This window comes from Jaculus jaculus, chromosome 1, assembly GCF_020740685.1.
Source record: "Jaculus jaculus isolate mJacJac1 chromosome 1, mJacJac1.mat.Y.cur, whole genome shotgun sequence".
Classification (NCBI taxonomy): Eukaryota; Metazoa; Chordata; class Mammalia; order Rodentia; family Dipodidae; genus Jaculus; species Jaculus jaculus.
The window spans coordinates 74,236,619-74,813,334 of record NC_059102.1 but is presented as its reverse complement, the minus strand read 5'-3'; the positions used below and the strand labels follow the sequence as shown (position 1 = coordinate 74,813,334).

Below are 576,716 nucleotides of genomic sequence, written 5' to 3'. Positions count from 1 at the left end.
AGGTTAGCCTGGGCTAGAGTGAGACCCTATCTCAATCCCCCCCCCCAAAAAAAAAGCCTATGGCAGGGGAGGTCATAAGCCTTAGGTGTACAAAGCCTGCTCTTGTCTGGATAAATGTATATATTATTCCCACCAAACTTCCCTAAAATCACTACATTTAATGTTCATATTCATATATTAATGCTACTCTCACTTCTGGTTAGAGAAGCTTCTTTTTCAAATGGCAATGACCACTAAGATGACCTACAAGGAAACATACTACAGAGAAGAAAGGATGGAGGAGTGTCCAGCACTGAAACAACACTATCACACCCTCCAAGTCTCAGGGTCCATTGTAGAAGAGGTGGCAGAAAGAATGTAAGAGCCAATGAAGAGTACCACTCCTTACAATGTAACTGTCTAGACAGAAATTGGCCTTGATATCCATGACCTTGCAGTGCCTAGTAATACCAACACACGACCCAAATAATAGGAGAAAAAGATGATGGCATCTAATTAAAAGAGAAACTAATGGAGAGAGGGGAGGGGATATGATTGAGAGCAGAGTTGTGAAGGGGAAGTGGGGGAGGGGAAGGAAATATCATGGTTTATTGTCTGTATAGAAGTTGTCAATAAAAAAAAAGAGTGAAAGTATAAAAGAACATATGACTACTGATCCTACAAGCAAAAGGTAACCTTCCAAGTTATACCTGCAGTGACTTAGTTCCTCCAACTAGGCCTACAAGGACAAATACTTGCTTCCCCCCTCAACAGAATAAAACGTTTCCCAAAGATGGGTAGACCACAATGCAAAAAGAACAATAAAAGTTAGAAAGCTGGATAATCTGCAAGAAATGGATGAACTCCTACACACATACCACCTACCAAAATTAAACTCAGGGCAGATTAATCTCCTAAACAAACCTATCACATCCATGGAGACTGAAAAAGTAATCAAAAACCTCCTCAAAAATAAAAGTCCAAGACCATATGGCATCTCAGTTGAATACTTCTATCAAATCTTCATTGAAGAACTAAAACTAAGTTTTCTCAAACTGTTCCATATAATAAGAGAGCAGCAAATCCTCCACTCCTTTTATGAAGCTAGCATCACCCTAATGCCAAAATCAGCAGAGATACAAGAAAAGAAATCTATAGGCCTATATCCCTGATGAACTTAGATGCAAGGATTGTAAACAAAGTCCTCACAAACTGAATTCAACAACATATCAAAGCATCATCCACCTTGATGAAGTAGGCTTCATCTCAGGGTTGTAGGGATGGTTCAACATATGGAAATTGGTCAACACAATATACCACATAAATAAACTTAATCATAAGAACAACATGATTGTCTCAATTGATGCAGAGAAGGCCTTTGACAAAATAGAATATCACTTCATGACCAAAACTCTGGACATAATAAGAATGAAGGGATTATATCTGAACATAATAAAGATTATATATAAAGCACTGGAAGCCCAAATAATTCTTTTCTTTATTTTTTGTTTATTTTTATTATTATTTGAGAATGACAGACAGAGAGAGGAAGAAGTAGAGAGAGGGAGAATGGGCACACCAGGGCTTCCAGCCATTGCAAATGAACTCCAGATGCATGCTCCCCTTTGTGCATCTGGCTAATGGGGTCCTGGGGAATTGAGCCTCAAACCAGGGTCCTTAGACTTCACAGGCAAGTGCCTTGACTACTAAGCCAGCTCTTCAGTCCCCAAATAATTCTTAATGGGGAGACACTCAAGGAGTTCCCCTTGGGATCGGGAACAAGAAAGAAGTGCCCACTGAACACTGCTCTTCAACATAATACTAGAAGTCCTAGGCCAGGCAATAAGACAGGAAAAAGAGATAAAATGGATACAAACTGGAGAGGAAGAAGTCAAGTTAGCCCTATTTGCAAATGACATGATCCTACACAAAAGTGACCAGAAAGTGTCCATCTGAAAACTTCTAAGGGTGATTAATTCCTTCAGTAAAGTTTCAGGATACAAAAACAACACACAAAAATCAGTAGCTTTTCTATTTGCAAAGGACAAATATATAGAGAAAGAAATCAGTGGGGCTTTCCCCTTTTCAATAGCAAAAAAAAAAAAAAAAAAAAAATTAAATACCTTAGAGTAACACTAATGAAGGATGTGAGAGACCTATACAATGAAAACATAAAAAAAAAACCTCCAAAAAGAAATCAAGAAGGACTTGAGAAGATGGAAAGACCACCCATGCTTCAGGATAGGTAGAATTAACATTGTGATAATGACAATGCTACCAAAAGCAATATATAGATTTAATGCAATACCAATAAAATTTTTAGCACCATCCTTCAGAGATAGAAAAGAATGATCTCAAAATTCATATGGAAGGGCAGCAAGCCTCAGATATTCAAACAAATCCTCATCAAAAGAAACACCTTTGGAGGTATCACCATACCCAATCTAAAGCCATATTACAAAAGCCATAATATATTTAAAAAGAAAACACAGCATGGTACTGGCTTAAAATTAGAACCATAGACCAATGGAACAGAACTGAAGACCCAGACCATAGGTCAAGTACCTACCATTACTTGATTTTTGAAAATTGTGCCAATAAAGTATTTTGGAGAAAGACAGTATCTCCAACAAAGGGAGCTGGACAAGTTGAATAGACATATTTTGAAACTAGACCCACTTATTTCACCATACACAAAAATCAAGTCTAAATAGATTAAAGGCTTCAGTATGAAACCTGAAACTCTTCTCCTACTGAAAGAAAAAAATAGGAGGAACACTCCATGATATAGGAGTGGGGGAAAACTTCCTGAACAAAACCCCAATAGCCCAGGAAATTAAACAATCACTCAGTCAATGGGATTTCATGAAGCATACAAGCTTTTGCACAAACAATCATACCACAACCAGAGACAATATATTACATGCTGAATGGGAGAAAATATTTGCCAGCTATACCACTAACAGAAGTCTAATATATAGAATCTAAAAAGAACACAAAAATCTAAACAATAAAAAAAAAATCAAACAATCCACTCCAAAACTGGGGAAGAGGACGTAATAGGGTATTCTCAGAGGAAGAAATACAAATGGCTAACACAGGGATGGTATAGCATACCAAAATCAGTCAACATAATACACCACATAAACAAACATAAGAACAACATGATCATCTCAACTGACTCAGAGAAGGCCTTTGAGAAAATACAACACCCACTACAAAATATGATCAAAACACTGGAAAGAATAGTCATGGAGAGTTTACATCCTAACACAATATAGGCTATATATAAAGTTCCTAAAGCCCAAATAATTCTTAATAGGGAAAAACTCAAGGAGTTCCCACTGAGATTGGGAATAAGACAGAGGTGCCCACTCTCACCACTGGTCTTCAAAATAGTACCCAGGCAATAAGATAGTAGAAAGAAATAAAAGGGATTCAAATTCAAAAGGAAGAAGTCAAGTTATCCCTATTTGCAGATGACATGATCCTATATATAAGTGACCTGAAAACCTCCATCTCAAAATTTCTAAACAAATTCCTTCAGCAACATGTCAGGATACAAAATCAATGCACAAAAAATAGTAGCTTTTCTATAGGAAAAGGACAAATATACAAAGAAATCAGTGAAGCTGTCCCCTATTCAATAGCAACAAAAATTTAAATACCTTGGAATAACACTAACAAAGGATGGGAAGGAACTATATAATGAAAACATAAAAACACTCAAGAAAGAAATCAAGGAGGACTTAAGAAGATGGAAGGACCTCCCGTGTTCCTGGATAGGTAGAATTAATATTGTGAAAATGACAATTCTACCAAAAGCAATATACAGATATAACACAATACCAATAAAAATACCAGCATCATTCTTCACTGGGACTGAAAAAAATGTTCTCAAAATTCATATGGAATGACAGAAAGCCTCAGATATACAAACATATCCTCAGCAAAAGAAACACCTCTGATGGTGTCACCATACCTGATATAAAGCTATATTACAAAGCCATGGTGACAAAAACAGCATGGTACTGGAATAAAAACAGAAACATAGACCAATGGAACAGAACTGAAGACCCAGACTTCAGGGCAAACAACTAAATCTGCTTGATTTTTGATAAAGGTACCAAAAGTGTACACTGGAGAAAAGACAGCATTTTTAACAAATGGTGTCAGACAAATTGGATGACCATATGTAGAAAAATGAAATTAGGCTCATTCATTTCACCATACACAAAAACCAATTCTAAATGGATTAAACACTTCAATATAAGACCTGAAATTCATTAACTATTGGAAGAAAGAATAGGAAGCCCTCTGCATGATATAGGACTGGGAAAAGACTTCCTGAACAAAACCCCAGTAGCCAAGCAAACTAAATAAGCACTCGGCCAATTGGATCTCATGAAGCTAAAAAGCTTTTGCACAGACAAACATACCATAAGCAGAGCCAATAGATTACCCACTGAATGGGAGAAAATCTTTGCCAGCTATACCACTGACAGAAGCCCAATATCTAGAATCTAAAAAGAACTCAAAAAACTATACAATAAAAAAAATCAAACAACCCACTTCAAAAGTGGGGCAGAGAACTAAATAGGGAGTTCTCAGAGGAAGAATTACAAGTGGCTAACACACACTTAAGAAAATGTTCAACATCCCTAACCATTAAGGAAATGCAAATTAAAACAACTATGAGATTCCACCTTACCCCAGTAAGAATAGCAAACATTAAAAAAAAAAAAATCAAATGAGTCGGGCATGGTGGTGCATGCCTTTAATCCCAGCACTAGGGAGGCAGAGGTAGGAGGATCACCATGAGTTCGAGGCCACCCTAAGACTACATAGTTAATTCCAGGTCAGCCTAGACCAGAGTGAAACCCTACCTCAAAAAAACAAAAACAAAAACAACAAAAAAAGATCAAATGAAAACGAAAGTTAGCAAGGCTGTGGTGAAGTAGGAACCTTCATTCACTGCTGGTGGGAATGTAAGCAGGCACAGCCATTGTGGAAGTCAATATGGAGACTCCTGAAAAGGATGAATATAGAATTAAGAGCAGACCCTGTTAATCTCTTGCTGGGCATTTTCCCTAAAAGCTCCACATCTCATTTCAGAAATATTTGCTTAACCATGTTTATAGCTGCTCAATTCATAATAGCTAAAAACTGGAATCAACCTAGGTGCCCATCATTGGATGAATGAATAACCAAGATGTGGTCTATATATACAGTGGAATTCTTCTCAGCAGTAAGAAAAAATGACACACTGAAATATGTAGAAAAATGGTTGAACTTGGAACAGATCATTCTAAGTGAACTCACACAATCACAGGAAGACAACCATTGCATGCTCTCACTCATCTGCAGTTTCTAGCCTGGGTCAGCCCAAGCTGCTGACATAACTGAATAGCATCTTGAGGTTTGGAGAATAGGGAGGGTAGGGCTTGGGGGAAGGAAAAGGTGGGGGAAGGACACAAAATTTGAACCCAGATTGAACTGGTACCAGTGAATCATATATCCTAGCAATCTGACTAAAAGGTAAAGCCTTCAAGCAGACCTTACAGGGAACATCTCAATCAATGGGACCTGGAGAGAGTGAGATGAAACCTAACCTCAAATTTCTCCTGTTTATCTCTCTTCTCTGGCTTTTTCTTTGTTCTTTTCCCTGGGCACTGGCCTGTAATTCCCTGTACCAAGATGTGGTCTACATCCACAATGAGCTGTTGATCAGAGAGACCTACCAGATCTCCCAAAACAAACATGACAAACTTCTGTCAGAGCACTTGATTACCCACCAGAGGTTAATGGTAAGACTCTACTTCTTAAGATACCAAATGATGTCAGCACGGACCATGGAGAGACCTGGTTGGACTCAGATAATTAGCCCATCTAGTGCTGGAAGGTGCTACCTGAGCTACCAGGGTAAAGTGGCCAACATCTGTCCAAGTAACTCAAAGTCTAAGCAACTTAGAAGCAAACAACCTGAGGTGATGCTCACACAAGTGCAATAATGGCACACAACCATGGTGGGTAACCAACTGCTCTTGGATTGGCTAACAGATTTGCTCAGTGGAAAGAAACCATATCTGGAACTGGGAAACAACTAAGAATCAAATCCAGATAATGATTCTAGAAGCTTTTCATTCTCAAGCTCCCACTAACCTTAGACTATAAACCATTTTAATTATCTCTAAATTAATAATAGTTCATCCCATTTAACTGGCACTGACTTCATTCTCTGTTGGAGAATCTGCTTCTCTTTTTTCAGATGGGAACTGGACTTGAGAAGATAAACTACCCAGTGCACTCCACCCTGGCCCCAGCTGAAACCACAGAGGAATTGGGGAAATGAGCAAGAATGCTGCTCTCTTAGTTAAACTGATATCAGCACAAGGGTAATGGAGAAAGATACTGAGGACACTCAGCACCTACCAAACCAGACATCTTGATGCTCCTAAGTGCCCATCACTGAAGTAGACTTAAGATGCTCCCAGCATGGCTCAGGGAATTTTGCAGAAGAGGGAGCAGAAAGATTGTTAGAGCCACAAGTTGGTATATTTTGCACATAGACATTGCCTCCACCCATAACTGACTGCTACCCCCACAATGTATGCCCCACAACCCCCATGGAGTTGACATGCATCCCCAATGAGGAAGATCTCTTCAGAAAAGGGGCAGGGGGAAGGGAAAGGATTGTACCAACATGTGATGTTTACATACAAAATATATCCATAACTAATAATAATAATAAAATGTTCAACATCCCTAACCATCAGAGAAATGAAAATTAAAACAACTATGAGATTTTGCCTTACTCCAATAAGGATGGCAATTATTGAAAAAAAAAATCTAACAACAAATGTTGGAGTGGATGTGGGGAAACTCCCATCCACCATTGATGGGAAGGTAAACTTGTACAGCCACTATGGAAATAAATATGGAGATTCTTGAAAAGGATGAATATAGAGCTACCAACAGAACCAGTTATTCTCTTACTGTGCATTTATCCTAAATGCTCCACCCTTTACTACAGAGATATTTGCTCAACCATGTTTACAGCTGCTCAATTCATAACAGTTAAGAACTGGAATCAACCCAGGTGCTCATCATTGGAGGAATGGTTAATGAAGTTGTGGTACATTTTCACAATGGAGTTCTACTCAACAGTAAGAAAAAATGATACAATGAAATTTATTAAAAAAATGGACAGACTTAGAACAGATCATACCTAGTGAACTCACACAATCACAGAAAAACAAACACCACATTGTCTCACTTATCTGCAGTACTTTAGCTGGACCAGCTCAAGTTGCTGACATATCTGATAGGCAACTCAAGGCCCAGACAATAGGGAAAGAAGGGTTTGGGGGAAGGAGAACTGGAGGATGGAGAAAAATAATCACAAAGTTAAATCCAAAATGCACTGGTACCATAGACACCTTTATCCTTGGAGATAGTCTAAAAGATATAACCACCAAAAGGCATAAGGGGGGAACAACAGAAATGAAACATCCTGGAGAGGATGGAATGAAGCCTAAGCTTAACTTTTCATCTCTGGCCTCAAACTCCTAGTACCAGAAACTGGTTGTTACCCACAATGAGTTATTGATTGTAGAGACCTATGTAGTCCCCAAAACAATACAGGTTTCTGTCAAAGGACTTGACTATCTGCTTGAGATAAAAAAAAAAAAAAGACCCTATTGCTGAACATACTATATACTGCTGACTCAGAGCATGAAAAGATCTGGCTGGAATCTGGAAGAGAGCCATTCCCCAGACAGTTAGCCAATCTAGTGCTGGAAAGCACATGTGAGCTACTGGGGGAAGTCTGAGCAACCAGAGGTCTAAGCTACTCAGGAGCAAACACTATATGAAAATGGTATTGTATTATGATAAGTTAGAGTTACTAAAGGAAAATTTTTAAAAAGCTTTTCACCTTATTTTATGAGGAAATCATTCAGTATTTTATCTTAAGTACTAAGGAGTTTTTAAACACTCTTTTTTTTTTTATCAGACTGGTGTAGTTCATGTCTATTTTGGGGGAGTAGGGGTTTGAAGTAGGGTCTTATCCTAGCCCAGGCTGACTTGGAATTCACTCTGTAGTCTCAGAATGGCCTCAAACTCACAGTGATCCTCCCTCCTACCTCTGCTTCTCAAGTGCTAAGATTAAATACCACATCACACCTGGCTTCCATCAATTTTTTAAATAGTATGGGTATGCCAGCACCTCCTGCCACTGCAGATTAACTGCAGATGCATGCACCACTTTGTGCATCTGGCTTTACATGGATACTGGGGAATAGAACCCAGGCTGTCAGGCTTTGAAAGCAAGTCCCTTCAACTGCTTAGCCAGCTGTTCAGCTAGCCCATCTATTTTTAATTTGCTGTAAGATTCTAGTATAATATGAGTTCATTCTGCCAAGTGCTTCTTTTTTGTTCTTTGGTTAATATTTTTGAAATGCGAAAGTATTTTTTTCTCTTTAATCTGTTAATCTGATTAGTCACATGGATTTTTCAATGGTAAAAAACAGAAAGGCACTGGGCGTGGTGGCACATGCCTTTAATCCCAGCACTCGGGAGGCAGAGGTAGGAGGATTGCCATGAGTTCCAGGCCACCCTGAGACTCCATAGTGAGTTGCGGGTCAGCCTGGGCTAGAGTGAGACCCAACCTCGAAAAACAAAAACAAAAACAAAAAAAAAAATAACAACAACAAAAAAAAACATAAAGGCATGAAGATTAGAAAAGATATAAATAAACCAGCCTCTACTTATCGGATTGTTTATGTAAATAGTAGTTTTATTCATTAAAAATGATTGTTCAAAACAAATATTCTGGGTGTCGATGAACAGAATAGCTTTTAAAAAATTAACTGTCATATTTATACCACGTATGAATCAGTTTATAAGAATATACCTACTAGTATATTAAATAACATGGATAAATTTTAAAAATAATCACTACTTTGGAAATAAGTCGAATGAACACTAGAATGATACATGCATATAAAGATTTTATAGCTGGAAAAAAATAATCTATAGTAAAAAATATCAAAAAATGGTCACCTTCAGAGCTGACGACAGAGGTCATTGCTTAAGAAACAGAACAGGAATCTTTCTGGGTCATGATAAGGTTCTCTGCTTTGATAGGTATTTGAGTTACACAAGTGAGTACATGTGTAAAAAATTTCCCAATGGAATAATTATTTTTTACGTATTACTGTATATACATTTCTGCCCCCAAACATATCTCAGGCCTGGACTCCAAGATCTGCCCCAAGTGACACACCCCCTCTAGCAGGGATCTGCCTGCTAGGAGCTAAGGTCACAAGCTTAATTTTAATAAAAAACCTGATTCTATAGAGCCACACATTTAAACTATCACATGCAAACTAACACATTTGGCTTACCAAGTAGTAAGTTTCAATACAGTTTATTCATGTTCTTAGTTTTGGTTCACCTTTTCTCCACCCCTATTCCTCCCTCCTCCTCATTCCCTATCCCTGCTTAAACCTTTCCCTCCTGCTATACTCACCCCAACATTCTCCTTGAATGCCCACCCCATGTGTTCTACTAGGCCCCTGCATAATCTCTTCCCCCTATGGCACTTTTCTAGCTTCCTGGTTAGACACTTATTCTAACTTATACCCACTAATCTAGAAATTCAAAACTGGGAACTGCAATGAGAGAACATGACTCAGTATATTTTCTAGTTTCATCCATTTTCCTGTAAACTTAATTGCTATTTCTCATCGTTTGTGCTTCCATGTAAATTATAAGATTATTTTTTTCTACTGTGAAAAATGGTACTAGAATTTGCATTAGGATTGTTTTGAATTTGTAGATTGCTGTTGGTGGAAGGTCAATATTAATTCTGCCAATTCATTAGCATGGGAGGCCTTTCCATCTTACTGTGTCTTCTTCAACATCTTTCCTCAGTATTTTAATGTTTTCATTGTAGAGGTTGCTAACTTCCTCCATTTATCATAAGGCATTTAATTTTTAGAGCCTATTTGGAATGGGATTCTTTTGCTAATTTTTCTCCATATGTTCATTATTGGCATATATTAAAGCTATTGATTTTTATATGCTAATTTTGTGTCCACATACTTTCCTTAAAAGTTTTTATGGGGCTGGAGAGATGGCTTAGCAGTTAACTGCTTGCCTGTGAAGCCTAAGGACCCCAGTTCGAGGCTTGATTCCCCAGGACCCACATTAGCCAGATGCACAAGGGGGTGCACACATCTGGAGTTCATTTGCAATGGCTGGAGGCCCTGGTGTGCCCATTCTCTCTCTCTTTTTCTATCTGTCTCTTCTCTATCTGTGTCTGTTGTTCTCAAATAAATAAACAAAAAATTTTTTTTAAGTTTTTATCAAGTTCAACCATTTTTCCTCAAATTTCATTGTGTCATTTTTTTCTTACTGCTGTATACATGACAACTGCATATGGTGTCTTCAGCAGTAGGGTCTTACCACTAACCTTTGGTGGGTCATCAAGTACTCTGACATAAATCTGCCTGTCTTTTAGAAAACCTGAGATGAACAGGCAGTTCACAGAAGAAATACAAATGGCAAACACACACTTAAGAAAATGTTCATTTCTAATCATCAGAGAAATGCAAATTAAAACAACTATGAGATTCAACCTTACCCCAATAAGGATATCAAGCATCAAAAAATCAAATAAAAATAAATGCCAGTGAGGATGTGAAGAAGTAGGAACACTCATCCACTGTTGGTGGGAATGTAGGATGGTACAACCACTTTGGAAAGCAATATGGAGACCCCTGAAAAAGCTGACTATAGAGATACCAAAAGACCCAGTTATTTCCTTACTGGGAATCTACCCTAAAACCTTCAAACCACAGGCCAGAGAGATTTGCTCAACCATGTTTGTAGTGGCTCAATTCATAATAGCTAAGAGCTGGAATCAACCCAGATGTCCATCAATAGAAGAATAGATAAATAAGATGTGCTATGCCTACACAATGGAATTCTACACAGCAGTAAGAAAAAAATGACACAATGAAATTTGAGGAAAAATGGTTGAACCTGGAACAGATCATTCTCAGTGAAATTACCCAATCACAGAAAAAAATTCGCCACATAGTCTCAGTCATCTGCAGCACCTAACCTGAATCTACCCAAGATGCCTTACATATCCAGCAAGCATCTCATGGACTAGACACTAGGATGAATGGGGAGGGAGGAGAGGACATCTAAGGGGTGGGAAACACTAATCTAGACCCAAACAGCAATGGTACCATAAAATTCTACTTCCTAAAAGGCAGACCAAATGGCTGAACTTTCACCAGGCCCTTACAGGAAACCCCTGAACCACAGGTACTGGAGAGGGTAGGATCAAGTCTAACCTAAATCTACTATATCTTCCCTCCCTCCCTCTCCATCTCCCTCTCTCTCTCTCTTCTCTCTAACTCTTGTATATTAGTTATCTTTTTCCTCATTTTCTTAGTGGGCACTGACCTGTAACTCCCAGTACCAGCATGGGGCTATCATCCACAATGAGCTTTTGATCAGAGAAACCTATGAGGTTTCCTAAAAGAATGTCAGATTTCTGTCAGAGTACTTGATGACCCACAAAAGGTTAGTGGTAAGACTCTACTGCTAAAGACAACATATGCAGTTGACAAGTAAAATGGAATGACATGGCTGGAAGCCAGGAGAGAGTCAGTCCCCAGACAGTCAGCACATCTAGTGCCAGAATGTGCTACATGGGCGACTGGGGGAAATGACCAATATCTGCCCAAGCAACTCATGGTCTAACCTACTTAGCAGCAAATAACCTATTGCAATGCCCACACAAGTGCAATAGTGGCACACAGCCATGATGGGGAACCAACTGCTCTTGATTTGCAGCTAACTGATCCCCTAAGTGGTACGGGACCCATAGCTGGAACTGGAAAACAAGTCAGAACCATATGCAAACATAAGCCCACTCTCCAATATCAAGCTACCATCAATCATGGGCTACAAGAGGGCCTACACCTATTAAATTCTCTATTAAAAAAAGTAAGGGTTATCTCATTTGTCTTCGTGCTAACTTACTCTCCGTTGGAGAATCTGCTTCTCTTTTTCCAGATAGATGAAGATCCTAAGGAGAGAGCCACCCCATCATACCTCAAAAGGGCCCCAGCTGAAACTAAGAAAAATTGGCAAAACAAGCAAGAGTGCTGTTTTCCTGATGAACCAGATACCAGCACAAGGAGGAAAGAGACCAACACAGAGAAAAATCAACTCCTACCAAATCAGAGAGCCAGAGCCTCAGAAGCCCCCAACACCTCATCACTGAAGCAGACCAAAAATGAACCCAACATGGCTCAGGGAAATTTTGTGGAAGAGGGGATGAAAAGAATGTCAGAGCCACATGTTGGGTCATGATATGCAGAGACATTTATCATACCAATAACTGTGGGCTAACTCCACAATGCATGACCCATATACCTCAACAAGGAGGGACTAATGGGGAGGGGGTAGGTCATGGATGAGCCTATTAATGGTACCAAACTGCCTGTATTTGCTGAATACAAAACTAATAAAAAAAAATATTAAAGAGAAAAAATTTAAAAAGAAAGCATTCTTTCCAAAAATAACTATGTCATCTTACCTTCTGGAATTTTAAATAAAAAAAATCATGCATTTAAAAAAAAAGTTTTTATCAGCTCTAGGAGTTTTCTGGTGGGCTCTTTAAGTTCCCTTATATAGTTATTTATCTGCAAATAAGGAAAGTTAACACCATACTTTTCTATTCAAATCCCCTTTATTTCCTTCACTCATCATGTTGTTCTTATTAAGTCTTCAAGTACTACATTAAGTAGGACTGGAGACAGTGGATACCCTTACCTTGTTTCTAATCTGAGTAGGATACATTGAACTTTTTTTCCATTTAGCATGATGTTGGATATAGGATCACCATATATAGCCTACCTATACACATACATTAGTTTGAGAATTTGCAATAGATTATTTCTTCCTTCATACCATCTATTCTCTCTACTAATTGCTATCATAATGTAGTGCTCTTTTCTTGGGATAATTTAATGCATATGCAAGAAAAGGGTCATTATCATTCACACATACACAATGTCTCAGAGGCCAATGACACTCTTGGAGCTGAGCATGACAGGAGCAGCCAATCACATCATCATATCAGTGTGGGGGAAGCAGTGAGAGTGAGCTATCAAGACCCAACAGGGCTGGACTAATAAACGTCAAGGCCTACCCTCAGTGACACACCTCATCCAATAAGGCTCCATCTCCCAAAGGTACAACCAGCTCAGGATTAAGTATGAGGTGCATTACAAACACGAGGCTAATGGGGGACATTTCACATTCAAACCACTACATTCTGCCTATGGCTTCCATAGATTCATGACGATGTTATGATACAAAACAGTGAATCCAGTTTTAAAAGTCCCATGTCTTTAGAAGTCCCAACAGTATTCAAAGTCCCCTAAAACAATATTGAATACAGCCATTGCTCTTGTTGCAGGATACAAAGAAAATAACCCAAAACAGAGTTAGAAGCTTCCTCCTTATTAACAATCTTTCTTCATTCTAGAAGGTGCTATGCACACTGCTGTTTGAGAAAAGTCAGCAACAATCTGTGGCTAGTATCTGAGGTACTGGGCAGGGACAGACCCAATACTGTAGTTATGTTAGTTGAATAGCATAAAAAGCTACCTTCTAAATATTTGTCTAGTGGCTTAGTACTACTCAAACAGCCTCAAACATAGAAGTTTCATTTTTCATAGAGTAGAGGTAAATACAGGGGTATATAGATGACAAAGTTACCAAATAAGTGACTATTTTGTGCTCAGCTCTAAACATGACATCTAATTTATACTGTCCAAGATTCAGGGTACCTCTCACTGAAGTGGGAATGTAAAGAATGTAAGAGCAAGAGAATGAGAAGCATGGCTATAGAATGCTGACATCTAGATCTGGGAAGTCAAGTGTACTCATGAACTTATAGCAGATGTGGTTTCCTGCATATGATAGAGCCTGTCAAAATTCATCATATATGAGAGAAGGATTAATGAGACCCCACACCTTCCAGAGTAGATAGTGAAAAACTAATGATTTCTGGGAGAGGGATCATATCCTTTAGTGAGGTGGTCACTAGAGTATTACCCATTCTCCAGTGAATGACTTTGTACCCTGGAAATGCCCTCATATACTTGATTTCTGATTTGATCAAGTCGACAATAGAAATTAACTATCACAATGATTAACTGCATAGGAAAAAAGAAACAGTAGTGGGATTTTTAGTAGGTAGGAAATAGAATGAAAAAGATATACTTTTAATGATGATCTGACTGCTGTGTAGTATGAATAACTTAGTAGAATGAGTGGGTGTGTGCATGGAGATTACTTAGGAGACACTGAAGAGGCAACTAAGGCTTATTGATAATATCGACAGAGGGGAAGAATGAAGAAGACATTAGAAAGAAAAAATATCAACATTACTGATTGGACATATAGAATAAATAAGGATGTAGAAAAGATCTTGAGCCCTTATAGCTGAAAATTGACACCTAAACTATCAATAGCTTGTCACCTTCTGGATAAAATAAATAGCAAGTAACATTCTACTTTGAAATTCTTCACAAGTCAGTAACTAAAACAACAGTCATTGTGAAGGTCATTCTGTGGCCTTTTCATTTATGAAAGAAGAAGGATGAGAATTACTGCTTAGGAAAACTTTGCTATTACTCATAACCAAGAAGTAATTTACACTATATGTCCAGCAGCTACCTAGATTGTTTGGTTTCACATAAATTGCCTATCTTCACACTGGACCACATATAGCCTTGAAAAAGTCCTTTCTGCAGGCAAAATATGTTCATGCTCAGCTGACAAAAAAATAATTAAAATTGTAGAAAAAAATATTTCACCATCTCTTGGAAAGCTTCCCCCACACCCTTCACCCCTGATTGATTATCCTTCCATCCCTATCCAAGCCAGATCATTGCCCAGGGAATTCCTGATAATCTACACAAGACCATCTTTTCCCACCACACTGTCCTTCCTTACTGACAGACCAACCATATGATTGGATACAACCATAGCCTAACTAAAATATTACATTTCCCTGGCTCCCTTGTAGCTAATACCATGAACACAATGTAAACATTAGACACAAGGTAGCTCTTTGGGGAATTGTGACCTCTGTGCTCCTCTCCCTGCTTCCTTATTTCTTGCTACTTTTTAGTCTGAACAGGACTAGAACATTATGCCAGCAGCCATCCTAGATGTTGTAGGGCAATTTCTTCTGAACTGAAACATCTCATCCTTGAGGAAGGCTCATTAGGAGGTTCCGAAGTGAAGTAGAGGATCCTTAAGATGAGAAAGTTCTTGAGCTTATTAAGGGTAATGAGGCTTTAGATGTTGTAAACACCTCAACAGTGTCAGGAAGCTCCTGAAACTCACAAGATTCACTAGGGCCCTCCCAAAGGCTCTATAAAGAATAAGAACTGCTTGGAGGGCGAGACTGTCCTACCAGCTGAGCTGCCTGCAAGTCCTGCAGTGAGTTACAGAACTGAAGCTTCAGTGAGTCCTCACTATGCTGGGTGGGGTTTTCAGTGATGCAACTGCTTCAGAGTTGTCCATACTCCTGCAAGTAGCCCCTCACCCACATTCCTGCAATTAAGCCCAATAAACTTGGACTTGGGTATATAACCATGACTTTGTTGCTGGTGCCCTATCCGGGATGAATGGGAATTTCTTCACATCTCTCCAAGAAAAGTCATAGAACACTAGAACACACACACACAAAAAGAATCACTAAAAGGCAACCACCTGATAACAGAATAAAGCAGAAAAGTTAGAGTGTCTGAAGGTTTAATGACTTTCCCTGAAAATCAGAGGGAGCTAAAGTGTTAATGACTTTCCCTGTTACTAGCATGCCTTGAAGAAACATCACAGGCATTCAGTGCCAGACAAGCTTGACAACTCCCCTGACTGATAAACTTCCCTTAACTCAGAAAGCCTTGAAGGAACAGAAACCATCTTGCATATCCTCCCTAGACAATTTGCTGACAAAGCTTATTCTGAGCAAGGACACTACAGTTCCTTATCTACTTCCTTTGGACCTGCACCTGGTCCATTCTGTTTTGCTTAGGATCCTCCTTGTAAGCCTGAACCGCAGCCTAGATCATTGCCTCAGCCTCTGCCAGGCAGGAAGGTTATAGCCCCTCTCTGTGCTTCAATAAATGGTCTCTGTCTCTTGAGATCAAGACCTGTGTTTTCCTTTGCTTTTCTTTCTCACTTTCTTTACAGTGCCCAGTATCCTCGCGTGGCACTGTTATAGCATCTTGTGATGTTTTACCACCAAGTATCTGTGACTATAGATTCTAGCCCTTTGAATTTGCCACTATGAATGGTAGACTTCTTCCAGAGAAAGTGAAACTATTTGCTCAGTCTCACAGCCTGGGATTCTGTCTAGCTGGTATTTATATCAGGAGGACTTCAGGAAAAGGTCACAGTGGGCTAGAAAAATTGAACAGTGGTTAAGAGCACTTTCTGGGCAAGCATGAGGGCCTGAGAAGGCCTGAGAGACTCTTGGAATTCAATTCTTAGGACCCACATAAACAGCTGGGTGTGGCATTACTTGTCTGTAACTCTAGTCCCTTAGTGGAGGATAGACTGGAGAATCACCAGAGCATGCAAAAAAATGACAAGCTCCAAGATCAATGAGAGATTCCAGCTCAAGTAAGAATGAATGGAAGAAGCCGGGCGTGGTGGCGCACGCCTTTAATCCCAGCACTTGGGAGGCAGAGGTAGGAGGATCGCCGAGAGTTCGAGGCCACCCTGAGACTACATAGTGAATTCCAGGTCAGCCTGAGCCAGAGTGAGACCCTACCTCGAAAAACCAAAAAAAAAAAAAAAAAAAAAAAAAGAATGAATGGAAGAGTGATAGAGATGGACACCCAATGTTCCACCACAAACACATGTGAATGTGTGTGCAAAAAAAAATAAATTAAAAAATATAAATTACAAAGGTAACATAGGGAGCATTCAGCTATGGGACATCATTTATTAATTTCAGCTTAGTTTTCTGTTACTAGATATAGAGTAAGAGCCAGGATGCTGAAAGCCCTAACAAACCAGAATTGGCCACCTGCTCTCAAAAGCCCAATTAAAGAGACAAATTAATAGTTAAAATGCAAGAAAAGGAGATTTATCCATTGTGGCCACTTTTGGAAGAGGACCAAATAGGTTCAGTGACCTACCCACACCCATCTTTGGGATCCTGACATGAAATTTGGAACTTAAATAAAAGGCAAGAGGTATACATAGTGTGGTGGTTTGATTCAGGTGTCCCCCATAAACTTAGGTGTTCTGAATGCTAGGTTCCCAGCTGATGGATATTTGGGAATTAATGCCTCCTGGAGGGAGTGTATTGTTGGGGGTGGGCTTATGGGCTTTATAGCCAGTTTCCCCATGCCAGTGTTTGGCACACCCTTCTGTTGCTGTGGTCCATCTTCTGTTGGCCAGGGGGTGATGTCCACCCTCTGCTCATGCCATCGTTTTCCCCTGCCATCATGAAGCTTCCCCTCGAGCCTGTAAGCCAAAATAAATCTCTTTTTCCCAGAAGCTACTCTTGGTTGGGTGATTTCTACCAACAATGTGAACCGGACTGCAACACATAGTTAAGCAGTTCTGCTCAATGTGTACTCCAATCCACCACCATTGCCTCCGCTCCATATATCTCTGCTAAGGTGATTCATAAACATAATCTCTTTTTGAGAGACAATCTCCCCTTCTAGTTGGCATTAAGGTCCCAGCCTTTTCTTTCACGCAGCATAAGATTCCGGGGTGGGGGGGATATAAATTTCTTGGGATCTATTGTTGAAATAGTCTGGTAGATAAAGGGTGGTTATTTATAATATCTTCATTCTTGACACGATGGTTACACAAGCTTCCACTAGAAGAGACTAGCACCGCATCCAAGTATGTCCCAGAAAATATCAAATGTCTGTTCTTCCATGTGAGAAAGGAACTTATAAGCTCTTCTAAAAAGAGAGAAGAGTCCCTGAAGGCAATTCAGTTCTATAACTAAGCCTTAGAAGCCAGGATATAATGGTTTATATTGATTTTAAACTTTATATAATGTTGAATCACCTAAGAAACAAGCCTTCAGGCATGCCTCTGCAGGGTTATCTTCAAGTTAATTGAGGTAGAAAGAACCACTTAAATGGCGGATGGCACCATTCCACAGGTGAAGTCTTGGAGTAGGCAAAAAGTAAGAAGATAGCTGGTCACTGGTTTTTATCACTATTTGACCAGCTCCCTTAAGCTCTTGCCACATGATTTTTTTTCCTGCCATCATGGACTATAATCTCAAATTTTGAGTGACAATCAATGCTTCCTCCTTAAGATGATCCTTGTGAGGTATTTGATCACAGAAATTAGGAAGTTATTAGAAATAACTAATACAGAAAATTGGTACCATGGGTGATTACCATGCCTTTGGAACTACTTTATGGGAGAAATGTGGAAGACTTTGAAAATCTGGGCTAGAAAAGTCTTCAAATACAGTAAGCAGAGCTTAATGGGACATTCTTGTGGGATCATGGAAAACAAAAATGGTGAAAGAAAATGTAGAAAGTGATGGCCCAACTTAAGAAACTTCAGAGGGGATCAAGGACTCTATCAGGAACTTGGCTAGATGCAGTTCATGTTATAGGCTGTCAAAGAAATTGGCTACATTCTATCCATGTGCTAAAAACTCAAATGATGCTGAACTCAAAAGGAGTGGACTAGTATGTTTGGTGAGGAAAATATCAAGATGCAGCAGCATTCATGTGGGTGCTGAGAAACCAGCTATAACTGTTAAGGATATCCATTAAATTGAAGAGAAACCTACATCACACTGGGACAATGGGAAAGTTGACATAAAGGTAAAACCTTACACATTGGAGGCTCCATCTTGTGAAAATCCAAATTTACTTCATGGAAGCAAGTCTAAACCAAGGGGGTTTCTTGTTCAGATACAATTGCTTAGAGAAATATTTCTCCAAGGTCAATCTGGAAGGCATACAGAGACTCTACAGCTGTCATAGAGGGAAGCCAGATTTCATCTCATACTAGAAGAACACAGCAGCACGTGATAATGGTTTTAGAGACATAAAAGATGAAAGACTGAGAAAGTCATGGAGTCTTGCACCATGTTTCTAGAGAGCCACTGAGGCTAGACAGTGTGTGGTATAGTCAGAGTCCTACAAAGGAGATCCAGGGACTGCATAAAGATACTAAAGTAAAGTTTATGTTGTAATGGAGACCCCAGATTAGTGGAAATGCTAGACTTACAGGATGTCTGCTGAGAAAAGCGACAAATTCAGAGTGGAGCTACCCTAAGAGAGAGGCTATGCATTCTACAGGCAGCAGACATGAATATGTGAGAATACCCAATCCTTTGAACCCCAGATGATTTCAGCATTCCAGATATGGAGTTGCATGATTTTGAATTAACCCTATTGAGTTTAAGTCTTGCTATAGTCTTATCTTTCCTTATTTTGCTCCAATCCTTTTGTATTGGTGATATTTACTTTGTGCCATTATAGGTTGAAATTATGTGACTTGTTTACTGATGTTATAGGAGCTCACAGTTAAGAAATTACTTGATGGGGGCCAGGCTTGGTAGCACATGCCTTTAATTCCAGGTGAACTGGAGAGATCTTAGTGGTTAAAGCACTTGCCTGCAAAGCCAAAGGACCTTGGTTCAATTCCCCAGAACCCACGTAAGTCAGATACAGAAGTTGGTACATGCATTTGGAGTTCTCTTGCAGTGGCTGGAAGCCCTGGTGTACCCATTCTCTCTCTCTCCCTCCCTCTATCTCTCTCATTCTCTCAAATAAATAATTAAACAAAATTTAAAATAAAGAAATAGAAAGTGATGGACATGTGTGATGGTATAAGCCTTTAACTCTAGCACTCAGGAGGCAGAGGTAGGAGGTTAGCTTGAGTTAGAGGCTAGCTTGAGACTACATAGTGAATTTCAGGTCAGCTTGAGATAGAGTAAGACCCCACCTTGAAAAAACAAACAACAAAGAAATTATTTGAGGGCTGAAGAGTTTTCTAAGTGGTTAAGGTGCTTGCTTTCAAAGCCTAACAGCCTGGGTTCAATTCTCCAGTACTGACATAAAGCCAGATGCCCAAAGTCATGTATACATCTGGAGTTCATTTGTAGCAGCAAGAGGCCCTTACATACCTATCCTTTTCTCTCTCTTTTTTCTCTCTCTTTATCTTACAAATAAATAAATAAGAATAGTTTAAAATTTTTCATAAAGAAAAAGAAATTTCTTGAGTCTCTTCTGATACTCAATCCTCTTTAAACAATATTGGAACAATTCAAGACTATGAGGACTTTTGAAGTTGGATTGAATGTATGTTGCCTTATGAGAAGACCATTAATTTATAGGGCCAAGAAGTGGAAGGCTATGCCTTAAAAGTACTATGCTTGGGCTTGGAGAGGTGTGATAAAATGTGATTGCCTGCAAAGCCTGAGAACCCAGGTTCAATTCCCCAGTACCCACATAAGGCAGATGCACAAGGTGGCACATTCATCAGCAGTTTGTTTCCAGAAGCTGGAGGCCCTGACATGCCCATTCTCTCTCTCTCTCAGCCTCTTTCTCCCTCTTGGACTCTGTCTCAAACAAATAAATGTAAATATTCAATAAAAATATTTTAAAGTGTTATGCTTGAGTGTCTAGTTGACAGGAGGCAAGATTGTGATGGTTTTATTGGTTGTCAAATTGACAGGATAGAATCACCAAGAAAACAAGCCTAGGGAAATGTATTTGAGGGATTATCTAAATTAAAGTATCCTCATGGCCTATCTGTAAGAAATTATCTTCATTAAGTTAATTGACACGGGAAGAACCACTTTAAATGTGGGAAGCAGCATCCCATGGGCTGGAGCCCTAAAACAGATAAAAAGGAAGAAAGTAGCTGGATGTGGTGGCACACACTTTTAATCCTAGCACTTGAGATTCATAGATAGGAGGATCACTGTGAATTCAAGGCCAGCCTGAGACTACAGCAAGAGTTCCAGCTCAGCCTGGGCTAGAGTGAGACCCTACCTCAAAAGAAAAAAAATAATAATAAATAGGAAGAAAATACCTGAGCACAAGCTTTCATCCTATCTGCTTCTTGATTGCCACCACAGTGCAACCAGCTCTCTCCAGCTATGCTATGCTTTTCCTAACACCACAGTGCAACCAGCTCTCTCCAGCTATGCTATGCTTTTCCTAACATGATAAACTCTAACTTTAAATTGTGAGCCACTTGGTGAAGGAATTTATCACCTTTAGAAGTTTTGTTGGTAGTCTTTCAGGTCACTTATGTATAGGATCAGGTCATCTGCAAATAGAGCTAACTTGACTTCTTCCTTTCCAGTTTGTATCCCTTTTATTTCTTTATCCTATCTTGTTACTTGGGTTAGGACTTCTAGTTCTATATTGAAGAGCAGTAGTGAGAGTGGGCACCCCTATCTTGTTCCTGTTCTTAATGGGAACTCTTTGAATCTTTCTACATTTAGGGCACTAGGTACTTTATATATAACCTTTGGTATGTTGACATATGCTCCCTTCATCCCCAGTCTCACGAGCTTTTTTTTTTTTTTTGGTTTTTCAAGGTAGGGTCTCACTCTGGCTCAGGCTGACCTGGAATTCGCCATGGAGTCTCAGGGTGGCCTCGAACTCTCGGTGATCCTCCTACCTCTGCCTCCCGAGTGCTGGGATTAAAGGCGTGCATCACCACGCCCGGCTCACGAGCTTTTTGACCATAAAGTGATGCTGTATTTTTTCAAAGGCCTTCTCTGCATCTATTGAAATGATCATGTGGTTCTTGTATTTAACTTTATTTATATGGAATATTATGTTTATTGATTTCCATAGGTTGGACCATCCCTGCTTCCCTGGAATGAAGCCTACTTGATCAAGGTAGATAATGTTTCTGATGTGTTCTTAAATTTGATTTGCAAAGGTTTTATTGAGAATTTTCACATCTAGGTTCATCAGAGACACCGATCTATAGTTTGTTTTCTTGTTGTGTTTCTCTGGTTTTGGTATTGGGGTAATATAAGCTTCATAGCAGTTAAGGAGCATTTCCTGTTTTCCAATTGTGTGAAATAAATTGAGGAAACAGTAGTTTCAGTTCTTCAATGAAGGTTTGGCACAATGCAGCTGAGAATCCACCAGGTCCTGGATTTTTCCGGTGGGTAACAGTGCTACTTACATTTTTCAATGTCCTTGGATGGAATAGGATTGTTCAGGAGATATATCTACTTTGGGTTTAGTTTTGGTAGGTGAAATGTGTCTAGGAATTCATCCACTTATTACAGGTTATCCAATTTTGTGGAGTAAATTTTTGGTAATATGTCCTAATTATTCTTCTGATTTCATTGATGTCCATTGTGATCTTTCTATTATCATTCATATTCTTATTTGAGACTTCTTTTTTCTCTTTTGATCAAATTTGACAGGGCCTTATGAATCTTGTTTATTGTTTTCAAAGAAACAGCTCTTTCTGTCATCATTTTTTAAATTGTTTTTTAGGGCTGGAGAGATGGCTTAGCAGTTAAGTGCTTGCCTGTGAAGCCTAAGGACCCCGGTTCAAGGCTCGGTTCCCCAGGTCCCACGTTAGCCAGATGCACAAGGGGGCGCACATGTCTGGAGTTCGTTTGCAGTGCCTGGAAGCCCTGGCGCTCCCATTCTCTCCCTCTCCCTCTATCTGTCTTTCTCTCTGAGTCTGTCACTCTCAAATAAATAAATAAATAAAAATGTGTGCCAAGGTCTTTTGCTGTTGCAAACAAACTCTTGAAGCATGTGCCACCTTATGCATCTGGTTTATGTAGGTCCTAGGGATTCAATCCTGGGTTATTTGGCTTTACAGGTAAGCACCTTAACTGCTAAGCCATCCCTCCAGCTCTGTCATCAATTCTTAATTGTTCTCTTAGTTCTAAGTTTATTAATTTATTGATTTCTGACCTGTTCTTAATTTCCATCCAGAACTCTTAGAGTTGGATTGCTTTTATTTTCAAATGTCTTTAGGTATATGATTAAGTGATTAATTTAAGATCCTTCTGTCTTTGTTATGGAGGCACTTAGTGCTATAAATTTTCTCCTTACAACTTCCTCCATTCTGTCACATAAGTTTTGGTATTTTGCATTTTCATTACTATTCAGTTCTATATTTTACTACTTCCTTTTTATTTCTTCCATTTACTATTCATTGTTTAATAGCATGTTGTTCAGTCTCCAGGAGATGATGTACTTTCTGTTGTTTTACTTGTTAATTTCCAACTTTAATTCATTGTGGTCAGATATGATGTAAGGAGTTATGTCAATATTCCTGAATTTGTGGAAGCAGTGTTTAGGTCCTAATACATTATCTATTTTGGAGAGGGTCTCTGAGGTGCTGAGAAGAATGTATATTCTGTGGAACTGGGGTGGAATGTTCTGTAGATGCCTGTTGGGTAGAGATGATCTATGATATTGTTAAGATCTATCATTTCCCTGTTGATTTTTCCACTTGGATGAGCTATTGATGATAACAGAATATTGAAGCACCTGATTATGAGGGCATTGGAATTTATTGATTTGTTGTCAAGTAGGATTTGCTTTATAAAATGTGGTACATCTGTGTTTGGTACATATACTTTTTTTTGGGGGGGGGGGCTGTTTTAGATAGGGTCTCACTCTAGCCCAGGCTGATATGGAATTCACTATGTAGTCTCAGGGTGGTATTGAACTCACAGTGATCCTCTTACCTTTGCCTCCTGTGGTGGTTTGATTCAAGTGTCCCGATAAACTTAGGTGTTGTGAATGCTAGCTCCCCAGCTGATGGATATTTGGGAATTAATTCCTCCTGGAGAGAGTGTATTGTGGGGGGCGGGCTTATGGGCTTTATGGCCAGTTTCCCCATGCCAGTGTTTAGCACACCCTCCTGTTGCTGTGGTCCACCTTATGTTGGCCAGGGGGTGATGTCCACCCTCTGCTCATGCCATCGTCTTCCCCTGCCATCGTGGAGCTTCCCCTCGAGCCTGTAAACCAAAATAAATCTCTTTTTCCCAGAAGCTGCTCTTGGTTGGGTGATTTCTACCAGCAATGTGAACCCGACTGCAACAGTAAAGTAGTACCGAGGAGTGGGATTGCTGCTGGACACCCGACTGTGTGGCTTTGGCCTTTTGGATCTGATCTTCAAGAGGAAAGTGGAAGGAGTTGAAACCTTGGCCTAAGAGATGCCTTGCAGTGCTATAAGTACAGCTTGATGGACTACTATGGTCAGAGCTACAAGACCTGAATGCAGTAAGAACTATGGACTGTGAGGTTTGGCTTATGAGGGTGAGAAAGAGCTTTGCCTGGACTGGGCTAGCAGTTTGTGTGAGAAGCTTGCTCTTATGCCCATGTCCTGAGAAGTTGTGCAGGGTTGCTTTGGGTAGAAATGAACTGGTGTGAGCAGAGGGATATGGCACAGAAAGAAAAATCTTTGGGTGAACTGTTGCCTGTTCAGCTGCAACTGAGAGATTACAACCTTTGAGACTGGGCTAGCTGACCTGCGCTGGGGCAACAAGAAGAATGTACTCTTTTGAAGGGGCCTGGGTGCTCAAAGAGTGTCCTGTTCTTCAAAGTCTGCTTTATTCCCCCCTGCATTAACAAATTGGCACCCTACCTGGTATTGTGGAGTATAAGAAATGCTGGAAAGAGGGTCATTGAGTTTGCAACATGGTCTTGTGTTTTGGAAATGGCCATAGGCAGTGTGAAGCGGGTTTGCTGGTTGCCTGCATAGAGACCCCATGGGGCCATGAGAATAAACCGTGGCTTGCAGTGGAGACCCAGTGGAGATGCCGGGACCATGAGATGGCTGCCGAGGAGCTGCCGGCCCCGATGAAGTTTTCCAGGACTGTGAGTAGCCTAGCTGGAGGGGCAGAATTGGAATGCCAGAGACTTGTTGCTGGTTAGAATTATCAGATTTGAAGATTTGTCACTGGCTAGAGTTGCTGGACTTGAAGCTACAGAGTGTGATTTTACCCTGGTTGTTTTAAATCTTGTATTGGTTGAATGTTTCTTTGCTATTCTCAATGCCATCTACTGCAGTGTGAATATTTATTCTGTGCCATTATGGGTTTTTTGAGGTTATATTTTGGCATTATGGCTCAGTTAAAAGATCTTGAACTATGGGGATGTATGAACATCATTGGGATTGATTAAAACTATGAAGACTTTTAAAGTCAGACTGAATGCATTGTATTTTACATCATGTATGGATATCAGTTTATGGGGGTCAGGGGCGGAATGTGGTGGTTTGATTCAGATGTCCCCCATTAACTTAGGTGTTGTGAATGCTAGCTCCCCAGCTGATGGATATTTGGGAATTAATGCCTCCTGGAGAGAGTGTATTGTTGGGGCCAGGCTTATGGGCTTTATAGCCAGTTTCCCCATGCCAGTGTTTGGTACACCCTCCTGTTGCTGTGGTCTACCTTCTGTTGGCCAGGGGTGATGTCCACCATCTGCTCATGCCTTCGTCTTCCCCTGCCATCGTGGAGCTTCCCCTCGAGCCTCTTTTTCCCAGAAACTGCTCTTGGTTGGGTGATTTCTACCAGCAATGCGAACCAGACTGCAACACCTCCCAAGTGCTGATATTAAAGGTGTGCGCCACCGCCCAGCTCCATATACATTTTTGATTGTGATATTCTGTTGTTGGATAATTCTTTTGATGAGTAAAAAGTGACCTTTTGTCCTCTTTAATTACTTTTAGTTTGAAGTCTATTTTGTCAGATGTTAGCATAGCCACACCCACTTGTTTCCTATTTCCATTTTCTTGTTTCTTATTTCCCTTTGCTTTCCATTTTCCATCCTTTCACTCTGGAGAAGTGTCTATACTTTATGGTAAGATAGATTTCTTTAAGACAGCAGATGGAAGGATCTATTATTTTGCATCCATACTGTTAACTTATGTCTATGATTGATGAGTTTACACCATTAATTTTAAAGTTTTAACTGTGAGGTTCAATTTAATCACACCATGCTGAATGTTTTATGAGGTTTGGTACTTTCTTGAACTTTGCACATTTTCAAACCCTGCTCTAGTTTTGCTTATTGTGATCTTCCTCTTGTAGGCGCTTGTAGTTGGTTGTTCAACTCTTTTATGTGCATTATTCCCTGAAGTATTCTCTGTTGCTTTGGTTTTGCATTTATATATTCACAGAACTGCCTTTTTAAAAATATTTTTTTGTTTATTTTTTATTTATTTATTTGAGAGCAATAGAGAGAGAGAGAGAGAGAGAGAGAGAGAGAGAGAGAGAGAGAGAGAGAATGGGCACACCAGGGCTTCCAGCCACTGAAAACAAACTCCAGACACATGCACTCCCTTATGCATCTGGCTAATGTGGGTTGTGGGGAATCGAGCCTTGAACTGAACTGTGGTCCTTAGGCTTCACAGGCAAGTGCTTAATTGCTAAGCCATCTCTCCAGCCCAGAACTGCCTTTTAACAATAAAGTTTTCCCATCTCCTTGTGAGGGATACTTTCACTTTGTACAGTCATCTGGGTTGAAAGACATAGTTTTTAAGACTTTGAAGTACCCCATTCCAAGCCATCTGAGATTTAAGGTTCCCACTGAAAAATCTAAGGTAACACCAATTGAATTACCTTTCTATGTAGTGAGTTGTTTCTCTTTTGCTGCTTTTAGCAGTGTCTCTTTGTTTTCATTGTTTAGAGTTTTAACTATGATATGCCTTTGAGAGTTTATTCTTTGATCCTGTCTGTTTGGTGTTCTGTGAGCCTCTAATATCTGCATGGGTCCATGTGAAAATGAGATAATTTTCATCAATAATTTTGTTGAATGTATTCTCTCTGCCTTTGGTCTATATTTCTTCCCTTTCTTGTATACCCATGATCAATATGTATGGTTGTTTTATGCTAATCAACAATTCCTTTATATTCTGTTCCAATGATTTTTGAATATATCAAAGTTTTGGACTCACATCAATATCTTCTGTCTTCCAATTTAAGGTTCTGTCCTCCATATGATCTACTGTGTTAGTGAAGGTTTCTAGGTACGCTTTTAAAAGCTCTATTTGATTTTTGTTTTGTATTGTATTTTTCTGCATCATATCCATACCATTATTGAGTTCTGATTTCATGTTGAGGTTTGATTTTCTTGATGTTTTTTGGAATTCCTTCTTGCATTTGATCATGTATTCATTAGACCTAATCCACTGGTTGTTGGGATCCTCTATTTGTTGACTGACCTTTAATTTGTTTATTTCTCTTTTAAACTCTTTCTGGGACTGGAGAGACAGCTTAGCAGTTAAGTGCTTGCATGTGAAGCCTAAAGACCCCATTTCAAGGCTCAATTCCCCAGTACCCATGTTAGCCAGATGCACAAGGGGGTGCTTGTGTCTAGAGTTCATTTAGAGTGGCTGGAAGCCCTGGTGTATCCTCTCTCTCTCTCTCTCTCTCTCTCTGTCTCTTTCTCCCTCCCTCTTTCTCTCTCTGTCTGCCACTCTCAAATAATTAAATAAATAATTTTTTAAATGCTTATAAAAATCTTTCTGGTTTCAAGTGATGAGAGTTGTTTGTTATAATTGATGTTACTGTTGCATTTCATTTATATGATTGTTGGATTTTTAATATTTTATTTTTGTTTGTTTATTTTAAAAATGGGCAAACCAGGGCCTCTAGCTATTGAAAATGAACTCCATACACATGTGCCACCTGTGCATCTAGCTTATGTGGGTCCTGCAGAATCAAACCTGGGTCCTTTGGCTAAGTAGGCAAGTACCTTAACCACTAAGCCATCTCTCTAGCCTCAACTGTTGTTTTTCTTATTATTTTTTATTAAGAACATACTTTGGGGATGGAGAAATGGTAAATGGTTAAGGTGTTTGTCTTCAAAGTCTAAAGACCCATGTTTGACTCTCCAGGTCCCATGTAAGCCAGATACACAAGGTGGCTCATGTGCATAAGGTCACACATATGTACAAGGTGACGTACGCATCTGGCGTTTGATTCAGTGAGGCCCTGGAGCACCAGTTCTCTTTCTCTGTCTCTGTCCCTCTCTCTCCCTCTCTTTTTTTTTTTTTTTGTTCATTATTTATTTATTTATTTGAGAGCGACAGACATAGAGAGAAAGACAGATAGAGGGAGAGAGAGAGAATGGGCACACCAGGGCTTCCAGCCACTGCAAACGAACTCCAGACACGTGCGCCCCCTTATGCATCTGGCTAACGTGGGACCTGGGGAACCGAGCCTCGAACCGGGGTCCTTAAGCTTCACAGGCAAGCACTTAACCGCTAAGCCATCTCTCCAGCCCTCTCCCTCTCTTGTATTACAAAAAAGGGCAGTCTGTTGAGCTTGCTTCAAAAAAAAAAAAGGATATACTTTGTAAGGATACATCATGTGTGGTACCATCATTTCCCTCTTCTCTGGCCCCAATCTGCTGAAGGCCCATCTCAGTAGGATTTCTGGTATTCCACATGAAGTTGTGGATAATGTATTATGAGAGCAGCAATCAGTCTTTTGGGGGGAGGGGTGCCTCTTCGTATGCCTTACCAACATGAGGCTTTTATAATATTTCTGCTCCCTCTTCTGCAAAATTCCCTGAGCCATGGTGGGTGTGTTTTAAGTTGGCTTCAGTGTTGAGCTCTCAGGAGCTTCTGGACTTCTTTGGTATGTGTTGGGTATCCTAAGCATCTGTCTTCATAACCCTGGTGCAGATTGTCAGTATTACTATGGAGGCAGCACTCTTGTTCATCTTACCAAATCTTCTGTGGTTTCACCAGGGCCTTAGCTAATGGGTGAGGGGTAGTTCATCTCTTCATGTCTCACTAACTGCTGAAAAAGAAAAAAAAAATTCTTCACCAGAGAAGGAAAGTAGTATAGGTTAAATGGGATATGAATTGTTAATTTAGAAAGGATTTTATTGATGTAGCCCCTCTGTAGGCAAAAGACTAGTGGAAGCTTGTCATTGGAGACCATACTCTTGATCTCCATGGGATTCTGACCTGATTCCCAGCTCCAGCTATGGGTTCCTTTACATTGAGCAGATCTCTTAGCCAATCAAAACGCCATTGGTTACCCACCAAGGCTGTGTGCCACCATTGTATAGGTGTGTACATCTTGTCAGGCTGGTTGCTTTTGAGTAGATATGATCCCTGTTTGCTCACATTATTGGCCACTTTCTTCCAGTAGTTCATGTAGTGCTTTCCAACACTAAATGCGCTAACCATCTGTGGACTGGCTCCATTTCAGAGTCCAGCCAGGTCTTTCAGTATCCAGTGTCATCAGCATGTAGTGTCTTCAGCAATGGAGTCTTACCTTTTACCTCAGGTGGGTAATCAAGTGTTTGACCAAAGCCTGTCTTATTTTGGAGACCTTATAGGCCCCTCTGATCAACAGCTCAATGTGCGTAACAACTGATTTCTGGTACTGGTGTTACAGGCCAGAGCCAAATACTTTAAGGTTAGGGTTCATCCCACCCTCTCCAAGGCCTTTCTTACCAGATGATCTCTGCACACTCATACTGAGGGCTACATCTTTTAGTATGCTATCCAAGAGTAAGGTTTTCATGGTACCAATTACTTTTGATTTAGATATGTGTCTTCCTCTCCCAACCCTCCCAGTCCTCTTTCCCCAAACACACTCATCCCTATTATCTGTCCCTTTAGTTGCCTATCAGATATGCCAGCAACTCAAGCTGTTCCTGGTTAGGGACTACAGATGAGTGAGACATGCAAGGATTTGTCTCTCTGTGTTCATAAGTTCGCTGAGTATGATTTGTTCCAAGTCTGTCCAGTTTCCTATAAATTTAATTATATCATTTTTGTTACTGCTGAGTAGAATTCCATTGTGTATATGTATGACATCTTCATTTCCATTCATCCAATGATGATAATCTGGGTTTAGTCCAATTCTTAGCTATTATGAATTGAGCAGCTATTAACATGGTTGAGCAAACATCTCTGCAGTAAAGCATTAAACCTTTAGGGTAAATACCAAATAGAAGAATAACTGGATCCATTGGTATCTCTATTTTCATCTTCTTCAGGAGTCTATATATTGATTTCCATACTGACTGTACAAATTTGTATTTCTACCAACAGTGAATTAGGATTCCTCTTTCCCCAAATCCTAACATTCATTGTTGTTTGAAATTATAATGATTGCCTTCCTGGCTGGAGTGAGGTGCAATCTCATAGTTACTTTAGTTTGCATTTCCATAATGGTTAAGTATGTTGAACATTTCCTTAAGTATTATCCATTTGCATTTCTTCCTTTGAAAACTCCCTATTCAGTTTTCTGCCCAAATTTTTGAGTGGGTTATTTGAGTTTTTATTGTTTAGTTTTTTGAGTTCTTTATACATTCTAGATATTAGCACTCTGTCAGTGTATAGCTGGTGAAGATTTTCTCCCATTCTGTGGGTAATCTACTGGCTCTGTTTATAGTATGTTTGTCTTTGAAAAAGCTTTTTAGCTTCATGATATCTCACTACTTGAGTAATTTTTTAATCTCCTGGGACACTGGGTAGTTCAGGAAGTCTTTCCCCACTCTTATATCTTAGAGAATTCCTCCTAACTTTTCTTACAGTAGTTTAAGAGTTTCACATCTTATATTGGTCTTTAGTCCATTTGTAGTTGATTTTTGTGCATGGTGAGATGAGTGGGTCTAGTTTCATTTTTATACATGGAGTTATCCAGTTTGTCCGGCAGCACTTGTTGAAGATACTATCTTTTCTCAAGTGTATGTTGTTAACTCCTTTTTCAAAAATCAAGTAACTATAGTTCCTTGAACTAAGGACTATGTCTTCAATTCTGTTCCATTGGTAAATACATCTGTTTTTATGCCAGTATCACACTGGTTTATTTTAATTTGGTTTTTTAGTCCAGCTCAACAGAGTGGCCTTTTATGAAAGAGAGAGAGAATTGTAATGCCAGGTCCTCCAGACACTACAATCAAACTCCAGACTCATGGGCCACTTTGTGCAAATGTTAAACCTTATGAATATGTGTGACCTTGTGCACTCGTGACACCTTGTGTGTCTGGTTTACATCTGAAGAGTCAAACATAGGTTCCCTAGGGTTTATAGGCACATGCTAATTTTGTTACTATGGGTTTGTAGTGTAGCTTTAGATCAGGTATGGTGACGCCTCCAGAGGTATTTCTTTTGTTAATGATATTTTTAGATATCTAAAGCCTGCTGCCATTCCTGCTTGTTTCTTATTTCTATTTACTTGGAATAATATTTTCCATCTTTTCACCCTGAGGAGGTGTCTGTCTTTAGTGATGAGGTGAGTTTCTTGAAGATAACAGATAGAAGGGTCAATTTTTCTGACCCATCCTGTTAACTTGTATCTTTTGATGGGTGAATTAAGGCCATTAATATTTAAAGTTATAACTGTGAGGTTCAATGTAATCCCTGCAATGTTTGGAGCTTTATAGGGTTTGGTGCTTTCTTGGGTTTTGTACATTTTCAAGCCTGTTCTAGTTTTGATTATTGTGATATTCTTTTTGGAGGCTCTTATGATTGGTTGTTTGACTCTTCTATGTGCAGTATTCCTGAAGTATAATCTGTTGGCTTGTGTTCATATAATCATCGAGCTGGCTTTTCCCAAAGAAACATCTGGACCATGGGTGTACCACTATGAGGAATACTTTCATTGGTTGCAATAGTCTGGGTTGGATGCCATAATTTTTTAGACTTTGAAGCACTCTATTCTAGGCCCTTCTGGTGACTAGGGTTTCTACTGATTTTTTTTTTTTTTTTACTGGTAAAAGAATGGAAAGCTTTATTTTGAAGAAATGAAGGTAGTAATTTTCCAAGTGTTCTACTTTACAGGTCAGATGTGAGTCACCATAATTTTTAAACCACACCAACTTGATGTCCACATTCAATCCAAACCACAGTACAGTTATATTACACACCAAACTTGTCCCATCCCCATAGAGAGCTGATAACCCAAATGGCCTTTTTAAACTTTCAAAGCCTGGCCTTGTTGAAAAGCTGACATGTGTAATAGGTGAAATTAACCCAACTTCATATTTTTATTTGTGTTTTAAAAGAATTAAAGGTTTTGACTGGAAGTTTACTAGAATAACTGTAGCCATTGTTCTCCCCCCTTTTAGCCCTCAACGATGTGGGGAGGGGTGTTCACACATGTGGAAGGAACCCTCAAGAATTATTTGGAATGCACAAATCTAAGACTATTAGGTCTTAAATCGCAGATCAAAAGAACTTAAGACAGTATGATGGACTTTTCTAATTTCCTAGGAACATGTGAAATTTGAGTCCCTGTAGAGCTACTACATCCATCAGGAAACTAAGAGTATGGGATCCAACTGTAACTATGTGGGATAAGAATTTTACATTCAAAACTATCTTAATGGGCCAGGCATGGTGGCACATGCAAAGGGAGGCAGAGGTTGGAGGACCGCCATTCAAGGCTACCCTGAGACTACATAATGAATTCCAGGTCAGCCTGCACTAGAGTGAGACCCTACCTAAAAAAAAACAAACCGGGCATGGTGGTACACGCCTTTAATCCCAGCACTCGGGAAGCAGAGAGAGGTAGGAAGATCACCATTAGTTCAAGGCCAGAGAATGCACAGTGAATTCCAGGTCAGCCTGAACTAGAGTGAGACCCTACCTTAAAACAACAACAACAACAACAAAAAGCCAGGCATGATGGTGCACGCCTTTAACCCCAGCACTCAGAAAGCAGAGGTAGAATCACCATGAGTTCAAGGCCACCCTGAGACTACATAGTGAACTCCAGGTTAGCCTGGGCTACTCTACTGATATTTTTGATGGGATTGTCTTTGTATATAATGAGTTCTCTTTTGCTGCTATAGCAATTTCTGTTTGTTTCCATTATTTAAAGTTTTAATGATGTTGTGCCTTGGAGAGATTCTTCTTTGTTCCAGCCTATTTGGAGTTTTGTTAGCTCATTGTATCTGGATGGGTGTCTCTTTTTTTTTTATTATTTCTTTATTTTTTTTCTTTCTTAGTTTGATAGGTGTAGGCCCTCTTATACCCCGTGATTGATGGTAGCTTGATATTGTAGAGTGGGCTTGTGTTTGGGTATGGTTCTGACTTGTTTCCCAGCTCCAGCTAAGGGTCTAGTACCACTGAGTGGATCAGTTAGCCAAATCAAGAGTAATTGATTCCTCACCATGGCTGTGTACCACTATTGCATTTGTGTGGGTATCACATCCGGTTAATTGTTGCTACTTAGGTTAAACAATGTGTTGCTTGGACAGATCGTGGTCACTTCCCCCAGTTGCCTATGTAGCGCCTTCTGGCACTAGACACGCTGACTGTCTGGGGACTGACTCTCTCCTGGCTTCCAGCCATGTCATTCCATTTTGCGTGTCAGCTGCGTATGGAGTCTTCAGCAATAGGGTGTCTCTTTTGAGAGGATAGAAAGTTTCCTTCAATAATTTTGTTGACTATGTTTTCTATGCCTGTGGTCTAAATATCTTACCCATATGGTATACCCATGGTCCAGATGTTAGATCATTTTAGGGTATCCCACAATTATCTCATGTTCTGCTCACTTGATTTTTTGAACTTATCAAGTTTTTGAAGTCTCAAACTATTTCTTCTGTCCAGTCTCCCAGATCTTAAGTGCTGTTCTCCACATGATTAATTCTGTTAATGGAGTTTCCATAGAGGCTTTCACAAGCTCTATTTGGTTTGTATTTTCTGCTGTCATTTTCTGTATAGTATCTATCCCTTTGTTGAGTTCCAGTTTCAGGTCATGCTTTAATCTTCTTAATGCTTCTTGGAATTAATTCTTGCATTTAATCATGTCTCTGTTAAGCTTAACCTGATGGTTATTGAAGTACTCTACTTTTTGGGCTCACTTTAAGTTCATTTATCTCTCTGAGGTCTCTCTGGTTTTTATCAATTATGTTGAGCCTAGTGAAGAAAGCTGTGTGCATTTCATTTATGTGATTTTTGGTTTGTTTGTTTTTTTTATAAAATTGGCCAAAAATTGAGAGTGACACAGAGAGAGAAAGAGAAAGAGGCATAGAGCAAGACAGAGAATTGACGCGCCAGGGCTTCTAGCCACTGCAAACGAACTCCAGATGCATGCGCCCCCTTGTGGATCTGGCTAGCATGGGTCCTGGGGAATCGAGCCTCGAACCAGGGTCTCTAGGCTTCACAGGCAAGCGCTTAACCACTAAGCCAACTCTCCAGCACTGATTTTTGGTTTTTTAGTGACTTGCTCACAGTTCTGCAATTTGCTTGGACAGGGTCATATACCCTATTGTGTTCTCACTTTGGCAATCTATTCTTGTTACTTCCTCTAAGTTTTCATTAGAGGCTTCTATTGTGGGGTCTAGGCAATATTGTTAGAGATCTTTCAATTTGTTGCTTCTTTCTTTTGCATTGGATTAACTCATCTCAGGATGACAGTCTTATTTAATTAAGGATGATGCAAGACTTTTTCCTTCCAGTGTGTTTAGTGAGTGTTCTGTTTTGTGTTTGAATAGGAGTGTTATGGCTTTGTATTCATGGATGCACAGGTTGTTGAGGGTACAAGTGCACCAGCAGCTCTGGACAGATGATTGATATCAATCAAGGTGTGGCTGGAGGTCTCGAAACTCTTTGCCCTAGTCACAGCTGTGCCTTGCCTGTGGCTCGGACACCATGGCACTTACTCCCTTACTGTACACAGACCGGCAGGTTACAGAGGACTGGTTAGCTCCCCCTAGCATGTAGTTGCCAGATATTCCTGTGCTCTCCTTCTGGGGCTGAGGTAATGCCCCAAATATTCACTTGGAGAGGGCAAGGTGGGGTCAAGGAGTTGGCTGATATGGTAGAGACAGCAGCATGGGCCAAAGGGTGGACACAGGGGCACCTCTAGGCAGCACAGAGTGGGGGAGGCTGGGAAACTAAGGTGGCAAGACAGGGCACACATGTGGGCTGAGGGGCACACTCTGTGGCTTTGGCATGCAGCGAAGGGTGTGGGTGGCCAGTGGGCCAGGGCTGTAAGACATGGGAGTGTGCACAGGCCAAGGGGCACACTCAGGGGCACCTTCAGGCAGTTCAGGACGTGGGTGGCTGATGCACCACAGCAGCAAGGCAGGGGTGGTACCTCAGTAGGCACCAACATGCCCAGCACGAGAGACTAGTAGGATTCCTGCTTTTACACAAAAGTTTAGAAACCCAAATGTATACCACTGCACCCTCCATGGGGGTCTTCTAGGTCACATCTTGCACTGGAGCCCCCTTATCTGACCCCTAGAGTGCTAGCATGTTACAAATCTGCAATCCTTACCAAGAGTCCAGGAAAAAAATTTAAAAACAGAATGTTGTAAACAATGAATTATATAGTAAGTGACTGGCTTTCTTTTACTCAAAAGGATTTCCTAAAGATTTGTCCAAACTATTGCATTTATCAACATGATTAATGTTATTACTAACATTCAAGTATAAGTTTTCTATCAACATGATTAATGTTATTACTAACATTCAAGTATAAGTTTTCGGGCTGAAGAGATGGCTTACTAGCTAAAGCTCTTGCTTGCAAAGCCAAAGGACCCAGGTTCAATTCCCCCAGAGCCATATAAGCCAGATGCACAAGGTGGTGCATGCATCTGGAGTTCGTTTTCATTGGCTGGAGGCCCTGGTGCCCCACTCTCTCTGTGTCTGCCTTTCTTCCATCCCCCACCCCCACACAAAATAAAATAAAGTGTTTTTTTAAGTGTAAGCTTTTGTGTATACAAGTTTTAGTTTTGGTGGCATAAATGTGCAAACGTTCAGTTGTATGTATTGCTGCTGTTTTAGTTGCACTGACAGTGCTTCCATGTCTGAGGAGATGGTTCCATGAATGAAGAACTTGTCACACAAACAACCATGTGAGGTTGGATCCCTAGAATTACACAGGATCATATGTCTATAATGTCAGCATTCCAATGACGAAACGGGAGGTGGAGATGGAAGAATCCTCAGAAGGTCTCAGGCTAGGTAGCCTGGCATTACAGTGGCATACAACAAGGAACAACACGGTGGAATGCCAGGACAAGGACCCACACAAGAAGTTGTCCTCTGACATCCACATGCGTGGCATGGGAAGCATGTGTCCATACTCAAACACATGGACACACACACACATGCCAAATATACACACAAAGTATTATAGAAAGCTGTCAAAACTAGATGTGGTGATGCATGCCAGGAACCAATAATTCAGCATTCAGGAAGCTTAGGCAGGAGGATTACTGTGAGTTCAAGGGCTGCTTGGGCTACACAGCAAGTTCTAGGCCAACCTTGGCTACAGAATGAGACTATGTCTCAAAAAAATCTTTTAAAAATAAAATTAAATTAAATAAAGGGCAATTTTACCCAACTACTGAGGAGTTTTTGATTTCCATGGAGAATTGCCTAATATGAAATCAGAGGACACATGTTTACAGTGAACATTTTTGAACAGCACTCCTACAGAGGGCTGAAGTCTCATCAAACCCATTCTCTCCAGTTTTAGTGTTCAGAGTATGGAAGATAACATGTCTCTAAGAGTACATCTATCACATTATTAATTAGATGATTTCAACATAGCAGTAAGGCCAAACATCTTACTGACCCAGTTCCTCTTTATTCTTATCAGTCACTACCTTTCTCTTGGGTCTCTCTGACAGGTATATAATGGTATCCCATTTTGGTTTAATTTTCATTTCTCTCATTGCCAATGATCCTGAATATCTTTATAGGTGCTTGTTACTATCTAGACACCTTCAGAAAAATGCTGGTCCATGTGTTTTGCTTATTTTATAATTAGATTAGTTTCTATTGGATATGATTTTTATTAAATAATTTGAGCTAATGTCATGATCACCTTGAGTATTTCCTCTGGGTACTACTTCATCAAACATCATCAAACATTCACACATACATACAAACACACAGTATTAGTCAGTGTTCTCTAGAGGAACAAGATGTATAAAATGAAATTTTATTAAAATGGAATTTATTGGATTAACTTATATAAGTCTGACAATAGCTGTTTCAGGCCTAAGAGTCACATAAGTCTCAGCTCCCTTCCTTCTCATGGACAATGGCATTGTGGTATCTCTCCACCTACAGCAATGTTTGCATAGCCTTTGATAAGTTAACCTTTCCTCTGCTTCTCTCTCCATCAGAAAGCTTTTGCATCACATATTCCTTCCTACTTCTCTAGAGTAGCAGGGTCATTGCAATGTAATACCAGTCCCACCTTTTACATGAGGTAACTTCAGTGCTTCCCACTGCACAGATCTGGTGGGACCCTTTGTCCTTCTGCCTTTCATGCAGAATGTATTGCCCCAGTGTGACCAACAGCAGGGATTGGCTGCTCAGATTACAGTAATAAGATGGTGTCATTTATAGCTTTATCATGTCACCACTCTAAAGGAGTGACTACTATTGGGTCCAAAAGAAGCCATTTCCTCTGGCTGCCACCAGGGAAGAATTGTGAAAGAACATTTTTTTCTGAAAAGAAAATATTACCCATACATGAGGATTGCCAGGGACCACAGAGAGCTCTAGTAGTATCTTTCCACATGAGTCATGTGCTGCTGCTCCAGCAAGGTTCTTGATTTCAGGGCAGAATTGTTTCCTTACCTCTCCTCATGTGCATGGCCAATGATGTGCAAGGCCAAAAACTGACCTAGACCTCTGGTACTCCATACACGGCTACAGCTAATGGTTAAAATCCATCTTCTCCAATGCCAAATATTCTTCAGAGTCTGGGAAAATTGTCTCTTTTTTCCTATTCATCTAATACAAAGAGCCTACAGAAGAATCATTTCTACAGATCCAGCAAGCAATTGTCTCCATCAGGTATCTAAGACAAAGAACCAAAGGTAGTGGTGGTTCTTCTCACTCAGTACCACTAAAGTTTCAATAATCTGCTTTAGTATTTTCTAAGAGATGAGGACAAGACTTTGCTTATTAGCAATGGCTATTCTAGGCATTTCTTCTTCCCACATACATACCAACATAGTAGTGAGACACATAAGCTCCAGAATAATATTGCCCCTGTACACATGCTGACTATGTCTTTCTCTCTATTTAAATCTCCTCTGTAAATGCACATACATTATAGTGCTTACATCATGGAGTTACAAGGAAAAATAAATGAAAGTTTTATGTAAACATTGGAAGTAAAGCATGGTAACTGGCATAAGGCTGGATATGCAACAAATACTGACTTCTTTTTTTTAATTTTTTTGTTCATTTTTTATTTTATTTATTTGAGATGTCAGAGCGAGAAAGAGGCAGAGAGAGAGAGAGAGAGAGAGAGAGAGAATGGGAGCACCAGGGCCTCCAACCACTGCAAACGAACTCCAGATGCATGCACCCTCTTGTGCATCTGGCTAACTTGGGTCCTGGGGAATGGAGCCTTGAACTGGGGTCCTTAGGCTTCACAGGCAAGTGCTTAACCACTAATCCATCTCTCCAGCCCCCATGACTTCTTCATTATTTATTTGGGTGGATTTTATCTTAGTGCTAGGATTGAACTAAAGATCTTGTGCATGTTAAACATGTGCTCAACTATCAACCATTTGAGCTGCAACCTCAGCCCCTATTATTTTCTTTCTTCTATCCTTACTCAGCACCATTTATATTCTTACAAAAGAGGAGTCTCCTGATTTTGATACTAAAGTAAACCATATCATCATTCAGTAACCAGACTTAAAACACACACACACACACGCACTGCCTGAGGAGGGCTGACATAATGTGAAGAAGTACTGAAGACGAATCAGCACTGTTCCCATTTCAGTTCCCCCAGAGATAGTTTGAAGCTCATGTTTCTGGAGAGATAGGAAGGAGATAGTGCCTTGTTAAATGAGAGAATCTATCTCACACCCCCTTCAGAAGAATCCACATTCCACAGTGACCTATCAGCTGCTGTTTTCCAGTTTCCTTAGTGTCCACCTACTGTCCAAACTAACTTGATAGTCTTCACAATGCTGGAGAAGTATGTTTGGATATTTATAGGAGTGAATGAAGCTGAAAGACAATTCAAGTGAGGAAAGTTATCACTGACACATATATTCAGGTATTAAATAAAATAAACATCCAGATTACACATCCTGAAGATGTTTCCATTTACAGCCAATCAGCAAGTATGCTGCTCTAGGGAAAACCTACCTTTCCATGTCTTCCTAGAAACTATTCACTAACATGAACAAGGAGTTCTAGACACTGTCTGGACTGTGGCCAAAGCTCTGTACTTCTGACTGGGGTGGAAGAAGGGAGGAGTGTGTGGGAAAGTGGGAGGTCAGTATGTGTGTGCATTTTCATGTTGATGGAGAACTGGTAATAGGAGCAAGAATCAAAGACAGAGTAAAAACTATTAATTCTCCTCTCTAAACCATTCCACCATGTCCTCAGCACTAGTACTGCTTTCTACCACTGGCCTTATGATGGTAATCATTACTTGAATACCAAGATTGGTATCTTTGGGGATATAGGACAGATGGCCTAAAGGAAGTTTAAAATAGCTGATCTAACCATGTAAAATTCTGCCCAGCCTAATTTACATGGGATTCATGTTCATTTCAATTATTTTCTTTAGAGGAAAGTAGCTATAAGACTTCAGCTCTACTTTCTGTAACTTTATTAGTGTATACTAATTGTATGTAGTAATAGATTTTTATGACATTTAATGTATTTTGTTCATATGCATTCCCAATTACTCTCTCTTATTGCCCTCCCACTCCTGCTGCTCCCTTTCCACTTTTCAACTAGTCAACCTTCTACTGTGAGTTCTGTTTGGTTTTGTGACAGAGTGTTTAATTAGGGTTGAGCATAGACAACTTAACAATGGCTATATCACTGAAAAAAATATCTCTTCTTCCTTCAGCAACCATTAATTGCTGTGGTTCCTCAGGCCATTTCTTCAGAACTCCCCACATTACTCATTTCAAGATCTTCACCACTGTCTTCAAAACTGACCCAAATCAAAGCCCCTCCACCATCCAAAGACATAATAATCTTATTGAAACACATACCTCATGATATCAATCCCCTGCCTCAAAAATGTTGAGATATATTTCTCTTAGAATGACCCACACACTTATACTACATCAGCTTTGCCTACCTGTACGGTTTCAGCTCCTTACAATGCATAAAGGGATTTGGCTAGGAGTCAAAAGGAGCTGAAATCTAGTCCATTTCCACTTGCCAGGTCTTGATCTCTGCATCTGATAGGCTGCATCTTCTGAAGGCACAGGTACCCATTTCTCTTTAAGACAGTTTTTCTTAAATTTAGACAAAAAATGCTATCTGCCCACTAAGCTAATTTCATCCAGAGAAAGGTACATCATTCAAGTACACACTAAGGCTACTGGCTAACAACAGACTGCTAACTTCAAGTTTAGCATCCAACTTCTCACTGTCATGCACTGACACATGCTATTCTTCTACAAATGTTGGCCGAACTCATTCTACTGCTATAGAAAGTTTTTTAGTTCAAGTGATCCTTTCTCAGGTATGCACTGAGATCAGCATTGGATCCAGATAGTATTTCGAGATGGTGCCCAGAAAGCACAAATAAAGAAATGGTAAAAGGGTAAGAATCCCAGAATTCCCTCCTCCCATTTCCCTCTCTTTCCCTTCCCACCTGGCCATGCTCTAGCTAGGTCAGTAGCTCTGGAAGGACTGCCAATTGTGGTAACTGAGATTTCAAAGATCTCACTCCCCCAAAAGAGTTCAGCAGGGAGTTGACCAGCCTGGCGACTGCAAGCTGTGATCCAATCCTCCTTCCCACACCATAGGCAGTACATTTCAGAAATTCCTCTGGTTTGTTCCCCCCTCCCCCCACCTCCCCCCTCCCCCCCCCACTCAGCTTTCCTAAGGTACAAGCAATTTCCTCTTTTCTTCTCTCTCTCTCTTCTTCTACTCCTATACCTTGCTCCAGGTTCAGTGTCCCCTATAACCTTTCACTCTATCATTTGGAGCTTCCTACCTCCTTGCTCTGCGCCTTTCCTCTTTGCCCCTGTGCTAAACCCCACTACCCTCAAGCTGGCATTAAACAAAACCCAAGGAAATAGTCTGAGTCCTCTGTCTCAGTTCTGACAAAAAGTAAGATAGTAAAGTGAGAACATCCAATAAAGTACATTAATGAAGAGAGAACAACCATCACACCTGAGGCTTATTCTGTTGGAGAGCAGAAGCAAGATAGCTTTCTCTAGACAGTCAGCTAAGGACAGAGGTCCAAGGAGATGCAACGTTGCCTGCCCTGGCAGAACTAAAACCAGTGTCTGACTCATTCTCATGCAAGATGGCTCAAGCAACAATTCAGCAATGTTTCCTGCTTTTTTCAAAATTTCCAGGACTTAGCCACATGGGGGATGGTTCATATTAGGTCTGCTTCCATGTTGAGATCTTGGGTGTATGTGTATCTCTGGATATCTGGTTTGGTAGGGGTTCTCTGTGTCCATCTCCTTTACCATTGTGCTTGTTCCTGGTTCACCAAGACAGCAGCATTCTTGCATGTTTCCCCACTTATTTTAGTTTCAGCTGGGGCCCTTTTGAGTATGATGGGGTGATTCTTGCCTTAGGATCTTGGTCTATTTGAAAAAGAGAAGCAGATTCTCCAATGGAGAGCAAAGTTAGCACCAAGTAAATGTGATAACCATTGTTTTCTAGAGAGAGTTTAGTGACAAGTGGGTTAATTTTTGGATATGGTTCTGACTTGTTTCCCAGCTCCAGCTGTGGGTTCTTTTCCACTGAGCAGATCAGCTAGCCAAATTGAGAGCACTTGGTTTCCCACTATGGCCATGGGCCACTATTGCACTTGTATGAGCATCATGTCAGGTTGTTTGCTGCTAAGAAGGTTAGACCATGCATTGCTTGGGCAGATATTGGTCTTTATTCCCTAGTCACTCATGTAGCACCTTCTGGCACTAGACACACTAACTGTCTGGGACTGACTCTCTTCCAGCTTCCAGTCATGTTGCTCCATCATACATACCAACACTGTATGGTGTCTTCAGCAGTAGGGTCTTACCACTAACCTATGGTGGGACCTCAACCACTCTGACATAAATCCGTTTTCTTTTGGGAGACCTTGTAGGTCTCTGTGATCAAAAGCTTCTTATGGATGATAACCACCTGCTGGTACCAGGGGTTACAGGTCAGTGCCCAAGAAGAGAAGGAAGAACAGGACAAGTGATATAAAAGATATAGAGAGAGATGAGAGAGAAGAGGGAGAGAGAGAGAGAAGCAGAAACAGGAGGAGATAATGGACAGTTTTCGTCATACCCTCTCTAGGGCCTTGTGGAAGTTCTACCATTTGGTCTGCCTTGTAGGATATAGAGTTTTATGGTACCATTGCTTTTTGGGTCCAGTTTTTTGTCCCCCTCCCATTGTCTTCTCCTCCCTCTCCACCCTCCCTATTATCCAGTCCTTGAGATTCTTGGTAGGTATGTTGGAAATTTGGGTAGATTCAGGTTAGGAGCTGTAGGTGAGTGAGACTATGCAGCAATTATCTTTCTGTGATTGGGTAAGTTCACTAAGAATAAGCTGTTGCAGATTCAACCATTTTTCTTCAAATTTCATTGTTGTATTTTTCCTTACTGCTGTGTAGAATTCCATCATGTAGATACACCACATCTTAGATATCCATTCATCTAATGATGGACATCTGGGTTGATTCCAGCTCTTGGCTATTACGAATTGAGCAGCTATAAACATGTTTCAGCAAATAACTTTGAGGTAGGTGTGGAGCTTTTAGGGTACATGCCCAGTAGGAGAATAACTGGGTCTTTTGGTAACTTTATAGTCAGTTTTTTTCAGGTGTCTCCATATTGCTTTCTTTTTTTAAAAAATTTTTATTTGCATTTTCCATGATTATAAAAAAAAATCCGATGGTAATTCCCTCCCTCCCCACCCCCCACACTTTCCCCTTTGAAATTCCATTCTCCATCCTATTACCTCCCCATCACAATCATTGTACTTACATAAATCCATATTGCTTTCTAAAGTGGTTGTACCATCTTACATTCCCACCAACAATGGATGAGGGTTCCTATTTCTCCATATCCTCACCAGCATTTGATTTTTTGATGTTTGCTATCCTTGCTGGGGTAAGGTGGAATCTCATAGTAGTTTTAATTTCCCTGATGATTAGGGATGATGAACATTTCCTTAGGTGTGTGTTTGCCATTTGTATTTCTTCCTCTGGGAACTGACTGTTCAGTTCCTTGCCCCATGTTGTGAGTGGGTTGTTTGACTTTTTTTTTTTTTTTTTAGTTTTTTCTGAGGTAGGGTCTCACTCTGGCCCAGGCTGACCTGGAATTAACTATGTAGTCTCAGGGTGGCCTTGAACTCACAGTGATCCTCCTACCTCTGCCTCCCAAGTGCTGGGATTAAAGGCGTGTGCCACCATGCCAGGCTTTGTTTGACTTTTTATTGTTTAGGTTTCTAAGTTATTTGTAGATTCCAGAAATAAGGCCTCTGTCAGTTGGATATTCAGCAAATATTTTCTTCCATTCTGTGGGTAATCTATTGGCTGTGCTTATTGTATGTTTGTCTGTGAAGAAAGTTTTCAGCTTTATAATATCCCATTGGTTGAGTGATTGTTTAAGATCCTGTGCCACTGGGGTTTTGTTCAAGAAGTCTTTTTCCATTCCTAAATCATGGGATGTTCCTCCTAACTTTTCTTCCAGGACTAGCCAAGTTCCTGGTGTTATATTGAGGTCTTTGATGCATTTGGACTTGATTGTTGTGCATGACGAGATGTGTGAAACAAGTTTCAATTTCTTGCATATGGTTATCCAGTTTGTCCAGCACCATTTGTTGAGGATGATATCTCTTGGCCAGCCTGTATTGTTAGGGCCTTTTTTGAATATCAAGAAGCTACAGTTACTTAACCCAAAGTCTGGGCCCTCAATTCTATTCCATTGGTCTATACTCCTGTTTTAATGCCAATACCATGCTGTTTTTATTACTATGGCTTTGTAATATAGCTTTAAAGCAGGTGGTGATGCCTCCAGAGGTGGTTTTTTTTTTTTTTTTTTTTTTTTCCCTGAGGATATGCCTGGATATCTGAGGCCTTTTGCTTTTCCATATAAATTTTTTTAATTTAATTTATTAGTTTTCTTTTCAGCAAATACAGGCAGTTTGGTACCATTGTTTAGGCTCATCCATGATCTACCCCCTCCCAATGGACCCTCCTTGTTGAGGTAAATAGGTCGTGCATTGTGGAGTTAGCCCACAGTTATTGGTTTTTCCATATAAATTTTGAGACTAATTTTTCTATATCTGTGAAGAATTATGTTAGGATTTTGATGGAATTGCATTAAATCTGTCAATTGCCTTTGGAAGGATTGCCATTTTCACAATGTTAATTCTGCCTATCCAGGAGCATGGGATCTATTTTCTTAAGTCCTCCTCAATTTCTGTTTTGAGTGTTTTTATGTTTTCATTGTCTAGATCTTTCACTTTCTTGGTTAATATTATTCCGAGGTATTTTTTGTTGTTGTGCTATTGAAAATGGTATAATGTCACTTATTTCTTTCTCTGTATCTTTGTCAGTTTTTGGTTTTTCAAGGCAGGGTCTTACTCTAGCCCATGCTGACCTTAAATTCACTATGTAGTCTCAGGGTGGCCTCAAACTCATGGCGATCCTCCTACCTCTGCCTTGCAAGTGCTGGGATTAAAGGCGTGCACTACCACTACTGGCAAGAATATTCTTAAATTCAGTTCCTCTTCTTGGCTTTTTTTTTTTTTGGAACATCTAAGTTTCTCCTAATTCGTACTTGAAACAATAATGGTTTGCTTTTGATATCACTTCTTTCTCTTTTTTCTTCACTTTCTTAATGGTGTTCTATTTTTAACTTTTTATTGCCAACTTCCATATATATACACAAAACATACTATGACGATCATAATGCCCCCATCATCCACCCTTTTCTCTCTCTCCTAAACCCCTTCCACTGAATCCAGTCTTTGCAACTAGTCTCCATTCTATTTTGATTTCATTTTTTTCCTTCATATTATGCAGGTCTTGTGTAGATCATGTCCACTATTGTGAGGTCATGAATATCACAGCCACTTTGCAACTGGTAAACCATATTTCACAGCACTTCAACCCTTCCTGGGACTCTTACATTCTTTGGTTGGTTTGTTTGTTTTGTTTTTCATTTTGTGGGGTTTTTTTTTAGTTTTTTTTGTTGTTGTTGTTGTTTGTTTTTCAAGGTAGGGTCTTACTTTAGCTCAAGCTAACCTGGAATTCACTATGTAGTCTCACTCATGTTGGTCTCAAACTCACAATGATGCTCCTACCTTTGGCTCCAAGTGCTCCCAAGGTGTGTACCACCATGCCCAGCTGGCTCTTACATTCTTTTTGTCAGCCCTTTCATAATGGTTTCATAATCTTTCACCTTCTTTATATGCCTGTCTACCTTAACTATATTACTAAAAGAAGCACTTCCAACATTCCTCCTAGATATCATAAAAATTCAAATTCACCAGCTCTAGTTTGTATTTTTTAAAAATATATTTATTTTGAGGTGTATGTGTGTGTGTGTTTATGTGGGAGTGCAGGCCACAGCATGCATGCATGTATGTGGAGGTCAGAGGATAATTTTATGTTCAGTCCTTGCCTTCCACCTCATTTGAAGTAGGGTCTCTTATTTTTCATCAGTCTGTGAGCTTCTGGGAAATTCTCCTATCTCTGCTTACTTTCTCACCATAAGTGCCACAGCTTCTGGTTTTTATTTGGGAGCTCAGGATTCAAATTGAGGTACTCAGAGTTATGTGGCAAGGGCTTTACCCACAAAGCCATCTTGCTAGGACCCTATTTTTCATATTTTTACAAATACAGGGCTGTCGAACTTTCCACCAGCCTCTCACATCAGCTTCCTGGCTACCTACCAAGTCCTCACTACTAGCCATTTTGAGACCTTCAGACCTCTATCTATCCCAAAACTAATGCCATGAGATAAGGGATTTCTTAGACAAATGAGACCTCACTCAACTGCAGGAGTACCTAGGGAAGCAGAAGTCCAAAGAGAACTGGGTAGAGGATCTGGAAAAGTAATTAACAGAAACCACAAATGAAGCTAAAGGAGGCTTGTTCACTGTATCTGGCAGTAGGCCTGAAATTGCTTATGGTCACAGGACTAGTGGTCAGGAAGAAAGCTAGAAATTTAACTAGAGAAATAGAGGGGAGCAAATAGGAATCCGCAGGGACAATCCTAAAGTCCCAAAATAAACAGAATCCTTCATCTTTCTATCATGATCTCTGCCTGAAATATACAGGTTCACTTACCACAAGATGTACCTGCTTGTGGTTTAGGAATCTAAAGGGGAAGATCCTGCAGAATCTGGAAGAGCTCACCCCCTCCCCAGCCTGCAAGAGGAGCAGCAGGTACATGAGGACACACATGGGCAGTTCTGGTGCTCTGTCTGGCCCAACCCTCACAGCCAACTTGGAGTTGCTTTTTTTTGCCAATCTATCTGGTCATCAGCCCTAATCTGGACCCACAGAAGGAGGGGAGTCAGGTTTCCAAGTTAGCTAATCAACAAAGTAGAAATCATCACAGAAGCCTACAGCTTACAGTAGCTATAGAAAAGCCTTTAAGATATTTTAAGTGAGCTGGAGAGACGGCTTAGCAGTTAAGGCATTTGCCTGCAAAGCCAAAGAACCCACAGGATCGATTCCCCAGGACCCACATAAACCAGATGCACACAGTAGCACATGCATCTGGAGTTTGTTGTCAGGGCTAGAAGCCCTGGTGCACCCATTCATATTCTTTCTCTCTCTCTCTCTCTGAAATAAATAAATTAAATTAAATATTAAAAAAATATGTTAAGTATTTGTATTATCATCATCAACAAAAAGCTTAACACATAAGGTGCCCTGACAACGTTTGTTCAATAAAAGCTTGTTTTTTTATATCAGATTTTATGCCTTGGTCTTTAAAACACTTCCCACAATATAAATTATGTTTCCTTTTGTAAGGAGAAGAAGCTTCTGCATCAACCAAATTCTTGATTAATTTCCCTCCCCTTGGGACAGGTTAGTGCTGAGAACTAAAACAACTCTAGATTCTACTGACCTTGGAACACAGCTGCATTAAGATTCCTTTGAACTCAGCAGTAAGAAGAAAGATGAGCTGTGATACTGCCTTTTGTGGTAGAGCCTGAGTGAGAGGGCAGGGTTCATACTTGAACACTTCCTTCTCATTAGCACTTCAGGCCCTGCACTCAGCTCCCAGCATCACCTGCTGACCTGCCTCAAATGAGGGAAACTGGTGATGAGGTAAGTGATAATGAGGGTAAAATGTCCTGTGCAGATCCAGGCCCGCTTGTTCAAAGCAGTACCACGGGAATGAGACTGCACCTGGGTGTTGTGAACTCTTTCTTCATTTGGGAAGCGGCACCATGAAAATTCGTTATCACAGCGAAACAGCAGCAGCCGCAGCAGCCACGCCCCCCGCTAAAAGCGTCCGTTAAAATGGACTGGCGCGGGCTTGCTGAATGAGCTCGGCTCCTTGTGGCAGATCTAGAAAGTCCTGGCATTGCTCATTGCTTTCTGCTAAGGAGCAGCACCAACTCCATAACTGGAAGGAAAGGAAGGAGGGCGAAAGGAGAGGAAAGAGGTTGAAAGAGAGCTGTTCTTGTCCCAAAGCCTAAAGAAGCTCACAGCGCGGTTCCCTGGACGATGTAGCACACTTGATGCAAGGACTTTCTTCCATCCTAGTCCAGGCTTGAGAGGAAAGCAACAAGGTGGACAACATTTTTCTTTCCAAGGTGGCTATCCCTACCAAGGAAGGAATCTGGTGGTGAAAAGGTGGAAACAAATGGTGTCCCTGCTGTCGCCCTGAAAAGGCCTTCCAAAACGACTCCCTGATGCCTCTCAGATGGAGAAGGCACTTCACCTGGCCTGATTTTCAGCCAGTTTCTGGATCCGTGGCTGCATTTTCTATCATATTTACTCTCCCCCCTTACTTGCTTCTCTCTTTAAAATAAAATTGTATTTACTTCAGTGTGTGTGTGTGTGTGTGTGTGTGTGTGTGTGTGTGTACATGAGCCAGGGCCACTTGCCGCTGAATATCAACACCAGACACTTGGGCCACTTTTTGCATCTAACTTACATCAGTTGCTTACAAATTAACTCCATGCCAGCAGGCTTTGCAAGCAAGCACTTTTCCATGCTGAGCTATCGTCCCAACCCCTGGTTACTCATTTTCTTAGTCTTCCCACTTAATTCTAACTTCTTCTGCTTTACGTCCAAGGTGTTTATACTTTTATTGGACTTATCAGCAATCAAATGGGCCAGAGACATTATCAGAGATGAAGTTTTAGAAAAGGAAACAAAGGCCCAGAAAAAAAACTGAGTAGTGTCCCAGGTCAGCCACTGTGGTTTTGTGAGAATAAAGACCACAGAAACCAGAACTTGCACTTGAGAGCTGTTTTTCCAACTTTTCTTAGGTGTCTCATGATTCTCTACATGACTATACATACTGAAAGATGAATAAACACCTTCTCACACCCACAGATGTTCATTGTACTGTGGCTACTGAACATGACACCACTAGATGTTATATCTCTATGTTTACAAATTCTGCTGTTAAAGAGTTGCATAATTCTTCTGTGGATGGTCATTTCAGCACAAAAATACCTGAATCTTGACACTCAAGTGAAAGTCTCAGATATTTCCAAAAAGAACTATTTTCTGTTTTCACAGATAGTATTGTGGTTTGAATGTGAAATCCCCCCCCCCCCCGCATAGCCTCAAGTGATTGAGCACTTGATCCTCAGTTGGTGGCTCTATTTAGGAAGGTTGCAGAGCCTTGAAGAGGAAGAGATTTGCTGGTAGAAGTGACTATGGAAAACCTTTGAAGTTTTATAGTCTGGCCCCATTTCCTGTCTAATGACCACATGTGACCAATACAATGTGCTTGGCCTCGTGCTCCTGCTGCCGTCTCTACCATGACGCAATGTGCCTCTTGGAGCTATAAGCCAAAATAAACCTGTTCCTCTCTTAAGTTGCTTCTGGTCAGGTGTTTTTGTTTACAATAATGAGAAAGTAACCAACACAGATGCTGCAGTTATTTTTCACTAATTGGTTTATTTATTTATAGACTATGTTATTATCCACTAATCTTGTAGTTGAAAGATTCTGAGGCACAATATGCAGTGATAAGTGCAATAAGTTGTTAGATGTGGTCCAATCCTCAACAAGTGCACACTACAGTTGGGCAAGGTGTCTAAAAAGACAAGTATGTTTTGGCAAGATACGTTTGATGGCAGGGAACTTTAGTTGAGAAAAGAGAAGTGGGGAAGAGAATTAAAGATGTGGGCTGGAGGAATGGCTAAGTGATTAAAGGGACTTGCTTGAAAAGCCTGATGGGCCAGGTTTGATTCCCCAGTACCCACGTAAAGCCACATGTGCAAAATAGCACATGCATTGGAGCTTGCTTGTAGTGGTATGAGGCCCTGAGATGTCCATTTGCCCTCTCCCCACCCCATCTCAAATAAGTAAATAAAAATATCTATAAAAAAAATAAGAGCCTGGCATGGTGGCACCCTCCTTTGATCCCAGCACTCAAGGGGGCAGAGGTAGGAGGATTGCTGTGAGTTCAAGGCCACCTTGAGACTACATAGTGAATTCCAGGTCAGCCTGGGCTAGAGTGAAACCCTACTTCACACAACAAAATAGGGGCTGGAGGGATGGCTTAGCAGTTAATGCCTTTGCCTCAAAGCCAAAAGACCCCAGGACCCACATTAACCAGATACACAAGGGGGCTCATGCGTCTGGAGTTTATTTGCAGTAGCTGGAGGCCCTGGCACACACACACACACACTCTCTTTCTCTTTCTCTCTCTCTCCCTATATCCCTCTTTCTCTGTCAAATAAATAAATTAAATTAAATATTTTTAAAAGTAAATACATAAATAATAGGGTTGGGCATGGCGGTGCATGCCTTTAACTGCAGCACTCAGGAGGCAAAGGTAGGAGGATCACTGTGACCAGCATGACCAACATGAGACTACATAGTAACTTCCAGGTCACCTGGGCTAGAGCAAGACCCTACATCAAAAAATATAAATAAACTGGGCATGATGGTGCACACGCTTTTAATCCCAGCACTCAGGAGGCAGAGGTAGGAAGATTGCCATGAGTTCGAAGCCACCCTGAGACTCCATAGTGAATTCCAGGTCAGCTTGGGCTAGAGTGAGACCCTACTTCGAAAAACAAAAAACAAATATATATATTCCAAGTGTCATAGAATTTCCAAGAACTTGAATCCAGTGAGCAAAGGTTAGGGACTTTATACTCAGTAAAGAGCTTACAGGTTCATTCCAGTTGCAGTGTAGATGCAGCAGCACTGCGGACACTGGACACAAAACCATAGACATTGAGGGTGGTGTGCTGCCTGCAAGTAGCCAGCTCGCTACTGCTGCCTCTGAAAACTGGACTACTTCCAGCAGTTTTCCTCTGTAATGTTGAATTCATTGTATGGTCCATTTTCCCAGAAATGAATGCACAAGACTGGTGGCTTGGGGGGCAGGAAAGATAGCTCAGCATGTAAGGGTGCTTGTCAGTTAAGTATAAGGGCCTAAGACCACATGAGTTTGAATCCCCAGCGCCATGTAAAAAGCTGAGTATAGGCACACAAATCTGTGGGGTGGGAGGTGCAATATCAGGTAAATCACTGACTGAAAATGGTAGCTCCATGTTGGGGGAGACACTCCATCTCAAGTGAAATACATGGACAAACAGCACAGGCCACCTGAAGTTCTCCTCTGGCTGTTGCAAGCATGGAAAAACTACACATCTGCACATGCACATGCATATGTCATACGCATTACATTACACACATACACATACTCTACATACACACACATTCATTTTTAAGAAGAGTGGCTTGGGGTTGGAGAGATGGCTGAGGAGTTAAAGGTGCTTGCTTACAAAGACTAACAGCTGATGTTTGATTCCTCAGAACCCATGGAAAGCCATATACACAAAGTGTCACATGTATCTGGAGTTTGTTTGCCTTGGCAGAAGGCTCTGGTGTGCCCATGTACTCTCCCCCCCCCCCCTCTGTCCTGGGCAACTTTTCCCCTGGGGAGACATGGACACACATATTCACCCCAAATAGGACTCATATGGCAGACCAAAGTACAATTACACCAGTACCAGTTTGGTGAACCAATGAGTTTATTGGGAGGTCACTGACAGAACACAAAGAGAGGTTACTTATAGGAGTGTGGGGCCCCCAAAGCAGCCACTTTGTTGGAGATTCCTGTGTCAAAATTACTCCTTGGTTACTCCTCCCTCAGCCTCAGGATGTGGGCTTATTTTCAGAGCATCAGAGCCACCACGCCGTGGAGAAGTCTCATTCCACTCTGAATGGCAACTCTCCTGTGGCCATTTCTAGATGCTCTTTGTCCCTGCCTGGGACTGAGACCACAGAGCAGCACTTCAGTGGGATTCACTGCTCCTCCCCCCTGCCTAGGGATGAGGGCTTATTTACAGATCGTGGGACCCCAAAGCAACACTACAGTGGGGATCAGTATGCTGGGATTACTCCTGTGGATGCCCCTCCCTCAGCCTGGGGGTGAGGGCTTACTTATACAACATATGGAGACTCCAGAAACACCACCTCAATGGAGCTCAATGGAGCTCCTTGTTCTTAGGTCTTTTCCTCTCTATATATTCATCTCCCTGCCCTTGGATCATGAAATATTGTGCGTTACTGTATAAAGCTGGTGCAGGAGTCACCTAAGTCTCAGGTTGGGGTCTATTGACCCCTCACCATCACTTGTGAGTTGACCCAGCTGCTTTTGATAAGGCTGGAAATAGTTGTTTATACCTTTCAATACAGAGGAAATTTGCCATACAACATTCTCTCAGATGAAAAACAATTTAAAAGGGTGGGGGCTATAGAGATGGCGTAGCAGTTAAGGAGATTGCCTGTGAAGCCAAAGAAACCCAGTAAAGCCAAATGCACAAGATGGGCGTGTGTGCCTGGGGTTTGTTTGCAGTGGCTAGAGGCTGTGGTATACCCATATTCATTCTTTCTCTCCCTCTCTCTCTATCTCTCAAATAAATACGTAAAATAGTTTTTTAAAGAGTTGTTTAGAATTTGAGTTAAAAGGTATAAATCTCAATGCAAAATAAATATATCCTTAAGGTATTAGATGAAAGGTATCCATGATTCTAACAAATGCTTAATGTATAGCCTGATTTGGAGGCAGTTCATTGTGTCTTGCCATCAGAAAGTTTCTGCTTAACATGAAGTTAGAGAAAGAAAAACTATGTGTCCAGTTCGTGGTTCACAAGAGAAGACAAATACAGATAGTATCTTAGACACAGAGTTTTATTTAATACCAGGAAAGAGAGTGGTGGGGTTCAGAGCAAGAGGAAGGGCAACTCTGTACCATGTTCTAAATTATGGGGTCATGACAGAAGCTCTAAGACAGGTGGTTCGTTGGATTTAAGACTTCATTATAATGGGAAAGAAAGAGAAGAGGAACAGAGAGATGCAAAGTGAGAAGAGAAATGCATAAACTAGGGAGAGAGCAAGAGGGCACAAGAGTTTGAGAGAAATTGGGATAAAGAGAGAAAGAAGTGAGAAAGAGAAAAGAGATATATATGCTTTGAGCAGGAAAGCCAGAAGAGAGTTGAGACCATAGAGAGGGTTATATGAGAGAAGGTAGCCAACTGCTCTGTGAGGAAAGTGTCATAGGTATTATGCTGAGGTAGGATCTGGAGCAGGAAGCTACTTTCTTTTCCCTTACCCTTGAGGTATCTTCAAATTCCATAACAGGAGATAGTCCCAGAATCCCAGGCCTAGCTAGAGCATGGCCCTGTGGGAAGGCAGAGAGAAGAGAGTGGTTAGAGAGCTCTGAGACTCCAGCATTTCTGCCTTTTATTTACCTAAAAAGAACAGAGGGATAACTTCATAGAAAAAGGAGATGGGTTAGCCTGTGGGACAATGTGGTAATGTGGTAATGTGATCATATCTTTAACTACTTCCTTGCTGGATGGGGACATCAGAGAGGAGGTCACCCTGCTTAAGGTATTTGACCTAGAGGCTGGTATATGTTCTTCTACATCAGGAAGACATTATCCATATGAGTTCATATGACATGCTTGATGGTGATCTAAGTAAATTGGATTAACAACCAGATTTTTGAGGTTCATATGTAAGGGAGATTTAAGAGAAAGGTAACTTGTTTTAGGCAATTTTAGTTAGGGACAGGAGCCCAAGAGGGCACCAGATGATGTCACCCCACCTTGGCAGGAATAGAACTCATGTCTGACCTAGCTTTGTCTACAATGGCTCCAGCATCCCCTACTGCATTCACAGTCTACACCCTACCTAGGTAGGTTGATTTTTGGGTCAGCCCCTTGAATCTACCAACCAATCAGACCTTCCCCTTACATACCTCAGTCTGAAGAAGGACTCCATTTTTAATTGACTAAAATGGATTGTCTGTGCTAATTTCTGTCCTCTCTCTATTATATGGCCTCTATCTGGACATACATAAGTCTGGCTTTGCCCTAACTAGCCTGGCTGGGGAGAGGAGAACAGAGCACTATTTCTTTTTTTTTTTCTTTTTTTTTTTTGAGTTAGCCCCCAGTTATTAGTATGATAAATGTCTCTGCAAATCATGACCCAACATGTAACTCTGACATTCTTTCCGCCCCCTCTTCCGCAAGATTTCCCTGAGCCATGTTGGGTTCATTTTTGGTCTGCTTCAGTGCTGAGGTGTTGGGGGCCTCTGAGGCTTTGGCTCTCTGATTTGGTAGGAGTTGATTTTTCTCTGCGTCGATCTCCTTCCCCTTTGTGCTGGTATCCGGTTCACAGGAAAACATCACCCTTGCTTATTTCACCAGTTGTCCTTAGTTTCAGTTGGCCCCCTTTTGAGGTATGTTGGGGCAGCTCTCTTCTTAGGATCTGCATCTATCTGGAAAAGAGAAGCAGATTCTCCAACGGAGAGTAAGTTAGCACCCGGAAAATTGAGATAACACTTACTTTTTTGATAGACAGTTTGGTAGGTGTAGGCCCTCTTATACCCTGTGATTGATGGTAGCTTAATATTGTAGAGTGGGCTTGTGTTTGGGTATAGTTCTGACTTGTTTCCCAGCTCCAGCTAAGGGTCTAGTACCACTGAGTGGATCAGTTAGCCAAATCAAGAGCAATTGATTCCTCACCATGGCTGTGTACCACTATTACACTTGTGTGGGCATCACATCCGGTTATTTGTTGCTAATTAGGTTAAACAATGTGTTGCTTGGACAGATCTTGGTCATTTCCCCCAGTCACCTATGTAGCGCCTTCTGGCACTAGACACGCTGACTGTCTGGGGACTGACTCTCTCCTGGCTTCCAGCCATGTCATTCCATTTTACGCGTCAGCTGTGTATGGAGTCTTCAGCAATAGGGTCTTATCACTGGCCTTTAGTGGGTCATCAAGTACTCTGACAGAAGTCTGTCATTGTTTTGGGAAACCTTGTAGGTTTCTCTGATCAAAACAGAGCACTATTTCTTGACCTGCATAATTTTCTGCTTGCCTTTTGCCTGCATTATGCAGTGTGGTACTTTCTCATGTTGATTGCATGTATAATTATTCTCTAATCACTGAAACTACCATGTAGGTATTTTCTCCAAACTCTAGATCTTCCTTGTGGATATTTCCTCCAAACTCTAGATCTGCCATGTGGGTATTTCCACTACACGCTGGGACTGCTACATGTATGATTATTCTAAAGTCATAATAACCATGGGTATAACTCTCTTTGCTGCTCATTTCTCATCTGAATTTCCCAATTACTCTTTTGGTACTTTTCTTAATATTCTTCCTTAAGTCATCACCACTTACTTTCTTAACTTTTTTCCACGTGGAGGCTGAGGGCAGATCCTGTGCCTCCCATCAGGGTGTGTGTGTTTTCTAAATTTCCACGTGCTTGTGAATCTGCTTTAACCTTTCCCTGGATCCCAATTTCCCTTAAATGAACCTCGTGATTTATGACTGCTCCCTAAACAGACCTAGTAATTAATAATTTATTCTTATTGGGTCAGTTTTAATAATTCTTTGTTAAAAATAGGATAAGGACCCAAAATTGGTGTTCACAAGTTTGGAAGACTCCTGCTGAATCCCAAAATCTTGCATCATATGGATATATGAATCAAAATGGTTATAAAATAAGTAGTATTTCTGGAACAGGTATTTCTAAAGCCATTTGGAATTGTATCTGTTGAAATGAATTGTATAACTTAAGTAGATAAATTAAGAACTGAGTTTGCATATTCAGAGAAGTGTCCACACTCATGACATTAGAAAGTAGAAAAATCCTAGTAAATGTGAGAGATCACTGTCATACAAGTGAATGAGTTTTCCTAATGAGTTTTTCCTCAGAGAAAATAAGAACAGTCTCCTGTATAGATCTAGCTTAATAGGAATATGTCCGGAAGATGTAGCACCCAGAATAAGGGATGTCTCAGTTGGTCACAGAGATGTCAAATCATACTCAGAAAAGATAATAAGCTGCCTATTTAAAAGGCCTAATATAGCCCAAGATAATTTTGGCTCTAAACCTGTAATATTTAATTCTCCACAGTTGCTATAGTTGGTCACTGAAGTACTCGTAAGACAGCTGTGGCTTCTGAGAGGCTCAGCTTTTTGTTCCTTTTTGGCCAAGCATCATGTTATACTTTGTGTACATGGCAAGCAACTGTTGTGTCCTCTTGCTAGGACAATTACTCCTAGGATCTACCTTGTGAGGCCAAATAGGCAGGAGGGCAGCTTTTCACAACAGAGATAATTAAGAGAGCTGAGGGGGCTGGAGGGATGGCTTAGCAATTAAGGCCTTTGCCTGCAAAGCCAAAGGACCCTTGTTTGATTCCCCAGGACCCACATTAGCCAGATGCACAAGGGGGTGCAGGTGTCTGGAGTTCATTTGCAGTGGCTGGAGGCCCTGGCGTGCCCATTCTCTCTCTCTCTCTTTCTCTCACTCTCTCTCTCTCTCTTTCTCTCTCTGTCTGTCAAATAAATAAAGAGAGCTGAGAGAGATTCAGGTAGCGTTGTTAGGCAGTTAGGTTGACAGGGCCTGTGAAAGTAAAAATCAAGAATGTCTTTGGGGGGGCTGGAGAGATGGCTTAGTGGTTAAGCACTTGCCTGTGAAGCCTGAGGACCCCGGTTCGAGGCTCAATTCCCCAGGACCCACGTTAGCCAGATGCACAAGGGGGCGCACGCATCTGGAGTTCGTTTGCAGAGGCTGGAAGCTCTGGCGTGCCCATTCTCTCTCTCTCCCTCTATCTGTCTTTCTCTCTGTGTCTGTCACTCTCAAATAAATAAATAATAATAAAAAAAAATTTTAAAAATGTTAAAAAAAAAAAAAAGAATGTCTTTGGACTTGCCCCTACAGTCTGCACTTTGCTACAGATCAGAGAGGAGTCTGGCTTCTCTTTATTGTTTGTCTAAAGGAGTTCCCTAGACCTGTTTTTCCATACCTGGGCTGCTCCCTGGGAAAGAGATCTCCTTTCTCAGAATTCAAATCTAATCCCAGCATTGTGGTTGGTCAAGCTTTGACCCCAAAACTTGGCATTGTGGATGGCCTCTTCCTGATCCAGCCTCTAGCCCAGACCAACCAGCTATGTCTCTGGCTCACTTGAACTTGAAGATATGGCCCACCACCATAAGGTTATAAATATGTATACTAGAGGAAGCCAAGCTTCTCTTGGCTCTCTGTTCATCATGCCTGATACTCCAGGTCCTGGTAAACTTCCTTTTGAACCCCCTTGGCCCCTTCCTACTCCTTCCTGCCCTCCACATGGCAGGAGCTCTCTGTACTTACTTTTCTCCCTAAATCTCTTCCTGTTTCTTCCAGGCCCACCACATGGGCTGTCAGACCATGTGAGTGCATTCATTTTCCTTCCCTTGGTTCTCTACTTCTCTCAATAAATGTGGTAATTTAATAATTATTCTTCCCAGTTTGGTTTGCCCAGTTCATTGGTTAATTGCAAACATGAACTCATGGTTCAGTATGAAGGGACTCTTTCCTGAGCCCCAATAATCCCCTGTATCAGAGCCATTAAGAAATAAACTCCTAGAGCCAGGTGTGGTGGCGCGTGCCTTTAATCCCAGCACTCGGGAGGCAAAGGTAGGAGGATCGCCATGAGTTCAAGGCCACTCTGAAACTACATAGTTAATTCCAAGTCAGCCTGGACCAGAGTGAGACCCTACCTGAAAAACAAACAAATAAAAAAGTCAAAATATGTCTGGAGAGATGGCTCAGTGTTTAAGGTGCTTGTCTACAAAGACTATCCACCCAGGTTCAATTCTCCAGTACCCAAGTAAAACCAGATGCAGAAAGTGGCACATGCATCTGGAGTTTGTTTGCAATGGCTAGAGACCCTGGTGTGCCCCTTCTGTCTCTCTCTTCCTTGCAAATAAATAAATAATTTTTAAAAATCAAAACTATTTTCACAATCTCTCTTATTTAAGCCCAGTAAGCTACATAAAACATCCTTTAGTGTTTTATCATGAAGGTTAAAACTGAAGCATAAAACTGAAATGTTGTCAGGCATGGTGACGCACGCCTTTAATCCCAGCACTCGGGAGGCAGAGGTAGGAGGATTACCCTGAGTTTGAGGGCACACTGAGACTACATAGGACTACATAGTTAATTCCAGGACAGCCTGAGCTAGAGTGAAACTCTACCTCAAAAAACGAAAAAGAAAAAAAGAAAGAAGGAAGGAAAGAAAGAAGCTCCTGGATCATATTGATCTAGTCATTGTGATCTTGGTCTTAATATCTATATGTAAATTTTTCTCCTTCTGACATATTTATATGTGAGACATAATAGGATTATGTTATCTAAGATTGAAAATAGTAACTAACATGAACAGTAAATGAATAAAGGTGTGCCCCGGCCAGCTGGGAATTAAACAAGGACCCAAGGGGAAATTAACCAGGATGGGAGACAAGAGACACAAAGAAGGAGACCAACTCTATATTCTGATCAAGGTCTCAGATTTATTCAGGCAAGCACAAGCTTATATACAGAAAATAAAACTTTCTAGACAGTGCCTGTCTGCCTAAAGTCTGCTCCACAAATGCCTCTGTGTCTGAAGACTGTTTGCCAAGGCCATACGATAAGGCTTCTGTGCCTGGAGATCCAAAAGCAGCTGTAGTTCTCATGGTCAAAGAGCAGCTACAGCTCCCAACAAAGGTGTATTATCTGCAGAATGGAGGAAGGCATTCTTAATTTAGATAAGAGTTCACTGGGATTTTTGTAAGTATATAGACTTGGTTTGGGTAAGAAAGTATAAGAAACTAATGTTATTGGCAGATTATTAGCCTCATTTTTCTCATTTAAGAATATATAAAGCAACATGTGAAATACCTTGGACAACTTAAAATTGTTTAAATTTTAATTTAAGAAAGTGACCAATTTGTAGTTTTTAGTTATCAGGTTTAAAACTTTGTTGTTGTTTTTTGTTTGTTTGTTTGTCTGTTTGTCGAGGTAGGGTCTCACTCTAGCTCAGACTGACCTGGAAATCACTATGTAGCTTCAGGGTGACCTCAAACTCACATTGATCCTCCTACTTCTGCCTCCTGAATGCTGGGATTAAAGGCATGTGCCCACCCCACCTGGCTAAAAATATTTTATGATAATTTTCATAGAAGTGGCTCAGAGTTTTTACCTACTTGATCTAGAGATCAAAGGAGGTCTTGAAGGTGGACCAGGAATAAGACAGCTTTTTTTATACAGTTTAGTTAGGGACAAATGCTCAAGTTGAAAACCTGCCTTTGCAGAACTAGCACTCACAGCTGATCCATTGTCATCCACAACATCTACAGTGCCCCGACTGCCCAGCCTTACACACCACCTAGCCTCTGGGTCAGCCCCGTGAATTCACGAACCCTTGTATACCTGAGTCTCATTACAAAATCCATGTTACTTAACTAGAAAGGGCTTGTGTCAGTGTGACCAGCCTTTTGGTGGTGTTCTTGCTCCCTAAGTCCCTGCTCTTTCCTCTTTCCTAGCCTGGCTGGGAAACAGGAAGGGAAATTATATGTCTAACCTATGGGGAGGGAATGTGGGGAAATTTTGATGGAAGTACAGTAAACTCTAAACTCTGGCAATCATTCCTCTAAGAGAAATAAGGGGTACAAGCACCCTTGTAACTTTGTTAACCCTCCATGTGTGTAATTCAAGAATACATAGAAAACAACCACAGAGTATAGATATAAAGATATTTATTGTTTATATCCTTATGTCCTTATCATCTTTATATTTTTACATCATCTTTATGCCTCTATTGGGTTTAAGGCAATGGAGTCCCAGGCCCCACCTAAAGGAAGTAGCCTGACACAATGTTGAGGATGCATTAATGACCTGACACAACAGAGAATGGAGAGAATGTTGAGTATAGAAAAAGCTGCTTCAAAGGCAGAAGGAGGAAGAGCCCAAGAAGACAATAGTCCTACTAATGACTCTATCTGAGTCACAACACCATATGTCAGGTTCAGGGAACACAATAGAGGACCTAGACAGCTTTTTGGGCCAAATGTTTTATTTAATGCCAAGCAAGAGAGTGACGGGGTTCAGAACAAGAGGAAAGAGTACTCTGAACATTTGTGAGATTTTGAGGTCAGGATGGAGACTCCAAGATAAATGGTTTGTTGAGTTTAAGTATTATAGTAGGAGAGAAAAAAGATAGGGGAGAGAGGAAGAGAAAGGAAAAGAGAGAAGGGAGTACACACATAAAGGGGAGAGAGAAAGAGGGCCAAGAAGAGTGAGAATGAGAAGGAAACACAGATGGAAATGGAAAAAGGGGGAAATGAGAAAATGGAGGTGCATACACCTGGAACAGGAACACCAAAACAGTGAGAGGGCCAGAGGGAGAGTTTTATGAAAAGAGGAGAGAAACTGCCCTGCAAGGGAGGGACCTTGGCTGGTGTACTGAGCCAGAGGGGTGGCATTTTCTTCTCTTAGCCCATAGGTATTCTCAATTACCATAATCAGAGGTGTTCCCAGAATTGCAGACCTATTTAGAACATGGCTGAGTGGGAGGGGAGAGAGAAGAGGATTAGTAAAGTCCTCTGGGACTCTATCGCCATGCATGTGAATTGATTTTTTTTATTGCATTAGGGTCAATAATTTATTGAAGTCAATGTCACAATTTATTCAGTGAATATGTTGCCACTAGTGAGGTGTAAAACTATGTTCCAATATGGGTCAGAAAACAAAGATGAGTCAAGGCAAGGGACAGAATATAAGGACTTGAAAGGTATGAGGTCAGATGTCAGGCTGTAGGCAGAATGCAGAATTTTCCAAAAATCAAAACAACAAAAAAAGGATTTGCATAGTCATAACAGTGGAAGCAAAGTCTGAAATCAGCAGTGACAGTTTGATTCCTGACTCCAGGCCAATGGTAGGGACACTAAGCCAAAGGGGCAGACATCTTCCAGGTGAGAATAAGTAAAACTGGATGACAAAGGACATCTACCATGCAGATGGGATCAAGACATACAGGTACATTTATAAAACGAGGCGCATGCAAAGGGTTTGCTCCACAACACGTGCAACACCAAGGGACACTGTGCTCCCTTTTCAGCATTCTTCAAGGACATTACTTATTTTTCTTTTTCTTTATCTTCCATATCTGCTTCCCCATGTCATGTCTGCTTTTTGATTTTCCTTCTGCAACTGACAGAGATGGTACAATCTTTCAGAATTTTGCCTGAAAAGAAGAGTTAGGATTTTTTTTTCTATTAGCATGTGCATCTCCTGGGCAAAGAACTTGAAATCACCCTCTGCATACCACAGTGCATCCAGCTTTGACACTTACTATCCCAAAGCACCAGTAATAACCCTGACTCCCTGCAAAAGCTATAACTTTAATAAAAAACAGGTCACGTCAGACACTAGTATTGCCAGAACATGCAAACATACACGTACACTCTATTGCCAATAACTCATAAAAAACAAAATCTCCAACAGTATCCTCCCACCACTTTCTCTAAGAAATTCTCTGGGAAAGAAATAAAGGAGATCTAAATAAGTGTTCTCAATACTCCAGATGTGATGGGCAATGTTTTGTGGTTGTCATGGATATAGTTCTGATGCTCAGAGATTCAAGGGAACATGCAGTCTTTATCTCATTAGTGAAACTCAGTTCAAGATGGTTGATATTCAAAGTCAGATAAACATGAGTTCCAGCCTTGGCTTTACCATTTACTGACTAGGTGATATTGAATTCACCTTTTCAGTTCTAGTCTTAATATTCTCCACTGTAAAATGGGTATGCAATTTCACTTCACTGAGTTGTGAGCACTCAAGAAAGAAACTTATGGGATGCACCTAACATGCTAGTAAGTAAATTATAATAGCACTTTTGTGGCTGTAGTTATGATAATCATCATATCTACTTTATTACTGAGCCAAAGGCTCCACTTAGCTCAGAGTTGAAGCATAAAATGTCCCTCGTGCCCATGCTGTGAGTTTACCTCTAATAGATGGAAAAGCCACCTCCTTTCCATTTGCATAATGGGAACATTCATATTCTGTTGGACATAATGATTAGCCTGAAAGTGGCAGATGACACAGCTCATGGAGAAAAAAGAGCAAGCAGTCTTTAAAGCTCTGTATGCAGCATGCCTCTTCTCATCCTCACTAGTTCTGCACTCTTTCCATACCCAAAAACTTGCTCCCTAATTACAGGTAGCTTTAGGGTTTGACACTCCCACACTGCAGAAAACAGTGACTATATTTGTGCATTGCCCCAATAGAAAGTGAAACAATATGATAGGAGAATCCAACCATCAATCATTCTATACTCCAATGTTCAAAGACAGTGAGGCAGATCAAGGCAGAGAGTCAGGTCTGGAAGGTTTTACATAAAGACTAAAAAATTATCACACAAGAAAAATCAGTTGACAAGGAAGAACTGTTACCAGTTTTGAGAGCCATGGAATGTCTCTCAGCTCTGGAATGGTGTGGCTTAGAGGTCAGAATGCTGGACACTCAATAGTCACTATACTTCTGGAGCCTGTGGCCCTCAAGTTCACTGTTTTATGACTCACAAAGAATTGACAAGTGCAGAGATAGCAGAAGGGCAAATTAAAAATGATTTATTTCAGAAAAGAAAGTAAAGTGGAAAGCTCCCAAATTGGGATAGGCTGGTCCCTGAGCAAATGATAGACATTGTGATTTGGATCAGCATTTCTTTTCCCCTTGTGATAAGCTTTACTGGTTAAATTTCAATGTTCATCAAAGACCTTGATTAATTGGGTCAGGGAGATAAAACATTCATGATGGGCCTACAATCAAGGGAAAAAAAAGTCTGAAAAACGTTTCTAGAAGGGGAAAGAAGGAAGGAATAAGATGCTCCTGGTTACCATCTTGATGAGTTAGGTTTGGGTTCAGCTGGAGTTATCTTCCATCCCTTCTAGGGCAAGTTCACATCTATGTTATCATAACCTGTGTCCCTAATTAATTACCTAACCAAAAAAGTCTATCTCACTCTTAATTCCTACCAGAAGGCTGAGGCACCCTCCCCTACTCAAGGTTGACTGCAACAGACTGGAGCCACTGCCAAAGCCAAAGATGCAGCACCCTCAAAATGTCTGAAGACGACCTACAACTCAGTATAATACCAATACACACATTTCTAGGTGATTTAAGATGACAGTGAGACATCTGGTACCTGAAATGGTATGTATTTTGAGTATGTAACAAAGTGCAGGTAACAAAGTTCATGCCATACAAATGACTGCCAAACCCTACATTATGTGACACAAAAGCCTGGATCCCTTGTACATATAAACAAGGCTTATTTCAGCTGGTAAACTTCCTCTCTGCTCCAGCCTGCTTCCTCCTTTGGAAGAATAACTTTTTCTTATAAACTGCTTCTGCTACTAGTCCCATGTCTCTGTCCAATTTATTGAGGACATAAGAACCTGGAAACTCTCCAAGAATGCCCATCAAATCCAAGTATCTACTGATATTAGTAGAAGAAATTCAATGGCAAGCTCTATTGACTTCAACAATCAGTGCCATTTGGGCAAGCCCAAAGGGACACATGAAATTTTCAAAAAGATTTAACTTCTGACATCTTAACATGAAATAATAGTTTTCCACTAGCTTTGCTTCCAGAGGCATCACCACTGGATATCCATTCTACTGAGTTCTTTCCTTGAAATCCATTAAAAAAAAAAAAAAAGTGTTCGGGGTAGGGAAACAGAGAACTTGATCATGCTAGGGTACTAGTGTACAACCTGAGACCATTGTAGCCAATCCCTGTGTCTAGCTGATAGGATTTCAGTTTAACCCAACATACTGGGCCTGAGGTATAGGAAAGACTATTTTTTTGTTGTTGTTTTGTTTGGTTTTTCGAGGTAGGGTCTCACTCTGGCCCAGGCTGACCTGGAATTTACTATGTAGCCTCAGGGTGGCCTCAAACTCGTGGTGATCCTCCTACCTCTGCCTCCCAAGTGCTGGGATTAAAGGTGTGTGCCACCACACCCAGAAAGACTTTTGAATGGTAGGTGAGATTTAAAAAAATAATAATAATAACAGAAAAGATCCAGGAAAGAGACCATGGTGGGAGTTCTGAGATTCTCTAACAGGAGATGGCAAGAGAGTACTGAGGATTAACTTGGGTGAGGAACTGAGAGAACAGAAAGCATGGTGCAGATCATAGACAGCAGCCGTAGGATCTAAATCCTGGTTTAAAGCAATTCAGCTCCTGTTGCATTCAGCCGGCCAATACATTTGAGGCATTTGCACTTCTGTGGTACCTTTCAAGCCAGAGCCTCAAAGCCCTTTTCAAACACCAATCTGTTCAGCCTCATAACCTCGCTGAGAGATTCTACCAAGGGTTGGTGGGATCACTTCCCTCCCTACCTCAAAGGCAGCCTTTTGGGCAGTGGGAGGTCAGAGGTAGGAGGCAGGAGCTGTTTAACAGTCACTTAACCAGGCATCTTGACAGCTGAGAAAGTGAAGAAGCCACTTGGGATCAGACATTTCTGAGGCACAGAACTACATAAACCCCTAGATGTTTAGCTCTCCATGTTGGCTTTTACTCTATCCTTGTTAAAGGCTGAGTAACCTGCCCTCTTGGTAAACACTGAGCACTGCCTTCTTCTTGCTCCCTCTTCTTCCTTGTGATAGAACCTCAGTTTTCCTTGTGGGGCACAACAGCTCAAATGGATATGGTGGACCATATACTCAGATTATGAGGTAGAAAAGGAGATCTGCTAGGAACGTATTTGCTGTGCTATAATTTTAAACTAATTTGGGTATTTCAGGGGCTTATTTCTTTCTTATGTCTACCCTTACCCCAGGCCCTGCTTGTTGGGATAAACTGAAATCCCATCAGCTAGACACAGGGATATTTCAGTTAATTTTTCTTCTACATTATGATTCTAATCTAATGGGTGAAGGAACTGTTCCATAATCATTTGTGAGCAAAGATTAAAGAAGGTTCCATCCTCTTATGATGGAACTCAGACAGTTTATCATGATAAGGCCCCCAAGAGTCAAAGCAAGAAATGTTCTTGGTCCTATAAGGGTGTGAATCTGTTGTTGTTTTATTTTCCCCTCGTCTCCTTTCCCCTAAAGCTTCACCAGGGGAGGTGAATAGGTGTCTCTGGTTTTACCTTTTTCTTTCTTAGAGGAAAAGGAATGTAAAGAGATTACTTCCTTCCGGAGATCCTGGCAGCACCCAAACATCTGGCATCTGCACTGAGCTAGCTAGTTAAGTCTTTATTCTAAAACTCTTGAAAGACCACAATCTGGGTCTCTGGGTGGCCTTTCCCATTTTTCTGAAACCCTACTCCTATCTAGTTTAATTTGGTGATATTCCAAAGACAAAAACCTGGAAGACCACTGACCTGGTAGAAGCTCAGTGTGACTGTGACCACTGAACACCCTAACTCCTGAGTTATTGCCCACCCAAAAGCCAAGAAAGGCTCTATTACTCTCAGAGACACCCCCAAATTTGCATAGCTGAACCATCTAGAAGAGTCAAAAAAGATATTCTTCAATCAGCTAAGATGCTGTCTATTTAGGTTCCTGCCAATCATCCCAATCACAAATGTATTCCTCCCTAAACTGAACAGCAATTTGATATGTCAGGAGTGTGAAGAACAATTGTCCATTGCAAAACTTCAAAAGTCACTTGAGATGAAATGCATGCAAATGATGATGTCTATTATTGGCCTGATAACCATTTTTCTGTTATAACTTAAAAGGAAAGAGGGTTCAGATATCATGTTTCATTTGATCAGTGTAATATTCCAACTAACTTTGTATTACTGAGTGGCAATTTATCTTCTCTGCCTGGAGCAGAAAGAGATTTCAGTTCAGTAATAATGGATTTGTGCCATTTGAGAATGGACGATCAAAACTATGCAGTCCTTTTTAGCAGAGTTGATTTGGGCATGGAGCAGTTCAGAGGATCAAGTTATAGTCATAGCCAGGTTCAACCACCCATCCTCAATAACCCAATTAAAAGTACCAACTTAATAGCAAAAAGTGGAAAAAGGAAGTTTATTCAATGTGGCCACATTGGGAAGGGAGACAAAGGAACCCAGTTGCTACTCCCTCCCAAGTCCATCTTTTGTGTCCTAATATGAGGTTCATGTTTAAACAGATGGCTAAACAACCCTGATCAAGGTATGGTACTGCCCCATTGCTGTCTTGACTCTAGTCTTCTCTTCTGGGTAGCCCGACAAGTTGCCAGCACTATGTGATACCCCTTTCTAGGAGAGACAAGTTTCTCTTCTGACTAACACTAGGCTTTGGCCTTTTCTTTCTCATAGTATGAAAATCCTTGGGAAATTCCAGTTTTCTTGGGCATTAAGAGAAAAACAAACACAGATCTCACCTCAAATAGAATAGCAGATAGTTTATTCTGGAGCTAAATATGAGTGAACATGGCCCTCAAACACAGATTGAAATACCCCAAATTTCATTTCCCAACAGGTTAATGATCTTATAAAGTTTTTATAGTTATAGAACAAAAGGAGGTCATAAATCAAGGCACTCTTCAAATACACCAGTAAAGATACTAGGTAGGCAGGTTAGAGCAAAAAGCAGGGGAATCTCTGATATGAGCTGCAGATGCCATCATATGATATGCTTGCTTTCAGCTTGGTGAAAACTGAGTGGTATTACCACATTCCAAAAGGGTTCACTTCACTCGTCACAGAGGTAAGACACAGAGGTGGGCGACAAATGGCAATAAAGGAGATAAAATGCCCAGGATAAGCTGGCCATGGACATGCATTCCAACCGTTCTACAATCTGGAACTTTATTTTATTTTACTTAAATTTGTTATTATTTATTTTCAAGAGGAAGTATAGGAGGGCGAGAGGGAGAGAGAGAGAGAGAGAGAGAGAGAGAGAGAGAGAGAGAGAGAGAGAGGGAGAGGGAGTATGTGTGCATGTCAGGGCCTCTTGCCATTGCAAAAGAACTCCAGATATATGTGCTACTTTGTGTTTCCCTGGGTACTGGGAAATTGAACCCAAGCTGTCAGTGCCTTTAACTGCTAAGCCACCTCTCCATCCCTCAAATAAACTTCTTTGAATATTTTTATTTGTTTGTTTTAGAGAATGAGAGAGAGAGAGAGTGGGTACTCAAGGCCTCTTGCTGCTGTGAACGAACTCTGCATGCACCACTTTATGCATCTGGCTTTATGTGAATGCTCAGGAATCAAACCCAGGCCACTAGACTTTGCAAGCAAGTGCCTTTGACCACTGAGCCATCTCTTCAGCCCCCAGTGATGTGTGAAGTAGGTGTAGCTGCTTTCTGGTAACTTTAGTTCACATGGGGTTCATTGTTTCCATAGTGTGAAGCTGAGGAATAAGACACATGTATCTCTTCAGATCGTCTTCCTTCTCATCAGGCTGGGTACAGTAAGATGAAGGCTGCCACCTCCCACCAAACCCTAATGTCCAGGTTAGGAGCTAAAGCTCACAAAAGCAGAAGCCACTTCTTGATATCAATAACATGTTGCAAGAGAAGGGAAAGGAGCTGGGCAACCATATGGCCCAGGGCATGGGGAGCTAAGGAGAAACAGCAATAGTTAGCAGGCCACATTGTGGATTACAGAAGAGGAAGTTCTCCAGGGGCAGCACATTGCCCCGTGTGCTTCTGCTTTGTCCAGATCTGCTATGCACTAAACTACCTCCCAGAAACTGAAAGTCTGCCAAAGGTCCACAAAAAAGGCTAGAAAGAATCACATAGAGCCCGGTGGGATAATGCTTGCTTCATTCAGCTAAGGAGGAAATTGTGTTAATAAACGCCCATGACATTTAATGATGAGGCTTTCCTTTTGAATACATCATTGTTTGATATTGAATCCATCCATTTTGATAATAAACACCAGGACCATAGAACTCTCACTTTTCACCTATAAATAAATAAATAATAATAGGCAAGCCGTGCAGGGACTTATTTTGCACGCTGGGAGTGAAGGAGAGTTGTGACTCTCCAGAATGTGTTTGCATCTTATGAACTCTATTCAGCCTCATGGACCTCCATTCATCTCTCTGGAAATCCAATTTCCTTCTTGCAGGTTCGTCTGCCAGCTTTCTAATTTTCACATCAAACTGCATATTATTCATTGTCAGGCTGGTTGTTCTGGAAGAGTCGTTAGAGTCTTAAACCCTTTACCAGTATTTTCAGTTCAGCTGCAGTCTCCAGGCCTCATGTTTTGCAAATGACCACTGCCACCCCCTGCCCAAGAAAATAAGCTTCAAAATTTCAAACCTACATACATTTGATACAAGCCAGGGACAGTGAGAATAATACTTTCTGAAAGATAAGTCCAAATTCTTCAATGCAACAAAATTGCCCTTCCCAAGGAATGTATGAATTCCCTGTCCCCAGAATTTAACATAGACTCTCAATAAGCTACCGATGTAAAAGTGAATGAAGGATTAAGTGAGGATGGGGGAGATGGGACAGCGATTAAAGGTATTTGCTGGAATGACCAAGGGAGTAGAGATTGCATGTATACACACTTCTGCACAGTACATAGCTATGCTATACATATATGAAACCAAACTATTACCTCTAGTATATATTCATTTTAATTAACTTATACAAACAAAAAGAATGCTTTCATTTTAAATATTTTATTTTTATTTATTTAACTGAGAAAGAGAGAAGGAGATAATGGGAGAGCCAGGGTCTCCAGCCACTGCAAATGAACTCCAGAAGCATGTGCCACCTTGTGCATCTGGCCTACATGGGTCCTGGGGTATTAAACCTAGGTCCTTTGGCTTTGCAGGCAAGCACCTTAACCTCTAAGGCATTTCTCCAGTCCAAGAATGTTTTCATTTTAAAAGGCTTACCAAGTGTGCTTTTAATATTTCATTTATTTATGAGAGAGAGAGGAAGAAAGAGAATGGGTGTGTCAGGGCCTAGCCACTGCAAATGAACTCCAGATACTTGTGCCACCTTGTGCACCAGGCTTTACTTGGGTACTGGGGAATCGAACATGAGTCCTTTGGCTTTGCAGGCAAGCACCTTAAGCACTAAGTAATTTCTCCAGCCCCTAATTGTGTTTTAAATGGTAGCTTTAATTCCTATGATACTTTTCAACTTGGTATGCATATCTGGTCCTTATGTTTCTATGCTGTGATTCTACCCAGATCTACAGCTTCCAAATCTGTACAGTTCTGAGTTTTGTACTGATCATGAAACCTCTAAATTCTCAGAGTAATAGAAGAGTCTACAAGACCTTTCTCCTATAGAGTGGGAATCCATCATAGCAAGGGATCTTTCAGGCCCACTGCAAACAGTAGAGAAGTTCAGCTAGAAATCTGCTTCCCTGGGGCAGTGGAATATTGACAAGGGCTCCAAGTGCATGGCATTGTCCACTGAGGGGCAATTAGGTAGCCAGCCAGGAGAGAGGACCCAGAGAGGGAAGACCTCACCTGCATGCTTCAGCAGAACCAGAGTTTATGTCTGATGCAGCCTATTCTATCAGATCTCCCCTTAACTCCTGAGCTCAATTAGCTCTCACTTGGACTAGCATGAACTTGAGGATAGAGCCTATGACAGTGTTGCAGTCAGGTTCACATTGCTGGTAGAAATCACCCAAAAAGAGTAGCTTCTGGGAAAAAGAGATTTATTTTGGCTTACAGGCTCGAGGGGAAGCTTCACGATGGCAGGGGAAAACGATGGCATGAGCCGAGGGTGGACATCACCCCCTGGCCAACAGAAGGTGGACCACAGCAACAGGAGGGTGTGCCAAACACTGGCAAGGGGAAACTGGCTTTAATACCCATAAGCCTGCCCCCAACAATACACTCCCTCCAGGAGGCATTAATTCCCAAATATCCATCAGCTGGGGAGCTAGCATTCATAACACCTAAGTTAATGGGGGATACCTGAATCAAACCACCACAGACAGTAAGATTATAAGTATATTCCTACCAGATGGGCAAAGCCTCTTTTTGATTTTTCACCTTTCCTGAACTTGTAGGTCCCTGCTCTGATAAGCCCCCCTCATCTCTGTCCTCTGGTCTATGGGTATAATTCTTGGAGTTTCTAATACAAAAAAACTGGGGTACTCAAATTTGTTGTTTCATTGGCATATTAGTCTACTGATAAGAAACCCCAAAACTCCTATTACAACCACTACTTGTGAGGAGTGGAGGCAGTAGCTGTGGAATCCTGGCTTTTGAAATGCATCTGCATCTAGAACTTGCACTGACTATTCTAGGTGCTTCCAATGTAAACCTCCACAGGACCAGAGAGACTGTTTTTCTTTCCTTATGAGCTTCAGAGAGAGAAATTCTAAAAGAAGTGTTTCATCCTTCACTGGACTTAAACCTGAAAAGTTTAAAGTTTATAGCACATAAATGCAATTCTTTTTATTAATAATTGATTTTTATATAAAAAGTTTGTATTCTAAGACCCTGCTTTCCCTTGTCCCAGTTTTGCCAAAGGTCTTCTTCAGTGGGGTTATTAGTATTCATGATGAGGATCATGAGACCTCACTCAGTCTCTGTAAGGTAGGGGAGACACTGCCTCAGGCTATTCCCACCCACCAAGAGGCTGTTACAATCTTTCCTCTCCCTCTTTAACAATGTTCTCTGAGCCTTGGCAGGCAAGATAGGGATCCGACTTAGTGTTACTTTCTCTGCAACCTCTGGATCTCTGTTTTGATGAGGTTTGAGTGACCACAGTGGCTGTTGCCACCCCTGGAACTGGTTTTCAGGCTATCCATGAGTGTAGTATTCTTTTCACCTGTAACGACTTCTGGGTCCAGGCAGATGAGGGTTAGGTGACCCAGCTCATGGTACACAGTCAGCCCTCTCTTCCTGATGTAATGATGTATCCTGGTTTACCCTAGTACTCTCCTCCATCTGCCCCACACGCACACACCACAGGGAGCTGGTAAGCCAGGACTTGCTTGACCAACACACACCACCGGGAACTTCTAAATGCACTTCTTTCCTCCCCCAATCTTGTATGCATGGGAGAAAAATATACAATGGATATCTACTAGAATTGCCTGGTAAACAGACAAATATATTACATCAATATTAACTTCATCAAAATTACCATGCCTTTAATCCCAGCACTTGGGAGGCAGAGGTAGGAGGACCACCATGAGTATAAGTCCATCCTGAGACTACATAGTGAATTTCAAGTCAACCTGGGCTAGAGTGATATCCTACCTCAAAAGAAAAAAAAGAAAGAAAGAAAGAAAGAAAGAAAAGAGGAAGAAGGAAAGAAACTACTTGGCTGTAAAAGAACTATCCTAATTCTTAGGAAACCTATATAAGTACATGAAATATTTGGACAACACAGATTTTATGTAAGTAACAGTCTCAAATGATTAAAACATTATATATAATAAATATGAAATGAAGAATATAGACAAAGATTATGCACAATTTATAAACCAAGGGGCATACAATATTAACAATACATGAATCTGGTAAAGCATATATGATAACCTTTATACTAATCTTATTGTTGCAACAGTTCTAGAAGTTTGAAATTATTTATAAGTATAAAGTTTGAAATAAAAATTAAGCTATTAGTATATGTTATATCAGGTGGAACCTTTTAAAAATAATGAGGCTGCAACCAGGAGCTAGCAATGCGAAAGAAAAAGAGCAGAGGATAACAAATCAGATAATAAATATTTGAGATTTTGTAGGCTTAATCTCCCACAATTTCTTAACTCTTCCATTGTGGTGCTAAAGCATCCAGAAAGAATAGGTAAATATAGCATAACTGTGTTCCAATACAATTTTACTTATAAGAAAATTGAAGGCCAGCTGGGCATGGTGGCACAAGCCTTTAATCCCAGCACTCGGGAGGCAGAGGTAGGAGGATCATAGTGAGTTCAAGGCCACCCTGAGATGACATAGTGAATTCCAGGTCAGCCTGAGCTAGAGTGAGACTCTACCTCAAAAAAACAAACAAACAAAAAAAAAAAAATTAAAGGCCATAGTTTGCCAATCCCTGAACTGGATAATTGAACATGTGGGATCTGGCTTACTTCAGTTAGGGTCCTTTTGAGGGAATCCTGATTCCAATTGGCAGATTCTATCTATATCTCCTTAATGTCCCAAAGCTTGCTGGCTATTGCTTACTCACTCTCTCTCTCCCTCTCTGTCTTCATCTCTAATAAATAAATAAACACAAATCTTTGAAAAAATAAGGTCCATGATATTAGCTATAAATTGATTGTCTACTTGAGTCCATGGTTCCACCTGAAAATATCCACATACGATAGTTTGAGCAATACATGAATGATAAGAGAAACTACAAGAAAAGAAGAGGGAAAGGGGGAAGGGACAGAAGAACTCAGGTGAACACAGTTAAATATCCTTTTGCTATGACAACTCAACTATTGTCACTGGTTGTTGCCTGCTCTGCTCCCCTGCTGATCCCCTTAGTCCTCTCACAGTGGTCTGACTTCTGCCTATTACATTCTTCCTATACTTCTCGTGCTCTGTTACGAGTTCCCATGGGGAAGACAATGTACCTTCCCACCACAAGCTATCAGAAGCCTCTGGGGAGTGCCCTTCACAGCTGAATACCATCATTTATCTGTATAAGTCCACCACCCGCTCAAAGCTTGGTGTTAAGTGTTTTTTTCTGTTTCAGGGTGCATCTTCAAGCTAATGATGCTTGTCCAGGGCCTCAGGACTACTGGCTTCTATAAAGCCAATTTTATTTGAAAGGCAATGAATCTATAGGCGTTGCAAAAAAGAAAAATCCAAACAAGCAAGCCAGCAATCAAAAAGGCTAGAGAATTTCTCTGGGCTGACTTTAGAGATAGGGAGAAAAAAAGCAAAAATAAAGAAGGCAGAAGTTCAACACTTGGCAACTATCTCTGACCACATTTACTCACTTTTTCTTACCTCTTTTTTTTTTTTTTTAATTTCAACATAGAGACTTTATGTAGCACTTGCTGTAGGCTTGTCAGGTATGGTCAAAAACATAAATGTAGTCTGAGATAAATGTAGTATGAGATCCAATAGTAAACAGGTGTTTACATTAGAGTGCTTCTGAAAATGAGTGAACACCAGAATCATCTGGAGGGCTCATGGTCAAAAAGAATGTTCCTCCCCTCCTCTGAGATAGGGGTAGGACCTGGAACTCACAAAGTAGAATGATTGGCCAGGGGTTCTCTTGTCTTTGCCTCCCCAGGTCTGGGATTACAGGCACAAGTCACCATGGCTGGCACTTTATATAGTTTACTCAGTATCAAACTCAAGTCTTCATGTTTGTGCAGCAAGCACTTTACCAGTTGAGCTATCTACTCAGCACCTACTGCATGTTTTTATAAAGAAAGTTTTATTGAAACCCCACCATGTTCATTTACTGACTTGTTGTCAATGCTTTGGGACCAAAATGCAAGAACTGAGCAGTTAAGAAAAAGATCACAAAAGTCTAAAATATTTATGGCTGGCCCTTTGTAAGGGATAGTTACAGACTTTTTATCTAAGTCCTCCATGCAGTATTTTAGAATTACCTCCTTTAAATTTAGCCTCCCAGTCTTACAAAATGAAGAAGAGTAAGAGATCCTGTGTAGTTGGACTTGTATATCCAAAAGTCTCTGAGCTATTTCTCTGGTTCCCCATTCAATCTCAGTGCAATCCTCACCCTCTTACCTATTCCTCATTCTAGCTCCTGCTTGTTTCCCTAAAGTTATTGAAGGGTGCTTACCAGCAGGATTGAGAAGGCAATTTGTCAGCCTTGCTATCTGTTCCACCAAAAATTTCCCAGGATTGTCGAAAGAGCCCAGCCAGCACAATATCTGACTCAGAGAATGACCAAGTGGGGCTTCAAGAGGAAATATCACTCTATTCCTCCCCATCATTAGTGGATACCTGATGCAGACCTTGAAGAAGGCCTTGAAGAAGCCAGCTTCTCCTTGGAGCTCAGGGAGCCACTGTACCTTCTCAGTGTACAGAGAGAGAAAAGCTCATAGCCAAAGTCTTCTTTGCCCCAAAGTAGGCCAGTGCCTATAAAACTCTGAATATCTCCCTTCTTCCAATTCTACATGAGCTTTCAAACCTGATCATATGAGGGACACTAATGTCTTCAAGACTGGTCTCTAAGCATAGAAAGCAAATATTTTGATTTTTAAGAGCCAAAGTTAAGTTATTTATGTAAATTGAAATAAACCCTTCCTTAAGGTTTTAAAATTCAATTTGTAAATTTTTTTTATATTACGTATAACTAGAAAATCTAGAAAGGTCTTTTAGGGACTTTTCATTAAATTTGGTCCCATTTTATAAATGTAAACATTTTAAATAGAATTTGTAAATTTAATATATTTCATTTTATTTTAATAAATTTGTATGTTTGTTAAAGTAAAATATATAAAATTCACAGCATGAAAAGCCTTTGTCTTAACCTAGTTTTTGTTGCTAATACAATATCAATACTGTGTAAGTTATAAAGAAAAGAGGTTAATTTGAGTGAATGTTTTTGATATAAGGTTAGAATGAGGCTTTGCGGCTGACAGAACCCCAAGGTAATAGGGTATCACATTGCAAGAGACAGGGAAAGTAAGAGAATTATCCTAAATGATGTTTTTCTGTATTTTTTCTTTTTTTTTTTTAAGGTAGGGTCTCACTCTAGCCTGGCCTGACCTGAAATTCACTATGTAGTCTCAGGGTGACCTCAAACTCATGGTGATCCTCCTACTTCTGCCTCCTGAGTGCTGGGATTAAAGGTATGAGGCACCATGCCCAGCTCTAAATGATTTTTGTAGTAGATCCTCTCTAGAAATTACATACTAGCCAAGTAACCTATTAATATATCAATTCTACGAGTAAATTTGTACAGTAATAAGCAAAGTCCTAATCACACCTTAAAGGTTCTACTTTGTACTTCCTCTTACTGTTACATAGTGGGGATTACATGTCAAGTTATGTTTAAGAGGGATCAAAGTATATTTAATATTGAGGAAACTCAAAATTCATTAAGATGACAAGAAGAGAAAGCCCAGTGCTTAGCGCTGGATGAGTCATTTCTATCACATCCAGCATGTCTCAGGGAACCTTGCAGGAGAAATGACTGACTGAATATTAGTGTGTCTCTCACTGCTAGCTAGAGAAGCTTCTCTATGGAGATGGCAGTAGACAGTGAGGATACTCAAAATTTATCAGGGCAGAAAATAAGAGGCTGTCTAGAGCTCAGGACTAACTGAAACATCTTTAATATGCCCTGCAAGGCTCAAGGACCATTACATAAGTGGGAAAGAAAAGGGTTCAAGACCCATAGGATGGGAAAGAATACTTTAGGGTGCTGTCCTCCAGACATGAACCAACTGGTGCATTCATCTCCCAACTAGCTGCCATTATTCTCACAAGAGCTGCACTGTTCTGAGGCCATCAACATTTTGATATGGAAGATGGAGAAGGACAAACAAATGAGATACCAAAATATATAAGGACTGCTTAGAAAGAGGAGGGTCTTCAGTTAAATGGGAGTGGAGGGGACAAAAACAAGGGTAATTAGAAAGAATCTGATCAAACAGCAGTATGTTCATGTATTAAACTTCTCAGTAAAATGTTTTTAAAAGCATATGTAAATCATCTTCTTGCCCTCTCCCTCTTACTACTCCTCTCTGCTGTTGCATAATCAGCCACCTTTAACACATGTGTTTAATTTTTTCTTTTAAAATGTAAACTTTCTGCATACTTCTACATAATATGTCTGTGATGCTAACTTTGAGCATAAGTTTAAGCCACTGGTTCCTGACCTTTAATATCAGATGAAGATTTAGCTCTCAGTCCAACCTTCCATTGACTTATTTATTGCTTGTGGGAATGCATAATGATATGGACACTTTAGAAAACTGTTCATTTCTTACAAAACTAAATATACTCACTGTAATGTTTAATTACATTGCTAGTCTTAACTTTTGGCTGATTTCCAAGGAATTTAAAACATGTATCATAAAAAACACTTGGACACAGATACATAGCAGTAATTTGTAATCACCAACATTTTAAATAATCAAGAAATTTGGGTGTGCTGGAGAGACAGCTCATCAGTTAAAGGCACTTGCTTGCAAAGCCTGATAGCCCAAGTTCAATTTCCCAGTATGCACATAAAGCAAGATGCACTAAATGTAAGTGACACATGCATCTGGAGTTCATTAGCAGTGCAGGAGGCCCTGGTATGCCAATTCTCTCCCCCAACTCTCTCTCATTCTCTCTCACTCCATCTTTCTGTCAATTACATAAAAATTTTTATTAAAAAAATAGTTAGAATGAACATCCAGAAAATGAAATACTATTCATAACTTGAAACAAAATAGCTATATAACGTTGAAAAGACATGGAAGACTTTAAACATAAACTGCTCAGTGAAAGAAGTCAATCTGGAAAGACTATGTACTATATTATTCTAACAGCATAATATTCTGGAAAAAGAAAAACTTTAAAGATAGGAAAAACATAGAAGTTATCAGGGGTTATAGTGGAGGGAGGAATGTGCCATTTGAACACAGAGGATTTTGATGGTAGCAAAATGGTCCTGTATGAAATGGTAATGAAGGATATAATCCATTATACATTTATCCAAATTCATACAAATGTAGATGACAAAGCATGACCCCTAACATAAACTATGGACTTTGGACAATAATGATGTTTCAGTATAGACTCATCAGTTATAAAAGAAACTACTATGGGGTTGGATGTTACATAATAGAAGAATCTGTTCGTGTATAGGGACAAATACGTGGAAAATCTCTGTACCTTCTGTTCAATTTTGCTGTGAACCTAAAATTGCTCAAAAAAAGAATGAAAGTCTAAATACATGAACTATTTCATTCATAACCCCACAGTGGCTATCAATACCCCCAAAAGACCAGCATGGTTCTGAGCCCATTAATATTTTGACATGAAGATGGAAAAAGATACAAATCAGAGGAAGGATTTCCTTGAAAGATGAGGGTCCTCCGAGAATGGGTGACAAGAGAGTAGACAAAAGAGAATAATGGGACAGGAACAGGATAAAATTACTGTATGTTCATATGTTAAAGTTCTCAGTAAAAATGATAAAAATAAAGTCTAAATAAAAGGAGGAAAGAAAGCAGAAGAAAATATGATAGCCAATTGTTAACATGCCTACCTTCCAGTATCCCTGCTTGTATCTAGATGGTTGCTCTCCTGTGTGGGGGTTGGTTTCTTCCTGACATAATTCTTTATCATTTTCCTGGGGATTCACTCTATCTGTCTAATGCTAACCTTTAGTGCTACATTATTTTTGGTCCAAATATTGAGTTGTGTGGCTGCCTTCTAGGTTCCAATATATCTGTTGCAAAATGTCATCCTGATCTAACTATTCATTCTTGGTTTTTTGGGTTTTTGTTTGTTTGGTTGGTTGGTTGGTTGGTTTTGCTAGGTAGGGTCTCACTCTAGCCCAGGATGACCTGGAATTCACTATGGAGTCTCAGGGTGGCCTCGAACTCACGGTGATCCTCCTACCTCTGCTTCCCAAGTCCTGGGATTAGATGGTGTGCGCCACCACGCCCAGTGGTTCATTCTTGTTTTGTGTCAACATTATCCTTTTCTTTATTTTTCAATTAGCATACAAAGTAACAGGTTTCCTTATGACATTTTCATACACAGTTTTGGTTGTTCCCCCCCTGCTCCTTCCCACCAGTCCCCCTGTCCCATCTACATGTACCTTCCTTTCCACTCCCAGTATATCACATGTTTTATCCCTCCCTTAAAATTTCTCCTCCCTCCCCCTCCCTCCCTCCCCCCCCCCACTCTCTCTCTCTCTCTGTCTCTCTCTCGATACTTTCTAGTGTCCTGGCCTCTACCTACTCTCACTTGCACATAAGTGAATATATGCATATGAAAAAGAACAAGCAGTATTTGCATTTTTGAGCTTGGGTTACCTCACTTCATATATTTTCCAGTTATATCTCCATTCTCCTACAAATTTAATAATTTCATTGAAAAAATAGTGTGTGGGGCTGGAGAGATTGCTTAGCAGTTAAGGTGTTGCTTGTGAAGCCTAAGGATACAGGCTTGATTCTCCAGGACCCACATAAGCCAGATGCACACAGTGGCACAAGCATCTGGAGTTCGTTTGCAGCAGCTGGAGGCCCTGGCATTCCCATTCTCTCTCTTTCTCATAAATAAATAAAAATATTTTAAAAGTAGTTTGGGTGTGAGAGAACAAGCATTCATGGCCTGACACTTACATGGGGGAGGGGTTAAAGAACAACCTTGGGTGTCAGTCTTCACCTTCCATCTTGTTTGAGGTGGGGTTTCCTGCTCACTTTTGGGTATTCTCCTCTCTCTATCTCCTGTCTTACTATACGGGGGATAAGATTGCAGATACTTGTTTCTATCTCTGCCTTCACATGGGTTCTAGGAATCCAAACTCAGGTCATTGTGATTGTGCAGAAAATATTTTTACTTATCAAGCCATCTTTCCAGCCCCCAATTTCATCTTTTTTTATGGCTGAATAAAGTTCCACTGTGTATGTGTACCACATCTTCATTAACGAGTATCAGTTGGTAGACATTTAGAATGATTCCATTTCCTTGATATTGTGACTATAACAGTGATAAACATGAATGTGAAAGTATCTCTGTGGTAGGATATAGAGTCCTCTAGGTATATAGCCAGAAGTGGTATAGCTGGGTCATATGGTAGTTCTATTTTTATTCTATCTTTGCCTGGTTTTGGTATCAGGGTGATGCTAGCCTCATAGAAGGAGTTTGGTAGAATTCCTTCCTTTTCTATTTCCTGGAAAAGCTTAAGAAGCAATGGTGTTAGCTCTTCCTTAAAAGTCTGGTAAAATTCAGCAGTGAATCCATCCGGGCCTGGGCTTTTTTTAGTTGGGAGATTATTGATAATGGTTCGGATCTCCATGTTTGTTATAGGTCTATTTAAGTGATTAATCTCATTTTGATTTAATTTAGGTAGGTCATATAGATCAAGGAAATCATCCATTTCTTTCAGATTTTCATACTTTGTGGAGTATATGCTTTTATAGTATGTCCCTGTGATTTTTTGAATTTCTCTGGAATCTGTTGTGATGTTACCTTGTTCATCTCTGATTTTATTAATTTGTGTCTCTTCTCTCTTTCTTTTGGTCAGATTTGCTAAGGGTTTATCAATCTTGTTTATCCTTTCAAAGAACCAACTCTTTGTTTCATTAATTCTTCGGATTGTTCTTTTTGTTTCTATTTCATTAATTTCTGCCCTAATCTCTATTATTTCTTCCCGTCTACTGATTTTTGGTTTGCCTTGTTCTTCTTTTTCCAAGGCTTTAAGGCGAAGCATTAGGTCGTTTACTTGCGACCTTTCTAATTTCTTAATATAGGCACTTAAGGCTATAAATTTACCTCTTAGAACTGCCTTCATTGTGTCCCAGAGATTTTGGTATGTTGTGCTCTCATTATCATTTGACTCTATAAATTTTTTGATTTCCTTTTTGATTTCTTCATTGACCCACTCATCATTTAGTAGTGTATTGTTTAGTTTCCATGATTTTGTGTATGTTCTATAGCCTTTCTTGCTACTGACTTGTAGTTTAATTCCATTGTGGTCAGATAGAATGCAAGGAATTATTTCAATTTTCCTGAATTTGTTAAGATTTGCTTTGTGTCCTAATATATGGTCTATTTTAGAGAATGTTCCATGTGCTGCTGAAAAGAATGTATATTCTGCAGCCTTTGGATGAAATGTCCTGTATATATCTGTTAGGTCCATTCCTTCTATGACCTCATTTAGTCCAGATGCCTCTCTGTTTATTCTTTCCCTGGATGACCTGTCAATTGATGAGAGTGGGGTGTTAAAGTCACCCACCACCACTGTGTTTGGTGTTATCTGTGACCTTAGTTCTAATAGTGTTTGTTTGACGAATTTGGGAGCCCCCATGTTAGGTGCATATATGTTTAGGATTGTAATGTCCTCCTGTTGGAGTGTGCCCTTAATCAATATAAAGTGACCTTCCTTATCTTTCTTGACTAACGTCGGACTAAAGTCTACCCTGTCTGATATTAGGATAGCAACCCCTGCTTGTTTTCTAGGCCCATTTGCTTGAAACACCGTCTTCCAACATTTCACCCTAAGATAATGTCTATCCTTTGTAGAAAGGTGAGTTTCTTGGAGACAACAAATTGTAGGATCCTGCTTTTTAACCCAGTCTGCAAATCTATGTCTTTTCGTTGGGGCATTGAGACCGTTGATATTAAGAGATATTATTGAAAGGTGTGTATTTATGTTTGCCATTTTTGTGTGTGTGTATGTTTCTGGTTCTATCTGTGCTCTCTTCTGTTAACTGGTATTTGAGTATAGCTTGTTTTTTCTAGGTTCCTTATATGTGTGCTTTTCCTTTTGTTCAGCATGGAGGATTCTATCAAGTATTTTCTGTAGAGCTGGTTTTGTCTTCAAATAATCCTTTAACCCGCTTTTGTCATGGAATGTCTTTATTTCTCCATCTATTTGAATGGATAACTTTGCAGGATAAAGTAACCTTGGTTGACAGTTGTTATCTTTCAAAACTTGGAATATATCACTCCAAGCCCTTCTGGCTTTAAAAGTTTGTGTTGAATAATCTGCTGTAATCCTGATGGGCTTGCTTTTGTAGGTAACTTGATTTTTCTCTCTAACTGCTTTCAATATTTTTTCTTTGGTGTGTGTGTTTGGAAGTTTGATTATAATATGGCGAGGAGAGGTTCTTTCCGGGTTTTGTCTGGCTGAGGTTCTAAAGGCTTCCTATATCTGCATTGGCACCTCTTTCCCTATTTTGGGGACGTTTTCTTCTATGATTTTGTTGAAGATGCCTACTATGCCTCTGGAGTGGAGTTCTTCTCCTTCTACTATGCCCTGAATTCTTATATTGGATCTTTTCATAGTGTCCCGAATATCTTGAAATTCCCACTCATACTTTTCTATAAGTTTGTCTTTCTCTTTGTTGGACTGCATTAGGTCTGCCACCTGGTCTTCTAGCTTAGATATTCTGTCCTCTCCCTCATCCATCCTACTGGTGAGATTTTCTACAGAGTTTTTTATTTCATTAACTGTGTTCTTCATTGCTAGTAATTCTGACTGGTTTTTCTTTATTATTTCTATTTCCCTATTTATGTCTTGTATTGCCTTCTTTATTTCATTAAATTGGTGTCCTGCCTCTTCTTTGATTCCTTTGATTTCCTCTTTGATTTCTTCTTTGATTGTTTTCATGTGTTCTTTGACCTCTTTGAACATATTTATAATTATTCTTTTGAACTCTTTCTCAGGCATTTCCTCTAACTCTTTCTCGCTGGAGGACATTTCTGATGCCTTAATACTTTTAGGTGGATTTATATCATCTTGCTTTTTAGTGTTTCTTGTGTTATAATGTATATATTTTTGCATCTTGGATTAAGTTAATGCTTGGATTTTCTAGCTAGCTGTGTATTCTTAGCTGTATCAATTGATTTGATGTAATATATTTTCAGGGTAGGACCTAAAGGTAATAGGTGTGGCTCTTAAGACTCTCAGAGTATCTACAAAGATGTTCTTAGGGGTTGAGTTTCCCTGCTATAGGAGTATTCAAGCAGGCTGAGTGGAATAAAATACAGGTAGATTCTAAAATTTAACTAAACACTGTACACATTCAATCAAAAACAGCCCCAAGTATGTATGCAAGAGTAGTTATTATAATGACCAGATCCTCTATCAACAAAGAGGTTTAGATTTCTGGTCTGTTGAGGGATCCAAGTCAGCTTGTGACCAAGTGAGACCCTTCCCTGGTGCAATCCCAGTTACCTTGGGTGATTTTGGTCTCAGTCAAGTTGCTGCCTGGGTCGTCGGGCTGCTGTTCTGATTTCTGGAGCTCGGCACTTGCTTTTCCTACGGGGCAAACTGAGCCGCTGCTGCTGCCTCGGCTGCTGCTGTAGCTGCCACCGCTGGAGCCACCACTGCTGCTGAAGCTGCTGCTGCTGTGTCCACTGCCGCTGCTCCCCCTGAAGCTGCTGCTGCAGGATCTGCCGCTGCTGCCGCTTTTGGGTCTGCTGCTGCTGGGGCCGCTGGTACTGGTGCTGGAGCCGTTGATGTTGCTCCCGAACTCTGCTTCTGCTTGGGTCCCGTTGTCAGCCCAAGTTGGTGTGGCCGGGTCCCGGGCCGCTGCTCTGTTCGCTGGACCTGGGTTCAGGTGGTGGGGGAGGGGAGGGAGCCGCGGCTGCTCTGGTTCTCTCGCTGTTCCACGTGTTCTTCTACCTCGCGGTCTGCTCCTCCGTTGCTCGCTGCCGCTCTCCCCTCACATTTCCCGAGTTGCGGAGAGCGCGGTGTGAGGGGAAAATCCCGCACCTGGCTTCTCCTGCGGCTCGAGCCGAGTCTGGCGGTTTTCTGCTGCGCCGCGGCCGCGGTGGTTGGCCGAGCTGCCGGAGCTGCTTTTCCCGCCTGTGCAGGCTCTGGATGCTCTATAACTCTTCTACTTCTCCACTGCCACTTTAATTTCCTATACACCTCACTTTTTAGTAAAAGTGTGTAATTTTGCTGAGTTTTTTTGGTCTTTTTCCCCCCTAGGCTGCTTTGGCGTGGTACCTACGCCGCCATCTTAACCGGAAGTCGTAGTTCTATTTTTAATTTTTTGTAAACTCCATACCAACTTCCATTATGACTGCACATTTACATTCAGGTGAATAAAGATTCCTCTTCTCATCCTTACCTGCATTTGACATCATTTGTTTTCTTTTTAAATTTATTTATTTGCAAGCAGAGAGAGAGAAGAGAAGAGAAGAGAAGAGAAGAGAAGAGAAGAGAAGAGAAGAGAAGAGAAGAGAAGAGAAGAGAAGAGAAGAGAAGAGCTTGTCTCTTCATTTTGGGGTTGTCTCTTCTATGGTTTTTTTTTTTTTCGGTTTTTCGAGGTAAGGTCTCACTCTAGCTTAGGCTGGTGTGGAATTCACTATGTAGTGTCAGGGTGGCTGTGAACTCATGGCCATCCTCCTACCTCTGCCTCCCCAGTGCTGGAATTAAAGGCAGGTACCACCACGACCAGCTTCTTCTATGTGATGTTATTCCTTTCATACTGTGGTCTGCCCATTACAGTGTGTATATCTTATTTAATTTGGGAGGAAGCTGTACTCTACCCTTGAAATGGCTTCAGTGATTATGCCCTTTTATGTTTGATCAGATTAGGCTGCTGATGGCAAGAGGGCCTCTGCTCAGGCAGGATGAGTCTGCATGGCTGTGGTGGGGACCCAAAGACTTGGTAGAGGGGCTTTTTGGTCACTGGGTGGGGACATGAGACTGGATGGTATGGACAGGTGGCCTGATGAGGTGGGGGAGTGGGAAATGGGACAATGGGGTCTGGTGTTGCAGCAGGGCAGGGAAAAGGGGGAGGATGGGATTGCATGGTCATGTGACATGGTGGGGTGAAGGGATGGGACTGTGGGGTCCTCTGACATGGTGAAGCAGGAGGGTGATGGGCCTGCACAGTCCTGGGATGCTGTGGGGGGGGGGGTATGGGACTGCTGCAAGGTCCAGTGTCACAGTGAAGTGGGAGGGGGGTGGTACTTCAGGGTCCTGTGACACAGTGGGGTGAGAGGGGGTGGGCCTGCTGTATGGAGAAGCAGAAGGGGGATGGGACTGCTGTGGGGCCTGGTATCATGGCAATGGGGGCACTTGATGGGTCTGCACAGGCCAGTGACATGGTGGGGGCAGGGGGAGGTACATGGGGGGAATGGGTATTGGTCAGCAGTCCCAGTTGTGGGAAAAGGGAGGAAAATCACAGGAAGAAGGGAGTGAAGGAAGAATGAGAGCTGACTGGCCTGGATCTGCGGGGTGTGCACGTAGTGCAGGAGAAAACCTGGTCCCCAGCACTGCAGGTGGCTGGATTGGGCAGCAGTCTTGGTGGTGGGAAGAGGGAGGAAAGCCATGGGAATGAGAGAGGGAGCAATGTGATCTGGCTGGCCTGGGTCCCAGGAGCTGGCAGGTAGTAGAGGAGTGAACTTGGTCCATGGTGTGGTGGCTGGTACGGTGGCTGGGATGGCTGCTTGAGGAGTTTGGGAGACTGGTAGGCTACCCAAGAGCATGGGAATCAGTGGATTCCCTGCTTTGCTCATCTACACCCTCACACTGGAGATATGCTAGGACCTGCAGACCCTAAAAGGCCCCACCAATCTTGTCTTTCCTTCCCTGAGAGGTGAAGCATGATTAGATGAACATCATCTTGACTGGAAGTCTGCTCTGTTTTTCAGTGCTATTTGTTTTTATGTTTCATACATTTTACTTATTTGCAAGCAGAAACACACACACACAGAGAGAGAGAGAGAGAGAGAGAGAGAGAGAGAGAGAGAGAGAGAGAGAGCGCACACTCCAAGTCCACTAGCCCTGCAATGAACTCCAGATGTATACACCTTTATGTGCTTCTGGATTTATGTGGGTACTGGGGAACTGAACTCAGGACAATAGCCTTTTCTGGCAAGTGCCTTGACTACTGACCCATCTCTCCAAGATATTCTTTTTTATTCTATCTTCTATTTTGTGGATATAATATCTTAGCTTATTTTGTGATCATGCTTTTTATAGTTTTATTTGTTCTGTGTCCAGAGATCTTTCCATCTGTCTTCCAGAAATCCTTCCATCTGTCTAGCATAGATCCTTCCATCTGTCTTCCAGAGCATCTTTCCATCTATCTTGCAGAGATCCTTCTATCTGTCTTATACAGACCTTTCCATCCATCTTCCAGAGATCCTTTCAACTGTCTTCTAGAGATCCTTCCATCTTTCTTGCCTAGATCCTTCCATCTTCTTCCAGAGATCCTTCCATATGTCCAGTGATCCATCTGTCTTCCAGAGATCCTCCCATCTGTCTTCCAGAGATTCTTCCACCTGTCTTCCAGAGATCTTTCCATCTGTTTGTCTGCTCATGTTTACCAGTGAGGAATTAAAAGTTGCTTGGAAGTGCTCAGCATATGGGTTGAGTTATCAAGTTGTAAGCTTCACTTGATAAATGTGGTCAAACCATCCAAGGGAAATACATGATGTGACTGTTGCCAGGTTTTACTGCTTGAGCCACAAGCACATCCAATATTATGTAGTTCCAACTTCTTTGAGAATATAAATTTAGCTCTCAGTCTTATTGGGTCTGTATAGGGAAAGATTGGTATAGGATTAGGAGTAGTGATGATGTGTGGTGTCTGTGCTCAGCATACAGGTGATCACATTCCGTTAATCCCCTTTAATCAGTACAATGCTCACACATTACCACCTCCCTTATGGCTAGCCTCCTTATAGTCCAGGGTCCCTTTATTTTGTTCTGCCCAGAGACGCAAGCTCAACATTCATTCTGCCATGAATTGGAGAGACACTTACAAACAGGGTTGCTCTAGATTCTACTTGAAACCAATCCTCCTTTTGCCACTACACTCCACCTCCCCCCTCAGTTTCTGTTTTGAGTCTTTTGAGGGTTATGTAGTTTAAATAAAAATATTCCTTCCTCCTCCCCACTTCTTGCTTGACTACTGCTTTTACATCCACTATAGTAAGTTAACAGTTTTTCTGCTTTTTAGTAGTCAAAACTTGTTGCCATTTTCTCTTTGCCCTTTCTGTCCTCTTTTATAGATTTATGTCTTCAAGGAAAAAAAAAAATCTTTTAATGGAGCTTCAAAGGGGAAGGATGGTATTTGATGTTAAATCTGCTTTCATTATGTCCTACCACCTTTTAAAGTATATCACATTTCTAATTTAGAAAAAAAATACTTAACACTTGTAAAGATATACATGAAATTTGTAACTGGAGCAAATGTTGACTTTTACATGTTCCAGTAAAATTTAGAAAGTGAATTCAACTTAAAGTACAAATTTAAATAAATTGCCAGAATAAATGTATAAAATTAGAATGATCAGACAAGACTTTATTTTTTAAAAGTATTTTATTTTTATTTATTTGACAGAGAAAAAGGGAGAAAGAGAGAATGGCATACCAGGGCCTCTAGCCACTGCAAACAAACTCCAGACACATGTGCCCCCTTGTGCATCTGGCTAACATGGGTCCTGGGGAATCGAACCTGGGTCCTTTGGCTTTCCAGGCAAATGCCTTAACTGCTAAGCCATTCCTCCAGCCCAAGACTTTATTTGAATAGGTTAAATTCTTTTAAGTTCTAGAAATAATAAAATACTTATTTTATACAAATTCCTTAATTTATAAATATGAATTAATATGTGCTTTTATCTAACAATTCTTTTAATTCTAATTCTGAGATGGAAAGATGCTAATATTTTATAATCCCACAAATATTTTTGTAGGAGCCATCCCTCTTGCTGAGATTTCTTAGGTACCAAAGAACATCCTTTGTGAGGATTTTTCAACACACCGATGGTTCATGTAGATTCTCATTTATCTATTGGAGAGACCATTTTCTAATTCTTTTATCTCTTCAGACAAATTGGTCCCATATATCTACCACAGATACAAGATTCATTGATTAAAATTTTGTAAGTCTTCAGCTTTTAAAAGATATAGTGTTTTTACATGCAACCTTGAAAGATTTTTTCTTTAGAGGGACTCCTATAATCTTTTCCCTATTAGAGCAAAGCCTCTTCAGGTAATAAAGTGACTCTCAACTCCCTCTTGATCTCCTTGGTTACAAATTCTAGGATTATTTCATGGACATAATTTAAAGCAAAATCAAATAAATGATAACAGAAAAACAAGAATAGCAGAGTGAAGGTAAAAATTAAAACACAGTCTAAAGCAGTGTGTGCAGAGGTTTGCTGTCAGTTGCATCCTTTCACACATCAGTCCTATTCCCATTGTAAAATGTGCTTGGCCAGGTTCTTAATCCACTGGGTACTCACCCTGGAAGAATGTGCAAACATTCAAAAGCAAGACAATATTTCTATGTAATTGTAGCTCAAAACTGTAGATGCAGTATGCTCATTGAGCCAGAAAGGGAAAATGGAAAGTACTTCTAATGGGATCTTGTGGGTTCAAAGGTGTCCAGTGGAAAATAGCTGTATGGGGCTGGAGAGATGGCTTAGCGGTTAAGCGCTTGCCTGTGAAGCCTAAGGACCCCGGTTCAAGGCTCGGTTCCCCAGGTCCCACGTTAGCCAGATGCACAAGGGGGCGCATGCGTCTGGAGTTCGTTTGCAGTGGCTGGAAGCCCTGGCGCGCCCATTCTCTCTCTCTCCCTCTATCTGTCTTTCTCTCTGTGTCTGTCACTCTCAAATAAATAAATAAATAATAAACAAAAAATATTTTAAAAAAAAGAAAGAAAAGAAAATAGCTGTATGGATGGTCTAAAGTTGATAGAGAAGAACAGGACTTTCAAGACTTACTGTCAACACTGAAACGATGGTAGTGATGCTTGATGGACCGCTGAAGTCTCTGGGGCACTGACGCAGGACGGTGGCACTACCATTTCTATGTACTACTGGAAAAAGAAATCTGGAAAAGCTAGCTTCAATCTTACGTCAATGTATGCAGCTGCTGAAAGTTATGACTACTAACAGCCAAAGCCACAATAGTTCTACTGGAGTCAACAAATCCAAAGTAATCATATTCTACCTATGCTATTCCTTCCACCTCTCTCTCTTTCTCTCTGTTTTTGAAGCAAGGTCTCACTGTAACCCAGTCTGACCTGGAACTCACTCTGTAGTCTCAGGCTGGCCTCTGCCTCCCAAGTGGTGTGATAAAATGGCATGTGCTACCATCATGCCTGGTCCCCCTCCTTTTCTAATAGCCCAACAATTACCTGAATGCCTTAACATGTATAACCTCTTCTCCATGTCATGATTTTTCCTTTCTAATGATTGTGGCTTAATCCCATTGGCAAGTGGTTAATGACCCTCTTAGATTATGAAAATACCTGAGAGCAAAAATTTCCCTGTCTTTGCTCTTCTCTCTCAGATTCTCTCACATCACACCACCTCATAAACTAAGGCTTTCACTTCCCTTGAGACAGGTCCTCATTCCTGGTCCAATCAGCTCTGGCTGGAAAAGGAGTAGTAATGTCAGGCTGAGCAATTTCTTTAAGAAAAAGATAAAGCTAGAAAAATACCATAGTGGATACTTTTTCATACACTCAATGTAGAGGCTAAAAAAGAACACTAATTTTCTAACTCTTGTTCTATTTTTCAGGAATAGAACTTAAAACACTGGAAGACAGAATTCCTGTAAGTGTCTCTAGGTTGGCAAGAAACAAACTCTTCTTATATGCCTTTAGTTATGTCATGCTGGAGATCTGATGGTTTCAAGACACTTGGCTAATTTAAGACATGTGGTCATTGACCATCTTTGTTAAGCCTTTTGCTACCCTCCTGTAAACACTTGGGATGTTTCCTACTGGGAATAACTCTGAATCCTACGGGAGTGAGAACAGACCAGAGGGCGGGGAAGTGGGTTGCCTGCTTGAGGCTTGCTACAATTTTACAGGAGAAATTATACTTTCAAGATTTAGTAAAAAATTAGGGCTAGAGAGATGGCTCAGGGATTAAGGTACTTGCCTACAAAGCCTAAGGACCCATTTTTGATTCCTCAGTACCTAGATAAGGACAGATGCACAACATGGCATATGCATCCAGAGTTTGTTTGCAGTGGCTCAAGGCCCTGGCATACTTGTTCTCTGTCTCTCAAATAAATAAATAAAATATTTTAAAAATTAATTGTAACTGAGCTTCTCATGATGGGAAGGAGGAAGGGTTCATGCAAGTTTTTCCAGGGTCAACAATAAGACCATTTGGTTAAAATACTCCCTGGTGGGCTACCTACAATGCCAATAGGTAAACAAACAATGGAGGGCATCATTGCAGTAGACATAAATATGAGTTCTGATCAAGATGAACATTGTGTAAAGCTGTCTGTCCTCTAATGGATGAGCTAAACACAGCATAATAAGACTGCAACATCAACTTGTTCTATGGCTGCTAAGTCTTGGCCAATGTAGAGAATTTCCCCACACTCTAGGTGGACATTCTGGGCTTCCGGCAAACACCTTACAGCTTTTTATACCTGCAGTAAATCCCAGAAGGTTAGCTCTGATTACTCCCAGCTGTCTCAGTCATTCTTTCACCTAAATTTCCTCTATCTCTATTTCAATATTTTGCCTGTTCACTCCACTTTATTTCCTGCCACAGTCCACAAGAAAACACATAATCATTTGCCAGTCCAAAAAGCTTTAAAGTTATGGGCTGAGAATATAACCAAATTGGTAGTGTGCTTGCCTAACATGCACAAGATCATGGATTTGATTCTATACAGTATGTAAACTCAGCATGGTAGATAGCATCTAAGGGCCAAGAACAAGGCTGTGGCCCCTTTACATTCACATAATAGAAGACAGTCAAACATCAGTCTGTTATCCTGGTGCAGGACTTCAAAGGCACTGTCACAGTCAGATTCGCATTGCTGGCAGAAATCACCTGACCAGAAGCAGCTTTGGGGAAAAACAGTTTATTTTGGCTTACAGACTTGAGGGAAAGCTCTATGATGGCAGTGGAAAAGGATGGCATGAGCAGAGGGTGGACATCACATCCTGGCCCATACATGGTGGTCAATAACAACAGGAGAGTGTGCCAAACACTGGCAAGGGAAAACTGGCTATAACACCCACAAGCCCGCCCCCACCAATACACTGCCTCCAGGAGGCTTTAATTCCCAAATCTCCATCAGCTGGGAACCCAGCATTCAGATCACATAAGCTTATTGGGGACACCTGAATCAAATTACCACATTCTGTCCCTGGCCCCCCAAACTGATAACCATCCATGATGTAAAATGCAATGCATTCAGTCCAACTTTAAGTCCTCATGCTCTTTAACAATCATAATGATGTTCAAACATCCCCATAGTCGAAGGTCTTTTAACTGAGACATAACACCAAAATATCCCCCCCAAAACCCATAATGTCACAGAATAAGCACTCACACTGCCAAAGATGGCATTGGCAATAGCAACAAAATATTCAGGCAATGCAACATTTAAGCAGGGAGAACATCAAACTCTTTAGCTCCAAGCCCAACAACTCTAGTCAGTGACAAATCTCCAAGTCTGATCATTCTAACCAGCAACAAGACTCTGAAGTTCCAATTCTGCCCCTCCAGCTAGGCTCCTCATAGTCCTGGAAAACTTCATCCAGGGCCAACAGCTTTCCTTGGCCGCCATCTCATGGTCCCAGCATTTCCACTGGGTCTCCACTGCAACCCACCATTCATCCTCACAGCTCCATTGGGTCTCCATGCAGGCATCCAGCAAACCTGCTTCATACTGCCCATGTCCATTTCCAAAACACAAGACCATGTTGCAAACTCACGCCAGGCTTAAAAACATTTTTATTTCTTTATTTCAGAGAAAGAGTGAGAGGGAGAAAGAAGCAGATAGCAAAAAAGAGAATAGGTACACCAAGGCCTCCAGGTGCTGAAAACTCCAGACCTTTTGATCAGCTGCTCTACACTGGTTCAGTGACACAGTAAAGGAAGGGCTGGTGCTCCAAGGAGAGCACCGAGCTGGTCCTAAATCCAGTTACACCACTACCACCTTTGTGGATTTGAGAAAACTGCTCAATTCTTGTCACCCTTTACTTGGCTTTAAGATTATAATAAAGCCATACCTTCTTTGCTAAGATAAAAAATGTAAGGTACCCAGAACAGTGTCTATACTCTTGATATGAGTTCAAGAAATCTCTCAATAGTTAGAAGCTCCCCATGTGGATGGCTAGGGAGATAACTCAGCCATTAAAAGTGCTTATTTGTGAAGCCTACCAGCCCCGGTACAATTCAACAGCCACCCACTTGAAAGTACATGTAAGGAGTTGGTGCAAGCATCTGGCAAATGGCATTTTGTTAGTAGTAGAAAGATTCTGGTATATACACACTACACAAACACACACACACATAAATGAGTAAACACATAATTTTAAAAAGATGAATAGCCCAATTGTGTGGTCAGAACATTAGAAATGATACTTAGAATAGGAACATAAAGAGAAAGAAATAATATTCCTAACACACATTAGCCACCACCACCCTAGTTCTGAATCTATAGCCCTGCCCTTGTTTACAGAAGGGGTTTTTGGCCATTGAATGTTCTGGTACTGTTCTAGCCTAGCATCACACATCTCTCAGAGAATTCTCTGATCTAGCTTTCAGTCTTCCTCTCTGCACACTTCCTTCAAACAGCTGGCACTATGGCCATACCCACAAGACTTCTACTGTTATCTTTTCCATTCCTGAGTACTTCCTGGCTGACTGATCTGCCACCAGTGCCAACATTCTCCCAGTCATCCAATCCTAAATCAAAAACCTGCCTTTGGGGCTGGAGAGATGGTTTAGTAATTAAGGCATTTACTTGCAAAGCCAAAGAACCTAAGTTGTGTTCCCCAGGACCCACATAGGCCAGATACACAAGGTGGCAGATGCATTTTGAGTTCATTTGCAGTGAGGAGAGACCCTGGTGCACTGATATTCTCTCTCTCCCCCCACCCTCTCTCACTACTTCTCCCTCTCTCATAAACAAAAACACTTTTTAAAAAGCTGCATTCTGCAAGAATTGTTCCAATTTCCAGATGAGAGCAAAATCATTCCCCTCTTAGCTCCCGTGACACTTTTTATGCAAGAGTGAGAGAAAGAATGAGTGCACCAGGGCCTCCAGTCACTATAATTGAACTCCAGACACAAGCACCCCCTTATGTGCATGTGCAACGCACTTGTATCACTGTGCATCTGGCTTTTGTGGGACCTAGAGAGCTGATTTAGGCATTGCAGGCAAGTGCCTTAGTCACTAAGCCATCTATCCAGCCCTCCCATGACACTTTTAAGGCTTGTGAAGCCAGAAGGCTCTAGTTTCTCAAGCCCTCCTCTGAAGTACAAGCAAATAAAAAGCATGATAACTTTCTCCCCAGATTTTGAATGTGCTGGGTGTACTAATACACCAAGAGGAAAACAGGGCACGATCAAGCCATCCCTGCTAAGTCAGCATGCTCAAGATATTCCAGTCCCATCCCACATTCCCAAGACAGCAGGCTCAAGCCTCCAGTGGATACTTCTAATTTATCTGTAGTTTTCCCTGTTCCTTCTCAGTCCTGGGGGAAGAGAGCACTTTCTGCTTGTACATTTCACTAATTTCTCTTCTAGAAGCCTTGAGATACCCTAGGTCTTCTCATCCCCACAGAAGGCTGTCCTTGCTTGCCTGCTTTGCTTCACAGCTTAATTTTGCTGTTCACAGTGGGTCCCCATGCTCCTAAGATTTAAAAAGCACATTCTTCACCTTTGATGATTTGTCATCTCCAGTGTCAGATATCCCTTGACACATCTGTGTTCATAGCTCATATCCAAACTACTAGTTCCTATAGACACCTCTGCAAAGTTCTCTGCCGTTGGCTTTTGTTGAAGGAAGCCATAGGAAACTTATCACTTCTCTTGGGATTTTGTCATTTACATCATTAATGTGTCCTAGAATAGCCCCTCATGAAATATTTCTTTGATAATTTACTGCTAACAAAAGCTCTTCCACTTCCCCAGAGGAAAGTTCCATAATTCTCTGTGATCATGAGGATTATGTAATAGTTTGTGACCCAGTTGTGATTTTTAGCTGCAAGAGCTTTTCAGAAAATGAGGGCCCTGCTAACAAAATTTAACTTTCTGAACAAGTCATTGCTCTTTTTTTTAGGGACATCTCTTGATGTCTCAAACAGCTCGGCCTGTTCTTCTCAGGTTCTTTAATGATTTCACTCTTGAGTTTCCTTAGGTGCAGGTCTGCATGTTTTTCTCTCAGGCACTGGCAGGTCTTTTGCATCTTATTGGGTACATGTCTGTGAGCTTTCTCTCTAGGATCCTGGCAGGTCTCTTTTTTTGTGTGGTGCATTTTTAAATCTTATTTTATTGACAATTTCCATAATTGTAAGCAATATCCCATGATAATTCCCTCTTGCCTCCCTCCCCCATTTTCCCTTTTGAAACTCCACTCTTCATCATATCCTCTCCCCCTCTCAATCAGTCTCTCTTTTATTTTGATATCATCATCTTTTCTTCCTATTGTGATGGTCATATGTAGGTAGTGTCAGGCACTGTGAGGTCATGGATATCCAGGCCATTTTGTATCTGGAGGAGCACGTTGTAAGGAGTCCTACCCTTCCTTTGGCTCTTACATTCTTTCCACCACTTCTTCCACAATGGACCCTGAGCCTTATAAGGTGTGATAGAGATATTTCAGTGCTGAGCACTCCTCTATCACTTCTCAGCACCATGGTGCCTTTCACTCATCCCATGGTCACTGCCATCTGAAAAGAGAAGCTTCTCTAACCAAAAGTGAGAGTAGCATTAATATATGGGTATGAATATTAAGAGAAGTGCTTACTGGGCAGTTTGGTGAGCATAGTATATACATTTAGACAGACAGCAGGAGACATTATACCCCTATGGCTCATGACTGCCCCTGTTGTAGGTTTTTAGTATCAGAGATGTATTCCCTCCCATGAAGTAGGCCTCCAGTCCAATTAGAGAGTAGCTGGTTTCTCCCATAATAGACATGCCACTATTGCACCCATTGGCTCATTTGGCCTGGCTGGCCAAATTTAAGGCTTGCAGTGCCCACTGTTGAGTATCTTCACTGACAATTTCTCTGTCTCCTATTGAACTGCATGCAACGTGGCTTTTTCCAGATTTCTGTCAGCTGGTCTACATGGAGGAGGTTATCAACTCAGTTCAAGAAGGATTTCTCAGTGACCTTGCAGCCCAAGTATGTGCATCTTCAGCATTAGGGTCTTACCATCTATTCCTGGTGGAAAACCAAGGGCCTCAGCAATTGCCTGTAATATCTTTGGGGTATCAAGGATCTCCCTGGCCAACAACTCACTGGAAGACATCCCATACCTGGCACTGAAATTTTTCTAGTAACAATCTATGGCTTCTGAGTATTCCATTGTCCAAAAAAGTAAGTTCCCATATTACTTACTTATATCCTCTTAGATTTTGATTAGCCCTCCTTCCACCTTTCCTTTATTCAATATCTTCCCCTGACCTCACTTAGGCCTTTTCACCCCCATTAATCTGTTCTTCTACTTTCATATATACAATACCATCCTATTAAGTGCCCCTTTATATTCACTTTATATCTCCTTTCTAGCTTATTGGCCTTTGCTATTGAATTTTATTCCTACTCACATAGAAATCCAATCATTTATAACTAGGATCCACATATGAGAGAGAAGATGTGATGTTTGGCTTTCTGGGCCAGGGTTACCTCACTAAGTATAATCTTTTCCAGATCCATCCATTTTCTTGCAAATTTGATGACTTCATTTCTTTTTACCGCTGTGTAGAACTCCATTGTGTAAATGTGCCACATCTTCATTATCTACTCATCAGTTGAGGGACATCTAGAGGCTGGTTCCATTTCCTACCTATTGTGAAGAGATTGGCAATAAACGTTGTCGAGCAAATACCTCTAAGGTAGTGAGACGAGTCCTTAGGATATATGCCTAGGAGTGGTATAGCTGAGTCATATGGTAGATCTATTTTTAGCTGTCTCAGGAACCTCCACACTGATTTCCACAATGGCTGGACTAAACTGCATTCCCACCAACAGTGTAGAAGGGTTCCTCTTTTTCTGCATCCTTGCCAGCCTTTATGGTCATTTGTGTTCATGATGGTAGCCAATCTGACAGGAGTGAGATGGAATCTCAACCTAGTTTTAATCCGCATTTCCCTGATGAATAGAGATTTAGAACATTTTTTAGATGCTTATATGCCATCTGTATTTCTTCTTTTGAGAACTCTCTATTTAGTTCCATAGCCCATTTTTAATTTGATTATTTGATTTCTTATTATTTAATTTTTTGAGTTCTTTATATATCTTAGATAATAATCCTCTATCAGATGTATAACTTGCAAAGATTTTTCTCCCATTCTATAGCTTGCTTCTTGCTCTATTCACAGTATTCATTGCCATACAAAAGCTTTGTAATTCCACAAGATCCCAGTGGATGATCTGTGGCTTTACTTCCTGAGCCTGGGAGGTCTTTTGCAATCTTAATAGAACTTAAACAAAGCCTTCCTATCTTTCATGCCAACATGTTCTAGGATCGCTGAAGTTCTATCCTCCTGAAGGACAGCTTATAAATTTAGAAAGTTCCAGTGATTGAGAAAGAGAATCGCTAAGTTAACTCATTGTGAATAGATTGGCAATAAACGTGGTCGAGCAAATACCTCTAAGGTAGTGAGATGAGTCCTTAGGATACATGCCTAGGAGTGGTATAGCTGAGTCATATGGTAGATCTGTTTTTAGCTGTCTCAGAAACTTCCACACTGATTTAAAAAAAACACGTGATCTTTAAAAAAACACGTGATTATTTCTTGAGGAGCCTCTACTCACTGCAAGGTATGTATAACTTTCTTTCTATAAACTCTCTCAGTCTTGCTATTTATGGCTCTTTTTGCCTCTGTCACTTCCTCATGCCTAAGTTTATATTAAAATTTGTTCTTAGCCCAAACACAAGCCCACTCTACAATATCAAGCTACCATCAATCACGGGGTATAAGAGGGCCTACACCTATCAAACTGTCTATCAAAAAAGTAAGTGTTATCTCAATTTTCCGGGTGCTAACTTACTCTCCGTTGGAGAATCTGCTTCTCTTTTCCAGATAGATGCAGATCCTAAGAAGAGAGCTGCCCCAACATACCTCAAAAGGGGCCCAACTGAAACTAAGGACAACTGGTGAAATAAGCAAGGGTGATGTTTTCCTGTGAACCGGATACCAGCACAAAGGGGAAGGAGATCAACGCAGAGAAAAATCAACTCCTACCAACAGAGAGCCAAAGCCTCAGAGGCCCCCAACACCTCAGCACTGAAGCAGACCGAAAATGAACCCAACATGGCTCAGGGAAATCTTGCGGAAGAGGGGGCGGAAAGAGTGTCAGAGTTACATGTTGGGTCATGATTTGCAGAGACATTTATCATACTAATAACTGGGGCTAACTCCACAGTGCACGACCCATTTTCATTAACAAGGAGGGTCTAATGGGAGGGGGTAGATCACAGATGAGCCTAAATAATGGTACCAAACTGCCTGTATTCACTGAAATGAAAACTAATAAATTAAATAAAAAAAAATTGTTCTTAGTAAACACCAACTTTGCTTCATACTGGCTTGTCTTAATTTATCCATCCTGTGACATAAGTCATGGATCCTGGCTTTATCTGGATAGAGGTCTCTGATAAAAACTTCAGCTCTTCAGGCTTCTACACCTAGCAATATTGAACAATATCTCCTACATTCTTTCTGATTGAGCCTTAGAAGGACAATCTGAGCATTGCTGCCTCCACAGCATTCTGAGAAGCTAACATCCATGTGAACCATGCAAGGAACTATTAGTTCCTTTCAAATAAGAGAAAAAGATAACCTTGCAGCTTACAATGCAAACATAAGGTCATTTATAAATCTATCAGTAACTTATTTTTTTGACTATGCACTCATGTATTCAACATAGATTTAACACACATGCACAACCCCAACGTAAGAAAGAGCCCTTAACATTAGGAGAAGCTTCAAGACACTCAGTCTCCGTGTCCAAATCAAGTCTCAGAACAGAGGTAGATCAATGCTCCCATGTGACACAGTGGTTAAGGAGGACCAGAGTCCCATTGGGCTTAAGGCAGAAGAACAGGAGCACTCCCGAGGGGAGGCCACAGAAGGAAAAGTGAAAGTCTGTATAAATCTTTATTTTAACATTTAAAAGAAAAACACATACACATTCTGACAGCTTTTCTAGGCTTGGTGACACACACTAGGTGCAGGTGAGGCAGAAGGCAGTGGCCACCTTCCCCACAGCCACACTCTGAACTTGCATCCCACCAGAACTCCTTGCCCAGCACGGACTGTAGGGACAGTTCCAGTCAAACCTCAGCTCCAGCTAACTTATTAAGCCAGTAAAAGCAGCACAATTCTGGGCTGGGCATGTCACCCCGAGGTGGAGCTTCCTGGACAGCAAGGCTCCATGTGGTGAGCCAAGGGTAGTCGATTGATCAACGGGAGGGAGGTCACAGTGGAATCCCACAGAAAGTGCAACAGCCCAGGCCCAGGTCCCTCTGCTTAAGATGATTTGGTAGTGGTCTGTCTGTTTTTCTGGCAATTTGATGATTTGAGGAATTTGCCAAGATCCAGGGGTGCTGCAGAACCTCCCCCAGCGTCAGCCTCTGGCTGGCATTGTGCTTTAACAGTCTGGAAATGAGGTCCCACAAAGTCAGGGAATGTGAATTCCACCCGTGATATCCTCCTGTAGGTCTCTTGGTGTGTGCGCGCCTCAAAAGGAAATATTCCAACTAAGAGCTCGTAGCAGAGGACACCCAGGCTCCACAGGTCCACCTTCTCGTCATGCATCCGGCCTTCGATCATCTAGGGGGACAGGTAGTCCAGGGTGCCACATAGTGTGGGTCTCCTGGAGGATGGGGCGTGGACCGACCACCCAAAGCATGTGATCCTCAACTCTCCAGCTAACCCGAGGAGCAGGTTCTCGGGCTTAATGTCCCTATGAAAGACGCTCTTTGAATGACAGTAAGACAGGGCATTTGCCCGCTCGGTAATACACGTAGCAGTTCTCTGCTCATCAAACTTGGACTATTTCTGCAGTTCTCTATAGACTGTTCCGAGGGGCGCATATTCTAGAATTAGGTAAACTCTGGTGGCATCGTGGAAATAACCATAGAGCCTGAGAATGTTGGGGTGCCAAAGGTGCGACTGGATCTCCACTTCCCTCCGGAGCTGGTGCTCCACCCCCGCCTTCTCCAGCTGGGCCTTGAACAGCGCCTTCGGGCCAGGATGAACTTGCTCTGCTTCTCTCTCGCCAAGTAAACGTTCCCAAACCTCCCTTTGCCCAGCGGGCGGCCAATGTCGAAGTCCTCCAGAGTCCATTGCCTCTTTTTTGAGTCTTCATTTTTCTGTTTCGATGCCTGATCCTTTTCAGAGTTAGTTCCTGAGGCTGCAGTCTGGTCCTGCGGCGGCTCGCTCTTCTGAGGGATGCTGGCCATTGGCATGCTGGTTGTCTGCAGCTGCTTGGTCACCGGTTTGTGACTGGAGATGAGCTTTTGTCCTTGTGAAGGAACGCGCTGGGAGGAATTGGAAGGACACAGGACCCGCTGGGCCTGGCCACTGCTGGCAGAGCCCAGATTTTGCTGGGTAATCGGAACACGTTTTGGACCACCACCAAGTGAAATTGTAGCCTTAACAGACCTCGAGATGCAGTTTTCTTTAGATCTGTCCATGACACCCGCTGGCCAGCTCCCGCTGACACCTCAAAGCCCGCAAGTCCTTATGCAGCTCAACCGTTCCAGTAACTTATTTTATGTTTTGGTTTCCTTGGTTGTTTTTTTCTGTAATCACATATACTCAATAGATATAAACACACTATTTTCATTCTATTCTATTCCACTTCTTTTTACAGTAATTTGCCACATTCAATATAGTTATCCATATGCTATAATTTTCTTTTAGCAACGCAATTCTCAGGAACTTCCTGATAAATACAGGTCTTTCCTTCTTTAAGTGTTTATTTATTTATGAGAGGGAGGGAAAGAGAGAGAGAGAGAAAGGCAGACAGAGAAAGAGAATGGGTGTACCAGGCCTCCAACCACTGCAAAGGAACTCCAAATGTGTGCACTGCCTTGTGCATCTGGCTTAGGTTTTGCAGGTAAGAACTGCAGAAATAGTCCAAGCTAAGCCATCTCTCCAGCCCTCCCCCTATATTTTGGCACTGGGAATTGAACCATGGTCCTTATGCATCCTAGGCAACCACTCTTCTCCTGAGCTGCATCCCCAATCTGAAAATCACATACATATTGGTTTTTCGAGGTAAGGTCTCACTCTAGCCCAGGTTGACCTGGAATTCACTTTGTAATCTCAGAGTGGCCTCAAACTCACAGCACTCCTCCCACTTCCGCCTCCCAAGTGCTGGGATTAAAGTCATGAGCCAACATGCCAGGCTCACTTCTTATATTTTCAATGCTAAATTTAGGATTATACATTAAAATCTACTGTAGGCTTTGGTTTTCAAAAAAATTTTTGGCCAGGCGTGGTGGCGCACGCCTTTAATCCCAGCACTTGGGAGGCAGAGGTAGGAGGATTGCCATGAGTTCAAGGCCACCCTGAGACTACAGAGTTAATTCCAGGTCAGCCTGGACCAGAGTGAGACCCTATCTCAAAAAAAAACCAAAAAAAAATTTTTTTGAAGGAAATATATATGTGTTATATGTGTGTGTGTATGATTTACACATATATTTCTTTTCTTTTTATTAAGTATATACTGAGTATGGACACATCATGTGTTGGTACTCTCTTTGGTACTGAAGAGCCCAAACCAAAGTAATACCATGACAGACTTTAAAAATATTAATAGGCCTAAGTTTCTGTTTCCCTGCAGGGCCCAAATTACTGACACAGCACTTTGCAGTTACTGGGAGAAACAACCATAAACTGCTCAGTACCCAGAATAATCCCTGTAATGGGCCAATTAAAAAGGATCAAGTAAATGTTATACATTTCTGTGGCTCTTGTGACCATAGATAAGTTTTCTTAACATTCCTCAGCTACTATGTAACCAGTCAGCTTGTAACATGTATACTGTTGCTAAATGTCAACCAATCATGTAACTGCTATGTTGGAAATTCCCTTTTTCTTTGTTTGAACCTAGTAAAAGCTCCTCCTGGATGCCATTTGGGGCCCTTGGATGGACCCACTACATTGGTAAAGTCTAGAGCCCGAGCTGAAGCCCAAAATAAAGCTCTTTGCTGTCGCGTACATGTCCAACTCTCTTGGTGGTCTTTGGGGGCTCCGTGATCTGGGCATAACAGTATCATCATTTCCCTCCTCCTCCCTGTTGAGAACCCTCCTCAGTGGGATTGCTAGTGTTCCACATGAGGAACTCTCTGTGCTGTGGTGGGTGTGCTTGATGTCTCTATGTTCTGCAACTGAAGCACATGATGTCTCCAACAAGAGTGACTTACCGTATACTTTTGGTGGGTGACCAAGAGTAATGGCAATAGTCTATATTGTTTTAGGGGAGCTCTACACTTTCTCTAACCAATAACATTGCCTCACATTTTGCCCTAGAATATTTAATGATTAGCCTATGGCTTATGGAACTGGCTTTACCCACCCAAGAAGGGTACCTTTGTTCAAACTCCTTGTTAAAAATTGTATTTTAGGAATGGAGAGATGGCTTAGCAGTTTAGGTGCTTGCCTGCAAAGCCTATGGACCTAGGTTCATTTCCCCAGTATTCATATATTCCTGATGCACAAGATGGTACATGTGTCTGGAGTTTTTGTGGAGTGGAAATTGAACTAGAGTCCTCAGGCTTTCAGGATTGGCAAGCAAGCAAGTGCCTTTAACTCCTAAGTTGTTTCTCCAGACTTCCCTTCTCTTAAAATGTCTTCCTTCCTCCCCCTGCCATGGCTTCATTCTAGCTTCTCAGCCTCCCACAAACACTCCAAATTGAACACTGAAATCTAAAAGTTCAAAGCTAGGATCCATCTGCATATGAAGGAGAAAATGTAATGATTCTCTTTTTGGGGCTCAGTTACCTTGCTCAGTATAATATTGTTCAGATCCATCCATTTTTCTACAGATTTCATAATTTATTTTTTTCTTTATAGCTGAAAAATATTCCCTTATGCCTATTTTCCTTATCCACTCATTAGTTGATTTACATCTAGGCTGATTCCATTTCCTAGCTATTTTGAATACAGCAATAATGAACATGGATGTACTTACATCTCTGTAGTAGTCCCCTGAGCATATGCCCAAAAGTAGCATAGCTGGGTAATATGGCTTTAGAATTTTGAAAATCCTCCTCATAGGCTTCTGTAGTGACCATACCAGTCTTAACCCCATGAACAGTGAATCAGGATTCTCCTTTTCTCACATCCTTGCCAGCATTTGTTGTCATTTGTTTTCTCTGACTTAAGATCAAATCTCAAAATAATTTGCATTCCTCTGATTGCTAAGTCTGTTGAACACTTAAAATATGTATTGGTCTTTTGTATGTCTTTTGAGTATTTCATCTTTTGATAATTATCTGTTCAGTTGCATAGCCCATTTTATAAAAAATATGTATGTTTATTTTGTGTGTCTGTGTGTGTATGTGTGTATGGGTGTGTGTGTATAGGTATGTGGGAGGGTATGGGTGCATGTGTATGTGTGTAGGTGTATGTGTGAATGGGTACATGTGTATGAGTGTGTGTATAGGTGTGTATATTAGTGTGTCTATGGGTGTATGTGAGTGTGTGGGGGTGTGTATATGTGTATAGGTGTAAGTATGCATGTAAGTATATGGGTGTGTATTGGCGCAGGTGTTTGTGTGTGGGTGTGTGGGTATGGATGCATGTGTATGGGTGTCTGGGGGATGTGTGTATGTCTATGGGTGTGTGTGAGTGTGTGGAGATGTGTACATGTGTATAGGTATGAGTGTGGGTATGTGTATTGGTGCATGTGTGTGGGTGTGTGTATGGGCGCACGTATTTGTGTATAGGTGTATGGGTATGGGTGCCTGTGTTAGAGTGTGTGTGTGAGTGTGTGGGAATGTGTGTATGTGTATGGGTGTGTGTATGTGGGTGTGTGTATTGGTGCATATGTGTGTATATGTGTATGTGCATGTGTGTATGAGTTTGTGTGTATATCTAGATACGAGTGTATGTGTGAGTCGGTGTGTATGTGAGGGGGCATAGAAAGGTGTGTGTGTCTATGGGTGCATGTGTCACCATGTACATGGTGTATGCTGATGTAAGAACAGCATCAAGGTGCTCATGCTACACGTTTTTTGAGACTGGGTCTCTTGTTGCTACAAATAAACTTCCAGACTTTAAAAGAGTATCAGACTAGGTGGCCCAAGCACTTTGGATTCTTCTTGCTCTCTCTTATTACAAAGGAGCACTTGGACTACTTTGCATTTGGTTTTATATGGGTGCTGGGAATTGAACCTGGGTTGGCAGATTGTGCAAGCAAGCACTGATCCATCTCCCTAGCCCAACATAACCCATTTTTCTTTATTTTTATTTACTTATTTGAGAGTAGCAGACAAAGAGCGAGAAAGAGGCAGAGAGATAACGGACACACCAGGGCCTCCAGCCACTGCAAACAAACTCCAGATGCATGTGCTACCTTGTGCATCTGGCTTATGTAGGTATTGGGGAATTGAGCCTCGATCCAGGGTCCTTAGGTTTCACAGGCAAGCACTTAACCACTAAGCAATCACTCAACATGGCCCATTTTTTGATGAGGTTGTTTGCTTTCTTGATGTCCAGTTTTTCAAGAATTTTAGTTATTAGTCTTCTCTCAGATATATAGCTGGTAAAAGTTTTATCGCATTCATTAGGCTACTTTTTCACTCCATTGATAATTTCCTTTGCTGTACAAAAGCTGTTTTTAATTTCATGAGGTCCCATTTCTCAACTGCTGAGCAACCAGAGTCTACTCAGACTCCTCTACCAATTTTTGCAGTGTACTCACTATTTTCTCCATTAGCCATTTAAGAGCTTCAAGTCTGTCAGTGTGATGTCCCACTATCTATTTGAAGTTTATTTTTGTGCAAGATGAGAGAAGGATCTAGTTTCATTCTACTTGTAGTGACCAACTTTTCCCACCACTATTTGTTAAAGAGGCTGTCTTTTCTTCATATTATACATATATATTTTTAAATTTTTTTGTTTATTTTTATTTATTTGAGAGCGACAGAGAGAAAGAGGGAGAGAGAGACAGAGAAAGAATGGGCACGCCAGGGCCTCCAGCCACTGCAAACGAACTCCAGATATGTGGGCCCCCTTGTGCATCTGGCTAAAATGGGTCTTGGGAATCGCACCTTCAACCGGGGTCCTTAGGCTTCACAGACAAGCACTTAACCGTTAAGCCATCTCTCCAGCCCTCATATTACATTTTTTGCATCATATATTTTTGGCATCTTTGTAAAATATCGGATGACTGTAGATGTATAGAATTATATCTGGGTCTTTTAGTCTATGGTTTGTTTTGTGCCAGTACCATGTTGTTTTAATACTGTGATTTTTCTGTTATTTTGTATTCTGCAAGTTTGTTGAAATTGTTTATCAGCTCTAGAAGTTTTATGGTGGAGTCTTTAGGGCCTTTTCTGTGTGTAATCATAACATGAGTAAATAAGTAATGAGTAAATAAGTATACTCTGACTTCTTCCTTTCCTATTTTATTGTTCCATATTGCTCTCTTATCTTAACTCTCTAAAACATCAAGCACTATGTTTAATTGGAATGGCAAGATTGGACACTCTTTTCTTGATCCTGATCTTAGTGGTAAAGGAGAAATAGGCATAGTCAGTATTTTTTTAAAATTTTTTAAATTTAATTAATTTGTTTGCAAGCAGAGAGAGAGATAGAGAGAAGAGAGACAGAGAGAGAATGGGAACGCCAGGGCCTCCAGCCACTGCAAACAAACTCAAGATGCTGGTGCCCCTTGTAATCTAAGTTACGTGGGTCCTGGAGAATCAAATCTGGGTCCTTTGGCTTCTCAAGCAAATACCTTAATCGCTAAGCCATCTCTCCAGCCCAGTAGTCAGGATTTTTTAAACAGATAGTTAATTAGGGACAGGAGCCCAAAGAAGGAACAAGGAGATGCCACCCTTTCCAGCTTGAAAAACCTGAAACAAGGGTCTAATCCTTTTTTTCCAAGATGGCTGCCAGTGCACCACCCATAAGGAACATCCTGGTGCTTCTTCAGGGCCACATGTCTGGGTCAGCCCTTTGAGTGCAGGAGCCAACCACATCTTGGCTTTTTCTGGGTCCAGATACTTAGTCCACAAACCAATTAGATGTTGACCCTTTGTCAGCCCCTTGAGTATGAACCAACCAGATCTCTGCTTACACATCTAAGCCTGATGACAAGGCTGACCTTGATGGGAAGTCTGAACCATATGAAGAAGGTTACAGCATAGCCTAGACCTGCCCTGCTCACTTTCCTTTGCCTAAGACCTTGCCTGAGCATCCACATGAGTCTGTCCCTCCTCAACGTAGTTGGGACTACCCTGCTTGGGAAGGAGAGAATATTTATCTTGACTTGAGTATTTTTCTTCTTGCCTTCTATGTCATGGTTTGGGGGTACCTTTCTCACTGATTTTGTGTGAGATTTATCTTTGATCTCTGAGTCCTCTATTTCTTAATCCTCTATGCTCTGTTATTTTTTAAGATGCTCAAATATATTTTCAATTCATTTTTTATTGACAACTTTCATAATTATGGATAATAACCCATGGTAACTCCTTCCCTCCCCCAACTTTCCCCTTTGAAACTCCACTCTCCATTCTAGATTTCCCCTCTTTTTCAGTCTCTCCTTTATTTTGGTGTCATCATCTTTTCCCCCTATTATGATGGTCTTGTATGTATAAGTAGTGTCAGGCACTGCTATGACATGGATACCTAGGACATTTTGTGTCTGGAAGAGTACATATTCAGTAGTTATACCCTTCCTTTGGCTCTTACATTCTTCCCACCACACCACCTCTTCCACAGTGGGCCCTGAGCCTTGGAAGGTGTGAAAGAGATGTTTCAGTGCTGAACACTCTTCTGTCACATTTTCTGAGCACTATTGGGCTTTTTTTATTTTTATTTTTATTTTTTTGTTCATTTTTATTTATGTCAGCTGGTCCACATGGAGAAGGTTTTCAGCTCAGTTCCAGCAGGATTTGTTGGTGACCTTGTAGCACAAGTATGCAGAGTCTTCCACAATGGGGTCTTACCATATATCCCTGCTAGGTAAACAACAGTTTCCACATTAGCCTGTAATGGGGTCATCAGGGATCTCCCTGGCCAACAACTCATTGGAAGGTATCCCATCCCTGGCACTGAAAATTTTCTAGCGATCTATGGTGTCTGAGTGTTCCTTTGTCTGAAAAGTAGATTTGCATATGACTTATTCATACCCTCTTGCATTTTGATTAGCCCCAACTTTTCCTTTACTCAATCTCTTCCCCTGCCCTCATTTAGGCCTTTCCACCCCCATTAATCGGTTCTTTTTCTTAAACATATATAATACCATCCTATTAAGTCCCCCCTCCCTTCCTTTTTATTTTCTTTATATTCACTTTTTAGCTTATTAGCCTCTGCTATTGATTTCTGTTCCAACTCACATAGCAATCCAATCATTTGAAGCGAGGATCCACATATGAGAGAAAACATGTGATGTTTGTCTTTCTGGGACTGGGTTACCAAACTAAGTATAATCCTTTCCAGATCTATTGATTTTCGTGCAAATTTCATAATTTCATTTTTCCTTACTGCTGGTAGAACTCCATTGTATAAACGTGCCACATCTTCATATCCACCCATCATTTGAGGGACGTCTAGGCTGGTTCTATTTCCTAGCTATTGTGAATAAAACAGCAATAAACATTGTTGAGCAGGTATTTCTAAGGTAGTGAGATGAGTACTTAAGATGTATACCTAGAAGTGGGGTTGGAGAGATGGCTTAGCGGTTAAGTGCTTGCCTGTGAAGCCTAAGCACCCCAGTTTGAGGCATGATTCTCCAGTACCCATGTAAGCCAGATGCACAAGGTGATGCACGTATCTGGAGTTCGTTTGCAGTTGCTGAAGGCCCTGGTGTGCCCATTTTCTCTCTCCATTTCTCTCTATATCTCAAGTAAATAAAAAAATAAATAAATAAAATAAAAAAGATATATACCTAGGAGTGGTATAGCTGGGTCCTATGGTAAATCTATTTTTAGCTGTCTCAGGAACCTCCACACTGATTTCCACAATGGCTGGATCAGATTGTATTTCCAACAACAGTGTAAAAGCGTTCCTCTTTTTCCACATCTGCATTTATTGTCATTTGTTTTCATGATAGTAGCCATTCTGACAGGAGTGAGATGGAATCTTGAACCAGTTTTAGTTTGCATTTCCATGATGGCTAAGTGAGTAGAACAGTTTTTAGATGTTTATATGCCATCTGTATTTCTTCTTTTGAGAACTCTCTATTTAGTTCCATAGCCCATTTTTTAATTGGGTTGTTTTATTTCTTATTATTTGATTTATTTTCAGTTCTTTGTATTTCCTGTATTTTAATCCTCTTTCAGATGAATAGCTGGCAAATATTTTCTCCCACTTTGTAGGTTACCTCTTTACTGTATTCACAGTGTCTGTTGCTGTACAAAAGCTTTGCAATTTCATGAGGTCCCAGTGGTTGATCAGTTGTTTTATTTCCTGAGTGACTGTGGTTATATTCAGAAAGTCTTTGCCAATACCAATATGTTGAAGGGTTTCCCCTACTTTTTCTTCTAGCAGTTTCAGAGTTTGGGGTCTGATATTAAGGTCTTTGATCCATTTGGACTTAATACTTGTGCCTGGAGAGAAATAAGAATCTATTTTCATCCTTCTACAGATACATATTCAGTTTTCCCAGCACTATTTACTGAAGAAGCAGTCTTTTCTCCAATAAATATTTTTGAAATTTTTATTGAAAATCAGGTTGCTGGTGCTACCCAGTCTTACATCTGGGTCCTCTGTTCTGTCCCATTGGCCCACATGTCTGTCCTTGTGCTAGTACCATGCTGCTTTTGTTACTATGGCTCTGTAATATAGGGGAAAATCAAGTTTGGTGACACCACCAGACTTATTTTTGTCGCTCAAAATTGTCTTAGATATTCTTAGATTTTGTGCTTATGAATTAATTTTAGGATTGTTTTTTCCTATCTCTGTGAAGAATGTCGTTGGAATTTTGATGAGGATTGAATTAGATGTGTAGATTGCTTTTGGTAAGATTGCCATTGTCACAATATTGATTCTTCCAATCCAATAACAAGGGAGGTCTTTCCATTTTCAAGTGTCTTCTGCAATTTCTGTCTTGAGTGTTTTAAAGTTTTCATTGTAGGGATCCTCACTTCCTTGGTTAGGTTTATTCCAAGGTCATATATATTTGATGTAATTGTGAATGGAAGTGATTCTCTGATTTCATCCTCTGCATGTTTGTTGTTAGCATATAGGAAAGCTTCTGATTTGTGTGCTTATTTTGTACCCTGCTACATTACTATAAGTGCTTATCACCTCTAACAGTTTGCTAGTATAATCTTTAAGTTTCTTTCTGTATAGAATCATATAATCTGTAAATAATAATAATTTTGTCTCTTCCTTTCAAATTTGTATCCCTTTTGTGTGTCTCTTGCCTTATTGCTATGCGTAAGACTTCCAGTACTACCTTAAATAAAAATGGGTACAGTGGACACCCTTGTCATATTCCTGATTTTAGTGGAAAAGCTTCAAGTTTTTCTCCATTTAGTATTATTTTTTATGTAGGTCTGTCAAAAATAGCCTTTATTGTGTTGATACATGTTCCTTCAATATTGAACCATCCCTGCATCTCTGGGATAAAGCCTGTTTGGTCAGAGTTAATGATCTTTCTGATATATTCTTGCATTCTGTTTGCCAATATTTTCTTGAGAATATTTGCATGTATGATCATGAGGAAGATTGATCTATAATTTTCTTTTTTTTGTTCTATCTTTGCCTGGTTTTGGTACCAGGGTAATGCTGGCTTCATAGAAGTAGTTTGGTAGAAGGTTTGGTAAAATTCACCAGTGAATCCATCTGGGTCTCAACTTTTCTTTTTAATTTTTTTGTTTATTTTTTTAAATATTTTTTGTTCATTTTTTTAAATTTATTTGAGAGCAATAGACACAGAGAGAAAGACAGATAGAGGGCTGTTATGCCCATGTCCTGCGAAGTTGTGCAGGGTTGCTTTGCGTAGAAATGAACTGGTTTAAGAAGAGGGATATGGCACAGACAGAAAAATCTTTGGGTGAACTGTTGCCTGTTTCAGCTGCAATTGAGAGATTACAACCTTTGAGATTGGGCCTGCTGAATTGCACTGGGGCAACAGGAAGAATGTAGACTCTTTGGAAGGGGCCTGTGTGCTCAAGGAGTATCCTGTTCTTCAAAGTCTGCTTTATTCCTCCCTGGATTAACAAATTGGCACCATACCTGGTATTGTGGAGCATAAGAAATGCAGGAAAGAGAGGGTCATTGAGTTTTCAACACAGTCTTGTGTTTTGTAAAAGGCCATGGCAGTGTGTATCAGTGAATTGCAGTGGAGACCCAGTGGAGCTGCTGGGACCATGAAATGGCTGCTAAGAAAGCTGCCAGCCCTGATGAAGTTTTCCAGGACTGTGAGTAGCCTAGATGGGGGGGGGGGCGGTGGAATTAGAATGCCAGAGACTGTTGTTGGTTAGAATTATTGGACTTGGAAATTTGTCACTGACTGGAATTGTTGGAATTGGAGCTACAGAGTTTAATGTTTGTCCTGGTTGTTTTAAATCATGTATTATTATTTCTTTGTTCTGCCCACTGCCATCTTTTGCAGTGTGAATGTTTATTCTGTGCAATTATGGTTTGGGGGTGAATTTTTTGGTATTATGGCTTAGTTAAAAGACCTTGGACTATGGGAATATATGAACATCATTGGAATATATAAAAACTATGGGGACTTCTAAAGATGGACTGAATGGATTGCATTTTACATCATGGGTGGTTAACAGTTTATAGGGGCCAGGGCGGAATGTAGTGGTTTGAGTCAGATGTCCCCCATAAACTTAGGTGTTCCAGATTCTAGGTTCCCCAGCTGATGGCAATTGGAAATGAACACTTCCTGTAGGCAGTGTATTGTTGGGGGTGGGCTTATGGGTGTTATAGTCAGTTTCCCCATGACAGTGTTTAGCACACTCTCTTGTTGCTATTGTCCACTTTATGTTGGCCAGGGGGTGATGTCCACCCTCTTCTCATGCCATCGTTTCCCTCTGCCATCATGGAGCTTCCCCTCAAGCCTATACGCCAAAATAATCCTATTTTTCCCACAAGCTGCTCTTGGTCAGGTGATTTCTACCAGCAAAGTGAACCTGACTGCAACAGTGGGTATGCAAAGTTATTTGAGATTTTTTTTTTTTTTTTGGTCTGTAAGCCTAGTCTGGGTTCCTGACCATGAGATTATTACTTGGTTTCCAGTGCTAGATGTGAGTTCTCACCCATTGAGTGGGTATCATGTCCAATCAGAATTGTTAGTTACCTGCAGAGGCTGTGTGCCACTATTTCACAAATGTGTGCTTTTTGTCTGGCCAGTTGATTTTGTAGTAGGCAGGGTCCCCTTTTTATTAATGCTATTGATGACTGTTGTCCTCCAATGGCTCCCACAGTGCTCTCCAACACTATGAGGGCTAGCTAGGAGGGAGATAGTTTGCTTTGCGGTGCCTGCATGATATTTTGATGTCCTGTGACTGCAGCCTGTGGTGCCTTCAGCAATTGGATCTTACCTTTACTCTGGCAGGTAATAAAGAATTTTGGCAGGGCCTATATTGTTTTGGGGATCTCATGTGTCCCCCTGACCAACAGCTCACAGTGGTGGGCAACCAAATTCTGGACATAGGATTTACTAGCCAGAATCCATGGTTTTAATGTTAAGCTTTTCCACTTTCTGTCTGAACTGTTTCCCCCTTTGTTGGTAGTTATATCTTGTAGAGTGCTAGTCAAAATGTGGGTTTCTATGGAACTGATGTTATCATAACTTTTGTGCAATTCCCTCCCCACCTGCCCCGACCCTATCCATCCAAAACCCTTCCATTCCTGATATTTTGTCTCTCCCCTAACCAATCAGGTAACTTCTCCCCTCCTTCCTCCCTAGTTCTTCTCTCTACTGGTCTCATTCTAGTTTTATGCCCATATTCCTGGTGCTTACTGCTGTTTACACTCATCTCCAATTGAAACCACAAATAAGAGTGTACATGTGGCATTTTTCTTTCTGAGCCTGTGTGACCTTGCTTAGCATGATTTTTTTCCAAGTTCCTCCATTTTCTTGAAAATTTGATTGCATTTTTCCTTACTGCTGAGTAGAATTCCCTTGTGGGACCACATCTTCATTAACCATTCATTTGCTGATGGGCATCTTAGCTGATTCCAGTTCTTTACTCTTGTGAATAAAGCAGCTATAAAAAGTTGATCATGTGTTTCTGTGATATATAGTAAAGTATTTAGGGTATATACCTAAAGAGGTATAGCTGAATATAACAATAGTTCGGTTTTCAGCTTTTTGAGGAGTCTTCATACTGATTTCCATAGTGGCTTTCCAAGTGTGCACTTCCACCAGCAGCAGAGTTCCTCTTTCCTCACACCCTTTCCAGCATGTGTTGTCATTTGATTTTTTGATGGTTGCTATTCTGACTTGTGTGAGAGGGAATCCCATAGTCATTTTAGTTTGTATTTCCCTATGAGTAGAGATGTTGAGCATCTCTTTACGTGTTTAATGGCCATTTTTATTTCTTTCTGTGAGAACTCTCTGTTCAATTCCCTGTTCCATTTTTTGAGTGGATTATTTGATTTTTATGTTGTTTAGGTTTTTGAGTTCTTTGTAGCTTCTAGATATTAAACCTGTGTTGGAGAAATACCTATTGAAGATTTTGTCCCATTCAGTAGGTTGTCTATTGACTCTAATGATAGTTTATTTTTCTATATACTAGCTAAGTCCCTGGGCTACTGGAGTCTTATTCAGAAAGACTTATTTCCCTATGCCTATATTTTGGAGTGTTCTCCTTTCTTTTCTTCTAATCAGTTTAGAGTTTTGGATCTTATATTGAGGTCCTTGATCCATTTGGAGTAGATTTTTGGGTAAGGAGTGAAGAGGGGATTCAGCTTTAATTTTCTATATGTGGCTATCTAGTTCCTCCAGCACCATTTGCTGAAGATGCTGTCTTTGCTCCCTGAGTGATTTTGGCACCTTTGCCGAAGCTCAGGTAGCTGTGGTTACTCAAACTCATACCTGGATCTTCAATTCTATTATGTTGATCTATATGGCTGTTTTAAAGCCACGTCATGCTGCTTTTGTTACTGTGGCTTTATAATATGACTTAAAATCAGCTATGGTGTATAACTTGAAATCAGGTATGGTGATACCACTGGAAGTGTTTCTTTGCTCAGTACATTTTTGGCTTTCTGTGGCCTTCTGTGCATCTATACAAATTTAGAGACTGTTTTTCTAACTGTATAAAGAATATTGCTAGGATTTTGATGGGAAATGCATTGAATCTATATATTGTTTTTGGCAGGATGGCCATTTTAACAATATTAATTTTTCCAGTCCATGAACATGGAGGGTCTTTCCATCTTCTCATGTCTTCCTCCAGTTCTTTCCCTTCCTTGGTTAGGGAGACTCATGTTTATTTATTTTTGTTTCTGTGGCTATTATAAATGGAGCATCTTCCATGATTTCTTATTCCATATTATTGTCACTAATATATACAAAGGCTAGTGATTTTTGTCAGCTGATTTTATATCATGTTGCTGAAAGTGTTTATCACTTCTAATTACTTGGTGTAGGGTTTTGGTTCTCTTACATATAGAATCATGTCATCTGCAAATAGGGTTAGTTTTACTTTTTCCTTTTCAATTTATTTCCCTTTTGTTTCTCTCATCTTATTGCTTGAGCTAAGACTTCAAGGTGAAAAGCAGTGCTGAGAGTGAGCATCCCTGCCTAGTTCAAGACCTTAATGGGAATGCTTCAAGTATTTTCCCATTTAGTATGACATGGGCCTCTAGGTTTGCAATGGAGGATTTTTTTTTTTTTATTTGAGAGCGACAGACACAGGGAGAAAGACAGATAGAGGGAGAGAGATAGAATGGGTGTGCCAGGGCTTCCAGCCACTGCAAACGAACTCCAGACGCGTGCGCCCCCTTGTGCATCTGGTTAACGTGGGACCTGGGGAACCGAGCCTTGAACCGGGGTCCTTAGGCTTCACAGGCAAGCGCTTAACCACTAAGCCATCTCTCCAGCCCCAATGGAGGATTTCATTATGGCACTAGGTGTCCCTGGTGGGGATCTTTTGGCTTGGTGTTTTATGTCATTTGTTTTGTGTTGGGGCTTTCCCAATCTTGAGATAGTTGTCTTATTTTTCTGAGGCTGTAGAAGTTAGTATCTCTTCTGGAATACGCACTGATTGCCTTTTTCAGGCATGGTCAAGGTAGGTGTGGGACAGTGGTATATTCAATGTTATGGCTTGGTGCTCTTAAGCCTGAGCAGAGTCTTTCTTGTGTGTTCACTCTCTTGGAATTTCTGGATGGGGCCCTGAGTGCCCAGCCAACTCAATGAACAAGCAGGATCCTGTAGTCTCTCTGGTACTTGCTCCCTGGTCCTTGGTGATGGGCTTGGCTATGGCAACTGGTGTCAGGTAGGACAATGTGGGGATGCCACTTGCAGGGTTTGATCTTACATTGGTTATAGGGCTTTCCTTTGGGAATTAACACCTCCTACAGGGAGTGAACCTGCCCCAACACATGTTATGTGGTAGTCTAGTATTTCCCTTCCTGCTTGCTGGGGAAACAGGCTTTCCTGTCCTACATGTGCTGCAGAGGTAACCAGACTTCTCTGTTCTACACTAGCTGCTGGGGAATCTGGACTTCCCTCCCTGCTAAGAGCAGCCAGGGAACTAGACTTCCCTCCCCTCCAAAAGGGAACTGGACTTCCCTCCCCACCAGCCACTGCCAGGAAAACCAGACTTCCCTGCCCCACATGCACCCCCAGATAAGCAAACTTCCCTGCCCGACATGAGCCCCCAGATAAGCAGAATTCCCTTCCCCAATTGTGCCACCAAGGGAACCAGACTTCTCTGTCCCTCTTTCTGATGTTTTAAAACTATTTTTATTTATTTGCAAACAGAGAAAAACAGAGACAGAGCATGGGTGCACCTGGTCCCCAGCTACTGCAAAGGAACTCCATACGCTTGTGCCACTTTGTGCATCTGACTTTACATGGTTACTGGAGAACTGAAGCTGGATGGTTTGGCTTTGTAGACAAGTGCCTGAACTGCTGAGCCATCTCCGCAGCCTTCTTTCAGACTTTTTAATACAGGCACTTAGAGCTGTAAACGTTCATCTTAGGACTTCCTTCATTATATCCCATAAGTTTTGTCATGTTGTGTTTACAATTTCATTCATTCCAGGAATTTTTTATTTTCTTCTTCATTTCTTCTATGTCCCATTTATCTCTGTGAGTTTATGCATTTTCTCTAATTTCTCTTGCTTTTGACTTTTAGCTTTATTCCATTGTAACTGGATAGAATGCAATAAATTATACTCTTCCTGTATTTGTTGAAACTTGCTTGTGTCCTAATATATGATCTATTTTAAAGACAATTCCTTGGACAGTTGATAAGAATGAGTATTCTGTAGTGTTTGGGTAGAATGCTCTATAAATGTCAGTTAGCTGCACTGATCTTTTATGGCATTTAATACCAATGTTTCCATGTTTATTTTTTTGTCTGAGTGGCCTGTCTATTGGTGGGAATAAGGTATTGAAGTCACCCACTAGTATTGTGTTGGGTTAATCTCTTTTTACCTTGTCGTATTTGTTTTGAGAAATTAATGCACCTGTGTTTGGAATACACATGTTTACTTGTACTGTCCTCTGGAAGGATTGGTCCCTTAATCTCCCATCCAAGTACTCATCAGGCCCAACCTTGCTTAACTTCCAAGATCAGACAAGATTGGGCATGTTTGGAGTGGTATGGCCATAGACAGTCTCTTAGTCTGTATGAAGGGACATTCTTTGTGTTTTCTACCTAGTTTTGATTTTAAGTTTATTTTGTTAGGTTTTATGATAGTGCTCCCTGCCTTTACCACTTGAATTTGGCTGAAATATTCTTTTCCATACTTCCACCCTACGATAGTATCTATTTCTGGTGGTAAGATGGGTGTCTTAGGCACACAAAAAAAAATATGGATCCTGTTTTGTGATCTAATCTAATAGTCTATATCTTTTGGTTGGGGAAGTGACACCACTAATATTCAGAGTCATTATTGAAAGGTATTATTAATTCTTGTCATTTTGTAGATTTTTATAGTGTTTGGCATTTTCTTATTCCTTGTTTGTTTAGCAACTAACATAGCACCACTTTTTTCCTGCTATAGCCTCTAGGATCTGTTTTTTCCACTATTTGGTCAAAAGTATTCCTTCCAACATCTTTCCTAGAACTGGGTTGGTGGTTATGAAATCCTTTAGCTTGGGCAAAGGAATTTTCATGTTTTTTTTTTTTGTCATTCAATTATAACAGTTTTGTAAGGTATAGTAATCTGGATTGACATCTTTCAGGTCTGGAAATACATTATTCAAAGCCCTTCTGGTTTTTAAAGTTTCTATTGAAAAATATTGTGATCTTTCTCTCTTGCAACTTTCAATAAGCATTCTTTGTTCTGTATATTTAGTAATTTTTTCTCTCTTGAAGCTTTCAATATGCATAATATACATTCTTTGTTCTGTATACTTAGTAATTTAACTATTCTATTATTTGGGTAGTTTCCTTTTGGTCCTATCTGGTTAATGCTCCAGTTCTTGTTTCTGGGTAGGCAACACTATATTTAGAAACCTTTTTCTATGATTACGTTGAAAATATTTTTTATGAAGCCAGGTATGGTGGCTAACTTTAATCCCAGTGCTCAGAATGCTGAGGTAGAAGGACCACATGAGTTTGAGTCTCACCTGGGCTACAGAGTAAGTTCCAGGTCAGTGTGTTCTAGAATCAGACTTGACTCATAAAGCAACAGCAAAAATGCAGGTAAATATTTTCTATGTCCCCAAATCATACATTTTATCCCCTCAAATGCTCCATTAGTGCTATAAAAAATTATTGTCTTTGACTGAAAAATCCATTTCCTCTAGCTTATTTTCATGCCCTCAATATTCTAGTCCCCACGTGATCTGTTCTATTGATGAGCCTTTCAAGTGAACTTTTCATTTGATTTATTGAAATTTTTCATTAAATTTTTGTTTTTCTTTAGTATTTCTTTTTTGTTGTTAAATATTTACTTATTTGCAAGGAGAAAGAGAAAGGGAGAGAGGGAAGAAGTGAAAAAAAAGATAGATGGGGGTGCCAGGGCCTCTTGGTACTGCAAATGAACTGTAGGTGCATGTACCACTTTGTGCATCTGGCTTTATGTGGTACTGAGGACTTGAACCCAGGCTATTAGGCTTTACAAGAAAGTACCTTAACCACTAAGCTATATCTCCATCCCCAGCATTTCTTTTTATTGATGCTTTTTCATATTCTGAATTGATTTCCTTATTCAGGCAGCTGTTTGCATTCTCTTAGAATTCACTCAGGCGTTTATTCACGTTTTCTGAATTCTTTGAACATATTTATAATTTTTCTTTTTTAATTCTTTGCTGTTTTGTCTGAGCAACTCTGGTTGCTAACCAATATTGTGTGATTGATTATGTTTAGAGGAGTTGTGTTGTCTTGATTTTTCATGTTACTTGTGCTTTAGTATTGGGATTTACACATGTGGAGTTAGTTCACTGATTTTTTTTTTTAAGTTCATGTCACATTCTTTCAGTGAAAATGTTTACAAAGGTCAGGAGGTACTAGGGTATAGTAGGTTTGAAGTGATGTTTCTATCTATTAGGAGTGGGTTTGGGACACCAAGGTCTACTCCCAGTCCTCCCTGAGAATTGAGTAGCCTATGTGTGACAACAGTGATTATCCAGGTAACCCTACTATGAAAATAGAGTGATATTTGACTACAAAATAATCACTCCTTAAGTACCAATTGTTTCAGGAAGTAAAGGACACTTACAGTACTGTGTGTACTAATATTTTAGTTGGTGTGAGTATGCGTGGAAAGAAAAAGAGAAAGAAGAAAAAAAATATAGTGGGACTAGTGTTCGTGTTAGGTTGATAAGTGCAGCGGGAAATGTAAATAGAAGAGGTAACTATAAAGACAAAAAATGGGGAATGTGGGAATTTTTTGGTATCACTTTAAATAATATTCTTGTAGATGATTTCTTCTGTGTATTATTATGTATTCTATTACTCAGTTTTATCTTGAAGAATTACATATGGACTTCTGACTGTGAATGATGAGGCGGTAACCCTCACATATTATTACCAAAATCACCAGTTCTCATACAAAAACATTGTATTTTACCTCCCTACTTCTAGAGAACCACTGGGATTTTGGTCAAGTCAGCATTTATTGACATCATTATGACTATAAAAGGAGTATGGCTGAGCCAAGTAGTATACTACAGTAGTATACTACAATTGCTCTTTCTTTACAGCACAACTTTTGGTCTTTCCTGAATTTCTCTTTTAATGCTTATATTCCTATTTTAGATATAAGTGTAGCCTCTAGTTTTGTCTTTGTCCTCTTAGGTCCTCAAAGCACAGTGAAAATTCTATTCTTTTCAGATAAAATCTCTCCCAAATCACTTTGACTTACTTGAATTAGGAATGGTTGATCTCTCAGTCTTCTACATTGCAACAGTGAAAGACATACAAGCAAAATAAAGATAACTACCTGAACCTAGTTTCAAAGCTAGGGCCATGGGGGATGTGTCATCTAATTGTGTCTTAAGTGACAACAGCCTTTGCCAAACTGAAGGCTATCAGAAAGGAGGCCTGGAGGATAAATATTACATACTGATATCTCCTGCAACCTCTCACCACACTCAACGGTAATGCAACGTTCATGGGAGCAACCCAGTGTGGCACACAGAGATGATTTTCCCGGGACACGAAGGATAGGGAAGGATAGAGAATAGATATGATCAGGTAAATGAAGAACAGTTAGCAAACCATGTCTTTCTTTTTTGGGTGTGCCCTATTATTTCAACAGAAGCATATTATTCAGAACTATTTTTGAATAATAGGGTTGAACCTAGGGCCTTGTGCATTCTAGGCCAGTTCTCTACCACTGAGATATATCCCAAACTTCCCTTTACTTGTTTTTAATTTTGAGACAGGTTCTTATTAAATTGAAAAGGCAGGCCTTGAGCTTATGATCCTGCTGACACAATCTCCTATGTAGCTGTTACTATCAAGCTTTGACACCAGGCCCAGCTCTTCTTTCTAAGAAGGAACACACAAAACATAAATCACTACATTCTGGCTAGGTGGAGGGGTGCATACCTGTATTCCCAGCACTCTGGAGACTAAAACAGTAGAATAGTGAGGACAAGGTCAGTCTGAGTTACATAAAGTGTCTCGAAAAATTTACTGTCTTTATATGACTGGAAAACATCTGTCTCAAACTAAATTTACACTGTGGCTAGATTTCAAGGTGGGTGTGTGGTTTGAATGTAAAATGACCCCTGCAGACTCGTGTATTTGAATACTTAATGGCCCATTGGTGGTGCTGTTCAGGAAAATTGTTGAACTTTCAGGAGATAGACACTTACTGGGGTGTGTCACTGGCGGACCTCAAGGTTTTATAGTCCAACCCTGCTTGCTGTTTCCTCTTTCTTTACTTTTTCCATGTCCATGTGATATGACTCCAGCTTTCTGCTCCTGTCCTGCTTTCCCTTCCTCTCATGATGAACTTCCCCTTGCAAGTGTAGGCTGAAAATAAAACCTTTTCTTTCTTAAGCTGCTTCTGGTGGGGTATTCGAACCTAGCAATAAGAAAGTAACTGATACAGTTGGAAATAATTTTTCTTCTATATTCCCTTGTCTTTTAGATTCCATTAGTACTCTTGAGAGATTTCATGTCATTCTAAAAGTTGCCTCTGAATGAAACCTGCAACAAAAGGAGCACTTAGGCTTTAAATGTACAACTCTGAAATTTGCAAAATGGTTATGTTTGTGTTTCTCTCTTTTTTCATGAGATTATTGCATATTTAACAAGTCTATAAATTTAAGTTTTAAGCCTAAGTTTTGGGGCTTTTTCTTTAATTATTTAACTAGTGATTTTTTTTTTACCTGATTTTTCTTTTTGTGTGTGTATATGTGCTTACAGTGGGCATGTGTGAATATATGTTTGCATTTGTGTGAGTACAAGTGGGTATGTGGGGAACACATGTGGAGGTGAGATTTGACTTTGGTGTCATCTGAAATTACTCTTTACCTGATTTGAGACAGGGTCTCTCAGTGAAACCAGAGCTCACTGATTTGGCTAGCCTAGCCAGGCAGCCTCCTCTGGTGATCTGTCTGTCTGTATTTCTTGTGCTGGGATTAAGGTGTACATGCCTGGCATCCAGATTTTGTTAGGGATCTGAACTCAAACCCTCAGGTTTATTCAGCAAGCATTTTACTGACTGAGCCATACCCAGATTCTACCTGTTCTACCTATTCTTTTTTATTTGAATGTTTCATCCCTGGAGCCAATTCTTAATTTTTTTTAATATTTTTTGTTCATTTTTTATTTATTTATTTGAGAGCGACAGACATAGGGAGAAAGACAGATAGAGGGAGAGAGAGAGAATGGGCGTGGCAGGGCTTCCAGCCTCTGCAAACAAACTCCAGACGCGTGCGCCCCCTTGTGCATCTGGCTAACGTGGGACCTGGGGAAACCGAGCCTTGAACCGGGGTCTTTAGGCTTCACAGGCAAGCGCTTAACCCCTAAGCCATCTCTCCAGCCCTTAATTTTTTTTTTTTTTTTTTTCGAGGAAGGGTCTCACTCTGGTCCAGGCTGGACTGGAATTAACTATGTAGTCTCAGGGTGGCCTTGAACTCTCATCGATCCTCCTACGTCTGCCTCCCAAGTGCTGGGATTAAAGGCGTGCGCCACCATACCCGGCTTCTTAAATATTTTTTTGCTATTGTTGCTTTTTCGAGGTAAGATCTCACTCTAGCCCAGGCTGACCTGGAATTCACTATGGAGCCTCAGGGTGGCCTCGAACTCACAGCAATCTTCCTACCTCTGCCTCCCTAGTGCTGGGATTAAAGGCATGTGCCACCATGCCCAGCTTCTTAAATATTTTTATACCTCTTTTATTTCATCTTTTGCATTAAATATTTAAAAAACTTTATATTAGTGTTCAAGAACTAACTCATTTGGGTTCTATGAATGTTCTTTTTGGCAGCAACTTGCCTTGGTTATGTTGTCTCTTATTTCCCTGAGGATATCAATGGCATGGGTTTTTGCTGTTGTTGTTTTCTTTTGTGTTTATATTTTCCTGTCTTTAAGTGGAGTCACTATATCCCAAATGAATTATCTAATTGTCTTGTCTGTTTTTAATTTTTTTTTTTTATTTATTTGAGAGTGACAGACACAGAGAGAAAGACAGATAGAGGGAGAGAGACAGAGAATGGGCATGCCAGGGCTTCCAGCCTCTGCAAACGAACTCCAGACGCGTGTGCCCCCTTGTGCATCTGGCTAATGTGGGACCTGGGGAACTGAGCCTCGAACCGGGGTCCTTAGGCTTCACAGGCAAGCGCTTAACCGCTAAGCCATCTCTCCAGCCCTGTCTTGTCTGTTTTTTAACTCTACCTTTAATATTGATAGAGATTAGGAGCAAGGTAATCTTTTGTAGGTAGTCAGGGACACAGACCCAAAAGATATCAACCTGACTTACAGATGAATCTGGGGTGAGAGAGATCCCATCACTCTCAATTCCCACATTAGATGTTTTCCTCTAATATGTGGTTACCTCTCTCTTCATCTTTCTTTCTTTCTCTCTCTCATTTACACACATACACACCAATTTGGCAGCTCAATACACAAAGAAGAAAACTTGGATCTCCAGGTGGTCATTGTGGTGGGGAAATTCTCTAGTGTCAGACATTTAAGAGGTTTTGTGGTAAGTACAGTTTATTCTCCTATCTATAGGATATAAGTTTTTTGCCAGAATTTTGGTATAAGTGAAAAATAAGGCAGAGACTGTCAGTTTGTAAACTTAATCTCTGTATTTCTAATGTGGTGAGTAGTCTCAATGTGCCTGTGAACGCTAGACCCAGAGTTTTCTCACACATCTAACTACCCTTCTAGTCTTCTTCTGAGACACAAAACAGGAGCCTTCCTAACAAAAGCAACTTGGAGTCATCTTAAATAATCTTGAAACAATTCTAATTTTCAGGTTCAGCTCAACTTTCCCACTTCTAGACAAACATGAGCCTTTGGGGAATTTCTGGAGAGTCCATTGAACATCTTCTTGTTTTTTCTGGAACATGAAATCATTAATTCCTAAGCCTTTTTTAAAATTTTTATTAGTATTTTCCATGATTATAAAAAATATGCCATGGTCATACCCTCCCTTCCCCCACCCTCACTTTCCCCTTTGAAATTCCATTCTCCATCATATTACCTTCCCATCTCAATCCTTGTACTTACATATGTACAATACCAACCTATTAAGTACCCTCCTCCCTTCCTTTCTCTTCCCTTTATATCTCCTTTTTAACTTACTGGCCTCTGCTACTAAGTATTTTCCTTCTCACACAGAAGCCTGTAGCTAGGATCCAAATATGAGGGAGAACATGTGGCGTTTGGCTTTCTGAGACTGGATTACCTCACTTAGTATAATCCTTTCCAGATCCATCCATTTTTCTGCAAATTTCATAACTTCATTTTTCTTTACTGTTGAGTAGAACTCCATTGTATAAATGTGCCACATCTTCATTATCCACTCATCAGTTGAGGGACATCTAGGCTAGTTCATTTCCCAGCTATTATAAATTGAGCAGCAATAAACATGGTTGAGCACTACTTCTAAGGAAATGAGATGAGTCCTTCGGATATATGCCTAGGAATGCTATAGCTGGGTCATATGGTAGATCAATCTTTAGCTGTTTTAGGAACCTCCACACTGATTTCCACAATGGCTGGACCAGATTGCATTGCCCCCGGCAGTGTAGAAGAGTTCCTCTTTCCACATCCCTGCCAACATTTATGGTCATTTGTTTTCATGATGGTAGCCAATCTGACAGGAGTGAGATGGAATCTCAATGTAGTTTTAATGTACATTTCCCTGATGACTACTCATATAGAACACTTTTTTAGATACATATAACCCTTTCATATTTCTTCCTTTGAGAATGCTCTATTTAGCTCCATAGCCCATTTTTTGATTGGCTTGTTTGAATCCTTATTATTTAACTTTTTGAGTTCTTTGTATATCGTAGATATTAATCCTCTATCAGATATATAGCTGGCAAAGATTTTTTTCCCATTCTGTAGGTTGCCTCTTTGCTTTTTTTCACTGTGTCCTTCGCAGAGCAATATCTTTGTAAATTCATGAGGTCCCAGTGATTAATCTGTGGTTTGATTGCCTGAGCAATTGGGGTTGTATTCAGAAAGTCTTTGCCAAGACCAATATGTTGAAGGGTTTCCCCTACTTTTTCCTCTAGCAGTTTTAGAGTATCAGGTCTGATGTTAAGGTCTTTAATCCAATTGGGCTTAATTCTTGTGCATGGCGAGAGAGAAGAATCTATTTTCATCCTTCTGCAGATATATATCCAGTTTTCAAAACACCATTTGCTGAAGAGGCTGTCTCTTCTCCAATGAGTATTTTTGGCATTTTTATCGAATATCAGGTGGCTATAGCTACTTGGGCTTACATCTGGGTCCTCTATTCTGTTCCACTGATCTACATGTCTGTTTTTGTGCCAGCACCATGCTGTTTTTGTTACTATGGCTCTGTAGTATAGGTTAAAATCAGGTATGGTGATACCACCAGCCTCATTTTTGTTGCTCAGTATTATTTTAGATATTCGAGGGTTTTTGTGATTCCAAATGAATTCTTGGATTGTTTTTTCTATTTCCATGAAGAAAGCCTTTGGAATTTTGATAGGGATTGCATTAAATGTGTAGATTGCTTTAGGTAAGATTGCCATTTTCACAATATTGATTCTTCCAATCCAGGAACAAGGGATGTTTCTCCACTTTCTAGTGTCTTCTACAATTTCTCGCATGAGTGTTTTAAAGTTCTCATTGTAGAGATTCTTTACTTCCTTGGTTAGGTTTATTCCAAGGTACTTTATTTTTTTTGATGCAACTGTGAATGGGAGTGATTCTCTGATTTCATCCTCTGTGTGTTTGTTGTTAGCATATATGAAGGCTACTGATTTCTGTGTATTTATTTTGTATCCTGCTACATGGCTGTAGGTTTGGATCAGCTCTAACAGTTTGCTAGTAGAGTCTTTAGGGTCTTTTATGTATAGAATCATGTCATCTGCAAATAATGATAACTTGATCTCTTCCTTTCCAATTTGTATCCCTTTTATGTGTGTCTCTTGCCTTATTGCTATGGCGAAGACTTCCAAAACTATATTAAATAACAGTGGGGACAGCAGACACCCTTGTATTGTTCCTGATTTTAGTGGGAAAGCTTCCAGGTTTCCCCATTTAGTAATATGTTGGCTGTAGGCTTGTCATAAATAGCCTTTATTATATTGAGATATGTTCCTTCTATTCCCAGTCTCTGTAGGACTTTTATCATGAGATGTTGGATTTTGTCAAATGCTTTCTCTGCGTCTAATGAGATGATCATGTGATTTTTGTCCTTCAACCCGTTTATGTAACGTATTACATTTGTAGATTTGCGTATGTTGAACCATCCCTGCATCTCTGGGATAAAGCCTACTTGGTCATGGTGAATGATCTTTTTGATATACTCTTGTATTCTGTTTGCCAATATTTTGTTGAGAATTTTTGCATCTATGTTCATGAAGGAGATTGGCCTGTAATTTTCTTTTTTTGTTCTATGTTTGCCTGGTTTTGGTATCAGGGTGATGCTGGCCTCATAGAAGGAGTTTGGTAGAATTCCTTCTTTTTCTATTTCCTGGAAAAGCTTAAGAAGCAATGGTGTTAGCTCTTCCTTAAAAGTCTGGTAAAATTCAGCAGTGAATCCATCCGGGCCTGGGCTTTTTTTAGTTGGGAGATTATTGATAACTGTTCGGATCTCCATGTTTGTTATAGGTCTATTTAAGTGATTAATCTCATTTTGATTTAATTTAGGTAGGTCATATAGATCAAGGAAATCATCCATTTCTTTCAGATTTTCATACTTTGTGGAGTATATGCTTTTATAGTATGTCCCTATGATTTTTTGAATTTCTCTGGAATCTCTTGTGATGTTACCTTGTTCATCTCTGATTTTATTAATTTGTGTCTCTTTTCTCTTTCTTTTGGTCAGATTTGCTAAGGGTTTATCAATCTTGTTTATCCTTTCAAAGAACCAACTCTTTGTTTCATTAATTCTTCGGATTGTTCTTTTTGTTTCTATTTCATTAATTTCTGCCCTAATCTTTATTATTTCTTCCCATCTACTGATTTTTGGTTTGCCTTGTTCTTCTTTTTCCAAGGCTTAAAGGCGAAGCATTAGGCCGTTTACTTGCGACCTTTCTAATTTCTTAATATATGCACTTAAGGCTATAAATTTACCTCTTATAACTGCCTTCATTGTGTCCCAGAGATTTTGGTATGTTGTGTTCTCATTATCATTTGACTCTATAAATTTTTAGATTTCCTTCTTGATTTCTTCATTGACCCATTCATCATTTAGTAGTGTATTGTTTAGTTTCCATGATTTTGTGTATGCTCTATAGCCTTTCTTGCTACTGATTTGTAGTTTAATTCCATTGTGGCCAGATAGAATGCAAGGAATTATTTCAATTTTCCTGAATTTGTTAAGATTTGCTTTGTGTCCTAATATATGGTCTATTTTAGAGAATGTTCCATGTGCTGCTGAAAAGAATGTATATTCTGCAGCCTTTGGATGAAATGTCCTGTATATATCTGTTAGGTCCATTCCTTCTATGACCTCATTTAGTCCAGATGCCTCTCTGTTTATTCTTTCCCTGGATGACCTGTCAATTGATGAGAGTGGGGTGTTAAAGTCACCCACCACCACTGTGTTTGGTGTTATCTGTGACCTTAGTTCTAATAGTGTTTGTTTGACGAATTTGGGAGCCCCCATGTTAGGTGCATATATGTTTAGGATTGTAATGTCCTCCTGTTGGAGTGTGCCCTTAATCAATATAAAGTGACCTTCCTTATCTTTCTTGACTAACGTCGGACTAAAGTCTACCCTGTCTGATATTAGGATAGCAACCCCTGCTTGTTTTCTAGGCCCATTTACTTGAAACACCGTCTTCCAACCTTTCACCCTAAGATAATGTCTATCCTTTGTAGAAAGGTGAGTTTCTTGGAGACAACAAATTGTAGGATCCTGCTTTTTAACCCAGTCTGCAAATCTATGTCTTTTCGTTGGAGCATTGAGACCGTTGATATTAAGAGATATTATTGAAAGGTGTGTATTTATGTTTGCCATTTTTTTGTGTGTGTGTGTTTCTGGTTCTACCTGTGCTCTCTTCTGTTAATTGGTATTTGAGTATAGCTTGTTTTTTCTAGGTTCCTTATATGTGTGCTTTTCCTTTTGTTCAGCATGGAGGATTCTATCAAGTATTTTCTGTAGAGCTGGTTTTGTCTTCAAATACTCCTTTAACCTGCTTTTGTCATGGAATGTCTTTATTTCTCCATCTATTTGAATGGATAACTTTGCAGGATAAAGTAACCTTGGTTGACAGTTGTTATCTTTCAGAACTTGGAATATATCACTCCAAGCCCTTCTGGCTTTAAAAGTTTGTGTTGAATAATCTGCTGTAATCCTGATGGGCTTGCTTTTGTAGGTAACTTGATTTTTCTCTCTAACTGCTTTCAATATTTTTTCTTTGGTGTGTGTGTTTGGAAGTTTGATTATAATATGGCGAGGAGAGGTTCTTTCCGGGTTTTGTCTGGCTGAGGTTCTAAAGGCTTCCTGTATCTGCATTGGCACCTCTTTCCCTATTTTGGGGACGTTTTCTTCTATGATTTTGTTGAAGATGCCTACTATGCCTCTGGAGTGGAGTTCTTCTCCTTCTACTATGCCCTGAATTCTTATATTGGATCTTTTCATAGTGTCCCGAATATCTTGAAATTCCCACTCATACTTTTCTATAAGTTTTTCTTTCTCTTTGTTGGACTGCATTAGTTCTGCCACCTGGTCTTCTAACTTAGATATTCTGTCCTCTCCCTCATCCATCCTACTGGTGAGATTTTCTACAGAGTTTTTTTATTTCATTAACTGTGTTCTTCATTGCTAGTAATTCTGACTGGTTTTTCTTTATTATTTATATTTCCTTATTTATGTCTTGTATTGCTTTCTTTATTTCATGAAATTGGTGTCCTGCATCTTCTTTTATTCCTTTGATTTCCTCTGTGATTTTTTCTTTGATTCCTTTGATTTGTTCTTTGACTTCTTTGAACATGTTTACAATCAGTCTTTTGAAATCTTTCTCAGGCATTTCCTCTAACTTGTTCTCACTGGAGCTCATTTCTGATGCATTAATACTTTCAGGTATATTGATATTGTCTTGCTTTTTAGTGTTTCTTGTGTTATAATGTATATATTTTTGCATCTTGGATTAAGTTAATGCTTGGATTTTCTGGCTAGCTGGGTATTAGCTGTATCAATTGATTTGATGTAATATATCTTCAGGGTAGGAGTTTAAGGTATTAGGTGTGGCTCTTAATACTTTCAAAGTATCTCCAAAGGTGTATCTAGGGGTTGAGTTTCCCTGCTATGGGAGTATTCAAGTAGGCTGAGTGGAATAAAATGCAGGTAGATTCTAAAATTTAACTAAATACTGTACATATTCAATCAAAAACATCATCGAGTATTTATGCAAGAGTAGTTATTCTAACAACCAGATCCTCTATCAACAAAGAGGTTAAAATTTCTGGTCTGTTGAGGGATCCAAGTCAGCTTGTGACCAAGTAAGAACCTTCCCTGGTGCAATCCCAGTTACCTTTTTGGATGATTTTGGTCTCAGTCAAGTTGCTGGCTGGGTCGTTGGGTTGCTGTTCTGATTTCTGGAGCCAGGCACTGGCTTTTCCTGTGGGGCAAGCCAAGCCTGGCAACTGTGGCCCTGCAGATCGGCACCCCTGATGCTGGAACTGCCACTGCTGCTCCGGAAGCTGCCACTGCTGGATCTGTCACTGCTGCTGCTAAAGCCACTGCTGCTGTGTCCATCACCTCTGCTGGGTCCACCGCTGCTGCTGCCACTGCTGCTGCTGCTTTAGCTGCCACTGCTGGATCTTCCGCTGCTGCTGCTGGATCTGCTGCGGCTGCTGCTACTGGATCTGCCACTGCTGGGGCCACTGCTGCTGGTGCCAGATCTGCTGATGTTGCTGCTGAACTCTGCTCCTGCTTGGGTCCCGCTGTCAGCTCAAGTTGGCATGGCCAGTCCCGGGACCGCTGCTCTGTTCGCTGGAGCTGGGCACAGGTGGTGGGCGAGGCGAGGGAGCCACAGCTGTTCCACATATTCTTCTACCTTGTGATCTGCTCCTCCGTTGCTCACTGCCGCTCTCCCTTCACATTTCTTGAGTTATGGAGAGCTCTGGTGTGAGTGGAAGCTCCCCTCACCTGGATTTTCTTGTGGCTGGAGCCGAGCCTGGCGGCTTGCTGGTGTGCTGCCGCTGCCCTGTTCTGCGGACCTGCCAGGGCCGCCTTTGCCAGCCTGTGCGGGCTCTGGATCTCTTCTACTTCTCCACTGCTGTTTTGATTTCCTATACACCTCACTTTTTAGTAAAAGTGTGTATTTTGCTGAGTTTTTTTGGTCTTTTTCTCCCCTAGGCTGCTTTGGCATGATACCTAAGCCACCATCTTAACAGGAAGTCTTTTTTTTTTTTTTTTTTTTTGAACTAGTGTCTCACTCTGGTCCAGGATGACCTGGAATTCACTATGGAGTCTCAGGGTGGCCTTGAACTCATGGTGATCATCCTACCTCTGCCTCCCGAGTGCTGGGATTGAAGGCATGTGCCACCACACCCGGCTCCCTAAGCCTTTTTTAAAGGAAAGTTCTGTAGGTCAGTTATATTGCTTCTCCCCTTTTTCTAGCACTAGCTTAGGTCTCAACTTCCTGAAGCCATCCACGTCTGTGCCATCACTTAGCCTCTGGCTGCCTTTATTTAAAATATGGTTGGGTCTTCCGTTTACTTGTGTTTGTGTTTTTATGTCAGTAGAAATTTTTTTTCTATAACTTTACAAGACTTTAAGATGTGACAGAAATAGATGCATGTGTTCATTTCTCTCAGTTTTATCTGAGAGTTCAGAAATTACTTCTTGATGATGAGATCAAGTAAATATAATGTAAATGAACTTGTCTGATTCATGTGGCAGAGTCAGAGGAGATACTCACACAGGGCTTTTATTGGACTTCTTCCAAATTTACCACAGAACACTCCAAGAATTATTTCCCAAAGATCTTTATATATATATTGAATATTTGAATGCTTTCAGTTAAAATGCTTCTATATATTTATCTTCTCTGGTCCTTAAAATGACTGTGAAGTAGACAGGATATAGATCTCTGTCCCATTTTATAATTGGGGGTTACTGAGGCTCCAAGAGATTAAAGGACTAATCCATAGTAGTCTAACTTGGTACAGAGGTGAGACTCCAAATCAAGTCTTAGTGTTTTGCTTTGGCCAACACTTTCACATACAGGAATGTTTGTTTTCATAACTATTATGTCCTGAGTTCCTCTCTTTGGTGAGCACAAGGCTGCTCTGGCTTCTGAATGTCCTCTCTCTCTCTCTCTCTCTCTCTCTCTTTCCAGGTAGTGTCTTGCTCTAGCTCAGGCTGACCTGGAATTCACTATATAGTCTCAGGATGGCCTTGAACTCATAGTGATTCTCCAACCTCTACCTTATGAGTACTGGGATTAAAGGTTTGCACCACCATACCAGGCTTCCAGATCCTCTTTTAAAAAGTTCCTTCCACAAAGGTTATCTTGCTGATAATTCAAAACCTCAAACCCTTATCTTAGAAAGTGGCCTGGAATAGGAGCTTATCCCAAGAGTAATCAAATGTAGCCTCAGGAGAATGTGAGGCAATCTATAACAGGATAATTAAGAGGGCAGTTTTTTGAGGCAGGGTCTAGGCTAGTCTAGGCTGATCTGGAACTCACTCTATAGCCCAGGCTGGCCTTAAACACAGACTAAGCCTCCTCTCTCACCTTCCCCAGTTTTAGGAGTAAAGGCATGAGCCAACACAGCTAGCTTGGGAGCATTTTTATAGGGCATGAATATACTGGGAATAATATTTTATAGTTTAAATTAAAATAATAATTACTTGTTTTTTGATCAGAGCTTGTTTAAACCTTTGGGCTGATGTGGAAAATTGGAACATAGTAATTCTGTACCATGAGTTTCCTTATATCAACTCAATGAAAGGTTATAGAAGGGAGGCTATATTTACTAGAGTAAGCCAAATCATAATTGTTAGGTCAGGATGGGCTCTCAAATGGAGTCACCAAGAACAGCAAAATGGTGACAGAAGCGTATCCACATTCTTCAATAAACCACGGGGTCATTATCTCCCTCCTTGCCTAAAAATGCCCCAGGTCATGGTTTCCTGCCCCCTTAGCTCTTAAATTACATGGTCTCTGTTCTGGTCACACCCTAGCTATTTTAAACGTTAATGTAATGATCTTCCCTAAAGGAATTTTTTTATTCAACTTAACAAGTGAGTTCTTTTTCCTTCCTCACCTTCCCCCAACTGAAAACGCCCTGTAAAGTTCACTATGTGAAGACTCAGGTTGGCTGTGTACCTCTCTTGTGAGTCAGCCCTGGCAACTGGTGTTTTCCCTAATAAAAACTTTCATCTTTGCCTCGGAGTGGTTTGTGTGCTCTTGGTCACTCCCAAATCTAACAATAATGGACTGCGTTCTCACCTCCATTGTTTCAGGAATCTACATTCTAGAATCATGAGTCATACTGATGTTGGTAGAAAGAAGATACATGGCAATAAGCTTACGCAGTTCTCATGTAAATCAGAAAGATTTTTTCAGTAAGGGCTGGTTCATTGGAATAGTGGTCCATTTATCAGGGGAGTCAGTAATAGAATTGTGTTTCAGAGATGTTTCAAACATTGGAAAGGTATAATTCCTTCACTGTACAAATTAGGCAAATAAAAAAATATGCTTTACTCTACAGTTATTTCTAGCACTATTCCCCTCTTTGATATCAAATCTCACCAGCATGTTCCTCTCACCAAGAAACATACAAACCATCCCAATGCCCTAAGCAAATGGCAACTCTCACCTCATCCATCCTCCAATTGAGTGTTTACAGCATACTTGGGAATGCTTATTTTCTTTTATTTCCCTTTCTTTTTTTCCTTCTTTCCAACGTATGGTCTTGCTGTAGTCCAGGTTGACCTGGAATTCACTATGTAGTCTCAGGGTGGCCTCAAACTCTCAGTGATCCTTCTACCTTTGCCTCCCGAGTGCTGGGATTGAAGGCATGTGCCACCATGCCTAGCAAAGCTTATTTTTAACTAAAAACTCCCAGTCTACCTTCAGTGAACAATATAGTACTTAGCTCATCTAGGAACCATGAGGTTGAAACAGTTATGATGAAAACAATAGTGATAATAGGGCCAACTTTTTGAGTTGGTCAATATGCCAAATACTTTCTATTTTTTTCTCATTAAATGTTTACCATACAGCTTAAAGATAGGCTGATGGTGTAAGTCAATAATAGTCCACTTGCCTGCATATACAAAGACTTGGATTTGATGTTTAACAAGTACTGGGGGGGAAAGACCTTATTATTCCTATTTCCTGATGGAGATGCCAAGATTCAAAGTCAATAGATGAAGTCTAAGTCAGTGGTGAAGGAAAGATTTATACCCAGCTCTGCCTGTAAAGTCCATCCCTCCTTACTTCTGGGTAGATGGTATTTAGCCTAATTTCTCATTTCAGGCATGGAAGGGAGAGGTCAGGTAAGCAAACAGGCAGGATACAATGGAATAGAAGGTTACTTCTTTGTTCTATGTAACTGATTTTCACTGGCCAATTCTAAATGCCTCTCATTTCCTTAGATGTCCCAGGTAATGTTTATGATCTGGGGAAATTGTTCACTCAAAAATCTTCTTATGTGGATACTTTTTAGTCTTTTATTCAACTGAGGAGCAGACAGACGCCTAGTAAGTCAGTCTTGAGAAAAATCAAGGCAACCACATCTGCCATCCTATTCATTTTCTATCCCATTCAAATGGAATTCTAATTGCACAAAACAACTAATTCTGTTCATTAAGGTTCAATTAAATTCATCTGAAACTCAGGATAATGGCATTGCTGTTGAGCAGACATATGAAAGATGGAACATAATCTCTCTTGACTTTGTTTCCTTTAACAAAATTAAGTTGAGCTACTAATGAGCTTGCGACATGAGGCTGCTTTTATAAATGGCAACAAAGGGTTCAAATTTATGAACAGCAGGTTTCTTTATTATCATCATCAACAGCTATTTCCTTTGTTACTAAAATATAAGAAATGATTATGAGGCCCCCTTTTCCTCATTATGGCTTTGTTTTTTAGGGGGAAGCTTGAAATAAATAGCTTCATAATCATATCACAGTAAAGTCAGACATTGAGAGTGCACAGGCATCAAAACTTCGTTACAAAGCATTGTGTGGACTGAACAAACATTTAAATCTGGAGCCTATTGGGTCTTAAACAATCCCATTTCTAGACTCCAAAAATCTTTGTTTCAAGGCAAATAAGAAATGCTTTCTCCTGCCTAGATAGCTTATTCCCCAACTACTTCATGGGCTTGGAAAAGAATTCACTGTTGTAGTCAGCTCTATGTTGCTGGGATGAACTTCTAAACAGAAATATTTCATGGGAGGAACAGGATTTATTTCAGGCTTACACATCCAGCATAAATTCCATGTGAAGAGACTGGCCCCTTTCACAGATCCAAGCAGAGAGAAACCACCACCAGCCAGCACACACGAAAGGCAACAAGCATCAGGGGTCCAGGCAGAGCATAAAAACCTCTTTACATACCTTTGGGCTAGTAATCAGATCCACCCCAGTGACACCTCCTCCAGCCAGGCAGCTAGAGACAAGCTATAATTAAACCCCTGAGTCTATTGGGGTACATCCATTTAAACTGCCACACTTGCCTTCTAGGGTTGAGGTTGCAAGGAGGAGGCTGTCTAGGGAGCATGATTCTCCCTTGGAAGCTGGGAAATGGAACCAGCCTAGATGTCCCTCAACAGATGAGTGGATAATGAAGATGTGGCACATTTATACAATGGAGTTCTACTCAGCAGTAAAGAAAAATGAAGTTATGAAATTTGCAGAAAAATGGATGGACCTGGAAAGTATTATACTAAGTCAGGTAACCCAGGCCCAGAAAGCCAAGCACCACATGTTCTCTCTCATATGTGGATCCTAGCTACAGATGACTGGGCTTCTGCATGAGAATGAAAATACTTAGTAGCAGAGGCCAGTAAGTTGAAAAGGAGACATAAAGGGTGGAGAAAGGAAGGGAGGAGGATACTTAATAGGTTGATATTGTATATATGTAATTACAATGATAATATAATACAATGTAATATGATGGAGAATGGAATTTCAAATGGGAAAGTCTGGGGGTGGGGAGGGAGGGAATTACCATGGGATATATTTTATAATCATGGAAAATGTTAATAAAAATTAAAAAAAATTAAATCTTAGCTGAATATTTGATATTACAGAATATAGAAGCATCTTCAACATTTTCAGATTTGATCAATAATTTGATTTTTTAATTCAAAATTTTATTTTGTACATGTTTTGTACATGTATATACTGGTCTTTGATTGCATTTGCTGCCATTACTTTCTCTTGTCTCACTCCCCGTCCTTCTGAACTCCTTCCTTTTCCCAACTATTCTCTATTCTATATTTAAAAAAATTATTTACTTGAAAGAGAGAGTGAAAAAAGCAGGGAGAGGCAGATAGAAAATGAACATGACAGGGCCTCCAGCTACTGCAAATGAACTCCAAATGCATGTGCTACCTTGTGCATCTGGCTTTCATGGGTCCTGAGGAGTTGAACCTGGTTCCTGCGGCTTTGCAGGCATGCTCCTTAACCATTAGGCAATCTCTCCAATGCCAATTCTACTTTTTTTTTTTTTTGATAAACTATTGTCTATCTGATGTTGGCCAGAAGATGATGTCCAGTCTCTGTTCATGCCACATTTCCTCCTGCCAACATGATGTTTCCCCTCAAGACTGTTAGCCAAAATAAGACCTTTACTCTCACAAGAACGTATTCCAAGAGTGCACAATTTATTAGTGGCTACACTACTGAAGAAAATGTCTCTTCTCCCCCACTAACTGCTAGTAGCTCCTGGGGAGAGGGAGCTCTGAGCCCCTCCCTATACATAAGAAAATCTGGATAGACTCAATTTTGTGGAGGTTATGATAACTGCTGTGCATTCAGGAGTGCAGCAGCCATGTCATATGTGAAAGATAGCTTTCCACAACACTCACCCCTGTTCTCTAGCTCTCAAATTCTTCTTTGCTTTCTCTTCTGCAATGTTCCCAGAGCTGTAGAGGGGTTATATAGATGTCTTATTTAGGGTTGAAAATCAACCGTTACTTATTCTCAACACTTTGATCATTTATGAGTCTCTATAGTAGCCACTGGCCACTGAATAAAGATTCTCTAGCAAGGCTGAGAGCAACACTAATCTGTGAGTATAAACATAAATATTCAGAAAGGCATCTGGACACAACATGTCCACTTAGCAAAGCAACAGTGGTAGCTTTGTCCCTAGTACCTATGGCTTCCCTAGACACAGGCTTTGGACCAAGTTTACAGAGACAAGCATTAATTTGTTCCCGGGGAGCAGGCCTCAAATCCAATCAGAGAGCAGTTGGTCACCCTCATAATAGTCCTACCAGTATTGCACCACTGGGAACATCTGGCCTGTCAGGTTACTTGAATAATACACAAGTTTCACAGCTAAGCAAGACTGTTGATGACTTTTCTTTCCCAGCAGCCTGCATTGTACCTTCTGGTACTATGAAAACTAGCCACTAGGGAGGTAGCTTAAAGCTCAATTCCAGCTGGATTTATCTATGTTCTGAAATCAAAGCACAAAGCATGTGGTGCCTTCAGCAATAGGTTATTACCATATAGTTCTGGTGGGTAACCAAGAGCAGTAACAAAAGCCTGTATTGTTTTGGGAGCCTCTGGGGTTTCCCTGACAACTCATAGAGGGCTATCCCACAACTTATAGTTGAGCGTCTACCTTTAGCACTGAGATCTTCATTTAATAACTTGTAGCTTCTGGGTACAACATTATAAATTCACAGGGTACCTTCTTCAAGCTATTTGAAATTATTTTTAGAAATATTTTATTTTATTTATTTATTTGACAGAGAAAGGAGAGAAAGAGAATGGGCATGCCAGGGCCTCCAGCCACTGCAAACAAACTCCAAACACATGTGCCCCTACCCCCATGTGCATCTGGCTACATGGGTACTGATGAATTGAACCTGGGTCCTTTGGCTTTGCAGCTCAAAAAGTAGGCTTTTGTATGGTTTTTAAAAGCAGTCTTACTTTTGGTTAACATTTGCTTTCTTCATTCTCTATCTCAATTCTTGCTTAAACCTCTCTACCCTATAGTATCTCCACCTCCACCCCACATTCACTGAGAATGTCTCTTCACATAAATAAATATGTGTTCTAAAGTGGCAGAAATATGGCAAGGGCTATTTCTGAAATTATTGGAAATTCTGTCCTAATCCCAAGCCAAAAGTCATTTAACCATTTTATAAAAAATCAGCAACCCAAATAGCAACTTTTTTTGTTTTGTTGTTGTTTATTCTTATTTATTTATTTGAGTGCGACAGAGAGAGAGAAAGAGGGAGAGAGAGAGACAGAGAGAATGGACACGCCAGAGCCTCCAGCCAATGCAAACAAACTCCAGATTCATGGGCCCCCTTGTGCATCTGGCTAACGTGGGTCCTGGGGAATAGAGCCTCAAACCCAGGTCCTTAGGCTTCACAGGCAAGCACTTAACCTCTAAGCCATCTCTCCAGCCTCCAAATAGCAACTTTTAAAACCAAAGATTCTAACACAATATAAAAACTCACTAATTTTATATTTTAATGATGAGAAAAATGTAGGAAAATATTGTCATTATTTCCTAGGTTAAGCCATTATGTCTCTATACAGAAGACTTTGTATATTCAGTGCCCCACTGTAATCCATAACATGCAAAAGTGTCACACATATGCGGCTTCTGGCACGTTTGTTGGTCACGCTGCGTGATGGCATGCATGGCACAAGGTGAGCATTTTTTGTTCAGAAATAAAGCTTCAGTGATGTCACACACTGCAACAGGATGAGGGCTCCCAGAGACACTGTGGGGTCATTTCATGTTCAATTTTGAATTCACTTGGGTTCTGAACTGTTGCCAGTGATTTTACAACCACCATATTCAGGGATATAATCCCAAATGAGGCTGTATCAAATTACCTCAATTTAAAAGTTTGAGATGCTCATTGTGGATGATAGCCCCATGCTGGTACTGGGAGTTACAGGTCAGTGCCCACTAAGAAAATGAAGAAAAAGATAACTAATATACAAGAGTTAGAGAGAAGAGAGAGAGAGAGAGGGAGAGGAAGGGAGGGAAGATGTATAAGATTAAGATTAGCCTTGATCCTACCCTCTCCAGTGTCTTGTGGTTCAGGTGTTCCCTGTAAGGGCCTGGTGAAGGTTCAGCCATTTGGTCTGCCTTTCAGGAAGTAGAATATTATGGTACCGTTGCTGTTTGGGTCTAGATTTGTGTTTCCCACCACTTTGATGCCCACCCCTCCCCATCCATCCTAGTGTCTAGTTCATAAAATGCTTGCTGGGTATATAAGGTACCTTGGGTAGATTCAGGTTAGGTGCTGCAGATGAGTGAGACTATGTGTTGATATTTTTTTTTCTGTCATTGAGTAAGTTCACTGAGAATGATCTGTTCCAGGTTCAAACATTTTTCCTCAAATTTCATTGTGTCATTTTTTCTTACTGCTGTATAGAATTTCATTGTGTAGATATACCACATCTTAGTTATCCATTCTTCTAGTGATGGACATCTGGGTTGATTCCAGCTCTTAGCTATTATGAATTGAGCCACTACAAACGTGGTTGAGCAAATCTCTCTGGCCTTTGGTTTGAAGGTTTTAGGGTAGATGCCCAGTAAGGGAATAAGTGGGTCTGTTGGTAACTCTATATTCAGCTTTTTCAGGAGTCTCCATATTGCTTTCCAAAGTGTTTGTACCATCCTACACTCTCAACAACACTGGATGAGTATTCCTACTCCTCCATATCCTCGCCAGCATTTATTTTCATTTGATTTTTTGATGTTTGCTATCCTTACAGGGGTAAGGTGGAATCTCATAGTTGTTTTAATTTGCATTTCTCTGATAATTAGAGATGATGAACATTTTCTTAAGTGTGTGTTTGCCATTTGTATTTCTTCCTCTGTGAACTGCCTGTTCAGCTTGGGTTTCCTAAAAGACAGACAGATTTCTGTCAGAATACTTGATGACCCACCAAAGGTTAGTGGTAAGACCCTACTGCTGAAGACACCATATGCAGTTGACACAGATGGCATGGCTGGAAGCTAGAAGAGAGTCAGTCCCAGACAGTCAGTGCATCTAGTGCCAGAATGTGCTACATGGGCGACTGGGGGAAAATGACCAATATCTGTCCAAGCAACTCATGGTCCAACCTACTTAGCAGCAAATAACCTGTTGTGATGCCCACACAAGTGCAATAGTGGCACACAGCCATGGTGGGGAACCAACTGCTCTTGCTTTGGCTAATTGATCCCCTCAGTGGTATGGGATCCATAGCTGGAGCTGGGAAACAAGTCAGAACATAAGCCCACTCTCCAATATCAAGCTACCATCAATCGTGGGCTACAAGAGGGCCTACACCTATTAAATTCTCTATTAAAAAAGTAAGGGTTATCTCATTTGTCTTGGTGCTAACTCACTCTCCATTGGAGAATCTGCTTCTCTTTTTCAGATAGATGTAGATGCTAAGGAGAGAGCCACCCCATCATACCTCAAAAGGGCCCCAGCTGAAATTAAGGAAAAGTGGCTAAACTAGCAAGGGTGCTGTTTTCCTGATGAACCAGATACCAGCACAAGGGGGAAAGAGACCAACACAGAGAAAAATCAATTCCTACCAAATCAGAGAGCCAGAGCCTCAGAGGCCCCCAACATCTCATCACTAAAGCAGGCCAAAAATGAACCCAACATGGCTCAGGGAAATTTTGCAGAAGAGGGTGTGGAAAGAATGTCAGAGCCACATGTTGGGTCATGATATGCAGAGACATTTATTGTACCAATAACTGTGGGCTAACTCCACAGTGCACGACCATATACCTCAACAAGGAGAGGCCAATGGGGAGGGGGTAGGTCATGGATGAGCCTAATAATGGTATCAAACTGACTGTATTTGCTGAATACAAAACTAATAAATAAATAAATAAATAAATAAATAAATAAATAAATGTTTGAAACACCAGCCGTGGTGGTACACACCTTTAATCCCAGCACTCGGGAGGCAGAGGTAGGAGGATTGCCATGAGTTCGAAGCCACCCTGAGACTCCACAGTGAATTCCAGGTCAGCCTGGGCTAGAGTGAGACCCTACCTCAAAAAACCAAAAAAAAAAAAAAAAAAAAAAGGTTGAAACAACACTCTTATTATTGTGGAAGGTGAAAGACCAAAATCAGTTTCACTGGCTAAAGTCCAAGTGTCAGCAGAGCAGAGGCATTTAGAAAACAATCCATTTTCTTATCTTTTCCAGCTTCTAGAAACTATCTACATTCCTTGGCTCTAGCCCCTTCCTTTATCCTTAAAGCAGGTTATTTCCATCAATAGCTTTCTCTTTCGAACCTCTTGCCTTCCTCCAGAAGGACCCTGGTGATTATTATATTGAGCCCACCAATGTGATCCAGAATAAGTTTCCTACCTCAAGATCTCTAATTAACAGCATCTCTAGACTCTCTTTTGTCAGGTAAGTTAAATATTTATAAGTGATGATGATCAGGTTTTGGACATCTTTGGGTCCACTGTTTAGTATTCCACAGCCATATAGTTCCCACAGATCCCAGTCAGCCCCTACCTTGACATCAACTGCTGTCTTTATTTAACTCACAAAAATGGACTAAGAAACTATTTTCTCTCTACCATCCTCTGCTCACATCCTGTAACTTCCATCAAATTCTCCTGGAAACTCCATCCTGTGCAATTCTATATAATCTCCTTTCTCTGTTCTTACAATCAGGAATATGTCCCTTCTGGACACAAATCTCCCTTTTCCTGTGTAAGATTAACTTCTATTTCTGTTCCTTAAATTTTGTTTTTAGCTCAAGAAAAATGAGCTAGGGAGTTGAACAGAGGGTTCTCAAAATAAGAAATACAAAGGGCCAATACATATTTAAAAGAGTGTTCAGCATCCTTAGCCGTAATGGAAATCCAAATTAAAACTACTTTGAGATATCATGTCACTCTGGTCAGAATGGCTATCCAGCAAACAAATGATAAATGAGAGGGTGTGTCTCTCAAAAGAGCAAACCTTATTCACTGTTGGTGGGAGTGCAAACTGTTGTTGACACTATGAAAATCCATGTGGTTTCACAAAAAGCTAAAAATAGATCTGCCATATGACCTAGCTATAACACTTGTAGCCCTATACTTTAAGGACTCTATACTACAGAGATATTTGTTTATTCATGTTTATTTCTGCTCTATTCACAATAGCTAGGAAGTGGAATCAACTGCTGAATGGGTAATGAAATGTAGTACAAATGCATAACGGAGTTTTATTCAGTTGTAAAGAAAAATGAATGTATGAAATTTGCAGGAAAATATGAGGTAATCTAGGCTCAGAAAGATAAATGCAACATTTTCTTCTCTTGGATCCTAGCTTTGAATTTTTAGACTTGTATAAATTGGATTAAGAGTTAGGAGTAGAGGCTGGGAAGTTCCAAAGGGGTCATGGGAAAGAGGGCCACTAAGAGGAAGGTATACTAGCACACATGTGACATGACAGGAGAGCAGAGAAGGAAAATACTGGTAGTGGAAAGGTTTAAGTATAGATAGAGGTAGAGGGAGTAAGGATGGGGGAGTGAGTTAAAACCTAAATGTACATGAAAAAGCCACACAAAAACCTACTTTGTTAGATAATTTAAAAATATAACAAAAAGTACTGTTACAGAGGTAACTAACTGCTGCTCTCTCATTGGATTTGAAGTCTGATCCATTGGAGGGAAATCATGCCCAGTACTTATAACCTAATCAAAAGCCTATGGGCCAGATGGTCATCAACCCTGCAGGTGTGGAGAGGCAAGGAGGAGGGGGGGGGGAGGGGGGGAAGCTATACTATTACTTGGCAAAACCAATGTGTTATTCAAATCAAATTTTCCTCTAAATATTTATGTCGTAGATTAGTGCCACTGTCACCTTTGATCAGAGAAGCTTCTTTTTGCAGAAGGTAGTGAATATTGGGAAGACACAAAACTCAGTAAAGTGCTGAGAACAAGTGATTGTTGAGGGCACAGCACTAAATGAAACATCAATATCATCCTTCTAAGGCTTAGTGAAGATTTCTAGAGAGAGAAAGAACCTAAGAACCAGAGGAAGGAGAGGAGGCCTTTGGAATGCTGCCTTGGCCATGGCATTCATAATTTCACAGCAACTGTTCATTAGGTCATGTATAATGGAAGAGGGTATGAGCCCCTATCTAGTCCTGAAGGAGTTATTGGCAGTCAATGAATGGCTGCTAGGGTAGTGGGAAACATTTGCTTCTGTGGTACACATACTGGCGAGTAGCATGTACTCTGGTAAATAATCCTTCAGCTATGCTCATGAAGGCATCCCTAATTAAACTCAGAGGGTCACTCAAAAGAAGAAGTAGACATCATAGAAGAAGAGGGACTAGTTGGGGAAAAAAAAGAAGGGATTCAGTGGAAAGGGGATGTAGAGGCTGGACATGAGAATATATTGAGGGGATTATCAAAATCCATTATGTGCATGTATAAATATTATCAATAAAACCTGTTGTTTTCTGAAGTGAAAATTTCTTGTTCTGGATGAGGTAGGCTATTTCTACCTAAGTATAATTAAAAATCTTGGACATAAGAAAACAAATAATGGTATAAGAACTGTGGAATATTGAAAGAGAGCAGAGTAGAGACTTCAGCACTTAGGGAATTAACATGGGTGGAGTTCTCTGAGTTTTCTTTTTATGTCCCATATATCCTGAAGTCAGTGAAGCTTATAACTAGCAACATCACGCAAAGACAAATCAAAAGAAAAAAAAAAAAAACTGTGCCCTAGGAAAAGCCAAAGCAGCAGGAAAAGGCAGCAGAGCAGACAAACTCCTTTCGATAATACTCCCTACAAGCATTGTGACAGTTTACGTATGGATTACTCACTATAGGTTCATTTTGCAGGCTGGTCCTCTGTGGTGGTGTTGAGGTGGTGGAGTATTTAAGACATGGAGCCTAGCGGCAAGAAATTATGACACTGGGACCCTGATCCTCACAGAAACTCAAGTTGGTGTTTTGGAGTAGTGGGCTTTTGTTTCGGAGGGAGGGAGTAGTTCCCATGAAAGTGGATTGAAATAGAGCACACCTCTTCTGCTCTCAGCCATTTCTCTTTCTGCTTCTTTGCAGTAATATGATGCTGCCAGAAGACTCTTGCCAGATGTTGGTGTCATGGACCATTCAGCCAACAGAACTGTGACTCACATAAACATCTTTACAAGTTACTCACCTCTGGTATTTTCTCATAACAATCAAAATGAATAAGACACTAATCAAATGCAATTCATGCGCTTTTTAAAACCATGGCAGTAAAGAGCAAGTGGAGAGTTGATCTCTGTGCCACACATAATGGTGGCAAGTGACTTGACCCAGGGTGATGGTTCCATCTGTATCTCCTAGTACCGTATTGGTGGGGACCAAGTGGGAAATATACACTGTACCTTCTCACTTGATAGTAACCAGAAGTGTGGGTGCTTTCTTCTTTGTTGTCAGAATGATGTCAGTGGGGCTGAGTAAGATTTCCCAGCAAAGGCAGAAAGGATTAATATCCTAACTACTGAATGCAAGGAGGATCTTGCAGAGGTGGGAGATAGAAAAAAGGACTTCTGCTTCAGACCCATCTAACCAGTGTCTTTTGTTTGGGTTAAATCACTTTTTCTTCATGTCTTGAGGGTGACTGATTCAAGTTACTTAACCTCCTTAAGTCTGTTTCTTTTATTCCAAAAGAGGACAACTATACCTGTTTTTCTAGTTTTTTAAAGACATAGCCACTAGGAAGCTAAGCTAGGTGCTCATGAGATGCTATGAGATGCTACCAGCTATTCTGGAAAAGGCTTATTTCCTCGAGGAATCTGTACCTTAAAAGACAGCATGGGTAGCCCATGGTATATGCCCAGCACTATGGAGGCTGAGGCAGATGGATTTCCATGAGTTCAAGAACAGCCTGGGCTACATATTGAGTTCAGGACAGCCTGAGGCTACAGAGTGATAACCCATTTCAAAACAAAACAAAAAGCATGGAGTTTGAGTCAGTCATCCACTTGCTGGAGAGCTTAAAGCTTCTCAGAAGAGGCTCCTTTTTCCTCTGGTTAGTGTTCCATGTCTATTATCTGTGTGAGAATATGTATGACATTTTAGATGACTGGACATCAAAATTCTCAACCACTTTGTAGTCACAAGTACTTCATGTAATAAGAATGCCTCACCTCAGGATTTCTGGTTACCTTCAAGTTTATGGGACTGACTCATATTTGGAATTAAGATTGTTTCATTTCAGATTGCTTTTACTAAAAGCCAACAATAAAGCATAATTACAATCTTGAAGCAGATACTACTCCAGGAATTGCTTATAAGACCCCAGGTGATTTGTACTGTAGCATAAATGTGAATGGTCTTATTTCACAGTAAATGGGTACAAGAAGAGGCAGGCCCTTTATTCCTACATAGTTCTGTATTCATATGCTAAAACTGAAAGGAACTTATAAAATATTCTGAGAATCTACATGGTACTTCAGTGGATGTTTCTTCTCAATTTCTCTAAAGTTAGACTCAAAAGAAAAGATCACTTAATGAAGTCAACTGGCAAGAATCAAAATGACCTCATTCAAGCACACATAAAAGAATTAAAGTGTTGGGAAATATTCCACCTAGTTTTTTCTAATCCCTTACCTCCAGAGAAAAGGTTTGCAATTAGTATTACATTAGAATTGTCACAGCTAAGTGATTTTTTTAAAAAGACTAGAAGGACTTTAACTGATTTCTTGCTACATACTAAAAATGACTTAGTGTAATGCAAAGAAATTAAAATGACAATTGAGGTGTCATATAGTAAGTGAAAACGCTTTACTGTTCTGCCTGGTCATGGAGTTAATAGCCACTTTATGCAGAAGGCAGTGAAACAAAGGTGCCTTTCTTCATGGCCAGAACATTTTGCAAAAGTCTACATACAGCTGCTCTTGGTTATAGGAACATTACTTAAGTGAGACCATAAAGAACAACTATAGTTGAGATCACATAAGGCAGTGCACATTTTTTTCCTCTAGCAACCAATCAGAAATCTTGCTGACAGGCAAATTTGTACAAAAGGAATGATCCTATTTAGATTAATTCCTCCTAATGTTTTACACAGGCCTACTTTCCTGTCCTATCATGAAAAGAGTGGGTCAGTTCCACTTAAAATCCAGAGACAGAAAATTCAAGCTTGATGACTGGATAAAATAAAGGACTATCGTAAGACAGAATGTAGAGTGATCAGGCTGGTGGGCTTTTCCCCAACTCTGAGATCAGCCATGAGGCACTCTGAGCAGATTACTCAGTTGGGGGTCTGTCATTACTGGTCTGGCACTTCACTCTACCCAGTAATAGGATACACTTCCCCTTTTGCCCCAAGTCTTTAAAATGCCTTGTCAATCAATTGTTTCTAGGGTATCCTCACAAAGGACTGAAATGTACCTGCTTAGGTCACCCACATCCTAGCTTACCTCTACCATTATGGCACAGATGAGCCAACTTGAAGACTGATGTAGGAGCAAAATAAATGTTTCTTTTGGCATTTTTTTCTACAGCACAATTTTTTAAAAGATTTATTTCTTTATTAGAGACAGAGAGAGTGAGAGAAAGAGAGAGAGAGAATGGGTGCACCAGGTCCTCTACCCACTCCAAACAAACTCCATGTGCCACCATGTACATCAAGATTACATGGGACCTGGAGAATCGAACCTGGGTTTGCAGGCAAGCACCTTAACCACTAAGCCATCTCTCCAGCCCCTATAGTACAATTCTGATGCTAGTAAAAGGAAACAGGAAGGACTATATGCACTTGGGCTATCCTTTACCTACATGTCTTTCACTCATCTGCAAAATGAGGGACTCTAGAACTCTCAATGTTCCTTCTAGTGGTAACTGGGACCAGGAAACTTGGTGTGAACAGTACTGCATACCCAAGGGTCTCAGATATCTTTTTTTCCTCCACTGCCCCAACTTTTATTTAATATAGTACTGTAAGTCTTAGCCATAGCAATAAGGCAAGAAACACACATAAAAGTGATACAAATTGAAAAGGAAGAAATAAAGTTATCATCATTTGTAGATGACATGAACCTGAATAAAGGACCCTAAACACTCTACCAGCAAACTTTTAGAGCAGATAAACACCTCTAGCCATGTAGCAGGATACAAAATAACCACATAGAAATCACCAGATGTGGTTTCTTTACTTGAGCAGATTAACACATCTCCTGGTACCTGGTATGCAGCTATTGATCTTGCAAATGCTTTCTTCTCCATACCTGTCCATAAGGACCACCAGAAGCAATTTGCCTTCAACTGGCAATGTTAGCAGTACACATTTACTGTTTTACCCCAAGGTTATATTAACTCTCCAGCCCTGTGTCATGGCTTAGTTCGCAGGGACCTTGATTGCCTGTCCCTTCCACAGGGTGTCACGTTGGTCCATTATATAGATGACATAATGCTAATTGGATCAAATGAGCAGGAGGTGGCAACCACTCTGGAGTTGCTGGTACAGTGTATGCGCATCAGGGTATGGGAAATAAATCCATCCAAAATTCAAGGACCTTCCACCTCAGTGAAATTTCTAGGAGTTCAGTGGTGTGGGACATGCAGGGATATTCCTTCTAAGGTGAAGGACAAATTGTTGCATTTGGCCCCTCCTACCACTAAGAAAGAAGCACAATGTCTAGTGTGCCTATTTGGATTTTGGAGATAGCACATTCCTCACTTGGGTGTCTTACTCCATCCCATATACCAAGTGACTCAGAAAGCTACTAGTTTTCACTGGGGCCCAGAACAAGAGAAGGCTCTTCAACAGGTCCAGGCTGCTGTGCAGGCTGCTCTGCCCCTTGGGCCAGATGATCCACCAGATCTGATGGTACTTGAGGTTTCAGTGGCAGACAGGGATGCTGTTTGGAGCCTTTGGCAGGCCCCCATAGGTGAATCACATTGGAGGCCATTGGGATTTTGGAGCAAGGCCCTGCCATCATATGCAGACAATTATTCTCCCTTTGAGAGACAGCTCTTGGCCTACTATTGGGCCTTAATGGAAACTGAACATTTGACAATGGGCCATCGAGTTACTATGTGACCTGAGCTGCCCATTATGAGCTGGGTGGTATCTGACCCACCAGGCAATAAAGTTGGACATGCACAGCAGAAGTACATCATCAAGTGGAAGTGGTATATATGTGATCAGGCTCAAGCAGGCCCTGAAGGTACAAGTAAGTTACAGGAAGAAGTTGCCCAAATGCCTATGGTTGCTACTCCTGTTGCAATGCCCTCTGTTCCCAAGCATGCATCTATGGCATCATGGGGTGTGCCCTATGATCAATTGACTGAGGAGGAGAGATCTAGGGCATGGTTTACAGATGGTTCACATGTTATGCTGGCACTGCCCAGAAGTGGACAGCTGCAGCATTATAGCCCCTTTCTGGGACAACTCGGAAGGACTGTGGTGAAGGGAAGTCTTCATAATGGGCAGAACATCAGGCAGTGCATATGGTTGTGCATTTTGCTTGGAAGGAAAAATGGCCAGATGTGTGGTTATACAGTGATTCATGGGCTGTGGCCAATGGTTTGGCTGGATGGTCTGGGACTTGGAAGGAGCACAATTGGAAAATTGGTGAAAAGGACATTTGGGGAAGGTGTATATGGATAGAACTCTCTGAATGGGCAAAGGATATAAGGATACTTGTGTCCTATGTTAATGCTCATCAGAAGGTGACCTCATTGGAGGATGACTTTAATAATCAAGTAGATAAGCTCACCCGTTGGGTGGATAGTGGTCAAACTTTTTCCCCAGCCACTCCTGTCATTGCCCAATGGGCCCATGACCAAAGTGGCCATGGTGGCATAGATGCAGGCAATGCATAGGCCCAACAACATGGACTTCCACTAACTAATGCTGACTTGGCTGCGGCTACTGCTGAGTGCCAAATTTGCCAACAGCAGAGACCAACTCTGAGCCTCGTAGTATTCCTCGGGGTGACCAGCCAGCAAACTGGTGGCAGGTTGACTACATTGGACCTCTTCCATCATGGAAAGGGCAGCGTTTTGTTCTTACTGGAATAGACACTTATTCTGGGTATGCATTTGCCTTTCCTGCACATAGTACTTCTGCCAAAACTACCATCTGTGGGCTTACAGAATGCCTTATTCACCGTCATGGCATTCCACAGAGCATTGCTTCTGACCAAGAAACTCACTTCACTGCCAAGGAAGTATGGCAGTGGGCTCATGATCATGGAATTCACTGGTCTTTCCATGTGCCCCACCATCCTGAAGCAGCTGGCTTGATAGAATGGTGGAATGGCCTTTTGAAGAAACAGCTACAGCGCCAACTAGGTGGCAACAGCTTGGAGGGCTGGGGGAGTGTCCTCCAGCAGGTTGTATATGCTCTGAATCAGCGTCCTATATATGGTACTGTTTCTCCTATAGCCCGGATTCATGAGTCCAGGAATCAAGGGGTAGAAATGGGAATGGTCCCACTTACCATCACCCCAAGTGACCCGTTAGCTAGATTTTTGCTTCCTGTTCCTGCAACCTTATGCTCTGCTAGACTACAAGTCTTGGTCCCAGAGCGGGGAGTGCTTTTTCCAGGAGCCACAAAGAACATTCCATTGAACTGGAAGCTAAGACTTGCCCCTTGTCACTTTGACTCCTAAGGCCCTTGAGTGAACAGGCTGAGAAAGGAGTTACATTGATATGAGCGGTGATTGATCCAGATTACCAGGGGGAAGTTGGATTGCTCCTCCACAATGGAGGTAAGGAAGAGTATGTCTGGAGTACAGGAGATCCTTTAGGGTGTCTGTGAGGGTTACCATGTCCTGTTGTCAAAGTCAATGGACGACTGCAACAACCCAAGAGAAGTAGGTGATAAATGGCCCAGATCTTTCAGGAATGAAGTTATGGGTTACCCCTCCAGGTAACGAACCAAGACCTGCTGAGGTGCTTGCTGAAGGTGGAGGAAATACAAAATGGGTAGTAGAAGAAGGCAGTTACAAATACCAGCTAAGGCCATGTGACCAGTTACAAAAACAAGGACTGTGATTGCAATGTTTCTGTCCTGCCTTGATAACAGAGTGTTTGTATGTATCAACACCAATATTAAGATTATATCATTAGCTAATTTATATTAGACCCATTATATTAGAGACTAATATTATATTATATTAATATTATATAATTAGAGCTTTGTGTTGGGGGAAAGATTTAGTGGTTCTGGTTGTATGTGGGATAGTTATGCGATGTTAGGTGGAATTATGAGCTTGTTACTGTTTTCATTTGGAAATTAAGTATGATGTAAGGAGACATGATTTGATGCCAAGTTGACAAGGGGTGGACTTGTGATAGTTAAGGTGTTGTCAATTTGATCTGTTTAGTAATCCACAGGTTGTTTCTAGGAAGGATCAACTAAAGGAGGAAGTTTTTCCCCCAGGGTGAGCTCTTTCCCCAGAGTGGGCAGCCTTGTTCAAAGGGGCACTTGATATAAGGAAGCTCTGGGTAAAAGACTTCCCTTTCCTTCCTTCTGCCCTTCCACTTGGCTGCCAGAGTTGCTCGCCACCTTCCAGCGTGGATTGAAGACCAGTGCAGACTAAAGACCAGCATCAACTGAAGACCCACGTGGATCAAAACCCAGCAGCTCCTCAGGAAGCCTCCAGGCTTTCTGGCACCATATGTAGTTGCCAGGTCGGGACTGCTGAGGCAGCTGGCCATGTGGACTGAGCAGCTACCCGGTTTGGTGATTCTTGGGCCTTCAACTGCTATTGGACTACTGTAAGATGATCCAATAAATCCCCTTTTAAAAATAATTCATTCTAGCAGTTCTGTTCCTCTAGAGAACCAGCTGTCCCCCATAAACTTGTGAATGCTAGGTTCCCAGCTGATAGAGATTTGGGAATTAATGCCTCCTGGAGGGAGTGTATTGTTGGGGGTGGGCTTATGGGTGTTATAGCCAGTTTGCCATTGTTTAGCACACCCTCCTGTTGCTGTGGTCCACCTTATGTTGGCCAGGGGTTGATGTCCACCATCTGCTCATGCCATGGTTCTCCCCTGCCATCGTGGAGTTTCTCAAGCCTGTAAGCCAAAGAAACCTCTTTTTCCCAGAAGCTGCTCTTGGTTGGGTGATTTCTACCAGTAATGCAAACCTGACTGCAACAGCCGTCTTGTAGCACAAGATTGGTGGGAGATTGATAATTGAGAGTGGGGTCATTTTTTAAATTTTTTTGTTCCTTTTTATTTATTTATTTGAGAGTGGCAGATAGAGAGAGAGAATGGGCACATTAGGGCCTCCAGCCATTGCAAACGAACTCCAGATGCATGTGCCCCCTTGTGCATCTGGCTAATGTGGGTCCTGGGGAATCAAGCCTTGAACCTGGGTCCTTAGGCTTTACAGGCAAGTGCTTAACTGCTAAGCCATCTCTTCATCTCTTGGCTCATTTTCTGGATTTGGCTCTGACTTGTTTTCCAGCTCTAGCTATGGGTTCCATTCCACTGAGCAGATCAGTTAGCCAAATCAAGAGCAGTTGGTTACCCACCATGGCTATGTGCCAATATTGCACTTGTGTGAGTATCATGTCAGGCTGTTTGCTGCTGAGTAGCTTAGACCATGAGTTGTTTGGGAAGATGGTGATTTTTCCCCAATTGCTCATGTAGCAGCTGCTGGCACTAGACAAGCTAACTGTCTGGGGACTGACTCTCTTCCAGATTCCAGCCAGGTCACTCCATGTTCCATACCAACAGCATATGGTGTATTCAGAAGTAAGGTCTTACCACTAACCTTTGATGGGTCATCAAGTACTCTGACAGAAATCTGTCTTCTTTTGGGAAACCTTGCGGGTCTCTCGGATCAACAGCTCATTGTGGATGTTAACCACATGCTGGTATTTGGAGTTACAGGCCAGCACCAAGGAAAAGAAGGAAGAAAGAGATAGGTAATATGAAGGAGGTAGAGAGAAGAGAGAGAAGAGGGAGAGAGAGAGAGACAAAGAGAAACAGGAGAAGATAAAGTTTAGTCTTCATCATAACCTCACCAGGGTGCTGTGATTCAGGTGTTCCTTCTAAGTACCTGATGAAAGTCCAACAATTTAATGTTTTTTAGGATGTAGAATTTTATGGTACCATTGCCATTTAGGTCCAGTACTGTGTCCCCCACCCACGTTTACCCTCCCCTCCCCACCCTCCCTATTGTCCAGTCCTCAAGATGCTTATTGGGTATGTCAACAACTTAGGCAAATACAGGTTAGGAGCCACAGATGAATGAGACCATTCAACAACTTTATTTCTTTGATTGGGTGAGTTCACTGAGAATGATCTGTTACAGGTTCAACTTTTTTTCTTCAAATTTCATTGTGTCATTTTTCCTTACTGCTATGTAGAATTCCATTGTGTAGATATACTGCATCTTGGTTATCCATTCATCTAATGATAGACACTTGGGTTAATTCCAGCTCTATCATGGAAAGTTCCTCCTATTTTTTCTTCCAGTAGTAACTGAGTTTCCTGTCTTATACTGAGGTCTTTGATGCATCTAGACTTGATTTTTGTGCATGGCAAGATATGTGGAGTGAGTTTAATTTTCCTGCAAAAGTTTATACAGTTTGTCTAGGACCACTTGTTGAAGAGATTGTCTTTTGCCAGTCTATATTGTTAGGGTCTTTGTCAAACACTCCTCCATCCCTTCTTCTTAGCACTATGTTGCCTTTTGGTTCATCTCAGTGGTCATCACCATCTGAAATTCTGTCAAATATGATTCTGTTCCATTTGTTTATAATCTTGTTTTTATGCCAGTACCATGTTATTTTTTATCACTATAGCTTTGCAATATAGCTTTAAGTTAGGTATGGTGATGCCTCCAGAGGTTTTTTTTAATTTCTTCTTTTTTATTAATATGTATATTTTTATTGACAACTTCTATACTTACAGACAAAAAGCATAATATTTCCCCCTAGCCCCCACTTTCCCCTTGATAACTCTGCTCTCCATAATATCCCCATCCTCTCTCCATTAGTCTCTCCTTTTAATTTGATGTCATCATCTATTTCTCCTATTAGGAGGGTCTTCTATAGGTATTGCTAGGCACTGTGAGGTCATGGATATTGAGGCCAATTTCTGTCTGTACAGTTGTAAGTAAGGAGTGGTACCCTTCCTGTGGCTCTTACATTCTTTCTGCCACCTCTTTTGCAATGGACCCTGAGCCCCGGATGGTGTGAGATGTTTCAATGCTGGACACTCCTCCATCGCTTCTTCTTAGCACTATGTTGCCTTTTGGGTTATACCAGTGGTCATCACCATCTGAAAAGAGAAGCTTCTCTAACCAGAGGAGTGGCATTAAGTATAGTGCTTTCAGGGAAATTTGATATGAGAATAATATATGCATTTATACAGACAAGAGCAGGCTTTGTACCCCTAAGGCTCATGACCTCCCCTGCCATAGGCAGGTGTTTCTTTTGCTAAGAATATGCTTGGATATCTGGGGCCTTCTGCCATTCCATATGAATTCTGAGGTCAGTTTTTCTATCTCTGTGAAGAAAAATGTTGGGACTTTTATTGGTATTGTATTAAACCTGTATGTTGCTTGTGGTAAGATTGCCATTTTCAAAATTTTAATTCTACCTATCCAGGAGCATGGGAGGTCTTTCTATTTTCTCAAGTCCTCCTAAGTTACTTTCTTGAGTGCTTTTCTATTTTCACTGGATAGGTCCTTGGTTAATGTTATCCCAAGGTATTTTATTTATTATCATTTTTTTCTTGCTATTGAAAATGGGAGTGTTGCTTATTTCTTTCTCTGTCTCTTTCTTTTGCCTAAAGGCTACTGATTTTTGTTCATTGATTTTGTATCCAGCTACTTTGCTGAAGGAGTTTATCACCTTTAAGAGTTCTGAGATGGAGGTTCATAGATCTCTTATAAAATCATGCCATCTGTGAACAGGTCTAACTTCTTCCTTTCTAATTTGTATCCCTTTTCTTTCTGACTCCTGGCTTATTACTTGAGCTAGGACTTCCAGTACTATGTTCAAGAGCAGAGGTGAAAGTGGACACCCTGTCTTGTTCCTGACCTCAAAGGGAATTCCTTTAGTCTTTCCCCACTAAGTATTATTTAGGTCTTAGGAGCTTTATATATAGCCTTTATTATGTTGAGATATAAATCATCCATGCCTACTCTCTCCAGTGTTTAGATCATGAAGTGATGTATTTTGTCAAAGGCCTTTCTGCATCTACTAAAAGTATCATGTGTTTTTTTTTTTTGTATCAGCTTATTTATTTATGACAGATTTCCATATGTTGAACCACCCCTGCATTCCTGGGATGAAGCCTACTTGATCAAGGTGAATAATGCTTTTGATGTGCTGTATTCGGATGGCAAGGATGTTGCTCAGGATCTTTATATCTAAACTCATGAGAAAAATAGGCCTACGGTTTTCTTCTATTGTGGCATATCTGCCTGGTTTGGTATTAGGGTGATAATAAGTTTATAGAAAGAGTTGGGAAGCTTTCCCTGTTCTCTAGTTGTGAGGCACAGTTTGAGAAAAATTGGTTTCAGTTCTTCATGAAAGTTTGATAGAATTCAACTGAGAAGCCATCTGGTCCTGCACTCTTCTTTTTGGGGAGTTTATTTTTAGTACCTGTTCAATCTTGATAGGTATGATAGGTTTGTTTGGTAGGCGGTAGGTGTTCAGGAATTTATCCATTTACTCCATATTATCCAGTGTTTTGGAGTAGAGGTTTTTGAAATAAGTCCTGATGGTTCTCCCAATTTCACTTATGTCTCTTGTGATCTCTCCTTTTTCATTTCTAATTTTGTTAATTTGGAGCATCATTTTTTTGTTAATGCTTATTCAAATTGGCCAGGGGTTTGTCAATCTTGTTTATTTTTTCAAAGAACAAGCTTTCTTTCATCAGTTTTCTTAGTTTTCAATTCATTAATTTCTGCTGTGATTGTAATTATTGCTTTCAGTCTGTGGATCTTTGGTTGAATTCTTCTTATTTTTCCAGTGCCTTTAGATAGATGGTTAGGTTATTGATTTGGGATGTCCCTGTCTTTGTTATAAAGGTATTTAGTGCTATGAATTTTCCCCTGAGGACTGCCTTCATTGTGTCCCACAAGTTTTGGTACAATACGTTCTCATTGTCATTCATTCCTAGAAATTTTGCAGTTTTATTTTCATTTCATCCACTCCCCATTTATTGTTTAAAAGTGTGGTGTTGCCAGGCATGATGGTGCATGCCTTTAATCCCAGCACTTGGGAGGTAGAGGTAGGAGGTTCACTGTGAGTTTGAGGCCACCCTGAGACTCCACAGTGAATTCCAGGTCAGCCTGGGATAGAGTGAGACCGTATCTCCCCCTCCCCCACCCATATGTGCTATTCAGTTTCCAAGAGCTAATGGGATTCCTGAAACATCATTTGTTGTTAATTTCTAGCAATACAGCATTGTGATCTGATATTATGCAGGAAATTATGTCAATGTTCCTAAGTGTATGGAGGCAGGCTTTATGACCCAGTATTTGATCTATTTTAGAGAAGGTTCCATGGGCTGCTGAGAGGAAGGTGTATCTGTGGGCTTTGGGTAGAATGTTCTGTATGTCTGTATGAATGTCTGTTAGGTCTATGGTTTTGTTTGTTTTTGGTTTTTTGAGGTAGGGTCTCTCTCTAGCCCAGGCTGACCTGGAATTCACTATGGAGTCTCAGGGTAGCCTCGAACTCATGGCAATCCTCCTACCTCTGCCTCCCGAGTGCTGGGATTAAAAGTGTACGCCAACACGCCTGGTGTTTTGTTGAGCTCTCTTACTTCCCTGTTAATTTTCTGCTTGGATGTTCTATCTATTGTTGATAGTGGAGTTTTGAAGTCCCCAACCATGATGGTGTTGGTGGTTATTTCTGTTTTGTTATCAAGTAGGTTTTGTTTTATGAATTGTGGTACATAAGGATTGATGATTGTGATATCCTCTTGTTGGTTCATTCCCTTGATAAGTAAGAAGTGGCCTTTGTCTTTTTTGATTACTTTTGGTGTGAAGTCTATTTTATTCAGTATCAGTATAGCTACACATGCTTGATTCTTATTTTTTGCTTGGAATATTTTCTACCCTTTTACCCTGAGGAGGTATCTGTCTTTAGTGTTGAGGTGGGTTTCTTGAAGACAGAATATTGAAGGGTCTAATTTTCTGATCCACCCTATTTGCTTATGTCCCTTGATGGATGAATTAAGGCCATTAATGTTTAGGGTTAACGACTGTGAGGTTTGACTTAATCCTTGCCATATTGTGGTGGTTAATGTGGGTTGGTGTTTTCTTGGATTTTGTAGTTTTTTGTGCCTTCTCTGAGTTTGGTTCTTGTGATCTGCTCATAGTCACTTCAGGCTGGTTATTTTATTCTTCCGTGTAGAGGATTCCTTGAAGTACTCTCTGCAGGTTTGGCTTTGTGTTCACATAGTTGTAAAGCTGAGTTTTATCCTGGAAAGTTTTTCTTTCACCATCTGTTATAAAGGATACTTTTGTTGGGTAGTTTAGGTTGGAATCTTAGACTATGCAGTGTTCTATACCAGGCCCTTCTGGCTTTCAAGGTTTCCATTGAGAAGTCTGAGGTAATTCTGATGGAGCTACCTTTATATGTAATGTGTTGTGTCTCCCTAGCTGCTTTGAGGACTTTCTCTTTGGTATTGATGTTTAGAGTCTTAATGACAATATGTCTCGGATAATTTCTCTTTTGGTTCAGTCTGTTTGGAGTTTTGTTAGCTTCTTGTAACTTGATGGGAAAGTTTTCTTCGATAAAAAGTTCTCCATGCCTTTGGTCTGTATTTCTTCCCCTTCTGGTATTCCCATGATGCAAATGTTGAGATATTTAAGGTTATCCAACAGTTCCTTCATGTTCTGTTCCCTCCAATTTTTTTTAAATTTTTTTTGTTTTATTTTTATTTATTTGATAGTGACAGAGAGAAAGAGGCAGATAGGGAGAGAAGAGAGTGAGAACTCCAGACGCTTGCGCCCTCATGTGCATCTGACTAACGTGGGACCTGGGAATCGAGCCTCGAACCAGGATCTTTAGGCTTCACAGGCAAGCACTTAACTGCTAAGCCATCTCTCCAGCCCTGTTCCCCAAAATTTTTGAACTTACTGAAAACTCACAAACTGTTTCTTCTGTTTTGTCTTTCAGTTTTGAGTTTTTATCATCCACATGGCTGACTCTATTCTTGAGAGCTTCTACAGAGGTTTGGACTTGTTCAATTTGGTTTGTATTTTCTAGTCTTTTTAAATATATAGTTTCCATCCCTCTGTGAAGTTTCCTTTTCCCATCATTTTCTTTTTTTCTTCAAATTTCTTATTAAAAATTTCCATGATTATAAAAAATATTCCATGGTAATGCCCTCCCTTCCCCCCACTTTCCCCTTTGAAACTGCATTCTCCATGAATTTCTTAATGCTTTTTGGAATTCATCCTTGTATTTCTTTATGTCATTGACCTTAGCCAGCTGGTTATTGGGGTCCTCTTTTTTTTTTTTCCTCTCCTTCAGATCATTTAACTGTCTTTGGAACCCTTCCTGGTTCTTTTCTATTAGGTCTATTCTAGTGAGGACAGCATTCATAAAATTATCAGCCCTTTGTTGCTTTCTGCAAGTTCTGCTGTTTGCTGGGTCAGGATTGCATAGCTTATATCTTCATTTCGGGGTTCTGATCCTATTGTCTCTTCTATGTTTTGATTAGAGACATCCATTGTTGGACTGAATAATCTTGTTGGACTTACTTGCATTGGATTTTCATGTTATTCCTTTTCTGTGTGGTCTGCCCATCACAGTGTAGGAGTCTTAATTTAGGAGGAAAATGTAGGCTACCCTTGAAGACTCTTCAGTGATTATTTCCTTTTATGTTTGCTTCCACTAGGTTTCTGATGGCAATGGGGCCTGCCTGCTGTTGGGGAAGGAGCCCATGATGCTCCGGTGGGGACCTAATGAAGAGTTTTCTTGTTCCATGACTCATGTATGGGATTGGGTCATTTGGTGGCCTGAGGGGACAGGTGGTAGGGCAGAATGGGACAAAGCAGACTGGTGTTGTGGCTGGGCCTTGAAGGGGATAGGATGGGATTGCATGGTGGTTCCATAATGCTGAAGGGTGAATGGATGGGACAACAGGTCCCTTGGGCCCCTGTTGCAGGGGGTGGATGGGACTACCAGGTCCTTTGACAGGGAAGGGTGGGGATATGTCACTGTTGTGGGTCAGGTAACATGTGGGGGAGGCATGGATGTCTCCTTTGGTGGGAGAGCACTAGCCTGCTGACCTGGATCCACATACAGAAGTGGGGGGGGGGGTGGCGAGTGGGAAGGTGTTTGCATGTGGAGATCCCCTGGGGGAATGCTAGGCTGTTCCTCTGGGTTGGTGCACTGGGATGGGGGCTGGCAGCGAGTGGGATGGTGTTCCTGCGTGGAGGTCCCCTTGGGGAATGCTAGCCTGCTGGCCTGGATCCCTGCACAGGAGTGGGGGAGGGCAAGGAGTGGAAAAGTGTTCACATGCTTAGAGGCATGTATGGAGCTACACTAGCCTGCTGTCCTGAGTCCCCTTGCCTGAAGTTAGTGCAGGAGGAACCTGTGGCTGGAACTATGGCTAGGATGGCTGCTTGAGGGGAATGGGGCACTGGTGGTCTACCTGAGAGAGTGGGAATCAGCGGATTCCCTACTTTGCTCTTCCATGCCCTCCCACTGGAGGTCTATTAGAGTCTGTTCTTCCCTAGAAAACCCAATGAACCCTAAACATCTTGCCTTTCCTTTCCCGGGAGGTGCAGCACAGTTAGACGGATTCTATCTTGACTGGAAGTCCATCAAGTCTCAGAGTTTAAAGGCCTAGGAGTAGTGAAGAAAATACATAAAGGTGCTCATAGTTACATAATTATAGGAGGGCCTTAAACAACTGCTTCACCAATAAAACTTTTTTCTTTCTTTCTTTCTTTCTTTCTTTCTTTCTTTCTTTCTTTCTTTCTTTCTTTCTTTCTTTCTTTCTTTATTTATTTATTTATTTATTTTTTTTTTTTTTTTGAGGCAGGGTTTCAATTTAGCCCTGGCTAACCCGGACCTATATAACCTACACTGGCCTTCAACTTACACATTTCTACCTTAGTTTTCTGGGTGCTAGCTAGCTATAGTTATAGGCACGAGTACCCAGCTTTCTCTCCCTTCTTCTCTTTCTGAGACAGTCTTCTTATGTAACTCAAACTGGCCTCACACAATTCTGCCTCAGCTATCCAAATGCTGAGTTTACAGATGCAAATAATAAAGTCAGAAACAGGTTAGGAGAAAATGGAAATCTTTATTTTTAAACACTAGTACATTTTCAGGCTGTTTTAAAAAAGAAAAATCATGTTACATTAGTTCAAAACTATGCATTAAAGCATATTTATTTAAACTCTAATTTTCCAAACACATAATGAAAGAAACATATTTTATAAATATTTACTCAATAGATATTATGAAAAGTATTAAAAAATAACAGCCCTAGATCTCTCTCTTTAAATATATAAAATTCTTAGACTTTGTAAGAATTTCTTCTCAAGAGTCAAAAATTTCATCTCACCAAGGCCAACTCAGTTCTCATCAGACACAATCAAATTAGGAATATAAAAAAAATGTAAAAGTTCTGTACAAGGGAATATAGACAGCACATGGCTAAATCTCATTACCATACATGCCATTTTTGTTTTTAAAAATGTTTTATAAAAACTGTCATTTAGACAAGTAAGAGTCCTTCCCTGACTGTGGAAAATATATAAATTATCACCCTCCCACTTTGATGATGAAGCTCCCACCTGCTGGAGCTGAGAGAGAAGCCTTCATACTTCCTGAGAAGGGTCCTGAGGTACAGATAGGGACCTGCCTCTTCTCTGGCAGTGGCCTTTTTTTGTGTGTAATTCACTGTCATTTCTTTTCACTTAGAAAAATCACTTGGGATCATGGAAAACAACTGCTAAAAACAAAAATAGTAAGACTAATGAATGACTTCAGATTACAGAAGCCCATTAATATGTGTATCCTGTTTAGTGACAGAGCTCTGGGAGCTCAAGTTTTACCACTTCCAGATGTAACCAGCCACCCACCCCAGTGAAACACAAAGCATAGCCCCAAGGCAGCCCCTTTCTCTTCCTCCTCTGGCCTGAGCTGCTCTGCTGTTTGCAGAGTTGTATGTAGACTATTGTCTCTTCTGACATCTGTTCTGGAAAGAACTCTTCAGAAAAGTGCGATACACAGGGTCATCCACATACTCATTCTTGAACCTGGAGCTTAGCACCCGTTGTCTCTTCCTCTCTCCTTGAATTATGTCTGCTCCATAAAAAGTGTCTTCAAAGCGCATGTCAGAGGCTGTGGACTAAGAAGCAGCCAGCATTACTCTGCAGAAGGACACAGAATCAAGTAGTACAGGCTACTAGTACACCCATGGCTTTGGATTCTCCCTTGTCAGTCTCTACCCTTGTATCCATACTTTTTCCATCCTCACATACCTTCCCTAAACAAAAGCAAAGTTAAAAGTCTTCATTTTCAGGCCCTCTCATTTTCCATCTCCCCATGGTCTGTGACCAACCTGATTTTTGGCAAATTTGTCAATGCCATTTCTGGTTCATTTTGGGCCTCTGTCCCCACCACTTCCCTGTAACTTTTCTTGTTTCTAATCCTGCTTTCTATTCCCTATGATCCTTTATCAGATAACCCCTTCCATCTAGTTAGATCATTTTTGATGTCTGGATACTCCACTGTCTTAACTATCTGCTCAATCCTGGTACCTGTAGGATCACACTTGTGGCTTCGATGTCTGGGCCCACTCCAAGAATGCTCACATTCTGCGTTCCAGCTCAAATATCTTGCATCCATATCTCTGTGACCATCAGCATTTTTGAATAGGCATCTCTGAGTGCCTGTTTTGGAGACATTCCAGAGTAACCTGTGCTAACTGGAACTCAAAGACTCTTCTTCCAGCAGTATCTTTTTTACCTTTCATAAATACTATTACCATGCTCATCTGCCTAGTCACAGCTGTTAGAAACCCAATGTGACTATAGACTTGCACTTTTGCCTACCCTGTCAGGGAGCCTCCTCCATGTATTTTGAAGCCCTCTTGACCTTTTGGGGAAGGTCCTCACACTTTGTTTTCCAAACTATTACAATAAATGTTGTCATCCCATTACGCCTCTCCCAGAGAACCACTAGAAAAAAAGTTCTCTAGACATTCTAATTCTAATTTTTTATCATCTTTCCATCTTCCAATAGCTTTCAAGATGACCTGCACACTCCCAAGGCCAGACTCACACAACCTGCAAAGTCCCTACCTATTTCTCTGGACACACTAGTTTATTTTTATTTCTGGCCTCACTTCATTGGCTGAGAGCCTTAGGTTTATGTCTGGGATATGCTGTTTCCTTCCATGGAAGATTCTCTGCCATAAGCAAGCCTGAGGTTTTTGGAAGCCCTACACATGAGTGAGTATTTTGGCATAGGTAAGGGGTGGCAAAGGTTCTTCCATCAGGGGTTTCCAAATTTTGTATGCCCCTAATTACTAAGTGCTAAGTGAAGGACATAGGCCTTTTAAAACTATTTTCTGATACACTACACCTCACTGTGGTGGTTTGAGTCAGGTGTCCCTTGCTAATGGAGATTTGGGAATTAATGACTCCTGGAGGCAGTATATTGTTGGGGCACACTTATGGGTGTTACAGGCAGTTTTCCCATGCCAGTGTACAGCACACACTCCTGTTGCTGTTGTCCACCTTATGTTGGCAAGGGGGTGATGTCCATCTTCTGCTCATGCCATCATTTTCCCTGCCATCGTGGAGAGTCCCCTAAAATCTCTAAGCCAAAATAAACATTTTTCCCCACAAGCTGCTCTTGGTCAGGTGATTTCTACACATTGAAAACCTGACTGCATTTCTCCTGGTTGGTGACAAAGTAGAGTCTGACTTTTAGGACTTGTACAATACCACGAAGAAGAGGAAAATGAGGGAACAGACAGAAAGAAGTTTAAAAACTAGAAATGTTTCAAGTAGACTAATATGTGTGGTTCCTATCAGCTATTGAGTCAGTTATGCAGGTACTAGGCTACCTCATGGATTCTTTCAACACTGCCCAGTTTCATTTGGGAAAGAAACCAAGGCTGTGCCTAGTTTGGTTGGTACCCTCTGTCACAAGGAGAAAACAGTCAGTCTGAGTGAAGCACTTTCTCTGAGAAATCTTTCACTTTTATAAGTGTTCAAATTATTAAAGAAGAAAATAAGACATCTATGAAAGCATTGTTACTATGTGGAAACAGCAAAAATCAACCTCTTAAACACAATAATAAAGTCAATTTGCCAGGAGCTCTTAGTTAATTATGTACTGTTGCCATGGTTACTCTGTGAGACAATAAATGGTAATGGGGCTGTTTTTGAAGTGAGTGGAGAACCCAGAACAATCATGGCATGATCTGCTGAAGTTTTTTTTTTTTTTTTTGGTTGTTGTTGCTTTTGTTTTTCTTGATGACTATTTTGGAATATTTCCACCCCAGAAAACATGAATCTGGGGAAGGCAAAATCAATAAAACATGAAGGCCCACCAATGAGGGTTACTTACCTACCTCCACAAAATAAAAAAATTCTCTAACCATAAAATAGCTTTTATGAATGAATATTCAATTAGATTTATTTCCTCAACCAGAAAAATATTTCAGTCCTGGGCAGACAACCTAAGGGTGAAAGAGCTACATGCTCACTTGAAGGAAAGAGGTTAGCAACTGAAGGGTTGGTACATCAGTTTTTGACCCTGCCACAACACAGGTGGCAAACTGGAACAGGGACCAGGTCTTTGTACCTGAAGATATTTCCTACTAGGCACAGCTGAGTGGTATAGCAGGCTGCATTCAGTATACGTATGGGATTGCACTGCTTTTTAAACTGAAAAGTATTCTCAGCTGGAGTGGTGTGAACACAATTGACACCAGCACTGTGGAGACCGAGGTAGAAGGGTCACTGTGAGTGTAAGGCCAGCCTGGGCTACAGTAAATTCCAGGTCAGCTTGGTTACAGTACAACCCTGACCCCTCCCACATGGGGCAGAGAGGGCTAGTTGTTAAAGGTGCTTGCTTAAAAAACATGCCATCTTATGGAGCCAGGAGAATCTGCAGGCCAGCTAGTCTGACATTATTTTGTAGTCTGGCATCTTGCAGGAGCAAGAGACCCTGTCTCAAAGAAGGGGGAGTTGTCATCTGACCTCGACACTTGCATCATGGCACATGTATGAATGCTCATGTGAATGCAGACACATACACACGTAAGTCAGTTAAAAATAATAAATGCATTTCCAAAAAGGCTAGACATGAAATTAATTTTAGTATCTGGGAGATGAAGTCAAGAGGATCTCCACTGTAATTTAAGAGTTCAAACAGGGCTAAGAAAGTCCCTGGTTTTTTTTTTTTTTTTTAAAGGTGCTCTCCAAGAATTGAAAAACAGGGAGAAAAGCTAAATGATGGTATGTTTGCTCAGGGGAGATGTGCTTTAGAAAACCCGTGATCTGAGCTGAGGATAGATAGCTCAGTTTAAGTCCCAATCCCCAGGTACCAAACACGACCCTCCCCCCCCCCCCAACTCAACAAACAAAAACCAAAACAAAAATTTCAGGAGCTGTGTTCAGATGAAAGCATCTGAGAAGGCATTTTAGTATCAAGATCAAGTCTACAATGTAACAAAGAGGTTGTGATCAGAATAAAAAGTGAGCTTTTTAACAAAGTGATTAAGAAATACTGTGAAATCTATAAAATTCACCCGGCAGAATACTCAGCTACACATGGATCTGAAAACCAAAAATTCAAGTAAAGTGACAGTAAAGTTTTTTTTTTTTTTTTTTTTTAAGGACAGAGGAAAAGCAAGAGAAGATGGGAATATAAAATGAGAGGCAATCCCCTCCACAATCTTTTTAAAAGTCTTCTCAAAAGACTTCAAGATCTTAAAACACTGACAAGTTATGCAGGTTTTGGGGGATTTTGTATATCCAATAAGTACAATGAATTTTCTCTTTCTTCAAACTTATTATCAGGTGTTTATCACTCCATAGGTATGCAGGTCTCCTCAGTGCCATATCTCCTGTTAGGTGAGTAGCAGGACTGCTATTGCTGTCTCCCTTTGTCTTGACCACTTCACTCTGAAAGTCCTTCCTCTTGAGGTACAGCTGAGAGGAACTGTTAGTTTACATGAGCTATATGTTCCCTGCCTGATATCAGGATCTCACCTGACAGGAGAAGTGGAATATTGAACTCAATATTCAGAGAAACTCTTGGTTTTCCAAAATAACTAATCCACTCTAACTTTTATCACAGCAGGAAGACATATAAGAAGTATGCATGAAAGCCAGGCGTGGTGGCTCACGCCTTTAATCCTAGCACTCGGGAGGCAGGGGTGGTTGGAATGCCGTGAGTTCGAGGCCACCCTGAGACTACATAGTGAATTCCAGGTCAGCCTGGGCTACAGTGAGACCCTACCTTGAAAAACCAAAAAAAAAAAAAAAAAAAAAAAACCTAAATAAATAAATAAATAAAAAGAAGTATGCGTGAAAAAAATGTGATTTCATTTCAGGGTTTGCTAAACATTTTATGATTAAATAATATGTAACCTAAATTATTATGAATTGTAATTTTAATAACTTTAGCTTAAATTTATCCTTTTAATGATGCATTCTGGGTTTGAAACTAATATTATCTTGTCTTTTTTAAAAATTTTTAATTTATTTATTTGAGAGTGACAGACACAGAGAGAAAGACAGATAGAGGGAGAGAGAGAGAATGGGCGCGCCAGGGCTTCCAGCCTCTGCAAACGAACTCCAGACGCGTGCACCCCCTCGTGCATCTGGCTAATGTGGGACCTGGGGAACCGAGCCTTGAACCGGGGTCCTTAGGCTTCACAGGCAAGCGCTTAACCACTAAGCCATCTCTCCAGCCCTATCTTGTCTTTATAAAACACTTTTTTAGTATTCCCACAGTTGGCATTCTGGCTTTGTTTATCAATTTCATTATGATAGCTTAGTTTAGTTATGAGCTAGAACAAACAGTGATTTTCTGATATAGAACTTAATTAATGATAAGGTTTCTGGAGACAATTTATTGACATTGACTCCCTTTTAATCTACTATTGAATAATTCCTTTAAATGTAGCTTCTTCTAACATGACAATGAATACCTTCATAGTAGCTTTATATGTTCTCATGTATGTTTTTCTACAAAGGACAAAGTTAAAGAAAGGTAATCTCATCTCATTAGAAGAAAAGTAAGCCATGTGCACTGGTTGCCCTGTTTTTGGCTGAATTTGAGGCTTGCATTCAACTGGTCTTAACAAGGGAAAGATGAAGGATTTCACCCAGGCATTCCCATGTGGCAACTGTTAGCACTTACAAAACGAGCCTTCACTCTCTTAGGTAACTCTTCATCTAAGGTATAGATGTCTTCTCTCTTCATTGCTATCTGGGATCCATCTTCAAATTCAACCTAATGAAACATAAGACATCATGCTACATATTAAAACCAAAGATAGGGGACAGGAGCGAGGGGGAAGGTCAACCAAAACTAAGAATACATGACAAAACCATATGGAAACCTGTTACTTTGTAGGTTAATTAAAAATGATTTTAAAAAAATTCCCCAAGTTTATACTGAGCAACCCTGTGTAGAAGGTCAATACTCTGCTCTCAGAAGTTACTGGTTATTAAATGAAAATTCTAGTGCCAGGGGTGGGATGTCTTCTTATGAGTTATTGGCCAGGAACATCCTTGATGCTCTAAAACCAACAATGCTACTGCTCTTGGTTGCCAACAAGAACTACATGGCAAGTCTCTATTGCTGAAGATACTACATGCTTTTGTTGCAAGACAAAAAGAAACAAAGCTAGAACTGAGAGAAGTTTCCTCCAAACTGGCCAGCTTCCATAAGGCTGCAATGTGCTATTCAGGATGCTAGGGAATAAAGGTCATCAGTAGTCTTATTCAGCTGTGGAATGTACTCAACAGTGTGAAAGGAATAAGCAAACACTGATTGGATTGGAGGTGCACTCCACAAGAGTGACATTCATGCCTCATTTTGCCAACAATCCATTGCTTAGAAGGTCACTGAACCAGTGGAGAAGCTACTATTGTAGTTTTGCTAAATGGATTTATGGTTATGCTCATAGATTAATGATACTCAACTCTGGTCAGAGAAACTTCTTTTTGCAGTGGGTGGTGGTTTCTAGAAATTCTTACCAGGTCAAAAGGTTCAGAATAAATGACTGTTGAGTTCTTATTCCTATGTGGATCATCTCTACCACTTCCTTCAAGGCTCAGAGAGCTTAGTAGAAAAGGGGGCAGAAAGAATTTATGTGCCTAAGAGCCAGTAATAGGGAAGGAGTGTTATGTAATGATGCTTTCCAGACATCACAAGGACATTGCAATGATCCACATACAGTGACTGTGATTACCTGAGGTATGGAAGGAGTGTTATGGAATGATGTTTTCCAGACACGACAAGGACATTGCAATGATCCACATACAGTAATTGTGATTACCTGCATCAACATTCCATCAGCAATGGGGAAGGGTATGATGAGGCCCCATTTCCTTGAGGAGTTACAGGCAATTCATGGTTGCTGGGAGAGGGGGAGACACTTTTTTCAGTGGTGTAGCCACTGATGAAGTTGCCCATGTTCCAGTAAATAATCACTTAATTCAAACTTTTGTAAGCAACCCTAATTAAACTCATTGGGTCACTAAAAAGAAAGAAGTAAACATGAAAGTAAAGGAGGAAGAGGAAGGGGCTCTGTGTTCAGGGGGATAGGAATAAGAGAAGGTAATGGGGATGCATATGATTAAGGCATATACTTATGAGATTGTAAAAAGAAATTAGTAGAAAAGTAGAGAAAGTAAAAATATAAAGCCAAACAAATGTTGGACATTTTTGAGATCAAATAAACTATGCATGAAGAGAAAATAATTTTGGCAGGGCAAATGCAGAACTAGCCAAGGCCGACGGAAAGAAAGAGCTCATTCCCTTATCAAACTAAACCAAAACAGGTTTTAAAGCAGCAAATATTCTTGAACAGGAGAGACATGAAATATGAGCTATGAACATCTATATCCCCCAAAACCAAAAAAGAATGTGCCAGCTGATCAAATGGTTTTTTACAACAAGAGACAGTAACAAATCCAACATTAAGACAGGCTGAACTTCTTAGCACCCTGTCTCTTGGAGAGCTGCCTCACTTTGTAGCTATTTGTTCCTTATAATAATTTAAGATAAAACAACTTCTCATGTTCTTTTTGTGCTTTAACTCCTTTAGCTTTCTGTTCTTATTTCTTTACATTTTTTTGGTCCCTTTCCTCTTTGAAATAGTCCTGCCATTCTGATTTTATGTCACACATATTGCACTGCCTGATTTTTTCTCCTTCCCTGTCCATTATGATCTCTCTCCATCTGATTGTGAACCTCTCTGGAGGTAGAGGCAAGAGTCGCAGAAAGCTAGTTTAGCTGCTTGAAACCCCAGAAGCCAATTCAGTGGTGACAGAGGTATGTGGACCACAACAAACCAGACATATGCTAGAGAAAAGAGGTATGGGACCTGAAATTAAGAGATTTCCAACAAGCACAATCCACTTTCCCTGGTAATACCTAGAGGAACAAACCAACAGACCTGGGATTACACAGAATGTAGGCAGAGCTTCAGAGAGGCTGAACTCAGCCTGTCTGAATCCATGGCAGAGGACAGTATCTAAGGAAAACAGCCACAGAGAAGGAGTATGAGGCTAGAGTTAAGAAATCTGCAATGCTTATCATTCCCATAATCCTGGCCCCCTGGAGTATGGGATGCAATGAGACTCAGGGAAGAACATGGCAGAATGTGGAGACAGCAGAAGTGTGCTAAGGGAAATCCAACACCCGACTATAGCAGAGAGCAGCTACATGGATCATAGGAAGTTTGTGACAGAAGTTGATGCAGTGTCCAGACAGAACTAAGGTAAACACAGGGTGTGGTCCTCCCCCAACAGGAAGAATCATAACTAGGAAAGTAATGTCTATTTAATTTAATTCCTCCCTTGTGTTTATATTTTCAATGTTGAATTTTATTTTATATACTTTTATACTTTAATTATTCAATTGGTATGTTGTGATTTGTTGTCAGCCACCAAGCAAGGAAAGCATGGGATGATATATTCAAGCCTATAAAGTATAAACAATTGTCTGTGGAATGAATTATAAGAATGAAATATGGGAATGAACTATAGGAAAAGAAACTGTAGGAATTATTTCTTATAAGCTTTACGAATAACTTTTCTGAGATTATTAGAGGGAGATGCTAAATCCCTTATAGTACCTGTTCACTTATTACTGGTTTTGGCTGTTCAATAACAATGGTAATGAGTACTTCTATGAAAAAAGGAAGCCACAGCCACAGTGAGGTCAGAAAGGCTGGGGTAGCAGATGGAGCAAGTTTATTAATGGATTACACTGCCCTTCAGCTTCTTTATTTCTCAGGCTCTGGTCCTATAAGCAGTTTGCCTACTCTTGGACAAAAGAATTCCAACGGTTAGTCTATAATTTCAGGGATGTGTCCCAAAATTGGACAACCGTCACCATGATTGCCTATACCCAGCACAGCTATGTATGAAAATTTATAGACACATAAGAATAAGGATAATTCAAGATAAGCCCATTAGGTAACTAACTAATCACAACTAAGCCAGCAGCACAGAAAATTTTTAAAAGAACTTTATACATAGAGGACACAAGACCATTTCACCCATGACAGCACAGGAAAGAATACATTTCAGGAGAGGAACATATGAATAGAAGAGAACCAGGAAGGAATCAATCATGTCCAACACTAACAAATACCCAATTCTATCAAGAGTGGAGGAAGAAAAGAACTACTGAAAAACCAGCCACCCAGAACAACAAAATTATGGGAAATAGAAAACAATTTTCAATAATCACCTTCGTGGCAAGTGAGTGGTCATAGCTCACCAAATAAAAGATGCAGATAAACTGACTGGATTATAAAACATGATCCCACTATCATCTCCAAGAAACTCACACAAATAGGGAAGACATCCAAAAACTGTGAGTCAAAGGTTAGAAATCAAGCTGCCCAGAAGCTGGAGCAGCAATTCCTAAATCTGATAAAGTAGACTTCAAATGAAGTCCACTAAGAACACATAAAGAGGGCAGCCACATATTAGTACAAGGACTAATTCATCAAGAGGATATAACTACTGTAAATATGCACCAAATCATGGGGACCACAATTTCATACAACAAACAAAAGTGAATATAAATAGGTGTCCTGATACAACAGTGGGAGTTCTTCCCAATTAAATCAGAAAAATAAGTGGTAAATTACATGATAGATTAACTAGAAGGCTGAGGACTAGAATGAGTAACTTCCTGGTTTTGTTTGGAACAATGTCTTCTTTAGTATTTAGTTAAGCCAAGATGTCAATAAATTTATACTATTTATAACATGGCTAGAACCACATATAACTCTATTGTCCTAGTTCATCTGAAAAATCTAAGAAAGTAAAAGAGAACTTTATTTTTTTATAGATTCTTTTAATAATTTATTTATTAGAGAGGCAAAGAGAGAAAGAGGCAGATATATAGAATGGGCACACTAAGGACTCTAGCCAGTGCAAATGAACTCCATATGCATGTGCCACCTTGTGCATCTGGCTCACTTGGGTACTAGGGAATTAAACTTGAGTCCTTAGGCTTTGTAGTCAAGAGCCTTAACCGATAAATCACCTCTCTAGCCCCAAGAACTTTATTAAAAGAATGTGTGGCCAGGCTCAGACAGACAAATGCCATATGTTCTCTCTCTCTCTCTCATATACAGCTCTTAACTTGGGACAGGTTGAATTGATCACAAGTGGTAGGAAGCATCAAGGATATTGACATGAAACTAGAATGAAGCTAGGAGAAAGTTGAAATAGGGAGGGAGGAGAGGAGGGAATACCTGACATGGGATGGAAGGGTCTTGGGGAATAAGGGGAAGACAGGGTATAGTAGGGGGAATACACAAAACTGCAGCAAAAATCAATGCCATAGGAACCTTCCTTCTGGATAGCAAATTAAAAGATATAACCCTTAATAAGTGTGTGTTTGTGTTTGGGGGCACGTCACCCAGGCCCTGTACACGGTAGAGAAAGCTTAACCCTAAAACCATGGGCACTGGTTGGTAAATCCCAGTGCCAGAACTGGGTCACCCCCCCCCCCCCCCGCATAGTGAGCTGATGGTCAGGGAGACCCACAATGTTTTCAAAAACACTACAGGCCATTGTCAGAGCATTTGGTTACTCACCAGAATTAAAATGGTTAGACTCTATTGCTGAAGATGCCACAGGCTGTGGACACAGGACATTGATCACTTAGAAGGATGCCAGCTCCCAGGTGGCTAGCCCTCGTAGTTAGACAGTGCTGGGTGAGCTGCTAGGGAATAATGGCCACTAACAGGGTGAACAAGCAGAGGATCCCATGAAGAATGAAATCAACCAGCCAGGCAAGATGAACACAGCCCTACAAAAGTAGCACACAGCCTATGCAGGTAATCAAGAGCTGTGTTTGGATATGAGACCTGCTCAGTAAGAATTCATACCTGGTACTGAGAACCAAATCAGAATCCTAGGAATGGGAAAGTCACAGACTCTAGAACGAAGATTCAACTGGTCTTTGGCTATGAAGTCTCATCAAAAAGTCTCTTCAAAGACCAAGCTAACCCACTTTAATTCATATACTTTCACTCTTGGTTGGAGAATATGCTTCTTTTTATATATGGTGGGGAAAACACAGGAGAACTAAGAAAAGAGAGCTGAATGCCTAGCACAAATCAAGCCACCTCTATTACATCTGCTAGGGCCCAGGAGGCATTACAAAAGAAGTGGCTATTTCACCATGAATGCTGTTCTCACTGCTAGTCTGATAACCACCTCAAGGGAGATAGTGACAGACCCTAACTACATTCAACTTATCAAATCAGAAGTTCAGAGGCTGCAGAGAACTTAACATGAAAGTGGACTTACAACATGGCCACCAAGGCTCAGGCAACATTGTGGAAGAGGGGCCACAAAGATTGTAACCAATGGCTTTCTGATTGGCCTAGAGATCCATTAAGTGGAAAGGAACCCATATCTGGAACTGGGAATCAGGTCTGAATCCTATGAAGACAAAATTATGCTTTCCAATGTCAGGCTACCACTAGTCTCTGGCTAAAAGAGGGACAGCATCCATCAAACTCTCCCTAAATTAGTAATACTTATCCAATTTAACCTATTCTGACTTCACTCTCCCTTAGGGAATGTGTTTTTATTTTTCAGAAGGTGTCAAGACCCAAGGAGGTAAACCACCCCTTGCATTTCAGTCAAAACCAAAGGAAGTGGAGAGACAAGGAAGAGTGCTGCTTCCATGATGAGCCTGACAATAAGACCCAAGGTGAAGGAGACAGACCCTGAAGATACATAACACATACCAAAGCAGAAAGCCAGAGGCTCCTGAGAGCTCATCACTGAAGTAGTTTTAAAATACAACCACCAAGGCTCAGGGAATTTTGCAGCAGAAGGGGTAGAAAGATTATAAGAGCTATAGTTTGGGATATAATGCCTAGAGGCATTGTCTCCCCCAAACAACTGACTGCTGCTCCCACAAACCATAACCCACAACCAAATGGGAAATACCAACAATCCCACTTAGGAGGGCCCCCTGTGAAATGGGGGCAGGGATGAGGGAAAGGATGGCACCAACACATGATCTATCCATACTAACTATGTCTGTAATTTTAAAAAAAGAGTAAATGAGAATTTGACAATGACTATCCTCAAATTTAAAATATATACTAATGATGTAAAAAGTTATTTCAATAGAGAGATTTTTTTCATGTTCTTGAATTGGAGAATAGTTTTAAAATATTTAATATTTAATGATTATCTATAAAACTCTCAAATTAATTTATGAAGAAATGGTAATAACTTGCTATAAAATTTATGGAAATATTTTCATGAAAACTAAAACCCCAATGAGGAGGACCCGCTGAGAAATGGGAACAGGGAGGAGGGAGAAGATGGTACCAACACATGTATCCATACAAAGTATGTTCTTAATAAAAAAGAGAGGGAGAAAAGAAACCTAAAAAGGTTTTTTTAAAGGGCAGGAGAGATGGCTAAGTGATTAAGGCATTTGCTTGTAAAGCCTAATGTCCTAGGTTCTATTCCCCAATACCCACATAAAGCCAGATATATTTAAAATATATATTTAACATATTAAACATATCAATAATAAAAATATAGTAATAAAATATACATGTTAAATATTTTATTTATATATGTGTGTGTGTGTGTGTGTGTGTGTGTGTGTGTGTGTGTGTGTATGTGAGAGAGAGAGAGAGAGAGAGAGAGAGAGAGAGAGAGAGAGAGAGGGAGGGAGTGCACAAGCGAGAGCGTGCAAAAGAGACAGCACGAGAGAGAGCAAGCATTCCAGGGGCTCTAACCACTGCAAACAAACTCTAGACACATGCACCACCTTGTGTATCTGGCTTACATGGGTACTGGGGAATCAACCCTGAGTCCTTAGGCTTCACAGGCAATTACCTTAACTGCTAAGTCATCTCTCCAGCCAAAAATATTTTTTTTAAAAAACATTGTAAGAAATAATCAATACACCAGACATGGTGGTGCATGCCTTGAATCTCAGCACTTGGGAGGCTGAGGTAGGAGAATCAATGTGAGTTCAAGTCCAGCCTGAAGCTATAAAGTGAGTTCTATGTCAGCCTGGGCAGGAGTGAGACCCTACCTAGAATAAACCAAAAATAATGTGTGGCATGTTAGTTCATGGAGTCAGGGTCTCAGGAATATCCTGGGGTGTAAAAATTATTGCAAGTGGGAGTAGTTGTTGATACTACTTAGGACCGAGCCAAGAATAACTGCTTACTTCTGTCTTTACCAGCTGTTGGCTCTCATAAACAAACCACAACCTTGTTCTTTTTCTAAAGAATAATGAAAAATTTGATGATCCTTTCCCCCTTATTTATAGAATGAAACAATAGGCTATTTTGCAGGACAACTGTCAAAGTATAAAACATATACACCTAATATATTTAGCAATGAGTATCAGGTATTTATGTTTCTAAATATCTTTAAGAATGTTCCCCTAAAACAAGACAGGTTTCTGTCAAAGCACTTGATTATCCACCTGATGCAAAAGGCAAGCCCACGTTGCTAAAGACAAGATATGCTGCCAACACAGAGCATGGAGAAACCTGGCTGGCATCCAGAAGAGAGCCAGTCCCCGAACAGTTAGTCCGTCTAGTGCTGGAAAGCAATATATGAGCTACTGAGGGAAAGTAGCCAACAATGGTATGAGCATCCAGAGGTCTAAGCTATTGTGAAGCAAACACCATGACAGGATATACATGCCAGTGCAAAAGTGGCACACAGCCTTGGTGGGTAACCAATAACTTTCTGATTGGCTGAGAGACCTGCTCATTGTAAAGGAACTTGTATCTGTTATTGGGGAACCAGATCAGAATCTTATGGACACAAAGATTATGCTCTTCAGTGTCAAGCTCTCACTATTCTAGATAAAAGAGAGGTTATGTACATCAAAATTTTCCCTAAGTTATGAATTCTTATCTAAACTATGCTGACTTGATGCTTCATTGCAGAATCTGTTTTTCATTTTCAGAAGGAAGCAAGACCTGAATAAACTACATCCTGCACTTTAGCCAAGCCACAGCTGAAACCACAGAGGATTTGGGGGAACAAGCAAGAGTGCTGTTTCCATTCTGAATCTCCCAGGATGATGGAGACTGACCCTGAGGATACTGAACACTTAGCCAAACAGAGATCCAGAGGCTCCTAAGAGCTCATCACTGAAGTAGACTTAAAACTTACCCACCACAGCTCAGGGAATTTTGTGGAGGAGGGGGCAGAAAGATTTTAACAGCCATATGTTGAGACATCATGCCCAGAGGTATTCCCTCTCCCCCACCAAAAAACAAAACAAAACAAACAAACAAAAAAAAAAACAAAAAAAAAACTGACTACTGCTCCCACAATGCATAACCCACATCCCTATAGAGAATACTTGCAACCCCACTGAGGAGGGTCCCTAGCTGAATGGGGGAATGGACAAGGGAAAACAGGATATCAACAAATGATACATCCATTTGAAATATGTTAATAACACTGATAATAATAAAAGAAAAAATAAAGAATGTTTTTGTTTATTCAATGGCGAAGCTGAATAGACAGAAAACACAAAATGATCTCCAAGGCCCCTTGATTTAATGAGCAATTTTATATTACTTGTGCTTGAGAGACCATTTTAATACTAGTTTTTAACTTTTTCATTGAGTCTATAAATATACCTATAGTTTTATGTTGCTAGGCCATCATAATCCACCAGAAGCTAACACATTGATTACTAATTAGCCTGAATGTTAACATGTCCTCATTATGTGATACTCTCTGCATGTAGAAAAGCTTCAGTTTTGATCAAGATGATATTTTATGTTAAATGATGTAATAGGACTCTCCTAGATTATCAGCTTGTCATGGGATGTTTGCCTATGTACAGTCTGATGGAAAGGAGCTCCAGTACTGACCTTACTATCAATAACCAGAAACTTAGCCATCACCAGAACCATCTATAAAGGGGGAAATGCTCACCCTATCCCACTGTGTATGTCCTCTCCTCTTTTCTTTGGATTTTCTAGACCATGAAGTAAGGTTCTGTTTTCAAACTTCTTTGTACACCTTTTTCTTAAATTTTTAAAAATTTTTTAAAGTTTTTTTTTATTCTATTTATGTATTTATTTCTTTCCTGTTAATGAATATTTATTTATTTTTTTTATTTTTAATTTTTATTAACATTTTCCATGATTATAAAATATATCCCATGGTAATTCCCTCCCTCCCCACCCCCATTTAAAGTTTTTTTAAATTTTATTTTTATTTATTTGAGAGCGACAGATATATATAGAGAGAGTCAGAGAGAGAGAGAATATGGGCAAGCCAGGGCCTCCAGCCACTGCAAAGAAATTCCAGATGCATGCGCTATGTGCATCTGGCTTACATGGGTGCTGGGCAATCAAGCCTTGAACCAGGGTCCTTAGGCTTCACAGGCAAGCGCTTAACTGCTAAGCCACCTCTCCAGCACCTGTACATCTTTAATTAACCTGTGCTCCAGTTCCTCATGCAGTGTCTTATAAGCACTTTTCCATCTAAGCCCTATCCCCTTATCAGTCTTTGAAGACTTTCTCTGTTCAAATGGGAAGTCCTTATCACTCTCAAGCTGTTTTGTACCTTTTCTGGCCTTAACCTTCTAGCTTCTCTCTTTTTACTTCAATATTCTGTTTTATAATATCCTTTAGCCTGGAATGTTGATTTCTACACATTATAGAAAACACTACAATGCCTTGTTTCTAATGTTAAGTGTTCCTTTTTAGAGTCCTATAGAGGAATATAAATATACATGTGCTACCCAGGTTGTTTGTTTTCTATGTGCCTAATCTGCCCTGATTTTTTATATGAATGAAACAGTAGTACTATTTTTAGTTGTGTATATATGTAGTCATGTGCAGGCAGGGGTGAATTCAGAGGACAAATTCCAGTGTCGGCCCTCCCCTTCTACCTCCTTTTTTTAATTCAATTTTTTTTTATTGACAACTTCTATACATATAGACAATAAGCCATGATGTTTCCCTCCCCTCCCCTATTTTCCCCTTCACAATTCCATTCTCCATCATATGCCCTTCCCCTCTCCATTAGTATCTCTTTTATTTTTATGTCATCATCTGTTGCTCCTGTTATGGGCATCTTGTGAAGCTACTGCGAGACACTACAAGGTCATGGGTATCAAGGCCAATTTCTTTCTGGACAGTTGCATTGTAAGGAGTAGTACCCTTCCTTTGGCTCTTACATTCTTTCCACCACCTCTTCTGCAATGGACCCTGAGCACTACACTTAATGTTGACATTCATATATTAATGCTGCTCTTACTTTTGGTTACAGAAGCTTCTCTTTCCAGATGGTTGGTGACCACTGGGATGACCCAAAAGTCAACACAGTGCTGAAAAGAAGTGACAGAGGAGTGCTCAGCACTAAAATATCTCTAGCATACCTTCTACCTCCTTTGAGGCAGGGTTTTACATTGTTCATCACAGCTGTTTCACCAGGTCACCTGACCCCTGAGCATATCGCAGATTCTCCTGTTTCTGCCCTTCTTGCCAGTAGCCATGGCTGGGATTACAAAATCTTGCACAGCATCCAATTTTCTATATGGGTACTGGGGTTCTGAATTCAGGTAATCAGGCTTGCACATCAACTGCTTTATCCACTGGCCATCTCCCCAGCCCATTTTTGTTTTTAATTGAGTAGAAACTTTGTATGGACATATCAAGTGTTGGTACCATCATTTGCCTCCTTTCTTCCCCCATTCCAGTGAGGACCCACCTCAGTGGGATTGCCTACTCCATTTTAAGTACATACTCATTATCCTATGAAGCATTCCTCAGCAAATGGAATGTCCTCTTGATAGCTATACTTTTCCTTAAATAATTTTCTTTAAATTTTTAAGTTATTTATTTATTTATTTGAAGCAACAGACACAGAGAGAAAGACAGATGGAGAGAGAGAGAGAATGGGCATGCCAGGGCTTTCAGCCTCTGCAAACAAACTCCAGACATGTGCGCCCCCCTTGTGCATCTGGCTAACATGGGACCTGGGGAACCGAGCCTCGAACCGGGGTCCTTAGGCTTCTCAGGCAAGCACTTAACCGCTAAGCCATCTCTCCAGCCCATTTTCCTTAAATTTTAAGCCTGAATAAGCTTCTTGGGACATCAGCTGGTCACATCTATGCCAATGTAGTTTTGCTACACATTTAGCTGAGATTTCAAGGAGATTATGACTCTATAGTACAAAGCATAGACTCAGGGCTGGTGAACAGCCATTACTGTACCACTGTACCCAGCTATAAGATATTGAATGATATTGAACTGGTGAATGTTACCTTCTCTTTAAGGGGTTCTTTTGCTTTTTGGGGATCATATCCAGGGCCTTGCACAGGTAAGTGCACTGCCACTGAGATAACCATATGATAGAAGCACAGGAAAACAGCTTACCATCTAATGGCTGAACTATACTCCTTTCCACTCATTCATCAAATATCAGAGTTTCAATCTCAATAATTTAATTTTTGCCTCCCTCCTATAGTAAAAAACACCACAGACTGACGTGGCTCTTTGATCTGCAGGCTACTCCCTACCCTGTTTTCCCCTGGCATCTAGTGTCCATTTCAGCAAGGGAGGGAGGGAGGGAAAGGGAGAGAGAGAGACAAACCTGGTACATGTAGGCAATGTTTGATCCAAGGTACTTTGCCCCATAGAGCTTGCCATCAGGCCACTTGACTTGAACGACTTCTCCCTCGGCAGGAGGACCAAGCTTCTCACAGTCTCTACTCTGTGGAATTAACAGAGATAGGATTTCAAGGCAAGTATCTAAGTGACTGCATTTAAAACTTAACAAATGGTGAACTGCTAGCAATTAGAAGGAGTTACTACCTCTGCGTTTTATGGATTATGATCTCACTTGGGTGTACAAGGGAAGAGATATGAGGCAAAGGAGTACTTAAAGATTCACTCTACATTGTAAAGTTGCAGAAGAATCACCATAATCCAAGCAGGGGGAAAAGAAAACCAGCAGCACTTACATTAGCTATTTGACAAGGAATTGTTCAGAGAAAGCTCAAATCTGCATAGAAACTGCTTTTGCTGGGGAAGAGACTAGCTAGTGATTTATAATACCTGACATTTTTAGAGTATCCTGCACTTAAAGTGCTTTAGCATAAATCTAATTTGATCCTTATAATCTCTCTGAATTAGATGATCAGTTATCCCCATTTTACTGACAAAGAAACTGAGTCATCAAGGAGCTTCCTTAAATTGTCAAGACTTCTGCAGTAGTAAGACTGAATGTGAGTGTGAGCCCTGAGGACAACAACTAGGTAATGGCCTCAAAAATGGGCTCAAATTTGGTTCCTAGAACTTACCAAGTGTCAACTTGATTGGATCAGGAATCAAGTAAGAGACCTCCTCTTGGACAAGTCTGAATGATTGAGGAAGAAAACCTTTCCCTGAGTGGCCACCCTTTCAAGTGGCAGCATATATGTAGAAGTTCCAGGAAGAAGGCCCTTGTTCTGGGCTGCCCAGGCTGTTTGATAGTGAGTACATCTTTTACTGACAATGGAACTCAGCTTCTCTGGCCTTCCAAAGAGGGCTAAAGGCAAGCAGCCTTCCAAGAAATGTTCAGGCCTTCTGCACATGACTGAGATTACCAAGGCATCCAGCATGGTAGACTGAGCAGCCACCACTTTCTCAGCTTTGCAGTGTACACTGCAGGACTACCTAGTGTGCTGTGTAAGCTGATGTAAAATGCTCTTTATGATGTATATTCATACTATTGGCTTTGTTCCTCTACAGAACCCTGACTAATGCACAGGAAAGTGTAGATGCCAAGCAGAGCAGGTAGGCCCGTCTTGTTCACCTTGTGTGGTGGTTTGATTAAAGGGTCCCCCATAAACTTATGTGTTCTGAATGCTTGGCCTCCAGCTGGTGGTGTATTATTGGAGGTGGGTTTATGGGTGTTATAGCCAACATCCTCTTGCCAGTGACTGGCATCCTCTATTGCTGTTGTCTACCTGATGTTGCCTAGGAGGTTATGTCCAGCCTCTGCTCATGACATGTTTTGCCCTGCCATCATGGAGCCTCCTCTAGAGCCTGTAAGCCAAAATAAACCCTTTACTTCCATTAGCAGCTTTTGGTTGGGGGCTTTGTGCCAGCTGACCACCACAAAACAATACTCTGTAAGAACCTTGCTTCTTCCTAAACAGTAGTGCTTCTGTTGGAACTTCCAATTAAGTGAGCAGGCCAACTTCTCACTCCAACAGCAAGCCTAATAGCCCCATAACCCAAGTCTGTCCTCTTCTCACTTCTGGAGTTCTGGTACAAGTTCCTATCTTATAAGACAGTTGAGAGCAAACTCCCCAGACTTCATGATTGAAGGTGCTTTGGGGGGATGAAGAAGTGGGTAACCAGTAGAACACTTCCACAAACAGTTTATACTCTTAGATCTGAATACATGGAGTATGAAAATAAAATTTTAATAAAAAGGATTTTATTTGTATTTGTACATTTAGCAATTCATGATTTGCTAATACCAGATTTTTACTAATGAGATCTATCTGGCTGAAATGGACACTCAAACAATTAAGTTATAAATGCAACCTGGACATGTCCTATGGTTTAAATGAAAGGCACACAGGAAATAGTTGTTTACGAGTAGAAACCCATCTTTTTTTTTATTAATAGAAAGTCTGGCCTATAGAGGAGCAGCCATTTTGTTGTCAAGTTAGGACTATTATGAAATGTCTTGCTCTTCACTCTTTTATCTACATATTATGCTTCCCAGGTTTAGACTTCAGAGCTACAGGGAACTCAGAGAATGCACAAATAAATTTTTGTTTTCCTCAGCCTTCACAATATTTGAGTTTAGAACATGCAGAATTGAAAGGTAATACTGTAGAAATGTGTTCCATTTTTCTCCCAAGGTTATCACCTCCTTCCATAGAGTTATATGATATGAATAGTGAAGGCATAACTTTTATATGACATGAATAGTGAAGGCATAACTTGTAAGTACATATGCATGTGTTTGGTCTGTCAGGACAAAACATCACATCAGCTCTGGAGGATTACTCCAAGCTGAAACCCAGGGTAGCTGTGGGGTGAGGAGGCAAATCATCTTCCTTTTGTTAAAGTTTCTTGCGACTTGAAGGAGCAGCACTAGTCTCATGTTACTGGTTCTTCTTTGGTTCGCCATAGCCTTTAACAAGAGGATTAAGAATGCCATTCCATTTTTTGTGTCGACCACATAAGGTGTCTTCATGTAGGGCCAGAAGGTGCTACATGGGTGACTGGGGGAAAATGACCAATATCTGTCCAAGCAACTCATGGTCTAACCTACTTAGCAGCAAATATCCTGTTGTGCTGCCTACACAAGTGCAATAATGGCACACAGCCATGGTGGGGAACCAACTGCTCTTGATTTGGCTAACTGATCCCTTCAGTGGTACAGGACCCATAGCTGGAGCTGGGAAACAAGTCAGAACCATATCCAAACATAAGCCCACTCTCCATTATCAAGCTACTATCAATCGTGGGCTACAAGAGGGCCTACACCTATTAAATTATCTGTTAAAAAAAAAAAGTAAGGGATATCTCATTGTCCTAGTGCTGACTTATTCTTATTCCGTTGGAGAATCTGCTTCTCTTTTTCAGATAGATGTAGATGCTAAGGAGAGAGCCACCCCATCATACTTCTAAAGGGCCCTGGCTGAAACTACGAAAAATTGGCGAAACTAGCAAGGGTGCTGTTTTCCTGGTGAACCGGGTACCAGCACAAGGGGGAAGGAGATCAACACAGAGAAAAATCAACTCCTACCAAATCAGAGAGCCAGAGCCTCAGAGGCCCCCAAAAGCTCATCACTGAAGCAGACCAAAAATGAACCCAACATGGCTCAGGGAAATTTTGTGGAAGAGGGGGTGGAAAGAATGTCAGAGCCACAGGTTGGGTCATGATATGCAGAGACATTTATCCTACCTGTAACTGTGGGCTAACTCCACAATGTATGATCCATATACCTCAACAAGGAGGTGCCAAGGGGGGAGGTCATGGATGAGCCTAATAATGGTACCAAACTGACTGTATTTGCTTAATACAAAACTAATTAATAAAAAGTTTTTTAAAAAGAATGACTTATTTTTATTGCTAGGTGCTGAAGGAGACTGTGTTTCCTAAAGGATGTGCTATATAGTCCCATAGTAAACCCAGATTCTATGGGATACTTTCAGAGGAAACAGTTAAACTTGTGAAATAATTAGCTTCTTTAGTACTAATTAAGCTGTTTGGACCTAACTTATCAAACACAGTTGTGTCAGGTATTTCTTTTGATTTAGCGACAGTATAAAAACATAATATAAAAATGATGGGATTTTTTTATAATCATGGAAAATGCTAATAAAAATTTTTAAAAAATGATATAATGAGGGCTGGAGAGATGGCTTAGCGGTTAAGCGCTTGCCTGTGAAGCCTAAGGACCCCGGTTCGAGGCTCAGTTCCCCAGGTCCCACGTTAGCCAGATGCACAAGGGGGCGCACGTGTCTGGAGTTCGTTTGCAGAGGCTGGAAGCCCTGGCGCGCCCATTCTCTCTCTCTCCCTCTATCTGTCTTTCTCTCTGTGTCTGTCGCTCTCAAAAAAAAAAAAAAAAAAAAAGATATAATGAATGTTGGGCAAGCTAAGACAGCATGTTGACCCTTGGCTTAGGCCCTCTTCTTTCTTTTGAGAACTATCCTGAAGACAGAGAATGTCGGACATTGGCAGGGCCCCGGGTTATAGCAAACCTAAACTGTCTGACAGGAAGGCTATGGAGGGGTAGCAGCAGCCTGAACTGCTGCCATATCTAGGGATCAGACAGGCAAGGGTGCTCCCCCCCATCCTTGGGGATGGAAGTGAGCCAGGATCTTCCCCTCATTCTTGGGGGTCGCAATGAGCCTGGTCACTTTTTTTTCCTTTTTATTTAAGACCTTTATTAACAGGTGCTTGTAGTTTGTGGACTTTTTTTTTTTTTTGAAAAAATCAAGTTGTAAACTTTTTATTACAAATTAAAAATGAAGTTCTTAAAAATTTCAACTTGACCAGATATGAAACAATTTAAAAACCTTTAAAGGTATATTGAGAAAAACCAGACTTTATTAAAAAACATGTTTGTCATTACCAAAAAGAAACATCTTTAGGTAAAAATAATAAAAACCCCATGCTGCATAGTCAAGGCAGATAGTTCTAGTTTATCTGGTCAATGGGCAAAAAGCAAGCACTTAAAAGTCTTCAGCTCCAATCTTTTGTTCATTTCTTATTGCTGGAATTTCATACTCATTTCTTCTTGTTGGATGACTAAACCAGATGATGGTAAAGATGGTAAGTGGGTTACTCAGACCCACCCTGCTCAGGCTCGGGAGTGGATTAATTTTCAGGTGGTGGATCAGCTGCTTCTCTCTTTGCCATCTTGGGGTTTAGGGTTCTCTGGCATCTGCACTGGTAATTGAAGTTGTGACACCTTGGGTGTCATCTCCTTGATTTTCCTTGTCCTCTTTATTGCCATCCTCTCTGGGCTGTCTTTGGCGAGGAGGACCCCTGAAACGAATACTGTGGAATCATAGTCTATAACCCAATACATATTCTGTCTCACTGGTCTATCTTGCTCTCCTGCACCCTGGTTGTCAGCACCCTCCATCACTTCTCCCTGTACAGGAGGGTTGGAATACTGTGGTTGATTCCCTTAGGGCCTCCTCAAGTGGTCAGGTGGGAGCCTTCGCCTGTGGTAGGATGGGCATTGTTGGGCCTGTCCTTCAGGAGTGCTCTCCTATCCTTCATTCTTTCCCCACTCTCACTATTCTGGTAATTCTACTGGTAATTATGTGAAGGACCCCTATGCCATGGATAGTGTCTATAATGGTTACGGTCTGCTGCACGTTTACTGCCATGACCTGGACCTCCACCAGGGCCTGTAACATTTGCTGCCTCTGCATCCTTTTCTCCTTCCACAACATCAAACTCCACAGTCTCTCCATCTCCTACACTGTGAAGGTACTTCCTGGGGTTATTCTTCTTTATGGCAGTCTGGTGTACAAATACATCTTCCTTAGTGTCATTCCTGTTGATGAAACCATATCCATTCCTTACATTGAATCATTTTACTGTTCCCAAAACCTTCCTTGCTATGGATGACCTTTTTGTCCCTGCCGGCAGGTGCTGCTGAGGTGAGGCTGCCTGGGCTGCCGCTCCCTGCGCTGGCTACCTGGCTGCCCTTGGTGCGGGGCCGGCTGCAGCAGCTTTGGCTCCTCCCAGATGTGATGGTAACTAGGCCAGCAGCAGTGGCGGCATTGGGGCTGCTCAGGGCTCTCTGGGGTCTGCTTTCGCTCCCGCTACCCACTATCAATCAAAGTAAGGCCATGCCCTCTCCAGCATGGGGTACCTGGGCTTTCAGATAAGACTTGTGCTTTGCCCATAACTCTGTGGCCTTTAGCCAGTTGCCTAGGAAACTGCTTATCAGCCAACACCTTCACACAGCTCCTCCCTCTGAAACCCTAGATCACCTGAACCACCATTGCCTATATGCTGGAACAAATGTCCCCAAAGACTAGCAATCTTTAAATCCACCAATCCCCTTAGGGTCCTTTTCCTGCCCTCAGATGCTTATAAATCCATTTTCTCTGACAATAAACCAAAAACTGTTCACCAGCACTGACTCCCGGGAGTGAGTGATTGTCTCATCAGGCTTGCACAACCTTGGTCTCCATGGCTGGCCCCGGAGCAAGAACCCAGGAACCCACAAGAGAACATGCACTCTACTTTGTTCTTCCAGGGAGGAGTTGCCTATATTACTTGCCATAGCCGAGGCTGATTCCAAGGCTCATTTGCAGGAGACATGTTGCTCACAGATATAAGCCATAGTATAAGAACTGCCATATGTGTTATAAAGGTAAAAGTTTTAATCTCCAAATCCTGACTTTCTTGTCTGTTTGTTTTGTTCTACCTTTCCTATGGCAAAATGTGAAGTGTCATTTATTCTTGAATCTCAAGAGAGTCATGTCAAGATTGCAGGGAACAGAGGAAGTGCTACACTCCCCATGTACTTACCTATCCTAAATAGTCTCCAAGTGGCTGAGTTAAGACATTCCTTTGTAACTTAGATCCTTAATTTGACATTATTTTTTTAATTGATTTCTAAACTGTAACACCAAATAATTCTGCACTGTTATTTAGGTCTCATACAGCCATAGAACTTTAACCTACACAAGTATATCAGCAATTTATCATAAGCTACAATTTTATTAATAAACTAAATACATGTAACTTTACCAAGTGACAAAGAATTCTTTTCTAAAATTGATTTCCAAAGTTAAATGGCTGACCTGGGTGTGGTGGTACACGTCTTCAATCCCAGCACTCACGAGGCAGAGGTAGGAGGACTGCCGTGAGTTCAAGGCCACACTGAGACCACATAGTAAACGCCAGGTCAGCCTGGACTAGAGTGAGACCTCAAAAAACCAAAACCAAAACCAAAACCAAAAAAACCCAAAAAGTTAAACAGCTGAAATACAGTTTGATATCTTTTATTACTTGTCCGATAACCATTTAATCCCAGCAAATCATCACTTGGCATTGGAAGTATGTGTCCTCAAACAAGTACAGTTCAGTCTTGACTTAATATGGCTCTACCAACCACAAAAGTCAAATTTATAATCTTACATGGTAATCTCTAGGAGACATATTTCTGTTGCTTTCTCGGGCTACTTGCTTTCAGAATTGTTTTTTTTTATTTATAATAGAAGCAAAATAATCAGTCATTTACACAACAAGACAAACTGTTCTATAATGTTCTCTTCACAAGCAGGTACTATTCTTAGCAGGATGGCTACCTCTTCACCCTTTGCCACCTCACTTAGTAGAAAGAGGATATATTTTATTTGCATCTGTCTTTATTTAGTTTGTGTATTTAATTTTTTACTCCCACAGTACTTTCTAAATAGATTTAAGGCAGCTTACGGTTCCTGTAATATGTAGTTTTTTTATAAACTGGTGTCAGTTCATGAGCTGTCTCACAGTTGGCCTTTACCAAAAATGTTCTCAATGTATGGAGCATAATGCAGCTAAACAGGAATGAAACAATGAGCACATGGGCTAAAGAAAAGCAAGGGAAAAGGTCTGTGACTAGTTTCCCCAAGCTCTCCAACAGGGAAGTTGTTGTTTGTCCCTCAAACTCACAATCACTAATACCAACCATGTGTGAAACATCAGGAGGCACTGATGCCCAGCTGCTCAAGCTAGTGACACCCACATGCACTTGGTCACACTGAGTCCATGGGTCTATGAGATGGAGGCCTCAACAGTCCTACAAGGGGTGAAGTGGTCAGTACGTAGCTTGTGGTCACTTCACCACAGTAGAAGTGCTACTCACACAATGAGTTTCTGTGTAAGGTTTCGTTTAGGAAAACCAGATTTTTTTTTTTTAAAGTCTCAAACATATAAGTTATGCAAGAGAGGAGACTGAGTTTATGGAAAGCAACAGCTTGGGGGCTGTATTCCTTTTAAGAATGCAGCCAACTTCCATCTTCTTAGGCTGAGCACAAAAAGCATGATCCCTTTTATGCATTTCAGAATTTAGAGCAATTAAAGAATGTAATGTGGTGAAGAGGAGGTCTCTCTTATTACATTACTGTAGTTCTTGATAAGTTACTGGAGCAAATATCCACCTTTGCTTAAAAATTATATGCATTAGAACCCTGACTAATCCATTATTTTCAGTTGTCGTCTACACCCTCTGAGGCCATCTACCTTCACCTGACATAGACTGCTGTTTGTCCCTTGCTGCCCTGCCTCTAGGGATGTGTGAAGCCATTTAAAACCCACCATAGCATTATTCGCAGGGACACTAGTGTCTGGAGCTGCCAGTAAGTTTTAGATAACATACTAAATGGCTGTGAAAATTAAACACAGAAATTATAATCCTAGTCAAGAAGGTTGGTTAGGATTATTTACTTTAAAGACTGGATTTAGCCATTAGCCACAGACTGGAATTCCACTAACTAAAGAAAAAAAAAAACAAAAAACAATTGCTAGTCTCATTATTTGAATTTAAGATTGTGGTATTAGAATGCTTACTGAGAACTTTGAAATGGACTTCTAGAAACTACTGTCTTAAAATGTTTCTTGTCCTAGCCCTGTCTCCACTCCCCATGTCCAACGCTACTTCTAACATATGTAAACCACATAGCAAGCCACGTACCTATCAGCACAGCTGCACAGATAAAGACATGGCAGACGAATTCCCAGTAATTAATGGGCATCTACTTTGGAACCTCTGACAATCCTCCTTGTGGAAACCACTTAAGTGACCTGTAGCAAAATGATGCCAATAGCTGCTAGCACTCTGAGAGATAATTACCTGCTCATTACTGGAATCTGGCAGGGATTAACCACACTGACTGACAGCCATGTAATAACTGTAGTGGCTACCTGTCATTTGTTTGGCTGCCCAGCATCTGAAAGCTTCCCTCTCCCAGTGGAGTCTCAGTACAAGGCAGAGCTGGACTGCCATGATTGACAATGAGTTGTACCAGATACTCTTCTGTAGCTTTCCTGGCAGCAGGGACATCAACAGGGGCTTGACCTGCTGGATGTACCTGCCCAGGACTTAGAACTTGTGCTCAGATATGCAGAGAAACAAGTAGAAAGCAGAATGTTCTCAGAAGGCAGCAACAGTAGTAGTATTCATAGGACACTGGAAAAGTCCAGAACCAAGGTGAACACCAGGAGAGAAGGCCCTTTTGGTGCTGGGGCTGGGGCCTGGTGGTGTCCACAGTCCTGGCTGTTTTTTGCATTTTCCCCCCTACCTTTGTTCTTCTACATTCCTAAACATTCTAAGAACTCCCCAGTAGCCTTCAACTAAATCAGAGGTACCTTCAGTTGCTTGCCATCAGTGGATAAGTTTCTGCTGGGTTGGGTTATGGTAGATCCCTGCTCTCAAAAGAAAAAAGTATCTGTCACTTAATGACAGAATACATAATTGAGGGTATCTAGTGTACCCAGTTCTTTTTTTAATTTTATTTTTGTTTATTTTTATTTATTTGAGAGTCACAGACAGAAAGAGGCAGAGAGAGAGAGAGAGAGGGGGGGGGGGAGGGAATGAATATGGGTGCACCAGGGCCTCCAGCCACTGCAAATGAACGCCAGATGCATGTACCTCCTTGTGCATCTGGCTAATGTGGGTCCTGGGTTATCGAGCCTTGAACCAGGGATCTTAGGCTTCACAGGCAAGCACTTAACAGCTAAGCCATCTCTCCAGCCCTACCCAGTTCTTTTTTAGAGGTCCTAGGAGTCAGTAGAACTACCTCTCCTCCACAAGAGAGCTTACTGAAGTAAGTGTTTATCTGCTCACAAAGCTTGGACCTATAGTTGCCCTGAAGTTTCAAACATGCTTTACAGTGGAGAGGGATTTGCATGCTCGGGATTCCCATAAGGGCATCCCAGACCATAAAGATGAGTCCCTAAGCCTCTTAAGTAATGATGGGCTTTTAAGAAAAGACTCTGTAGGGGCTGCTCTGATGAGGACATACCACTTTGGGTTATATGTTACATATGGTACAAGCAACCTCTCTGTACAGATTAGCAATGACAAACTACATTTTATTTTTTACTTATTTAACTATTTATTTGAGACAGAGAGAGAGAATGGGCATGCCAGTGCCTCCAGGCACTGCAAAAGAACTCTAGTCACATGTGCCACCTTGTGCATCTGGCTTATGTGGGTCCTAGGGGATCGAACCAAGGTTCCTTGGCTTTGCAGGCAAATGCATTAACTACTAAGTAATCTCTCCAGCCCATATAATACATTTTATATCTGCATTTTTCAACTGTTTTAAGCTCTGTATTTTTATGCATTAGGGGAAATTATAGAATTTCTTCCTTAAATGGAAAGCCAGTCCCTAGAATTAATCACTGTCAACATTGGGAATTTTATCTCTGTGCTTGTACTTTTTCTTAAGAAAATAATTTATTTATTTATTTGCACACAGAGAGTGAGAGCAAGAGAACAGAGAGAGCTAGAGAGAGAGAGAGAATGGGCATGCATACGAACTCCAGGTACATGTACCACTTTGTGCATCATTTATTTATTTGCACACAGAGAGTGAGAGCAAGAGAATAGAGAGAGCGAGAGGAGAGGGAAAGGGAGAGGGAGAGGGAGAGGGAGAGGGAGAGGGAGGGGAGGGGGAGAGGGAGGGGGAGGGGGAGGGGGAGGAGGAGAGAGAGAGGGAGAGAGAGAGGGAGGGAGAGGGAATGGGCATGCCAGTGCCTCCAGCCACTGCATACGAACTCCAGGTACATGTGCCACTTTGTGCATATGACTTTACATGGTTACTCGGGAATCAAACCTGGGGCTTTAGGCTCTGGAGGCCAACTCCTTAATGGCTGAACCATCCCTCCAGCCCTTGTATAATGTCTTTTAAAGAACTGGAAAATCATATACATATAGTATTGTTCCCTCCAAACATATGACCTTTCTTTTCTTTCACATACACACTTAGCTGAACTCTCAGGGTACAAACTAGGTTGCCTTTGGCCAACAGCTGGAGTTCAGGTTCACTCATGTTCCTAAAGAATGTAGGCATGGAGAATGTGGTGGCTTGATTCAGGTGTCCTCCATAAGCTTCAGAATTCTGAACGTTAGTTTCCCCAGCTGATAGCGATTGGAATTTAAAGCCTCCTGGAGGTGGTGTATTGTTAGGGATGGGCTTATGGGTGTTACAGCCAGTTTCCCCATGCCAGTGTTTGCCCCCACTCTCCTGTTGCTACTGTCTACCTTAAGTTGGCCAAGGGGTGATGTCCACCCTCTGCTCTTGCTATCGTTTTCTCCTGCAATAATGGAGCTTCCCCTTCAAGCCTGAAAGCCAAAATAAACCTCTTTTATCCCACAAGCTGCTCTTGGTTGAGTAGTTTCTACCAGCAATCCAAATCTGACTGCAACAGAGGAGCCCTATGCTGTTACAGGGGCAAAACATTTATGAAATTACCATTTTAATGATTCCAACTGAATAGTCCAGTGGCCTTAAGCACATTTCCAATGGTGAAAAACATGAATATCCTTCATCTGCAGACAACTGTTGTCCCAAACAACATTAATTCCCTCATTCCCACTTTCCTCAGCCACTAGTAGTCACCATCTATCTACCTTCTGTCCTTATAAATGTGACTATTTTAAGAAACTTACCAAGGGTGGAGGCTGAGGTAGAAGAATGTGCAGCTGGAGGTAAGCTTGAACTACACATAGTGAGACCTCTTCTCACCAAATGGGGAGAAAAAAAGCCAAACATTTACATATGTATCATGCAATTTTTCCCTTTTTATGTAGAATTATAATTTTGTACCTTAATATTTACCACCTGAAGTTGCATTGTAAGCATTTTATTTGTCATTATCCTTTTACTGGTGGGATATATGCAGCCTAAAGGAATGTCACAATTAATTTAGCTTCTTTTCTACTACTAGATATTTAGGCTACTCTAACTCTCCTTTATCATGTATACTGCTATTTTACATATTTCCCTCCATAAATCTTTGCCCCAATTACTATGTTCTAGGAACAAACTTCTAGAATAACAATTACTCATTAGAAAATTCAAAAACTGTTTATAATTTCATCCACCTTAAAAATTCAACAACAGACTTATTTATTTTTTGAAAAAAAAATGAGCAAAAGCTGGGCATGATGGCACAAGCCTTTAATCCCAGCACTCAAGAAGCAGAGGTAGGAGAGTCACTGTGAGATCGAGGCCACCCTGAGACACCATAGTGAATTCCAGGTCAGCCTGGGCTAGAGTGAGACCCTACCTAGAAAAAAAAAAAAAAATTGAACAAGGAATGGTGGTGCATGCCTTTAGCATAGCACTTGGGAAGCAGATGTAGGAGGATTGCCATGAGTTCAAGGCCACCCGGAAATTGCATAGTCAACAGGTCAGCCTGGGCTAGAGTGAGACCCTACCTTGAAAAACCAAATTAAAAAAATACTATTTGTTTGCAAGTGTGTGCATGTGTTGCATGTAGAGGCTTGTCAGTGTTTTCTGCTGGTGCAAACCAAAACCTGTCTCGCTTTATGTTGGTGGCTGAGGATTAAAGCTGGGCCAACAAACTTTGCAAGCAAGTTCCTTTAACTACTGAGCCATTGCCAGAGCCCCTAGACTTATTTCTCTACTGCAGTAAATATAATCCTAGTCACCAAAGAAACTTCTCACTGGAATGACCAGAGATGGCTCCACAATGAATGCCTTCCAGCCAGGCTGAGGATCATTATTCCAGGAAGTCATCCTACATCCTACATTACCTCACAGTGAAAATATGTTCACTCCACATACATATAAAAATAGAACTAATTCTATGCTCTTCCTCTGTGTCTACTTTATAGTGAGAGGCCTTTTCCATGAACTCTGGAGTGTACCCATCCAGAAAAACCCACATCTACATGTGTTCTGTGCTGTGCAGAGCCCTTGTCAGTTCAGGCTCAAGGTTAATGGACTCAAGCCCAATTTTCCTTTAGAATAGCTTTTTACCTTTTAAAGGTAAATATATACACATGTTCAGGTGCGTACACACTTCTTGCACCCAAGACACTATGCTTGTTACAATTTAACTAAAGCAATGCCAATCCTGCTCCCTGAAACAGCCAAATTCTTCACTATGACACACACCTGGACAGGTTCCTGGCACATGGCCCCATCATCTTCTATGTGTGTGACATCTTCTAAGAGGGACCTAGACTAGTGTTTATTTGCGGAATTCCTGAAGGTTTATTGTTATGCGCTTTCCCAAAACCCATGTGCCAAGAGTAGTACAAGGCCTAGGAAAGAAACAGAAGACATAGGAAATAGCAATTGTTTTATTATTTTGAAAACTGTTTTAACATTAGCCTTGGAAGGTATATTATTGAAAGAAGGCAATACTTATGTTATTAGACATAGTTGAGATTATGGCCTTAAAGGCATAGGAAGTAGTTACATTAGTTCTTTAGGAAATTATGTTTTTGGTTTGTTTTGAGTGAAAAAGCATAAAGAAAGCCAATAACTAAAAACAAGAGTGACACTGGGGTTGAGAGGCTGCTTGCAGGCCCCACAGAGAGGGATGCAGGATTGCAGCAGCTGTGGGGATACCAAGTCCAGGAGATGCAAGTGCTAGAAGAGGCTTGTTTCATTTTTGGAACTAGAAGGTATGACAGGATCTCTTTTACTTGATCTGAAAGAGACCTCCTCTCTCTTCTGCCATATATCAAATGTGTATACTCTGGGCCTTGAACTGAGCTCAGCATTGGGGAAGGAAGAACAAAGTGACCCAAACCTTTCAGAATCCTTTCTCTAAAAACTATGAAGATCCAGCTGGGGACTCAACCATATACTTCTGCAACACAAGGTGTTCTGTGTAGTCATGAGTAATAGGAAAGTGGGAACTCTATGACACCCTTCTTGTTGTTAACTATACCCAAGACTTTGTCTTTAAAAAAAAAAATAAAAGCTCCTACTTCTCCATGTGAAACCAGTCACTGTATGAACTGAATTTATTATAGAGTTCCCAGTCAGAATTAACTGGTGGTAAAGTAAAAAAGAAAAATGTGCATTTTAAAGGCAGATGTCAAAGGAAAAGAAGCTTCCATAGCACTGACCTGTTTGGTTCCCACAATTGGTTAGGCTGTCTCACAGACTGGTGAGTGGAGTGGCCAAGGAAGATGACAGAGGTTAGGCTAGTCACTTCCTCTGCTTCTAAAGAGCATTATGTAGTGATATACTGATGATCCAGGGTTGAGGATCCATCATGCCAGGAGTCACATTAGTGCCTTAAACTTCAAGTTCAACTCTGAAGAGTGCCAGCTATATATGAGCTACTTTTATAAGGAAATTTATATTTAGAGTTTAGAGTTTTTTAGTACTTTCTCTTAGAAACTTCTTTAAAAGCTTTTTAATTTTCTATTTTATTTTATTTCTTTGGTCGAGGCATGGGGGTAAGGTTGTTTTGTTTTCAGACAGGGACACACCATGTAGCCAAAGCTGGCTTGGTACTTGCTAAATATCCCAGACAGCCCTTGACTATATGAAACTCCTGCATCTATACCCAGCTCATCTCTCTCTCTCTTTTTTTTTAAATTATTTTTTACTTACTTCAGAGAGTGAGTGAAAGAGGCAGACATATAGAAAGAATGGTTGTACCACAGGGCTTCTAGCCACTGCAAATGAACTCCAACACATGTGCCACCTTGTTTTTCTGGCTTTACATGACTACTGGGGAATCAAACCTGGGTCCTTAGGCCTCAACTGCTGAGCCATCTCTCCAACCTCCTCATCTTTTTTCTTCAAAGCTATGGAAGATACACAGTTAAAAAGTGTCTTTGGAACTATTGTGCCTAGAGAGATCTTATGATCAATGAGCTGGCCATAAATTAATACATGCCTCCATGAATAATCATCATTGCCAGATCCAAAAATAATACCTGCATGCTTATTATGTTCTAAGCAGTACAATAACTATTTCAATACATTGTGTTTCAATAGACTCAACTAATAAATCTAGGGTTTATGATTATCTCCATTTTATAGATAATGAAACTGGTATATTCACTCCCTTGCTCAGGGTCATATGGTTACTTACTAGAGCAAAGATAAACACCAGGTCTCTCTGTCACATGCAGCTCTTCCTACCATGGATGGGGTACATAATGCCAGCCAGTGCTGGCTGGTTCTGCTTGCTACTCTTGCTGTAGACATTAACAAAATCTCCCCAAGACTATAACTTCTCATTTCAGAATAAGGGGAAATATCTTTCCATATAGATAGGATACATTTCCTCTTATTTTTACATTTGTTGGCTGGCGCTAAATTGTGAAGAGAATAAAATATTTTATTGTGTCAATAAAAATTTATGATGCAAAACAGATAAAAATAGGCAGGCTTGAAGTGAATTTCTGTGTTTCTAAAAATAAACATCATTTCCAAAAGATGAAAGAAACATATGTATAAGCACCAAGAGAAGAGCAGATGATGCTGTGCTTACCAAAGAAGATAGGCCAGTTCTCCATGGTTTCCTGGGGGACAGGGCACTGATGTGTTCCTGAGAAGCATGTGAGTGCTTCAGTGATCTAGAGCTAGGCAGCCCAAACCTGTTACAGAATAAAGCTGCCTACTTTCCTAACACCCTCATATTGTTAACAATAAAATGGAGATATTAATGCAGCCTGTAGGGCCATGAGGAGAATTAGAGCTAATGTAACTTAAAAGGAGAGAAAAGAACAGAAAAGCAAGGCACAGCTGGTGAGTATTGAGAGAATTTTGATGGTATTTAATTCTCATCTACAGGGAACTCCTTCAAAATGATAGAAAGGACAAAACCCTCTTGGAAGCAGTAACCTTTGGTTTTAAAAATAGCCAGACAATGCTACAGTATTGCACAGTTATAATCTCAGTAGTTGGGAGCCAGAGGTAAGAGGATCACAAATTCTGGCCAGCCTGGGCTGTGAGATCCTTCCCACTCTACCTTCAAATAATGAAGATAAAACCCAAACCTAAATTTAAGACAGAATCATGTTCAACTTGAGCATTTTAAATAGCAAGCAGAACTACAAAACATGAGCAGACAAGTTGTCTTAAAAAGGGAGATTGTCAAGCACCAACATCCCTCAGACAGGCAAAGAAGAACAATGACTTGCCTTCTCCGTCTAATAAGCAGACCAATAAATAGATGTGGGACAGAGGCAGGAGTTCATTCAAAACCAAGTTTGCTTTTGTGTTCTAGGAAGAGTGGGCTGAAGGTTTTCAACACACACACACACACACACACACACACACACCCTAGGCTGTTTTTTAATTCATGCTTGAAAAAATTTTAATAAAATCAATTTTAGATAAGTATGAGAACTCCAATGTAAGGTTACTACAATGTAAAGCAGAAGCATTTAACTGATCTTTATCAGTACATTATATCCAGGGAGCTTCAATACGCCTCAGGAGAAGAGCAATCTAAAATAAAATTTTGACAGAGCAATTTCAGAGGATCCAGATAGTGAAAATTGGGGAGAAAGGAAAAAAATACAAGTTTTAGGAGGGTTCAGTTTTACAATAAATAACTTTTTTCTGATTATAAAGATAAAACGTGCTCACATGAAAACTATAAGTTGAAAAACATAATCACCATGATTGTATTTTCCAGAGATGATCAGTAACACTGATGTGTTTCCTTTGAGGATTTCTTCCTTCCCATATTTATATTTCTATACATTATTGAGATCATACTTTATGTACAAATTTGAGACAGATTTTTCTGTCTGTTTTACTGTTTTGTTAAATATCCTTTGGAATAATTTTTAAAAACATTTTTATTTTTACTTATTCATTTGACAGAGAGAGACAGAGAATGAGAATGGACATGTTAGGGCCCCCAGCCACTGCAAACGAACTCTAGATGTGTGTGCCCCCTTGTGCATCTGGTCCTTTGGGTCCTGGGGATTTGAACCAGGGTCCTTTGGCTTTGCAGGCAAATGCCTTAACCGCTAACCCATCCCTCCAGCCCTGGAAAAATAATTTTTAATAGCTGCAAAAATTATTCATTCAACCTTTCTCGTAGCTGCAATGAAAAATTTCAATGTCCAGATTAACGTAACAGATGGCAGTTATGCTGTAGTAGCCATACAGCATTTAGGGCACTGTGTTCTTATACTTGAAAGCAACATTGAAATTATCTTGATCTTGCTATTGACAACCTACATACATACAGACAATATATTATGATCATAATCCCCTCCCAGCATCCTTACTTTCCCCTCAACCATAGATTGGTTCTTTTCAACTAGTCCCTCTTCTATTTTGATGTCATCATTTCCCTCTTCCTCCCCATATTATGCAGGTCTTGAGTAGGTAGCATCAGCCCCTGTGAGGTCAGGAATGCGAAGGGCACTTTGTGTTTGGAAGACAGTATAGCAAAGCACCCCACCCCTTCCTTTGGCTCTTCAATTTTTTCCACCATTTTCTCCACAATGGTCACTGAGCCTTGGAAGATATGTTAGAGATGTAAAAGCAACAACTTCATCCCGAGGGAATCCTAGAGGAAAAGGCATTCTGATACCACCTATGTTCACCTATGTTTTTGCTTGGAATTGAGAAGACTGAAGTGGGACCTGAGCTCTGTAAAAATATGTGAAGAATTTTAAGAGTGAGGGAGGATAGATAGGACTAGTTATTGTATACTTGAAAGGAGAGCATTTGTGAGTCTACAAAAAAAAGCTGGCACTTCTTTGTAACTGTAGCCAGAAACTAAGCTCCTTGCCACCTGTAGTGCTTTTTAAGGGGTCTGAAAACCCCTGCCAAGGATGTGGTAAAGGAGATTTTCCTTAGTAGAATGACATTTAAAGACATGGATGAAAGGCAAACGAAATGGAGGAGTGGAAGGGCTGTACACTACCCTTCATGTGTTTCACCTAGGCCTAGGCATAGTGATTCAAGATTTCTAACTATAAGAACCTTCAGTAAGATTCACTCACTGCTCTGTACAAGTCTCACAGGAAATATGGACAGGACTAGTACTCTGGTTCTTAATTCTCAGATCCCTGTCTAGTAGTCTTCCTCTTTCACCAAAGCACTGGGAATTGCCTATGCAAACCAAGGACAAGAAATATGAAAGAGCTATCTTTTCCATTAACCCAGCTGAAGCCATTCATGCTATGCTCTTGATAATAACATCCCCTCTTGTCAAAGAAACAAAGCAAATCTTCTGGATCAGCACAAGACCTTTTAGCAGCATAGCATCTCTTTGCTCTTTGGGGGCTTGTGGAAGGTCTTCTGTAACTTCACCCACTTATACACCTATGGGCGAAGCAAAAAGCATGGCAATGATGAAAGCTCCACTAGTCTCCAAGTAATATGCCAATATACAAATGACATGCCATGTCTGATATTGTGCGGCTGTGTGCCAATGTCATGATCATGATACACCCAAGCTGACCCAACACAGGTTCCCTCATACTGGCCACACAGATGTCACAAGAATGTGTGTGAGTAAACAGCAAGTCCAGGGGTATATTTCAAAGCCCATAGTCAAAGATATGAGTTATCCAGTGCTCTTCTTTCCTAGCAGGATGCAGAGGCTTCAGCCATTGTCTCCATATTAAAGAGAAGGAATGAACAATGGAGTGATTTACAGCATGGAAGCTCACTAAGAACTAGCTATAATTTTGAGCAAATGACCAAGTAATGCCTGGAAAGGACATTAAGTAGGAGATTAAAAAAGAAGAGTCATGACATGAAGAAACTGAAAGATTTGTGAGAATACGATTTGTAAAAAAGGAACAAACAAAAAGTCAGGTTTTATTATGTTAAATCTAGAAGCATAGCAATCCAGAAGATATATGTACAAATATGGTGAAACAATAAAAATTAAAATAAAGACAAGTAAAATGTGAACAATTCTACTGTATAAGTACTTCCAAAGTAAGTTGCTGATTCTATTTGTTGGTTTAACATACCTCCCCTTTTATGTCAAAATAAAGTGCATAAATTTAAGCAATCTAGTTCACAACAGACTGTCTTATGAAGATAAGGACATGTGTAATTAGTATAGCACATTGAATGGGACTAGCCTGTCATAACAGACAGATAAGATGTTTGAGGATAGGATAATGAATCAATCTATTTACTCAACACCATTATCATTAAAGGAAGTCAGAAACTTCTCAAAATGATTCTTTTATTGTTAAGAATGTCAAAGCAAAATAATTTTAATGTGAAATTAATAAAAATTTTGCTATTTGTAGATTCCCAGAAAATGAAGAAGAATGACATGTAGATAACAACCCAATGTCTGATTTATCCAAATAAGAACTTTTAATCCATATTGGCTTAAACACATATGAAAGGAAGGTTGTGACTTTAGATGCACAGATGCACTCTCGTTTGGAGCACCTGATTTAGAATTACACTGAGGATTACACCTGCCCCTTCTCCAAATAGTTAAGGTTACCTCTGAAGTAGGAAGATCTCTGTTCTTTCAATGGAAATCTTTTAGTCTTTTTACTTGCCAGTTTAATGAACACTGATTCGTCTGTATTTAAACTGTGATATGATCTTTTTTGGAACTGATACAAAGTAGATTTGTTCCCATCTTTAGTGACTTACTTGAAACATATACAGTTCCAAACTGATGCATATTTTCACACACCAACATCTAGGAGCCAAATTGGGGTACATGGACACCTACTCTGCACTGTGTCAACATAGGAAAAACACAAAAATCAGCGAAGTTCAATCAGGAGGGAGACAGTGAAGCAATAACCACTACTGCTAAAATTCATACCCATACATAAGGTGGATTTGTCCATGGTGCCTATCACTGCTGAGTTTTAAGCACTGCATTGGGAGCAGATGGAAATTACAAACATTGGCCTTAAATTCAAGGTACTTATTTTGATATATTGAACAAGATACTATATATTTAGTTTTTCTAAAAAGGATGGGAAATAAATGCCAGGAACCTGTCCCCAGGGAGTAAAGTCCCCAAACCAATTACCTTGAGATAATTACCAATAGAGTAGAGAAAATTAAGTGCGGGGGGTACATATTTGAAGAAAAATACAAATGACAGTGTGCCTTCATGGCAACTACTTAATCTCATGTGTGGGACATCATGGACAATGATACTTTTCTTTAGAGGCTAACTAATGCTAAGGAGAAACTGGTAATGGCAACTACAGAAACATGGTGTGAGAGACACATGTGGTTTATAAGAGGAAAAGTACTTACTCCCAATAGTTTATGAAATTTATATAACTAGCCAGGACCTGAAGAAGTCGCAGAGAGAGTTGAGCTATCACGTAAAAGCCAGCCTTAATTAATTGGACCTGCCCTAACAATATGTAGTCTTCACAAGTATAACCTGATTTTATGTTTTTTTTTTAGTAATTATGAGCCAATGTAGTAATATTTCCCCCATAGTTGAATAAAATCTTAACTGCTCACCTATCAATCTTATGTATGCTGTGTTTATAATGGTTCTGTTTTTTTTTTCTCTTTAAAATTTATTATGAGAGAGAGAATGGGTGCACCAGTTCCTTCATGTGCTGAGAATGAACTCCAGACATGTGTTCCCCTTGTGCGCATGTGTGACATTGCATGCTTACATCACCGTGTGTCTGGCTTACGTGGGACCTGAAGAATCGAACATGAGTTCTTAGCTTTACAGGCAAGTGCCTTAAACAGTAAGCCATCTCTCCAGCCCTGGAAAATACTGTACTGCCATATATTGTGCTTATTATTTTTTCTGCTTGATTTTGAAAGTTTGAAATACTTAAGAGTCTGCAGTATTAAACTATTTAATTTATTAAAGTTATAGATAGATGATAAGAAAACCTATGATATTTGTGAAAAATGAATGCAACATTACACTTATAAGCAAAATTTGTCAGACAAAATTTAAAGGCTCAATTTAAAGTACGTTTAAAAGTGCACAGTAAGCCGGGCATCGTGGCGCATGCCTTTAATCCCAGCACTCAGGAGGCAGAGGTAGGAGGATCACCATGAGTTCAAGGCTACCTGAGATTACATAGTTAATTCCAGGTCAGCCTGAGCTACAGTGAGACCTTACCTCAAAAAACCAAAAAAGTGAATAGTGATTCCAGTTAAAGTAGTAACATATTCTTTAATGGATATTAAAGTCTTCCCATGGAGGTAAAAATCAACTGGAAAGTGTGAAAGGTTTTTACTCCACAGTTCAAATTGGGAAGTAAGAGTATCACCCTGAGCAGTAATCTTTTATTGGTATTGGCAGGTGTTCTGGACCTTTAAGAGAAAGAATCTAGTCTTAGGAACATGCCTTGAACAGAGATCCAACTGTTGTGGTCTCTGATCTTGGACTATGAAATCCCCAAAGTGTCAGCTAAAAAACCCTCTTATTTTATGCCTTATGAACACAAATTAAGGAAGGAAGGGTATATTTTGGATCACAATATGACACATTCCATTATGGAGGAGAAGACATGATTTCAGGAGCACGAGGCAGCTAGCTTGTTACACTGAGTCTGCAGACATGAAGCGGAGAGTAATACTAGAATACTCGTGATCAGCTTGCTTTCACCTTTTTATTTGGCATGGCTATCCCTGCCCACACAATGGTACCACATCCATGTTTAGGGTGGGTATTCCCAACTTAATCTCATCTAGAAACTCCATCACAAACATTCTCATGGTGATTTTAAATCCAGTCAAGTTGACAATCAAGATCAACTATCACAGGATGTGACTTCCAAAGCTAAGTGACCTGACTAGAAGTGTCTCTGAGTAAAACAGGTGTGTGACATTATCAAATCTTCATGGCTACCTGACTTGAAACCCAGAATATTCCCCAAACCTAGAATTTACTAGGTATCAAAAATGCTTGCCCAGATCCTATGACACAACATGTGCCTGGAAAGAACATTTTCCCCAATTGCTCACACTGCCCCAGATAATTGCTTTTGCCCTTACTCAGATCATCCCTACACCAAGCAGGGTTCTGAGGAGTTGAGGAGCCCCAAGTACCAAGGTGCTTTCCATGCAGTATTCATTGGATACTGAATTTAACCTCAAGCTGCACTATAATAAATATTTCCTCACCATTGTGAAAAAGTAAGTTTATTTTCAATTTACAGCTTTGAAGGGATGTTTCATGGCAGGGAAGTCAAGGCAGGATTGGGTTCCAACTTGTCACATTGTCACATCAGCAGGTAGGAAACAGGGAGCCCTGCCTCCAGCAATCCACTTCCTCCATCAAGGATCCATCTATTACTTTACTAGGGACCAAGTATTTGAATACATGAGTCTGTGGAGGCATTGCAAAACTATAACCCACCAACTGTACAAAGATACAAAAAGACTTTCTGGAGAGCTCCCAGAAAGAAGGGAGGCAACAAGCAGTAAGCCACCCTGAAATACAGACAGAGGTGCTTAACATTTATAAAAGAATGCTTGGGGAAATCAAAGCTTCCTTTGTGACTTGGTATGTACTACATTTGTGAAATAAGCAAAAACTTACTGGGGAATAGGATTTGTTATAAAAATCTAGTGAAGTAACACTTTAACTCCAAGGAATAATGGCACATATGTACAGAAGCACACTATCACAAAGTCTAAGGACTGTTAGGTCTACTTTACAGCCAGCAGCCCTGAAAATGGCCCTATTAACTTCTGTTCTTCATTTAGAAGAAAAGAAACTAAGTTACAAAGGCACATCTACTAATGCCAATATCATCAATACTAGAGAACATCATAAACCAGATAAATAGGAAGAGAAAGGAATTTTATCTAATACCTACTATAAGACTGCAAAAGTTTAGTAAGCAAATTCCTTATATTTCAGAAAAAAATTTCATTCTCAGAACTTAATTATTTTCAGATTTTCTTTAGAGAAATTAAAAACAAAAGGTAATGATGACTCATTTCCAAATCCTAAACAACACAATCTTTATGCCTAGCTGCACTGCAAATCCCAGGGAAAGAAAGAGGCTCTCAAGAATAGTCAGCGAAGTGGAGGATAGAAACTCTGATCTGGAAGACAAGATGGAAGAAACAGTATGAAGGTTCAAAAATTTCAGTAAGTTCAAAAGTTCCTGTGAACAGAACATGAGGGAATTGTGGGATACACTTAAACGTCAGAATCACTGCAATACCAGAAGGAGAAGAATTTCAGACCAAAGGCATGAAGAACTTATTTAACAAAATAATTGAAGAAAACTTCCCCAGTCTCTTAAAAGAAAGGCCCATAAAGATACAAGAAGCCAACAGAACTCCAAACAGACTGGACCAAAGGAGAAACACTCCAAGACATATTGTCATTAAGATTCTAAACACTGACACCAGAGAGAAAATCCTAAAAGCAGCTAGGGAAAAACAGCACACCACTTTCAAAGGTAACCCTATCAGAATTACTTCAGACTTCTTAATGGAAACCCTGAAAGCTAGAAGGGCCTAGAAAGAAACACTCCAAAGTCTAAGAACTTATGGCTTCCAACCCAAACTACTCTACCCAGCAAAAATATCCCTCATAATAGATGGTGAAAGAAAAACTTTCCATGACAAAATTCAGCTTTACAATTATATGAACACAAAACCAAACCTACAGAGAGTATTTCAGGAAATTCTCCACAGAGAAGAAACAAATAATCAAACTCAAATGCCTACAAGAAGCAGATCACAATAACCAAACTCGGAGTAGGCACAAAAAAACTTCAAAGCCCATGAAAACACCAACACGCATCTACCATCACAATATGTTGTTCTTACATTTCAACAGAGATTCAAAAATAAATCTAATCCCCACAGAAATTTCATTGATGAACATTTGCTACCATTTCTAATTGGTCCTATTTCTCTCCTCACATGAAGAAGTGAGTGTTAAGTAATACCAGACAAGGATTTAGTGGCTGCCGCATCTCCTCCTCCCTTGAAATGAGCTCCAAGTGCACAAGGAGGAAAGTAATGTTCACTTAAGCACCAATATGGTCATTCCACAGGACAACAGGCTTTAGAACAGGCCAAAAGGAAGCTCTGAGATCTCTGTACTCATGTATTCTTTTAGGTGGGCAACCTTCATTCAGATTAAAACAGTGAAAAGAACCCCCCCCCCCAAAAAATTAATGAGTAGTATGTAGCAATTTCAGATGCACAGAAAGAGCATATAGCAATACATCTTTCATTACTTCCTTTGTCAGCAACAGACTGTATGCTGAGGTTAACTGGGTGGATATACACATTCTGCATTTGTGCTGTTAAGAAAGAATTTTCTGGTCAATTTTCAGGATGACAAGAAAATTTTTTCTTAACAGTACAAATGCAGAATGTGTATATGGAAATAAAGTGTGGAAATAAAGTGCAAGAAATTTTGTAAGATTCCCAACAATGTTATCTCTATAACTCACTTCTAAGACTCTTTAGTTATATAATCCCAATGTTAGCATTTTAATGACTGCCAAATTTATTCTCAAATATGAAACAGGCCAGTCTGCATTGAAGAGTTTTCATCTGATTGATTTATGAGTTATAGTCATCAACTCTATAAATAAGGAACCATAACTTTACTACAGTACCAGGCTTCAAAAGGGACTATGTTTATATCACTCATAAATAACTTGGGATCATTAAACTTGATATCTTTACAGTTAAACTGAAATGACACTACAGTCTTGTAGTGGTTCTAAGAAGTATATGAGACTTAGAGAAATTAGGTAGTGTCCATGATGGATGATGAATGATTCTTCCCTGTGACACCATATGGACTGGAGTTTTCATACAGGGCGAAAATATAATTATCTATCACTAGTTGGTATTACCACAGGTAGAGTATGCAGTGAAGAGATTTCTCTGTGGAATACTTTTAACTTTTTCACAAAATATCCTAACATAATCTTCAAGTTGGTGACCTAACAATATTTTCCCTTATGCCTTGATAAAACTGCCTCTTAATGCACAGAACAGGGTTTCTATCTCCAAAAAGGAAGTTGAATATGGATGAATTTCAAAAAGGAAGTGACCTAATTTATCATTTAGGCTCATGGCTAAAAATGAGGTATTGTATGTATGGTTCCTTCATATGTAGAAATCTAAGAGAATACATGAAACTACCTGTAATATACTTAGCTATATACATACATTATATCTTAATTTAATATCAAATTCCTCTCTTTCAGGAAGATGGCCAAGTGGTTAAAGATGCTTGCTTGCAATTCTTAACTCTCCTACCTCATCCTCTTGAGTACTGGGATTATAGGCACCCCGTTTTTCTTCTAGTACATCTTTTGTTTGTTTGTTTTTGTTTTTTGAGGTAGGGTCTCACTCTAGCTCAGGCTGAACTGGAATTCACTATGTAATCTCAGGGTAGCTGCAAACTCATAGTGATCCTTCTACCTCTGCCTCCCAAGCAGAATTAAAGGTGTGCACCACCACACCCGGCTCAAAAGCTGTAACTTTTGAAAACATACTCTGCCAGAGTCAGGGATTCTAGGACCACAAGGTGAAGTGTCTTGAAATCCATATCACAGATTCATTGATAGTAGTCAATTTTATACCAATCTGACTGCAAGGCAGGTTATTTGGCCACACTTTGTTCTGGTTCGTTTAACATGTAGAGTGATGCCTTGAGCAAAGGAGCTTGCCCTCCACAACATTTACCATAAACTAAGTAAATGCCACAGCTTTTTTTTTTTTTCCTATGTGAGGTTTATTACTTACATGTGAAATAGCAAAAGATTCAAACACACTGCCAATTCCGCTAAAAAGTAGAGCTTTGGAGGTTGAGGCAGGAGGATTGCTGACAGTTCAAGGCAAGTCTGAGATACACAGTGGGCTTCAGGACAGCTCAGAGCTATACACCAAGATGATGTCTCCAAACCTCTTCTCCAAAGTAAAACTAATAAATGCCATATTCATTAATTCACATGATGTAAAAATCCAGAAAGGAATTCAAATTTACTATCACTTTGTATCAGAAAACAGGTGAACTCACAGCTTTTGGCTTGAACATAACTCCACATTCAGGCATTCTCAGTATGATAATCCAGGATCACTGAAAGCCTTTCAGAGGCTATTAGGCCCAGGAGGGCTTCTCCCTGCTAATAGGATTGACTTATACAGCATAGGACAGCTTGTCTTTCTCTCATCCTGTCATGTGAGCATTCAGGAAGGCGCCACCTAGACCAAATGTTAGTTTTTTTTTTTTTCTGAGGTAGGGTCTCACTGGAGTCCAGGCTGACCTGGAATTCACTATGGAGTCTCAGGGTGGCCTCAATCTCATGGTGATCCTCCTACCTCTGCCTCCCAAGCACTGGGATTAAAGGCATGTGCCACCACGCCCGGCTCCAAATGTTAGTCTTTATCTTAGACTACCCAGTCTTTATAAACTAGGCAGTCTCAAATATTTTATTGTAGCAGCACAAACAGGCTAAAACAGAATCTTCTATTATCTGGCCAAATGCCATTTCTCAGTTACAAGAATTTTAAAAACTCACCTAACTTCCCTGGATAGTACTGAGGATAATGAGAAGCCATAATTACCAAAAACTTTTCAGAAGGTTCAATATGTTTGTTGCCCCCCAAAAATACCCTGAGCTGCAGATACTCAAGGCACTTACCACAATATCTTCAGGGAATGTGTCTCTACTGAAAGAGCCATCATCAAACATGACCTCATAGAAGGTTTGGGATGTCACAGCTATCACTCTGCAGCTGTAATACCGCGTGTTCCGATGCTTTGTGATGACTGTCTGGCCCACAGAGATGGCTTTCTCACCAGTCTTGGCCTTCTAAAAGAGAAAAAAGAAAGAGGAGATAAATGAAAAAGGACAGAAAATAAATTTTAATTTAGAAAACTGTAACTGATTTGGTCAAGATTTACTAAATTTTTTAAAATTTAGGATGAGAAAATAATTTCTCACTTAAAGTTGCAAGAATGAAAATAGTACAAAAATCAATCATATAAATTTAGTTCACACATTGCCTAGATTCATCTATCATTATTTGCTACTATTAACATTTTATTATTTGCACAACTGGTGCTATGATTTTATATATCTGTGTATAAGTAGAAAGATAGAAAATATGTTCCAGTGGTGTATAAATCTGGCCCACCCACAAAAAGAAACTGTCTCTGCTGGTACTGTGAATCAAACCCAGTCTTCCACATGCAAGAAAGCAACCTACTGCTGTGACCCCACAGGTGCAGGCCAATAGCTTTACCACTTTGGTTGTTTGATTCAGGTGTTTCCCATAAACTTAGGTCGTCTGAATGCTAGATTCCCAGCTGATGGAGATTTGGGAATTAAAGCCTCTTGGAGGCAGTGAATTGTTGGTAGACAGGCTTATGGGTGTTATAGCCAGCTCCCCTTGCTAGTGTTTGGCACACTGTCTTGTTGCTATTGTCCACCTGATGTTGGCCAGGGGGTGCTGCACACCCTCAACTAGTGCCATCATTTTTCCTTGCCATCATGGAGCTTCCCCTCGAGTCTATAAGTCAAAATAAATCTCCCACACAAGACTGTGTTGCAAACTCAGTGACCTTCTATTTTCTGCATTTCTTATACTCCACAATAGCAGGTAGGGTGCCAATTTGTTAATCCAGGAGGGACTAAAGCAGACTTTGAAGAACAGGACACTCCTTGAGCACTCAGCCCCAGTGCAGGTCAGCTGGCCCAATCTCAAAGGTTGTAATCTCTCAATTGTAGCTGAATGGGCAGCAGTTCACCCAAAGACTGTTCTTTCTGTTCCATATACCTCTGCTCATACCAGTCCACTTCTATGCAGTGCAACCCTGCACAACTTCTCAGGACCCAGGCATAACAGCAAGCTTCTCACACAAACTGCTAGCCCAGTTCAAGCAAAGATCTTTCTCACACCTCATAAGCCAAACCTCACAATCCATAGTCCTTACTACATTCAGGTCTTTCAACTCTGACCAGGATAGTCCATCAAGCTATACTTACAGCACTACAGGGCGTCTCTTAGACCAAGGTTTCAAATCCTTCCCCATTCCTCCTGAAAATCACCTCCAAAAGACCAAAACCACACTGGTGTCTAGCAGCAATCCCACTCCACAGTACTCCACTTTACTGTTATAGTGAGGTTCGCATTGCGGTAGAAATCACCCAAGCAAGAGCAGCTTGTGGGAAAAAAGAGGTTTATTTTTGCTGACAGACTTGAAGGGAAGCTCCACAATGGCAGGGAAAATGATGTCATGAGCAGGGGATGATCACCAGCCCCTGGCCAACATCAGGTGGACAATAGCAACAAGACAGTGTGCCAAACACTAGCAAGGGGAGCTGGCTATAACACCCATAAGCCTGTCTACCAACAATTCACTGCCTCCAAGAGGCTTTAATTGCCAAATCTCCATCAGCTGGGAATCTAGCTTTCAGAACACCTGTTTATGGGGGACACCTGAATCAAACCATCAAAAAACCTGTTTTCCCAGAAGCTACTCTTGTTCAAGTAATTTCTGCCAGCACTGCAAACCTCACTACAACAATCACTAACTTTATCCCCAGCCAAGTTTTTAAAGTATTTTTATTTATTTATTTACTTGAGAGAGAGAAAGAGAGAAAGAAGCAGAGAGAAACAGGCAGATAGAGAATAGGCGTACTAGGGTCTCCAGCCACTGCAAATGAACTCCAGACACATGCGACACCTTGTGTATCTGGATTACGTGGGTCCTGGGGAATTGAGCCTAGGTCCTTTGGCTTTTGGGCAAGCACCTTAATGGCTAAGCCATTTCTCCAGCCACCCAGCCCATTTTTAAGCTATGGCATTTGTACCCTAAATACAGTTTAGTTTCTAAAATCAGGGCAATTCTCTTACATAACCACTGCTCTAGGACAGTAATCAATTTCAGGAACATGGACATATTTTAACCTGCCATCTGTACTTGGTCAACTGACTAAACAATGTCCTTGGAAGCATGGGTTGCCTCTACTGTGACACTCTGAAGAAAAATTCTGTATTTAGTTGCTATATCTCTTTAGGCTCATAAAATGTCAACCATTTCCATAGGTTTTTGGGTTTTTTTTTCTTCCTATTGTAGCAATAGTTCGAAAAGATACAGTTCTTCCTTCTTTCACTGCCCATTTGTGTCATGGTTCTTCCCATTCAACTCAGAGTTATACATATCACATAAATGATGGGTCTTTCTCAGGATTTGACATCTATCTGGAGATGCATGATTTTTGTGTACCTCTTGATGATGTTCACATTGATCCTTTTCAAAGTGTAATCCAATTTCTTCATTTCGTTACATTTTTTCTCACACTATCACGCAAATTCATGACATTTTACAACCCATGCAAATACTCTGTTTCTCATACATCTTTGTTTAGGTTTCACATTCACTGATGAGTCTCACTTTGTAATGGGGAAGGCGCAGATCATCCTGCTCTAACACACACTCCACGTTTATTAGATGCCACTTTTCATGTGGCACATAGGAGTGTATGTATGTATGAGCAATCATCCAATATCAGTAAGATGTGATTGATAATTCCTTCTCCCTAATTGTATATACTTTCCCCTGAATTTCACTATTTTGGTGCTCAAATCACTCCACACTTGGCCAATATAATGACATTTCCACTTTAAATCAGTGCCCTGCTACATGGTTTGAGAAGCTTCAGGGACATTTTACAGAGTGCAATATTAGCCATGGTTCTACATGGCCACATGTAGAGAAGGGGATGGAGGGCTTATCATTACACTCTGAGTGGAAGATAGGGGCCTTGAATAAGGAACTGAAAACATGATGCTCATGAAGTTGGACAGAGGGACAGGCTCTCTCCTACACACAGTCTTACTGTGTTCCTGCTTGTACAGTGATTGTCAAACTGGTGGAAAAATTTTCCTGTGCCTCTAGTAGGTCTATGTGTGATTTTTATATTTTGTTTTTTTGAGGTAGGATCTCACTGTAGCCCAGGCTAACTTGGAATTCACTAAGTACTCTCAGGTGGCCTTGAACTCATGGCAATCTTACTTGTGCCTCCCAAGTGCTGGGATTAATGGTGGGCACCATCATATCCAAGTTTTTTTTTTTTTCACTTTAAAAATACTTATTTATTTTATTTTTAGTTTTTTGGTTTTTCGAGGTAGGGTCTCACTCCAGCTCAGGCTGACCTGCCATTCACTATATAGTCTCAGGATGGCCTTGAACTCGTGGTGTTCCTCCTACCTCTGCCTCCTGAGTGTGCCACCAAACCCAGCTTTAAAGTATTTTTTTTTTATTTGCAAGTAGAGAGAGAGAGAGAGAGACACTAAGAGAGAGAGAGAATGGGAACAATTAGGGTCTCTCGCCAGTGCAAACAAATTCTAGATGCATACATAACTCTGCATCTATGCCCAGATTTTGTGCCAATATTTTGAGTAGCTATTCTTCTTCCTTTCTTTTGTGTTTTTTTTTTTTTTTTTTTTTTTTTGAGGTAGGGTCTCACACTAGCCCAGGCTGACCTAGAACCCACTATGTGGTCTCATCTGGCCACCTGAGTGCCAGAATTAAAGGCATGAACCACCACACTGGCCATACAAATAACCTTTCAAAGCAAGAAAGTAACTTAGATCATTATGGGGGTACAGTCTGGAGTTACATACCTCTCAAACTGTGCCCATGACAGTAAGTTAAGGCTATATAGGTAATAATTGACTCTATGAAATCACATACTCCAAACAACATTTCTTAGAATCATTCACCCAGGGTTTCATCTTGGTGGAACATTAATGCATATGTTGCATTTCCCTATTAAACTTACAGAATTACAATTACTAGATTTTACTACATTATATCTGTGAATATTAAACTTGGATTTCACCTTCAAAGGCAACCTTATAGCTTGAATTACACAAGCACCTAGACTTAATAGGATGACATGCTCAGGAATGTGAACTGGCTTCATTTTAAGGAATGGATAACAAACCTGAAAACTTAGCTTCAGGTTAATAAGCCAGTTTTCCTACAGTATCTCAGTAATTTGTCAGTTATGAGTGGGTAGCACCCTAACTTCCCAGCAATAAACTCAAGTCACTGTTGAGAGAAGAATCTGGCTCACATTATCTACATTATCGCATTATTTCTTAAGCAGCCTCTAGGTAGTCAAACTTGGGTGCAGAGATATGTTCCAAAAGAAGGCAGGCATAGGGTGGTAATATGGTTTGAGTGTGAAGTGGTTCACATAGGTTCATGGTCCCAAATGATGGTGTCATTTAGGAAGGTTGTAGAACCTTTAGGAGGAAACTTCCCTGGAACAAGTAGGTTGCTGTTGGTGGGCCTGAGTTTTACAACCTGGCCCCACTTCCTACTTACCATTTGCTTCCTGACTGTGGATGCACTGTGACGAGCAGGCCCCTCAACTCTTGCTGCTATGCCTTCCCTGATGTGAACTATAAGCCAGAATAAACCCTTTCCTTCCTTAACTTGTTTCTTGTTAGGTTTTTTGTCACAGTAATCAGAAAGGAACTAATACAGGTGGCTTCTCTTTCTGATCCAAAAGGCATCCAAAGTATCTGCTTTCTTTTCTAGAGGCAGCAGTTTCTGCCATATGAACAAACCCAAACTTTGCTGCTGACAAATGAGAGACTACATTGACAATTGAGAGAACAGTATTCAGTAACTGATGACTGGTACATGACGCAGTCCAGTCTCAAACAGAAGAACCATAAAGCTAAGTGCTGCTACAGATTCATAAGCCAGTTACAACTGACTTAAATGACTACCCCCCACCTTTTATTTATAACAAGGTCTCACTGGAGCCCAGGATGTCCTGGAACTCAAAATGATCCTCCTATTCCAGCCTCTTAAGTAAAGGGATTAAAGGTGTGTGCCACCATACCTTTTTTGGTGGTTTCTCATATGCACAGATATATATGGCAAAAGTACTGAGTTACCCTGTTGTCAATGTAAAACTCTAGATAGCGGGATTTAATTTCTTTGCATTTTTATCTACTTCTCTGTATTTTGTTATGAAACTACTACATAAAATAGTCCTTGCAATTTCTTAAATGACAACGCATTTATGTATAGTCAGAACTACTGAACTGAAATGTCTTGAAATAGCCATCTTCAATATTTGCCCTTAAGTTCAGTAAATATGTAGGAAGGACTTGAAGGGATGAATACTCCATCAAGTAGACCAGTATATAACTTTGTTTATATAATTCTCTTTAAAAATACATTTATTTATTTATTTGAAAGAAAGAGGCAGATGAGAAAGAGAGAGAGAGAGAGAGAGAGAGGCAGAGGGAGAGGGGGAGGGAGAGGGAGAGGGGGAGGGAGAGGGAGAGGGAGAGGGAGAGGGAGAGGGAGAGGGAGAGGGAGAGGGAGAGGGAGAGGGAGAGGGAGAGGGAGAATGGGTATGTCAGGCCCTCTAGCCACTGCAAACTCCAGAAGCATGAACCACTCTGTGCATCTGGATTATATGGGTACTGGGAAATCAAACCCAGACCCTTAGCCTTTACAGGCAAACACCTTAACCACTAAGCCATCTCTCCAGCCCCTACAATTCTCTTATATTAAGGGCAATTGTGACATAACACAAAAAGCATCTTTATGTTGTTCTCAACCATCATCTTTATTTCTTAGTTTGTGGCTGAAGAGAAAGAAACCTCATCAAGGTCTTTTGGTGCCCTTCCTACCTTTACAGGTAAACACAAACAACAAAATCCAAATGATAACTGCATATACTCATGAAGGCGCTGCATGAATGTGTGTTATGGAAGCTAAAATGGGTTACAATTTTTCCCCTCCTTTTTTTTAAACTTTTTATTTATTTGAGAGCAACAGACACAGAGAGAAAGACAGAGGAAGAGAGAGAGAATGGGCGCGCCAGGGCTTCCAGCCTCTGCAAACGAACTCCAGACACGTGCACCCCCTTGTGCATCTGGCTAACGTGGGTCCTGGGGAACCGAGCCTCGAACCGGGGTCCTTAGGCTTCACAGGCAAGCGCTTAACCGCTAAGCTGAATATTTTCTTCAATGCGCTTAACTATCCTGAATGGTGAGCAGCTCATTTCCCAAACAGTAGGGATGAGCATTTACTTTAACCTCAAGACAGAGGCCCTGTACTAAGCTTCCTCTTAAGTACTATCTGATCAAATCAGCTGCCAGGAAACAAGTGAGTCTCCAGATGTCCATCTCAAGAAATTCGTAAATTGGGCTTCTTTTTTCTTTGGTGATTTCTTAAACACTTTTTGAGTGAGAACAGTAAAATCTGGAGATTCAATACAATCCAAGTTACTCCTAACAAGATTTATATGTGCACAGGAATTACCAAGCAAATTCTAAAACTAGGGGGATATACAAAGGACTTACCTAGAGTAAAAATAATCTTGGAAAAGAGAAAGAATGAGGTTAGAGAACTTAAAATTTGAGGCACAGAAGCTGAGGAGAGGTGATTTGAGTTGCACGCATGGAGACCTGAGTTTAGATAGTCAAAGCAGTGTGTTCTGAGTTCAGTGAGAGAAGCAAAGCTATATTAACCAACAATGTGTATGAGAAAATGCTAGAAACAAGTACTTTTAAATGTTTCCTATTTATATACTGCCCTATAATTGTACTGGCCCTCGACACCCAATACAGGAACAGAACACAAGAGAGGATACACATAGGCAGGCAGGAGAATATGGTGGACAGTGAAGTTTGGTAGGGCTTACCCAAAGGCTGCAAAGTTAACATATGATTTAAAAAAAAAAAAAGCTGGGGGCGGGGAAGCAAGTCAGCTGAGAGTGGTGGCCCACACCTTTAATCCCAGCACTCAGGAGACAGAGGTAGGAGGATTACCATGACATCAAGGCCACCCTGAAATTACATAGTGAATTACAGGTCAGTCTGAGCTACAGGGAACCCTACCTCAAAACAAACAAACAAACAAACAAAAAGGCAGGTCAGCAAACAGGAAGGCTGACATGGAACACCTACAAGATGCTTGTGAAAGGTTGCACAATACAGCTGCACATTCTCCTTGCTTCAGCCTTGCTTTCCACCTCTGAGGAAATGTCCTAATGCCGTGTGTGTGTGTGTGTGTGTGTGTGTGTGTGTGTGTGTGTGTGTATGTGTATGTATATGTATATGACACATATATAATTTATATATAACTTAAATATATACTTATATATTATTTATTTGTAAGCAGAGAGAGAGAAGACAGACAGACAAAATGGATGCATCAAGGCCTCTAGACAGTGAAAACAAACTCCAGATACAAGCACTACTTTGTTCATGCAATTACAAACTCCAGACACATGCACCACCATATGCACCTGGTTCATGTGGTATCTGGAGAATCACACCTGGGCCCTTAGGCTTCATGGGCATACACATTAACAGCTAAGCCATCTCTCCAGTACCCCAAAATATATTTTTTAATATTTTATTTGTAACAGTGTGTGTGTGTATGTCTACGCCCGTGCGCTAGTTTATGGGTGTTCAAGGGGCTCTTGCTGCTACAAATGAACTCCAGACACATGCAACACTCTGCATCAGGTTTAGCAAGCAAGTGACTTCAACTGCTGACACATCCCCTCAACCCTGGAAATGTCCTACTTTTTAAAAAATATTTTATTTTTATTTATTTATTTGACAGAGAAAGAGGGGGAGAGGGAGAGAACAGGCACAACAGGACCTCCAGCCACTGCAAACGAACTCCAGAAACATGTGCCCCCTTGTGCATCTGGCTAACGTGGGTCCTGGGGAATCCAACCTGGGTCCTTTGGCTTTGCAGGCAAACGACTTAACCGCTAAGCCATCCCTCTAGCCCATGCCCTACTTCTCAATACTGGTCTCAGTTTCTGTTGTATTGTGTTTCCTTGTCCAATTCTATGTATAAGGTCACAAGATTCTGGTAATATCAGCGAGCATCCACAAGACCCCATTATCTGCTGATAACTAAGCTGTCCTTAGAGCATTATAAGATTTCTGTAGCTCAAAGCTCCAAACTCTTCCACACTCCTCCACTAAACTAGTTCCAAATTCTTAGGAAACACATAGTTAATCACAGAAACAACCCCACTCCTGGCACCAATTTTATGTATTAATTAGTTTCTCATTACTGTTACCAAAAAACCTGAGCAAAATGAATTAAAGAAATATCATGGCAGTGAAGGCATGGGAAGCCAGCTTGTCACATTTCAACCAGGTAACTGGAAACACAGAAGTGAGGCCAAGCTATAAACCTCAAGATCTATCCTCAGTGATCCCCTTCTTCAAGTAAGCCTCAACTTCCTAAAGGTTCCACAATATTTTCAAATACTGCCTCCAGCTGAGGACCAAGTACTTAAACATATGTGCCCACAGGGAACATTTTAATTCAAACGACAACATATACAGAGCTGAACTCTTAGACCTAGATTTAATATTCTAAAAACAGGAAAAATAGTATTTGTGAGCAGATATGTATAATGTTGTAGTATAGGGAGTAAAGAAAATGGTAGTAATGCAACTTTTACTTTTTGAGTGCTATAACAAGAAAACAGTACAGTGAAATGGAACTCCATTTTTTATAGATTAAGAGGCTGAGGTTCAGATATAAGAACTTGCAGATTGTCAGTGTGAATACCAACCACTTTGCCTCTATAGGACAGAATCTTGGCTATATCTAATAAAGTAATACTGAAAGCTGTAAATATCAAAATAACAAAGTACAACATTTGTGTACAATTTCTTAGGTATTTTCAGCTGAATACACAGTATTGTTTTTAGCAAGTGCAAATCAACTAGTGAAAAGCATAAATGAATATGTATCTTGTGACTTAAAACAGTGGAAACTTTAAGCAGCAATTGGTAACATTACTTTGTACATCTGGCCACTGACATACATCAACATTCACAGCCCACAGATATCAAGTATCTCTCAAGACACCAATGGAAACTGCTGGAATCATTACATAACACTATGAGATTTGTTGTGTGTGGGTCATGGGTCCATAAGCCACTTTGATGACTTGGCAAGCTGCTCCTAAGAGGCTATTTGAGACAGAAAGAGCATGTGAAGCAGAAAATAGCCTGTGGCTAAATCTTCTAGAGATAATAAAGAGTATCAACTTAGCAAACAAAAGTCCCTATATAATGTTGTACCTTTCTCTGTGGTAGATATATTAGTTATGTTCTTCTAGCTGTGACAAGCAATTTATAGAAGAAAGGGTTCATGTCAGTTTACAGTCCATCAAGGCAGGGAAGGCATGGCATCAGGAGCTTGAGGCAGTTACTCAGTTTACAGAAAGGAAGCAGAGAAGAATGAATGAAATGGCTCAAGGGCTTTCTCCTTTAAAAAAATTCTTTTAATATTCTATTTATTTATTTATTCATTCATTTAACTGAGAGAAAGAAAGAGAGGCAGACAGAGAATGGGCATGCCCGGGCCTCCACATACAAACTCCAGACACATATGTCACCCTGTACATCTGGTTTATGTGGGTACTAGGGAATTGACTGTGGGTCATTTGGCTTTCTTCTTTTTATTCAGTCCATGACCCCACCTATTCAAGACAGTCCACCACAGGCTAGACTAGAGGCTAACCTAATCTAGATAATTCATCACAGATGATTCTCTGTTTTGTCAAGTTGACATGCAGGAAAATACACCATCCTAGTAGCAAACTGGAAATGTAACAACAAATAGAGCAACAATAGCATATGAATGATTTCCATACTCAAGAGTTTTTCTAAAGTTTTGATCAGGGAAAATATTTCATTAACCAAGGAGAGGCTAACCAAATATAGTAAGAAGTATAAAGTAGTAAGGAATGCTCTCTAAACTTCTACTTTCTGTTCTATTTTCATATTACTCCCCTCCAAGAATTGATCTCCTTGTACCATGGATACATGCAGGATGCAATCTGTGTAACCTTATTCAGATGCCCAGTATACAGAATGAATATATAAAGAGCTCTACTCATTCTTTTAATCTATTCAACTCAGTCAGTATTTATTGTATCTAGGGCACACCACACACTGGAGGGCCCTGGATAACTATATATAAATTATAGGAATCACTCTCTAACTCCAGAGAGCAGTTTGGCCATGTCAATGAGTAACACAGCAGAGTAATATATAGTAGGCCTAGGAAGGGTCTGGGAAGGAATCCAGATGCAGTGTTAGCATTGGGAAAAGAACAATAGGTCTTACCACATTTGAACTGACTTTATGTCGGAAACATGTGATGTTCACTACATAAGGCCAGTCATCAGGCTCCATCAGTACCCCTGCAGCATGCGCACAGGTGACATGGAAGGAAGCCGGGCAGCGGCCATAGGAACACTGGATGCAAGCTCCAGAGATCTTCTTTACTCGGTGTCTGCAGAAGATGCATTTCTGGAAGATTAAAACAGAAGAGGGCTAGGAATATGGCTCAATGGGTACAGCACTTGCTGTGCAAGTATGAATACATGTGTTTGGATCTCTAGAATTCAGATAAACAGGAAACTGTAGCAAGTATCTATAATACCAGGATTCTAATAGCAAAAAAAGGAAGTGGAGGTAGAAGACTCCGAAAGAAGCCTACAGGCAAGCTTGTCTCAACAGCACAGTAAAAATAATGAGACACTGCTGTGAACAATGTGCAAGATGAAGACAGACACCTGAAGTTGTCCTCCAACCACCACAAGAATGCCCTGGTCTCAGCAGGCCTGCACTTCTAGACATAAACACACACATATATGCATGGACATCATACAAACACATACATACATACAACCATTCAGGAAAATATCAATTTTTATACTTCAGAGAATAGCAACTACAGGAGAAAAACTAAAAAGAAACTCGCAAGAAAATATGTGTTCATAGAGCCTACAAACTTTAAAGGAGAAACACACGTATAGTCATACCCCATCATACATATGCTGAAATATTTCTTGTGATTAGAAAAGCCAAATTCTCTGCACATGATCCTCACGGCACAAAGCTCAGGAAAAGGCCCCAGTGTGCTCCTCTAAACTGTCCCCAAATGCTTCTCCACTGGCCCATATGGTATGCTTTCCTGCACACCAAGAGTCACAATACAGGCTTGAAGGCTAGGACCAGAAGATTTTGAAAGAACCAAACATCATATGGTTGGGCTAAAATTTCCATTTACAAGGATATGAAAAATGTTAAATAGTCCAATGTGGAAAGTAGGATCTTAAGTATTTAATAATCCACATCTGAACCCTTCACAATGCACACAAAAATCTGCCCCCAAAGAGAGAAAAATGAAAATCTGCCCAAGGAGAATAACTTTACCGAATGACTGACAATATCTGGGGAACAAAAAAAATGAAGAGAAAAAATAGCAATAATGATTAGTACACTTTGAAAATTAAATCACATGCATTCATCCCTAAACATTATCAGTACATTTATTATGAGAGATAGAAAAAAATAGAACAGCTTCAGTAAATATAAGATTTGCACATGAATACTTAAGGGTCAGGAAAAAAATGTTTATAGAATAGTATAGGGTCAAATTTGGAAAGCAAAGCTAACAGAATGATCAAAAAGAGCAACTTTTCATTTTGACATATTAAAAAAGGTCTACTATTTTATTGTAGGCAGGCATAAATTAGGCTTGAGGTGAGTAGAGGACTAACCCCACCTATAATTTCCCTGGTTTAGGGAAACATCACATCTGTCCTCCATACAATCCAGAATACCATATGGAAGAGAAGAGTAGAGGCACCAGTATTTCAATTTGGGCCTATTAAGGGGTGGGTCATTTCCCTTTGCCATATTCCCTCTGGATCTAAATGGAGATTATCCTCTCCCTTAAGAGTTAACATAAAGGAGCCTGTCAGTCACCTAAAGCCATGCTAAGGACATAGAAGAATAGTTATGCCCTTAAATAAATCCGTACTATACCCTCCAAAAGCCCTTCATTTAATGCAGTTGTTCACAGATCTTTACTGCGGAGTCTGCATGCTTCTCTAAGCTCTAAAACTCAGAAAGTGACTTTTTTTCTTTTTGTTTCTCTTCTTTGGATGCTTGGCCTAGCACTTCAGAGCTTTCCATTTCTAATTCAATACATTTCTTTTGTCTTAATAACCCCATGGTTTGCATGGTTGTGAGACAAAGAACTAGACAGGATGAAAATTTGCAACAATTTGATCAAATGATGGTACAACTGCTCTCATTTTACAGGTGCATGTTCCTTCATGGAAGAAAACAGGTACTTAAAATCAGTGGTTTTAGGGATACTGTAATATTTGTACCAATGACCAGCTAGAATCAACATGCACTTACCTTCTAACTCATCTTTGCACTCACATCTGAGTAGTGACTCAGTCTTATAGATTATTTTGCTTATTCTTGCTGTTTGTTCCCTCCCTGTCTACAGTGACTGTCACTGCCTCCCCACATGGTGTCCTGGTATTTCATTTCATTCTGTTTTAATTCAGTTTCCTAGGACTACCAAAGTAATCTTTTCTTGATATTAATACTATGTTACTCTCCTGCTTACTGTCCTTCAATGACTTATCCCCCTTATCTCTAAGTTGTTTAAGGAAAAAGACAACAACAACAAAAAAGCATAGCATAAGATAGAAGAGCAAAGCTTACGAGAGGCCCATCACTGTCCACTAGAGCAGTCTTTCTCATAAGTCCCTTAAAGTCTCTAGTCTAGCATTTACATGATATTCCGATATATTCAGAGTCAATGTCCAAGTAAAAATTTTTTGTTTTGTTTTGTTTTTCAAGGTAGTGTCTCACTCTAGCCCAGGCCGGTCTGGAATTCACTATGTAATCTCAGGGCAGCCTCGAACTCAAGGCAATCCTTCTATCTCTACCAAACAGGTGCTGAGATTAAAGGTGTATGCCACCACACCCTGCAGAAGTAAGTATTTTTAAGTAAGGATTGAGGACAGACATCAGAACTATATACACACATGTAGAGAGAAGGAGGAAAAGAGAAAAGAACAGGGAAGGAGAGGCGAAGAAAGAGAACGAAAAAAGGAGAACCCACATAATCTCCATTAAAATATTACTGAACATCTTGTTGGCTCTAGAAATCCTTCGTATCTATTTTGAATGGGGACAGAAATTCTTAGGAAACTACAGAGACTCTGAGGCAAGGAAGATAAAGACACAGACACTAACTTTTAGGGAAGAAAAGTTCCAGTGGCTTTTACTCATTGCCCTTGTGGATAGAGATGCTACATCTTCCTATAAATACAGCAGTTTGTCAGGGATAGGTAGTGTGTTATCTGTGGGAGAGACTGTCCTCAACAGCTGCATAAAGACCCTACTCTACACTGCTACTGATGCAGAAGCTTGGGTCCAGAGAAGAATTAAATTCAATAAAGATGCAGGAGATCCCAGGCTTGTGAATCCCCAATTTTTGGGTCCTTTGTCCAAGTTATTAATTAAAGAGTTGAAAACATGGACTCAGAGATGGGTAAATTATGAAATACAAGGTTTATTTTAAGAGTGAGAATCCTGAGAGAAGATTAGCACAAAAGCCCAAGCCCACAGAAGGTTCTCTCTCTTCCCACCCCGGCTGAGAAGTGGGAGAAAAGATGGAGAAAATATCCTTTCGCATCTCTGGGATAGAAGCCTCTGGAAAAAACTGACCTCTCCCCCTCCCCCACCTCAACACATATACACAGAAAGCAAAGCAGGAGAGCCAAAGTCAAAAGATCCTACTCACGGGCTGGAGAGATGGTTTAGCGGTTAAGCGCTTGCCTATGAAGCCTAAGGACCCCGGTTTGAGGCTCGGTTCCCCAGGTCCCACGTTAGCCAGATGCACAAGGGGGCGCACGCGTCTGGAGTTTGTTTGCAGTGGCTGGAAGCCCTGGCGTGCCCATTCTTTCTCTCTCCCTCTGTCTGTCTTTCTCTCTGTGTCTGTCGCTCTCAAATATATAAATAAAATTGAACAAAAAATATTAAAAAAAAAAAAGATCCTACTCACATGGGGGCGGTCAGAGAAGACTGCAAGACAGTAAAAGATTCAGAGCTTAGAGAGAGAACACATTAGTAGTAAAGGCACCCCAAAATGAGGCAGTAAAGCTCATGGACAAAAAGAAATACTCCTTCAGGGAGAGAGGCCACCAAGAGCCTTACACATGTCCACAGATGGATACAGAAGGAGAAGAGGGACCAAGAGAGTGAGTTACACACATGGTTAGGCTCCTTTACAAGGATCAAACATCCTTTATTAAGGATGAGACTCTTCATTAAACTCAGGTGTCTGAGAGAGAGAGAGAGCTGATTGGTAGGGGACTCAAGTTGACTCAGGAGAGGTCAGGCTACAGGCGCGCCAGGCAGGAAGCTGTCCTGGAGTTGCTATTTGCAGTTATCTTGAAGGAGGCTAGGTCAGAAATGGGTTCTAGTCCAGCCAGAGCAGGCAAGGTAGCATCTACCTGGGCCTTTGTCCCTGGCTGATTGCCTGTAGAAAGCTATCTTCTCCTATTCTCCGTCAATACTTAATATTGAAAATTGAACCTAGGGCTTCAAAGCATATTAGGCAAACTGTATCGCCAACCCCCCCTCCGCTTTTATTTATCTGGGAGAGAGGGGAAAGAGAGACAAAGGGAGAATGGGTGCACCAAGGCCTTTAGCCACAGCAAACTTCAAATTCATGTACCACCTTGAGCATCTGGCTTGATGTTTATGGGAGCCAGGGTCAGAATGTGGTGGTTTTAATCAAGTGCTCTGAATGTGTTCTGAATGATTGCTTGCTAGCTAGTAGCAATTTGGGAGGTAGAGCCGTGTTTATATAGGTGGACCTAGAGGTTTATTTCCCTGAGCTTGCCAATGTTATTGGCTTAATCTCTTGTTCTTCTTACACACTACCTGATGTTGGAAAGTAGGTAAGGTCTAGCTTCTGCTCAGGCCTATTTTCCCCTGCCATCATGGAGCTTCCCATCAAGACTATAAGCCAAAATAAATACTTTCCTCCAATCAGCTACTTTACATAGGGTATGCTGTCTCAGCAATGAGAAGGTAACTGCAATAATATAAATGTAGCCAAAGAGGTGTCAGAATGTGCATTAGGACCACTTGGAGGACTGCTGTAAACACAGACTACTGGCATACCCTTAGAGCATATATACATCTGGGGTGAGACTCCTGAATTTACGTTTTCCAATAAGTATCAGTAACTAATACTGTTGATACTGAGAACCACTGTGTTGGAGGGTTAAAACGTTGAAAAGCATCAATTATTCTGAGGTACTTTAATACAAGGGAATTCAGGAAATGCATTTTTTTCACCTATTCTACAGTGCCAAGGGCTGAGAATCCTCTGGCAAATTTGATTTATAGAGCATTGTACTTTCTTGGGAACTGGATTTCCAAACTTATTCCAGTGGCATAGGCCATTAAGGTTACTAATGGATTGAGGAAGTAATGAAGTATCTGGCAATGAGGCTTTGAATATCATTAGATTTCCTTGAGCATATAGCTTTGCAAAGGGCAACAAAAATGATGAGCTGTGAAGGAGTTGGAAGTTTAAAGCACTCTCTTTTTTGTTAAAATGATTTACAACTTTATTATTTTGCCAGTATTATGATTCATATTCCTTCTATAAATATTAAGGTATTTTTTAAAAGTTGCAAACACCATTTAATTACTATTTCTCAATCAGACATGTAAGTTGATGATAAATTAATTATCTACTTGTTTCTTTTGCTCTCCAAAGACACTTCTTCCAAGTACAATACAGCAAGCTACCTAACATTCCAATTCCAGCACAATAAGGGAATTATGATGGGCTCAATATATGTTGTTAATGTTGCAACATATACTAAGGATTGAAGATGAAAGTTTCATTTTGCTCTAAGTCCTTAAACACAGCTTTGAAGCACAATCATTTAGGTTCCTAGCACTACCCATGAGATATATGCTCTACTCATAAGCAGCCATTAAGTCAAACAGTCATGTGCACCGCAATACTGGCTGGTACTGGGAACGACAATATGAATGTTCTGTTCTACATCAAGGTCTCACAGTCTAGAAGGGGAAGGCAAGTAATAATGACTATACTGAAAAGAAAAATGAAACTGCTGCCAAATGTAAGCAGGATTCAGGAGGAGGAGAGAATAGTAGACTAATTCAAAGAGAAATAAGTTCATCTAAAGATAAAAGAGCTGGACAGGTAGGCAGGTAGTTGGGGTGAGGAGGGAACACTGAAATAGGAGGTTCCTGGTGGGCAAGGCTTATACGATTTGACTGCTTCTGTGACAGGTCATATGGTAATACTTTGTATTGCCTTGGACCAGCAGATATACTGCAAGGAAGATATAAATCCCTTTGGAAACACCATGTTTTACAATTACCAGAGAAATGATTGCACACAAAAAATGCTAACTAAATTCCCATTCACTAAATAAATGATTGACTCTTTGCTAAATGTAATGTATTCACTCATTACTTCAGCCACTTTAATATCTTCTATAGAAAAGACATTTTCTAAAAAGAAGAGATACAAAAATAAAAATGACACAACCCTTGTATTTAATGAGCTTCATTTGGCACTCAAAAATAGCTATAAGGTAAAGCTTTGTGGAATATTCCTAAGAAAGATAAAACTCTTCTATGTAAGACTTACAAAATATAGGTGAGAATAGCTATTGAGCTCTTTCTATATCTTTTCCAGTGTTCTCATAGTTCTCTGACTGAGTGGATCTACAAGAGTCAATAAGAGGATGACCTTCATGACAGCCATCTCAGGGATATTAAATACAGGAAAAGGAAGTAGGTATGATTTTGCTTCCATGGGATTATCTTGGAAGACTAGTATGCTTCAGCTACTGCAATGGGAAAGGAGTAAGGACATTCTACAATAGGTTATTATAAAGAGCTTGACTATCCCTCAACATACCTTACCTAAAGACAAGTTAAAGATGTTGGAGAAATGAGATAACACACAAATTCCCCACAGAAGTCCATCCTCTTGGAAAAGCTGTCTCTTCCCTCTCTTTCCCTCTGAGTTCTATGGCAAGAAACATAATCTTTTCTCTAAAATCATAAGCATGCTATCCCTGACACTCTGAGCTTTCTTAACTGCTTTTATAGTAACATCTTTTTTTACTTACCTTATTGCCTGTGTGCCTAATCTTTCCCAGATTTGAGAGAACAACTTGACAGTAAAATATTTGCAATACTGACATACAAAATAGTCAATCCTATAAAGCTTTTTTTTTTTTTTAAATTTAATTTATTAGTTTTCTTTTCAGTAAATACAGGCAGTTTGGTACCATTATTTAGGCTCATCTGTGCTACCCCCTCCCATTAGACCCTCCTTGTTAATGAAAATGGGTCTTGCATTGTGCAGTTAGCCCCCAGTTATTGGTATAATAAATGTCTCTGCAAATCATGACCCAACATGTGACTCTGACATTCTTTCCGCCCCCTCTTCCGCAAAATTTCCCTGAGCCATGTTGGGTTCATTTTTGGTCTGCTTCAGTGCTGAGGTGTTGGGGGCCTCTGAGGCTCTGGCTCTCTGCTTTGGTAGGAGTTGATTTTTCTCTGCGTTGATCTCCTTCCCCTTTGTGCTGGTATCCGGTTCACAGGAAAACATCACCCTTGCTTATTTCGCCAGTTGTCCTTAGTTTCAGTTGGGCCCCTTTTGAGGTATGTTGGGGCAGCTCTCTTCTTAGGATCTGCATCTATCTTTTTTTTTTTTTTCCTTGTTGTCTGTAGTGCAGCTAGGCGGTCGCCATCTTGACCGGAAGTAGTCCTATAAAGCTTTTTATTTTGTTGTTGTTGTCGTTCGTTTGTTTGTTTTTTTTTTTTTTTAATTTAATTTATTAGTTTTCTTTTCAGTTTTCAAGGTAGGGTCTTGCTCTAGCTTAACCTGACCCAGAATTAGTCTCAGGATGGCCTTGAACTCACAGCCCTCCTCCTGCCTCTGCATCCCAAGTGCTGGGATTAAATGTGGGTATTACCACCCCTGAACTAGTTTAGATTTGAAAATAGAAGACTTGGAGATAGTTTCTTGGGCCCAAGGATATTTTGTTGTTTTGTCTTGTTTTCGTTTTTTCAGGTAGGGCTATACTCTAGTCCAGGTTGACCTGGAATTCACTAGGTAGTCTCCGGGAGGCCTTGAACTCAGTGATCCTCTTACCTCTGCCTCAAAAGTGCTGGAATTAAAGGCTTGCACCACCCTTCCAGCTCAAGGACTTATGGAGACAGTTTTTTGGACCCAAGGATTTATTTAATGACAGTTCTGAATAAGAGGAAAGAAACTCCAAACTAATCATAGAGGAAAAGAAGTGATTATAAGCCTTATTTGGGACTGGCAAGATGGCTTTAGTGGTTAAGGCACTTGATTGCAATGCTTGAGGTTCAATTCCCCAGAACCCATATAAAATAAAAAGTCTTTTTTTTTTTGAAAGTGGCCTTGTATGGGACCTATGGAAGGTGGGAGGGGAGAACTGAGAACTCTTAACTAAAGAAAACATATTGAACTACTTTGGGAAGTGTGGCTGGGAGGAGCTCACTTTCCTCCTCCCATCAAGGGGCAGTAGGGCTTGGTCAGTATCCATAACAGTAGGTAGGTAGGTAGGTAGGAATTAACTGGTTTGAGTACAGCTATTCTGAGGTGGAGGGTCTTTGAAATATAATGCAAGTATTACAGTGTAGCAACAAAAACTGAATTAAAACAATTGTGTAACAGCCACTAGTTTTGAGGAATTAATATTGTATTACATTGTTGGAATGGTTTGGCATTAAGCTTCTGGTAACCAAGTAATTTTCTAGCTCAACTCATCCAGAGAAATCAGCAAAAACTTCAGCTAGAAATACCTGTTGGTTAGGCACAATTGTTTGCTTGGATATGCTTTTGTACCTTTGAAATTCGTAAGATTATTAATCAGAGACAACTGGCATAGTATATAAGCTAAAAGTCTGGAGAGGCTCTTCACCTACACAATACTCCTGTAAATCTTTATTTCATGAGCTAGGTTTCATAATGGTACATAACAATTCTACAAGGAGTATCTTCTAGAGGCACTTGTGCCCTTCCCTTAGTTATAAAGAGTAGGGTAGCAATGGCTCCAAGAAATTGGAATTTTCCCAGTTATCTCATGTTGGGGGGTGGTGGTTGAGGTGTAAGCAGAAGCCTGAAGCTGGCCAGGAGAGCTTCCCTGAGGGGAGATCTGACACCTTACAGGAGAGTCAGATTGGAGATAATGGGATGGATCATCAGACTTGTCTAGAGCTTTTATCAGAAAAAAATGGGAGGGTCACTGGACCTCTTTGTTGTTCTTCCCAATGTGGGCACACTGAATAAATTTCCATTTGCTGCTTTTCACAATTAATTTGGCTCTTTTCATTGACTTATCAAGACAAGTGGCCCATCCTCATTTGGTGGGGTTGTTAGGTTCAGACAATGACCCTAATAACTTGTGACTGTTAATTGCTACCTCAATACATGACAATGATTTAAGATCATCAATAAAACAAAGTTCTTTACATGCCTTTTAAAGATTTTTCTAGATGAAGACCCACTCTATCAATACATGACACCATGCCATGGGCTGGGTTACTGGGCTGTATAAAAAGAAGAAAGACAGCTAAGTATTCAGCATCCACTGCTTTCTACTTCCTCCTTGCCCATAGGAGGGTGTGAGCTGGCTTCTTGCTTCTGACATACTTTCCCCACAATGACTGATTGCAACCTGCAACTGTATGCAAAAATAAATCGCCCCTTCAACTGAATTTTTGTCAGGTATTCTGACCCAGCAATGAGAAAGGTAAACTGTGTTAACAATGTACACTGTTAAGTTGGACAAACCTTGATTTGAATTCCAGCTTAGCTTATGCACAAAAGCCAGTCATAGAAGCCAAAAAACTAATGTTGCAGATTTTCTTACTGATGAGTCCTCTCTCTGATGAACAGGAAAAATTAGGCACATGGATGATGAAGACTAAGGCAAAGAATGTACTGGCATTACAGAATGAAAACTTATTTTAAAACTTTTTTCAAACAAATATTTTATTTATTTCCAAGAACAGAGAAAGAAAGAATGAATGAATATAGGTGATCCAGGGCTTCTAACTACTGCAAAAGAACCCCAGACACATGTACCACCTTGTGCATCTGACATACATGGGTACTGGGGAACTGAACCTGGGTCCTTGGGATTCCCAGGCAAGCTCTATAACTGCTAAGTCATCTCTCCAGTCCTACCTTCCTCTCTTACATGCTATTTATATTTATTTATTTATTTATTTGAGAGAGAAAGGCAGGAGAGAGAGAGAGAGAGAGAACGAGAACAAGAGAGCATACCAGTACACACCAGGGACTCTAGCCACTGCAAACGAACTACAGATGCATATGTTACCTTGTGCATCTGGCTTATATAGATACTTGAGAATCAAACCTGGTTCCTTAGGCTTCACAGGCAAGCACCTTAACCGCTAAGCCATCTCTCCAGCCCTCACATGCTGTTTAAATCCTGTAGTTTATTATATTTTCCTTTCTAATGTTATTAAGGAAAAATGAGGCAGGGTCCATCACTGATGACTTCTAAGTCTGTTAACGTCTGCTTACTTATAGCACTAACAATGTCTGAACAACACCCATATGAAGGTAAGGCTGTAGGTTAAACAGGTCAGCCTGTGAACACATTTGCCTTTTTTAGGTGAGGCTAAGCAGAAAATAGGCAGAATGCCAAGATAGAAAAGCATCATTTGCAAATAAATATTAAAGACATCAAAATTTTATATTCAAATCACTTCAATCATAGTACAGAGCAATAGCTAAATTATAAAGTATGCCATGATATCTGTGATAGCAACAAAAAAAAAATCATATCAATTTTACCTCTCTCAAGCTTGTTTGAGTTCCAATCATTACATTTTTTTTAAAGAATGCCCTTTTCAAATTTAACTGACTAACTTAGTTTTATTTATTTGAGAGAAAAAGAGGGAGGTAGAGGGAAGGAGAGAGGAAAAGAGAGAGGAGAGAGGGAATGAAGGACAGAGAAGAGAGAGAGAATAGGCACCCTAGGGCCTTTAACCACTGCAAACCACCTCCAGACACATGTGCCACCTTGTGCATCTGGCTCATATGAGTACTGAGGAATCAAACGTGGGTCCTTAGGCTTCGCAGGCAATTGCCTTAATGGCTAAACCATCTCTCCAACCCTCCATTTCAATTTTTAAAAAATATTTTTAGTTATTTATTTAAAAGAGAGACAGAGAAAGAAAAGCAGATAGAATGAGTATGGGTATGCCAGGGCCTCTAGGCACTGCAAACAAACTCTTAACACATGTGCCACTTTGGGCATCTGGCTTTGTTATGGGGTCCAGTGTTGCACAAGTAAGACCATCTACTCATGGAATGTGAGGCAAAGTTTTATTGGGTAAAAAAGAAAAAAAAGAAGGTCAGGTATATCAGGTGTACTCCAGAATCTCACAGTGTAGCCCTGAACTGATCAGAGTGTCAGCTTTTATGGGAGGGAGGGACAGGATGAGAGTTAAAATCATAAATCATAATTCACATGTGACAGTTACAGCCATAAAAGTAAAAAAAAAAAAAAAAAAAAAGGAACTTGTAAACAGGTCTGTTAGTCAGTTACAGGAAGTGCCTGGGGGGTGTGAGATAGGCCTGGGACCAGGAGTCCTACTTATCTTAAGGAGTTTGCTCCACAATGCAAGCCCCAGGTAATACTATACAGACAAGCAGAGCCTTCTGTTTACCTGCCTTCAGCTAACCACATACTTCATTCCATTCTTTTATGAGCTCCTACAAGGAAGTGACTTCTATTTTTCTCTAAGCAAGGTATAAAGAAATGCAGAGAAATAGAACATTTTGCTCACTTTACAGCTCAAGTGGATACCAGGGAAATGAACCTGGGCCATTAGGTTTTAGAAGAAGGCACTTTTAAGGGCTGAGCCATCAGCTGAGCTGTATACAGCCTCTTCATTTCAAATTTAAAGGGCTAAGGGAACAGACACTGCAGAAGTTAGAAAGCTCTAAAATAAATATTAGAGTACTTATTGTCACTAAACAGCTTTGGGAGGAGGGGGAAATCAAAGGAAAGTGTTATAACTCACAGTGCTCTCTAATCATTTTTGTATTTGCATCTTACTTCTTTTTATATTAATATTAAAAATCATTTGTTGCCTTGAGAAATTTAGTAGTTGAAATTATTTACTAGAGATCACACAGATGTGCCTACTCTATCTGAATAAAGCATTTAGTAGTTAAATACAGAACTGTCCCAAATTACTTATTTATAAAGTCATACTGGTGCTAGAGAGATAGCTTAGCGATTAAGCGCTTGCCTGTGAAGCCTGAGGACCCTGGTTCGAGGCTTGATTCCCCAGGACCCACGTTATCCAGATGCACAAGGGGGCGCAAGCGTCTGGAGTTCGTTTGCAGTGACTGGAGGCCCTGGTGTGACCATTCTCTCTCTCTGTCTCCCTCTTTCTCTCTTTGACTGTCGCTCTTAAATAAATAAATAAAAATAATTAAAAAAATAAAATAAAGTCATACTGGTTTTATTTCTTTTTTGTATAACGGGGCCTGTCAAAGTCACTACACTATATGCTCACTTCCCTATAACAACTTACCCAGATTTAAAACTTATTTGTTACTTGTTACTTTGGGGTTCAAGAAGCATCTGCTAGGCTACTTAAACCCAATTTTTGGTTCTTGCCCTATTTTAAAAACGAATTGATTAAAAAAAAAAGACTCTGGTGGGAGAGATGGCTTAGCGGTTAAGCGCTTGCCTGTGAAGCCTAAGGACCCCGGTTCAAGGCTCGATTCCCCAGGACCCACATTAGCCAGATGCACAAAGGGGGCACACGCGTCTGGAGTTTGTTAGCAGTGTTTGGAAGCCCTGGCACACCCATTCTCTCTCTCTCTCTCTCTCTCCCTGTCACACTCAAATAAATAAATAAATACATGAACAAAAAAAATAAAAAAAACAGACTCAAAGGATTAAAATTTGAATTTATTTAGAGGGAAATCATGAATTGTAAGATTTAGGGGAAACTGTTGTCCAGCAGTTACACGCACACACGCACATGGGGGTGGGGGGAGATAGGACCTAGAAGCTCCTTCAAATAACAGATCAGAGAAGATTAAGGAACAGAAACTCACAGATTAAAAAAAAAAATTCATATATGTACTCAAACTGAGAAGGTATTCCAAACTATGAGACAGATAGAAGGCAAGCAGTAAAATGCTCAGGCCTAAAGAAGTGCTCTTAGCAAACATGTGAAGGAAAGAGACTTACATGGGAATTCATGCCAGCTCATAAAGCAATAAAGGAGAGGGAGTGGTTCCAACCTATTTTATATGGATCAGACACCCAATCAGATGTGTAATCAGGTTCATGGACTTAAGAGGCTGAGTCTTAAAGGCTGAGGTGAAGAAGAAGCAGGAAGATCTTGTTGGGCATGTCACTGGCAGCCGTCTTGTACGAGATAGGATCAGACACAAGATTCAGTTTTGCTAGGATGGACAGAATGGCATCTCCTTGTACCCTCTTAGGGCTTCTGTCCCTACCTAAAACCGCCTACATGAAGCTAGCTTTCTCTTAATTAGGAAGAATTCCAAATTCTATGCAACTTACCTAATTTAAGATCTTACTAAATTAATGTTATAACCATAACATTTTAATTATTTAGTTTAGAGTTAATTTTTAAAAGACAACCAACTTAGGAAGTCTGGCTTAAAGGTATTCTGATATTCCTAAGACAAGCAAAACGATGTTATTAGGAATGTCAGATATGACTGGATAGCTATATTTTGAAGTGAGGATTAAGATACATTTTCTATTTCTAGCCCCAAGTTTGACAGGTCAAAGATAATTGACAAAAACAAAGCAAACTCCAAATCTTGGAGCTCCATGTCTGGCATGTAGGACACATGATGGGATGATTTGGGCTCCAAAAGGTTTGGGTAGCTATACACTCCAACTCTCCAGAGGAGTCCTAATCAAAACCTGCAGCTTTCTTATCAAGACATTCTGTGGATTTAGCATCTCTTAACATCCTGCTCACTTTCATAACTCCATGAAGTGGCCTCTGAGGGCCTCCTTGCAGGGATTCTGATCCTGTCACACACTGTCTTCAGTGGCTCTCTGGAAGCACAGTGATATAAACCATGACTGCGCCCCCCCCCCAACTTGTATCTTTCATGCCTCCAAAATCATTACAAATGGATGAAGCCTGGGCCCCTTGGGACACAGCTGTAAAAGTATCCACATGCCTTCCGGACTGACCTTGGAGAAGCATTATTTCTAGGCAAGGAACCCTTCAGTTTAGGCCTTCCTTGACATCAATTTTTAAAATTTTTATTTATTTATTTATTTATTTGAGAGCGACAGACACAGAGAGAAAGACAGATAGAGGGAGAGAGAGAGAATGGGCGCGCCAGGGCCTCCAGCCTCTGCAAACGAACTCCAGACGCGTGCGCCCCCTTGTGCATCTGGCTAACGTGGGACCTGGGGAACCGAGCCTCGAACCGGGGTCCTTAGGCTTCACAGGCAAGCGCTTAACCGCTAAGCCATCTCTCCAGTCCGTCAATTTTAAATTTCAAATACAGAGCCTCTAACGGGTGGGGTTTTAACCTCAGACACTTCTTATAGTCCCAGAATAGTATAGGAGATTCACAGATGTACAATGAAGAAAGTATATCCCATCAAGCACTCTGGTCTTGTCTGACAACCTCTAGGCATTTTTAATCTATGAACCACTACAGATGTTCCTACTGTATCTATTTATCTTGGTGAGTGGTACATGTGAGTAGTCAAAAAGAACAATAAAAGAAGGTACCATTTTGAGTTAATAACTAGCCAAGCTGCTGTGATGGGTTATTATTCTTGTTCTCAACACCAGAAGCTTTCACAAAGAAACACAGTACATCTGACCCTTACAAGAAATTGTTACCAATTAACTCTTCTGTCTATGGCGTGGCCCAACCTCTTTGATTGTCTTTCAATGTGACAGCAGCAGACTACACTTAGGAAATACAAGTTCAAGTTAAAAACATCCCACCAGTATGTCACCAAATAAAACTGAGGAAGCAGTGATGAAAAGCTATATAGTCAATTCAGTACAGCTATGACCCCACTGATTTTTTTTATATGCAGTCGTTTGCCTAGGGAGAACCTTGCCACCTGAAAAACCCCATTCAGGCTATGGTCCCCTACTGCATATAGGCTATCAGGGCCAAAGGTAGTTAGCCCTCTTGCAGCCCATACTCAGCCCAGATTCTTATGGTGGATGGTTACAGAATTGTCACATGAGTTGAAAGATATGTCGTGTAGAAAAGTTGTATTTGCAAAAGCCTTTAGGTTGGCTTTGAAATTCTAATTCCTTTTCCAAAATTGCAGAATGGATAAAGGGTGACAAAATGGGATCTGGCTAAAGGTTTGAATACTAATTTTGTTGTCATAGATGCTTGTACTGCATTACCAATTAGGATACTGCTCCCTTGTTCCCAGATCATTTAGGAGAACATCAGATAGAAGTACTAAGAGGCTTTTTTTTTTAAAATTTTTGGCCCTGAAACAAGGTATTTTGCATAAAATTCACTATGTAGACAAGGATGACCTCAAAGTTCTCATCTTCATCTACAAGGTGCAACGACTGTAGAGCTATGCATGTACATCCAGTTTATATGGTGCTAGAGATAGAACTCAGGGCTTTGCACATGTAAGACAAGCAGTGTTTAAACTGATCTATATCTTCAAGGAGTAGTCAGTATTTTTTTCAATGATCAGTTTGTGGAAAGAACTATGAGTAACTACTCTATACTTAGTTAATGAAATACAAATGAATGACCACCAGCAAGTGACCCTCATGAAGGTGCCCGCAGGATTGAAGAAAAAAAAAAAAAGAAAAGTTATCTTTATCTTTCTTCATGCTTATTCCAACTCCTCACAACTGGGCTTCTTTCTTTACACAGACAACAGGAAGACTGAGTATGGAACAACAAACCACCTTTCCCCTCCATCTTCAAGTCATTGTCACAGTTTCAAAATGTTTCTCCATAATTAGAAATTATGTAGTAATTATACACATGACGATTATTGTTACTTAATGTACTTATAGAAACATACACTTAATACTATATTATAATTTAAAAAAATAGGCCAGGTGTGGTGGCACACACCTTTAATCCCAGCACTTGGGAGGCAGAGGTAGAAGGATTGCCTTGAGTTAGAGGCCACCCTGAAACTACATGGTGAATTCCAGCCCAGCCTGAGCTAGTGGGAGACCCTAACTTGAAAAACCAAATGATAATAATAATAATAAATAAATGAATAAATAAGATAATAGCTGTTGAAGTCAGGTTCTCATCACTACCAGAAAATCCCTGACCAAGAGCAGCTTGTGGGATAAAAAGGTTTATTTTGGCTTAAAGACTCAAGGGGAAGCTCCATGATGGCAGGGGAAAATCATGGCATGAGCAGAGGGTAGACATCACACCCTGGCCAACATAAGGTGGACAACAAGAATAGGAGAGTGTGCCAAACATTGGTATGGGGAAACTGGCTATAACACCTATAAGCCTGTCCCCAACAATACAGTGCCTCCAGGAGTCATTAGTTCCCAGATCTCCATTAGCTGGGAACCTAGCATTCAGGACACCTAAGTTTATGGGGACACCTGACTGAAACCACCATAATAGCTATACTTCAACTACTGTTTTCCTTGTAATTCCATGTATTTTATTTTAAACATATGAAAGCCTTTTCCTAAAGTACTGAGGCTTCAACCAAGCTGTCAAAAGAGCCCATGATGCAAGGTTAACTATGGGGCTGGAAAGATGGCTTAGAGGTTAAGATACTTGCTGCCAAAGGACCAATGTTCGATTCCCCAGGTCCCACATGAACCATGATATCTTTAGTGCTATTAATTCATGTTGTATTGTTTCAAAATCAAAGCTGGCAGTTTCTGGCACAATAAAGTAAGAAAACTGTGTACTACGCTGTACTCTTTCTAGCTAGCTATGAACAGGTCAAATGAAGGTATGGCTGCAGCAATATCATTACAGGCATGCAAAGATTCTTCATGAAAATAATGCCACCTTGGGGTATTACCTATAAGGCTCTGTTACCATGAAAAACTGGCTGGCTCCAAGCAGACAATGATATATCCCAGCATTAACTAATCAGCTAAAGAGTGTGAACATTAGTGTCTGCAAGGAGTACATTTTTAAAAAAGATATTTTTATTTATTTATTTATTTGAGAGAGAGAGAGAGAATGAATGGGTATGCCAGAGCCTCTAGCCACTGCAAACGAACTCTAGACACATGCGCCCCCCTTGGGCATCTAGCTTGCGTGGGTCCTGGAGAATTGAATCAGGATCCTTTTGGCTTTGCAGGCAAGTGTCTTAACCGCTAAGTCATATCTCCAGACCAAGAGTACATTATAATTACAAGTAAACAATTTTTAGATGCCAGATCACATCTTAATTATCATTAACATGACCTTTATAATGGGTTTTTTATTCTTCATTTCTCTTTTTATAATATTTTTATTTATTTATTTGAGGGAGTGGGGGAAGGGGCAGATAGAAAGAGATATCAGGCACATCAGGGCCTTCAGCCACTGCAAATGAACCCCAGATGCATGTACAACCTTGTGTATCTGGCCTACATGGGTTCTGGGGAACTCAAATCTGGGTCCTTTGGCTTTGTCGGCCAGTACCTTAACCACAAATCCATCTCTCCAGCCCATTATTCTCCATTGCTTAAAAAGCGTTCTCAATATTTGAAAATTCCATTTTTGTTAGAGAATATTTTATCAAACACAACAATGAGTTATACAAGCAAATGTATAAAAAGACATGTTCTTGATCTTGAAGATGCTTACTGTTTATGCTATGGCTCATTGGAAATCATTAAACTGTGGTCTTCTATGAATCATTTAACTTTGTTAAAAGATGTAAAGGTGCCAGGCATGGAAATATATGCCTTTAATCCCGGCATTCATGGGACAGAGGTAAGAGGATTGCTGTGAGTTCAAGGCCAGCCTGGAACTACAGAGTAAGATCCAGGTCTGCCTGGGCTACAGTAAGACCCAACCTCAAAAAACAAAAACAAAAACAAAAACAAGCCAATAAAAAAGATTTGATACTAATACAATTCACTGGAAATCTATGTCCCTTTATTTCTATATGTATACGCACATGTAAACACAAGTCACTGTAAATGGGTAAGAAAATATAAATTCCTCTGTTTAAGGTTATGTTCATGTACATTACAATTTTGAGGCTAAAGTAATGAATGGTAAGTTATAAAGAACATCATGATTCATTATTCACATGACATTGGCTAGATTAAAAATGAAGATACAGAAAAAGTCCAAGGTCTCTAGCTTTATATAATAAAAGTAGTACTTGGGATTAATAGACCCTGGCATCTGAGATTTTCAAACTAAAATAACTTTTGCCCTTCTGGCCAGAAGATAGATTCTCCTGGAGGTGCTACTTCCACCACTAAGGAGGGGTTCCTGAGAGAATTTCCATGACTCTCCAAACCATGGTTTCTGCAAATGCTCTTGATAGGATTATGGTAGCAGTTAATGGGATGATAAATGCAGAAGTACTATCTAAAAAAAGCAGTCAGGAGCATGCCTACTACTATGATTTTATTAGTAATGAAATGAAGGATACATCACAATGTGGCAATACATTAGTTCTTTTCAGATTGCCTGAGAAAAGAGTATACATTTGTAGCCGGGCGTGGTGGCACACGCCTTTAATCCCGGCACTCGGGAGGCAGAGGTAGGAGGATCGCCTTGAGTTCAAGGCCACCCTGAGACTACAGAGTTAATTACAGGTCAGCCTGGACCAGAGTGAGACCCTACCTCGAAAAACCAAAAAAAAAAAAAAAAAAAAAAAAAAAAAATTAAAACAGCTACAGCAATTTATTAAAAAAAAAAAAGAGTATACATTTGTGTAGAGGATATGAACAGGAATGAAAACCAGATTACCAAGTTATCAGTGGAATATTCTATGAAGGGAAAAAAATGTGATGTTGAAAAAATAATCCTTTAGAAAACGGTAGTAACATTGATTGGGCTTGTGGTGGTCTAAGCCCTGGTTTACAGCAAGCATCAGTAATAATTCTTGGGTTAATCTGCATCCTACTCACTGCTTAGGCCAAGCTTTGTAACATTTGCTCTTCTTGTTTCCATCTCTTCACCCCCAGAACTACATGTCCATCTTCCAGCATTCTTTTTCTTTTTCTTTTTAATATTTTATTTATTTTTTTTTTATCTGAGAGTGACAGACACAGGGAGAAAGACAGATAGAGGGGGAGAGAGAGAGAATGGGCGCGCCAGGGCTTCCAGCCACTGCAAATGAACTCCAGATGCATGCGCCCCCTTGTGCATCTGGCTAACATGGGTCCTGGGGAACTGAGCCTTGAACTGGGGTCCTTAGGCTTCACAGGCAAGCGCTTAACCGCTAAGCTATCTCTCCAGCCCCAACATTCTTTTTCTAGTTGCTGTTATCACGGTGGGGCCTGCAATTGAGGCTTGGCACATATCTTCAGTATATAGTTCTCAGATTTATTTTTAGGGATGGAAAACTTTTGTTATGGTTTGAACCTGAAATGTACAGCCTCATTTTGGAAAGCTCAGTCACTAAGTTGTAGCACCACTTGGAAGGCTATGGAGCCTTTAGGGTTTGGGGCCTAGCAAGCAGAAGTAAGGCACTGGGTGGGTAGTTTGGGGATAGTTTGATGGTTAGCCCTCAGTTTCATATGCCTTGCTTCATATATGCTCCTATATGATGCATTTCTGCTACAAGCTGTTGTCATCATGAATGTCATTATGTTTTTCCTAAATGGACTGAAATCACTCAGAAATCATAGGCCAAAATAATTCCTTCATCCCTTATGTTGTTTCTGTCAGGTATTTTGGACATAATGACCTAAAATAAAGTCATACAATTTTCTTAATAAATTTGGGGCTATCAACTAAAGTGCTGAAGGATTTTGTTTTTGTTTTTATACCCCTGCTTTCTCAATTACTCCTTAAATTGGGGACACTAACATGTCTTTATGACAATCCACAAAAAGACAAGACACTAGATTGTTACATCCTACTTTACTCCTTAATATAAAGGGGACTATATTTATGCCTTTTCCAAAGAATAGAAATTATTCTTCTCATAAAGTGCTTTTAAACATGGAAGTGTTTTTCACTATTTTCACTATTCTCCTAATAGACCTCCACTTTGTACTGGATTGGGTAAAAACCATTTCTATGAGAAAAAAGTTGTGTGTTTGTATTGAAAGTCACTTGAGAAAGAAGAGTCATCTGGTTAGGTTCACTGAAATACTCAAGACTTCAAGATGATATTTAAAAAGATCGGCTTAGAAATCAAAATGAAGTAGAAAATTTTGGCTTTTACCCAAATTTTATGTTTCATGGCGATCTTTTCAACCTAGGCCCACATGTTCACAATGTTCATAAAAGACGTCTATTCTCTATTAGGATCAGTATTTTCATTTGCATACTCAATTAATTATCAAAATAAACAGAATGTTAGATTAATTCTTCCACTTGTGGGAAAAGTACAGATTTTAGTAGCCATATGAAAAATTATGACAGTGGGATTTGGGTGTGTGACTGTTTTTGAAAATAACAGCTGAGCAGACTGGAAAAATCATGTACAGGCACATATAAGGAAACATATAATCTTATAATACGAGTCAAAGAAAAGTAAGTGTAGGAATCTGTATCTGTAGGAGGAAGAAATATGCCTCATAGTTGTGTAGAAATGGTGCTACAATTTTGATCATTCGACAATTCTGAACCTTCTGTGTGAAGGTTGATCACAGAAAACCTAGCAATTCCAAAGCCATTCTTTCATTGAACTGTACAAGGCACTAATGCAAAGGAAGCTTCTGGAAACACTTTAAGCCTATCAAATTAACAACAGTGCCAAAGGGATTATTTATCTTACAAGAATTCATAAGCAACTTATTCAACTAGAAGAAAAATGCAAAGAAATCCTTTATCAAAAAATAGCTTATTGAATCTTTCCACCATTAAGTCTTCCATCCATCCAGGAAAGCCTATCCTCCCTGCTGATAACAAGTTGTGAAAATATTTTATTTTTTCTATAAAATCCCAAATGATGTTTACAAATAAAATAAAAAGTAAAGCTACTATACGGTACTATCAAAAATAGTCCTAGAAAAAGTAAATGTCACTTTTAAGGCTGCATGTTAAAATATTTAGGAGAAAGCATCTACTTGTCAAGCTCCAAGAGAAAGCTCTAAAGAGTTTTAAGTGAATCTCAAAGTTTCAACTAACTTGGGGCTGACCTACTAAGGAGAACTGAAAGCTTGGCCCTTTGTTAAGAGGCTCAGTAGAAATGCAAAGATGGGCCTGGAGAGAAACTGTACAATGAGACTCCAGCCACAGACACTCACATAGCTGGGTAAAGAGGTTCATTGTGCTATAAGACATTTTTCAGCTCAGTAACCAAATCCATGTGATAGATCATCAATTTCCCTTCAAATATCGCAAACCTCTTACTCCAAAGCTAGCAAGGAAATATTCATCAAATATAAGGCAAACCAACAAAACATAGGAAAGAAATTTTTAAGTCTAATTTAAAAGGTTCCACAGTACTACGTGTAACGGTCACATTCTCTCATTCCCTGGACAAGACAACTGACCATAAGCAGCTTGTGTTTTACAGAGAAGTTATATTTCTAGCTTAGTATCATAATAGCAGGAAAAGTATGATCTGAGGAACATTGGGACATATCTCCACATGCCATGGAAGTAGAGAGAATGAGCAAGCAGCTAACATTGACAATGGGGCTGGTCACAATGCCTGCCTCCATGACACAGCTTCTCCATCAAGACTCCACCACCTGGGGATTAATTATGAGGCTTAATCACAAACACATAAGACTATAGGGATCATTTTACATTCAAGCCACCAGACTACCACTTGGGAAATATATTCAGTAACTTGTTTGTAATATGTTATTTATTTATTTACAGGGGGTGGGGTTAGGTAGAGAGAAAAGGCACACTAGGGCCTCTACCACTGCAAATGAACTCCAGATACATATATCACCTAGTGCATCTGGCTTATGAGGGTACTGGGAACTGAACCTGGGCCTTAAAGTTTCACAGGAAAGCTAAGACATCTCTATGGCCCTCAGTAACTTTGTCTAGCAAAGAAAATTTAGTTTTAAGAAGCTTGTGGGAGCATCTAATTTACATTGGAAAGGTTATTTATTCAGTAAAAGGCTAAAAGCCAAAACCCACATTTAGCGAGTATTATACTTCATAAGAACATTGTGTCACTTGACCAGGAAGTAATTAGACACAGTATAGTAAAGCTGTAACTTCCCCAAAGGGCATATTAAAATATATTATACAGTATAAAATATTCAGAAAATCTAAAAGGAACTTACCTGTACTATCTCTACTCATAAGATTGTGGTTACAGACATATATGGCCATACCCATCTGTTTATTTAAGCCCTGAGGTTGACCTCCACACAGTCTCTCAGGCCTCCTCAGGCCATCATGTTGCACAAGAAGTGCCCTTAACTGCAGAGCCATCTCTCCAGCCCATGTTTTTCTTAAACTACTCAACAAAAAGCAACATATGAAAATAGGTAAACTTAGAAATATTACTAATATAGATGGGAGATAGTAGCTCTTTGAAGTTTTATAAGTTCACCTTTGGAGATGTAACCCATAGCCTTGTACATGCTAGGCAAGCACTCTATTACTGAGCTATAGCCCAAATAGTTTTACCATTTTTTAAAAAATTTTAAGTCAACAGTCATATTCAATTGCTCAACATGACCTTGAACTTACTCTAGCCCAGGAAGACCTCAAATTCAGACCTATTTCCTCTACTTCCTTTAATAGCTGAAATTATAAGCCTGTACTACAATGTTTGGGTATCATTCTAATTGTATAGTCATTTTTTTTCTATTTTGCTTTTTCACACTTTTCAAATTTTTTTCTCAAAGTTCACTACTTATTGAATATTTTGAATACAATGTTAATTACTTCATTTCATTTAAATCAGGCAAATGTACTTTAGAAAGCTGAATCAAATGCTGACTTGTCCAATTTCCCAAGAGTGCAAAAACACACTTCCCATGTGCAAAGGAGTTCCTAGCTGCTATGGAAACAGTGCACTCCCCCTGTTCCACACGCTCTCCCTCTCCCCCCAACCTCTCTCAACTGAGGTATATTGTCATGCAAACTCCCGATCCTAGCCCACTTACAGATTGTGAAGTCAACAGACAAGACATGGAAAGTATTTTAAATTAATTCATTTATCTTGTTAAGGCACAGATATGAAAAAATAGAGAAAGAATGTATCCTCAGTAATGTAGCAAATTTAGTCCATTAAATCAAACTCTTCAGACTATTCCACTAATCATTGTGACATCTCATATCCTGAAGGAATTTTCATGATCAAAAAATAAAAATAGATAGCTAGAAATGACTGATTTTAAATGTTTTGATGAATTGTAATTCTAGATCCAAATGCCATTGAAATCAATGTGCTCTGATTGGACCAAGACAAATTTTGTGCCAATATTAATAACAATAAAAACAATAAATAAAAATAAAAATAAAGGGCTGGAGAGATGGCTTAGCAGTTAAGCCCTTGCCTGTGAAGCCTAAGGACCCCGGTTCGAGGCTCAGTTCCCCAGGTCCCACGTTAGCCAGATGCACAAGGGGGTGCACGCATCTGGAGTTCGTTTGCAGAGGCTGGAAGCCCTGGCGCGCCCATTCTCTCTCTCTCTCTCTCTGTCTTTCTCTCTGTGTCTGTCGCTCTCAAATAAATAAATAAAAAATTAAAAAGATATATTTTAAAAATAAAAATAAAACAATAGTTGCAATGAAAAACAGAAAACTCTTAAAGGAGAGCTTAACCATGCCAGGCATTGGAAAACAGAAACAGCCAATGATGGGATAAAGACAGAAGTGAAACTCTAAAAGTGACTGGATAAAATCCTCCTCCTCTGAGACTGCATTTCATGCATCCCACCAACAGGTACTTCTGAGTGTATGGCTCCTGCTCACTTATGGTAGTTTGTCATCTCTGACTTTCACTAGGAGCCTTCCCAAGGCTTTAGATGGAGGTAGAAGAGCCAAACACTGGAGGAACTGGTGATATCACTTCCACTATCACTATCACTATCACTATCATTATCACTATCACTGGGGACTGGGAAACCACGTTTGAAATGTTGTCCTTTCCTGTCACCAACTAGAAACTCTGCTTCTCAATTAGGAATGGGAGCTTACAAGTTTGTATTGTGTTGCAAAGTCACCCCATTGCAAGGCACAAATTGGAAATCATGTAGAATTTGTAAAGAAACCTTTATAAATGAAAGGCACACAGCATTTAAAAAAAGCTATGTAACCCTAGCAGAGTTATAAGTTGTCACATGAAATTTCTCATAGTAAGTTTAAAAAGCCATAAAAGCCATACTTCTTGCATGTCAAAAACGGGCATTTAAAAGTAAAGTATCTTTCTCTAAATAGCACTTCAATGATACTCCCAGCATCCACTTAAAGAAAATAAAAGAAGCATAATGTACTACAATTTAATACCTTTCTTTACTGTCTTTAAATTTCTAGCAGGCAACAGGCAGAGGTTTGATCTGTGAAGGAATTACACAGACTACAGCATCAGTGTGGGTGCAGAGCACTGCTTGTCCTGGTCTCTGGCACTACACCTGGCAACTCATCAAGCTGTTCTTCCTGCCCCATCACAGTTAGTATAAGTTTTTCCAGCCTTATGTGACCCCAAAGGATTACACACTCATGATGGGTGAGGAAGGCTTTAAAGGGCTACCTCCATCCAAGTTCAAGTAAGAGACTGAGGCCAAATTGCTGGTGATGAATGTGTCATCTCACAATGGGGCAGCAGTACAGGCTTGTTGGGAATCATCAAAATCATTACCTCCAACTCTGTACAACTGGCTGAGAACCACTTAGCATGGTCGATGTTGTCTAGGTAGCTGAATGACTTCACTCTGATGCAGGAGCAGGACCTGCCAGTGGTGATCCACAGACTGGCCAAGGATTTCACCATTTACAGTGAAGTAGGATAAATCTGTGTCTTTTAACAAGAATTCCAACAACAGCTTTCACTGAACATAGCATGAGTTTAGAAGTTACAACCCATTTAGAGCAAACAGAAAAGCTTCTGTGTCCTCACACTGGACCTGGAGACACTGCCTGTCATTGCCACCACCCTCATTGATGTTCTCTTTTACTCACACTGTGTCCCAAAAGAGGCAGCTTTAGGTAATCCCAGCTCCATTCTTCACCTTTTCCCTCATTCTATTGTCATGGAAACAGAAAGGTAGAAATGTTCCCCAGTGGCCTTCTGCTGATCAGCTCATCTGGGGAACTGAGGAGAATGGTATGCAATGGGAGATAGCCCCTAGGCTTGATGAATGTGGAACCATGCCCAGCTGCAAACCCACTGGTATCTCTGCCTACTATATCAACTTCAACTATGCCCTGCTGCCCAAGGATAAGATCAGTAGCCTGTAGGTCCTCCAGTGAAAGCAGTAAGGCCTGGCACCCAGTGGCCCATAAGAAATAGCAGTTTCCTAGTTCTTCCTTATTCCTGTGCTTCCAGAGACCCCTTATTCTGTATTTAAGCTAGATGTAGGTATCAGCTCTCATGGGCACATATCTGCAGCCTCAAGTACTGTCCCAACAACTTTCTGTTCACAGGAAACCCATGCTTGAGGTTTAGGCCCCTAACCCATCATTCTCCATGTAGCTTTTGTATTTTTATTTTTATTTATTTATTTATTTATTTATTTATTTGAGAGCGACAGACACAGAAAGACAGATAGAGGGAGGAAGAGAGAATGGGCGCGCCAGGGCTTCCAGCCTCTTCAAACGAACTCCAGACGCATGCACCCCCTTGTGCATCTGGCTAACGTGGGACCTGGGGAACCGAGCCTCGAACCGGGGTCCTTAGGCTTCAAAGGCAAGCGCTTAACCGCTAAGCCATCTCTCCAGCCCGCCTTTGTATTTTTAAGGTTGCTGCCTGAGGCCTGGTTGATCATTTCCCTTCTGCTTGGTGGGTATGGGCGCCCTAGCTGGGGCTCTCCTGGCCAGGTGAGTTCTGATAGTGTTCCTCTCCAAAGGGTCCCAAGAAAATAATTTTTACTTCTCACTCTGTTTTTTTTTTTTTTAAGTTACTGTTTAAATAAAGACTTGATAGTGAAAAGAAATTATTTTCCAAAATTCTACAGGGCCATAAGATTGAATATCTTTAATCTTGAAGAATTACTACACTTTTTTTGTTAACTTTATAACTGAGCAAAGCTACATATATAACAATATTGATAACTGCTTAGGAAAATAAATTTTCTATTTAAGTAGATTTTCAGACATAATAACAGATTTATGTTGTAATTTACTAGCACAAGCTTGTGTGTATGTCTTTGAGCTATGTTTTTCTTTTCTTAAAAAAAATATTTGGGCCAGGCATGGTGGCACACGCCTTTAATCCCAGCACTTGGGAGGCAGAGGTAGGAGGATCACTGTGAGTTTGAGGCCACCCTGAGACTCCATAGTGAATTCCAGGTCAGCCTGGGCTAGAGTGAAACCTTACCTCGAAAAACAAACAAACAAAAAAAATTTGGTTAGGCATGATAGCACATGCCTTAATTTTACCCTCAAAATACTGAAGCAGGAGGACAGCCATGAATTCCAGACTGGTCTGGACCATATAATGAATTCTAGGCTAGCCTAGGATACAATGTAATAGCTAATTTTATAAAATCAAAGTATCAGTGGACTATGGAGTGACTCAGCAGTTCAAGGTATTTTCTTTTGCAAAGTCTGCCAGTGTGGGTTCAATTCCCTAGCACACACATAAAGCCAGAAAGTTTATGATCACAAGGGCATGTAACAATGGAAAGCAGAGCAAGGAGAATCTCAAGGTCCTGGCCCAGATTGTCTGAAGTTCATTTGTAGCCTGCGTCAGAGATGCGGTCTCAAAAAGTTTGGAGAAAAATTGCTATTGCAACTATTCCCTCTTACAACTTCATTAAAACCAGTATTTTGTTACCATTCCTCCTTTTAGCATGGCAGAGTCTTCCATCACAGAGTAGGTTTGAATGCTAAGGTGACAGGAGAATGCAAGTAAGCAGTCTGTGCTTTGGGAGAAAGTAAGTATAAACATTGCATATCTAAAAACTGAATTATAGAATTTGCCCATTTGAAAGGTGCATGGGTACCTGCTTAAATATTGGAATAACACTTGCCAGATGATTGTACATATATAAGTGATGAGGGGGTCCTCTGGTATCTGCTAAAGCATTTACTGAAGGACAAAAGCACAGACCTGTGAACATACTGGAAATGGCCAAGTCAAAATGACCAGCAAAAGGGTGATATTCAGCATAGAACTTAACCTCCTAAAGAACTGAGGGTGAGACTTGGTATCTGTCTTAGAGAAAGCCTTGCTAACATTGTATTAGTCAATGCATTTAAGAGAACGGAAATCAAAGCAAAAACTCCTACATGTCTAAATTCAGAAACACATATCAGGCCAGTGGGGTTATAAAATACAAAAAGAGCAATTATTTTTAAAGCAATTTAAAACCTCTACTGCGTACCTGGGATTCAAATATATTAGAAAGGAAACATTTTTTAAAATAAAAACAAGAGTCAAGCGTGGTGGCGCATGCCTTTAATCCCAGCACTCGGGAGACAGAGGTAGGAGGATCGCTGTGAGTTCGAGGCCACCCTGAGACTACATAATGAATTCCAGGTCAGCCTGGGCTAGAGTGAGACCCTACCATAAAAAAACTTAAATAGGGTTGGAGAGATGGTTTAGTGGTTAAGCGCTTGCCTATGAAGCCTAAGGACCCCGGTTCGAGGCTCAGTTCCCCAGGACCCATGTCAGCCAGATGCACAAGGGGGCGCACATGCCTGGAGTTTGTTTTCAGTGGCTGGAGGCCCTGGTGTGCCCATTTTTTACCTCTCTCCCTCTGCCTCTCTCTTTCTCTCTAATAAATAAATAAAAATAAAATTTAAAAACCTAAATAAATAATCCTGAGCTTCTCCACAGTATGCTCCAGTCATTTCAAGAGGTCAACACTGAGGGACATTGGGAAACACTAAAATTACCTAGCCAGCAGTCTAAGAAGAAAAACCGAAAAGAGAATTTAAAAAGCCCTATATTTCTATGAGCAGAAGAGGGTGACTCTAAATACCAATCTGTCCCCAGCAGTTTTCAGTGTGCTGCCATCCTCACAGAGAATTAAATGTCAGCCTAGGGACCCAGAGCCACTCAAGGGCCAGCCATCATAACCCTGCATCTTACAAAGTAAAAGTCAAGTAAACCAATAGATTGGAAAGAACCGCATTGGGTGGAGGGGCTCCTTTTTAAAGTTCTCTCTAAACAGTTATTTGAAACAACTTTCTGCATAGCTTCATGGGTCTTTGAAACAAGGAAAAATCAAGAGTATTACTAGAAGGGGAATTCTGCAACTGAAAGACAACTTTATTCTAGAGATGAAGAAATTGGTGCCTTAGAAACTTAACATGTAATAATTCATGATTCCATGTATAACCAAATGTTAGAAATATTAGAAATGACTCTTTTTACAAGTAGGAAATAATATTAGACCTACATGCATAACGTTTCATAGTGAATGGCAGAATAAGAGCCCATTCCTGGTGTTTTCCCCATTTGCATAAAAATGCAAACCTAGACTTTCCATCAACTGTTATAGGCAGGCAAACATTAGGACAAAAAGTCCTTGAGGGATGGACCCCATCTTCTGTTTCCATAACACTAGAAAGAGAACAGCTACTTCCTCTTGAGGAGAGGAACACTGTCCTCTGTCCCTGGGTGCAGCCTGTCAATCACTCATCTGATCAAGAGACAAACCCTCATTCACAGACATACTAAAGATATGAGAATAGTTGTGTCCTTGATAGATAATGCACTGTATCCCTGTATGCCCTTCCCTCACTACAGTTGCTCAGAGAAACTTGCTGACCCTTCTCACTTTCCTAATGCAAAAAACTTAAGTTTTCCTTTTCCCACTTTCTTTCTCTTCTTTAAATGCCAACATATTCCTGATACTTTGGAGGCTTTTCTACTTTTTCTCAATGAACTTTCTTAACCTTATGCTTTGTTGTCCATGTACTCAAAAGGGCAAAACTACAACACAACCACCACCCTCATAACACACAAATAAGTCCACCCATGCTAAATATATAAACACACACATATCCACTCTTGTCTTATTTGGGGTGGAGGGGAGCACCACCCTGAATTTAGCAAAGACTAACCTCTGAAACTTCCATATACAGAATAAAATGCTTCTGAGAGCAGAGCCTTATAGGTGAGAGAGCTAACTCCTGGAATACCCATCCCAGGAGAGTGCCTCTGGCAGCATTCTGAGGAAGAAGGAAACTGAGCAAAGTTTAGTGTAAGCCATTACTAAACCTGCTGCATCTGCTGGCACTGCTCCTTTGATGTTACAGTTAACAGGACTTCCTCACCTGCATAAAGGCACTATAGGCACTTGCGAAATGTATTCTTTCCTGTGCTCTCATGGGTGAGATGACCTTTTATCCTTTATGTATAAAGATCTTTTAAGGAATGTCTGTGCTCCTGCCCTGGTTGTAATGAGTCACCTAATGGGCTTATCTTGAAATATCCTTACTCTTATGTGTCTGTAAATATTAATATATAACTTTGCTGGATGTCAGCAATCATGCTGACAATTGTTCAATTAGGGGACACAGCCTTGAAATTATAGACTAACCCTTGGAATTTTCTTATCCAAGAGTGGGCAAGCTGTTTCTAGGAACAGAGCCTGAGAAATAAAGAAGCTGAAGAGAAGTTTAGTTTAATTCATTAGTAACCCCCCTCTATCTGCTACCCCAGCCTTTTTTTTTGTTGTTGTTCATTTTTTTTATTTATTTATTTGAGAGCGACAGACATAGAGAGAAAGACAGATAGAGGGAGAGAGAGAGAATGGGCGCGCCAGGGCTTCCAGCCACTGCAAACGAACTCCAGACATGTGCGCCCCCTTGTGCATCTGGCTAACTTGGGACCTGGGGAACCGAGCCTCGAACCAGGGTCCTTAGGCTTCACAGGCAAGCACTTAACTGCTAAGCCATCTCTCCAGCCCTACCTCAGCCTTTTTGGCCTTACTGTGGCATCATCTCCTGCATATAGGTACTCATTGGCATTGTTACTGAACCAATAATATGAGAACAAGTAGGACATTGTATGAGCAAAGGGTAAGGAAAATTTGGCCTTGTATAACCCTTAAACATTTGTTAAAGGAAGGGATTAATGGGTATGACCTGCTGGACATTAAGGCCATCTGTTGCCTTAGGCTTCATAGGCAAGCGCTTAACCGCCAAGCCATCTCTCCAGCCCGAGTATATCTTTTTAAAAAGGGAAAAACCATATACTTTACCATTTGTCTTAAAATTGACAATTTCCTTTGAACAGCAGAACTAAATTCCTTTTGTCTGCTCTGTATTTTGCTTGTTTTAAATGGTTGACAAAATTGCCTGCTTCATTCCTAATTCCCTGTAGATCTTCCTGCCCATAAGGAAGCAGCTCTACAGCAGTGTGAGATTTGGAGCCAAATATGACAACCCAGTAATCTGTGTCAAGTCAGCAAACAAATGTCAGCTGAGGGAGAAGAGCTGCCTGGAATAGGAAAAGGATGGCCCATAGCCCTTCAAAGGAGCTCTACATCAGTAAATAGCTGCAGGAGAAGCCACAGTCCTTCTGCCACCAACCCTAAAGTGGATCCATAAGGGAAGACTCTGGAAGTTCCAGTGAAGGCTTATAGAGTCATACTTAATCTTGTGATTTCACCAGTAGTACCTCATCTTGTGCACAGTAATAAAAAATGCGTCTGCATAACAACTCCCAGATCTAATTAGTATCCACTTAGAGATGGCAAAATGAAACTCAGATTAAACGTACATTATTACATGTATTAATATACGCATAATGTTATATTATGTTAAAAGTAAATTTGCTCTGTGTCCTTATAAATGTCCATGCTAGAATATTCATTTATTATTTAAGTCTTTCCTACACATGGGACTCAGGTCTCCTGTGAGGTTTTAGTTACACAAATAGAAAGTTGATGGTGTCTGCCCTTAAGGAATAAATGACTGACTTCCAGGGAAGGGACATTGAGAAAGAAGGTCTTGAACACTTCACTCCCAAGCCACCATGATGCCTTCCACAGAATCAATGACCATGAAGAGAAAGGAACCTGGCATCTCAGCATCTGCCAATGATATACCTTCCTGAAAGGTCCCTATTAGCCAATAATTAGCTCTCATTGTCCCCAGTTTTGTGCAATTTTTTCTAAAATGAGCAGAAGACTGTTCCTTCAGGAGTACATACATGCCTTTCTTTGCCAGCATTTACTCTACGTTCTCCTGTTTGTTCCTGTAAACTCATCTCCAAGACATGACACTTATTTTCCATATACTGGAACATCCAAGGATTCCTAGAATCAACATGAATACTTGTTTCCCAATTTTTTCATGCAGTACAGCTCCTCTACTTTACAGATTTATCTTTAATCCTGCTCTGGGACAATGGGGGATTTAATGTTTTTCAACAAAAATACTAGGGGTGACTCTAGCACTTAGAGTTGCTAACATCTTTAAGGTGGAGAAATGTCAGGACCACACTATTGGAGACACTTCAGTCAATAAGGTAGTGTCACCTGTGAGACTTGAGAACCCACTGTGAGTGCATTTACATGGGGAACAACAGTATAAACTTGCCTCAGCTGCTCCTTATTTACAGTGAGTTTGGCATGCTGTATGGGGCGTACATAGGAATGTTTCTCTAAAGTTATTTAAAGCCTGTGTGAATCAGCTTTGCCAAATCACAAAATTAGGAAGTTGCATTTGGTAATACTAAATCTTTCTCTTAACACTTTAGCCAAACAATTCTTTGATTTCTTTCCTAAAATCACTTGACCAAAGTCCCTAAAACCAATCCATATCCCTTTGACTTCAAGAAAGAAGGATGAAAGCAAAAAAAAAATCAGCAGGAAACTATGGCCGAAGCATTGTTAAGTCAGGGGAGTAAAGGTTAGGCAATATAAACATCTAAAGGTACATCAATCAGGCTGCTGTCATTCTCTTCCTTCATTTAGACTCCATCTTGGGACTCTTGTCCTACCTAACATTCTAGCATTTTGTATATAAATAATAAAAAAAAAAGAATAAGGGGGCTTGGTCATCTAACATTATAGCTTCCTTCTGTGAATTGCTGGTGTTAGCTGGCAAGTCCTCTCACAGAAGGCAGAGCAGGCGATGGGGAGTCAGGTCTGAGGAGGTTAAAAGTTGGTACTGAGTGGAACAGAGACAGGTTAACAAAAGTTCGTTGAATGTTTGATGTGTAAGATTATGTACCTGGTTTTGAATGCATTTCCAAAGACAGGGGCCTATTTAAAGTAAAAGAAATATCCCCATTAATAGCCCAAGTATGATAGTAGCTAAGTGTGGTGGTTTGAATAGAATAGATGGCCCCCAATATATTCCGTTTATTGTTTGCTGGAGGCAATGTCACTGGGTGATCTTAAGGTGTGGTGGTGGGTTTCCCATTTCAATCTAAAGATATGCAAAGTGTGCCTAGCAGGAGTTCCTGAAGTGTGCTGTGGCTTTTGACCTTTTAGGCTTGTACTTCTCTCTCTCTCTGCTTGGTCCTGTGAAAGCAGGCCAGTTTCTTCTGCCATTATGGAACTTCCCCTGGATCTGTAAACTTCAATAAATCCTTTCAATCCTTTCCTCCATAAAAGAAAAAAAGAAAGAAAGAAGGAATGATAAAACTGCAGATCTGCTAGAGGTACTAAGTAAAGCAGGCCTCCTAAGTGCAAGTACATCTGTTTTACAGGAAGATCATTTAACTCAGCCTTTCTGTTCATCTGTCTGATGAGCATCTACAAATACCTCTAGCAGGTGATTTTGCTCAAAGTGAAGCCTTGGCTTCGGTCACATGCTGAAGATTAGGAAAACATTTAGCACATCTGTAGATGTGAATAAACTGTTTATTTATCAGGTTAACCAAGACTCAATAGTACATGCGCTAGCAGCCTGTATGGTTTTCTTTTTTAATTAAAAAAAGATTATTTATTTATTTATTTATGAGACAGATAGAGAGGCAGAGAGAATGGGCATGTCAGGGCCTATAGCCACTGCAAATGGACTCCAGACAAATGTGCCACTTTGTGCATCTGTGGCTTTATGTGGGTACTGAGCAATGGAACTCGGGCCCTTCGGTTTTGCAGGCAAGTGCCTTAACTGCTCACCCATCTCTCCAGCCCTTATTTTTAAATATTAAGTTAAGTAGATACAACCAGTATTTTCCAGTACAGAATTTTAGAATGCAATTACATTTGAGCTTTAAATTTATTTATTTATTCTTTTTTTTTTTTTTTTTGGTTTTTTGAGGTAGGGTCTCATGCTAGTCCAGACTGACCTGGAACTCACTATGTAGTCTCGGGGTAGCCTCGAACTAACTACGATCCTCCTCCCTCTGCCTCCTGGGTGCTGGGATTAAAGGCGTGCACCACCACACCTGGCTTAAATTTATTTTTGTCAAGCTATGGAAATTGCAGATTTAGCAAGAATTATGGGATTGCTTGCCCTAAGTATAATCTAATAGACAAGGCAAAGACAAGATCAGCATAACTATCTAATCTACCATTTCTATGCTCTCTCAAGACCAGTACTTTAATCCACCTGGAAGTAAAACAATTATTGTAGAAAGCAAAAGGAACACCACAGGAGAGAAGCGGCAGTCCCATCCATTCTTACTAAAAACAATTAGAGAAAACTATACTTATCCAAATTGAGAGTCTCCACTGTACATGGACTTGCTTAAGAGAACTACTGCTAAGTAAAGGTTGAGAAGACATAGAGGAAAACAGAATTCTAATGTGCAAAGTATGTATTTTCCAGAGGCAAAAGTTAAGGTAAAAGAAAGTTTGTGCAAAATTATTCTTCACAGAGGTTAAGAGACAATTTTTATTCCAGCAAACTTATTCTGAGCTTTAACTAAAAGAATCTCTTGAATTTTTTATTGTGTAATGAGTAGTAAAGTATCCTATATACTGGTTTTGAATTATGTCCATCATAAGGCTTCATGAGAGCAAGAATATTGCTATTTTTCATTTGTTATCTTTGCTGTTGTTGTATCATAGTATACTACCCAAACAGGATAGGAAGGATTAAAAATTGAGGTGAATAAGAGAGACAGTGCATGTGATAGAACCAGGCACACCGAGCTCTGTGTATGTGGTGAGCAACAAGGACAGTGCATGTGATAGCACCAGGCACACAGAGCTCTGTGTACAAGAAGTGGTGAGCAATAAGGACAGGGCATGTGATAGCACCAGGCACACAGAGCTCTGTGTACAAGATTTGGTGAGCAATAAGGACAGAGCATGTGATAGCACCAGGCACACAGAGCTCTGTGTACAAGATTTGGTGAGCAACAAGGACAGGGCATGTGATAGCACCAGGGACACAGAGCTCTGTGTACAAGACTTGGTGAGCAACAAGGACAGTGCATGTGATAGCACCAGGCACTCAGAGCTCTGTCTATAAGACCTATGTGTGCTAAATGTTCTTTTCTCTAAGGTACTGCCCTATCCATGAATAAGGAGAGGTCAGGAATGATACATTTCGAGGGTAGAATAAATTATTGCACCCAAGAATTAATTTTTACTCAAACAAGAATCTTGACATGGCTGGAGAAATAGCTTAGTAGTTAAGATGCTTGCCTGTGTAGCATAAGGACCCAGATTCAATTCCCCAGTACACACGTAGACCAGATGCACAAGGTGGCACATGCATCTGGCATTTGTCTGCAGTGGCTGGAGGCCTTCACACATCCATTCTCTCTATTTGCCTCTGTCTCTCTCAAATAAGTAAATAAATAAAAAAGTTAATAAAAAAGAATCTTGAAAAATAACTATAGATTATTATACAGACTCTTTTTCTACCAGCTTCTCTCTCCTGAAAAGTAAGGTTAAATACAGTAATTGGGTTAGTTGAATTAAGAAAATAGAGAAAGGGCAGACAGACTAACACCAGAAAACAGAATGCATTACAAGTAATTTAGGACATGTATAAAGACATTTGGCTTTGTGATCTGAGGGGACACCTGTACAATACACATTTATAGTACTGCTTAGTGCAACCATCACAGCTGGGATGACTCCAGCAGAGTCAATTTAGAGGGAAGAAAAAAATGCTATCATTACCTTACTGTCACTGGAAACAATGGGGATTTTCCTCACTCCTGACATGTTAAAAGTAAGGAAAATATTGCTTGCAGGGATGAATATCATTCATTCATCAAACATGGCAGATTTTGTCAGACATCCTAAATCTTTTAATTTCTAAATTCATGTTGACTAAGAGAACACATGCTTTTTCATTTAAAATCTGAATCCGGGCTGGAGAGATGGTTTAGCAGTTAAGCACTTGCCTGTGAAGCCTAAGGACCCCGGTTCGAGGCTCAATTCCCCAGGACCCATATTAGCCAGATGCACAAGGGGGCACACGCATCTGGAGTTCGTTTGCAGTGGCTGGAAGCCCTGGCGCACCCATTCTCTCTCTTGCTCTCTGCCTCTTTCTCTCTCTCTGTCACTCTCAAATAAATAAAAATAAAAAATAAAATAAAATAAAATCTGAATCCTTATATACAGAATCAATATTTCTGTCAACATGCCAGCACTGGATGGGTAAGCTAAGTCACTTTATACAGCAGCCACAGAAGGTCAACTAAACACTAACCACAGCAATCTTATATTTTAGGATACTGTCAGATAACTAAAACAGGAAGGAGTCACTGTTTAAATGTGCAGTGGAGTAAGTGGAATGTGAAAAATTTATCTTCTTCTTCAAAGTAAAGATAGCAATATGGACTTTCTTAACGTTTTTTTTTTTGTTGTTTGTTTTTATTTATTTATTTGAGAGTAACAGACAGACAGAAAGAAAAAGAGCCGCAGAAAGAGAGAGAATGGACTTGCCAGGGCCTCTAGCCACTACAAACGAACTCCAGATGCATGTGCCACCTTGTGCATCTGGCTTACATGGGTCCGGGGACCTTCGGCGTCACAAGCAAGCACTTAACTGCTAAGCCATCTCTCCAGCCCGGTACAGACGTTTTTAGGTTCACTGACATGGGTCTGGAGGGATGGCTCAGCAGTTAAAGGTACTTGTTTTCAAGGCCAGCTGACCTGAAGTTCAATCCTCCCCAGTATCTTCATAAAACTGGACACAAAATGGCATATACATCTATGAACCCAAACACCTAAGCAAAAGGGAGGTAGAGGCTACTGGCTCTGCCTGACTCTAACTATACTGAATCTAAGTTTGCAGGCCACCTGGACTGGCAATCATTTGCATTGGTAAAAGAGCCTATCTCAAAGCAAAGGAAGTAGAACAAGAGCACAGACACCTTGAAGTTGTCCTCTGATATGATCATGGAGTGACATGGCAGGCACTCCTTGACCCCCCCCAACACAAACAAAATTGTTTTAAAAAGATTCACTCATGAACATAAAAGTAAAATAGTTGAACATTAATAACATGTAATTTTCAAAACCTTTTTCCTATTTGCCAGGATTCAAGAACAGGTTATACAATTTTATTTCTACATTTTGGAGATTCAGATGTTGGGAAATAATCCTAATAATGGCATAAAACTCCCTAAAGTAAGATGCACTGCATTCTTTTTGTTTGAAAATAAGATCAGCTTACAGCCCTTCAGGTAACAGATTCCTATCTAGAACTGTCTTTTCTAAGAGCTGTCAATGTTAAAATGCTGTTTCTGGTTAACAAAACCCATGTGTCTACATCACCGTGAGTTAGGACTCTGAAACACCTGCCAGTAGTAGAGTTTATTAAATGATAGATTCATGTGTCTCTGTGCACCTCTCAGAGGCTTAGCTGTCTCTAGCATACTGACTATTTGTCAAACCTTTCCAACAGTGCAACACCAGGCCAAAGTGAACCAGAGTTTGATGGACCCTGAAAAGCTAAGGATACAATGTGAGAGGATTTTCAAACCTATTTTAAAACACTTTCCCCACTCTTCTGAAACTTGTATCATCAAAGAACATCACACACATCATTATATCATGTTATAGAAAACAGAAAACTGAACAGTGAAGAGGGTATGAGGGGAGATGATCATTTTCATCCAAGATACTGGAAGCAATTAGTTCCTGCATTCCTGTGTTTATTCCCATCACTGAAATAACTTAGCTCATAGGTAAATACAGCCAAAGAGCAAAGGATTTGGGTTAGAAAACTACAAATGACATAGGACTTCTATATTCACTATTTTCTAGCCAGGTGTGGTGTGACATATCTTCACAAAATCCAAGCACACCAGATGCAGAAGAAGAAGGATCACTATAAGTTCAAGACCAGCCTGGAACCACAGAGTGAGTTCCAGATCAGCCTGGGCTAGAGTGAGACCCTACCTCAAAAAATAAATAAATAATAAATAAAAATAATAAAAAAATATTTTTTAATCCACAAAGAGTTGTCTTCATAACAGTTAATTATTGAAACTTACCTAGTGAGAGCCATTGTATAACTATCACATGCATTTCATTTGATCCTCAATGGCAAAAAGATTATGATAAAGCAGTAGAAATTGAAACTAAACTAATGACTTTAGCAGTGGGCTTTTATCTCTGACAATCTTTGGCTACTTTGCCTGACACTAATGCAGCCATGTCAGCTTCCTTTTGATCAGCACTTGTAAGGTGTAATCTTCCTGCAATCATTTTACTTTTGAACAAACTATATCTATACAATGTTATTATAGATACCAAGTATTTCATACTTTTTAAAAAATTTTTTTGTAATTTTTTAAATTTATTTATTTGACAGTGACAGAGAGAGAGAGAGAGAGGGGGGGGGGGGAGGGAGAATGGGTGCTCCAGAGCCTCCAGCCAGTGCAAACAAACTTCAGATGCATGTGCCACCTTGTGCATCTGGCTTATGTGGGTCCTGGAGAATCGAGCCTTGAACCGGGGTCCTTAAGCTTCACAGGCAAGCGCTTAACTGCTGGTGCTAAGCCATCTCTCCTGCCCTCATACTTGTTTTTAATATTTAAGCAGGCAATCTTTATTAACCTGGTATTTATACTTAATGAAATTATAACATGTTAAGATTAAAATCTATGATTTACTGATTGATCTTACTTTTTTCATTCCTTTTCCTGCTTGCTTTTAACTTAGCTCAATGTTTTTTAATTAGCTGAGTATTTTTATTGCATTTAATTTCCACTATAGGAGTTAACAGATACCACTATTTTAAATATTTTTGCAATCAATAGTTTAATAACCAACTTCAAAGAATATCACTGGCAGTATAGTACCTTGTAACAACATATTCCCTACTTCTACACCTCTTGTGTTTTCACTTTATATAATCTCACTTTACATATATTATGAGCTTCAATATATTAGTACTATTTTGCTTTACCTTTCCTTTAACAATTTCCAGAGCAATACTTTTTTGAGAAAATTACACCAACATTTATGAATGATAAATTCACAATTATGTATAAATATTATAACAATGTACATCCCCTCACTCAGATACTATAGTATGATTATATAAGATATCTCCAATATGAAAAAATGACTTGATACATAAATCTTTACAGTATTTTAACAACTTCCTATGAATCTGTAATGACTGAAAAACCAAATATTAAAATACAAAAAAAAATGTTTAGGGAGAGATGGCTTAGCAGGCAAGGTTCTTGCCTAAGAAGCCAAAGGACCCAGATTTGATCCCCAGAACCCACATATACTAGATGTACAAGGTGACACTTGCCTTTGGAGTTTGTTTGCAGTGCCTGGAGACCATGGAATGTCCATTCATGAAATAAAATATGTATCTTTTAATTTTAAAAAGTTTGAACATTTGTTTATTTTGATTATGCTTATTCACACATTTCTGCTTGGCAGATGTGTTTCAAGCAATAAAAGTAAGCTAAAAACAAACTTATCTCAAATAAATAAATAAAATTTTAAAAAAAGGGCTGGAGAGATGGCTTAGCGGTTAAGCGCTTGCCTGTGAAGCCTAAGGACCCCGGTTTGAGGCTCGGTTCCCCAGGTCCCACCTTAGCCAGATGCACAAGGGGGCGCACGTGTCTGGAGTTCGTTTGCAGAGGCTGGACGCCCTGGCGCGCCCATTCTCTCTCTCTCCCTCTATCTGTCTTTCTCTCTGTGTCTGTCGCTCTCAAATAAATAAATAAAATTTTAAAAACAAACTTAGTATCACTTAGTTATTAACTATGGATCACCTACACATTAACATTGATAATGTAATGTCACAGTAACAATAAAAAGAAAATTTATTGCACACTCAGTGTGGCCAGGCATTGGATAAAGTATTCTACAAGTCTTATTTTAAGCTAATAGCAATGTCAATCAGTATATTAATATAACTGCAATTTTACTAATATACTAATTGCAATGTATAGAAGGGAAACTCAGAGAAAGAATGAAGGATCATAAGGGACAGAGGAGGAACCACCTCAAAACTAAGATCTAAGATCAGATCTAAAGTCAGAACTAAGATCATATTGGCAAAGAGAGAGAAGTAATATCCAAAGAGTGACTGAAAATCAAGAAGAGTTTCAAGGAACACAGCACATGGTTGCTAACTGGTATCCAACAGAGCTCAGATGAGAACTGAGGTTGTCAAATCTCAGCCATCAGTATTATTACATTCATATGTGTCTACACTTTGTATCAAATGCTACATCTGACAATCAGTACGACCTTGAGTGTATACCGAGTGATTAAATTCTATAAATAAAAATTCTAAAATGTTGATTGAAAGAAGTCTGTAGGAGAAACACAAAGGTATGTAAGATGTCATGAATGCTAGTGGATTCATAGAAGGAATAGTCCAACTCCCACAAATAAATTGCTGTTTTTATACAGATTCACTTCTGCAGATTGGAAAAGAGATGATAACATTAATTTTGTACTTTTTCCAATGGACTTTAAAAATCTTCATAACACATGTGACTTTTATAACCAAAATAAGCCACCATTGAAAATAAAATCAAACATAGAGACCAAGAATCTTACATGAGCTAGAATAGATATTCCAATTCTAATATCAACTTAGCCTTATCTCCGCCATGTATGCCCTGTACCTTGCATGTCTCGGATTTAAAGCTTTTTTTGAGCTTGACATGTCATTTATTTGGAAGTATTTAGGGAAAGAAGAATTTGTTTAAAGATGAACATATCTTGCTGGCTTGCTATCACACTCTGCATGTACAAGAAGCTGGGGTTAAGGACTGCCAGGCCTTATCTATACAGAGTACACCTTGTGTTGTTATGTACCACAGCTTAGGGATGGGGCATGGCTAATCACCTTGTAGCAAAGAAAGCACAGAAACAGTAATATCATAGACTGGAAAGGAAACTCAATACTTCTAAGGCCCTCACTAAGAAAAATAGAGTTTTGAAATTAAACGGTGATTGCCCCTGTCGGATTGAGAAACCAGAAAATGTGCATATATTAACTACCAGGCCTTCTGGAAGAGGAATGATTTTTCACATTTCTGGCTCCCTAATTTTCAAATTATGAAAAAAGAAAGGATGCTTAGAGACATGGATCCTAACAAAATTACCTAAATTTCCTTTATTTCTTTTTAAAATATTTAAATGACTAGTTTTCCTCAGAGCTGTAAGCTGACCTGACAACTAAAATGTATTACAATGTTAACATTATTTAAAAATATTTAGCAATTGTTTTGAAAAACATGAAAAGGATAAGACCAAAAGGTAATTGTCTCTGGATAGTTTGTATCTATCGACAAGTTAAAGTAAATTATCGGCAGTAGTGCAGAATATGGATTGTTATGTTATAGTATTGTGGTGGTTTGAATTAAGTGTCCCCATAAACTTATGTAATCTGAATGCTTGGTTCCCACCTGATGCAATTTGGGAGGAGGATCCTTGCTGGAGGAGATGTGCTGCTAGGGGAGGACGGCTTAGGGGTATAGTAGAATGCTTCCTTTTCTACACCTTGGCTCCCTCTCATATTGCTGCTTGCCACCTGCTGTGGCAAGGAGATATCTATCCTCTACTGTACCATCATTCACCTACCATCATGGAATTTTCCCTTCAAGAATGTAAGCCAAAATAAGATATTTTCCTCTCATAAGCTGCTTTAAGTTGGGTGCTTTGTTCCAGTAACAAGAAGGTAACTACTCACTTGTATGTTGCATTCAGTTTTGCATTGTTGGCAGAAAACACCCAACCAAGAGCAGCTTGTGGTTAAAAGGGTTAATTTTGGTTTACAGGCTCTAGAGGAAGCTCCATGATAACAGGAGCAAACCATGGCATGAGCAGAGTAGACATCACCTCCTAACCAAGATCAGATAGAAAACACCAATAGAAGAGTGTGCCAAAAACTGGCAAGAGGAAGCTGACTATCACACCTATAAGACTGCCCCAACAATACACTGTCTCCTGAAGGCTTCAATTCCTAATTGCTATCAGCTGGGAACCTAGCATTCAGAACATATAAGTTTATGGGGAACACTTGAATCAAACCACCATATCATATAGAAGTATAAAAGACGATGCAAAAATGTAAGGTTTTTATATTTTAAACAACATCCCCAAGATATGATAATATTTGAAATTGTACATGTTATGGATGAGCTTTCATTACTTATACTCTATTTTGGTGTGAGCTATGAATTTGAAATTTCACATCAATAATATACCAATATAAAAATTAATTTTTTTCTAGAGGGTTATTGCCATTTCTGAAATGTCATCAAAATAATGTTATATAGGGCTGGAGAGATGGCTTAGTGGCTAAGCCCTTGCCTGTGAAGCCTAAGGACCCCAGTTCGAGGCTCCATTCCCCAGGTCCCACGTTAGCCAGATGCACAAGGGGGCGCATGTGTCTGGAGTTCGTTTGCAGAGGCTGGAGGCCCTGGCACGCCCATTCTCTCCCTCCCTCTCTCCCTCCCTCCCTCCCTCCCTCCCTCCCTCTCTCTCTCTCTCTTTCTCTCTCTGCCTCTTTCTCTGTCTGTCACTCTCAAATAAATAAATAAAAATTTAAAAAAATAATGTTATGATATGAGCAAAATAACACTTTTGATGTCTGAGAGATCATCTTTGTTGGACATTATCCACACTTCACAAATATCCTCACACTAAGAAGCAGAGAACCATGTGGCCTCTGGTTAATGGCAAAAGGTTGCTCAACCAAGCCCAAATGAATTGAAAATCAAACATGTAATGAATGAATGTGAGACATTTCTGGCAGTATTCACCCATGTTGCATGACATACCTTCACTGTGACCTTGACTGTAAACATAGAACATGCACACTTGACACCGCATGCAACACCAGTGAATAGTAGCTGAGGTACGTAGTCTTAGGTTAAAGACAAATGTTAGGAATCACAGTTATTTTAATTGTGCATAGAGAACTGAATTTCTAACAATTATAACAATGGCCCTAAACATACTACTTCTTGACTTCTGTAGTAAGTAATTTATGTGAAGCGACATCCTCTGCTTTGACAATAGATAAAAAGTATCAAGTGAAAACTATTAATAATGTTCTATATTCTGCAGCATCAAATATTCAGCCATAATGAAACGGTTATGTGTATAGATGTGTGTGGAGGGTAACTTCAGATGCTGGTCCTTCATATGCTATCCACTTTTTCTGAAAAGAGATATCTCACTGACCCTGAGCTCTCCAAGTAGGCTAGAATGGCTTGACGCCAAGCCTGAAGGACCCAAATGTCTCTATCTCCTGAGTAATGGGATTACAAGTGAAAGCAACCACGCTTAGATTTTTTTTTTTTTTTTTTTTTTTTTGCTTTTTCAAGGTAGGGTCTCATTCTAGCTCAGGCTGACCTGGAATTCACTATGTTGTATCAGGGTGGCCTTGAACTCATGGTGATCCTCCTACCTCTGCCTCCCAAGTGCTGGGATTAAAGGCGTGCATGACCACACCCGGCTTCACACTTTGATTTTTTAATTTTCAATTTTTAATTTTTATTTATTTAGCATAGAGAGAGAATGTGAGAGAGAATGGGCATGGCAAATTAACTCCAGATGCATGTACCACCTTGTGCATCTGGCTTACTTGAGTACTGGAGAATCAAACCTGGGTTCCTAGGCTTCACAGGCAAGTGCTTTAACCACTAAACCATCCCTCTAGCTCCACACATGGCTTTATAAAGTTAGTTTTAGGAATCAGTCTCAGATAAACACTTTGTAGAATGAGCTACCCCCAGCCAAAAATTAAATTATTTGTAAATATATCCATCTCATTCATGAGTAACTTTATTTTCATATTTAGTGGTAAAATTGTATATATCAATTTTTTTTTTTTTTTTTTTTTGGTTTTTCGAGGTAGGGTCTCACTCTGGTCCAGGCTGACCTGGAATTAACTCTGTAGTCTCAGGGTGGCCTTGAACTCATGGTGATCCTCCTACCTCTGCCTCCCAAGTGCTGGGATTAAAGGCGTGCGCCACCACGCCCAGCTAATTTTTAAAAAGTAATTATAGGCAAGCATTTGATTTGTATACCTATTTTATATCTGTATACCTAAGTATCATGTAAAATATTTCCTAGGAGAAAACAGATGTCACAAATTTAAAAAATTTAAAAAGCATTGGTTTAGAAGACCTTACTTATATCCTTCGATAAAATGTTGAACCATGACTACCAACAAAACCAATGTGATGGGACATGATGGTACATACTTTGATCCCATCCCAGCACAGATATAGTTCAGTAGTAGATAGGTTGCCTAACACCACAGAACAAATGACATCCTTGGAAGTCCTATGTATAACTATTTCTGAAATGCAAGCCAGTTAGAGGATGAACTGTTACTCTCATGCCCATGAAATACTACACATTATTCCTGAGATAGTTAATAAATAAAAGACTGGTAATAGAATGAAAGCAAGGCTCCTTTATCCATAATTTTCCTCAAAACCTTTATAACAATGATAAGTTAGAATTCCCAAATGATATGATGACAGTGATTTTATGACATTTCAAATATAAGCTTTATGGCAGAAATTACCTAAATAGATCCCATCTTAATAAGGAAAGCTACTCTTCCACAAGTGCCTCAAAGCAGCGGCTGCCAAGTGCAGAGCTGTGACTTAATGAAAACTGGAAATGACAACAGAGAAAACCTGTAATTCACTGTTTTTGTTTTTTTCCAAGCTACAGTGGCTGGCTTGTTACATCTCAGAGCACTTAAGAGTTTTTTAAAAGTAAATATGGGTCAACAATCACTAAACACATCAACAAGTGACACTCATTGGAATAAATCATATCAAATGGCCAGCATATTGCTGTGACACCACTGCCTTCATAAATAAAAAAATGAGAATTAAACTTTCATAGTAAAATATTTCACCACACAAGACTGCAAATTTTGACAGTCAATTCATCATAGTAAAAACCATATGAGGCTCAGTCTGCTTTGGTCAGAAAGCTCATTAGTCTATTAAAAATACACCTCTGCCAGGATGTCATGATTCTTTTGGCTGAAAAATGTCTGGAATTTAGTAAAAATGTTTCCCCATTTTTTTTTTGCTTTTTTTTTATAACAAGTAAATGCTTAAAATTGATGCTTTTCAAATGAGTTATGAAAAACAGATGGCTTATGAATAAAAATTCTGTAAGTTTTAATTAACCTTAAGTACTAACCCTATAAAGACAAAGATAAATTTGGCTCTTTTTCCATATATATTTTAATCCAAATAGAAAGGAAAGACTTCCTTATTTATTATTTTATCCCAATGGCAGACAACTATCCTTTTATCAATTATTTTTATATTAAAACTGAAACAGAGCTAGACAGATAGCTTTGTGGGTAAGGCACTTGCGTGTAAAGCCAAAGGACCCAGGTTTGATTTCCCAAGACCCAAATAAGCCAGATGCTCAAGGTAGCACATGTGTCTGGAGTTCATTTGTAGCAGGTGAAGGTCCCGGTGTACCAATTCTCTCTCCCTCCAATAAATAATTTTTTTCAAAAAGTTTAAAATTAACAAACAAACAAAAAAACCCTGAAACTACCTGGATATGGTGATTCAGACTTGTAATCCCAACACTCAAGCAGCTGAAGTAGGAAAACTGCCGTGAACCAAAGGCCAACCTGGACTACAGGGTGAGTTCTAAGTTAGCTTAGGCCACAGTGAGAACCCAGCTCAAAATACTAAAAAAATATATATAGAAAAAAGTTGGGGTTGGGGGAGATGACTCATTAGTTAAGAGCACTTTCCATGCAAGCATAAGGAACTGAGACTGCCTGAGTTCAAGTGCCAAGCACCTGCAAAAACAACTGGACATAGACACAAATGCCTAAATCCCCAGTCATGAGTGGAGCTGAGACTGGAGAATTGCTAGGGCTTGCAAAATTAGCAGCTCTGGATTCAGAGAAGAGACTCAGTTTGAAGGTAATACATGGATGAATGGTGGGAGGGGAAGTCATTGCCCTCTGACCTACATACATGTGCACACAGAGAACATGCATCTGCACATACACATGCATGTACTATACATATCACACTACACAAACACATGAATAAAAGGTACCCCCAAACAATAAAGAGAGATTCTGAAATGAATATATTTTTTGTGCATTCAAGAAACTCTTGTGCAATTTGTCCAGCAAATAGCCACATGATATGTCAACAATATTCCAATGCAACCTTATGGTATTGACAGTGGGACACATTTATCTATTACGATAAAGCAATTTCATTTTTGCCTAATATTCTACAAATCATACTATTTTGCTTTTATAAGTTCCATGCTCAATATTCTAAGGTTTGCATAGAAAATATAAAGCCATTATCAATGTGTTTCTCATACTATGTACTACTGTTACATTCAAATTTTTGGGTTTAGCCAGACCATATGTGTCCACTAGCACCCAAAAGTGGCATGGCTATTATATCAGTAAACAAGTGCTCTCTGATTGGATGTGAGACCTGCCTCACATGAGGGAATTCATGCCCAATACAGAAAACCTAGGCAAAAGCTGAGAGATCACTGGTTCTAGGTTGAAATCTACTATTCTTGTTTGACTAAATGGATATATTGTGCCCATCAAATTGTCCTATAAATACTCATGCTTATGCCCATAAATTAGTGCAGCTCTCACCTTTGGTTAAGAGCTTCTTGTTGTAGCTGCCAAAACTCATCAGAATGCTGAGTACAAGTGTCTATTAAGGACTTGGTGTTAAATGAAAAAATCTCTATCAGCCCTTTGCCTTCATGATCTCACAGTGACTGTTATTACCTGCCTAATATTGTGCCCATCAACTTCTAGCATGGATAGTGGAAGAGGGGGAAAGAGATACAAAGCAGAAGAGGAACTACTTGGAAACAAGGGACTAAGTGGAAAAGGGAAGGGACATGGGACAGCCATGGAAAGGAATTATGAAGAAAATACGTTATTGCACGTATAAAAATTATGAAAAGAGTTAAAAACAAAAGTGTTCTCATGGGCCACAGTTATTCTCAGGTTCCAACCCACTAGAGACTTCCAGCAGTCCCATGCAGGATGATGGAAGCATGGCCACAGACTGGCTTTGGCAGAACCATCTTGAACAAGATGATTTCTTCATGCAATGTCCCTACTCAGAAAACAAGCAACATTATAAGGCTTGAGACTGATGTTTTAAAAGACAAGCTACATCTTTTTTTTTTTTTTATGGGGTATAATAACTGGAAAGGAAGTTGGTGATGTGTCTTGATAGCCCTCATCTGAAGATAACAAAAAATTCCTATTTAATGAGAATCCATTCAAAAGAAAATCTCTATAGTTTATAAACTTCTCAAAGGACATTTAATAGTTAAATCCTTAAGAATAGTAGAAAAAGTAAGGAGGGAAAAAAGCATTTATTGTGGTAAAAGATAAAATTAATCAACTTTCGCTGAATTCAAACTATATGCTAGACTCTCACAGGTACTTCATGCAACATCCAAGTTTACAATAGAGGCTTAGAGGGGCTAATCTGTCCCTCTAATCTAATCTGTAAAGGATTTAGAATTTAAGCTACATGACCTCTGACATTGAGACCAATGAATCCAACCCACAGGTGGTAGTTTATGTCACAAAAGAAAATATTCAAATCACATGACTGTGCCTAATCTACAGCACAAAACTTTAAGTTAAATTAACTGCAAATATTAAAATTTCTCCTTTCCTACAAAAGAAAGCAATATATCTTTCCAATATATCTTGTTAATTTTTTGAATAGTCTCCTGAGGTATAAATAGCCTAATGAATACTAAAATACTGGCCAAAGTGACCAAAATTATTGAGTCCACTCTTCCCAAGAAAATGAATGGATATACTGTTTTATACCTATGGTACCTTTCCAAAGCTGTAATTTTTCTGCTTTCATTGACTGTAGGTAGATGAAGCCAAAGCCAATGAACTACTTAAACACATCCACAGCTGCCTCCATCTGATTGTGTGTTTCTTGGTTTTAAATCCGTCAGCACTGGCATTAAAGGGTGATGTTGTCTTGATAACTCAGCTGACTAATTAATTTAAAATCTGTCAGTAATCACCGCTCACATAGACAAAATCACAAAAAGACTATTTTAGCATGCAAGCTAAAAAGAAAAAAACACAATTACACATAATACTCTTTAATCATGATTATTTGAAGCCTGACGTATCTATTTAATAATGTCTTTAAAAGTATTGCTCAGGAAAAACTTGTTCAAAACTGAATATTTAAAGGCTCCGATCAATTTTCGTTTGCCTCACAGATAAAGGAAAACTCCATAGCAACAAGATAACATTTCACACATTTACACATTTCCTCCTATAGAAATACATAGCCTTCAGAGAATGCATTATTTGTAGTCATACACATCAGACATTTTACCCATAAGGTTTTATGGTTTGGTATTACAGCAATCTACAAAATTGACAGTTTGCAATAGGATCTACTCCCTGTAGCAAATCATTCTGACAGTTAAAATTGTACATATCCACTAATATCCTTACTACCCCCACACTACATATATTTAAAGCCTTACAATGTTGAAGCTATATATATATATATTTAAAGCCTGAAAAACATCTTAATACAACTAATTAACTGGACTAATTAAATGATAGGACACTATACATCACAACAAATTATATTATCTGTAGTGTGTTTTTGTTGTTTTTGAAACAAGGGTTCCCTTGAAAAGTAGGAGTGGGATTAGACTGAGACTCCATGCCTGGTCTATACTGTAATCATTCCTCTGTGTGAACAGACATGTGTTCTGTTGTCTGTGTTTCCAAGTTTCTTGTGCATGCCTTTTCAGAATAAATGAGCATGTGAGTAAAACTGAACATGAGTTCATGTGGAGTGTAAAGGCTCTTTTTATTACCTTTACTCTATTTTTCCATTTAATGGAACGAAAGATAATCAGTATGACATTTCCTAAAATATATTAACGAACAAGGAATCCATCAAACTCAACATGAGTTCCTTTAGAAAGAAAGCAAAGTTTCACACTAACATTGCTGTAAAATTAACTAAATAGAACTCTGTGATTTACGACATGAAAGGCAGACCCCATCACCTTCTAATTCTATTTTTAATATTCATCACATCTGATAACATATGAACATGTACCTTCCTCTAAGAAACAGGAAATCTGATTATATTTCTCCCCTTTGATTCAACTCTTCAGATGGAATACTACTCTATTTTCAGAATTGATGTAGCTTTCAAAACTGTAATTTTTGGCTTTCAGGTTCACTATTACTTGCCTTCAGGTACAAATTTAAAAGTGCACAGAGGCTTCTAAACAGAATAGTATGGTCTTAGCTACATACTAAAATGGCTATAGCCCAGTCATTATTGCAGTATAAATCCCTTTTCAAAATAATGTTCTTCATTCAAAGAACATGTGCTTGGTTTGGTTCACTTGTCAAATAGGGAATGAGAGGTCATCAAATGCCCAGAGACAACTTCAGTGATTTTGAAATTCATTTCTCCTTCTATTTGGTTGCAGAAATAGCATTTCAAAAGAAAACAAAAAATGTTTACAGGAATGGAAGCCAAAGGCACTATGTTAGACAAGATACATTCCTAAGCAAGGAACAATGCCAAATACTTTATGCAAAGGCAACAATGAAAACAGATTGTCACCTACACTGACACACATAGTTTAATACCCAACTACTGTTATAACAGTGGAAAGTAATGATACGTGCTCTTCAGAATTTCTTGTAATCCAGAATCCGCTTTGTTGCTTCATTTACAAAAATTCCACAAGTTTTAAATCCCATTCATAAGAAATGATGATAGGTTGATATTGTATATATGTAAGTACAATGATTGAGATGGGGAGGTAATATGATGGAGAATGGAATTTCAAAGGAGAAAGTGTTGGGGGGTGAGGGAGGGAATTAACATGGGATTTTTTTTTATAATCATGGAAAATGCTAATAAAAATTTTAAAAAATAAATGATGAATAAAAATTCATGAAATGCATAAAACAAATATCACAGATCCACATACCCACAGTGGATTTTTTTCTCATTCTCTTTGCTATACTTTTACAAAAGAAACTTCCCTTAAATTTTACAATCAAATCTAAATATTTTAGTAACATTCTGTTTCCTGATCATAATACTCTGGTCCTTCAGGGTGATTACAATATGAAAGCATCATTTATCACTCTAAAGCCTAGTAAGTCCTTAATTATTCCAGATGATTTTTACAGCATTTTCTTATTATGAAAATAGGTCATTCTAACTCAATATGTATTTTATATCACTCAACCATATTTTTATGTGTTGTAACTTTTGAACAATTCTAATTCTCTTCCAGAGATTCAGTTATAACTAGGATCAGCCTATAACACTAATAGAGAAAACAGAGCAGAAAGAAAAAAAGAATTAAATATGTCATATAAGATTCTAGTTCTAGTTCTACTCCACTTGCAGGCAATTTTTTCCTTTGCTTTTTTATTCAGACACACCAGTCATCTGAGACTTCTAACAAATCCCTAGACAGCATGAACACTCTCATGCCCTCAGTCTCCCCTTCACTCTTTAGTGTGCCAGGCTCAAATACTTTGGCCTTCTCTTGCTGAACAGAGAAGGGATTTACAGAACTTGGGAAAGAGCCATCAATGACAGGAATTGCCTCAAGCATATCTATTCTCAAATATGTCATTCAGAAGCAAATGTTTATCCTAAATGAGTAGGTAAGAAAGAGACAGTATACTAAGTAACCCAAAATCTGCACTGATAACTGAAGGACACAGAGGTGCACATTATAATCCTAGCACACAGAAGGCCAAATCAAGAGGATCTAAAGTTTGAAGTCAACTTTGTTATATAAGGAGTTTTAGGCCAAAACGAAGTTTGTTTCTTTCTTTCTTTCTAGATGGGGGAGGCATGCTTACACTAGGCCAATGAAAGTAACTGTAAACCATATATATATATTTTTAACAGAATGACTAACAGAGATAGCAACCACATTAATGAGCTCTGGGATAATTACTCTACACAAAAATGAAGTGTAAAGCAGAGTATGAAGGCACAGACCTGTAATCCTAGGCAATGGAATGCTAAGGCAGGAGAATTCCAAGTTAAAGGCCACCCTTAGCTACAAACTGAGATCTTGCCTCTTTTTTAAAAAAATGAAATATCAATGAGGAATGCTGGCACATGCCTTTAAGGCCATCATATCTGAATAGGAGGACTGGTGGGAGTTTGAGGCCAGCCAGGATTAACTAGCAAGACTCTGTCTCAACTCCCCTACCACCTACCCCTTACCCCACTCCAACAATAAAATACTGTCAAAGAAAAGGAACTATGGATGGCAATTACTACAAGCAAATATAATTTGCATTATATTTTTTAGTTAAAAACTTAATCACTAAATTATTTAAAACTAGCCAGAGGAATAAAAATATTAGAATGTTTTGAAAAGGCATCTAATATCATCATTATTAACTACATGATGAGTGGAGGTCATACCATGATATGCAAGGTAGATAGGTAAGGGTAGAGGATCTTAATAAAGCTATACCATGTTAGGATTCATATAATCTGCTTGTGATTGTACATATTGATTGCCAACTTGATATGACCAAGAATCACCTATGAGAAATTATCATTACTAGGTTAATTGAGGTGGGAAGAACCATCTTAAGTATGGGTGGAGTCTTGAATTATAGAAAAAAAGACAGCTGGCGAAGCATGAGAATTCATCACTCTGCTTTCTCACTGTGGAATGAAAGTAACCAGGTGCCCCAAGTTCCAGTTGCCATGCCTTCTGTGGCACAATGGACTGTAACCCCATAACTGCAAGCTGAAAGTAAACTCTTCCCTTCTTTAAGCTCCTTCTGGTCAGGTGTTTTGTCCCAACAAGAACATACTGATATGGTATCCAAGGAGCACTGAAAAGCTTCTGAACTTCTTGTCACTCTTCTCTCTTCCCTTTGCCCTCTCTCAAACTAACCCAAAGATAATTATTCAGAGGAGTTTCCAAAAGCTGTAGGTTGGACATGTAAGGAAAAGGCTAGAAATGTGCTGGAGAGATGGCTTAGCAGTTAAAGGTGCATGCTTGCAAAGTCTGATGGTCTGGTTCAATGCCCTAGTACTCACATAAAGCCAGATGTATGAAGTACATCTTGTTTGTTTGCAGTAGCAGGAGACCCCGGCCAGCCCATACTCATCCTCTCATTCCTCTTTCTGTCTTTTTTTTTTTGTCTGCCTCCTTTTGTCTCTTTCTCTCAAATAAATAAAATATTAAAGAGGTAAAAACCATATTAATAAAACAACCCAGCTTCAAACCTAGTACCGCAGTACTCTGTATTATAGAGAGAATGTTAAAATGATATATATTTTAAGTAAGCAGAAGATATTTCAGACTCATGTTTGCCCACCAGTCATTCTTTAAGCCTCTAGGAGTTACTAGACAGAAAAACATTAACTTGACACAAGGGCAAGCAGAACTTTTTATATGGCTAAATAAACAATTGAACACAAATAATTTTGTTTTGATTCAGCACTTTCTATCACAACCAGCATTTTTGAGGCCTTATTCTCATCCCATGAGGTAAAACAGCACGAACGCGCGCGCGCGCGCGCACACACACACACACACACACACACACACACACACACAGTTATGACTGTGATGATGTAAATAAAAAATGTGGTAATTGAAGGGCAACATGCCAAGACACTTGGTGCCCTTGCACCACCTAGTGGGCATTGGAGAGACTAAGTGTTTCCCTTGCTAATACAATGGGAAAAGGAGCGATCTGTGCACTCCACTTTTCAATCCCTCACTGATTATAGCTAATAGGACAAGTGACATGTGGGAGTTCCATAAGACCTCTGAGTATTGCTAGGCCATCAAGTATAATCACATTTCCACCAGGAAGTAAATAAGTGAATTAATACATTACTTTTAGGAAGTGTTTGTGTGTGTGTGTGTAACTTCTACACTAAAGAAAAAATTCTGAAGGGGCTCAATGCAATTATTACTGTCTGATCAAACCCCTCTAGTAACAGCCATTTTAATCCAGAAGTCCAAATAATGAGTAATTTGCTGCCTCTTCTTCATTGCATAACTATTTACCTATGACTACTATGTGCATATCATATACTTCACAGAATTCTAATCTTTAGTGAGACAATTAGCATTCAATTGGTTGTTCAATTTCTACAAGAGAAGTAAAAATACTAAATCAAATTATAATTAGTAACTATATGGAAGTATTTACATGTGAAAAAAATTTACTACTTAATTAGCAAATAATTAATTTAAAGAATTAGATGAAAACTCCTGACATGCATGTCCTTACTATACAGACAAGCAAGATCTCAAACAGGGATAATTTTACAACCTTGGGGATAGTGGCAGCATTTGCTTTATCAAGGATGCGATAATACCATGATGTGCATGACAGTCACAACTAAGAACAGGGCCCAGAGTGGGAAACCCTGTAATAGACTTTGAAAATTCTAAAGGAGAGGAACCATGTCTTATTTAAAAAGCAGATATGTGTACCCTCCCAAATGGGCAGAATTAAATAACCTACCTGTACTTACTTAGACCTAGATAAAAACAACCAGGTAAAACTCCTTCCCTGGCTTCTTACAATGCATTTTAAAATATTTGTTTATTTATGAGAAAGAGGCAAGGGGGTGAGAGAATGGGTGTATCAGGGCCTCCAGTTCATGCAAAGGACCTCCAGACACATGTGACATCTACTGCATCTGCCTCTTGCTTTCATGGGTTCTGGGGAATCAAACCTGGGTCCTTTGGCTTTGCAGCAAGCGCCTTAACCACTAAACCATCTCTCTAGCCTTATCATGCACTTTTTGATTACTACTTAAACATCAATGTCATAATGTTAAGAAACACAAATTGATTGGTACTGAGCATGTCATTCCTTGAAAAGGTGTACTCATTTATTCACAGAGTACCATTTGTAAATTCTATAATTCAAAGCCAGCCTAAGTCTGATCACCATGAGATAGTCACTGGTAAAGACTAAGACACAAATCTCACCAAGGTGAGGTCTTTCTCCCCGCCCCTGAGGTAGGATCTCACTCTAGCTATGTGGTCTCAGGACAGCCTTGAACTTGTGGTGATCCCCCTAACTCTACCTCCCATGTAATGGGATTAAAGGCATAAGCCACCAAGCCCGGCTAGGCCGAGGTCTTTCTTGAGGATTCCTGATGAAAAAGCAACACAAGGCTTTCTCTGTTTTCAGAAAACTGTTGTATGCAGGATTGACTTTTTTTCCCCCTCCCCAATATGAAACTTTATATAGTATCCCACTAATAAAGCATTGTCAGCATTGTGATAAATATGCCTAAACTTTCTATGATTAAAAATTTCATTAAAAAAACAACAGAAAAATAGCTGGCTTATGTGCTATATGTCAAAGTCATCTCCATGTGCCCATGAACACAGATCTATTTTGTGATATGAATAGATCTGAATGACTACATAAGTCAATATACTTTTAAAGCCATGAAACCGTTAAAGACACAAATTATTAACAAAGAATATATTATATGTACAATCAAGATGAAACACAGTATTATAAAGAAATGCCCATTCTCCCTCTCTCTGCTTCTAATATATAAATTTTTAAGTGATTTTAAAATGCAGAGCTTGAATTTTCATAAATAAAGGTTATTTTTATAATCAGGGAAAACTAACACATTATTAATACTTGTCACTAAACATTAAATATTATAACTTTGTGATATGATCTTTTTTTAACTCTTTCTTATTAGCTTGTGTGTATTTATGTGAGTGAGTGAGCGTGCATGTGCCATAACATACATGTGGAGGTCAGATAACAGCTTCTGATGTCTTTGCTTTCTTTCCACGTTTGAAGTAGGGTCTCTGTTGTTTGCTAGCTGGCATGTAAGTATCTGGGAATTCACTTTAGCATCTCTCATCATTCTGGATGAATAGTGAGATGAGAGACCTGGGCTACAATGCTTGGCTTGACATTTCTAGGGACCTGAACTCAGGTAACATGCTTGCGTGACAAGCACTTTATCCACTGAGTCACCTCCTCAGTCCTTTTTAAGATCCTGCCTATGGGGCAGGGTAGATGATGACTTCCTTATAGTACTAATTATTTCAAATGTTTACTTGTCTATGTGGGTTTGGGGAATATTTTTATTATTTTAATTGGTGACCAGGGAATATAATTTGAGGCTTTACCGTGTATGTCTAAGAGCTAAAAGGAAAATAAATCACACTTGTTTTCTTACATCCTCTTAGTTATTTTGAGAACAATTTTCATGTACATTCTGACCATACTATTCTTACTAGGAACACTTCCAAGAAAAGGCTTATTTTCTGTCAATATGAGTACTTGGTAAGAGTTATAATGGGAAATTCAATTGTCCACTTACTCTCCTCTAAGAACAAAAGGTAGTAGGCTAAATTCCTAAGACAGAGGCCCAGAGAGGGCAGCCTGTGCCATCTGTGGGAAGAGAACTGTAAGAAAACAAGCAAGCATTGGTCAGGAATGGAATGGAGAGGTTCAGTGATAGTGCCAAAAATGCTTCCATTGAAGACCTTGAGTTAAAAATGCCAGAAACTGAAGTAATTCTAGAGTTAAGGTGGCATGTGAGGCATGTTCCAGTATATTAAAGTCCTGCTGTTTATCTTTAAGAAAAATTCTCTAATCCCAGCTCTCGGGAGGCAGAGGTAGGAGGATCGCCATGAGTTAGAGGGCACCCTGGTACTCCATAGTGAATTCCAGGTCAGCCTGGGCTACAGTGAGACCCTACCTCGAAAAACAAAACAAAAATAAATAAAAATCTCATTAAATATACAATAAAAAGGCAAATAATTAATGATGTGTAGGCTCACAAATGAACAGAATTAAAAAGTATCTCAATGTTATAGACATCAAAGGCCTATGTGTTCTATGAAAAATACTCCTTAACAAGGGGAAAAAGGAGGAAGAAGTTTATGAAATTTTCTTAATAGGTCCCAAGATAACTACCTATATAGGTTGGAGTGTTAAGTCCTGTTATCTATCCATGAGTGAGAAAATCCTTAAGTATTAATAAGAGCTTTTGCATTTATCTATAAATCTCTTCTTGGTAAGGATGTGATAAAATTAGGGTGGACACATTTGCTAAGTAAACACTAACAAAAGAGAGGCAAAAGAGAAAAACAAACAATTTAAAAAGAGTTGGAAATCTCACCAGATAGCCTACTGTGTCAAAGTCCAAGTTCCAAGAAATGTATTAATTCCCTTCCCTTATTTCAAGCAGAAATTGAAAACTGTTATGCAGACTTACAATGTAACAGGAAAAGAATATATTAGGATGAATAAATTTAAGCTAAGGAAAATAAGGGCAGGATAAAATGAAGCTAGTAGAAAAATTGTCTTGGAAATACATGTATTAATAGAAAATTTCAGAACTTGAAATTAACACTAATTATGAGATAAAAAGCTTTGCCACTCACCAATTTTAACCTCTGCAAAGGTATTCTGCCTACATCTATTTGTGTCCTTTCTGGGACATTAGTGAATTGAACTTCTGGGACTGCAACGGCACACATGACATGGGCCCACCTACAGGAGAGGAGACATTAGACATAAATAAAGATTCCCTAAACTTACATACCATTGCACGCAAACCTAGTGATGGCAATCTCACAGATGGAAACAAAGTGATGACAAATCCAAAAGACTAAATCCATCACAGATTCTGAAGTTCTAATAAAACTATTAGCACATATAAAGAATTAGGCTCCAACATTGTTTTTTTTTTAAAATTTATTTATTTATTTATTTGAGAGTGACAGACACAGAGAGAAAGACAGATAGAGGGAGAGAGAGAGAATGGGCACGCCAGGGCTTCCAGCCTCTGCAAACGAACTCCAGACGTGTGCGCCCCCTTGTGCATCTGGCTAACGTGGGACCTGGGGAACCGAGCCTCGAACCGGGGTCCTTAGGCTTCACAGGCAAGCGCTTAACCGCTAAGCCATCTCTCCAGCCCTCCAACAGTGTTTTTTAAACAAGTTTTTTGGTTTCCCTTCCCCCTTTCTTTCCACTACATCTCTCCCACAAATTTAGCCTTAATATGTGTTTCCTTTTATTCTTTCATATTCTGGATTCTAAACTCCTACATGACATCTGGATAAATTCTATACTATCTGTCCAACACAGTGACATGAAGTAAGTAACAACCAAGGATGCAGTCCTATTATAAAAATACATATACATATATACACATGCATACAAGAACATGCATGTTTACTGTATTAGGGCTGAACAATGTATGGCAACAGAATACTTCAATTTACAAAAGGTATAAGATGGAGTACAGCATATGACCTCATATAATGCATAGGTCATGAAGCAAATTAATTAAAATAGCAATGCTTTCTGTATGAGTTAAAACTAAGTTAATTCTTTTAATGTTTTTCATTACTACAATCCTACTACAACCCAAGGAATCTATAGACAAGGAAAAATAAAATTTAACTTGTTCCCTGATTGTCTTCTTAAAACCTGATTATCTTCCTTCCATCTTCTGAATTTGTCCAGAAAAATGGACAACTTTGCAATTAATAATTCTGAGTATCTCTTAAGTGTTATGCCCCTTAGTAAAGATAAAGATCAAGAAGGATATCTAGCATTTTAAAGGAGCCTTAGCAATATTGGTGAGGAAAAAGAGGAAAGAGGGAGAGAGACAGGAAATGGAAAAGAGAAAATGGAAAGAAACCTCCGAGAAAACTGAAAGGTGCAAACCCTGTGGAATACCTTGCCACCATGGTCTCTGAAGCACAGCCCTAACCTCAAGTGCAAAACAGAAAGCATTGGACCACTGTTTACAATGGGAGGTAGAGCAAACTATCACGGAAAGATAGAGGAGATATGATTAAATTCAACAGTTAATGTATTACTTACTTATTGTTTTTAGTCTGCTTAAGAGCTCCTCCTCTCAAGTTGCATAGACAGCATTCCTAGGAGAAAAAAGTAAAAGTTAATAGACCTATATAACACATACCATATTCATCCAAAAAACCTTAGACACTCTTATACTTTTATTTTAAAATTAAAACCATAATATCATTCAAGTTGAAAACAGGTAAGTAAAGACAAACCTGAAAGTGCAGTTTTATACATGCTAGAGAACTTGGAAAGTATTGAGGTGGTTAATTTTAATTGTCAAGCTGATTGGAATACAGAAACCATAGAATGAGTTAAACTTTGAGTATGTCTATTAGGGTGTTTCTAAAGAGGTTTAACTGAGAAAGTTAAGACACACCCTGAATATTTGTGATACCAGCCCAAGGACTAGTGTCACAGAGAAGGAAAGAGGTAAAAGGACAAAGCCAGCTGAGTGTAGCCATTCTCATTTCTCTTCCTGGTCAGTGCCAAGGACCATGCTGCTCCTGCAGCTATGCCTTCCCTGTAACAATGGACTGGGTTCTAACTGGAAGGCAGAATACATCATTCCCCCTATAAGTTTAGTCACGTGCTTAGTCATGACAAGGAGAAAAATAACTAATACAGGCATGTATTGGAATTACAGAACCTAGAACAAACAGTATAGTTCACCCCCTGACCCAGGGAATTAATTCATGGGCATAGGATGGCTTAAAGATTGGGAAGGCTTCTTTATAAGGATAGGAAAGGGGCTATTTTTCAAAGATATTCTTGTCCATAAAGCTTTTACTCACTTTCTCTGGACAAATGATGACAGAGAAATAACTTTGATTAGCCCAGAATATCAAGCAGAGGAAAAGAGAGCCAGGAAATAATTTCCTTAATCTTCTCCAGGTAATGCTGCCTTTTTAGCACATTTATGTTTCCTAGCTTGGCATATCGTTTCTACCATTAAGTAACAATCAATGCTATGAATGCCCAGTTAACAAGCTATTTTTTCATTACATTCTCATGAAAGAGGCCAGGAAAAACACAGCTACACAGTAATGTCTTGCATTATGTTGACCTAGAAGTGTTTTATTTATTTTTCATTTTTTGGTAAATATTTTATTTACTTGGAAGGAAGGAGGGAAAGAGAAAGAGAGGGGGGTAGAAAGATGAGAAAGAGAATATGGCATGCCAGAGCCTTTAGCCACAGCAAACAAACTCCAGACACATGCACTACATTGTGCATTCTGGCTTCATGTGGATACTGGGGAATCGAACCCAGGACCTCGGGCTTTGCAGAAAAGTGCTTCAACCACTAAGCCACCGTATCTTGAGCCCTGGCCCAAATGTTTTTATTAACTACCCAAGCTTAAAGTAATTCTTCCAAGTTTTCTGCATTAATGATTTTTTATTAAATATAAGTTAATAAGGGGTTTACCTCCAAACTCTTTATCTGTCATATAATATCCCTAAACTAATTTTGATAGGTTTATTTAGCACAGTAACGGGTAATATTGATAGTCATCATGACAGGACATAGAATCCTCTAGGAGATTAATCTCTGGGCATGTGTGAAGGAGTTTTCAACTAATTGAGATGGGAAGACCCACCCTAAATGCAGGAGACACTGTTCTCTGGGTGAGGGTCCTAGATGAAATGACAATGAGGACAATCTGAACACCAGCATTTACTGTTCTCTGCCTCCTGCCCAGAGATGCAGTGTGATCAAGCCATTGACAACCCTTCCTGCCTTAAGATGCTTTGTCAAGTATTTTGTCTTAGCAACAAAAGCCTCTGATTGGATAATTGGAACCCTTGAAGTAGTATACTATCAATGAATGAATGTCAGATTTCATGGCTATTACTCTTCCAAGAGTATTATAAAAGCAGCTAAGAGGATTAAATATATATTTATCACTATTAATCAATAGTTGTGGAGGTTTGAAAAGAATAGATGGCCCCCAATATATTCAGTTGTTTATTTGTTTGTAGTTTGCATTCTGCAGCCACCTGGCTGGAGGCAATGTCACTGGGTGGATCTTTAGGTTTCAGATTTCAATCTAAAGATATACAAAGTGTACCTAGCAGGGGTTGCTGAAGTGTGCTGTGCTGTGTGGCTTTTCGGCTTTAGGCTTGTACTTCTCTCTCTGCTTGGCCCTGTGAAGGCAGGCCAGCTTCTTCTGCCATTATGGAACTTCCCCTGGATCTGTAAGCTTCAATAAATATCCCTTCCTCCATAACTGTGCCTGGTCTGGAAGATCACCTTGGCGAACCTGAAGCTGTCTGCTATAATAGTTAAGAAAAATAAACAGAAATGTTCACAAATATCTGTATGTTGGTTTGAAACTTCCTGAGTATCTATTGAAAATTTAGCTTGGCAAAAGGTGTCATGTATACATTCATCTGAGTCCATTCTAAACCCAGCATAAGGAAATAGTGTTCTGTGGAAGTTTCTCTATGCAGACCACAGTGGCCTCTGAAGTAACTGCTTTTGGAAAAGATCAACAAGAAAACAAAATTTGGGCTGGAGAGATGGCTTGGTGGTTAAGCGCTTGCCTGTGAAGCCTAAGGACCCCGGTTCAAGGCTTGAATCCCCAGGACCCACGTTAGCCAGATGCACAAGGGGGCACACACGTCTGGAGTTCGTTTGCAGTGGCTGGAGGCCCTGATGTGCCCATTCTCTCTCTCTCCCTGTTTCTCTCTGTGTCCGTGGCCCTGTAAATAAATAAATAAATAAATAAATAAATAAACGAACAAACAAAACAAAAAGTTAAAAAAGCAAAACTTCACAATACAAACATTGAAACTGAAATATCCAGTTATTTAATTTGTAAACGTTAACAATTTTAAAACTTTTTGTTCAGTAATCTAAGGCACCTTCTATAAAGAAAGAGGAAACAAACCGGGTATGGTGGCACACACCTTGAATCCCAGGTAGAAGTAAGAGGATCACCTTTAGTTGCAGGCCACCCTGAGACTACATAGTGAATTCCAGGCCAGCCTGGGCTAGACTGAGACCCTACCTTGAAAAAAAAAACAAAGAGAAAGAGGAAACAAAGTAAAAAGATTTCGTGAGGTCAAGGTGATGCATGTACATGAATATACACATACATTTACAAACTGACAATGTCAAGAAGGAAAGGAATGGGGATGCTTGTTCAATGACACTTGGAATAATAAGCCTAACAGAAAATGTTAGGAAAATGAAATAAAACAAATTAGCATAGAAGTTGCTTCAAAGTTCATGATTAGGAACATTTTAAGTAGACATTTTCTATAGCATTAATATAGTAACAGAAAAAGAAGAGTGCCCTATGAATAGATATATAGACTCAAAATTCCTACTTACCCACAAAGATTGTTCTGTCTGCTATTATCAGTGACTTCCAAATCACAAAATCTTATGAACAACTTCAAGACCTTAGTCCATCTGATGTCTGAGCAGAAGTCAATTCTCCTAGTCATTGCTGAAAACTTTCTCCCTGCCCCATGGTCTCCATCCACCCATAGGTGACTCTCAACTTCCTATTCAGTCTCCTCAAAATCTGAAGTGTCTATAATTGATCTCACTTCTACACACACGTGCACGTACACAAACACACATGCTGTATACACTTCTTCCATCAAGGCTGTACCTCCTAAATTTCTACAACATTAGTCTGTAGGACCACCAGCTAGGGCAAGTGTTCAAACAAATGAGACACTGGGTACACTTACATTCAAGCCAGAACATACACATTCAATATCAATTTCTTTATATAAATAAGGAACTTCCAATTAAGATGGAGGCACAGAAACACCAAAGCAGCCTAAGTAAGAAAAAACCAACAAACAAACAACAACAACAAAAAAAAAAACAGCAAAATGCACTCTTCTACTAAAACGTGAGATATATGAGAAACTATCAATTATAGCAGAGAAGTAGGCAAGACCCAGAGTGCCTAGAGCCCACAGAAGCAGGCAGAAGCAGTCCCAGCAGCGGTGGAACCAGGTCGGCATGGCCACAGCCACTAGGCTCAGCCTGAGCAGCAGGAAAAGCCAGGTGAGGGGGTTCTCCACTCACACCTGCCCTCCATGCAAACTCAAGAAATGGGAAGGGAGGATGGCAGGGACCAACAGAGGAGCTGCTTGTGAGGCAGAGGATCACATGGACCAGCAGGAGAACTAAAGCCACCATCCACAGCCTCCCTTCCCAATGGCAGTGCAAGTGTCAGCAAAATCCACAGACCAGGGGAAGGGAGTGCACCTACACAGCACTTGGCACCTGCAACCAGAGCAGCAATCCAGAGACCCAACCAGCATATCTGAGCCCACAGTGCAGCAAAGAGGGACCCAAGCGGGAGCGCAGCATAACTGACACCAGAACAATCCCAAAAGGTAAATGGTATTACACCAGCCGGACCAGTACCCACCAAATAAGCCTGGTATATAGGCTTGAATCAGAAGTGCTAATTGTACCTTCTATTTCAGGAGAAATATATTAAGTCTGATGGATGGTCAGATCTGCCATTCTTAAATAAGCTATATTTGGGTCTTGTCATTTGTTGCTTCCCAAGTTATAGTGCCTTGCTCATTAGGGAAGGGTCTCATTTGGTCAAAACTGACTTGGAACCCTCAACAGACTAGAAATCTTAGCCTCCTAATTGACAGGATAAAGGGGCTTGGGCAACACACATCCTAAGGGACTATGACTTTGTAAAAGGATCTGGTTGTCATAATACCTACTCCTAAATAAGTACTCTGTGCTGCTTTTTATTGAATGTATACATGGTTTAGTTATATTTTAGACTCTTCCTGTACTTTGCCCCACTAAGCCTACTAGAATATTCTCATGGCAGGCAAACCCAACATCTAGTCACTATGTAGATACTCTGAGAATATTAAGTGCCACACCTAGCACCTTAAGCTCCTACCCTCAAGATATATAACATCAGATTGATTGATACATCTAATAGTACTACAGATAATTAGAAAATCCAAGCATTAAATTAATCCAAGATGCAAAGATACATACATTATAACACAAAAAAAATCAAGACAATATAATCCAATAAGAAGTATTAAACAATCAGAAATGACCTCCAGTGAGACTGGTTTAGAGGAAATGCCCAGGAAAGATTTCAAAAGAATGATTATAAATATGTTCAGAGAAATCAAAGAGGAAATCAAAGAAATAAAAGAAGATGCAGGAAACCAATTTAATGAAATATAGAGGTCAAGACATAAATAAGGAAATAGAAATAATAAAGAAAACCCAGTCAGAATTACTAGAAATGAAGAACACAGTTAATGAAATAAAAATTCTGTAGAAAATCTCACCAGTAGAATGGATGGAGGAGAAGACAGAATATCTAAACTAGAAGACCAGGTATCAGATCTAACACAGTCCAACAAACAGAAAGACAACCTAATAGGAAAGTATGAATGGGAATTTCAAGAGCTCCGAGATACTATGAAAAGATCAAATATAAGAATTCATGGTATAGTAGAAGGAAAATTTCACTCCAAGGCATAGTAGGTGTTTTTAACAAAATCACAGGAGAAACGTCCCCCAAATTGGGAAAGAGATGCCAAGGCAGATACAGGAATCCTTTAGAACACCAAACATGGGGCTCCCAAGTTCATCAAACAAATGCTATTAGAACTAAGGTCACAGATAACACCAAAGAGTTGGAGTGGGTGATTTCAACACCCTACTCTCATCAGTTGACAGGTCATCCTGGCAAAAAAAAATAAACAGAGGGGCATCTGGATTAAATCAGATCACAGAACAAATGGACCTAACATACACGTACAGGACATTTTATCCAAATGCTGCAGAATACATATTCTTTTCAGCAGTACATGAAACATTCTCTAAAATAGACTATATATATATATATATGGACACAAAGAATATCTTAACAAATAGAGAAAAAGTAAAATAATTACTTGCATTCTATCAAATCACAATGGGATCAAATTACAAATCAATGACATGAAAAGCTATAGTGCATACACAAAATCATGGAAACTAAACAATATACCACTAAATGATGAATGGGTCAATGAAGAAATTAAGAATCACAATACTGATACAGTCCAATGATAATGAGAACACAACATACCAAAACTTTTGGGACACAATGAAGTCCTAAGAGGGAAATTTATAGCTTTAAATGCCTAAAATAAGAAATTAGAAAGGTCTCAAGTAAATGACCTAATGTTTCAACTTAAAGCCTTGGAAAAAGAAGAACAAGGCAAACCAAATATCAGTGGATGGGAAGATTAGGGTAGAAATTAATGAAATAGAAACAAAAAACAAAATCCAAAGGATCAATGAAACAAAGAGTTGGTTCTTTGAAAGGGTAAACAAGATTGATAAACCCTTAGCAAATCTGATCAAAAGAAAGAAAAAAAAAAAGACACAAATTAATAAAATTAGAGAAGAACAGGTACAGATGGATTCACTGGTGAATTTTACCAGACCTTAAAAGAATAACTAGCATACCAATGTTTCTTAAACTTTTCCAAAATATAGTAAAAGAAGGAATCCCACCAAACACCTTCTATGAAGCCAGCATCATCCTGATACCTAAACCAGGCAAAGATAGAAGAAGAAAAGAAAAATTACAGACCAATCTCCCTCATGAACATAGATGCAAAAATTCTCAAAAAAAATTGGCAAAGAGAATACCAAAATATATCAGAGATCATTCACCTCAACCACGCAGGCTTTCTCCCAGAGAAGCAGGGATGATTCAACATACACAAATCGATAAATATAATACATTATATAAATGGACTGAAGGACAAAAATCACCTATCATCTCATTAGATGCAGAAAAAGCATTTGGCAAAATTCAACATCCCTTCATGATAAAAGTCTTACAGAGACTGGGAACAGAAGTATCATATCTCAGCCAGGTGTGGTGGTACACACCTTTAACACCAGTACTCTGGAGGCAATGGTAGGAGGATCACCATGAGTTTGAGGTCACCCTGAGAATACAGAGTAAATTACAGGTCAGCCTGGGCTAGAGTGAGACCCTACCTTGAAAAACCAAACTCATGGTCTAACCTACTTAGCAACAAATAACCAGTTGTAATGCCCACACAAGTGAAATAGTGGCACAAAACCATGGTGGGGAACCAACTGCTCTTGATTTGGCTAACTGATCCCCTCAGTGGTACAGGACCAATAGCTGGAGTTGAGAAACAAGTCAGAACCATATCCAAACATAAGTCCTCTCTCCAATATCAAGCTACCATCAATCATGGGCTACAAGAGGGCCTATACCTATTAAATTCTCTATAAAAAAAAGTAAGGGTTATCTCATTTGCCCTGGTGCTAACTTACTCTCCATTGGAGAATCTGCTTCCCTTTTTCAGATAGATGTAGATCCTAAGGAGAGAGCCACGCCATCATACCTCAAAAGGGCCCCAGCTGAAACTAAGGAAAATTGGTGAAACAAGCAAGGGTGTTGTTTTCCTGGTGAACTGGATACTAGCACAAGGGGAAAGGAAATCAACACAGAGAAAATTCAACTCCTACCAAATCAGAGAGCCAGAGCCTCAGAGGCCCCCAACACCTCATCACTGAAGCAGACCAAAAAAGAACCCATCATGGCTCAGGGAAATTTTGCAGAAGACGGGGTGGAAAGAATGTCAGAGCCACATGTTGGGTCAGGATATGCAAAGACATTTATCGTACCAATAACTGTGAACTAACTCCACAATGCATGACCCTTATACCTCAATAAGGAGGGGCCAATGGGGAGGGGGTAGGTCACAGATGAGCCTAATAATGGTACCAAACTGCCTATATTTGCTGAATAGAAAACTAATAAAAAATGAATAATAAAAAAGGCATCATATCTCAATATAATAAAGGCTATCTATGGCAAGCCTATAGCCAACATATCACTAAATAGGGAAAAACTTATAGCTTTTCCACTGAAATCAGGAACAAGGCAAGGGTGTTCACTGTACCACTATTATTTGATATAGTACTGGAAGTCTTACGCATAGCAATAGGCAAGAGGCACACATAAAAAGGATACAAACTGAAAAGGAAGAGGACAAGCTATCATTATTTGCAGATGACATGATTCTGTACATAAAGGACCCTAAAGATTCCACCAGCAAACTGTTAGAGCTCATCAATACCTACAGCCATGTAGCAGGATACAAAACAAACACACAGATCAGTAGCCTTCCTATATGCTAACAAAAAACACACAGAGGATGAAATCAGGGAATCATTCCCATTCACAATCGCATCAATTAAAAAAAAAAAGTACGTTGGAATAAACCTAACTAAGGAAGTGAAGGATCTATATAATTAAAACTTTATAACACTTAAGCGAGAAATTCCTGAACACACTAGGAAATGGAAAAGCATCCCTTGTTCTTGAATCAGAAGAATCAATATTGTGAAAATGGAAATCTTACCAAAAGCACTCTACACATTTAATGTAATCCCCATCAAAATTCCAATGGCATTCTACACGGAAATAGAACAAACAATACAAACGTTCATTTGGAAGCACAAAAAATCTTGAATATCTAAAACAAGTAGATCAATGGAACAGAATAGAGGACCCAGATGTAAGCCCGGATAGCTATAGCCACCTGATCTTCAACAATAATGCCAAAATACTCATTGGAGAAAAGGCAGCCTCTTCAGCAAACGGTGGTGGGAAAACCGGGTATGTATCTGTAGAAGGATGGAAATAGATCCTTATCTCTCTATATGCACAACAAATAAGTCCAAATGGATCAAAGACCTTAAAATAAGACTTAAAACTCTGAAACTACTACAGCAAAAAATAGGGGAAACCCTTCAACACATTGGTATTGGCGAAGACTTTCTGAATATAACTGTAGTTGCCATAGATTCTTACTAGAAAATTTTCAGTGCCAGAAATGGAATACCTTCCAGTGAGTCATTGGCCAGAGAGGTCCATGATGCCCCCAAATATTACAGGCCATTGATTAGGCCCTTGGTTTTCCACCAGGCATAGATGTTAAGACCCTATTGCTGAAGCCTCCACACACTTGGGTTGCAAGGTCACAGGAAAATCCTGCTGGAACTGAGACAAAAACCTCCTCCATGTTGACTAACTGACAGAAAGCTGGGAAAAGCCACACTGCATGCAGCTCAATGGGAGACAGAGAAATCACCAGTGAATATAAGATACTCCACAGTGGACACTGGAAGCTTTGGACTTGGCCAAGCAGGTCAAATGAATGAGCCAATGAGTGCAATAGTGGCGCATCTGTTTTGAGGGAAATCAGCTGCCCTCTAATTTGTCTGGAAGCCGGCTCCTTGGGAGGGAAAACATCCCTGATACTGAAAACCTACAACAGGGGTAGTCATGAGTCCTAGGAGTGTAATGTCTGCTGCCGTCTGTGTAAATGTATATACTATGCTCATCAAACTGCCCAGTAAGCACTTCTCTTAATGTTCATAGCCATATATTAATGCTACTCTCACTTTTTTTTTTGTTAGAGAACTTTCTCTTTTCAGATGGCAGTGATGTTGGGTTGACTTACAAGACAACACGGTGATAAGAAGAAGTTACAAAGGAGTGCTCAGCTCTATAATATCTCTATCACAACTTCCAAGGCTCAGGGTTCATTGCAGAAGAAGAGGCAGAAAGAATGTAAGAGCCAAAGGAAGGGTACGACTCCTTACAACATGCTCCTTCAGACACAAAATGACCTGGATATCCATGACCTCACAGAGCCTGAAAATACCTACATAAGACCATACCATCATAATAGGAGGAAAAAAAGTGATGACATCAAAATAAAAGAGACTGATTGAGAGGGGGAGGGGATATGATGGAGAGTGGAGTTTCAAAGGGGGTTGTGGGGAGAGGGAGCAAATTACCATAAGATAGTGTTTACAATCATGGATGCAGCTAATTACAAAAAATAAAATAAAAAGCATAAAAAATTAAATATTTAAAAAGTATTAGCAGGCTGGAGGGATGGCTTAGTGGTTAAGGCATTTGCCTGCAAAGCCAAAGGACCCAGGTTCTATTCCCCAGGACCCACATTAGCCAGATGCACAAGGGGGCGCATGCTTCTGGAGTTCATTTGCAGTGGCTGGAGGCCCTGGTGTGCCCATTCTTTCTTTCTCTGTCCCTCCCCCGCTTCTTTCTCTGTCAAATGAATGAATAAATAAATGACTGATTGACTGATTAAATTAAAAAATATAGTCTATAAAAATTAAAAAATAAAGTATAAGCATGTAAAAGAAACTATAGATCTTTAAAAGAAACTATACATCTTTACATTAAATATATATACTTTAAAATTAATTGTGAATGTCTCCTTTTCATTTTTGCTTAAGAGAAAATGTCAAATGGAGCATTTAATCTCTCAAGGGATTTTCGGCAAACTGAAATTACTTTCAAACCAACATGTATTGATATGGCTGTGTACACGTATAGAAGAAAAAATAATAAAATTAAACAGCTTGACTCAACCAGTCTTATTTTATCTTATGTTTAATTAGCATGTCTTTTCCAAAACACTAAGATTGAAAATAAGATTACTCGCTATGATAAAGACTTAGATATTGAGAGTCAACCTATGTTTTGTAAAACAAAACAAAATGCACATTAAACTTCCTATCAGAACTATTCTGTATTTCATAAATATCATTAAAAAATAATTTGATCCAGACGTGGTGGTGCACACTTTTAATCCCAGCACTCTGGAGGCAGAGGTAGGAGGATTGCCATAAATTAGAGGCCATCCTGAGATTGCATAGTGAATTCCAGGTCAGCCTGGGATAGAGAAGACCCTACCTTGAACCCCCTCCCCCAAAAAAAACCCCAACCCATTGATACACTGCATTTCTCTCCCTTCAAGGCAGCTAAATTGAATGAAAATCTGTAAAATCAGGTCATATTCTGTACATTGTCCCTTTTCTTCCTAAGACCATTGATGAAAATATATTTTGACAAATATGTTTTAAAATTTGATTAAAGGGCTAGAGAGATGGCTTAGCGGTTAAGCGCTTGCCGCTTGCCTGTGAAGCCTAAGGACCCCGGTTCGAGGCTCGGTTCCCCAGGTCCCACGTTAGCCAGATGCACAAGGGGGCGCACGCGTCTGGAGTTCGTTTGCAGTGGCTGGAAGCCCTGGTGCGCCCATTCTCTCTCTCTCCCTCTACCTGTCTTTCTCTCTGTGTCTGTCACTCTCAAATAAATAAATAAAAAATTAAAAAAAAAGAATCCTAAAATTTGATTAAAAAAAGAGGCACAATGAGATGAACCATTTTCTACTATACCAATTTACACAATGAAATGCCTTTTTAAGGGCTGAGTTATGAAGCTATGAAAAGAGTGCCTATAATCAGAATGTTGGCATAGCTTTAACAATTGTGAGAAGGACATTGCTATGATATGGCTACTGAATTTGTTCATTATTTGTTGTAAAGGTAAATTCTATCTCAACAGCTAATTTATAAAACAGCAGTAAAACAAATGCCAATATAAGCATTCTCAAATTACCTCATAAGAAGCTCTCATTTTAACTGACATTTCCATAAGTACCACTAAAGCCTATTTTCAGTGACAGAGAAATTATGAGACTGAAGTACTCCCCCACAGCAAGTTATCTGCCTTCTTCAAAGCAGTAACAGAATATTGTAAAATAGGGTTGTCTAAGCTTGGAAAACAAAGAGCAATCAATCACATTAAAGAGAAAGTACTGCTGATCAACAAAACATGGAAGAATCATTTCTGTGTATATGGCTCATTTATCAGGGCTGGCTAAAGGACAACAAAGAGAGGGCTGGGTACAGATACTGAATAATTAAGAAATGGAATGACAGGTTTCCTACAGTATACATGAATAGAAATTCCATTTGTAGCAATGAAATCTATAGATGCAAGTGAGTTCTCTAATATATGCTCCCATCTGTGTTATAATGATAACATTCACTTATTCAGCAAATATTCATCACCATGATATCTGTAGAAATTGAAGGGAAAAAATACAGTGTATGGCATGAAACCTATTATCAGGGATTTTTAAGGACAAAGGACAGCCAGTAAACCTAAAATAAGTAGACCAGAGAGCAAATGCTATGAAATAGGCCACAAAGTTATCTAGAGAAAGATGAAACAGGCAGATTCTCCTGTAGGAAAGATGGCCTTTTCTAATAGGACAGATGTCCATTTAGGAATAATAATACCTAATAATAAATCTTCTGAGTTACCAAATATACCTCTGCACTGTAATACAGTGCAGGTATTATTATGTAAGCCTCACTAACTAATGTAGGTGCCACTTCAAGTTCTGAGCTGAACAAGGACATAATCTGACCTATTTTTCTTTTGGGGTTTTTCAAGGTAGGGTTTCACTCTAGCTCAAGCTAACCTGGAATTCACTATGTAGTCTCAGTATGGCCTGGAACTCATCTGATCCTCCTATCACTGCCTCCCAAGTGCTGGGATTAAATAAAGGCTTGCTCCACCAAGCCCAGCTTGATCTACATTTTAAATGGGAACTCCATTTGTTATGTACAAAAAGGGCTACAAACAGGACATTCAGAAGAGATGGGCAAGAAGACAGTTCTATATCCATAGAATACATAAGTGATGGTGGACTAAAACCTGAGTTACAGCAGGGGTAATAAGAACTAGCTAAGATTTATTCTGAATCTGGTTTTACATTTATGCAGACATGGAAAGTGAGAAAAAGGAAAAGCACCATATACATATTGCTAAAGTTTTTGGCTTATCAGCAGAGAGACAGGAATTCCAAATCACTGTAAATAATCTACAGAACATGACCAGAATTAAGCTTGACAAAGAATGCACTTGATGTACCTATTGTATTGCAGTAAAACCAGATTGAGAAGGACATATTCAGCTAAGGAGAATGGAAAAAGTTTCAGTAAGGCTGAAGAAAAGCAGAGGACAATGGGGTGCTAAAAGCCAACTAATGGTGCTGGAGAAACGGATGCTAAGGAAATACAGGGCAATACCTATAACTGGAACAGATTTAAGAAGGATGCAGGGGACTGCAGTGAAACCATGAGTTTGAAGAGTTTTCCTGTGTTAGAGTACAATGATACAGAGTGGTAGCTGGCATGGAAGAAAGTTCACAGGTAACTGTTTTAGATTGAAGAGAGAAAGAACAACAGGTATGTACAATAGTAAAGATCATTAAGAGAGAAGCACATGGCGATGGGAAGAGAGGATTGGTTATCTGACAAAGGGAATTAATCACCAATATCACAGGCATGAAGCAGGTAAAATATAAAAAAATAAAAAAAAGCTGTAGATGACCTATTCTGATGACTTCAATGTTGCATAATAAAATATGAAATGAGCTCATCAGGCAAGAATAAAATGGGAAAGGAGGTAAGGTAGTTTCTAGATAAAAGTTATGAAACAGTCAAGCAGGAGAATGCAGCAAATAGGTGACGGGTATATAGTACCAATGCCTAGACCTCACTAAGGATCTACTACCAATTAACCAAAAGCAAAAACAACATATAGAATTGATGTTTCTCTGCAGTCACATTCAGACACACCTCCAGATACAGAAGAGACTGGCAAATTTACCTCAGAGAATTATGCCATGAAAAGCCAAGTTAGAAAGCTGCAAGGGAGCTAAGAATATATGCATCCTTCATGTATTCCGTTATGCATATATTCCCATTCCATATATGAAACCAAGGGACAGAGGCTAGTCAGAGGCAATTTACATGAAGCTTACTACATTTGCATAACACTATTTCCTGGATCCTGAGAAGATTACTTCACAATAATTTTTTAATTTTTAAAAATTTTTTAAATTTTTTTTAGTTTTTCAAGGTAGAGTTTCACTCTGGCCCAGGCTGACCTGGAATTCACTAAGTAGTCTCAGGTGGCCTCCAACTCTTGGCAATCCTCCTACTTCTCCCTCCCAAGTGCTGGGATTAAAGGCATGCACCATCATGACCAGCTTTTATTTATTTATACATATTTATTTATTTGACAGAGAAAGAAGGAGAGAGAGAGAGAGAAAATGGGAACACCAGGGCCTCCAGCCACTGCAGGCAAACTCCAGCCACTGCAAATGAACTCCAGACACATGCGCTCCCTTGTGCACCTGGCTAACACGGGTCCTGGAAAATCGAACCTGGGTCCTTTGGCTATGCAGACAAATGGTGCTGGAGAAACTGATGCTTAACCGCTAAGTCATCCCTCCAGCCCCGCAATACAATTTTACTTAAATTTGTTAAATTGTAGCATATTTCACTGTCAATATAAGTTCAAAGCCGGGTACGGTGGTACACATTGAGGTAGGAGGGATCGCTATGAGTTCAAGGCCACTCTAAGACTACATAGTGAAGTCCAGGTAAGTCTGGGCTAGAGCAAGAACCTACCTTGAAAAACAAAATAAATAACTAAATAAATTCAAGACGGTTTTGTCTTCACAGCATGATATTCAACAATAAACTACAAGTTAGATGACTTGTTCATCCTGTCACTAGACTAAGTTTTGACATGCATGAGAATCATCTCAGTTAGCTTTTTTAAAAAAATAAATTTCCAATTTCCCTAGGGATCTTCTTCATCACTGCAAAGGAGATAGGCCCTGCAGACAATGAGCCCAGCATCCACAGCCTGATGTTCCTGATTGTGTTAGGCTCCCTCTCCATACTGTCACTCATTATTCTTCTGACTTGTTGTGCCCTCTAGTCCAAGTACTAAAGGTTAATAATGTTTTTGTTTTCAATAAAGGAGCTTTTTATGAATATGATTCCACTCATCACAAGTTATATGGACTTCTTTCTCTTTGTCTACCTTACTAAATATACTGGAATGCTGATTGTACAAAAGGAAGAAGAAAAAACAAAGAAAAATGATTTTTTACTTTTTGATATTGTAAGCAATCCCTTAAATGATTGGCTGCCATATCATTGCTACACTGTGAGGATAGTTGATACCAAAATGTGTTGTTCTGTTTGATTCAAATGAAATAATTATCAACACTCTGTCCTTCGTGAGCCAAGATTTAAATTTGTAGCTATGTAGAATGATTTACTTCCTCTCAAGACAAGAGTTAATTTTGAGCACAAATATTTTACCACACTCAGATGGGGAAGTAGTCTGGGCTGAAAGTTCACACACCTGCATGGCAAATAGCAAAGTAGCCAAAGCAACAACTTGGCTATAAATGCCACTGCCCATGGGTAACTTTGCCTTTGACAAGAGCAGAGCCTTTCTTTTCCCACTACTTACACTTTGTTTGCAGATCAAAGTCAGTCTTACAGGCTGACAGCCTCTCATCACCTGTCTGTTTTAGACAGGATCCCATGGAATAAAAAAAATACTCAACCTAAAGCAGATCAGAGGGAGCAGCATACTATGCTGACCTCTCAAGGCAATGAACCAGTCCTATCTGAACCTCTACAAAGCCATTTCAGACCTGTTCCTAGTAGAAAAATGTCACCTCTATTGTCAGTCAGGAAACTGTAGATTATGCAGTTCTAAGAAAGGTCCTCTGGGGTGAAAGAAGCATAAAAATAAAAGGGAAAAAACCTGGTCCATCCAAGCAACCAATAATGATAACTATTCTATACTAAGTAGATTTCTAATCACATTACAAATTGATACAGGCTTTATTCTCAATTTAAAGAAACAAAACCATTCAAAAACACATCTGGATTTCTGAGTATGATAGAAGATTAGAAGCTTCCCCAGTGAAATCAGAACAGAAAAAAAAAAAAAAAAGCACAATAATATAATCTGTGCAAGAGAACATGGAAGCAGTAGCAGCAGAGACCAGAACCTGCAGCTGGCATAACCAAGCTACTCCCAGGAGTGTGAGGGAAAACACCTGGGAAAATCCTCCACCTCACAGAGATTTGCCCTGCAAGATCAGTCAGATGGACAAGCAAGGTCATGATGCAAAATTGGCATTGAAGCCTGAGAACTCAGAAAGCTAGAGCAGAATACAGAGATCTGGTCCATTGGACCAAGGCATTACAACTTGAACTTCCCTTCCCCCACATGCCCAAGAGCACCATTGCTGCTGCTGAGGTTATGGCCTTGCTCTAAGCCTTCCACACACAGAGCACCAAGGAGGGACTGAGTATTACACAGCTCACCTCAGGAAAAGGGTGCCAAAAGCCAATGCTAAAAAGAAACTCATATAAAGTCCACTGGGGCAACACAAACCCCAAATCTGGATCACTTAGTTGGAACTGAACAGTCCGGTAAAGAATTAAAATTTCATACTATCAAAGAACACTGACTGATGCGATACACTTTAATATAATGTCCTTTTATTTCACGTTGCATTTCTTATCTCTTTGTTAGTACTCATCTTTGTCATTGATAGTATTTTTGAACTTCATTATCCCTTACTTTTAATCTTAACTCTTGCATATACAATCTTATTTTGGTATTGCAAAAAAAGTTTGTATATCTCTCAAGTACATGGTAGAATTAGTCTGCATGTTTCTCTACTCAGTCTATTATTGGACACAATGGGAGTGGAGGTATGGCTGCACAAGCATATGAGACAGGCTTTCACTGGCCTGAAAATTGTTAAGTAAACTAGAGGGGCTGGCCAGCAAACCATAGAGATCTGCCATTCTTTACCTCCTCAGTGCTACAATTATAAGCATGTATCATCATATCCAGTTTAAAAAAAAAAATTGTTGAAATGGATGACCCATCCAAAATTTAGGAGTTTTATTCAAGCTTGTAACTTGATGTCACTGTAGGTGGAACCTAGTGTCCAGCCCCACAGTGTGTTTGTGAGGAGGGAGGAGAGATGGTGAATCTAAATTCCAGTGAAAGGGCTGGAGAGATTACGTAGCAATTAAGGAGTTTGCCTGCAAATAAAAAGGCCCTTGGTTCTCTTCTCCAGGATCGACGTAAGCCCAATGCACAAGGGGGCACAAGCATCTGGAGATCGTTTGCAGTGGCTAGAGGCCCTGGTGCACCCATTCTCTCACTCTCTCTCTCTCTGCCTGCCTCTCCCCACTACCCTCTCTCTCTCTTAAGTAAATAAGAAAAAGTTAAATCCCAGCCAAAGATATGCAAAGTGCTTGAGCTGTGCCTGGGGTGCATGGAGTATGCTAGCTTGTGCTGGTAGTAGTTACTGTTCTTTGTGTATGGACCTGTGAAAGGGGATCAGCTTCTTCCACAATTATGGAACTTTCCTTGTATCTATAAACTTCAGTAAATGCAATTCCTTCCATAACTTGTACGGGTTTGGAGGTTTATCCCAGAGACATGAAGCTGTCTACTACACATGGGATCTGTGAATTGAACTCAGAAAAAACACCACAGTTTTATGGTATGTACTTAAAAAACCCAGCTATCTTCCTTTCCCTGTTATTGGACAATCCATAATATTCTTACCTTACATAACTCATATACTTTCCTTGTCAAACTAACCTTATTTCCACTTTCTTCTTTATCTATACCAAACATTCTGAGCTCTTAGACTGAGGATCAAACGTCTGAACTAGGTACTTTACCTATAAAGCTTAGCCATAATCAAACAAAGCAAATATTTCGCCTGAAAGAATATAGGTGAAGAAGAAAATTTCTGCAAAAATTGAACCCAGACATGTAAACCACAAAGAAATTTTAAGAAAACATGAAAAAAATCAAGTCAATGTAATATCAATTAAAATTACTAATTCTAGAGTAATAACAGAAACATTTCACTAAAGGTAGATAGAATCCTGTGGTAGTTTGATTAGATGGCCCTCAATATATTCAGTGTCTCAATGGTTTGTAGTTTTCATCTGCAGCCACCTGGCTAGAGGCAGTATCACTGGGCTGATCTTAAGGTGTGATGAAGGGTTTGAGATTTCAATCTAAAGATATGCAAAGTATGCCTAGCTGAAGTTCCTGGAGTGTGCAGTGGTGTGTGGCTTTTTGGCTTGTGCTTCTCTCTATGTGTTTGGTCCTGTGAAAACATGGCAGCTTCTTCTGCCATTATGGAACTTCCCCTAGATCTGTAAGCTTCAATAAATCCCTTCTGCCATAACTGTGCCTGATGAGGAAGTTTATTTCCAGGAACCAGAAGCTGTCTGCTACAAATCCCAAACAATGAATTCAAAAGAATGATTATAATAGCCATGCTCAAGAAAGCAAAGAAAGAAACAAACTAATAAAAGAATCTCAGGGAATATAAATAATTAAAATAATAATGTAGTCAATGTGAGATATGGCTGAGGAATTCCACTGAAAAATAGAAACACTGGAAATGAAAAGTTTGAGAGAAAGCCTCACCAATAGAAGAGATCAAAAGAAGGATGAAGAAGATTGAAGACACAGTTGAGAAATGAGAACATTCCATATGGATAAAAATTAATGATGGGCTGGAGAGATGGCTCAGCGGTTAAGCACTTGCCTATGAAGCCTAAGGACCCCAGTTCAAGGCTCAATTCCCCAGCCCATGTTAGCCAGATGCACAAGGGGGCGTATATGTCTGGAGTTTGTTTGCAGTGGTTGGAAGCCCTAGCACGCCCATTCTCTCCTCTCTCTCTCTCTCTTTCTCCCTCCCTCTCTCACTCTCTTTCTCTCTCTCTCTCTCCTTCTCTCTCTCTGTGTGTGTGTTGCTCTCAAATAAATAAAAGTGAACAAAAACAATAAAAATTAAAAAATTAATTAATGAGAAGGTCTGGGATATGACTTTCAAGACATCTAGAATGTGATGTAAATACCAAATCTAACAATGAGGTACACAGAAGAATTCTGTGTGAAGGGCAAAGAAAACATATTAAAACAAGATCATAGCAGAATTGTACAAAATTGGGGAAAGAAGAGATAATCCAGGTATAAGAGTCATAAAGTAAACTGAACAAGAGACTGGAACATCCTGTTGTCTAAATGTAATTAACCCTCTAAATATACAGAACAAATAAAGTATATTGAAAGTATTAAGAAATACCAAGCTAAGCCAGGCATGGTGGCACATGCCTTTAATCCCAGCACTTGGGAAGCAGAGGTAGGAGGATAACCATGAGTTTGAGTCCAACCTGAGACTACATAGTCAATTCCAAGTCAGCCTGGACTAGAATGAAACCATATCTCAAAAAAACAAAAATAAATAAATAAGAAAAAAGAAACACCAACTAGAAAACATTCTGTTGTTCAATTATAATTAACCTTGCAAACATATAGAACAAATAAAGTATAAAGAATCACTACGTGAAATGTAAAGGAAAGCCGGGCTGGAGAGATGGCTTAGCGGTTAAGCACTTGCCTGTGAAGCCTAAGGACCCCGGTTCGAGGCTCGGTTCCCCAGGTCCCACGTTAGCCAGATGCACAAGGGGGCGCACGCGTCTGGAGTTCGTTTGCAGTGGCTGGAGGCCCTGGCGCGCCCATTCTCTCTCTCTCCCTCTATCTGTCTTTCTCTCTATGTCTGTCGCTCTCAAATAAATAAATAAAAAATGAATAAAAAAATTTAATAAAAAAATGTAAAGGAAAGCCCATCAAAATATGAGCTATTTTTTCTCAATGAAAAATTTAAATGCAGGAGAATATAGAATAATGTAATTCAAGATCTGAAAGACAACTAGTTACTCTGTATTGTATTATTTGATACTCAAGAAAGCTATCTGATATAATTTAAAGAGAACAAAAAACTATCTATGATTAAAACAAGCTAAAGAAATTCATGACCACTAAAGCTAACTCTACAGAAGATACTGAAGTAATCCTGCAGACTGAAAAGCAAGGCAAATATATCCATGTGACCATAGGAAAGAATAAATATACTTGAGGAGCTGGAGAGATGGCTTAGTAGGTAAAGTGCTCACCATGCAAAAATAAGAACCGGAGTTCTGAACTCTAGCACCCACATACATGTGAGGGATGGTGGTATGTGACTGTACTCTGAACACTTGGGAGATGAGGACAGGTAAGGCCCCATGGCAAGCTGGTTAATGTGAGTAGATGAATAAGTAAGCTCTAGGTTAGGTAAGAGTTTGCTCTGCTTGGGTTCAGTCTTGCTTTGATTATATCATTCTTTACTATTCTCTATTTCCTTTGCAGTAAATAAGGTAGATAGTAAATGAAGAAGACACCCAACACTGACCACTGGCCTCAGCATGCATGTATACACACATACACATGTGACCACCCATGTGAATGAGAGAGGGAGGGAGGGAGAAACAAAGAGGGAGGAGGAGGGAGATGAAGGGAGGAGGGAGACAGAGAATGGGTGTGCCAGTGCTTCCAGCCATTGCAAATGAGCTCAACCTGTATATGCCACCTTGTGCATCTGGCTTATGTGGGTCCTGGGGAATCGAAGCTGGGTCTTCTGGCTTTGTAGGCAAGTGCTTTAACTGCTAAGCCATCAGTCCAGCAGGAGATTTCAAATTTACATATGCATGACCAGACACGGAACAACCCAACTCTATAAAATAACTACAATTAGATGAATAGACAAAGTTTACCCCCAGCACAGTAACACTGGACAGGCCAATACTTCAATCACACTGGTGACATGTTATGCCAGCAAAACATAAACAGGGAAGGCAGGAGAGATGTCTCAGTGGTTAAATGTGTTTGTTTGAAAAGCCTGACAGCTTGAGTTTGATTACCCAGTACCTATGTAGAGCCAAATGTAGAAAATGTGTATGTACGGAGTTTGCAGAAGCAGGAGGCCCTAACAAGTGCATTCTCTCTCTTTCTTTCTGTCACTCTCAATAATAACAAAATTATTAAATAAAAAATAACAAAATTCCTAAAATTAGATAAAATTAATATTTTCTCATTATTGTGACCAAATATCTAACCTAAAGCAACACAAAAAAGGAAGGAGTTTATTTTGGCTTTCCTCTGTTTTGTCTTTAGTTTTTACTTAATTATGCATTTATTGTAGTTTTCTATAGATAGAAATAGTAGATATGAACAAAGAAATAATGCTACAATGATAAGACTATCACTATTGGGTCTTCTTCTTGCAACTATGTCCAATGATTTCTATGGCATTAGGGTCACATTCTCTTACACAACAAGGAGTTGCAGGTCTAACCAAGCAAAAATCCTAAATTCTTCCTGATCATATTCATTTAAAAAAAATATTCCCTTCTCACGCAGAAGCCCAATCATCTGTAGCTAGAATCCACATTTGAGGAAGAACATGTGGTGCTTGGCTTTCTGGGCCTGGGTTACCTCACTTAGTATAATCCTTTCCAAAGGAGAAGGAAAATACTTAGTAGCAGAGAACACTAAGTTAAAAAGGAGATATAAAGGGAAGAGAAAGGAAGGGAGGAGGGTACTTAATAGGTTGGAATTGTATATATGTAAGTACAATGATTGAGATGGGGAGGTAATATGATGAAGACTGGAACTTCAAAGGGGAAAGTGTAGGAAGGAGGTATTACCATGGGATATTTTTTATAATTATGGAAAATGTTAATAAAAATTGTAAAAATAAAAAACAAAAAATTCCCCTATAGGTAAGGGGAGAGGCATATCCAGGTTCTCTTGCCACTACAAATGAACACTGCTACAACAGAAAATTGGCATCACATTTTTACACAGGGTATATGTGGGTGGCTTGGAATTGAACCTAGGCCAACAGGTTTTGCAAGCAAGCACCTTTAGTCAGTGAGCCATCTTCAATCTCAAAATATATTAATTTTCTTCACTGACCATCATTTTTGAGACAGGCATTCCACCAAATGAAGAGAATATGATACTCTGTTTTACTAACTTTTGTCAGAGAAGCTTTTCACAGATGGCTGTGGATACTGTACAGACTGAGAATTCAGTGCTCAGTATTAAATGAGACATCTCTATTATAGCTGTCAAGGCTCTGGGAACATTGTGGAAGAGGTGGAAGAAAGAATATAAGAGCCAGGGGATGGGGAGGAGTATTTGGAACACTGTTATTAGGACCAAAAGTGGCTATTACATTCATGACCTCACAGTGGCTATCATTACCAGTGGTTACAGTACAGATGAACCCAACTTTGCATACCCCAACAACCATTAGCTATTAGCTATTTTGGAGGTTCCAAGATCTCATGTACCCTTCTCCCATCAATGGTGAAGTACTGACAGGTGCTAAGAGTTCTTGAGTCTAATGGCTATGTAATATCCAGAAGACAGTTTTTTCCAGCCTCTCCATCCTCCTGTTTTTTCCAACTGTGGGAGTTCCAGAGTAGGCAGATAATTTGCAGACATGAACACAGGGCTCAGGATTCAAGGAGCACCCCAGAACTCCATATTTATCCATTACATGCCCGTCATTTATAATGTTTCCTGAGCTGAAGGGGGGGGTCGGTTTAGATATCCAGCTTGAGCCTGAACACACAGTACTCACTTATTCTTAACAATTTTGCCAGCTATGCATTAACCAATGCCAATTTCATAAAGGTTTTATAGTTATAGAACCAAAGAAAGTCATAAATAAAATGAAGGCACTTTTCAAATACATTGGTTGACCATCAGGCAGTGGGTTATACAAAGCAGGGAAATCTCCACCATAGACCTCAGATGCTATCTGATCACATTCTTAGCCCTTGGGTTGGTGGAAGCTTTGGTCTGTTCTTGCACTTCAAAAAGGATCACACCACATCAACTGATATTCACCAGGATGTTAGTTCATACACAGAGGTGGGCAATAAATGGTAACCCAAGGTAATTAGGCTCTGACTTGCAACACTCCATTTCTCTATAATCACAGGAGATTTATCAGTCCATTCAGCCTTGCTGGACGTAGGTGCAGCAGACACAGTGCTTTTCTGGGATGCTTATATCATAAAGGTATCTAAGTGTACTCTGAAAGACAGTCTTCTCTCTAGCAGTATCAGGGCTCAAATTACAGAAAACCAAACCCAAACTCTCATTATAAGATTGGCTAACTTGCAACCAAGCTCAGGTCCCAGCCTTACAAGCTATCAGAACTTAAAATGAGGGCACTAGGGGGCTGGAGAGATGGTTTAGTGGTTAAGCGCTTGCCTGTGAAGCCTAAGGACCCTGGTTCGAGGCTCGATTCCCCAGGACCCACGTTAGCCAGATGCACAAGGGGGTGCATACATCTGGAGTTCGCCTGCAGTGGCTGGAAGCCCTGGCATGCTCATTTTCTCCTCTCTCTCCCTCCCTCCCTCTCTCTCTCTCTCTCTCTTAAAATAAATAAAAATAAATGAGGTCACTAACTAGAAAACAGTGGGATCCTGGAACTTGGATTGAGGATGTATGGGGACATTAAGCTCTCAGATTATGATGAAGTTATTTATTTTGTATGAGAATGTAGCCTCCCTGCCCTTAACTGCAGTTGCATTCCTACCCCACACACTGAAATACTGCCCTCTCTATCCTTGCCCAAGGGAATTAATCCTTCTTTGCCTGAGGAACCAATGGTCTTCCTAGCAGGAGATGCCCAACAAGACTGGGATCCAACAGACCTCATGGAACTTGAGGTGTCAATGGCAGATAGGGATGCTGTCTGGAATCTTTGACAAGCCCTTACAGGTGAATCACATCAGAGGCCCTTGGTATTTTGGAGCAAGGCCCTCCCTAACCTTCAGACAGTTATTCACCCTCTGAGAGACATCTCTTTGCATACTATTGGATATTAGTGGAAATAGAACACTTGACAATGGGCCATCAAGTTATTAGGTGACCTGAGCTTCCCATTAGGAGATGGGTGTTATCTGACCCACCAGACCACCCAAATGCTAACATTATAAGGGTGAGAATGTGAATTCACTCCCAAGCTCTAATAAGCAAACAAACAAAAAGAATCACATCTACCATCCTTAAATTACTCTTCAAGGACCATACAAATTTCCTAGAGACAACTTAAAAGTGCTACTGTACACCTCAGTTTTAAAAAGACAACCATTTAGGGCTGGAGAGATGGCTTAGTAGTTAAGTGCTTGCCTGTGAAGCCTAAGTACCCCAGTTTGAGACTCAATTCTCCAGGACCCATGTAAGCCAAGGTGATTCATGCGTCTAGAGTTTGTTTGGAGTGGCTGGAGACCCTGACACACCCATTCTCTCTCTCTCTGCACTTTCTCTGTCTGTCGCTCTCAAATAACTAAATAAAAACGAACAAAAAACTTTTAAAAAAAAAGGCAACAATTTAAATTCCCTTTTAACTCCTTTGGGGTGTGTGTAAAATCCTGTATTACTAATTATTCTGAAGATCTCTCACTCTCGCTTTCTCCCTCTTTCTTTCTGTCAAATAAATAAAAATGTTTTTTAAAGGAATAAAGAAAAATCAACCTACTAAATATTAGCAACTACCTTCTAATACTATATAAAGTATTAAGGACTTGGATTGTTGGTATTAATAAAAGTCTTCTTTTAGGATACCAACCACTTTCAAACATTCAACTAAGAGCTTTTTTCATAATTAAAAGTGTGGCACTAAATTAGTATTTGGGTATTTCATGACATAGTTGGACTCAAAAATTTTTCAATGGAGGGATGATAAAAGAGAAAGATAGAATATAAATACTGTATTTAAAGGAACTTGCTTGCCAGCCTGTGGACCTTATTTCATTCCTCCCTGGCACCCTCATAAAGCAGGACTTAAAATGGCACATATATTTGTAATCCCAACATTCCTAGTGCAAGGGGATGCAGAGCTAGCACATGAAGGGGCTAAACAACAAGAGGGACCCTGTCTCAAGGAGAGAGTGGGAAGAGAGGACCACAGGCTATCCTCTGACCTTCACTCATGCTGGAGGCAAGTGCACACCCATCATACACACTACACATATAGACACAAATAAAAAAGATTAAATTTATACTTTTAATCAACAGTACCTAATAGGCATAAGCTATAGACATTTATATAAAAAAAGAGCAATATATGAAGAATAAAAATAAGAAATAGAAACCAAAATCAAAATACTGATTTTGTATGCCTAAGAATAAGCCTTGGAAAAGTGTGGAATGTTGTCTACTGTTACAGTACAGTGAAGGGTTCCAAAAGCAATTATATAAACACAAGGAAGAAAAGGGGTTCCAAACACAAAGAAAACTGAAAAGAAAACAATCTAATACAGCTTAGTAATTATACATGTTTTTATAGAATTCACTGTTTCATTTTATTTCATTTGAACTGAACAGAGCCAAAGTCCTAGAATGTAAATTAAGGCTAATTCAACAACTTTAACTAAGCTTTTCTTCAAACCCATAGAGCTGAAGTTGTGCACAGCTTTCTATTTACTTTGATCAACAGAAGTGTAGAAAATGAGGAAATATTAAGCAGGATGATACTGAAAGTGAAACCTAATCTCTGGAAATGATAAGGACATCAGAGATGACAAAGACCTGGCTTAGATGGCTATGATCTCCCTTGTCTCAAACCCTACATGGGACTACAGAGACAGCTTAGTAGTTAAGGAGATTGCCAGCAAAGCCAAAGGACCCAAGTTTGATAAAGCCAGATGCAGGGGGTGGCACATGTGTCTCGATTTCCTTTGCGGTGGCTAGAGGCTATGGCAATCCCTTTCCCTCCCTTCCTAACATTTTCCCTCTCCCTCTCTCAAATAAACAAACCAAATTAAAATAAAACTCAACATCATATCAGGGATCAGGGATATTTCAGAGACAGAAGAAGCAGGGTTCTCACCTCTAGGTATTTAAAAAGTAGCACAGCAACTTAGTGCAGAGTCACAGCCACACTTTAGAAGTGATAAACACAAAAACTGGTAGTCTATAAGTATTGGTTCCAGCCTTATAGATATCATCTATTATCTTTCCAAGACTAAAACTGACTTAATCTAACCTGAGGTTTTTCTTATTTATTGTCTGAGATTAGATAAATTAATGTTTTTGCTTCTTTGTTCTTTTTTAAAAAAATATTTATTTATTTATTTGGCAGAGGATGAGAGAAAGAGGCAGAGAGAGAATGGGCATGCCAAGGCCTTTTGCCACTGCAAAAAAAAAAACAAAAAACAAAAAACTGCAGACACATAAGCTACCTTGTGCATCTGGTGGGTACTAGGGAATCGAACCTGGATCCTTTGGCTTTGCAGGCAAGTGCATTAACCTCTAAGTAACCTCTCCAGCCCAGAAAATGTTAATCTTATATAAAAAAGTACATATATAATGGTTTCTCCTTTTATGATGAAATTTTAACAAATAATACAAGTACACACAAGGTTCACATATACCTTACAATGAACACAAGGTAATTTTTTAAATGCAAACATTTCAGCCACAAATTTCAAAGAAATTGTAGTCAACCGTTTAGTAAAAGTTAATATTATGAAATGTAGGGTCACAAAAAATTAATGTGTTAAAGTTATAATGTCAATTTTGTCAGTTACTTTTCTATAATAAACTGCAATTCAGTCATTTCTCAGGAAAAATGGCAATGGAACTTCTTAGAAAAAGTTCATTCAAAATGAATAAACTGCAAAAACAATAGATACCTTTCCTAAACTCAGATCATTTCAATAATAAAGAAACTATGTGGGCCTGAAAATCATTGTAAAGTTCTACTCATGAGTTACCAGATATGTTTTAAATGGAAAGTAATTTACATAGAGTCAATATTCAAACATGAATAGCCCAAACTATGGCGGGTGGTTAACATCAATTCAAAGCTGTTTATAATCAATTCCAAAGAGTGATTAATCTCAGTTATTTTTAAAACATGCCAAATGAAAATAGTATAAAGATCAGAACCAACACAGGTGGCCTAGGCTGGCCCTGGTTGTCATGCAAAGAACAATAGTACCTCAAACAATAGGACACAGCAGCCAGGCAGTAACTGTGGATGAAGAGAGAACTCTCAACATCTTGACAAACTGGATTACATGGTCTCCAAATAATAAATATGGCTAAATAACATGATAGTAGACTTTCATACACACTGTACAGAGTTTACTTTGATGAATACAGCAAAGAGAATAGGGCCTGGATTGCAAGTAAAAGCTTGACATATTTACCCAGCCTTACCTTGGTAGGAATTTCTTTAAGATGCTATGTGTTTACATTAGATTTCAATAACCTAACCATACCAAAGAAGATATCAAATTGTTCTCCAGGGCTACAAATGCACAGGCTTCTTAATAGAAGATACTACCTCTGTTGTCAAATAGATCACATTACAACTCTAAAGGAATGGCTTTTTAAAAAGGTCCATATTTTTCTCTTTTACTACTCAAGGTGAATAAAAGCAATGAAATGAAACTGAGAGATCTCTCAGATGCCTTCAGTTTATAGTCGCCCTATGTCTGTTACCACAATGAGACATACTATACATAAAGCATGACATAACTTTCATATTCTTTATACTGTCCCTCGGGTTTTTAACTCTGATATCAGGAACTTTTTCATTAGCAACGACTGAATAAAGCAACTCATAATTTTACTAGTGCTTATTATACAGTATTCTAACTCTACATTGCTATGAATCATCAGTGAGGACACAATTTTGCAATCAGAAATACCACTTTTGAGAATGTTTCTTTTCCTCTTGAAAGACAAAGACAATATAATATCAAAAAACTATTAGCTCAAACTTGTTAAGCAGAAAAATGTATACCATGGTAGATTATGGAACATAAATCAAAGATTGAATATAAATAAGTATCCAATGGTATTTCTGTGTCACAAAACAGAAGGGCACTTGTTAGAAACATTAATACCAGCCATACAGCAGATACTACAAATTGGTTAAAGTATGAATGCAAGTAGGAGAAAAGCCATATACTAGTGAGAAAGGCAGAAATGAACATAGTTTCTTTGAGGGAATAGTAGCTCACAGTACTTAGGAAGCTGAGGAAATAGAACAACATGAGTTTAAGGCCAGGCTAGTTTACACGGTGAGAACATAGGTGACAGTAAGGCCCTGTCTCAAAAAAACAAAACAAACAAAAAAGGAAATGCAAATGGCTGGAGGAAAACAGCGCAATATTAACACATGGAAAACACAAATTGTGATGAAGTAGTTTCCACACAGGTTTCAAATTAAAAGAATGTCACAAAAAACTTTACCTAACATTTCTACATTGTATACACAGAGAGCATACAAAATGATTTTGAAAGAAAGAACTAGAAATAAAAAGGGTTGGAAATGCATATAAGACAAAGTATACTATCTTATCACTGAATGTAAATATGTCCATAGTCCATGTGGTAAGAGCAGGGAAAAAGCAATATTAAAATATACTTACTGCAGTCCATGCATTTCTTTTGCACCTAGAACATAGCCAACCATCACAGATTTCATGAGAAGGAACACCATAACAACCTAGAAAATAATAACATGGAAGCATTCATTTAGTCTCTATTTTATGTTTATTTATTTATGAAAAAGAGAAAGAGCCAGACAGAGAGAGGGAGAGTGGGCACACCAGGGCCTCTAGCCAGTGCAAACGAACTCCAGATGCATGTGCCACCTTGTACATCTGGCTTAAGTGGTTACTGGAGAATCAAACCTGGTTCCTTAGGTTTGTAGGCAAATGCCTAAACCGTGAAAACTAATGATTCAAGCTGAGGCCAGATGATTTCAAGTTCATGGCCTTCCAGCGCTAACTCATAAATTTATAACCAGCCTACAAAACTTAGTTGACCCTGTCTCAAAACAAAAACACCAGAATCCCAGTGACCTTCATCTGGCTACCTTGCCATTGATTCTGGGGTTGAGAAGGGGTTAAAGAAAGGAAGAAAGGGTTTCAAGTTTGCTCTAATTGTATTTCTACCAGTGGGTATCATAGGCCTTTTAAGTAAAGCACCATATGACAGTATGGTTTTAACCTGCAACAAGTAAGAATACCAAGGAGTTGATTGACCTCACTGGAGGGAAGGAAGAGATGCACTGACCTGAAAAGGGCCAAGGAGTAAAGGTAACCAGATGAACTGAACAAGCCATGGGAGATTAGGCCATAGTTTAGAAGTAAATAGGACAGGGACCAAGTTTTAGAGAAATATCTTGACTTCCTAGACGTTAACTACACTACACTGAGCTTTAGTACTTTCAAGATCATGTAAGTACAAGTACCATGCGCTAACTGATTGCAATACTGGAGCTCCACATTCCAGATCAGAAAAAGTATACAATACAGTTGAAGAACTGAAACCTTCCAGGTTGGATGTTGATCAGGTACCCTTGCTGGAAAGCCTTCACCCTGCAGCTTCCATGAATTAGGAAAGGCCTCCCACACTATGCTTTAATTTATAATAAGCATCAGGGTCTTTGGACCTGTCCATGGCTCTTTGAATTCTTGGATGCATCTATGGACCAGAAGCCTGGTCTGGCCCTTGATACCTGAGTTGCCTGGTGTGACTTGCCTTGGAGAGCTTCCTCAGCAGAAACAGTAAAAATAAATGAAAAATAGTGATACATGCTAAAGGTTACTTTATTAGGTCTGTTAAGCTTACATCCTCCTCTAGTAGATTGCAATCTCTATGATCTCAAAAACAAAATTCAACTGCAAATACCAGTCAGCAATGATGGTGTAAAAGTGGTTTCCAGTCTGCTGTGTGTGTGTAGCAGCAGCCCATGTGCTTTTCCTTATTGTCAAACTTGCAATCATTTATTCTATCACTGGGACTGTCAGGGAGACTTAGTTTCTTCTGTGGTTTTACAACCCCATTCTGAACAGGGAGTTTGCACATAGTAGTAAGCTATAAGATACTGAGCTGCTGGTATTGGTGCAGGCAAGACTGACCCCTCACTTGCCTTACATCTGCATTCAAAAGAATCTGCATAGTGTCAGAAGAGACTGGCTGTGCTATAGCTAACTTGCAGTAATAAAGTAAAGCTGTCTCCTACAAACTTCCCTAATCACACAGTCTCCCTGTAGCCAAAACACTGTATGTTCCAGCTGCAGAGAGCATATTGCTCCAAGCTTATATAGCACCATAAAGGAAAGAAGAATTTATGGACTGTGAATAAACTGGAGAAAGTATGAAAATTCTGACATCCAGGGAGCTTTAGGATCTTAAGGAACAGAAAAGGATGGCAGGGGGAGGTCTGCTATGTGTAGGAGTTCCCTATAGATAATTACTGATCTTCCAACTAGTATCCCCAGTATATAATAGAAAAGGAAGGGAAATGGAAGGGAAGACGAAAGGGATAAATTTATTTACTTGCATGAACTTGTACAAAGCACTTTGCACACGAAATCAGAAGACTTGTTCCATCCTCTTCTAGGAAAGCATTGGGAGGGGAATATTCTATATTTTCTTCACTATAAATGAAACACATCTCTGGAATGATGGGCTTGGTCTTTCCTCCAGATGTAACCACTTCATCTAATTTTGCCTGCCATCTAGAATCATTTTCTTCATTGCTGCTCTCTGCCTGAGAGAGAGTGAACATTTCCACATTAGTAAAAATCATGGCAAAGAGCTAGCTCATCCTTCAGTTATCAATCCACTAACACCTGAATCCCAACTTGATCTTGTTGCTCTCATTAATCCAACTATTGTTTTACCACATTACCTCCCACGCAGAAGCTATCAATAGAAATAAAAATATGCTGAATGTCAGCCATACAAAAATATGATAGTGAGCTTCTAAACTGTGTTCTTCTGAAAGCACAGCTATTTCTAATGAAGTCTCTATTTGAACAACAAGGTTTATAATGCTTTCATTTACTGAAAAACACTACTTGATACTCTTGAAGAAACATGTTCAATACGTGGAGTTTTAATATGAGCAATACCTATGAAAGAGGCTTGAAAGACATTTGCCTCCCATAAAAGCTTAAATGGCAAGAGACAGAACAAGTATATGTGATCATATAAGAATCATGGGCCAAACACAAGAGCCATCTCTTATTAACATGTCTGAAAAATGTTTGGTTTTTATTAAGCACTTAAACTAATGAAGTATCTTATTATTCCAAATAAACTTCCAAATTCTTGTGACATTAGCTGAAATATTTTTGATTACTGGGAAATATATATGTATCAAAGAATATTGAAATAAAAATTGACAAAAAGGTAAAAGATAAAAAATTATGAATAAAGAAAGGCAAAAAAAAGTTTCTATCACTGATCAGTGCCACAAAAACATGGAGGAAAATATTCCTATTTGCAAAGTCTAAAAATGTGCATAATCACCAGTTTTCTAGCTCTGAAACATATGAACTCTTACATGTGACCTTTAATACTTTTTTTCTTTTCTTTTGTTTTTTTGAGGTAGGGTCTCATTCTAGCCCAGACTGACCAGGGTGGCCTTGGACTCACAACAATCCTACTACTTCTACCTCCCAAGGGCTGGGATTAAAGCCATGCAGCACCACACCTGGCTTGACATTGAATACTTCTAATTATATTAATTAAAAAGTGATCTCAAAATAGTGCTCATATCAACATGCTTTGTATTATTTTACCTTAAAGCAAACCATGTTCTTATACCCACATGGATTTAAAAGATCCATTTTTTTCTTTAAAAAAAAAAATATCCATTTTTTTTTCTGTATTGTGCCCAATCCTAAGCTGAGACACTGACAGTATAACATGCATGAAATAATGACGGAAACAGCAAGTACAGCTGCTGCTGGGAAGGAAATGGACAACTCAGCTAGTACTGGTTGTGTCTTTTACATGTCTGACATGGGAAGGTGAAGAAAGACATTAAAAACTGCAGCACACATATCTGTACTACTAGAGCCTTTAAAATTAAATAGATCCCAACTCTAGATTATTGCCATAAATGTTCTGTTTTTATACTTTGAATTTGTTTCTTCTTGGTAAGAGAGGTAGAAAAATTTGGAACTATCATTTCCCCTCAAACACACCAACTTACTTTAAGGTAGAAAGAAACAGTACTTCAAGGAAACTAGCACCTGTACCAAATATACTTCTATAGCAAGTAGTACAGGCTTTTTGTTTGTTTCTTTCTTTCCTTCTTTGTTTTTTTTTTTTTTTGTTTTGTTTTGTTTTGTTTTTGTTTTTGTTTTTGTTTTTGGAGGCAGGGTTTCACTCTGGATAGGCCAACCTAGAATTTACTATGTAATTTCAGGTTGGCCTCAAACTCACGGTGATCCTCCTACCTCTGCCTCCTAAGTACAGGGATAAAGGTGTGTACCACCTCACCTGGACAGACCCATTTTTGACATAAACATTAACCTTACAATGACCTCAAGTGAAAGGACAGTTATACCACAAGTTACCTTATAATATGGCATAAGAAGAGTACAGATGGCACAGTATGGCTCCATTTTTGCCACTGCTGCATTATACTCCTGTTCAGCCACAAAATTTGGAGACTTAGTCTGCCAAAGGTGGATGAGAGGCTTTGCCCAAGATTCTGTTTCTTCCATTTCCACTTCCATGGATGGAACCTCAGGCAATTCTTAGCAGAGAAACCATAACAAGCAATGAGCACAGAGATTCACAATCACCCAAGTTACAAGAGAAGCAAATATTCTTACACAACTATGATACTAATGCCAAATGCTAACCCTAATTGATTGTTAATTACATTCTGACAGAAATAAACGGAATTTCCTTATGATCCTCCTCAACCTTGGCAGATTACATCAGATCATATGGCCAGATAAAGTCCCTTTGTCACCTTCCTCCTCTGCCAAGGAAAGTTAAAACTGGTCCCTCTTTCAACTTTACTACTTGTAGCATTTCTATTTCACTTCCCATTGTAACCTAAATTTATGTGTGAGAGTTTGTCTTTCAGACAGTAGGGAAACATATTAAAGCCAGCAATTGCTTTATTAAAATTTTTACTTTCTTTTTTTACTTTCACCTACCACTTGATTCAATAAAAGTTCATCATTGGTTTAAGTTACCTTTTGATTTTGGAATCCAAGTCATTTACAGTGCCTATTTATGTGACCAACCATATACTGGAATTACATGGCTATAGAACATGACTCCAAATCTGTTTATCTGGTTTGTATGGTATGCTTTGAAGGTCAAAGATATCTATAAGAAAATTAGTAAGGCTGGGGAGATGGCTCAGTCAGCAAAGTGCTTGTTATTCAAGCATGAGAATCTGTTTGGATACCCAGTACCCACATAAAAAGCCAGGTGTCATGTGAGTTCTAGTAATCTTAACATTGGAGAGGTAGAAATAAGAGGATTCCAGGGGGATGCTGGCTGAAATTCACCATCCTACTGCCTCAGCCTTCATAGTACTAGGATTACAAGCATGCACCAGCACACCTAGCTTTTATTTTTCTTTACCATACCAAAAATAAAATAAAATGTATACAATTTTTTTTTATATTCTGAACTTCTAAGTTTGCTGAATGTTGTAATATATATATATTTATATATATTCTTATGCAAAATTCACCCAATCACCTTATTTACATTGAGAATATTTTTCAAAGTTTTGATAAAAATCCTTTAACTAGGGTAAAGATGTCTAGTTATACGTATGTGATATTTATTCACATAACACTGCTGGTTAGATATGGTAACCCATGCCCAAAATCCCAGTAAGTGCATACATTCTCCTCAGTTAGGAGGATGTATGAAGGTAGATTTGATGACTTATTAAGACATGTCTCAAAACAAAGGAGCAAAGAAAATCACCTGAAAGTAAAACTATATCAGTACACATATGGACATAAATATTTCATTAAGCTGAAATTTAATTAAAGTCTTCGTTTCTTTCTCCATCTCCATGAAGCTGTACCTATGCATGAGCATGCTGCATATAAAAGGCAAACTAACGCTGTCTGGTGACCTTCTCAAATTTATGACATTCACATATGCCTGGAAACCACCACAAGCTAGGAATCTAAGAAAGTTCTAGAGGGGATAAATCTCTAGAGGAGATATCTCAATGATCTCATAATCACATGATACTCCCCTTTTTGAATCCCCAAACAAAATCCTTTAATCTCCCTGGATCTTATCAATGTACACTTCTTCCACATTTTACAAAGATACTTTTTGTTGCCCAAGGAACAAATAGTAGAATATTTTTTGCTCCAATTTAGCTATTACAATTATTTTGCTCAACAGGCATTACCTTTATGTCTAGAAACATCCCAATTATCTTCCTTCTTTAATTGAAAATGACCAGAGGATCTCTAAATGTTTCACTGGAGCCTCTGTACATAATAACTTTAAAATGATGTACTTTGCAACATTCTGCATAAAGGAAATAGAAAATGCTCTTACACAGATTACTAAAATTTTAAATGTCAAGTAATGATGGAAGAGAAAAAGAGACGAGGAGAAGACGACGACGACATCAAGCTAGAAGAAGACATGCAGATAGGAGGGTGGTCACTGGAATGGGGTGGGGAAGGGGAATCAAGATGGTATTAGGAGATGATTATGATCAAATTATAGTATGTTCATGTACTGAATTTCCAATAAAAGTGTGAAATGTATCCCTGTGCAGGAAATACTACTTGGGAATTTATTTGATTTGACTTCGATCTAGTTTACTTAGATATCTATCTACTTTGTAATGATAACACAGAGTATATCTATATTAAAATCTTATTTTTCATATTTTAGAGTTTATAATATAATCCATCATTTCCAGTAAAGAAAATATTAAAATTACATTTACAGTTCATAGCATTAAGGAAAATTATAATTCTTCAAGGCCAGGTAGCCTTGGCACTGAGGACTAGCTGCACAGGACCCCTCCCAGCTCAGGAGCTCTATTTTACTTTTGATTCCTCTCTTACTGTGGTAGTTTTAATGTGATAATGTAAATACATGGCACCACAGACTCAGATGTTTTATTAAAATTGACCTTACAATTTTATCCAAGGAGGCATACCTGATAGAGAGGATGTATCACTGTGAGCAGATCCTAAGATCTAGTCCTAAGGTATGTTTGGGGACATATCTATATTCCAGCCCATAGGTGGATGGAGAACAACTTGATCTCTTGTGTTTCCTGCTTGTTCATGGTGCTTGCTGTTGGGGTTCTCTCTGCTTGGATCTATGAAAGGGAGACAGCTTTTTCAACCACTGATGGTGTTCCCCTAGACTGTGTATGCGTGAAATATATCAGTTCCTGTCATAAGCTGCGTCTAGTTGGATGTTCTTCCATCCCAGCAACTGGAAACTTGTTACCATTACTCTTACTTTCTGGCTCACTGTCACTTTCAACTTTACCTTCTAATAAACCTGGGAGTGTGTGGGGGGTGGAGGGAAGTAGCATGAGGTTGGATAAGACTTAGAAGCTGAGGCAGGTGAGTACAAGGAACAGTTTAGAAACCCTGGACATTGCTTGGCTTGAGCAGTAAACACACCCTCAAAGGGGCCATTCCCTTGTAGACAAGAGAGTGTTCTTCTCTGAGCCTGTCTTATTCATCCATGCTCTTACCCTATCAACAGTGAATTCAGAAAAAGGTAGGTACATGTCAATAATACTGATAGCAGAACAGAATGGTACACATTTACATGCTTTAATAGCAAGAGCCCACACAGCTGAGCTTGTAGTCTCTTTCAATTAAACATTTGTTATTGATGTAATAAACAGAAACAGAAACAAAATAGAACTTAATCTATATTTCAGAATTACCTTATGCAGTTTCCTAATCTTACAAAAAATATAAATATAGCATTATTTTCTAAGTTAAAATAAACCTACATTATACATTTAATATTCTTTCTTATTTATTCATTTGTGTGAGAGAGAGAGAGAAAGACAGACAGACAGAGGGAGGGAGGGGGGCAGGACATAGGGAGAGAGGGAGAATGGGCATGCCAAGGCATCCAGCCACAGCAAATGAACTCCAGACAGATGTGTCACTTTGTGCACCTGGCTAATGTGGGTCCAGGGAAATGAAACCTGAATCCTTTGGCTTTGCAGGCAAGCGCATTAATAATTAAGCAATCTCTCCAGCCCATTAAGATTCTTTTCCAACAAAATAGGCAACCACTTTTATGTAAGGATGGCATATTCTAATCAACATTTTTAAATTTAAACATTGTTTAAAATTTATTTGAAAAGAGAGAGAGAGGGGAGAGAAACAGAGGGACAGAGAGAAAATAGACACTCCAGGGCATTCTGCCACTGCTAATGGACTCCAGCCTCACGTGCCACTTTGTGCAACTGGCTTTATGTGGGTACTGGGGAAAAAAGCCAAGTTGGCAGGCTTTGCAAGTAAGTGCCTTTAACTACTCAACCCTCTTCCCAGCCATTTGCCTATCTTTCTTAAGTACATATTCCCTCATCTGTGCTACCACACCACTTTGTTTTTAAACATAAAAACTCTTCTAGAAAAAGGTATGGTAACTAATTATACTAATTAAAAGGAAGATGGTTGAGCTACTTGAAAAACTTAAGTCTATAAACCCAGCAAAAAGAAGATGAAGTTCAAGGCTTGTGTTGACTACAAAGCTAGTCCCTGTCTCAAAATAAATAAATACATACAAAAAATAAAAATAAAATGGAGATTTCAGTATGATAATATCCAAAATAAATGCTAATATTTCAACTTACTTACATCATTCATACCAGAATCCAGAATTCTACCCTAGATGATAGAACATACCCATCATTATCTGACTGCTACACTCTTGTTCTGTTTCTTAGGATCAAACCCTGGGCCACCTACATGCAAATCAAGAGCTTGACCACTGAACCATTATGATCCCTACACTCCTTTTTGAGTGAGAGAATATGGGCATATTAGGGCCTCTAGCCATGAAAAAGGAACTCCAGATGCATGTGCCACCATATGCATCTGGCTTATGTAGGACCTGGAGAATCATACCTGCTCTGCAAGTAAGTAACCACTAAAGCCTTATCTCCAGCCTCTTTTAATTATTTTTAAACAACTTTATCCTTAATCTTTTGTCTTAATTAAACATGTCACAAAAGATGACAAGGAAAAAAGATCAAAGGAAAAAAGTTCTAATGATATTGATATATGCTAGTAAGTGTACTAACTATGAATAAGAAGTTTCAATACAGTTATACTACTTCTCTGATAGCATCTTAGCAAACTTTAACAATTTCTATTAGAAAAGAAAACTATCTCAAATAAGACTTTTTACAAAACTACCATTTAAATGGATTCCTTAGAAAGAAAAATTAGGGCTAGAGAGATGGATTAGTGGTTAAAGTACATGCATGTGAAACTTAAGGTCCCAGGTACAATTCACCAGTACCCATATAAGTCAGATACACAAGGGGTGCATGCATCTAGAAGTCTGTTTGCAATGGCTAGAGACCCTGGCATGCCCACTGTCACATCTCCCACCCCATCTCTATTTGCACACCCATAGTAATAAATGATAAAAATATTTAAAAAGAAAAGAATCTAAGATACTCAGGATGCTGAGACACTTTTAAGAATCAATTTGAGGCATCAAAGAAACATTTTTGCAAGAAGAGGCTAAAGAGGGCAACCAAGTTAACCATAAATAAATAACTATAAACAAACTTACATAAAAATCAGGGTACAAGAGTGCACTTCAATTAAGAGGGAAGGATGCTTCAGCACACTCTGCTACAGTAATACATGGAAGTACTAATTTTGTACTTGAGAATTTTACATGAATTTAAAAGATTAAATCTATTAGACAAGCCTCCAATATGTAAAAATGTTTAAAGACATGATTAACTTTTGGAAAAATCTTCATAGAATGTCAAGAATGACTCATTTAATAAAATGAACAATAAATTTATACTAATATTTTTATTAGAGTACATGGAACAAGTTTTTATTCCTGAAGTTTAAATGTTTTATCTATAAACCATCATTTATGATATTTGAATGACATTCATAGGCTACAAAATCAAATTTCCTCCTCTTTTTCATTTTCCCCCAAACAAAGCTAATTGTAAAAAGCACTACTCAAAAAGAAGAAAGACAAAAAAAAAGATCATCGAAAACATCTTGAACTCACCTTCATCAATGGCTGTCTGCTGCTTCACGAGGGTCATTGGGGATCTGGCTGGAGGCTTACTAAGTGGGTGGCGCCAACTCTTGGAAGATTTAGTCTTTTCCTCTATTATCTGGTAATAGAACAAGAATACTTTTCTGAAACAAAAATACCATATTTAACAGGAATAGTGTGATATTTATGAATAAATCTTGTGCTTATTAACATTTTAAGGGATTAACACTTTAAAATTCTCTTTGACTTCATCTAAACTATTCAACTATAATATAAGGGAAGTCTTCCCAATAGTTAGCAAACTTTCCAATGTCCTTTACAAACAGCCTAACATACTATGATATGCTCATAAAACTATTAAGGACTGTGAAATTAAATCATCTTTCCTACATGAGCATTATGCAAATTTGCTCATTCACCTAAATAGCCCAGACTGGTCTCGAACTCATGAGCCTCCTGCCCTAGCCTAACTGGTGCAGAAACTGCAGACCTGTGCCACTATACCTAACTTGAAAAGTTTTACTTTTTCATATTATATTCCTGGCATTTCAAAACAAGTAAATAGAAAAGACCATTTTTAAACTTCTCTGAGCATCCTTTACCATAAATCAGGACTTTTTATCATATTTTCCTGATTTTTAGTAGTTCAATAGAACATACAATCATACATAAAATGCTAAATTCAATTGAGACAAATTACAAAATACTATTTTATTTGACCTTTATTTATTTTTACTTTTATTCTTCATTACTTGGGCTTTTTTTAGGTGGGGGCACAGGGAGAGTCTCTAGCTCAGGATGACCTGGAATTCATACTGTAGCCCAGGTTGTCCTCAAACTCAATGAAAATTCTCCTACTTCAGCCCCCCCAAATGCTGGGATTAAAGGTAAAAGCCACCATGCCCATTCTGACTATTCAAAGTTATTATTCTTTTCTAATAACTTTTCTTGCTACTAAAGAGCAGAAAAAGACCTATAGTAGATAGGACAAATCAGCAACAATAAAAATGGAGATGTGAAGAACATAATGACCAGATGCAAGGTCAAAGGACACTTGAGTGGGGGGTGGGGTGAGGGGAAGCAGCATCTCACGACAGTCCAGGCTGACTTGGAACTCAACTGGGTAGTCCAGGCTTGCTTCAAACTCAAGTGATCCTCCTAACTCAGCTTCTCAAGTACTGGGATTAAAGGTATGTGCCAATACACCCAGGACTTCAAAAAGACACTTTTGGCTCATCCAGTTGAATTTCAAAGTCAGGTTCTATATGCCAAAAGAGGTTCAGAATGCTAAAACAATTTCAGCTTACCAGAACCACTTCCAACCTATAAACTATTCATGCTATAAGCATATCTATTAAGACTGAACAAGTAGGCTGGGCTTGGTGACATTTGCCTTCAACCCTAGCACTCCAGATGTTGAGATAGTTCAAGGTGAACATGGAGATGTAGAATACAGAATAAGTTACAGGCTAGAATGAGACCCTGTCATGAAAAACAAACAAAACAATGAACAAGGGCATTGGAAAAACAAGAAGAGGAGGACGTATCCACAAAAAGCAGCATGGGAAGCTTGAACATCTAAAGGGGCTCTTAGCATTTCTGAGAGGTAAAAATCTTGTTTCTGGGAATAGTACGGGTTAGAGACAAAATCCTAATGTTAAGAATCGGAGCTCATGAGGAACAAGTCAATGGAAAGAGTGATCAGGTGAGCCATATGTTAAAACAAGAGTCTGTGGACAACACAGACCCAGCAGTATTAACTAGTGACTGAAACCCAGCATGCAATTCATAAAGAATTCTAAGTAGGGCTGGAGAGAATGGCTTAATGGTTAAATGCTTGCCTGTGAAGCCCAAGGACCCCAGATCGATGCTCAATTCCCCAGGACCCATGTCAGCCAGATGCACAAGGGGGTGCACACATCTGGAGTTCGTTGGCAGTGGCTGGAGGCCCTGGCATGAGCCATGTTCTGTTTCTTTCTCTGCCTCCTCCCTCCCTCCCCCTCTCTCTCTTTCTCTCTCTCTCCACCTCCCTCCCTCCCTCTTTCTCTCTCGGTCACTCTCAAATGAATTAAAAAAAAAAAAAGAATTGTTAAATACTGCAGGTGACAGTACCATTCTACATCTTCAGTGTGTCAATGTCCATATAGGTATGATTCCATGATTAATGTTAGCAGGTGTTATTACTGAGTGCAACTGAGTAAAAAGTACAAAGGATCCTGTGTAATACTTTGTACAATTGCATATAAGCCTGCCATTATCTCCAGATAAAGATGTTACTTTTTAGCCAGGTGTGGTGGCACACACCTTTAATCCCAGCACTTGGGAGGCAGAGGTAGGAGGATCACAGTGAGTTCAAGGCCACTCTGAGACTACATAGCGAGTTCCAGGTCATCCTGCGCTAGAGACCCTACCTCAAAAAAACAAAAGCTGGGGGCTGGAGAGGTGGTTTAGCGGGTAAGCATTTGACTGTGAAGCCTAAAGACCCTGGTTCGAGGCTCGATTTGCCAAGACCCATGTTAGCCAGATACACAATGGGGTGGACATGTCTGGAGTTTGTTTGCAGTGGCTGGAGGGCCTGGCGCACCCATTCTCTCTCTTTATCTGCCTTTCTCTCTGTGTTGTCACTCTAAAATAAATAAATAAATGGGCTGGAGAGATGGCTTAGTGGTTAAGCACTTGCCTGTGAAGCCTAAGGAACCCGGTTCGAGGCACGATTCCCCAGGACCCACGTTAGCCAGATGCACAAGGGGGCACATGCGTCTGGAGTTCATTAGCAGTGGCTGGAAGCCCTGGCATGCCCATTCTCTTTCCCTCTCCCTTCCTCCTCCCCCTCCCCTCCCTCCCTCTCTCTCTTTTTGTATCTCTTTCTCTCTCTGTCACACTCAAATAAATAAATAAATATGAACAAATAAATAAATAAATAATGAACAAAAAAAACAAAGAGGGAATAAAAGATGCTACTTTAAAAAATGTAATATGAAAAAAAATTAAACTACAATATGTAACCAAAACTTCTAAGCTTTGAAGAACATAAATGTTACCAAGAGCTCACAGAATGGTTATCTCTTAGCAGTGAAAGGAATATGATTTCAGCTATTTCTGCCAAAAGCAAGATTTCAGTGTATTGCATACATGATGATTTTGAAAGTATTCTCATGATACATTCACCTCAAAATTAACACAATAAAAACAGATATTGCCACGTACATTAGGAACTTTGAAGCCATTTTTTTCATTAAGAACTGTTGATATTTTCTCAGGTCCAAGGTTACCAACATGGCCCTCCATATCATGTTTCACTCCTTCTGTAGATACATTACTTTCTGCTACTGAGGAAGACATCTTGGGAGATTCTGACCATGGGACTTTAGGTTGGTGTAATTTCTCAGCCTTCAAGTGGTCACTTGTGAATGGAATGGAATCACTAGCCTCCATGTGCACAGGCTCAGAAAGCAGATTTCTGGCACAGGCTTTGTCATCTTCACTTTGTTCTTCTTCAATCACAGAGGTATTTGAGCAGCTAATTCCTGAGGGATTAAAAAAATACTATGGATAAATATTAAACTATCTCCAATTGATTAGTGTAAGCTTTCTAACTTCTCTTCTCAATTTCCATAAACATAGCCATGAAAAGTCATCAACATCAAAAGGCAGGGCAGTTATAATAGTTATAAAAGCAATAGCATTTTGAAATAATTTCCCACAGTAATTCTATACCAAATATGGACAGTATAGAGAAGTCTACTGGATATTAGGGGGTGTGATTCTTCACATAGAGGGAAGATACTGGTATGAAAGAATCTGCCTCCGTGGATTTAAGAGAAAGTAATGTTACAAAAAGCACTTTTGCCATCTGGACATATTTATCCACCTATGTCCCAAACAAACACATAGACATATATGCACAATATAATCATCCTTTCTATCAACACATACTAGCTCTGAAGCTGAAATAGCCAAGACTTTTACTGGAGTTTTCTTCCAAGTCTCAAAACCTAAACATCAAAATTAAATAAATCAGAATTAATAAAATTAGGAACTATTAGCATAAATCCTCCTAGAGTTCACTAATAGGTTAAACATAGTGTATCAGAATCCATGCTAAAGTTCTAAAAGAAGCATTAATGTGTACTGCATAACTATATTCATTGCACCCATTGCAAATTCCACCCTGATCTTCTCAACACTTCTATCCAGTCTGTACAACTTGATTCAGAAATCACAGCCACCCAAAAAACATGGTTTGTCCATTTACTGTTTTTATAGGTCCTTCCTTGAAATGCCAGCCATGAAATCTATCAAGCAACATCACACACTGGAATGCAGTTATGTGTCTGTTTATCTACATCTCCTCTAACATACTATCCCTTGTTAAGCAATAACTTGTGGATTCAATTTGATGGACACAGACTTTTCAGGAAGAAAAGTAATTAAGCTGGAGAAGAAATGAGGAACAATGTATATGAACTGTGTAAAGGCTTTTTCTTTCTTTTATTAAAATTAGAATAACACTACAAAGAAGGTAGAGGCAAGAACTGACTATCACTGACTGCCATATAGACAGCTGGCCCCCAAAATGACTAAAGTGTATCTGGGTAATCCAGGTCTTTCTACAATGATGTAGACAGCAGAGTTGGGTCCTTGTGAGAAGGCACATGTATGAGTAGTAGGCAGAGTTGGATTCAGATGAGCACCATAACTGGAGGATTTACAAGATGAGAGCCACATAAAGAAGAATTACTAACTTAATTATTAACAGAATAAAAACAACAGACATTAACAAACCCCAACATTAGCATAATTTCACAGAACTATGCAATAACTGGAGATTTTAAAAGCTAAGAACTTAAGTGAAGTCTTTAGGATAACAGAACATGCAAAGGTGATACATATTTGTTATCTTGGTTAGTCTTTATAAAAATATAATCACTATTTTCTTATTAAAATTAAGTCCAAAGCTGAAAATCTATAAAGAATCATCTATAATTGGTTTTCCCTGTTTCATGTGAGTTAAAGAGAAGCTTTCCAAAAATGTATAGTACATTTATCCAGGTGTGTATAGTGCATTTAAAATTGAGTTTCATAAAAAAAAAAAAGAAAAAAAAAACTGAGTTTCACAAAAATTCACTAAAATACAAACATTGCTAGATGTTTTTTCACAAATATATGATGTAGAAGCTATGTCTTTAACATTTGTACCATTCACTTAGCTTCTTAGCTGAATTACTGCACAATATTAGATAGGTTAATGCATGTTTGGTTGTTTGATTCAGGTGTCCCCATAAACTTAGGCATTCTGAATGCTGGGTTCCCAGCTGATGAGGATTTGAGAACTAATGCCTTCTGGAAGTGGTGTATTGTTGGGGGTGGGTTTATGGGTATTATAGCCAGTTTCCCCTTGCCAGTGTCTGGCACAATCTCCTGTTCCTTTTGTCTACCATATTTGGGCCAGGGAGGTGATGTCTGCCCACTGTTCATGCCATCGTTTTCCCCTGCCATTGTGGAGCTTCCCCTTGAGCCTGTAAGCCAAAATAAACCTTTTTTCCACAAGCTACTCTTGGTTGGGTAATTTCTACCAGCAATGCGAACCTGACTGCCACAACATGAATGAGCTATTGTATAGCATGATATCCACTCCAGTGAACACAGATTTAAGGCAACAGATCATCAACTAGTCATATGTGAAAACTCGTGAGCCATTTTCTTACCTGAGAGTTTAGTGCTGTCCCCTATGCTCTGATCTTCTTGCATACTGCTGGCAGAAGTCTTTTCTTCTGTGTTTTCCAGCACTTCTTCTGGCTTTTCTCTGACTTCTTCCTCATCATCCTCGGCCTTGGGCCTTTTAGAGTAAGATCGATATCCCTGGAAGCTATAAACAAGAGTGGTAGTAAGAAGAAAATATCTGCAATAGAAGTGAAAAATATATAACAAATGTTACTATCCATAACTAATATTAAAGGAGGATAGGAGAAAGCTAGCTTTTTTAGACAGTTTTAGTCAGAATATGGGGCCACATGAATACCAGGAAAAATCATCCCTCATGCCACCTCACTCTAACACAAGAATGGAACTTTTGACAGAAAAGGAACTCTTGTTTGATAGAGACTGATCTACAGCAGCCCCCTGCAACACTGTCTAGCATGGTACCTAGACAGACAGGCTGGCCCAGGGATCTGGCCTCTGAATCTCCAAACCAATTAGGTCTTCCTTTGTCTACAGTTGCAAACTCCACCCCATTCAGCTCAGATCAACTTTTCTGGATGGGCTTGGTCTGCCTTCCTCTTGTTTGCTCATGCCACAGGAACACATGTGATTCTGGCTTCTCCAGGGTGGAAGTGGGAGTCACATAAAATGTTTTTTAGTCTGGGGAAACATTTCTGCTTGTCTCTGTTTTGGGGTAACTTCTCGCTTTGACTTACATGCATGATTTTCCTCTGGTTTCTGCACATAATATTTGTGTATTTTTCTTACACTCCAGATCTACCATGTGGGTTCTCTCACCAATTCCAGATAGGGTAGTACATGTAAAATTATATGGCTAACATTCCTTGGGGTTCCAAAGAAACATTCCATTTACTAGATTTCTCCTAACTATAGTATTTATCATGGAATACCAGTGATCTCTTTAGGCCACTAGCTGAGAATATCAAACAAGTCCCTCAATGGTTGTTGCAGTCAGCTCCATGTTGCTGGTATGAACACACACAACCACACACAGTTTGACTGCGGAGATCAAACTTACTTCAGGCTTAAATATCCAAGAGAAGTTCAATTAATAGCAGGAGAAACTGGCTCCTTTCATAGATCCAAGCAGAGACTAAATAACTGTAGCAAGCAAAACCCTAGCAAGCAGCAAGCACAAGCCCAGAGTTCAAGACTACACTCTACAGCTGGGGCTAAAATCAGATCCGCCACCAGTGACACGCCCCTTCTAGCATGAATCTGCTTGTTTGGAACTGAAGTTGGAAGTTTAGTCAAAAATGAATGAGTCCATGGGGCCAAACATTTAAACTATCACACTCTAAGTACCATAACAGTAGACCTTTGAGCAAGGTGAGAAAACTTCATTGATTATTTTAGCCTTCTGACAAAATTTTCTAGTCAACTGAATAGCAAAGATTTATAATTTTTGTCAACTCAAAAAGCTGACTGAGATAAATAACTAGGAGATGCATTTATATACCTGACTGTAGAACTATGTTTTGTATCCATTAAAGATGTCAAAATAGTCTATTGTTATGTATAATGAACTGAAAATTGATCATAGACTCTTTATAAACTTTTATACATTTTCCAAAGGCACTGACTTCCTAAATGTATGTTATATATAAAAAGTCATAGATAAGCTGGGTATGATGGTGCATGCCTTTAATCCCAGCACTTAGGAGGCAGAGGTAGGAGGATCGCTGTGAGTTCAAGGCCAGCCTGAGATTACATAGTGAATTGCAAGTCAGCCTGGACTAGAGTAAGACTTTGCTGGGGTGGGGGGGGGGGTAAGAAGTCACACATTGTAACAAGACAAATCGCATGAAAACCCACATGCATGTGCCACATGATACCACATGTGGCATCACTATAAGACTTTTATTCACATAATAATTTTATAAAGCCAGGCATGGTGGTGCGCGCCTTTAATCCCAGCACTTGGGAGGCAGAGGTAGGAGGATCACTGTGAGTTTGATGCCACCCTGAGACTACATAGTGAATTTCAGGTCAGCCTGTACTACAGTGAGACCCTACCTTGAAAAACAAAAGCAAAAACAAAACAAACAATAATTTTGTAAAATGTTAGTCCTGACCAAAAAACTGATTTGAAACCCAATACTATAAAAATCCTTGCAGTAAACTATGGGTGAAATATCAACTCTGAAGTTATAGTTTAGCTGTTGCTACACCCTATGCCATAGGTTGGTGTCTCTCTCTCTCTCTTCATCTCTCTGGTACACAACATACACACAGACAGAATGTTGACAGCATGCTCTATGTTTCTGATGCTCATTACCATTCAAAACTGGGGTTGAAAGTTACCTTACTACTGCAGTAGGTAGCCTATCAGTCTCATAAAATGAAAGGCAAAAAGAAAACATCAAAAGTATGATCAAATATTTAAAATTACAGGCCAGGTGTGGTAGTGCACACCTTTCATCCCAGCACTCAGGAGGCAGAGGTACAAGGACCACCGAGAGTTCAAGGCTACCCTGAGACTACATATGAGTTCCAAGTCAGCCTGGGCTATAGTGAGACCTACTTCAAAAGAAAGAAAAAAAATTAAAATTCCAGTGTTAATATAGAAAAAAAAAGTGACAACAAGCTGCAGGTCCATATACAGGGGATTAAGTGCATACAGGTAATAAATATGCTGTAGAAAAAAACTCACTTAATTGCATGAAAAACCAAACACATAACTGGCAATAAAATTATCACTAAGGTCAGAATTTTCAGAGGGTATATATATATGTAAAGAACAGTTATATCTAGATAAATAATGAATGATTTTGGATACATTCAATATTCTTTTCCTTATTTACAAGTTTTAACTAAATGTTCAGATACTAATTTTACAATTCAGGAAAAAATATGATGAGCAATACTGAAGAGGAAAATTTAATAACTGAAAATGTGAAGCTGAGCATGGTGGTACATGCTTTTAATCCCAGCCACTGGGAGACAGAGATAGGAGAATCAGCGTGAATTCTAAGGCAACCTGAAACTACAGAGTGAATGTCAAATCAGCCTGGGCTACAGTGAAATACCCTACCTTGAAAACCCAAAACTAAGAGCTAACAGGTAACCTTAGAACCTGGGCAACACCACATATGGCTTTTTCAATATATTATTAAAGAATACCACAGAAAATACAAAGCTTTTGACATTGTCTTATCTGCAAAAAATGAGGCAGTTCACAAGGGCAACCATGATACAGATGTGTCATATGTTCTCTTGTTATATAAAATAATGAAATAAAAAGAATAAGAGGTAGTAACATAAGAATCCAGATAAGAAATTTAACACCTTCCCTACTCAGCTAATAAAGGCAGTGATTTCCAAAGTTAAAAAGGGGGGAGGGGCAAAGCAAAACTTCTGGAGATCAAGTTATTAAAGCTAATTAAAATGTGGAGATGAATGAAGAGAATCAATACAAGTCTAACAGGAATACTGGCTTAAGAAATAATTCTCAAATACAACCTCTTCCTACACTGTCCTACACACTCATGAGTTTAAAAGGCATTGCCTCAAAATTTCAGTGAAATAATAATGTTAGTTACCCTTGAGAACATTCAGTTCAATGATCAATTTTAATGCACTGAATACTAGAAACAGGAGTCAACGGATGTATGATTACCTCCTAAAGGACTTTTTAACTTTCCTCCTCCTTTGCAGCCATGCTTTTACTTCAGGGGTAGATTCTGGAGTGGGTTTCAAGTGGTCAATGGTATATATATCCTTTCCTTGCTTCCAAAGCTGATATCTGTCCGGCTGAAATTTCTTCACAAATATATCCATTGAAATTTTCACCATGTCATTCCTGCAAGTGCACTAAAACACAAGAGAGTGTTTGAATAAAATTTGAATAAAATATTTTGCTAAATGTACGAAATCCCATATCCTCAGATATAGAATCCATGAATATTTAGTTATGGCATGTATAAAGACACTTTACATTTAAAACTTCACTGAGTGAGGAGCTCAACATCTTTTGAGCAGATCTCACAACTTCAACACTGACATTTAGAAATGCACACATACAGATACAAAATATTTTATACACCTGATTAGGAAGGAAACTTAACTAGGAGTAACTACAGGGAAACACACACCCTGAAATATTATCAGTAAAGGAAGGATTGCCCTGCTATCACATGGATAAGTTAAATTAAATTAATGATCTGCAGAGTCAGTAGGGCATGTAAGTCTAAAACCTGCTGATGTTATTTCAGTATGTTCTGAGTGTTCCCAAAAGTCCACTATTATTTAAAGGCATGGTCCCTGAGATATGCTATTACGAAGTGGGCCTTCGTGTGTGATCTTTATGTCACTGGGGACATGAAGTATTTCTCCTGATAGTTCTAGGTAGTTCTGAGTGCCTTTGAAACTTCTTTGCTTGTTCTTATGAATGCTTTGGTATAAAAGGAACAAACCCAGCTGTAACCATTTTCTATCTGCTTCTGCAGGAGCTAAGACCATATATTCCTAACACACATTCCTGGGATGATGTACCAGGATTCTCCATTTTCACCGCAGGCCAACCAAATGGGGCTGCCCCAATTAAAGTTTGAAAATACAAAACTTTATTAGGTGCACTGCTGGGTATGGTAGCTCATGCTTTCAAGAGAGGCTGAAGTAGAAGAATGGCTATGAATTTGAGGCCAACCTGGGCTACAGAGTAACTTTTAGCCTGGGATGGAGTGAGAAACAACTTCAAAAGAAAAAAAGTTACCTGCATTTCCGCAGTTCATTTTAGCACTGCAAAGCTGCCATATAACCTTGTATTGTCAATGTAAGTGCAATTAGAATAATTCAACCAGTGAATCTAGGAGATTTTTCCAATATATAATTTGTTATATTTGTATTTATTGATGACTGAATTGCAAGGTAACAAAAACAGCCCTTTTTTACCACATCAAATATAATATTGAACAACTTATTATGCAACTTCTTAAACTGTAAATACTAAATGTACCATCATCAATGATACTAACCTGTTTCAACAGCTCCTAGCCATTCCCAACTCCACCCACCATAGAAATTGAGAGTGGTACTATCTTCCCATAAACATATCCATTGCATACATTACTACTGCTAGCATCTCTAAGTTTTAGTCAGACCTTGAACTTAGCAAAACAAAGCCAACTTCCTGGCCTCCTTTTCTAGCATCAATTCATCTGTATAGCAATTATTTTACTCTCAATATCTTGTAATGACTCAATTTTCACCTCACTAAGATACATTTACTGTACTGGAATATTAACGTCAAAACTTAATGGCCATATTTTTACTCTTGTAGAAATGTATCTAAAATGGAAACCAGAACAAAGCAATTTATATTTGATTTATGGAAGAATGGTTATAATTGTCAGAATAAGATGGAATGAATTATCAGGTAAGGTATTAATATACCTGAAGACAGATATGAGAATTAAGTTAATAAGACATAACAGAACATTATAAATTTAAGACTACTATTCTTATTTTTAAATGGATTCAAAGTGATTTGGGTAAATTAAGATGTTTAGAATATCAGGACTAAATGTAAAGAGATAATCCTGTTTATAATCAGTAGGCTCAATTTTTACATGGCTACTTAATCAAAGAACATATCAAGTGCCAATCAGAACACATAATAAAGCCTTCATTAAGGAAAGCTATATATGTATAAGTAGACTTCCATTTCGAATACATGAAGAAACATCAATGTAGCAATTAATAACCAGGTAATAAACAGAATTACACATTCTACTTTTATAGAACTAATAGAAAATATTTAAACATGTAATATAAAAATGTTATTTTAAATGTCCAATCTAAAGTCCTGCCTATGCCAGACATGGTGGCTCATGCCTTACTCCCAGCACTTGCAAGGCAGAGGAGGATCACCAGGAGTTCAAGGCCACCCTGAGACTACATAGTGAATTCCAGGTCAGCCTGGGCTACTACAAGACTCTACCTCAAAAAATCATAAATGAAAGAGAAAGACAAAGGGGAAGATGAAGAGAAAGACAAAGGGGAAGATGAAGACGAAGACAAAGAGGAGGAGGAAGAGGAAGAAGAGGCAGGAAGGAGGGAAGAAAGGAAGGGAGGAGAAACAAAGAAAGAAAGAAATATCAGTAGATAATAATAATTTTAATAATAAAAATGTCTGAAGTACTGAAACCTACATTCAAGAAATATAAAATTAATAAATGCCCAGAAATTAATATTATTTATCAAAAGATAAAACATAGTTACTGACTTTGAAATAAATATGTTATACAAAAATGATTTTGGGGGGCTGGAGAAATAGCTTAGTGGTTAAGTACTTGCCTGTGAAGCCTAAGGACCCCAGTTCAAGGCTTGATTACCCAGTACCCACGTAAGCCAGATGCAAAAGGTGGCACATGCATCTGGAGTTCATTTACAGCGGCTGGAGGCCCTGATGCATCCATTCTCATTCTCTCTCTCTCTGCCTCTTTCTTGCTCTGTCACTCTCAAATAAATAAACATAAACAAAAAAATATTTTTAAAAAAAACAACAATTTTTGGGTTGGAGAGATGGCTTAGCAATTAAAGTGCTTGACTATGAAGCCTAAGGTCCCATGTTCGACTCCCTAGATCCCACATAAGCCAAACATATAAAGGTGAGGCAAGTTCAAGGTCACACATGACCACTAAGTGGTGAATATGTCTGGAGTTCTATTCCAGCGGCTGAGGCCATAGCAGGGCAATTCTCTCTCCTCTCTCTCTCTCACTCTAAAATAAAAAAAAAATATTTAAAAAATGAAAGAAAAACTGTTTTCTCTTACTGTAGACTTCTCTCAGCACTACCAATAAAGTCAATTTATACTTCAGAAGTGGAATTTAAAAAAAAAATTTCCAACTACTTTGCTTTGAAATTCTTTCTCTACTAATCCATAAAATATATGGAAACAGGTTAACCTAAATACCTTTTGACAGCAGCAGCATATACAAATTTTTATCCGAGAAATGCCAAGCACAATATGCAGTTTGTAGAGTGGATGTGCCACAAAAACCAGCCCCAACACCACCAGCCCACTCAATACACACAAGTAGTAATCATGGACTCTTATGCACAAAGACAAGTTATTGATGCCAAGTTTTGCTTCATAGATATGGCCTATGGTGAATATCAGTTCGAAACCTCCTTAAAATATGCAGGTACAGTCTATAAATAAAAATGTGTCCATGTTGGTGATAACAGCAAACATCTACTTGCTCCATACTTACTATGTAATATGCATACATATGGTAACATTTCCAATATATCATCACACTAAAACTTCACATTCATCTGAGAAAATATTTAGAGTAAGCACTGATAAAGATCAAATCTCTTGTCTTTTGAACATTAGTATCTGGACTAATATTAATTGGTATCAGCCTGATCATTTTGAGCTCTGCACTATGAGGATCAAAAGAACAGTCCTCTGAAATTGCTCTCATTACTGAGAAGTGCAAAAGCCAGTATTAGAACCCCGACCTCCGGGTGCTGCTACAAAGAGCCACACCTCATAGTTGCTCTCTCTCCACATACATCTGCTGTGAAGACCCCCCCAGAAATAGTCAAAAGCCTATAAACTTTGTCCACTCACATCTCTTACAAGGAGGCAAGATCCCCACCCTACACACTCCTTGCTACAGAACCAAAGGCCACAAGAAAGACCACGGTCACATCACATAAGTCATACACTTAGTATACACACTGTTCTTCCAGACACTGCTTATTCAGGAATGTATTTGGAACTTTTCAAACACCTACTTCACTCAGTGCTAACTCAGATTAGTGATGTGAGCTGACCTTGGACCCATTTCATCATGGTACAAAACCTTCATTCCTCCTGACTCTCTCACAACAGACCTCTGAAGAACAGAACCTGTTCTCCCTGGGCATATCGTCAGTAACTCAAAGACTGATACAACTCTATGACTCTTTCTTAAACCAGGTCTCAAACTATAAAATAATTTCTAACAATTAAAAATGGGAATATGGATACAGGGCTGGAGGGATGGCTTAGTGATTAAGGCATTTGCCTGCAAAGCCAAAGGACCCAGTTCAATTCCCCAGGATCCATGTTGGCCAGATGCACAAGGGGGCATACACAACTGGAGTTCGTCTGCAGCGGCTGGAGGCCCTGGCATGCCCACTCTTTCTTTCTCTCTCTCGTTCTCTGTCACTTTCTCTCTCTCCCTCCCTCCCTCTTTCTTTGTCAAATATAAGTAATTTTTTTTTAAGTATATCTCAGGCTGGAGAGATGACTTAGCAGTTAAGGCATTTGCCTGGAAAGCCTAAGGACTTGGTTCAAATTCTTCAGTACTCACACAGAGCCAGATGTACAAGGTGGCACATGTGTCTAGAGTACATTTGCAGCCATTGTTGGCCTGCTGTGCCCATATATTCATATTCATTCCCTCCCTCTTTCTCTCTCCTCTGACAAGTAAATAAATTTAAAATATATATTTAAAAATAATCTTTTTCTAAGCTGATTCTATTTCCTAGATATTGTGAACATAGTAGCATCAAACATGGATGTACAAGGATCTCTGCAGTAAGCTATGTAATCCTTTGGGTATATTCTTAGGAGTTGGTTTATTTGGGTTTTTTTAGGAGGATGAATCAGCATAACAAGTGAACATCAAAAATGGGAGAACAGGGCTGGAGAAATGGCTTAGCAATCAAGACATATGCCTACAAAGCCTAAGGACCCAGACTCAATTCTCCCATATAAGCCAGATGCACAAGTAGGCACATGCATCTGAAATTCATCTGTAGTGGCTAGAGGCCATAGTGTGCCCATTCTCTATCCCATTTCTCTTCTTCCATCTCTCTGTCTTAAATAAAAGTTTAAAAAAAAATGGGAGAATAGATTTCTGGTCAAGAATCTTCCTAACTACACTTCGTCTCCAGGGGTATTAAAAGGCAAGATCAATAAGGCTCCAGTGTGAATAGGACTTAGCAGTCATACAGTGGACAGGCAACACAAAGGGGCCCAGTTGGAGATTCCCATCCTTTCAGATAGCCCACTAAACCCGTAGGTCCCCATTCCCACCTCCCACGACCCTGCCTCAATCACTTGCTCCAGCTGCCACTCACTGGCCATATTCTCTACTGCCCTCACGCTTTCTCAGTCTTCCGGAGGCCCACAAACTGCTTCTGTCTGTGACTTATCTGTCTGTAGTGATCGCCCTACCTCTACCTCCTGAGTGCTGGAACTAAAGGCGTGCACCACCACGCCAGGCTTCAAAGGTGGACTTTAAACCAGTCTGCACCTGCTTTACTAGCAAAATGCTAACTCCCAGTGGCAGAAAAATTTCATTAATCTTTTCTTTGTTTTTGTTTTGTTTTAATCTTATTTTTTCTCAATTTTTAAAACATTTTCCATGATTATAAAAAATATCCCATGGTAATACCCTCCTTCCCCCTCTATCCCCCTTGAAATTCCATTCTCCATCAGATCCCCTTCCCCATCTCAATGACTCTCTTTTATATTTATGTCATGATCTTTCCCTCCTCTTATGATGGTCTTGTGTAGGTAGTGTCAGGCACTATGAGGTCATGGATATGGAGGCCATTTTGTGTCTGGAGGGAGCATGTTGTAAGGAGTCCTACCCTTCCTTTGGCCCTTACATTCTTTCCGCCACCTCTTCCGCATTAGACCCTAAGACTTGGAAGGTGTGATCGAGATGTTACTCGGTACTCTAGTCACTTCTTTCCACCACCATGGTACCTTCTGAGTTGTCCCGACCTCACTGCCATCTGAAAAGAGAAGATTCTCTACCCAAAGTGAGAGTAGCATTAATATAAGGGTATGAATATTAAGAGAAGTGCTTACTGGGCACTTTGATAAGCATAGTATATACACTTAGCCAGACATCAGCAGATGTTACAACGCTAGGTCTCATGACAACCCCTATTTGAAGTTTTCCTCCAGTCCAATTGGAAGGCAGTTGGTTTCCACCATGATAGACGTGCCACTATTGCACCCATGGCTCATTTGGCCTGGCTGGCCAATTATAAGGCTTGCAGTGTCCACTGTTGAGTATCTTCACTGGTGGTATCTCTTTCTCCCATTGACCTACATGTAGAATGGCTTCTTCCAGCTTTCTGTCAGCTGATCTACATGGAGAAGGTTATCAGCTCAGTTCCACCAGGATTTCTCAGTGGCCTTGCAGCCCAAGTATGTAGAGTCTTCAGCAATAAGGTCTTACAATCGAATCCTGCTGGGAAACCAAGGGCCTCGGCAATGGCCAATAATGTTTTGGGGGAATCAGGGACCTCCCTGGCCAACAACTCACTGGAATATATCCTATCCCTGGCACTGAAAATTTTCTGGCAGTGATCTATGGCTCCTGAGTGTTCCATTGTCCATAACTGGAGGATTCCATATGATTTATTTATATCCTCTTAGATTTTGATTACTCCTCCCTCCACCTTTCCTTTACTCAATCTCCTCCCCTGACCTCACTTTGGGCCTTTTCACCACCCGTTAATCTATTCTTCTACTTACATATATACAATAATATCCTATTAAGTCCCCTCATCCCTTTCTCTTCCCTTTGTATCTCTTTTTTAGCTTACTGGCCTCTGCTACTGATTTTTTCCTTCTCACACAAAAGCCCAATCATCTGTAGTTAGGATCTACACATGAGAGAGAACTTGTGGCGCTTGACTTTCTGGGCCTGGGTTACCTCACTTAGTATAATCCTTTCCAGGTCCATCCATTTTTCTGCAAATTTCATAACTTCATTTTTCTTTACCACTGAGTAGAACTCCATTGTATAAATGTGCCACATCTTCATTATCCACTCATCAGTTGAGGGACATCTAGGCTGGTTCCTTTCCCAGCTATTATAAATTGAGCAGCAATAAACATGGTTGAACATGTACTTCTAAGGAAATGAGTCTTTAGGATATATGCCTAGGAGTGCTATAGCTGGGTCATATGGTAGATCAATCTCTAGCTGTTTTAGGAACCTCCACATTGATTTCCACAATGGCTGGACCAGACTGCATTCCTACCAACAGTGTAGAAGGGTTCCTCTTTTCCCACAACCCCACCAGCATTTATGATCATTTGTTTTCATGATGGTAGCCAATCTAACAGGAGTGAGATGGAATCTCAATGTAGTTTTAATCTGCATTTCCCTGATGACTAGGGATGTAGAACATTTTTTAGATGCTTATATGCCCCGAATTTCTTCCTTTGAGAACTCTCTATTTAGCTCCATAGCCCATTTTTTATTGGCTTGTTTGATTTCTTATTAAACTTTTTGAGCTCTTTGTATATCCTAGATATTAATCCTCTATCAGATATATAGCTGGTGAAGATTTTTTCCCATTCTGTAGGTTGCCTCTTTGCTTTTTTCACAGTGTCCTTTGCAATACAAAATCTTTGTAATTTCATGAGGTAGCAGTGGTTAATCTGTGGTTTTATTGCCTGAGCAATTGGGGTTGTATTCAGAAAGTCTTTGCCAAGACCAATATATGGAAGGGTTTCCCCTACTTTTTCCTTTAGCAATTTTAGAGTTTCCGGTCTAATGTTAAGGTCTTTAATCCATTTGGACTTAATTCTTATGCATGGAGAGATGGGTCTATTTTCATCCTTCTACAGATACATATCCAGTTTTCCCAACACCATTTGCTGAAAAGGCTGTCTTTTCTCCAATGAGTATTTTTGGCATCTTTATCGAATATCAGGTGGCTATAGCTACCTAGATTTACATCTGGGTTCTCTATTCGGTTCCATTTGTTACATGTCTGCTTTTGTGCCAGTACCATGCTGTTTTTGTTACTATGGCTCTGTAATATAGGTTAAAATCAGGGATGGTAATACCGCCAGCCTTATTTTTGTTGCTCAGTATTATTTTACATATTCAAGTTTTGTGATCCCAAACGAATTTTGGTATTTTTTTTTCTATTTCCGTGAATGCCCTTGGAATTTTGATGAGGATTACATTAAATGTGTAGATTGCTTTTGGTAAGATTGCCATTTTCACAATATTGATTCTTCCAATCCAGGAACAAGGGATGTTTTTCCACTTCCTAGTGTCTTCTGTAATTTCTCACTTGAATGTTTTAAAGTTTTCATTGTAGAGATCCTTGGTTAGGTTTATTCCACGGTACTTTGTTTTCTTTGATATAATTGTGAATGGGAGTGATTCTCTGATTTCATCCTCTGTGTGTTTGTTGTTAGCATACGCGAAAGCTACTGATTTCTGTGCATTTATTTTGTATCCTGCTACATGGCTGTAGGTGTTTATCAGCTCTAACAGTTTGCTGATAGAATCTTTAGGATCCTTTATGCATAGAATCATGTCATCTGCAAATAATGATAACTTGATCTGTTCCTTTCCAATTTGTATCCCTTTTATGTGTGTCTCATGCCTCATTGCTATGGTTAAGACTTCCAGTACTATATTAAATAACAGTGGGGACAGTGGACATCCTTGTCTTGTTCCTGGTTTAGTGGGAAAGCTTCCAGTTTTCCAGATTGTGTTGTGTCACAATCTCCCTCTTCTATATTTTTCCCTAATCTTCTATGTTAGTAATTTAAATAGCATAAAATCAATACATATTAGTTTCTAAAGCATGCTACATAAGTGTACTAATAGATACTTAGAAAATACAAGGTTAACCTCATTGCCTGTCCTGCAGATTCTGCTCTTTAATTTTACCAATAGGTTTCAAAATCCCTATGGTGGTTTAAAATAAAATGTCCCTCATAGGCTCATATGTTTTGAATACTTGGGAGCCCACCTGGTAGCAATCTGGAAAAGTTGGTACTGCGGCACTTCCCTACTTGAGATAATTGAAAATGTACCTTAGTGGCTGGGAGTGATGGCACACACCTTTCATCCCAGCACTTGGGAGGCAGAGGTAGGAGGATCACCATAAGTTTACAGACACCTTGAGACTACAGATTGAATTGCAGGTCAGACTGAGCTAGAATGGGACCCAACCTCAAAAAAAGATTAAAAAAAAAAAAATGTGCCTTAGCATCAGCAAATGTTCTCTGGCAGATAAAAACCAACACAGAGCTCATAACCAATGTAGTGGAATTGCCACAAACTGCAGGGTGAATGTAAGCTTATTACTTTGAGCATACAGCAAGAAGAATAATTTGATCTCTATTGCCCAATTTCCTCCTACTTCAAATAACAGATATAAGGACTAAAATGCAAAGAACTGCATAGTAACCCTTTGTGTATAGGAGAGGGAATTTTGTTAAAACTTTTAGTGGGTGCCTAATCCATACGAAACCCTAAAATTTAATGTAATTTTCATTCATAACTAAGCACTCAATAAGTGCTGAATCATTAAGATTTTGCAGTTTGAGCCATCCATGATGGTGCACTCCTTTAAGCCCAACACTCGACAGGCAGAAGTAGGAGGATTGCCATGAGTTCAAGGCCACTGTGACACTACATAATGAATTCTAGGTCAGCCTGGACTAGAATGAGACTATACCTCAAAAAAAAAAAAAAAATGGGCTGGAGAGATGGCTTAGTGGTTAAGCGCTTGCCTGTGAAGCCTAAAGACCCCGGTTCGAGGCTCGGTTCCCCAGGTCCCACGTTAGCCAGATGCACAAAGGGGTGCACGCGTCTGGAGTTTGTTTGCAGAGGCTGGAAGCCCTAGAGTGCCCATTCTCTCTCTCTCTCCCTCTATGTCTTTCTCTCTGTGTCTGTCGCTCTCAAATAAATAAATAAATAAATAATTTTTAAAAAATGTAGTTTGAAGGACCATAACAAGAACATAAATTTCGGGCTGGAGAGATGGCTTAGTGGTTAAGCGCTTGCCTGTGAAGCCTAAAGACCCCGGTTCGAGGCTCGGTTCCCCAGGTCCCACGTTAGCCAGATGCACAAAGGGGTGCACGCGTCTGGAGTTTGTTTGCAGAGGCTGGAAGCCCTAGAGCGCCCATTCTCTCTCTCTCTCCCTCTATGTCTTTCTCTCTGTGTCTGTCGCTCTCAAATAAATAAATAAATAAATAATTTTTAAAAAATGTAGTTTGAAGGACCATAACAAGAACATAAATTTCGGGCTGGAGAGATGGCTTAGCGGTTAAGCGCTTGCCTGTGAAGCCTAAGGACCCCGGTTCGAGGCTCGGTTCCCCAGGTCCCACGGTAGCCAGATGCACAAGGGGGCGCACGCGTCTGGAGTTCGTTTGCAGAGGCTGGAAGCCCTGGCGCGCCCATTCTCTCTCTCCCTCTATCTCTCTGTATCTGTCGCTCTCAAATAAATAAATTAAAAAAAAAAAAAGAACATAAATTTCTTGCACTTTCTTCACAATTTCATGAATAGAAGATTTGATGTTATCATCAACTTTAGGAACCACAACACACTATTTTTCATTCAGTTTTAAAATTTTAACTGTTTCCTTTAAAGGAGGAACTTTACAGTTTCTCCTTGTTATAATGTATTTACAACATCACTATTTTCATGTTAGAGGCCACTATAAAATGAACTAAAGGTTACTTGAACAAAATCACCATGCTATTCCACCAATGAATCTGATGGCAGAGGTCACGTATAAATGGGTGACTGATGAATAATAGGTATATATCTCATTGATATACTAGAAAAAGGGATCATTCATAAACCATGCAAAATTGAGGCAGATAAGAATTGTCACAACAGAAAAAATACAGAAAAAAAATTTAAAAAAATAGAAAAAATACAGAAAAATAAATAATAAAATAAAAGAACTGTCACAATAATTAGAATGGGGTAGAATTTGCAACTCACCAATTGTTTATTTCTAGAATTTTCTATTAATATTTTCAAACCACAGTTCATCACAGATACCTAAATCCATGGGAAGCAGAACTGCATGCAAGACAGAACCACTATTCTGCTTTTACTGACTATTTTAATTGTGTATTTCTCATGGGCCCAAAATTAAAGTAGGAATGGTGTTATTTGGTTTACAGATTGGGTTAGTTTTTTTCTTGCTACTCATTCCTTACAACACATATATTAGAATCTAGCATCAAATGGCACTTTCTATTAGCCTGAAGTATACCCTGATGGCACTCAAAATCATCTCTTTCCTTTCCCCCAATAGCATACCCAACCTCTCTTAGAGCACTTGTACTACAGAAAGGACAGAGTGATTTTACCCATCTAGAGTCGTTCAACTACAGACACCTGTTTTCTCTGTGCACTGCACTACACTGTACACCAAAGCCCGGGTGCTACCATATTAACATGTAAGGTATCATTTTAGGCTGGGAAAATGTCTTAATCCACTTGTCATGCAAGCATGAGTAACTGAGTTCATAATGCCAGAATGTGTGTAAAGCAGGGCACTCTAGCAGGTGTTTATAATCTAGCATGTGTGCTGCAAGAAGGGTGGCAGAAATAAGAAAATCACCCAGAAGCTCACAGGTCAGGTAGTCTGGCAAATGCAGCGGAAAGAATGAAAGACCCTGCCTCAAAACAGGGTGGAAGACAAGGACCAACCCCAAAGTTGTCCTGTGACTTGTACATCTCTGTTATGGCATACATATGCCTGCACACATAGCTAAACTTCAGAGAATGAGCTGCAATTTCTTTATTGGCTGAGATATAGTTACTACATATAATTCCTGAATGAACATTTTTCTCTATTCAGCCTGCCAAAAAGATAAATACTGTGGCTTACTGACATCCACAAGCAAAATTATCATTTATCAAAAGCACTCACTCACTAATTACTATAACTTTTAAAAACTTTAATTTTAGCAACTTTACCTGCTGTGTATCACTAATTTTAACAAATAAATTAATAAAATCCCTTTGTAAAGCCAGGTATGGTGGCACACACCTTTAATTACAGCACTTGGGAGGCAAAGGTAGGAGGATCACTGTGAATTCAAGGCCACACTGAGACTACATAGTGAATTCCAGGTCAGCCTGGAAACCCTAACTCTAACCCCCCCCAAAAAAAAAAAACTCCTTTGGGGAGGGGAGGGAAGAAAGTTAATGAGGTCTGGGAAGATTTCTTAGGGGAACTTGTTTGCAATGCCTGCCAGCCCAGGTTCAATTCCCACACTACCCACATAAGCCAAGCCAGATGAGAAAAACATGACACAAGTGCCCTGTTTCTTTGTTGCAGCAAGAGGTCCTGTCACACCCACACACAAATTAACAAAAAGTTTTTTAAAATGAATTTCAACAGAGGGTTCTAAAATAACATAAGATGTAACTCATGTTGAAGTTACACAAAAAGCTGACTATAAGCGGGTTTGGTGGTGCATGCCTTTAATCCCAGCACTTGGAAGGCAGAGGTAGGAGGATTGTGGTGAGTTCAAGCTGGAACTACAGAGTCCAGGTCAGGCTGGGTAGAGTAGAATCCTACCTTGAAAAATTTTTTAAAAAAAATTAAAAAGAAAAGCTGACTATGAATAATTTTATTTCTGTAGTCTTGGTAAAGACACTTGGCACAGCAGCTAGAAGAATAGCATTCTCCTCTGATAAACTGAAACCAATTAAGTCAAATGCATCACATTTATCCAATATAACAGGAAGAGTTAAAATGAAACTATGACACCCCCCCTCCAAGATTCATCAAGAGAGAGGAATATCCTTGAGGGGCCAATAAAATTAATGATACTTTAATAATGAGACTCTTACAAGCCATAAAAGAATGAAGTAGCAGTGGGTATAGAAATAAAGTATCCTTCAAATTTAAAGAAAATATTTGAATGAATTTATCTATAATTTTTTTACAACAGAGATGATAAACTTTTCAAATATTTACTTTTGGTACCCATAAAATAGCCTTCTTTCCTTCACCTACCAAGAACTTAAAAGCCCAACCCAATCCTTGTTGCAATCCTGACTGAGCTGGGTTCCAGTCCAGTTCTCTGTAATGCAAAGCTGCAATCATGAGTCTACTTGAAAGGATGTCAAGTTCCTCTGCCAGTGAGAGGAGCACTATAGTACGTGACCCCCAAACCAGTCTCTGCACTTCAAATTTTACCTAGCTTTGTCATGACTCAGTCTTGTTACTGAATTGTTTCCTCCATTACCTGGGGGAGGTGACCCACAAGTGAATAACACTGTACTACTTTGTGGAAAGAAAACACATTACATCCAAATGTTAGCTGTTATTAACTTGGAAATGCAAGAATAAGTAGCATGAAAGAGAACAGACACCAGGACTGGTAAGTAAATAGTAAAGGGCACTTAGTTTTTTAAATGAGTTCAAGTCTCTTACATTGCATCAATATTTATTGAGCAAAAGGCTAAGGCTAAGCATTTGTTTTCAATGACCTACAAGAGATAGAAGACATAAGCAAACACAGGAAAGAAAAGCCTAAGCTCTATAATTAAGGCAAAGATAACTAGCAATTTCACAGCAGAGAGAGATTACTTCTACCTTGGGGTTAGGAGATAAATCTTTACAGAAGATAAAACAGTTGGAATGGCATTGGAATACAGTCTGGATAGAGAACAAAGTGGAACAGCAACAGAACACAAAGCAGGGAAGGGAAGAAGCACAGGTTGGGGAAGAAAGTCAATGCAGTTTTGATAATAAACAAGGTGCAGGCACCATTGGGCAGGCAGGAAAACAGGCTACTGGCAAGCCATGGAGAGTTCTTAAAAAGATATCTAAGGAGGATTCAGACTGCTGGCACATGAGATTCCTTGATTAGGATCTTTCCACCACAGAAATCTAGAATAAGTTCTGAAATACGCAACTTGAATACTAACAGGTACTTTAAGAAAAGAGACAGCTCACAGGAGATTAAAAAAATAAAGGGAAAAAATAAAATGAAGGAGGCATCAACAACAGAGGAACAGACCCCAGCTTTTACCTGCCACAGGCAGATGCCACAACACAGGTGAAATAATAATCCACACACCAAGGATCCAGTTTAACATCCCATGTGGTAACAGAACTAAATTCTAATCTTTATTTTACCACGGGTAGGACCACAGCCTAAAGGGCCAATAAAAGTACTGAATGCCTAATGGTTTCCAGTGCTTGTATCCAACCATTTTAAAATGAATATATAAAGCTTATGCTTGAGAACCATGCAATCAAGTCACCAAAAATAATGCAGAGTTCAATTCCCCAGTACCCATGTAAGCCAGATGCACAAGGTGGCAACATTTGGAGTTCTTTTGCAGCAGGTGAAGGCCCTAGTGCACCCATTTTCATATCCATCCCCCCGCCCCCAGCCAGCATGACAGCACATGCCCTCAATGCCAATACTCAGAAGGCAGACGTAAGAGCATCACTATGAATTCAAGGCAGCCTGAGACAACAAAGTGAATTCCAGGTCAACCTGGGGCTGCAGCAAGACCTGCTTTGAAAACAAAACAAAACAAACAAACAAAAACAAGATCAATAAATGTGAATTAGCGCTCTCAAGTAAATATCCTCACTTCAAAAGTTGCTGTCATATCTATTCACACTAATGTGTTCAGCCACACATGCCAGAAACAAATGGAGCATGAGTCCAGGTTAGGTTCGGCTACAGAAAGAAGCCCCTTCACAGCTATCTACAAGCCTCATTCTCTCCATAGAGAATGAGAACTTTGGATGAGAATGCAGTGAATGTGCTGTGTACACTGAATTTTTCTCAGTATGTAGGTTCCCCCCCAATAAATTCTATTTCAATTTTGCATTGTGTATGTCTGTCTTTCCTAACTTCACACAGGACTACATAACATATATGGATCAAAATTTTGACCATACTACAACAGATCTGGAATAAAATCATAATCCCACTTCACAGATGAGAACAATTATATATAATGGTATTCATGGTATTTTAGACTGAATACAACTATTTTATATGTAAAATGTAAACATTTCACTTAATATGAAATCAACAAATAATATAGCAATATTATAAATATCTCTTACATTACTTTCTATCTTACCCATTTATACCATTACATCTTCAACACAACAACATATAATCAATAAATATCATCCAATATTATTTCATGCTAGAATAAGAGACATAAACTGGAACCCACTACTTCCAAAGGATTTGGCTAATGAAAATTCATGAAGAGACACTGCCCTCTACTGGTAGTTGATGCCTACTGCCCCTGAAAAATAAATCTGATAACAGATAATTTAAGTACCCAACCCCTGATAAAATTTAGAGTCTAATATTGAATTTTGATTATACAGAAGTGATAAACACATAATGTGCCCCATCAAAATCAATATACAATTTAGAATTTTCAACAACAGATAATGAACAAATACTGTTTTCTGAGTAATTATAAAGCACAATTCTAAATTTAACAATATTTTGAATTACTGGTGGATATCAGGACCATTTATTTCCACTTGAGAAACAATGTAAATGACTATTACTTAACTATAAATTAGTGTGAAATGCTTAAAACATACTATGAACACCAATCTTTCCTCCAAAGTGACCACATGTATATCAAAACAGTTCTACTATGAATCTATAAGACATATTTACACATCAAGACAAGCTTCCATATATACACACTATGTAAAAGTTCCACAATAATTTTTGGACTTGAGTCTGGAGGGGTGGCTTATTGGTTAAGGCACCTGCCTTGAAAGCCAAAGGACCCAGGTTTGATTGCCTACATAAGACAAGGTGGCACATATATCTGGAGTTCATTTGCATTGGACAGAGGCCCTGGTATGCCCATTCTCATTGTTTGTCTCTGTCTCTGTCTCTGTCTTTGTCTCTCTCTCTCTCTCTCTCTTATTAAAAATAAAATATTTTTTTAAAATATATTGTTTTTAGTCTTTTGAGGTAAAGACTCACTGTAGCTCAGGCTGACTTGGAATTCACTATGTAGTCTCAGGGTGGCCTCAAACTCACAGTGATCCTATCTCTGTCTCCCAAGTGCTGGGATTGAAGGTATGTGCCCAGGTATTTTTGAACATTTTAACTGACATAAAACAAAATACTAAGTCTTAAGAAAATCTCCCGCCCAGTATGGAAACTGCTGCCTATAATCCCAAACACTTAAGAAGATGAGAAATGAGGAAGGAAGATTACTATTATTTCAAGCTCAGCCTCAGCTAAGTAATTAGTCCCGTGTCAGCCTATGCTACAGTGTGAACCTATCTGTGAAAATATATTAATAAAATAATGGACTCCAGAGGCTACGGAGCAATCTCAATCAGTAAAGTACTTGCCATGCAAACATGAGATTCTGAACTGAATCTCCAGAATACACATAAAAATGCCAAGAAAGGTGGCATGCATTCATAAACCTGGGGGAGGGGAGGGGAGGGACCAATCCCTAGAGATTACTCACCAACAAGTCCAACCTACTTGCGGAGATGCAGACCAATTATAGCCCCTGTCTAAACTAGAATAAAGGTGTTAATGAGCAGCAAACATCTCAGAGCATCCTCTGGCCTCTACACACAAGCACAAATACCCATAGGCAAATTGACACGTACACGTGTACCTGCATATACAAGAGATCCATTTGCAGAGAAGTATATTGTATGAAAGACCTTTGTAGTCTTCCCCCAATTCCAGTAGCCATAGGCCAACATGTGTATCTTTCCATTTGTTTTTGATCAATTTATATATATTTTAAAAGAAAATCTTCACTATGTAGGTCAGGCTGCTCTTCAGTGTCTTATCTCAGCCTCTGATGTGCTGGGAATGGGGGCATAAAACAGCATGCCTGGCAAGGCTTTTCAGTTTTATTCAACAATTCTGTACTATACAAGGTATTTTTTAAATACTCTTTTGGTTTTCCACATGACAATATATTATGAAGCTGTTTCTCACAATACAACAAATTTATTCTCACTGTTTTTAACAGCTGCGTTGTAGAGATGTTCTAAAATCCAATTAAGTCAATACTGCTAATAACTATTTTTTCAAAACAGTGAAACAAGGGGTAGAAGACTATTATAAAAGCTATATCTAAGAGAAGGGATGGCTAAAAGATTAAAGGAGCTTGCTTACAAAATTGCCCAGAATAGTGGCTTCTACAATTCTTTTGTTTGTTTGTTTTTTTGTTTTTTAAAGGTAGAGTCTCACTCTACTTCAGGCTGACCTGCAATTCACTCTGTAGTCTCAGGGTGGCCTCGAACTCATGGCATTCCTCCTACCTCTGCCTCCCAAGTGCTGGGATTAAAGGCGTGCTCCATCACGCCCAGCGCTTCTACAATTCTTGATCCATCCTGAAACTTATTCTTTGAAATAAGATTTACAACTTTCATATAAAGAAAGAAATACTGAGCACCACAGTTTTACCTTTTGCCATAGAATAAGTGGGAATTTCATATTTTAATCTATAACTGAAACAGATAAATACATAAAAGTATAGCCAAGACCAGAGCTATAGCTCAGTTGGAAGGGTGCTTGCCTAGCATTTATGCAGCCTTGGGTTCAATTTCCACACTGCAGAAAACCTGGTTATGGTGCATATCTGTAACCTTGGCACCAGGGAGGCAGAGGAAGGAGAATCAAAAGTTCAAGGTCAGCAGGCTGATGCTACCTACATGAGAACTGCATAATAGGAGGGGAAAATGAGGACATCAAAACAGAATAGAGCCAGGTATAATGGCATATGCCTTGAATCTCAGCACTTGGGAAAAAGTAGAAGGATGAGAAGAATCACTGTTTGTGAGTTCAAAGCCAGCCTCAGACTATAAAATGAGTTCCAGGTCAACCTGGGCTACAGTGAGACCCTACCTTGTAGAATGAAACAAACAAAATAAATAAATAAAAGATAGAAGAGACTAGTTGATAAGAAGAAATTCATTGGAGGAGATTTGGGATGGAAATAGGGGGGAGGAGGGTATTATAATTATGGTATATTACCTATATGCATGGAGATTGACAATAAGTTTGTGTAAAAATGAGTTCACGATACATACTTACTAGCTACATAGAGATTTGGAATCCAGCCTAGGATGTATGAGACACAATTTCAAAAAAAAAAAAAAAAAGAAAAGAAAAGGAAGAAAGAAGAGAGAAAAAGAAAGGAAGGAAGGAAGAAGGAAAAGAAAGGAAAAAAGAAAAGAAGGGATGGAAGAGGAGGGGAAGCAAGGAGGAGACTAGAGACATGGTTCAGCAGTTAAAAATCCCAGGATCAATTTTCTAGTGCCCACATAAAACCAAAAACTGGTACGTACATCTGGAGTTTGTATGAAGTGGCAGGAAGTGCTGGTAATACCCATATACTTTCTCTTCTCTCCACATTCTCTCTATCCCTTTCTCTGTCTAGTAAACAAATAAATATATGAAAGAGAAAGAGAAAAGGAAGAAGGGAGGAAGGAAAGAAAGAAAAGACGGGAAAAAGGCAAAACCTTAACTGGAAAATGAGAAACACACTGTTTGCATACTTACACTTTTTCAGTGCTAAAGACAGGTGAATAAATGCACTGGACAGTGCTGGGAACTGAAGAACAGGAGTCTATGGACTTCTACTTAGAATGATGACCAATGCCTCTCTATACTTCAGGAGAAATTCTTTGCTATAACTTCCATCTCTGCACTTACTGGCAGGATTAAATATCAAAACACACACACACACACACACACACACACACACACACATTTAAAGATGCTGACTCAAAGATTACAGACATGCCTCAGCAGTTAAAGGCATTTGCTTGCAAAGTACACATGTAAAGTCAGATGCCCAAAGTAGCACATGCATCTGGAGATTGTTTGCATAGCAAGAGACCCTGACCTTGCATTCCCATTCTCTGGCCCTTCCCCTTTCTCTATCCTTTAAGATAAAAGTAATATTAAAAAAAAAAAAATAGATGCTGGGGCTGGAGAGATGGCTAATTGGTTAAGGTGCTTGCCTGAAGAGCCTAATGGCTCTGGTACAATTCTCCAGTACCCAAGTAAAGTCAGATGTACAAAGTAGCTCATGCATCTGGAATTCATTTGTCGTAGCTGAGGTCCTGGCATTCCCCATTGTGTGCCTCTCCACCACGCCCCATCTGCTTAAAAAAAAAGTCTTACTCAACAGTCAGCATAACCAGGAAATGAATCCAGTAGATAGACAGTATAAACTAAAGAGAACAGAGTAACACAAGCTCCACCCTGGGGCCACATGCAAACTCTGAATCCTACAAATTGAGAAACAGTTCTCCAAAACAGTTAAAAACAAACCATCTGAGCAGGGAATGGTGGCACAAGCATTTAAACCCAGCACTCAGGAGGCAGAGGTAGGAGGATCACCAGGAGTTCGAAGCCACTCTGAGATGACATAGTGAATTTCAGGTCAGCCTGGACTAGAGCAAGACCCTACCTCAAAAAACAAAACAAACAAACAAACATAATAAGCATCTGAGTAAGGTTTATAGAATTGCAGCCAAAAGGAATCACTGGAGCAATTTGGTCAGCCAATCTTACTAAAGAGCAGCAGCTCTCATTTCAGTGACAGACCCTTCTCAGGAAGACACACAGACAAGTCTTAGAGGAGAGCACACACATCTACACATATGTGCATACCAAACACACACAACACCATAGCATTCGTAGCATACTACACACAAAACAGAAAGAAAATGGGCTGGATGGATTGCTTAGTGGTTAAGGTGCTGGTCTGCAAAGCTAAAAGACCAGATTCAATTCCCCAGGACCCACATGAGCCAAATGCACAAGGTGGCACATGCTTCTGGAGTTCATTTGAAGTGGCTGAAGGCCCTGGCCTCCCATTCTCTCTGTATTTGCCTCATTCTCTACCTATTTCTCTCTCAAATATAAATTTTAAAAAATTAATTTTAAAATAATGGGGCTGAACAAATGGCTTAGTAGTTAAGCACTTGCCTGTGAAGCCTATGGACCCCAGTTCAAGCCTTGATTCCCCAGGACCCACAAAAGCCAGACACACAAGGGGGCACATGCGTTTGGAGTTTGTTTGCAGTGGCTGAAGACTCTGGTGCGCCCATATTCTTTTTTTTTTTAATTTAATTTTTTTTTCATTTTTTTAAACATTTTCCATGAATATAAAAAATATCCCATAGTAATGCCCTCCCTCCACCCTTTTACCCTTTGAAATGCCATTCTCCATCATATCCCCTCCCCATCTCAATCAGTCTCTCTTTTTTTTTTTTTTTTTTTTTTTGATGTCACGATCTTTGAAAGCCTCCTCTTATGATGGTCTTGTGTAGGCAGTGTCAGGCACTATGAGGTCATGGATATCCAGGCCATTTTATATCTGGAGGGAGCATGCTATAAGGAGTCCTAACCTTCCTTTGGCTCTTACATTCCTTCCACCACCTCTTCCGCATTAGACCCTGAGACTTGGAAGGTGTGATCGAGATGTTACTCGGTACTCTAGTCACTTCTTTCCACCACCATGATACCTTCTGAGTTGTCCCAAGGTCACTGCCATCTGAAAAGAGAAGACTCTCTACCCAAAGTGAGAGTAGGATTAATATAAGGGTATGAATATTAAGAGAAGTGCTTACTGGGTACTTTGATAAGCATAGTATATACACTTAGCCAGACATCAGCAGATGTTACACCCCTAGGGCTCATGACTACCCCTGTTTTAAGTTTTCAGTATCAGGGATGTGTTCCCTCCCATGGAGCGGGCCTCCAGTCCAACTGGAGGGCAGTTGGTTTCCACCATGATAGACATGCCACTATTGTACCCGTTGGCTCATTTGGCCTGGCTGGCCAATTATAAGGCTTGCAGTGTCCACTATTGAGTATCTTCACTGGTGGTATCTCTTTCTCCCATTGAACTACATATAGAATGGTTTCTTCCAGCTTTCTGTCAGCTGGTCTACATGGAAGAGGTTATCAGCTCAGTTCCAGCAGGATTTCTCGGTGGCTTTGCAGCCCAAATATGTGAAGTCTTCAGCAATAGGGTCTTACCGTCTATTCCTGGTGGGAAACCTAGGGCCTCGGCAATGGCCAATAATGTTTTGGGGGCATCAGGGACCTCCCTGGCCAACAACTCACTGGAAGGTATTCCATCCCTGGCACTGAAAATTTTCTGGCAATGATGTATGGCTCCTGAGTGTTCCATTGTCCATAACCGAAGGATTCCATATGATTTATTTACATCCTCTTAGAGTTTGATTAGCCCTCCCTTCATCTTTCCTTTACTCAATCTCCTCCCCTGACCTCACTTTGAGGTGCGCCCATATTCATACTCTCTCTTTATCTATCTATCTCTTTCCCTCCCTCCCTCCCTCCTTCTCTGTCTGTCACTCTCAAATAAATAAATAAATAATAACAAAAAGATTAAAAAACAGAATTTATAAAAATATATTTGAACACCACCAACTTTTAAACATGCTTTCAGGAAGAAAAACAAAAATCACGAAGACACAATCCTGTGCCTACACTGACTGGTGGAATAAACTTAAGATGGCAGCATGGACACAGCCCTTTATCAAAGGCAAGGCACACCTACCATCTGTACCACACAAAGGAATGAGGACAGAGCTATGAACTAAAGTATTATGTTAGTAGGATCTCAATCACTGTAGTGTATCTGTGATGCCCCTGAGAAAAAGTTCATTACAAATCACCTGTCAAATACTACTGGGATAAGTTAGAAGCATTTCTTTATAACTATACTTAAAAACGGTTTTGTCATAAATCAAAGATAAATTAAAGAGAAAGGTATTTTATTATGAATGGATGTACCAGTGACCAACCTTATGTAGATTTTTTAAAAGGCACATAGGTTGATAATATGAGTAAACAAGTAAATGCTAATATCTTTTCCAATGAATGGCTGAAAAAAGTTAATTTTTAATTAGTTCAACAGTGGTTATTTAGGTGGTAATAAGGGCAACTGATTTTGTTTCCAATGCTTTCGTATAAAAGTTAAAAGACTGTGGTACATGACCCATTAGTGAGTCATGATTCCCTTACCAATGGAAATGTCAGTTGTTTTTTTCTGATATGAGAAGCACTAAAAAGGGTGATGAGATGGCACAGCAGTGAAAGGCACTTTCTTGCAAAGCCTGCCAGCCCAGTGTTCAATTCCCCAGTACCCACATAATGCCAGAGGGACACAGTGGTGCATGTGTCTGGATTTCATATGTAGTGAAAAGAGGCTCTGTTGTATCCATTGCCTGTCTCTCAAATAAATAGTTTTCTTACACAAAGAGAGAAGCAGGATAGCAATCATCTGTCTATGCCTGGTTATGAAATGGGAGTGTGAGAAATGGAGATGATTAGGAAGTGATGCAACAGACCTTTTTGCTTTATAAGCAGCTCACAAAATGATACTCTTACCAATAGAAGAATAGAGTACAACTGTCCCGAGAGTTGGGTGGGCATGGTGTCTTACCCCTACAATCCCAGCATTTGGGAGGATGATGTAGGAGAATCACCACTGGTTTGAGGCCAATCTGAGCTATAGAGAAAGACTCTCAAAAATAAATTTAAAAAACTATATATAGTGGATAGAGACATGGCTTAGTGGTTAAGTCCTTGCCTGTGAAGCCTAAGGACCCTGGTTTGAAGCTCAATTCCTCAGGACACATGTAAGCCAGATGCACAAGGTGGCACATGCATCTGGAGTTTGTTTGCAGTGGCTGAAGACCCTGACATGGCCATTCTCTCCCTCCCTCTCCCTCCCTCCCCCACTCTCTCTGTCTCCCCCTCTCCTTCTTTCTCTCTGTCTGTAGCTCTCAAATAAATAAATTTTTATAAATTATATGTATATACTAAACTAAAACTATACTAAAATTATATGTATAGTTTTAATTATATATTCAAATATATAAACTTTGAACACCTACTCAGTATAATTTAATTGCAAAGAAACATTTTTATACCATTTAAGTACTCATCAGAACAGTCCAATGAAAAGCATTTATCCCTTACAAGTAAAAGACAACCCTGAAGCACACATTACTGAGATCTGAAAGTGATGACTGAAAACTGGTACAATGGCTTGTGACAAGATAGCTCAGGAGACAAAGTGCTGGCTGTGTGAATATTAGTACTGAGTTTGGATCCCAAGATCCACATACAGCTAGATGCAAAGTCTGCACATGTAAAATCATAGTGTGGGCCTACAACAAGATGGGAGGCAGAGACAGGACAATTCTCCAGAAGCTAGAGGATCAAATAGCCTGATGAATACAGTGTGAAGAAGAGACACTGCTTAAAACAAAGGAAAGTCAATGACCTACACTCAGGGTTGTCCTTGGACCTCCACACATGGGCCATGGCTTACACACACACACACACACACACACACACACAGACACGAAGAGAAGAGAAGAGAAGAGAAGAGACGAGACGAGACGAGACGAGACGAGACGAGACGAGACGAGACGAGACGAGACGAGACGAGACGAGACGAGACGAGACGAGACGAGACGAGAAAGCTTGTAATCAAAATTTTAAAAGTTATTTAGAAACTACCTAGTCTTGAACTTGAGAACAGCTCAGTGGATAAAGCATTTTCCACTGAAGTACAGAAGACCAAACAAAACATTAAAAGCCAGAAGCCATGGAGTCCTTATGTAATCCCAGAAAAATTATAGCAAGATGGGAGGGGGAGACAAGAGAATTTCCTAGAGAGCTTGTGGACCAGCTAGCCTGGTGACCATAATGATTAACAATAAAATAGCTTACCTCAAACAACATGTAAGGTGAGGACTGACACTCAAAAGTTGTTCTCTGACCACTACATGCATGCTGTAGCACAAGAACTGAAGCACTTGCTCACATGAACACGGAGCAACAAATACGCCAACACACATACACACAAGAGAGGGAAAGAGAGAGAGTGAGAGAAAAACAACCTAGTCTTTTTTTTTTTTTATTTTGTTTATTTGCAAGGAGTGAAAGAGAAAGAGAGCGAGAGAGAGAACAAAAATACCAGGGCCTCTTGCTCCTGCAAATGAATTCCACAAGCATGTGCTGCCTTGTGCATCCAGCTTTACATAGGTACTAGGGAATTCAACTTGGGCCAACAGGTTTTGCAAGCAAGAACCATTAACTGCTGAGCCATCTAAGTCCTGCCAAGTCTTTTGAATTAATTCAATCAAAATGTTGAACTATATGAAATACATGTGCAGTTGTTAATCAAAGATTACCAGTAATATGTACTGTCTGTGATGGCTCTTTTACCAAAGGTACAAAACAGAACTTTTTTCAAGTACAACATCAGGCACAAGAACTGAAGTTCCTTTTTTCTTTCTCTCACTCTAGACTATACTACCCCAATTAGTTATTGCTGTTTCTCTCCATATTGCTCTTACATTGTGTCCACTGTGCCAGAAGCAAATATACTCTAAAGAGACATTTGTGTCTCTCCAATATCTATTCAACTAATGAAGCAATAGACCCCAAGGAATTCTAATGGCTCCATGATTTCATGCTAGAGAAGGAAATAGATGAGGCCCTAGTGCCAGCAAGAACTGAACATGTTTCACAGAGAATTCTAGCAAATTGGCGAACTAGTGGGGAGCCAGGAGCATATAACAATAATGGGCCAATGGGCAGGACCATCTTACTTAAGGAAGAATTCTTAACCTCTATTTAAACTTAAACCTTCTATCAGCACTCTGAAGATGAACTTGGAAGGGAGAAAATAACATAGCACAAAACTAGACTTCCTGAATATAACTGAGTATTAAGGCACTAGCCAATTTATTATTTTTTTTAATCTTTGTAAAATATATTTATTTGAGAGAGAGAGGGAGGGAGAGAGGGATAATGGGTGTGCCAGGGCCTCCAGCCACTGCAAATGAACTCCACATGCATGCACCACCTGTGCATCTGGCTTACCTGGGTCCTGGGGAGTCAAACTGAGGTCCTTTGGCGTCACAGGCAAATGCCTTAACTGTTACACCAACTCTCCAAACCTACTTTGATTTTTTTAAAGAAGGCTAAAATTACTATTCCAGACATGTCTAATTTAAAATGTATACACATGAATGAGTTTGCTGGGATGATTTTTGAAGTACATTTATATTCTATTCCTTTTGTATTTTTCTCTGTTCCTTTCAAAATGCAGGAAGCTAGCTAAAAATGTAGAATTTTAAGAACTATTGAATTTAGTATTGAGCTATTGGAAAGGCTTACCATAGTTTCTTTTCTGGCATAATTTAGTTATCCACGACTTTCAAATGTCAATTCTGGAAACTGAGACTGAAAGGAAGAAATCATGCTAAGGATTTATAAGGAAGACAGCAAGTGCTTTATGAAAAGATTTGATTTCAAAAATAGGTGATGTTAATTAATCATAAATATAGTTTAGTTTTAGCTATGTGTTAAAAGACCTGATAAATGTGTGCTGCCTTTTACTGTTAGTGACTCTTAGATTCTTGAAAACTACCTAAAATGATAAATTATGTCCCAGTAAATGTTTCTAGTACAGCATGAAAAAATATCTGATTTTTCTAAAACAATTATTTTAGAGACAATAAGCATCTAAAAATGCTTTACTGAAAGTATAACTTATCTATGCTGAACAGCAGTCATTAGAGTTGTAAGACAAAAGTTTTGTTAACTAACAAGTTTTGTATTGGATACATAAATTTTAATAAAAAATTCTTCCAAAAGAGATGCCAGGGAAAAAACTAAATTTTACTCATTTTTACAGAAGAGGTAACAAAATAAAGGCATAAAAATGCTTTATGTTGATTAAAGTGCCACTATATAATATAAATTTAAAATCCTATTATTAAGACTTTGATAAAGATTTATCTTTATATTACATTTCCTTTTCACAATAGAAATTAAAGAAAATGTGATTCCTACAAGTAGTTAATATTCAAGATCTGGGAAAGCTTATTCTGCATGTAATATAAAAAGGGCTATGTTATGGAGTGTTTCAAAAAAGAAAGGCAAGAAATACATTTAAAGGTGATTAAACTCTTACAATATGCTCTTGTTAAGTGCTCAGAAAATTTCTAAATTCTAAACTGCTTTTGCTGAGCAAACTTAAAATGCACAATTGAATGATTTCAGTACTGGCCCATATATAAAGATACAGTGGCTTCTAGGCTTTGCTTTTGCTATAAGGATAATAAAGTTATCGTTAAACATTAATTGGCTGACTATAGATATACATTTTGTTGTAAATAATATTGAAAGACTACGAATTTTACAACTAATTTCTTGAGTGTGGACATTGTAAAATTATCAGTTAAGGCTGAAGGGATGGCTTAGCAGTTGAGGTGTTTGCCTGCAAAGGACCCAGGTCTGATTCTCCAAGATGCATGTTAGCCAGATGCCCAAGGGAGCACACACGTCTGGAGTTCATTTGCAGTGGCTGAAGGCCCTAGTGCGTCCATTCTCTCCCTCCCTCCCTCTCTCTCTCTCCCTCTCTCTCTCTCTCTCTCTCTCTCTCTCTCTCCCTCTCCTTCTCCCTCTGTCAAATAAATAAATATAAATAAAATATTTAAAAGAATTCTCTTAGGGAGAACTTTAAAAATGTATCAAGTTAAACCTAGTTTTACAAAGGGAATGTTAGATTCAAGGTTTCTGTTCAATGTCTTATTAAAATCAATATTTATGTTTGTAATAGAAAATGTTCTTATGATATATACAACCTGATATTATAGGTCTCATGACAATTATATAAGAAAGAATTCATTTTATGGTTTTCAGGTTATATTTTTAATAGCCACAACATCTATAAAAAGTTGTTCATGATTTGTACAGAGTATACATATAAATATGCTTTGCTTTTTTACTGTTGACTCTTTAATTAGTGTGCTGAAGACAAGCAGCAAGGTCTACCTTGTTAGCACTGCCATGACCCAGGCTTTGACCTCCAACAATTCCAGTAACAATCTCAATGAAAAGTACAAATGGGAGTGGGGAAAATGGCTCAGTGATTAAAGATGCTTGCTTGCGAAGCTTGTTGTCCTAGGATCAATTCACATGAAAAATCAAATACAAAAGGCACATGCATCTGTGATTTCAATGCATATATGATTATGAGAGGCAAAGCCTTGAGAATCCAAAGCTTATAGGCCCTCTAGTCTGACAGTTCATTTTCAGTGTCAAGAGACCCTGTCCCAATGAAGGCGGAGCCCAGACACCTTGAAGTTGTCCCCTAACCTCCACACATGCACTGTGGCATGCATGTCCACTCACACATGAACAGGAACGAACACACACACACACACACAAAAAAAAAAAAAAAAACCTAAATACTATTTAAAACCAAAGTAAAAAATAAAAGAGTTAAAAATCATCAGAAAGGTATAGACTAGAGCAATCCATCTGCCTAGTTTAGGTGACAGTTGCCTTGAGAATAAATACTACCTATTCACCACTGCTCAGACTACAGGCCTTAAGAATACCAGTTTCATTCCAAATAAACATTCAAGTTATTTGTTTTAGAAGTCAATGTCCCATGGGAAAGGACCTTTTGAGATGGGTTCAAGTGGCAGAGGTATACTGCTAGATGAATTACCCATAATCATCCTAATCCTCAGCACATTTATTTTTAATTTTTTAAAATTTATTTACTTGAGAGCGAGAGCAAGAGAGAGAGAGAGAGAGAGAGAGAGAGAAGAAGGCAGAGAGCGAGAGAGAGAATGGGCACGACAGGGCTTCCAGCCACTGCAAATGAACTCCAGACGTGTGTGCCTCCTTGTGCATCTGGCTAACGTGGGTCCTGGGGAATCGAGCCTCGAACTGGGGTCCATAGGCTTCACAGGCAAGTGCTTAACCACTAAGCCATCTCTCCAGCCCCTCAGCACATTTTTTAAGAGGCATGAGTTAAAGCATTTTACATGGAAGAAAACTAAGGCTCAGAGATGGTTCACTTGTCCAAGCACCCACAAATAACCACTATTCCAAGCCCAGCTTTGAGTAGCTAGTTCGTAGTTTTGATTATCCAGAACTCAATGAAGTCACTTAGATAACTGTTAGAGAAGACAGGATTCTAATTACAGAGCAAGTAATGAACACTTCTACTTTTTTTAACGAATAAAAATGAAATGTTGGCCTGCTCTATGACAGTCATTCACTCATTCATTCATTCAGGCAATGAGTCATTCAATTAATTATTTTTGAGAAAGGTCTCATTCTGTTGTGCAGGCCAAACCCTAGTGATCTTTTCAGTCCCCCAAGTGCTGGGGTTTCAGGCATGTATTACCACATCTGGCCTTAGGCTTTGATTTTAACTACAATCTTTTTATCTTTCAATTATGCAAAGCATGAGCTCTAACTTAGGTGCAGAGCCTCCCATGACTACAATCTGCAAACTTAAGGATTTCCTTTTTGTATCATATATATCCCAAAAGTGTTGTAAACAGCTATAATCACACAGCCCTGAGAAGTGAAGGAGTAGATTAGGAATTGTGAGGTCCAAGCCAAGCTGTGCTTTATAATGACTTCCAGGCCAGTCTGGGTCACACAATGAGACCATGCGTACATATGTACAGAAGCCAGGTATGTGGTTGCTCATGCCTTTAATTCCAACATTCAGAAGGCTGAGATAGAAGGACTACCACAACTGAGAGGCCAACATGCACTACAGAGTGAATTAAATCAAATCAGTTCAAATAAGCTTCACTTAAATAATAAGCCTAGAGGGTACGTTTTCTAACAAAAAAAGGTGACATTAACTTCTATGTCCCCATGAGCCCTATATTTCTTTCATTTGGCCAACTAACTGATCCATAGTAACTCCAAAAAAATCCAACATCTCAAACTAACAGGCTAAGAACTTGTGCCTCTCACCAAATATAAAACAAAGCTTGCCTGATGCTGGAGCAATATAAAATTGAAAAAAAAAAAGACAGTCTCATTCTGCAAGATCACAGGGCTACTTAAAGACAAAGGACTATTTTTCAGAGTACCTCCTGCTTCCTCCACCTCTAGGGTGACTTCCACAAGTCACTGACCTCAGGAACCACCTGAGCTATGGTACTAAGTTCACTGAAGGGAAATTTAAGAGGTGACTAGCTTTTTATGAACTAACTTTGTGGTAGCTCACTTTCTGTTTCCCTCCTGGCAACTTCAGAGAGCTTTGTTCTTTCACTTTTTAATAAAACTGCTTATCTTACCCCCCCCCCAAAAAAAAATACAAAAAAAAAATTAGCTTTGGTTTAGAGAAATGGTTCAGCAGTAAAGTGCAACTTCCTGCATGAGCATAACAACCCAAGAGAGTCTAATTACCCCCTGGCTCTCAGAATCTCCTGAACTCATCTAAAGAACTGAGCACGGCCATGGGTGTTGGTAACCTTGTCCTATATGAAAGACCAAAGTTGAATTCCTGAGGCTTACTGAAGATGTGCTCCAGAATGAGTAACTCACTCCTTCACAAGGAAAAACAGGAGCATGAATGATGGAAGGGACACCCAACATTTTCCTCTGTCCACAGGCAGGCACACAGCATATACACATCATACATACTACTATAAATATGACCAAAAGAAAACCAACTTTGATATTATCCATAGAATATAAGGCATGCTAAATATTCTTTAATATGCTTTTCTCACCTTTTCCAAACAGATTATAAAATAACAATAAAATATGTACACAATTCCTCTTAACTCACAAAATACTAATTTTATTATACATAAGTCCCTAGAATTAGAATTTCATTTCCTCATACTTTTTGTAACATAGACACTAAGATGTAAATTCACTTGTTTGTTCATTCCCATTATGTATGATAAATACAAAAATACCAACAATAACAAGAGATGCATAAATAAAACTACCACAGGCAATCATCATTACCTGTACAATAAAAAGGAATAACAGATGATAGTATTCTCACTTGAAGATAATTCTTACCTAATATAAATACAAGACAAAAATAAGACTGACAAATTTAGCAGTAAACCCTAAATGTTGCCACAAAGAACTAATAAAAGCATGAAGCTATCCAGTACAGGGAAAACAGAAATCATCCTTCTTAGGATTAATGTATTTAAAAGTCATTCTCATTTTGCCTTACTGGTTTTGAAAGAGGTTTTTACCTTGCTTTTTTTTCTTTCTTTCCTTTTTTCCCCCCTGCCTGACTTAAGTAAGACACCTTCCTTCTTTGAATTGGCTAATATTGATTTTTCTAATTACAGATACAAAACTGTTTAAATATTAATGAAGATTACAAATAAGTTTCTTTACATATTCCTTTAATGTCTTTGATACTTTATGTAGCAAAGTCCCGTTCAGCTATTACCTTTACAGACTTCTAAAAATAAAAATTACATCATCTACCAGCCACTGAGGGTATTTTCAGGTTATGTTCTGAGAAGAGAGGACAGGAGTATTCCTTACCATTTCCTTTCTTCCTTCCTTTTTTTATTTGAGAGTGACAGACAGACAGACAGACAGAGGAGGAGAGATATAGAATGGGTAGACCAGGGCCTCCAGCCACTACAAATGATCTCCAGATGCAAGTACCACCTTATGCATCCGGCTTATGTGGATCCTGGGGAATCGAGCCTCAAACTTATTCAGACTTAACAGCTAAACCATCTCTCCAGCCCTTCCTTACCCTTTTACCATTCACCTTACTCTAGTACAGGGAGCAGAGACTGTTAGTTCACAGGATAAAATTTAATTCCTGTCACTAATCTCAGTGAATCTCAAAGAGATCATGTGAAATGATCAAATAAGCAATGCTTCAAATCTGTGAAGCCTGGTTACATGGAATATACCTGTTATTCCACCACTGGGGGTCTGAAGCAGGAGGATCAGAGATGGAGGCCAACCTGGGCTATATACAGTAAGACAAAAGGAAGGAAAGAGGGACGGAAGATGCTCAAGGATGTATCTGTATAGTTTTTGCTCTTATTACAGAAGCACAGAAAGTATCTTGAAGGAAACAATGGTAACTTTAGAAATCATAACTGACTCTTAGCTTTTCCATTGAGAAAGAGAAAATACTTTTTGGCTAGACCAGAGAGTAGAGATCTCTTCTGAGGGATCTTCATTAATAATAGTACACAAACACGTGCGCGCGCACACACACACACACACACAGAGGGAGGGAAATGCCATGCCAGGGTAACAACTCACAGCCTGAGGATGGATAAGTATAGCTCTCTGACACAGGGCCAAAAATTCAAGCCAGTAAATAACTAGCAACCAGAACATAAAGTGATCAAAAGAATCAAATTGGGGGCTAGAGAGATGGCTTAGCAGTTAAGGCATCTGCCTACAAAGCCAAAGGACCTTGGTTCGATTTTCCAGGACCACGTTACCCAGATGCACAAGGGGGCACATGCATCTGGAGTTCCTTTACAGTGGCTGGAGGCCCTGGCATGCCCATTCTCTCCCTCCCTCTCTGTCCCTCTCTCAAATAAGTAAATAAAAATAAAGTTGTTTAAAAAAAATTGCCAGTAAGAAAACAAAGCACTAGCACATGGCATACATACCTACAAATTGGGTAATTTTTACAGCTGCATCCTATACCATATCAAATTAGGACCACCACTTTAATACAATAACCAGTGCATCCACCAATGTCATTTAGAGAGATTTTTGAATGTATGTGTTCTGTACGCACAGATTTGAATCCGACAGATTTGGATAAGGCCAAAGATTTGTAATTTCAAAATCCCACAGGGCAACAAGCTGCTACACATAATCTGCACTCGGCACAAATCATATCAGCATTGATGAATATTTTTTTAAATACAGTACAGGACCCAACACATACACACATGTATATAAATGTATGTGTGTGTGCGTTGTGTATGTTGCCTTAAAAGACATGGATTTTTAGAGCACTAGTATAATCCTAAGGCTATTACTATAGTGTGTGTGTGTGTGTGTTTGTATGACTATATATTTGAGCAAACACACAGAATATGCAACAACCAGAGTGAACTCAATGTATACCATGGATATTTGTGATATGACAATGTAGGCACATTTACTGTTGAAAAAATGACTCTGGTGGGAGGGCACTAATAATGGAAAAGGCTGTACATGGGAAAGAATAGATTATATATGGAAAATTGCTGTAACTTCCTCTCAATTTTGCTAGAAAACTAGATATATTCCAACGTCTTATGGTTTGTTTTGATTTTATTTTGGCATAGCATAGCCACTTATCACCATTGTTAGACTGTACTATCAGAACCTAGGAATTAGAAACAGAATGAAAAATAGAAATTAAAAGACAAAATAGAGGCTAGGAGGGTAGCTCGGTTAGTACAGCACATCCACACAAGATAATCACCTATAATACCAGTGCCTAGTAAGCCAAGAAAGAGAATTCCTCTCCCAACTCCACAGCCTCCCAGTAGGTTGAGTACCTGAATAGGTGAGATGTGACTGAAGTGACACACCCTGCCTCAGTAAAATAAAGAGGGCAATCAAAGAAGATGCCAGATATCAACCTCAGGCCTCTATGCATACACTCATGAGCATCCATACTACATATACCCTGTTGCAGTCAGGTTCACATTGCTGGTAGACATGACCCAACCAAGAGTTGCTTGTTGGAAAAAAAAAAAAAGAGGTTATTTTTATTTTGGCTTATAGGCTCAAGGGGGAAGCTCCATGATGGCAGGGGATTGGCCCACATAAGGTGGAAAACAGAAACAGAAGAGTGTGCCGAACATTGGCAAGGGGAAACTGGCTATAATAAGCCATAAGCCTGCCCCCAACAACACTCCACCTCCAGGAGGCATTAATTCCCAAATCTCCATCATCATTCAGAACCTAGCATTCATAACACTTAGGTTTATGGCGGACAACTGAATCAAACCACCACATTCTGCCCCTGGCCCCCATAAAGCGATAACCATCCATGATGTAAAATGTAATGCATTCCATCCAACTTTAAAAGTCCCCATATTTTTTATCAATACAATGATGTTCACACATCCCCATTATTTCAAGGTCTTTTAACTGAGCCATAATACCAACAAATAATCTAAAAAAAAAAAGCCATAATGGCACAGAATAAACATTCACACTGCAAAAGATGGCACTGGGCATAGAAAACAAATATTCAACCAATACAAAATTTAAAACAGGACAAACCCCAAACTCTGTAGCTCCAAGTACAATAACTGGAGCCAGAGACAAGTCTCTAATTCCAATAATCCTAACCAGCAATGGTCTTTGTCATTCCAATTCTGCGCCACCAGCTAGTCTACTCACAATCCTGGAAAACTTCTTCATCTGGGGCCAGCAGCGCTCTTTGGCAGCCATCTCATGGTCCCAGCATCTCCACTGGGTCTCTACTGCAATCCATGGTTCATCCTCATGGCCCCATGGGTTCTCCGTGCAGGCATCCAACAAACCTGCATCACACTGCCCATGGCCATTTCGAAACACAAGATCACGTTGCAAACTCAATGACCTTGTCTTTCCTGCATTTCTTACACTCCACAATACCAGGTAGGGTGCAAATTTATTAATCCAGGGGGGAATAAAGCAGACTTTGAAGAACAGGACACTCCTTGAGCACTCAGGGCCCTCTAAAACAATCTACAGCCTGCCTGTTTCCCCAGTGCAAGGCAGCTGGCCCAGTCTCAAAGGTTGTATATAGTCTCTCAATTGAAGCTCAATGGGCAACAGTTCAACCATTTTGTGTGTGTGTGTGTGTGCACGCACGCACGCGTGTGCACATGCACACACACGTCATACCCACTGCTCACATGAGTTTGTTTTTACACAAAGCAACCCTGCACAACTTCTCAAGACATGGGCATAATAGCAAGTTTCTCACATAAACTGCTAGTGCAGTCCAAGCAAAGCTCTTTCTCACTCTCATAAGCCTAACCTCACAGTCCATAGTTCTTACTGCATTCAAGTCTTTCAACTCTGATCAGAATAGTCCATCAAGCTGTACTTACAGCTCTGCAAGGTGTCTCTTAGGCCAAGGTTTCAAATCCTTCCACATTTCTCTTGAAAATCAGCTCCAAAAGGCCAAAGCCACACAGTTATGTATTTAGCAGCAGTCCCACTCCTTGGTACCACTTAACTGTTGCAGTTAGGTTTGCATTGCTGTTAGAAATTACCCAAACAAGAGCAGCTTGTAGGAAAAAAGAGGTTTATTTTGGCATACAGCTCTAACAGGGCAAAACAGTGGCATGAACAGAGGGTGGACATCAACTCCTGGCCCACATAAGGAGGACAACAGGATCAGGAGAGTATGCCAAACACTGGCATGGGGAAAGTGGCTATAATACCCATAACCCCTCTCCCAGCAATACACCACATCCAGGAGGCATTAATTCCCAAATCTCCATCAACTGAGAACCTAGCATTCAGAACACCTAAGTATATGGGGGACACCTGAATCGAGCCACCACACACCCAAAACAAAAAAGCACTAGATATAAGGCATATAACACTCATAAAATTCGCATAATATATGCCATATCAACTACTCATAATTATAGAGCACAAAACAGTGTGATTGTTAAATTCTATTGCCAACTTGATCAGATCAGAAATAAGCTAAAAGACACACCTCTTGAGCAGGTTAGTGAGGGCGTTTCTAACAAGCATCGAGGGAAGGAGGAAGATCTTCCCCCAGAATAGGTGACCCTTCCAGTGGTGTAATGTATGAAGAGGTTCCAAGGGAACACATGGTCTTTAACTTGGATGCCCATGCTACTCACTGGTGTGTTCATCTTCCCTGTTGCTACCATCTTATGTGGACAATGGAACTTAATTATATCTGCCTTTCAATAGGGGCTGAAGAAAAATAGCTCCTGAACAATCCTCCAGGACTTACGTGCCAGGCTGGGAGTACTGATACTTGCAGCCTCGTGGCCTGAGTGAATACCTGACTCTCTGACTCTCCAGCCTGGAAACAACCACTGTTGGGCTGCCAGGCCATATATTTTAAGATAATCTAATAAACCTCTCTGATACCATATGTTCATTCTATTTATTTTGTTTCACTTTAAATGAACAAATGTAAAGCAGCCTGGATTTTCTTTTCTTTATATACACTAAGAACAGATGAATACAACTATACACACATTTTATTACACAAAACATATTAAAATATAACCTAAAGACATTAAAATGACTCCTGATTCTTTTAATGAAGACGACCCATGATCAAAGATTTTGTTGAAAAGATGCTTCCTGACTTAAAAAGTTTGGGGGGAGGGCTGGAGAGATGGCTTAGCGGTTAAGCGCTTGTCTGTGAAGCCTAAGGACCCCGGTTCGAGGCTCGGTTCCCCAGGTCCCACGTTAGCCAGATGCACAAGGGGGCGCACACGTCTGGAGTTTGTTTGCAGAGGCTGGAAGCCCTGGCGCGCCCATTCTCTCTCTCTCCCTCTATCTGTCTTTCTCTCTGTGTCTGTCGCTCTCAAATAAATAAATAAAAATTAAAAAAATATATCACAAAAAAAGTTTCAAGGGAGAGGAAACCTGGAAAGACAGCTTAGCTGTTAAGCACTTGCCTGTGAAGCCTAAGGACCCCAACTTGAGGCTTGTTTCCCCAGGACCCACATAAGCCATGGGCACACACGTATGGAGTTTGTACACAGTGGCTGGAGGCCCTGACGCACCCATTTTCTCCCTCCCTCCCTCCCTCCCTCTATCTGTCTCTCTCCCTCTTTCTCTCTCTGCCTCTTTCTCACTCTGTCTGTCTCTCTTAAACAAACAAACAAAAGTCACCAAGCATGGTGCCTCATGCCTTTAATACCAGTACTTGGGAGGCAGAGGTACAAGGCTCACCATGAGTTAGAAGCCACCTTGAGACTACATTGTGAATTCCAAATCAGCTGAGCTAGAGCAAGATCCCACGGTGAAAAGCAAATCTCAAACCCCACCAAAAAAAAAAAAAAAAAAAAAAACAATAAGGACTTCCGGCCAAGATGGTGACCACCTAGCTGTGCTGCAAATCCCGGGGAAAGATAGGCAAGACATTAAGGTTTTTCTGGGTCTTCTTGTCAGTGGGAGGGCTGGGGGGGGGGGACAGGATCCCCTTGCGGGCGGGTAAAATACCCATTCCACCAAATAGATAGACACATGCCACCGCAGCGCCCCATCGCACACCCATCCCGCGACCCCTAGTGGAGCCCCATCCCGCCCCCACCCCCACCCCACCCCCCACCCCCCACCCCCGCAGCACCGGCCCACGACCATCCCGCGCATCGTCCATCCCCCATTCTCCTGTGGCGGGGGATAGCATACTGTTTCCGGGTCCCAGTGTTCCCAGCCAGAGTTTGGGCTGCTTCAGGCCTTGGTACTTCAGTCCCCCTCCAAGCTCAAACATAGGCAGCTTTGGCGCATTACTGCTTGAGAATTCAGGCAACTTTGGTGGCCCGGTCAGGCAGTAGATGAGCACCTTTGGCAAGTAGGAGCCAAAGCCCCATCTGCTTGGCAACTGCCACAGGCTGCCTCAGATTGCCATTGTGCTAGAGTCCAGGCTGATCCACCTACCTACATGCCCATACACTGTCATGAGCAGACCAGAGTGCAAAAGAAATAACATGAAAAATCAAATGCAAGAAAATCCAGTTAGATCACCCAGTCCTACAATGAAAAATACATCTAAAAAAAACAGAAGAGTCATTAGGATCAGAACATCAAATTGAACCTATGAACAATGCAACCCTGACCAACCTACTGGTACAACTTGCAGGAAAGCAACAAAGGACTAATAATCCTGTGGATGCTACCATCAGTAAGCTAGAACAAATTGATACCACATTGGAAGGAGTTCAAAGAGAGTTAAGAGTTTGAGGGAGAGTGAAAAAAAAGAGGACCTTAAAAATCAGCTGGCCATACTAAATGAAGACATAAAGAAATGCAAGGATGAATTACAAGAATCATGAACAAAATCAGAAAATGATGTGAAAAGGGAGATTGACAGAGTGATGGAAATGATACATAGAAAAGCAGTAGAAAATGCAAACTTAATTGAACAAATCCAAAACTCTCTAGAGGCTCTCATGTATAGAGTCAGCAAAGTGGAGAATAGAAACACTGATCTGGAAGACAAGATGGAAGAAACAGTTTGAGAGTTCAAAGACTTCAGTAAGTTCAAAAGTTGCTGTGAACATTAGGAAATTGTGGAATACACTTAAACGTCCTAATATCAGAATCATTGCAATACCAGAAGGAGAAGAATTTCAGACCAAAGTCATGGAGAACTTATTTAACAAAATAATTGAAGAAAACTTCCACAGTCTCTTAAAAGAAAGGCCCATCAAGATACAAGAAGCCAACAGAACTCCAAACAGATTGGACCAAAGGAGAAACTCCCCAAGACATATTGTCATTAAGATTCTAAACACTGACACCAGAGAGAAAATCCTAAAAGCAGCTAGGGAAAAACAGCACACCACTTTCAAAGGTAACCCCATTAGAATTATTTCTGACTTCTCAATGGAAACCCTGAAAGATAGAAGGGCCTGGAAAGAAACATTCCAAAGTCTAAGAACCTATGGCTTCCAACCCAAGATACTCTACCCAGCAAAAAGTATCCCTCATAAAAGATGGTGAAAGAAAAACTTTCCATGACAAAACTCAGCTTTACAACTACATGAACAAAAAACCAAACCTACAGAGAGTATTTCAGGAAATTCTCCACAGAGAAGAAACAAATAACCAAACTCAAATGCCTACAAGAAGCAGATCACAATAACCAAACTCAAAATAGGCACAAAAAACATCAAAGCCCAAGAAAACCCAATCTACCATCACAACATGGCAGAGATCAAATCAAATCTCACAGGCATTACCCTACATATTAATGGCCTTAATTCACCCATCAAGAGACACAAGCTAACAGGATGGATCAAAAAATTAGACCCCTAAATCTGTTGCCTTCAAGAAACCCACATCACCACTAAAGAAAGACACCTCCTCAGGGTCAAAAGGTGGAAAACAATATTCCAAGCAAATGGGAACAAGAAACAAACAGGTGTAGCTATATTAATGTCAGATAAAATAGACTTCAATCCAAAAATAATCAAACAGACAAAGAAGGCCACTTCCTACTTATCAAGGGAACAATCCATCAAGAGGATATTACAATCATAAATCTGTATGCACCAAACACAGGGACACCACAGTTCATAAAACAAAACCTACTTGACAATAAAATAGAAATAACCACCAACACCATCATAGCTGGGGACTTCAATACACCATTATCAGTAATAGACATATCATTCAAACAGAAATTCAACATGGAAATCAAAGAGCTCAAAAAATCCATAGATCACTTAGACCTAATGGACATCTACAGAACTTTCCACCCCAAATCCACAGACTACACATTCTTCTCAGCAGCCCATGGAACATTCTCTAAAACAGACCATATACTGGGTCACAAAGACTGCCTCCACATATTTAAGAAAATTGACATAATTCCCTGCATGATATCAGATCACAATACTATATTGCTAGAAATCAACAACAAAAGACCCACCAAAAATCCCAACAGCACCTGGAAACTGAACAGCATGCTTTTAAACAATAAATGGATAGTGGATGAAATAAAAAGTGAAATTGCAAAATTCCTGGAATTGAATGAAAATAAAAACACATCATACCAAAACTTATGGGACACACTGAAGGCGGTATTCAGGGGAAAATTAATAGCACTCAATGCCTTCATAAAAAAGACAGAAAGATCCCAAATCATTAACATAACCATCCACCTAAAAGCACTGGAAAAACAAGAAAAGTCTAAACCAAAGAGCTACAGAAGGAAGGAATAATTAAAATCAGAGCAGAAATTAATCAATTGGAAACCAAGGAAACAATTAAGACAACTGACAAAACAAAGAGCTGGTTCTTTGAAAAAATAAACAAGAAAAAAAAAATAAACAAGATTGACAAACCCCTGGCCAATTTGATCAAGCAAAAAAGGGAGAGGCTTCAAATTAACAAAATTCAAAATGAAAAGGAGAGATCACAACAGACATAAGTGAAATTGGGAGAATCATCAGGACTTATTTCTAAAACCTCTACTCCACAAAACTGGATAATGTGGAGGAGATGGATAAATTCCTGGATGCATACCATCTATCAAAGCTAAACTCAGAGATTAATCACCTCAATGAACCCATCACACTAATGGAGATTGAAAAAGTAATAAAAAAAAAAATCCTCAGTGAACTTACCCAATCACAAAAAAAAAAAAAAAAAAAATCGCCACATGGTCTTACTCATCCACAGCACCTAACCTGAATCTACCCAAGATACCTTACATACCCAGCAAGCATCTCATGGACTAGACACTAGGATGGATGGGGAGGGAGGAGAGGGCATCAAATGGGTGGGAAACACTAATCTAGACCCAAAAGGCAATGGTACCATAAAATTCTACTTCCAAAAGGCAGACCAAATGGCTGAACCTTCACCAGGCCCTTACAGGAAACACCTGAACAACAAGACACTGGAGAGGGTAGGATCAAGTCTAACCTAAATCCTCTACATCTTCCCTCCCTCCCTTACCCTCTCCCCTCTCTCTCTCTCCCATCTAACTCCTATATATTAGTTACCTTTTTTCCTCATTTTCTTAGGGCGCACTGACCTGTAACTCCCAGTACCAGCATGGGGCTATCACCCACAATGAGCTTTTGATCAGAGAAACCTACAAGGTTTTCTAAAAGAATGACAGATTTCTGTCAGAGTACTTGATGACCCACCAAAGGTTAGTGTTAAGACCCTACTGCTGAATACACCATATGCAGCTGACAAGTAAAATGGAACGGCATGACTGGAAGCCAGGAGAGAGTCAGTCCCCAGACAGTCAGTGTGTCTAGTGCCAGAAGGTACTACATGGGCGACTGGGGGAAATGACCAATATCTGTCCAAGCAACTCATGGTCCAACCTACTTAGCAGCAAATAACCTGTTGTGATGGCCACACAAGTGCAATAGTGGAACACAGCCATGGTGGGGAACCAACTGCTCTTGATTTGGCTAACTGATCCCCTCAGTGGTACGAGACCCATAGCTGGAGCTGGGAAATAAGTCAGAACCATATCCAAACATAAGCCCACTCTCCATTATCAAGCTACCATCAATCATGGGCTACAAGAGGGCCTACACCTATTAAACTCTCTATAAAAAAAAGTAAGGGCTATCTCATTTGTCCTAGTGCTAACTTACTCTCTGTTGGAGAATCTGCTTCTGTTTCTCAGATAGATGCAGATCCAAAGGAGAGAGCCACCCCATCATATTTCAAAAGGGCCCCAGCTGAAACTAAGGAAAACTAGCGAAACAAGCAAGGGTGCTGTTTTCCTGATGAACCGGATACCAGCACAGGGGGAAGGAGACTAACACAGAGAAAAACCAACGCCTACCAAATCAGAGGCCTCCAACACCTCATCACTGAAGCAGACCAAAAATGAACCCAACATGGCTCAGGAAAATTTTGCGGAAGAGGGGGCGGAAAGAATATCAGAGCCACATGTTGGGTCATGATATGCAGAGACATTTATTGTACCAATAACTGTGGGCTAACTCCACAATGCACGACCCATATACCTCAACAAGGAGGGGCCAATAGGGAGGGGGTAGGTCACGGATGAGCCTAATAATGCTACCAAACTGCCTGTACTTGCAGAATAGAAAACTAATAAAAAATAAAATAAAATAAAAAACCCCAATAATAATAAATAAAGGTCAATTTTTTTGTTTAGGATTGAAATATAAAATAGAATATACCTTGAATTACTTTTCTCAGCTTGTGACAAAATACCTGAGAAAGGCAAAATAAGAAAAGAAAGGTTAAAAAAAAAAAAGAAGAAAAGAAAGGTCTATACGGGCCTACAGTTAATTGGAAACTAACTGTCCACCATGGCAGGGGATAAAATGGTGGCAGGAGCTTGAGGTGACTATTCACACTTCAGCAGCAGTAAAGAAGCAAAGAATCATAAGTCCTGGGACTCAGCTAGCTTTCTCCTCCCTAGATAGTCTGGATCCCCCAGAGCAAACATTTATAGTGGTCTGACTGCCTCAACCTATACCAGACAACATCTCACCCACATGCCCAAAGGTTTGTTTCCATGGTGTTTCTGAATCCTTAAGATATTTCAATTGATATTAACCATCATAAACCCATATCCTGGCACTTTTATCCTAGGCAATTTAGTATCTGAATCACTTGCAGCATTCCAGGTGGCTCACTGTGATCCAAAGTTCCTATCCTCTTTTAAGCTTTTTTCAGTATCTGAGTGATCCTGGAGCTAGCATGAAACACTCTCAGATCTACAATTTAATTATTAAGCTTTCTAACATGCTAATATGACCTTGCTTTTAAAATTAATGCAAAAGAAAAGTTAACATTTTGGTGTCAATAACGAGTACGCCTCTCCAAGGAAGATACCATCAATTAGCCTGCCATAGTAAGTCTCTCACTCTGCACACTATAATAAATATAGAGCTTCTGATGGTGTTGGAAAGATATGACTGTCCTCAAGAAAATGATTCTTTTTTACCCAAGAACATCAGTACAATAAATAACTTTTCTTCCCTTCAAGACAATCACAGTGCTTGCTTGAGGCTGCTGCAACACAAAAACAAAATACCTTCACAAATGTCTTCAAACAGTCAAGCTAAAAATCTAAGCCAAACTTTCATTTAACAGCCTGTCAGTTTTTTGATACAAAGCTAATGAATGCAGTGGCAAACAAATCCATCAAGCCCAGCATCAAAACAACTGTGTCTCACTACATGGAAAAATGAAATACAACCCGCAGGCCAGCTCTTTGAACCAGTCTAGCCAGGAGAACAGACCTATGAGTGCCACTGTGGCAGCTGTACAGAAGTAATCATGGGCTCCACTTCTCAAATGAAGGAAGAACTACCAGAACTCAAAGCATGTCAAATATGCATAGAGGTTTGACTCCACCTCCTATACTGTCTACTAACTATCTTCAAATCTCTACCAAAGGGCTGGAGAGATGGCTTAGCAGTTAAGCGCTTGCCTGTGAGGCCTAAGGACTCCGGATCAAGGCTCAATTCCCCAGTACCCACATAAGCCAGATGCACAGGGAGGTGCATGCACCTAGAGTTTGTTTGCAGCGGCTGGAGGCCCTGGCATGCCCATTCCCTATCTATCTGCCTCTTTCTCTCTCTGTCTGTAACTCTTAAATAAATAAATAAAAATAAACAAATCTCTACCAAAGTAAAAAAGACAATATTTCATTCATATTACTTTAATGTTAGTAGTGGTAAATATACTTAAAATGAGTAACCCAAGGTAAAGTATTCTGCTAATGCTAGAACTCTGAACATAGGTTATTAAAAGTCCTGTTATTCATTGAGGCTCCCTAAAGACAAGAAAATGTGTTTAGGCCAAGTGTGGTAGCACACACCTTTAATCCCAGCACTTGGGAGACAGAGGTAGGAGGATCACCTTGAGTTCTAGGGCACCCTGAGACTATGTAGTGAATTCCAAGTCACCTGGGCTAGAGTGAGACCCAACCTCAAAAATCCAAAAGAAAAGAAAATGTGTTTGCCCTGTAAAAACATGCCACACAGCACCTGTTGCAGAAAAGGGACAATGAGCAATCATAAACAAGAGTCCTGCCTTGGCAAAGGATACAAAGTCACCAAAAACACTGCCCTATGTGTTTTTTTTTTTTATGATACTCATACTTTAATAAAATAGTAAAAATAACATAAATGCCTTCTTAGGTAGGTTAGTCTGGCTTTTGTTCTAGAGCATCTTTCCATAGAATTACCTTTATAGTACTTTTTAGGCAAAAGCAAAGGAGAGTTAAATGGTCTTTACTAAGAAGTGAAGGACACCTAGAACAAGAAGAATCTCAAGGATATGGACCATTAGAAATTTTTAGAAAGAGGGATTGTCAAACTAAGCTGATACAATGACTAAAAAACAAATATTGCCCTCCTCTTCCTACTTTCCTGCCAATCTGCTACAAAATCCACAAAGTCTATGAGAGATTGCCTTTTTGAATAAATGCTATGATAAAGTACTATCTATGTTCAAAGACTGAGAAACAGACTCTGAAATAACCTTAATGTACAATGTCTTAGTTGAAAATATCAAACCTCCATTAATATGTAAATTTCAAAGTATTATGCTCAGCAGCAATAACTGATAACAGTATCTCCCATCAAGCAAAACTAGAACCTATCAGTAAAGCTTTCTTGAATAAACACTACATAGTAATAGGTTAAAAATCATTTCAAGGAGCTGGAGAGCGGATAGAGCATTTGCCTGCCAAGCCAAAGGACCCAGGTTCAATTTCCCAGTACCCATGTAAGCCAGATGCACAAGCAGGTGTATGTGTATGGAGTTCACCAGGATTGAAGGCCCTGGCATGCCCATTCTCTCTCTCTCTCCCCTCTCCCTCCCTCTCATAAAAAATAAATAAATTTCAAAATCATTTCAACTAAAACCTACCAAAGGAAAAAGAAACGTATAATCCTGTATTATGCCACCATGATCAAGGATGGTCATTTCTCACAAATTAAACAGCCAAGGACAAAGGAAGGAGTTTTTAAACCATTCCATAGAGGCTATTTTGTGGACTCATGAATTAGGTTATTTTTGAAATGAGGAATTCACAGGAACACATATGGTGCTTGGCCCTTGGTAAACAAACATAATTTAATAATGGAGTTTGCCCTCATTCAACTAGCCATTCAAATAGTCTCATGACCAAAATGAAACTTAGGAGTGAAGATCACCAGAAGAAATGGTTATATGCTCCAAAATGCAATTTTATTGTTTCAATTAAAGAAAGTTTGGGGGGGCTGGAGAGATAACTCCGCAGTTTAAGCACTTGCCTGCAAAGCCTGGTGACCTGAGTTGGATTTCCCAGTAAAGTCAGATACACACAGTGGTGAATGCATCTGGAGTAAGTTTGCAATGGCTAGAGGCTCTGTCACGCCCATACACTCGCTCGCTCTCTCTCTCTCTCTCTCTCTCTCCCTCCCTCCCTGTCTGTCTGTCTTTACGTCTCTACTTGCAAACAAGTAAGTCAATTAAAAAAAAGGAAAAGAAACCATACAGTAGACAGAGGTAGAAGGGTCACTGTGAGTTCAACTATAGCCTAAGAGTACATAGTGATTTCCAGGTCAGCCTGGGCTAGAGGAAGACCCTACCTTGAAAAAAACAAAAACAAATGGGGGGAGGAGGGGCACAACTATTTTTACAAATTTAGGTTCCTATTTTTCTATAAAAGAACAATGATTATTTCACTAAAGGCAGATTCTCAATTATAGCATATGACTTATTAAATGATACACTCTGTGACAGGCAAATGTCTCCCTCAACCTACAACAGATATTATAATCCAATACCCTGAAATCTATAAACATTATATTACATGAAGAAAAAAAAAACTAGAGCTTTGAAGACTCTTTGTTCTGAAACATAGGGGATAGATATAATCTAATATATCTGGCTTACAACTTTAAGGAAGTGAATTCAGAAAGCAATCCAAAGGAACAAAATAGGAGAGTCTTCCCACAGAGTATAGAGTTAACAGCTTGATTATTGACTGGAAAAACCAAAACTGAGCCTATACTACTGAACAATAAGAGCAGTAAGTGATTTTTGTTTATCCACTAAGGTCACAGGAATTTGCTACAATAGCGATAGAAAATTAATGTACAATCAGAGCAGCATAACCTGGCCAAATGGATCTAACCAGAGTAGGCAGGTCCCACATGCTTAGACTTGTTTTTAATTAATTTGTTCGTATGACTGCCTGGGTGTTATGGCGCACATGTGATCAAAGGATAACCTCAGTGTGTTGGTCCTCTCCTTCAAACCTATGACAGACAGTCCCTCTTACTTTTGTTTGCCATTGGAAAGGCGAGAATAGCTGTCCCCCAAGCTAGAAAATTCTCCTGAGTCTGCTTCCATTGCCAAAGACACATTGGAAACAAAAATTCATGGGTGTCACTTATTTATAGGGGTTGCAGATCCAAACTCTAGTCTGCAGGTTTGCAGGGCACGTGCCTTTAAACATTCAGCAATCCCCATTGCCACAGATGAGCTTAAGTTCTAGGTAGAACCACCAACCACCTTTCCTTAACCACTACACGACAATCCCGATTACTCTTCACACAACAATGTGGAAAAACGATTCTAATGCTTCTGGATCTCTCTTAGGGAAAAATGTCCTATGTGGTCAACACTCACAAACAAGTCCTGAAACCTACAGTAAACAAAAGCCAAGTCATTGTTCTGGTGACTATGAAGAGCTGAAATGCAAACCACATCTTGTTATACCCACCTAACTATATTGTTTTAAAATGCAAACATTTCATATCAGCAAAACACACTGGGGTCAATGGCAAAAGCACATATGTTGAGTATTGTGTTTTCAGTAGATTATTTTAGTGTTTTAATTACATGTAGTTATAACAGTTTTCATTATAGCATGCATATATATATATATATACACACACACACGGGATACATTTTGATTAACCTCCCACTTCTACTATCTCCTTCCTCTTCATAACTAGTCCCCTTCTACATTAATGTCTTTATTTTGGGGTGGGGGCCAATAAGTTTCATCAGGGTTGTTTACAAGAATGTTGGCAAGAGTTTGCTTACAGGAGCTTATTAGACATTGTAATGTATAGGATTCTTAGGAGAAACATTTCACATCAATACCTTTCAAAATTACCCATTACAAATATAAATATAAATTAATAATAATAAACACAACTTTCTACAAATTACATAAAATAGCAAAGGTCTTGTAAATAGCAGGGACAGTTTTCTAAGTCAATTTATTCAAAACTTTCCTTGCTTATGAAAGGATTATGATTTTTTTTTATATTTTAAAATGTTATACAATTTTCTAAATGTTCTTGCAAATTAACCTGGGGTTATTTCCACTGATTATAGATCTAAGTTTACACAATGGGTCCACATACAAGTTTTATCAATGCAGAATGATATTTATTTATACTATACAGTAGCCAACATAAGTCCACAATAGCTTTGTCATTTCTCACTGAATCTATATACTCTATAAAACAGTTTCATTAAGAAGCTGCCCTTGAGGGAGGGAATTACCATGGGATATATTTTATAATCATGGAAAATGTTAATAAAAATTAAAAAAAAAAGAAGCTGCCCTTCATAAGTCTGCTGTTTCTAAGACACAGAAAAGGAAGCAAATCCAACAGTATCCACCATCAATTGTTCTGAAGATGCCCTCTATTTATCACCACCATAGGAAAGCAATTAAAGTTAACAGAAATTGTAACTTATAGATGAAAACTATACAGTATATGAACAAAATTAACTATACTAAAGAAGAGATGCAAAATGTTATACCAACTTTAAAAGGAAAATATACTTTTAAATATGTTCTACCTTGTAACTTATGAGAAATTCATTTCTGCACTAAGGACAACTTTAGTCATTTCTTTTTACCATCCTTTCCTAGTTTCTTTTTCTTATTATTATTAGTTTTCTATTCAGCAAATACAGGCAGTTTGGTACAATTACTAGGCTCATCCATGACCTAACCCTCCCCATTGGCCCCTCCTTGTTGAGGTATATGGGTCATGCATTGTGGAGTTAGCCCACAGTTATTGGTATGATAAATGTCTCTGCATATCATGACCCAACCTATGGCTCTGATATTCTTTCCGCCCCCTTTTCCACAAAATTTCCCTGAGCCATGTTGGGTTCACTTTTGGTCTGCTTCAGTGATGAGGTGTTGGGGGCCTCTGAGGCTCTGGCTCTCTGGTTTGGTAGGAGTTGATTTTTCTCTGTGTTGGTCTCCTTCCCCCTTGTGCTGGTATCCGGTCCATAAGGAAAACAGCACCCTTGCTTGTTTTGCCAATTTTCCTTAGTTTCAGCCAGGGCCTTTTTGAGGTATGATGGGGTGGCTCTCTCCTTAGGATCTGCATCTATCTTTCTTTCCCCGGGATTTGCAGCACAGCTAGGCGGTCACCATTTTGGCCAGAAGTCCCTTTCCTAGTTTCTTATTGCTAGAATTGTAATCAATCACTTCCTTCTATAAACTGTTGTTTCCTAAGCCATGGACTGAGAACCAAACATGGTCTACAATCCAAGCACTTGAGAGCCTGAAGAACAAGAGCCATCACGAGTTCAAGACGAGTCTCAGGTACAGAGTAAGTTCTATGTCAACATGGGCTAGAGTGAGACTCTGACCCAAAAGCCACAGAGCAAAGCAAGCCATTAACTAACCTTTAATAAGAAAAGAACCAGGGCTAGAGAGATGGCTTAGAGGTTAAGATGCTTACCTGCAAAGCCTAGGAACTCATGTTCAAATCTCAGGACCCATGTAGCCAGATGCAGTGACGCAAGGATGCAATACTGCACATGCACACAAAGTGGCCCAAGTGCCTGTAGTTCATCCACAGTAGGCTGAAGGTCCTGGTGCACCCACTCCCACCCCACCCACACTGCCTCTTTCTCTCTCTCTCTCAAAATAAAAATAATTAAAAAAATAAAAATTAAAGAAAATAAAAGAACTAAATCTGTTGGCCATGCAGCCATTACAAAATACGATACAGAATCCCAGAAATCCCAGCAATCGGGAGGCAGAAGTAAGAAGATCACTGTGAGATCAATGCTAACCTGAGACTACATAGTGAATTCCAGGTCAGCCTGAAGTAGAGTGAGAACCTACATTGGAAAACCAAAAGAAAGAAAGAAAATACTATAAGGGGGCTGGAAAATGGCTTAGCAGTTAAGGCACCTGCCTACAAAGCCAAAGGACTTAGGTTCAATTCTCCAGGTCCCAAGTAAGGCAGATGCACCAGGTGGTGCATGAGTCTAGAGTTCATCTGCAGTGGATGAAAGAAAGCCCTGGTGCTTGCATCTTCCCCTCTTCCCTCCCTACCTCCCTCCCCCCTCCTCTCTCCAATAAATAAATTTAAAAAGAAAATACTGTAGGAAATCAATTGGTACCATTAAGAGAGAAAGCAAGTAGCCATTTCATAAAATTACCAACTGAAGTAAACTATTTCATATTAACCACAAATTAGAAAAATATGGCTATGAGTGGTAACTCAGCTTATGTGAATATATCTAGTCTGACATAGACACTGTAGTGAGAGACATACATTATGATAGAAAAAAAATACTACACATGATCTTAGGTTTCCCAACATATGATAACATGAAAACACTAATTCTATGTCATACTTTTAAGGTATCACTTACCAATTTAGCAACTTTTCCATAGTCAATCCATCTGACAGTAGCAAAATTTGTAGATTCAGCACAGTTGAAGCCATGATTGAAACCAGCATGGTAGCCATATGGGAAAGTAATCATAAACTCCCCAGCCTCCTGGGTGATCTGTAGGGTTAAATATGTATAATGTTCTTTAGTAATAAGTCTTTCAAAATTGACAATACAATTAAGGTATTTACTATTTTTAAAATATAGCACAAAAACCTATCAAGTTTACAGAAATATGAAATAAGCTCCCCCAGTTTTATTTTTTATTTTGTTTTTCAAGGTAGGGTCTCATTCTAGGTCAGGCTGACCTGAAATTCACTATGTAGTCTCAGAGTGGCATGAACTCACCGTGATCCTCCTCCTATCTCTGCATCCCAAGTACTGGGATTAATGGAATGCATCAGCATGCCTGACTTCCCCCAGATTCTTGATTTACTCTGTTAATAGTGTTTTGTTTTGTTTTATTTTGTTTTAGAAAACTGATATGACATTCTAACAATGTAACTCAAATATTCAACCCCTCTAAAACATTATAATCAGTTGGGCATGATGGTACACACCTTTAATCCCAGCACTTGGGAGGCAGAGGTAGGAGGATTCCCATGAATTTCAGGACACCCTGAGACTACATAGTGAATTCCAGGTCAACCTGGGCTAAAGTGAGACCCAACCTCAGGGGGAAAAAAATACATTATATTTTATTTGAAAAAATTAAGATACTCATATTTTATTAGATCATATTAGCTATGAATGTATATATTTAAATACTAGGATTTTCTAAGCTGACATGCTTTAAGTTAAAATGGCACAAACACTGATAGTACAGAATGCTCAGGCTGCATTTTGATTTCTTTTTTCTTGTTTTGTTTTTTAAATTATTTATTTGACAGAGGCAGAGAAAGAGGTAGATAGAGAGAGAGAATGGGCACACCAGGGCCTTCAGCTGCTGTAAACTAACTCCAGACACATGCGCCACCTTGTGCATCTAGCTTACATGGGACCTGCCGGAGAATCGAACCTGGGTTCTTTGGCTTCACAAGCAAGTGCCTTAACCATTAAGCCATCTCTCCAGCCCTACATTTTGGTTTTTTGTTGAAAGTTTGCAGTTTTCATTCAATTATTGTTTCATAAAAGTATAAAAACTAGGGCTGGAGAGATGGCTTAGCGGTTAAGCGCTTGCCTGTGAAGCCTAAGGACCCCGGTTCGAGGCTCGGTTCCCCAGGTCCCACGTTAGCCAGATGCACAAGGGGGCGCACGCATCTGGAGTTCGTTTGCAGAGGCTAGAAGCCCTGGCGCGCCCATTCTCTCTCTCTCCCTCTATCTGTCTTTCTCTGTCTGTCGCTCTCAAATTAAAAAAAAAAAAAAAAATTTAAAAAAAAGTATAAAAACTAGGGCTGGAGAGATGGCTTAGCAGTTAAGCGCTTGCCTGTGAAGCCTAAGGACTCCGATTCAAGGCTCAGTTCCCAAGGACCCACGTTAGCCAGATGCACAAGGGGGCGCACGCCTCTGGAGTTCGTTTGCAGTGGTGGAGACCCTGGCACGCCCATTCTCTCTCTCTCCCTCTAACTGCCTCTTTCTCTGTCACTCTCAAATAAATAAATAAAAATACACAAAAAATAAATAAAAATAGACAAAATGTTTTAAAAAAAAGTATAAGACCTAAGATTCAGGGTCTTGGTTTCCCACAAGAATTACACAGAATGACTCTACTGCTGAAGGCATCATGAGCTTCAGTTGCAGAACACTTGAAACTCTAGGTTGAAACTGAGCTACACTCTCCTGCTATCTATATTCCATAGTGCTGGAAGGAAAAGTGCTATGCAGCCTGCTGGGGTAGAAAAATCACCAAGTCTTAGCCAGGTGTGGAGGCGCATGCCTTTAATTACAGCACTTGAGAGGCAGAGGTAGGAGGATCCCTGCAAGTTCAAAGCCAGCCTGAGACATAGTGAGTTCCAGGTCAGCCTGGGCTAAAGTAATACTCTACATGCGGGGGGGGGGGGTGTCCTGCGGAGATGGCTATTGGTTAAGCACTTGCCTGTGAGCCTAAGGTCCCTGGCATGAGGCTCAATTCCCCAGGACCCACATTAGCCTGATGCACAAGGGGGTGCAAAAGTCTGGAATTCGTTTCCAGCGGCTGGAGGCCCTGGTGTGCCCATTCTCTCTCCCTCTCCCTCTCCCTCTCCCTCTCCCTCTCCCTCTCCCTCTCCCTCTCCCTCTCCCTCTCCCTCTCCCTCTCCCTCTCCCTCTCCCTCTCCCTCCCTCCCTCCCTCTCTCTCTCTCTCTCCCTCTCTCTGCCTCTTTCTCTGTCTGTCGCTCTCAAATAAATAAATAAAAATAAACCAAAAAATTTTTTAAAAAATCATAGAAAACTTCCCCCAAACTGGGAAATAGGTACCAATGGAAATACAGGAATCCTTTAGAACACCAACCAGACAAAACCTGGAAAGAACCTCTCCTCACCATATTATAATTAAACTATCAAACATACAAACCAAAGAATATATATTGAAAGCACTTAGGAAAATCAAGTTACCTACACAGGGAAGCCTATCAGGATCAAAGCAGATTACTCAACACAAACTTTAATAGTGAGAAGGGCTTGGTGGGATGCATTCCAAGTTCTGAAAGATAACAACTATCAACCAAGGTTCCTTTATCCTGCAGGCTATGCATTCAAATAGACAGAGAAATAAGGACATTCCACAACAAAAGCAGAGGAAAGGAATATCTGAAGACAAAATCTGCTCTACAGAAAATACTTGTAAGGATCCTCCATGCTGAAAAGAAAGAAAACCACACATATAAGGAACCTGGAAAAAAAAAATACTCAAATACTAGTTAATACAAGAGAGCAAAGGTAAAATCGGAAAAACTACAAAAACATGGAAAAAATAAATATATACCTTTCAATAATATCTTTCAATATCAATGGCCTCAATGTCCCAACCAAAAGACATAGTTTTGCAGTCTGGGTTAAAAAGCAGGATCCTTCAATTTGCTGCCTCCAAGAAACTCAACTTTATACAAAGAATGGACGCTACCTTAACATAAAATGTTGAAAAATGGTGTTTCAAGCAAATAGGCCAAGAAAACAAGCAGGGGTTGCTATTCTAACATCTGACAAGGCAGACATCAGTCCAATATCAGAAAGGAAAGACAAGGAAGGTCACTTTTTATTGATTAAAAGCACACTCCAACAGGAGGACATAACAATCCTAAACATGTATGCACCTATATGCAGATTCCCAACTTCATCAAACAAATGCTATTAGAACTAATGTCACAGATAACACCAAACACAGTTGTAGGGTGTGACTTCAACACACCACTCTCATCAACTGAAAGGTCATCTGGGCAAAAAATAAATAGAGAAGCATCTGGATTAAATGAGGTCATAGAAGAAATGGAACTAGCAGACATATACATTCAAATGCTGCAGAATATATATTCTTTTCAGCAGCACATGGAACATTCCCTAAAATAAGACTATATATTAGGACACAAAGCAAATCTTAACAAATAAAAGAAAACTGAAATTATTCCTTACATTCTATCTGACCACAATGGAATCAAACTACAAATCAATAGCAAGAAAAGCTATAGCGCATACATAAAATCATGGAAACTAAATAATACGCTACTAAATGATGGGCCAATGAAGAAATCAAGAAGGAAATAAAAAAATTCATGAATTCAAATAATAATGAGAACATAATATATCAGAACCTTTAAGACATAATGAAGGCAGTCCTAAGAGGGAAATTTAAAGCTTTAAGTGCCTATATTAAGAACTTAGAAAGGACTCAAGTAAAGGACCTAATGCTTCACCTGAAATCCTTGGAAAAGACAGACAAGGCAAATAAAAAAAAGTAGAGCAAAAATTAATGAAATACAAACCAAAAAAAAAGAAAATCCAAAGAATCAATGAAACAAAGAGTTGGTTCTTTGAAAGGATAAACAAGATTGATAAACCCTTAGCAAATCTGACCAAAAGAAAGAGAGAAGAGACACAAATTAATAAAATTTGAGATGAAAAATGCAGCATCACAACTGATAACAGAGAAATTCAAAAAATCACATGGACATACTATAAAAACATATAATCCACTAAGTATGAAAATCTGAAAGAAATGATTTCCTTGATTTATATGACCTACCTATATTAAATCAAGATAAGATTAATCACTTAAATAGACCTAGAACAAACATGGGGAACCAAGCAGTTATCAAAAATCTCCCAACTAAAAAAAGTCCAGACCCAGATGGATTCACTGGTGAATTTTACCAGACCTTCAGGGAAGAACTAACACCACTGCTTCTTAAGCTTTCCCATAAAATAGATAAAGAAGGAATCCTACAAAACTCCTGCTACAAAGCCAGCATCACCCTGATACCAAAACCAGGCAAAGATAGAAAAAAAGAAAAAGAAAATTACAGACCAACTTCCAACATCAACGTAGATGCAAAAATTCTCAACAAAATATTGGCAAACAGAATACAAGAATATATCAGGAAGATCATTCTACCTGACCAAGTAGGCTTTATCACAGAGACACAGGGATGGTTCAACATACGCAAATCAATGAATGTAATACATTATAAAAATGGACTGAATGACAAAAATCACATGATCATCTCATTAGATGCACAGAAAGCATTTCATAAAATCCAACATCCCTTCATGATAAAAGACCTACAGAGACTAGAAATAGAAGGAACATATCTCAATATGATAAAGGCTATTTATGGCAAGCTCACAGCCAACACATTAGTAAATGGGGAAAAACTGGATGCTTTTCCACTAAAATCAGGAATAAGACAAAGGTGTCCAGTCTCCCTACATTTCATAGAGTACTACTAGAAGTCGTAGGCATAGCAATAAGGCGCACATAAAAGGGATACAAATTGGAAAGGAAGAGATCAAGTTATCATTATTTGTAGATTACATGATTCTACATAAAGGACCCTAAAGACTCTACCAGCAAACTGTTAGAGCTGATAAATACCTATATTCATGTAGCAGGATACAAAATAAATACACAGAAATCAGTAGCCTTCCTATATGGCAAAAACAAACACACAGAGGATGCATTCAGACTATCATTCCCATTCACAATTGCACCAATAAATAAATAAATAAATAAATAAATAAATAAATAAATAAATAAATAAATGGATGAATGAAGTAGGCCGGGTATGGCAGCACACACCTTTAATCCCAACACTAAGGAGGCAGAGGTAGGAGGATCTCCATGAGTTCAAGGCCTCCTTGAGAATACATAGTAAATTCCAGGTCAGGGAGGTACCTGATGCCCCCAAATCATTATAGGCTATTACCAAGGACCTCGGCTTCCCACCAGGAATAGATGGTAAGACCCTATTGTTGAAGACTCCACATACTTGGCTGCAAGGCCACTAAGAAATCCTGCTGGAACTGAGCTGATAACCTCCTCCATGTAGACCAGCTGACAGAAAGCTGGAAGAAGCCATTCTGCATGCAGTTCAATGGGAGAGAGAGAAATCATCAGTGAAGAAGATACTCAACAGTGGACACTGCAAGCCTTGTATTTGGCCAGCCAGGCCAAATGAGCCAATGGGTGCAATAGTGGCACATCTATCATGGTGGAAACCAACTGCCCTCTAATTTGACTGGAGGCTTGCTCCATGGGAGGGAATATATCCCTGATACCGAAAACTTAAAACACGGGTAGTCATGAGACCTAGGGGTGTAACAACTACTGCTGTCTGGCTAAATGTATATACTATGCTCATCAAACTGCCTAGTAAGCACTTTTCTTAATATTCATGCCCACATATTAATGCTACTCTCACTTTTGGTAGAGAACTGTCTCTTTTCAGATGGCAGTGACCTTGGGATGACTCAGAAGACATCATAGTGCTGGAAAGAAATGATAGGAGTGCTCAGTACTTCAATATCTCTATCACACCTTCCAAGGCTCAGGGTCTGTTGCAGAAAAGGTGGTGGGAAAGAATATAAGAGCCAAAGAAAGGGTAGGATTCCTTATAACGTGCTCCCTCCAGATGCAAAATGGCCTAGATATCCATGACCTCACAGTGCCTGACACTACCTACACAACACCATTATATCAGGAGGAAAAGACCATGACATCAAAATAAAAGGCTGATTGAGAGGGGGAGGGGATATGATGGAGAATGGAGTTTCAAAGGGGAAGTGGGGGAGGGAGGGCAGTAGCATGGGATATTGTTTATAATCATGGGTGTTGTCAATAAAAATTTTTTGATGGGCTGGAGAGATGGCTTAGCGGTTAAGCGCTTGCCTGTGAAGCCTAAGGACCCCGGTTCGAGGCTCGGTTCCCCAGGTCCCACGTTAGCCAGATGCACAAGGGGGCGCACGCGTCTGGAGTTCGTTTGCAGTGGCTGGAAGCCCTGGCACGCCCATTCTCTCTCTCTCCCTCTATCTGCCTTTCTCTCTGTGTCTGTCGCTCTCAAATAAATAAATAAAAAATGAACAAAAAAATTTTTAAAAATTTTTTGAAAAGACAGAAAAAGAATCTAAGAGCCCTAAGATGAGAAAGAGTGCTTTGGAATGCTACCATTCTTACATGAAGTGGTCATTGAATTCACAGCCTCAGAGTAGCTGGTGAAACCTGCACAATATTGAGTCCATCAGCCATCATGCATGATGTAGGGCAAAAAAAAAAAAAAAAAAAAAAGGAAGAAAAGGGAAGAGTGACTATTTGAAATTGAAGAGGGACTAGTTGGAAAGAAGGGGTTCACTGGAAGGTAGATGGGAGAGACAAAAGAAGATACTGGGAGGGTATTATCATCAAAAATAAAACTCAGGGTTGGAGAGATGGCTTAGTAGTCAAGGCACTTGTCTGCAAAGCCAAAGGACCCAGGTCCTATTCCCCAGGAGCCATGTAAGCCAGATGCACAAGGTGACATGTATCTGGAGTTTGCAGCAGCTGAAGGTCCTGGCGCACCCACTTCTCTCACTCTTTCTATATATCTGTCTCTTCCTCTCTCTCAAATAAACAAAAATTTAACTTAAAAAGAATTAAAAGGTGCTAGAAAGATGGCTTAGCAGTTAAAGGTGTTTGATTGCAAAGCCTGCTGGGATGGGTTCAATTCTTCAGAAACCAATGTAAAGCTGGATGAGCATTAGTCTAGAGAAACAAAAGACCCTGGCACAACCATGCATAAGTGCAAGTACATGTGCGCATGCGCACGCGCACACACACACACACACACACACACACATACACACACACACACGCTCACAAATAATATTTTTCAAAAGAATCAAACATATATGGGGAGGTAATATGATGGAGAATGGAATTTCAAAGGAGAAAGTGTGTGTGGGGGGAATTAACATGGGATTTTTTTTATAATCATGGAAAATGCTAATAAAAATTAAAGAAATTAAAAAAAAAGAATCAAACATAGAACCAGCCACTGATGGCTCATGCCTTTAATCCCAGCACTCAGAAAGCTGAAGTAGGAGGATTACTGTTAGTTCCAGGTCAGCTAGAGTTAAGATCCTGACTCAACGAGGCGGGGGGGTGGGGGGGGGGAGGGTAGAATTGGAAAGATGTCTTACCAGTTAAGGCACTCTCCTACAAAGCCAAATTATCCGGGTTTGATTCCCAGGTAGCCACATAAAGCCAGATATATAAGGGAGCACACACATCTGCAGATCATCTGCTATGGCTATAGGCTCTGATTTGCCCATCTCCCCCCAATCCCACATGCTGAGATTAAAGGTATGCCCCACCACACCCTGCTCTGGATTCTTTTTGTGAATAAATTTATTTATTGGTTTGTTTGTTTGCTTGTTTACATGTACACGTGAATTTGGACATGGCAGGATCTCTTGCTGCTGCAAACTCCTGTGGCTTTATGTGAGGGGATCAGGTAACTAAACCTAGGCAAGAAGGTTTTGCAATCAGATGCCATTTACTGCGGAGCCATCACCAAAGCCCACTCTCTGAATTCATTAAATTGGTATAAATAAAGATAAGAAATGTGGGCTGGAGAGATGGCTTAGCGGTTAAGCACTTGCCTGTGAAGCCTAAGGACCCCAGTTTGAGGCTTGATTCTCCAGGACCCATGTTAGCAGATGCACAAGGGGCGCATGTGTCTGGAGTTCGTTTGCAGTGGCCAGAGGCCCTAGTGCGCCCACTCTCTCTGTGTCTCTATCTGCCTCCCTCTCTCTCTCTCTCTCTCCCTGTCACTTTCAACTAAATAAATAAAAATAAACAAAAAATTTTAAAAAAAGATATGTTTAGGATTTGAATACTGAAGAATAGTTCTTCTTTGAAAAACATTTTATAGTATTTAGTAAAGAATAACTGTTTCATCCAAAACCTATATTCTCTAATAATTCTGAAAACAAAATAAAACTTTAAACCCACACTTATTTTGTGTTTTTGAGAAAGGATCTCACAATAAAATCTAGCTGGCTTCCATACTTTGTAGAGGAAGAAACAACTTAGCCAGGTTTTACTATATCATGTAGTACAATGCAGGTCTAAACAATTAATGAATTCCACTGACACTGTAAAGGAAGAATTAGGCTATGTTTTCCACAGGTGTGAGTGTGTGAGCAAACCATGCTCATCAGAAGGAGTGAGTCCCCTGTGTCAGTGCTGTACAGAAACTGTGAAGGAGTAGAGGACTGCCTCAAGCACAGGAAGAATTTTGGCACATGTAAAAGTACTACTTTGAAAAAAGCCCTCCTGCCAAAACAGGACCTAAGATTAAGAAGTTATAAACGGGACTGGAGAGATGGCTTAGAAAAAGACCTAAATAAATAAATTAGAGGGGAGGAGTCAGGCAGAAAGACTTATTAAAACAGACCCCAGACCTGGAGAGATGGCTAAGAGGTTAAGGCACTTGCCTGTGAAGCATAAGGACAAAAGTTCAATTCTTCATATCCCACATAAGCCAGAGCTGGTGAGAAGATGGCTTAGGGGTTAAGGTGCTTGCCAGAAAAATCAAAGGGCCTAGGTTTGATTCCCCAGGACCTTCATAAGCTAGACGCACAAGGTGATGCACAGATCTGGAGTTCGTCTGCAGTGGCTGGAGGCCCTGGTATGCCCATTCTCTCCCTCTCCCTCCCTCCCTCCCTCCCTCCCTCCCTCCCTCTCTCTCTCTCTCTCTCTCTCTCTCTCTCTCTCTCTCTCTCTCTTCCCTCCCCCAGATAAATAACAATAAATTTTAAAAAGTTTAAAAAAAAAACCTAGAAGATATAAAGGAAAAGTCATAAGTGAAAGCATCTATGATATTTAAAAAAAAAAAACAAACCAAAGGTCATAGGAAAAGAAGCCAAATTAAAAGAGAGAGAGGAGCTGAAGAGATGGCTTAGGAGTTAAAGGTGGCTGCTTGCAAACATTAACTAACAGCCTGAGTTTGATTCCTCAGTATCCATGTAAAGCCAGATGCACAAAGGGGTGCATGTGTCTGGACTTTGTTTGCAGTGGCAAGAGGTCCTGGCACACCCACACATATTCTCATATCTTCTCTCCCTCCTTACAAATAAAAATAGTATTTTTTAAAATATTTTTTAATGAGAGAAGAAAAGGAAGCTACATTTTATTTTTTTGTTTTATTTTTATTTATTTATTTGAGAGCGACAGAGAGAGAGAAGAAAAAAAAATGGGCACATTAGGGCCTCCAGCCACTGCAAACAAACTCCAGATGTGTGTGCCCCCTTTGCATCTGGCTAATGTGGGTCCTAGGAAATCGAGCCTTGAACCAGAGTCCTTAGGCTTCACAGGCAAGCACTTAACTGCTAAGCCATCTCTCCAACCCAGGAGCTACATTTTAATGACTCAGCAAGTAGCTAAGAGGAGACTTTTGTTTATCTGGTCAAAAGATTCTTTTTTTTTTTTTTTTTTTTCAGATGAGCATGGTGACACATGCCTTTAATTCCAGCACTTGAGGCAGAAGTAGGAAGATCACTGTGAATTCAAGACCACCTTTTATTTCAGCTTCTTCACATAAAAATATCTAATTTCTATAATAATTCTGACCCAACAACCAATATGGGAAAAAAGGGGGGGCTATACCATCTATGGAGTTGTACAGTGCTTAACTTTTAGAAATACTCCTTTGAAGCATTAGAACAAAACAATTTCATCCAAGTGAAATATTCATCTATTTCCAAATGTCATTACAAACAGCAGTGCTATTGTAACTACTGATTTTATAATAGGCAGCAGCTAAGAAGCACTCTTGATTATTAGAAAGTAGATCTCATAAACTATGACACTTATATGAAATATTTTTTAAATTTTTTAATATATTTTTAATTTTTTGTTTATTTTTATTTATTTAAGACCAACAGAGAGAGAGAGAGAGAGAGAAGGGACACGCCAGGGCTTCTAGCCACTGCAAACAAACTCCAGACACATGCACTCCCCTTGTGCATCTGGCTAACATGGGTCCTGGGGAATCGAGCCTCAAACTGGGGTCCTTAGGCTTCACAGGCAAGTGCTTAACCGCTAAGCCATCTCTCTAGCCCAACATGAAAGATTTTAATATGCAAGAATTATCTGTAATTTTGTATACCAGGTATTTTATTTTCACTATTATTAAGAGTGAATTATAACGCTAACAAATCTCTAATAACTATATCCTAAAATAAATTTAAGTGGAATTTTACAGACTATAATCTTGGATATCTCTGCACACATGTCCAACATTACCCCATGTTAAATTCATAATAATACAAACCATATACACAAAAACTCAATTTGTGAAAGCATACCACCAATATACCTTGTCAAAGGGAATACCATACTTCTTCAATACTGATGGAGAAATCAGCGTCATCTTGTGGCGAAGGAATGCATCACACCCTTGGGAACTGCTTGGGAAAAAACCTAAAGAGATACAATAAATATAAGCAGCAGTGTGTCAATAAAAATAAAATTTCAAACAGCCTTTTCAGAATATATTTTAGTTATAGTGTTCTTACAAAATAGCAGCTTTATGTAAGGATGGCTCAACTCTCCCATCAAAAACTCTTACTGAGCCAGTCCCCAGACAGTTCATCTAGTGCTGGAAAGTACTACATGAGCTACTGTGGGAGAGTGGCCAACAATGGTGTGAGCAGCAAGCAGGGATCTAAGCTACTCAGAAACAACCAGGCCGCCCAGCAACAAGTACACACCAGAGCTGAACATGGTGGTGGATGCCTTTAGTCCCAGCACTCAGGAGGCAGAGGACCAGGGAGCACCATGAGTTTGAGGCCACCCTGGTACTACATAGTTAATTCCAGGTCAGCCTGTACCAGAATAAGACCTTACCTCACAAAAAAAAAAAAAAAAAAAAAAAAAAAAGAAGAAGAAGAAGAAGAAGGAGAAGCAGATGGGGGAGGAGGAGAAGGAGGAAGAAGAGGAGGAGGAGGAGGAGGAGGAGGAGAAGTAGTAGCAGTAGTAGTACTAGTAGTAGTACACATCAGTGCAATGGTGGCACACGGTCTTGGTGGGTAGCTAATGTCTTTCTGATTGGCAAAGAGATCTGCTCAGTAGAAAGGAACCCATATCTGGAACTGGGAACCAGGCCTGAATCTTATGGAGACTATGCTCTCCAATTATGCTTCTAAGATTATGCTCTCCAAAGTCAAGTTCCCACTAGCCTTTGGCTAAAAGAAGGGCTACACCCAATAAATTCTCCCTAAACTAATAACGCTTATCCAATTTAACCTATTTACTCTCCATTGGAGAATCTGTTCTTTGTTAGAAGGTAGCAACACCAGTGGAGATAAACCACCCCTCACGTCTCACAGTCAAGGCCCAGGTGAAACCACAGAGGAAGTGGGGAGAAGAGCAAGAGTGCTGCTTCCATGGTGAGTCTGAAAAGCAGTGCCAGGGTGAAGGAGACAGATGTTCCAGATACTCAAAACATACCAACACAAATATGCAGAGGCTCTTAAAAGCTCATCACTAAAGTAGGCTCAAAACATACCCACCAAGGCTCAGGGAATACTGCAGAAGAGGGGCCAGGAAAATTTAAGAGTCACAGGTTGGTATGGCATACCTAGAGGCATCTCCCCCCTACCCCAGGAACTGACTGTTCCTCCTACAACACATAACTCACAACCCCATGGGGTATGGGGTATATCAGCAACCCCACTGAGGAAGGGCCCTGAAGAATGGGGACAGGGAGGAGGGAAAAGATGGGACCGACACATGAGGTATCCATACAAAATATGTTTTCAATAATAAAAAGATTCAAAAAATATTTTAAAAAAATCTCTTATTAGAAACCAGTAAGATTCTTTAAAAATTAAGGTATACACATTTACATCACTGAAGGCTGATCTTTAACAAAATGACCAAAAACTGAATATAAAATTACTAAATTTTAGGAATCAATTTCAATTTGAAGCATACTTAGATTCAACCTGTCTAATATCTGTGAAATGCAGGTAATATTAAAGCAACGCCTAAGAGTAATGCATTTTACTAAACAAAACCCCTCAGTTGAGAATCCTAGAATCGATCATTATAGAATTCCTACCAGCACCTGACACATAGTAGACAGCAAACAGGTCCCTATCTTCCTTTGTTTATTTCTGATCCATTTAGTGATAACCAATACAAATTTATAGTTCAGAAGGGTATTTACAGTAGACAATAATTAGCTGAATATTTCAAAATAACTAGGAAAGATTCTGAATGTCTCCAACAAGAAAAGAAATGGTATATATCTGAAGTAATACATGTGTCAATTACCCTATCTGACCATTACCCATTGTATACATGTTTGGAAATGTTACACTGCACCCATTAATATCAAGAGTTACCAAAATCCAGGTGTGGTGGCGCACACCTTTAATCCCAGCACTCAGGAGACAAAGGTAGGAGGATTGCTGTGATTTCAAGGCCACCCTAAGACCACATAGGGAATTCCAGGTCAGCCTAGACTACAGTGAGACTCTACCTTGAAAGAAAAAAAAAATTCCCAAATGTCAATTCAAAATAAAAACCTTCCCAAAGTAAGGTCAGGGGAAGAGATTGAGTAAAGAAAAGGTGGAGAAAGGGCTAATCAAAATCTAAGAGGATGCAAATAAATCATATAGAATCCTCCGATTTCAGACAATGAACACTGAGGAGCCATAGATCGTTGCTAGAAAATTTTCAGTGCCAGGGATGGGATACCTCTAGTGAGTTGTTGGCCAGGGAGGTCACTAAGGCCCCCAGTACATTATAGGCCAATGCCGAGGCCCTTGGTTTCCCACCAGGAATAGATGGTAAGATCCTATTTCTGAAGACTCCACATACTTGGGCTACAAGGCCACTGAGAAGTCCTGCTGGAATTGAGCTAATAACCTCCTCCATGTAGACCAGCTGACAGAAAGCTGGAAGAAGCCATTATGCATGCAGCTCAATGGGAGAGAGAGAAATCACCAGTAAAGATACTCAACAGTGGACACTGCAAGCCTTATAATTGGACAGCCAGCCCAAATGAGCCAACAGGTGTAATAGTGGCACGTCTGTCATGGTGGAAACCAACTGCCCTCCAATTGGACTGGAGGCCCGCTCCACAGGGGAAAACACATCCCTGATACTGAAAACTTAAAACAGGGGTAGTCATGAGCCCAAGGGGTGTAACATCTGCTGATGTCTGGAAAAATGTAGATAGTATGCTTATCAAACTGCCCAGTAAGCACTTCTCTTAATATTTATACCCTTATATTAACGCTACTTTCAGTTTGGGTAGAGAATCTTCTCTTTTCAGATGGCAGTTCCTTTGGGATGACTCAGAAGGTATCATAGTACTAGAAAGAAGTGACTGGAGTACTGAGTAACATCTTGATCACACCTTCCAAGGCTCAGGGTCTAATGCGGAAGAGGTGGTGGAAAGAATGTAAGAGCCAGAGGAAGGGTAGGACTCCTTACAATGTGCTCCCTCCAGACATAAAATGGCCTGGATATTCATGACCACATAGTGCCTGATACTACCTACACAAGGCCATCAAAAGAGAAGTAAAACACTATGACATCAAAATAAAAGAGAGACTGATTGAGATGGATATGATAGAGAATGGAATTTTAAAGGGGAAAGTTGGAGGGGGGAGAGGGAGGAAACTACCATGGGATACTTTTTTGGTCATGGAACATGTTAATAAAAATGGAGGAAAAAATCTCTTTTTAAAAGGTAACTAGTAATAATTTCTTGAAAAAACTTCCTGTCCAACATCCCCCCAATGCTCAGGAACCTGACTAATCAGGCTATCTGGGAGAAGAAGTATCGTGCGGAAATTTAAGGGGAGGAAGCTAAACAAGTAGGAACCATTTCATTCAATGGTAATTCAATGTATACTATTATACATCAAAATATACTTGGTTTTCTCCATTCCTGCCTTTAATTCTATAATCTGTGAGGTGAGCTTGGTTATAAAGGAGATGAAAGTAAGCATGTTTAACTGTCTGTTTATCATTTTCTCCCTCAGAGAGGAGAGTACCTTTCCAAAGCAAATGAAAACAGGAGACAGAAAAATGAAAGTGTGTGAGACAAACTAAGGAGACATAGAGAGGAGGGGAAGGCAGCAAGAAAACATGAGTGATATGTATGAGCAGTGTGGGAGGAACCACAGATGCTGTGTCTTAACATCTCCATTACCAAAATGAAAACTACTAGAAATATCATTTATCTAATGGTGCAGTTCAATAAACACACCAACTTAGAATATGATCAAATCTAATGAAAATCTCATCAGTACTAATTAAACATGGACCATGCAGAATAAAACATTTTCCAGGTAATTTTACTTAACATAACATTTTTTCAATAACTTTTGTTGATGTTACCCTGAGAAATGAGACCAAAGCTGATATTATAAAATAACATAACATTAAAAAATGGTTCAATATATGCAAATCTATAAATGTAATACATTATATAAATTCTACCAAACTCCTTCTATGAGGCCAGCATCACCCTGATACCAAAACCAGGCAAAGATAGAACAAAAAAAGAAAATTACAGACCAATCTCCCTCATGAACATAGATGTAAAAATTCTCAACAAAATATTGGCAAACAGAATACAAGAGTATATCAAAAAGATCATTCACCCTGACCAAGTAGGCTTTATCCTAGAGATGCAGGGATGTTTCAACATACGCAAATCTATAAATGTAATACATTACATAAACGTGTTGAAAGACAAAAATCACATGATCATCTCATTAGACGCAGAGAAAGCATTTGACAAAATCCAACATCTCATGATAAAAGTCCTACAGAGACTGGGAATAGAAGGAACATATCTCAATATAATAAAGGCTATTTATGACAAGCCTACTGCCAAAATATTACTAAATGGGGAAAAACTGGAAGCTTTCCCACTAAAATCAGGAACAAGACAAGGGTGTCCGCTGTCCCCACTTTTATTTAATATAGTTTTGGAAGTCTTAGCCATAGCAATAAGGCAAGAGACACACATAAAAGGGATACAAATTGGAAAGGAAGAAATCAAGTTATCATTATTTGCAGATGACATGATTCTATACATAAAGGACCCTAAAGACTCTACTAGCAAACTGTTAGAGCTGATCAAAACCTACAGCCATGTAGCAGGATACAAAATAAATACATAGAAATCAGTAGCCTTCATATATGCTAACAACAAACACACAGAGGATGAAATCAGAGAATCACTCCCATTCACAGTTGCATCAAAAAAAAAAAAAAGTACCTTGGAATAAACCTAACCAAGGAAGTAAAGAATCTCTACAATGAGAACTTTAAAACACTCAAGTGAGAAATTGCAGAAGACACTAGGAAGTGGAGAAACATCCCTTGTTCCTGGATTGGAAGAATCAATATTGTGAAAATGGCAATCTTACCTAAAGCAATCTACACATTTAATGCAATCCCTATCAAAATTCCAAAGGCATTCTTCATGGAAATAGAAAAAACAATCCAAAACCTCATTTGGAATCACAAAAAAACCTCGAATATCTAAAATAATACTGAGCAACAAAAATGAGGCTGGTAGTATCACCATACCTGATTTTAACCTATATTACAGAGCCATAGTAACAAAAACAGCGTGGTACTGGCACAAAAACATGTAGATCAGTGGAACAGAATAGAGGACCCAGATGTAAGCCCAGGTAGCTATAGCCACCTGATATTCGATAAAAATGCCAAAAATACTCATTGGAGAAAAGACAGCCTCTTTAGCAAATGGTGTTGGGAACATTGGATATATGTCTGCAGAAGGATGAAAATAGATTCTTCTCTCTCACCATGCACAAGAATTAAGTCCAAATGGATTAAAGACCTTAACATCAGACCTGAAGCTCTGAAACTGCTAGAGGAAAAAGTAGAGGAAACCCTTCCACATATTGGTCTTGGCAAAGACTTTCTGAATACAACCCCAATTGCTCAGGCAATAAAACCACAGATTAATCACTGGGACCTCATGAAATTACAAAGATTTTGCACTGCAAAGGACACAGTGAAAAAAGCAAAGAGGCAACCTACAGAATGGGAAAAAATCTTCACCAGCTATATATCTGATAGAGGATTAATATCTAGGATATACAAAGAACTCAAAAAGTTAAATAATAAGGAATCAAACAAGCCAATCAAAAAATGGGCTATGGAGCTAAATAGAGCATTCTCAAAAGAAGAAATATGAATGGCATATAAGCATCTAAAAAAATGTCCTACGTCACTAGTCATCAGGGAAATGCAGATTAAAACTACATTGAGATTCCATCTCACTCCTGTCAGATTGGCCACCATCATGAAAACAAATGATCATAAATGTTGGTGGGGATGTGCAAAAAGAGGAACCCTTCTACACTGCTGGTGGGAATGCAATCTGGTCCAGCCATTGTGAAAATCAGTGTGGAGATTCCTAAAACAGCTAAAGATTGATCTACCATATGACCCAGCTATAGCACTCCTAGGCATATATCCGAAGGAATGATCTCATTTCCTTAGAAGTACGTGCTCTACCATGTTTATTGCTGCTCAATTTATAATAGCTGGGAAGTGAACCAGCCTAGATGTCCCTCAACTGATGAGTGGATAATGAAGATGTGGCACATTTATACAATGAAGTTCTACTCCGCGGTAAAGAAAAATGAAGTTATGAAATTTGCAGAAAAATGGATGGACCTGGAAAGGATTATACTAAGTGAGGTAACCCAGGCCCAGACAGCCAAGCTCCACATGTTCTCTCACATATGTGGATCCTAGCTACAGATGATTGGCCTTCTGCGTGAGAAGGAAAATACTTAGTAGCAGAGGCCAGTAAGTTAAAAAGGAGACATAAAGGGAAGAGAAAGGAAGGGAGGAGGGTACTTAATAGGTTGATATTGTATATATGTAAGTACAATGATTGAGATGGGGTGGTAGTATGATGGAGAATGGAATTTCAAAGGGGAAAGTGTGTGGTGGGGGAGGGAATTACCATGGGATACTTTTTTATAATCATGGAAAATGTTAATAAAAATTAAAAAATAAAATAAAATAAACAAATGGTCATCAAAAATAATAATAATATAAAATAAAACACAACAAGCAAAGAAAGCATAGAGGATGTAAAGAACCACTTATAAAACGAGGTATACTGAGGTTGGAAAGATTGCTTAGTGGTTATGGTACCTACCTGAGAAACCTATGGACCCAGCTTCGATTCTGTAGTACCCACATAAGCCAGATACACAAGGTGGTGCATGCATCTGGAGTTCATTAGCAGTGCCTGGAGGCCATGGCATACCTGACCATTCTCTGTCTGCCACCAACCCACTCTCTCTCCCTCTCTCTCTCAAATAAACAAATAATATTAAAACCACAAATTTGTGAGTATGTCAACAATTCAGCTCATTCATTTAAAGGGAGGGAGTATATTATACTTAAGTACCTCCACTTGTATTTTAAGAGATAGGAAGAGCATAAAATACCCTCTAAAAGTGTGTCTATGGAAACATCACAAATAGTATCACCGTACAATAATAATACAAATAAAGGCATGGTTTTTCCTATGTGAACATTTAATATAGTCTTCTACTTATGTTTAATATTCATAAAAGGAAACAATGAATAGGAAGTTCTACACCAATGCAATGTGTAAACATAATAAACAGCCCAAGTCTGATACACACAGAGTAAAGCACCCCTGGGCAGTCTCCAAATTCATAATGCATGCAAACATTGTAATAATACAACTCAAATGAATCTATCAAACTTTCCAATATGTAACTGTGTTTAGCACCAAATGAAATAAGTTTTAAATTAAAATCAATGAAGAAAGAAGAGTCTATTTAATTTGAGTTTGATATGAATTTGTTATTGGGACATGAACTGAACTACATGGTGAGTAGTCATAAGTCAATTAAAATGGAAAATGACTAAGGAAAGGTAATTTGCAATACACAAATATCTTCATATTGATTTAGAAATTTTATTTACAATAGGCTGTAAGAATTACATTTTACATCATCCTGGAAAACGTAGCCAGCACAAATTATGTACAAGGTGTGTGCATTAAAATTTAACTCAAATAAACTTCATGGCTACATAACTCATGCTCACCCTCACTCACTACACAGGTCATAAAAATTTTTTTTTGGTAAAGATTAAAGTTGCTGCACGCCTTTAATCCCAGAACGTGGGAGGCAAATGCAGGATGATTGCTGTGAGTTCCAGGCCATGCTAAGACTACAAAGTGAGTTTGAAATTAGCCTGGGCTAGCAAGAGGCTCTACAAAAAAAAAAAAAAAAAACACCTCAGTTTTTCAACTCAACAAGCAAGACAACTAAAAATGATTTATGAGGATAGATACATGGTGGGTGGATAATTAATGTTTCTCTCAGCTTTGGGCAGAGATTCCTTTAACAGTTTTTGGTGGTAATTCCTGAGGAGACTCAAAACTCATCCAAGAGCTGAGGGTGATAGCTGAATGCTCACTGATAATTAAGATGTCTTCATCATGACCTCTAAGGCTACATGAACATTTTAGAAAAGGGAACAGACATAATGTACAAATGAGAGGACAGAGGACATATGGCCATTATATTCATGACCTTACAGAAGCTGTGGTTACCAGAAGAAGACCTGCACAATATTGTGCCTATCAAAATTCTATCATGGATAGTGGAGAAGGGCATGAAATCCCCATTCTTCCCGGAGGAGTTGAGGTTTGTTGGAAATAATAAAAAGATTTTCTTTGTTGGTATATCTGCTGGAAAATTGTATGCGCTTTCTTAAATAACCCTTCACTTATGCTCATGAAAACAATACTAATTAATCTCAACAGAACACATACATAAGATATCAAAGTAGAAGAGGAACTAGCTGTTAAAAGGGGTATTATTGGGAGGGAATGGGGTAGAAGGTGGTAATGGGTGATTTTACTCACATTACATTATAGATGTGTATAAATATTGTCAGTAAATAATTTTAACAAAATTTAAAGAAATATAGCCACCACACAATTCATAAATGTCATTACTGAATATATAATCCAAAGGAAATAAAATCAGTATATCAAAGATACAATTCATATTCCCATTCTCAGGGCAGCAATATTCCCAAGTGTCAAGAAATGGAAAACAAGCTAAGTGCCCATTAACTAATGAATAGAAAGAAAACGATGTCATATATACAATGAAGTATTATTGAGTCACAAAAGCCTCATAATGATTGCCACATGAATCAAACTAGAAAATATCAAAGTATGAGAAATAAGCCACAATGTTCAAAGTTTCCAAAACATAATATGGTAAATGTTGGGGGAGATGGAAACTACCATGATCTAATCTACACAAATTGCATTTAACATGTATCTAATTATCACACTGAACCTCATAAATTTGTAAAATAACGTGTCCATTAAAATGGAAAAATGAGGGCTGAAGAGATGGTTTAGTGGTTAAGCACTTGCCTATGAAGCCTAAGGACCTGGATCCAAGGCTCAATTCCCCAGAATCCATGTTAGCCAGATGCATAAAGGGGTGCATGTGTCTGGGGTTCGTTTGTAGTGGCTAGAAGCCCTGGCATGCCCATTCTCCCTCCTTCCCTCCCTACCTTTCTCTCTCTGTGTCCCTTTCTCTGCCTGCTCTTAAATAAATAAATAAAATGTAAAAATGAGCTGGATGCAGTGGCTCAAGGCCATAATCCAAGCACTTGGAAGGCTGGGACGGGAAGATCAGGATGTTAATCATCCTTGCCTACATAGCAAGTTCAAGGGCCTGCTTCAAAAATAAAAGCTAAATGGAAATAAGGAGGTTACATGTGTGGAAAATGTTTTCAAAGACAGATGCTATTTCTTGGCAAGTTTTGTTTGTGTGGGAGGAAACCTAGAAACTTCACATATAGGGCTTATGCTCTAACTAGCCTCTCTGGGCTTTCTGATGTTGGGAGGCCCAGGCCTCATTCTGCTCCAAGTGTTTAGCTATGTATCTATACTTCTATGAAAACAGCACAGGGCAGAATTCACATAGATCTTGAGATCAGAAGGCACAGTGCTTCTCCTAAGCAACTGCTTAATTCAATCTCATGAAAAAGGCACCTTGTGGGATAGGCAAGTATTTTTTTTTCAATTTCTGGTTAGGAGAAATTTCTACCTAATTTTATAGTTATGAAAATCATTTTCATGCAGTTTTTTTTTTTTCTTCCCTCAGATAGGGTCTTTCTCTTACCCAGGCTGAACTGAAATTCACTAGTCTCAGGCTGGCCTTGAACTCACAGCCATCATTCTATTTTGACCTCCTGAATGCTAGATTTAAAGCTGTGTGCCAACACACTGGCTCTTGCAAAGTTTTGTGAAACCACTTAGATTGACGTCTATATTTCCTCTGCTTGAAGTGTGTTACATGGCCATGTACATATCACCCAGGATTCCCAAGTGGGTTATTAGGAGTAAACAGGTCAGAATTAAGGTAACAAAACTTTCTCAAACTTAGTCTCTACCCTAATTATACTCAATAGCACCCTGGAATCACAGACAACATCATTTCCCTCTATAATTTCTCCCTAAATACTGGTAATCTCATCCTGAATTCTTCCTATTCTGTTACTTCCCAGAACTACTCGTAGAAATAAAATATCCAAATACAGGCCAGGCGTTGTGGCACACGCCATTAATCTTAGCACTTGGGAGGCAAAGGTAAGAAAGAGGATCACTGTGAGTTCAAGGCCAGCCTGAGACTACATAGAAAACGCAAGTTCAGACTGGGCTAGAATGAGACCTACCTCAAAAAAATAAATCAAGGGGCGAGGGAAGGTATTACCATGGGGTATTTCTTATAGTTATGAAAGTTGTTAATAAAAATATTAAAAAATAAATCAAGAAACAAAGAAGCCAGCCGCATGCCTTTAAACTCAGCACTTGGTATGCAGAGGTAGGCCACTCTGAGACTACATAGTGAATTCCAGGTGGAGGGAAGGAGAGAAGGAAGGAAGGAAGGAAGTAAATATCCAAATATGATTAAATATACACAGTGGTTTCACTAATTTTAGGGATTGTTTCACAATTATTGGTGTAACCCAGGTACTGATTAGGTGTAAATCCACTTACTGTGATATATTTTTTTTGCTCTTCATACCTAAGGCACAAGTTAGACTTGATGTCTAAGGATCTATCCTTGTACTTCATGTTTTATAGCTAATCAGATTATGATTACTGATAATAGGGGTATTAAGGATATTGTTGATTATGATTACTGATAATAGGGGTATTAAGGATATTGTTGATTATGATTACTGATAATAGGGGTATTAAGGATATTGTTTATAACCCTTCCAAAGTCAGGCATTTTAAAATGGAATTTCAGGCTGAAGAAATGTTTTAGAGGTTAAGGCATTTGCCTACAAAGCCAAAGTACTCAGGTTCAATTCCCCAGGTCCCACAATAAGCCAAATACGCAAGGCAGTACATACATCTGGAGTTCATTTCCAGCAACTAGAGGCCCTGGTGTGCCCATGCTTTCCCTCTTTCTCTCTATCTGCTTCTCTGTCTCAAATAAATAAATAAATAGGAATTTTCAGTCCATCAGTAAGTGAACACTTAAGGACTAATGTTTACCATTTTGAAAGCCAATAAAAGAACATTTTCTAATTCTAAGAGAAAGGCATAAAAGCAATTCAATTTTGAATCTGTCCATAAAATGACTTGCTACTGCCCTCCTGAAAGCAATGATGCTGTATAATCTCTTTGGGACTCAAAACTCCAAGGATCCTTAGTAATGGCTTCCCAGAAAGCAGAATATCTACCTAATCTTAAATATGATTTCATTGCCTCTCTGCATCCCACTCTAATAACTGACTCTACTCCCTACTCCAAGAATGTCTGAAAATCTGATCATACTCCTACACAGGCCTCAACTTAGATTATTAAACTGGTTTTTTTAAAAAAAAAAAACAACCATGAACAATGAACTCCTTAATCCTTCATCAAAAATGATTTTCCTGCCCCATTCTACTGAACATTGCTTTTTCAGTAAGACTATAATTTCAGTTAGTGGCTAACACCTACAGTCTCAAGTACTCCAGAGGCCAAGGCAGGAGGATCACCTGAGCCTACAGGATGAAGGCCAGCTTGGGCAATACAATGCTAACCTATAAAGCAAGCAAATAAGCAAACAAGCAAAACATACCAACAAATGTGAATTAAGAAGTTTTTGAAGACTAAAGTCATAAAACTACAATTCCTGTTACAGCTTAAAAAAAAACATCAACTCACTTTTATACTTATTTGAAGCAAGATTCTTGCTAGTTATTCCCACTTCTAAACTTGATGCACATCATCCTGAATCACATACTTTTCCTAAGAATCAAAATTTTCATGAAGGCAAGTAATTTACAATTTTCAAAAGTAATAGTACTTTAGTAACAATAAAGTGGAATATATAGTCTTTAATAAAAATTGTGATTTGTTCCCATTTTACTTGAATCTTGAGTTTTTTCCAATTTTTTTTTTCTTCTAAATAGGTGTGCTAGGGCTTCCAGCCACTACAAAGAAACTTCAGATACATTCACCACCTTGTGCATATGGCTTTATATGGGTATTGAGGAATGGAACATGAGCCCTTTGGCTTTGCTGGCAAGTACCTTAACCACTAAGCCATCTCTCTAGCCCTAATCTCTATTTTCTTTGATTTTGTTTGTTTTGTTTTGTTTTTTTTTGAAGTAGGGTCTCACTTTAGCTCAGGCTGACCTGGAACTCACTATGTAGTCTCAGGGTGGCCTCGAACTCACAGTGATCCTCCTACCTCTGCCTCCCAAGTGCTGGGATTAAAGGCGTGCACCACCACAACCGGCTAATCTCTTTTTTCTTTAATCTAGTATAAAAGCAAAGGCAGCCTTTTTCTAAAAGTCATTGGATTCACCCATTATAAAAATTGGAAATCTTCCAAACTGTCAGTTGTGATTTAACACCATACCTCTATTCTCCTCTATATTTGGAACTCAAATGTATTAAAACAAACACACACACACACACACACACACACACACATAATCCAACGTATGAGAACATGGTAAGCGTAAAAATTATGGTGATTTACTTGAGAATTTTTATGATACTTTGTCTATATAATACTGCTTTGGAAAATATAAATAAGAAAGCAAATGAAAGGCAAAAACCTAACTCCTGTCTTTATTAACTGCAGACCTAATATCGTTCAGACAAAATATTTGTAGGTGCCACAGTCAATCAAGATTTCAATAGAAAACAAAATGAACAAATGCACTCATGCATAGGAGGTAAATGTGATAATTAGAATGTGCAGACAGGGTAATGGAAAGTATCTGAGACTGATTTTCATTTTTATGTATCAACTGCTACATTGACCTAGACATCCCATAGTGATCTATCACATTCACTTCATTATTACCATTATCATTATTTAACAGAATTCAATTAATTTGGCTGGCATCTAGTCAGTGGATACAAATCTTCTGACTCAAGGTTTTCTGTTTTGTTTTGACTTTCATACTTGCTTCATTTCTCAAAATAATGCTGTAAAACAGTTTTAGTTCAAAGTCCTTGGTCATTCTTTCTGTTTATTAACCTCTTCGTGATTAAAAACTTGGTACCAAGGACTTCTGGTTAAGATGACAGCCTAAGAACCACACCTAAGCACCTTGTGGGAGAAAAGCCAAAACACACACACACACACACAGGTACAACAAGATACACACTTCTAAAAAGTGATGGTGTATAAGAAACTATCTGGCCCGGCGTGGTGGCGCATGCCTTTAATCCCAGCACTCGGGAGGCAGAGTTAGGAGGATTGCTGTGAGTTTGAGGCCACCCTGAGACTCCATAGTGAATTTCCAGGTCAGCCTGGGCTAGAGTGAGACCCTACCTCGACAAACAAAAAAAAAAAAAAAAAAGAAAGAAAGAAAGAAACTATCAACCACAGCAGAGAACAAGGAAAGATCAAGAATATCTAAAGACCACAAAAGCAGGCAGAAGTGGCTCCAGCAGCAATGGCACCAGGTCCGCATGGCCACAGCTACCAGGTTCCCTGAGCCACAGGAAAAGCCAAGTGAGGAGACTTTCAACTCATACCAGCCTCCTCCCAAACTCAGAAAATATGAAGGGGAGCACAGCAGGGACCAGCGGAGCAGCTAGTGAGGGAGAGGATCTCAAGGACCAGCAGCACAACTTCAGCTACCACCCAGAGCTGCCCTTCTCCCCACCAACAGCACAAGAACAAGGACACACCAGAGACCTGGGCAAGGGAACTCACCTACACAGCCCCCAGCACAGACTATCAGAGCAGAGACCTATTGACCCAGCCAGCTTACCTGAGCCCACAGCATAGGAAAGAGGGACCCAAGCAGGTATGCAGCATAACTGAGACGAAAGCTATCCCAAAAGATTACTGGGATTACACCAAGTCAGTACCCCAAAAATAAACCTATAAGCTTGCATCAGAAGTGCTAATGACACCTTCCAAATCAGGGTAAATTATGTTAAATCTGTTGGGTAGCCAGGATGTGCCGTTCTTAAATAAGCTGTATTTTGTGCTTGTCATTTGTTGCTTCCAGATTTAGAGTGCCTTTGTCTCCTGTCGGTTGATGGGGCAGGGTACTACTTGGTAACAAGCTGACCTTGGAAACATCTACAGACCAGAAATCTCAGCCTCTGAATTGACAGGATTAAGGGTGTGGGGCAACACACATCCTTAGGGACTGTGACTTTGTTAGAGGATCTGTTTGTCTTAATACCTACACTTGCTTAAATACTCTGGGCTGGTTTTCATTGAATGTGTATATTGCTTAGTTAAATTTTAGAATCTGCCTGCATTTTGTTCTACTCAGCCTACCAGAATACTCACATAGCAGGCAAACCTAACACCTAGGGTCACTACTGTGGTTACTCTGAGAATCTTAAGAGCCACACCTAGCACCTTAAGCTCATACTCTGAATATATATAATGCCAAATTGATTGATACATCTAATAATATTGCAGATAATTAGGAAACCCAAACATTAATCCAAAATACAAAAATCTCTACAAGAAACACACACAAATAAATCAAGACAATATAGATCCAAAAAAATATTATAACTCCAGAAGTCATACCCACTAAGAACAACTTAGAGGAAAAGCCCAAGAAAGTCTTCAAAAGAATGAATACAAATATGCTCAAAGAAATCATAGGAATCAGAAAACACAGAAAAATAATTTAATAAAATAAGGAGGCCAATACAAGAAAGGAATAAGGAAATAGAAATAATAAAGAAAAAACAGTCAGAAATATTAGAAATGAAAAACACAGTAAGTTAAATTAAAAACTTTGTAGAAAAATCTCATGACAATGATTGAGATGGGGAGGTAATATGATGTAGAATGGAATTTCAAAGGGGAAAGTGTCAGGGGGGAGGGAGGGAGTTACCATGGGATATTTTTTTATAATCATGGAAAATGTTAATAAAAAATTTTAAATTAAAATAAAAGCAGAAGGAAAAAAAATAGAAAGAAAAACCTCATGAGTAGAATGGATGAAGGAAAGTACAGAATATTTAAACTAGAAGACCAGGAGGCAGATATGATACAGTCCAACAATGAGAAAGGCAAGCTGATAGATATTCGGAACCCTATGGAAAGATCAAACACAAGAATTCAGGGTATAGTAGAGGGAGAAGAATTTCACTCCAAAGGCATACTAGGAGTTTAAAAAAAAAATCATATAAGAAACCCTCTTCCAAATTGAGAAAGAGATGACAATGCAGATACAGGAAGTCTTGAAAACACCCAACACAAAAAACCTGCAAAAAAACTTCTCCTTGCCATATTATAATTAAACTACCAAACACACAAACCAAAGAAAATATACTGAAAGACATTAGAGAGGAAACTCAAGTCACATACAAAGGGAAGACAATCAGGATTAGAGCAGATTACTCAACACAAACATTAATAGCCAGAAGGGCTTGGAAAGATGTATTGCAAGTGCTGAAAGATAACAACTGTCAACCAAGATTATTTTATCCTGCAAAGTTAGCCATTCAAATAGACAAGAGAAATAAGGACATTCCACAACAAAAGCAAACAAAAGGAATATTTGAGGACAAAACCAGCTCTACAGAAAATACTTGAAAGGATCCTCCATGCTGAAGAGAAAGAAAATAAATACACACCTTTTAATAACAACACTTAATATCAATGACCTCAATGCCCCAAACAACAGACACAAGGTTGCACACTGGTTAAACAAACAGGGTCCTTGCCTCCAAGAAACTCCCCTTTCTACAAAGGATGGACACTATTTTAGGGTGAATGGTTAGAAAATGGTGTTTCAAGCAAATGGGCCTACTAAATACGCAGGAGTCGCTACCCTAATATATAACAGGGTAGACTTCACACCAACATTAGTTAGCAAAGACAAGGAAGGTCACTTTATATTGATTAAAGGAACACTCCAACAGGAGGACATTACAATCCTAGACATATATGCACCTAACAAGGGGGCTCCCAATTTCATCTCACACTATTACAACTGAGGTCACAGATAACACCAAAAACAGTTTTAGTGGGTAACTTCAACACACCACTCTCATCAATTGACAGATCACCCCAGCAAAACATGAATAGAGATGTGTCTGTGTTAAATGAGATCATGGAAGAAATGGACCTAACAGATATATACGAGACATTTCCTCCAAATGCTGCAGAATACAAATGCATTTCAGCAGCACATAGAACATTCTCTAAAACAGACCATATATTAGGACAAAGCAAATCTTAACAAATATAGGAAAAGTGAAATAATTCCTTGTACTCTATCTGATCACAATGGGATCAAACTACAAATCAATAGCAAGAAAAGATATGGAGCAAACACAAAATCATGAAAACTAAACAATACACTACTAAATGATGAATGGGTCAATGAAGAAATCAAACAGGAAATCAAAAAATTCATAGAATCAAATATTAATGAAAACACAACATACCAAAACCTTTGGGACCCAATGAAGGCAGTCCTAAGAGGGAAATTTATAGCTTTAAGTACCTACATTAAAAAAGTTAGAATGGTCTCAAGTAAACAACTTACTGCTTCACCTTAAGGCCTTGGAAAAAGAAAGAACAAAACTCAGTATATGGAAAGAAATAATAAAGATTAGAACAGAAATTAATGAAATAGAAACAAAAAAAAATCCAAAGAATCAATGAATCAAAGAGTTTTTTAGGATAAACAAGACTGATAAACTATTAGCAAATCTGGCCAACAGAAAGAGAGAAGAGATACAAATTAATAAAATTAGAGATGAAAAAGGTACCATCACAATAGATTCCAGAGACATTCAGAAAATCAAAGGGACATACTATAAGAATATATATTCCACTAAGTATGAAACTCTTTTTCTTGACTTATATGACCTACCAAAATTAAATCAAGATGAGATTAACCACTTAAATAGACCTATAACGAACAAGTATGCAGATCCAAGCAGTTATTAAAAAGAAAACAATCTCCCAACTTCAAAAGTGCAGGCCCAGATGGATTCACTGGTGAATTTTGACAGAATATCATGGGAGAACAAACACATGCTTCTGAAACATTTCCACCAAATAGAAAAGGAAGGAACCCTACCCAAACTCCTTCTACAAAGCCAGCATCACACTGATAACAAAACCAGAAAAAGATACAACAAAAAAAGAAAAGTAAAGACCAATCTTCCTCATGAACATAGATACAAAAATTCTCAACAAGGGCTGGTCGTGGTGGCGCACGCCTTTAATCCCAGCACTGGGGAGGCAGAGGTAGGAGGATTGCAGTGAGCTCGAGGCCACCCTGAGACTACATAGTGAATTCCAGGTCAGCCTGAGCTAGAGTGAGACCCTACTTACAAAAAAAAAAAAAATTCAACAAAATATTGGCAAACAGAATACAAGCATTTATCAGAGAAATCATTCCAACCAACCAAGTAGGCTTTATCCCAGAGATGATCAAGAATGGCTGAAAATACACAAATTAATAAATGTAATACATTATGTAAAGGGAATGAAGGACAAATATCACATGATCATCTCATTAGATGCAGTAAAAGCATCTAATCAAACATCCTTCATGATAAAATTCCTATAGAAACTGGGAATAGAAGTAACATATCTCAACATAATAAAGGCTATTTGTTGACAAACTTAGAGCCAACATAATAATTGATAATAACTTGAACCTTTTCCACTAAAATGAGGAACAAGACACCAGTATCCACTGTCCCTATTATCTCTTGCCTTATGGCAATAAAGCAAGAGACACAAATAAAAGGGATATAAATTAGAAAGGAAGAGATCAAATTATCATTATTTGCTGATGATATGACTCTATACATAAAGGATCCTAAGGATTCTACCAGCAAACTGTTAGAGCCAATAAACACTTACAGACATATAGCAGGATACTAAATAAACACAGAAGTCATTAGCGTTCCTATGTTAACAACAAACACACAGAGGATGATATCAGAGAATCACTTCTATTAACAACTGCATCAAAAGGGGGGGGGGGCTAGTGGAGTGGCTTAGTGATTAAGGTGTTTGCCCTCAAAGCCAAAAGACCCAGGAAATCAAACCTGGGCACCTCCCCCCTTTCTCTGTCAGACAAATTAATTAATTAATTAAAAAATTAAAATTAAAACAAGTAAAGTACCTTGTAATAAACCTAACCATGGAAGTGCAGAATCTCTACAGTGAAAACTTTAAAACACTCAAGTGAGAAATTGCAGAGAACACTAGGAAATGGAAAGACATCCCTTGTTCCTGGATTGGAAAAATCAATATTATGAAAAAGGCAAAACAATTTTGAGCAGCATACCTGATTTTAACCAATATTATAGAGCTATAGTAACAAAAACAGCATGGCACAGACACAAAAACAGACATGTAGATCCATGGAACAGAATACAGGACCCAGATGTAACTAAGTCCAGTAGCTACAGCCACCTGATCTTCACAAAATGCCAAATATACACACTGGAATAAGGAAAGCCTTTTCAACAAATGGTGCTAGGAAAACTAGATATGTATCTGTAGAAGGATAAAAATAGATCCTATCACCCCAGTTCAAGGCTCGACTCCCCAGGACCCACGTTAGCCAGATGCACAAGGGGGTGCACGCGTCTAGAGTTCGTTTACAAAGGCTGGAGGCCATGGCGCGCCCATTCTCTCTCTATCACTCTTCTCTATCTCTTTCTCTCTGTGTGCTTGCAAATAAAATAAAATTTAAAAAAATAGATCCTTATCTCCCAACATGGACAAGAATGAAGTCCAAATGGATCAAAACCTTAAGATCAGACTCTAAAACTGCTAGAGAGAAATATCAGACTCTAAAAACTAAAACTGCTAGAGAGAAATATCAGACTCTAAAACTGCTAGAGAGAAAAGGGGAAATTGTTCAACATATTGGACTTGGCAAAGACTTTATGAATATAATCCCAATTGCTCAGGAAATAAAACCACAGATCAAGCACTGGTATCTCATAAAATTACAAAGCTTTCATACAGCAAAGAAAACTGTGACTATAGCAAAGAGGCAACCTACAGAATGGGAGAAAAATCTTTTGTCAGCTATACATCTGAAAAAGGACTAATATCCCACATATACAAAGAACTCTAAAACCTAAGTAATATTAAATCAAACAACCCAATTATAAATGGACTATAGAACTAAACAGAGGTCTCAAAAGAAGAAATACACATGGCATACAAACATCTAAAAAAATGTTCTACATGCCTAGCCATCAGGGAAATGCAGATTAAATCTACCTCGAGATTCCATCTCACTCCTGTCAGAATGGCTACCATCATGAAAACAAATGACCATAAGTGCTAGCAAGGATGCAGTGAAAGAGGAACCCTTCTACACTGTTGTTGGGAATGCAATCTGGTCCAGCCATTGTGGAAATCAGTGTACAGATTCCTCAGACAGCTAAAAATAGATTTTACACATGATTGAGCTATAGCACTCCTAAAAATATATCCTAAGGACTCCTCTCACTACGTTAGAGAGACTTAGTCAACCATGTTTATTGCTGCTCTATTCACAATAGCTAGGAAATGGAACCAGCCTAGATGTACCTCAACTGATGAGTAGATAATGAAGATGTGGCACATTTATGAAATTGAGTTCTATTCAGTGGTAAAGAACAATGCAATTACGAAATTTGCAGAGAAATGGATGGATCTTGAAAGTACCATACTGAGTGTGGTAACCAGGCCCAGAAAGCCAAACGTCACATGTTCTCTCTCATATGTGGGTCCTAGCTACAAATGATTGGACTTTTATGTGAGTAGGAATAAAACTCAGTAGCAGAGACAGTAAGCTAGAAAGGAGATATAAAGGGATAAAAAGGGAGGGAGTGGGGACTTAATAGGATGGTATTGTATATATGTAAGTAGAACAGATTAATGGGGGTGAAATGGCTTAAGTGAGGTCAGGGAAAGAGATAAAGGTGGAGGGAGGGCTAATCAATATCTAACAGGAGGGCACACCCACAAGGATGCGAGCGTTGGAGGTGGATGGCTCGGCATGAGTGGCTCCAGGCAGCATGTGCAGCTGTTTGCACCGTGGCTGCCAAGGTCTTGGGTTCCCGGTCATGAGAGGAGAATATGAAGCAAAGAAATCTGAGAAAAAAATATTGAAGGGCCATGCAAGCCAGTTGTAGCCAGCTGCACAATTCTCCATAAAGTGCAAGTGGTGAAGATGCCTCTGCCTCCTAGTGTTCTCTCCCATCAAGACTGGCTGGAGATAGTTCTTGTCTTTACTCTGGAGATGTTCATATTCAGATGAACCCCATTCCTAAAGAATACCCTGGAAGTCCAGGTCAGATGCCCATAGCTGTACCTATGAGTATGCCCAGAGTCGGTTCCGGAGTCACTCCCATGGAGAGGAAAGGCCACCTGATGATCCAAGCCCGGAGTCTGGGGAACATGCAAGTGGTTCATTCTTAGAATTTCAGAATTTTGGCTACAGAAAAGTCTTCCTTACATTTTGATTCTGGGTATCAAACTTGTTATGCAGCATATAACAGGAATTTCTCTCAGAATTGGGCTGCCAACAACTTTTATGTATACAAACAAAAGCATTGTAAATCAGGTTTTTCTAAGAGAAAGGTCCTCAAAGATTCAGTGTGCCTGGCTACTAGTATTCTTAGCAGGATCTTCTGTTCTTTTATATTACACTTTTCATTTTCAGTCACTTTATTACAACTTAATTTTCTTAAATCCCACATTGGGTCCCTTGAGCTTCTGAGAAGTACTTTGGATTATTGGAATTACAGACTTCATTCTGAAATTCCTCTTCATGGGTTTAAAATGCCTTATTTTATTGGTGCCTGCTTTCATCAGGCCTTTTAAATCAAAGGGTTACTGGTACATGCTTTTAGAAGAATTATGTCAGTATTACCAAAGTTTTGTTCCCATACCAGTTTGGTATTGATACTTTATAAGCTATGGAGAGTTTGGTCATGTAACTAGATGGAGCCTTGGGATATTGTTGGCTTTATTCTACCTCATACTAAAACTTTTGGACATTTTGGACATTTGAGAACTTTCCAACATGTTTTGCAATTATTTTTTACCAGACCAAGTTATGGAGTGGCTGCCAGCAAGAGACAGTGTTCAGCTGTGGATGATATTTGTCCAATATGTCAAGCTGAATTTCAGAAGCCAATTCTTCTAATTTGTCAGCATATATTTTGTGATGAGTGCATCGCCCTATGGTTTAACAGAGAGAAACATGTCCACTGTGCAGAACTGTGATTTCAGATCGTATAAATAAATGGAAAGATGGAGCCACTTCATCACATCTTCAAATATATTAACTTCTATAAACTTTTAAGACCACAAAATACTAAATTTTATTTGGTACTGAATAACGTATCAATATTGTTCTCCAGGACCAGAAGAAAACTTTTGATTCAAATGGTTTTATAATATTGCAAAACGTATAGATTACATGAAAGAGCTATACGTTTTAAAACATGTATTTGCTGGACATGGTGGCACACACATTTAATTCAAGCACTTAGGAGGCAGAGGTAGGGGAATTGCTGTGAGTTCAAGGCCAGTCTAAGTAACTACATAGTGAATTCCAGGTCAGCCTGGGCTAGAGCAAGACCCTAACTGAGAAAAAAAGTATATGTTCAATTTAATGAATATACAAGTTTTATTCTACCTAATTATTTGGCAGGTAATTAATTGCAGTGTTAAATTGTGTGTCTTCTTGCTGGTGGTACAAAACAGAAGTTACAAACTAGAACTAGGCCAGGCATGATGGCTCAACCTGTAATTTCAGCTCTCAGGAGGTTGAAGTAGGAGGATGGCAATGTTCACCCTGGGCAAAAACCTTGCTTCAGAAAGAAAGAGATTGAGAAATACAGAAGGGAAAAGAAACTAGAAGTGGTGGTAGTTCTAGAGAGGTCAGGTATTTTTTTCTTCACACTTTTCAGAGTAGTTTTTTTTTTTTTTCATAGCATTTTAAGACAGTATCTGAAATAATTTTCTCTAGTATTGACTTTTATAATTACCATCCTAAAAATAGTTATTTACAAAATTTGTATTTTTAAATGAAAGTTGTAAAAGCTTTATTTTACTTGTAGCAATTATATTGTATAAGTAAAGATCTACTGAGGATGATATATTTTAGTACTGTATTTGCTGTGTGATGATTAATAATCAGTGAGAATAAATAATTTAAATTTTAAAAAATAACAGGATATATGTAAGTCATGTGGAAAACTACTTTTTTGAACAATGGAACACTCTCATGAGCCTAGAAAATTTTTAGTACAAGGGATGGGATACCTTCCAGTGAGTTGCTGGCCAGGGAGGTCTCTGATACCCCCAAAACATTACAGGCCATGCCAAGGCCCTTGGTTTCGCACCAGGAATAGATGGTAAGATTCCACATACTTGGGATGCAAGGTCACTGAGAAATCCTGCTGGAGCTAAGCTGAAAACCTCCTACATGTAGACCAGCTGACAGAATGCTAGAAAAAGTTATGCTCCTTGCAGTTCAATGGGAGAGAAAAGTCACCAGTGAAGATACTCAACAGATACTGCAAGCCATATATTTGGCCAGCCAAGCCAAATGAGCCAATGTGTGCAACAGTGGCATGTCTGTTATGGGGAAAACCAACCACTCTATAATTGGACTGGGGCAGGCTCCATGGGAAGGAATACACCCTGATACTGAAAACCTACAACAGGGGTAGTCATGAGCCCTAGGGATATAATGTTTGCTGGTGTCTGGCTAAATGTATATACTATGTTCACCAAACTGTCCAGTAAGCACTTCTCTTAACATTCATACCCATATATTAATGCTACTCTCACTTTTGGTTACAGAACTTTCTCTTTTCAGATGGCAGTGACCTTGGGATGACTCAGAAGGCACCATGATGCTGAGAAGTGATAGAAGAGTGCTCAGCACTGAAATATCTCTATCTCACCTTCCAAGGCTCAAGATCCTTTGTGGCAGAAAGAATGTTAGAGCCAAAGGAAAGGCAGGAGTCCTTACAATGTGCTCCTCCAGACACCAAATGGCCTAAATATCCATGACCTCACAGTGTCTGACACTATCTATACAAGACCATTGTAACAAGAAAGAACGATTATGACATCTAAATAAAAGGTAGACTTATTAGGGGTGGGAGAGATTAGATGGAGAGTGGAGTTTCAAAGGGGAAAGTTGGGGGGAGGGAGGGAATTACCATGGGATATTGTTTACAATCATGGAAGTTGTCAATAAGAATAAATGAATAAATAAATTTTTTAAAAGAAAAATGAAGCTTTGAAAACTACAGGAAAATGGATGGATCTGGAAAGGATTATATTAGTAAGGTAACCCAGGTCTAGGAAGCCAAAAGTCACATTATCTTTCTAATGTGTGGATCCTAACTACAAATGACTGGACTTCTGGAAAAAGCTAAGCTACATGGAATTCAATGGGAGAGAAATCACCAATAGAGATAAACAACAGTAGACACTAAATGATCAAATGGATGCAATAGTGACATGTCTGTTCTGGGGGAAACTAACTGCTCTCTAATTGGACTGGAGGCCGATTCCATGGGTGGGAATACATCCCTGATACTGAAAACTTAAAACAGGGGTAGTCATGAGCCCTAAGGGTGTCAGAGCTGCTGGTGTCTGGTTAAATGTATATAATATGCTCACCAAACTGCCCACTAAGCACTTCTCTTAAGTTCATAACCATCTATTAATGGTACTCTCACTTTTGGTTAGAGGAGCTTCATTTTTCAGATGGCAGTGACCTTGGGATGACTCAGAAGGCACATGGTGCTCGGAAGAAGTGACAGAGGAGTGCTTAGCACTGAAATATCACTATTACACCTTCCACAGCTCAGGGTCGATTGTGGAAGAGGTGGCAGATAGAATGTAAGAGCCAACGGAGGGGTAGGATCCCTTACAACAAGCTCCTCCAGATACAAAATGGCCTGGATATCCATGACTTCACAGTGCCTAATATTACCTACACAAGGCCATCATAACAGGAAGGCAAGATGATGACATCAAAATAAAAGAGAGACTGACTGAGATGGGGAAAGGCAATGATAGAGAATGGAGTTGCAAAGGGGAAAGTAGGGGAAGTGAGGGAATTGCCATGGGTTATTATCTACAGTTATGGAACTTATCAATAAAAAAATGTAAATTTTTAAAAACTTGGCATCTATTTCCCTAGAATGTCATTTTCAGACAGGTTACAGCAAAGTATTATTAGGCAGTTAATATAAGAAATTTTAGGGGCTGGAGAGATGGCTTAGCAGTTAAGTGCTTGCCTGTGAAGCCTAAGGACCCCGGTTCGAGGCTCGATTCCCCAGGACCCATATAAGCCAGATGCACAAGGTGGCGCATGTATGTGGAATTCGTCTACAGTGGCTGGAAGCCCTGGCACACCCATTTCTCTCTCTCTCTCTCTCTCTCCCTCTTTCTCTCTCTCTCTCCCTCCCTCCCTCTTTCTCTGTCGCTCTCAAATAAATAAATAAAAATAAACCAAAAGAAAAAAGAAAAAAAGAAATTTTAGGACCCATCAATATGGAATTAACTCTGTAGACACCATGACAGGAGAATTCTTAAATATGGGGTTATATCAGTAAGAATATAAATCTATAATTCCTAAACTACAAAGACTTCTCTAGACCCTATCCTAGTATAATGTAGAAAGTATTTTTTGTGCAAGCTTTCTTGCTATATGAAAATTCTATGCCACCTCAACATTTTTGGTTGTCATGAAACTACATGTGTGAACTCTGGCTGGGATAACAAGCATCCAGGAACTTGTTCTAACTAAATAAAGGTGCCACACAAGGCTAATGATATTTTAAATCAAGGTCAACAAATTGAGATTTTTGACTCACTTTCTTTCACTCTTTCTACCTCACTGCAACATAAATTATACTAATTGTGATATGTTGTTTAAATAAATGGTAAGCTGGATTCTGAGAAATGGGTTGTCCATTCCCATTCCTCTCAAGTAGACCCACAAAGCAAGCTTAAACCATGAGTCATTCACCTTATGCCTAGGCAAATAGGCCAACTGCCTCTGTGACAAGAAGCATATGGTTCTGGTTCTCTCTATATTTTCACTCTTATCTAAGATCACTGAAGCTTTATTAGAGTAGTCTTCAGACTCTGTGAGACAGAGGAAAAAGAACATTAAAAAAAAAAAAAAAGAACTAAAAAGCCACGCATGCTGGTACATGCCTTTAATTCCAGCACTGAGGAGTCAGAGGTAGAAGGATCACCATGAGTTCTAGGCCACCCTGAGACTACATAGTTAATTCTAGGTCAGCCTGGGCCAGAGTGAGACCCTACCTCAAATAACCAAAAAATTTTTAAAAAGATCTAACTAGGATTTACTACAAGTTAGAATTTTATGATTTAACAATATTAAACAGGTGATCTTAATTTGTTACATGATGTCACCAAATTCAGATTTGTCACTGCTGAGTTTATACTTCCGGTTTTATGATGAAAAGACCTTTTATTTTATTTTAGTTTTTACACAAATTAAAAGCTGTTTCTTAATAATTCTCTCCAAGTCAGATATATATATATATATATATATATATATATTTATATACACACACTCACAAAAATGGTGTGTGAAGGAAAGCTGATGTACACAGTAAGTTGTATCCTAAACTCATCAAGGAAAGCTGTTGAAGCAAGGATTTACAGAGTTGGCAACAAGCTGACAATTCTCCCCAAAAAGCAGGGTGTCGGTACATTGCCCAAGGTGGCTTCAAACTCGTGATCCTATCTCAGCCTCCCAGTGCTGGGGTTACAGGTGTGCACTACTGCATCCAGCAAGGCTAACAATTCTCAAGAACTGAGTGTTCAAATGCTGCATGGCACAAAGATATACTATATAAAGTACTGCTAAGTACAAAGGAAAACATCTATATAGCTTTTAGCAAAAATGCTTCTCCAGAAAAGCAATCAAAACACAACCAGCAGACCAAGGAAGCTAGAGCTAAATATCAGAGCTACAATTTCTCAATTCTGTGCTAGGAAATTCCACTTATCCAGAATGGACTCAGTTTTCAGGACAAAACAGGGACTTTTTAAACAGGTCATACTTTACCCATCTTAAATTCTTCATTTCTTCCCCCCACCCACCAGTATTTCAGCATGATCCAGCAGAAAGAAAGCTGCTTTTAGAATGGGCTATTTTATTTTTCTTTCTGTGGCGAGACTGTCATAGAGCCTGGATATTTCAGGTTCATATGCATCCATGACCAGTGTCCCACTGTAGTCAAAAAATTTAGCAATGGACTGGTGAACTCAGCTTCCCATGGCTGCTTTGTTCTTCCACTGATGAAGGTCAGTTTCAGGGTATACTTGTCATCGAACCTTTTCAGACTGGAGGACAGCTGCCAAATATCATCAGGATCCATCCCTGTAGGATCTTTCCTATGGGCCACGAGAAAGATGCTCTTCTCCTTATATGAGGGATAAATGGTCAGAATACCCATCATCACAAAATATGATATGAGGCACAAAGCCAATACCGGCTTGGACTCCGGGAAGGGGTGCATATAATCCCAAATCAAAGCCACTATGGCAAAGAAACAGGAGATGGTACAGATGGTAAGACGACCATCAGTTAGACCAAAATTCTCCACATACTTGTATTTTTCCAGAAGTACCTTTATGGCAGAATCATCCAAAGAGTTTTTCACAGCTGATCCATCCCACTTATCGATTTTAACAGGTTTATCATCAATCTTCCACTTAAAGCCACTGCGGCTGCTACTTGTGCCGCCGCCAGCGCCACTCCCGGCCCCACCACCGCCTCCACTGCCACTGCTTCTCCCGCATGAAAAGACCTTTTAGCACACTTAGATTATTGGAAGTCATAAGATTCTGTGGGGGTGGGGGATGACACACACCTTCAATCCCAACACTTGAGAGGTGAAAATGACAAAATCAGGAATTCAAAGCCAACCTGCCTCTGAACAAGGACCACAAAAAAAAAAAAAAGCCTCTCCTAATCCCTGAGATGAGACTACTCATCATATCTTAAAACAGATGGCAAGACTTTATCCTACTTTACTTGCCCTTTAATAAAACCAGTTCCAAGTATATTAAATCCATTGGTAAGGATTATATGAAGGGAAGTGAAGGGAAGTTAATAAGTTTTACCTGTATGACAAATCCATACCTTTTAAAATTCATTTCATAGGATTTACAAAGTCTCAAGATAGGGGCTAAAAAGAAATGGCTCAATGGTGAAAATACTTGCCTGAAAAGTCTAACAACCCAAGTTCAATTCCCCAGTATCCACATAATGCCAGATGTACAAGGTGGTACGTGCATCTGGAGTTTGTTTGTAGTTGCTAAAGACCCTAATGAGCCCATTCTCTCTCTCCCCCTACCCCAGTGTGGTTGCACACATCTTTAATCCCATCACTGTGGAGGCAAAGGTAGGAGGATCACTATGAGTTTGAAGCAAGTCTGAGACTATAGAGTGATAGAGTGACTTTCAGGTCAGCCTAGGACACAGCAAGACCCTACCTTGAAAAATAAATTCTGAAATCAACAGGTCATGAAGTCCAAAATTCAATTCAATGATGTTTGGCTCATCATGACAGTTATAAAAACTATCTTCAATCCCTGCACTTAAGAAGCAGAGGTAGGAGAATCGTTCTGACTTCAAGGCCACCAAGACAACAGAGTGAATGCCAGGTCAGCCTGGGCTGGAGTGAGACCCTACCTCAAACAAATTTAAAAAAAAGTTTAATCAAGTCCATGCTAACTTAGGTTTTATAAAAAAATAAGCTGACTTCATCCACTGTAACTTTTGTTCTTAGGGAGATGTGTTGGTTTGATTCAGGTGTCTCCCATAAACGTATGTGTGCTGAATACTAACTATGTCCCCAGCTGGTGGCAATTTGGGAATTGGAGCATCCTGGAGGCAGTGTATTGTTGGAGGTGGACTTATAGATGTTATGGCCATCTTCCCCATGCCAGTGATTAGCACACGCTCCTAGTGCTGTTGTCCATATGACATTGGCCACAATGTGATGTCCAACCTCTCTGCTCGTGCCATCTTGTTCCCCTGTCATCATGGAGATTCCCCTCAAGTCTATAAGCCAAAATAAACTCTTTCCTTCCACAAGATAGTTTTGGTCAGGTTTGTTGGACTGTAACTCAAAACTTACCACGAAAGGAGACAAGGAAGTTTCCCTATCTTCTGATAACCTGTGTGCTTTCTCAAGTTTTGAGTTTTTTGTTTGTTTGTTTATTTATTTAAAAGAAAGAGCTATACAGAAATAGGCAGAGAGAGGGGGAGAATGTGCATTGCAAGGTCCTCCAGCCACTGAAAACAAACTCCAGATGCATGCACCCCCTTGTGCATCTGGTTTATGTGGGTCCTGCAGAGTCAAACCTCAGTCCTTTGGCTTTGCAGGCAAGCACCTTAACCTCTAAGCCATCTCTCCAGCCCTGGAAACTCTATTCTTAATTCCTGAGCAACCCCAACATGTGATGCTAGAATCTGTTATTTATAAACAATGCAATTTAAATAAAAACTGTTAGCTATCTGGTCGATCCTCCATCTATTTTATAGTATGAGTAACCAAAATGATAAAACATAAAATTGCTTTCTATTAATCAAAATGTCTGGAACATACATCCAATTAATTGCTGTTCAAGATTAAGATTAAAAACAGACATAAAGGGTAGAGAAAGGAAGGGAGGAGGATACTTAATAGGTTGATATTGTATATATGTAATTACAATGATTGTAATGGGGAGGTAATATGATGGAGAATGGAATTTCAAATGGGAAAGTGTGGGGGTGGGGAGGGAGGGAATTACCATGGGATATATTTTATAATCATGGAAAATGTTAATAAAAATTAATAAAATAAAATAAAATAAAATAAAAAGATTAAAAACAGTATTTGTCCAACAGTGTTGTCTCTCTTAAGATAGATCTGTCAAGAGTTATATTAAGGGCTGGAGAGATGGCTTAGTGGTTAAGCGCTTGCCTGTGAAGCCTAAGGACCCCGGTTCAAGGCTCGATTCCCCAGGACCCACGTTAGCCAGATGCACAAGGGGGCGCATGCGTCTGGAGTTCGTTCGCAGGGGCTGGAGGCCCTGGCGCGCCCATTCTCTCCCTCTTTCTCTATCTGCCTGTTTCTCTCTCTCTGACGCTCTGAAATAACTAAATAAAAATAAACAAAATTAAAAAAAAAAAGAGTTATATTAAAACCAAACTGTCTTAGTTCAACAATGACCAGGTTTGGTTCTATTTATGTGTGATAAAATAGTTTTTCTGAAGGTTTTACTTAATAGTCTTACTTCTGAATTTTCAAGTTTATTTGCTTGTAACTCTCAAGACATATTCCTTGCTCCAGGATACAACCTCATGCTCAAGTGACTTTCTTCTGAGAAAAATGGTCTCAGGATGATTATTTGCAGATCTAAAATACGAATAAATATGGTACTAACCTTTGGCCCTGGCTAGCCCCCAGGAAGGATTAGAAGGTGTGCTCTGGGATTTCCTTGGATACAAGGACAACAAATAAAAACCTTAGAGTGCCCAGCCAATTTGCTTTTATTGAAACACCTATGGACTAGGAACATTTTTCTTCACTGGTATGCTCATTTAGTCTCTATTTTTACCACATCTATTGACTTAGAAGATATCATCTGGTACATAGAAACTCACTAAATATTACTCAAAAGCTAATTCTTAATTAAGCCCTTCTTAATTCTGAGGTTCAAATGATACAAAAAAGTTAATTATACAAAATCATAGGGCTTTAGGTATCCTCACAAGTCTAGGGTGATGGGTGTGCCATATCAGGCTTGTACATATGTATATTCCTAATAATTATGCTACTGTCTCATCTGAACAGATTCAGACTATGTCAGACATTACTGTGCCATGAGGTGAACAGTTCTGGGAAGGGATCTCAAGTCTTTCAAGGTGTGGCGGGAGGGAACATGCCTACAATAACCCTTATTGTTACTCTGTTAATTTTTGGACCCTCTATACTCAATTGCTGTTTTACCTCAGATGGTACTGAGACAATCTAACTCCATCTACCTGGGTTCCTTCAATTGCTTCCCAAGGCCTTGAAGTCTACAAAAATGAAATCCTAAAGGCCTCCAGTTTGCTGTGTGCCCAATTCCCCTCAACTCCATGCTTTTATTGTTTCTCACCAGCATTTTCTTCCAGAACTGTCTTCTTACACTCCACCACTTTCCCAGTCCCTTACATAGTCCATCTGGAGAAGTTCCCCAACAGACACACCCAACAATCCTACTCACCCTGAAGTAGCCAGAAAACAGAGATTAGGGCTGCAGAGATGGCTTAGTGGTTAAGGTACTTGCCAGATGGGTTTCCACTTCAATTCCCTAACAGCAACTTCTTCAGAGAGGGTACTGAGGCAGTTGAGTGTATCTGGGCCCCGAAAGTAAAAACCAGAAATCATCCCTTTGGGCCTATACTTGCAGTCTTCACTTTGCTAGAAATCAGAGAAGAATCTGGCTTCTCTTTACTCTAAAGGAGTTACAAAGACCTGTTTTTTTTCCATAAACATCCTAAGTGGCTCCATGGGAAGGAGTATTCCTGGATGATTTAAATCTGATCCTGACATTGTGGGTGGTTAAGCTCAGCATCATGGCTGGTCAGCTCAGCCCACATTCAGAATCTACAAATGGCCCTAATTTGGGTCACAGGGCAGGCTTTACCCACCCCTCTTATCCTCCTCATGGCAGGAACTCTCTGTACTTCCTCTCCTTTCCTTCTTTTATTTTTTTTAATTATTTATTTATTTATTTGAGAGCGACAGACACAGAAAGAAAGACAGATAGAGGGAGAGAGAGAGAATGGGCGTGCCAGGGCTTCCAGCCTCTGCAAACAAACTCCAGATGCCTGCGCCCCCTTGTGCATCTGGCTAACGTGGGACCTGGCGAAGCGAGCCTCGAACCGGGGTCCTTAGGCTTCACAGGCAAGCGCTTAACCGCTAAGCCATCTCTCCAGCCCTCCTTTCCTTCTTTTAATCTAATAAAGTCACTCTAAAACTTTTTTAAAAAATACCACTTGTGAGGAAGAGATAGGAGGATCCCTGTAGTTTGAGGCCACCCTGGGACTACAGAGTAAATTCCAGATCAGCCTGGGATAAAGCCAGACCCTACCTCAAAAAAATCAAAAAGAAAAACAGAACTTTTTTTTGTTTGACTCAACACTGCAAAAATTTACATTCGCCTCATTTTTAAATGAAAGTTCATCGTAGTTTCACCACAAAGTTCATTGCCTATGTATTCAAGGATTATGATAATCATATAAACTCTGCTTTAATCTGTTAGCCAGAACTGAACTCATAGACCTTAATTTTCACAAAGACAAACCCTAACAAAATTCAAGTTCACACAACTATTACTACTATAATGTATTAGATTACATTTAAAGAGATTCGGGTACCAAAAAAACCTGGGCAAAAGCCTATGGTTAAAAGGGTCATAGGCCATAGGAGGGAAGCTACAATTTTGTTTATATGAATATGTTACTCTGTCAAATTATTCTCTAAATATATATGTTTATGCTCTCCCCTCTGGTTAAAGAAGCTTCTTTATGAAGTTGGTTGTCAGTAACTACTAAGGAGACTCAAAACCCATCAAAGTGCTAGGAATAAATGACTGTGGTGTTCAGCATTAAATGAGACATCTATCTACCTCTCCAAAATCACCCTCTCCAATGCTCAGGGATCACTGTGGAAGATAACACATTAAGAACCTAATAAAGACCAAAAGGATGCTCAACTTTCTGTCAAAAACTGTCTGCTAGACTCAATGTATCTATTGCATTCACGACCTGTGAGAGACTGTCATTACAGGCAGAAAACCTACACAATATCAGAGTATTGGGCTCATCAATATTCTGTCATGAATAAGGCCTTCATCCCTCCCTGATGAGTTATCGATAGTTCATGTCTCCAATATTGAGGAAGCAAGAGACATTATCAGTAATGTAGACACTGGGAAATTGCCAAGTGCTCTGGCAAATAATCATCCTCTAATTAATCTCAGTCGTACATACACACACTTAAAAAAAAAGCAAATAAAGGCTGCTTGAGAAAATTGGGCTAATATAAGGAGAGGAATAAGGGGAGACAAGAGAAGTTAACGGGATGGAATTATGATCAAAATAAAGTATGCATATGTAAAACTTGTCAATAAAAAATAGAAAATACACTTTAAACCAGGTATGGTAGCACACACCTTTAATCCCAACACTTGGGAGGCAGAGGTAGGAGGATCACCATGAGTTTGAGGTCACCCTGAGACTACACAGTTAGTTCCAGGTCAGCCTGGGCTAGAATGAAACCCTACCTAAAAAAACAAAAACAAGCCGGAATGGTGGTGCACAACTTTAATCCCAGCACTTGGGAAGCAGAGGTAGGAGGATCTCAGTGAGTTTGAGGCCACCCTGAGAATACACAGTGAATTCCAGGTCAGCCTGGGCTACAGTGAGACCCTATCTCAAAAAACTGTTGGGGTGGGGGGGAGAGGATATACACTTAAATACAAAAAACAAAAAAGAAAAGGCTGGAGGGATGGCTCATCGGTTAAGGCATTTGGCTACAAAGACAAAGGACCCAGGTTCAATTCCCCAGAACCCATGTTAGCCAGATTCACAAGGGGCATAGGCATCTGGAGTTCATTTATGATGGCTGAAGGCCCTGGCACACCCATTCTCCCTCTCCCCCTCCTCTCAGTCGCAAATAAATAAGTAAATACATAACAATTTAAAAAATAAACAAAAAGCAAACCATTGAACTAAAGAATGGAGTTTTCTCAATGTCCCCATTTCATTATTAAATGAAAGTATATGATGAGGAGAGAAATTCCTCTCCTAACAGAATGGAAACCTTTTTTTCGGGGGGGGGGGGTTGAGGTAGGGTCTCACTCTGGCTCAGGCTGACCTAGAATTCACTTTTTAGTCTCAGGATGGCCTCGAACTCATGGTGATCCTCCTACCTCTGCCTCCCAAGTGCTGGGAAGGCATGCACCACCACGCCCAGCATACCTAACAATGAAACTTAAATAGGTGGCTAACCAAAATGGCACTGCTCACTCTAAGACTCAGTCCTGGGTAAATGCAAAATGTCTTGTCCCTCAGTTGCCCTTCATATGAAACTATGTTATCCATGACAAACCACTATTGACCTATATCTTCTTAGGGTGGGTGGCTAACAAAACATTAAGAATAGCAATGCCTAATTCCTTTGGCAGTGTCATCAGGCAAGGGCAAGTACACCTAGCATAACCTTAGGTATAGAAGGATATAGAGTGGGATGCTGGCACTCTGCAAAGGAAGTTAAAACCAAACAAGCTACATTCCTCATTTTGGCTCTTCTAAAGATGAAGAACCCATTGAGTGAGAAATAAAACATTCATGTTTCAATAAATGTTTCCAATTCAAGAAGACATTTTTTCATATGTATCAAGTTTCCTGGGGTAATGTGCCTACATACTTCCATAAAGGGAGTACCAGACTCAGTGGGACATGGAGGAACTGAGTATCACTTTGGGGAAATGATATGACAACATAAAGTATATATACCAACATGATAATATTCTTTGGAAGGATGTAATGTAAAAGAAGGAAAATGATTTTGGTACAACACTGTAGAATACATTATTGAAAAGGAAAATTATGGGGAAAGCCAAAGTAGGTTAAGTGCAATTTCCTGATGAAATACCAAGCAGTCAACTGAAATCATCCTTAAGATTATGCAACAAGAAAAACATTCAACTAGAGAGGCATTTAAAAGGCAACATCTTCAAAAGAATAAAACCAATACATTGATATTTTACAGTGAAAAACTATTATCAGAAACATAGAACTTATCACAGTAAGAAATGGAAAGTAAGGTTTACCTTGGGCTAGTCTTTCAAGTCGTTTGCCATGTTCCGGGGGTATAGCATACCTAAAATGTTAAGCATAAATGAAAATTTTATACTTACAATTTTCACCCAGTATCATAAAGATAATTATTCCTGAATAGCATCAGGTTAAAAAAAAAAAAAAAAAAAAAAGAACACCAAACAACATGTGGACTGATTATAAAACAGGAAACCACAAAATCCTATGGAAGAAAGTGAGTATAAATTACCTGCTGAAATGTCTTAGACTCATCATCTTAACTACATTTTAAAACTACATTTTAAAATCAAACAAAGGTCCATGCCACTAAATTGTTAGCTAACCCTAGCGCTTCCCAAGTCTCATAGAATTCCTACTCACTGAGGCTATTTTGAGACATAGCATTTTTGTTTAGAAGATGTTGAATTTTGACTTTTGTTCCCCCCAAAACGTAGATTTTTGTTTTCTTAATTTTAAAATATTTTACTGGAGAAAAGAACATAATTACACCAACTTTGAAATGCTGCCCCCAAATCTAAGAACACTGATTTTCACCAGATTTTAAGTTCAAACTTGCCAGCCTTAAAGAAACAGCTTTTGGGCTAGAGAGATGGCTCAGCGGTTAAGCGTTTGCCTGTGAAGCCTAAGAATCTGGGTTCGAGGCTCGATTCCCCAGGACCCACGTTAGCCAGATGTACAAAGGGGGCGCACATGTCTAGAGTCCCTTTGCAGTGGCTGAAGGCCCTGGCATGCCCATTCTCTCTCTCTCCCTCCCTCCCTCCCTCTCTCTCTGCCTCTTTCTCTCTGTGTCTGTCACTTTCAAATGAATAAATAAAATAATAAGCCAGATGCACAAGGTGCCTGCATCTGGAGCTCATCTGCAGTGGCTGGATGCCCTGGCTTGCATGCCCACTCTCTCTGTCCATCTCTCTCTCTCTCTCTCTGACTCACTCTCTCAGAAAAATGAATAAATAAAAATAAATTTTAAAATATGTTTATTGCTGAGTGTGGTAGTACACACCTTTAATGTCAATACTCAGGTAACTAAGGTAGAAGGAACACTGACAATCTAAGGCCATCCTTAGACTATATAGTGAGTCCCAGGTCAGCCTAGGCTGCAGCGAGATCCTACCTTGAAAAACACAACAACAACAAAAAGTTACAAAAATGTTGTTATGAAAAATAAGGTCAGGCATGGTGGTAAACACCTTTAATTCTAGCACATAGGAGGCAGAGGTAGAAGGATTGCTGTGAGTTCAAGGACACCCTGATACTACATTGTGAATTCCAGGTCAGCCTGGGATAGAGTGATACCCTACCTCAAAAAAGAAGGAAAGGAAGGACAGAGGAAAACTATCACTCTATACACAGAATTGGATGGTTTACTCAAACAAGTGGACTCAAAAATGATGCCCACATAGTGGCTGTTATAAAAACACTATCTTGACCGGAAGAGTATTAAGCTGACACAGTGAATTCTTGGGAGATAAATCTATACTTTCCAAACAACTAGATCCAGTTCTTGTCCAAGTTTACTCTATGAGCCTCTTTGTACTTTTCCCTTCAAGATATGCTCAGACGATCTGCCTGTTTCGGATTAATTTCTACTTTTTCAGATTCCCTCCTCTCAACATTTCCCTAGAGTCCTTTGGTTGCTCTAGGAACAAATACTTTCAGCTTTCCACACCTACATCACTATTGTGGGCAGCCACCACAGGTACCTATTGTTCACATTCACAAGACTTCCTGACATCCTGAATCAGAGAGCAACAGCTCCTTCCACATTCTCATCACTCTTGCAGTTTGGTCCTTAAAAAGGGCTGCCTCTCCTCCCTCAAACTGAAGCTGTGGGAAATGATCCTTCAGCATTTACTTATGGATTTGCTACTTGTTTTGCTCCCAGTCAACTCCTGTGAATGAAGCCAAAAGCTTCAAGGATAATTCTCTAACAATTCAGCTAAAATGATTTTCTCCTCTTCTGTGCCTGTATTATGACTAGAGTTTACTAATGAGTTGAAAGAAGAGCCAACCAATATAAATGATTGCAGCTAAATTAAAAAGGAGACATAAAGGGAAGAGAAAGGAAGGGAGGAGGGTACTTAATAGGTTGATATTGTATATATGTAAGTACAATGATTGAGATGGGGAGGTAATATGATGGAGAATGGAATTTCAAAGGGGAAAGTGTCAGGGGGGAGGGAGGGAATTACCTTGGGATATTTTTTTATAATCATGGAAAATGTTAACAAAAATTTAAAAATTAAAAAAAAAAAAGTATAAGAACGGGCTGGAAAGATGGCTTAGTGGTTAAGGTGTTTGCCTGCAAAGCTAAAGGACCTTGGTTTGATTCCCCAGGACCCACATAAGTGAGATATAGAAGGTGGTGCATGCATCTGAAATTCATTTGCAGTGGCTGGAAGCCCAGGCATGCCCATTCTCTCTCTTTCTCTCTTGCTGTGCCTTTTTCCCTCTCTCAAATTAATAAAAAAAAAATATTAAAACTATATGTAAAAAGAAAAAACCCAAGTGTCCTTCAAAACCACCAATCAGATGAAAGCGGCACTGAAAATTATAGGTACAAAGTACAAAAGACAACTTCCAGGTAACATGGCAGTGTAGGAACCACACTAAACCAACATAGGGGAGGGAATAAGTAAAAAAAAAAAATAAAAAATACACTTTTCTACTGAAAAGTGAAGATAATATAAGAAATTATCGTTCAAGGACACCCTGAGATTACATAATGAATTCCAGGTCAGCCTGCACTACAGACCCTACCGCGAAAAAACAAAAAAAATAAGAAAAGAAATTATCAACCACAGCAGAGAGATAGGGGAGAGCCAGAGCTTCTGAAGACCACAGAATCAAGCAGCAGCAGCAGCACCAGGTCTGTGCAGCTGCCACACCAGCAGGAAAAGCCAGGAGAAGGAATTTTCCATTCATACCCGTCTCCTCACAAACTCAAGAAACCTGAAGGGGAAGGCAGCAGGCATCAGCTGAGTGGCTCATGAGGCAGAAGATAGCCACGACCAGCAGTACAACTTTAAGCAACATACAAGGCCTCCTGTCCCCCACCACCAGTGCAAGTGCCAGCAAGCACTAGACACCTGGGGAAGGGAATTCACCAACACAGCTCACAGCACAGGCTATCAGAGAAGCAACCCACCAACCCAGCCAGCCTACCTGAACCCAGTCAGTACCTGCCACAAATCCTGGTGTACAGACCTGCATTAGAAGTGCTAACCACACCTTCAATACCAGGGTAGATTATTTGTTGCCATTCTTAAATAGTCAATACTTTGGGGTTGTCATTTGTTGCTTCCTGATTTATACTGCCTTTATCTCTTTTTCTGTCATTTGTGGGGGGAACCCTTTACAGACCAAAAATCTCAGCTTCCTAGTTGACGGGATTAAGGGTGTGGGGCAACAGACATCCTTGCAGACTTTTACTTTGATAGAGGATCGGCTTGTTTTAATACCCACTCTTGCATAAATACTTCATGCTAGTTTTGATTGACTGTATACATTGTTCTGTTGAATTTTAGAATTTTCTTTTATTTTGATCCACCCAGCCTACTAGAATACTCACATAGCAGGCAAACCCAGCATCAATGGTTACTTTTGGTGTTAGTCTCAGAGTCTTATAAGAGCCACACCTAGCACCTTAAGCTCCTCCTGTGATGAAATACAACATCAGATTTATAAATCAAAGAATACTGCAGATGATTAGAAAACCTAAGCATCTAATTAATCCAAGATGTAAAAATATCCACAATATAATACAAGAAACACTAAAAAATCAGGACAATATAATTCTGCAAAAAATTACATAAGCATCAGAAATGACCTTCAGTAAGACTGATTTAGATGAAATGCCTGTAACTTCAAAAGAATGATCATAGCCGGGCATGGTGGTACACATCTTTAATCCCAGCACTGGTAGGCAGAGGTAGGAGGATTGCCGTGAGTTTGAGGCCACCCTGAGACTCCATAGTGAATTCCAGGTCAGGCTGGGCTAGAGTGAGACCCTATCTCAAAAAAACAAAGAAAGCCGGGCGTGGTGGCACACACATTTAATCCCAGCAGTTTGAGGCCACCCAGAGACTACATAGTGAATTCCAGGTCAGCCTGAGCCAGAGTGAGACCCTACCTCGAAAAACAAAAACAAAAACAAAAACAAAAACCAAAAAAAAAAAAACACAAACAAAAGAAAAAAGAATGATTATAACTGTTTTTGAGGAAATCAAAGGAATCAAAGAAGACACAGGAAACCAATTTAATGAAAATAAGGTGGTCAATACAAGACATGAGTAAGGAAATACAAACACTGAAGAAAAACCAGTCAGAAATACTAGCAATGAAAAACATGGCAAGTCAAATAAAAAACTCTACAGAAAGTATCACCAATAGAATGGATGAAGGAGAGAACAGGATATCTAAACAGATCTAATACAGTCCAACAAAGAGAAAGACGAGCTAATAGTAAGGTGTGAATGGGAATTTCAAGGTATCTGAGACACTATGAAAAGATCAAACGTAAGAATTCAGGGTATAACAAAAGGAGAAGAATTTCAATCCAGAGGCTTAGTAAATATTTTCAGCAAAATCACAGGACAAAAATTTCCCCAAATTGTAAAAAAAATGCTAATGGAGATACAAGAAGCTTTTAGAACAACAGACAGACAAAACCTGGAAAGAATCTCTCCTCGCCATGTTATGATTAAACTACTAAACACACAAACCAAAGAAAATATATTGAAAGCAATAAGAGAGAAAAAGCAAGTCACCTACAAGGACAAGCCCATTAGAACAACTGTAGATTACTCAACACAAACTTTAAAAGCCAGAAGAGCTTGGAATGAATATTCCAAGTTCTGAAAGATAACAACTGTCAACCAAGATTACTTTATCCTGCAAACCATTCTAACCAAATTAATGGAGAAATAGGGACATTCTCTACAACAAAAACAGGCTAAAGGAATTTATGACACCTAAAACAGCTCTGCAGAAAATACTTGAAGGAAAAAAAAAAAAAAGAAAGAAAATACTTGAAGGAATCCTTCATGCTGAAGAGAAAGCAAAGCACACACAGAATGAAATAGGAAAACATAAACCACACTCAATAGATAAAACAAACAAGTAAAGGGAAAACATAAAACACTACAAAATAAGAAGACTGGCAAGAATAAGTCCATACCTTTCAATAATAACTCTTAATAATCAATGGCCTCAATGCACTATCCGAAAGACACAGGCTTGCAGACTGGATTAAAAGGCAGGATCCTGCCATTTGTTGCCTCCAGAAAACTCAACTCTCAGTAAAAGATAGATACCACCTTAGGGTGAAAGGAAGGAAAAAAGTATTTTAAGCAAATGGGCCTAGGAAACAAGCATGGGTTGCTATCCTAATATCTGACAGGAAAGACTTCAAGCCAACATTAGTGAGGAAAGATAAAGAAGGTCATTTTATACTGATTAAAGGAACACTCCAGCAGGAGGACATTACAATCCTAAACATATAAGCACCTAATAGGGGGCTCTCAGGTTCATCAAACAAACACTATTAGACTTAATGTCACAGATAACATCAAACACAATTGTAGTGGGAGACTTCAATACCCCACTCTCATCATTTCACAGGTCATCCCGGCAAAAAAACAAACAGAAAGACATCTGAATTAAATGATGTCATGGAACAAATGAACATAACAGATATCTACAGAACATTCCATCCAAATGCTGTAGAATATACATTTTTCGCAGCAGCACATGGAGAATTCTCTAAAATAGACCATATATTAGGATACAAAGCAAATCTCCACAAATATAGGAAAACTAAAATAATCCCTTGTACTCTGTCTGACCACAATGGGATTAAACTGCAAATCAGTAACAACAAAGCTACAGCACATACAAAAATTCATAGCTACCATCAAGAAAACAAATGCACCAGGTGTGGTGTTGAACACCTTTAATCCCAGCCCTCGGGAGGCAGAGGTAGGAGGATCGCCATGAGTTCAAAGCCATCCTGGGACTGTGAATTCCAGGTTAGCCTGAGCTAAAATGAGACCCTACCTCGAAAAACAAAACAAAAAGATATTTTAGATATTTTAATTAATTCTACTCTCATATGCTGAACAGAGAAACCTCACTTTTTACCTCTGGAAAAGTAAGAAAAAAATAGAATAGAAATTATGATAAACCACACCTCATTTTGAAATAAATTCATTCATATATATATATATATATATATATATATATATATGTATCATTTAAGAAAAATGGCTATATCCACATACTCAAAAGATTTAATTCCAAAGCCATATACCTACTTTTTTGGATATGGGCACACCCAGAAGCCATACAATGTTACTAGAAAAATTTCAGTGCCAGGAATGGGATAGATACATTCCAGTGAGTTGTTAGCCAAGGAGGTCCTTGATGCCCCCAAAACATTACAGGCTGTTGCCAAGGCTCTTGGATTCCTACCAGAAATAGATGGTAAGATCTTACTTCTTTAGACTCCACATGCTTGGGTTGCAAGGTCACTGAGAAATTAAGTTGGATCTGAGCTGAAAACCACCTCCCTATAGACCAGCTGAAAGAAAGCTGGAAAAGTATAGGTTTCATGCAGCCCTATGGGAGAGAGAAGTCATCAGTGGTGAAAACAGTGGACACTGCAAGCCTTATGTTTGGCCAACCAGGCCAAATGACTGAATGGGCACAATAGTGGCACATCATTAAAAAGGAAACCAACATCTAATTGGACTAGAGGACCACATCCATGGGAGGGAATACATACCTGGTACTGAAAACCTAATCATAAAGCCTATGATGGGGGAGGTCATGAGCCTTAGGAATGTACCACTTGCTCTTGTCCAGATAAATGCATATATTATGCTCTCCAAAGTAACCTAAAAGCACTTTACCTAAAGTTCATACCAGACTTCCGGTTAAGATGGCGGCGTAGGTACCACGCCAAAGCAGCCTGGGGGTAAACAAGACCAAAAAAACCCAGCAAAATACACACTTTTACTAAAAAGCGAGGTGTATAGGAAATTGAAGCAGCAGCAGAAAGTAGAAGAAATCCAGAGCATCCAGAGCCCGCACAGGATGGCAAAAGTGGCCCCGGCAACAGCGGTGGCAGGGCTCACCAGAAAGCCAACAGACTCGGCTCCAGCCGCAGGAAAGCCAGGTGCAGGAGCTTCTCCTCACACCATTGCTCTCCGCATGAAGGGAGAGCGGCAGTGAGCAAGGGAGGAGCAAACCAAGAGGTAGAAAAACACCTGGAACAGTGAAAGAACTAGAGCAGCTGCGGCTCCCTCCCCTCCTCCACCCCCTGAGCCCAGCTCCAGCGAACAGAGCAGCAGTCCCCAGAACCGGCCACACAAACTTGTGCCACAGCAGGACCCAGCAGCTCCGGCACTGGCAACAGAGGCCCCAGAAGCAGCAGACCCAGGAGCAGCAAACCCAGCAGCAGCAGACCCAGGAGTGGCGGCAGCAACAGACCCAGCAGCAGCAGACCCAGGAGTGGCAGCAGCGGCAGACCCTGCAGCAGTGGCTCCAGAAGTGGCAGCTACACCAGCAGCAGCAACAGAGGCAGCAGCAGCAGTGGGCCCAGCAGCAGCAGGTTCCGCTGCTGACAGACCCAGCAGAGGCAGCTTGAGCAGCAGCAGTTCCAGGAGCAAGGGTGCTGATCTGCAGGGCCACAGTTGCCAGGTTCGGTTTGCCCCGCAGGAAAAGCCAGTGCCCAGCTCCAGAAATCAGAACAGCAGCCCAACAACCCAGCCAGCAACTTGACTGAGACCAAAATCATCCAAGGTAACTGGGATTACACCAGGGAAGGGTCTCACTTGGTCACAAGCTGACTTGGATCCCTCAACAGACCAGAAATCTTAACCTCTATGTTGATAGAGGATCTGGTTGTAATAATAACTACTCTGGCATACATACCTGGGGCTGTTTTTGATTGAATGGGTACAGTGTTTACTTAACTTTTAGAATCTACCTATATTTCATTCCACTCAGCCTACTTGAATACTCCCATAGCAAGAAAACTCAACCCCTAGGAGCACCTTTGTAGATACTCTGAGAGTCTTAAGAGCCACACCTAACACCTTAAGCTCCTACCCTGAAAATATATAACATCAAATCAACTGACATAGCTAAGAATTCCCAGCTAGCTAGAAAATCCAAGCATTAACTTAATCCAAGATGCAAAAATATACACATTATAACACAAGAAACACTAAAACGCAAGACGATATAAATCCACCTAAAAGTAGTAATGCATCAGAAATGACCTCCAGTGAGAACGAGTTGGAGGAAATGCCTGAGAAAGATTTCAAAAGAATGATTGTAAATATGTTCAAAGAAGTCAGAGAACAAATCAAAGGAGTCAAAGAGGAACTTAAAGAGGAAATCAAAGGAATCAAAGAAGATGCAGGACACCAATTTCATGAAATAAAGAAGGCAATACAAGACATAAATAAGGAAATAGAAATAATAAAGAAAAACCAGTCAGAATTACTAGCAGTGAAGAACACAGTTAATGAAATAAAAAAAACTCTACAGAAAATCTCACCAGTAGAATGGATGAAGGAGAGGGCAGAATATCTAAGCTAGAAGACCAGGTGGCAGATCTAATACAGTCTAACAAAGAGAAAGACAAACTTATAGAAAAGTATGAGTGGGAATTTCAAGATATTCGGGACACTATGAAAAGATCCAATATAAGAATTCAGGGCATAGTAGAAGGAGAAGAATGCCACTCCAAAGGCATAGTAGGCGTCTTCAACAAAATCATAGAAGAAAATTTCCCCCAAATTGGGAAAGAGGTGCCAATGCAGATACAGGAAGCCTTTAGAACCCCAGCCAGACAAAACCTGGAAAGAACCTCTCCTTGCCATAATATAATCAAACTTCCAAACACACACACCAAGGAAAAAATACTGAAAGCAGTTAGAAAAATCAAGTTACCTACAAAAGCAAGCCCATCAGGATTACAGCAGATTATTCAACACAACCTTTTAAAGCTAGAAGGGCTTGGAGTGATATATTCCAAGTTCTGAAAGATAACAACTGTCAACCAAGATTACTTTATCCTGCAAAGTTATCCATTCAAATAGACGGAAAAATAAGGACATTCCATGACAAAAGCAGGTTAAAGGAGTATTTGAAGACAAAACCACCTATACAGAAAATACTTGATAGAATCCTCCATGCCGAAGAAAAGGAAAAGCACACATATAAGGAACCTAGAAAAAACAAGCAATACTCAAATACTAGTTAACACAAGAGAGCACAGGTAGAACCGAAACCACAAGAAAAAAAAAAAAGGCAAACATAAATACACACCTTTCAGTGCATCTGACCAACGTGGGTCTTGGGGAATCAAACCTGGGTCCTTTGGCTTTGCAGGCAAGTACCTTAACTGCTAAGCCATCTCTCCAGTCCCATGGGCTGATCTTTATGTGTGTTCCATAGTTAAGGCAACTTATCTGATTTCATTGGTGGGTGTCATGTTCTGCAAATGTCCTTCAGGTGAAATGGATTGATAATGCTCAAGTTTTAATTTTCTCCTAAATTTTTATTTACTTAATTTAGCTTCTCATTGAGTTGACCCTATTATTGTCTTTATATCTGAATTCTTTAGCCATGACTCCCACTCTTTGTTTATTTCATGTTCTTATTCTTTTTCTTTCAACTTGCCCATGACTTTTCATGTAAAGTGTTTGTCTTATGAAGAGCATATGATTGAAAATTTCAAAATCAGCCTCACAAACTGTATGCTTCAAGAGAAATTTTAGCCCACTTACATTTATTGTATTGTTTGGGCTATTTTGCCTAAGCCTGTGATTTTGTATGCATTTTATGCTTTCCTAGATATTTGTATCTCCTCTGTAGAATTTTTTGTCTTTATTATATTATTATTATTGTTAATACCATATTTTATGTGGATACATCAATGTGTTGGAACCCATTTACCCTTGTCCCTGCCTCTATTCCTTTGAGGACCCTCCTTTTAACTTACATTAGATATTTTAAATTATTTTTTGTTTGGTGACTCTAGAGACTTAAATTTGATAAATTTACGTAGCAATCAAAAAATTTAATGGGTAAGTAAGTACATGATTCATGGAAATTATAAGGATGTGACACTAAGGTCTCATCCTCAGTCACATGACATGAATGACTTGATATTTCTCATAAAGCAACATTTCTCTACACATAGATGCAGCTGTACCAATCTTTGCCACCCCTCCTCACTTTGACTCATTTGTATTTTCATGTCCTTGTAAAATGATTTTTCCATTCCTCTGTGTTATAAAATAAAGTCAATATATACAAAAAAAATACACACCTTTCAATAATATCTCTTAATATCAACGGCCTCAATGCCCCAACAAAAAGACATAGGTTTGCAGACTGGGTTAAAAAGCAGGATCCTACAATTTGTTGTCTCCAATAAACTCACCTTTCTACAAAGGATAGACATTATCTTAGGGTGAAAGGTTGGAAGATGGTGTTTCAAGCAAATGGGCCTAGAAAACAAGCAGGGGTTGCTATCCTAATATCTGACAAGGTAGACTTTAGTCCAACTAAGAAAGATAGAGAAGGTCAATTTAAATTGATTAAGGGCACACTCCAACAGAAGGACATTACAATCCTAAACATATATGCACCTAACATGGGGGCTCCCAAATTCATCAAACACTATTAGAACTTAAGTCACAGATAACACCAAACACAGTGGTGGTGGTTGACTTTAATACCCCACTCTCATCAATTGACAGGTCATCCCGGGAAAAGATGAGCAGAGAGGCATGTGGACTAAATGAGGTCATAGAAGGAATGGACCTAACAGATATATACAGGACATTTCATCCAAAGGCTGCAGAATATACATTCTTTAAAGTTCATACCCATAGATTAATGCTCACTTTTGGCTAGAGAATCTTCTCTTTTCAGGTGGTGATGACCACTGGGATGATACAAAAGGTAACACTGTGCTGAGAAGAAATGACAGAGACATGTTCTGCACAGAAACATCTCCATCACAACCTCCAAGGCTCACGCTCAGGGTACATTGTGGAACAGGTGGCTGAAAGAATTTAAGAGCCAAAGGATAGGTAAGACTGCTTACAATGCAATTGTCCAGACAGAAACTGGCCTTGATATCCATGATCTCACAGTAGATAGTATTACCTTCCCAAGACCCTAATAATAGTAGTAAAAGATGATGACATCAAAATAAAATAGACTTGGGATGGAGAGGTGGCTTTGTGGTTAAGGTGTTTGCCTGCAAAGCCAAAGGATCCCAGTTCAATTCTCCAGGACCCATGTAAGCCAGATGTATAAGGTGGTGCATGCATCTGGATTTCATTTGCAATACATAGAGGCATTGGCACACCTGTTCTGTCCCTCTCCCTACCTCTTTCTCTTTCTCAAATAAATAAAGTATGTATTTAACAAAAGGACTTCCAGTTAAGATGGCGGCGTAGGTGCCACACCAAAGCAGCCTAGTGAGGGAAAAGACCAAAAAAAATCAGCAAAATACACACTTCTACTAAAAAGTGAGGTGTTTAGGATATTGGAATGGCACCGGAGAAGTAGAAGAGATCCAAAGCATCCAGAGCCCGCACAGGCCAGCAAAAGCGGCCCTAGCAGATCCCATGACCGCAGAGGTGCACCAGAAAGCCGCCAGGCTTGGCTTGAGCCGCAGGAAAAAGCCAGGTGAGGGGAGTTTCTACTCACAATGGCACTCTCCGCAACTCAAGAAATGTGAAGGGAGAATGGCAGTGCAACGGAGGAGCAGATCACAAGGTAGAAGAATACCTGGAACAGCTAGAGAACTAGAGCAACATTGGCTCCCTGCCTCCCCCACTGCCTGTGCCCAGCCCCAACCAACAGAGCAGCGGTCCCAGGACCCGGCCAAGCAACTAGAGCCAACAGCAGCACCCAAGCAGGAGCAGAGTCCAACAGCAAGCAATACCAGCGGCTCCAGCACCAGCAACAACGGCCCCAGCAACAGCAGATCCAGCAAGCAGCTTTAGCAGCAGCGGTTACAACAGCAGCTTTAGAGGCAGCAGCAGGGGATCCAGCAGTGGCAGCTACAGCAGCAGCAGCAGCAATGGAGCCAGCAGCGGCAGCTTCAACAGCAGCAGAAGTGGTTCAAGCAGCAGGGGTGCCGATCTGCAGGGCCACAGTTGCCAGGCTCGGTTTGCCCCACAAGAAAAGCCAGTGTCCAGCTCCAGAAATCAGAACAGTGGCCCAACAACCCAGCCAGCAACTTGACTGAGACCAAAATCATCCAAAAAGGTAACTGGGATTGCACCAGGGAAGGGTGTCACTTGATCACAAGCTGACTTGGATCCCTCAACGGACCAGAAATCGTAACCTCTTTGTAGATGATTTGGTTGTTATAATACCTATTCTTACATAAATACTCGGTGCTGTTTTTGATTGAATGTATACAGTGTTTAGTTAAATTTTGGTATCTACCTGTATTTTATTCCACTCAGCCTACTTGAATACTCTCTTAGCAGACAAACTCAACCTCTAGGAACACCTTTGTACTCTGAGAGCCTTAAGAGCCACACCTAACACCTTAAGCTCCTACCCTGAAGATATATCACATCAGATTAACTGATACAGCTAAGAATACCCAGCTAACTAGAAAATCCAAGCATTAACTTAATCCAAGATGCAAAAATATATACATTATTAACACAAGAAACACTAAAAAGCAAGACAATATAATATAAATCCATCTAAAAGTATTAATGCATCAGAAATGACTTTCAGTGAGAACGAGTTAGGTTGGTATTGTATATATGTAAGTAGAAGGATTGAGATGGGAAAGTAATATGATGGAGAATGGAATTTCAAAGGGGAAAGTGCAGGGGGGGAAGGGTATTACCATGGGATATTTTTTATAATCATGGAAAATGTTAATAAAAACTGTGAAAAGTTAAAAAAAATAATAAAGAAACTCTAGTGCTGGAGAGATGGCTTAGAGGTTAAGCACTTGCCTGTGTGAATCCTAAGGACCTCAGTTCAAGGCTCAATTTCCCCAGGAACCATGCAAGCCAGATGCACAAGGTGGCACATGGAGTACATTTGCAGTGGCTGGAGACCCTGGCACACCCATTTTCTATCTATCTATCTGCCTCTTTCTCTGTCACTCTCAAATAAGTAAATAAACAAAAAGAAAAAAAGAGAGATACTTGTGGAGATAGGGAGGGGACATGATGGAGTGGATTTGTGAAAGAAAAGTGGGGAAAGGGGGAATTATCATGGTTTATTGTCTGTAAGTATAGATGTAGTCAATAAGAAAAATTTTTTAATAAGGACAAAAGCCATCAAACAACTACTTAAAAGTAGGTGTGGTCTGGTGGAATCAGAAGGTTTTTTTGGTTTATTTGTTTTCTGTTTCAGATCTTGTTATCAAAACACAAATCAAGGCTGGAGAGATGGGTTAGTAGTTAGGCTTTTGCCTGCAAAGCCAAGGGATCCTGGTTCTACTCTCCAGGACCCACGTAAACCAGATGCACAAGGGGGCATATGCATCTGGAGTTCTGCAGTGGCTACATGCCCTGGCGTGCCCTTTCTCTCTGTCTCTGTCTCCTTCCCTCCCTCCCTCTCTTAGGAGTGTACCACTTACTCTCTCTCATCTCTTTCTCTCAAATAAAAATAAATAAATAAATTACCTTATAAAATCAAAACACAAATCAAAAAGTAAAAGATCTTGAGCTGGGGTGATTGCTCAGAGGCTAAAGGCTCTAGCTTATAAAGCCTGCCAGTGCAGGTTCAAATCCCTAGTACTTGTGTAAAGTCATATGCGCAACATGGAACATGTGCATGGATTTCATTTGCAGCAGAAAGAGACCCTGGTACCCTCATTCATATTCTCCCATTCATTCTCATTTATTCTGTCTCTCTCATGACTAAATATATAAAATATTTTAAGAACAGTAAGGTATCTGCAATATATTTGTAAAACTCACATTTTCTCCAAAAAAGAAACAAGAGAATGATTATAAAAGCCATTGTGAGCCAGGTGTGGTGGCATATGCCTTTAATCCCAGCACTTGGGAAGCAGAGATAGGAGGATCACTGTGAGTATGAGACTAACCTAGGACTATACAGTCAGTTGTGGGTCAGCCTAAGCAAGAGTGAGACCCTACCTCAGAGGGGGAGTGGGGCGACACAGCCATTGTTCACATCTCTAATCCTAGCATTTGAGAGGCTAAAGTAGGACGATTTAAGATTGGTTTGAGTTCAAGACCAGTCTGAGTTACAGAGTGAGTTCCAAATCAACCTGGTCTAGAGTGAGTACCTGTCTCAAAATTAAGAAAATAAAAATAATAAGAAGAAAACATTAAAAAATAAATTAAATGTACTGGAGAGATGGCTCAGAGGCCAAGGAGCTTGCCCACAAAACAACTAGGGTTCTAGTCCTCACTACCCATAAAAAGCCAGATACAAAAATTGGCACATGTGTCTTCAGTTCAGGTGCAGCAGTTATAGGTCCTGTTATGTCCATTCATTTATCCATCCATTCATTCTCTCCCCTTGCAAATAAATAAATTTTTAATAGAAATAAATTATAAACCCTCCAATTTTCTGAAATAATTCATTAACATGATAATGTTAAATAAAAACACATTTCTACTCAATAATTTCAAAAACAAAACTGGACAACTGTGGACTCTACAGTTGTGATTACTACTATTTTCTAATTACTCACTGTGGTAACAAGTTTTGGTACTTGTACACTTAATAAAATATTAACATTTTAAGTTATGAAACACTATAGTTAACTGTAGAAAATAAAACATTTCATACTTAATTTTCAGTTCTTAAAAATAGATGGATATGGAATGGGAACATGACTTAATGGTTAAAGGAACTTACTTATAATGTTTGTCAGCCTGGGCTTTATCCCCCAGCACCTATGTAAACGTGATACAAAGTGGTACATGTGTGGTACATATGTATTCATACACACACACACATGCACACACACAAAAAAAATTAAACAGATGAACATGAAAACGGAATGATGTTATGTAATCTCATGGCAGACTATCAAACTTCTCTTCTTAATAAGGCCCCCAGTGCCTTATCAAAAAGAAGTTCCTTAGCTGGGCATGGTGGTGCATGCCTTTATTCCCAGCACTTGGGAGGCAGAGGTAGAAGGATCACCCTGAATTAAGGCCACCCTGAGACTATGTAGTGAATTGCAAGTCATCCTGGGTGAGTTAGTGAAACTCTTAACTTAAAAAACAAAACAATAATAATAATAATAATTATTTCTTTGTCCCAGATCACACTCACTCTAAGAATACACTCTTCCCAAAGAACAAGCACCTTAACAAGGGAGGAAATGGGTCTCATATACTATGGGTGGGATGCCTGACCCTCTTGTGTCAACTTGGAGTATTCTAAGGAGCCTAGATAGCTTCAGAGTTGCTTAAAGTATCTGCCCAGGACTCTACTGCACTCAACTGCTCCTTCAGCCAGTGCTGCCTTCCCCGCTTCTTACAGGTGTCATTTTAAGAGCATGATCCTAGAAATCTCTAGCACACAAAGCTCGGAGACCTTTCTAAGAAATCTGAGCTGCAGCAATAATCATGAATATGCTTGCAAAGGTGTCAACTAAACACCAGTTCTGAAAAAGTATAGGCATTAGACCTCAAGAAATACAGCATGGGATAAGATGTTTGAGCTTCAAGCCTGCAAGCACACCAGACAAAAAGTCATCAGAAAAGAAACCTAGCTTAGAGCTCAAGCTCACCCCAGTGCTGTATGTAGCCATCTCCTGACAAAGAGACTCATGCAGCCAGCCATACATGTAAGCAGCCACAGAGAGAAAATTCCGGTGCGAAAAAATAAAAACCTTCACAAGAAGGGAGCTTCAGGGCTAGAGAGATGGCTAAGAGGTTAAGGCCTGCAAAGTCTAAGTACCAGGGGCTTGATTCCACCATACCCATGTAAAGCCAAAAGCACAAGGTGGAGCACGTATCTGGAGTTTGTCTGCAGTGGCTAAAGGCCCTGGAGAAGCCATTTATTCTCTTTCTCGGTCAGTCTCTTCCTTCCTCCCTCCCTCATAAATAAATAATGTACTTTTTTAAAAAGGACCTTCAGTAAGTAATTGAGTACCAGAAAGACCAAAGTTCTTTTCAATCTGGGATTCTAAACACAGTTCATTAGCCATATGCATAAAACTATCCTGTGCAATCAGAAAAACCACTTTTGTCTAAAATCATAATTACAAAACCTAAGGAAACCAAACTTGATTTTTAAGAAATCAGACTGCATACTTTTAATCTGTTGAATATTTGTAATTACAGCTAGACAATATTTTTTTTCTTTTTCCAAGAAAGAAGGTATTATGAATCATGAGTTGATGCCAACTATAGACGACTTAAAAGAAAAATTACTTCCTAATACCAACTTCTCAAAAACATTCAACAGATAAAACAGTCAACAGTAGTTGGATTTTAAGTACTAGATGATGCAATACTTATAATTTTGCGCTGAACAAGCATTCATGTATAAACTGTAAATTCCATAAAGACAACCATATCATCTTCATGCACCTAAGCTTAGTACACTACACAGGTGTGTGTGCAATGAATATTTAGTAAACAAAATAAGAAATTATACCCAGATGCAATACTTTATGACAGGATCGAGCACTATTCCAAAGAAGTCAGTCATTTCTCAGAGATACGGAATTAAGTACCTTCATAAGTTGATATTGAACACTATGCCCATATGAAGAGGCCTGCTCATCTAGAATTTTCCAAAGCCAATTTCCCAACAATTAGGGAAAAAAAAAAAACTTCAAAGGGAAATATGAGTAGAATTTCATTTACAGTGAACTTTCTTTTTTCAAATTAGACCATTCATGAATAAAAAAGTCTTAAAGGAGTCAAAAACATTTGGATTACAGAGTTCTATGACAATTAATTATAAGAAGGTACTGAAACATTTTCAAGGTGATTTGCAATGAGTGAAGTTTACTCTGTAAGACAAAATTTCTAGGCCCAAAGTGAGGTCAGGGAAAGAAATTAAGTAAAGGTAAGGTAGAGAGAAGGCTAATCAAAATCTAAAAGGAGAGCAGGAGAGATGGCTTAGCAGTTAAGGGCTTGCCTGTGAAGCCTAAAGACCCCGGTTCAAGGCTCCATTCCCCAGGACCCATGTTAGCCAGATACACAAGGGGGCACATGCATCTGGAGTTCCTTGGCAGTGGCTGTTGGCCCTGGTGCACCCATTCTGTCTCTCTCTTTCTTGCTCTCTATCTCTCTCTGTCTATCGTTCTCAAATAAATAAATAAAAATAACAACAACAAAAAAAGCCCAGTTAAAAATCTAAAAGGATATAAATATATCATATGGAATCCTACTTTTTTGGACAATGGAACTCTCAGGAGCCATAGATTGTTGCTGGAAAATTTTCAGTGCCAGGGATGGGATACCTTCCAGTAAGTTGTTGGCCAGGGAGGTCCCTAAGGCCCCCAGTACATTATAGGCCACTGCCGAGGCCCATGGTTTCCCACCAGGAATAGATGGTAAGATCCTATTGCTGAAGACTCCGCATACTTGGGCTACAAGGCCACTGAGAAATCCTGCTGGAACTGAGCTGACAACCTCCTCCATGTAGACCAGCTGACAGAAAGGTGGAAGAAGCCAATATGCATGCAGCTCAATGGGAGAGAGAGAAATCATCAGTGAAGATACTCAACAGTGGACACTGCAAGCCTTATAATTGGCCAGCCAGGCCGAATGAGTCAACGAGTGCAATAGTGGCATGTCTGTCATTTGGAAACCAACTACCTTCTAACTGGACTGAAGGCCCACTCCATGGGAGGAAATACATCCCTGATACTGAAAACTTAAAACAGGGGTAGTCATGAGCCCTAGGGGTATAACATCTGCTACTGTCTGGCTAAATGTATATACTATGCTCACCAAACTGCCCAGTAAGCACTTCTCTTAATGTTCATACCCTTATATTAATGCTACTCTCACTTTTGGCAGAGAATCTTCTCTTTTCAGATAGCAGTGACCTTGGGATGACTCAGAAGGCATCATGGTGCTGGAAAGAAGTGACCGGAGTTGTCAGTACTGTAACATCTTGATCACACCTTCCAAGGCTCAGGGTCTAATGTGGAAGATGTGACAGAAAGAATGTAAGAGCCAAAGGAAGGGTAGGACTCCTTAAAACGTGTTCCCCCCAGACACAAAATGACCTGGATATCAATGACTTCACAGTGCCTGACACTACCTACACAAGACCATCATAAGAGGAGGAAAAGATCATGACATCAAAACAAAAGAGACTAAGATGGGGAGGGGATAGGGTGGAGAATGGAATTTCAAAGGGTAAAGTGGGGGGAGGGAGAATATTACCATGGGATATTTTTTATAATCATGGAAGCTGTTAATAAAAATTTGAAATAAAAAAGAAAGACAAAATAATAAAAAAAAAAGAGAAAATTTCTATACAGCTTTTTTACAATCAAAACTTCTTTAAGCAGGTCATGGTTGCACACACCTTTATCCCAGGGGGAGGGAAAGAGAAAGGGAGGGGAAGGGGAAGAAAAGGGAAAGGGAAGGACAGGGTAAGGGGAGGGAAAGGGAAAGTTGTCAATCAAAAAAAAAATAGAGAAGGAAAAAAATAAAAAACAATCCCTAAGACTAGAAGGCTGTAAAGAAACAACAGAGGCATTCAGCCCCAAACAAGCCCAACACCTCCCCTGATGCATGTACTCCCCTTAGCTCAGATGGCCTTGAAGGACCAGAAACCATCTGGGGTATCCTCCCTTAGACAATCCAGCTGAAGAAACCTATCCGGAATAAGGACACAAACATCTACAAGTTCCTTATCTACTGCAACTAGTCCAGTCTGTTTTCCTTAGGATCCTCCTTATAAGCTTGCACCCCAAGCTGACTCAGTGCTTCAGCATTCATCATGCAGGAAGACTGCTGCCTCTTGTTGTACCTCTCAATAAACAGTCTGTCTGTAGAGATCAAAAATAAATAAAAATAAAGCATATCTTTAAACACAGAAATAAAATTGTAAATGGACTCTCATTTCCACAGCTCCAAAGCTGAACCTACACCCACTACTAAACCCACTAAGGTGGAAGAAGTACCATGCCCTCTGTACCTCAACAGATCAGAGGAGGTGATAAGGATGTAGCAGTTAGACCTGGAGGACTGAGCTTCTGGAAGATCAATAGTCCTGCCACTTTCCACTGACCAGCAACAATGGCATTCATTGGAAGTGTCAAAAGCAGCAGCAACAATAGAATTGTTTCATAGTTATTGACATCTGTTCAGATCTCCAACTATTCTATATAGTCACTCATTTCTAGAAAAAAAAAAATATTCTTGGCATTCTGAGGTTCCTCTGAGATCATACTTCAGAGAAAACTAACTTCCAGGAGTATTCAAGATGGCAGACAACATGAAGGCAAAATCTGCCAGAATCTCCAGAGAATATGCTACATAAAGCTGGGTAGCAGTAGTCATAAGATCTGGGTGACTCCAAAATAGGAAAAGTCCAGAGGATATCTCAGCAGAATTGGCATAGTCTGGGAAGATCCTCACTCCCAGTGAGAAGAGTCAAGCTTGACAGAGAGAACTTCAGAATATGAACACAGTACTCTCAACCACAGGTACTTTAAAAAGAAAATTTAAAGAGAGTTAAAGAAAAAAAGCAAAGAGATAATGTAGCTAAAAGTTGGATACACCAGCATTAGAGGGAGAAGAGAAGCTGAGAAAATCCTCCACCCTAAGCATTTAACTAGTACAGTAGTAAAACACAAAACTCATTTTGCAATATGCAATTTTTTTTTTCAATATGCAATTTTTAAAAACCCCTGCTGAGTCTGAGGATGGACAGTCCTGGACCCTTGGTAAACAACACTATGGGGAAATTCAGAGCAAGCTTCACAAGATTATTCACTGAAATCTGGCCAGCACAATACCTCAAAGCTGCAGGCAAGAAACTGCGAGAACTCCACAGCACTCATTAAGGAAGAAATCAGTCCAGAGACAGCCAGAGCGGATACATGTCACCAATAGCATGAATAAACAGGGGATCTAGCAAACTATGAAATTAACCACCCAGACAAGAAATACACACTTATGCAATAGTAGTACACAGCCTCTGCGGATAACCAACTATTCTCTAACTGGATCTAAGACCCACTCCATAGGAGGAAATTCATGACTGGTACTAAAAACCTAGTCAAAAGCTTTTGACTGGGGAGATAATAGGCCCTAGGGAGGAAGCTACTGCTGTTGTTTGGCCAAATGGATAGGTTGTGCACATCACATTGCCCTCGAAATATTTGTGTATATGCCCATAGCCTAGTGCTGTTCTCACTTTTGGACAGAGAAGCTTCTTTGACGTTGGTGACTATTGGGGAGACTCAACACCAAACAAACAAAAACAATAATATCAAAATAGAAGAGGGACTAGTTGGAAGGATTCAGTGTAAGGGGGGGAAAATAATATGAAATTATGAGCAAAATATATATTATATGCATTATATAAACACTGTCAGTAATGTTTTAAAACTTAGTGACCAGTTAAATGTTTCTTTTCATAATTACTAAGATAGTAGGAATTATTTACATTTTATAGTACCACACAATTTACCAAGCACTTTTATAGTCTATATACCTGGTCCCTCCTAGAAATCCTGTAAACTGACAAAGGGTATCCACTTGGCTATGAAAGAAACACATGATAAAAGGAAAATAGTGATCTACCCTAAGTCATTCCACTAGTAAGCCAACAGACTGGAATTTTAAAACAGGTCTTGTGGCCCCAGAGTCAATGCTTCTTCCAAGAAAATAAATACTTTTCCCCTGCCAAAATAGTTTTCTATATGCTTACACTTAAACTAATCATTAGCACTTCTACAGTACAAATCGGTATTCTTGAACACGAACTCACTTAGACCTGGCAATCATTGCCACAAGTGTCCTCCTATGGGCTTCTGCCTGGGCCTATATATATCTGCAATAATACAAAAATCTCAACAAACTTAGTATTCTTAATAGGTGCATTTCAGACAATCCACATAACATGTCCACTATTTCCTTACTGGTTCTGAAATTGACTCCTTCAAAACAACTTAATACTCTCCTGATTCTACATAGCATTAATTCCAGAATAAGAATCCTAGAGGCAGGATAATTCAACAGGTTGAAAAAACATAGTTATCAATTTCATGGCACACATAAACAGGTTTTCAGGTCAGTAGTGAGGAGGAGAAAAGGAAAGGTTAAAGGAGTGGTTAAAACCACTGGTAAGATGCAAAAACAGGTGTTTATCGTAGGGGTACAATAGGGTCTGGAATTTCTTGAGGAAAAATCTCTGATCTACACAGAAGAGGAGAGCACAGAAGATCTGGAAGGAGGGAAGAAGACATGGGCAGTCTTTGCAGTAATCATACCATAAACTTAGTGCATGAACAGAAAACTGAATAAGAAGGAATAAACTATAGTGTTAAAAATAAGGAAAAGGACACCAGGGGACAGATAAGTGCAGCACACAAGACATAGTGAAAAGTAAACTAAGACAGAGATCCAACTAAGAAGTGGACAATTGGAGAAGCAAATGAGTGTCTACATACAAACCTCTCATCACCTAGTCATTTTCTCACTTGGTTAAGTGAACAAAACTATTCCTATAACTCATCACTAATCATATGTGAACATTAAAGATTATTCTTGTTAAGCTTATGCTATCATGAAGAAAAGTGAGTGCACTGGGCAGAAAGGAAGATAATAATTATAGCCAAAACTTTCCATATAGCTCATAAAAAAAAAAGAAATCCAAACTGAACAATGAATTTTCTTTAATATATGCATAATACCTAGATTTTACAAATTAGAAGCAAATGAATATTAAACAAGTAACTTGCCAAGACTTGGGCTCTCCAAAGTGGAGATAATTAATGCTGTAGAGATCCATGTCCTCGGTGTGCCATGCAAATGTGGTTTTCCACATTCCAAAGTAGAGATAAGGAGTATTGACACCCTCGATAGAAATACCGCACTCTTCTTCAACCACATCTAAGACTGTATTGAGATGAGCTATGTTCCATTCATTCACACCCTGAAGCCAAAGAAGGGGGAGAAAGAGTGAAATCAAGTATTAATGATTCAAGAAAGATAATATTTACTAAGCAAATTATCATCTGCCAATTATTATACTTTGTGTTTTAATTACTGGAAAAATGTAAAATAATCATTATTCAAAAGCTACATATTAATATAAAACTACTATTGGCATATTCTGTTTCTATACATTAATAAAGTTATATTAAATAATTTCATGGTTTCAAATGGAAATGAAAGGATTCCCCTTCTTACATGATGTTAGCAAAAAATAAAATAATAATTATTAACTTAAAGAAGATGTCCTGGTATATGATAGCCATGTTTGGCACATCTTTTTGTTTTCTTATTTGTTTCCTTTCTGCCTATTAGTCTGGAAGTAATATTCAACATCAAATATCACCTTAAAAAACCATTAAGGAATGGGAAGATGGTTCATTAGTTAAAGGCATGTGCTTGCAAAGCCTGTGGGCCCAGGTTCAATTCTCTAGCATCCACATAAAGCCAGATACACAAAGTTGTGCATCCATCTGGAGTTTGTGTGCAATGGTCTGTCCTGGTTTCCTTTCTCCTTCACTCCCTTCCTCCCTCTCCCCCTCCTTGTGGCCTGATATAATGGTGCCTGCCTGTTTTATCAGCATGTGGAAGCAGGAGGGAGGAGAATAAGGAGTTCATGGTCACTCATAGTTACATAATGAGTTCAAGACCAGCCTGGGCTACATGAGAACACACCATAAAACAAAAACCAAACCACAAAGTTAAAGCAATAGGAAAAGATTCTGACTTTATAATAATTTATTAATCAAAGAACTAATGCACTAGTTCACAACTGCTTAGAAATTTTTTAAACTATGTACCTTCCCCACAGGCACATATCCATACTCAAAACAATCCTATGCAAATAATACCAGGAGCAAATAAATAAAGGAATGCCTCAGGCTAGTAGTACATAATAACAATTAATTGCACTTCTAGGGACTAACTTGTAAACTCCGTGTTTCCTATTGTGGTTCTTTAAAAATATTGCACATCCTCCTCCTCCATATCCTCTTCTTCTCTCAGTAAGAGTTGTCAACAAAGAACCAAGAAGCTGAAGGTGAAAAGTGACAGATACTAAGCTGCTAGGTTTTCCCTACTCAGAGGTATGACCATCCTACACCAACACTAGCAAAGCCTATACTGCAAGCTGCTTCACTCAAGGACTGTTAATAGAAGTGAACTAGTGTAACAGCAGTTTCCACTGGCCCACACTGATTGGTAGGAATTCAGAATTTGCTGAATACTTCAGTTTAAAACATCACATCTCCATAGTCTGCACACCAGCTCAATCCCAAAGACAAATGCCTGTCCCCACACTATGCACCCCTTGCTAAGCTCTTCCAAATGATGTTCAGCAGGTTGTTGGGATACATTTATCATCATCATATCCCCAGTAGCAGGTACCTTCTGCCTACCCCCAGCTCTCAACACCCTAATTACCCAACAAGCATTCTAGGTCTGTCTATACCATTTGTCAAAGCAACCAAACATCCATGTTCTGAAATCACTCCCCATTTTATCATAACTTAGGCACATATATGTGAGAACTTTATCAGGATCTTTCCTATCAATTACTGGATATTCATCTTTTTGTAGTTACCTTCTCATTGCTGGGACAAAGCACATGACCAAAAGCAAGTGATTGGAGGAAAGGTTTTCTATTTTGGTTCACAGTCTCAAGGGAAACCTCCATGATGACAAGGCACAGCATGCCATAAGCAAAGGCTACACATTGCCTCCTTGCCACATCAGATGGACACCAGCAGAAGGAATGTGAGCTGAATTCTGGCAAGGGGAAGCTAGATATGACACCAATAAGCCTGCCACCAACAACACACCTCCTCCAATAAGGCTCCACCTCCAAAACTGCCATTAGCTAGGAACCAAGCATTCAAAACACATGTCATTATGAAGACATAAGATTCAAACCACCACACATCCTATCAGGAATCATATGCAACTGAACAGAACTGAAATAAAATCTCAATACCACAACCAAAGTGAGAAGCTGCCTGAGGACCAGGCCATCCTGGATTCCCTATATAATGATGACACTCCAAAACCAGAGAACTGAATGACAATAGCAGGATGTCACCTTAGAAGCATCATCACATATTTATACCCAAAATGCACACAAATAAATCAAGCTTCACACTAGCCCAATTTTTTTCCTGAAATATTTCCAATATAATACCTATTCTACCTGATACAATAGTACTTTTGGCCTTATTTTTATCCTGTTTAGACCATCCCCAAAAAGTTCTGAGAAACACTACTGTGTAGACACCAGAGGTTCAAGATGCCTATTCAACTTTATTGAACATTATATTTTCAAAACATTATTTGAAAATAAAAATAAAAATAACATAATACATTTATATCCCATAAAATAATACTATGATCAGAATACCACATCAGGACTTATTATGGCAGAAAATTGCCTGAATGCCTTAGACTATTACTAACAAAAAAAAAAAAAAATCTGAACCGTAGGGTGTATGAGTGGGTAGATAAATTATGTTCATGTTTACTGTCATAATAGATATGTAAGTGTATTGTCACCAAAACAATCACATAGACATAATATAATCTAAAACCAAACAAGGGCTAGAGAGATGGCTTAGTGGTTAAGATACTTGCCTGCAAACCCTAAGGACTCAGGTTTGATTCTCTAGGTCCCATGTAAGCCAGATGCACAAGGTGGTGCATGCATCTGGTGTCTGTTTGCAGTTGCTAAAGGCCCTGGCACACCCATTCATTCTCTCTCCATCTCCCTCTCTGTATCTCAAATGAAAAAATAAAAAATAGAAAACAAAACATTGAAAATATTCCTTCTAATGAAGACAGACTAGAGAAGACTAAAATTATGAAGGAAAGAAGAATTCAAACTTTATGAAGTAATAAACAGAGTTGGGTGTTCTGTTTGTTTTGATCTACTCTGTTCTATTTTGTTTTGTGACTCTACCTGACTTATCAGCACATGATAGCCTTGCATTTGTACTTCCTGCCTCTCCCTACCACAGTGCTAGGATTACAGGCATGTTTTACTATGTGTGGCAGGTATTTTATACAAAGACATAGCATCCATCATACCATAGAAAAAGGGGAGGGTCTTTTGTACAAGTGACAATGGGGTGCTCAGCACTAAGTAAGACACTTCTATCATACCTTCTAAGGCTTTCTGAAGGTAACTGACATGACTGCCCTAACTGAACTAAAGGTAACCACAGACAACAAAAACTAGACAAAAGACAACCTAGCCAGTTCCCCTTTGTTAACCTTTTTCCTTCCAAAGATGATAACTTTTTACCTTGTTAATGTGTCATGTGTGTTCATGACTATCTTCATGTGAGTGCAGGACAGCCCATGTTTAAACAGCATAAAACAAAACTCAGGGAAGGGAAGGTGAAGAAGGGGAAGGGAGAGAAGAAGAAAAGCAATCACGACATGAATATGATCAAAATACAGGTATGAAGATGTAAAAAAAATAAAGTTCTTTAATTCTCCTCTCAAAAACAGTTGTGCCAGGCATGGTGGCACATGCCTTTAATCCTAGCACTTAAGAAGCAGAGGTAGGAGGATCACCATGATTTGAGGCCACCCTGAGACTACATAGTGAATTCCAGGTCAGCCTGGACTAGACTAAAACCCAACCTTGAAAAACACAAAAGAAAAAAAAAAAAAAAGCAAAAAGCAGTTGGTCTTGCTTTCATATCTTTTTTTTTTTTTTTTTTCCCAGAGCTGTCAACAGAACTTTATTCATCAGGAAATAGGCAGACCTCAGGTTGCTGCATGCCCTTCTGTTTGGACCCTAGTGAATGTGCGCTCTGCCCTCCCCAATGCCAGGGAGAGACAGGGAGGAATGCCATGTTGGGTGTGAGGAGGAACAAGTAAAACCTTGGTGATCCTTCTGAAGTCGGCTCCCGCACAGCTGGGCACCTGAGGGTGTATGGTCCCATAGCCAGGTATAGATGCACTTCCCCTATTCAGGAGTAAACTCCTGATTCCAGATTTTGGATCAGGTTGGGAGTCTAAAAGATCGTGACAGGCAGAAGTGGTTCTCAGGGCATCTGAGGGATTCAACTCCCAAACCTACCAGTTCACAGAGGTTCTAGCCAAACATAAATATTCAAGGTCACTGCAAAACAAGAAAACCAAAGAATATAAAAAACAGGATCTCGCCAAGATCCTTGAGTTACCAAACTACTCAAATGACACTGGTGTGTTGTGGATACAGAAGTTGGGAGAAGAGGGGAGACAAAAAAATTCCCAATAGGAAAAAACAGAAGCAGAGAAGGGTAGGCCCAGAAGCTGGTATCTAGGTAGGCCCTGGGCAGGCTGGAGGACAGCCCACTGCATCCAGTCTCAAGGCCCTTGCATAGTGACATAACTCACCATCCTCAGCATCACAGGGACCCACGGAATTCACAGTAACCATCATCCTGCACCACCGGATCAAAGTCTTCCAGAATATCCCATCTTCATGTCCTGAATGTATGGCGTGGGGCTTGGTTTGGCAGGGCAGCCATTGGGCCTAGAGGACTCGGGCCAGAACCCTGAGTGGTGTCCAGTCTGTCCCAGAGCAGAGGCCTGTGAAAAGCGAGGTGGGAGGACAGGCAGGCAGGCAGTCTTCAGAGGTAGACATTGATGGTCTACAGGATGCCACGGTGGCAGAGCGGGCAGTTGCGATGGTAGACAGGGTGGCACATAAGGATCTCAGTGAAGGCCTGGCACAGGCCCAGGTGCTGGCAGGGCAGAAGCAGTACAGTCTTGCTCTGGTCCTGGCAGATCACACACTTCTTCCACTCCTCTTGCTCCTTCAGCAACTTTCTTGGGTCTTGCCCAGCTGTGGGTTCCTCCTCACTGAGTCACTCTTGGCCAGCGCAGGTGTAGCTCTGATGGTCCTGACCGACTCCGCTTCTGTTCCAGTGTCCTCTCCCTGGGTCCTGAATGAAAACACCCTGCGAGGGCCACCCTGGGGGGGCCCCAGGTGCCCCTCCCCGGTTCGGCAAGCTGGCCACCTATAGGCTACGGCTCCAGATTCGCTGCCAGGCCTCCAAACCCAGTGCTAGACCAGACAGCCGCACAACATCCTCTCGGAGCCTGTGGTAGGATGGCCGGGCGTGAAGCTAAGCGCTCGGGTGGCCAGTCTCAAGGTAAGGTCCGGGTTCAACACAGTCACGGTCACTGCCAACACACAAGCCAGCAACATCAACCCAGTGAGATTGAAAAGCACGAAGCTGGCCAGGAAACGTACAGCCGAGGCCAGCAGCTCCAGCGCTAGCTGACAAGGGGTCCAAAGGAGGATGGGCACGGCCACAGCACTGCTGGAAATGTGGGCAAGGAAGGCGGCCAGCACATCTGTCATCCTCCACAGAGGCCCCATCACCTCATCCCACAGGGCCAGCACCACGGAGAAGAGGTTCTGAGTGCCAATGAGGCAGATGTTGACCAAGCTGTTAATCACATAGGCCACCAGACTCATGGCAATGGCACAGATGTCGCAGGCCTGGTGCAGCAAAGCATGGCCATTGGAGAGCACACCGACGATGCCTCGATTCAGTATCTCCCGGCTCCGCAGCGCCCCATGAGAGGCCGGGTGCCCCAGGAGCTTTAGGCTCTCCAGGCTAGAGAAACAGCTATACACCAGAGTACACAAAGCCTGTAATCCCCCAAAGGTGAAGCGAACCAACGCTTCGATCAAGGCCAGCAACGAAAGCAGGACACCTCGGCCCAAATGCAGAAAACTAGCCAGTACCCTGTGCAGCAGCTTGTAGATGAAGGGCAGGAGCCAGGCCACGGAGGCCAGGAGGGAGGACACCAGCAGGAAGTTGAGATCCAACACCAAGGTCAGCAGGTCCAGCACCAGGCCCACCCCATTCAGTACCAGGTACACAGCCTCCATGGTAGGACTAGAGCTGCATTCAGTGGGAAGGCCGGCTCCTCAGTGAGCTGTTGTCTAGACTGCCAATATCTTAGGGGGTTGGAGAGTCATTTGGAAGGGAAATGGGTCTCCAACCAAGGGAGACCAAGATGTCAGGAAGCAGGTTAGGGGGAGCCCGGGTGTAGAAGGAGGGCTGGCTGGGACAGAAGAAGCCAAACATCTCTAAAGTGATGGCGAGTAGAGACTGGAGGAGATACCTCAGCTTAAGAAGCCTCGCACTGGGTGCCGCGGGTGGGCACGGGGCAGACCCGGAGGAAACTGGGCACGGCCAGAGCCGGGGTCGGGGCCGGGCGGGGGCGGCGCAGGCTGGGCGTGGGCTCGCGATCCAGCTGCGCAGGTGCCCCTGTCCCCGCTCGGCCCCTGTCGTCCTGCTCGTGGCACTCGGCACCCAAACGGGGAGAAGACGGGGGAGTCGGCCTCGGTGAACCCCGAACGTGGCCGCGGCTCCGCTGGGCGCCGCCATCTTCTGCCTTGCTTTCATATCTTTAAAAAACATTATAGCAGGGTTGGAGAGATGGTTTAGTGGTTTTGGCACTTGCCTGTGAAGCCTAAGGACCCAGGTTCATCTCCCCAGAATCCATGTAAGCCAATGCACATGCATCTAGAGTGGTCAGAGGCCCTGGTATGCCCAAATCATTCTCCCTCTCTCTAAAGTAAGTAAATATATTTTTTAATTATACAGCAAAATCCCTGTGCACAATTTGTATGTATTGATTAAAAATCACATTTGTTATGAGCAAGAAAGTGAGAGAGAGAGAGAGAGAGAGAGAGACAATTGGCATACCAAGGCCTCAGTCACTGAAAACAAACTCCACACCCATCTTGTGCACATGCATCACCTTATGCATCTAGCTTAGATCACAAGCAAGCACCTTAACCACTAAGCCATCTCTCCAGCCCTAAAAACCAATTTTAAAGAAACACAGTAAGAGGCTGGAGAAATGGCTTAGCAGTTAGGTACTTGCCTGCAAAGCCAAAGGACCCAGGTTCAACTCCCCAAGAACCACACAAGCCAGATGTACAAGAGGGCACATGTGTCTGGAGTTCGTTTGCAGTGGCTGGAAGCCCTGACATGCTCATTCTCTATCTGCCTCTTTCTCTCTCCTTCTCTCTCTCAAATAAATAAAGATATTTTTTAAAAAAGAAACAGTAAGGATGAAATGAAGATTGCTTGGAAATATGGAGAATGATGGCCTCTACCTAAAATGGATCAGAACTTCAAATACACATTCCTTGCCAGGTGTGATGGTGCATGCCTTTAATCCCAGCATGTAGGAGGCAGAGGCAGGAGGATAGCAGCAAGTTCAAAGTCACCCTGAGACTCCATAGGTCAGCCTGGGCTAGAGTGAGACCCTACCTCAAAAACACACAAACAAATACACATTCCTTGTCAAAGTCCTCGTGCAAACCTGAAGAAATGAACAAGTCTTGCTGGGTCAGTGAAGACTTTGAGACTAACCCAAGAGAATCGGTGCTCCAGAATACACAATGTATTCAAAGCTCTTAAGTACACTTCTTGCTGACTATATAAAAAGAATGGAAAGAGGGTCTCTTCTATGGCATCAAATGACCACAAAGACTCCAGGCAACTGAAATTACCAATGATTTTATGATAACCAGCTAAACACAGCACTAAAACTCTGGGTTTCACATTGTTCCACAATTTTTCCCTAACACTACCCTACAAATACCCTTCACATGTACTAAGCATACCCAACCCAGTGCCTACAGACAGCATCCTTATCTGCTCTTCTGGTGACTACCTGGCTCTTTATAGGCTTCTGCTGTGCACAATATTTACACCACCCGTGGACACCTAGTCTGCTTAATCCTCAAGGAACCTACAACTCATTACTATTAACTAGTACCGTTCATTGGCAAATACCCAGTATTCTCACAATACTAGATCACAGCTGACTACAAAAACATATTCCAAACAGATTTCCTGGTTCATTAATTGTACACATCTAAGTTTATTTAAGTTGTGAAATTTAATAGGTGACAAATAAAAATAAGTTCTAATACGAACATGCAATCTAAGTTGGGTGTAGTAGTCCACGCCTCTAATCCCAGCATTTGGGAATTAGAGGTAGGAGGACTGCCATGAGTTCAAGGTCAGCCTGAGACTATATAGTGAATCCAGGTCATCCTGGGCTAAATAAGCAAGACCCTACCTCAAAATGAATAAATAAATAAATAAAGCAAAGAAAGAAATGTGCACCCTACTCACAAGGTGTGCAGTCCCCAACTGTCTTGTGCAGCATTCTGCATGCAAAGTGTGTGCCTGGACAGTCCCAACATCAATAGCTCCTTCTTCAAGAGACAATGCAATCTATTCTGTGTATGTACTCCTTATAAATTCTTCCAGACATGTGGTATGCTGCCCACAGTGACCCACTCATCCCCTTCATGTACAATACATTCAAGGACACAGCTATGTACTCCAGTATCAGCCCATGTCTGGGCTTTCAATGTTTAGCCCTGAACAACAACCCCCACAAGCATCCAGCTCTGCTTCCCTGACAGCCCCTCTCTGAAAATTCACCTTCCAGTACAACAGAACATTGTGACTACAATATTCATCGGAACTACCAGCACCTTCCCTAACATAGGCAATGTAAGCTAAGATTTCATTTAGAACACAGCAGCCATTATATGCTCAAAATGAAATAACTGTGGATTAACTAAACGACTAAAAGCTCAAAGTCACAAATTCAGAGGCTAATAGCAAGCCAAAACATGTCTACAATAATAACATTTGCCTTGCATGTGAAATTTGGACAATACTCTACCTTCAATTTTTCATTTCAGGATAAATGATATCTTGACATGACAAAAATATACAATGGAAAGGAACTCTCTTGGAGACTCAGTGTAAACTGTTAATACCTCATTAGAACAACACAGGCTTAGAGAAATTTGTTGGCCAAGAGCACCATCTTGTGGATGAAGGTTTCTAAGCTGCCCCATTGTGCAAAGAATGACATCCATAGGCCAGTGAAAACAAGTCTTTCTAGAAAAAAGGTCCCCATGCCTTAATCAATAGCTATCACACAGAAGTGCTCATGATATGAAAAAATTCTAATGTAAAAGAAATCTAGAACTCACAAAAATTCACTACATTAGAATTTAGTTCCCCTTTTTGAAGAAATGTTCCTTATCCTAAAATATTTTCAACCCCTTTCCTTCACAGAAGATACTGAAATAAAAACAGAGCTTTAATAAAGAGATTGCTTGACACCGAGTGTGTAAGTATAGAGGTCAAATGTTCAGTGTTGTTTAATACACTCTTGTTATCTCAAAAGGCCACAAAGGAAAGCAAGTCACAAGTCAGGTGGTATCAATGGCCACTGCCACTCTGAGGTTAGCTGTGAACAATAATCTGGCCACCCTACTTTGGACTATGCAGATCCGACACTGACAATCAGACTAGGTAAGGATGGTTACATCCCCCCTGACTCCACTGTCTACCTGTCTCCTTCCCTCTTCACGTTGAATGTGTCTACTTTCCTCTGCTTATGAACCAATACAAATGAGATCAAGTTTAAGTCACTCTAGTAGAGAACAGCTATCCTGGGAAAGCATTCATAATGTCTTCAAACACAAGGGGGGTGGGATATCAAGATTAAACAATGTTAATTATCCCATATCTGCTTAAAAACAATGATGGAAGAGCCATGCATGGTGGTGCACAACCTTTAATCCTAGCACTCAGGAGGCAGAGGTAGGTAGATCCCTGTGAGTTCAAGGCTATCCTGAGACAACATAGTGAATTCCAGGTCAGCCTGGGCTACAGCAAGACCCTACCTTAAAAAACAAAAAAACAAAACAAAACAAAAAAAAATTGCAACATTGGTAGGAGAAAAAAACTCTAGAAATGGATGCACAAAAACTTTTTTTTTTCAAAATGTTAAGATTTTATTTACAAAGCTTTTTGTTGTTGTACAGAAAGTAAAAATGTTGTTACAATCCCAGTGTAACTGGCAGCCACAGACAGTTGACTCATCAATCACAGCTATCCACGCTACAGCAAGAGTCTTACACAAAAACATAACAACGCTTACAATTTTGTTGGGGTGAAGTTCCCAAGCTTGGTGGTGTATTACCAAGAGGGACTAAATGGAGGAAGGTGGAATGTCACAGGAACTATTCTTTGGCTCTTTGGGTGGGTGGGTGTCCTGGGGTTTGTATCACAGCTACCTTTCTTTTTTTTTAAACAGCAACCAAATCCATGAGCAGTCCAACCAATACTGAACATTTCTGTTTCTGTAGTTCATTTGGGTCTTAATCACCTTCTTCTTCATCATCTGTTTCTCTCTTTCTCTTTTCACCTTTCCCACTCTCTTCCTCTTCTTCATCTTCATCAACTTCTCCATCATGTCCACATTCTTCTTCCTCACTACTGACTTCATCTTCTCCTTCTACATCTTCCTCTTCATCTTCATCATCATCTTCATCAAACTCTTCCTCCTCACCATCTTCTTCCTCATCATCATCTTCATCTTCTCCTTCTTCATCCTCTTCCTCTTCATCCACAACATCCACCTCAGCATCTGAATCAGGGGCTTCCTGGTACTCTCAGCCATAGCCATCCAGGTAGGTCAGCTGGGGCAGGAGCTTGAAGACACTCTCTCAGTAGTCATTTAGGTTAGTGACCTCACAGATCCCGGCTTTTCAGACAATCCAACTTTTTTAAAGGTTCCAAGGTGCTGTTATCTTTCAGTGTATTTCGACTTAGGTTTAGATGTGTAAGATTTGGAAGTTCTTCTGCTAATATGTCCAAACCTCCAAAGATTCTATTGTCGCTGAGCTCAAGCTTTTTCAATTTAGGTAGCTTGGGTAGGTTTGAAACCAACAACAAACCTACACCTATTAAACAGATGAACTCTAAGTTCACAAATTTGGATGTTAGCCGCTCAATTTTTCCATCATTTGATTTGCAATGGTACAAGACAAGCTCTTGAACAGCTGCTGGGGTTTGGTTCCTCAGCTCCAGGTGGATCCTCTTCTTCATGTCCATGTTCCCCTTGTCTCCCCTCTTCAAATTTAACTTTCTGCGGGGGGGGGGGGGGGGGGGGGGAGGGGGGGCATCCCAGACTGCGTGGCGAGGGCCACTGGAAGGGGCTGGGTGGGGGGGGAGTGTGCCCGCGAGGAGCCAGGGCGCGGTCCGAGACGGCCTGCAGCGAGAAGCATGCGGAGTCCCGGGAGCCAAGTTACTGGAGGGAAGGGAGAGAAACCATGGAGGAAAAAGGAGGCTGGAGCAGGGCACTGGCCTCACTATCGCTGCCCCCGGCTGCGGGCCCGCACTGCGCTTAAACCGGCAACGCGGCCAGGGCTACACCAAGGGCAGGAGGGCCAAAAACTTTTTTTTTTTTTTTTTTTAAACAGGGTCTCTCAGTAGCTAAATATAGAGCAGGATCACAACCCTCTTGAGTCTAGTATTCAAGCATGTGCCAGTATACCTACCCACAAAATTTTTATGACAGGTACTCTGAATTTCAGCCCAAATGATTTTAAGTTTCTTCCTTATATATTGCTCTTGTTTTTATATATATGCTTACATTAGCAACAGGGTAATTTTACCTAAAAATGAACATACTTAAGATCATAAATGATGAAGAAAACTGAAAGAGATAAGGGGAACAAAGAAGGCCTCACTTGCCAAGATACACAAATTATTTTTTTTTAAAATTCCTCAAGATAGGAAGGGGCACTGTGCCAAGTTTTGTCTGCCTAAAGTATAGAGCCACCAGAAACTTAAATATAGTCACTTCTCAAACCTTTCCTAGTCATACTGAACTCATCACAGGAAAACAATCACATTTATTACTCTGTGATTCCTTATTCGCTCCTGTTTTTGCATTGTGTTTGGCCAGTAATCACAAATGATTATCTTCAGTATAAAAAGATTTTTTCCCTGTTTTGCACAATAATAAAAAGATAGTAAATTTGAAAAAAAAATCCCAAGCTAAGTAGGGTGGCCCATGCCTATAATCTTAGCACTTAGCAAGGTTAAGGCAGGAGGATCACAATGAATTCAAAGCTACCCTAGGCTAAACAATAAATTTAAGGCCAGCCTGGACTACAAATTGAGATCCTGTTTTGAAACAAATACAATAATCAACATTCAGCAAGCTACACAGTCTATTTTTCCATTGCAATGCACTAATCAATTCTATGACTATTTATGGCATTCTTTGCAGCAAACACTATTCTCAGGGACTCTGGTTGGATATTTGAGAAGTCATATGTCCCACAAGTAGACTCAAGTCTACAGGGAGGAAGGAAAAGATGGCATAACACAAAGTATGTTCTGAAAGAAAGGCAGAAAGGGAGGAATGGAGGGAAAAGGAAAGAAAAAGAAAAGGAAATAAAATAAAAAGAAAAAAAAAGTAAAATGGTTACAAAAGAACAGTGATAAAATGATAAAATAGCCACCAAACACTGGGCTGGGGAAGTAGCTCTCAACTGTTATTCCTGCTATGCTTGAAGCCCTGGGTTTAATCTCCAGCATTGCACAAGCCCAATACGGTGGTGTACACATGTAATGCCAACACGAAGGCAATGGAAACAGGTGCTTGCCTACAAAGCCTAACAACCCCAGTTTGTTTCCCAATGCCTTACATAAAGCCAGATGCACAAGGTGACACATGAACCTGGAGTCCATCTGCAGCAGTTAAGAGGCCCTGGCACTCCCATTCACATTTTCATTCTCATTCTCTTTCTCTTGTCTGTGCAAATAAATAAATTATAAGGAAAAAACAAAACACGAAAGTATTACTGTGAAGTCTGAATATTTACCATTGGAAGAAAAAGAAGTCTGTGGTAGGTAAAGAAGTTATAAGGGAACACTATGGTGAAAACATTTCCCTGGGATGTTAAAAGCAAATAATAGCCGGGCATGGTAGCACACGCCTTTAATCCCAGCACTTGGGAGGCAGAGGTAGGAGGATCACCATGAATTCAAGGCCACCCTGAGACTGCATAGTGAATTTCAGGTCAGCCTGGGCTTGAGAGAGTCCCTACCTTGAAAAACCAAAAACAACAACAACAAATAGCAAATAAGCCAGTCACGGTGGTGCACACCTTTAATCCCAGCACTCAGGATGCTGAGGTAGTATCACCATGAGTTCAAGATCACCCTGGAGCTACAGAGTGAGTTCCAGGTCAGCCTGGGCTGAAGTGAGACCTGGCCTCAAAAAAGCCAAAATAGATGGTTCGGCCATTAAGGCACTTGCCTGCAAAGCTTAACGACAGGGTCCAATTCCCCAGTACCCACATAAAGCCAGATGCACAAAGTGTCGCATGCATCTAGAATTTATTTGCAGTGGCTACAGGCTCTGGTGTACCCATTTTCTCTGTCAATCTCTTTTTTCTTTGTCTCTGTTTGCTTGCTAATAAATAAATAAAAATATTTAAAAGAAAATACATGGGTGTTCACCTTTCAATAGCCTCACATGTGTAAGGCCCTATGCTAGAATCTCAAGAAAGAAAGGTAGGAGGTTAAGAGTGAGAAGGGGAAGAAGGGAGATAAAGGAAGAGGAGAGAGGGAAATGGAGACAGACAGAGAGAAAGATTATAAACCTGTTCAAATGTTAACTTTTAGATGACTAGTGATAGACAAGAAAGACAACTCTAAAACACTGTTTTCATTGAAACACGATGAATATTTCCTGTTTTCATATCATTTTTATAATGTGCTGTGCTTATAGTATTTTAATGTAATGTATACATTAGCCAGAAAAACACATTACTATAGAACAATCTCAGTTATATGTACAATTAGCTTTGATTTGAAAAACACCAGCTGCAGAAGCCTACTGATGAGGAGAGATGTGGCTCAACTGCAATAATTCTCCACATGTAAGAAGCCCAGGCTTCCATCCTCAGAATAGCACAAACAGGGAGTGGTGGTGCATACAATTATCCCAAGAAGTAGAGAGGTGATTAAAAGTTCAAGGTCATTAACTACTGGGGAGTTCAAGGCCAATCTGCCTAAGATCAAACACCAAAATAAAAAGGTGTTGGGGGGGCGGGGAATGTCCTACTGAGAAGTATTATTTCCTGAATTTAAAGAAATAATAGGGGTTGGAGTGATAGCTTGGTGGTTAAGGCACTTACCTGCAAAGCCTAAGGACCCTGGTTCAATTCCCCACATAAGCCACATGCACAAGGTGATGCATGCATCTAGATTTCATCTGCAGTAGCTGGAGGCCATGGTGGGCCCATATCCATTCATTCAGTTATTCATTCTCTCTCTCTTTCTTCCTCTCTCCCTTTCCCCCTCTATCTGCCACTTTCTCTCTCTAAAACAAATAAATCAAAAAAATATTTTAAAAATTAAAAAATAAATTATGAAACACCGAAAAGCTCTAAGAAATAAATACTTCTCAGATTTCTAAAATGGTAACAGAAACACTAACAAAATGATCTTTTACAAAGCATACTATACATACAAATATACCTCATCATATATGCTCCCATTAATATCTGCGCCATAGATAGGTGCCACAAAAGTTAAATTTTTCCAGTATTTGCGCTCCAAATCTTCATAATCCAAGTACCTTGGGGTACAGTATCTGTAAAAGATAAACGAAAATAAAAAAAAAAAACAGTGAGATAATTTTAAAGTTTAAATTTTCCTCCATCCACCTGATTTTATTCACTGTCTGAACAAAAACACTTTAGACACACATAGTGCCAAATCTATCAAGTAAGTATACAAAATGCACTCATCACACTTAAAATAACTACACAACCTTCTTATATGCAGTAACTGTAAGGAACGTTTTCATAAAAATATCAATAGAAGCAGAAAATTAGTATGAAAGTTTTTGTTTTGTTTTGTTTTTTTGTTTTGTTTTGTTTTGTTTTGAGCAAGGTCTCACTCTAGCCAAGGCTGATGTGGACCTTCTAATTTTTTTTTTATTAGTTATGGACATACTTAGTATGGAAACATCTGTGTTGGTACCTTCTTTTCCTTCATCCCTGCCCCCTTTCTAAAGGAGGCCCTCCTCACTGGGGTCACAGGTTATCCCAGAGAGGACTGTGGGTTGTGTGTTGAGGGAGCAGTCAGTCACTGGGGAGAGGCAATGCCTCTGGGCATAATGTCCCAACTTGTAGCTCTCACAATCTTTCCACCCCTCTTCCACAAAATTCCCAGAGCCATGTTAGGTGTGCTTTAAGTCTGCTTCAGTGATAGGCTCTTAGGAGTCTCTGGATCTCTGCTTTGGTAGGTGTTGAATTGATGTGGACCCTCTTAATAGCCCCAGGCTGGCCTAAAACTCAGGAAATCCTCCTATCTGTCTTCTGAGATTACAGGCATAAACCACTACACCAAGCTTAAAAATAATTATCTCATCTTTCAAAATATTCCTAATGTTGTAACCATGATGCAAGGTTATTTACAGATTTTATTTATTTGTTTGGCAAGTGCATGTGGGGGTTACACACACTAAGACATGCAGGAGCATAGAGATCACAGATGCGTGCTGTACATGGGTGCTGGATGAATTGAACCTAGGCCAGAAAGCTTTACAGGCAAGCACATTTAACTACTGAACCATCTTCCCAGCCCCCATTTTACATATTTATATGTAAAAAAATATGACATGTGTAGAAAATTGAAAAAAGGCAACCTTACTAAAAATTAAGTCTACCAAATTAAAATTCCTTGCAGTTACTAAATTGGCAATGCCTAATGCATTAATGGAGGGAAAAAGTAAAACCTCATATACAGCTGATAGAACCTTTCCAGAATACAGCTTGTCAGTACATGTCAACAAAATATATACTATTGACCTTAAAACCTGACTCTAGGGCTAGAGAGATGGCTTAGCAGTTAAGGCTTTGCCTGCAAAGCCAAATGACCCAGGATCGATTCGCCAGGACACACACAAGCCAGATGCTCAAGGTGGTGCGTGTCTGGAGTTTATTTACAATGGCAGAAGGCCTTGGTACACACATTCGCTCTTATCTGCCTCTCTCTTGCGCGCACACACACACTCTCTCTGTATCTCTCTTTCTGCTTTTTTCCCTCTCTCTCTCTAATAAGTAATTTTTTTTAATCTGACTCTAGCAATTTGTCTGAACACAGACATATGTATAATGACAGATAATCCAGTTTACTGTAGTATTAACTAAAAACACAATGGACTAGTCAGAAATTAAGCATTTTATAAACTATAGAATCCAGGGGTTGGGGAGATGGCTCAGTCAGTAAAGTGCTTGGCACATAAGAGTGAGGACCTAAATTTGGATCTCATAAACCCACAAAAATGCCAGGTGTGAGAGCATACACCTATAACTCCAGGGTCAGGGAGGCAGAATCCCTAGGATTTACTGGCTGGCTAGAAAAGTCAAATTGGTGAGTTCTGAGTTCAGTAAGATGCTGTCTCAATACTAGTGGTGTCCACGTGCACCGCCACGTACAATCTCTTTATATGCAGCATTAGTAAGGAAATATGCCCACACACATACCGAACATACATATATGCATGTACACCAGCACATACAGAAACACAGAACATGAAATAAAGTATGTCTTTTCTATGTATTGACATTAAAATCTTTCCAAAATGAATAAAACACTTTATAGATTACTATGTATACTGTGATCCTATTAATGTCTTTAAAGAAAAAACGAGTTCTGGGGCTCAGTCAGTAATGCTTGCCTACCATGAAAGAGGCCCCTGGGTTCAGTCCACGTACTACATAAACTAGACATGCTGGTACATGCCTATAATCCCAGAAAGAGAAAGTATGAGGACATACTTCAGTGTCCATCCTTGGCAGCATCCTCAGTTTGAAACAACCTTTAAATGGCCAAAAAAAGGGTATGCAAAATTAATAATGATTAACAGTTATCTTGCTGGATATGGCTATGTACACTGACAGTCCTAAGCATGTGAGAAGCAGAGCAAGAGGATCAGGAGTTCAAGACCAGCCTCAGCTACAGAAGACTACCTGAAAAAGAGAAAAAATGCATTTGCCTCTTTGCATTTGGATTTCTTCTAATATCACAAGAAACAATATTTCTTCATGAGAAAAAAAATGTCAGCAAATTGAGAAAACAATGAAACAAAGTAATATATATATATATTTTTTAATGTCTATCTAGCAGAGAGCTGGAAAGATTGCTTAGTCCAAAAAGGACTTGCCTTGAAAGCATGAAGACCTGAGTTCAATCCCTAGAACCCATCTTAAAAAGCATGATGGCATGCATGTATAATCCAAGTCCTGCCTGAGGTGAGGGAGGAAGAGGAACAGGAAGAGGAAGAGGGAGTGGAGACACACATATCCTTGGGGCTCACTGGCCAGCTAATCTGTGTGACATGCTCCAGGTCATTCAGAGACCATTTAAAAAAAAATGTGGACTTGCTGGGCGGGTGGCTCATCCCTTTAAACCCAGCACTTGGGAGGCCTCTGTAGGAGGATACTTGTGAGTTGAAGGCTATTCTGAGACTACAGAGTGAATTCCAAGGCAGCCTGGGCTAGAGCGAGACCCCACCTCAAAAAAAAAAAGGGCTGGAGGGTGGCTTAGCGATTAAGGCACTGGTCTGCAAAGCTAAAGGGCCCAGGTTTGATTCCCCAGGACCCATGTTAGCCAGATGCACAAGGGGATGCATACATCTGGAGTTCTCTCTCTCTCTCTCTCCCCCTCCCTCTTTCTCTGTCAAATAAATAATTTTTTTAAATATGGACAGCATGACAGGAACAATATGCATGCACACATGTACACATGCACCCCACCCATACATATGGACCTGAATATTACACACATATACTTTCCAAAAAGGTGTCTGGTAGAAACAACAATCCCTTTAAGGATACTGAACATTTTTCAATTATATATACAACAACCAACATCTGAACTCACTACACTGGGAGCAAACCAATTTACTACACTGGGAGCAAACCAATTACTTAATTACTTATACAATAGATAATAACACCAAACACCTTAATTTGATAAACGTATTGGAAATACAAAACAATTCACAGATTTCCCAGAACACAACAATCTCACTATATATCCAGAAATAATGAGTGAGCATCAAATAAGCATTAATTAACTTGGTATCATTCTACCACTGCTATTAGCAGGTCTCAGATATACCACAAATTCCAGGCAAGCTAACCAGAAGTCAGTATCAGGTGATTAAAGAAAAAAGATGTACATCCACAATGGCCAAGTACAGACCACTGGAAAACAGAGCAAGAAGAGGTAACAGAGATGTTGTTCATTATAATTTGGAACTGAAACCTTACACTGTTTTATACAAGAACTTTAGAACTGACCACTGTATACCCTGTTCATATTTTTCAAAACCTTGAACTCTAAAACTCTATGTGTGGTCATACCCATTGAAATAAAGTTCTAAAACACTTTATTATTGAGAATACATATTCAAACTAGAAGCAAGCAGTTTACTGGACTGGTATCTGAGTCTGCTGAATATTGTCTAAAGAATCCATCCCCAACGAACCGTCAAACAACTACAGCTGTTCCACAAATCCTTCATCAGTTTGCACAAAACTAACTTAATAATTTATCTTCTCATTCAGAACCTTTCAATGACAGTACCACAGCCTCAAAAGGCAGTCCCTGAATCAGGGACCTCCTGCCTCAACCACCCTAGTGCTAGAATTACCCCGGATAGGAGTTGCATGTCTCTAAAGCTTGGATACTCCTCTTTAACAGCTGAGCTGTTGAGAAGACACAATCAGATAATCGAGTAAAGCACTCAGCTCTATACCTACAAGAAAACACAGACTATAACACAGGCAACAGTAAAAGAGAATTGTTTGGCTGTGCTGAAATATCTCAAGATTATCTTTGGCCAAACTATATTATCAACCACATGAGCATTTTATGCTCTTTACTGCTAACACCAAGTACAGCATGTACTGTGTGCCTGTGCAAAGGAGCCTCATGAAAATTCATCCCACCTCAAGACCATGCAATCCTAGCACCGCTCTCAGGCAAGAACCTTGGTTTGACCTTAGAATCCAACTCACACTGGTGTCTGAAATAATTTTTCATTACACTGATATGGAAAATATTTTAAAAACATAAACTTAAGCCAGACAGGGTGGTTGCATGCCTTTAATAGCACTCGGTAGGCAGAGGCAGGAGGACTGCTGTGAGTTCAAGACCAGCCTGAGTCTACATAGTGAATTCCAGGTCAGCCTGGGCTAGAGTGAGATCCTACTGAGAAAAAAAAAAAATCATCTTTAAACTCAAAAATATAAAGACATACACATCCTAATGAAGGAAGATAAGAGACAGCTAGTTTCTTTTAGCATATTTCAGTTAGAAATTGAGGCCCATCTATAGTTAGGATCCACAAATGAGGGAGAACATGTGGTGCTTGGCTTTCTAAGCCTGGGTTACCTCACTTAATATAATCCTGAAAACTTCACATACTTGGGCTGCAAGGCCACTGACAAATCCTGTTGGAACTGAGCTGATAACCTCCTCCATGTAGACCAGCTGACAGAAAGCTAGAAGAAGCCATTCTACATGTAGTTCAATGGGAGAAAGAGATACCACCAGTAAAGATACTCAACAGTGGACACTGCATGCCTTATAATAGGCCAGCCAGCCCAAATGAGCCAATGGGTGCAATAGTGGCACATCTATCACGGTGGAAACCAACTGCCCTCCAATTGGACTGGAGGCCCGCTCCATGGGAGGAAACACATCCCTGATACTGAAAACTTAAAACAGGGGTAGTCATGAGCCCAAGGGGTATAACATCTGTTGATGTCTGGAAAAATGTAGATAGTATGCTTATCAAACTGCCCAGCAAGCACTTCTCTTAATATTTATACCCTTATATTAATGCTACTCTCACTTTGGGTAGAGAATCTTCTCTTTTCAGATGGCAGTAACCTTGGGATGACTCAGAAGGTATCATAGTGCTGGAAAGAAGTGGCTGGAGTACGAGTAACATCTCGATCACACCTTTCAAGGCTCAGGGTCTAATGCGGAAGAGGTGGCGGAAAGAATGTAAGAGCCAAAGGAAGGGTAGGACTCCTTACAACGTGCTCCCTTCAGACATAAAATGGCCTGGATATCCATGACCTCATAGTGCCTGACACTACCTACATAAGACATCATAAAAGGAGGAAAAGACCATGACATCAAAATAAGAGAGACTGATTGAGATGGGGAGGGGATATGATGGAGAATGGAATTTCAAAGGGGAAATTGGGGGGGAGGGGAGGATATAACCATGGGAAACTTTATAAACATGGAAAATGTTAATAAAAATTGAGGAAAAAAAGAAAACAACAATAACAAAAATCCCAGACTCGAAATGAAGACTCTAAGTCATAAAAATCCACAAGTAGCAAATAACATTTTCTATTTCCTTTCAGTTTTCATATTATCATAACTGTGATTATATTTTTGCTTTCTCATTTATTTATTTTGAGATGGGAGTTCTCACTCTATAACCCAGGCTGATCTGGAACTTGGGATCCACCTGCCTCATCTTCCCAAATACTGGGATTTCAAGTGTGTACCACCACCCACAGCTTATACATTGTTTGTAATTTTTCCTTTTACTACTTTGTATATGAGAAGGAGTAATGATCTTGTCATTAAAACACATTTTGGCTGGGGGGGACTTCCGGTTAAGATGGCGGCGTAGGTACCACGCCAAAGCAGCCTAGGGGGGAAAAAGACCAAAAAAAACTCAGCAAAATACACACTTTTACTAAAAAGTGAGGTGTATAGGAAATTGAGGCGGCAGCGGAGAAGTGGAAGAGTTATAGAGCATCCAGAGCCTGCACAGGCGGGAACAGCGGCTCCGGGATGGCTCGGCCACCAGCCACAGCCGCGGAGCGGCAGAAAGCCGCCGGACTCTCGGCTCGAGCCACAGGACAAGCCAGGTGCGGGATTTTCCCCTCACACCGCGCTCTCCGCAACTCGGGAAACGTGAGGGGAGAGCGGCAGCGAGCAACGGAGGGAGGAGCAGACCGCGAGGTAAAAGCACACGTGGAACAGCGATACAACCAGAGCAGCCGCAGCTACCTCCCCTCCCCCACCGCCTGAGCCCAGCTCCAGCAAACACAGCAGCGGCCCGGGACCGGCCACGCCAACTTGGGCTGACAGCGGGACCCAAGCAGGAGCAGAATTCGGCAGCAACTTCAGCGGCTCCAGCACCGGTACCAGCGGCCACAGCAGCAGCGGACCCAGGAGCGGCAGCGGTGGCAGATCCCGCAGCAACGGCTTCGGGGTGAGCAGCGGCAGTGGACAGGGCAACGGCAGCTTCAGCAGCGGTGGTGGCTCCGGGGGTGGCAGCTACAACAGCAGCAGAGGCGGCAGCAGCGGCTCAGTTTGCCCCGTAGGAAAAGCAAGTGCCCAGCTCCAGAAATCAGAACAGCAGCCCGACAACCCAGGCAGCAACTTGACTGAGACCAAAATCACCAAAGGTAACTGGGATTGCACCAGGGAAGGGTCTCACTTGGTCACAAGCTGACTTGGATACCTCAACAGACCAGAAATCTAAACCTCTTTGTTGATAGAGGATCTGGTCATTATAATAACTACTCTTGCATACATTCTCGGGGCTGTTTTTGATGGAATGTGTACAGTGTTTAGTTAAATTTTAGAATCTACCAGTATTTTATTCCACTCAGCCTGCTTGAATACTCCTATAGCAGGGAAACTCAACCCCTAAGAACATCTTTGTAGATACTCTGAGAGTCTTAAGAGCCACACCTAATACCTTAAGGTCCTACCCTGAAAATATATTACATCAAATCAATTGATACAGCTAAGAATACACAGCTAGCTAGAAAATCCAAGCATTAACTTAATCCAAGATGCAAAAATATATACATTATAACACAAGAAACACTAAAAAGCAAGACGATATAAATCCACCTAAAAGTATTAATGCATCAGAAATGTCCTCCAGTGAGAAAGAGTTAGAGGAAATGCCTGAGAAAGAGTTCAAAAGAATAATTATAAATATGTTCAAAGAGGTCAAAGAACACATGAAAACAATCAAAGAAGAAATCAAAGAGGAAATCAAAGGAATCAAAGAAGAGGCAGGACACCAATTTAATGAAATAAAGAAGGCAATACAAGACATAAATAGAGAAACAGAAATAATAAAGAAAAACCAGTCAGAATTACTAGCAATGAAGAACACAGTTAATGAAATAAAAAACTCTGTAGAAAATCTCACCAGTAGGATGGATGAGGGAGAGGACAGAATATCTAAGCTAGAAGATCAGGTGGCAGACCTAATGCAGTCCAACAAAGAGAAAGACAAACTTATAGAAAAGTATGAGTGGGAATTTCAAGATATTCGGGACACTATGAAAAGATCCAATATAAGAATTCAGGGCATAGTAGAAGGAGAAGAACTCCACTCCAGAGGCATAGTAGGCATCTTCAACAAAATCATAGAGGAAAATTTTCCCCAAATTGGGAAAGAGGTGCCAATACAGATACAGGAAGCCTTTAGAACCCCAGCCAGACAAAACCCAGAAAGAAACTCTCCTCGCCACATTATACTCAAACTTCCAAACACACAAACCAAAGAAAAAATATTGAAAGCAGTTAGAGAGAAAAATCAAGTTACCTACAAAAGCAAGCCCATCAGGATTACAGCAGATTATTCAACACAAACTTTTAAAGCCAGAAGGGCTTGGAGTGATATATTCCAAGTTCTGAAAGATAACAACTGTCAACCAAGGTTACTTTATCCTGCAAAGTTATCCATCCAAATAGATGGAGAAATAAAGACATTCCATGACAAAAGCAGGTTAAAGGAGTATCTGAAGACAAAACCAGCTCTACAGTAAATACTTGATAGAATCCTCCATGCTGAACAAAAGGAAAAGCACACATATAAGGAACCTAGAAAAAACCAGCCATACTCAAATACCAGTTAACAGAAGAGAGCACAGGTAGAACAAGTAACACACACACACACACACACACACACACAAATGGCAAACATAACTACACACCTCTCAATAATATCTCTTAATATCAACGGTCTCAATGCCCCAACGAAAAGACATAGATTTGCAGACTGGGTTAAAAAGCAGGATCCTACAATTTGTTGTCTCCAAGAAACTCACCTTTCTACAAAGGATAGACATTATCTTAGGGTGAAAGGTTGGAAGACGGTGTTTCAAGCAAATGGGCCTAGAAAACAAGCAGGGGTTGCTATCCTAATATCAGACAGGGTGGACTTTAGTCCGAAGTTAGTCAAAAAAGATAAGGAAGGTCACTTTATATTGATTAAGGGCACACTCCAACAGGAGGACATTACAATCCTAAACATATATGCACCTAACATGGGGGCTCCCAAATTCGTCAAACAAACACTATTAGAACTAAGGTCACAGATAACACCAAACACAGTGGTGGTGGGTGACTTTAACACCCCACTCTCATCAATTGACAGGTCATCCAGGGAAAGAATAAACAGAGAGGCATCTGGACTAAATGAGGTCATAGAAGGAATGGACCTAACAGATATATACAGGACATTTCATCCAAAGGCTGCAGAATATACATTCTTTTCAGCAGCACATGGAACATTCTCTAAAATAGACCATATATTAGGACACAAAGCAAATCTTAACAAATTCAGGAAAATTGAAATAATTCCTTGCATTCTATCTGACCACAATGGAATTAAACTACAAATCAGTAGCAAGAAAGGCTATAGAGCATACACAAAATCATGGAAACTAAACAATACACTACTAAATGACGAGTGGGTCAATGAAGAAATCAAAAAGGAAATCAAAAAATTTATAGAGTCAAATGATAATGAGAACACAACATACCAAAATCTCTGGGACACAATGAAGGCAGTTCTAAGAGGTAAATTTATAGCCTTAAGTGCCTATATTAAGAAATTAGAAAGGTCGCAAGTAAACGACCTAATGCTTCGCCTTAAAGCCTTGGAAAAAGAAGAACAAGGCAAACCAAAAAGTAGTAGGCGGGAAGAAATAATAAAGATTAGGGCAGAAATTAATGAAATAGAAACAAAAAGAACAATCCAAAGAATTAATGAAACAAAGAGTTGGTTCTTTGAAAGGATAAACAAGATTGATAAACCCTTAGCAAATCTGACCAAAAGAAAGAGAGAAGAGACACAAATTAATAAAATCAGAGATGAACAAGGTAACATCACAACAGATTCCAGAGAAATTCAAAAAATTATAGGGACATACTATAAAAGCATATACTCCACAAAGTATGAAAATCTGAAAGAAATGGATGATTTCCTTGATCTATATGACCTACCTAAATTAAATCAAAATGAGATTAATCACTTAAATAGACCTATAACAAACATGGAGATCCGAGCAGTTATCAATAATCTCCCAACTAAAAAAAGCCCAGGCCCGGATGGATTCACTGCTGAATTTTACCAGACTTTTAAGGAAGAGCTAACACCATTGCTTCTTAAGCTTTTCCAGGAAATAGAAAAAGAAGGAATCATACCAAACTCCTTCTATGAGGCCAGCATCACCCTGATACCAAAACCAGGCAAAGATACAACAAAAAAAGAAAATTACAGACCAATCTCCCTCATGAACATAGATGCAAAAATTCTCAACAAAATATTGGCAAACAGAATACAAGAGTATATCAAAAAGATCATTCACCCTGACCAAGTAGACTTTATCCCAGAGATGCAGGGATGGTTCAACATACGCAAATCTATAAATGTAATACATTACATAAACGGGTTGAAGGACAAAAATCACATGATCATCTCATTAGATGCAGAGAAAGCATTTGACAAAATCCAACATCCCTTCATGATAAAAGTCCTACAGAGACTGGGAATAGAAGGAACATACCTCAATATAATAAAGGCTATTTATGACAAGCCTACAGCCAACATATTACTAAATGGGGAAAAACTGGAAGCTTTTCCACTAAAATCAGGAACAAGACAAGGGTGTCCACTGTCTCCACTTCTATTTAATATAGTTTTGGAAGTCTTAGCCATAGCAATAAGGCAAGAGACACACATAAAAGGGATACAAATTGGAAAGGAAGAAATCAAGTTATCATTATTTGCAGATGACATGATTCTATACATAAAGGACCCTAAAGACTCTACTAGCAAGCTGTTAGAGCTGATCAAAACCTACAGCAATGTAGCAGGATACAAAATAAATACACAGAAATCAGTAGCCTTCGTATATGCTAACAACAAACACACAGAGGACGAAATCAGAGAATCACTCCCATTCACAATTGCATCAAAAAAAATAAAATACCTTGGAATAAACCTAACCAAGGAAGTAAAGAATCTATACAATGAGAACTTTAAAACACTCAAGTGAGAAATTGCAGAAGACACTAGAAAGTGGAGAAACATCCCTTGTTCCTGGCTTGGAAGAATCAATATTGTGAAAATGGCAATCTTACCTAAAGCAATCTACACATTTAATGCAATCCCTATCAAAATTCCAAAGGCTTTCTTCATGGAAATAGAAAAAACAATCCAAAAATTCATTTGGAATCATAAAAAACCTCGAATATCTAAAATAATACTGAGCAACAAAAAAGAGGCTGGTGGTATCACCATACCTGATTTTAACCTATACTACAGAGCCATAGTAACAAAAACAGCATGGTACTGGCACAAAAACAGACATGTAGATCAGTGGAACAGAATAGAGGACCCAGATGTAAGCCCAAGTAGCTTTAGCCACCTGATATTCGATAAAAATGCCAAAAATACTCATTGGAGAAGAGACAGCCTCTTCAGCAAATGGTGTTTTGAAAACTGGATAAATATCTGCAGAAGGATGAAAATAGATTCTTCTCTCTCACCATGCACAAGAATTAAGTCCAAATGGATTAAAGACCTTAACATCAGACCGGAAACTTTGAAACTGCTAGAGGAAAAAGTAGGGGAAACCCTTCAACATATTGGTCTTGGCAAAGACTTTCTGAATACAACCCCAATTGCTCAGGCAATAAAACCACAGATTAACCACTGGGACCTAATGAAATTACAAAGATTTTGCACCGCAAAGGACACAGTGAAAAAAGCAAAGAGGCAACCTACAGAATGGGAAAAAATCTTCGCCAGCTATATATCTGATAGAGGATTAATATCTAGGATATACAAAGAACTCAAAAAGTTAACTAATAAGGAATCAAACAAGCCAATCAAAAAATGGGCTAAGGAGCTAAATAGAGAGTTCTCAAAGGAAGAAATATGAATGGCATATAAGCACCTAAAAAAATGTTCTATGTCACTAGTCATCAGGGAAATGCAGATTAAAACTACATTGAGATTCCATCTCACTCCTGTCAGATTGGCCACCATCATGAAAACAAATGATCATAAATGTTGGCAGGGATGTGGAAAAACAGGAACCCTTCTGCACTGCTGGTGGGAATGCAATCTGGTCCAGCCATTGTGGAAAACAGTGTGGAGGTTCCTAAAGCAGCTAGAGATTGATCTACCATATGACCCAGCTATAGCACTCCTAGGCATATATCCAAAGGACTCATCTCATTTCCTTAGAAGTACATGCTCAACCATGTTTATTGCTGCTCAATTTATAATAGCTGGGAAATGGAACCAGCCTAGATGTCCCTCAACAGATGAGTGGATAATGAAGATGTGGTACATTTATACAATGGAGTTCTACTCAGCGGTAAAGAAAAATGAAGTTATGAAATTTGCAGAAAAATGGATGGACCTGGAAAGTATTATACTAAGTCAGGTAACCCAGGCCCAGAAAGCCAAGCGCCACATGTTCTCCCTCATATGGGGATCCTAGCTACAGATGATTGAGCTTCTGTGTGAGAATGAAAATACTTAGTAGCAGAGGCCAGTAAGTTGAAAAGGAGACATAAAGGGTGGAGAAAGGAAGGGAGGAGGATACTTAATAGGTTGATATTGTATATATGTAATTACAATGATTGTAATGGGGAGGTAATATGATTGAGAATGGAATTTCAAACGGGAAAGTGTGGGGGTGGGGAGGGAGGGAATTACCATGGGATATATTTTATAATCATGGAAAATGTTAATAAAAATTAAAAAAAAAAACACATTTTGAAGCTTTCTATGAACAAGAAAAGGCATATCCAAATTTACAAACAGGAGAGATTGAACTTGAATATTGCTGCTGATAAACTGGCAGACAATGCTTGCCTGCTTTGTACATAACAAAGACTCCATGAGTATAGATCCTCTCTTTCTTTGAAAGAAACTCCTTAAACTAGCAAGCAAACCTCCATGTCTATTAGGCTGAAATAAATCTTTTGTTGTTATTGTTAAAAAATTTTTTTGAAAAAAATAAATAAAAATTTGAAAAAAAAAAAAAGAAATTGAGGCCCAAAGAGAACCAGGAGATGCCACCCCACATGTCATGTCGCCCTGACACAATATAGAGAGACTGACCTACAGCAAGCCCATGCTGTCCAGTCTAGCACACTACCAACATGGGCTGGCACAGGCAGGTTGGTTGTGATGAGAGGTCCATTGTCCAAACCTACAATCAAATCAGGCAATTGTCTTCTTCCTGTAGCTAACTCCACTCCACTCCACTCCACCTAGCTCCACTCAGCTCAGCTCTGCTTTTCTGGATCAGATCTTCTTGTTAGGGCCACAGGGACACCTGGGAGTCTGGCTTCCCCCTCACTCAGCCTGGCTGCATGGGGGATGGGGGGTAGAGCATAATACAGCTTCTTGTCTGGGGGACTTTTCTGATTGCCTCTGTTTTACAGTCTAGGGTAACTTTTCACTTAGATTACATGAATGATTTTTCCTCTTGTCTCTCAATTTACCACATCTGTATTTTCCTTATACTCTAGATCTACCATGGATGCTCTCACTAACTCCAGGCATGCTATCCAAGTATTTTCCTTAAACTCAGGGTAACCATGAGTATAACTATTCATTACTCATTTCTCTTCTGAATTTTGTGATCTCTGCTTTGATATTTTCCCTTATTTTTCCTTGAGCGTCAACATTTGCCCTCTTCCCTCCATAGGAAAGCATGTGGCAGATATGTCACCATGTGTGTTCTTTCTATGTCTTCCTACATATGCACCTAAATTCTAATCTCCATGTGTTTGTGGCTCTACCTCAGTCTTTCCTGGAAAGTATTAGTTTAGCTCCTCTATATGTGCTTGTGGCTCTCATCCAGTCTTTCTCTCCCAACCCCCGCAAAAAAAAAACCCTCATTCTCCCCCCCAAAAAAAACCTCAATTGCTCTTAAATGATCCTTATAGACTACAGTGTTTCCACATGAGAGCATGTTCCCTAAGGCCCACAATTTGTGCTTTCTCCCTAAATAAACTTAACAATTCTTAATCTATCCCACTTTTGTTAGCTCCTTCTTGAAGGGAGGAGAAAATGCAAAAATTGGGATGCATAAATTCTAGAGAACCTCTACTGAACCCTAAAATTCTGTGTCACTCTCTTTTGAGGAGGTTTTTGAGGTAGGGTTACACTCTAGCCCAGGCTGACCTGAAATTTACTCTGGAATCTCAGGGTGGCCTCAAACTCAGGGCAATCCTCCTACCTCTGCCTCCGAAGTACTGGGATTAAAGACATGCAGCCCCACGCCCAGCTCATCAACATTTTTTTTTGCTTTGTTTCTGTTTTTGTTTTTGTTTTTTTTAGTAGTATCCCGCTCTAGTCCAGGCTGACCTGGAATTTGCTATATAGTCTCAGGGTGGCCTCAAACTCAGCAATCCTCCCACCTCTGCCTCCCAGATGCCAGGATTAAAGGCGTGCACTATGACACCCAGCCTGTATCACTATTAATAAGTAAATCTAGAAAAGTAAGAAAAGAAAAAGGGCTGGAGGGATAGCTTCACAGTTACGGTGCTAAGGTACTTGCCTGAGAAGCCTAAGGACCCAGGTTTGATCCCCTAGTACCCATGTAAGCCAGATGCACTAAGTGGCACATAGATACGGAGTGTTTGCAGTGGCTAGAGGCCCTAGTGCACCTATTCTCTATATAACTGCTTCTCTATCTCTATTTCTATCTCAAACAAATAAATAAAAAATTTAAAAATATTTTAAGCCAGGTATGGTGCTGCATGCCTTTAATCACAGCACTCAAGAGGCAGAGGTAGGTGGATCTCTATGAGTTCAAAGCCACCCTGAGACTAGTGAATTCCAGGTGAGCCTGGGCTAAAGTGAGACCCTACCTCAAGAAAAAACCAAAATGGGGGTGGAGAAATGGCTTAGCAGTTAAGGCACTTGCTGGCAAAGCCAAAGGACCCAGATTTGATTCCTCATTACCCCTACAAAGACAAATGCACAAGATGCAGCATGCTTCTGAAGTCCATTTGCAGTGGCTAGAGGCTCTGGTGCACCCATTTTCTATCTGCCTCATGTTCTCTCTCAAATAAATAAATAAAATATTGAAATAAAATAAAGGACTGATTGATTAACTGATTTGATTTCATTTAAAAGGGAAAGAGAGAACAAGTGATCCAAGGCTTCTTGCCACTACAAAGGAACTCCAGACACATATGCCACTACATGCACTGGTTTAACATGGGTCATGGGGAAAAGACCCTGAGTTAGCAGTCTTTGCAAACAAGCATTTTCTACTGCTGAGCCATCTCCCTAAACCCCCTCCTTTTATAGGCAGTCTTACTGGGGAACTACCTATATAGCAGAAGGAAATCTTGAGCCTGTGATCCTCCCCATCCTGCATGTTAGGACCACAGAACCAGGCCAAGCACTTTTTTGTTTGTTGGTTGATGATAGTATTTTTGAGGCACAATTTCCCTAGCCCATGCTGACCTGGAACTCACTCTAATCCAGGATGACTTTGAACTCATGATCCTCCTAGCTCAACTTCTCAAGTGCTGAGCTAACAGCAGAAGCCACCATGCCCAGGTTTTCTTTTATATTACCAATGCTTTGTATAATTTTAAGCTCAAACATTGTCATGATGAAAATTTTTCATACTAAAACTGAAGCATGTAGAATCAAAAACTCATAGAAACTAAAAGAACCATTTATAGCTGTCAGAAATAGAATAAGAAAACATGGAAGAATTTCCTAACAATAAACTACATGTTAGAAAGTAGCCATCTGAAGAACAGAAAACCAAGAGATTACAAAGGAGCCCCCTGCTTTTCTATTTGGTTTTTCTTAGCATGTTCATATACAACAGATAATATACAAACAGCAAAACTCAAATAACTCACTTGCTACTGTTAGCCAGCTGCCTGAACTCCTTCACAGTCATGGCTTTTTTCTGGATGTTGTACTGAGTAAACAGTCCCGACTGCCCTGTGACCATTTGTTGAATTGGTGCCGGAATAAGCAAATTATCAATATCATCATAGCACTGTCTTGGCTTCCACTCCTTAGGAGGAATCACCTAAAAATGAAATAATAAAGTATTAATTTAAACTATTCCAAGCTAAATATTATTGTTATTATTTTCCAAAACACTGCAACTGAAGAATTTCTCAGCATCTATGACAAATTTATTATTTAAAAAATGCAGAGGATGAGACAGATTCATGATTAAAGAATATCTAATACCAACACTGGTCAAACTGTTCTACAAAATAGAAAGCAAAAGGCACTACTAAACTCATTCTACGAAGCCAGCATTACCCTGGGACCAAAAGTGGATAAAGACAAGCAGGCAGGCAGACACACAGAGAAAACTACAGATCAATTTCCTTGATGGACACAGACATAAAATACTCAAAAATATACTTGCAAACTGAATCCAAGGACACTTAGAAGGTTATATATGATGACTACAGTGGTTTGAATCAGGTGCCACCACAAACTTATGTGTTCTGAATTCTGTCTAGGTCCCCAGCTGGCAGCAATTTGAGGCCTCCTACCTCTGCCTCCCGAGTGCTGGGATTAAAGGCATACGCCACCACGCCCGCCCTGGCTCGGCTCATAAAATATTTTTAAAAGAAGAAATAACAGGTTAATTTATGTAACTTTATCTAAAAGATGGCAAAAATGGGCTGGAGAGATGGCTTAGCAGTTAAGACACTTGCCTGCAAAGCCAAAGGACCTCATTTCAATTCCCTAGGACCCCTGTAAGCCAGATACGCAAGGGGGCGCATGTGTCTGGAGTTCCTTTCCAGTGGCTGGAGGCCCTGGAGCACCCATTCTCTCTCTCCCTCTCAAATAAATAAATAAATAAATAAATAAATAGTGGCAAAAATGATTAGAAACCAACAGTTCACTGTGCCCCTAGAATAAGTAATAGAAAGTTTTCACAGGACTGAATAAATTTATATCTCCACCTTTGTCAATGAGTCTCATTTTGGAGGTGGGAGAAATACAGACAGGTCTCAGGTGTATCTACTTAACTGTAGTTCTCATTAGCTTCACTCACACAGTACCAGGAGTGTCACAGGTGTACTCTGTGTGTGTGTGTTTCCCTCATGAGGGAGGCTGCTGCTTCCTCTTCTGAAGATACCAAACTTATCACTTTACTACTAGAAAGTAGACTAATCTCAATATGTACTCAAAAAACTAAAAGGAGAGAAAATGAGAGAAAAGGCTGCATTCAGAGATCAAAGAAGGAGAAAGTCATTCCCATCTTCTCTCCACCTAAATAAAGCCTAAATTCTTAGAAATTCATTTCATGTTAATAAAAAAAAAAAATGAGGGCTAAAGAGATGACTTTGTGTGTTAAAGGCCCTAACGACTCAGGCTCTACACATAGCCAAATGCACAAAGTGGTACCTGTGTCTGGAGTTCTTTTTCAATGGCAATAGGCCCACGTACACCCATAGTCTCTCTAAATAAATAAATAATCAAAAATCAAAACATAAGCCAGGCAGGGTGGCGCAAGCTTTTAATCCCAGCACTTGGGAGGCAGAGTTAGGAGAATCACCATGAGTTCAAGGCCACCCTAAGACTACATAGTGAAGTCCAGTTCAGCCTGGGCCAGGGTGAGACCCTACCTTGAAAAACTAAAAAAAAAAAAGTCAATCAAAAGTGACTCTGAGCTGGGTGTGATGACACACACCTTTATTCCCTGCACTTGGGAGACAGAGGTAGGAGGATCGCCGTGAGTTCAAAGCCACCCTGAGACTACCAAGTGAATTCCAGGTCAGACTGGGCTAGAGTGAGACCCTACCTCGAAAAACTAAAAAAAGAAAAGTGACTCTGGGCTAACACGTTTTCACATGTTCAACTGAAGAATGATTCTTTGCTCCCAAAAGTAATCTGCCAGGTGGTAGTGGTGCACACCTTTAATCCCAGCACTCGGGAGGCAGATGTAGGAGGATCACTGAAAGTTCAAGGCCACCCTGAGACTACATAGTGAAATCCAGGTGAGCCTGGACTAGAGCTAGACCTTACCTCCAAAAAAAGTAGTCTGCAGTTTGTAAGTTACCAAATAAATGAGAAATTGGAAGAGTTAATGCACCAAGGATAACTCTTATGAGAAATAAATACATTGTAAATCTCTCTTTGGTATCATTTTCTTTTTTCAATTCTCACCCAGTCCTAGTTGAGAATAAGTTTAATATTCTCAAATTTTAGATTCTTTTCTAGGAATGACTTTTTTTTAATTTTTATTAACATTTTCCATGATTATAAAATATATCCCGTGGTAATTCCCTCCCTCCCCACCCCCACACTTTCCCATTTGAAATTCCATTCTCCATCATATTACCTCCCCATTACAATCATTGTAATTACATATATACAATATCAACCTATTAAGTATCCTCCTCCCTTCTTTTTTGAGGTAGGGTCTCACTCTGGTCCAGGCTGACTTGGAATTAACTCTGTAGTCTCAGGGTGGCCTTGAACTTTGAACCTAAACAGGACATATAACAAAATGACAAACCTCCAGAGACAAGATGTCACAAATGACAAAGAATTGTGTTGCACTACCTAATTTTCACAGTAGAGATGAAGGTATCAAGAAAACTTCTCACAGGTCCATTGAAGTGGCTCAGCCCAACAGTAGGCTCAGCCAGGCACACACATTAATGTGGTAACACTGACCACTCTACAGAAGCCAAGATCATAAACTACACATAAGCAATGATTATCTGAAGCACAACAAAATGTATTCTTCCAAGGCTAAGTTTTAAATTAAAATATATATCCATTACAGAAATGGACAATATTTTCAGGATATAATCTGCCACATGTAAGAACAAGAACAGATGGATATTTTCAAACAAACTGAAGATGACTTCTTCAACTATCTAGGCTCTTCACTACATAAACACACTACTCAAGACAAGACTCAACTCCCTATAAGCACTCTGCCCTCACATCAAGTTTAATCTTCATATGGAAGCCAAAGTGATATTTCATACAAGGTCTCAAAAGCAGGAAAAGAGGGCTTGAGCAATGGCTCAGTGGTTAAGGGCACTTCCTATGAAAGTATGAGGGTCTGAGCGAATCTGAGCCCAAGCTAATTCAAATCTCCATGGACATCTGTATCACCAGTCCTGTGGTAAGCAGAGAAGGAAGAATCCCTGGAGCTAAGAGACTCTGTTGCAAGGGAAAATAAGGGGCTGAATGATGGAGGAGGATACCCACGGGGGGCAGCGTGTGGGCAAAAGGGGCAATGCATCAGCACATCACACGTACTATGCAAACACATGCACACATACACACACACACAACAACAACAACAACAACAAAAAAAAAGCCAACAGCTACTACATTTTCCTTTCTCATCATTGCTCCTCATTACAGGTAGAATAAAACCCATGATGTTTTAGCAAGGTGAGGCCTGTGATCTTTGCACTTGGGATGTAGACACAGGAAGACCAAGATAAGGTCAATCTTCACTACACAGTGAGTACAAGGGCAGCAGGGCTATACGGGACATTTCTCAAAACAATCTAATAAACAAAAACTTGATGCTTTACTATTACTGAACAAGACAGATATAATCTAACCCTTCAGCCCCTTATTTATGAACCTTGTTCCTCTGCTTAATGAGCACAAACTCCATAGATCACCTTCCTATTCCTCTCACATATAGTGTTTAGGACCACTCCCAGGCCATTGGACTGACATTTATTTCACCTCTACAACTTGAAAGAAGCTCAGTTCTTTTTATCCTTTCAGTCTCCACGTAAATGCCCATATCTATGAATATCCAAATATATTGTTTCTAGAATGGAAGCTCCATGGAGACAGACCCTGGTATACTCTGTCCCCATCTTATCTCAATATCCTAATGTGTTTTAAGAACAGAAGCTCCATAGTGGCAGGAGCTTTGTCTACTGTCCCCATGTAGCCTTCACAAACACCCATGGCACATAGCAGCAGTTTTCATTCTTTTAGTTTCTTGTTTTGTTTTATTTAAAGATTTTTGAATATATTTTATTTATTTATTTACTTATTTGAGAGAAAGAGAGAATGGGTGCTCCAGGGCATCCAGCCACTGCAAACAAACTCCAGATGCATGTGCCCCTTGTGCACCTGGCTTACATGAGTCCTGGAGAATTGAACCAGGATAATTTGGCTTTGCAGGCAAATGCCTTACCCACTAAGCCATTTCTCCAGACCATTTGTTTTGTTTGTGTTTTAAAACAAGGTCACACTCTGGCCCAGGCTAAAGTAGAACTCATTCTGTAATCCAGGCTGTCCTCAAATTCATGGTGATCCTCCTACCTCAGCCTCCCAAATGCTGGTATTAAAATCATGAGCCACCATGTCTAGCACTTTTCACATCTGATAAACAAATAGCTAAAAAGAAAATATAATAGGAAAATACTTAAGAGAAAGCAGAGTGTTACTGCTTAGGGCTGGGGAGATAGCAACAACTAGGAAATAGCTGATTAATGGATAAAGTTTCTCTGAAGAAAAAATTGTTCTGGAATTTGATAATACAAATAGCAATACAATCCCATGGTTATACCAAAAAAATATTAAATGACAAATTTCATTTCATTTTTATTTATGTATTTATTGAGAGAGAAAGAGAGGAGAGAGAATGTATGTCAAGGCCTCCAGCCACTGCAAAAAAAAAAAAAAAAAAAAAAAACCCTCCAGATGTTTGCACCATCATGAACATATGGCTTATGTGAGTTCAGGAAAATAGAACCTGGGTTCAGGGAAATAGAACCTCGGTACTTTGGCTTTGCATTAAAACCACGAAGCCATCTCTCCAGTCCTTAAATTACAAATTACATCTTATATAAATTAGACTCACATAACTATGACTAAAAGGGGCCAGAGAGATGGCTTCGTGGTTAACATCCTTGAACGTAAAGCCTAAGGATCCATGTTCGACTCTGCAGTTCCCACATAAGCAAAACACACAAAGGTGAGGCAAATAAATAAAAATAAATAACTAAAAATAAACAAAAGAATTTTTTAAGTAAATTAAGTTTGCCATGGTAGTGCACACCTTTAATCCCAGCACTTGGGAGGCAGAGGTAGGCAGACTACCATGAGTTCAAGGCCACCCTGAGACTCCATAGTGAATTCCAGGTCAGCTTGGGCTACAGTGAGACCCTACCTAGAAAAAAAAAAAAAATGTAAATTAAGCCGGGAGTGGTGGCACACAACTTTAAATCCCAGCACTTGGGAGGCAGAGGTAGGAGCATCACAGTGAGCTCAAGGCCAGGCTGAGACTGCATAGTGAATTCCAGGTCAGCCTCAGCTAGAATGAAACCATACCTAAAAAAAACAAATAAAGGTAAATTAATTAAAAAAAAAAAAAGGAAGGCTGGAGGGCTGGAGAGATGTCTCAGCTATTAAAGTGCTTGCTTGCAAAACCTGACAGGTTGGGTTCAATTCCCCAGTACCCACCTAAAGTCAGATGTACAAAGTGGTGCATGCATCTGGAGTTCCTATGCAGTGCTAGGAGGCACTGGCACACCCATGTTAACTCATACTGTCTCTCTCCTTGCAAGTAAACAAATAAAAATATTAAAAGAAGGAAAGAGAAGAGAAGAAGAGAAGAGAAGAGAAGAGAAGAGAAGAGAAGAGAAGAGAAGAGAAGAGAAGAGAAGAGAAGAGAACCTGGCATGGTGGCACATGCCTTTAATCCTTTAATCCCAGCACTTGGGAGGCAGAGATAGGAAGGCTGGGGTGAATTCAAATCAGCCTAGGACTACAGAGTGAGTTCCAGTCCAGCCTAAGCTAGAATGAGACCCTACCTCAACAACAACAACAACAAAAATGTCTAAAAATCAGGGCCAGAGAGAGGGCTTAGTGGTTAAGCACTTGCCTGTAAAGCCTAAGGACCCCAGTTCAAGGCTCGATTCCCCAGGACCTACATTAGCCAGATGCACAAGGGGACGTACACATCTGTTTGCAGCAGCTAGAGGCCCTGGCACACCGATATATTCTCTCTCTCTCTCTTTCTCTCCCCTCGTCTTTCTCTCTGTGTCTGTCACACTCAAATAAATAAACAAAAATAAAAGCAATTTTTTTTTAAAGTCTAAAAATCAAATAAATAAAATGGTACTAGGTGTAATCCTTGTACTTGAAGAGGCTGAGGCAGGAGGATTACCACAAATTCAAAAGTAACCTGGACTACCTACTGAGTTCCAAGCCAGCCTGGGCTAAAGAATGAGACACTATCTCAAAAACATGGAGGGAAGGAGGGAGGAAGGGAAGGAAGGAAAGAGGGAGGGAGACAAAAAAAAAAAAAAAAGTAGAAGAATCGAGGCCTGGAAAAAGCAAAGGGGAACACATTAAGCTTCAGGTTTATTTACCATTCATGAGAAATTGAGGAAAGTTGTGACATTTAATGTACATACGCTGGCCTATACAATCTACTATGAGAACTTTACAACTCTAATAAAGAAACCAAGCATGATACGACAAGATGGAAAAATCTTACTTGCTGATAGATTAGGAGAATTAAAATTGTGAAAAGGTCACTCCATCAAAAGCAATAATCAAAGCCTGGAGTGGTGGCGCACACCTTTAATCCCAGCACTCAAGAAGCAGAGGTAGCTGGATCACCGAGAGTTTGGGGCCACCCTGAGACTACATAGTGAATTCCAGGTCAGCATTGGCTAGAATGAGACCCTACATCAAAAAAACAAAAAAGAAAAAAGAAAAAAAAAAGCAATTATCAGTGGCTTGAGAAATGGCTTAGCAATTAAGGCAGTTGCCTGCAAAGCCAAAGGACATAGGTTTGATTCCCCAGGATCTACATAAGCCAGGTGCACAAGATGACACATGCGTCTGGAGTTGGTTTGCAATGGATGGATGCCCTGGAACGCCCATATCCTTTTCTCTTTCTCTCTCTCTCCTCTCCCAAATAAATAAAGAAAATCAGATTCAATGCAATTCCAATCAAAATCCCAGTAGCATTCTTTATCAAAATAGAAAAGATAACCTTAACATTCATATGGAAACAAAAAAAACTATTTGAGATTCATCTCACTCCAGTCAGACTAGCAATCATCAAGAAAATGACATACACTGGTGAGGACATGGGGAAAGGGAAGCCCTTATTAGCTACAGATGCAAATGTAAACTGGTACAGGCACTGTGGGAATCATCATGGAGCGTCTTTGAAAAGCTGAAAATGGCTCTGTGCTTCCTGAACCTCCAGCTTCTAATGAACTTTGCCTCAGCTCAGCCCCCTAGCTCTTAATTTCCACATGCACTCCTTTTCCACATGTCAGGAGCTCTTTGTACTTTCTTTTCTGTCCGTTTTTTTTTTTCAGGCCTACCAAATGGGCTCTCAAGCTATGTAGGTATATTCATCCTCTTTTCCTTGGTTCTGTACTTCCCTAAATAAATCTAGTAATTTAATAAATATCCTTCTCAGTCTTAATCAGTTATTTGATTAAAAGTAGACAGGAACCTAGGTTTTGGGGTTCAAGGACTTTCCTGAATCCCTAGAAACTCGATTTTGGTATGTATGGATATGTATGCACATTTACCATATATGTACCATGATAGTTTGTGGAGGTCACAACACATCTTTTAGGTGTTGGTTCTCATTCCCAACCCCCCTTTATTTTATTTATTTTTTTATTTGGTTTTCAAAATAGGGACTCACTCTAGCTCAGGCTGACTTGGAATTTACTCTGTAGTCTCAGGGTAGCCTTGAACTCATAGCTATACTCCTACCTTGGCCTCTGAGAAGATAGCTAAGTGGTTAAAGGTGTTTGCTTACAAAACCTATCAGTCACCGGGAGTGGTGGTTCATGCCTTAAATCCAAGCACTCAGGAGGTGGTAGGATTGCCGTGAGTTTGAGGCCACCCTGAGACTCCATAGTGAATTCCAGGTCAGCCTGGGCTAGAGTGAGACCCTACCTCGAAAAACCAAAAACCAAAACAAACAAACAAAAAAAAAAAAAAAAAAAAAAAAAACCTAACAGTCCAGCTTCAAACCACAAGCATCTACATAAAGCCAGATGCAAAAAAAAAAAAAAAAATAGCATAAGCACTTGGTGTTTGTTTACAGCAGCAAGAGGCCCTGTCCCCTCCCATGTGCAAATAAATAAAATATTTTTAAAACAGCTTTTCTGAGGGCCTGAGAAATGGCTTCAGTGGGTGAAACACTTACAGCATAAACCTGAGTACCTGAGTGCAGATGCCCAGGTCCCACCCTATCAAAATGTCAGAAGCCATGGCTACCTGAAAGAACTTGCCTTAAAACAAAAGGGAAAGCCAGGTGTGATGGCACATGCCTTTAATCTCAGCACTTGGGAGGCAGAGATAGGAAGACTGCTTTGAGTTCAAGGCCACTCTGAAACTGCATAGTGAATTCCAGATCAGCCTAGAGTGAAACTCTACCTTGAGGGGGAAAAAGAGAGTTAAGAAAAGACTAACACATGACCCCTAGGTATAGCACTCCTGGGCATATGCCAATAAAATGCTTTAGCCTATTACGGAGATATGTGCATATTCATGTTCATCACTGCTCTGCTCACAATAGCTAGGAAAGGGAATTTGCCTAGATGTTCACCAACTAATAAGTGAGTAATAAAAACATGGTACAGGGTCTAGAGACATGGCTTAGTAGTTAAGGCACTTGCCTGCAAAGTCTAATGACCTAGGTTCAATTCCCTAGTACCCACATAAGCCAGATGCACATGATATCACATGCATCTGGAGTTCATTTGCAATGACTAGAGGCTGTGGCATGCTCATTCTCTTGCTTGCTTGCTCTTTCTCATAAATAAATACAGATAAATCTTTTAAAAACATGGTATTCCTGGGCTAGAGCGAGACCCTACCTCAAAAAAAGAAAAAAAAAAAAAAATAGAAGGGCTAGAGAGATGGCTTAGCAGTTAAGTGCTTGCCTATGAAGCGTAAGGACCCTGGTTTGAGGCTCAATTCTCCAGGGCCCATGTAAGCCAGATGCACAAGATGGTACATGCAGCTGGAGTTCATTTTCAGTGGCTGGAGGCCCTGGCATGCCCTTTCTCTCTCTCCCTATTTGCCTCTTTCTCTTAATTCAGGTTGAATAGTTAAATTCTCTCTCATACATAGATCCTGACTTCAAATCTTCAGACCAGTGAGTACAACTTAAGAGGATCTGCAAAAACCAAGAAATTAGAAAAAAAGAGAAAGGGGGAGATAGTTAGGCAAACATGCCATAGAAACAAACAGTTGCAAGAGATAAGCAGGAGGGAAGACAAGGAGATGGACAACAGGGAGTGGGGTAAGTTAAGCAACACTCAGGCAACATCAAAAAAAAAAAAAAAAAAACATTAAATCTAATACTAAACTTAAAAATATATATCTATACATACACATATACATACATGGAAAACAATACACATTCTTGCCATGGCTCTTGGCTGGCCACCAGAATTGAAAGGTAAAACCTTGTTTCTGAAGATGCCACATCTGTTCATAGCAGGACACTGAGAAACCAAGCTGGAGCTGAAGCTTCCTCCTCACTGGCTAATTTTCATAGTGTTAGAAGGAGCTATGCAGACTGCTGAATGAGAAAATTCATTAGGGGCTGGAGAGATGGCTTAGCGGTTAAGGTGCTTGCGTGTGAAGCCTTAGGACCCATGTTCTACTCTCCAAGTCCAACGTAAGCCAGACGCACAGTGAAACAAGTATGCAAGGTTGCACATGTGCACAAGGGGGCATGAGTATCTGGCATTTGAGTGAAGTGGCTAGAGGCCCTGACGTGCCAATTCATTTGTATTCATATTCTCCCTCTCTCTCTCTCTCATTTAAGGGGGGGGGGGGGAGGCAGTCTGTTTTGATTGCCTCAAAAAAAAAAAAAAAAGCCATCAATACTATCACCCAGCAGTGTTTCCTACATTCTACAATACTGACCCTCAGGCAAGACATGACTTCCAATGCAAAAGTGACATAACCAGTACAAGGGTAACCAACAGCTCTAGGATTTTATTTGAGGCCTTCTCCAAAGCAAGGGTGGGGAACAAAAGCCCATGACTTGGGCTAGAGAAATGGCTTAGTGGCTAAGGTATTTGCCTGCAAAGCCAAAGGACCAAGGTTCGATTCCCCAGCATCCCCATAAAGCTAGATGCACAAGGTGGGGCATGATCTGGAGTTCATTTGCAATGGCTGGAGGCCCTGGCACACCCACTCTCTCTATTTTCTCTCTCTCAAATAAATAAAACTCCATGGCTTAGAAGAATATAGCTCCTAGGGAAGAACTGTTTTATTGCCAAACAGATGTGTTGACAAACTGCCTCCTAAATATTTACCTTGATACCCACAGATGGTTCTGTTCTGCTCTCAGTCTATGCCAGAAAATCTTTCTTTAGTTGGGCTAGAGGAATGGCTTAGCAGTTATGGTGCTAGCCTTTAAAGCCAAAGGACCCAGGTTGGATTCCCCAAGACCCACATAAGATGCACAAGGTGGTGCTTCTGGAGTTTGTTGGCAATGGCTAAAGGCCCCCAGGTTGGATTCCCCAAGACCCACATAAGATGCACAAGGTGGTGCTTCTGGAGTTTGTTGGCAATGGCTAAAGGCCCTGACACGTCCATTCTCTTCCTCTCTCCCTCTCCCCCCGCCTCTCAAAATAAGTAAAAAAAAATATAGTTCACACTTTATATATTTTGCTTAAAAAGAAGAAAAAATCTTTCTTTGGCTTTTAATTAATTATTTTTCATTTAGCAGTAGAGAAAGTCAATATAGAGAACTATAACTGATCAAGTGCTTAATAACTGACTGGTGAATGCTAGGACCTACACAGGGCTCAGGAAACACTGTGGCAGTTGGGGCAGAAAGAATGTAAAAGCTGGAGGAAAAGGAGCACTAGGGAACTCTGTAATCCAGACAGGACAATGCTGTCTCTCAACTCTTGGCAGCTGGGATTACCTGCATAGGATCTGAACATGATGAGGCCCAGTCAATACTCCGTTATAGACAGGGGAGGGGCTTTGGAGTCCCACCCTGATGAGTAAATGACAATCAACAGTTGCCAAGAGAAAGAGAGTCATTCTCTTAAGTGATATACCTATTGGTTAAGTGATGAGAAGGAGTAGAGAGAATGAGGGTGATAAGGAAGGGAAATGTTGGGGTACATTGATAAAAATGCATTTATGTATAAAAACACCAAAATACAATTTTTTTAAATCTCTTAATACCCATGTATAGTGGCACACACCTTTAATCCTAGCACTTGGGAGGCTGAAGTAGGAAGAGTGTCATGAGATTGAGGGCACCCTGGGGTTACAGAGTAAGGTCCAGATCAGCCTGAGTAGAGTGAGAACCTGCCTCAAAAAAGGGAGGCAAAAAGGAGGGGGTTAAGATATCTCTGAAACTGACACATGGATCTCTGGTTTCTCTGAACCTCCCTCATTTAAAAAAAAAAAAAAAAAAAAATAGAGGGCTAGAGAGATGGCTCAGGGGTTAAGGTGCTTTCCTGCAAAGCCTAGTGGCCTGAGTTGGATTCCCCAGTATCCATATAAAGCCAGATGCACAAGGTAGGACACATGTCTAAAGTTTGTTTTACGTGATTAGAGACCCTGGCATGCCTGTTCTCTTTCTCTGTCTGCCTCTCACCTCCTTCCCTCCCTCCCTCTCCCTCCCCCCTCCCTGAAATAAATAAAATAATAAGTAAAACAAAAAAGAACACAGGACACAAAGCAGTAAAATTTAAAGAAAAAAATGTTTAAGTATTCTTTGAGGCTCAGGTATTATTAGGCAAGGATTAAACAAAATCAAAGATAATGGAGATAGCTTCTGTTGGAAGAAACAAAGTCTAAGAGCACAGTTTAAAGACCATATGCACATGACACTTTTTTTGTATGACAAGACCTGAGTATAATCACCTTTGCAAGACCTGCTCGGTGAGCTCCTTTAGACTCCATGTATATGAGATATTTGTTGAATTCCCGGAATTCTTCCATGGAGGGTCTGAAGGTCATTATCTTACAGCTGGGGTTTGGGGGACTCTCCTCCGCCACCTCCATGACAGCTAGGAATATCTCTGCAGAGAAAATGTGATCATCAGCAATGAATTTCTAGGGATATACCTAGTAGGTGCTCTTTTCTCTCAAACAGCATGCAAAACACCTCTTTGGGTACTTAACACTCCCTCCCACTACCCTAAAGAAACTCCCATTTCTTTTTTGTTTGATTTGTTGTTTTTCAAGGTAGGGTCTCAGTCTAGCTCAGGCTGACCTGAAATTCACTATAGTCTCCATGTGGCATCAAACTCATGGTGACCTTCCTACCTTTGCCTGCCAAGTGCTGCAATTCAAGGTGGCATGTGCCACTACAACTGGATCTCCCACTTCTGTCCCTAGAGTCCTGGAAACACTGAGGCTTCAGATCACATCCTGCCAAGTTCCTGTGTGTGTGTGTAGTTTTTCAAAATAGGATCTCACTCTAGCTCAGGCTGACCTGGAATTCACTATGTACTCTTAGAGTGGCCTTGAACTCATGGCAATCCTCCTACCTCTGCCTCCTGAGTGCTGGGATTAAAGGTGTGCTCAAGTTCCTATTTTTGGTACTCAATCACTGATCTGTCTGTACTGCTGACCTCCATGAAACTCTTCCAAGTAAAAATGAATTTTCTAACACTACAAGTTTACCAAATATGTTTCTCCTCTATTCCAGCTCTGAAATTTTCACTCCTGCATGCACATATGCAGAGACCTTGTGTGCAAGTTGAGTGTAAGATGTTTAACATCAGTAGCACAGAACTGATTTGAGTGTACAGTCCCTAAATAATTTGCAACACTATTAGTCAGCAAAACCATTAGATACCAGGCTAAAAGCACGATAACAGTTACCTTCTCATTACTAGGGGAAAACAAGTAATCAGAAGCACCTATGGAAGACAAGAGTAAATTATCAGCTTGTAGTTTCGAGGGAATGTTTTCAGCATGGCTGAAGCAGACAGCCAGCATCCCATCATCATATCATCAGAGAGAAAACAAAGCAAGTGAGCTAAGTGGCAAACTAGGTTAACACCCCAAGGCCCACACCCCTCCACCCAGATGGCACAACTCTTCTAGCAAAGTTCTACCCCCCCAAATGCTCCACTAGTTGGGGATTAAGTATGAAGCCTAATTACAAATACACCTAATTACAAAAACATCATTGGGAGCCATTTTACATTTAAGTCACTAAAAGTACTTAGGACAGAAAATAGATAGGGTTTCCCATTCACCTTCTGAACCTACTATTATCCAGACAATGAACAAACTTTAATACAAAAATATACATAGAAAGAGCCGGGCATGGTGGCAAATGCCTTTAATCTCAGCACTTGGGAGGCAGAGGTAGGAGGATCACTGTGAGTTCAAGGCCACCCTGAGACTACATAGTGAATTCCAGGTCAGCCTGGGTTAGAGCGAGACCCTACCTTGGGGAAAAAAAAAGTACACAGAAAGAAACAAATAGCCCTACCTGGACTAAATTATTTCCCTGGAAAGATTTACAGAAAAATATACCAGCTGTTCAGATGAGAGAATGAGCATACTAAAAGGTGGAACTATTGAAAGAATCTCAGGAATTAAAAGGAGTCTAGAAAAAATAAGTAAAAAAATATAAAGAGTCTACAGACTGGAAAGATGGACCAGTGGTTAAGGTACTTGCTTGCAAATCCTAATGACCCAGGTTCAATTCCCCAGTACCCACAAAGTCAGATGCACAAAGTGACACACGCATCTGGAGTTTTTTATGGTGGCTGGAGAACCTGTAGTGCCCATACTCTGTTTTCCCTCCCTTCCTTCCTTCTTCCTTCCCTTCCTCTCCCCTGCCCCTTATAAATAAATAGATGCTGTTTTTTTTGTTGTTGTTGTTTTGTTTTGTTTTTAAAAAGGAGTCTAGTCTCTCTAGGGCTCAGAAGCAATGATAGGCATACAAGGAAGAAAGCAGATAATAGATTTTGGTACAAAAACATGAACTTGCTGGGGAAATGGATAAACTTGAGTACCTGAGTTGAGATTCCCCCAGAACCCATGTAAAGCTGTAGCAGTCATCTATCATTCTAGCAAGTTAACAATGAGATGGAAAGTAGAAAAAAAGAATCCGCTAGAAGCTCACAGGCCAGCTAGCCTAGTGAACAGAGTATTGAATAATGAAAATCCTGTCTCAAACCAAGTGGAGAGCAAGAACACACCTGAGGTTGTCCCCAGACCTCCATATAAACTTTGTGGCAGGTACATACACCAAAAATAAAATAAAATAAACCTGAACTTAATTTTGCTGTCACTGAATGGAATGATTCTTCCACAAAAAGCTTATTGAGAATGTAGCGTGCTGAAGCATTGGAGTGACTGACTCACAAAGGGTATATTCCATCCAATTTCCAAGCATACTAAGAGGACATAGCATCAGACAATTCAATCCACAAATCTTAAAAAAAAAAAACTGTCCTGTCTTTTTTTTCGGTAATAAATTTCCTGACAGAAGAAAGGGAAATAAAGAACCCAATATATAATAAGAGAGGACATATGACACAAGTGATGAGTACACAAATATTGGGGACGGCACAGTGGTTAAGGGCGCTTGCTTACAAAGCCTGATGGCCCAGGTTCAGTTTCCCAATGCCCAGCTAGGTAAAACCAGGTATACAAAGTGGTGCATGGGTCTGGAGTTCACTTGCAGTGGCAAGACAACATGGAGTGCCCATTTACTCTCATTTATTTGTATTTTCTCTGTCTCACACTCTCCTTGCAAACAAAAAAAAAAAAAAAAGATTTTTTAAATACAGTGATTTGATCATTATTCATTTAAAAAAATTAATCTATTTCATGATGAACAAGTGAGGATCTATAAGAAACAAAAAAAGGACCCAGGCCCAGAAAGCCAAGTGCCACATGTTCTCTCTCATATGTGGATCCTAGCTCCAGATGATTGGGCTTCTGCGTGAGAAGGAAAATACTTAGTAGCAGAGCCCAGTAAGTTAAAAAGGAGACATAAAGGGAAGAGAAAGGAAAGGAGAAGGGTACTTAGTAGGTTGATATTGTATATATGTAAGTACAATGATTGAGTTGGGGAGGTAATATGATGGAGAATGGAATTTCAAAGGGGAAAGTGGGGGGGGGAATTACCATGGGATATTTTTTTATAATCATGGAAAATGTTAATAAAAATTTTTTAAAAATTTAAAAAAGAAACAAAAAGGAGGGCTGGAGAGATGGCTTAGCGGTTAAGTGCTTGCCTGTGAAGCCTAAGGACCCCGGTTCGAGGCTCGGTTCCCCAGGTCCCACATTAGCCAGATGCACAAGGGGGTGCAAGTGTCTGGAGTTCGTTTGCAGAGGCTGGAAGCCCTGGTGCGCCCATTCTCTCTCTCCCTCTATCTGTCTTTCTCTCTGTGTCTGTCGCTCTCAAATAAATAAATAACTTAAAAGTTAAAAAAATAGAAAAGAAACAAAAATGAAAGAAGGGAGGGAGGGAAGAAGGGGAGGGGAGGGATAGAGAGGAAAGGAGAGAAGAAGGAAGGAAGGAAAGAAGGAAGAAAGGAAAGAAAGAAGGAAGGAAGGGCTAGAGAGATGGTTTAGTGGTAAAGATGATTGCCCAAGAAGCCCAAAGACCCTGGTTCGATTCTACAGGTCCCACGTAAGCCAGATACGCAGGGTGGCGCATACATCTGGAATTTGTTTCAGTGGCTAGAGGGCCTGGTATGCCTATATACTCTCCCATATTGATTCTCATTCACACATCTTTCTTTCTTTCTTTCTTTCTTTCTTTCTTTCTTTCTTTCTTTCTTTCTTTCTTTCTTTCCCTCCCTCCCTCCCTCCCTCCATCCCTCTCTCTCTCTCTCTCTCTCTCCCCAAAAACTGAGTAGCACAGGCCAATAAGCTAGAAAGGATATATATAGGAAACAGAAAGGGGGGCGGAATGACATAATAGGATGGTATTGTATATATGTAAGTAGAAGAACAGCTTAATGGGGGTGAAAAGGCCCAAAGTGAGGTCAGGGGAAGAGCTTCAGTAAGGAAAGGTGAAGGGAGGGCTAATCAAAATCTAACAGGATATAAATAAGTCATATGGAAACCTACTTTTTTGGACCATGGAACACTCAGGAGCCATTATTACTAGAAATTTTTCAGTGCCAGGGATGGGATACCTTACAATGAGTTATTGGCCAGGGAGGGCCCTGATGCCCCCAAAACATTAGAGGCCCTTGGCTTCCCAGCAGGAATAGATGGTAAGATCCTACTGTTGAAGACTCCATATATGTGGGCTGCAAGATCACTGAGAAATCCTGCTGGAACTGAGCTGAAAACCTCCTCCACGTAGACCAAATGACAGAAAGCTGGAAAAAATCCATGCTTCATGCAGTTCAATGGGAGAGAAAGAAATCACCAGTGAAGATACCAGACAGTTGACACTGCAAGCCTTATATTTGGCCAGCGAGACCACATGATCAAACAGGTTCAATAGTGGCACATCTGTTATGGGGGAAACCAACCACTCTCTAATTTGACTTAAGGCACACTCCATGGGAGGGAATATATACCTAATACTAAAAGCCTACAACAGGGGTAGTTATGAGCCTAAGGGGTGTAATATCTTCTGCTATCTAGCCAGATATACTATGTATATACTATGCTCACCAAACTGGCCAGTAAGCACTTCTCTTAATGTTCATATCCATATATTAATGCTACCCTCACTTTTGGCTACAGAACTTTATCTTTTAAGATGGCAGGGACCTTGGGATGACTCAGGAGGCACCATGGTGCTGAGAAGTGATAGAGAGTGCTCAGCACTGAAATATCTCAATTACACCTTCCATGGCTCAGAGTCCATTGAGGAAGAGGTGGAGGAAAGAATGTAAGAGCCAAAGGAAGGGTAAGACTCCTTACAACGTGCTCCTCCAGACACAAAATGGCCTGGATATCCATGACCTCACAGTGCCTGACACAAGTCCATCATAATAGGAAGAAAAGATCATGACATCAAAATAAAAGAGAGAATGATTGAAAGGGGGAGGGGATATGATGGAGACTAGAGTTTCAAAGGGGAAAGTGGGAGGAGGGAAGGGAATTACCATGAGATATTGTTTATAATTATGGAAGTTGTCAATAAAAAAAAAGCTTCTGTTCCCCAATGGTGGTTACTACAGATATTAAAAAATGAAGTGAATATTGAGTACTCAGTACTAAATGAGATGTTGCTATCATGCTTTCCAAGGTTCAAGGAATACTGAAGAAAAGGGGGCAGAAAGAATTAAGAGCTGGCTAGGCATGCAGACCTTTAATCCCAGCACTTGGGAGGCAGAGGTAGAAGGATCACCATGAGTTCAAGGCTACCCTGAGACTACATAGTGAATTCCACGTCAGTCTGACCTACAGTTCAGACTCTACCACAAAAAAAAAAAAAAGGAAAAGAAAAAAGGAAAAGAAATTAAGAGCTGGAGGATAGAGAGGAATATGTTGGATGGAATGCTATCTTCTGGATGTAAGTGAGCAATGGATTCCTAACAGCTATCATTAGCTATATCAGAACTCTACCTCAACATTTCAACATGGATCATGAAGGAGGGCAAAAATATATACATAAATAAAAATAAACCAGGAATTAGACAGAAAGAAGAAGGGCAACAGTGGAAGAAGGGCACAGGTGGAGACAGTGAGAGGAAAAAGTAAGGGGAGAGGATTATGACCAAAATATACCATATAAATGTGTGGAATTTATCAATAAAAAAGTTTTTAAGCCAGGCATGATGGCACATGCCTTGAATCCCAGCACTTGGAAGGCAGAGGTAAGAGGATCACTGTAGGTTGAGACTACATAATTCCAGGTTAGCCTGGGCTAGAGTGAGACCCTAACTCAAAAAATAAAAATATATATATATATATATATTTTTTTTAATTAATTTATTTATTTATTTGAGAGCGACAGACACAGAGAGAAAGACAGATAGAGGGAGAGAGAGAGAATGGGCGCGCCAGGGCTTCCAGCCTCTGCAAATGAACTCCAGACGCGTGCGCCCCTTTGTGTATCTGGCTAACGTGGGACCTGGGGAACCGAGCCTCGAACCGGGGTCCTTAGGCTTCACAGGCAAGCGCTTAACCGCTAAGCTATCTCTCCAGCCCAAATGTATATATTTTTTAAAATAGACATATAACAAACATGGAGATCCGAACAGTTATCAATAATCTCCCAACTAAAAAAACCCAGCCCAGATGGATTCACTGCTGAATTTTATCAGACCTTTAAGGAAGAGTTAACACCACTACTTCTTAAGCTTTTCCAGAAAATAGAAAAAGAAGGAATTCTACCAAAATCCTTCTATGAGGCCAGCATCACCCTGATACCAAAACCAGGCAAAGATAGAACAAATAAAGAAAATTACAGACCAATCTCCCTCATGAACATAGATGCAAAAATGCTCAACAAAATATTGGCACACAGAAGACAAGAGAATATCAAAAAGATCATTCACCCTGACCAAGTAGACTTTATCCCAGAGATGCAGGGATGGTTCAACATACGCAAATCTATAAATGTAATACATTATATAAACGGGTTGAAGGACAAAAATCACATGATCATCTCATTAGACGCAGAGAAAGCATTTGACAAAATCCAACATCCCTTCATGATAAAAGTCCTACACAGACTGGGAATAGAAAGAACATATCTCAATATAATAAAGGCTATTTATGACAAGCCTACAGCCAACATATTACTAAATGGGGAAAAACTGGAAGCTTTTCCACGAAAATCAGGAACAAGAAAAGGGTGTCCACTATCCCCACTTTTATTTAATATAGTTCTGGAAGTCTTAGCCATAGCAATAAGGCAAGAGACACACATAAAAGGGATACAAATTGGAAAGGAAGAAATCAAGTTATCATTATTTGCAGATGACATGATTCTATACATAAAGGACCCTAAAGATTCTACTAGCAAACTGTTAGAGCTGATCAAAACCTACAGCCATGTAGCAGGATACAAAATAAATACATAGAAATCAGTAGCCTTCATATATGCTAACAACAAACACACAGAGGATGAAATCAGAGAATCGCTCCCATTCACAATTGGATCAAAAAAAATAAAGTACCTTGGAATAAACCTAACCAAGGAAGTAAAGAATCTCTACAATGAGAACTTTAAAACACTCAAGTGAGAAATTGCAGAAGACACTAGAAAGTAGAGAAACATCCCCTGTTCCTGGATTGGAAGAATCAATATTGTGAAAATGGCAATCTTACCAAAAGCAATCTACACATTTAATGCAATCCCTATCAAAATTCCAAAAGCATTCTTCATGGAAATAGAAAAAACAATCCAAAAATTCATTTGGAATCACAAAAACCCTCGAATATCTAAAATAATACTGAGTAACAAAAATAAGGCTGGTGGTATCACCATACCTGATTTTAACCTATACTACAGAGCCATAGTAACAAAAACAGCATGGTACTGGCACAAAAGCAGAATGTAGATCAATGGAACAGAATAGAGGACCCAGATGTAAGCCCAAGTAGCTAGAGCCACCTGATATTCAATAAAAATGCCAAAAATACTCATTGGAGAAAAGACAGTCTCTTCAGCAAATGGTGTTGGGAACACTGGATATATATCTGCAGAAGGATGAAAATAGATTCTTCTCTCTCGCCATGCACAAGAATTAAGTCCAAATGGATTAAAGACCTTAACATCAGACCTGAAACTCTGAAACTGCTAGAAGAAAAAGTAGGGGAAACCCTTCAATATATTTGTCTTGGCAAAGACTTTCTGAATACAACCCCAACTGCTCAGGCAATAAAACCACAGATTAATCACTGGGACCTCATGAAATTACAAAGATTTTGTACTGCAAAGGACACAGTGAAAAAAGCAAAGAGGCAACCTACAGATTGGGAAAAACTCTTCGCCAGCTATATATCTGACAGAGGATTAATATCTAGGATATAAAAAGAACTCAAAAAGTTAAATAATAAGGAATCAAACAAGCCAATCAAAAAATGGGCTATGAAGCTACATAGAGCATTCTCAAAGGAAGAAATACGAATGGCATATAAGCATCTAAAAAAATGTTCTACGTCACTAGTCATCAGGGAAATGCAGATTAAAACTACACTGAGATTCCATCTTACTCCTGTCAGATTGGCCACCATCATGAAAACAAATGATCATAAATGTTGATGGGGATGTGGAAAAAGAGGAACCCTTCTACACTGCTGATGGGAATGCAATCTGGTCCAGCCATTGTGGAAATCAGTGTGGAGGTTCCCACAACAGCTAAAGTTTGATCTACCATATGACCCAGATATAGCACTCCTAGGAATATATCCAAAGGAATCATCTCATTTCCTTAGAAGTAAGTGGTCAACGATGTTTATTGCTGCTCAATTTATAATGGCTGTGAAATGGAACCAGCCTAGATGTCCCTCAACTGATGAGTGGATAATGAAGATGTGGCACATTTATACAATGAAGTTCTACTCCATGGTAAAGAAAAATGATGTTATGAAATTTGCAGAAAAATGGATGGACCTAGAAAGAATTATACTAAGTGAGGTAACCCAGGCCCAGAAAGCCAAGTGCCACATGTTCTCTCTCATATGTGGATCCTACCTACAGATGATTAGGCTTCTGCGTGAGAAGGAAAATACTTAGTAGCAGAGGCCAGTAAGTTAAAAAGGAGACATAAAGAGAGGAGGGTACTTAGTAGTTTGATATTGTAAATACGTAAGCACAATGATTGAAATGGGGAGGTAATATGATGGAGAATGGAATTTCAAAGGGGAAAGTGTCAGGGGGGAGGAAAGGAATTACCATGGGATTTTTTTTATAATCATGGAAAATGCTAATAAAAACTTTAAAACATAAAAATTTTAAAAATTAAAAAAAAAGAAAATATCTAGGGTCAGATGTCTTTATAATTACTATTTCAGAGAAGGATACCTCCAAAATAAACAACAAAGGAAAACTCCCTTGATAGGTACTTTTATTTATCAGCAGATACAAGTTTTCGGAGTTGTATTAGGGTCCTATAGGGAGAGAGCACTTATATAATGCTTATGTATTAGGTAGAGGATTGCTTAGATCTGCTTTCATGCTACAGATTGAGTACTGAGTAGTGCTGTCTGCATTCTAGAGAGGCTGAGAACCTGGGAGCTGCTCAGCCTATGATGCTGGTTGCCTCAGCTGTCCCAGTCTGGTGATGAAGGCAACTCTCACTTTTGGTAGAGAATTTTCTCTTTTCAGATGGTAGTGACCTTGGGATCATGGTGCTGGAAAGAAGTGACAGGAATGCTCAGTACTGTAATACCAATATCAAAACTTCCAAGACTCAGGATCTATTGCAGAAGGAGTAGCAGAAAGAAAGTAAGAGCCAAAGGAAGGGTAGGACTCCTTACAAAATTCTCCCCCCAGACACAAAATGGCCTGGATATCCATGACCTCACAGTGCCTGATACTACCTACACAAGAACATCATAATAGGAGTAAAACATGATGATATCAAAAAGAGAGACTGATTGAAAGGGGGAGATATGATGGAGAATAGAGTTTCAAAGGAAAGGGAGGGCATTACCATGGGATATTTTTTATAATCATGGAAGTTGTTAATAATGTTCAAAGAACTCAGAGAACAAATCAAAGGAGTCAAAGAGAAACTGAAAGAGGAAATCAAAAGAATCAAAGAGGACACAGGACACCAATTTCATGAAATAAAGAAGGGAATACAAGACATAAATAAGGAAATAGAAATAATAAAGAAAAACCAGTCAGAATTACTAGCAATGAAGAACACAGTTAATGAAAAAAGAAAAACTCTACAGAAAATCTCACCAGTAGAATGAATGAAGGAGAGGACAGAATATCTAAGCTAGAAGACCAGGTGGCAGATCTAATACAGTCCAACAAAGAGAAAGAGAAACTTATAGAAAAGTATGAGTGGGAATTTCAAGATATTCGGGACACTATGAAAAGATCCAATATAAGAATTCACTTGTTACATTCTGAACTGAATGAAAATGCAGACTATCTCTAGAAGGATTTGAGAAATGGTAAACACTAGTTGGAAGGAGTCTGACATAAGTACTAAATGCAAGAGCATAGTAATTACTGTAATGTGCACCACAAGGAGAAGGAGTCAGCAGTGAGCACAGGAGATGTTTAGCTGTAATGTGGAATTGCTTCTCTAGTGACTTGTCATCTCTGCTGAGCTTCTTATCCAAGATAACATGATCATAAATGTTAAGTCACAAGTAAAATAAAAAACTTAGGTATGGTGGTGCAAAGCTGTAATCCCATAACTCAGGAGGCATAAGTATCAGGACAGTGGTAAGTTTGAGTGAGGCCAGACAGGGGTACATAACAAAACAGTGTCTCAAACAAAAGATTAAAAAAAGAAAGAAAGAAAGAAACTTGATTCTAATGAAGGTTTGACTATTCAGTTCACTGCATAACCAAAACCAATGAGCACCAATGACATCTGCTTTATAAGACCCTTACTCTCAAGATGTCAACAGAAGTTCAGCATACCAACAATTAGGGTAATCAAATAATTTAATGTCCAAATCAAGACATTTAAAAATGAAGATGAGCCAGACATGGTGGCACACGCCTTTAATCCCAGCACTTGGGAGGCTGTGGTAGGAAGATCGCTGTGAGTTTGAGGCCACCCTGAGACTCCATAGTGAATTCCAGGTCAGCCTGAGCTAAAGTGAGACCCTACCTCAAAAAGCCAAAAAAAAAAAAAAAAGATGGAGAAAAACCAGGGACAAACTAGCACTATTTCCAGAAAACAAGAGCACATGAGCCCATAATTATAACTAAAAGATGTATGGCAGTAAACTGAAAATCCCACCAACAATGTCCTATTTTAGAGACAGAATACAAATCTATATCCCTGTGGGAATGAAAAAGACAGTTAACACCAGATATGGTGGTGCATGCCTCTAGTTCCAGCACTCAAGACGCTGAGGTAGGATGATTGCCATGAACTCCAAGCCAGCCTGAGCTACACAGTAAGTTCCAGGATAGTCTGGTAGAGTTAAGATCCTGCCTCAAAAAAAAAAAAAAAAAGGAAAAGAAAGAATAACAATAATAAATACCAGAAGCAGATTAACAGTTCAATGTTTTCTGCAAGTAAACATGAGATGTGTCTCAAACATACATCCCCAGCACTGCAAAACAAAACAAAAATAAGTCTACTGATTCTCTAGCAAAATACTTAGTGGCTAAGGGGACAGGGAGAAACCCAGCTGAGCAAATATGAAAAGGAAGGCTGAGGAGCCTGCAGGAAGTCCAGACTGGTAAGATGTACCAACATTAGCATCATGTATCTATAAACATAAACGTTCATTTCTTCTTCAGTTTTATCAAAGAAAAAAAATCCTCATCTTTACCTAAGAGGATCATAAAGTACAAGTGCAGAGCCCCAATTTTCCTGACTGCCATTTCTTACCTACAGAAGAATTTTACACAAAAATTCAGAACTACTAAACTTATTATAAAGAGTATTATTTGGGGTGGGAACAAGGAGGAAATTAAATTAGCTTTCTGAAGTTTCAGATCATTCACCATGTTCTAGCAAAACATTTAAGTAAAAGGACTAGTTTTGCTTATTAGGGTTAAGCTCTCATCCCTAAATAGCTAGACCTGGGCTTCATTCCTCAGAAAGAAGCAATATTGCAGAAAACGATGCAAGTTGCTATTACTTGTCCTCAACAGTGGGAGAAATACCTTTATGGCTAGCTAAAAATGTACAGGTTCTTTTCTTTAGACAGTATTAGAAATCAATCTTCTCTCTAAAGTCTCGTATTAGCTATACATCAGTCTCCAAGACCATTTGTTCAGATCGACATTTTAAGACTATTAGTCATCCCAAATTCAACCATAAAAAGTAATTAGCGGGCTGGAGAGATGGCTTAGCGGTTAAGTGCTTGCCTGTGAAGCCTAAGGACCCCGGTTCGAGGCTCGACCCCCAGGACCCACGTTAGCCAGATGCACAAGGAGGTGCACGCATCTGGAGTTCGTTTGCAGTGGCTGGAAGCCCTGGCACGCCCATTCTCATTCTCTCTCTCTCTGTATCTGCCTCTTTCTGTCTCTGTCACTCTCAAATAAATAAATAAAAATGAACAACAAAAAAAAAAAAGTAATTAGCTAAGTTGAAAAGGAGACATAAAGGGAAGAGAAAGGAAGGGAGGAGGATACTTAATAGGTTGATATTGTATATATGTAATTACAATGATTGTAATGGGGAGGTAATATGATGGAGAATGGAATTTCAAATGGGAAAGTGTGGGGGTGGGGAGGGAGGGAATTACCATGGGATATATTTTGTAATCATGGAAAATGTTAATAAAAATTAAAAAAAAAAAAGTAATTAGCAAGTGACTGACTGAATAAGCTTTTTCTCAAGACTCTAGCAGGAAGAGGAATTCCAGAAGCAGTTCTACCACTATGGCATTTGGCTTCATGTGCAAAGTAACAGGGACTGAAAATGAGTGCATTCGTTTTAAAAGTCAGCAATTCCAACTGCCTGCCTAAAACTAAACATGATACTCAAGGAATCCTATTCTATCTACTTCTTACTTGATACGTACAAAAACAGGAAGAAAATGCTTTTTAGGACAAGGCTTCGGAAAGCACAAGCCTCCTAAAACACTTGTTCAAGATATCCAGACCCCAAGGCAGTCTCTAGGAACTGGGGTACCGTTAACAAGAAATCCAGGTGGATTCTCATGGCCCCCAGCTCAAATTTGGTCTTCAAAATATCTTCATATCCGTAGGGATACACCAAGATTTTCCCATGGATTAAGCAGACATGTATAGATATATGGAAATCAATATCAAGACCTTCAATTCCTATATGGGCATTAGCCTAAAATTGATGTGGCTAAAATCTCTACAGAAATAAAAACATTCAATTCTCTTTAATAACTTCACTCTTCACCCAAATCTTACTGTGGACCACTACCTCAGGGTGGCATAGAGACCAAAATGCCTGAAGAACTTCCAAGAAACAATGAGCCAAGAAAGCGAAGCAAGGAAAGGATTATACTAAGTGAGGTAATCCAGGCCCAGAAAGCCAAGCGCCACATGTTCTCTCTCATATGTGGATCCTAGCTACAGATGATTGGGCTTCTGCAACTGCAAACGAACTACAGACGCATGCACCCCCTTGTGCATCTGGCTAACGTGGGTCCTGGGGAATCCAGCCTCAAACCGGGATACTTAGGCTTCACAGGCAAGCGCTTAACAGCTAAGCCATCTCTCCAGCCCGGCAAGGTATTTTTAAATAGAACAAACATGTTGAATTTAAAATATGAACAACCCTGTCAATTTTCAGTTTGTTTTGCTTTGGTCTAACTTTGTGTGTGTTCATCACCCATCAGTTACTGTGAGGATGTTTATTCTAAATGAGTATTGTTTCATGTTTGTTTGGGGAAATGTAGCTAAACATGGTACAGACACAAAAATTGAGGTTAGATCAAGGGAACAAAAGAAGGGCCACATGTAAAAACAGTCATCAGATTTTTGATAAAAATTCCAAAAATACTCAGGAGAGAAGACAGCCTTTTTAACAAATGGTGCTGGGAAAACTGCTTATATGTAAAAGGATAAGAGCTGGAGATAGGTTCAATTTCCTTGTTCCCACATAAAGCCAGATGCACAAAGTGGCACAAGCATCTGGAGTTCCTTTATAGTGGCTGGAAATCCTGGTACACCCATTTCCCCCCCCCAATTTACCCCTCCTCCTCTGCTTCCTCCTTCTCGTTCTCTCTCACTCTCTGCTTGCAAATAAATTTAAATAATAATAATAATAATAATATATGTAGAAGGATGAAACTAGATCCTTATCTCTCTCCATGCACAAAAATCAGCCCCAAATGGAACTAAGAGTTTAACATCAGACTTAAAACTCTGAAACTGCTAAAGAGTAGAGGAAACCCTTCAATATACAGCCATGGTCAAGGACATTCTGAACGGAACCCCAGTCACTCCAGTTGTAATACCACTAATCAACCGCTAGGACCATATGAAATTAAAAAGCTTTTGTACAGCAATGGACACTGTGAATAGAGCAAAGAGGCCGACTACAGAATAGGAGAAAATCTTTGCCAGCTAAAAATCTGACAGGGGATTAATATCTACAATATACAAAGACCTAAGAAAAAAAAAACAAAGAAGTCAAACAACCCAAACAAAAAATGGGCTAGGGAGCCTGGTGTTGTGGTGCAACATCTTTAATACCAGAACTTGGGAGGCAAAATAGGAGGATCATCATGAGTTTGAGGATACCCTGAAACTACAGTGAATTCCAGGTCATCCTGAGCTACAGTGTGACCTTATCAGAAGAAAAAAAAAAAAAAGTGGTAAGAAGGTTAGGGAAACGAGCGCGGTGCACTTGAGGCAGAAGTAGGAAGATCAATGGCTGAGTTCAAGGCCACCCTGAGAATAAAGAGTGAATTCTAAGTTAGCCTGGGCTAGTGTGAGACCCTACCTCAGAAAAAAAAAAAATGGGGGGGGGACTGAAGTGATGGCTTAGTGCGCAGTGGTTAAGGCACTTGCCAGCAAAGCCAAAGAACCCAGGTCTGATTCTCCAGTACCCACATAAAGCCAGATGCACAAGGGGGTACATGTATCTGGAGTTTGTTTGCACTGGCTAAAGGCCCTACTTCATCCATTCTCTCTATATATATATGCCTCTCTTTTTCACAAATAAATAAATATTTAAAATTTTTTTAAATGGGCTGGAAGCGTGGTAACACACACCTTTAGTCACAGCACTCAGGAGGTCACTGTGAATGCAAGGACAGCCTGGGACTACAGAGTCAGCCAGCCTGGGCTAAAGTGAGACCCTACCTCAAAACCCCTTCCTCTCCCCCCCACAAAATAATTGGGCTAGGACTGGGGAGATGGCTCAGCACTTAAATGTGCTTGTCTGCAAAGCCTGTTGGCCTAGATTCATCTCCCTAGTACCCACATAAGGCCAGATGTACAAAGAGGTACATGCAACTGAAATTGGTTTGTAGCAATATGCCCATTTGTGCTCCCTCTTTCTCTCTTGAAAAAATAAATAAAATGGGCTATAAGACTGAATAAAGGGTTCTTCCGCAGGGCATGTTAGCACATGCCTTTAATCCCAGCACTTGGGAGGCAAAGGTAGAGGATCGCCATGAGTTCTAGGCCAAGTGAGCTAGAGTGAGACCCTACCTAGAAAAACCAAAAACATAAAATAAAACATTAAAAAAGAAGAAGAGGGCTGGAAAGATGGCTTCATGGTTAAAGCACTTGCCTGCACAGCCAAAGGACCCAGGTTCAATTCTCCAGGAACCACATAAGCCAGATGCACAAGGTGGCACATGCATCTTGAGTTCATTTGCAGTGTCTGGAGGCCCTAGCACACCCATTCAGTCTCATCCTTATTCTTTTTCTCACTTACTCTCTCCTATTCCTCCCTACCTCTTTCCCTCCTCAAATAAATAAATAAAATTATTTTAAAAAGAAAGAGTTCCAGTTAAGATGGCGATGTACCAAGCCAAAGCAGCCTATGGAAGAAAAAGCCAAAAAAATACCTCAGCAAAATACACACTTTTACTAAAAAGTGAGGTGTATAGGAAATTGAAAGGGCAGTGGAGAAGTAGGAGAGATCCAAAGCATCCAGAGCCCACACAGGCCAGCAAAAGCAGCTCTGGTAGGTCTACCGATCGTGGCAGCGGCAGAGGCGCACCAGAAAGCTGCCAGGCTTGGCTTGAGCCACAGGAAAAGCCAGGTGAGGGGAGCTTCCACTCATACCGGCCCTCTCCGCAAACTCAAGAAATGTGAAGAAAGAGCGGCAATGAATAATGGAGGAGCAGATCACACAGTAGAAGAACACGTGGACCAGCAAGAAAACTAGAGCAGCATGGGCAGCCTCCCCTCCCCCAAGGCCAGTGCCCACCTCCAGCGAACAGAGCAGCAGTACAGGCACCCCAGCCAGGTTAACGTGACCCAACAGAAGGACCCAAGCAGGAGCAGAGGTAACTGAGACTACACCAGGGAAGGGTCTCAACAGGTCACAAGCTGATTTGTAACCCTCAACAGATCAGAAATCTTAACCTCCTTGTTGTCAGGATTAAGGGTATGGGTGGGGTACCAAACACCCTAAGGGACAGTTAGAGGATCTGGTTGTCATAATTCCTACTCCTGGATAAATACTCTGAGAGTCTTCAGAGACACCCTTAACACCTTAAGCTCCTACGGTGAAGTTATACAACATCAGATTATCTGATAAATCTAATAATACCCAGCTAACTAGAAAATCCAATCAATAATTAATCCAGGATGCAAAAAATATATACATTAAAACACAAAAAACACCAAAAATAGAAACAATATAAATCTACCAAAAAGTATTAATACATCAGAAATAAACTCCAGTGAGAATGAGTTATAAGAAATGCCTGAGAAAGATATCAAAAACAGTCAAAGAAGAAATCAAAGAGGAAATCAAAGGAAACAAAGAAAACATAGGACAACAATTTAATGAAATAAACAGGTCAATACTAGACATAAATAAGGAAAAAGAAATAATAAAGAAAAACCAGTCAAAATTACTAGCAATGAAGAACACAGTTAATGAAATAAAAAACTCTGTAGAAAATCTCACCAGTAGAATGGGTGAAGGAGAGAACAGAATATCTAAGGTAGAAGACCAGGTGGCAGACTTCAACACCCTACTCTCATCAATTGACAAGTCATCCCGGGAAAAAATAAACAGAGAGGCATCAGTACTAAATGAGGTCATAGAAGGAATGGACCTAACAGATATATACAGGACATTTCATCCAAATGCTGCAGAATATACATTCTTTTCAGCAGCACATGGAACATTCTCTAAAATAGACCATATATTAAGACTCAAAGCAAATCTTAACAAATACAGGAAAACTGAAATAATTCCCTGCATTCTATCTGACCACAATGGAATCAAACTACAAATCAGTAACAAGAAAGGGTATAGAGCATACACAAAATCATGGAAATTAAACAAAACACTACTAAATGATGAATGGGCTAATGAAGAAATCAAGAAAGGAAATCAAAAAATTTAGAGTCAAATGGTAATGAGAACACAACATACCAAAATCTCTGGGACAAAATGAAGGCAATCCTAAGAGGTAAATTTATAGCTTTAAGTACCTATATTAAGAAATTAGAAAGCCAGGCGTGGTGACACACGCCTTTAATCCCAGCACTTGGGAGGCAGAGGAAGGTGGATCGCCATGAGTTCGAGGCCACCCTGAGAATACATAGTGAATTCCAGGTCAGCCTGGACTAGAGTGAGACCCTACCTCAAAACACCAAAAAAACCCAAAAAACAGAAATTAGAAAGGTCGCAAGTAAACAACCTAATCTTTACCTTAAAGCCTTGGAAAAAGAAGAACAAAGCAAACCAAAAATCAGTAGCCGGTGCCGGGCGTGGTGGCACACACCTTTAATCCCAGCACTCGGGAAGCAGAGGTAGGAGGATCGCCATCAATTCGAGGCCACCCTGAGACTACAGAGTTAATTCCAGGTCAGCCTGGACCAGAGTGAGACCCTACCTCAAAAAAACAAACAAACAAACAAAAAAATCAGTAGACGGGAAGAAATAACAAAGATTAGGGCAGAAATTAATGAAATAGAAACAAAAATAAAAACAATCCAAAGAATTAATGAAACAAAGAGTTGGTCCTTTGAAAGGATAAACAAGATTGATAAACCCTTAGCAAACCTGACCAGAAGAGAGAAGAGACACAAATTAATAAAATCAGAGATGAAAAAGGTAACAACAGATTCCAGAGAAATTCAAAAAATCATAGGGATACACTATAAAAGCATATACTCCACAAAGTATGAAAATCTGAAAGAAATGGATGATTTCCTTGATTTATATTACCTACCTAAATTAAATCAAAATGATATCAATCATTCAAATAGACCTATACCAAGCAAGGAGATCTGAACAGTTATCAAAAATCTCCCAACTAAACAAAGCCCAGGCCCAGATGGATTCATTGCTGAATTTTACCAGACCTTCAGGGAAGAACTAATGCCATTGCTTCTTAACCTTTTCCATAAAATAGAAAAAGGAATCCTACTAAATTCGTTCTATGAAGCCAGCATCACCCTGATACCAAAACCAGGTAAAGATAGAACAAATAAAGACAATTAAAGACCAATCTCCCTCATGAACATAGAGGCAAAAATTCTCAACAAAATATTGGCAACCAGAATATAAGAATATATCAGAAAGATCATTCACACTGACCAAGTAGGCTTTATCCCAGAGATGCAGGGATGGTTCAACATACACAAACTGATAAATTTAATACATTATATAAATGGACTGAAGAACAAAAATCATATGATCATCACATTAGACACAGAGAAAGCATTTGACAAAATCCAACATCCCTTCATGATAAAAGTCCTACACAGACTGGGAATAGAAGGAACATTTCTCAATATAATAAACTGGAAGCTTTTCCACTAAAATCAGGAACAAGACAAGGGTGTCCACTGTCCCCACTTTTATTTAATATAGTACTGGACGTCTCAGCCATAGCAAAGAGGCAACATACAGAATGGGAAAAAAAATCTTTGCCAGCTATATATCTGATAGAGGATTAATATCTAGGATACACAAAGAACTCAGCCGGGCGTGGTGGCGCACACCTTTAATCCCAGCACTTGGGAAGCAGAGGTAGGAGGATCACCATGAGTTCAAGGCCACCCTGAGATGACAGAGTTAATTCCAGGTCAGCCTGGACCAGAATGAGACCCTACCTCGAAAAACCAAAAAAATAAAAATAAAAAAAATAAAAAACCTCAAAAAGTTAAATAATAATAACTCAAACAACCCAATTTAAAAATGGGCTATGGAGCTAAATAGAGCATTCTCAAAGGAAGAAATATGAATGGCATATAATCATTTAAAAAATGTTCTACGTCACTAGTCATCAGGGAAATGCAGATTGAAACTACATTGAGATTCCATCTCACTCCTGTCAGATTGCCTATCATGAAAACAAATGATCATAAATGCTGGCAGGGATGCGGAAAAAGAGGAGCTCTTCTACACTGTTGGTGGGAATGCAATCTGGCCCAGCCATTGTGAAAATCAGTGTGGAGGTTCCTAACACAGCTAAAGATTGATCTACCATATGACCCAGCTACAGCACTCCTAGGCATATATCCTAAGGACTCATCCCACTTCCTTAGAAGTACATGCTCAACCATGTTTATTGCCACTCAATTCATAATAGCTGGGAAATGGAACCTGCCTAGATGTCCCTCAACTGATGAGTGGATAATAAAGATGTGGCACATTTATACAATGGAGTTCTACTCAGCGGTAAAGAAAAATGAAGGTATGAAATTTGCAGGGAAATGGATGGATCTGGAAAGGATTATACTAAGTGAGGTAACCCAGGCCTAGAAAGCCAAGTGCCGCATGTTCTCCCTCATATTTGGATCCTAGCTACAGATGATTGGGCTTCTGTGTGAGAAGGAAAAAACTCAGTAGCAGAGGCCAGTAATTTAAAAAGGAGATATAAAGGGAAGAGAAAGAAAGGGAGGAAGGGACTTAATAGGGTGTTATTGTATATATGCAAGCAAAAGAATAGATTAATGGGGGTGAAAAGGCCCAAAGTGAGGTCAGGGGAAGAGATTAAGTAAAGGAAAGGTGGAGGTAGGGCTAATCAAAATCTAAGAGTATGCAAATAAATCATATGGAATCCTCTGGTTTTGGACAATAGAACACTCAGGAGCCATAGATCATTGTTAGGAAATTTTCAGTACCAGGGATGGGATACTTCCGGTGAGTTGTTGGCCAGGGAGGTCCCTGATGCCCACAAAACATTATAAACCATTGCTGAGGCCTTTGGTTTCCCACCAGGAATAGATGGTAAGACCCTATTGCTGAAGACTCCACATACTTGCGCTACGAGGCCACTGAGAAATCCTGCTGGAACTGAGCTGATAACCTCCTCCATGTAGACCAGCTGACAGAAAGCTGGAAGAAGCCATTCTACTGTAGTTCACTGGGAGAAAAGACATACCACCAGTGAAGATACTCAACAGTGGACACTGCAAGCTTTATAATTGGCCAGCCAGCCTAAATGAGCCAACGGGTACAATAGTGGCACGTCTGTCATGGTGGAAACCAAGTGCCCTCCAATTAGCCTGGAGGCCCACTCCATGGGGGGAAACACATCCCTGATACTGAAAACTTAAAACAGGGGTTGTCATGAGCCCTAGAGGTATAACATCTGCTGATGTTTGGATAAGTATATATACTATGCTTATCAAACTGCCCAGTAAGCACTTCTCTTAATATTCATACCCTTATGTTAATGCTACTCTCACTTTGGGTAGAGAATCTCTTTTCAGATGCCCAGTAAGCACTTCTCGTAATATTCATAACCTTATATTAATACTACTCTCACTTTGGGTAGAGAATCTTTTTCCAGATGGCAGTAACCTTGGGATGACTCAGAAAGTATCATAGTGCTGGAAAGAAGTGACTGAAGTACTGAGTAACATCCTGATCACACCTTCCAAAACTCAGGGTCTAATGAGGAAGAGGTGGCAGAAAGAATGTAAGGGCCAAAGGAAGGGTAGGACTCCTTACAGCATGCTCCCTCCAGACATAAAATGGCCTGGATATCCATGACCTCATAGTGCCTGACACTACCTACACAAGACCATCATAAGAGGAGGAAAAGACCATGACATCAAAATAAAAGAGAGACTGAGATGGGGAGGGGATATGATGAAGAATGGAATTTCAAAGGGGAAAGTGTGGGGGGGGGGGTATTACCATGGGATACTTTTTATATTCATAGAAAATGTTAATAAAAATCGAGAAAGAAAAAAAAAAGAAAGAAAACCTAGGGCTGAAGAGATTGCTTAGCAGTTAAGGCACTTGCCTGCAAATCCAAAGGACCGAGGTTTGATTCCCAAGACCCATGTAAGCCAGATGCACAAGATGGTGCATGTGTCTGGAGTTTGTTTACAGTGGCTGGAGGCCCTGGCACACCCATATTCATTCATTCTCTCTCTCTTTCTCTCTGCCTCTTTCCCTCTCTCACTCTCTCAAATAAGTAAAAAATAATTTTTTTAAAAAAAAAGAGAGAGCTGGGCTTGGTGGCGCACACCTTTAATCCCAGCACTCGGGAGGCAGAGGTAGGAGGATTGCCATGAGTTCAAGACCACTGTGAGATGACAGAGTTAATTCCAGGTCAGCCTGGACCAGAGTGAGACCCTACCTCAAAAAACCAAAAAAAAAAAAAAAAAGAGAGAGAGAGAGAGAGAGAGGCTGGAGATATGGCTTAGCAGTTAAGGTGTTTGCCTGTAAAGCCAAAGGACCTCGATTCAATCCTCTAGGACCCAGTGCATGCGTCCAGAGTTAAGTCTGCAGTGATTGAAGGCCCTGGTGCACTCCCTCTATCTCTCGCTCTCTCTCCCTGTCTCTCCCTCTCCCTCCCTCTCCCTCTCTCTCTCTCTCTCTCTCTCTCTCTCTCTCTCTCTCTCTCTCAAATAAATAAGTAATAAAATATTTTTAAACATTTAAACAAAATAAAATATTAGCTGGGTGTAGTGTTGTACGCCCTTAATGCCAGCACTTGGGAGACAAGAGATGGGAGTATCGCAGTTGTGGGTCTGAGGCCACCCTGAGACTACATAATGAATTCCAAATCAGCCTGGGCTAGAGTGAGACCCTATTTTAAAAAAGAAAAAAAATCTAGGACTGGTGGTGCAAGCCTTTAATCCCCGCACTAGTGAGGCAGAGTTAGGAGGATTGCAGTGAGTTCAAGGCTACCCTGAGAATACAGAGTGAATTCCAGGTCAGCCTGGGCTAGAGTGAGACCCTACCTCAAAAAAACAATAAATAAATAAATGAAAATAAAAACAAAAAAGAGCAATTTGCTTGTAACTTGTAAGTAATACTGGTAGAAAATTCTAAGCAGGGAGAAAAGCAAAGAAGCCTACAGATGACCTATTATGTAGAAACATGGGTATGTGAAAGAGTAGCCTGGGTATTTCTAGACAGAAAAGGAAGCCACTGAAGAAGAAATTAGAAATCAAGACAGTCATTCAACAAATAGTCACTGAATGCCTAAATGCTGAGCTGGCATTCCTAAAACAAGAACACAAAGTCCTGACACTAACAGAATGCAACAGACAATAAATAAATAACAAGTACTAAGATAACACAGTAGAAATGATACAGGAATTTGGGGGTTCCTTACCAATGCACCAATAGTTTTAGGGGGTACCCAGATTCTTGTGTAACGAATTAAATGAATGAAATCCACAGACCGAAGGATAAGATTCAGAAAGATTGTATTATAGCTTAAAGCTGTAGGACAGAAAGCCTTAAGAGAAGGGGAAATTAAGGGAAGAAAGGGATTAAAGGGGAGGAAAGGAAGGAATTAGCAAGCCCAGAACTTAAAAATGGGAGAGCTCTAACCCAAGGAGCCAAGAAGGGGCTTGAGAAGCACACCTGGAGGCTCAAGTTGGGGTTTTTACAAGGAAGGGTGGCTGGTTTAGCCAGTCTAGGATTTTCTAGAAAAGTGCAATCTTCCCAGAAATCTTAATTCCGTAAGGGCTTTCTTGGAAAGGAGTAGAAGGACTCTCTAAGGAGACAGAGATAAGAAAAAGCCAGACCATTCTCACATTTCTGTCTTAGATTCTCCCCATAGGCTCAAGGATAATTCCTGCATTTAGTCAAGGAGAAAACTATTCACTTAGGAGCCTTGTAACCCCTAAATTGTCTGCCTCAGAAAGGAGAGGGTTGATGTTTCAGACCATACAAAGGAAGACATTTCAGAGAAGGTGAAATCCAGGACAGTCCAGAAAGAAATTAACCAGAAAAATATTTGGAAAGAACATTTAAGGACAAAAAGGGATGAGAGGGGAGTAAAGTTAGGGTGACTGGACCACTGAAGGTGAAAAGTGCAGGAAAGTTTATACTTGCTAGAAATTAAAGATGATCTGACTTCTTATCTCTTGCCTAGTTCCTTAGGAACCTGTTTTTCTACCATCAGGACCCTTCCTGGGAGGGAGTTCTTTCATAGGATTTAAACATTGTGGCTCAGGCTGGAAAGATGGTTTAGTGGTTAAGGCTGTTGCTTGTGAAACCTAAGGACCCAGGTTCAATTCTCCAGGTCCCATGGAAGCCAGATGAACAAGGTGGTGCATGCATCTAGAATTTGTTTGCAGTGGCTAGAGGCCCTGGCACACCCTTTCTAAAAGTAAATTAGTTAAAAAAAAAAAAATTAGGGCTGGAGAGATGGCTTATTGGGTATGTGCTTGCCTGTGAGGCCTAAGGACCCCAGTTCTAGGCTCAATTCCCCAGGACCCACGTTAGCCAGATGCACAAGGGGCACACACATCTGGAGTTCATTTGCAGTGGCTAGAGGCCCTGGCCCGCCCATTCTCTCTCTCTGCCTCTTTCTCTCTCTGCGCCTGTCGCTTTCAAATAAATAAATAAAAATAAAAACAAAAAAAATTAAACATTGTGGTTGGTCAAGTTCAGCCCCCCCGGAACTTGGTGCCAGAGCTAACCTCTTTCTGAGACAGCCCATAGCCCTGACCAACCAGCTGTCCTCTGAGCAGAAAGACAGCCCACCACCATAAGGTCATAAATACCTTTGCAAGGGGAAGGCAGGCTCTCTGATCATTTTGGAACTTCCAGCTGTGGGTGAGGTTTTAATGTTTTCTTTTTTTGTTGTTGTTTTTTTGTTTTTTTTTTTTTACCTGCTGGGTTCTTTATCCCCTCCAGTTCCCCACATGGCAGGAGCTCCTTGAAGTTTTCTTTCCACTTTTTCTAAGCCCTTCACATGGCATCTCTAGCCATGTGGGTGCCTTTCCTTGGCTCTATACTTCCCTTCCCTCAACAAATATAATAATTTAATAATTATCCTTCTTAGTCTTTTTTATTCAACTCTTTGACTAAAATAGAAACAAACCTAGGGTTTAGAGTTCAAGGAGCTTCCTGGACCCCTAGCACCCCGTAACACTATTTTTGGCACTGGGCATCACCAGTTATCCTGAAACTTGTAATAATCATTAGCCCTAAGAGGACATATTTCATAAGAATCACCACTGTGGAACAGAGGATGGTAGGTCAGCTGGCAGAGTACTTAACAAGCATGAACAAAGCTGTGGGTTTGATACCCAACAGTGTATTAAAGTCAGGTGTGGTGGTACACCTCTGTACTCCCAGTATTGAAGAGATGGAGTCAGGAGAATCTGAAGTTTAGGGCATCCTCAAGGCCAGCCTGGGCTACCTGAGACTGTCTTAAAAAAAGAAAAAAAAATCACCACTATGCTTTTCAGCTAATGGTGATGCTATAATCTTTTTCTTTAAAATACTACCACTCAAAAAAAAAAAAAAAACTACAACTCTTTGGAGACTAAGTTCCCAAAATGAATAACAACAGTACATGAAGGGTAATGTTTGGTAGCCAAGCAAACATTAACACTCTGTGTCATAATCATCTATGGACCCCACCTCCCATAGCCTTAACATACTAATTTTAAGAAAGGGGAAAAACCACAATTGCCCTCTCTAGAATCTGAAGCACTGTATGTATGAAGGGAGGAACCATCTCAACTACCACTCCTTTTAGTCATCAACTAGCATACAAAAGGGAGGAAAGTGGAAGTAGCAGGGCTTTTTTGAGACCCATTAACAGAAAGTTATTTCTTCAGAAAACGCATGGCTATTTAAGATGGGTTTGTTTGCTTGCTTGGTTAAATGATTGGTTTGGTAATTTGAGACATACTCTCAGTCTGCTCCTGAACACTTAATTTAGTAATTGAAGAGGACCTTGAATTCCTAATCCTCCTGCCTCCATTTCCCAAGTTCTGGGATTATAGGCCTACACCATTATACCCAGAATTTATAATTTTTGTTTCTCTGAAAAAGCAGCTGGGCATGGTGGTGCACATCTTTAATTCCACACTTGTGAGGCAGAGGTAGGAGGAAGGTTGTCAAGTTCCAAAGTCAGCCTGGGCTAGAGCGAGACCCTACATTTGAAAACCAAAACAAAGGGAGGGGGCATAACTTTTTTCTTTGGATATCAGTCAAAACCCCTATCCTGACCCTTACTTAGTTACTTTCTCTGAAGTGCTCATTTCTCTCACCTCACTATCACCCTAGCTGCTGCTCAGACTTTAACTCAGAAACACATGGTTTTGTCTCTTCCTCTTCTTACCCACATCTCCCCTTCACCTAGCAGGCTGTCCACCCTCAAGCTTTAATAAAATAGCTCTTGGGCATTCATCTGAGTCTTTTTCTTTTTTTAGGCTAAGTCTCACTCTAGCCCAGGCTAACCTAGCACTCACATTATAGACCAAGCTGGTCTCAAACTATGATGTTCCTCCTAAATCAACCTCAGTGCTGAGGACTGAGATCAAAGGTGAGAAGCAGCAAACCTAATTTGCTATTTTTAATCCCTTCTTATCAGACTGGGGAGATGGCTCAGCTGTGAAAGGCACTTGCTTACAAAGCTCACAGGCCAGAGATTAGATTTACTCAGAACCCACACAAAGCTAGACATACAAAGTGGTGCCTACATCTGAAGCTCATTTGCAGCAAGAGGCCCTGGTGTGCCCATTCTCCCTTTCCACATCCTTTTCCCTCTCCTAGCAAATAAATACATTTTTAGATTACTTTATCTTTAAGATTGGTCCTTGATAATAGTTGACTTGTTATTTTGCTTCCATAGACCTGCCTACCAATGTTTTGAGAACACCTATGCCAAGTAACCATATACAGTAAGTACACTATGAAATTCTTACAGTGTTTAAGAGGCAGGCTCTCCCTATGCTGCCAGACTGCCCTCCAAGTCTTGGTCTCATCTGACCCTCCCAACCTCAGCCTCTAAGTAGCTAGGATTACTTCTAAGGAGCTTTTATTTTTATTTATTTATTTGAGAGAGACATAGGCAGGAAGAGAGAAAGAGAGAGAGAGAATGGGTACGTCAGGGCCTCCAGCCACTGCAAACTCCAGATGCAGGCACCACTTTGTGCATTTGGCTTACGTGGGTCCTAAGGAATCGAACCTGGGTCCTTTGGCTTTGCATCTCTCCAGCCCCTAAGGAACTTTTAATAAGCTAAAAATCACTGGGTGTGCTCCTTAAAATCCAGTACTTAGCAGGGAGAGGTAGGAGGATCACTGTGAGTTAAGGCCACCCTGAGACTACATAGTGAATTCCATGTCAGCCTGAGCTAGAGTGAGACCCTACCTACAAAAACAAAAAAAAAAAAACAAGCTAATTTTTTTTTCATTTAATAAAGGAAAGCGGTGGACAAAACTATGCTTCTATACCCAACACCATCTTCGTTTCTGAAAGCTTGCCTTAGTGCAAAGGAAAAGCATCTGCTTTTTTTATTGTAAATAACACATCTTTTTTAAAAAGTTTATTAATTTTAATGTTTTTATTTATTTGCAAGCAGAGAGAGATGAGAGAAAATGGGAATGCCAGGGCCTCTAGCCACACTGCAAGCGAACTCCAGACATATGCGCCACTCTATGCATCTGGCTTTACATAGGTACTGGGAAGTTGAACCCATGTCATTAGGCTTTGCAGACATGGGCCTTAATAACTGAGCCATCTCTATAGCCCAACACATTTTACTTAACTAAAAATAACAGGATAGCTGAGCATGGTGGAACATACCTTTAATCCCAATACTCAAGACTCAAAAGGCAGGGCTGGAGAGATGGCATAGCGGTTAAGTGCTTGCCTGTGAAGCCTAAGGACCCCAGTTCGAGGCTCGGTTCCCCAGGTCCCACATTAGCCAGATGCACAAGGGGGCGCACGCGTCTGGAGTTCGTTTGCAGAGGCTGGAAGCCCTGGCGCGCCCATTCTCTCTCTCGCTCCCTCTATCTGTCTTTCTCTCTGTGTCTGTCGCTCTCAAATAAATAAATTAATTAATTAATTTAAAAAAAAAAAGACTCGAAAGGCAGAGGTAGGAAGATCTGCGTTTGAGGTCAACTTGGGCTACAACAATACCCTAACTTGGATAAACCAAAACAGGATAATGGGGCATGGCAAAGGTAGGAAAACCACAGAGTTCGAATCTAAGTCCAGCAGGAGCTACTGATTGAGCTCCAGGTCAGCCTAGGCTAAAGCAAAATGCTACCTTGAAAACACCCAAAATAAAAAATAGGGTAATGCTTCTCTGTCAAATTTCATCTCTTACACTGCTCTCCTGCACACACTTATACGGCTGATCTATATCCTCTTAACTTGCATGCTTATGTTGTTGATGTGCATCCTCAGGATGTGCACACATGTGTGTGTGTGTGTGAGAGAGAGAGAGAGTGTGTGTGTATGTGTGTATGTGTTCTGGAATTATAGAAGCAAGCTACCATGCCCAACTAAACAACTTCTGGGACAAGATGGGACTTAATGTTAGCTCTGCACTGTTAACATAAGTGACAGCCTGTCAGGGTCTACTTTATAACATATCACCTGCAGGATTTCATGTTCTCCAATTTAGCACATCATGATTAGGCTACAAAAAGAATAATGGGAAGCCAGGCATGGTGGCATACGCCTTTAATACTAGCACTAGCACTCGGGGAAGATCACTGTGAGTTCAAGGCCACCCTGAGAATACAAAGGGAATTCCAGGTCAGCTTGAGCTAGAGTGACAACCTACCTCAAAAAACAAAAACAAGAGCCGGGCGTGGTGGCGCACGCCTTTAATCCCAGCACTCGGGAGGCAGAGGTAGGAGGATTGCTGTGAGTTCAAGGCCACCCTGAGACTCCATAGTGAATTCCAGGTCAGCCTGGGCTAGAGTGAGACCCTACCTCGAAAAACAAAAAAAAAAAAAAAACAATAAAAAAATAAAAGGGCCAGGCATGTGGTCCATCCTTTTAATCCCAGCTGGGGAGGCTGAGGTAGAAGGCTACCCTAAGACTACTACTTACTCAGCCTAGGCTGGAGTAAAACCCTACCTCGAAAAAATAAATAAATAAATAAATAAATAAATAAATAAAGAGGGCTGGAGAGATGGTGTAGTGGTTAAGGTGTTTCCTGCAAAGCCAAAGGACCTTGGTTCAATTCCCCAGGAACCACATAAACCAGATATACAAGGTGGCACATGCGTTTGGAGTTCCTTTGCAGTAGCTAGAAGATCTTTCTCTCTCTCTCAAATAAAAAGAGCAGGGCATGGTGGCACATGCCTTTCATCCCAGTACCCAGGAGGCAGAAGTAGTAGAATCACTGTGAGTGTGAGGCTACCCTGAGACTATATAGTGAATTCCAGGTCAGCATGAGCTAGCATATACCCTACTTTGAAAAACCAAAAAGAATAAAGAGAGAAAGAAAGACCCAACCAGTCACCAGCTATGCTAGTTTAAAGATAATGCTATTTCAGTCTCTCTTTGGTTGTTCACAGACGTGTTCAAATCCTGAAGGTCACCCTCTCTAGTCCTAAGACATCCTGCTGCTCTGCAGCAAGAGCCCAAAAAGGAATTTGGCAAACAAGGTTCCAAAGTGAGTGCTATTCCATTCCCATGTGCTAAGTTCACCAAGGCACATCCTAGGCCTTCTTGAGACACAAATCTTAGTGCTGTTCATTGTGTTTGTTCTCAGTGCTCTGCCCACAAACTTGGCCAGACATTGATTTCAATGGGTTGGCTTATGTCATCCAAAGAGACATGGTGAAGCCTAATTCCCTCACATCTATGTTTGTAATCGTATTTGGGAAGAGGGTCTTTTCAGACTTACAAAATCAAGTAAAGATGAGATTAAGTAGGAAAGATCCTAGTCTAGTTCAATCTAACTGACTTGCTTTTAAGAGAAAGCGCCAGGCCAGAAATGGTGCCACATGTAATAATCCCCTCAAGGCCTTTCCTAGTGAGATCATCTCAAAGCAGCAACAGCAAAAGGTTAAGGACCTGGTGTGGTAGTAAAAATCTGCACTTTAGAGACAGGATTACAAACTGAAGGCCAGATTGTCTCCAAAAAGCCAGAGAGACAGACAAAGCAATCAGAATACCAACCATCTACTATGTAAAGATAAGAGGCAAAAACTGAAGTCATGCAACTGTAAGTCATGGGTTGCCTGGCAAACAGAAGGTAGCATGAGAAAGGCAAGGAACTCGTCAACGACAGTGAAGATATGCTGACACCTTGATTTTACACTTTTCGCCACCAGACATGCCCATTAATAAATTTCTCTTGTTTTAAACCATCCCACTTTATGGCAGCTTATAACAGCAGGTCTGGCATACTAATTCAGGGCTAGACATAGAGGAAGTAGGTAGAAGACCACATCTTCCAATACCAACTTTATCAGTAGTAAAATACTCTAACCTTCCACCTTACCTCTTCTTTCTGGGTTGGTTGGAACTTAGCAGAAGCCCAAAAAGAGACCCAGAAGATGTTACCCTGCTAGCTTTTGAAAGAGCTGGAATTCCCCTGCTGCTTCCCCAGTTCAGCACACTACCTAGGTTGGCTAACCTTTGAGTCAGCCCCCTGAATTTACCTGCCAATAAGGCCTCTCCTCTGCCTATCTGGTTCTGACAGAAGTCCATCCTAATGAACTATAAAGGGCGTAATCCTCCTTTCTTCCTTCCACTTTGACCACCTGTTAAGACTTCCAGCTCCTTTTATTAGACGGGTAAGTATTAGAGGGGAAGGCCCCAAGTACTCTTTTGCTCATTCCACACTTCTGTTTCCAGATACTTTTTTTTTTTTTTTTTTTTTTTTTTGGTTTTTCGAGGTAGGATCTCACTCCAGCCCAGGCTGACCTGGAATTCACTCTAGTCTCAGGGTGGCCTTGAACTCACTGCTATCATCCCACCTCTGCCTGGGATTAAAGGCGTGCACCACCATGTCAGGCCTCAGATACCTTTTCACTGATTTAAAAAAAAAAAAAAACTGGAGACTTTACATTTATTCAATAAGTGGTATGATACAAACTGGAATTACTCAATTCCAAATAAACGAATTTCACTTTTTCACCATTTGATCTGTTGCTTTTTAGCACCAACACTCTTGGCAACCACCTGGTGTAAACATTACAATGGGTTAACAACTTCTGCCTGCTTTAATAAGTCCTTCTGTCACTCTCTGAAAGGATGGCCTACTGTACTTTCTGTACAATCTGGACAAACAGACTGGTGATGTCTACAGTAGTGTCAATGAAGCAGTCCATACAACTAGAGAGACAGTTTTCAATGCGAGAATCTAGACGATTTCCTGGCTTTTCCACACACTTATCCCAACACAGTTCTATGAAGTAATACATCTGAGCCATGAACTGTAGCTTCTGCTTGATGGCCACCAGGCACTGCAACTTCTCCTGTCGGCTTCACCCAGCTCTGCCATGTCCAGCTGCACTGCAGCCTTCTGCAAGTCACCATATGTGGCAGAAGCACACCGACTTCTGGTCCATCCATGTTTTTCTCTCACCTTGAATTTCCTCTAAATCCTGTGTCTACCAAATGTGCATTTCCTCTAAACTCCAGGCCTGCTACCTGTATAATTTCTCTAAATTCAAGGTGTACCGTATATGTATTTTCTATAAACTTTGGCCTACCTACTACCTGTGTGACTCTTTACTCATTTTCCCATCTAAATTTCCCAGTCTCTGCTTAAGTGCTTTCCCTCAGTCATTGTTCTTTAACATCCAAATCCATCACCACTTAATCTTCTAAGTACTGAACTGATGCTTTTACGCTCTTCTTCCACGAGTCTGTGAATGTTTCCCCTAAATTGTTTAGCATGGGCTTCTAGATCCTGTATTCTACGTGTATGTAACTGCTCTAGTCTCTTCCTAGATACCAATCTTTCCTAAATAAAGCCCACAATTCCTAATTTATACCTAAATAAATTCAATAATTTGTAATTTATCCCTCAAGTCCTTTTTTTTGTTTTGGGTTTGTGTGTGTGTGTGTGTGTGTGTTTTGTTTTTGTTTTTGTTTTTGTTTTTTGGTTTTCCGAGGTGCTCTAGCTACCTCAGAGCTGACCTGGAATTCACTCTGTAGTCTCAGGATGGCCTGGAACTCATGGTGATCCTCCTACCTCTGCCTCCCGAGTGCTGGGATTAAAGGTATGCGCCACCATGCCCAGCTCCTCAAGTCCATTTTTATCAATTATTTGTTAAAATAATGACAAGGACCCAAAAAATGGGCTTCACAGGCATAGGAAAACCGCTCCTGGACCCCAGACTCTTGCAACAACGGGACTCAACAAGCCTGGGCCCTAAAGTTCGAAGGCAACACAGTCAAGAAAAGCCCTTCAACTATAGATCATACTTGTCTGCACCAAGCCACATTCCTCTCCCAGGTCCACAGAGCTTTTTGTCAATCCTTTTCATCCAACTCAGTTTACTACTCCATCTTACTCAACAGGCCTACATGCACTGATCAGGAGTACAAATGGAAAAGACTCAGGGATACTATGGTCCAGGATAGGAGACCAGGGCAACAAATGACTCTGTAGATGTTCCCTTCAAGCTGAATGTGGTGCCAAATACCTATACTTCTAGCACTAGTGAGGTGGACAGAAAAGGATCATGAGTTTAAGGTCAGCCTGGGTTACATAGCAAGATCTCATATCCAAGCCAAGCAGAAAATAAAATCTTATTTGAGGTGACAGATTCTAGGCTGAAACCCAGGAGAATGTAACCCAGCCTCAGAAAGCAAGATGTCACGTGTTCTGTCTTGTATGTGGATCCTAGCTACAAATGATTGGACTTCTATGTGAGTTGGAATAAAACTCAGTAGCAGAGGCCAGTAACCTAGAAAAAGAATATAAAGGAAACAGAAAGGGAAGGAGTGGGTACTTAATAAGATGGTATTGTATATATGTAAGTAGAAGAACAGATTAATGGAAGTGGAAAGGCCAAGAAAGGTCAGGGGAAGGGACTGAGTAAAGGAAAGGTGGGAAAAGGGCTAATCAAAATCTAAGAGGGTATGAATAACTCATATAGAAACCTACTTTTATGGACAATGGAATACCCACAGATTGTTAGTAGAAAATTTTCAGTGCCAGGGATGGGATACCTTTCACTGAGTTATTGTCCAGGGAGGTCCCTGATTTCCCCAAAACATTACAGGTCATTGCCGAGGCTCTTGGTTTCTGTGGTTGTTTGATTCAGGTGTCCCCCATAACCTTAAGTATGCTGAATACCAGTCTCCGTAGCTGATGGCAATTGGAAGTTAAAGCCTCCTGGAGGCAGTGTATTGTTGGGGGCAGATTTATGGGTGTTATAGCTAGTTTCTCCCATACCAGTGTTTGGTACAATCTCCTGTTCTTGTTGTCCATATGATGTTGGCCAGGGGGTGATGTCCAACCTCTACTCATGGCATTGTTTTCCCCTGCCATCATGGAGCATTCCCTCAAGCCTGTAGGCCAAAATAAACCGTATTTTACCCACAAGTTGCTCTTGGTCAAGCGTTTTCTGGCAGCAATGCAAACCTAACTGTAGCAGTTTCCCACCAGGAACAGATGGTAAAACCCTATTGCTGAAGACTCTACATACTTAGGCTGCAAGGTCACTGAGGAATCCTAGAAATCCTATACGAGCTGAGCTGAAAACCTCTTCCATGTAGACCAGATGACACAAAGCTGGAAAAAGCTATGCTGAATGCAGTTCCATGGGAGAGAGAAATCGTAAGTGGAAATACTCAACAGTGGACACTGCAAGCCTTAAATTTGGCCAGCCAGGCCAAGTGAGCCAATGGGTGCAATAGTGACATGTCTGTTATAGGGGAAACCAACCACTCTCTAATTAAACTGGAGGCCTGTTCCATGCCTGATACTGAAAACCTACAACAGGGGTAGTCATGAGCCCTAGGAGTATAATGCATGCTAACATTTGGCTAAATGTATATACCATGCTCACCAAACTGCCCAGTAAGCACTTCTCTTAATGTTCATACTCATATATTAATGCTATTCTCATTTTTGGTTAGAGAAGCTTCTCTTTTCAGATGGCAGTGACCTTTGGATGACTAGGAAGGCACCATGGTGCTGAGAAGTGACAGAGGAGTGCTCAGCACTGAAATAATTCTATCACACCTTCCAAGGCTCAGGGTCCATTGCGGAAGAGGTAGTGGAAAGAATGGAAGAACCAAGGGTAGGACTCCTTACAACATGCTCCTCCACACACAAAATGGCCTGGATATCCATGACCTTGCAGTGCCTGACACTACTACACAAAACCATCATAATAGGGGGAAAAGATCATGACATAAAAATGAAAGAGACTGACTGAGTAGGGGAAATGGACTGATGGAGAGTAGCATTTCAAAGGGGAAACTGAGGGGAGGGAAGGAATTGCCATGGGTTACTGTCTATAATTATGGAAGTTGTCAATAAAAAAATAAATTAGAACTGGGCATGGTGGCACACACTTTTAACCCCAGCACTCAGAAGACAGAGCCAGGAGGATTGCTGTGAGTTCAAAGCTGCCCTAAGACTACATAGTGAACTACAGATCAGCCTGAGCTAGAGTGAAACCCTACCTCAATAAAAAAAAAAAATAATAATAATTAAATTTAAAAATAAAAGCAAATTCATTCTACACGTCTATATTGGCCAACTTAAAATCCTCATTGCAGTGGTGGAACACGTCTATAATTCTAGTACTCGGGACTTGAGTGCTGAGATTATAGCTATGTGAGTCTCTCAAGACACACAAAAAATAACTAAATTCCCATTATTATTTACAAAAATACAACACAATCTAGGCTACCTTTTGTTTCACTAATTCATCATTTATAGCAGGGAGAGTATCCACCTATACAAACCCTTCAATTGTATAAGACTGACAGCTACTCTCTCTTTCTATCTGCCTTTCTCTCTCTGTCACTCTCAAATAAATAAATAAAAGTAAACCAAAAAAATTTCCATGATTATAAAAAAATATCCCATGGTAATACCTTCCCTCCCCCCTTTCCCCTTTGAAACTCCATTCTCCATCATATCCCCTCTGTATCTCAGTCTTTTATTTTGATGCCATGATCTTTTCCTCCTATAATGATGATCTTGTGTAGGTAGTGTCAGGCACTATGAGGTCATGAATATCCAGTGTGGGGAGCCCCTCGGCTCGCATGGCCAAGGCCTATGGGGAGAGTACCCCTGGCCAAGCCCTAAAGATGGCGCCTGATGGAAGTTCAGTGCTTGGGACAAACAAGTCCATATCTGGAGGAGTTTGCCATCTCTGCCGTTCATTGGTTTCTGATGCTCCTCTGGAGGCGTTGCGTGGCCTGGGGTGATTGGGTGGAGTGAGTGCGCGAGTGAGTGCGCTTATAAGGAATCCCCGCCCGAGGCTTGGGGGAGATGAAGCTTGAAGTTGCCTGAATAAACTGCTGTAAGAAGAACTGGTGGTTGTGTCTTCCTTGCTGGTCGAGGCGGACGCGACAAGCCAGGCCATTTTGTGTCGGGGGGGGGGGGGGGGGTACGTTTTAAGGAGTCCTACCCTTCCTTTGGCTCTTACATTCTTTCTGCCACCTCTTCTGCAATAGACCCTGAGCCTTGGAAGTTGTGATAGAGATATTGAAGTACTGAGAACTCCTGTCACTTCTTTCCAGCATCATGATGCCTTCTGAGTAATTTCTAATTTTTTTTTTAGAAACTCCATACTTATTTCCATAATGACTGGCTAGTTTTCACTCCCACTAGCAGTGAAAAACTTCATTGGTCAAAAATTAGAAAAAAAAAAATTAGGTGGCGAGGGCCAAAAGTGGTGGCACATGCCTTTAATCCCAGCACTTGGGAGGCAGAGGCAGGAGGATTGCCATGAGTTCAAGGGCCCCCGAGACTACTTAATGAATGTCAGGTCAGCCTGAGCTAGAGCAAGACTCTACCTCACAGGGGGAAAAACAAAAAAGGTAGCAAGCTGGGCATGGTGGCTCGCGCCTTTAATCCCTGCACTTGGGATGCAGAGGTGGGAGGGTTGTGAGTTTGAGGCCACCCTGGGACTATGGAGTGAATTCCAGGTCAGCCTGGGCTACAACGAGACCCTGCCTCGAAAAACCAAATAGAAAAAAAAAAAAAAAGGTAGTCCAAGCAGTGTAGGTTTATTGTGTGGGTCCTCTATTTTGCTCCTGATCTATATTATGTTTGGTGCCAGTACCATGCTATCTTTGAATCAGCATAGTGCCCATCGATAAATGAGCCAATCACAAATATGTGGTACTTAGACACAATGTAATTATATTTGGCAATATGGAAAAATGAAATTTGGAGGAAATGGATGGACCTGGAAAGAATTATATTAAGCAAAGTGACTGTAACTCTGAAAGACAAAAACATGTTCTCTCTGACATGCGGATCCTAGCTTATAACATCTATGTGTGTGCATATAAAGGGGGCAAACATGGGCAACCCACAAAGCTACAAGAGTGAGTATAAAGAAAAGAGTAGGAAGAGGAGTGGAGGAGGACAAAAGGATATTTACAACATGTAAACAGAAGAGGGAAGGATCCTGGAAGAGAGGAAGTCTGGGGAGAGGACAGGGAAGAGAAACAACAAACTATAGGACTGGAGAGATGGCTCAGAGATTGAAGGCACTTGCATGCAAAGCCTTATGGCCCGGGTTCAATTCCCCAGTACCGAAATGAAGGCAGAAGCACAAAGTGGTGAATGCATCTAGAGTTCATTTGCAAAGGCAGAAGGCCCTGGTGCACACATATGCCCCTCTCTCTCATAAATAAAATATTTTAAAGCAAATTATATTTGAAAATTATACCTAAATATCAGTATGCCAACTAAAAAAGAAATAATAAAATAAAAAATAAATCTTAAGGAGGTGAAAGACTTGTACAATGAAAACTACAACATAATTCTAAAAAAAAAAAATAAACAAGTTATAGATACACAAAAAGTTACTGTCATGAGGGAAAATGTTGAAAAACTTTCCTTAACTAACAATCAAGCATATATTATAAACCTGTTTCTTGGCTGTGAAAAGAAACTGAGTAAACTTATGTATCTTGTCTCTAACCTCACAATTGGTAATTCTTTTCATTATGACTGCCATATAACTTGTGACACAGCAAACATTTAAATTATTTAATACTTTTTAAATCTCTGGGCTCGAATAGATGATAAGACCCTATTCCTGAAGACTACACATACTTGAGCTGCAAGTCCACTGAGAAATCCTGCTGAAACCAAGCTGATAACTAACCTCCTCCATGTACACCAGCTGACAGAAAGCTGAAAGAAGCCATTCTGCGTGCAGTTCAATGGGAGAGAGAGAAATCACCAGTGAAGATACTCAACAGTGGACACTGCAAGCCTTATATTCAGCCACCCAGACCAAATGAGCCAATGGGTGCAATAGTGGCACGTTTGTCATGGTGGAAACCAACTGCCCTCTAATTGGACTGGAGGCCCACTCCATGAGAAGGAATACATCCCTGATACTGAAAACTTGAAACAGGGGTAGTCATGAGCTCTAAGGGTGTAACGTCTGCTGCTGTCTGGCTAAATGTATATACTATGCTTATCAAATGCCCAGTAAGCATTTCTCTTAATGTTAATACCCTTATATTAATGCTACTCTCACTTTTGGTAGAGAATCTTCTCTTTTAAGATGAGTGACCTTGAGATGACTCAGAAGGCATCATGATGCTGGAAAGAAGTGACAGGATTGCTCAACACTACAATATCTCTATCACACCTTCCAAGGCTCAAGGTCTATTGCAGAAGAAGTGGCAGAAAGAAAGTAAGAGCCAAAGGAAGGGTACGACTTCTTACAACATGCTCCACGCCAGACACAAAATGACCTGGATATCCATGTCCTCACAGTGCCTGAAACTACCTACACAAGACAATCATAATACAAGGAAAAGAACATGACATCAAAATAAAAGAGAGAGACTGAGAGGGAGAGAGGATATGATGGAGAATGGAGTTTCAAAGAGGAAAGCACTAGCATAGAAATATTGTTTACAATCATGGAATTTGTTAATAAAAAAAAAACTGAAAAGAAAAAAAAAGACTGACAGCTACTCTCATTACAGCTTTGAGTACAGACATCTTTATATTAAATGAGCCTTACCAAAAGAAAAAAAAAAAAAAAGGTGCAAGCCTGGCAGTTGGGAGGTTGAGTCAAGAGGGTCAGGAATTCAAAGTCATCAGCTACATAGCAAGTTTTGAGGCCAGCCTTAGATATATGAGACCCTGTCTCAAAAGAAAAATGAAGTTAAAAAAAAAAAAAAAAAAGGCTTACATCATTTGCTTGGTTGTTATAATTACATTACCTCACTTTCATTCTTAAAAAGTTCTCTGTGAAGTTAGGTTTCTGTTGTTATTCCCATATGAGAAATGATGAAATTAAGACCCAGATAATGAAATCACTTCCTTCTGCAGCCCAGACAATCCTGCTTCTGCTTCCCAAGTAGCCAAGATTAAAAGGCTTGCACAACAGGCCTGGCTGGAAATCCCTTTACTATCACAGAGCAAGTACCCAGTGATCTGATTTCAAATCCAATAACCCCCAAATTCAGGTCTCATAATAAATATAACTGATTTCTTTGCTATATTCACCAGCTGACAGGAAAAGGATTGGGAGGCAGAGCAAGAATCAGGAGTCCAAGATTATCATTGGTTGTAAACTCTTTTCTGAGGCAAAGCAGTACTTGCTTGCTACAGGCACAGAAACTTCAACAGATTAAACATTGATTCAGTTAGTGTTCACCCTGGCAAGCAAAAGTGTTTACTGAGCTTCCTTACAGAGCACTGGTGACAGGTTACTACAGGAACATGAAGACCTCAAAGCAGCTGTACCATCAAAAGATTTCACTGTTCCCAGCACTAGGGAGGCAGAAGTAGGAGGATCACCATGAGTTTAAGGCCACCCTGAGACTCCATAGTGAATTCCAGGTCAGCCTGGGCTACAGTGAAACCCTACCTTGAAAAAAAAAAAAAAAAAAGATTTCATTGTGGAAAACAACCTGTCCATAGGTGCAGAGATGATGCTCCTTGTCCCTTATCTTACACCTTCTATGTACACTACTTCCCCTCAAGGCCAGGAGACTTCTTGTATCACTGTATACACCTGACAATGGGATGTGTTGAGACCTCAAGGTGTGGGGGGGGGGGGGAAGGGCTGTACCTCAATCCCCTCCTTCAATGAAAGAATGGCAATACACCAAATCTCTAGGGTCTCTCTTCAAGTGGTGACAGCTGCTTCTTATAAAGATGGCAACAAGCCGGGCGTGGTGGCGCATGCCTTTAATCCCAGCACTCGGGAGGCAGAGGTAGGCGGATTGCCGTGAGTTCAAGGCCACCCTGAGACTCCATAGTGAAGTCCAGGTCAGCCTGGGCTAGAGTGAGACCCTACCTCTGGAAAAAGATAAAATAAAAAAATAAAGATGGCAACAGTTAGACCGGAGAGGTGGATTAGTGATTAAAGGTACTTGCTTGCAAACCCTGACAACCCAGGTTTAATTCCCCAATACACAATAAAAGACAGGTGCACAGAGTGGCACATGCATCTGGAGTTCATTAGCAGTGGCAAGAAGTCCTGGTGTACACATTCTCTCTCCCCCCTTTCTCTGATTGCAAATAAATATTTTTTTTTTTATTTGATAGAAAGAGAGAGGGAAAGAATGGGTGTACCAGGGCTTCCAGCCACTGCTAATGAACTCCAGATACATGTGTCATCATGTGCACCTGGCTTACGTGGGTCCTGAGGAATCGAGCAAGGGTCATTTGAGTTTGCAGGCAAATGCCTTAACCGCTAAGCCATCTCTCCAGCACCCAAAATATTTATTTTTTTTTTGTTCATTTTTATTTATTTATTTGAAAGTGAGGGGGGGGGGAGAGAAAGACAGATAGAGAGGGAATGGGCACGCCAGGGCTTCCAGCCACTACAAACGAACTCCAGACGCGTGTGCCCTCTTGTGCATCTGGCTAACGTGGGTCCTGGGGAAACGAGCCTCGAACCAGGGTCCTTAGGCTTCACAGGCAAGCACTTAACCGCTAAGCCATTTCTCCAGCCCAAAATATTTATTTTTAAGAAGATTTTTAAGTGTGGTGGTTTGATTCAGATGTCCCCCACAAACTTAGGTGTTCTGAATGCTAGGCTCCCTGCTGAGGAATTAATGCCTTCTGGAGGCAGTGTATTGTAGGGGGTGGGCTTATAGGTATTAAGTAGCCAGTTTCCCCTTGCCAGTGTTTGGTACACTCTCCTGTTGCTGTTGTTCATCTGATATGGGTAAGAGGTGATATCTACTCTCTGCTCATACCATCATTTTCCCCTGCCATCATGGAACTTCCCCTTTAGTCCATAAACCAAACTAAATCTTTTTTCCCACTAGCTGGTCTTGGTGGGGTGATTTCTGCCAGCAACGCAAACCTGACTGCAACAAATGGCAACCGTTGTTTTCTCAGAGGGCCACATAATATAACAGCTACACAGTGAGTTCAAGGACCTGTGAAAAAACCCTGTCTCAGAAGATTAAGAAACAAAAAACAAAATAGCTTATTAAAAAAAAAAAAAGTTGTTCAGCCAGGTGTGGTGACACACATCTTTAATGCCAGCACTCGGGAGGCAGAAGTAGGAAGATTGCCTTGAGTTCTAGGCCACCTTGAGATGACATAGTACATTCCAGATCAGCCTGGGCTAGAGTGAAACTCTACCTCAAAAATAATAAATAAATAAAATGAAGAAAGTTTCTCAAACTTATTTTTATCTCGAAGCAAGAAGTATAAAACTAAATAATAAACTATGATTTTAAAAAAATTTAAATACTAGATGTGGTGGCACAACCCTTAATCCCAGAACTCAGGAGGCAGAGGTAGAAGGATTGCCATGAGTTCAAGGCCACACTGAGACTACATAGTGAATTCCAGGTCAGCCTGAGCTAAAGTGAGATACTACCTCGAAAAATAACAATTTTTTTTTTTTGAAAAGAATAAACTATGGAGCCAGGAGTGGTAGTGATATATACCTTTAATCCCAACACTCTGGAGGCGAAGATAAGAAAACCACTGTAGGGCTGGAGAGATGGGGTAGTGGTTAAGCACTTGCCTGTGAAGCCTAAGGACCCCGGTTCGAGGCTCGATTCCCCAGGACCCAGGTTAGCCAGATGCACAAGGGGGCACACGCATCTGGAGTTCATTTGTAGTGGCTGGAGTCCCTGGCGTGCCCATTCTCTCTCTGTCTCTATCAGCCTCTTTCTCTGTCACTCTCAAATAAATAAATAAAAATAAACAAAACAACTAAAAAAAGAAAAAGAAAACCACTGTAAATTCAAGGCCAGCCTGGAACTACAGAGTGCGTTCCAAGTCAGCCTGGGCTAGAGTGAGACACTACCTTGAAAAACAGAAAAAAATTAAACTATGGACAGGTTATTTCAGGAATAAAAGAATTGTGTGATAATAGTACAGCCATTTATATTTATTTTATTTCAGGAATAAAAGAATAGTACAGCCATTTATATTTTTTTTTTTCAGGAATAAAAGAATAGTATAGTCATTTATATTTACATCCTTCTTTGTGTCTGTGTAAGGATAAGTAAATAAGCAGACATACATCAAATGAATTTGTATGCATACATTCTTTAACTCTACCCATTGGCAGGCCTCGGAGAAATAGCACACATCTTTTACCTGGTAAATACCTCCAGTAGGCAAAGTTCAAAATGAGCCTAGACAGGCCAGGTGTGGTGGCACATGCCTTTAATCCCAGCACTCCGGAGGCAGAGGCAGGAGGATCACCATGTGTTCGAGGCCACCTTGACACTCCATAGTAAATTCCAGGTCAGCCTGGGCTAGAGTGAGACCCTACCTCGAAAAAATGAGCCTAGATACCTAACTGTGCTAGAACTGAAACACTCAAAGGATGATGGAATGAGTTTTTATAAAAGGCAAAAAAGCAGGGTATGGTGGCACACACCTTTAATCCCAGCACTTGGGAGGCAAAGGTAGGTGGATCACCATGAGTTCAAGGCCACCCTGAGGCTATATAGTGAGTTCCATGTCAGCCTGGACTAGAATGAGACCCTACCTCGAGAAAAAAAAAAACAGACAGACAGACAGACAAAAAAAAAAAAACAGGTTTTCAAGGACCAAGCCTACAACAATTTCAGAACCAGTAATAATATCACAAGATTATAACAATGAATAAAGTAGAATCACAAGCCTGGCGTGGTGACACACACCTTTAATCCCAGCACTTGGGAGGCAGAGGATTGCTGTGAGTTCAAGGCCACCCTGAGACTACATAGTGAAATTTCAGGTCAGCCTGAGCCAGAGTGAAACCCCACCTGGAAGAAAAATAAATAAAAGTAGAACCACAAACCCAAGTCATTAAATAAATGGAAAGCTTGACAAGGAACAAAACACTCATATAACTAGTTAAAAGAATCATTGATTATAGGGGCTGAAGAGATGGCTCATCAGTTAAGGTACCTGCCTGAAAATGTAGTTAATTCCAATTAAGAGTGTTTCATATAATTTCATAAGTTTTACATTCCCTCCTTATCTATATATTTCTATTTATTAGGAACCCAGAAGCATGAGCAGGAAAGCACTTAATATATCTGGGCGTGGTGGTGGTTCCTAAACTGAAATGCCTAAATCAAATACTTTGGAGGTTATCTGTGATGTTTCCTTATTCATTCTTCATTCCTACCACTTGAGCTGACAACTTTCCTTCCCAATAAATATTCACTTACACCTCCTGCCTTTGTAGTTTGGGTATTCACTTCACCATGCACCACCTTTGGCAAATTAAAGTGTATGTCACTTCTTAACATATGAGAAAAGGGAAATAAAGTAAACCTTTTTTGGGGGGTGGGGGGAGTTGTTCATTTGTTTTGAAGTAAGGTCCCACTCTAGCCCAGGCTGACCTGGAACTCACTCTGTAGTCCCAAAATGGCCTCAAACTCAGTGATCTTCCTACCTAAGCATCTGCTGTGATTAAAGGCATGTGCCACCATGCCTAGCCATGAGTACTCTTGCCTACAGATTTCTGCAAAAGTGAGAGGTTGCCCAGTTTGTCTATCAATATTTTGGGTTGCTAGCCTAAAAAAGCTTTGTGAAAATGGTACATTCTATGTAACAGCAAAGTAACATAAAATATACTCATACGCCTGAGCTAGATGGAGACCCTACCTCAAAAAAAAAAAAAAAAAATCCCTCCAGTGAGTTGTTAGCCCGGAAGGTCCCTGATGCCCCCAAAACATTATAGGCCATTGCCCAGGCCCTTGGTTTCCCACCAGGAATCGATGGTAAGACCCTATTGCTGAAGACTCCACATCCTTGGGCTGTAAGGCCACTGAAAGATCCTGCTGGAACTGAGCTGATGACCTCAGACCAGCTGACAGAAAGCTGGAAGAAGCCATTCTACATGTAGGTCAATGGGAGAAAGAGATACCACCAGTGAAGATACTCAACAGTGGACACTGCAAGCCTTATAATTGGCCAGCCAGCCCAAATGACCCAACGGGTGCAATAGTGGCACACCTGTCATGGTGAAAACCAACTGCCCTCCAATTGGACTGGAGACCCACTTCATGGGAGGGAATACATCCCTGATACTGAAAACTTAAAACAGGGGTTGTCATGAACGCTAGGGGTGTAACACCTGCTGATGTCTGGATAAGTGTATATACTATGCTTATCAAACTGCCCAGTAAGCACTTCTCTTAATATTTATGCCCTTATATTAATGCTACTCTCACTTTAGGTAGAGAATCTTCTCTTTTCAGATGGCAGTGACCTTGGGATGACTCAGATGGTACTGTTGCAGTCCGGTTCACATTGCTGGTAGAAATCACCCAACCAAGAGCAGCTGCTGGGAAAAAGAGGTTTATTTTGGCTAAAGGCTTGAGGGGAAGCTCCACGGTAGCAGGGGAAAACAATGGCATGAGCAGAGGGTGGACATCACCCCCTGGCCAAAATAAGGTGGGACACAGCAACAGGAGGGTGTGCCAAACACTGGCATGGGGAAACTGGCTTTAATACCCATAAGCCGGCTCCCAACAATACACTCCTTCCAGGACGCATTAATTCCAAAATTTCCATCAGCTGGGAACCTAGCGTTCAGAACACCTACGTTTATGGGGGACACCTGAATCAAACCACTACATTCTGCCCCTGGCCCCCATAAACTGATATCCATACATGATGTAAAATACAATGCAGTCTGACTTTAAAAGTCCCCATAGTTTTTATCAATCCCAAAGATCATACATCCCCATAGTCCAAGATCTTTTAACTGAGCCATAATACCAAAAAATAACCTCAAAAAACCCATAGTGGCACAGAATAAATATTCACACTGCAAAAGATGGCATTGGGCACAGCAAAGAAACATTCAACCAATACAAGATTTAAAAACAACCAGGGCAAACATCAAACTCTGTAGTTTCAAGTCCAGCAACTCTAGCCAGTGACAAATCTTCAAGTCCGATAATTCTAACCAGCAAGAAGTCTCTGGCATTCCAATTCCACCCCTCCAGCTAGGCTACTCACAGTCCTGAAAAACTTCATCGGGGCTGGCAGCTCCTTGGCAGCCATCTCATGGTCCCGGCATCTCCACTGGGTCTCCACTGCAAGCCATGGTTCATCCTCATGGCCCCATGGGGTCTCCATGCAGGCAACCAGCAAACCTGCTTCACACTGCCCATGGCCATTTCCAAATCACAAGACCGTGTTGCAAACTCAATGACCCTCTTTCCAGCATTTCTTATACTCCATGATACCAGGTAGGGTGCCAATTTGTTAATCCAGGGAGGGAATAAAGCAGACTTTGAAAACAGGACACTCCTTGAGCACCTAGGCCCCTTCAAAAGAGTCTACATTCTTCTTGTTACCCCAGCGCAGGTCAGCTAGCCCAGTCTCAAAAGTTGCAATCTCTCAGTTGCAGCTGAATGGGCAAGAGTTCACCCAAAGATTTTTCTTTCTGTGCCATATCCCTCTGCTCACACCAATTCATTTCTACGCAAAGCAACCCTGCACAACTTCTCAGGACACGGGCATAATAGCAAGCTTCTCACACAAACTGCTAGCCCAGTCCAAGCAAAGCTCTTCCTCACCCTCATAAGCCAAACCTCACAGTCCATAGTTCTTACTGCATTGAGGACTTGCAGCTCAGACCAGAATAGTCCATCAAGCTGTACTTACAGCATTGCAAGACATCTCTTAGGCCAAGGTTTCAACTCCTTCCACATTCTTCTTGAAAATCAGCTACAAAAGGCTGAAGCCACATAGTCAGGTGTCTAGCAGCAATCCCACTCCTCGGTACCACTTTACTGTTGCAGTCCGGTTCACATTGCTGGTAGAAATCACCCAACCAAGAGCAGCTTCTGGGAAAAAGAGATTTATTTTGGCTAAAGGCTCGAGGGGAAGCTCCACGGTGGCAGGGGAAAACAATGGCATGAGCAGAGGGTGGACATCACCCCCTGGCCAACATAAGGTGGGACACAGCAACAGGAGGGTGTGCCAAACACTGGCATGGGGAAACTGGCTATAAAGCCCATAAGCCCGCCCCCAACAATACACTCCCTCCAGGAGGCCTTAATTCCCAAATTTCCATCAGCTGGGAACCTAGCATTCAGAACACCTACGTTAATGGGGGACACCTGAATCAAACCACTACAGTATCATAGTGCTGAAAAGAAGTGACTGGAGTACTGAGTAACATCTTGATCACACCTTCCAAGGCTCAGGGTCTAACACAGAAGAGGTGGTGGAAAGAATGCAAGGGCCAAAGGAAGGGTAGGACTCCTTACAACATGCTCCTCCAGACACAAAATGGCCTGCATATCCATGACCTCACCGTGCCTGACACTACCTACACAAGACCATCATAAGAGGAGGGAAAGATCATGACATCAAAATAAGAGAAAGACTGATTAAGATAGGGAGGGGATATGATGGAGAATGGAATTTCAAAGAGGAAAGTGGGGGGCGAGGGTATTACAATGGGATTTTTTTATAATCATGGAAAATATTGATAAAATTGAGAAAAAACTTCTATGCCTGGGGCTGGGTGATGGCACAGAAGTTAAAGCCCCTTGCTTGCGAAGCCTGATGGCCTGGGTTCAATAACCTAGTAGTATTTATGTGAAGCCAGACACAAAGCATCAAATTGTCTAGAGTTTGTTTGCAACAGCAAGAAGCCCTGGTACACCCATACTTCATTTTTTTCTCTCCAATAAATCTTCCCCTCCACCCCCAAGGGTTTCACTCTATCCCAGGCTGATCTGGAACTCACTATGTAGTCTCAGGGTGGCCTCAGACTCAGGCTGCAATCTGATCGTTCTCCCTCTGTCTCCAGGCTCAAAAAAGAATTTTGTACCCATACTTTAAGGGACAGCCGATTTTACTGCCCACCCCCTTTATTTTATTTATTTATTTATTTTTGCAGTGGCTGGAAGCCCTGGCGCACTCATTCTTTCTCTATCTGAGCCCCTAAATAAATAAATTTTTTTTTTAAATCTCTTGGACTAGAGAGATGATTCTGGGGTTAAAAGTACTCCCTTAAGGGAAGAGAAAGGAAGGGAGGAGGGTACTTAATAGGTTGATATTGTATATATGTAAGTACAATGATTGAGATGGGGAGGTAATATGATGGAGAATGGAATTTCAAAGGGGAAAGTGGGGGGGGGGGAATTACCATGGGATTTTTTTTATAATCATGGAAAATGTTAATACAAATTTAAAAATTAAAAAAAAAACAAAAACAAAAACAAAAACAAAAAAACAAACAAGCAAAAACAAAAAGAATTAAAGGTGAGCATCACAAAAAAAAAAAAAAATGTACTCCCTTGCAAAGCCTAACAGCCTGAATTTAATTCCCCAGGATCCACATAAAGCCAGATGCATGGGCTGGAGAGATGGCTTAGTTGTTAGGTTTTGCCTGAGAAGCCAAGGGACCCAGGTTGGATTCTCCAGGACCCACATAAGCCAGATGTACAAGTAGCACAGGCATCTGGAGTTTGTTTGCAGTGGTTAGAGGCCCTGGTGTGCCCATTCTCTCTTGGTCTGCCCTTCTTCTTTTTCTTTGGTTTTTCAAGGTATGGTCTTGCTCTAGACATAGGTTGACCTGGAATTTTCTATGTAATCTCATGATGGCCTTGAACTCACAGCAATCTTCCTACCTCTGCCTCCCAAGTACTGGGATTAAAGGCATGCACCACCATTCCCAGCCTGTCTGCCTCTCTTTTCTCTCTCTGCTTGCAAATAATTTTTTTTTTAAAAGATGCACAATGTGGCCCATGCATCTGAAGTGTGCACTAGCAAAAGGCCCATACTTTTTCTTTCTCTCTCTCTGTATCTCTTTTTCCCTCTCATACAAATAAACATACAACTCTCTTTTCTAACACATGGTGGCTCACGCCTATAATTCCAGCCCTCCTTTTGGAAAGCTGAGGTAGGAAGATCACCATGAGCTTGAGGCCAACCTGGGAATAGTGTTTTCCAGATCAGCCTGCACTGGCAAAAAAAAAAAAGAAAAAAACCTTTCTCTCATATTTTTATGTTTTCTTTTGAATTTTTTTGAAGTAGGGTATCACTCTAGCCCCGGCTAGTCTGGAACTCACTCAAAATATCTTTAATAAATTTCACATCTACTTTATACTGACCTATCCTAAAATTCCTTTCTGTGGTAAATCCCAAAAGGATAAGGGAACTCCTCAGCCTGGTAGTGGCAATTCAAGGGGGACTGTAGCTGACACATAGACAAATAAACACCATATCCTGACTCTACCATGATCTTTATTGCATATATTCACAAAAACTTACTGGCTTTTTCATGATCCCATTATCATTTTGAGATTTTTGTTTGGTATGAAAAAAAATGAAAGCACAAAACTGATTTAAAGGCTAGTCTTAAAACTCATTGAATAATCACATTTCTGAAAATGAGCAAAGACCTAAATAAAACAGAAAAGTACAAAGAGTGGACTAGAGAAATGTGTAAGATAAACCCCAAGGGAAGGGCAGATTTTGACCGTTCTCGAAAGCTTCCTTTGGGGAACCACCTGAAAGCAGACTAGAATGACTATATAGAATTAGCCCTTAGTAATAAACATCTCTTTAAAGGGGAAGGGACTTGGTATTTAAAGTTATCTTTGTACTTCCCATAAGATATTTTTCAAAAGTTAAGTGCTGCTGGGCATGGTGGCACACGCCATTAATTCCAGCACTCTGGGAGGCAGAAGTAGGAGGATCATGGTGAGTTCAAGGCCACCCTGAAAGTACACCATGAAAACCAGGTCAGCCTAGGCCATACCTGGGCATAGCAAAGAAATACTCAACCAATGCAAGATTTAAACAGGGGGCTGGAGAGATGGCTTAGCGGTTAAGCGCTTGCCTGTGAAGCCTAAGGACCCTGGTTCAAGGCTCGATTCTCCAGGACCCACGTTAGCCAGATGCACAAGGGGGCACACGCGTCTGGAGTTCGTTTGCAGTGGCTGGAAGCCCTGGCGCGCCCATTCTCATTCTCTCTCTCTCTGCCTCCTTCTGTATCTGTCATTCTCAAATAAATAAATTAAAATGAACAAAAAAAAAATTTTTTTTAAAGAGGAAGAGAATTAATCTATCAGTAAATAGCACATATTCCACTGAAGGTAAGTGAAATGCCAATGTCCAGAGAGGGAATGTAAAACTGTAGGTAAGGCTTGGGAGGTTGGTAGGGAAGCCTGGACAAACAAGAATTAAAAAAATATTCCAGGAATTTTAAATGTCCTGAAGACAATGATGACCTTCATTATACATTTTAAAAGACCATCAGGTAAAAAGAAATTAAAGAAGTAGATAATGGGTGGAGTACAAGTGAGAAAGTTTAACAATGGGTTTGGTAAAGGAGATTGAAGAATCTACAATGTTTGAGAGATCATTCACAGGCTGCTGGCTGTGTATACAATGTATGCGACTCTAGAAAAATCCCAAAGAGCCGGGTGTGGTGGCACACGCCTTTAATCCCAGCCCTTGGAAGGCAGAGGTAGGAGGACTGCCATGAGTTCGAGGCCACCCTGAGACTCCATAGTGATTTCCAGGTCAGCCTGGACTAGAGTGAGACCCTACCTCAAAAAACAAAAAACAAACAAACAAAAAAAAAAAACCCAAAGAAGCACAGCTGAGAAAAAGATCACAAAATTAAAAAATAATAATAATAATGTAAAAAAGAAATTCTTAGAGAGGTCTGTTTACTAACTAACAAGTAGAGGTGAAAATTAAAAAAAAAAAAAAAAAAAAAAGCTGGGCGTGGTAGTGCACGCCTTTAATCCCAGCACTCGGGAGGCAGAGGTAGGAGGATCTCCAAGAGTTCGAGGCCACCCTGAGACTACATAGTGAATTCCAGGCCAGCCTGAGCCAGAGTGAGACCCTACCTCGAAAAACCAAAAAAAAAAAAAAAAAAAAATGTGGTGGTGCACACTTTAATCCCAGCACTTGGGAGGCAAGTGGTAGGAGGATGGTGGTGAGTTCAAGGTCACCCTGAAACTACACAGTGAATCCCAGGTCAGCCTGGACTAGAGTGAGATCTTACCTAAAAAAAAAAAAAAAAAAAAAAGCAGGGCATGGTGGTGCACACCTTTAATCCCAGCACTGGAGCACTCAGAGGCAGAGGTAGGATTGCTGTGATTTTGAGAATACAGAGTGAATTCCAGGTCAGCCTGGGCTACAGTGAGACCCTACTTCAATAAAACAAACAAACAAATAAATAGTCAGGTGTGTTGGTGCATGCCTTTAATCCCAGCACTTGGGAGGCAGAGGTAGGAGGATGTCCGTGAGTTTGAGGCTACACAGTGATTTCCAGGTCAGCCTGGGATACAGCAAGACCCTACCTGGAAAAACCAAAAAAAAAAAAGGCAAACCCAAACCCAAAATAATCTAAAATAAGGGCTGGAGAGATATCTTAGTGGTTAAGCGCTTGCCTGTGACGCCTAAGGACCCCAGTTCAAGGCTCGATTCCCCAGGACCCACATTAGTACAAGGGGGCGCATGTATCTGGAGTTCATTTGCAGTGGCTGGAAGCCCTGGCGTGCTGATTCTCTCTCTCTCTCTAATTCTCTCTGTTGCTCTCAAATAAATAAATAAAAATAAAAATAAAAGAATCTAAAATAAATTGGAAAAACCCTTAGGCAAATGATCTGAGGTTCCTCCCCAGCATGGCACAAAACTAGTATGGTAGCACATGCCTGGAATCCGAGCACACTGGAGGGAGGCAGAAAGATCAAAATTTAAGGCCATCCACTCTGCTATATCATGACTTTGAGGCCAGCATGGACTACATGAGGAATAGTCTTAAAAAAAAACTAATTTTTTTTTTAATTATGAGCTGGGTGTGGTGGTGCAGGCCTTTAATCCCAGCACTTGGGAGGCAGAGGTAAGAGGATTTTCAAGTTCAAACCACCCTGAGACTACACAGTGAATTCCAGACCAACTTGGGCTAGAGATCCTACTTTGAAAAAAAACAAAAAGAAAAAAATTATGTAGTAGCAGTTCATAAATAGCTGAAACCATTCTAGCTGCAAATATAACACAGCAGTGTAACCAAACATCACACTTAAAATAATGAAATCAGGGCTCGGGAAATAACTCAGTAGTTAAAGGCAGGCACTTGCTTGCAAAGCCTGCTGACGTGTGTCCAATTCCCTAGAACCCACATTAAGAAAGATGCATAAAGTGGTGCATGTGTCTGGAGTTCATTTACAATAGCAGGCCCATTCTCTCTCTCCTCTCTGACTGCAAATAAATTTTAAAACATAATGAAACCATAAGGAATCAGTTACTGTGTTCACTGCTATGTAATTCACATCTAATAGTGCATGGCACATGGTAGATGTTATTGCATTGAGATGTACCCACTATGATGCAGAATAAACCACTCAGCAAAAATAAACTACAAATAATGGGCAATTATTTAAAAGAAATCTCAGTAGTATGACAGACACATCATATATACCAATTAGCAAGGGGAAAAAAAGAAATGAAGTTATTTATTAGAATGTACTTGATCTTCATACCTAATAGTCTTGGATGCTAACTTCTGTTCTAAGAATCCACTTAATTTCAATACCAGAAAATTCCATGTAGACAACCAACAGACTTCTCCCCGTAACCCCAGAACTCTCTAAAGAATCTGCAAATCAAAAGTTTGATATAGAAACTATGCTAAAATCACATGCAAGTTATTAAAACAAAATAAAAACTGTTACAAGTAAATACACCGAAAGGAAAATAGCAATACTGTCGAGCCTCGCCTCCATCCAGTAGTCTAATTATGTAGACTAGCTGGCCAAAACTCCAGATCCTCCTGCCTTCGACCCGCAAGTGCAAAAACTACAGGAGAGGGACACCATACTCAGCTCTGATAACTTTTTTCTTCCTCCATCCTCCCCTATTTTGTAGATTTTTCGAACAGACACGAGCTTTATTAACTTTTCCCCTGTACACAAAGGTACACATTCATAGGATGAACATTTAGAAAATACACATAAACAGAAAGGAAACAAAGTATCCACAATCCATCACCCAGAAGTAACTACCACCAATATTTGTGTGTGGCCCCTTCTCCAAGAGTGATAAAGGCACAATTGTTCAAGGCTTAACAGAAATTCACTAGAAGCTTTTAGTTAGGGCTTGGCAACTTATTTTTATTCTTTCTGCTTTGAGTGTTCTGATCTGCAACTCCCTATCCGGTAAATTTACTTCTTTCTACAAGCTGAGCTCAAACTGGGGCTGATGACACATCTTGTAATGCCAGCGTGAGAAGGTGGTAACAGGAATTAAAAGGTCAGGTCAGTCTCAGCTATGTAGTAGAGGAGACAGAGGAGTCTGGGAGAAAGTGGTTGATCAAAGCTTTGCAGTAAAGGTGTAGCAGAGAGCAGAGTTGCTCAGCAAAAGAGGACTTGGAGGTGGAGCAAGCTGGATAGGCTTCTTAAAGGAATTATAGCCAGCCTAGGTGAGATTAGGATATGCAAGTATAGATTTAGAAAAGTGCCAATTTTACCATGTGTCAGTAATTCCAAGGTGTAGGAAAGGCAGACTGTAAGGACTTTTGATAGGTTGGGAGACTGAAAATATACACATTTTTTAGGTACCACAAAACCTTTGTATTAAAGGGACAAAAATATACAGTGCATGTTCAGGGTCCTGGATCTTATCTCCATTAGTCCAAAAGGCAAACAGCGAAAAGACTTCATGGCATACCTCTCAAGAAATTCATACCAGAAAGCCAGGTGTGGTGGCGCACGCCATCCCAGCACTCGGGAGGCAGAGGTAGGAGGATAGCCATGAGTTCAAGACCACCCTGAAACTACAGAGTTAATTCCAGGTCAGCCTAGACCAGAGTGAGACCCTACCTGGAAAAACCAAAAGAAAAAAAAAAGAAAGAAAGAAATTCATACCAGAAACAGTTTGAGAGAAGAGTAGTATTAATGTTTGACAAAAGGCGACAAACTTCCAAAGATTAAGAGACCTATACTAGATGCTGAGCTATGAGAACACAAAATGTACTTGTATCATTTTATCTCCAATAAATAGTAACAAATCCATGAATATCCAGGGCATAGATAGGAGCGAAACGAATGAACACTTTGCTAACCTGTTAACAAAGTGTGACTCGTGACGTAGCTCAATTAGTAGAGTGCGTTCGCTAAGCATGCAGAAAACCCTAGACTCGATCCCCAGTAACTAGCACTGCATAAAGGGAGTTTGGTAACCCACATCTGTAATCCCAGCACTTTAGGGGGCGGGGGGGGGGGGGGGAATGGCAAGAAAAGCAGAAGTTCAAGGTCATCCTTGGCTAAATGGATTTCAGAAATGGGAAGCACTATACTACATTAGCCAGAGGATGAAACCACACAAATAATTCTGGTCTCTATAAAATGTGGAAAAGGGTTAAATGAAAGAACGCAACCTAGTGTATGACTTTATTTATAAATGAAGGGCCCACAAAGCTGGAGAAAGAGGCAGATGACGGGAAACAATACCTGGTCTACATAGGGAGAAAAGAATATAGCTGGAGAGATGGCTTAGCAGTTAAGGCACTTGCATTCACCTTCTCAGCCTAAGAACCCAGGTTGGATTCCCCAGTACCCATATAAGCCAGATGTGGGCCTGAGGCCCTGGCGTGCCCATTCTCATTCTCCCCCTCTCACAAATAAAAATACAATTTTTTTTAAATGTAAGAGCCACTAATTTTCAACCATAATACTTTGAAGTAGAATACTAGTAACTGTTGTCATAGAAACGGTGAAGCCAATTTTTTTTTTAGGTCGCGACTCCTATGGGTAAAAAGGGGCTAAGTTTGGTTTAAACCAATTAAGTCGACCAGGTCCATTACAGGCATAAACCGACGGCATTTGCAACCCACACTTCTAAAGCACGGCCGCATAAATCATCTCGTGTGAGTAACTATCAAGTACCAAAAAAGTTTGATCGCCCTGGAAGAACCTAACAAAACCTCTCTCAGCATCCGCCACAATTAAAGCCACCCGGTGCAGGGTTGCTGGACACTGCCAATCCCGGAGCCAGGTGCGATGTCCAAAAGGAAAGCATTCGAACCGAACCCAGAGATCCCCAAATTCAAGTTCGAGCCCTGGCCGGCCCGCCTACGGTCTTCCTCCGACCTCCCTCGGCACCTGGCGGTCCGCGCGACCCGACTCCACTCGCACTTGCTAAGTGCCCGCGGGTGCCCCAAGCAGGGGCTGCTCCGGCCCGAGCACTGAGAGCAACTGGGAGGGAAGGAAACGGCCCCGACCTCCGCGACCGGCATCGAGAGGGAAGCCCCGCCCGGCCCGCGGGCCGTGACAGCCTCGGGGAGAGAGGCCTCGGAGGGACGCCCCAGGCCCGGCTTTCCCGCACTCCGCCGGAGCGCCCAGCAGAGATTCCGCGTGCCCGGGAGCGCGACTGCGAACCAAGCTCCCCGGAGGAGGGCGGGCGCAGAGGCCGGGCCGGGCGAGGGCCCCGAACGGGCTGTCAGAGGCTCCCTCACCGGCGTGACAGACCCGCGCCGAGGGCCTCGCTCGCCGCCCGGGTCCCGGAGAAGCGGTTACCTGCGGCGCGGAGGAGACGACCAGCAGGGCAAGGAAGGGGAAACCCGGGGCGGACTCCCTCCCGGGGAGATCTGGAAGACTTGTTCCGCACAGGGTGACAGCTGCCGCCGCGCACGCGCCCCGGGCGCCCGACGCCGATCCCTCCGCCGCGGCCGCCGCCGCCGCCGCCGCCGCTCACCCGGGCGTCGCGGGCTGGGTAGGAGGCGGCGGCGAGGGCGCGCCCACCGCGCAGGCCGGCCGTGCCTGCGTGCGCGCGCCCCCACGTGACCGCTGGGACTCCGCACGGCCCGGGTCACGTGAACTTGTGAACTGTTTAAAGTGCCGGGCCGCTCTGCGGACGCAGCCTCCGCCGTGAGGGCGCGGTGGCGCCGCCTCTCCGCGCGCGAACGCGTCGCCTTACGCCCCGAGCCCGCCCGGAGGAGGGAGAGACAGGGCGCAGACTGAGACTGAGCGCTCCCGCGGGCTGCACCGACGCTGGGTCCCGGTCCTCGCGCCTCCCGCAGCCTGGAGCCCGACCTGGCCTACGGCGGCCCTCGGGGCGCGCACGTCACAGGGGCGTGGCTCGGCCGCCGCGGCCGGTGACCACATCCTGTGCCGCTTCTCCCTTCGCCCGCGCCTGGGCTCTCCAAGCTTCGTTACTGCCGCCGGTGATCCTCCCCGAATTCACGTCCCGGCCTCCCTCTGACCAGCAACTGCAGTTAGCCTTCTGAATCCTCCAGCCTCAAGATGGGGACTGAAAATGGGGACTGGTCCAATAGCAGTCCTGGGCTGGGAGTGCCGCGGGTACGACAGGGCCGACCCGGAGTAGCGAAGTGCAGGGTGGCGCCTGTGAGCCCTTTAGTTATCAGAGGAACCACACAGACCTCAAACTTACTGATAAAGTCATGCGCCAGAGTACCTAACTTTTTGCTAAGCTGAACTTTTTTTTTTTTTTCGGTTTTTTCGAGGTAGGTTCTCACTAGCTCAGGCTGACCTGGAATTTACTATGTAATTCACGGGCGATCCCCCTACCTCTGGGAACTGCTGGAAGTTAAAAAAAAGTTTGGGCTGTGTGGTGCACGCCTTGAATCCGAGCACTCAGGAGACTGAGGTAGGAGCGAGTACCACCATGACTTTGAGGCCAGCCTGGGACTACAAAGTGAGTTCCAGTTCACCCTGGGTTAGAGTGAAACCCTATTTGGAAAAAAACTGGAACAAAACAAAAATAAACAACTTTCTGGTTCTCCTTCTAGAGTCCTTAGAAAGCCATCTGCTCTGTCAGATTAGAAACTGGTACGTCAGAATAAAAATTATGGAAACCGTGCTGGAGAGATGGCTTAGCGGTTAAGCGCTTGCCTGTGAAGCCTAAGGACCCTGGTTCGAGGCTCGGTTCCCCAGGTCCCACGTTAGCCAGATGCACAAGGGGGCGCACGCGTCTGGAGTTCGTTTGCAGAGGCTGGAGGCCCTGGCGCGCCCATTCTCTCTCTCTCCCTCTATCTGTCTTTCTCTCTGTGTCTGTCGCTCTCAAGTAAATAAATAAGTAATTTAAAAAAATTCTGGAAACCTGAACTCTACGCCCTTCACTGTTTCAGACCCAAAATGTTGCACATATGGTATTTGTGCAATACAGTAAATTTAGACAGAACTAGAGTCTCCTGCTTTTCAATTTTTGTGGGGTTTTTTTTCGGGTTTTCAAAGTAGGGTCTCACTTTAGCCCAGGCTGACCTTGAATTCACTATGGAATCTCAGAGTGGCCTTGAACTCAGCGATCCTCCTACCTCTGCCTCCCAAATGCTGGGATTAAAGGCGTGCGCCACGACGTCGGGATTTCACACCTTTTTTTGAAACAGGATTTCACTCTAGATCAGACTAAACTGGAACTCACTCTGTGGTAAAGACTGGCCTTGAAAACTTAACAGTGCTCCTCTGACTTAAACCTCCCCAACTGCTGGGATTAAAGACATGTGCCATCATGCGTGTCTCTCAGTTTTTGTTTAAATTTGAAGGGTCTATGGTGAGGTACCAACCTAACTGAATTCACAAAACATTTTTGAGAATTAAAGATAACAATATCAAACATAAAAACACTTGAGAAAATGTAAGGCAGAGGCTGGAGTGTGATTCAGTTGGTGGAGTGCTTGCCTGGCATAAATGAAGCCCTGGGTTCCATCCCCAGTACTGCATAAACCAAACAGTGTCACAGGCCTGTAATTCCAGCACTTGGGAAGTGGGGGCAGTAGGATCAGAAGTTCAAAATCCTCAACTACATAGGAAGCATGAGCCCAACAGGGGTACATGATTGTTCCCCATTTTTATATGCTCATAAAACTTTAATAAAAATACAGTTTTACAACAATGATACTAAAATTTATGATTTCCATTTCTCCTTTAGTGGGAGACCTCTTGATGAAAATTTAGTAGTCCTGACTCTTCTGGCCTAGTTTCGAAGTTATACATAAAGGGACCTAGTTCCGATTTTATTTCATCATCAGTACAAACTGCAATAAGCCATACTGATTTCTGAGATGCAGAACATTCCAAAGGGATGGTCTGAGAGTCATAGTGAATATTCCTTGGTGTAAAGTGTACCTCAGTTTGAAAGAGGACTGTATCCTCTGAGATAACCATTTTCCTGATACCACATTTATGAGCAGAGTATATAAAATGGTATAAATATGTTGGTATCAAAGTCACAGGACAGCCCATTCCCAGAAACAATTCATTGGCACATTTCTATACATTGTTTCTGTTCTCAGTAGAAGGACTAACCTAGACCATCACCTAATCCAAAAAGCAGCTTATTTTCACATTGATATTCTCAGCACAAGGCCAAATCAAGACAGCAAGAAGAATCAAGATCTCTAAAGTCATAGAGGCCTTCATGGAGGCTGACTTCTAGCTCAGCATTTCAGGAAAGAGGAAGTCCACATTTTTTTTTAATTTATTTATTTTTTTATTTGCTAGAAGGGAAAGGGAATGGGTGTGCCGGGGCCCTCTACTATTGAAAATAAACTCCAGATGCATTGTGCCACTTTGTGCATCTGGCTTTATGTGGGGACTGGGGGGAATTGAACCCATACTGGCAGGCTTTGCAAGTAAGTAACATTAACCTCTGAGCCATCTCTATTGCTTGCTCCTTTTTTAAATAAATATTTTTTGTTCATTTTTATTTATTTATTTGAGAGTGACAGAGAGAGAGGGAGAGAAAGAGGCAGATAGAGAGGGAATGGGTACACCAGGGCTTCTAGCCACTGCAAATGAACTCCAGACACGTGTGGCCCCTTGTGCATCTGGCTAACGTGGGTCCTGGGGAATTGAGCCTCGAACCAGGGTCCTTAGGCTTCATAGGCAAGCACTTAACCGCTAAGCCATCTCTCCAGACCTCCCCCCACCTTTTTTTAATTAAAAGGTAGAGTCTCACTCTAGCACAGAGTGACCTGGAACTCACTCTGTAGTCCCAGGCTAGCCTTGAACTCACAGGATCCTCCTACCTATGTCTTCCAAGTGCTAGAATTAAAGGCATGTGCCACCATATCCATGTCCAGCCTCTCTTCTTTTCCTTCTTTCCTTTTTTTTTTTTTTTGTTTTGTTTTGTTTTCCGAAGTAGGTTCTCACTCTAGCCCAGGCTGACCTGGAATTCATTATGTCGTCTCAGGGTGGCCTCAAACTCATGGTGATTCTCCTACCTCTGCCTCCCAAGTGCTGGGATTAAAAGCATGCACCACCATGCTTGGCTTTTTGTGTTTGTTTGTTTGGTTCTTTTTTTGTTTTTTTGATGGTGTTATTTTTGTTTGTTTGTTTTTTGAAAAAGAGCCTCTCACTGACCTAGAAGCCGTAGTGATCCCCCCCCCCCGCCTCCCAGAACTAGAATTATGAACCATGCACATGCGGTGATTTTTTCTTTTCTCTCTATTTCGGTTGTTTGCTTGATTGGGTTTAGTTTAGTTATTTAAGATAAGGTGTCACATAGCCAAGGTTCCCTACCTTAATCTCTAGATAGGGATGCTGGCCTTGATCTCTTCATCCTCCTGATTCAATCATGCAAGTGCAGGTATTACAGGGCTATAGCATCAAGCCAAGCAAACACTCTCTACCCCTCATTTTCTTTTCCAGTGTTGGAGACTGAACCCAGGGGCTCATGCATGCTAGACACCTTTATTTTTATATTTTCTATGGATCTTAGGCTGGCTATAGTTAACAAATATCCTGTTCCATCTTGCTTTATGCACAGCTCATTAGCTCAAAATATGAATGTTTTTTCTTTACTTTATAAACTTTGGAGCTTATTAATAAAGTCCTTATCCTATTCATTCCCTGCTTTTATCAGTTGCAAAATGTAGCCAAAAATCTTCCAGTGATACTTTGCAGTGTAACACTTCATACTTCTTCCTCTCAAAAGATCATTCATTTCCACACCTGCTAAATCTGGGCCAGTCTTGCAAAGTGCTTGATTAAAAAAAGGTGGCAGAAGCCTGGAGAGATAGTTTAGTGGCTAAGGCATTTGCCTGCAAAGCCATAGGATCCCAGTTCAATGCTCCAGGACCCACAAGAGCCAGATGCACAAGGAGCATATGCGTCTGGAGTTCATTTGCAGTAGCTGGAGACCCTGGCGTTCCCATTCTCTCTCCCCTCCCTCTCTCTCTCTGCCTCTTTCTCTTTCTCAAATAAATAAATAAAATATATTTTTTAAAAAAGGTGGCAGAAGCAATGTCAAAGGATTTCCAAATCTAGACCTTAGGAAACATTGCAGCATAACTAAGCATGGTGGCTCATGCCTGTAATCTCAGCTCTTGGGAGGTAGAAGGCCAGCCTTGGCTACCTGATATTCTGTCTCAAAGAAAACAAACACCAAAGAGCAAGAGATTGCAGCTTTTTATGTCTTAAAACTTTAATGTAGCAAGCCAATCTAGTCTATTAGAATATGAGAAAGCACACATAACCATAGGATTCAGTAGATATATGTCACCAATTCTTATACATATGAATGAGGCCACCTTGACCACCTTGAGGCCAACCATCCTCTTGCTGAATGCAGCTACATGAGTACCAGAAGCTCGCCTCAAAGTAGCACAGAAAATCATGAGAACCATATCTGCTGTAATTACTTTAACTAGTTAGTTTTCAAGTTGTAACAGTTACAAATGAATACTTGAACTGTCTTCCCTGCCTGACACGTCTGACCTTGGTAGTCCTCTGACTCTCCATTGTTAATTCGGGTAATACATTTTTTTGTTTATTTGTTTTTTCAAGGTAGGGTCTCTCTCTAGCCCAGGCTGACCTGGAATTCCCTATGTATGTAGTCTCAGGCTGGCCTCGAACTCATGACAATCCTCCTACCTCTGCCTCCCCAGTGCTGGGATTAAAGGCATGTGCCACCATACCCAGCTTTAATTAGGGTAATACAATTTCTTTCCTGTTACTTTGTTTGTTTGTTTGAGACAGGATCCTGCCCTCCCTTGCTGACCTGACTGATGATAACCTGCTTCATAGCCCAAGCTGGCCTGGAACTCAAGGCAATCTTCCTGCTTAGTCTCACAGGCTCTAGGATTACATGCATGCTACAACATGTCCAGCTTTCTATTGCTTTTTAAAAAATATTTTCTTTTTATTTATTTATTTGAGAAAGAGAGAGAGAAAGAGGCAGCTGCTGCAAATGAACTCCAGACACATGCACCACCTTGTGCATCTGGCTTTCATGGGTCCTGGGGAGTTGAGCCTGGGTCCTTTGGCTTTGCAGGCAAGTGCCTTAACCACTAAGCCATCTTTCCAGCTTTTTTGTTTGTTGTGAGTTGAGGGAGTTGAGAAGATTATGAGAGGGAAGTAAGATGTTCCTAAGTGGCTCTCTCTCAGTAGCATTCTGCTTCTTTAGCAAATGCTTCAGGTGGACCCAAAGAAATGAATTTCTATGAAACATCTCTTGAAGCATCCCTGGATCATGGAAGATTTCAACTGTCCTGTTGATTAGCAAAGTAAGAATCCTTTTCTTCACCTTGATGATGATTGTACAACAGAACTCTACATCACCGAAACAATGATGGATTTAATTTCCTTGTAGCAGTATGATAACCTCACAGCCATCTATCTTTTGTATCTTGCCAAGAAGGCTCAGAAGAAGGCAGTTTGCTTACAGCTTCATTCTTTTGGACCTGCCAGTGCCACCCCAAAGTTAAAGAACCTGAGTATGGAAGATATGACAAGTGATGAAAATTATGCGGCTGGATTGATAGACTATGAATGGCATGAAGACAATTTATCAACTCTCCAAACACCACAGTTCACCAAGCATTGGGCAGAATCAGATAGTGTAGAGTCTAAACCAGGAATTCCAGTATTGTGCAGAGCACCAGTAAATAAAAGGACAAACACAATACATGTACTCCTAAGTCTGCTGTGAAGAATGAAGAGTGCTTTGTGCTTTGTATTTCCTAAACCAACACCCCAGTGAGTAAGAACCAGTATAAAAGAGAAATACTACACTAAGTCATTACACTACACCCTCAAAAGATAGAATGCGTGAAAGAAACCCCAGTCAAAACCCCAGTAAATTCAGGAAAAGACAAACTAATGACAAATCTAATTAGCCCTGAGAGGCGGTATCACTCAGTGGAAGAAAATCTCAACAAGGCACACATGGAAGAGGTTTCTAGAAGAAAAGAAGCTAAAGTGTTTGGAAAGGGAGCCGGGCGTGGTGGCGCACGCCTTTAATCCCAGCACTCGGCAGGCAGAGGTAGGAGGATCGCCACGAGTTCAAGGCCACCCTGAGACTACAGAGTTAATTCCAGGTCAGCCTGGAACAGAGTGAGACCCTACCTCGAAAAACCAAAATAAATAAATAAATGAGCTTACCTCATTACAGAAGCACACAGTAGGGCATGGTGGTGCACACCTATAATCCCAACACTTGGGAGGGTGAGGTAGGAAAATTGCTTCTAAGTTTAAGGTCAGCTATCTTTGCTAGACCTTTTGTCCAGGGTTCCTGATTTTTTTTTCAACCTGCTCTTGTAATTTCTTTCTTTTTTTTTTTTTTAAGTTTGGTTCTTTTTTAAAATTTTTTTATTTATTTGAGAGCAACAGACAGAGAAAGAAGAGGGAGACAGAGAGAGAGAATGGGCGCGCCAGGGCCTCCAGCCACTGCAAACTCCAGACGCGTGCGCCCCCTTGTGCATCTGGCTAACTTGGGTCCTGGGGAATAGAGCCTTGAACCGGGGTCCTTAGGCTTCACAGGCAAGTGCTTAACCACTAAGCCATCTCTCCAGCCCAACTTTATTTCCTTTATTATTTTTTGTTTTTTATTTTTTCTTCCAAATTTTTATTAACAACTTCCATGATTATAAAAAAATACCCCATGGTAATTCCCTTCCTCCCCCCCCACTTTCCCCTTTGAAATTCCATTCTCCATCATATCCCCTCCCCATCTCAATCAGTCTCTCCTTTACTTTTTATGTCATGACCTTTTCCTCCTCTTATGATGGTCTTGTACAGGTAGTGTCAGGCACTGTGAGGCCATGGATATCCAAGCCATTTTGTGTCTGGAGGGAGCGTGTTTTATGGAATCCTGCCCTTACTTTGGCTCTTACATTCTTTCCACCACCTCTTCCACATTAGACCCTGAGCATTGGAAGGTGTGATAGAGATATTGCAGTACTGAGCACTGCAGTCATTTCTTTCCATCACCATGATACCTTCTGAGTCGTTGCAAGGTCACTGCCATCTGAAAAGAGAAGATTCTCTACCAAAAGTGAGAGTAGCATTAATATAAGCATGTGAACATTAACAGAAGTGCTTAGTATATACATTTAGCCAGACAACAGATGTTACACCCCTAGGGCTCATGACTACCCCTGTTTTAAGTTTTCAGTATCAGGGATGTATTCCCTCCCATGAAGTGGGTCTACAGTCCAATTAGAGGGCAGTTGGTTTCCTCCATATCAGATGTGCCACTATTGCACCCGTTGGCTCATTTGGCCTGGCTAGACAAATATAAGGCTTGCAGTGTCCACTGTTGAGTATCTTCACTGATGATTTCTCTTTCTCCCATTGAACTGCATGCAGAATGGCTTCTTCCAGCTTTCTGTCAACTGGTCTACATGGAGGAGGTTATCAGCTCAATTCCAACAGGATTTCTCAGTGGCCTTGCAGCCCAAGTATATGGAGTCTTCACCAATAGGGTTCCTGATTTATAGAAGTTAAGATATTACTAGTTTTTCCAAGAAATTCACATATGAATTAGATCAGATTTTTCCTTGATTTGTTTGTTGAGTCAAGGTTTTATATAACCTAAGTGGACTCAAACTTTCTATGTAGCCAAGACTAGCCTTGAACTTGCTATATAGCCAAAGCGGGCACAGAACTTCTGATCGTCTACCTCCAAAATGCTGTAATTAGAGGCATGTGTCACCACACTTGATTCAATGTTGGAAATAAGTTTTCCCAAAGCTTTGTCAATGCAAAAAAAAAAAAAAAAAAAGAAAGAAAGAGAGAGAGAAAGTGAGTACATGGGCATGCCAGGGCCTCTACTCGCTACTAATGAACTCCATATGCATGAGACACCTTGTGCATCTGGCTTTATGTGGGTACTTGGGAATTGAACCCTGGTCATTGTGTTTTTTAGGCAGCCCTCCTGAAGTTTTATAGTACCAGATCAAAGAAAGTCACAAAGTAGAACACTTAAGATATATTGGTGGAAACACCAAGTAAGAAGGTTATAGTAGGGTTGGCTATAGTAGATGGCTCAGCAGTTAAGGCACTTGCCTGCGAAGGCTAAAGATCCAGGTTCAGTTATCCAGTTCCCACATAAACCAGATGTACAAGGTGGTGCATGCATCTGGAGGTTGTTTGCAGTGGCTAGAGGACTTTATGCACCCATTCCTCTTTGTCTCTTCATCTTTCATAAATAAATAAATAAATAAAGTATTTTAAAAAGTAAGGGCCAGGGCTGGAGAGATGGCTTAGCAGTTAACTGATTGCCTGTGAAGCCTAAGGACCCCCATTCGAGGCTTGATTCCCCAGGACCTACGTGAGTCAGATGCACAAGGGTGCACATGCATCTGGAGTTCATTGGCAGTGGCTGGAGGCCCTGCCATGCCCATTCTCTCTCTGTCTATCTGCCTCTTTCTCCCTGTCACTCTCAAATAAATAACTTAATTAATTAAGTAATGACCCAGCATGGTGGCACATGCCTTTAATTCCAGCACTTGGGAGGCAGAGGTAGGAGGATCCCAGTGAATTTGAGGCCACCCTGAGACTACAGAGTGAATTATAGGTCAGCCTGGGAACCCTGCCTTGAAAAACCAAAAAAAAAAAAAAAAAAAAAAAAGGTTATACCAAGGCAGGGAAATCTGCCCTAAAATGTCTGGTGACATTCTTAGCTTTTGGGTTGGTGGAAGCTAAGAGTGTAGTACATTCCAAAAGGATTTACCTCATAGTCACAAGGATGTTAGGTCACACAGAGAGGTAGGCAATATATCGTTATTTAAGGGAGATTATGATTACCCAAGATAAAAAAAAAATGATTAAAAAAAAAGATAGCCCAAGATAAATTTGTCACTTGGGAGGCAGAGGTAGGAGGATCAAGGCCACCCAGAGACCTGAGACTACATAGTAAACTCTAGGTCAGCCTGAGCCAGAGTGAGCCCCTACCTCAAAAACAAAACAACAACAATAACAAAAAGCTTGTTTGTGAAGCTTAAGAATACAGGTTCAATTCCTCAGTACCCACATAAAGCCAGAAGTGCAAGATAGCTTAGCTTATGTATCTGAAGTTGATTTGCAGTGGATAGAGGCCCTGGGGTACCTATTTTTTCTCTTTCTACCTGCCTTTTCTCTCTCTCTCTCAAATAAGTAAATTAAATATATATATATATATATTTCTTTTTCTTAGTGCAGGCTGACCTGGAATTCACTATGTAGTCTTAGGCTGGCCTTGAATTCACAGCAATCCTCCTACCTCTGCTTCTCTGAGTGCTGGGATTAAAGGCATGCACCACCATGCCCAGCTTTGAAATATTTTTTAACTTTTATTTTTTATTGAGACAGGGTCTCACTGTAGCCCAGGCTGACCTGGAATTCACTATGTAGTCTCAGGGTTGCTTTAAACTCACGGGATTTTTCTTTTTTTCTTTTCTTTTCTTTTTTATTTTTTTTTTGTTTATTTTTTTATTTAGTTATTTATTTGAGAGCGACAGACAGAGAGAGAAAGAGGGAGAGAGAGAGAGAGAATGGCGCACCAGGGCCTCCAGCCACTGCAAACGAACTCCAGATGCATGCACCCCCTTGTGCATCTGGCTAACATGGGTTCTGGGGAATCAAGCCTCGAACCAAGGTCCTTAGGCTTCACAGGCAAGTGCTTAACCACTAAGCCGTCTCTCCAGCCCTCACGGGATTTTTCTATCTCTATGTGCCAGGTGCGGGGATTAAAGGTGTGCAACACCACACCCAGCTACAAAATATTTTTTTAATGTCCTAATCAGTGCTGGAGAGGTGGTTTAGCAGTTAAGGTGCTTGCTTGCAAAGCCTAAAGACCCAGGTTCGATTGCCCAGTACCCATGTAAGCCAAATGCACAAAGTGGTGCACGCATCTGGAGTTTGTTTGCAGTGGCTAGAAGCCGTGGTACACTCATTCTCTTTCTGTGTGTCCCTTTCCTTATCTCATAAATAAATAAATTCTAATTAGTCAGATAATGGTAGAATGTTTAATGTAGGTGCAGCTCTTTCTGGAAATTTCAGTTAACTGCTTCTTTCTATTGAGATTCCAGAAATCAAGCAGGTCCCCTCTTTGTCTACTTCCTAGAAGTGTCATAATGGATAATGTTGATTTTTCAACATGGCCAAGTTTAGAGATGAGTTCATTTGCTACCCACAAGCCGAGTGAATTCTACAAAATCTATATGGAAAGCAAAAATTCTTGTGTTCTGTGCCTTAGCTTTTATTATTTAAGATTTAACAGCTGGGCATGGTGGCAAGTGCCTGTAATCCTAGCGCTTTGGGAGGCCGACTCAAGAGGATTAGAATTTCAAGGCCAGCCTTGGCTAGATAAGGAGTTTGAGATCAGCCTGGGTTTCATGGGATGTTATATCTATAAATAAATAAACACATGCTTGATAATCCTTGTTGCTCTTTGTTCATTTTATTTATTTACTTATTTGAGAGCAACAGACAGAGAAAGAGGTAGAGAGAGAGAGAGAATGGGTGCACCAGGGCCTCCAGCCACTGCAAATGAACTCTAGACATGTGGGCCCCCTTGTGCATCTGGCTAACATGGGTCTTGAGGAATTGAGTCTTGAACAGGGGTCCTTAGGCTTCACAGGCAAGCACTTAATTGCTAAGCCATTTCCCCAGCCCCCTTGTTGCTTTTTAACTCTGCAAAAGGATATTCATTCCGTGTGCCCCCACCCATGCCCTGAATTGTGCAAGCTGTTTTTGATGGAGTGTGTCAATATAAGGTAAACATGGCATGAAGTGCTACAGTGATGCTACTAAAAAGGCTGGATCCCTCCACCACGGACAAAACCATTCCGGTGACCTAATTTCATTATCTCTACTAACATAAGAGGATTAATTATCTAGCAGCTATATTGCTTTAATCTGCCTGATCCTTTGTTATTTTCACATTGAGTGATGCTTTTTTTTTTTTAAACAGCATCTCAAGTAGCTCAGGTTGGCCTCAAATTTGCTATGCAGGCAGAGATGACCTTGAACTTCTAATCTTCATCCTTCTTACTTCCCAAGTGCTATGATTACAAGTGTGTACCACTAACTCGGATTGGGCAATGCTTTGTAAACACCCTATTTCTTATAAGAATCCCATATGAAAGGACAAACAACCTCAAATATCTAAGACAACCCTGAGCAATAAAAATAAGACTGGTGGTATCATTATACCTGATTTAAACCTATACTACAGAGCCATAGTAACAAAAACAGCATGGTACTGGCACAATAACAGAATGTAGATCAATGGAACAGAATAGAGGACCCAGATGTAAGTCCAGTTTGCTATAGCCACCTGATCTTTGACAAAAATGCCAAAAATACTCATTGGAGAAAAGACAGCCTCTTCAGCAAATGGTTCTGGGAAAATTGGATATGTATCTGTAGAAGGATGAAAATAGATCCTTATCTCTCTCCTTGTCAAAGAATTAAGTCCAAATGGATCAAAGACCTTAACATCAGACCTGAAATTCTGAAACTGCTAGAGGAAAAAGCAGAAGCTACTCTTCAACATATTGGTCTTGGCAAAGACTTTCTGAATATAACCCTAATTGCTCAGGAAATAAGACCACAGATAACTTCTGGGACCTCATGAAATTACAAACCTTTTGTATGGCAAAGGACACTTTATACAGCAAAGAGGCAACCTACAGAATGGAGAAAATCTTTGCCAGCCATACATCTGACAGAGGATTAACATCCAAACTATTCAAAGAACTCAAAAAATTAAATAATAAGAAATCAAACAATCCATTTAAAAAATGGGCCATGGAAGTAAATAGAGAGTTCTCAAAAGAAGAAATACAATACTTACCTGTCAGGGGAGATACCATGATCATGAAGGTAGTTTTCCCAGGGCGAAGCTTATTCATTGCACTCTGGATGTGCTGACCCCTGTAAGTTCCCCAAATGTGGGAAACTCGACTGCATAATGTATGGTAGTGGGGCACTGTGTTTGTGCTCTCCCATGTAAAAGCCAAAAAAATAAAAAAAAAAGAAGATGGCATATAAACATCTAAAAAGATGTTCTACATCCCTAGTTAGTCATCAGGGAAATGCAGATTAAAACTACATTGAGATTTCATCTCATTCTTGTCATATTGGCTACCATCATGAAAACAAATGACTATAAATGCTGGCGAGGATGCAGAAAAAGAGGAACTTATTCACACTGTTGGTGGGAATGCAGTGTGGTCCAGCCATTGTGGAAATCAGCGTAGAGGTTCCTAAGACAGCTAAAAATAGATCTATCATATGACCCAGCTATAGCACTCCTAGGCATATATCCTAAAGACTCGTCTCACTACCTTAGAGATATTTGCTCAACCATGTTTATTGCCACTCTATTCACAATAGCTAGGAAATAAAACCAGCCTAATTGTCCCTCAACTGATGAGTGGATGATGAAGATGTGGCACATTTACACAATGGAGTTCTACTCAACAATAAAGGAAAATGAAGTGATGAAATATGCAGAAAAATGGGTGGATCTGGAAAGTATTATAGTGAGGTAGCCCAGGCCCAGAAAGCCAAATATCACATGTTTTCTCTCATATGTGGATCCTAGCTATGTCTATGTGAGTAGGAATAAAACTCAGTAGCAGAGGCCAGTAAGCTAGAAAGGAGCTATAAAGGGAATAAAAAGAGAGGGAGGGGGGGATTAATAGGCTGGTATTGTATACCTGTAAGTAGAAGAACAGATCAATGGTGGTAAAAAGGCCTAAGTGTGGTCAGGGGAAGAGATTGAGTAAAGGAAAGGTAGAGGGAAGGCTAATCAAAATTTAAGAGTATATACAGAAAAGTCTAAGAGAATATAAATAAGTCATATGGAAACCTACTTTTTGGATAATGGAACAACCAGAAGCCATAGATTGTTACTAGAAAATTTTCAGTGCCAAGGATAGAATGCCTTCCAGTGAGTTGTTTGCCAGGGAGGTCTCTGATACCCCCAAAACATTACACGCCATTGCTGCGGCCCTTGGTTTCCCACCAGAAATGGATGGCAACCCTATTGCTGAAGACTCCACATACTGAGGCTGCAAGGTCACTGAGAAATACTGATGCAGCTGAGCTGAAAACCTCCTCCATCTAGACCCGCTGACAGAAAACTGGACAAAGCTACGCTGCATGCAGCTCAATGAGAGAGAGAGAAATCACTAATGGAGATATTCAAGAGTGGACACTATAAGCCTTAAATTTGTCCAGCAAGGCCAAATGAGCCCACAGGTGCAATAGTGGCATGTATGTTATGGGGAAAACCAATCACTCTCTAATTAGACTGGAGGCCCTTTCCATGGGAGGGAATACATGCCTGATGCTGAAAACCTACAACAGGTGGAGTCATGAGCCCTAGGGATATAACTCCTGCTAGTGTTTGGACAAATACATATATTATGCTCACCAAACTGCCCAGTAAGCACTTCTCTTAATATCCATACCCACATATTAATTGCACTCTCAGTTTTGGTGGGAGAAACTTCTCTTTTCAGATGACAGTGATCTTGGGATGAATAAAAAGGCTCCATGGTGATGAGAAGTGATAGAGGAGTGCTCAGCACTGAAATATCTCTATCACACCTCCTCAAGGGTCACAGTCCATTGTAGCAGAGGTGGTAGAAAGAATGTAAGAGCCAAAGTAAGGGTAGGACTCCTTACAATGTGCTCCCTCCAGATATGAAATGGCCTGAACATCCATGACCTCACAGTGCCTGATACTACCTACAAAAGACCAGCATAATGGGAGGAAAAGATGATGACATCAAAATAAAAGAGAGACTGATTTTGGGGGGGGGATATGATGGAGAGCGGAGTTTCAAGGGGGAAAGTGGGGGGTGAGGGAGGGAATTACCATGGGATATTGGTTACAATAAAAACATAAATTTAAAAAAAGCATAAATAAATAAATAAATAAAAATGGCTTTTCAGAGTGCTCTTTTCCACAATGACTCTGTCCCCTCTCTTTCCTCTACCCTTGGAACTTCATCACCAGATATTCCACCTCTTCCCCTGCCCACTTTTTTTGTGTGCATATAACTACAACTATAAAAGGTACACACGTTTCCAGATTTGGAATCTGAACAACTGAGCTGTGGACCAGACTGAGAATTTGCCACACTTCAGCTTCTTTCCATTTGGTTTTCTATTTATCTATTTGAGAGAGGAAGAGAGGCATAGAGGCAGACATAGAGAGAGAGAGTAAATGGTAAATGGCTACACCAGGGCCTCTAGCCACTGCAAACAAACTCCAGATGCATGTGCCATCTTGTGCATCTAGCTCTATGTGGGTACTGAGTAATCAAACCTAAGTCCTTTGGGCTTGCCATCCCAGCAGGCACCTTAAGTACTAAGTCAAGGCTTTTTCCAGTGCCTGGCTTTCCACTGAGGATCACAAATTGGATACACCTGAACTTTCTTCTTCTCACTACACTACCATAAGATTCAGATTCAAAATCCAGTGCTAAATTTCTACCTTTAGTATTCAAGGTGCTTAAAAATGAGCTGAACTAGCTTCCACTAGATGGCAGCATATTTTGGCATAGTGCTGGTCATTATGTTTCTAAATTTTATAATTGTTCTTATTTATTTATTTTTTCTTTATTTTGGTTTTTTGAGCTAGGGTTTCACTCTAGCCCAGGCTGACCTGGAATTCACTCTGTATTCTCAGGATGGTCTTGAACTCACAGCAATCCTCCAACCTCTGCCTTCTGAGTGCTGGGATTAAAGGCCTGTGCCACCATACCTGACCTTTATTAAAAAATATTTTAGGGCTGGAGAGATGGCTTAGAGGTTAAGCGCTTGCCTGTGAAGCCTAAGGACCCCGGTTCGAGGCTCCATTCCTCAGGTCCCACGTTAGCCAGATGCACAAGGGGGCGCACTCGTCTGGAGTTCGTTTGCAGTGGCTGGAGGCCCTGGCACGCCCATTCTCTCTCTCTCTCTCTCTCTCTCTCTCTCTCTCTCTCTCTGCCTCTTTCTCTGTCTGTCGCTCTCAAATAAGTAAATAAAAATAAACCAAAAAAAATTTTAAAAAAAGAGAAAAAAGTTTGAATATTTCAATTAAAAAAATATTTTAGTTATTTATTTGAGAGAGAGAGAGAATGGGCATGCCAGGGCCTCCAGCTGCTTGAAACGAACTCCAGATGCGTGCATCACATTGTACAACTGTTTACATGGGTCCTAGGGAATCAAACCTTGGTCCTTTGGATTTCCAGGCAAGCACCTTAATCGCTAAGGCATCTCTCAAGCCCCCAATTGCTACTTCTTTCTTTCTTTCTTTTTTTTTTTTTTTGAGGCAGGGTCTCACTCTAGCCCAGGCTGACCTGGAATTCACTATGTAGTATCAGGGTGGCCTCGAACTCACAGCAATCCTCCTACCTCTGCCTCCCAAGTGCTGGGATTAAAGGTGTGCACCACCACACTCGGCCCAATTGCTCTATCGTACTGTTATAATAAGTGGATTCCTTGCCACTTCTAATATAGTTACAGATCATTCCTACCTCACAATGTTAAACATACCATACCTTGAAAAAAACCTTCAAAACCAAAACAAAAAAACAGTGAAAAGCTATATTTCTCCTTTTAAAAATACTTTATTTATTTGAGAGAAAGCAAGCATATGTCACATGTGTTATGTTCTTTTTTTTTTTTTTTCTATGGGGCCTTGGTTTTTATTTTTTACAAATGAGGATATTGAGTCAGGTAACTTGTGACACATAAATTTTGAGTAATGAAGCAGTGATTGGATTTCAGGCTTATACATTCCAAGTCTCAGTATAAAGTTGACCCATGGGGTCACCAACTTCAGTTGTCTTTGGTTTTATTTTTTCCAGCAATATAATACTTTAGCACAAAACATCTTTTCATGTGAAAGTAGATCCTGAGATCAAATCCCCAATTACATAGTGTTTTCTCATATTTTATCTGTGTGGGTGTAACAACCTGTTTTTTTTTTTTGTTTGTTTGTTTGTTTGTTTTCCGTCACTTTCAGCAATGGCGATCTAGATCCCTGGTCAGGAGGTGGAGTAACCAAAGACATCACAGATACCCTGGTGGCAATCACCATCCCACAGGGTGCCCATCATTTAGATCAGAGCCCACACAATCTTTGACCCTGTAACCCTGATGTTAGCCGGCTCGCTGGAAGTTAGACACATGAAGCGATGGATCGCAGATTTCTACCCTGGAAGACAGCTCTGAGCAACTTAAAAAATTTTTTTTCTTTCTTTTATGTTCATTCCATCCACATGGGAACCTCAGTTTGATTTTCCACATGTGTCTGTGGCCACACCATCCTGAACTTGCCTGACCTTGTCTGATTTTCTACATGCTTCTACTTTCCCTGTTTGTTACTAGACTTGTTGGGGCCAAGGTTGATACAGAAGAAGGTGATGGGGTGAGAACAGCCATCCCACCAAGGTGACTGCTCTGTTGTCACTGTCTGTGCCACTTCCAGGAAGAGTGTCACCATGGCAGCTCCTACACTGTCAGGACTGTGCCATTCCTGCTGCCTTCCATTCGAGGGAGAGCCACTGCCATTGTCTCTATAAGAAGGGACTCTCCTTGTCTTTGAGGCTGGAATCTGGCCATTTGTAAGTCACCATACCTACCTCGAAAAAGGAAAGCCAAAGCTGGGATAAAGGATGTCATCACAGTTGACAGGAAGGATGTGTGATGGCAATCCAGGCAATGGGGCCATTTCTTCTGTCCTTGGTCACCGATTGTCACATGTGCTGACACCGATCCAGAACCAGCCCCTGCGGCTCGACCAGCTCCCCACAGTCAAATCTCCCGCGTCTCCTTCCGGCGGAAGTGACCGTGTTATGTTCTTTTAATATAGTCTGTCTTTATGTCCAACATGGCCTTCAAGTGCTCTGATTTTAAAATGTGCATATATTTCACACTAGTGAAAACACTTTCATAATGTACTTAAAATAATGACTAATCTCTGTACTTTTAATCAGGAAAAAAAAAACCACTAAGGTCTGGAGAGATGGTTTTGTGGTTAAGGCACTTGCCTGTGTAGCATAAGGACCCAAGTTTGATTCCCCAGTACCCACATAAACCAGATGCACAAAGTGGCACATGTGTCTGGAGTTCATTTGCAGTAGCTAGAGGGCTTGGCACATTCACTCTCTCAACCTGCCTTGCTTGCTCTCTCTCTCAAATACATACAATTAGAAAAAAAGCCAAGCCAGAGGAGGTGGCTCACGCCTATGATCCTAGCACTCAAGAGACTGAGACAGGAGGATTGCAGTGACATCGAGGTTACACTGGACTAAGGAGTGAGTTCCAGGTCTGCCTGGGATAGAACAGCACATGGTCTCAAACATACAAATAAATAAAAGCAAAACTTTAGTCTTGATATTTAACTTTCCTTACAGACAAATAAAAAGTGAAGATGGGGGCTGCAGAGATGGCTTAGTGGTTAACTGCTTGCCTGTGAAGCCTAAGGACCCAGGTTCAAGGTTCCATTTCTCAGGACTCACGTTAGCCAGATGCACAAGGGGGTGCATGAGTCTGGAGTTAGTTTTCAGTGGCTGGAAGCCCTGGCACGCCCATTCTCTCTGTGTGTGTCTCTCTCTCTGCCTCTGTCTTGCTCTGTCACTCTCAAATAAATAAATAAATAATAAACAAAATTAAAAAGTGAAGATGGCCTGGAGAGATGGCTTAGAGGTTAAGGCTCTTGCTTGTGAAGCCTAAGGACCCTGGTTCAACTCCCCAGAATCCACATAGAGGCACAGCGTGGTGCATGTGTCTGGAGTTTGTTTGCAGTGGTTAGAGGCCCTGGCACAATCATTCTTTGCCTCTCTGTCTCATGAATAAATAAATAAATAAATATTTTTAAAGAGTGAAGATTTTTTAAAAGATGAGTTCTAAATGTTTATTGTAATAAAACTAAATTCTTATACAAATGATTTGGCTTTATTCATAAAACAGGACTGTTGATGAATTTTGCCTGCAGTTAAAACTGTTAAATATGGGCTGGGAAGTGAATAAAGTTGCTTGCTTGTGAAGTCTGCTGACCTGGGTTTGATTTCCAGCACCCACATAAAGCCAGACGCATAAAGTCATACATATGTTTGGAGTTAGTTTGCAGTAACAAAAGTTCTAGCACCTCTATTCTCACATCTTTTCTTTTTTTTTTTTTTGTTTTTTTTTTTTGAAGTAGAATCTTCCTCTAGCTCAGGCTGACCTGGAATTCACTAGGTAGTCTCAGGGTGGCCTAAAACTCACAGCAATCCTCCTAAAAAATCTTAATCAGAGCTAAGTGTGGTGGCACATGCCTTTATTCCCAGCATTTGGGAGGCAGAGGCAAAACGTGCTGTGAGTTTGAGAACAACCTACCTCGGCAAACCAAAAGAATAATATAACATAAAATAAAATAAATCTTAGTCAGCAATGAGTCCTATGAGCTACATCACTGGCCAGCCAGGCAATGTTATTTTTAAAATTTTTTTTGTTTATTATTTTTATTTATTTATTTGAGAGTGATAGACAGGGAGAAAGAGGCAGAGAGAGAGAGAGAGAGAATGGGTGTGCCAGGATCTCCAGCCACTGCAAATGAACTCCAGATGCGAGCGCCCCCTTGTGCATCTGGCTAACCTGGATCCTGGGGAATCAAGCCTTGAACGGGCATCCTTAGGCTTCACAGGCAAGTGCTTAACTGCTAAGCCATCTCTCCAGCCCTGGGCAATGCTATTTTAACAACAAAAAATTTAGGTATGATAACAGATACCTGTGATTCTAGCACTTAAGAGGCTGAGGCAGGAGATCCTCTGGGAGTTCCATGGCACTCTGTGTTTCATAGTGAGATATAGGCCAAGCTGTCTCCCAAAACAATGAGAATAAACCAGTTTCTTTCATTTATTTGAATATATACTCAGAGAGGGAGAGAAGGAGAGAGGGAGAGACAGAGGTGCAGAGTAGAGTAGAAGAGTGGATTATTTTTGCTTCTCTGCTTATATTTTTTGTTACTAGGGATTTAAACCTGGGGCCTCATGAATGCTAAGCAAGTCCTCTGCCACTGAGCTATTTCTCTAGTCATTTTTTGGTTTTGTTTTATTTTTGTTTTTTCAAGGTAGCACCTCATTGTAGCCCAGGCTGACCTGGAATTCACTATGTAGTCTCAGGGTAGCCTTGAATGCACAATCCTCCTACCTCTACTTCCTGAGTGCTGGGATTAAAGGTGGACTTTTTTGTTTTCTTGAGGTAGGGTCTCACTGTAGCTCAGGCTGACCTGAACTTCACTATGTAGTCTCAAGGTGGCCTTGAACTCACGGTGTTCTTCTTACTTTTGCCTCCTGAGTGCTGGGATTAAAGGCATGTGTCACCATGCCTGGCTTAGTCCTTTCTTCACTTTTATTTTTAAAATATTTTTATTTGTTTTTAGCAACTAGAGAGACAGACAGAGAGACAGAGAGAGAGAGAAAGAAAGCTAGTGTGCCAGGGCCTCTAGCCACTGGAAACAACCTCCAGATGCATGCAGCACTTTGTGTATCTGGCTTTAAGTAGGTACTAAAAATTGAACCCGGGTTTTTAGGCTTTGCAGGTAAGCACCTTAACCACTGAGCAATCTCTCCAGCCCTCTACCCTATTATTTTAAGGCAGGGTCTCAGAAATACTAGTTTTAAACTCATTGTGTAGCCCAGGCATCTTTAAACTTATGATCCTCTGTCTCAGCCTCTCAAGCATCTAAAATTACAAGCCTGTACCATCAGACCTAGTTTTTATATGGCTATTGAGGATCTAAGACACATTTTGAATAAATATGCTTTTTTTTTTTTTTTGTTTTGTTTTTCGAGGTAGGGTCTCACTCTAGCCCAGGATGACCTTGAATTCACTCTGTATTCTCAGGGTGGCCTCAAACTCATGGTGATCCTCCTATCTCTGCCTCCTGAGTGCTGGGATTAAAGGCGTGTGCCACCACACCCAGCTATAAATATGCTTTTAATATGAAGAGAGTCTCTTCATAAAACTCTACGCTATTATGTATATTTGCATTTAAAAACAAATACATTTAATTTCTCAAGGCCTTCAAGAAACACTTGCCATTCAACATATCATACTACTTTCTGGTGTTTCTCTACCTGCTTTGCGTTAACCTCCTGGAAAATAAAACTCCTTGACACTGTTTAATTGATTTGGTAAAAATATCTCTACTTGTAAAGAACTTCCTTCATGACTTATTTACCATCCACTCCTATATTTTTTAGAATATGATTCATTGGGGTTAATATTCTAATATTTTCATTGTAATTATAGTAAGACAGTTTAATTGGCAAAATCTGTGACTTTTATTTAAAGGATCTTAAATTTATTTTATTTATTGGGTTTTCGAGGTAGGGTTTCACTCTAGCCCAGGCTGACCTGGGATGTACTATGGAGTCTCAGGGTGGCCTCAAACTCACAGCGATCCTCCTACCTCTGCCTCCTGAGTGCTGGGATTAAAAGCGTGCACCACCACTCCCGGCTCTTATTTATTTTTTTCTTTTGACCACTTTTTACATTGTATATAATGTATTTTGATCATATTCACCCCATTATCCTCTCTTGGTCCTCTCCCACCCCTACTTCTTCCCAACTAATTCTCTTTGTAGGGTTTTTTTTTTTTTTTTTTTTTTGGTTGGTGGTATCCCAATGAGTTTAATTATGGTTGCTTATATGAGCATGGATGAGAACTTATTGAGGGGTTATGAGCATGGATAACTTAACCAGTAGCTATATCAATGAAAAGTGTGTACTTTGATAATGTGTGTGTGTGTGTGTGTGTATGTGTTCATTGAGTTTAATTTGGGTTGCCTGCAAAGCATGGATGTGGGGTTATTTACCTGAGTACATTCAACTTACCAGTGGCTACAAAACTGAAAATAATGTCTCTTGTTCCCCCACAACCATTATCTTCTAATAGCTCCTCAGAAATGGGTGGGGCTATGGAGTTAACAATTGTTAACTGCCTATAAGTCCTAAGGAGAAGGTGGGGTCTGGTAGCATTGAACTTCTCATTGCTGAGAAAAAACACTGGACCAGAGCAGCTTATGGGAGGAAAGAGTTTATTTCAGGCTTACAGTTTAAAGGGGAAGCTTCATCATGATGGAGAAAGCATGGCAGCTGGCTCACATCTTTATACATCAGTCACCAAGAGACAGAACAGCCTGAGTGCGCTAGCTCTGAACACCCAGTGATAATCCTTAAGTTTCTTGCTCAGTGACACACCTCCACCAGCAAGACTGTACCTCACAAAGGCTCTACCAACTAGGGACTAAGTAGGAAGCTTATTTACAAACACTTGAGGATATGGGAGACATCTTAAATTTAAACCACTGCAGGCCTCATGAGAAGTTGGGACTATCAATGAAGAAATGTTGTAGGCACATCTCCTGCAGATAATCTTAGCTGCTATGAGTTCATGAATGCAACAGACATCTCATGTCTGGAAGACAGCATACTACAGAACTCCTCATCATATAATTAGTATATTCTCTCTGTCCCTCTTACATGATGTTCCCTGAACCTTGGGGAGTGTGATACAGACATTTCATTTAGGACTGAGCACTGAACAGTCACTTATTTTCAGCACAAAAATGCATAAATCTTATTATAATCAAGTTACTCAATGGACTGAATACTTGTGTTCTCCAAAAGTCATATTTGGTAAACCCTAAATTCTAATATGAGAGATTTTGGAAATGAGGCTTTGGAAAGAAATTAGGTCATGAGGGTCAAGCCTTCATGTATGAGATTAGTTTTCTTATAAGAAGAGACAGGAGAGCTAGCTAACTCTCTACCTGCCACATAAGCATTCAGTAATAAACTGGCAGCCAGTGACAGGAAAGAGCAGGCCCCTCACTGGACTGGCCATGAGATTTTAGCTGAAATTAAGTTCTTTTTATAAGCCATCCAGTCTGTGTCACTTTTTTCAATTCTTTTTTAAAATATATTTTATTCATTTATTTATTTGAGAGAAAGAAAGCTGGAGAGAGAGAGATTGACATAGAAAGAATGGGTACACCAGGGCCTCCAGCTGCTGCAAATGAACTCCAGATGTGTGCGCCCCCTTATGCATCTGGCTAATGTGGGTCCTGAGGAATTGGAGCCTTGAACCAGGGTCCTTGAGCTTCACAGGCAAGTGCTTAACCACTAAGCCATCTCTCCAGGCCCTGTGTCACTTTTTATAGCCACCTAAACCAGTACAAAATAGCAGCAGTTCTTTAAGGAAATAATTTTGGCCATGTTCAAATAGAATTCTGCCAGTTTACTGTACTTTTCTTCCCTTATTGAGATAATAGCTACATAAACATAAACATTGAGAAAGGTTGGGTTTGGTGGCACTCACTTACAATCCTAGCACTTGGGAGGCAGAGACCTTTGAGGTCAACCTGAGCAACGTAATAAAACACTGTCAAAAGAAAAAGATGTTGAGCTTCACAAATTAGCCAAAATAAATATATTTAAGTGATTATTCCAATCACTGATCTCATCATGAAGTTTAATTGCTGTTTAATTATGTATTTATCAATAATTTAATTCATTTATAAGATAAATATTTATTATATTTATATTGCCATTTTCACAATTTTGTGAGATATGGTCTCATGTATCCCAGGCTGTTTTGAATTCACACACATATATATGAACAAGTGCATGCACATATACAAAATGCACACATTAATGTGAAAATACACATACACACAGCACTTACAGAAAATCACATGCACACATGCCAACGAAAGCACGTATGTATACATGCACCCTCACATATATTCACCCAGGCATGCAGGCACTATGCACACATGGACATACTCATACATAATGATACACAAGTTCGTAGGATGAATTGTTCACATGCAAAAATGTACATACAGCCGGGCATGGTGGTGCACGCCTTTAATCCCAGCACTCAGGAGGTAGAGGTAGGAGGATCCCATGAGTTTGAAGCCACCCTGAGGCTCCATAGTGAATTCCAGGTCAGTCTGGGACAGAGTGAGACACTACCTTGAAAACTCCTCCCAAAAAAATGTACATACAGAGATATGCATATGTGCTGACATACCTATCTACCATAATGTGAACAATCACACATATACATGCCTTAGTGTGTGAACATGCTGATGCATGCACACACACAGAGACATTGACATATATAAACAAACTTGCATACACACACACACACACACACACACACACACACACACACACATTTTAAAAGGGCTGGAGAGATGGCTTAGCAGGTAAGGTGTTTGCCTGAAAAGCCAAAGGACTCAGGTTCAATACCCAGGACCCATGAAAGCCAGATGCACATGGTGGTACATGCATATGGAGTTCATTTGCAGCACCTGGAAGCCCTGGTACACCCATTGTGTCTCTCTCCCTTTCTTTGTCTATCTCTCTGTATCTCTCAAATAAATAAATAAACATAAAATACAACTTAAAAAAACAGACAAACTTGCTCACATATTGACACATGCAAGGGTTCCCACATGGCACATGCACACTCATACTCAATGTACCTATACACACAAATGCACACAACTCTGTATGTGCTCAAAAGCACACATATACATATTGACACAGATGCATTTGCACACACATAGACATGTACAAACTCTCCCACAAACACTCTGACACAAACCCAAGTGAATGCACGTGCACACATTCTCATATGAGGACTTGTACACACAGACATGTAAACATCCACACATTTTCTTTTACCCACACTCACATACCTTTCCATAGATAATGGCATGCATTATGCAAACAACTTTAATGAACATGGAAACAAACTCATCCATGCATTCAAGAATTGAAGCATATATATATGCAAACTTGTATGTATATATGCACAGACAAGCATATAAACATACATAGACACATACAGAAAACATGTACTCACACAGTAATTCATGCACAAACACTTACCCACATGCCTGTGTGTGAATACATTCAAATGCAAGCCCTTGAGGGCTGGAGAGATACCTCAATGGTTAAGACACTTGCCTGCAATGCCTAACAACTTGGGCTCAATTCCCCAGTGCCCACATAAAGCCAGATACACAGAGTGGTGCATGCATCTGGAGTTCATTTTCAGTTGCTAGAAGCCCTGGAACACCCATTCTCTCTCTGTTTCTCTCTCTTGTTGCAAATAAATAAATAAAATATTTAAAAATTAATGTACATACTTGAATACATGCATGTAGATGTAGACACATAAAAACATATACATGCAGACATACACACATCTCTATAAACATTTGAATAAGTCTGAATGCATACACATTAACACATTCACACACACACACACACACACACACACATATACAAACACAGTTGCACAAACGCACAATCAGGCATTATCAGGCATATATGCATGCAGATGTATATGTCTGAACAAACACATTTATGCACAAATGCATACAGGCATGCACAAATGCAGCCATGCATGCTAACACACACAGAAATAATGTACACACATCTGCTAAAATCCACATGCACAAATTAAAGCATGCATGTTAACATGGAAATACATGGACACATGTGGGTACACAGTCACATGAAAGCACACATGCAAATACTATCACATTACACATATCTCAATATATACAGGCAAAATATACACTTGTCCACTAACACACAAACATATAAACACACACATGCATGTGCAAACTAACATTCTCAAAAGTCTACAAATACACATGCACAGTAGTGTGTAGCACACACTCAAAAGCACACAAACATGACCCCATACATTCAGCATATACATATGAACATAAAAGCATAAGCAAACACATGTTTACATGCACACATGAACATGCACAGATACAAACATGCTCATACACATAATACAAATAAAATATGTATGAACACATGCACAAATTTAGGTGATTTGCATATATGCCTACACATGTACAAAGGTACACTCATTCATGTAACAGCATATACACATGTGCACTCATGCAAGCACGCATCCTAGTTTTCACATACACAGATGCATCTAGGCATTCAAGACCTATACAAACATGTATACATGTACATGTTACATGTGATAATTTGCATGCAAACACAATTGACAAATTATTATGCACATACTTGTACATAAGCACATACTGTGCATATACACATGTCTGTGGATAGCAATGCACATTTATACACACAGACACCTATTTGTGCAATCATGCACAAGTGCATGCACCTATGCACGCAAATATACATGAGAGCACTTCTGTATCATACACATAAACAGACACATGCTCCCATACATCTAGATAGCCAAATGTGAAAAATTCTATCTGCAAACTTAAAGCACTCATATGTACATGCACACACAATAACCCACATATTCATACAGCCTTTTAGATGTAGGCACAGTCATACTTACAGACACAAATATGTATATAGGCATACCACAAACCACACTTAGACACTCATGTATACACACCTATATATGCACAAATGCACACACTTTTACTCATAATTCCCACACATATATTCATATGCTTCCACAAAAGCACACCCAAATATGTAAATAGCCAAACAACAATTGTACACATAGAAATACATACTCACAAGTGCACAAATGCACATATGTGCACACAGATGAATGTAGATATGCATAAAGATAAAAACCCATGTGCACACACCGACAATCACAGACAAATAAATGCTAATGCATGTAATCATACATACATGTACACATATATACAGAGATGCACACATGCAAATGAACACACATGTCCATGCACAGAGAAGTGTACACATATATCCACAGATTACATACCCATGAGAACACACACATGTCCATACATATAGGCATGAACATACCATGCATGCAAAAATATGCATGTATATTCACACAGAGCAGTACACAGGTGAATGCACATGATCTCACATTTCTGGTTGTTGTGTGAAACTTTCTCTGAAGAAATGTAAATAGGCTTCTACCTATTCACCATAGATAGGGCATAGAAACCAGACCAAAATACAACTTCACCAAGATGCAACTTGGTAGACCAATGCATTTATTGGGTTACTTACAGACCATGGGTGACTCAAGGGAAACTGCATCACTGAAAATCCCACCTTGGCCTAGGTGATGACTCATGGAGCCTGAATCCCTGGAACTCACTAAAAATGAATAGAAAGCACATCTGCCTAAACATCCAATCACAAACCTGAACACACACCATGCAAACAAAATGCTCAGGCAACTCACATGTAAGTACACAGATACATTGATGTGTGCAGTTATACCTGCAGTCATAAAGTCACACACAAGTACACAAGTTCATCCCTTTACCTCCATATACACACACCTGAATGCATAAGGACACATGCAGGCATGAGTACACCTGCAAAACCATATATGTATGCAAGCATAAACACTCAAGACATATCTAAGCATGCACACAAACACACACATTTATATATGTGAGCACACATATAGGCACATATTCTCACAAACATGCTCATGCTTGAACACATATACATAAAGCACACAAAGTAGGGCTGAGTGTGGTGGTCAATTCCTTTAATCCCAGCACTTGGGAGTTCGAGGCCACCTTGAGATTACATAGTGAATTCCAGGTCAGCCTGGGATAAAGTAAAACCCTACCTTGAAAAAAAACACACACACAAATTACACATGTACATATACACACATATCCAACATTCACATGCATGAATATACATGCACACACTCGGCAAGCATGCATACATGCATACATAGACTCATGTGTACACGCATCACAAATTCATAACTGTACAGATGCATGTTCATATGAACAAGGATGTATATACTCTTGGGTCTGCATATGAACTTCTCCTAACATGGGCTGTGACAAACACATTTTAACAAATAGACATGTAAACACATATAAGGAAACATACATACTCAAGCATACAACACACAGAACATGTATACCCACATACTCACTGTGGTAGTTTGATTCAGGTGTCCCCCACAAACTTAAGTGTTCTGAATGCTGGGTTCCCCGCTGATGCAGATTTGGGAATTAACACCACCAGGAGGCAGTGTATTGTTGGGGGTGGGCTTATGAGTGTTATAGCCATCACCCTCTTGCTAGTGTTTGACATACTCTCCTGTTCCTATAGTCCACCTGATGTATGCCAGGGGGTGATGTCCACCCTCTGCTCATGCTGTCATTTTCCTCTGCCATCATGAAGCTTCCCCTTTAGTCGGTAAGCCAAAATAAACCTCTGTTGTTGTTTTTTTTTTTCCCCAAAGCTGCTCTTGGTTGGGTGATTTCTGCCAGCAATGCTAATCTGACTGCAACAGTCACATATATGAACATACATCCATTCAGGCAGACAAAAGCACACATGGAACAAAGAACATACATGTACACTAAAAGATCCACATATGAATAAATTCAGGCATAAAAATTTTTGCATGCATGCACAGATAGATACATGTGCAATAATCACACACAAATGGAAGCAGGCATGCAGAAAATACTTGCAAAAATTCATGCTAACACACAGCCACAAATACACATGCAAAACACACACAACTGCCAAGATGCTCACACATGTATGTGTCTACATACACATGAACATGTCACCACATTACACACATGTACTCAGAGTGGATACATCCAGACATGCACATGAGCACACATGAAAGAACATGCATTTGCAGGCACACTGATATAGACATGCATTTGAAAACATATGCATGGAAATATATCACACACATTACATACACATATGCAAAGTTACACAGACACATACATCAGGACACTCAAGCACGTACAAAACTACATATATACAATCACACACTCATAGCCATGTCTATACATGTAAAACACATGTGAAGGCAAAGCTGCCAACACCTGCATTGACACATGTGCAAACATATATACATACCAGGAACTATTCATGTAAATATTTACATGCAGGCTGACATAAAGGCATGTATCACACAAAACACACATGTGCATACATGTACCTATGGTTACTTTAATGTCCACACATAATCACCTATGTAAATATGGGCACACAAAAATCATGTGAACACAGGCTATAAATACCTGCATAGGTAAACACATATATGTATATACCTAGGCACAGTTATACACACTCATGCATGCATATTCACAAGGAAGCACACATGTTCACATATGTACATATGTGTACACTCTTACACAAATGTCTGAGCACATGAATATATACACACAAACATACACTAATATGCATGCATGCAAACACACAGGTAAAAATATGTGAATACAATAGCACACAAAAACACACAAACACAAGCACACACATATGTATACCAGTGCTTATTATATACATGTGCACATACATACATGTATACATTAAACCACAAGCATACATACAACCACAATCAAACACATATTTATATACACATGCACACATAAGGACACAGAAGAACACATGGATGAAAACATACACATGAAAATGTACATGCATGTTCTCACATGCACATACACATTTACATGAGTTTGAATGCCCACATATGTGGAGCCTTGTACCATGCACACATGAAATACACAAAGGCAAACAGACTCATAAGCAGAGGTCCATGCCCACATGATCTCATGCACATTAACACATGCCTGTAACCACACACACATGGCAACAATGCATATGTGTACCAAGTACATGCATGTACAAGGTGACCAATATGTGAACATATAGAGACGAGTGGAGTCTGATTCAAAGGCTTTGAAATAGCAGAACGGACCAATACAATAGGAAGACAAATGCCAAAGTCTTTTCTTCTGTTTTACATATTTATCAGATATTTTTATATTCTAGTATGTAGTATGTAGTCTGTGTTTTAACAAAAGCAATCTTCATGTTCCTGCAAAATAGTCCAAGCATCTGTTATTGTAACCCACATGGGAATGTGTGGTCCTACAGTAGAATGTGGTTCTGCTCTGACAGGTTGCCTGGTAGTTGACTTGAGTCTTATTGAGTTTACTGAGAACAACTCATGGGATGATGGTTTTTTTCCCCTTGATCATAAACTCCTTTTTGTCTTTGTCATTGTAGCCATTCCAAACTGCCCTCATTTTGTTCTTAGTTTAGTCATATGGGGCTCCTAGTCTATAAGAGTTTTTCCTTGTGGCCTAATCTTGTGTTTTATGGCAAAGTTGACAGGATTTTGTGGTAATTTGAATGTGTTTTTTTAAAATTTTTATTTATTTATTTATTTGAGAGAGACAGACACAGAGAGAAAGACAGATAGAGGAGAGAGAGAATGGGCGCGCCAGGGCTTCCAGCCTCTGCAAACGAACTCCAGACATGTGCGCCCCCTTGTGCATCTGGCTAACGTGGGACCTGGGGAACCGAGCCTCGAACCTGGGTCCTTAGGCTTCACAGGCAAGCGCTTAACCGCTAAGCCATCTCTCCAGCCCGAGAAGTTGCTTTTTAGATTGGACCAGTGAAATCCAGTTTTATGGAGTTTTTTGTGTCTTCTTTAAAATACTAGCTTTCTATACTATGCATCTTCCACCATGGGTATGTTTGCCAGGGCCCAGGGGTGCTTATCTGGCAGACTGCCAGTGCCTAAGCAGAATCAATGGAGATTCTGAATGACTCACTTGTGGCAACTTTTGTAAACTTGGTCTGTAGGGGGCACCAAATTCCAGCTTGTCTGTAAAATCAAAATGCAAGTTACATGCTTCCAACATATGACACAGAATAAACATCCCCTTTCCTACAGGGAAGAATGGGGGCATAGCAAGGACAGATTGGATCATAGCAAGAGCAGAACACAGAATGGCAAATTCCAAATCCTTCAGCTCCAAGTTCAGTATTTGGGGTTTGTGGTAGAATCCTCTGATTTCTAAATGACTTGGGTACCCCCACCCCTCATCTCTTGCCTGAAGCACACATAGACTTTCTCTTGGGCTGACTCCACCCCAAGCCTATAGCTCTCCTTGGGGGGTGTTGTAGTCAGTTCTGCACTGCTGGGATGAGCATCCAACCAGGCACAGTTTATGGGAGGAAGTGATTTAGTTTAAGCTTACGGATCCAGAAGAAGTTCCATCAATAGCAGAATAAGACAGCCCCCTTTCACAGATCCAAGCAGAGAGAAAAACTACCAACAGCCAACACCATAGATGCAAACATGGACCCACCAGAGCTTAAATTGCTCTCTATACCTTTGGGCTGCAATTCAGACTTACCCTCTGTCCCCCAGCCCACCCTGTGACAAGCCTCCTTTAGGAGGAATCTATCTGCTAGGGCTGAAGTTGCAAACTCAATGTTTTAAAAAATATTTTATTTCTTTATTTATTTGAGAGAGAGAGAGAATGGGCATGTTAGGGCCTCCAGCCACTGCAAATAAACTCTAGATGCATGCACCCTCTTGTTCATCAGGCTTACGTGGGTCCTGGGGAATCGAACCGGGGTCCTTAGGTTTCACAGGCAAACACCTTAACCACTAAGCCATTTCCTCATCCCTGAGTCTTTGGGGCCAGACATTTACACTATAACATTCAAACTATCATGGTGGGCATCTCCTGCTTCTGGCACCTCCAGCATCCTGGGGTTCCCATTGGAACTTAGGCTTCCTCTCTACCACTTCACATAATGGACTCTCAGGGCATCCTTGCAGGGAACTCAAACCTGTCTTACATTGGCTAGACTCAGCAACTCCCTGAAACTGGAGCATGATGTTTTGACTCTTCAATTTGGCATTTTTCATACCTGTAAATCAGATGCCATGTGTATGATACTGCCAAGTTCCATTGCCAGCTGGGATGGAGCATAGCCTTGTTGAACCTCAGTTGCAAAGGCCTGTGTGTTTCTTAGGAAAATAGTTCTTTAGACAGTAATTTTCTAGGAGCATAGAACTCCTTAAGCATTCTCCCTTCTGACCTTCAGGAGCTTTCCAGCTTGGGTACTGTGCCCCAGGGCACCTTTCCTGTTATCCTAGTGTACCAAATTAGTTTCTCCTTAATCATGCTAATTTCTTTATAAAATTTTTTTATTGACAACTTCCATAATTGTAAACAATATTCCATTGTAATTCTTTCCTCCCCCGACTTTCCCCTTTGAAACTCCACTCCCCATCATATCCCCTCCCCCACCAATCAATCTCTCTTTTATTTGATGTCATGATCTTCCTATTATGATGGTCTTGTGTAGGTAGTGTCAGGCACTGTGAGGTCATGGATATTCAGGCCATTTTGTGTCTGGAGGAGCACCTTGTAAGAAGTGCTATCCTTACTTTGTCTCTTACATTCTTTGTGCCACCTCTTCCGCAATTGACCCTGAGCCTTGTAAGGTGTGATAGAGATATTTCTGTTAACTATGCTAATTTCCTTAATGAGTACAGATGCTTTGATTTAGGTACTCTCCTTGTCTGGAACTAAATTTGCTTATAAAACTTTCCTCTCTAAACTTCACTTTTCCTCCGCAGGCAAGGTCTCATGTTAGCCCAACCTGACCTGTAGCTCACACTGTAGCCATGGCTGGCCTCAAGCTCATGATGATCCCCCTACCTCAGTATCCAGAGTGCTGGGATTAAAGACATTTGCCACCACCATGTATGGCTAAACTTCATGTTTTATTTATTTATTTATTTTTATGTATTTTTTTTTTTAAATTAGTTTTCTATTCAGCAAATACATGCAGTTTGGTACCACTGTTAGGCTCATCCATGACCTACACCCTCCCCATTGGCCCCTCCTTGTTGAGGTATATGGGTCATGCATTGTGGAGTTAGCCCACAGTTACAGGTAGGATAAATGTCTCCGCATATCCTGACCCAACATGTGGCTCTGACATTCTTTCTGCCTCCTCTTCCACAAAATTTCCCTGAGCCATGTTGGGTTCATTTTTGGTCTGCTTCAGTGATGAGGTGTTGGGGGCCTCTGAGGCTCTGGCTCACTGATTCGGTAGGAGTTGATTTTTCTCTGTGTTGGTCTCCTTCCTCCTTGTGCTGGTTTTTGGCTCATCAGGAAAACAGCACCCTTGCTTGTTTCGCTAATTTTCCTTAGTTTCAGCTGGGACCCTGTTGAGGTATGATGGGGTGGCTTTCTCCTTAGGATCTGCATCTATCTGAAAAAGAGAAGTATATTATCCAATGAAAAGTAAGTTAGTTCCAAGACAAATGAAATAACCCTTACTTTTTTTTAGAGAGAGCTTAATAGGTGTAGGCCCTCTTGTAGCCCATGATTGATGGTAGCTTGATATTGGAAAGAGGGTTTATGTTTGGATGATTCTGACTTGTTTCCCAGCTCCAGCTATGGGTCTTGTACCACTGAGATGATCTGTTACCCAAATCAAGAGCAGTTGGTTCCCCACCATGGCTGTGTGCCACTATTGCACTTGTGTGGGCATCACAACCAGTTATTTGTTGCTAAGTAGGTTAGACCATGAGTTGCTTGGAGAGATATTGGTTATTTCCCCCAGTTGCCCATGTAGCACCTTCTGGCACTAGATACGCTGACTGTCTGGGGACTGACTCTTTCCTGGCCTCCAGCCATGCCATTCCATTTTATGAGTCAGCTGCATATGGTGTCTTCAGCAATAGGGTCTTACCACTAACCTTTGGTCATCAAATACTCTGACAGAAATCTGTCATTCTTTTAGGAAACCTTGTAAGTTTCTCTGATCAAAAGCTCATTGTGGATAATAGCCCCATGCTGGTACTGGGAGTCACAGGTCAGTACCTACTAAGAAAATGAGGAAGAATATAACTAATATACAAGAGTTAGGGAGGAGAGAGAGAGAGGGAGAGGGAGGGAGGGAAGATGTAGAAGGTTTAGGTTAGATTGATCCTACCCTCTCCAGTGTCTTGTGGTTCAGGTGTTTCCTATAAAGGCCTGGTGAGGGTTCAACCATTTGGTCTGCCTTTTAGGAAGTAGAATTTTATGGTACCATTGCCGTTTGGGTCTAGATTAGTGTTTCCCACCCCTTCTATGCCCAGCCCTCCCTCCCTGTCCATCTTAGTATCTAGTTCATGAGATGCTTGCTGGGTATGTAAGGTATCTTGGGTAGATTCAGGTTAGGTGCTGTAGATTAGTGAGACTATGTGGCAATTTTTTTCTGTGGTTGGGTAAGTTCACTGAGGATGATCTCTTCCAGGTTCACTCATTTTTCCTCAAATTTCTTTGTGTCATTTTTTTCTTACTGCTGTGTATAATTCCATTGTGTAGATATACCACATCTTAGTTATCCATTCTTCTAGTGATGGACATCTGGGTTGATTCCACCTCTTAGCTATTATGAATTGAGCCGCTACCAAACATGGTTGAGCAAATCTCTCTGGCCTGTGGTTTGAAGGTTTTAGGGTAGATGCCCAGTAAGGGAATAACTGGGTCTGTTGGTATCTCCATAGTCAGCTTTTTCAGGAGTCTCCATATTGCTTTCCAAAGTGGATGTACCATCCTACATTCCCACCAATAGTGGATGAGTGTTCCTACTCCACCACATCCTTGCCAGCATTTATTTTCATTAGATTTTTTTAAATTTTTAAAATTTTTATTAACATTTTTCCATGATTATAAAAAAAATATCCATGGTAATTCCCTTCCTCCCCACTGACACTTTCCCCTTTGAAATTCCATTCTCCATATTACCTCCCCATCTCAATCACTGTACTTACATATATACAATATCAACCTATTAAGTACCCTGCTCCCTTCCTTTTTCTTCCCTTTATGTCTCCTTTTTAACTTACTGGGCTCTGCTACTAAGTATTTTCCTTCTCACGCAGAAGCCCAATCATCTATAGCTAGGATCCACATATGAGGGAGAACATGTGGCGTTTGGCTTTCTGGGCCTGGGTTACCTCACTTAGTATAATCTTTTCTAGGTCCATCCATTTTTCTGCAAATTTCATAACTTCATTTTTCTTTACTGCTGAGTAGAACTCCATTGTATAAATGTGCCACATCTTCATTATTCACTCATCAGTTGAGGGACATCTAGGCTGGTTCCATTTCCCAGCTATTATAAATTGAGCAGCAATAAACATGGTTGAGCACGTACTTCTAAGGAAGTGAGATGAGTCCTTTGGATATATGCCTAGGAGTGCTATAGCTGGGTCATATGGTAGATCAATCTTTACCTGTTTTAGGAACCTCCACACTGTTTTCCACAATGGCTGGACCAGATTGCATTCTCACCAGCAGTGTAGAAGGGTTCCTTTTTTTCCACATCCCCGCCAACATTTATGATCATCTGTTTTCATGATGGCAGCCAATCTGACAGGAGTGAGATGGAATCTCAGTGTAGTTTTAATCTGCATTTCCCTGATGACTAGTGACGTAGAACATTTTTTTAGATGCTTATATGCCATTTGTATTTCTTCCTTTGAGAATGCTCTATTTAGCTCCATAGCCCATGTTTTGATTGGCTTGTTTGATTCCTTATTATTTAACTTTTTGAGTTCTTTGTATATCCTAGATATTAATCCTTTATCAGATATATAGCTGGCGAAGATTTTTTCCCATTCTGTAGGTTGCCTCTTTGCTTTTTTCACTGTGTCCTTTGCAGTGCAAAGTCTTTGTAATTTCATGAGGTCCCAGTGATTAATCTGTGGTTTTATTGCCTGAGCAATTGGGGTTGTATTCAGAAAGTCTTTGCCAAGACCAATATATTGAAGGGTTTCCTCTACTTTTTCCTCTAGCAGTTTCAGAGTTTCTGGTCTGATGTTAAGGCCTTTAATCCATTTGGACTTAATTCTTATGCATGGTGAGAGAGTAGAAACTATTTTCATCCTTCTGCAGATATATATCCAGTTTTTCCAACACCATTTGCTGAAGAGGCTGTCTTTTCTCCAATGAGTATTTTTGGCATTTTTATTGAATATCAGGTGGCTATAGCTACTTGGGCTTACATCTGGGTCCTCTATTCTGCTCCACTGATCTACATGTCTGTTTTTGTGGCAGTATCATGCTGTTTTTGTTACTATGGCTCTGTAGTATAGGTTAAAATCAGGTATGGTGATACCACCAGCCTTATTTTTGTTGCTCAGTATTATTTTAGATATTGGAAGTTTTTTGTAATTCCGAATGAATTTTTGGATTGTTTTTTCTATTTCCAGGAAGAATGCCTTTGGAATTTTGATAGGGATTGCATTAAATGTGTAGATTGCTTTAGGTAAGATTGCCATTTTCACAATATTGATTCTTCCAATCCAGGAACGGGGATGTTTTTCCACTTCCTAGTGTCTTCTGCAATTTCTCACATGAGTATTTTAAAGTTCTCATTGTAGAGATTCTTTACTTCCTTCGTTAGGCTTATTCCATGGTACTTTATTTTTTTTTTTGATGCAATTGTTAACGGGAGTGATTCTCTGATTTCATCCTCTGTGTGTTTGTTGCTAGCATATATAAAGGCTACTGATTTCTGTGTATTTATTTTGTCCTGCTACATGGCTGTAGGTTTTGATCAGCTCTAACAGTTTGCTAGTAGAGTCTTTACAGTCCTTTATGTATAGAATCATGTCATCTGCAAATAATGATAACTTGATCTCTTCCTTTCCAATTTGTATCCCTTTTATGTGTGTCTCTTGCCTTATTGCTATGGCTAAGACTTCCAGAACTATATTAAATAAAAGTGGGGACAGTGGACACACTTGTCTTGTTCCTGATTTTAGTGGAAAAGCTTCCAGTTTTTCCCCATTTAGTAATATGTTGGCTGTAGGCTTATCATAAATAGCCTTTATTATACTGAGATATGTTCCTTCTATTCCCAGTCTCTGTAGAACTTTTATCATGAAGGGATGTTGGAATTGTCAAATGCTTTCTCTGCGTCCAATGAGATGACCATGTGATTTTTGTGCTTCAACCCATTTATATAATGTATTACATTTATAGATTTGCATATGTTGAACCATCCCTGCATCTCTGGGATAAAGCCTACTTGGTCAGGGTGAATGATCTTATTGATATACTCTTGTATTCTGTTTGCCAATATTTTGTTGAGAATTTTTGCATCTATGTTCAGGAGGGAGATTGGTCTGTAATTTTCTTTTTTTGTTCTATCTTTGCCTGGTTTTGGTATCAGGGTGATGCTGGCCTCATAGAAAGAGTTTGGTAGAATTCCTTCTTTTTCTATTTCCTGGAAAAGCTTAAGAAGCAAGTCTGGTAAAATCCAGCAGTGAATCCATCTGGGCTGGGGTTTTTTAGTTGGGAGATTATTGATAACTGTTCAGGTCTCCATATTTGTTATAGGTCTATTTAAGTGATTAATCTCATCTTGAGTTAATTTAGGTAGGTCATATAGATCAAGGAAATCATCCATTTCTTTCAGATTTTCATACTTTGTGGAGTATATGCTTTTATAGTATGTCCCTATGATTTTTTGAATTTCTCTGGAATCTGTTGTGATGTTACCTTGTTCATCTCTGATTTTATTAATTTGTGTCTCTTCTCTCTTTCTTTTGGTCAGATTTGCTAAGGGTTTATCAATCTTGTTTATTCTTTCAAAGAACCAACTCTTTGTTTCATTAATTCTTTGGATTGTTTTTTGTTTCTATTTCATTAATTTCTGCCCTCATCTTTATTATTTCTTCCCGTTCACTGATTTTTGGTTTCCCTTGTTCTTCTTTTTCCAAGGCTTTAAGGTGAAGCATTAGGTTGTTTACTTGCGACCTTTCTAATTTCTTAATATAGGCACTAAAGGCTATAAATTTACCTCTTAGAACTGCCTTCATTGTGTCCCAGAGAGTTTGGTATGTTGTGTTCTCATTATCGTTTGACTCTATAATTTTTTTTTTATTTCCTTCTTGATTTCTTCATTGACCCATTCATCATTTAGTAGTGTATTGTTTAGTTTCCATGATTTTGTGTCTGCTCTATAGCCTTTCTTGCTACTGATTTGTATTTGTAGTTTAATTCCATTGTGGTCAGATAGAATGCAAGGAATTATTTCAATTTTCCTGAATTTCTTAAGATTTGCTTTGTGTACTAATATATGGTCTATTTTAGAGAATGTTCCATGTGCTGCTGAAAAGAATGTATATTCTGCAGCCTTTGGATGAAATGTCCTGTATATATCTGTTAGGTCCATTCCTTCTATGACCTCATTTAGTACTGATGCCTCTCTGTTTATTTTTTCTCAGGATGACCTGTCAATTGATGAGAGTGGGGTGTTAAAGTCACCCACCACCACTGTGTTTGGTGTTATCTGTGACCTTAGTTCTAATAGTGTTTATTTGATGAATTTGGGAGCCCCCATGTTAGGCACATATATGTTTAGAATTGTAATGTCCTCCTGTTGGAGTGTCCCCTTACTCAATATAAAGTGACCTTCCTTATCTTTCTTGACTAACATTGGACTGAAGTCTACCTTGTCAGATATTAGGATAGCAACACCTGCTTGTTTTCTAGGCCCATTTGCTTGAAACACCGTTTTCCAACCTTTCACCCTAAGATGATGTCTATCCTTTGTAGAAAGGTGAGTTTCTTGGAGACAACAAATTGTAGGATCCTGCTTTTTAATCCAGTCTGCAAACCTATGTCTTTTTGTTGTGGCATTGAGGCTGTTGATATTAAGAGATATTATTGAAAGGTGTGTATTTATGTTTGCATTTTTTTTTTTTTTTTGTGGTTTGGTTCTACCTGTGCTCTCTTGTGTTAACTAGTATTTGAGTATTGCTTGTTTTTTCTAGGTTCCTTATATGTGTGCTTTTCCTTTTCTTCAGCATGGAGGATTCTATCAAGTATTTTCTGTAGAGGTGGTTTTGTCTTCAAATACTCCTTTAACCTGCTTTTGTCATGGAATGTCTTTATTTCTTTATTTGCAGGACAAAGTAACCTTGGTTGACAGTTGTTAACATTCAGAACTTGGAATATATCATTCAAAGCCCTTCTGGCTTTAAAAGTTTGTGTTGAATAATCTGCTGTAATCCTAATGGGCTTGCCTTTGTAGGTAACTTGATTTTTCTCTCTAACTGCTTTCAATATTTTTTCTTTGGTGTGTGTGTTTGGAAGTTTGATTATATTATGGCAAGGAGAGGTTCTTTCCAGGTTTTGTCTGGCTGGGGTTCTAAAGGCTTCCTGTATCTGCATTGGCACCTCTTTCCCAATTTGGGGGAAATTTTCTTCCATGATTTTGTTGAAGTCGCCTAGTATGCCTTTGGAGTGCATTCTTCTCCTTCTACTATGCCCTGAATTCTTATATTTGATCTTTTCATTGTGTCCCGAATATCTTGAAATTCCCACTCATACTTTTCTATAAGTTTGTCTTTCTCTTTGTTGGACTGTGTTAGATCTGCCACCTGGTCTTCTAGCTTAGATATTCTGTCCTCTCCCTCATCCATCCTACTGGTGAGATTTTCTGTAGAGGTTTTATTTCATTAACTGTGTTCTTCATTGCTAGTAATTCTGACTGGTTTTTCTTTATTATTTCTTTTTCCTTATTTGTGTCTTGTATTGCCTTCTTTATTTCATTAAATTGGTGTCCTGTGTCTTCTTTGATTCCTTTGATTTCCTCTTTGATTCTTTTGATTTGTTCTTTGACCTCTTTGGACATATTTACAATCATTCTTTTGAACTCTTTCTCAGGCATTTCATCTAACTCGTTCTCACTGGAAGACATTTCTGATGCATTAATACTTTTAGGTGGATTTATATCGTCTTGCTTTTTAGTGTTTCTTGTGTTATAATGTATATATTTTTGCATCTTGGATTAAGTTAATGCTTGGATTTTCTAGCTAGCTGGGTATTCTTAGCTGTATCAATTGATTTGATGTTATATATTTTCAGGGTAGGAGCTTAAGGTGTTAGGTGTGGCTCTTAAGAGTCTCAGAATATCTATAAAGGTGCTCATAGGGTTGGGTTTCCCTGCTATGGGAGTATTCAAGCAGGCTGAGTGGAATAAAATACAGGTAGATTCTAAAAGTTAACTAAACACTGTACCCATTCAATCAAAAACAGCCCCAAGTATGTATGCCAGAGTAGTTATTATAACAACCAGATCCTCTATCAATATAGAGGTTAAGATTTCTGGTCTGTTGAGGGATCCAAGTCGCTTGTGACCAAGTGATACTCTTCCCTGGTGCAATCCCAGTTACCTTGGATGATTTTGGTCTCAGTCAATTTGCTGCCTGGTCGTTGGGCTGCTGTTCTGATTTCTGGAGCTGGGCACTGGCTTTTCCTGTGGGGCAAACCGAGCCTGGCAAGTGTGCCCTGCAGATCAGCACCCCTGTTGCTGGAAATGCTGCTGCTAAAGCTGCCGCTGCTGGGTCTGCAGCCACTACTGCTGAAGCTGCTGCTGGGCCCACCGTTGCTGATGCTTCTGCTGCTGCTGCTGTAGCTGCCACTGCTGGAGCCACCCCTGCTGCTGAAGCTACTGTTGCTGGGTCCACTGCCACTGCTGCCACTGAAGCTGCTGCTGCGTGATCTGCTGCTGCTGCCACTCCTGGGTCTGCTGCTGCTGGGTCTGCTGCTGCTGCTGCTACTGGATCTGCTACTGCTGAGGCCGCTGTTACCTGTGTTGGAGCCACTGATGTTGTTGTTGAACTCCGCTCCTGCTTGGGTCCTGTTGTGGGCTCAAGTTGGCGTGGCCTGGTCCCAGGATGCTGCTCTATTTGGTGGAGCGTGGCTCAGGCAGTGGGGGAGGGGAGGGAGCCGCATCTGCTCTGGTTCTCTTGCTGTTCCACGTGTCCTTCTACCTCATGGTCTGCTCCTCCGTTGCTCACTGCTGCTCTCCCTTCATGTTTCCTGAGTTGCGGAGAGCTCCGGTGTGAGTGGAAAATCCCTGCACCTGGCTTTTCCTGTGGCTGGAGCCGAGCCTGGCGCTTTCTGTTGTGTTGCTGCCACCACCGCGGTTGACAGAGCTGCTGGAGTCACTTTTCTGGCCTGTGCGGGCTCTGGATGCTCTGGATCTCTTCCACTTCTCTGCTGCTGCTTCAATTTCCTATACACCTCACTCTTTAGTAAAAGTGTGTATTTTGCTGAGTTTTTTTGGTCTTCCCCCCCCCCCACCAGGCTGTTTTGGCATGGTACCTACGCTGCCATTTTAACCAGAAGTCGCCACTGGACTCTTGATGGGGACTGCATTTAATGTGCAGACTGCTTTTGGTAAGACTACTATTTTCACAATATTTATTCTTCCAATCCAAGCCATGGGATGCATATCTTTCAATTTTTTGTGTCTTCTGCAATTTCTATCTTAAGTGTTTTAAAGTTTTCTTTGTAGGGATCCTTCACTTCCTTGGCTAGGTTTATTCCAAGATACTTTATTTATTTATTTATTTATTTATTTATTTTTGATGAAATTGTGAATGGGAGTGATTCTCTGGTTTTTTTTCTTCAGTGTGTTTGTTGTTAGCATATAAGAAGGCTACTGATTTCAGTGTGTTTATTTTCTATCCTGCTACATGGATATTGGTATTTATCAGGTCTAACAGTTTACTGGTAGAGTCTTTAGGGTCCTTTATGTATAGCATCATATCATCTGCAAATAATGATAATTTGATTTCTTCCTTTCCAATTTGTATCCCTTTTATGTGTGTCTCTTGCCTTATTACTATGGCTAAGACTTCCTGTACTATATTAAATAAAAGTGGGACAGTAAACACCCTTGTCTTGTTCCTCATTTTAGGTTTTTCCATTTACTCTTATGTTGGCTGTAAGTTTGTCATTAATAGTCTTTATTATGATGAGGTATGTTTCTTCTATTTCCAGTTTCTATAGGACTTTTATAGTGAAGGTATGTTGGATTTTGTCAAATTCTTTTTCTGCATCTAATGAGATGATCATGTAATCCTTTTCCTTCAGTCCATTTATATACCGTATTACATTTACTGATTTGCATATGTTGATCCATCCCTGCATTTCTGGGATAAAGCCTACTTGGTCAGGATGAATGATCTTTCTGATACATTCTTGTATTTTGTTTGCCAATATTTTGTTGAGAATTTTTTTCATCTATGTTCAAGAGGGAGATTGACCTTTAATTTTCTTTTTTGGTTTTTTTTTTTTTTTTTTTGAATTTGGTATTAGAGTGATACTGGCTTCATAGAAGGAGTTTTTTAGGGTTCCTTCATTTTAAATTTGTGAAAAAGTTTCAGAAGCATTGGTGTTAGTTCTTCCATGAAAGTCTGGTAAAATTCACCAGTGAATCTATCTGGGCCTGGATTTTTTTAGTTGGCATATTTTTGGTAAGTGCTTGGATCTCTGTACTTGTTATAGGTCTGTTTAAGTTGTTTATTGCATCTTGATTTAATTTTAGTAGGTCATATAAATCAAGAAAATCATCTATTTATTTCAGATTTTCAAACTTAGTGGAGTATGTGTTCTTATTGTATGTCCCTATGATTTTTCTGGATTTCTCTGGTATCCTCTGTAATGGTGACTTTTCATGTCTAATTTTATTCATTTGTGTCTCTTCTCTCTTTCTTTTGGTCAGATTTGCTAAGGTTTCAACAATCTTGTTTATCCTTCCAAAGAACCAACTCTTCATTTCAATAATTCTTTGTATTATTTTTGTTTCTATTTCATTAATTTCTCCCTTAACCTTTATTATTTCTTCCCATATACTGATTTTTGGTTTGCCTTGTTCATCTATTTCTAAGGCCTTAAGGTGGCATATTAAGTCATTTTCTTGTTACCTTTTTTTTTTTTTTTTTTGGCTTTTTGAGGTAGGGCCTCACTCTAGCCTAGGCTGACCTAGAATTCATTCTGTATTCTCAGGGTGGGTGGCCTCTAACTCATGGTGATCCTCCTACCTCTGCCTCCCAAGTGCTGAGATTAAAGTCGTGTGCTACCATGCCCAGCTACTTGTCACCTTTTTAATTTCTTAATGTAGGAACTTAAAGCTATTAATTTCCCTCTTAGGACTGCCTTCATTGTGTCCCAAAGGTTTTGGTATGCTGTGTTCTTGCTATCATTCGATTCTATGAATTTTTTGATTTCCTTCCTGATTTCTTTACCCTTTCATCATTTAGTAGTGTATTATTTAGTTTCCATGACTTTGTTTATGCTCTATAGAATTTCTTGCTATTGATTTGTAGTTTGGTCCCATTGTGATCAGATAGAGTGCAAAGAATTATTTCAATTTTCCTGTATTGTTAAGATTTGCTTTGTAGCCAGGTGTGGTGGCACATGCCTTTATTCCCAACACTTGGAAAGCAGAGATAGGAGAATAACTGTGAGTTCAAGGCCACCCTGAGACTACACAGTGAGTTCCAGGTCAGCCTGAGCTAGAGTAAGACCCTACCTTGGAAAACCAAAAAAAAAAAAAAAAAAAATTTGCTTTGTGTCCTAATATATTGTCTATTTTAGACAATGTTAAATGTGATGATGAAAAGAGTGTGTATCCTGCAGTATTTGTGTGAAATGTTCTGTTAGGTCCATTTTTTCTATGGCCTCATTTAATCCAGATGCATCTCTGTTTATTTTTTCCCAGGATGATCTGTTGATTGATGGGAGTGGGGTGTTGAAGTCACCCACTACAACTGTGTTTGGTGTTACCTGTGACCTTAGTTCTAGTAGTGCTTGTTTAATGAAATTAAAAGCCCTCATGTTAGGTGCATATATGTTTAGGATTGTAACCTCATTCTGCTGGAGTATTCCCTTAATCAATATAAAGGGACCTTCCTTATCTTTCCTAACTAATGTTGGTCTGAAGTGTATCCTTTCAAATATCAGGATAGCCAAATCTGCTTTTTTTCTAGGCTCATTTGCTTGAAACACCATCTCAACCTTTCACTTTATGATAGTGTCTATCTTTTGTGGAAAGGTGAGTTTCTTGGAGACAACAAATCAAAGGATCCTGCTTTTTAACCCAAGCTGCAATCCTGTGTCTTTTGGATGGGAATTGAGGCCATTGTTATTAAAAGTTATTATTGAAAGATGTGTATTTATTCTTGCCATATTTTATGTTTTGTAGTTCTTCCAGTTTTACCTTTCGTCTCTTGTATTAACTAGTATTTGCGTGTGGTTTACTTTTTCCAGTTTCCTTTTGTGTGCTTTGCTTTCTCTTCAGCATGGATGATTCTTTCAAGTATTTTCTGTAGAGCTGGTTTAGATTTCATGTACTCCTTTAGCCTGCTTCTGTTGTGGAATGTCCTCATTTCTCCATCTATTTGAATGGATAGCTTTGCAAGATAAAGTAATATTGGTTGTCAGTTGGTATCTTTCAAAGCTTGGAATACATTATTCTAAGCCCTTCTGCCTTTTAAAGTTTGTGTTGAGTAGTCTGCTGTTATCCTGATGGGCTTGCTTTTTTATTTGATTTGATTTTTCTCTCTAACTGCTTTCAGTATTGGTATTTTTTTTATTATTGCTATTTCCCTACCCATGTACTATATTGACCTCCTTATTTTATTTTATTTATTTTTAAAAATATTTTAAAATTACATATAACCTTAGAATACCTCTTACCATGGTGTAAGTCTTAAAATTTTAATGTATGTTCCCTGCAAGACTAACTTGTAAATCACATCCAGGCTTTGCTGGGGAGGAGCACTCATAATATATGGCATAGCAATTATTTTCCCAGTCATCAAACATTTCTAAATGTTATTAAACTATATTTGCCAAGTTCTTTTACTTAATATATACAATTTACAAATAAGTTAATAGGAGGAAGCAGAGGGAGGTCTTCTGGTACATATGGTGCAAGCATACAACTTTCCCCCATTAGTAGCAGTTCTGGGCATGTCCATCTGATCTGAACTCCCACCTGGAAATAGAGTAACATTCAAACAGTGGAGCTCTTGCTTTTTCACACACTGCAACTCACTTCCTTTCATCATAGCTAACAAAAATAAAAACAGTATTTCAAAATCTGTCTTTACACCCACACCTTGAAGTTTAACACAAATTCTTTGAACAATTGGGAAGAAAAACACTTTTTTTGGTAGAAATTCCATAAAATAATTTTCAATTCACAAACATGTATCTACTAGTAAAACCAGCAACCCTTGTGGAGTGTATGTGCAATGACACTTGGCCCCTCTGAGGTATAAATGCAGCTATATTTGCACTAAGTAAATAGTTTTTTTTTTTTTATAAGGTATGCCAACGGTTTGAATAAAATTTGGAGTGATGTCATCCTGACTGACTGGAAAATTATTTTTATAATAATGGAGGTTAACTATTTTTAAGAGAAAACATATACTTTTAGCCCAGTAATACAGCCAGAATTCTGAATTCCTAAACCAATGCAGATGGTGATTACATTTTTAAAAATATTTAACATTGCAAACTGATTTCCAAAAAAAAAGAAAAAAAATAAATATTTTAGATTCAGCAGGACACCACAAAAAAGCATACTATAGATAAGTATGAAATCTGTCAAACTTTCCAAACAGAGATCCTTTTAATCCTTTCCCAAATCTCTGTGGAAATAGTAGGTATACAATGAAAGTGAGACAGGAGCACCTAGATGCTCCCAGAGGCTTGCTACGTTTCAGTATTCCTGCCCCATTTCCTGTGCAGACAGCTGACATGGTAAGTCCATGTGACAATAGTTCAGTGACTCCTTCGCGCTTACCACTGCTGCCAGCTGAAGTCATCATTGCTTCCAAATACCAAGAAAAAGCCTAGTATAGTTGCGAAGATGACCGTGTTTCCCATGAGAACAGGTGCACATGCTCCCCACTTAATCAGATGTGCTCTGGCAAATACAATCAGAAGTCCAAATGCGGAGATACCAATGCCTGTTGTGAGAAATATGGCCAGTTCCTTATGGCATCTGTGTCATCCACTAGTCTTCTTGCTATGATGTAAAAAAACAGAACAAACAGCGGCCAATATTGGTTGTATATTGGAAGGGCACATCCAAGCATTAGGAACATCACCCTGACTGCTCCTCCAAAGGACAAACTGATCAAAGCTTTGATGCCAGCCATGGTGGTGATGTCCCTCGGGGCTCCACACACTCAGGCGGCGGCAGTGGGGAGACCCTGGACGCTGACCTCCTTATTTTATTAAGTTGGTTTCCTGTGTTCTCCTTCATGAATTTGTTTTCTTCTTTGATTCCTTTGATTTCTATTTATTTATTTATTTATGAGCAACAGGCAGACAGAGAGACAAAGAGGCAGATAGATAGAGAATGGGCACACCAAGGCCTCTAGCTACTGCAAACAAACTCTAGATCCATGTGCCATCTTATGCATCTTGTTTACATGGGTCTTTGGGAATCAAGCCTTGAACTGGGGTCCATAGGCTTCACAGGCAAGTGCTTAACCACTAAGCCATTTCTCCAGCCCTCTTTGATTTCTTTTAACATACATTTTTTGACATATTTGTCAGGTATTTTATCAAAATCAGTCTCACTGGAGGGCATTTCTGATGGATTTATAATTTTTGGTGGAATGATATTATCTTGATTTTTTTGTGTTTCTTGTATTACAATGTAGAGATTTATTTGCCTTTTGAGTTAATTTGATACTTGTGTTTTCTAATTGTCTGTATATTCTTAGCCATGTAAATCCAACTTTATATATCTTCAGAGTAGGAGTTTAATGTGCCATGTTTGGCTCTTATATTGCTTCCTAAGTAATAGCTGAAGTGACTCTAGGTGTTGAGTTTGCCTATGTTGCAAGTATTCTAGTAGGCTGGGTGATGCACATTCCTGGCAAATTCTAAAATTCCCCTGAGAAATACACACATTTAGTCAAAACCAGTACAGTGTATTTATGTAAGAGTGAGGATTAAAACAAACAGAGAATCTAACTAAGCCAAAGTCTCTAACATGTGTTGCCCCATGCTCTTAATCCTGACAAGTGGGAGGCTGAGATTTCTGGTCTGAAATGGGTTCCAGGTCAGCCTGTGCCCAAGTCAGACCCTGCCCCTAATAATGAAAAAAGGCTATGGTCCTACAAATCTGGAAATGTCAAACACAATAATAGTCAACAGCAAAATACAGCTTATTTGAGAATAGTAAATAGTGGCTGTGCAGGATGCCTGGAGTTGTCCTGGATCCCTTCAGCTGGTCTCCTTTATGATACCCTTCAGTAGCTTCTCAGCTTGTCCCTGCTATCTCTTCCTTCATTTTTTTTTTTTTTTTTTTGACTTTGAGAGGAGGCTGGTGTGAATGAAAAATCCCTTCACCTAGTTTCTGCTCCTGCACCTATGTGCTGGCCATGCTGGTGTGTGGATTGGGGCTGCTGGTTCCTCAGCAGGATTCTGGCCAGCTTCCTTCTTGCTTGAAGGTCTGAGTGTCTTCTGTTTCTCGACTGTGGTTGATAATTTCTTATCCTTATACACCTCCACGTTTCAGTGGAAGAGTGAATTTTGCTGTTTTCTGCTTATTTCCCTCCGTTGGCTGCTTTGGCATGGCTACTATGGTGCCATCTTACCTGGGAGTTGGAGATGGGATTTTTTTTTTTGTTGTTTGTTTGTTTTGAGGTAGGGTCTCACTCTAGCCAAGGCTGACCTGGAATTTACTATGTAGTCTCAGGGTGGCCTTGAACTCATGATAATCCTCCTATCTCTGTCTCCTGAGTGTTGGGATTAAAGGTGTGTGCCACCACACCAAGTATGGAGATGGGGTTTTGATGGAGGATTATACTGAATATGAAAATAACTTTTGTTAATCTAACCCATGAGAATGGGAGGTCTTTCTGCGTTCTAACATTTATCAATTTCTCTCTTGAGTGTTTTAAAGTTTTCATTGTTGAGGTAATTCACTTCCTTGGTTAGGATTATTCCTAGGTATATTGATTTTTTGAGTCATTTGTGAATGGAGTTGCTTTCCTGACTTCTTTCTCAGTTTGTTTGTCATATATAGTAAGTCTATAGATTTTTATGTTATTTTTGTAACCTAACACTTTGTTCAAAATGTTTACCAGTTCTCAGAGTTTTCTGGCTGATTCTTTAAGATTTCTAATGAATAAAATCATATCATATGCAAATAATTGTATTTTGACTTCTTTCTTTCCTAATTGTATTCCTTTTATTTTCTTCTTTTGTCTTATTGACTCAACTAAGGCTTCCATAAATATATTAAATAAGAGTAGAGAAAGTGGAAAGCCTGGTTTTGTTGTTGATTTTAGTGAAAATGTTTGAAGTTTTTCTTATTTAGAATAATATTGGCTATAGGTATGTACACATAGCTTTTATTATGTCAAAACTTTTCTTCAGAATTTTTATCATGAAGGGATGTTAGAGTTTGTCAAAAGCCTTTTCTACATGCGAATTTTTGGTCCTTGAGTCTATTATTTAATGTACTACATTTATTGCTTTGCCTGTGTTGAACATCACTGACTTTCTGGAATAAAGCCAATTTGAACATGTTGGCTAATCTCTTTGATGTATCCTTGAATTCTGTTTGTAAGTATTTTGTTGTGAAGTTTTGTATTTATGTTTATCAGGAATATTGGTGTATATTCTTTTATTTTTGTTGTGTGTTTATCTGGTTTTGGTATCAGGATAATGCTGGCTCCATAAAAGGAGTTTGGTAGTGTTACTATATCATCTATCTATCTATCTATCTATCTATCTATCTATCTATCTATCTATCTATGTATGTATCATCTATCTATCTATCTATCTATCTATCTATCTATCTACCTATCTTCCATAATTATAAACAATATTCCATGGTAGTTCCCTCCCTCCCCCCACTTTCCCCTTTGAAACTCTACTCTCCATTATATCACCTCCCTTCCTTTTCTATTTTATGAAATAGTTTGAGAAGCATTTGTGTTCGGTCTTCTTTGAAGTATTCAGCAGTGAATTCATCTGTGTCTGGGAATTTTATTGTCATGAGAGCTTTCGTGATTGCTTCATTCACTGCTTGTTATAGGTGTTTAGCTTATTTGTCTGTTCTTGACTTAATATTGGAAGGTCATATGCACTTCCAAGTTCATACATTTATTTCACATTTTTCTAACTTATTGCCATGTGTTGAAAGGAACCCTATTGGCCCAGCCAGGAAAACTACACATAACTATTTATAATACAGCGTATGGAGCCCATCACATACCTACAAGTGTGCAGAATAAACCCAAGACATAGTATAAGGAACTGACCTACAAGTGAGGGTCAAGGGAGTTACTTCCAGAAAATGAAGACATAAAAAGAAATTCAAGAAAAAAGGAAAACTGCCATTTGTTCCTGCAGCTGCTTTTGTCTGATTACTATGATAAGGCAGCTTGCAAGTTAGTTTTGGCTTTTCTCCTGTAGATTTTCTTTTCATAGGAGCTCACTGTGGCAATGCTTTTAAGTGAAGATAAAATAGCTTACTCTGGAGCTCAACATGAGTGGCATGGCCCAAGAGCCAAAATTTAGGTTACTCCAAATTCCCTAAGCCCACATGATAGTTTTATGAAGTCCCAATAGTAGCAGAAGAAAAAGAATGTTATATATCAAGAGAGTTGTAAATGCACTGGTGGAAACATACAGGTTATACCAAACTGAGGGAGTCTCATTATTGGTCTCAGATGCCACTCAATGACATCTAGAGCCTTTGGGTTGATGAAATATTAAGTGGAAAATCATAAGAGAGGCTGTGATTTCCCCTGAGAAACAAATGAATTTCTTAAAAATATTTTTTATTTTTATTTATTTATTTGAGAGAGAAAGAGGCAGACAGAGGCAGAAGTGGGGGTGGGATGCATTAGGGCCTTTAACCATTGCAAATAAACTCCAGATGCATGCACCACCTTGTGCATATGGTTTTGTGGTTACTGAGAAATTGAACCTGGGTCCTTAGGCTTCACAGGCAAGTGCCTTAACCACTAAACCATCTCTCTGCGGGGCTCCTTCCCACACAGTTAGTGCCGAGGGAAGGACCAGGCCTGCTGGTTCCTCCCTAGGGGTTGAGGGGATGATGAGCGTCGGATGACTCAGAAACCTCTCCTGGCCACCGGAGAAAAACCACACTGAGTTGGGAGTCTTTGCAATGCAGGAACAACTCGCTTTATTACTCTGAGCAGTTGCCTATATCATGTTGGGGATGAAGGCGGGGATTTTAGGGTGGGAGAAGAGGTAAGGGCCAATAGTAAACTTTAACTATTGAAATGGTAATTACAATTACCACGAGGAAGTAGCAGGCCAGAAGCCCTTAGGCATCCTGCTGAGTCATAGCTGGCCAGAGACAGGTCGCCAAACTTTAGCTAGGCTCAGGAAGTTCCACTAGGCCTCACGCCTAGGCCTTTCAGGGCCCAACATCTCTCCAGCCCAAAAATGGATTTTTGAGTAGAGAGTGATCTAATATATCATCTTTTGATGTTCCACTTCTTTTGCAGACAGAAGGGTCTTGGTAGAGGGTCATTAAGCCCTGGACTAAGGGATTTTAGATAATTTTCCCTGCCTTTTACTGAAAAGATCTAATTGAAGAATGATATAATTGTGGCTGCCACTCTGGGATCATTTCTTTCCATATCTCAGTTGGTATTGAGGCCAGCCAATGTTACTGTCAAATATGATATGTCTTTTCCTAAAGTTGTCTGGGTTAAATTTTCCCAATAATTACAAATATATCTGGCAGGGGAAGGAGAAGGCATCCAGGCTTATCATAATGTACAATAAAAGGAAGAAAGGGAATGGAGAACTTCTGGCCTGATCCCTCTGGAAGAGCATACCTTGAGAGAGAAGAGGAGGACATGTGTGGATTCTAGGGCATCTCTCTATGAACCGCTCCTTAGGATGCTGAAAGCCTCCATCCTTGCCCTAGAAAGAGTTATCATGCCTCTTTAGTTTCCTTGACCTTAGAACAAAGTTCCTCTATGACATATGTGCTCTTTCAAGCTGTGGTACTCCTGAATGCAAACAGTAACCTTTGGTTATCCTCCTATAGGAAGACCTGGTCTCTTCCCAATGAGCTTCTTGGGAAAGGTGCTGACACATGTGTCAGATTGCTATGTGAATGAGCATTGGATAAGAAGATGTATGTATGGCCAAGAGAGGTGGTCTACTATAGTTATTATGAGAATAGAGTCCTGGCATGTCATATGCTTAATCAAGTAAGTCATGGAGATTCCATGATCTGAACATGTCTGCTTCCTTGTGGTTTGGGTAGAAAATGGGAAAGTGAGACCTCATAAGATATTTCCAGTTCCATAAGATGCTTGACATAATTTAGAAGACCTTCCTTATCCAAAGGAAAAGGATTATGCCAGGGGAAGGATTATACCAGCTGTGGTTTGAATAGATGGCCCCCAATATATTCAGATTTTATTTGTTGTAATTTGTATTTGCAGCCACCTGGCTGGAGGCAGTGTCACTGGGTGGGTCTTAAGGTGTGGTGGTGGGTTTCAGATTTCAATCTAAAGATATGCAAAGTGTGCCTAGCTGGAGTTCCCGAAGTGTGCTGTGGCTTTTGACTTTTAGGCTTATACTTCTCTCTCTCTGCTTGGTCCTGTGAAGGCAGGCCAGTTTCTTCTGCCATTTATGGAACTTCTCCTGGATATGTAAGCTTCAATAAATATCCCTTCCTCCATAACTGTGCCTGGTATGGAAGTTCATCTCAGTGAACCTGAATCTGTCTGCTACACAACTTGGTACCAAGGAGTGGGCTAAGATGAACCTGACCATGTGGATGTTGATCTTTTGGAAGCTTTGTTTTGGAGGAATAGGCATGGATTTGGTGCTTTCAATTGAAGATGCCTTCTGGAGTGGTAAGCCAAGTTTTATGGAATATTCTGATGACTGGAAATACTAAGTGCAGACAGTATTGAACTTTGAAGCTTGGCTTATGAGCTTTCTAAGGGGAAGGAAAGACTACAGAAGACTTTGTTGGAACTGGGCTACTGGCATAAGGACTGGCTGCGTCCTGCTACCTAGGCCCAAAGAGTTTGATCAAGGTTAAATTTGTAATGGACTGATGTGCTTGGCTAAAGGTATTGGACTGAGAGATTTAAGGTTTTAAGTTGGAAAACCTCAAGCAAGTTAAAATTACAGACACTGAGACTGGTTTAAGGATACTGAACATGCTATTGTCAAACACATTAGCAATCTTAAGGAAGATGTTTCAAGTGTTTACCCTAAAACAATGAAAAGGATGTCTGAGAAAGGACTATAAATAGAAATGCAAAAATTTTTTTGGAAAGAGTTGACTGGAGAAGGAACCTGCTTTTCAAGGTTATGATTTAGTGTATCTGTGAGTTCAGAATATGGCTGTGTCTTGTATACCTGGCATTAGTTTCAGAAGCATTAAAATGCATGGAGTGGTCATGAATTGCACATGGTTCCAGGAGCTGCTACTGAGATGTGGCATGAGGCAGGTCCTGATGTCCTGATAGGCTGAAAGAGCCTTTGGAAGATGGACCGTAGTTTGCATGAAGACCTGAAGACATTTTGTATATACCAGGACTATGCAAGGGCTACCATAGAGTGCACTGTTGGCCTAAGATGGAAGTGTTCCCTGGATACTCTGCCCAGCTGGAGGCGTGGAATTGGAAAATCTGGAGACTGTCAGTCTCTGGTTGTATTGAACTTGAACTGCAGAAGTTTGATGGTGGTTGAGTTTGCATTGTTTTAGTCTCTCCTTGCTATTCCTTATGCCAGTTGAAAATGTTTACTCTGTGCCTTTATATGTTAGAAGTGTTTAACTTGTTTGATTTTACAGGTCTTACTATCTTAAGTTGGTCAAGACTGTGGGGACCTTTGTAATTGAACTGAGTAAAATTTACAATGTGTGATGTTTATAAATCTATCAGGGCCAGGGGTAGAATGTAGTGATTTGAATAAATGGTCCCCAATCTATACAGTTTTTTATTTGTTGTTGTTTCCATCTGCAGCCACCTGGCTGGAGGCAGTGTCACTGGGTGGGTCTTAAGGTGTGGTGGTGGGTTTCAGATTTCAATCTAAAGATATGCAAAGTGTGCCTAGCTGGAGTTCCTGAAGTGTGCTGTGGCTTTTGACTTTTAGGCTTATACTTCTCTCTCTTTGCTTGGTCCTGTGAAGGCAGGCCAGTTTCTTCTGCCATTTATGGAACTTCCCCTGGATCTGTAGGCTTCAATAAATATCCCTTCCTCCATAACTGTGCTTGGTTGGGAAGTTCATCTCAGCGAACCTGAAGCTGTCTACCACACTAGCTTAATTTGTTGTTGTTGTTTTTGGTTGTATTTTTCAAGGTAGGGTTTTACTCTAGCCCAAGCTGACCTGTAATTCACTATATAGTTTCAGGGTGGCCTCAAACTCATGGTGCTCCTCTTACCTGTGCCTCCCAAGTGCTGGGGTTAAAGATGTGCACC

General features: G+C 40.1%; 1 protein-coding gene, 1 non-coding gene and 9 pseudogenes across 7 annotated transcripts; 3 read left to right on the top strand and 8 right to left on the bottom strand.

Moving 5' to 3' along the window:
- Nucleotides 1-96,509: 96,509 nt before the first annotated feature.
- LOC101601791 lies at nt 96,510-97,678 on the bottom strand (annotated as a pseudogene).
- A 56,154-nt stretch (nt 97,679-153,832) lies between these two features.
- On the bottom strand, nt 153,833-524,071 carry Kdm4c (lysine demethylase 4C). 6 transcript variants are annotated; one of them, XM_045149440.1, is made up of 22 exons: nt 523,937-524,071; nt 470,804-470,961; nt 458,809-458,984; nt 443,074-443,188; nt 428,431-428,624; nt 406,490-406,539; nt 372,355-372,458; nt 361,567-361,704; nt 313,235-313,428; nt 309,600-309,793; nt 307,099-307,418; nt 303,901-304,009; nt 298,221-298,402; nt 296,188-296,401; nt 294,270-294,346; nt 266,183-266,238; nt 264,733-264,841; nt 208,867-209,052; nt 198,354-198,524; nt 171,899-172,018; nt 159,942-160,034; nt 153,833-154,905 (listed from the first exon to the last, which is right to left on the bottom strand). In XM_045149440.1, exons 2-22 carry the CDS (start codon nt 470,942-470,944, stop codon nt 154,729-154,731), a joined length of 3,120 nt encoding a protein of 1,039 aa, XP_045005375.1. In that variant the 5' UTR covers nt 470,945-470,961; nt 523,937-524,071; the 3' UTR covers nt 153,833-154,728. The 6 variants fall into 6 exon arrangements, with proteins under 6 accessions (XP_045005375.1, XP_045005346.1, XP_045005353.1 ...); XM_045149411.1 differs by having other exon boundaries at nt 309,600-309,760; nt 523,937-524,059; XM_045149424.1 differs by having other exon boundaries at nt 154,742-154,927; nt 523,937-524,059.
- LOC101597172 lies at nt 392,702-393,888 on the top strand (annotated as a pseudogene).
- On the bottom strand, nt 398,610-400,643 carry LOC105943705 (annotated as a pseudogene).
- LOC123460736 lies at nt 433,297-434,570 on the bottom strand (annotated as a pseudogene).
- On the bottom strand, nt 438,692-439,629 carry LOC123460737 (annotated as a pseudogene).
- Nucleotides 501,046-501,290, bottom strand: LOC101602376 (annotated as a pseudogene).
- Nucleotides 524,072-526,303: 2,232 nt separating the features above from the next.
- LOC101602671 lies at nt 526,304-526,786 on the bottom strand (annotated as a pseudogene).
- A 1,168-nt stretch (nt 526,787-527,954) lies between these two features.
- Nucleotides 527,955-541,040, top strand: LOC101602965 (annotated as a pseudogene).
- Nucleotides 536,431-536,594, top strand: LOC123457977. The gene has a single exon (XR_006635320.1). It is a non-coding gene; the product is annotated as a U1 spliceosomal RNA (small nuclear RNA).
- Nucleotides 541,041-569,061: 28,021 nt separating the features above from the next.
- On the bottom strand, nt 569,062-569,436 carry LOC101597465 (annotated as a pseudogene).
- Nucleotides 569,437-576,716: the final 7,280 nt, after the last annotated feature.

Coding starts and splice junctions, on each gene's coding strand:
- Kdm4c (XM_045149440.1), bottom strand. CDS start 470,944: ATGGAGGTGGCGGAGGAGAGTCCCCCAAACCCCAGCTGTAAGATAATG. Junction 372,459..406,489: donor ACTTGAAAGACTAGCCCAAG/GTAAACCTTACT, acceptor GTATCTCTTTAG/GTTTTTTCCCAAGCAGTTCC. Junction 298,403..303,900: donor GCAGACAGCCATTGATGAAG/GTGAGTTCAAGA, acceptor TTCTCTGCTAAG/AATTGCCTGAGGTTCCATCC.